Source organism: Rhinatrema bivittatum, chromosome 1 (assembly GCF_901001135.1).
Source record: "Rhinatrema bivittatum chromosome 1, aRhiBiv1.1, whole genome shotgun sequence".
NCBI classification, from domain to species: domain Eukaryota; kingdom Metazoa; phylum Chordata; class Amphibia; order Gymnophiona; family Rhinatrematidae; genus Rhinatrema; species Rhinatrema bivittatum.
The window spans coordinates 513124234-513700949 of record NC_042615.1 but is presented as its reverse complement, the minus strand read 5'-3'; the positions used below and the strand labels follow the sequence as shown (position 1 = coordinate 513700949).

General features: G+C 45.3%; 7 protein-coding genes and 1 long non-coding RNA gene across 14 annotated transcripts; 5 read left to right on the top strand and 3 right to left on the bottom strand.

Moving 5' to 3' along the window:
- The first annotated feature begins 18070 nt into the window (after positions 1-18070).
- CDK16 (cyclin dependent kinase 16) lies at positions 18071-99905 on the top strand. Of its 5 annotated transcripts, none has more exons than XM_029611964.1 (17): positions 18073-18310; positions 63344-63498; positions 65960-66121; positions 73145-73278; positions 75059-75184; positions 75367-75423; positions 78611-78725; positions 79120-79214; positions 79516-79578; positions 80229-80352; positions 85723-85843; positions 85978-86075; positions 86393-86498; positions 86685-86727; positions 88757-88847; positions 92137-92214; positions 98202-99905. In XM_029611964.1, exons 2-17 carry the CDS (start codon positions 63369-63371, stop codon positions 98231-98233), a joined length of 1575 nt encoding a protein of 524 aa, XP_029467824.1. In that variant the 5' UTR covers positions 18073-18310; positions 63344-63368; the 3' UTR covers positions 98234-99905. The 5 variants fall into 5 exon arrangements, with proteins under 5 accessions (XP_029467845.1, XP_029467824.1, XP_029467834.1 ...); XM_029611974.1 differs by lacking the exon at positions 18073-18310 and adding an exon at positions 19119-19238; XM_029611985.1 differs by lacking the exon at positions 65960-66121 and having other exon boundaries at positions 18071-18310.
- Positions 99906-132243: 32338 nt separating this feature from the next.
- LOC115096815 lies at positions 132244-154150 on the bottom strand. The gene is made up of 3 exons (XR_003858149.1): positions 154014-154150; positions 153036-153161; positions 132244-132463 (listed from the first exon to the last, which is right to left on the bottom strand). It is a non-coding gene; the product is annotated as an uncharacterized LOC115096815 (long non-coding RNA).
- A 42-nt stretch (positions 154151-154192) lies between these two features.
- Positions 154193-319489, top strand: USP11 (ubiquitin specific peptidase 11). Of its 2 annotated transcripts, none has more exons than XM_029611904.1 (21): positions 154193-154703; positions 157685-157794; positions 205834-205964; positions 225914-226031; positions 226339-226484; positions 240457-240518; positions 241311-241410; positions 241911-242084; positions 271577-271735; positions 272352-272576; positions 278646-278729; positions 279290-279384; positions 285041-285253; positions 285583-285671; positions 286771-287139; positions 292945-293015; positions 293609-293721; positions 302916-303065; positions 307834-307949; positions 316758-316846; positions 317429-319489. In XM_029611904.1, exons 1-21 carry the CDS (start codon positions 154591-154593, stop codon positions 317648-317650), a joined length of 2949 nt encoding a protein of 982 aa, XP_029467764.1. In that variant the 5' UTR covers positions 154193-154590; the 3' UTR covers positions 317651-319489. The 2 variants fall into 2 exon arrangements, with proteins under 2 accessions (XP_029467764.1, XP_029467771.1); XM_029611911.1 differs by lacking the exon at positions 154193-154703 and adding an exon at positions 155899-155936.
- Positions 319490-320120: 631 nt separating this feature from the next.
- On the bottom strand, positions 320121-333483 carry LOC115096796 (ER membrane protein complex subunit 3-like). Its single transcript, XM_029611925.1, has 8 exons — positions 333157-333483; positions 332851-332908; positions 322861-322954; positions 322586-322690; positions 322039-322120; positions 321852-321931; positions 321524-321606; positions 320121-321202 (listed from the first exon to the last, which is right to left on the bottom strand). Exons 1-8 carry the CDS (start codon positions 333309-333311, stop codon positions 321071-321073), a joined length of 789 nt encoding a protein of 262 aa, XP_029467785.1. The 5' UTR covers positions 333312-333483; the 3' UTR covers positions 320121-321070.
- A 39-nt stretch (positions 333484-333522) lies between these two features.
- On the top strand, positions 333523-375309 carry UXT (ubiquitously expressed prefoldin like chaperone). Of its 2 annotated transcripts, XM_029611946.1 has the most exons (7): positions 333523-333684; positions 335645-335830; positions 337301-337382; positions 339300-339367; positions 351834-351941; positions 355195-355258; positions 373112-375309. In XM_029611946.1, the coding sequence occupies exons 2-7, from the start codon at positions 335754-335756 to the stop codon at positions 373172-373174; spliced, it is 462 nt and encodes a 153-aa protein (XP_029467806.1). In that variant the 5' UTR covers positions 333523-333684; positions 335645-335753; the 3' UTR covers positions 373175-375309. The 2 variants fall into 2 exon arrangements, with proteins under 2 accessions (XP_029467806.1, XP_029467797.1); XM_029611937.1 differs by lacking the exons at positions 355195-355258; positions 373112-375309 and adding an exon at positions 352174-353576.
- Positions 375310-419548: 44239 nt separating this feature from the next.
- Positions 419549-431862, top strand: ELK1 (ETS transcription factor ELK1). The gene is made up of 6 exons (XM_029611876.1): positions 419549-420172; positions 423608-423816; positions 424524-424931; positions 425772-426245; positions 426750-426851; positions 428980-431862. The coding sequence occupies exons 1-6, from the start codon at positions 420145-420147 to the stop codon at positions 429076-429078; spliced, it is 1320 nt and encodes a 439-aa protein (XP_029467736.1). The 5' UTR covers positions 419549-420144; the 3' UTR covers positions 429079-431862.
- A 9592-nt stretch (positions 431863-441454) lies between these two features.
- Positions 441455-489121, bottom strand: LOC115096773 (leucine-rich repeat neuronal protein 1-like). The gene is made up of 2 exons (XM_029611862.1): positions 488905-489121; positions 441455-445043 (listed from the first exon to the last, which is right to left on the bottom strand). The coding sequence occupies exon 2, from the start codon at positions 444883-444885 to the stop codon at positions 442576-442578; it is 2310 nt and encodes a 769-aa protein (XP_029467722.1). The 5' UTR covers positions 444886-445043; positions 488905-489121; the 3' UTR covers positions 441455-442575.
- A 44511-nt stretch (positions 489122-533632) lies between these two features.
- On the top strand, positions 533633-576268 carry CFP (complement factor properdin). The gene is made up of 10 exons (XM_029611850.1): positions 533633-533789; positions 534884-535034; positions 537830-537990; positions 542682-542852; positions 553892-554089; positions 567260-567433; positions 568558-568749; positions 569768-569876; positions 570725-570864; positions 575613-576268. Exons 1-10 carry the CDS (start codon positions 533735-533737, stop codon positions 575615-575617), a joined length of 1356 nt encoding a protein of 451 aa, XP_029467710.1. The 5' UTR covers positions 533633-533734; the 3' UTR covers positions 575618-576268.
- Positions 576269-576716: the final 448 nt, after the last annotated feature.

The following is a 576716-nucleotide window of genomic DNA, read 5'->3' as shown; positions in this document are numbered from 1 at the left end:
ATAAAAAGTATTTCGGGTGATGCTATAGGCCGCATCAAAAAGCAGACTTACTACACTAGAGTTCCTTTCTCCTCTAATGCTCTCCTCAACTCCTCAATCTAGCCCTTATCCCTAGCTATAAGCAGGGTCCACCCATTCAGTTACCTCAAGAGGAGGAGCTGTAAAATGGTATTCCCTATAGCTATTTGTTATCTATAGGGACTAGGTGACATCCAGTGGCCAAGCCGTAGGGATGTCACACATTTATGGAATTGTAGTTACAATCAGGCCGATGCAATATAGTACGCTCGGCTGAGCACACTGCTTAACGCACTTGGACACACATTTTAGATGCGCCTCCAAAACCCCTTATGCAATAAGGGGATTAGAGCATCCAAAATGCATGTCATAACCAGCGCGTAGCTAATAGTGCTCATCACAAGTAAATCGATGTTGATGAGGCTATTAGCTATTACCCCTCGATGCAAAAAAAAAAAAAATGTGCACCCGACGTGCACATTTTTACTCTCAAAAATTATACAATTGAACTAGCGAGGTGAGATGAAAATAGACTGGAGAGGGCAATCAACCTCCTGAAGAGAAAAGGGGGGGAAAAAGGAAGGAGCCACAACCCCAGTCACTGCAGAGCAGTGGTTCTCAACCTTTTTTCTGTTCGGGACACATCTGACAGATGGTTCTCACATGCGTGACACACTGAACACATGATCGTCACGGGGCTAATTATAAACATATATTCTGTATCTACAGGATCCACCCTGACCCCCCAACAATGGCTACAGAACAGAACTAGGACATTCCCCGTTCAATTTACCATACAAAAAAGATATTTCTGGTGTCATCTCAGTAACAGCAACATAAACACTCTCGCCTACCAGGTGCAATAGCCCTCTTTATGAAAAAACAGTAATTTACCACCAATGCATGTTCTATTGAGAAAACGCAACAAATAATATTGATACAAATGCCTACATGCTAGTAAAATACTTCACCTCGGTCACGCACATAGAATCGGCCTTCACCAAGTACAGAAAGACCACAAATTACAAATATGGAAACAAACTGGAATGGAAACCCAAAAAAGCCATTCTGCATTCTGTGCAAAACAGAAATATAGCACCTAACAGACTTCCAGGATCTGCAATAATGTACACAAACTAATGTTCTTAAAGTTACACCTGCATTATGGAACTCAAACAGTAACAACCCTACCTATGAAAAGGCAGCACTGCAAAAATTAACCAGGCCCTAAACACCAATACACCTCCTATTAGGAAAATAGAACAAGCCAAGCTGCTATAGATCCCTACACAGAAACTACAAGCTCGCAGAACACCCTTAGCTGGGTCACACACGCAGAACACAGACAGACCCTCACCAAATACAGAATAAAATGACCATAAAGCTAATGTTTTTGTTTTTGCGTTGTTGCACTGCATGCAGAGTTTGGCTTCTTACTGTTCCAGTTCAGTTTTTCTCTCCACATTTCTATTTATACATTCCTCGAGAAATATAAAATAATTCTAAAACTAGAATATAATACATGTTTCAAAACAACTGATAATGGAATAACATCCAAACATTAAAAAATTTCAAAATTATTAAAAATTCTCCAAACACCAATAAAATATTTCTAACAGCAGACACATCACATAATACCCAATAATTAAAATGGCAGTCAATCAAGAAAGATAAACTTAAAAATCCACCTTTACTTACCCTCTCCAGTAACTCTCCTACTCCTTTCCCTTGTAGGCCAATAGCACATACCAGAAGCAGTAAGGGCTGCTGAAGCTCTCTCCTCACACTCTTCTTCCTTAGGGCCCATGACTAGTCTATCTCATACACACACACACACCAGTCACGTCCCTGACCAACCTCTTTCTCTCATACACATACACACCAGTCACCTCCCTGACCAATCTCTTTCTCTCACACACACACCAGTCACCTCCCTAACCAATCTTTCTCTCTCACACACACCAGTCACCTCCCTGACCAATCTCTTTCTCTCTCTCACACACACACACACTTACCAGTTACCTCCCTGACCAAACTCTTTCTCTCATACACCGTCACCTCCTTGACCAATCTCTCTTTCTCACAAAAACGTCACCTCCTTGACCAATCTTTCTCACACACACCAGTCACCTCCCTGAACAATTTTTCTTTCTCTCTCTCTCACACCAGTCACGTCTCTGACCAGTTTCTTTCTCTCACATACACCAGTGACTTTCCTGAGCAGTCTCTTGCTCTCACAAGTTTTCTCTCTTACTTACACACACACACATTCTCTCATACACTTACACATATGCTGGCTCACTCTTTCTGTCTCACTCACTCATCCCCCACCCCCACTCCCAGCACACATGGCAGCTGCAGCACAAGGTAGCCGGTATGCTGCTATTAAAAGCAGAGTCCTGACAGGCTGGAAACTGCAGCAAGAGTGACCTCCCCCATCCTGCAGCGGCAAGAAGACAGCATTCTGCTGTTTGCTTGTGCTGCTATCACGGCACAGAGCAGTCAGCCTTGAATGTAATTCTGTGCTTTTTCTTCTCCTCACCCCAGCCTTTTATTTTTATTTTTTTGCAGTTTATTATTATTTTTATATTTTCTTGCTGGGATTATGCTGGCGAGAGAAGGAGAGGTTGGAGCCAGGGCAAGGGGGGGGGGGGGCAGCAGCACCTACTCCTGCAGCCCCTGGCAAAGTGGCCAGCCAGCACCGATTTTCAGCTTTGGGTCAGGGCAGCTAATGGGTGAATTTCCCCAACTGCTGCGTGACAGGAAATCCTGTGCCGTGATGATCGCAGCACAGGCAAACTGCTGAGTGTAGCAGAGCCAGGGAGAACCTTTGGATACGATTTCTGAAGCAGCAGCATGCAAGCATGGCCTTTTCTTCTTCCCGTGTGCCCGGTAAACATTACTTCCTCTTCCGGGCCACAGGGGCGGGAAGAAGAAAAGGTCACATTCTTGTTGCCGGCTTTCACAAACACTGCTTCCATTCCCCTCAGTGCTTGAATGTGCTGATAGCCCAGACAGGTGAAATGGGGGAAAGAGCAGCGGGTGTGCAACACACCTGCCGGTGCCTCGCGACACACCGGTTGAGAACCTCTGCTATAGAGGACTGACTACACTATGAATATGGGTTTAACCTCACCCGGCGAGCCCACAATCTCCACCTTAGTTCACATCCTGATTAAACCACCTAATATCGCAACACCACATGAAATCTTAATCTGAAAACACCTCCTGATTTAACTAACTCCAAAGTCTCCACCTGAATGAAAGCATCACCAGAAGACACCACCCAAGGACACCACTACACAAAGACACCTCAAAATATTCTACCATTAGAAACCATTTGATATTACCCGCTCCATTTTCCCCCTCCGTCTATCCCCCACTGGTTGACTACCCCAAGGTTATTACCACTGTACTGAGAGACCCCCCCAAGAACACTACTTTGCTATTATCTCTGAGTCATCACTACCTATTATGGATTAAGAAATCAAAATAGATCCAATAACAGGTTGTTAACAACAACAAAAACAAAAACCTTAACAAGGTTGATACATTTCTACAATGCACAACAATCTCCAAAAACCAAAATATCAAAACCTGTTTACTGTTCACTCTACTGCTACTGAACGCTCAATCAATCTCAAAATAAATACCACTTATCAAGGATATTATAGATAACCAACAACCTACAATTTTCTGCATAACTGGAACCTGGCTAAATGACAAGGACAATGTACTCTTACACTAATTATCTCATTATAACTATGATCTATCTATTCCATATTCCACGACAAAAAAGGAAAGGTGGAGGCCTACTAATAATCTGCAAAAAAGAAGTCAAATTAACACTAAAGAAAATTGAACTTTGCCCACCAAATGAAGTAGCCATCTTAAAATCAAAGCTAATTAATATCGGATTAGTTTACTGCCCACCTGGCTTACTCCAAAAAGATTGCTCACCCATTATTGAACTCTTCACAAAAGAATTCTGTACTCCAGGAACAACAATAATCTTAGGAGACTTTAATCTACATGTAAACATTTCACCAAGATCCCCCGCTTGTAGCTTGTTCCTTGACACAATGGAGGCCTTAGGATGGACTCAACACATTTCTGCAGCCACACACTGCTGGCAACATTCTCAATTTAATATTCACAAATCCCAATTACAACAATATAAGTATTAAACATAAGACAATTCCTTGGTCTGACCATCATCTAATCAAAGTTGAGCTAATATATAACAAATTAATATCTAAAATATCTGAGATAAAAAAACACCATATGATTCAGAAAGAAAATAAAAATAGAAACACTAACTAATGCATTAGAGATCAAAATTAATGATTTAAAACTAAACAGCTGCTACAATACATTTAATTCATGGGAAAATATGATCAAAGAAATTGTAGATGAACATAGCCCTTTACAAACAATAATTATAAACAAAAACGATCTTGGGTTCCATATTACAAGCTATAGGCATCATAGTGGATAATACATTGAATCATCGGCTCAGTGTGCTGCAGCAATCAAAAAAGCAAACAGAATGTTAGAAATTATTAGGAAGGTAATGGTGAATAAAACGGAAAATGCCATAATGCCTCTGTATCGCTCCATGATTTATTTATTTTTATTTATTTAATTCTTTTATATACCTACCTTCATGACTATTGTCATATCAAATCGGTTTACATGGAACTTGGGGATAACACTCTTAACAACCATTTAACAATAGAGCAATCAGAGGAGGCAAAGTTACATTTAACAAGGAGATCAAACTTGGGAATTGAAGAAAAAGAAAGGAAAGAGAGAGATGATGAGACCGCACCTTGAGTGCTGTGTACAGTTCTGGTCACAGCATCTCAAAAAAGATATAATTGCGATGGAAAAGGTACAGAGAAGGGCGACCAAAATGATAAAGGGGATGGAACAGCTCCCCTATGAGGAAAGGTTAAAGAGGTTAGGGCTGTTCAGCTTGGAGAAGAGATGGCTGAGGGGGGATATGACAGATGTCTTTAAAATCATGAGGTCTTGAATGAGTAGAGATGAATTGATTATTTACACTTTTGGATAATAGGACTAGGGGGCAATCCATGAAGTTAGCAAGTAGCACATTTAAGACTAACCAGAGAAATTATTTTTCACTCAACGCTCAATTACGCTCTGGAATTTGTGCCAGAGGATCTGGTTAGTGCAGTTAGTGTAGCTGGGTTTAAAAAAGGTTTGGACAAGTTCTTGGAGGAGAAGTCCATTAACTGCTATTAATCAAGTTGACTTAGGGAATGGCCTCTGCTATTACTGGCATCAGTAGCATGGGATCTTCTTAGAGTTTGGGTACTTGCCAGGTTCTTGTAGCCTGGTTTGGCCTCTGTTGGAAATAGGATGCTGGGCTTGATGGACCCTTGGTCTAACCCAGCATGGGCAATTTCTTATGTTCTTATGTTCAAAGTAATTCAGAGAAAATTGAACCCTCGTATAATGAAAAACTTAAAGAATCCAAAAAACTACTAAGAAAACTAGAAAAAAGATGGTGAAAAAAACCCTACAGATGAATCACTTGGAAGATACAAATCTCACCTATCCCATTACAGAACACTAATGAACAAATAAAAAAAAAGAATATTATGCAAAACAAATACATGGAATCATCTTCAACTCAAAACTCTTGTTTGAGACAGTTAAGAGTCTAATTAAATACCCCTCTTCACATCATACAAAGAACATCAATTTTACAAAAACTTCATGTAATGATTATGCAACAGCACTAACAGAAAAAATCAAGATGCTGAATCAACAAATAACTTATTCCCACCCTCCAATAGCAAAAGAAGAGTTATCTTCACAAAATAAATGGTTATCATTTGACAGATTATCGAAACTGGAGATAAGCAAAATTATGACCAAACTTAAACCTGCTACACATCCACTCGATCCAATACCAGCCACCTTACTAAAACAAGCAAACCAGACAATAATCCCTACAATCACAATACTAATCAATCTCTCCCTTGAGGAAGGTTATATGCTCCAAGGTCTAAAACAAACAGTTATAAAACCAATTTTAAAAAATAAGTCTGGAAGACTTGATGATTGGAACAACTACCATCCGATCTCCAACTTAACCTTCATTGCAAAAATACTTGAAAAAGCAGTCCTTACCCAATTGGAAAATCATCTTGAAAATAACAAGATACTTTATTCTAACCAATTTGGATTCCAGAAAAACCAATCAACCGAAACTCTTCTTCAATCCTTATCTGATCCTATCTTACGGGGTTTTGACTCAAACAAATCATACTGCCTCGTTCTAATTTATCTAACAGCTGCCTTCAAAACTGTTGATCTTAACATGCTATGACAACAGTTGAAAAACATCGGGATTGTTGGAAATGTGCTAAAATGGTTCACCTCTTTCCTCGATGAAAGATTATTCCAAGTAAAACTTGATAATTACTTGACAGACAACTTCCAAAGCACAACTGGCATACCACAAGGATCAGCGATATCAGCAACATTATTTAATATCTACATGCTGTCCATTAGCAAATTACTAACAGACCTAGTGTTATGGTTTTGAGGTGTTGGAGTGGATTCTTGGGTACTGCGGTGATGGCCACTCCCACGGGGAGGAGCCTCGTGAGGAACCGCAGTACTAGGCTAGACTTTATACAAGCAGACATAGAGAATTTATATTTATTATACAGCTTGATGGTACTGTCCGGGGAGCAGACAGCAATGAGGTAACCCAGTAGAAGTAGTCCAGGGGTCCTCAGCAGAGGAGACCATTCCCACACTCGAGTAGATGGTAGGCAACGCAGGGTAACCTAGGAAGGTCCTGGATGAATACTCCAAGTGCTGAAGCTGAAGGTGAGACAGACTGACAGGGTTAGTACTCACTGAAGTAGATAGCCGTATTGATGAAGATCCTGGCAGGCAGAAGTAGTTCAGCAGTAGGCACCAGAGTAGGGAGAGCAGGCCCTCGAGGAGTGAGTACCCGATATCCCAGATAGGCACCTGAAAAAGAGCATAAGGGCCCCTGAGGAGAGGGTACCCAGATTAGCGATGAATTACCCCAAAGGGCAGAGAGAGAGAGCTTCCTGCAGCAGCAGTCCAATCCTTGCTAACTCAGTTTGTTAGCAAACGAAGGGCAGGCTAAATACCAGGATGTGAAGATGTCACTCGGAGGGGACACCCCCGAGGTTCTCGCCATGACATGGATAAAGACATGGGTGGCGTGTACGCGCACACCCTAGGAGGCCCTCAGGAAAATCATGGCAAACACCGTCGCTATTGCCGTTCCAGGGAAACCGGAAAGAGCAGCATGAAGACGCGGCAGCAGCCATCTTCCCAAGGCTTGAGGAGAGAGAAGGAAGAAAGGTGAGGCACAGAGGTCGAAGCCATCTGAAACCAACGGACGCGACACCTAGGAGCGATAAGCAATCGGCTCCTCCCCAACAGTCATGCGACGGCAGTGACAGTGCAGCAGAAATGATAGAGACTATGAGGCTGCCGACATAACAGAGAGAAGGCCTGCCTTCAGTGTGTGTATGTGTATGAATGGGAGCTTGTGTGTGTGCGTGTATGTGTATGTGTGTGTGAGAAAGAGAGAGAGAATGGGTGATTTCCTGGGAATCTGTCTGAATGTGTGTGAGAATGGCTGCCTGCCTGGAGATCTGTGTGTGTGTGTGGGGGGGGGGGGGGAAAGAATGAGTGCCTGCTTGGGGGTCTATCTGTGTGTATGTGTGTGAGAAAATGGGTGCTTGCCTTGGGGTCTATGTGTGTGTGAGAAAGAATGAGTGCCTGACTGGGGGGTCTGTGTGTGTGTGTGAGAGAGAATGGGTGCTTGCCTGGGGGTCTGTGTGTGTGTGTAAGAGAGAGAGATAGAAAAAATGATTGTCTGCCTGGGGGTGTGTGTATGAGAGAGAAAATGGGTGCTTGCCTGGGGGTCTGTGTGTGTGAGAGAACAAGTGCCTGCCTGGGGGTCTGTGTGTGTGTGTAAGAGAGAGAGAGAAAATGAGTGTCTGCCTGAGGGTGTGTGAGAGAGAATGGGTGCTTACCTGGGGGCTGTGTGTGTGAGAGAGAATGAGTGCCTGCCTGGGGGTCTGTGTGTGTGTGTGTAAGAGAGAGAGAGAATGAGTGCCTGCCTGGGGAGCTCTGTCTGTGTGTGTGTGAGAGAGAATGAGTTCCTGCCTGTGTGTCTGTGTGTGTTGGAGTGTGAGAGATTGGGTGCCTGCCTGGGGGTTGGTCTGTGTGTATGTATAAGAGAATGAGTGCCTGCCTGGGGGTCTATCTATGTGTGTGTAAGAGAGAATGGGTGCCTGCCTGGGGGTTTGTCTGTATGTGTGTGTGAGAGAATGAGTGCCTACCTGGAGGTCTGTGTGTGTGTGTGTGTGTGTGAGTGTGTGTGTAAGAGAGAGAGAGAGAACGAGTGCCTGCCTGGGGGGGGGGTCTGTCTGTGTGTGTGAGAGAGAATGAGTACCTGCCTGAGGGTCTGTCTGTCTGTGTGTGTGTGTGTGTGTGTGTGTGAGAGAGAGAGAGAGAATGAGTGCCTGCTTGAGGGTCTGTGTGTGTGAGAAAGAATGAGTGCCTGCTTGGGGGTCTGTCTGTATATGTGTGTGAGAGAATGAGTGCCTGCCTGGGGGTGTGTGTGTGTGTGTGTGTGTGTGTGTGTAAGAGAGAGAGAGAGAGAATGAGTGCCTGCCTGGGGAGGTCTGTCTGTGTGTATATGAGAGTGAATGAGTGCCTGAGGGTCTGTCTGTGTGTGTGAGAGAGAATGAGTTCCTGCCTGTGGGTATGTGTGTGTTGGAGTGTGAGAGAATGGGTGCCTGCCTGGGGGTTGGTCTGTGTGTATGTATAAGAGAATGAGTGCCTGCCTGGAGGTCTATCTATGCGTGTGTAAGAGAGAATGGGTGCCTGCATGGGGGTTTGTCTGTATGTGTGTGTGAGAGAATGAGTGCCTACCTGGAGGTGTGTGTGTGTGTGTGTGTGTGTGCGTGTGTGTGTGTGTGTGTAAGAGAGAGAGAGAGAATGAGTGCCTGCTTGAGGGTCTGTCTGTCTGTGTGTGTGTGAGAGAGAGAGAATGAGTGCCTGCCTGCTGCCTGTGGGTCTGTGTGTATGTGTGTGTGTGTGTGTTGTGTGTGAGAGAGAATGAGCGCCTGCCTGAGGGTCTGTCTGTGTGTGTGAGCAAGAGAATGAGTGCTGCCTGGGGGTGTGTGTGTGTGTGTGTGTGTGTGAGAAAGAGAAAGAGTGCCTGCCTGGTGGTCTGTCTGTGTGAGCAAGAGAATGAGTGCCTGTCTGGGAGTCTGTGTGTTTGTGTGAGAGAGAATGGGAGCCTGCCTGGCGGCCTGTGTGCGAATGAGGGATTCTGGGGGAGTAAGAGCTATTGTTTGCATTGGAAGGGGAAGAGTGTCTTAGAGCCTGTGTATGAGACTTTGTGGGTATGTTTGAGAGCATGTATGTATGTGTATGTGTGAGAGAAAATGAACATGTGAGTGTATCTGTGAGTGAGAGAGGATAAAGTTTGGGTGTCCCCCTAGCCCCCTAATCCTTGACAATCTCAGGGTGACTGGAAATCAAGAGTTCCCAGGTATGGACAGCAGGGGCTTTTTTATCCTCATTAGTTTAATTATTGGGTGTTATTTGATATGTGTGCTGTTTTGAAATATGTTATTGGTGCTTGGGAAATTTTAAAAAAATGTATATGACTTTAAAAGATGTTGTTTTGAAATATTTATTCTTTTATTAGTATAATTCTATTCTACTATTATAATTGATGCTCTATGTTTCTTGATTTTATTGTTTTATGAGGAATGATAGTTCTGTTTGTTCATTGTTACCCTGTAGACAGAGTCTGGCTTCTTGGGGCTTCCATTGCAGTTTTTGTCTGCATATTGCTGGTTCTAATTTGTGATCCTTTATTCTGTTTTTGGTAAGGGTCTGTCTCTGCTCTGTGCATGTGACAAAGGTGAGAGATTTTGCTAGCGTGTAGTGTCTGTGCAGGGATCTAGCGCACTCGGGATTGTTTCTTTTCCCCAGTAGGTGATGCATTGGTATTCTGGGACTCAGTGTAATATTTACAATGCTGCTTTTTTTACAGGTAGGGTTCATGTTTGAGTTCTTGGTGTCACTACTGTTACGTTATGATAGGTTTGCTGTATAGATTTTGAGAGTCTTTTTTTGTAGGGTTTTGTATTAGTTCACAATGTGTTTGGCAATGGAAGGAGTGTGTGCTGCTCTTACTGTGAGGTGCCTGCCTGGATGTGGTGTGGTATCTGCCTCTCTTTATATTTGTGCGTATCTGATTGCCCCTATCAGAATCAAAACTGAAATTTTGAGCTTCTGGCTGGCAGCGTGATTGCCTGCTATTTGGCAAATGGTTCAATAGCTGATTGGTTGGTGAGAGGCTTCGACACATATATGTATATGCACACATGATATAACCCTTCTTTGGTGGGTGGGGGACTCAACAAATTGTATGGATGGAACGGGAGTGGGGGGGGGGGGCTGAGGCTCAAAATATTTGTTCATTCCTTACCTACCTTAGAGGAGATGCCCCTCAGAAGAGAAGAGTTACAGATGCAACAGGGAGTACAACCAGGACTGGCCTGGGCGTAGATGATACCCCAGAGTCATCTGCATGAGTAGAAAATAAGTAGGTTTCCTACCAAGCCCTCCAATGTCTAATCTTCATCCAGATTTCACTCTCCACCTTTCTGATATGTTTTTCTATTCCATCACCTGTCCCAAATTCACTTGCCCTCCCTCACATTCTCCTTTTTCTCCCAACTTCCTTCTCCCTTACCATTCTCCCTTCTCCTTACCAACTCCCTTCTCCCTTACCATTCTAACTCCCTCACCTTCCCAGCTCCCTCCCTGCTCCCTCCCCCCCCTGCTCCCTCCCCCCACCCTTCCCCAGCACCCTGCTGCCTCTCCCCTACCCCTCCCCTCTCTTCCTACAAACAGCCTTTCCTTGAAAGAGCCATTGCCTTAACGTTCTCCTATACCCCTACCCCCTCCTCTCCTTTCCCCTCCTTGCTCCCCCTCTCCCCTTCTCCCTGCCCCTGCATTTAATATTAATATTGTAAATAAGTTCATATGTTAAGTTCTTAAGTGTACATGCATCCTTAACATCCTGATGCATACCTATTCCTAACATGGATAATCTTCATCCAGTTCGTTTTACAAAGTTGTATCCCTGCTCGTTGACTCTCTCTATCCTTGTTCCTAGTTCATTGTAATATCGTTGACTCTCTCTATCCTCGTTCATTGTAATTTCCTTTCTCAGTTAATTGTGAACTGACATGATGTGTCCTACGAATGCTGGTATATAAAAATTGTTAAATAAATAAATAAATAAATAAATAAACTTCCCTCCTTCCCCCTTTCTTCCATGTTCCTCCTCTCTCTATTTCTTATTCACTCTTTCTTTTCTATGATATGCCTTGCTCCACCTCCACCTCCCCCTGCCATGTTCCTCCTTGGTTCCCATTCTCATCTAAATCCCCTAAGTCATCCCTTTTCTGTCTCCTTCTCTGATCAGGGTTAGTGCTGTAGACCTGCTTGGTTCGGCATGGAAAAGAGGAGAAGCAGCTGCTGGTACTTTGTCCCTGTGCTCCGGAAATTTTTTTATTTTTTTTTTTATAGATCAGACCCCCACTATGACAGGGGGAGGTAGTGTGGGTCAAGTACAGACATGCCAAATGATCTGGTTCCAGGAAGGGAGGATTTTAGCTCAGTCCTGCATCTCAGACAACTCCATACTGATGCACTGTGGTACCTTCAGCACTTAAGAACATGCCATGCTGGGTCAGACCAAAGGTCCATCAAGCCCAGCACTGTTTCCAACAGTGGCCAAACCAGGCCACAAGAACCTGGCAAGTACCCAAACACTAAGAAGATCCCATGCTACTGATGCAATTAATAGCAGTGGCCATTCCCTAAGTAAACTTGATTAATAGCCGTTAATGGACTTCTCCTCCAAGAACTTATCCAAACCTATTTTGAACCCAGCTACACTAACTGCACTAACCACATCCTCTGGCAACAAATTCCAGAGCTTTATTGTGCGTTGAGTGAAAAAGAATTTTCTCCGACTAGTCTTAAATGTGCTACTTGCTAACTTCATGGAATGCCCCCTAGTCCTTCTATTATTCATAAGTGTAAATAACCGAGTCACATCTACTCGTTCAAGCCCTCTCATGATCTTAAAGACCTCTATCATATCCCCCCTCAGCCATCTCTTCTCCAAGTTGAACAGCCCTAACCTCTTCAGCCTTTCCTCATAGGGGAGCTGTTCCATCCCCTTTATCATTTTGATTGCCCTTCTCTGTACCGTCTCCATCGCAACTATATCTTTTTTTAGATGCGGCAACCAGAATTGTACACAGTATTCGAGGTGCGGTCTCACCATGGAGCGATATAGAGGCATTATGACATTTTCTGTTTTATTAACCATTCCCTTCCTAATAATTCCTAACATTCTGTTTGCTTTTTTTTTACTGCTGCAGCACACTGAGCCGACGATTTTAAAGTATTATCCACTATGATGCCTAGATCTTTTTCCTGGGTGGTAGCTCCTAATATGGAACCTAACATTGTGTAACTACAGCAAAGGTTATTTTTCCCTATATGCAACACCTTGCACTTGTCCACATTAAATTTCATCTGCCATTTGGATGCCCAGTCTTCCAGTCTTGCAAGTTCCTCCTATAATGTATCACAGTCCGCTTGTGATTTAACTACTCTGAACAATTTTGTGTCATCAGCAAATTTGATAACATCACGCATCGTATTCTTTTCCAGATCATTTATATATATATTGAAAAGCACCGGTCCAAGTACAGATCCCTGAGGCACTCCACTGTTTACCCTTTTCCACTGAGAAAATTGACCATTTAATCCTACTCTCTGTTTCCTGTCTTTTAACCAGTTTGTAATCAACGAAAGGACATCGCCTCCTATCCCATGACGTTTTAGTTTTTGTAGAAACCTCTCATAAGGGACTTTGTCAAACGCCTTCTGAAAATCCAAATACACTACATCTACCGGTTCACCTTTATCCACATGTTTATTAACCCCTTCAAAAAAATGAAGCAGATTTGTTAGGCAAGACTTCCCTTGGGTAAATCCATGTTGACTGTGTTCCATTAAACCATGTCTTTCTATATGCTCTACAATTTTGATCTTGAGAATAGTTTCCACTATTTTTCCTGGCACTGAAGTCAGGTCACTGGTCTATAGTTACCCGGATTGCCCCTGGAGCCTTTTTTAAATATTGGGGTTACATTGGCCACCCTCCAGTCTTCAGGTACAATGGATGATTTTAATGATAGGTTACAAATTTTAACTAATAGATCAGAAATTTCATTTTTTAGTTCTTTCAGTACCCTACGATGCATACCATCCGGTCCAGGTGATTTGCTACTTTTTAGTTTGTCAATCTGGCCACTACATCTTCCAGGTTCACAGTGATTTCGTTCAGTTCGTCTGACTCATCGCCCCTGAAAACAATCTCCGGAACTGGTATCTCCCCAACATCCTCATTAGTAAACACAGAAGCAAAGAATTAATTTAGTCTTTCTGCAATGGTCTTATCTTCCTAAGAGCCCCTTTAACCCCTCGGTCATCTAATGGTCCAACCGACTCCCTCACTGGTTTCTTGCTTCGGATATATTTAAAAAAGTTTTTATTATGAGTTTTGCCTCTATGGCCAACTTCATTTCAAATTCTCTCTTCACCTGTCTTATCAATGTTTTACACTTAACTTGACAATGTTTATGTTTTCTCCTATTTTCTTCAGATGCATCCTTCTTCCAATTTTTGAAGGATTTTTATTGGCTAAAATAGCCTCTTTCACCTCACCTTTTAACCATGACGGTAATCATTTTGCCTTCTTTCCACCTTTCTTAATGTGTGGAATACATATGGACTGCGCCTCTAGGATTGTATTTTTAAACAATGTCCAAGCCTGTTGAACACTTTTAACCTTTGCAGCTGCACCTTTCAGTTTTTTTCTAACTATTTTCCTCATTTTATCAAAGTTTCCCTTTTGAAAGTTTAGTTAGAGCTGCAGGTTTACTTATTGTCCCCCTTCCAGTTATTAGTTTAAATCTGATCATGTTATGATCACTGTTGCCAAGTGGCCCCACCACCGTTACCTCTCTCACCAAATCCTGCGTTCCACTAAGAATTAAATCTAAAATAGCTCCCTCTCTTGTTGGTTCCTGAACCAATTGCTCCATGAAGCAATCATTTATTACATCCAGGAACTTTTTGTCTCTAGCAAGTCCTGATGTTACATTTACCCAGTCAATATTGGGCTAATTGAAATCTCCCATTATTATTGCACTGCCAAATTGGTTTGCTTCCCTGATTTCTCTTAGCATTTCATCATCTGTCTGACCATTTTCTCCAGGTGGACGGTAGTATACTCCTATCACTATACTCTTACCCAACATACATGGGATTTCTACCCATATAGATTCTACTGAGCATTTAGTCTTTTGTATGATCTTTATCTTGTTGGACTCTATACCCTCCTGGACATAAAGTGCCACACTCCCACCAAGTTGATCCTCCCTATCATAGCGATATAATTTGTACCCTGATATAGCACTGTCCCATTGGTTATCCTCCTTCCACCAAGTCTCTGTGATGCCAATTATGTCAATCTCATCATTTGCTGCTATACACTCTAACTCTCCCATCTTAATTCTTAGACTTCTGGCATTGGCATACAGACATTTCAAAGTGTGTTTTTTGTTTGTTTTAACAACCTGCTTTTCAGTTGTTTGTGATAATTCGGAAATAATTAGCTTCGGTGATTTTTTACATATAGGCGTATGGACTATGTTTGCTTTTAATGGAACCTCTCTGTTGGGATGCCCTAACTCTCCTGTTTCATTAGTATCCTTCAAGGATACATTTCTCCGAATCATGCACTGCTGAGTGACTGTCGGCTTTCCCCCTTGTCTAGTTTAAAAGCTGCTCTATCTCCTTTTTGAAAGTTAGTGCCAGCAGTTTGGTTCCACTCTGGTTAAGGTGGAGCCCATCCTTTTGGAAAACTCTCCCCTTTCCCCAAAAGTTTCCCCAGTTCCTTACAAAGCTGAATCCCTCTTTCCTGCACCATCGTCTCATCCACGTATTGAAACTCTGGAGCTCTGCCTGCCTCTGGGAACCTGCACATGGAACAGGAAGCATTTCAGAGAATGCCACCCTGGAGGTTCTGGATTTCAGCTTCCTACCTAAAATCCTAAATTTGGCTTCCAGAACCTCTCTCCCACATTTTCCTATGTCGTTAGTGCCCACATGTACCACGACAGCCGGCTCCTCCCCAGCACTGTCTATAATCCTATCTAGGTGACGCGTGAGGTCTGCCTCCTTCGCACCAGGCAGGCAAGTTACCAGGCGGTCCTCACGTCCACCAGCCACCCTGCTATCTACATTTCTAATAATCGAATCACCAACTATGATGGCCGGCCTAACCCTTCCCTCCTGGGCAGTAGCCCTGGGAGACTTATCCTCAGTGCGAGAGGAAAATACATCACCTGGAGAGCAGGTCCTTGCTACAGGATCACTTCCTGCTACACCAGGGTGATGTTCTCCTACTGGGAGACCTTTCTGATCCAAGGCAGCACTGGGGCTGCCAGACTGGATTTGGGACTTGGCTACTATGTCCCTGAAGGTCTCATCAATGTACCTCTCTGTCTCCCTCAGCTCCTCCAAGTCTGCTACTCTAGCCTCCAGAGATCAGACTCATTCCCTGAGAGCCAGGAGCTCTTTGCACTGAGTGCACACATACAATCTCTCACCGGTGGGTAAAAAAATCATACATGTGACACTCAATGCAAAAGACTGGAAAGCCCCTCTCTTGCTGCTGGACTGCTGCCTTCATCTTAGTTTTATTCAGTTCCTAGTTAAGTTTAGGATACTAAGGGAGTTGGAATAAGAGTACTTTAAATTTACAGGTGCATTTACTAATTAATCAGCTAGTGTCCTATAAGGGGATAATTAAACTTCCAATAAGGGCTGGTACAATAGAATGATTTAGATAAGACCCTGATTGATTTTTAATGAGAAAGTGTCTCGTGCCTAAAAATTAAGGGTTGAGTGGGTGGGAAAGACAGACACTAGAATTAACTATCTCTGGCTTGCTTATTACCTCAGACACACACAAACTCTAAAGAATATAGCCCTTAATTTTGCCTTTCACCAAACTTTTATAAGCCCAAAAATTTCTGAAAGCTATACTTACCAATCCTCTTTAACCACCGTTAAATTAATCTTCACTCAGTTAAGGGAAGGGTTTGAGATTCATGCGCCATTAGGCATGCGCTTCCGGTCCTCCTCTACTGCAAAGGGTGCGGGGCCTCTGGAAGCTGGGGCTGTGGACGTCAATCCCTGGATCGCTTGCGGTGACTTCTGGACTCCTCTCCCGGGGGATGCTGGGAGCAGTATGCAGATGAGCCTGCTGGTCCTCCTCTACTGCAAAGGGTGTAGGGCCTCTGGAAGCTGGGGCTGTGGACGCAATCCCTGGATCGCTTGCGGGGACTTCTGGAATCCTCTCCTGGGGGTATGCTGGGAGCAGAATGCAGATGAGCCTTCCGGTCCTCCTCTACTGCAAAGGGTGCGGGGCATCTGGAAGCTGAGGCTGTGGACGCAATCCCTGGATCGCTTGCGGTGACTTCTGGACTCCTCTCCCGGGGGATGCTGGGAGCAGTATGCAGATGAGCCTTCCGGTCCTCCTCTACTGTGTAACTATAGCATGGGTTATTTTCCCCTATAGGCATCACCTTGCACTTATCCACATTAAATTTCATCTGCCATTTGGATGCCCAATTTTCCAGAGTCAGGAGGTCTTTCTGCAATTTATCACAATCTGCTTGTAATTTAACTACTCTGAACAATTTTGTATCATCTGCAAATTTGATTACCTCACTTGTTGAATTTCTTTCCAGACCATTTATAAATATATTGAAAAGTACGGGTCCCAATACAGATCCCTCAGGCACTCCACTGCCCCCTCCCTTCCACTGAGAAAATTGTCCATTTAATCCTACTCTTTGTTTCCTGTCTTTTAGATAGATAGATAAAAGAATTACAAACACCACAAAGATTGGAATGTAAGTTCAAAGTACAAGTCTGGCCAAAAGTCTCCTTTCTTGAGCTGGGTCAGGTGGCAGCTTTGTAGTATTTTCTGCCTTAGTCTTAGCATATTACTTTGGCATAACTACATAAATTGTCCTGACAATAAAGTTTCTTGAATTCAACTGAACGCTCTTGGACTGAAAGTGAAAAACAGGCAGGAGGCAGCACTGCAAGCCCCGGCTTCTATGAGAATCAGATAACTTTATTGGCAGGATAATTTTACATGTGTTGCCAAAGTAATACTTGGAATGATTAAAATAAAAAGGTGAAAAAAAATTACAAAATAATAACAATACAAGCAGGCAGCCTATGAGAGACCGTCCTAGACTGTATGTTAGCGAGAGAGGGAGGAGAGTGAGAAATAGGAGGGGGCCGAGTTCAGAGTGAGGAGGAGGATCAAGCCTTGGGTTTAGGGGGAGAGGGAAGATAATGAGGAGGCGTGGTGAACAATGCAACACTGGAAAAATAGAAACAGAAATGCATTTCCTCTTGTGCTGTGCAAAATTCAAACATATCAGAGACACTCTTTTCCCAAAGCTGACAGAAAACCAAAGACGTCCCAGTAAAGAATGAGCAGGAAAAACTCTGTATAATCCTGAGGGAAAGAGAAGAAACAGCAGCTATAGTTACCAAATATGTGGCATGCTGTCACCAGACCAGAAATGAAACCTGACCAGGGACAATACGGACCAATCCAGAGTTTTGTCATTGTTGTTGTAGATTCTGTAACCTGTAATTTTATTCCACGGTTATTATTCTGTAATATTTTCCTCTCTTCCTTGTTTTTATTTTAATCATGTATACTACTTTGGCAGCACAAGGAAAAGTGTAATTGCAATAAAGTTATCTGAATCCAAACTCTGAGCAAACAGGAGGAGAAGGAACAGGCCCTCCTAGGCTGAGACAGCAGCAGCAGCAGGAGGGGTGAACTCCCAGGCAGGAGGAGGGGGAGGAGCTGGCTTGACAGCAGCAGTAAGATTATCCACTCGGATTATGGCTGCTGAGATCTCAGGCAGCCAACGTAACCATGGCTGAGGATTACTGGGAGGAAGACCCTCACGGGTGGCAGTGACAACTCCTTCTCTTCTGGCCTGTGGACACCCTCTCCACCGTCCCCTCCAGAGCCCCCTGCCCTTCCTCCAGGGTAAGCCTGCCTTGCATTCTTTCTCACAGTAACCTCCTCTCCCGGGACCAGGGAGGCGGCAGTGTGTAGGAATCCAGCCCTGACTACAGTCCCTCTACGCATAAGGGAAACCCTCGCCTCTCCTTCCACATTTTCTCCCTTGGGCACCAGGACCTTTTGGGTCAGCGGACAGAATCTGTTCCTACAGCGAGGGGGTGCAGGAGAGAGCAGCGGAGCAGGGAGAACCAGGGCGAGAGAAGTGAGACTAGATTCCGGGGGGGGAGGGGAAGGGATTTCCAATGCCATGCAGGGCTTCTTTGCCCTCCACAGTCTCTCCAGGGATGGATCAGTTACTCTGCTACAGGGGAACAGAGGGAATGGTGAAAGACCAGGTATCTATAGGCGAGGACTCGATTGTGAGCCATGCATTTATTCTCCCTGAGAGTGAGAGAAGAAGGAATCGGGCTGCTTCAGACACCAGGAGACACAGGAAACATTCGCGCCCCCCGCCCAGCTGTACTGCAAAGACCCTCCCCCTGCCATAATTGTGTCTCCCTAATAGTTTTGGCATCTCCCTGTCAGGGTGGCAGTCTTTCTGAGAAAGGGACAGTCTCCTGGCAACAGTGAGAGTCTCCTTGTTATAGTGCTGGCGCTTTTCCTTTTATATCTAGGGTCAGGTTAACACAATGGACCTTAGGGCTGCAATCAAAGGCCTCAGATATATAGGGGGGGGGGGGCAACAGAACCTATATAACTTGTGCCTGCTAATCCAATCCCAGGTCCTCTCCCTGTTTCTCTTCCCTCCACCCCCTCGGGCCAGTAGAAGGAGAGCAGAGCTTCAGAGCAAATCATCTTCCTCTGCTACCTGGCTCCAATCGCAGTTTAAACTATGCAGTGCCTCACAGATCTTTCAAGACTTGCCAAACCATTAAAGCAGAGCCAGACACAGGTAGGAAGTGCTGATCTGTGCTCTCCTTCTGCTGGGGGAGGGTAGAAATGGTGATTGGCAGAGTGAGGGCATATAAAACTTAGAGGCAGAAGGGCCCCATTGAAGTTAATCTGGCCCTGGTTACAGCTGTTAAACTTTCATATGTATTAGCATGAATTCCATAGATGGCAGACAAAGGAATCCCCAAGATTCTTGACAGAATAACACTGGCTCCTAGGGACTGAAGACTTCCTATACTGCCTAAAATTGTGCAGGTAGACAGGGTAGGGTCACTTTAATATATAAACCTTCCTTTTTATAAGGTGGGGTTTTTTTTGTTTTTTTTATATAAGCGTGAATCTTCAACCCCCAGAGAACATAATCAGGTTGCTGCAAAAGTCCATGCCAGACTCCTCAAAGATGTACCCTCATTATTGCTCACTGGCCAGCAATCATCCTCCCTCGCTCCCAGGGCTGCGTGCACCTCTTATGGCACACCCAGGCCCGATCATCCTCCAAACCTTCCTATTTTTAACAGCACAATGTGTCCTGAAGGCAAAGGTGTGGTGACTACGTTTCTAATGACATTTATCTTTAGTTTGTTTCATTCCATATTTGTATGGTTTTTTATTTTTGGTTTGTAATAGGTTCATCTCTCTGGTGCATATTTTCTGTTTTTCCTGTCTTTTTTTTCCCAGCTGTCAAGGGGTTGCGGGGGGATCACAGCACCACCTTCTGGCTGTGACATCCTCGGCAGAACCCCGCAGTGCTTTTCCCCCTTCCTTCTGCGGAGCAGCACCTCGTCTTCCCTGGTGGCCCTCCATCCAGGTTCTAGCCAAGCCAAGCCTGAGATCCAAGGTGTCCAGGTTCTCCCAGGCCAGACTTGCTGGGGAAAGCAGCAAGAGGCCCTGGGGGGCATCAGCATCTCCCCTCCAGCCTGTGGTACAATAATAAAAGGTCCAGCTGGGCCACCGGCACTACCCTCCCTCCCCCCCACACACACACAGCCAGCCTAATAAGTAAAGGCCCAGCAAGGCCTCCAGCCTGCTGAAGCAGAGCCCTGGACTGTGAGAGTATTCTGCTAGTGTACAGGTATCTATAGCAGCCTGGTATCTTCTGTTGTTGTAATAGGAGATGTATTTGGTGTTTTAGGGCCTGGTATAATATTTGCAGTGTTGTCTTTTCTTAGATAGGGTCCTTATTGTTTGAATGCTGGCAGTTGGTGCTGTTTTGGTTTAGTAGCTTTACTATATTGTAACTGTAAATCAGGTTACTCGTGGCTTTCGGGTGGCCAAGCCCACACCCAGCACACTTTACAATAGGCTTAAAACCATATGGGTTCTAAGTCTCTTTTTTTTTCAGGGTTTTCTGTTCAGCATGATAGTAGTACATGTCAATATAATATACTTGTTGTAAATCATACTTTTATCTCAGAAGACTGTTCTTTGAATGTTCTTTTCCATGTAAAATCTGTTGTTATTGCATAATTTTAATTGTGTGTGCAATGGGCGTTGCACAAAGCTGTAAGCTATGCTTATTTATTTATTTATTTATTTAACATTTTTTTAAATACCGCAATTCATGTAGCAAAGTAACATATCATTTCGGTTTACAATAGAACATATCAATAGAAACAATAACAACATATCAATAGAAACAATAACAATAGAAAAGTTACATATCATTTCGGTTTACAATAGAGCTTAGGGCTCCTAATACCCTTGCACTAAACCATGGGATGGCAGTGGTGGGTAAAAAGGCGTGATATCAGGTGCAAAAAGACAAGATAGTAGGGGAAAGTTGGAGTAGAGTTGCATGTGGGAATTTGTATGCTCAGCTACCCAAAGCAGAGGAATCTCAACTGATCAGACTGAATGGACCAATTTGGGCTTTGTTTGCCATTATCTGTATCTTACTGTATCCATCCCCTGTCTTGTGCTGTGAACACCATCCAGGAGTGCCCATGGGTCCAGGTCCAAGTGCAGATGGAGAGAAAGATAGTCTTTCATGGGCCCTGTCAATCACTACCTTTAAGACCTCTACCTGGTGCGATGATGCCCCAGAAGAGAGCAAGGAAATTGCAGGATATAGCCAGTACTCACACCAGGGTCTCTCCATTCAGCCAGAACACTGGGAGTAATAGGCAAAAATCAAACTGGAGTCCAAGTTGGTATTCAAATCAAAGTCTTTACTGCAACTTAAATAAAAATAATCCAAGCCAGTATTCCAAAAATCAAAAACAGCATTAGGAAAATTACAACAGTGAAGATGATAGATAATTTGTCCATACTAGAAGTTGATTCCTTTCTTAGCTCTCTGGCACCATTATCCATAGGACAAGTCTCTCCTACTTGGAGGGTTCATTGGCTGGAATGGGGTCCACACATGTACCTTGCAAAGAAATAGAAAAATTATCCCCAGGCACAAAAAACTGGAGGGAAACAATTCCCAAATACAAAAACATCAGAAAAATCCCAACATGGGTCAAAACTATTAATTTGCAATCCAAACCTCGTCCAGTCTTGTGAGCTCTTGACTCAAAAGTCTCAGTCCTTCCCTTCACCCATGCTGTTAACTGATCGCCAGGGCATAAAGATCTTTGGCCCAGGCCTTTGGGACACCGGGGTTAGGCCCTTCCCTTTGGCACTGGCCATCAATCTTCTCAAATTTCTTTCCTCAGAAATCCTGCTCGCATGGCCTCTTAGATCCTGGGAGAATTTCCAGCTCTCCAAACACTCTTGAGTTCCAGGGATGATCTCTAGCCTCCTTCCATCTCCGTAGCTCCTAACCCAAAATGTGCAAAGACCCTTTCCACGACCTCACTGATGGGAAAAATATACATGGGAGCAAAGCCAGTGACTGGCAAAGCCCCATCACGTTACTAAGAGGCTGATCACTGGCTCAAGAGTTAAGCAGCAGTCATGGGGCACAATAGATTTAATGGGTTAATAGAAGGTTTGCGTGACCTGATAAATGACAAGTATTTGTGATTGTTCTTCAAATCAATTGCATTTTTTTTTTTTTTTATTATTTATAAACCACACACTCCAAGGCTCGCAGTGGTTTACAGTAAAATATACATAAGTCATGTTTTCCTAATGGCGGGGATGGCAGTTGTTAAGTAATTGTAGTTTTCCTGACTGTTCGAATGCAATGTTATTGGTATCTTTATATTTGGTTGTACCTCGCTTTCAGGCAGATTTTAAAAGGGTCATGCATGGCCCATCTTGCCACGTGCATAGGTTTTAAAATACTCTTCATGCGCAGAGAGAGAGAGAGACTCTTTATAGGGCTCAGCCACTGTAATGGGGGCATTTTGAAATCGGGATGAGTTTTCGGGAGGTGGATTGTGTTTGTTGGGTGGTGTAACAGAAACATGCAGAGTTATTCCTTGTAAAAATGACATCATTAAAGGATTTTAGACCTTATAAGCGATGAAAAGGAGTTGATTTGTACAACGTAGCTGGCAGAGACTGCAGTGTACAAATCAACTCCTCTTGTTAGAATTTTCATCGCTTATAAGGTCTAAAATTCTTTAATGATGTCAATTTTTCAAGGAATACCTCTGCATGTTTCTGTAGCACCACCCCACAAACCCCAATCCACCTCCCGAAAACTCACCCCGAATCAAAGTGCCCCCTTACAATGGTCCACATATTGAGTGTCAGGCTGAGCCCTATAAAGAGTCTCTCTCTCTCTCTCTCTCTCACTCTCACGCTCACTCTCTCTCTCTCTATCTCTCTCTCTCTCTCTGGAGCTGTAGTATATTTGTGCTGGCTGAGGAAAATTAGGGGTCACGCGCATCAGTGCTGGGAGCACCCAAGCCCTGCCCCCTTTTCCACCTACTTTTTCTGGACACGCGTACATGAATGTACGCACGTACTTCCCCGGCAATTCAAAATTTGCATAGCTTACGCACGTAGATGGCCATTTTTGCGCACGCAAGGCTTTTAAAATCTACGTCTCGGTGCACAGTTTTCTAGTAATAAGGCAAGTAATAAAAGTTTAAGGTAAATAAATAGTCGTGTGGAAGGACATGCGTCCAAGTGTTTGGGCATTTTCACAGTCAATCTCAGGGTCTATTGCTGGATCATGGGAGGAGGCTAGCCTTCTACTCTGATCATGTGGCATGATCAACAGCGGTACCACACACTTGCTTCTGCCAAATGCAAAAAGGGTGCACCATGGAAAGGGTTTTTGTAGCACACATATGTTATAATGATGAGAGCCCCTTCCTTCAGGAGTATGGTTATCAGTGATAGGTTTTTCTGCAAGAAACCGGATGTGGTGAAAGCAGTTGATGTAGCTGAGTTGAAAAAGGATCTAGACAAAGTTACTGAAGGAAAAGTCCATGAACCACTATTAGCCATGTAGACTAGGGAAAGCCACGGCTTACCCCTGGTTATAAGCAAGAAGGATTGGACCTCTTCTTTGGATCCTGTCTGGTTCTTGTGACCTGGATTGGCCATTATTGGAGACAGGATGCTGGGCTCAATGGACCTGTTCCAGCAAGGCGTTTCTTATGATCTTATAACCTATAAGTCAATAGATGCATTGAGGGGAAAGACAGGCCAGGCTCAGCCTATTCCTGTTAAGCTGGCACCCTGCTCTAGACAAGTTACAGCCTGCTTCCAGGGCATCACTGATCCATTCCTGTTTTCTCTCCTTCCCCACCACCCCCTGCCCCATCTTCTCCCTATAGTGGCTTTTACGGGCCTGCCATTTCAACATCTCTAAGTATAAGTTCATAAGTGCAGTGGAGTAAAACCTGGAATGGCTTAACCTGTCCTTAATGACCTCGGGCTGTTTGGTGACCCTGCCAACAAGTAAACCGTGTAATGAATCGTACATTTACTGCAGGCCCTTCCCTGTTTATGCCATGCATGAACTACATTTGTTGGGAAAGAAGTTAAACAGACTCTGAATGTGATCAGTTTCGGCTGTTTCCCTTTGATTACTACGATCAGGCTGCCTTTGTGATGCAGCAGATCCCTACAGAAACCATTGACATGGAGATGGGCTCTGTGGCCCATACTAAACTCCAGTGCGGGGCCCTGGATCCTGGCCTGGCCTGCCTCGAGCTCTCCCTGTATTTCTTCCTTCCACAAGTCCCAATGTAATAAGATAAGAATAACAAATAGTTGTGCTGAACTTCACCCATTTTCTTTACTCATATGCTGAAAAAAACGAGTTAACTCCTGACGCAATAAGCTAATGGCATGCTAATGCATCAGGAGTTTACAAAAGGCGTACTAACCCAAAAATGTGCACAGCCACAGAAAGACAATGCTTGGCATGCATAAAAAATATTATTTACGTGCATAAACCTTGCTTTATGCACCGAAAGCTCCAAGTACAGGACTCTCACACCATAAACTCCAGGTTCAGAACCCCTAGACTAACACTAGCCCCGGGAGTTACATTTACAGTGTTAAAAAAAAAAAAACCTGAGTTAAGTCTACGCACCTTTCTGCATTGGGCAGTAATAGCCAATACCTTGATTTGCAGGGAGGAATGCTAATTTATGCACACAGTTTTTCCCATGTTTGCCCGGACTTTTATTTGTGTGCTAAGCTCCTTGCTAAATTGGGATTGAAGCTCTACGCAAAAAAATGCGCTCACAACCATGCGTTAACATGTGCACACCACACCTTGTTACATCAGGACCACACTGACCAATTGGAAAGTTGCTAGTTCCCCTCAGGTCGCCAAATTGGGTGGAGAACAACGTGCTAATCCTGTTTATTCCTGTGAGAAATTCAGCTGTGGCATGCCACCTTCAGGAACTGCTTAAAGAGCCTCTCCAGAGCTAAACTGATTTTAAGAAAAGCAGGTTATGACCACCCTCTCGGCTTCCCTTTCCCCCATTCCCAGCACCGAGAGCTGCTAAACAGCATATTTTCTTCTCACAAACCCTTTTTACTCCTCACCCCTTTGTGTTTCTAACCGTAATCCAGTCCCCTCCCTTTGTCTGTAGGCAACCTGATCAGTCCAGCAACTGCCAGGAGGGGTTGGGTGCGCGATGATCCAAAGTTTTAACTTCTACCTCCCACCCTAGGCCCTGAGTCTTATAACTCCCTCTTTCTCAGAGCCATAATATCTGCTTCCAGGAATGGAACCTACCATTCGGAAATAAGAAAGGGACCTTAAACATTGTTTTTTTTCTTAAGCAAAGTCTCTGTTTGCTGTGGCACAAAGGATGTATAATGTAAAAGGTATGCAGGGTATTTGCAGACTGCAGCAGGGTTTCATTCTTATGGATCACTGAAAGTTTGTTTCTGATACAAGGGGGAGCTAAACGGGATTAGGCCTCTTTTTTTTTTTATTTTATTTAACAAGCAGATCTGATACAACATATAGCACAATGACTGCAAGTGTACAGATTACACCTCTTAAGACCTCCACACTAATCCTCTGTTACATGAGTGTGTGTTTGTGTGCGCCTGTGTATATATTTGGTTAAATATTTCTGTCTGTGTGTGTTTGTATGAATGTTATTATTTCTATGCCTCTGTACACATGTGTGCATATATGTAAATGTGTGTCAATATCTGCGTATGGAAATATGTGTCTCTAAGGATGTAAATGCGTGCATAGAGGAGTGAACTGTGGGCTGACTTTAGTGGGCCACCGGTCCCTGTCAGAAATATTAACATTTATTTGACTAAATAGCTAAACGTAACATAGTAATTGTTATGAACCCTCCTGTAGCTGGGCTACGGGAGGCTCCTTACCTCTTCCTGGAGGCCGCTCCAAGCCAGGGCCTCGCCTGCGAACTGTCCGGGATTTGCTCCAGGGCCTGGGAGGCCTCGATGTCCGTGGGGCCTGCCTGAGGCTGCTTGTGTTTGCATGGACTTCCTGGTTTGAGCTACGCCCTTCCCTAGGGGCCGGCCCGCAGCACTTTTCCGTAGTTATAGGGCCAGCTAGGTGTGGGCCTGCCAAACTCCTCCCAGGGAGTCGCCGGTCTGCAGCCCTATAAAAGGACTTCAGCTTCAGTCTGTCTTGGCCTTGCATCGTGGTGACTTCCCTCTGGAGGCTCCTGCCTGCCAGAGCCCTTGTAAGGTTGTCTGTTCTTCGAGGAGCTCCTTGTCTCGTCTGCTTTATACCATGTCTTGGTGTCTTGATGTTTTGCCTGAGGTCCCTGACCATGTCCTGATGTTCTGCCATGATCTTCCTTATCCTGATGTGTCTGCCTGCCAGGATGTTCTTCCCTGCGTCTTCGTCTGGTGCTCTCGAGCCTTCTGTTCCTGTAAGCCGGTGCTCTCGGATGGTGTATGCCCGAGAATGAGGTGTCTTGCAGGTAGGAAGTGTCCCTGTGCTCCTGAGCCTCCGTTCCTGCCAGCCTTGGGGGAAGCTTCGGATGACACCGGCTCAGTCATTGGAGTTCCTTCTTGCCTGGATCTTCCCTGCGCTGTTCCGCTCTCCTCGTGGTCCGTGACCAGCCTGCAAGGGCTGTGTAGGGCATGCAGTGGGACAGGGTGGTCCGCGACTCAGTCCCGCGGGCGCCCTGAGAGAAAGTGCCAATGTCCATGCCTTATGTGTGCTTGTTTGGATGTCAAGTTCCTCGTCCATGATGCCATTGCATCAACCCTGCTGTTGTCAAGTTCCTCGTCCGTGATGCCGTTGCATCAACCCAGCTGTTGTCAAGTGTCTTGGCTGTGATGCTGCCGCATCGACCATAGTCCTGTCTTCGTGTCAAGGCCTCCGTCTGCCCTCAACCTCAGGCCAGGCCTGCTGCTCCATGCTGTTCGCAGCAGGTCCGAAAGGGCTCGGAATGGTCGGAGGACCATTCAACTTCCAACATCCTTGGATGTTGGCCTTGGGAGCTTGCAGGCCTGGCAGAGGGTAAGACTGTGTACAGCCATGCGGAGCCACCGTCAACCCTCGGCTCCCCCTGAAGGTCTGGGCCCGGGCTGAGGCCCAAGGGCACACTAAACACCCCCGTACATAACAGTAATGATGTCAGAAAAGGACCAAATGGTCTGTCTACTCTGCCCAGCAAGCTTCTTATGGTAGTATCTGCTGCAGTGTGCAGGTTACCCCATGTTTCTCTTAAGGATAGCACCTGCCCCTCCATGCAGTTATTTGATGAGCCTTCTTGAAAACTCAGACAGTGCTGAAGTGTTTTGCTTATGGACTCGGCCTTAGAAGCAGTCCTGTGCTTATTCACTTAATGTCTGGTTATCAGTGCCCCAGACTATAAAAGTCATGGCCTATGTTGGTTGTCATCTGAATCCAATTCCTCTTCCACCCCCCTCCCCCACCACCACCATCAAAGTGAAGAGTGATGTTGTAGTTGCATCAAAAACTTATTGGTTAAGGGTAGTAATGCCTTGCCTTCTGTTAAGGGTAGTAATTGCTGTTCCTTGCAGGTTACCCCCCTGCTTATCAGTTCCCCAGACCATAATAGTCGGGGCCACCATTTCATTAAATAGTTAATATATAACATCCTTGTTGTAGGTTGTGACTGAGATTGTTAAAATTAGTCTAATAAGTTTAAATATTTTGGGAAACATTAAGGGAAATATGGGATCAGATTTGAAAAATAGCACAGTCTGTTTTTCATGCCGCTGAGGGAGTATAAATCTCGTGTTTTGTCCAGCATCATATTGCATTGGGCAGTTAGTGAACATCTCTTCCACAGAACTGAAAAAACACTTGCTCATGAATCTTCCTTGCTCACAGATTTCTCAGCTTGTAAAAGTAAATGCAAGCTTCCATTGTCACATTTGTCATGCAAAGCAATCAGTGCATTATCAAACACTTCAAAACAGAAGTGTTGATCATGCATAGACTGTAGAAATCTGCTGTGCAAAATAGCCTGCACCAATGTCAGTGCAATCTTCCTTGGCTGTCATCTGGAAAAATTCAAGTAGCTCACTGAAATTAATAATTTACCACATGGAGGGTCCTTCTAGTGGTGCAAATGTTTGCAGGCTATGTGCATCAGATAATTGTAATCATCCCTTTCTGTGTCCTTACCACAAACAGAAGGTTAAACTGGGGGGGAGAGGCAGCTGAGACCTGACAAACTTATGTAATGCCCCCATGCCTAATAACCTTGTGGGGGCATTCCTGCATCTCAGTCTGACCTAGCGGGAGTCCTCCTCAAATGGAATCTGTTGGTCCTTGTCTGCGTGGCACCTGGTGCCTCCTGGTTACCCCATGAAAACCTGAAAAACAGGTGGGACCTTAAACAAAGCTGCAGTATTTAAACATATGTACAGATTTTATTAGACTATATAATTATATACATATCTACAGGATATCAAACAGCACTTTTATCTTTTTGTGTGTATTAGTCTCAGACTACATAACTATATACATTTCTACAAGATATCAGTTGGTATAGTTAGCTATTTGGGGATGTTAGTCCCCACAAAATACCACCATATAGAAAAGAAAGGACCACTTGTGTTCCTCTTGATCCAATACAGTTACCCTCCCCTCTTTTTTCCTTCCCACAGTACCCCACGTCTCACCCATGTGAAGAAATGCAACTGGGCTGGTGAGAACTGCTTGGTCATAAGGGGAGAATCCATTGTGTCCAGACTGCTGTGGCTGCTGGTTCCACTTCCTTACACTCTGCTAATGGGTCCATGGCCTCCTGGAGGACCAAACTTCATCTCAGAATCCATTACTGGGGTCCACGTCCTCCTGGTGGACCTGACTCCACCTCCTGGGTTTGTGCTCACTTGGGGGACCCAAAGTCACCTCCTGATCAGTTGCTGAGGTCTGCATCCTCCTGGGAGATCCAATGCTGCCTCCCAATCTGCAGCTGGAGTCTGTTAACGTCCTGGGGGTACAATGCTACCTCCAATGAGCCTCTTCACAGCTGATGTCTTTTCTTCCTCAGTGAAAGGAGTTTCCTTTGCTTAGGTTTAGAACTCAACTAGGCTCATAGTTTACTCATTGTTCAGTGATTCCAGCTTAGCTAAGCCCATGACCACCTCTTCTCAACCACAAGGCCGAGACCCATGCAAAAATATAAAAGAAAAAAGTGCAAGCTCTTCCATTCTACCTGGCCTTTCTTTTCTCAGCTCTGAAAACCAGGTACTCAAGGGTTCTGACCCCCTTGTCATTCATGGTGAGGATCTGTTTGTTTGATAAGATTGTCTTTCAAGACATTTCCAACACAAATCCCTCTTTAGTCAAAATTCTACAGTTTAGGACCTTGCTAATATTCATTTCTGATGTTTCACTGTAAGCAGCAATATTTATTTTATTTATTTATGCATTTTATATATCGTCATTCCAAAATGAGATCACAACGGTTTACAAAATCAGTGATCAGATTCAGGGTCAGCATTCCCATAATGGGTCAACATTCATATTCAGGGTCAGTACAATGGCAGATACATATTCAAGATCATATTTTTACATTTATTTATTTAGAACTTTTATATACTGACATTCAAATGAATATCACATTGGTTTACATACAACTGGGGTAAAAAACTTAACAGAAAGAAAGTAAAATAATAGTTACATCTAACAGGGATATCATGAGGAGCGGGGGAGAGAGAGAAGAAGGTCAGGGAGACCTAGAGAGAGAAGGAGGAATATAGAAAGGAGGATACAGTAATTATATAACATATTAGTTAACAGTACTTATATTACAAGATATATAACAAATTATTTAGCAGTGGTTATATTACATTATATTACCTTACAATTATGTTACAAGGCTAAGTGGTCAGGGGTATGGTAAGATTAAGTAAATGCTTGTTTGAACAGCCAGGTTTTCAACTTTTTTTTGAAGGTTGTTGTACAGTGTTCTAGGCGTAGGTCAGGTGGCATCGAGTTCCATAAAGTTGGACCTGCTATGGACAGGGCTCGTTCTCGGGTAATCTAGTTCATCACAATATCAAATACATATTCTAGGTTGATACATTAATATCGCGTACAAGTTGACTAGGGCACCAGGATGATTTGAAACCTATAATTTTCAATACATTATCCTTCATGTTATATTCAGTAAGTTGTTTTGTTACACTTTACATCGTTGAATACTAATTGCTTAATCTACTATCATAATCTTATGTTCCGACAGTGACATTATTGGCATATTGGTATTTTACATTAGGTCATATGCATTTCGAAAGAGCCATGTTTTCAGTTCTCATTTAAAATTCTTTCTGTTATCTGATGTAGTGACTCTGGAAGAGAGTTCCACAACTTGGGACCCGCTATGGAGAACATTTGGTCTCTTATTTGTGTTAAGTATATGCTCAGTGTTGTAGGCACCTTTAGAAGTCTTTTGTTTTGCGATCTTAGGGCTCTCTGTGGAGTTGTCTGTTGAAGTGTCACTCCTATTAAGCATAGGTTAATGTTGATGATATTAAAAATTTGAGTTAATACTTTATAATGAATTCTGGATTGTATAGGAAGCCAGTGCAGTGCTAACAGTGAGGGGGTGATGTGGTCAAATTTCCTTGACCTTAGTAAGAATCTGGCTGAGGCATTTTGTAGTAACTATAGTGGTTTTAATAGTCCTGAGGATAGTCCTAGTAATAGGGACTTGCAGTAATCCAGGTTTGAAAATAGAGTTTGTAAAACAGTGTGGAAATCCTGGGTTGTTAATAATGGTTTCAGCCAGTGTAGTATTCTCAGTTTGGAGTATCCAGTTTTAATTAATTTGCTTATATGCTTTTCCATTGAAAAGTTCTCATCGATCTGTATTCCTAGGTCCCACACTTGATCTGATGGTGTAATGTTCAAATTTCCTAGGTCTAGGGTTAGTGGTTTTATTATCGTGGAGTTTCTTCTTAACCATATGATTTCAGGTTGTTTTTTGTTAGTTTCAGCTGAGATAGTTTTTGTTGAATTGCTTTCATGTACAGGGTCAAAGCAGTTTTTTCAAATGATTTGTTGAATGAGATGTAGATTATATGTCATCTGTATATAGGAAGAAGTTGATTCCTAATTCCGCTAGTAATTTGCATAGAGGCAGCATTTAAATGTTGAATAATGTAGTGTAGAGTGCTGACTCCTGGCAGACACCTGTATCGATTAGTAATGTGTCAGATATGTGACTGTCCAGTTTTACTTGGAACGATCTATCTGCTAGGAAGGAAGAGAACCATTTGATAACATTTCCATCTATTCCAATTTTTCTCAGCTGATGGCATAGCTGGGTATGGTCTCCGTGTTGAAGGCTGCTATTAGATCAAGTAGTACCAGGATATAGGATTTATCAATTGGATTTCTGTTGAGCGATCTTTTCTGAATTTGAATTGGTTTAGGTGTAGAATGTTATTTTCTTCTAGGAAGCTTTCTAATTGTGATAGTACTGCTTTTTCCAGGACTTTAGCAATGAAAGGCTGGTAGATAGTGGTCGATAATTGTCCCAATCATCAATTCTGCCAGTTTTATTTTTAAGGATTGGTTTTATCGTAGCTTGTTTTGCCCTATCAGGGTCAATCCTTCTGCTAACAAGTGGTTGTTCATTGTTGTGATTGTTGTTCATTGTTGTGATTACACTGTGTACTGTTTTCAGGGAACTTGCGGGGATTGGGTCCAGTGGATGGATAGCTGGTTTATTTTTTGTAATGGTTTGGTTAATTTCAAATTTTGATACAATGTCGAATGTGTTCCCATTTTGCTCGCCCAAGTTTTTCTTCAGGTTCTTTGGTTGGTATGCAGGAGGTAAATTGTGTTTTTTTCTAGCAAAGTAGTGGCATATTCGTTGCAGGAATTTGAAAATTTGTAGTTATCTGAGATGGAGGAAGATGGGTCTTTGATTAGGTTTTTAACTGTTTCGAAGAGTAATTTGGAATGAAATATTACACCATTAATTGTTTAGCATAGTAGCTTTTTTTGTTTTATTGATTTGTTCATGGTATTTTGTTAATAGGGATTTGTATTTTTCTAGGGATTCCGTAGATTGGCATTTCCGCCATTGCTTTCCAGATTTTCTCAGGGTTTGTTTAGTGTATCTTAGCTCTTCATTATACCAAGGTTTCTTTTGTTTGGAGGTATTGCGTTCATTTTGGAACTTTTTTTCTGGACTGGGCATAGGTTATCGGCTATTTCATTGATGATTTTATACCAGGAGTCGAAAGCTGAGGAGGCATTATTGTGTTTAAAATCAGTTATCTTATATGTAATGGTCTCTTTGAGTATTTCTGGTTCTATCTTTTTTCTGTATGTGAATGATTGATTAATATGTGGCATTGTTTGCTGTGTGTTGAGGAGAGATATTTCTGCTTTTATTAGTCGGTGATCAGACCAGGGTAGTATGTAGTGGGATGAATTGTGATTGGCGAATATTAGGTCAAGGATGTGTCCTGCTTTACGAGTGGGGTTGGTTATAAATTGTGACCAGCCCATTGCTTCCATGGAATCTAGAAAGATTTCACATGCTGTAGTTTTAGGTATACTGTCTACTTGTAGGTTAAAGTTCCCTACGATTAGGGTGAATTCAAATGATGGAAATGCTTTTGTGAAAATTTCGATTAGAGGTGAGCAGTCTTTTTGGAGTGTTCCAGGTTGGCAATAGACAGTACCTATGTATAGATGTGTAGATTTTAGTATTGCCACCTCGCGGGGTGGGGGGGGGGAGATAATCTCAACTTTGTATGGTTTAAGTTTTAGATCTTTTTTACTGATTATTAATCTACCCCCATCTTTACGATTGAGTCTGGGGAAGTGAAAGATATCATAGTTGGGGTGATAAATTTGATTTAAAGAGAACATGATCACTGTCTTTCAGCCAAGTTTCGGTTATGCAAAAGATGGTAGGTTTTAGTTCTTCTAATAGATCATTTATCAATGGGATTTTCTTTGATAATGATTGAACGTTAGTAGTAGGAGAGTAAACATTAGACATGAAGAGATTACAGGCGATATGTTATCTATTGTGCGGTAGAACAGCTTTGCGCTCTTTCTTTGCTTGTATTGCGATGTTTTAAGAGGATTTCCATATTTTCCTTGTTCTGTGATGGTTTCACTGCAGCATGTTGGCTCCATTGTAATAGCTGTTTGGTATGAGTGGTGATTAAATATTTAATTTAGGCATCACTTCAGGCGCGCACAAAGGGGCAAGCCACTTTGTTGTACTCCTTTGTGCGCATGCCTCTCAGTGCAGGCACCTCTAGCGTTCCCGCTGCATTCTTGTCAGGCGATGGGCGGGCAGTGGGTAGGTGCCATCTTGCAAGCGCCAACAATGTTTTCCTCCTCCTTCTGGCGGGGAGGGGGGAAAAGGAACGCTTCTCTTGTGCCTGTCCGACGTCCTCTCCTCACCTCCCACTGGTCTCGGTGGTGTTGCCAGCTCCTGCCGGTCTCAATCAGGCAGGCAGTGCGCCCTCATGCTGCCTCCAGCGTTCCCGCCATGATCTTGTCCAGCGGTGGGCGGTCTCTGGGGCGGGCAGTGGGCTCAATAGTCAGGGAGTTGTCACATGCAAATCTCCTAACCTGAAATTCTGACTGATGTCTTCAATAGTGATTTAATCACCTTCACGAAAAAGGTCTGATAACCTTTTCAGGGGCCGTTAGAATAAGACGCACTTTAAATAGACGCTCTATTGAGCACCCATTTTCCTAACGTGTGCAGCCGCACGTCTCTTGAGCACCCAATACTATATTTTAATGAACTGCTGCATTAAAAAGGATATCGCTAGGGAAGAATTATGCGTTCCTAGCGCTCAAATGCATCGAGCGACCAGGAGATGTGACTGTGCGCCCACAATTGCAACAGGTTCTCAATAGGGGCGTCCATTTTACCTTGCTTCAGGTCAATTTCTGGACACCCAATATACATGCATGATAGCAAGAGGCAAAATCAGCCTGGACCGTGTCTATTGTGCATGTATGTTGTGTGTCCAGAGTTTTTTTTTAATCAAGTCATTACATTATACCTTTATTCTTAAACATCACCTGAGCCCTAGACTCACAGATTGATTTAACGCCAGCCCTGGGGTTGGAATTAAATTTGTTGTGTTAAAAATTGCACATTGGGTGCCCAGCAATTTTATTCATCAGGGGGTAATAGCTAATAGTTCTCATCACAACATGTAGATGAAGCTATCGGCTATGCGTTTGGGCATGTGTTTTGGATGTGCTAATCTCCTTATTGCATCAGGTGCTAGCCTAGTGCGTCCAACTGCATGTAAACCTCCGCACTAGACTGTCAGTCTTTCTCTGACTTCCCAGTCTCATGTTACGTGACTTCTTCCTGCTGCAGTTAATTTCAATGGTAGCATGCTCTTCCTCACCCCCTCCCAGATAGGGGATTTCACTTATTTCAGCGCCAGGGCCGATGGTATAAGACGGTGAATCGTACTGGACCCCAGAGAGGCATATTCCACGCCAACAATAATAATTTTAGCTTCCTCAATGGAAGATAAATCCATATTTTCACAAGGTTACACATCACAAGCACATTCTCTTAAGTTCCCCTTGGCTTATTCTCTGCCCTTGATTCTCCTATTAAATGACTCGAAGGCAGGGGTGAGGAACCTTTGGCCTGCAACTCATTTTCTTCTTACTTGTGGCTAGGAAGAGGAGCCTGGTCACACGTGGACTCCTCCCGGTCCAGCTGGCTACTCAGCCTTGTTTGCCGTCGTGAGCCCAATCTTGTTTTGTGTCCCTTTCAATGGGGCTCCTATTATGCCACTGCTTCTCTTCCGCCTCTGCCTCCCCTCATTCTGCCGTCTTGTTTCTCCCTGCGCTTCCTCATTTGCTCACCTTAAAATGCCCCTCTCTGTCACGAGCAAGGCCCCCCTTCTCCACATGGGACACTCTCTCTGAGGTCCATATTCAATAGATTTGTCCAAGTAATTTTGTGTAAGTAGCGGGTTTCGGAGTTATCCGGACAGATCTTTGGCTTCAAAACTGATCTCTTGTTCCATTTAAATGTTGTCCAGGAAACTCATTAGCTGCATCAGGTTTAGACCAGGGGTGGGGCCTTAGCTGGTTAACACTGATATTCAGCGCAGTTCAGATAAAGTTATCCTGATAAAGCCATTGGATATGGTAAGTCCTGGAGAACTGTCCTAAAGCTATCCAGAGTGCATATCCAGTAATAATCTATTTATTTGAGTAAAGTTACTGGATAACTCTCCTGCTCCCTGGCTTACTCAGTATGGACCTCTCTGACATTAGTGGGAAGATTGTGGGGAGAGTTAGTTCCCAGGCGTTGTGTGTGTAAAGAGGCTTCGGCTCCAGCAGCAAGTACCTGCAGTTGTGGTGTCATTTAGGGTTTCCTGCTTTTGCTGGCAATTGTTGTTTTGGTCCCTGCCACGTTTTCTTTTTGTGCTACTGGGCAGCGCTTTGCATCTCAGTAAGGGGTTTGGTGCCCGGGTAGGAGAGGGGCAATCACGCTGTATGGCTGTAATGTGGATGTAGTTATGTTTGCTGTTTGGGGCTGAGCAGTGGTGGGGTCTTGGCAGGGGTTCGTTTGGGTGGGAGGCTATTGAGGTCTTCAGCAGTTAGCATCTCCCTTCATTTAAAGGAGCTAGGGAGTGTTGGGCAGTGACTTAGTACGAGGCACAGGTTTTTAGGGGACTCTGTAATTTAGCAGAGTTTAATATTCCAGTCTTGCTCCTCCCCTTCTGAAAGGAACCACAAGAAACAAAGATAGATAAGAATTTTGCGTCAATGATGAGTCCCTGGCGGGTGCACATTAGCTGTTTCTGGGAGCACGGAGGAGAGCCATTGGGTTGAAGGGTCCCCCTTCTCTCCCTAGAACCAGCTAATGAGACCTACCTGGAGTCTCACCATTTCACCGATAATGCGGGCCCTCATTCACAAAAGGTTCCTCACCCCTGCTTTAAGGGCTCCTTACCTCTGGGGACACTCCTTGTACCTGCTCTCCAATGCTCGGATCTGACTTCCTTAGGCCTCTTTGCTGTACTGGGTGGGTTCACTTTCTTTTTCTCTCCTTCTGATCCTGACTAGATGGGCCCACTCTCCCCTGAAACATTGCCTGGGTGGCACTGGATCACACTGGTTGAGCACCCCAGGATGCAACGGAAAGGATCCCAGTCTCCTTACTGGCAAGAAGCAGAATAAGCTCATGGTCTCAAAAAAACAAAACAAAAAAAACCCAGGACTCTCTCCCAGCAGTCCTAAGGATAAAGGCTACTATTCTGAGATCAGAAACATTTATTCCTTAAAAAATCTTAGCTCTTGTGAAAATGACTGCAAATCAGCTGATGGAAGGTTGCAATATCTTCCTTCCTTGAGAAGTGGTTTTGAAAATGACCTTCCAGTTCCAAACCCATGGGACTGAAAGCTCCATAGGGAATATGAATATTGTCCTTTAAATCTTTTTGGTGTTCACACATTTCTTTATTTAATTCACAAGAATTTGTGTATATAATTTCATTTTAGTGACTGTAACATTAATTCACCTGGCAGGATACTGCACCATTTTGAATGACTTATTTTCTCTAATGATACAACAAAAAAAGTTTATAATTACAGCACCTGGGATGCATAATGATATACAGGTTTCCAGAAATGTTCTGTCTACTATATTTTTCAGTTGAAACAGTTTCATATTTGTACATCAAACATACTGTATTCCACTAAGTATATATTTCTAGGGTGCAAATATCCTGCCAGGATATGTTTGGAAGCCAATGAAAGTAAAAATAAGAACATAAGAATTTCCATACCGGGTCGGACCGAGGGTCCAACAAGCCCAGTATCCTCTTTCCAACAGTGGCCAATCTAGGTCACAAGTACCTGGCACACAGCTTCCCAAACCTGTCCTGGGGACCCCACAGCCAGTCAGGTTTTCCGGATATCCACAATGATTACGCACAAGAGAAATGTGCATATATGGAGTGTCCACGATATGCACATTTCTCTCATGCATATTCATTGTGGATATCCTGAAAACCCGACTGGCTGTGGGGTCCCCAGGACAGCGTTGGAAAGCCCTGACCTTGCAGGATTTCCAAACACTACATAGATCCCATGCTGCTAATGCCCAGAGATGTGTAGTAGTTTTCCCCAAGTCTACCTGTCAATAACAGTTTATGGACTTCACCTCCAGGAACTTGTCCAAAACCTTTTTTTAAATTTAGCTGTTCTAACTGCTTTTATTTATTTATTTATTTAAAATATTTCTATACCGGCCTTCATGAATGGGATTCATATCAGGCCGGTTTACATGAAACAAGGGAAAAACCAAGTAACTATAAATAAGAAAGGTCGAAACAATCAAAGTTACAATAAAACAGGGGTATTAAAACTTGGGAGCTAGAGTAGCTAGGAATAAGTGAAGTAGGAGTAGGAGCGATAGAAATTAACTAGATAATTATCATTTAATATGGTATGAAATTGGTAGACATTCAGTTCCTTGATCTGAGTATGATGAGTTAATTTGTGTTAGGGGAAGGCTTGGAGGAAAAGCCACGTCTTAAGTTTCCTTCAGAAGGTGAGGAGGCAGGGTTCCAGTCTTAAATTTTACTACAACCTCCCACAATGAATTTTTTTTGTGGGAGGTTTTACTACAACCTCCCACAATGAATTCTAGAGCTTAATTATGCGTTGGATGAAAAATAAATTTCTCAGTGGAGTATCTCCTAATCTTTGAATTTTTTGAAAGAGTAAATAACTGATTTACATGTACCAATTCTATTCTACTCGTTATTTTATAAACATTTATCATATCCCCCTCAGCCATCTCTTTTCCAAGCTGAAGAGCCCTAACCTCTTTAACCTTTCCTCATAGGGGAGCCATTCTATCCCCTTTATCATTTTGGTCGCCCTTCTCTGTACCTTATCCAGTGTTGCTATATCCTTCTATATCTATCAGTTTCTTATTACAGGCACAAATATCTTCTGTATTTGCAATCAATTTCAAAATAATTTGAAATGAAAGCTCCCATTGAATATTTAATATATTCTTAATCTATCCACATGCCACAGTCCAAAATGTTCTTATATTGTTACAGGTATATAACATCTCTCTATTTTGTTTGCTTTGTGTGTGTGTCAATCTGTCGGTCAAGCTCCAAAATCCACGTTTGCAGTAACTTTTCAGAACATTTACTAATTGATTTTGTTTCCTTAGGGTTGAAACTTGGGATGTCACCAACAATTGTTCACTAACAACTTTTAACTGAAGATGCAATACAATTAAAATACATTTCTCACAGGAGAAATAAAGATGGCAATTTTCTAAGTGTTTCACGTGAGTGAGCACGATTACATGTGTAAACTTCTACTGTTACTTAAAACCGTGAATTTCAGGTCAAAATATAGCAAGATAGATTTTCTTGGCAACCCACTGTAAAAGGGTGTCCCACAGGGTTCCATTCTCTCATTCATGCTTTTCAACCTTTTCATGCTACCTCTCTGCAAAATTCTGTCTTCTTATGTAGACGAATTTAAAGTCTACGCTGACAATACTCAGCATGTGTTTTCTACAGATTCTGGTTTATCTTCAGTCACTAAGTCAGTAAAAAACATGTAATAGTTCCTGGCTAGGGCAAAATAGTCTTTTGCTGAATATGAAAAAGATGGAAGTGCTGTGGATTAGTAAAATTTCATTGCCACCTCAGTTGCAAAATCTCATCATCAAGGGACCCTCTATACTTTCTCTGAAACTATTGGGGACTTAGGAAACCTAATTGACTCCACCTTCTGTATGAAACCGCAACTGAATACTGTAATCAAAACTGATTTCTATAAATTAAGATTAATACGCCCTTTAAAGCTTATTTATTTATTTAAGACTTTTATCTACCGACATTCGTGGACACATCATGCCGGTTTACATCGAAACGTTGTTAACAGAGAAAAGTGAGTTACATAAAACAGGGGCAAGGGCAACAGGGGAGTTAAGGAAAAGTCATTTTAAAAAAAATATGGTAAACGCAGAGGGTAACACTAACGATAAAGGCATATCAAGAAATATGACTAATGTAAAACAGTAACAATATGATCACTTGGCATTGGGGGCCATCTAGCGTGGCTAAGCAGGATTACGAGGAAGTAGGTCTATGTAGAGAAGCATGAGCGGAGAGGTGGGACTCTTACATCGAGCGATGTTAACAGGGAAAGAGAGCTACATAAAACAGTGACAGGGGCAATGGGAGTTCAGGGGGTAGAGTCATTTCAAAATATGTGGTAAACACAGGGATTAACGCTAAGGTATATCAAGATATATGAAGAACGTAAGTCAGTACCAGTATGGACAGATGGCATAGAGGGCCATCTAGCACTGCTAAGAGAGATTGCGAGATAGTAAGTCCAAGAAGAGTAGCATGAGAGAGGTGGTGGGACTCTTAAAAGGGGGGCAGAGGGGGAGGAATTTAAGAGTTGGGAAGTGTGAAAAGTGAATTGGGGGGGGGGGAAAATATACTGCCTATTGCAGACTTTAAATCAGTAGTATAGGCTTTCATCATGACCACCTTAGATTACTGCAACTCGCTGTACAGAGGTCTTCCGAAACACATGATATAGGCACTACAGCTTTTACAGAATGCTGCTGCTCGTTTAGCAGCTTCCTGCCCATACAGAGCACATACAACTCCCGTGCTGAAACAACTCCACTGGCTTCCTGTCGAGCAGAGGGTTAGGTTTAAGCTGGTGACTTTAGTGTTTAGAGCTCTTCAAGATGATGGACCCCTATCTTATCCTGTAAGCTTACAAGATATGTTCCTGGGAGAGCTCTTAGTTCAGCCGACCAGTGTCTTCTCCAGATACCTACCATTAAAATAGCACATCTTCAGGCTACCGTTGTAGAGCTGTCTCTATTATTGGCCTCTGCCTCTGGAATGAGCTGTCACTTGAACTACGAAGCATTACTGAACCAAAGCGCTTCAGAAAAAAGCTTAAGGCCCACTATTTTCAGTTAGCCTTCCCTTAAGTCACTTTGTATTTCATTTACTTCTACCTACTTTTATTTATTGTCTTATAGTACTTCTATGATATTTTAATTATTATTTGCTTTATTGAATAATTGAATATTATGCTATGTTTTATTTTATTAATTGTTTGTGTGGTATGATGCACTGTTCTGTACACTGCTTAGCAATGATTTTTTTCAAAATAAGCGGTATATAAGCATTTTCAAATAAATAAACGTGTATTGTGAACATTGCCAGGTATCTATGCAGATAAAAGTACACAAGCAGTGTACTAGCTCACCTGCTTTTACCCACTGCCAAAGGTATGTTTGCTTTCTTTCCACCACTGAGAAAAATGTTGATCCTGGGGGTGGAAGAAGTTGACTCTAGGCATATAAAACTGCTTTCTTTTTATTACTTGATATACCAGAGATTTTTAAAATTATGTGATACTGTGCTGAGAACATGACTTAGGAATATCACTGTTTGCATAATGCACTTAATGGGGGTTACTAAGCGATAGAAAAAGTGTGGGGAAAAATACTTAGAGGCCTGTATGGAACCTGTGCGCTGGGCTATTTTCTGGAGCGAGGTTTCACATCCCTCAGTTAGACTTTTATTTTACTGCTCCTAGGGCAGTTTGGAGAGTGTTAAAAAATTTCCAAACTCACAGGTTCATTTATCATCTTGCATTAGGGCCTTATCTCTAGCGTTAAGGCCCTAATGCACGCACTAACGCCGTAACGCATGCGATAAACAGCACAACACGTGTTAGTATGCAAATGTCACATTTGCTATGCAAGTGAGAGGAGTTTGGGTGGTGTTAATGGTAATGAGCAGCTCCTTACAACAAATGCAATAGAGTAACGCACAGCAATGTGGGTTTTAACGCCAGAAATAACTACAATGAGCTCTATACCTGGCTTGATGCACTCTCTACCTAGCTGCAATCAAGCTAATTAGAGAGTACATTGTATAAATTAACTCCTCTTTCATGTTTCATCTCTTCAAATGAAACAAAATCTTCAATGATGTCAACTTTGCTGTTCATTCCTCTAAAACTGCCCCCAAAGCCTAACTCACCCCCCAAACCTTACACCAAGTTAATAGGGCCCCCACTTACAGTGGTATAAATAGAGTGACTGATTACTCCCTATAGAGACTCTCACTCACTCAACCACACCCCCTTTTTTATCTTGGGTGCTATTTCTGCTGTATTTATAGAATTTTGATGAATCTAGGGCTCAAAGATAAGGAAGATAATAAATGATGGTTTCCCCATACAGAGATGGGGACATTCCCTTTCATCCTGCAACCTAGTCCAAACAGGTGGGATGTGCTCCCCTGGCCAGCAGATGGAGGCAGAGACAAAATTCAAGAGCTGACTTCATTCCCTATAATAGGCCTGGTGCTGTCTCAGCTCCTCAGTATGTCTCTGCCTCAGCAGATGTGCGGACTGGTGCTGTGAAAGATAGATGGATTCTCAATAACTTATTCCTATGGAGTCTTTAGCAGCAGGAGCTGCATTCTGGGCTTCCAGGAAACAGGCAAGAATCCTGAAAAATCTTGGTAGAAGCAAAAAGCCTAGGAAAACAGTTAAAGAACCCTAAATCCAGGCAAAGGGTTCTGTATGTCCTGCTGGAAGCGGAAGCCTAGCAAATGGGTCCTGGTGGAAGTGGGCTCTCAGGTAACAGACAAAGGGACTGAATGACCTCATAAACACAGGATGGAAGGCGTAGGGCCTGATTTGTGCCTGGTATGAGCAGGAATTGAAGAAGAAGATGACATGAGAGGTAAGGCTGAGGAAATCAGCATGTCTGCTTGAATGAGAGAATGCTGGCATGTTTTACTTGGGCTATTGTACACATTTAGCTTTAGGAGCCATCTTCAGGTAAAGATAGCTATGCTCTGTAACTGAAGTAAATCAGCTGTGAGAAATTCCTGTGAGGGTGTTTTACCAACAGGCAGACAAGGCCAATTAGGAGTTGCAGAAGTATTAATGAGCAGACTGCGGTTGGCTGATTTCCTCTCTGGAACTGTAGTAACCTCCTAGGCTGGACTCAGATGCAGAGCTGCGCTTTATAATCCTGGAAGCTGGTTGTGAGATCCAAGTTCTAGTGCTCTTTCTTATTCCAGCTCCTGGCCAGGTTCTGGTTTTTAGAAGGTTCAATACCTTGTTAAAAAAAAAAATAAAAAAAATCATAGAGCTATAGAAGGTTCTAATGGAGAAAGAGGAACCTCTGGAAAGCTAGTGGTACCCAATCTTGAGGCAGGCAGAAAGGCCTCGCTCATCTGCTGCTTGTGCCAAAAAAAGAAAAATTGGTGGCGGTTTTCATATAGAGAAATGTACCTATTTATATGTAGTCATATATTAGTGAAGAGTATGTAGATTAAGGCAAGCAAACCATATATTTACCTCTCTTCTTTTCCTCTGCGGGAAGGAGACTACCTAGAGAAGTTGGTAAAACCAAATTAAGCTGAAGACGATGGCAGACCATTATGAAAGTGGTCCCAAAAAAGTGTAATCAGTTTGGATGTACCTTACTTAAAGCAATGGGATATAGCATACTTTTCTGGCCTGTTAGCCCACGTGCAACCAAATAGTGCTCATGTTCCCACAGGAAGGAAAACTTCCTCAGGAGGGGACGTTGGAGCAGATAAATGGGAGTTTCCTTCAGCTATGAAGTCTATAGCTAGTGGAGCAAAGAATGAAGCTCAAACAGTTTTCCTTTCTTTTCCCAGGCTGCTCTGTATGATTACTTATGTTTCAAGACCTCCTACGGTGAGGCTAGCACCCTTAGTGGAGGCCATGCTGACTGTTTCTTACAGGTAAAGGATCTGCAGAGAAAGGGAGGTCTGGACATAAGGATCCAGGAGGATTCACGTCTGGTGAGGCTAGAAGAAGGGAAGGTATTCAAAGGAGGGGTTTCCCTTTGGCAGGTGCCCCCCATCTGCGCTGGTCATTGGAAGTTCGAAGGACCTCTGAGTATGTGCAGGGTCTCTTGGGTGCTCCCTTGCAGGGAAATTAGTGCAATCTGCATTTTGTAGTAGTTTCTTTTTCCCCTCGGGATGAGAATGGTAGTATGGACTGGTCCTGGTAGAGGGGAGCTTAGCAGAAGACCCTCCCCGTTCAGCAGAATCTCTGAGGCTCCATGGCAAAATCCCTTGGCTTTGAACATCCAGGGTCACAACCTTGATCCCCGTTGCCCTGGACAGCAAGTAGATCCGGCACAGCATGTAAACAGAATTTGGCACAATCAAAGTGTAGTTAAAAAAAAAATCTTGTATAAGACTGTTCAAAGCATTGTTCTACCTAGAAATAAATAAAGCTCAGGGTTTGCAATTCAAAGGCATTCCTGCATATTTTCTCCAAGCTCTGTGACCAGATATTGGTCAAATATCTCTTCCTGGATTCCTCAAGGACAGCAATAAGGCTCCCCCTCCCCCCCCCCTTGGGTTAGCAGGAGCGCCGGATACTTGGTGGGGCAAGATGCAATAAGCCTCCCCAATACAGGGAGGGAAACTGGCCCCTCCTTTTAAGCAAACAGCTTAGTGGTGGACCGGAGGGTAGCCCTATGCCAACATATGCCATTTTTAGATAGCAATCAGTTTTATTTATTTTTCCCCCAGTCTTTTGTATGGGGAGGCCTTCATACTTGCCTCTAAGGGGGAACAGATCTTTACTGTCCCTCAGAGAGTTGGTGCATTTGGCATAAACCATAGAGATTGAGAGGAGAGTGGTGTCAGAACCAGCGGGAACTGGATAGGAACCCTGATGGAGAACCAAAGGGGCTGGATTCAGTTAGATGACAAAGGCCAGCGGGCTAAAATTCCAAATATTTGGTTGCAAATTAGGCATCGTAAGAATCAGGAACTAGTGCCTGACCTGTAGTTATTCTATACGAACTTAGAAATCCAAGAGTGCCCAGGCTAACAGCAATATCTTGCAATAGTAGGTTAGAATGAACATATCAAAGGCCTTGATTGGACAAGGTCTCACAGAAGGAGCTGTGACCCTATGAAAGGGCAGATGAGGTGACCCCCATGAGCGGTGTATTGGGTCAAAGGAGCAACTTGCTAACAAGAAAAGGGAAAGTAGGAACCAAGAGGCTCAGGTTTCCTGGGAGAACCGATAGCTGATATCCAGACTTGGGGGGGAGGTATCAGCTAGAAGCCAATACGGTGCCTGTACTTAGCCTGGGGATGGGGCACGCAGGGGTTCTCCCTCATTTTAGACAAATAATTCTCACCGAAAAGAGCATGATATTCTCTGGCCAGCCTTGGTGCAATAAGGACTATGCTACATAGAGAGGATAGGTAAGGATGTAAGATTAGGACCACAGGTAAGGCGGAAGCAGTCCATGTACCATGCCTTAGAGTCAGAGAGACCTCTGAATGGTCAGTACTATGATAAATAAAATACGCCGGGGGAAGAGTCCAGGCTCTCATTCAGTCCTTCCACTAAGGGATACCAGTAGGAAGGCCGGTCGGACAAGGCCCGCAAAAGGGCAAAGTCAACATGGATTCAGTTGAACATTACAACTACATTTCTTTCTGACAACGTTAATGGTGTGCAGAGTGACTGAGTGTGTGAACTTGTAAAAGCAATACGAGGAAAATACTTCCTGTAGAATGTGGGCTTGTTGCAAGGAACAGAGAAAGGAAGCCTACTTCATCTCAATTGCACGTTAAGATACAAGTCTTTTGAGGAGTCAAGATCACAAATTTTCCACTGAAGGAAGTCTTCTCATCTTGGTAAGGAGCTTATTGTGGAAGAGATCTACCATCACTTCCTTTCAAGCACTGTAGAAGAGCATCTCATGGATATGTTAGGAGTCCGTCTCCTGGCTTCCCTGTTGTTTTGATAATAATGGGACATGTCATTCAAGATTTGTTTTGAATGCGAAAGATCAAGGTTAGAAGTTGAAGCTTCATGATAAGCTTAAGGCTCCTCAACGATAGCTGCAATTCACTAACGTATGCAGGAACTCAAACGGATGGTTATAGTTGGCTGCAGAGGCCTGCAAGAAAGAAGTGACTTCAAAGGCAGCAAATGCATAATGGAATAAGGAAGCAATTTACGGCAGCATGCGTACCAAAGGCAAAGCCAAGATTCAAAGCCTAAAAGTACACTTGGCAAAGGCCAGGCAGCGTCCTCTGCATCAGGCAGACCAAGTGACCCTAGGCAAAATCTGTAGGGCAGCTACAAGGGTATCTCAGTATATATTGACGGAATATTAGATATTAATACTTTTTAAAGGAAAAAAAGTCATGGCATCTAATATGAGAATCCAGGAAGTAAGCCTAAGTAACACCCACCCGGAATAGGAACTGCTCAGGTACATCCAACCTGTTTGGACTAGTCTACAGGACGAAAAGGAAGGTGAAATGTATACTTACCCATTAATTTCCTTTCCTTTAGTCCTAGTAGATTAGTCCATAAAAAGAAAAAGGGAGTGAAAAAAAAGGGGGGGTGTGAGTGAATTTATACATATATATATCTATATATATAAACACATATAGAAATACATGCCTATGGATAGAATTTAGAAAAAAGAGGGCCTTTCTTCCAGTAGAGAAATGCGGCCCAGGGAAAGGGAATCAGAGGGTATCCTCAATCCCTGACCTTTGTGATCTGGCTAAGAAAATTATTCTTGTGGAGTAATATCCTTTCTTCTTCTCTCTTTGCAGTTCTAGGGGAACCTTACACTCAGAAGTATCAACGGCAAGTTCAACATTGCCATGTGGAATGCAGTAGTCCTGATGCAAACTTGGAATTGGTATTTGGGTTCTAGGCCTAGTATCCAAGAAGAAGACTCTGGTGATGGTACTAGGTTCTTGTTATAACAACAATTGTGGAAACTAGAAATAACAATGGCATAACATAGTGAGAAGCTGAGGCAGCACCAGCCTTTTTATAGGGAGTGAAGTCAGTTCTTCAATTTTGTCTCTGCCTCCATCTGCTGGCTGGGCAGGGGCGCATCCCACCTGTTTGGACTAGTCTGCTAGGAATAAAAGAAAGATAATTTACGGGTAAGTATAAATTTCACCTTCTCATATAATAGTGTAAGGGCCCGTAAAAAATAAACAGGCCAAAATGGCATTTTCCTGCTAATGTACAGCCCTTTCAGAATTTGCTAAGTTAGAGTTTATTCTTATCACCTGGAAGGTGATAGGCGTTTTTTCTTTTAATATCTGATCCAAAGTTCATATGTTCTGTCTTTGCCAATCAGGGCAATTCATGCAATAATTGTGAATTGTAAACATTTGATAGAATCCTTCCATTTAATTTTCAATGAATCATCCAATCTCCAAAATGCTCTGCAGGTTGATATTAATACTAAATTGTCCTTAACCATTTTTGTAGAAACCATCCCTGGAATATGACACCAGGAAAGAGACTAGGCTAGTTCTCTTTCCACCTCTCCAACCATCAAGAGTTTACTCCTTTCCCTGCAATTTTATAGCCACAAACCTTCTCACAAAATCTATACCTGGTGGTGGTGGGTACCTTGTCCATTACAGACCTAGGTGATCATGACCCACCATGTGATCGTGACATTCTTGGCAGGATACTGCAGAGGTTTGCCAGCCATTGCCTTCTACAATCTGTGTCACCCAGTTTTCCTTTCTGGCCTTCTATCCAAGTTCTAGTCAGGCCTGGCCCTCCTTAGCTTCAAAGATCCGATGAATCTCTAAGGGCAATGTTGCCGAGGATGCATGGTGACACAGAAGAAATTTTGGGATGTTAATAGAGAGTAGTTCATAACTTGGGATATGTTGCTATAGTAGAGGGAAGGCCTGGGATCAAGGATTGGATGTGGATAGCCTTCCAATAAAAAGGGAGGGGAGGGGGCGGTGCAATCAAGGTATCCTCTCAGCCTTGTCTCTGGGTTGTATATCTTGGAAGTTCTTTTAAATTAGGCCAGTGACACCCAATAGAGAGAGGAATAACCAGTAAGAAAAAAGAAGTGAGAATGCCCTTGTACAGGTCCTTGGTGAGGCCACACCTAGAGTCCTGCATTCAGTACTGGTGCCCATATCTCAGAAAAGATAAAGACAGGATAGAGGCGGTCCAAAGAAGAGCAACCAAAATGGTGAGTTGTCAGCACTGGAAGACTTGTGAGGAGAGGCTGATGGATCTGAATATGTAAATCCTGGAAAAAAAGAGGTGCAGGGGAGATATGATAGAGATCTTAAGATATCTGAAAGGTTTTAATGATGCACAATTATCAAAAATTTTCCATTGGAAAGAAATCAATAGAACTAGGGATCATGAAATGAAACTCCAGGGAGGACGACAGAACCAATGTCAGGAAATATTTCTTCACGGAGAGGGTGGTGGATGCCTGGAATGCCCTTCGGGAAGAGGTGGTGAAGACAAAAACAGTCAAGGAATTCAAAGGGGCATGGGATAAACACTAGGGGGTAGATTTTAAAAAGCTGCGCGCAAGCGTACACCCAATTTTATAACTTGTGCGCGCAAGTTATTAAATCAAGGGTCGGCGCACGCAAGGGGGTGCACAATTGTGCACCTTGCGCGCGCCAAGCCGCGCCTCCTTCCCCTGTTCCCTTCCCCCTAACCTTTCCTCCCCCTAGCCCTACTCTAACCCCCCCCCAAAATTTTTACTTTATCTTTTGCGCCTGCCGGCAAGCTGCCAACACACAATCCCTCGACACAGTGGCAATGGCCGCTGTGTTGCAGGCCTCTGGCCCCGCCCCTGGACCGCCTCTTTAGTAAAGCCCCAGGATTTGCACGCGTCCCGGGGCTTTACGCGCGTTGCCGGGCCTTTTTAAAATAGGCCCGGCGCGCGTAAGACCGGTTACGCCGTAATTCGTGGATCCCTATAAGCTAGAGGATGGAAATAAAGGAAAGAGTGCGTGGGAGCAACTGGGGTTAACTTGCTGGTGTGGCAGTTGCTACTCTTAACAAATAAGTCTTGATACATTAAAGCAACTCCTTCATTGCTCTCTGCTTCAACGGCAGTGGGAAAAGGGTAGTTGGATTTAGACAGCAACCAACAAGGGCCCCGATTTTATGGTTTGGGGAACAAATAAACATGGGGGTAACTAGCTGATGCGGCACTTACTACCCTTAATCACTAAGCCTGATGCAAATTCCAGCATTGCTCTCTGCTTTACAGCAATGGTTAAGGAAAACTGGATTCAAACAGCATTTGAGGGCCCTGGTCTGGGAAACTGATAAGCATGGGTGTAACCTGCACAGTGCAGCAGATACTGGCATAAGCATAAGCTTGCTGGGCAGACTGGGTGGATCTTTTGGTCCTTTTCTGCCATCGTTTCTGAGTTTCTGTGGGACTATTTCTGTATCTTTCTACCGCATTTTCTTGGTCTCAGATTGCATTTCTAGGAACTTGAGGATCTTCTCTCTTTCCACACATTAGATAGGATAATAACTTGGTACTGATATTTCTTTTAGCAATGCTGTTCTTGTGCTTTTCTCCTTTACCACAATATGGGGTCGATTTTCAAAGAAAAGCGTGTGCGTCCATGTGCGCGTGGTTCCCAGCGCACGCAGGTTATAAAATCGGATGGCCACACATACACGCGCGCCGGATTTTAAAATCCGCGTGTGCGGGAGGCGCGCACCGAGGGGCCGAATTTTCCATCGACACACTCGGCGCCGCAATCGGACCTCCCCATCCCGTCTAACCTTCCTTCCCTTTCCCCTCTCCACCCTGACCCCTAAATCTAGCCTAACCCTTTTTTTTGTTTTGTTTTGTACCTTACCTGCTCTGATGAGAAGTAAGTGCCGGCCAGCGCTCGCTTCCTCGGGACAGTGTACAATGGCGCTGTCCTGGCCCGGCACTTGTGCACGTAGCAGGGTTTACACGTGTGGCTGGGCCCATTTTAAAATGCACGCAGTGCATGCAAGGCCCAGCTGTGCGCGGGCCTTTGAAAATCCACCCTTATCCGATTGTCATGGTCTGGCAGGCTGGAGTCAGGGAGCACTCCCACAGAGGCAGTACAGGGCTGCAGGGCAGGACTGGAGCTCGAGCCCTAGGTTTCTGGGGGCTGCTAGAGCTTATCTCTGGCTGTCCATCATGGCGCTGGCTGGAGCTTGGACACAGCATACAGGTTGGGGCTTGATACAGACACAGACGAAATGCAGGGACTGGCTAGGCCTGGATACGGGATACACAGCAAGACAGGAATCAAGAACAGGACAAAGACAGGTCTGGACTAAACAGAACAGGCACCAATAAATAGGGAAGCCCAACAGGACACAAGCCTGGAGAACCTGGAGGTACCCTAGAACTGGATCCCTCCCCACTGATCGAACTTATAGCTAAACACATAAACACTGAAAAACCTGCTATAATCCTCGGAGACTTTAATTTACATGTAGACGCTACTCCACAATCTATCAACTGCCAAACCTTTCTTTCCTCACTCAACCACTTGGGCTTCGCTCAAATTATCAACAGTCCTACCCACAAGGCAGGCCACACTTTGGACCTCATCTTTATTAACGAACTCTTCAACATTTACACCAACCCCACTTGTTTACCAGTTCCATGGTCAGACCACAGAGTCATCCACACAACCCTTAGGATCAACAAACCTCCACCTCAAATCACTACCAAATCCACCATCCAATTCAGGAAACCTTGCTCTCTAGACATACTCAGTGAAAAGATGTCCGAAGCTTTAAATCAACTTGACCTCACAGACGCAACAACTGCTACCACCTCTTGGATCAATATTAACAATAAAATTGCAGATAAAATCTGCCCAACCACAACTAAAACCATACAACCTACATTAGACAATAGAAAACCTTGGTTTACAGCCGAACTTAAATCCCTCAAACAATCTCTTAGAAAAAAAGAGCAAAGCTGGAGAAAAAACTCATCCACTTCGACACAAACCATCTACAAATCCCACCTCAACTCCTACAGGAATACTATCCTTAGAACAAAGAAAGAATTCTATGCAAAAAAAATACACAACTTCATTTTCGACTCAAAGGCCCTTTTTTCTTACGTCTCCTCTCTAACCAAACCATCTCCTCTCACGATCCCAGACCACCAAGCGCTCAACAAAGCTAACGAGCTAGCCAACTACTTCAAGACAAAAATCACTAACCTTACCCATTCAATTACATCCAATAGCCCCACCTTAACACACCATCTAACAACAGTGCCGCAACAAAACACAAGCATGGACTCATTCGAGCTCACTTCTTCACTGGAGATCGAAAATACACTCAAAAAACTAAAACCATCCTCACACCCATCAGACCCATTACCAACAAATCTCCTCATTGCCATACCAAACACCATCTCAAAACTAATAGCAGAAATTATCAACACATCCCTGTCTCAAGGCTCAGTTCCTAACCAGTTAAAATTGGCAATCCTGAAACCGTTACTGAAGAAACCAAATGCTTCTCCATCAGACCCAGCTAACTTCCGACCGATTGCAAACTTACCACTCATCGCCAAACTGATGGAAAAAATTGTCAACAAGCAACTGTCAGAATATCTGGAAGATCATAACATTCTATCCCCAGCTCAATATGGCTTCCGAAAACGACTAACACCGAATCTCTCTTATTATCGCTCACTGATACCATCCTCGTGAACCTGGAGAAAAAACAATCTTACCTGCTGGTTCTACTTGATCTTTCTGCGGCGTTTGATACGGTAAAACATACTACACTTATAGACCAACTAACTAATATAGGGATCAAAGGCACAGCTCTCAAATGGTTTCACTCCTTCCTAAGCAACAGATTCTACAAAGTAAGGATAAACAACAAAGAATCGCATCCAATCCTTACAGAGCAAGGAGTCCCGCAAGGATCCTCACTTTCTCCCACCCTATTCAATATCTACCTCCTCCCTCTCTGCCACCTACTCTCAAACCTCAAGCTTACCCATTACCTCTATGCAGACGACATTCAAATCCTTCTCCCGATTACAGAATCCCTTCAAAAAACCATCACTTACTGGAACGAATGCCTACAGCCCATTAAGGAATTACTCTCAAGCCTCAACCTAGTATTGAATGCCAATAAAACCGAAATGCTCATTGTCTCTCAGGATCCACTCACAATCTCTTCTAGCTTCTCTCTACCAAACGCTAATAACATGTTCTCACCGGACGTCAGAGACCTTGGAGCATGGCTTGACAATCATCTTAACCTAAAAAAGTTCGTAAACAATACCACGAAGGACTGCTTTTACAAATTGCAAGTCCTCAAAAAACTTAAACCCCTCCTTTATTTCTCCGACTTCAGGCTAGTACTTCAATCCATAATATTATCAAAGCTCGACTATTGCAACTCCCTGCTACTAGGTCTACCCAACAACACGATCAAACCATTACAGATGGTACAGAATTCTGCTGCCAGAATTCTAACAAGCACTAACAAAAAAGATCACATCACCCCAATCCTTAGTAATCTACATTGGCTTCCCATTAAACAAAGGATACTCTATAAGGTACTCACAATCATCCACAAAGCGACAAACAAAATAGCTCCCATCACGTTAAGCTTTCAACTCCAACCGCACACATCTTCCAGACCTATCAGAAGCGCTTACAAAGGATCACTGCATGCCCAACAAGTAAAATCATCTCTGAGCAAAAGAGCGCTATCCTTAGCAGGCCCCCACCAGTGGAACATGCTCCCCCCAAATCTAAGACTTGAACCCAATCATCAAGAGTTCAAAAAAAGGCTAAAGACTCTTCTTTTCCAACAAGCCTTCCCAGACTCACAATCCTACCAAGACGGAAAGTCTTCCAAATAAGAAGTATCCCCTAATTATGGTCACCATACCAAGTCCTACCTTCAGGTCTCTGCAACTGGACAACAATCTTTGAGTTCTAAAAATTAATCTTATTTATATTTTCCTCTGCAACTGGACTACAATTTCTAAGTTCAAAATTCATTTTATCTTATTATTTATATTTGGCATGGTTAATATGTCACTATATCCAAGTTAAATATTTAAATTATACAGTTTACATTACATAATTTTATTAATTACAAGTAAAACTATTCTATATTATTTATTATCATTATGTTAAATTGTCATCCAGTTATAATGTTCCATATGTACCACTGTTCTATGTAAAGCCCCCTTATCTCTGTTGGGCAGTTTATCGTTATATGTAAACCGGAGTGATTTATAGTCTCTATAAGAACCTCGGTATATAAAAATTAAAAATAAATAAATAAAATAAATAAATAGGACTGAGGCATGTGGTGGCCAGTGAGGAGGTGACTGGCAGAACAGTGAGCGAAGCTCGCTGGAGGCCTCTGCTGGAGGGGAGGCATCATAGTAGGTTAAAACCGTGACACCGATTTTCCTTTATCAAGCTTTATATCAGTTGGAATAGAAATGTCCCAGGTGATCACGACTTCTTGATTCTCTACAGTTCTTTCAGGGTGTGATCCCAGTGCTTTTCTGGAACAATATTTTATAATGTTTACACAATTTCCAGTGGATGAGCCATGCCACCTTGTTGTGCCTTTCTGTGTATAGGCCTTCTGACATCAGAACATCACACCTAGTGACAAGATGGGCAACCCTTTCCAGTTCTGTTGTACACAGTCTGCATCTGTCTGGTTTTTACCATTTTTTTTCTATGCAGGCTGTGAACTATCCTGTCTATAGTCCACTGCCCTGTGCTGCAATTATCAATCTCTCATCTTCAGATTTAAGTTCACTTCTCTTAAGCTATTCCCTGTGTCAGATATTGATCTACTTATGATTACAGGAATAACTTTTTGTACTTCCAGATGTATTTGTGCTTTTGCCAATTGTTTGCCTTTGTTTGCTGGTCTGATTCTTAAGAATTTTTTCTTGCTTTCCAAATTTGTTACTCCTTTACCCACACGGCTGGTAGATTCTCACTCGTTCCTTCTACTAGTCTGTTCACTACTGGCTGTTCACTTTCATTCTTCAGCACATTTTGAGAATTTGGGTCATAGTAGCTCTATACGTGTAGTCTATTTCTATAAGATCCATATTGCCTTCAGCTCATGGGATGTACAATGTCAACAAACATTGGCTCTTGTAGATTTTCTGGTGTGCACAGAGGGGCGGATTTTCAGAGCCCTGCTCGCGTAAATCCGCCCAAAACCGGGCGGATTTACGCGAGCAGGGCCCTGCGCGCCGGGAAGCCTATTTTACATAGGCCTCCCGGCGCGCGCAGAGCCCCGGGACTCGCGTACGTCCCGGGGTTCTCGGAGGGGGGCGTGTCGGGGGGCGGGGCCGGAGCGCGCGGCGTTGCGGGGGCGTGTCGGCAGCGTTTTGGGGGCGGGTACGGGGCGTGGCTACGGCCCGGGGGCGTGGCCGCGCCCTCCGTACCCGCCCCCAGGTCGCGGCCCGGCGCGCAGCAGGCCCGCTGGCGCGCGGGGATTTACGTCTCCCTCCGGGAGGCGTAAATCCCCCGACAAAGGTAAGAGGGGGGTGTAGACAGGGCCGGGTGGGTGGGTTAGGTAGGGGAAGGGAGGGTAAGGTGAGGGGAGGGCAAAGGAAAGTTCCCTCCGAGGCCGCTCCGATTTCGGAGCGGCCTTGGAGGGAACGGGGGGAGGCAGCGCGGCTCGGCGCGCGCAGGCTATACAAAATCGATAGCCTTGCGCGCGCCGATCCAGGATTTTAGTGGATACGCGCGGCTCCGCGCATATCTACTAAAATCCAGCGTACTTTTGCTTGAGTCTGATGCGCAAGCAAAAGTAGGCTGATCGCGCTTCTTTTAAAATCTACCCCAGAGGAGTTTTTTGATTCTTTTTTTTTTTCTTATTATTTAATTAATTCTTACCTCTAATTTTTCAAGATCATTCTGGGGCCCAGCTTGATTCAAAACTGGAGGATAAGGGGTAGATTTTAAAAGAAGCGCGATCAGCCTACTTTTGCTTGCGCATCAGACTCAAGCAAAAGTACGCTGGATTTTAGTAGATATGCGCGGAGCCGCGCGTATCCACTAAAATCCTGGATCGGCGCGCGCAAGGCTATCGATTTTGTATAGCCTGCGCGCGCCGAGCCGCGCTGCCTCCCCCCCGTTCCCTCCAAGGCCGCTCCGAAATCGGAGCGGCCTCGGAGGGAACTTTCCTTTGCCCTCCCCTCACCTTACCCTCCCTTCCCCTACCTAACCCACCCACCCGGCCCTGTCTACACCCCCCCCTTACCTTTGTCGGGGGATTTACGCCTCCCGGAGGGAGACGTAAATCCCCGCGCGCCAGCGGGCCTGCTGCGCGCCGGGCCGCGACCTGGGGGCGGGTACGGAGGGCGCGGCCACGCCCCCGGGCCGTAGCCACGCCCCGTACCCGCCCCCAAAACGCTGCCGACACGCCCCCGCAACGCCGCGCGCTCCGGCCCCGCCCCCCGACACGCCCCCCTCCGAGAACCCCGGGACGTACGCGAGTCCCGGGGCTCTGCGCGCGCCGGGAGGCCTATGTAAAATAGGCTTCCCGGCGCGCAGGGCCCTGCTCGCGTAAATCCGCCCGGTTTTGGGCGGATTTACGCGAGCAGGGCTCTGAAAATCCGCCCCTAAGTGCAGGGGTTGCATGTTGATTGATGGCTTATTGTCTCTTATTCCATGTTGTTAAAGCATTTTTCATTATCAGTTTCAGGCTCCTGTAATATTCTTTGATGATATTTTCTCTCAGTAATTTGTGCTGGGTTTTTGCATCTTCTTCTGTTTCTAGATATTCATGTATACCTTCCTATTCAAGTTTTTTTTTTTTGTTTTTTTTTAATAAAATAAATAAGTTCCTTGATATTACAGTCTTATCATATATAATATATTTTTTTCGGTTGACCTATTTTTGCACCTCATTAGCAAGATCCTGAGTATACCAGTTGTCAGAACTCTGCGTGCTGGTCAGAGCAACCAATAAAAATGCGGATGATGTGGCAGTGCGGATAATGATGATATGCAAATGAAGTGGCAATGTTTGTAGCATCCACAGATATTAAGGTTCAAATTTTATGTGCGTTTTTGAAGTTTTCAAAGGTTTAAATCTCCCAGATGAATAGCAGCAAGTACAAAGTCTTTGGCTAAGCCCCTGCCCCCCTCTCAGTGAGTAATATGATCTCTCTACAAGCAGCCAAAATGCAGCCAACTATTGCCCTATTTCCAATCTCCCCTTAATGGGAAAACTAATTGAACAGGCTGTAGTGAATCAGTAACAGGAACTTTTCAGTCCGGATTTCACATGAGTAACAGCATGAAGACACTTTTGGTCTCCCTGGTGGATTCCCTGCAACAAGATCTGGATCATGGTGGGACTTTTCTATTGGTTTTCTTGGATATTTCATCTGCTTTTGATACCATAAGCCATTCTATTCTTCTTAGTCAACTAAAGGCCTTGGGATGTGGCAGCTCAGTCCTCAGTTGGGTTATCTTTATTCTCAGAATGCATTTAGCTGGTGAGAGTAGATAGGAATTTCTCCAGGTGGAGACCATAAATGCCTGGCATTCTTCAGATCATCGCTCTTGTCAATGTTATTTAACCCTGATTGACGCATAGAAGCAGGCATTTTATAAGGTATGTGTGTATACTGTTTTGAAAATACTTGTGTGTGTACTTAAAATCACCAGGTTGCCGATTGCTCTGCCAGTTCACCCAGTCTATTTTCTGTTCACCTAGATTCTCTAGCACTTCACCCCGACCCATCATCACCAGTTCACCTAGGTCTCCCACCCAAAAATTGCAGACCAGTCCGATTTCACTTGTACTACTCAATTAGCAGGTATACAATTGTGCACGTTCAATAATTTATATGCATCCAGTAACTTCCATGTATATTTCTTGACCCCGCCCCAGAATGCCTCTAGATCGTCCCTTTGTTGTGACAGTAAAATGTATGCACGAAACCGAAAATATGTGCTTTTGATGTTTATAAAATAGAATATATACGTGCCTTTATGCTATTTTTTCATGAAAAATTTGAAAAGTTACTCGTTTTTTGTTTTTTAAGTTAAAGGACAGTCTATTGTTTGTCAATGAGGCATTGATCAGAGTTTGCTGAAGTCAGAAAGGCAAGGAATAGTCAGCTGAATTTTATCAGCATAAATTCTATAGGTGACTCCTAGGGAGTTCAGGACCTCCCCAATAGGCTATAAATATACATTATTATGCATATATATTATATTTTTTACACCTAAAATAAATGTGCATATGTTTATAAAATAGGCAAAGAAAGTACATGCTTTCATTGCATCGCAAATCTTCACAAGCACGGAAACATATGTCCAGACTTTCAGAGCAGAACCACGCGATATTTTATAAACTGTGCAGCTCCTGATATGATAAATTGTGTGCTTCCACTTATACTCACAAATACAGTACCGCAAATAGGTTTGAAAATTAGGCCTCCTGACTCTGTGGGTGAGCCGCTTATCATTATCAGTAGACTTGTATACAGTTCAGGCAGGTGATATCTGCCTAACTATCCAGACCGAAGCACACAATTTGGGGTTAAGAACATAAGAAATTGCCATGCTGGGTCAGATCAAGGGTCCATCAAGCCCAGCATCCTGTTTCCAACAGAGGCCAAACCAGGCCACAAGAACCTGGCAATTACCCAAACACTAAGAAGATCCCATGCTACTGATGCAATTAATAGCAGTGGCTAATCCCTAAGAAAACTTGATTAATAACCGTTAATGGACTTCTCCTCCAAGAACTTATCCAAACCTTTTTTGAACCCAGCTACACTCTGGGCGGGATTTTAAAAGGGTTACGCGCATAAGGTATGCGCGTAACCCTTTTAAAACCCCCCTGAGTGCGCCGAGCCTATTTTGCATAGGCTCAGCGGCGCGCAAGTCCCAGGGCTTACAAAAAGGGTCGGCCGGGGGGCGTGGCCAGGGGGCATGGTTTAGGATCGGGGGCGTGTTCGGGGGCTTGTGGGCAGTCCGGGGGCATGGCCGAGTGCCCCGACACAGCGGCCTGTGTCGGGGCCTGCCGCGCCGGTGCGCGTAAGTTACTACTGCCCGGAGGCAGTAGTAACTTTTCAGATAAAGGTAGGGGGGGTCTAGATAGGGCCGGGAGGGTGGGTTAGGTAGGGGAAGGGAGGGGAAGGTGCAGGGTGGTGGAGGGAACGGGCAGCGCGCACAGGGCTCGGCGAGCACAAGTTACACAAATGTGCACCACCTTGCGCGCGCCGACCCCAGATTTTATAAGATACGCGCGTATCTTATAAAATCCAGCGTACTTTTGTTCGCGCCTGATGTGCGAACAAAATTACGCATGCGCGCTGTCTTTTAAAATGTACCCCTAACTGCACTAACCACATTCTCTGGCAACAAATTCCAGAGCATTATTGTGCGTTGAGTGAAAAAGAATTTTCTCCGATTAGTCTTAAATGTGCTACTTGCTAACTTCATGGAATGCCCCCTAGTTCTTCTATTATTCGAAAGTGTAAATAACCAATTCACATCTACTCGTTAAGACCTCTCATGATCTTAAAGATCTCTATCATATCCCCTCTCAGCCATCTCTTCTCAAGCTGACACCCCTAACTTCTTCAGCCTTTCCTCATAGGGGAGCTGTTCCATCCCCTTTATCATTTTGGTTGCCTTTCTCTGTACCTTCTCCATCGCAACTATATATTTTTTGAGATGCGGCGACCAGAATTGTACACAGTATTCAAAGTGCGGTCTCACCATGGAGGGATATAGAGGCATTATGACATTTTCCGTTTTATTAACCATTCCCTTCCTAATAATTCCTAACATTCTGTTTGCTTTTTTAACTGCTGCAGCACACTGAGCCGACGATTTTAAAGTATTATCCACTATGATGCCTAGATCTTTTTCCTGGGTGGTAGCTCCTAATATGGAACCTAACATCGTGTAACTACAGCAAGGGTTATTTTTCCCTATATGCAACTCCTTGCACTTGTCCACATTAAATTTCATCTGCCATTTGGATGCCCAATCTTCCAGACTTGCAAGATCCTCCTGTAATGTATCACAATCCACTTGTGATTTAACTACTCTAAATATCATCTGCAAATTTGATAACCTCACTCATCATATTCCTTTCCAAATCATTTATATATATATTGAAAAGCACCGGTCCAAGTAGGGATCCCTGAGGCACTCCACAGTTACCCTTTTCCACTGAGAAAATTGACCATTTAATCCTACTCTCTGTTTCCTGTCTTTTAACCAGTTTGTAATCCACGAAAGAACATCGCCTTCTATCCCAGTACTTTTTAGTTTTCATAGAAGCCTCTCATGAGGGACTTTGTCAAACGCCTTCTGAAAATCCAAATACACTACATCTACCGGTTCACCTTTATCCACATGTTTATTAACCCCTTCAAAAAAATGAAGCAGATTTGTTAGGCAAGACTTCCCTTGGATAAATCCATGTTGACTGTGTTCCATTAAACCATGTCTTTCTATATGCTCTAAAATTTTGATCTTGAGAATAGTTTCCACTATTTTTCCCAGTACTGAAGTCAGGTTCACTGGTCTGTAGTTTCCCGGATCGCCCCTGGAGCCTTTTTTAAATATTGGGGTTACATTGGCCACCCTCCTGCCTTCAGGTACAATGGATGATTTTAATGATAGGTTACAAATTTTAACTAATAGATCAGAAATTTCATTTTTGAGTTCCTTCAGAACCCTGGGGTGTTTACCATCCGGACCAGGTGATTTCCTACTCTTCAGTTTGTTAATCAGGCCTACCACATCTTCCAGGTTCACCGTGATTTGGTTCAGTCCATCTGAATCATTACCCGTGAAAACCTTCTCCAGAACCAGTATCTCCCCAACATCCTCTTCAGTAAACACCGAAGCAAAGAAATCTTTTAATCTTTCCGTGATGGCCTTATCTTCTCTAAGTGCCCCTTTAACCCCTCGATCATCTATTGGTCCAACTGACTCCCTCGCAGGCTTTCTGCTTCAGATATATTTTTTAAAGTTTTTAGTGTAAGTTTTTGCCTTTACGGCCAACTTCTTTTCAAATTCTCTCTTAGCCTGTCTTATCAGTGTCTTACATTTAACTTACCAATACTTATGCTTTATCCTATTTTCTTCTGTTGGATCCTTCTTCCAATTTTTGAATGAAGATCTTTTGGCTAAAATAGCCTCTTTCACCTCACCTTTTAACCATGCCAGTAATCGTTTTGCCTTCCTTCCACCTTTCTTAATGTGTGGAATACATCTGGACTGTGCTTCTAGGATGGTATTTTTTAACCATGTCCACACCTCTTGCACACTTTTTACCTTTGTAACTGCTCCTTTCAGTTTTTTTCTAACTATTTTTCTCGTTTTATCAAAGTTTCCCTTTTGAAAGTTTAGCACTAGAGCCGTGGATTTGCTTACTGTCCCCCTTCCAGTCATTAATTCAAATTTGATCATATTATGATCACTATTGCCAAGCGGCCCCACCACCATTACCTCTCTCACCAAATCCTGTGCTCCACTGAGAATTAGATCTAAAATTGCTCCCTCTCTCGTCGGTTCCTGAACCAATTGCTCCATAAAACTGTCATTTATTCCATCCAGGAACATTATCTCTCTAGCATATCCCGATGATACATTTACTCAGTCAATATTGGGGTAATTGAAATCTCCCATTATTACTGCACTACCTATTTGGTTAGCTTCCTTCTCACCATCTTGGCCAGGTGGACATTAGTATACTCCTATCACTATAGTCTTCCCCAACATACAAGGGATTTCTACCCATAAAGATTCGATTGTGCATTTAGTCTGATGCAGGATGTTTATCCTGTTGGACTCTATGCCATCCCAGACATAAAACGCCACACCGCCTCCCAGGTGCTCCTCTCTGTCATTGCGATATAATTTGTACCCCGGTATAGCACTGTCCCACTGGTTATCCTCCTTCCACCATGTCTCTGAGATGCCAATTAAGTCTATGTCATCATTTACTGCTATACATTCTAATTCTCCCATCTTACTTCTTAGACTTCTGGCATTAGCATACAAACATTTCAAAGTGTGTTTTTTGTTTGTATTTTCATTCTGCTTTTTAATTGATAGGATATGTTAGAATTTTTTAGCTCAGTTGAGTTTTTAGTTACAGGCACCTGGACTACTTTTCTTATTATTTGGATGCCCTAATTCTAATGCGTCATTAGTATCCTTTGAAGATACCTCCCTCTGAACCATGTGTTGCTGAGCGACTGTCGGCTTTCCCCTTTGTTCTAGTTTAAAAGCTGCTCTATCTCCTTTTTAAAGGTTAGTGCCAGCAGTCTGGTTCCACCCTGGTTAAGGAGGAGCCCATCCATTCGGAAAAGACTCCCCCCTTCCCCAAAAGGTTTTCCAGTTCCTTATAAAACTGAATCCCTCTTCCTTGCACCATCGTCTCATCCACGCATTGAGACTCCAGAGCTCTGCCTGCCTCTGGGGACCTGCACATGGAACAGGGAGCATTTCAGAGAATGGGAGTAGGAATGTGTCTAATTGGCGTCCTTTAAATGTATTAGTGTATTCACTATGGGGCGGATTTTAAATGCCCTGCGCACGTAAATCCGGGCGGATTTACGCGCGCAGGGCCCTCGCGCGCTGGCGCGCCTATTTTGCATAGGCCGTCGGCGCGCGCAGAGATCCGGGACGCGCGTAAGTCCCGGGGTTTTTTTAAAGGGGCGGGAAGGGGCGTGTCGGGGGCGTGGCCGAATGACGCGGCGTTTCGGGGGCGTGACGCTGCGTTTTGGGGGCGGCGACGCAGGCGTGGTTTCGGCCCGGGGGCGTTCCGGGGGCGTGGACGCGGCCTCCGGACCAGCCCCTGGGACCGGAACACGAACGGGGCAGCCGGCTGACGCGCACAGATTTACGTCTGCTTTTCGCAGGCGTAAATCGTGGAATAAAGGTAAGGGGGGGGTTTAGATAGGGCTGGGGGGGGGGTTAGGTAGGGGAATGGAGGGGAAGGTGGGGGGAGGGCGAAGGAAAGTTCCCACCGAGGCCGCTCCGAAATCGGAGCGGCCTCGGAGGGAACAGGCAGCGCGCGCTGGGCTCGGCGTGCGCAGGTTGCACAAATGTGCACCCCCTTGCGCGCGCCAACCCCGGATTTTATAAGATACGTGCGGCTACGCACGTATCTTATAAAATCCAGCGTACTTTTGTTTGCGCCTGGTGCGCAAACAAAAGTACGCGATCGCGCAATTTTTTAAAATCTACCCTTATATGTCTGGTAGTGGCCTAGAGGGGAATGATCAAACTCTCAATAAGGTGTGGGGTATATAATAAGGATTTTGTTCATGGGAAAAAAAGCACGTACAAGCGCGCTTAGAGACCCGTGATTTTTCTATCCAAGTGCATGCTAATGGCATGCAAAGGAGGCGATTGTCTATTCATGGGCAATAAAGAAGCTGCACTAGCAGGGAGATCTGGTTAGTGTGGTTTTTTAATGTGGGCTTTTAGCGCCTGGGTCAGGACAGGAGGTAAGTGAAAGTGCCAGTGTGGAGACAGTTTTTTTATGCTTTCGTGGATCAGCCAAATGGCTGACGTAACGGGTAGAGAGAAGGCAGCTTCTCAATGAGGCAGAATCAATGGTCTGCATTTCCAGAGGTAAGAGTCCGATCATGAAGGGTGTTATATATTGCTCTACCCACCTTCACATCAACATCTGGACCACTAGTTTATTCATTATTTTGAAAAAGAAAGGCTTTCACCCCTAGAATCAATCACAGGCTTTCACATGTCGATGGGTGTCCGCGTAGACTTCTGCGCAAATGTCTGCGCATTTTACTACAAAGGACCATTAGCGCACGTTACTGCACACATTATGGCGCTTATGTTTGGTGTGCATGGATTTTATGTGCGTATCTAATTAGCATTTGCGGCCATTATTAAATCCCACGCTTTCTCAGATTTTGCTGCATGCGCCAGAAAAATTCCACGCAGAAACATCAGCGTGGATTTCAGCACGGGTCTTATTACATCAGCTCCATAGAGAGGCAAATTAAATGGAAATAGACCAGGAAGATTTCAGGGTAAAATAGAACTGAACATCATCTGCGTACATGCTGTATGAGATGCCTAAGCTAGAAAGCAAATGGCATAAAGGAATAAAGTCGATATTAAATAAGGCCTGCTGATAAGGTGGAACCTTGAGGCACACCTGTCAAATCTGGGTGCCAGGAAGAGGTGGTAGAAGATATTTTAATTTGCTGTGTGGGGTTATGGAGATATGAGTTGTAAGGGTCGGTGTCCTAAGTCCATTGTTGGGGGAATAATAGAATATGGGAAATTTTCTGATCTAAGTATAAATTTTGAAAATTTGGAGGTTTTACCACTTTCCACTTTTTTGCAACATACTTGGGAAAATCGGTTTCCTTTGAAAAGGGCAGATAGGGTCCTAAAATATCTGGGAGTATGTTTAACTCTGGATTTGCACACCATGTATAAGTGAAATATTCAAAATAAGTTAGGATCTGTTGAGCAGATCCTATTATTGAATTGTACTGTGGATGTGCATAGTAATATCACTGTATTCATGTGCTTCTGACATATATTAATTGTGGAAGGTGGGATGTATCAGAGTTTGAACTTTGTGGTTGTAATGTCTTATGACTTTCTCTGTGTTTCTATAAATGAAAAGTTTAAAAAAAACAAAAACTGGAGGTAGGGGGTTTATCTTGACATCCTGTCCTTTCCTGTACAGACTCCAGGCTTTACTACCATAGCCATACAGAAGAATTGGTTGAATGATGCTATCACATAATTTTAATGATAGTTGTACTGGATTTTTTTTAAATTGCACTGAAGGACCTTGGGACTTTTTTCTTATTATATCTTTAACAGCCAATTTGAAGTCAGGAGACCTGTGCTGTGGGGACGGTCCTAATGTGTGGAAATGTCCCTTTGACTTCTTCGCTCCCTCCAAATTTAACTCGCCGCCCTGTTGCCCTCTCCAACATGTCTGCCTAGAAACACACCGTTGACTGGATCCTGCACCATAGCGCTTTCTCTCTCTCTCTCTCTCTCTCCCTCTCTCTCGTCAGAGACAGCTGTACATTTAGGAGTTTCGGATACACAGCAGCTGTTTGTGCTGCGCTGGAGCACACCATGTGCATCCTAAAAAAGAGACTCCTGCAGAATGAGTCATTGGACAGTCAGGCATCCAGAAATGTCTTCTCCCTATTATGTGCATGAGATGTCTGCTGATGTGTGTGTATGGGCTCAGAGGACTGGCACAGAGAATACAGTCTGTCACCTCTGTGCCACTGGTTTCAGAGGACTCGATGGCTATGGGGATTTTTTTTTTTTTTTTTGAAGGCTCCAGTATTTGTCCCACTGCATTCTGTATATATACCTTACATGCTCGTGTGCTTGCTTCTTTCTTTCCTCCTCCAGTTCCCCCACCCGTCTGTCTCCAAACATGGACCGCATGAAGAAGATTAAGCGGCAACTGTCCACGACGCTGAGGGGGGGAAGGATGACAGAGAAGAGTCGAACAGAACGAGTAGAGCAAATCCCTGGAGAGGAAAAGACCGGTAGCCATGACAATGGTCAGTCTGGAACCTGGGGAAGGGAGGGGGCGGCCGATACAACAAACATGGGAGGTTCATAGGTGAGAGAAGTGGTGCCGGATTCACAGGCAAGAGACAGTAGAAGGCTCAGAAAAAGAAGTAGGATGGGGTCAAAGGTGAATGAGAAGAAAATAGAAAGTTTGTCAGGGGTCAAGAGGACAAGCTCATGGGTCAGGGGATTGAGAGAGGAAAGTGCCTGGGAGCTCCAAAGGGGAAGGGCATAGAAAAGAACAAGATATTGGGGGGGAGGGGGGGAAGGGTCAGGTAGAAGCAGTGGAGAAGAGTGTCAGATGGGAGCGGGGGTAGCCATCTGGTTCCATGTCATAATAAGCAGGCTAACACAATCCTGGTTTTACCCTATTGCATGCAGGGATTTGTAGCTCTGATTTAATTAAGCAAATTAGAAAAGAGAACAGAGCAGAATTCAAAAAGGTACAGAGAAGGGTGACCAAAATGATAAAGGGGATGGAATGATTCCCCTATGAGGAAAGGCTAAAGAGGTTAGGGCTGTTCAGCTTGGAGAAGAGACGGCTGAGGGGAGGATATGATAGAGGTCTGTACAATAATGAGTGGAGTGGAACGAGTAAACATTAATCGGTTGTTTACTCTTTCAAAGAGTACAAAGTCTAGGAAACACACAATGAAGTTATTAAGTTGTACATTTAAAACTAATAAGAGAAAATATTTTTTACCCAATGCATAATTAAGCTCTAGATGTAGTGAAAGCTATTAGTGTAGCTGCATTTACAAAAGGTTTGGACAAGTTCCTGGAGAAAAAGTCAAAAGCTGTTATTAAGGTAGAGTTGCAGAAATCCACTGCTTATTCTTGGGATAAGCAGCATGGAATCTACTCTTTGGGATTCTGCCACGTACTTATGACCTGGATTGGCCACTGTTGGAAACAGGATACTGGGCTTGTTAGACCTTTGGTCTGACCTAATATGGCAAATCTTATGTTCTTAAATCAGTGGAACAATAAGAACTACAAGTCCCTGCATGCATTAGGGTAAGACCAGGACTGGATTAGCCTGTACCTTAGGATATAGAACCAGGTGGCAACCCTAAGTAGGGTGAAAGAAGAAAGTATGTCAGGGTCTGTGATCCAGGAAAGTAAAAGTAGGTTGGGTGGGGAGGATCAGGGAGAGAGGATGGGAGGCACACAGCTATTTGGACCATTGGAGCCAATTAGCTAAACAACATCCACGGTAAGGGTGAATTCAGGTCATAGTGGAGCATCAGGGATAGAAGAGCATGATGTGCTCCATCTAGAGGCAGGAGTTGAGACTGCAATTCAAAAGTTAACAAAACTTCTAAAGCTTTGCCTGGCATCTAAATAGGGAGTTGAATTAGGGGTGTGCACTCAACATTTTTTTGTTTTGTTTTGGGTTTGGGTTTTTTTTGTTTCATTTTCATTATTTTTTGTTTTGTTTTGGTTGTTGCTTGTTTCATTTCATTTTGTTTATTTAAATGAAACAAACAACAAAAGAAAAAAGATCAGGTCTAACCTGCCCCCTTCCCCCTCCCCCCCCAACCGCTTACTCCCATCAGTGGGTCTAAGGGGTAGGAGCAATCCACAGTCACTCCTGCCCCGCTGGCTCTTCATCTCAAAATGGCGCTATCCTGCCCTGAGGCTGCTGCCATTTTGTTGCATGGAGGGATCTCTGTACCTCCATAGAACACAATGGCGCTGGCCTTAAGGCAGGACAGCGCCATTGAGACAGAAACCAGGTGGGGCAGAAGTGGCTGGGGGTTCAGTCCTTCCCCTTAGACCCACAGTTTGGGTAAATGATTGAGGGAAGGATCAAGGAAGAAGCCATCAGATTTTGAAAGCAAACAAAATTTAGTTAGTTTTAATTTCATTTTGAAAACTAAATGAAACAAAAGCACACCCCTAATTGAAATCCCTTTGCAGATTCTCCCTGCAGTCTTCTCCTACCCCCTGCTCATGCTGCTCTGCAGAGCTTCTCTGAGCTCCCCCCCCCCCCTTCCTTACTGAATATTGTGGACCTCTGCTGTGCTTCTTCAGGACCCTGCACTGTAGTTCAGTGCTGTGACCCTTGGGCAGTGTCTGTCTTGGGTGGATGGGTGTGGTGGGCTCTGCTGAGGTAAGCCAGGTATCATGGCTGCTGGCTGCATGTTGCTTCCTATTACCTCTTTTTATATTGCAGTTATAGATCAAGGGGGTGGGAGGGGTGTTGTTCTAGTCTATTTTTTTTTCTTTTCTCTTTATTTTTAATTAGGTTCTTCCCTTTGTGCAGTTTTGATGTCATGTCTTTCTTCCTCTTGGTCGCTTTTTCTCCCTCTCTGTTGCTCCCTACCTCTGTGTCTCTTCTGCCTCTTTCACTTTCTGTCTCCGTCTTTCTCCCCACTGTTTCCTCCCTCCCCCTCTGCTCTCCTCCCTCCCCATTTCATTTCTGTGCCTTGTGACATCTACCCTCAGATCCCGCCACGAGGAAGGGGCAGCCCCTTCCTCCCTCCCGCAGCATGCATGCCTTCCTGCACCAGTACGCTGCCAGCGCCTTCCGGAAGCCACCAGCTCACCGGTCGAACCGCACAGTCTACAGGAGCCTCAGTTCCTTCTTGAACCAGACTGGAACACTAGGTACCTATCACCCTCGTCCACCTCCATGAGAGAGATAAAATGACTGTTCGCAGACCACACACCCACACACGATTAGAACTGAGGCACAGGGAGAGAAAGTGACTCACTCTGAAGTCATATACAGACAGAGGTTAGATTTTTAATGGCATTCCAGCTCTCGGGTGGGTTACTTTGGAATAATGATGCAGCTTGCAATGCAGAGAAACTATGAGATAGATATTCAACAAGCCACTGAGCAGCGAAGTTACCGGTTAATTTTAACTGTTTAACTTGTTCCAGATATTCAGCCGCAGCCTACTGGCTAAATTTGCAATGAAATATGTACTTAACATCTAAGCGCACAAAGCATGTGTGGTTAGATTTAAGCCACCCGCTTGTGCGGCCACACTTAAGCAGACAGATTTAGCGGGTTGGCACTGAAGTTCACACTACCCAGCTAGATCGGAAAACACCGCTCTGAGCATGCACCCACCTACCACCACCTTTTTATCCGACTAAACCTGGACGCACAGTAATTTCATGCAAACAGATTTTAACCAGACAGGGTAAAGGGGTGGGGAATTTTTAACCATCTAGTTTGGTGTTGTTATAAGCTTCTATTATGTATCGTGATTTTTTTTTCTGGCATCATGCAGGATCTCACAATACAGGAGTCAGTTGGTCTTAGCACATCACCTGGCATGACACAATGGACAGTTAGTGTTGAAGTTGTTAACAAAGTTAGTGCAGTATCATGGATGCCGCATCACCATGCATTGTGAGAAGCAAATGTAGAGCACATCAGTGTTCAGGTTTCTGAAGCCAGCTAGAGTGCAGAGGGTATCCTTAATGAGGAAACCAGTTCTCCTTTATTCTGCCTCAAGAAAGAACAAACTCCAGTTATAAGTTTGGGCTAATTCCTCTGTTGCACAAGAAGCAATCAATCGTTTACTGCCCCTGACAAGGCAAAGCAGTAAGGAAAGACAAATGGGCAATCAGGTAACATAAATAGGGAATTTGTACTTGCTCAGTCAGGGAAGCTGGCCCTGCAGTTCCAACCTCTCCCAGTAGGAGGTGCTGTGGGGTACAGTGCAGAAATGTTGGCGGGGGAGGGAGCTCCACAGCTCCTTCAGTCCCAGCCTCTCACAGAAGGAGAGTGGTGGATGCCAATACATACAGGTCACCCTGTGTATAGAAAAGAGTCCAGAAATGAGATGATTTGTACTTAACAGAAAAATCTGAATCTGAACATTCAGGGGTAGATATTCAAAAGCCATTTTCTGAGTGTGTAGATAGATGGACTCAGGACCAGTGGGCTCACGCCCCTCCGCCAGCAGACGGAGATGGAGCAAGCCGATGCCACAGCATTCGCAGCCCCACAATGACCCCAGCCTGCCAGTATTCTCCATCTCCAGCAGATGGTGGACGTGCACCTCCCTATGGGGATTGCTTCAAGCTTTATGGAATAAGAAATTTGAATTTCTAAATTCAGAAAAAGAAAGCCCTGCTCTCCTGCAGTGATACCTAAAGGTCCCTCCCCCAGTTGAGAATTCCTGAGGCAATTTCCATGGTCCCTCAGAGGTGTGCCTTGGTCTGGTAGCTGGGTTTCCCGGCATGTACTTAGCTGCTAGTTCAGCTGAAAGGCAGCGGGTGCAGGAGGCCGAGCGTGGTGGTGGTGGTGATGGCAGATGCCCCCTCCCCCCACAGCCGGAGACAGTCTCTGTACTCAACTGGTTCAGATAAGGTTTAAAAAAAAAGTTTTTCCTTGAATCAGAGACAGTTAGAGGGGTTTCAGGACTTTCTCCGGTCTCCGTTCTTGGCATGCCATACCGACATTCGTTCCCGCTCCCATTGGGTTTGGGGAGCTGGGCAGCCTGGCGGGTTGAGCAGCTCCCAGTGGGCTGGGGCCTGTACTTAGGCTTTTTTCTTGCACGCCGTATGGTAGGCCGCAGTGGCCATTTTCGTGCATTCTTGTGCATGTTCTGCTGCCTTCTATAGGCCATTGGTGTGCGCCCAGGTTGTGCGTGTACCTTGCCATGCTTTCTTCTAGGCACTTGTTTTATGGGCACATTTCATTTTTGAGCTCGAGCCACTCCAACACACATTTACTGCAGCGATGGTGCCAGTAAGCAAGAAGCCTAAGCGTCTTGCTATTTGTGTTGCCTGTCATATTAGGGCTTCTCAGCCTGACCTGGCTTCTAACCTGTGTCAGCGCTGCTCAGACGTTCAGGGAGAGTTGTCTTCCTCAGATTTTGCTAAGCCTGGCTTCTCCCATTCTGATGATGGATTGGTCACAGCCTTGACTGGAGGGTCGCCAGACCATGGTTCTCCCTTGACTGGCTCCTCCGCTGGTGAAGGCAGTTCTGTGGGACCAGCTCCAGTTCCTTCTGGGCTTGATCTGGACCTGGATCCTTTTTCTTGGGTGGAATTTTTTTTAAAGGCTTACAAGCTTTTCTTCAGGCGCAGCCCTCCACTTTCTCCATTCCTGTCCGGTCGGACCCTCAGCCGGTGGCTCCTCCCTCTTCCAGTCCTATGCTTAAGCGCCGGGGCTCACCTCTGCTCCCTGCAGGAGTTCCAGACAGGAATCCAGACGGCACTGATAATGAGGTTGATCCTGATTCCCTGGAAGATGAGGAAATTACTCCAGGACTGGAACCGTATCAAACGATATGGCGGCTTTTTCATAGAGATGAATTGCCGGCCCTGATTTTCCCAGACCTTGAAACAGCTGGGCATTTCTGGTTCGGATGCTATGTCAGGGCCGAGGAAGAATCCCATTTTGGTTTCCTTACGTAAAGTCTTTTGTTTTTTCCCTGTGATGGATGCCATTCAGGAATTGACCTGGAATGGGATACTTCAGAAGCAAATTTTAAAGGGAGTTGGACATTGGAAGGCCTGTACCCCCTGGATCCAGCTGTGAGAGAGTGCTTGTGTTTTCCCAACATGGATGCTCAGGTATGTGCCGTTTATAAGCGGACAACTATTCCTGTAGAAGGACTTGCGGCCTTGAAGGATGTGCATTATAGAAGGATTGAGGCTATTCTTAAAGACTCCTTTGAGGGTGTGGCGATAAATTTACAGATTGCCTGTTGTTGCTCCCTAGTGGTGAGATATTGCCTGCTTCTCTCTCAGGAGGTTGTTGAGTGTGGAGGGAATTCCAGAGTGGTTATGGAGTCTGCTGCCACCTTTTTAGCAGACTTTGGCTGTGATTTGGTCTGGAATTTGGCCAGAGGAGTGGCTTTGGTGATAGCGGCCACGTGTCAACTCTGGTTGTGAAATTGGTCAGCTGACGCAGCTTCTAAAGCCAATCTTACCAAGATGCCCTTTAAAGGCTCGCTTTTGTTTGGGAGTGAGTTGAAGAAACTGACCAGTAAGTGGAGCAAGTTTCCGGTGCCTCGGTTGCCAGAGGATAAGAAACATTTGCAATGCTCCTTTGGTATGAGTGTTCATTTCCGGGGTTCCAGGCATTTTCGTCTCTACAGGGGAGTGACCTTTCAGTGGACTCAGCCTCTCGGTAGGTCTCAGTCCTTTTGTCCCCGACAGCTCAAGAGAGGAGCGGACTCGGGTGGTGGACCTTCCTGAGCTTCCCAATTAAGGTTTGCCGATCCATCTTCCAAAACAGGAAATAGGGGGACATTTCGCTCTCTTTTATTGGAGGTGGGTCGAGATCATATCGGACCAGTGGGTCCTGGAGGTAATATTCGAAGGGTATGCACTGGAATTTTGCAGTATTCCTCGGGACGTGTTTTTGTTGTCCCCATGCCATTCCCCGCAGAAGAAGCAGGCAACGGAGTTCACGCTTCAAAGGCTTCTCAGACTGAGGGCTGTGGTTCCGGTGCCCATATCTCAAGAAAGTATGGGGCTTTATTCCATTTATTTTGTTGTGCCCAAGAAGAAGGGCTCCTTTCATCCCATCCTGGATCACAAGAAGGTCAACCGTCACTTGAAGGTGACTCATTTTCGAATGGAAACCTTATATTTTGTGATAATGGCGGTGCAGTCGGGGAAATTTCTGACCTCCTTGGATCTGTCAGAGGCTTACCTTCATATTCTCATCCAATTGGAACACAAACGCTTTCTATACTTTGCGGTGTTGGGGTGCCATTATCAGTTTTAGGCGCTGCCTTTTGATCTAGCCATCGCTCCCAGAACATTTTCCAAGATTATGGTGGTAGTAGTGGTGGCCTCGCGAAAAGAAGGAATTCTAGTGCACCCATATTTGGACGACTGGCTGATTCGAGCCAAGTCTCAGGAAGAGAGCCGTCTGGTGACACACTAGATGATCTCCTTATTGCAGGAGCTCGGTTGGGTGGTGAACCTTACCAAGAGCAGTCTTCAGCCATCTCAGTCATTGGAGTATCTGGAGGTCCGGTTCGACACGGGACAGGACAGAGTTTTCCTACCGGAAGTTCGGATCCAGAAATTGATGTCTCAAGTTCGTCAGTTGATGACCACCATACGCCCAACAGTGTGGTTCTACCTACAGGTACTTGGCTTGATGGCAGCGACCCTGGAAGTGGTGCCGTGGGCAAGGGTGCATATGTATCCTCTTCAGTGCTCTCTGTTATCTCGTTGGAACCCGCAGTCTCAAAATTATGCGGTTTGGCTCCACTTGCCAATGGAAATCTGCTCCCATCTCCAGTGGTGGTTGCAGGAGGATCATCTGAGAAGGGGAGTTCTCTTGTCCTCTCTGGCCTGGTTGGTACTCACGACATATGTGAGTCTTCATGGTTGGGGGGCTCACTGTCTGGAGTTAATGGCCCAGGGGCGCTGGAATGCTGAAGAGTACCGCTGGAATATCAGTTGCCTGGAGGTCCAAGCAGTTCAGCCACAGACTGTGTAATCAAGCGTTTCGCGTAATGTCAGACAACGCAACGATGGTGGTCTATATCAATCACCAGGGAGGAACTAAGAACCAGCAAGTGTCACAGGAAATAGACCAGCTAATGGAATGGGCGGAAGGTTATCTGCAGATGATCTCGGCCTCTCACTTTTCAGGAAAAGACAACGTAAGAGTGGACTTTCTCAGCAGGGAGAGTCTGGACTCAGGAGAGTGGGTGTTGTCAACCAAGGTGTTTCAGGTGATTGTGGATTGCTGGGGCCTTCCGTTCCTAGACCTGCTGAAGACGTTTTGAAATGCAAAGGTTCCTCGATTCTACAGTCACAGGAGAGATCTGTGGTCCCTGAGAATAGACGCTCTCATACAGGTCTGGCCAGAAGACAGGTTGCTTTATGCCTTTACTCAGTGTCCCTTGCTGGGCAGGATAATTCACAAAATTGAAGGCCACGGGGGGGCTAGTACTCCTGGTGGCGCTGGACTGGCCCAGGCATCCGTGGTATGCAGATTTGCAATGACTCCTGGTGGAGGCCCCCCTTCATCTTCCATTGCACATGGATCTGCTACATCAGGGACCAGTTCTTCAAGAGGATCCGACTCGATTCTTTCTTATGGTTTGGTTCTTGAGAGGGCCCGCCTGTTAAAGCATGATTATTCCTCTGCGAGGAGGGGGGGTGTTCTTCCTCATTCAGTTATGATCCCTCTCATTCTGGATTTTTTTGCAGGATGGATTAAATATAGGCTTGACCCTTAATTCTTTGAAGGTGCAGGTTGTGGCTCTTGCCTTTTTCAGAGGCCTGGTGAATGGTGTTTCTTTGACATCTCATCCTGATGTGGCCTGTTTTTTTGAAGGGAGTGAAGCATCTTAGACATTCCTTGAGGTTACCAGTTCCATTGTGGAATCTTAATTTGATGCTGGACTTTTTGATGGGCCCTACATTCTGACCACTGTGTAGCCTTTCCTTACGGTTGTTGACCTTGAAGACTGTGTTCCTGGTGGCTATATGTTCTGCACCTCAGATTTTTGAGTTGCAGGCTTTGTCTTGCTGGGAGCTGTTCCTTTGGGTGACTCTGGGGGCGTTACAGCTGTGTGTACTGTTCCATCCTTATTGTCCAAGGTAGTCTCGGACTTTCATTTGAATCAGTCCATATCCTTGCCATCTCTGGATAAGGTCAGGGATGCGGAAGAGTTTCACCTTTTGTGCTCCTTAGATGCTAAGCGTCTTATCATGCGGTATCTGGAAGTCTCTGAGTCTTTTTGAAAGTCGGATCACCTGTTTGTTCTCCATGGCGGGAGTAAGCAGGACGCTCCAGCTTCGTGGGCTACCGTAGCTCGTTGGATTAAGGAGATGGTCATGGGCCATGTATGTGTATGCTGGAAAGCCATTGCCTCCTCAGATTAGGGGCTCAGGCAGTGTCATGGGTGGAAGTTAGTCTGTTGTCTCCTGCCGAGCTGCGACGTGGTCCTCCTTACACACTTTTTCCAGGTTTTACTCTCTGGATGTGCAAGCCCGGAAAGATGCAGCCTTTGCACGTGCAGTGTTGACTTGACCACGGGCAGCCTCTGACCCTGTTGGGGAGTAGCTTTGGTACATCCCACTGGTCCTGAGTCCATCTGTCTACATTCTAGGAAATGGAGAAATGACTTCCCTGATAATTTCATTTTCCTTAGTGTAGACAGATGGACTCAGCTTCCCACCCTCAGCTGCCACGTTAGTGCGCCAATAGTTCTCCTTTGGGGCTCTGGGTCCCAAGGGATTACTGGTAAGTGTTTACCCAGTCCCTAGTTTGGGGTATCTAGATTCTTACAAGAATTCAATGTTTAGGGTTGGTTGAGTACAGTTCTAGTTTCCTGTTTTTAACCATGTTTTTTAATCAAGTTTTTTGCTAGTCTGTCCATGGTTGCTTTTGGGGAGAGTGTTGGCAGACTGGGGTCACTGCAGGGCTGTGTATCTAGAATTTAGCTGGATATGTCGGGGTTATTCCTGGGCTGGGCAGGATATTCCTATCCGGCTAACTTATAAGATAGCCAGGTATATTCAGCAGCATTGCTGCGCCACTGAATATCCCAGTTCATTTAGCCGGATAGGTGTATCCAGCTAACTTATCTAGCCGCTCAGCGGCTGAATAAGGACCCCTCACTGTTTTTCTTCCTGTCTCCTCTTTTGATATACCACAACTGTTGTCACTCTGCCTTTGAAAACCAGAGAGTGTTCATGAGGATCTGAAGATGGGGTCAGACGGAGAGAGTGACCATGCCTCGGGAGCATCTTCAGATGAGGTGCATTCCCCTGTCTGTGTCAGGATGCGCAATGGCAGTACGAGGAAAATCTCCACCGAGGTAAAACTGTAATTTATTTACTTATTTATTTATTTTTAATTTTTATATACCGACATTCTTACATCCGATGTAAATCATACCGGTTTACATTAAACAGAATAGCAGGAAATAAATTTCCATAGTCTAATACAAAGAACATTTCTAATTAAAATTATTAACAAACGAAAAAAAAAGGTAAAGAATTGGAATAAAGTTTAAATAAAATATAAAAGATATTATTATTATTATTTTTTTTTTTTTACAAGCACAAGGGTTGCATGAAGGGGTGGGCCCCTTTGTCCCCGCTCGCCGGCGCCTGATGGTGAGGCGCTCTTCAACCGTCGCCGGAGCTCCCAGTGACGTCAGGGGGGGGCGTGGTCATAGATCTCAGTCATTCAATTTCCCTCACCTCCTGCTGTTGGTTGTTGGTTCCGTATCTTTTTTTTTTTTTACTGTTTATTATTACTAATAATAAACAGTAAAATATTAAAATAATAAACAGTAAAATAATTTACTGTTATTTTAGTTATGAACCATTTTAAGTTCTATAGAAAATCAGTATAACAAAATAAAATTGCCATTGACATTCTTAGGGTCCTTCGTTTTCACTTTAAACCAATTTTTGCCCATAAATTCCCATAGTTTTCCAAAGATGAGAATTGGTTGAAACTGACATTGCCCCTAATTTTAGGTTGATTAGAAAGCTGCTCCAGAGCTGCAGATGCAGCATGTCGAGGCCGCCAGCCGCTGCCGAAAGCCAGTGTGGGCCAAAGTGCATCCTGTTTTTCAAGTCCCATCCTCCACCAGCGGAAAGCGCTTGCCCTCCAGTGCCGCCCATGCCGTGGTTCAAGTCCTTCCTTCCCACCCCCACCCCCCCAAGCAGACAACGTGCCTGCTGTCTGGTGCCATAAATGCGTTCCAAGCAGGTCCTATCCACCAGAAGCACTTTCTGGCAGGCTCCCTGGCCCTGCATAAAAACAGAAGCGCAGTGCCACAGAGCGAGGGAGCCTCGGCAAGTGTCCTGCCGAGGGGGAGAGAAGAAGCTGGGAGCCACCACTAATGAGGGTGAATGCTGATGCAGTGCATGTGTGAGCGTGTGCAGGGGGGGGAGGGGGAGGTGATTGGGGGGGAGAGCAAAGGAGATTCTTGGTGGGGTGGGAGGAGAGAGAGAGAGGAGCATGTTAGACAGGGGATGGGGGGGGGGCAGAGATGGGGATGCTGCTGAACGGGTGGGTGGGTGGGATGGGAGAATCTGATAATTTTTATTATACCGGCTCCTGTGCGCCAAAATAAACTCCGATGTTTACCCAGAAAAATAATGAGCCTTTTTTTTTTTTTTTCCAACTGATCTTCTCCTCTTTTGTTCTTATCGTAGTGAACCCTGATAAATAGCTGGGGAAAAATAAAGATCAACAGAAACTGAAAATGAAGGTCCCTTAACCATTCTTTACAGCTCTCTCTCACAGCTACCGCTCCTCCCAGAGCCAGCCACTTCTTCACCATTCCCTACAACTCCCCCCAACACCCATCTACTCCTCCAGCAATCCTAACAACTCCCTCCCACGCCCAGTGCTTCTCCATTCTCTACAGCTCCCCACACACACAGCCAGCGCTCTTCCACCATTCCCCCCCCCCCCCCCATCTTCCCGACAGACAGCGCACCTCCTCCCTCCCCTCCAGCTCCTCCACAGCAGCGCTCTCGGTGCCTTTCTGAAGTGATTCAGTGTGCTGGGCTATGTGGGTTAGCACTCTGCTTCCGTTCTCCCTTTTTCCCCACTGTGCCCTCTGTTTCCTCCTCCAGGACCTTAACAAGCGCCTCTCCCTGCCAGCAGATATCCGGCTCCCGGAGGGATACCTGGAGAAGCTGGGGCTCAGCAGCCCTCCCTTTGATAGGCCGCTGAGCCGCCGCCTCCGTCGTGTGTCCTTGGTGAGTCCTGACCCCCTGCCCCCACCTGGAGCCTGGGTCCGTGGCTTACGAGCGTGTGCGCGTGTTATTTACTTGGCGTATTGCTTGTGGCGCGCAGGCATATATCGTGTGTCTCTGTAAGGAGCTTTGAGACACCGTTCGTGAGAAAGGTCTCACTTTTTTCTTGTCCCTTTCTCCTGCAGTCGCAGATTGGCTTTGGAAAACTGGAGACCTACATGAAGCTGAATAAACTGGGAGAGGTACCTGTCGTCTTTTCTTTCTGTTGCCCTGTGTGTATGTCTTTCTCTCCCTCTCTCTCTCTGGCTTTCTAAGATTCAAGAAGCTTTGGGCCTGATTCACTAAGGCATGTCTCCCATTCTGTGTTTATGGGAAAACGCCTGGATGAATCAGGCCCTTTATTGGTTGAACAATTTGCCCATGTGTTACCAAGTAATACATATTGTGATAAAAAGGGTTTTGATTGTAAATATTACTGCCCTCATCATAAGGCTTGGGGATAACTGCACGGAGCGGCAGTTAATACCCCCAAGAGAAACATGGGGGTATCCTGCACGGAGCGGCAGTTACTACCATAAGAAGTTTGCCGGGCAGACTGGATGGACTATTTGGTCCTTTTCTGATGGCATTACTATAAGTTAATTACAAATTACTGAAATGAAAACCACAAGGAAATATTCCCAGCTTCTGATGGTGCTCAGTCTTGTCTCCAGTCAGATTACGTTTCTGGCTCAGTGACAGGATACCACAGATCGTGCTGCTGTTTCTCCTATTAACCCCAGGATTATACAGTTTTTTTTCCTGCTCATTCTTTTGTAGGAAGTATTTTATTTTCTCTATCAGCTTTATTTCTGTATTTTGCACAGTACAGGAGGCAATGCATTTCTGTTTCTGTTTCTCCAGTTTTGCAGTGTTTCTAATTCAGTTTTTGTCTGCATGTTTCTATTTCTAGTTTGTGGTCAATTATTCTGCTTTAGGTGAGGGTTTGTTAGTGTTCTGAGTGTGAAACAGAGGTGAGATATTCTGCTAGTGCAGGGCTTCCCAAACTGTGGGTCAGGACCCCAGATGAGGTCACAGAACCTTCAGCTGGGAGTGCAAGGGCCTCCAATGGCAGCACTCTTCCGACCATAGCAAAGAGATAGCAATGTACGTATCGAACAGCACCACACATCAAAGGTTTTGTAGAAGGGGTGTCAGCAAATTGGTAATGTGTCATTCTCAAAAGAGACTGCTCTTCTCAATCGTTCATCCATATGAATATGTTTATGCAATTTTTTTGCTGAATTTTTTTTACAAATAAAAACAAGGTGACAAATTTGTCCCAGTGTTATTTCTTGAAGTGAAATAGGTTCACTTATAATGATGCATACACAGACTCTTGGCGATGTCAAATTTCAAACAATACAGAGAGAAATCCCCTACATTAGCTAATGTTTCAGCGGACCCCTGATGCAAGTCTCTGTATGTACTAATGTAGTGAACCAAATAGAATTGGGACAAATTTACTGTCACCTTGGTTTTATTTGCAAAAAAATTCCACAAAGCATTGTATAAATGTATGGGCTATTCATATGGGTCAATGACTGAGAAGACCGGGCAGTCTTTTTTGAGACTAACACATTACCGGCTTGCTGACATCCCTTCTACATAATTTTTGATGTATGGTGCTGTTCAGTACTTACATTGCTATCACTTTGCCTTGGTCTTTGTCTGGTTTGAGATAGTATTTATAGCTCTTCATTTTTTTTTAAGAGCTTTTCAGGCATCAGCAGTGGGAGTCAGAGTGGGGCCTATGAGCCAGCATGTACTCACATTCTCCTCAGCGGCACTGCCCTTGCATGACTTTTTGTGGTAATAGGAAACCCTGAACGAGGAAAGATCAGGACTGCTGCAGGCGCCATGATGGCTTTCATTAATAACGCTGCTGGCAGATCACTGTTGGGCTTCAGACTAGCCATGAAGGAAGGGGAGGGCTGAGTGTGCTTGGGGTTGGTAGAGACTGCCAGTGCTCCTCTCTCCTCACCCACTACTGAACCTACCCAAGAGAAAAATGGGAATGAGGGGAAATGGTGAGAGGGAGGGGATGACAGAGGATTGATTGGGAGGTTATAAGAAGGACTTGGGGTGAGAGGATCAGCTAGGGAGATGCGAAAAGGCCAGAAGGGTGAGAGGCGTGGAGGTTGATAGAAAGGATCAGCTGGAGTGCAGGGAAGGTGAGAAGGAGTGATTATGAATTTTCAAGTGCTAAAATGGAGTCACATTGGCTCAAAGTTTGGGAACTTTGTAGCATCTGTGTAAGGATCTATAATAACCCAACTTGTTTTCCAATCTGCATTGGTGTTCTAGGGCCTGTAGTAATATTTGTCATGCTGCCTTTTCACAGATAAGGGTGTTGCTATTTTGGTTCTAGTAGTTAGTGGTGCTGTGGTATGGTAGATTTGCTAGATAAGTGCTGAGTGCATTGTGTTCAGGGTTTGGTGTTATTTCACAATATGCTTAGAAGCAGAGGAAGTTTGTATGACTGTTATTGGAATGATAGCAGAATTTGAATATTCTTTTTTTGTATGCTGAGTAGAAATTGGAACATAAGATGTGCCATATTGGGTCAGACCAAAGGTCCACTGAGCCCAGCATCCCGTCTCGGATCACTAGGAATTCCTAGCAGATCCCAACAAGTGCAAATGACCTGGTTTTGCTCTGCACTTATTATTAGGGGAGTTTCTGTGGATGCAGAGTGTCTGTTTGTAGAACTGGAGATGCTGGGTATCTATTGGGGTTCTCTCCTGTCCTGTATAGTTTTAAGTTAATGATTTCATTCCCATGCAGGAGAAAATGGTTGAAATGCAATTGAATGATTTTAATAGTAGATTTACAGGGAAGTTGAAATTGGCCGGTGGTGTCTTTATTGCATTGAAGGCCCTTAGAGATTTTTCTTATAGATTCCTTACAACCAGCTTAAAATTCCCATTTATCTTTCTCTTGGGACATCAGGAATTGAACCCACCACATTTGGCATCCTCAAAAAGGCATTTGTCTAGCACCTACCTCAAGCAGCCTGTCCCCTTGGCTAAGATTGCAGGAAGTTCTTCCATTCTATAGTCTGGGATCTCATTCTCTTCCCCCTCATTTGTGTACATCCTTGTCTTCTGGCAGGAAGGGGAGGCTCCAGGATAGGAAGATGGAGAAAGAGAGAGCTGGACAGGGTAGATGTAATGGATGTCAATGAGTTAAGAGAAAGCAAGAAATTCACAGTTTGCTGATACTTGATGCAAATAGCTGGGGCTTTCACTGGGACACATCAAGAATCTGCCGTTGGAGGTGGCGGGAACAGTCCATTAAGGGTCTTCACTTGAGAGGAAAGTATCTGTACAGAGAGAGGAATCTCTTAACACTCGCCGCACTGAGCCACCATATCTCTGTGTCACCCAGGGGACCTATGCGACAGTCTATAAGGGGAAGAGCAAACTCACTGAGAACTTGGTGGCCCTGAAGGAGATCCGCCTGGAGCATGAAGAAGGCGCACCCTGCACTGCAATACGGGAAGGTAAACCTGCAGACCTGTGTGTCACAGCACCAGTGAGGATGTTCAGAGGCACTGAGTCTGAAGGCCCCTTGTACATGCCTAGCACAGGGAGACATTGATAGGGGAGGGAGGGAGAGCACTGGAGGATGAAGCCCCTCTGGATATCCCCCCAGCACAAAGACAGTGGACAGGAGAGGGAATGATGGTACTGGAGACTGAAACCCCAGCATAGGGACAGTGACAGGGGAGAGAGGGACAGTGCTGGAGGCTGAAACCCATCTTTGAATCCCCAGCACAGGGGAAGAGTGGCAGGGAAAGGAATAACAGTGCCGGAGCCCCTCTGTATGTCCCCAGCACAGGGACAGTGATAGTGAGGCTGTCTCATAAAATCTGAGTAATGTTGCTTGTATTTCAGTTTCTCTGTTGAAGGATTTGAAACATGCCAACATTGTTACCCTGCATGACATTATTCATACGGAGAAATCCCTGACTCTGGTTTTTGAATATCTGGTGAGTGTATTTTACAGTGTTGGCATTGTCAGTAATTGCTTCTTTGAAGCTCCAGATGACTTGTAGTCAAGAAGTAATCACACCTCCGGTGGTTATCTTTATAAATCATAACAACAGATTGGATTTATGTAGTGCACTTTAGCCAAACTGAATCCAAAATCACTTTTTTAATTCTTATTTACAGAGGCAGCCTCCTGTGGGTGAGAGGGTGAGGGAGTAGTGTGGCCAGTGAATTACATGTGGGTGAACTGAGGGACGGGGAGATAAGTGCTTTATTTTGTATTCTCTTCCCCTGGTTTAGGACAAGGACTTGAAACAGTATCTGGAAGACTGCAGGAACGTTATCAGCCTGCATAATGTGAAGGTTTGTGCTCCACTGACACATGTTCAGCCCTGTATCCTTGTTGTTAGATCTCAGATTCAACTTTCATTTAAGCTTTTAAAGCGTGTATGTTCCAACAGGCTTCTGCACAGCCAGCCAGTCCATCGTCTAAGTTGACAGGGTGCTGTCTCTCGTCCAGTAGAATTCATATACAAAGCTAACTCTGCAGACCTTCCCTGGGATACTGCTTTCCAGCAACCCCCTATTCTTGCCCTGAGCTTTGTAAATATTTCCCAGCATGGTCAGAGCCGCTTCCTAGGCCAATGAGAGCAAGAGGCCAAAAGAAAGGCTTCCAGTTGCAGGGAAAAGGCCTACCGTATTTCTTCCTTCTGCTGGGTGTGTCTAATCCCATGTTTCAGCCGTCCCATGCTTCAGGGAGTATTTAGTTCTCATCCCACTGCAACCAGATTTGTCTAGTACTACAACTTGCTGTTGCTGCTGGGTGGGTCAGGTATTGTTATGTCTCACCATCCCATTCTGCTGGGCGTGTCTAGTACTACATGTCTCAATCAGCCTGCGCTGCCAATGGCAACCAAGTTGTTAGAGGCAAACTTGATATTTTTCAGATTGGAGTTAAGTGTGGAGCGAGACAGATAGAGGGACTTCATCACAATGTTTTGTCTCTCTCCCAGCTGTTCCTCTTCCAGTTACTGCGTGGGCTGGCATACTGCCACCGCCGGAAAGTTCTGCACCGCGATCTGAAACCCCAGAACCTGCTCATTAATGAAAAGGGGGAGCTGAAACTAGCAGACTTTGGTAGGTTTGAGGTTTCTTGGGTTGACTGTAGCTACTGGGGTTTTCCTTTCCTTGGGGGAGGTGGAGTTGCCGTACTATTCCTTCTTAAGCACCTTGGGCAGTTCGTGTTCATCACATATTGAGTTTTGGGAGGTGATATCCCACTGTGGGTGAAGCAAATCAGTTCATACAACCAAAAGCCTTCCATACAAAAACAAATATTTTGGAGAACCAATGGCCAAAGTGACAGAACCTAAACAAAGGGCATTGACTATATAGCAGTAATGCTAATTTCTTAGCATACAGACAGGTGGATCCAGAACCAGTGGGTTATGCACCTCTACCAGCAGTTCCCTGTATGTACCCAGATCAGTCCAGACTCCTAGGTTTTGCCTCCCTTCCAGCAGATGGAAACAGAGAAAGTTTTACTGACACTGGCATATAACCTGGTGTAACACACACAATTATACAAGAGAGTATACAAATTTTATTATCACAAAATTACTTAGCACATACCATAAAGTGTGTCTCGATGGCTTCGCAACACCCACTCTATACACATTCACACTATAACCCAATCATTCAATTTAAAATACCAATACATTGTCATTGATACAACCTTACTACATTGATTAACAAGCAGACATGTATAAAAATACAAATATTATATAACCTTATGGCTTACAAGCCATTTACAACTCTTGTTATCCAACCTATACCCAGTTTACATCACAGCAACAATTAGAGATATTCTCAAAGGTACTCTGAATTTTCCCCCAACTAAAGCCACACGCCTTTCCTCGACCAAAGTCCGAGCGTTTTCAATAGCAGGACCTTCTATCTGGAATAACATTCCCTCAGGCCTCAGATTAGAACCCTGCCTCTTAACGTTCAGAAAAAAACTCAAAACGTGGCTATTTCATCAAGCCTTTGCTGACCCTCCAGACAATCTCTAGTCACCATTATTCTCTCCTGGACGAATTTATCCCCTCCCAGATGAATGGTTTGCTATCCTCTCGAAAGATGGACTCAGGCACTTCCAGGTTAAAGCACCTTAAGCTTTAACCCACATCCTTTTGTATTATGTTGCAATACTTCCTGCCTTTATTTTTTCCAGCTATTCTTAGCTTCCAAGTTTCTACACCTTGTTAAATGTAACTTTACCTTATTCTCCTCTATTGTTAATCACTTTATTTATTGCTTCAGTTATCCTTGTTCTATGTAAACCGATCCGATATGGTTATCACTATGAAGGTCGGTATAAAAAAGTGTTAAATAAATAAATTTTTTCAATGAACATCCATACATGTTTTAAACAATGATCAATGCTGAGGTCTTCCCATGTTTTCAATAAACCACCATCTTTCTTAAGAATTTTGACTATTAGCGGTTTTCCTTCCCTTTAAGGATCCATCACCCTACAGGAGGCTCTTGTTTCTCCAAAAAGGCTTCTGGTCGTGAGGTGCACGAGCAGGGGGTTGGGAACTCTTTTTGGCTCAATTCTTTTCGCCATAGGGGGTGCACAACTGGTGGTGCCAGCTCCCTCCCCCCCCAGGAGGATGTCCGGAGCCTGCTGTCACAACTTCAGGAAAGTGGGCTGTTTTGTTGTAATTTAAAGTTTTGAGTTTAAAAAAAAAGAGTAACAACTTTATTTTTGTTTTTGATTCTTCTTCGTGCTGCTTGGTTCACGTGGTTGGGATCTTGATTTTCTTGGCATCCTCTCAGCGGCAGTGCAGGTGCATGATGGGAGCCAGGCCGCATGGCAGCCACTGTTGAGCATGCGTGGAGGTGTGCACACGGCTCTCTCAGTCCGGTCTTTGTTCCCGCTGCCTCTCTAGGTGAGAGGGCAGCTCAGGAATGCCATTGAGAGCATCTGGGAAGCATCGAGTCACCGGCAGGAGCCGGCTCCTTCCCAGTGCACACGGGAACCGAGGCCATTTTGGCTTCGTTGGTAGCAGCAACTGAGGCTACAGGAGAGAGGAAGCCCTTCACCACTTTCCCCAGCTGGTAGGAGACCCACGGAGGCCCAGAGAGGCTTGGGAACCTCTATATGGAGACGACGAGGAGGATCCTGAGGATCCAGTATGTTTTTCTCTGGACTTTGTGCTTTTACTCCACAAGGCATATCTTGCCTGGAAGGCAAGCCTTTCCGGGCACGAGGGAACGCAGGATCCACATCCTTCTAAGCGGCCCAAAAAGGCGCAGGCTAATGGGGCAACCAGCGTTCAGCAAGTTCTCATCAGTCTAAACATTTGGAAGACGCAAACAAGCCCTCGGGAGATTTGGAGGTTGGAGAGCTTCTGGCGGAGGAACCCCCTGTACTGGATTCTTCTCAGGACCGTCAAGACTCAGATGAGGGGTGGGGACAGGCCCCGGCTGTGGATGGGGATAATCCTAAGGTGGTTCGTCTTTTCCACAGAGAGGAACTTGATTCCATATGTCAGAAGGCTGGGTATCAAGGAACCGCGAGAAGATTCTAATCATGAGGAAAGGATCCAATCATGAAGGGCTTAAGAGGTCTGGCGAGGGCCTTCCTTTCCATAAAAGTCGGTAAAGAAGCTTGTATTACGAGAGTGGGAGACTCCGGACACTGGTCAGAAGGTTAGCAGAGCTATGGACAAGTTATATCCATTGCTGGAATTGTTACGGCTGCCAAAAGCTTACATTAGGGTGTGGAGAGTCTTTGAGGCTGTGCGTAGAGCAAGGGGTTGATCCTACTCGAGCATCGATCACGTACATTTTGTCCTTGCAACAGGGATTGGTGAAAGGTTTGGCCTTGAACTCCCTCAGAGTCCAGGTGGCGACATTGGGCTGACTTAGAAACAAGGTCCAAGCAACAGTCTTGGCTGCACATCCAGATGTGCTGCGTTTTCTCCGGGGGGGGGGGCGAAGAATTTACAGCCTCCGGTGCAGAAATTGTGCCCCCCCCCCCCCCGAGTCTTAACTTGGTTCTCAGGGGCTTGTGTGTGGCTTCGTTTGAACTGATCTGAAGAGCAACTATGAAGGATCTTAACTTAAAGGTTGTTTTCTTAGTGGCAATTTGTTCCGTCAGGAGAATTTTGGAGCTGCAGGCTCTATCATGCAGGATCCTTTTCTTCGGATTACGGAAGATGGAGTCTCTTTGCATATGGGTCCTTCCTTTCTTCCGAAGGTAGTATCGTCATTTCATTTGAATCAGGCAGTGGAACCACTAGCTTTTCTGAATCTGGCTGCAACTGTGCCTCACACGAAAGAGTTGAGGTTTTTGGATGTGAAACGGGCTTCACTGTGTTACCTGAAGGTCACTAATAGTTTTCAGCTATTGGATCATCTTTTTGTGTTATGGAGCAGTGCAGAGAAATGGACATAAGGCTTCAAAATCCACCATAGCGTGGTGGCTGAAGGAAGCGATAAGTTCGACATACTTATGTTAGGGTCGAACTGTTCCTGAGGAATTGAGAGCTCACTCTACTCGATTGCAAGTGGCATCCTGGGCCGAATGTCAGCAAGTGTCGCCACAAGAGATTTGTAGGGCGGCTACTTGGAAGTCATTGCACACTTTCGCCAGAGATTATTGTTTGGATGTCCAAGTTCCAGATGCCATGGGCTTTGGGGAAAGTGTGCTTCAAGCGGGATTCTCGCAATCCCTCCCTGTTTAGGGAAGCTTGGGTACATCCCAGGAGTCTGAACTGATCTGAGTACGTACAGGGAAAGGAAAATTGGTTCCTACCTGCTAATTTTCATTCTGTAGTACCACAGATTAGTCCAGAGTCCTGCCCAGTTGGGGTGAAAAGGATTGGAGAGTCCACTCAATCTGTTGTAAATAGACTGAAGTATGGTACAGGATCCATTTGGTTTTCTCCTCTTGTTTGTGTTGGAAAGGATCGTTCCTATTATGTGGCTCTTCATCGTGCTACTCGTTTGGGGGGCGTGTTATGTTGGATGTGGTTGTTTAGTTGCCGTGGTTCAGTGGTATCTTGGTTTGGGTACAGGTCAATACTGAGTGACTGCAGGTGGCACACCAGGTTATATGCCAGTGTCAGTGAAACTTTCTCTGTCTCCATCTGCTGGAAGGAAGGCTAAACCCAGGAATCTGGACTTATCTGTGGTACTACAGGAATGAAAATTAGTGGGTAAGAACCAATTTTCCTATGGAGATGGAGCAAAGCTAACGTTACAGTATATATATATATATATATATATATATATATATATACACCCCTGCACTGACAGCCCACCAGTATTCTCCGTCTCCAGCAGATGGTGAACGTGCATCTCCCTACTGGGGATTGTTTAAAAATTTTAAAGGAGAAAAGAAGAAGAAAAATTAATTCGCCCTGCTCTCCTGTGATGATACCTTATGGTCTTTCCCTCAGTCGAGAATTCCTGAGGTGATATCCTTGCATCCCTCCCTCAGATGAGTGCCTTGGTCCGTTAGCTGGTTTTCAGCCGGCGTGGACTTAGCTGTAAAAAAAAAAAACAGCTGAAAGCCAAGCGGGTGCAGGAAGCCGAGCGCAGCAGTGAAGGTCCTTGCCCTCTGCCCTGCAGCCAGAGATCAGCCTGATTCTCAGCTGGATGGGCTGAGCTCAGGTAATTAAAAAAAAAAAGAAAGAGAAGGAAGAGAGAAGGGGAGTAAGTAGGGATTCCTCTCCCCTCCAGTCTCCTTGCTTGGCGCACCAATCTGATGTTTGTTCCCACCTCCGGTGGAGCTTAGGGAACGAAGGCAGATTGAGCAGCCTTTTTGGCTAGGCCCCCACTCTCAGGCTTGAGTTCACTATATAGTAGGCCGTGGCAGCGTTTTCGTGCAGTTTTTCTTGCACGTTAGACTACCCTTTCAGTGTCATTGGTTTGTGCTTCTGCACCCGCTGTGCGTCCAGCAGTGCTTCCGGTTTGTGCACTTAGTTGGGCGCTTAGTTGGATGTGTATGGGCGCCTGCCTGGGCGCTTACTGATGCGTGCATGCATAATGTGTGAACTTTCTTACGTGCACTGCTTGAGCATCCTGGTGGGAGCTCCATTTTGTGCACTTATCGGAACACTGTGTTGAGCGTCTAATTTTTGGATGTATAAATTTTGGATGCCTATTCTCTGCTGCGCTAACACTGCCGGGTGCACAGTTATCAGACGCCTGTTAGAGCGTACTGTCAATCCAGCACCTGACAGACCTACTGAATCAATGAATGTGATGAGTGAGAATTATAACTGTGATAGTGCTGGCTGCACTGATCCCTGTGTAGCTGGCCATGTTGCTAGTGAGAATTCTGTGATGGTAAGGATAAAAGAAAAGCATGACTGTGATAGTTGATAGGATTGACGATCTGAATGTATCACATAATTTCCATGGTGAAAATAATAGAAGTGACTAGCAATGGAGAGTCTTTAAATGCAGCGTGCGGTTTTCTTATCTTCTCAGGACTTGCCCGGGCCAAATCAATTCCCACCAAGACCTACTCTAATGAAGTGGTGACTCTCTGGTACCGTCCTCCAGACATACTCCTGGGGTCCATCGAGTACTCAACTCAGATAGACATGTGGTGAGCCTAAACCTTCTCATGAAAAGAAAGCAAAGTAGAAACTGGTGTATGATTGCTGGCCGCGGGGAGAGGTTATAGTCTCAGCAGATGTCACTTTGTTATCTCAGGCACTAAGTCCATTGTTGTCCCTGCAGGGGTGTTGGCTGTATATTTTATGAGATGACAACAGGAAGACCCCTCTTTCCAGGCTCAACTGTGGAGGAGCAACTACATTTCATATTTCGAACACTTGGTGAGAAAACATAAAGTCAGCATGGGATGATTTTAGCTCAGTCTCTGCCTTCCATGCTTCTTCCCATTGGAGGCATGTAGGAAATGCATCAGGAGGTGTACTGGTTATGCATGGGGAGGGCTATAGGGAATGGCGGAAGAACACCAGCTCTCAGAGAGTTGTGAGGAAAAGGGGTGGAAGAGTGCTGCCTGTGGGGGAATTGTAGGACATGGTGGCGAGGAGCTGCTTGTGGGGAGAGCAGCAGGACCTGTGGTACTGCTCTAAAACAGCACTGAATGATTTTTCATTGACTTTTCCTCTTCTCTTTTCACAAACAGGTACACCAACAGAAGAGACGTGGCCTGGAATTTTGTCCAACAAAGATTTTAAAAGCTGCAAATATCCTAAATATTATCCAGATCCCATTCAGAAGCATGCTCCCAGGTCCGTATAACCTAGCACAGGGACAGTGACAGGTGAGGAGGGCGTGACAGTGCCGGAGACTGAGGCCACTTAGTATATCCTCCGTGCACGGAGAGTGATGAGAAGAATCCAATAGTGGACTCCTAATGAGATACATCTTTGCATCCCCTTGATTTCATCTAATCTTTATATTTTATTGATTTATAGGCTGGATCACGAGGGATCAGATCTCTTATCTCAGCTGCTGCAGGTGAGAAGGAACTTTGCTCCCAAGATTATTTTCGTATACTGGAGGGCAGTATTTGTCTGCATTGTGCAGCATTCTTCTCAGTGTCCTGGTGTGATATGATGCTGCTCGCACTCTGTCCTAGACCACTGTCAGATAGTCTAAAACAACCAAGCAAGCAGGCAAACTCGCAGAAAGTGTCTTCTGTTCCTTCCTTTAGACCAGCGGTCCCCCAACCCTGTCCTGGGGGCCCACCAGGCAGTCGGGTTTTCAGGATATCCACAGTGAATATGCATGAGAGAAAATGTGCACGCACTCCCTCCATAACATGCACATTTTCTCTCATGCATATTCATTGTGGATATCCTGAAAACCCGACTGGCTGGTGGGCCCCCAGGACAGGGTTGGGGACCACTGCTTTAGACAATAACATAGCATATACATGTGTGTATTTATATATATATATATATCACACACACACACACACACACACAGACACACATATATATATATACAACAGATATAAAGTTCTATGCAACAGTCTATAACCTGCCACTCTCAGAGCCAGACCTCAAGGCACAGGCCCACCAGGGGTGTTAGCTCTAGGCTTCCCATGGTGTCCCTCTTACCAACCCCAGGCCTAAATGTATGCTCACTTTCCTAGACCTGTGTCTAGAAAGGCAAAATGTTAGGGCAAATTCCCAGCCTCCCCACCACCCCGCAGGCCAGCAATCAAGCACTGGACCTCTGAAAAAGTCCTTCACGTTGTTTTCGCCACTGCCCCTTCTTTCCAGATCTCTTTGTTCCAGCGATGCCATCCCTACCATGCAGTAAGCATGGGGACAAAGCCATTGTGGGATTGCATCACTGGAGGTCAGGGGGAGACAGGGTGGCAGTGAAGGGCTCAGAGGTTTTCTAGGGTGGGGGGGGGGGGGGGCAGCACAGCGCAGGCAGGCACAGTACCTAGGGGTGGCATCTGCCAAAATCTGTCATTGACCAGCCTTTGGTCCTCTGGCTGGTCTACCTTCCTAGGAAACTGTTGCTCCTTATAGGCTTCACCTGACAGCTCCTTGGCCCTCTATTCATCCATTGCCCCTTTCCAGCTTTTCCAAGGGACTTTTCTTTCTATCTAAACTGTGACCTAATTGGCCACCCCTGTCTCTTTAACCACTTTGAACCGCATTACCCAACAATCTCTTGGCTATAGTGACATCAGAAAGGAAAAATCTTTCATTATCCTCCCTGCAGCAGCTTCTGCTTCCCTGGTGGGCTAACTGCACCTAATCCCTGGTCTGTTCCCAGCTGGGTAGAATCCTAAATCTACTATAGACTACAGCCCCCAAGAGCCTCTTCTTTAAAGCCCTATTCCTTATCTCTCTTCTGCTCCTGCCTTTAGAACGCTCTTTATGTCACCAGTTGCCTATCCATGCCATGCAGAAAGAGCTTTGATTCCACCACAACATACTGCCTCCATATTATGCAAATCTCTCTCAGGCATATTCATTAGGGACAGCCTGTAAACCTGACCTGTTGGTGGCCCTTGAGGACCACTGCTCTAGCCTCTCCAAAAACCTTTAAATCAAACTAAAGAAAAAGAAATTAAAATTGTGAAAGTTCTGCTTTCTGAATTTTAACAAATTATTTATGCATTTGAGAGGAAATTTAATGATGTGCCCTACCCTCTGGCCTTCCACACAAATGTTTCTATTCAGATTTTAGATTTGATTGCTCACTTTTCCAAACCTAAGCTCAAGGCGAATTCCACTCAGCGCAGAAGATATTTCCCTGCCCCAGAGGGCTTACAGTCTGGGGGAAAAGTGCTTAGTAAATGAAGCGCTAAGTTTGTACCCAGGGCAATGGAAGGTGAAGTGACTTGTCCAAGGTCACAAGGAGCATCAGTGGGATTTGAACAGTGACTGCCCTGATCCTTGGCCTGCTGTTCTAACCACTGGGCCACTTTTCCACTCTGTTGTCTGACTTACCACCTTTGACAGGGCTCAAAGTCCAAAGAGACACTCATGAGATTTTCTGGTTTTTTTTTTATCTGCTGCAGTTCGAAGGGAAAAAGAGGATCTCAGCGGAGGCAGCCATGCGGCATCCCTACTTCCACTCCCTGGGAGAACGGGTTCTTAAGCTCCCGGACAGTAAGCACCAGAAACGCACTAGTGGGATGTTCAATGTGTGTGCTGCAGGTGTAATTCTGTCTGTATTATACTGAGAAATATTAGGGGCCTCCTGTGGTCGGTGTGCATATTGCAGGAGTATATTCTTTGTGGAGCAATTTTGATAATTTTGAGTCGCTCTGAGTACAGGTGATCTAATCAAGTTTTCTTCCTCAATACCCAATCCCAGTTATCTCTTTGTTAATACCATTTCGTTGGATCCAAGTTTTGTCTTCCTTTGTTTAATGTAATGCATCCTTTTGCAATGGTTATTGTTATAATGTAAACCGGGGTGATTTGTAACTTGTTACAGGAACATCGGTATATAAAAGTGCCAAATAAATAAATAAATACCCTGAGATCAGCGTAGGCATAGCAAGCAGTCTGATGAACTGAGGGTTGCAAAATAGTGCGACTAGATAGTACTGAGAGTTGGAGCAAAACTAGAGTGCTCAGGAAGAGGTATTACCAGCCAAAACAAAAGGGGAGGTAGTATTGCCTCTTACCATGTCATTGGTGAAACCTCTCCTAGAATATTGTATCCATTTTGTATTTCCAAAAGGACAGACACAGAGCAGAGGCAGCCACGAGAAAGACACCAAAAGTCCTATGAAATCAGACTGAAAGACCTAAATATATATACACCCAGGAGGAAAGGAGGTATATAATAGAGATAGACACATAATGCACAAGAAGTAAACCTTTTTTTTCGGAGGACAGGACGCTCTAGAACAAGAAGTAATGGCCTGAAGCCTAAAAGGGTAGACAGAGGAGTAACAATAGGAAACATTTCTTTACAAAAAGGACAGGGAGTACATGGAACGGCCTCCCAGGGGAAGTAAGAACATAAGAACATGCCATACTGGGTCAGACCAAGGGTCCATCAAGCCCAGCATCCTGTTTCCAACAGTGGCCAATCCAGGCCACAAGAACCTGGCAATTACCCAAAAACTACGTCTATTCCATGTTACTGTTGCTAGTAATAGCAGTGGCTATTCCCTAAGTAAACTTGATTAATAGCAATTAATGGACTTCTCCTCCAAGACCTTATCCAATCCTTTTTTGAACCCAGCTACACTAACTGCACTAACCACATCCCCTGGCAACAAATTCCGATTAGTTTTAAATGTGCTACTTGCTAACTTCATGGAGTGCCCCCTAGTCCTTCTATTATCTGAAAGAGTAACAGAATTCAGGAAAGTCTGGGACAAACAGAGGATCCTTAGATACAAGGAGGTGAGGTAAGGGCTGGGGTAGTGCATCAACAATGGGCAGACGAGCTGGGCCTTGTAGTCCTCATCTGCATCTGTTTCTATGCTTTTCTTTTTTTTCAACGCAGAGGATTCCTCCTGCTCTTTTGTACTTCCAGCTGAGAAAGAACTGGGGCTAGGATCTGGCACCCATGAGCCTTCATTTGCAACAACTGAGGGATTTCTCCCCTCCCCTCCCCCGTTTTATATCCTCTCCCAATTTATATTTAGTTCAGCCATGGCAGCAATGGTCCTAGGGCTGAGAGCCATGCAGCAGGACTCCTTCCAGGTCCCAGCAATATTGGGCCCTGAATCAAGTCACGAGTTGTCACCCTTAAGCAATGACCATGGCTCCTTCCCCACTAAGATGCTGTGAACGCTGCCTCCACCAGCACTTGCCATCTGAGCCACCGGCTCTGCCCAGTTTGCTCCTGTGCAATCCTCCATACACTGTCAGCACCTGTGATAACCACAGGATGTCATGACTGCATTTCTATAAGCCACAAAGAATATATATACACCTGCAATAGGTGATTGGCCTATCGACATCATCTTGAATTCCTGGAAAAAAAGAGTCACCGTCCATGCTCTGAAAGATCCTCTGCATTAAACGTGAAGATCGTCGCAGCAACACCAGTGTACTTGCCAAAGCAAGCCTTCCCTCCATTGAGTCAGTGATCCCCAAACACCGACTCTGCTGGGATGGACATCAGGTGAAAATGCCTAACTGCTGACTCCCTACTCCAAACTCACTTACAGCCAGAGATCTTGCAGCTGCCAGAAGAAATGCCAGCAAGACACTTTCAAGGCACACTGCAATGAAAGAAGCAGGCCACTGACTTGAGACCAGTGATACGGCAACCTCAGCCTGGAGCAGCCTGCTTCAAGATGAAGCATTTTGTGTTTGAACGTGAATAGACAGCAGAAGAAGGAAAAGGAAAGAAATCCAGGTGTTGGGGCTATTCCCCATGGAACAACCTGTAATTTCTGTGGACAGACCTGTCATTGAAGTTCCTAAAGCCACCTCAACATCCATCCATAAACCGTGATGGAGATCAACTTCCAGTTAAAGGATTGCCTAACACAGCTAGTACATCTGCATTCTACACAGTAACCACAGGGTGTCACTATTGTATAAGAGAAATCCATAAAGATTATGGTCCCACTTACACATTTTATCCAAAAGGTGTCACCACTGTGCCAGTGTAATCCAGAGGGAATGTACACCTAAATGAATATAGTGAACCTAGAGTGTCAATATTGTACCACAGTAATCCAAAAGCAAAGACCCGTAGCACACAAGCTGATCAAAAGGTGTCATTATTGTTCCAGTGAAATCTAAAAAGAACAGAGCTGCAATGTATTCCTTCACCACAGGGTGACAGATTTGTACCACTGAAATCTAGAGAATTTACATTTGCAACATGTATACTAGAAACAGAGAAACATGACAGCTGAAAAAGACCATATGGCCCATCCAGTCTGCCCATCTACCCAATTAATTTAGCATTATAATTCTCATCACTTCCTAAGAGATCCCTTGTAATTATCCATGTTTTCTTGAATTCAAATATTGTTTTTGTCTCCACCATGTCCATTGGGAGGCTGTTCCACATATCCACCACCTCTCTGTAAAGAAATATTTCTTAAGATTACTCCTGAGTCTACCCCCTTTCAACCTAATCTCATGAGCCCTCGTTCTAGAGCTTCCTTTCCATTGGAAAAGGCTCACCTCCTGTGCATGGAAACCTTTGAGATACTTGAATGTCTCTATCATATCGCCTTTCCTCCAGGGTGTACATGTTTAGATCTTTAAGTCTATCCCCATATGCTTTAGAACGAAGACCACTGACCATTTTAGTAGCCACCCTCTGAACCGACTCCTTTTGAAAGTGCAGTCTCCAGAATTATACTGGACATAGGGTGTCACTACTGAAATAATTTAATCCAGAAAGGGCATATAGACCTATTCAAATAGCAAAACCCTAAACAGTGTGTAATATTTCCTTTTTATCTTTCAGCAACTTCAATTTTTGCACTAAAGGAGATTCAGTTGCAGAAGGAGATGGGGCAGAAACCTTCTGTGTTACAAGGCTCAGGTGTGTTGCTCTGATACCTCCCTCCATCCCTTCCCAGCTTCCCTTCTCCCATCCTGAGGCTACGCAGACCCCACACAGCTTCATGACTTTCTCGCATACAGTTATTTTCCTCACAGGGCCTTGGCATCATCCATCCCTCGACACCATGCCAGAGGCTGCCCATCTCTTCTTATTCCTAATTAATACTTTGTTATGCTTCTGTTAGATAAGTAAAGTAATACTATGCTAATAAAGAGAAAAGTTGTCCCACGCCTGCATCTCTAGTATACAAATTGAGCTCCATCCCTCTCCTTCCCTATACTCTCCAGCTCTGTGCCACTCTTCAGTTCCAACCCCTCTCTGTATGGAAATTGAGCTCTGTCCCTCTCTCTGGCTGTACTCTCCGGCTCTGCCCCCCTCGCTCTAAATTGTTCAATTCCCTCTCTACTACCACACAGTGTACCTGAGCTCAACTGCTCTCTCTACTACCACATATCTCAGTTACGCACTTCCTACACTTCACAGTGTTTCCCTATCCTTGGATGGGCTTTTACTACTAGTTTTATATAATAGATGGCACCAGATAAGGACCATTTGTCCCACCCAGTCTGCCCAGTTGCCCTCTGCCTTTACCAGCATTTCCCACTCCTCTCCTGTAGATACACCTAGCTAATCGAGTTTTCAGGATATCCATAATGAATATGCATGAGATTTGAATACTCTGGAGGTCCAGGGTGTACAAATCTATCTCATGCATATTCATTATGGAAATCCTGAAAAACTGACTGGCTTAGGTGTACCTGCAGGAGAGGGGTGGGAAACACCGAACTATAATGCTCCAGCTAAGGATATCTCCCAGCTACCAGATGTACAGACTTAATTGTCTGCAGAAGATCCTTTCTTCTCCTTTTTTTCTTTCTCATGTAGATTAATTACTTTTATTATTTAAAACATTTAATTTTATTTTCTTATTGCTATTGATAAAATAAGAAAAATTGTAATGCAGTATTGATTTATTCTTTTCTTCACTATTTTATTGATCTTATTTACAGTGCCAAGAAAAAGTTAATTTAACCACCTAGAATGGTCTGTGTTAAGAACATAAGAAGTGCCATGTTGGGTCAGACCAAGGTCCACTGAGCCCAGCATTTTGTCTGTGTCAGGGGCCGGTCCGGATCACAAGTACCCGGCAGATCCCCAATAGTTGATTTATTTCTTGCATTTCATTCCCAGGGATAAGTGCTGGCTTTCCAAATCTACCCAAGGATACGTGCTGTTTATGGACTTTTCCTTCAGGAACTTGTCCAGTCCTTTTTTGAGCACCATTATGTTACTTGCCTTGACCATGCTCTTCAGCAACAAATTCCATAGCTTGATTGTGCGCTGAGTGAAAAACTACTTCCTACCATAGTGTTTCCCAACCCTCTCCTGGAGGGATACCTAGCCAGTTGTTTTTTCAGGATTTCCACAATGAATATGCATGAGATAGATTTGCATACCGTATCTCATTATGGATATTCTGAAAACCTGAATGGTTAAGTGTGCCTCCAGGAGAGGGCTGGGAAACACTGTCCTACAATTTGTTTTTAAATCTGGGTTGCTAGTTTCATGGCATGTCCCCTAGTCCCAGTGTTGTTTGAAAGGGTAAATAACCGTTCCCTATTTACCTTTTCCACCCCACTCATGATTTTATATATTTCAATCAGATCCCTTCTCAGTTGTCTCTTTTCCAAGCTAAAGAGCCCTAATCTGTTTAGCTTTTCTCCATAAGGGAGCTTTTTCATCCCCTTTATCATGTTTGTTGCCCTTCTCTGTATCTTTTCTATGTTCACTATGTCTTTTTTGAGATGGGGCGAGCAGAACTGCACACAATACTCAAGATGTGATGGCACTATGAAGCTATACAAAGGCATAATGATATTCTTAGCTTTTGTTCTCTATTCCTTTCCAAATAATTCCTAGCATTCTGTTTGCCTTTTGACCGCCGCTGCACACTGAGCCAAAGAATTTGTCCACAAGGACTTCAAGGTCCTTTTCCTGGTGGTGATGTCTAACACAGAACCCAGCAGCATGTACTTGGAGTTGGGATTATTTTTCTCTATGTGCATTACCTTGCACTTGTTCATATAAAATCGTTTCTTACCTGCTAATTTTCATTCCTGGAATACAGATCAATCCAGACGCATGGGGTTTTCATTCCCTACCAATAGATGGAGGCAGAGAAGAAATTACCAACACTGTGCTACTTAAGATAGCATGCCACCTATAGTCCCACAGTATGAACTGTACCCAAGCCAAGATGAGAATTAACCATAAACAACTTCATCCCCCATTTCGAGAAGGGAAAAGGTTGAGCTCCCCAAACTGGAGCTCTTACGTCTATAGTGGAGATTGAAAACTCCCATCCCGAAACAGTTTCCTTACTATCTACATACAGAAAGCAGAGCAGTTTTTGCAGAGAGGGCAGGGCTCTGGACTGTTCTTGTTATATTCCAGGAACAAAAATATTAGATGAGAACCAATTTTTCTCTCTTGTTCACACCCTACATCAGTCCAGACGCATGGGATGTATCCAAGCTCCCCTAAACTGGGCGGGAATCTGAAGACCCGCTCGTAGCATACTCTCTCCAAAACCAGCCATTTTCGGCACCTGAATATCCAGTCAGTAATGCCTTTTGAAAGTGTGTAGCGCAGACTAGGTTGTTGCCAGATAAGGCTCCTGTGGGGACACCAACTGATACTCGGTCCAGGACACTGCCTGCACCCTAGTAGAATGGGCCTCAAGCCATCAGAACATAAGATTTGCCATACTGGGTCAGACCCAGGATCCATCAAGCCCAGTATCCCATCTCTAACAATCCAAGTCACGTGTTCCTGGCAAGTACCCAAACATTAAATAGATCCCACTGTCTATTCCCTATTGAGTAATAGCAGTTTATGGACTTCTACTCCAGGAACTTATTTAGACCTTTTTTAAACCAATTGCCTTAACCACATCCTCCAGCAACGAATTCCAGAGCTTAATTGTACATTGAGTGAAAAACAATTTTCTCTGATTTGTTATAAATGTGCTACTTGCTAACTTCATGAAGTGCTCCCTAGTCCTTGTATTATCCAAAAGAGTAAATAACCATTTCACATTTACTCATTCTAATCCTTTCATGATTTTGTAGCCCTCTATCATATCCCCCCTCAACCAGTTCTTCTACAAGCTGAACAGCCCTAACAAATAGCCCTTTATCATATCTCCCCTCAACCTGTTCTTCTACAAACTGAATAGCCCTAACCTCTTTAGTCTTTCCTCATAGGGACACCAGACACCCTTTGCAAATATAAGCCGGTACCATGGCCTCCTTTAGCCATTGTGCAATGGTAGCTTTAGAAGCTTTACTCCCTTTATTCGGTCCCCAAACAGAACAAAAAAGTGATTGGACCTCCAAAAACTATTGGTGATCTTCAAATAGTGCAACAGAACCTACAGACATTCAACAAATGAAATTCCCTTGTATGCAGAACCGAAGAATCCAAATTCCAAAACTAGGAAAAGTTCCCCCATCTGACTGAGGTGAAAGGCAGATACCACCTTCGGTAAAAGGGAAGGCACCATGCACAAAGACACCCCAACCTTCTTGTAACTGTTGATCAGTCTCTCACATCACCATTGAGGAATTTTGGCCCATTCTTCCATACAGAACTGTTTCAACTCTATGACGTTTGAGGATAAGTAAGACCGCTATTCTTCTTATTCATCGACCACATTCGATACCGTCTCACGATACAGTGTCCATAGATAAAATTTCATTCTCTCTGGTTAAACCTATAAGGAGCCTTGGTGTGTTGCTTGATTCTACCTTTTCATTCAAACCTCAGATTAGGTCTCTCATTAAAATTGGTTTCTTTAAACTCCGGTTGTTAGCAAGTTTATGACACTTGCTTTATGACAGTGATTTCTTGACAGTGGTACGGGCGATCATATTTCCGCATATTGACTATTGTAATAATCTTTATATTGGTTTACCTAAAGGTTTGATTTATTCAATTCAGCTTTTATTGAATTCAGCCGCTAGGTTAGTTTCTCATTCTAAGCATTTCGAGCGGATTTCTCCTACTTTATGTAGGCTTAATTGGCTGCCAGTTACCGAGTGTATTGTGTTTAAAATTGGCATGATAATCTATAAGCTTCTTGCTTCAGATTCTTCATATTGGCTTAATGCATTATTACGGATTTATAAACCTGTAAGATGTTTGAGATCTTCTCAATTGAATCTTTTAGAGATTCCTTCAGTTCGACATGCTAAGTTGTTTAGTACGAGGGAGACCTCTTTTTCCATAGCAGCTCCTACTCAGTGGAATCTCATTCCTGTGGAATTGAGATCTTTGGATGATGTTAAAAGATTTAAATTAGAATTTAAAGATTTTTTACTCCGCCGTGCCTATAACATGTAACAGCCTGAAGTATGTGTAATTCAGTTTTCAGTGAAAAGAATGTGAGAATATGGTTATTAGAAAAATGAGAATAATGTGAGTAGAGTAATTGCTATGAGCTCTCGTTAATGTCAACTGACGAATAATAAATAACTTGATCTAGGGACATAGATACCAGTATTTGGTAGTATTTTTCCCTCAGTTTCTGTGAAACTAAAAATTTTTGACTGAAGTTTGTGTTTATTATTGTTTTTATTATGTATGTATTTTTGTTCATCGCCTAGGCCTATTCTGTGTTAGGCGATCAATAAATTTTAATAAATGAAATGAAATAATAAAATAGACAGCGTGCTTCAGGTCTTGTCACAACATTTTAACATTTGACTTGACCAAACAAACACAAAATCTCTTATTCAGCCATTCTGCAGTAGATTTACTTTACTCTTTAGGATTATCTTGCTTCATGACCCACTTTTGGAATTTTCCAGATCCTGATGCAGCAAAGCAGCCCTACACCATTATTTTATATGTAATTATTTATATTCTGCTTTTTGGCACTCCAAAGCAGATTACACTAAGGTACTGGGCTTGATAATTGAGATGAGATTCTTATTTTGGGAAGCAGTGTAGATTTTGCCAAACAGAACACTTGTTGTTGTGACCGAAAAGTTCATTATTCTAGAAGTCATATGAGTCAACCAGATGCTCTTTGGTGAACCCAACGCAGCCAGTAATGTTCTTTTTTAGAGAGCAATGGTTTCTTTCTAGTTTTACTCCCATGAATACCATTCCCATTCAGTTTTTTCCTGATGGCAGATGCACAAACCCTCACATCAGCCACAGCATGAGAGGTTTGTAGATCTTTAGATGTTAGTCTATGGTTCTTTATGACTTGGTAGATGATTTTCCAGTTTGCTGTTGGGGTGATGTTGGCAGGAAAACTGCTCCTGGATAGAGTCACTGTAGTCATCAACTGACAGTGGATGGATGAAGCCCCAAATTTTTAGAACTGGTTTTAGAACCCTGTCCAGACAGATAAGCAGCAACTATTCTTGCATAGGTCCCCTGGAATTTCTTTTGATTATAGTATGGACCTTTATATAGGACAGGATGCTCAAACTCAGTCATGCAGATTTAGTCTGCAGGGTCGTTTACTTGGCACCCAATTATTTAAGAACCTGATTTGAATTAGCCATTTAATTATGCTAAGGAAACTAGAGGTTCACTTACTATGGCACACACACACTGCCTCTGAAATAGGCTTATTGTTTCTACTTTGTACATTATTGTGTCTCCAAAAAACATGACATTGTTTAATTTATCCCCCTTTTTACTGCATAAGACTGATTTCAATGAAACATGGGCATCATGGTAAAAACTTGTAATTCTCTATTATACTTGAGGTTTACAAACCTTTTCTCAGCACTGTATATTCTTTGCTATTGTTTTATCATTTTATTATTGTAGCATTATTGCAATATATCACACACTATTGGTTATTCATTCTATTATTACTTTAATATTAGTAGTTTTTCTAGAGAAAGCAGTCTAAGGTATCTGATTCTCTCTCTTTCTCCCCACAGTGACTGCACAGAATGGAAAGTTAGGTTTATAGCGGTTGGTGATCAGCTGGGGCCTCTGCTAGAGAGGAGCGAGGCCCAGAGACCTGTAAAGTGGGCCTGACCTCAGCATGAGGGCGAGAACACCACCGGGGCCTCAGCATGGCTTAACAGTGCTATTAATAAAATGCACAGTCGGTGAATAAAGGAGCATGATGGGGGATACAGCAGCCCCCGACGAACTCTCCAAAGACACGTCAGCATTGCACCATGTTGTAGAGAGGTATCCTACATGAGTTGGCAAAAAAGAGAACCTACCATCATCCTGCTCATCTGACATGCATGACCTCTCAGATAAAGTGCCCAGAAGGGGCATAGGATACATCTCTGACTTTGGGAAATCGTTATTGCCATGGATGAGACGCCTGTCTATTGGTGCAGGAACTTTCAGCATGATCGTTTTTCTGCCTTTGGATGTTATGAAACTCTGAAAAAGAAATCCCAGGTTGAACCCGGGAAAAAGGAGCAGGCAAAAAATTGAACAGACATGAAGGGGCAGCAAGCGCAGAGCAGAACCAACTCAGGTGCTCCAGGCCTGGGGTTTGCCACCCTATTGTGTGCTGGGATGTGTAGCTCTGAAGCCTAAGGAAAGCAAGGTCAGCAGGTCCATAGAGAGCATATGGAGGAAGTTTAAAGGTAGGACCAGTTCAGCCTCTTCCAGGCATACTGCAGCTCAGACTGGATCAGCAGTTCTTACCTCCACTCCTTAAGCACTGTGCACAGTCCTGGCTTTCAGACTGTCCACAATGAACATTGGTTTAGATACATTTGAACATGCTTGAGTCCCAAGTACCAAGTTAGTTTGTGTATTTTGGTTACTCTGGAGACCAGACGTCTTTGTGACTCTTGAGCAGAAGCAAGAACCCCCTGATCCAGACTTCTGAGAAGCATCATCCAGTGCCCTGAGACACATCTCTTGCTCCCACCACACAGGTCATGCAATTACCCTCTACCCAGCATCTTAAAGTTGTCTGCACAACTGCTACATGGCCCCTGTTGCACAGTGAATGACTCGCGCCAGTCTCCGCAGGGCGAGAAAGGCATACTAACAGTTGGGCTACTATCAGTTTTCCACTCTCCACATGTGTCATACTTACAGAAAGCAGTAGTAACTTGCACAGCTCCCCAGCAGCAGCCAGCATATGGCCTCTCGCCAGTCTTCTGAAACTGTCCAGCAAATTTCCAGCAAACTCTCCTGTATACAGCTCAGCAAAGCCTACAGATCTCATGCAAATTTCCAGCAAACATCCTGAAAATTGTGACTAGGCCTCCTTGAAACATTTTGGCAGAGCTCAAGCGACCCTGGGGACTGTATGTACGGAATGCAGTCTCCTTGCTTGCCTACGCTGGTTGCACCACTGGCACTTTCAAACAGTCCTAGCTGGAAAACCTATGGTCCCTTCTCCCCACCTGCCGCCAGCAGTGAATTCTCTCACTGAATTGTGGTGGATTGAATGCACTTTCAGAAGATGAACGGTTAACCTCCCCTCCCCCCCCCCCCTTTTCCCTTAGTGCTATCCTGAAACCAAATAATTAACATAAAACTATTTAATTAAATGCTGTAAACATTGGATTTATAATTTGGAATATCTATGCCTGAGATTTCTACAGTTTGTTGAATTCAGTGAAATAGAGTGCACAGAAATATTAAAGAATGAATGAAGATTAGGTCTAGTCTGTTCTGTTTTTTTGCTTCCCGTTGGTCTTTACACTGGCATATTCCATGTTATCAAGGGTTCTCAGAAAGAGGGATCTGGCACAGTCCCTCTTATCAGGCAATTCTCAGGAGCAGGGGTTTAGCACAGAAGTAGAGAAGATGTCAGCAGATAAGGACCCCATCATGATTGACCCAGTCTGCCTGCTTCTGGCTGCCCGATGTGCTGCCACAGGTGTCACCCAATTTCTGGGCTTCTCCCTCCCTCCCTTTCTATCTGCCCCATGCATTAATGAATTCTGCAACAGTTTTGATTCCTGCCACCTCTGCTAGAGGTCTATTCCAGGTATCACTAGCTTCATAGCAAAAAAGTATTTTCTTAAATCCCTTCTGAGTTTCCCTCCTTTCAGCTTCTCTGGTCCTGGAGATTTTTTTTAATCAATGAAAAATGTTTCCTTCTGGTACTTTATTGAAGCTTGCTAGATATTTGATTGTTTGTATCTTTTCTCCTAGGACAAGTAGGACGGTAGTCCTCACATGTGGGTGACATCATCAGATGGAGCCCAGCACAGAAGACTTCTGTCAAAGTTTCTAGAAACTTTGGCTGGCCCACTGAGCATGCCCAGCACGCCACTATCCCTGCGTCCATGCGGGGGTCTGTATTCAGTCCTTTCTTTTCTGTGGAGCTGTCGTCTTGCGGAGGTGGAGTTCATGCTTTTTTCAGAAAAACTTCAAAAAAAAGTGAGGTTTTTTTCTTCGTGTTTTTTTCACGTATTCTTCATCCTGCGCTGGGTCTCTCTCCAGTTCCCATCGGGTTCTTCTCAGTCGGTGAGTTTTTTTTTCTTCTCCCCTGTCTGCCGGTGGTCGTGCTCTTGCAGTCCGTGGTGCACCTCATGGCGGCCTTGGGCTTTCTTGATGCTGGCACCCTGCGATCCCTCGGTGACCTGCTGGGCACCAAAACGCAAGGCGTCCGACTTAGTCCTCATGGGAGAGTCCTCAGGAGATGAGGACCTGTCGCTGCCCTCTGCCCCACGAGGCCCTTTGGCACAACATCCAACGCTCCCCAGGCAAGGGCCCAGCCCTTTAGGGCCCTCGGTGCCCCCAGGCCTCCCGGTGCTTTTGCCCAGGGACGTATCAGGGGTTTCACGACCCCCCTCTCTGGGTGGTCTCAGAGAGCCTGAGGGCCCTTATAACCCCTGGTGACAGGATACCTCCGATGCTTCATCGGTGGACTCCAATGACCTTCCGTTGGATTCTTCCCCTTTGGAGGAACACTGGCATTCTACACTGAAGGACCTGACCTTCACTGAGTTCAATCGCGCAATGACCGAGGCTATTCCCTTCCAGCTCATGACAGAAGAGGATGCCCGCCATAAGATGCTTGAGATCCTCCAGTTGTCAATGCCCCGAAGGAGGTCGTGTCAGTGCTGGTGCACGAGATTTTCCGGGAACTGCTCCTCCAGCTCTGGGAACGCCCCCATCTTCGTTGCCCCAGTCAACCGGAAGGCCGATGGAGTGTACCTCATGCAACAGGCTGTGGGTTTCGAAAAGCGCCAGCTTCCCCATCAGTCAGTGGTGGTTGAGTTGGCGCTGAATAAGGCAAAGGGGTCAAAAACCCGTGCTTCAGCCCCTCCGGGTAAGGACAACAGAGCATGGGATGCCATGGGTAGGAGGGTGGATCAGGACTCTATGTTGGTAGCTCATATCACCTCCTACCTCCTATACATGACCCAATATGCCCACAACCTCTGGAAGCAAGTCCAACAGGTGGCAGCGGCCTGGCACAGCAGCCTCAGGAGGTCTTCATGGCGCTCGTCCATCAGGGCCTTGAATGTGGTCAGCTCAAGGTGAGTGCTACCTACAACATCTTTGAGACGGAGGAGCGTGTAGCAGCGGCTGTTATTTCTGCCTGCCATCTGGCCTGGCTTCAGGCCTCGGACCTTCGTCCTGAAGTACAGGACCAACTGGCTGACTCGCCTTGCACCGCTATAATCTTTTCGGCGACAAGGTCAAAGAGGTGGTTGCGCAGGTGAAGGACCACCATGAGACCCTTCAGTATTTGTCCACTGGTGCCTCAACCTTATTGGCCTCTTCTAAAAGGTCATCCTGCACAGGGCCAAGGAGACCTTTCTATAGACCAAGGAAGTATTTCCCACCAGGCCCCCCCCCCAGCTCCAGATCGCAGCAGGTGAGTGCCAGGGGCAACAGTGGGGCCCCAGCCCAGCCCCGCTATGGGGTTTTGATTGGCAGCGAGGGGGTGTAGGCCAGTTGCCTCTCCCAGTGCCTGGGGCCCCACCAGTCGGGGGCCAGCCGTGACATCGGATCAGCGGATCCTGTCCATCATCCTTCGCGGCTATGGGCTTGAATCTCGTGGAGACTCCACCAGCTTTTCCCCCATGTCCGCAGTGGGTTCCCATCTTGCATCTGAAACTGCTTCAAGAGGAGCTCTCGGCCCTTCTAATGGCCAGAGTGGTGGAACCTGTTCCTCAGGAGTAGCGAGTTTTTACTCTCGTTACTTCCTGATTCCAAAGAAAACATGAGGCCTCCGCCCATTCTGGATTTGTGGGCCTTGAGCAGATTCCTTAAAAAGGAAAAGTTCAAGGGATCCAAGATGGCGGCAGTAGCGCGGTAGGTTTGAGCATCCCTCCTACCGCCGTTCTTTACCTGCTAAAGAATGCCTCATTCTGCCTGTAAGAGGAGAGCCAGGGAGCGCCAGGCCTCGGACGCGACCTGGGTTACTCCAATTGTGGTCCCAATGGATGCCCACATTCGTCAGAGGATGGAATTGGGGGAAGAGTGTTCACTGAGCGTTGGGAGGGGGGAAGAGGAGCCTTCTGACGCTCCTGAACTGATGACATCACTCTCCCCCGGGGAGAGATCGCCACCAGTTAACCCCCCCCCCCCGCAAGGCTCCTGATGGAACGAGGAGACCTGGGGCTATCCGAAGTTGGTGGCACGAAGGAATCTCACGAGGCAAGTTGTCCACCAACAGTTCAACATTACAACCAGGGAGCTGGCGAAACGTCCACTGGAGTGGCAATTGAGGGGCCTGGAGAGAACCACGCTGAGGTTTCCCCATTACAATTTAAACCTCTGGTAAGGCCTCAGATTTTTTTCCTTGGAGCTAATATGGGAAGCTATAAATGAGATGAATAAGATCATGGGAAATCAAATTGAAGCTTTAATGAAAACTGTGAGTGATACCAAAATAAGTGTTGAAAAAATGGAATTGGAATACTTACAAATATAAAGAGAAATGACAGAATTTAAGGTGATCTGGGGAAAGTTAATGACTTGCAATGTGGTTTGATAAAGGAGAACCAGGTTTTTTTTTTTATCTAAGATGGAAAATCTGGAAAATGTTTCAAGAAGTAAGAACATCTGCTGTATAAATTTTCCTAAACTTTCCAATATAACACCAATGCAGCTCTGGAGGAGATATTTGATAGACGTATTAAATTTACCTGAGGCAACATTGCCAATAATTTCCAAATTGTATTACCTTCCTCCGTTGAAGAAAGCCTCCAGATTAAGACATGAGGCAAATATTCAAATGCAGGAATTACAACTGGCTCAAGAAGCAAGCCTTAACGTCTCAGAGATATTAGAAGAATCGGAGACCAACTTAGCGAAGCCTTCAACATTATTGGTGACATTTATGCTTGATTCTGATAAAGATTGGGTATTTAGGAAATATTTTTTAAAGAGGTCTAAGGAGTTTTTGGGCTGTTTCCAGACCTATCTCCACAATCCCAAAAGCGCAGAAAAGCGCAGAAAACCTCAAGCACTACAACTTGGGATGTTCTTCGTTCTGAAATTCCCATGTAAATGTTTAATAAAATTTAGTGGTAATACATATATATTTACTCAACCATCGCAGCTAACACAATTTATAGTCTCCAAGGGAAAACCAGTGTTGAGCTCTACTCCAGGAACCACATAATGCGCTCTTTTGTTGTGAAGAGATTTCTCTAATATTACTGTTACCATCCTAAAGCTAAAATTGCTTAGTTAATATATATTATTATTTATATATATTATACCTGAAATTGTGTAAACTTGGATCCATATTGTGGGCTTATTACACAGGTTTGGAAGTTTAAATTTCCTGTAATGAGTTTAATTAGTGTAAATTTTATTTTATGTTGTTGTTCTGATACCTGTATTTCAATTCAAGTGATGTTGCTTGATGATAATTTTGTAAAAGCAATAAATAGATAATAAAAAAAAAAAGGTTCAAGATGATAATTCTCCTGTTGCAAAGGGGGGACTGGATTTGCTCCCTCACCTAAAGGACACTTACACCCATATCACGATCCTCCCAAGTCACAGGAGGTATCTTTGCTTTGTGGTGGGGCTCCAGCATTTTCAGTACCACATGCTTCCGTTCGGCCTCGCCTCTGCACCTCAGGTTTTCATGAAGTACCTAACCATGGTAGGTGCTTACCTGCGCCAGCTAGGGGTCCAGGTGTTTCTATATCTGGTCAACTGGCTGGTCAAGAGCAACACACAGGCCGAGGCACTGCGGGTGCTACACAGCACCATTCAGGTCTTGGAGCACCTGGGGTTTTTAATCAACTACCCAAAGTTCAATCTCTGTCCATCATCACGGCTGCTTTCATCGGGGCTGTGCTGGATGCGACACAGGTGAAGGCCTTCCTGCTGAGCAACAGGGTGCATGCCCTGGTTTCTTTAGCGGGGGGGAATTCAACAGTGCCGGCTAGTATTGGCGCAAGGTTTGCTATAGCTTTTAGGACACATGGCCGCAAATGTACATGTCACTCACTTTGCCTGTCTGCATATGCATTGAGCTCAGTGGACCCTGCGCTCCCAGTTGCGACAGGCCACCCAGGGTTTTCAGGTCTGCATCCAGGTGTCCCCCTCACTCAGGAACTCCCTGACTTGGTGGACATCCCCACTCAACCTGGAGCAGGGTATCCCTTTCTGAGCTCCCTCGCCTCAGGTTGTGCTTACCACAGATGCTTCCCTCCTGGGGTGGGGAGCCTCCGTCGACGGCCTCTGCACCCAAGGCCTCTGAACCACACAGGAGGCTGTTTCAGATAAACCTCTTGGAATTGAGGGCAATCTGGTATGCTCTGTGGGTCTTCTGGGATTGCTTGGCCAACAAGGTCGTCCTCGTCCTCGCAGAGGGGTACCAGATCCTTCCTCCTTTGTCAGGAGGCAGTGCAAATGTGGAGCTCGGCGCTGGTGCAGGGGATATTTCTCCGGGCTGTGTACATGTGAGGCACAGAAAACACCCAGGCACCTTTGGGCCCCATGAGTGGTCCCTGAAACAGGAGGTGGCGGACCGGATCTTCCGTCTCTGGGGAACCCTGAACGTGGATCTGTTTACCTCCCCCAGCAACACGAAGGTTCCCCGGTACTGCTCTCTGTCCAGGTCAGACGGCGTGCCGCCTATGGACGCCTTTGCCATGCATTGGGGGACAGGCCTCCTGTATGCCTATCCACCTCTTCCATTAGTGACGAAGACTCTCCTGAAGCTTCACCAAGACCAAGGATCTATGATCCTGGTTGCCCCGCATTGGCCAAGGCAAGTCTGGTTCCCGCTTTTGTGGGAACTATCTAGGCAGAACCCGATCCGTCTGGGGACAGCCCCGGACCTCCTCTCACAGGATCAGGGCAGGCTGCACCATCCAAACCTCTGTGCCCTGTCTCTCATGGCATGGATGTTGAAAGGTTGATCCTGCAGCCCCTAGACCTTTCGGAAGAGGTAATGCGGGTCCTGGTGGCTTCAAGAAAGCCATCCACCAGGAAGTCTTATGCCTTCAAATGGAAGAGGTTCTGCATCTGCTTTGAGCAGAAGGGCCTCGACCCCTTCTCTTACCCTGTACAGTAACTCCTGGACTACCTGCTGCACTTCTTGGAGACAGGACTTTAGACCAACTCCGTTCAGGTGCACCTGAGTGCTATAGGAGCTTACCACCAGGAGCTTACCACCCACGATAGGCTGCACCCATCTCGGTGCAGCCTAACGTGGGACAGTTCATGCTTGGGCTGCTTCAGCTGCGGCCTCCCCTACGAACCCCAGCGGTTTCTTGGGACCTGAATGTGGTGCTGGCCCAGTTGATGAAGCCGCCGTTTGAGCCGTTGCACTCATGTGCTCTCAAGAATTTGACCTGGCAGGTCATCTTCTTGATAGCAGTCACATCGGCACGCAGGGTCACTGAGTTGCACACCTTGGTGACTTATCCACCCTACACAAAGCTTTTCCATGACAGGGTGGCTCTGCGCGTGTATCCTACCGAAGGTGGTCATGGATTTTCATCTTAAGCAATCTGTAGTCCTACCTACCTTCTTCCCTAGGCCTCATTCCAGCCTGGGGGGAGAGAGCACTGCATACGCTGGATTGTAGGAGGGCCTTGGCCTTCTACCCGTACCGTACAGCAGGCCACAGGCCGTCCACTCAGCTATTTGACTCGTTGGACCCCCAACAGGCTAGGTAGGGTTGTTACTAACCAAACTCTTTCCCCCTCGCTAGCGGACTGCATCTCCTTCTGCTATGACCAGGTGGGACTGCAGCTGGAGGGCCACGTCAAGCGCACTCTGTAAGGGTCATGGTGGCTTCTGTGGCCCACCTGCATGCAGCTCTGATGGGGGAAATCTGCAGGGCTGCGATATGGAGTTCTCTTCCCACTTTCACTGCGCACTATTGTCTGGACAGAGATGGCTGGCAAGATAGCAGATTCGGCCAATCTGTTCTCAGAAACCTCTTTCAGCTGTGAACCCAACTCTTCCAGTCAAAGCCCTCAGTTTGAGTTCAGGCTGTCCCCACTGTTACTAACAACACCGCTGCTGTTGTGTCCGTTGGCACCTGGTTTGGTGTCTGTTGGTCCCGCTGGTTCAGATCCAGCCTATTGCTAGGGATTCACCCACATGTGAGGACTACCATCCTGCTTGTCCTAGGAGAAAGCGAAGTTGCTTACCTGTAACAAGTGTTCTAGGGCAGCAGAATGTTAGTCCTCACGAAACCCGCCCGCCACCCCGCAGAGTTGGGTTTCGTATCGGTTTGTTATTTTATTTTTTCGAAATTCTGTATTACGAGTGTTGCGACAGTCACTGCTCGACGTCTCCACTCCGCCCACCTTACCTCTTTGGTGACTCCCTCTTTGGTTGATGGAGGTTTGGCTGCCGCGGCGTCATCTTGCCAACCTCCTCCGGCGTCCCCAGACCGGCTAGACGCTGCCTTCCGCCATGTTCTCCTGAGGCCTAAGGGCGAGTGTGCGCGGCGAGGCTCCGACCAGCTGTGGCGCGAACCTCAGGGGCGTCCCCCTGAGATGACGTCATCATCGCCAGATATTTAAGGTCTCTTGTTTTGCTAGCTATTCGAGTTAGCAAAGGGTTTCCTTCCTAGCTGCCTCCAGGTATCGCTGCGGATGGGATTCGCTCTCCGCTTACCTTGCTACTCTGCCTCCTTGGACTTTACCAGGGGTACCCGCTCCTCGGGGCCCTCGCTCTCTCTCTTGCTTTTCAGGTCACAGTCTAGAACCAGTCCCAGCCGGGCTCTTCCAGCTCACTACTGCCCTCTCTGGTGGTTCTCCAAAACAGTTTAATAAAAGAACTAGTGTGTGTCTGTCTCCCAACTCTGAGCCTGACCGGTGGTCCCTCTCGGGATCTTCCCCCGTGGGCATGGTCATCTGCCACTGGCCCAAGGATCCACCCACAATTATCACAAATAATAACAACGAGACTGAAGAAGACCCTGCATGGACACATGGATTAGGGCATGCTGTACATGCTCAGCGTACCAGTCAAAGCTCTAGAAACTTTGACAGAAATTTTCCATGCCAGGCTCCATCTGATGATGTCACCCACATGTGAGGACTAATATCCTGCTATCCTAGGAGAACACCTGTTACAGGTAAGCAACTTTGCTTCCCCTACTTTCTTCTAAACAGTATATTTCTAGTTCCTTCAGTTTCTCTATATATGGCTTATATTTGATGTTTCTGTTTTTAGGTTTTAACCTATATAACAAGATAGTAAATGATGGCAGAAAAAAAGATCAAAATGACCCATCCAGTGTGCTCAGCAAGGTGTCTAGTCCCGGCAGCTGTGATGAATGTGTTTGGCCCACACACACATACCCAGATGGCACATCAACGAAACTGTGCACATTATTATTTTGGATGTAAAAGGCTGCAGTCAATTTTATTAATACATTTTCAAATTGACAAAATTGCTATCCTAGCGTACTCAAGCCGGACACCTATTACTAATTGGGTTGCCCTTATTTCATCCGCCCGCCGTGTGGCTAGCAAGGCGGCAATGATATTTGACCTGGCCCTCTGCTGCATTAGCAAGCAAGGGAGCCCTCTGCTGGGCATTACCATGCCCTCGCCTTTGTTACTCTACTGGCTGTGTAGGCCCAAAATGAAATGAGGTCTTGCAGCCGTTATTTTGTCTTCCCTCAGCCCTGAAAGCCAGTGTAAAAAACCCATGTCCAACCAATAAAATGCACACCAGCTCGGGTACCCCACTCCTCCAATTAGCTGCAACAATCAAGAATAACAATAAACAGATAATTCGAAAAAGTAACTGAACATTGGGATCTCTCTGAACATGATACGTCAGTATTTTTTTTTTTTCAAATGAGACAATCGAAGTTTCCCCAACCCCCTTAAATTTCGGTGTTTATTATACCTTTCAAACTTAAACTTGGATACTAGGGTGGGCAGGAGGGGAATGATGCACTGGACAGAAAAGGAGGACAGTGAGGGCCCACTGCTCCTTAAAATACAAGTTGATGTCATCAGGAGCCACCGGGCCTCCCCTCCCCCAGGCTACACAGCCTGTGACCCTCTTAATGGTGCAGTGAAGGGGGTGCCAGGGAGGGTCAGCCGACTGGCTGGTGGGGGTGGAGGGAGCGAAGGGCACGCATGCTGCACCAGGCTAGCTTCAGGCTCCAGGCAGCTGGCACAAATCCGTGTTTTAGGGTTGTAATTACTACTCCATGCAAGTTGCTCTTGTACTTTGTTAACAGATAGATCGGCGCCGGTGAAAAGGAAATCTGTTTATTTGGAAAAACACTGCTTCCTCCTTCCCCAGGGCTCTCTCAATCTGCATCCCCCTTTGCCTTCCTTAGACCCACTGCTCTACCTTTGCACCTTTTCGGCAAAGGCAGAACAGTGGGTCTAAGTGTGGGGGGGGGGGGAGGGAGAGGAGGTTAATTGACAGAATAAGCAAAGGGAATGGGGGTCTGAGAGTGTGGTGGGGACAGGCTGCTGGGAAAGAACCATCCTTACAAAAAAAAAAGAAAACCCAGATTTTGTATATCTACACAAAATTTTAAAATGGCTAAAAAAAAAATTCCTAAATGAATAAAATAAGAACACGTAAAAAGCAGAAGCCTTGCTTACAGTGTAGGCCAAGCACTGTTTTGATAGCCCTCCTTTGAATTGCCTCTACCTTTGTAGAGATTATCTTAACAGTACTCAAGGTGGTGTCGACTCTCACCAGAGACCTGTACATAGATAAAATTCCTTCTTTCTACTGGTGATGCATCTCTTTATGTATCCTATTAGCTTTCTCAACTGCTTTGCCACATTGATCTGCTAGGTTGAGGTCATCGGAGAGGACAACCCCAGGTCTCTTTCCTATTTGGTGACTGCTAGTTCATCTCCAAAATGGTATTTGGTCCTTGGATCGTTGCACCTCAAATATAGGATTTTGCATCTTTTTAGATTGAAGCACAGTTGCCAAACCCTTGGCCAGTCTTCTAATTTTTAGTCATCTTGCATCTTAAGAACATAAGAACATGCCATACTGGGTCAGACCAAGGGTCCATCAAGCCCAGCATCCTGTTTCCAACAGTGGCCAATCCAGGCCATAAGAACCTGGCAAGTACCCAAAAACTAAGTCTATTCCATGTTACCGTTGCTAGTAATAGCGGTGGTTATTATCTAAGTCAACTTAATTAATAGCAGGTAATAGACTTCTCGTCCAAGAACTTATCCAACCCTTTTTTAAACACAGCTATACTAACTGCACTAACCACATCCTCTGGCAACAAATTCCAGAGTTTAATTGTGCACTGAGTGAAAAAGAACTTTCTCCATTTAGTTTTAAATGTGCCACATGCTAACTTCATGGAGTGCCCCCTAGTCTTATCTATCTATCTTATCGATCCCCTCCCTGTCTAGGTCCAAAGGAACAGACTAATCCACTCCTGGTTTTACCTTATTGCCTAAAAAGTAGGCCTATTCTAAACCGCTCACTATGCTGGCTCCTGGAGGAAGAGATAATTTATATTTTATGCCAACATTAACTCTCTCTTTAAAAGATGAGAAATTAAACTACATTGATCTAAACTGAAGATAAATGAAAATTTGATAATACATGACTAAATTAAAAAAAAAAAAACATTAAATTAAAATTATATGTTCAAAATTAACCCAAAATCCAAAGGGCTGGGGAAAAAGTAGAGTACACAATTTAGTGCCCACTGGTCAGCAAAGGCCTCCACCGAACCTTTTCAGAAGGCGTTTGACAAACACCCTCATGAGAGGCTTCTAAGAAAACTAAAAAGTCATGGGATAGGAGGCGATGTCCTTTCGTGGATTACAAACTGGTTAATAGGAAACAGAGAGTAGGATTAAATGGTCAATTTTCTCAGAGGAAAAGGGTAAACAGTGGAGTGCCTCAGGGATCTGTACTTGGACCAGTGCTTTTCAATATATATATATATATAAATGATCTGGAAAGGAATACGACGAGTGAGGTTATCAAACTTGCGGATGATACAAAATTATTCAGAGTAGTTAAATCACAAGCGGATTGTGATAAATTACAGGAGGACCTTGCAAGACTGGAAGATTGGGCATCCAAATGGAAGATGAAATTTAATGTGGACAAGTGCAAGGTGTTGCATATAGGGAAAAATAACCCTTGCTGTAGTTACACAATGTTAGGTTCCACATTAGGAACTACCACCCAGGAAAAAGATCTAGGCATCATAGTTGATAATACTTTAAAATCATCTGCTCAGTGTGGTGCAGCAGTCAAAAAAGCAAACAATGTTAGGAATTATTAGGAAGGGAATGGTTAATAAAACGGAAAATGTCATAATGCCTCTATATTCGCTCCATGGTGAGACCGCACCTTGAATACTGCGTACAATTCTGGTCGCCGCATCTCAAAAAAGATATATTTGCGATGTAGAAGGTACAGAGAAGGGCAACCAAAATAATAAAGGGGATGGAACAGCTCCCCTATGAGGAAAGGTTGAAGAAGTTAGAGCTGTTCAGCTTGGAGAAGAGACGGCTGAGGAGGGGATATGATAGAGGTCTTTAAGATCATGAGAGGTCTTGAACGAGTAGATGTGAATCGGTTATTTATACTTTCGAATAATAGAAGGACTAGGGGGCACTCCATGAAGTTAGCAAGTAGCACATTTAAGACTAATTGGAGAAAATTCTTTTTCACTCAACGCACAATAAAGCTCTGGAATTTGTTGTCAGAGGATGTGGTTAGTGCAGTTAGTGTAGCTGGGTTTAAAAAAGGGTTGGATAAGTTCTTGGAGGAGAAATCCATTAACAGCTGTTAATCAAGTTTATTTAGGGAATAGCCACTGCTATTAATTGCATCAGTAGCATGGGATCTTCTTAGTGTTTGGGTAATTGCCAGGTTCTTGTGGCCTGGTTTGGCCTCTGATGGAAACAGGATGCTGGGCTTGATGGACCCTTGGTCTGACCCAGCATGGCAATTTCTTATGTTCTTATTCTGTTTAAGTCCAAGAGCGCACCATTGACCAGAACAGGGGTGAGCAAACTTTTTTTTTAAACAGGGCCACGTTACTGGTACTTATCAGAACCAGGGGGACCCCTTTAGAACTCCCATAAAATATTTCAAAATAGACATATCAAATAATACCCAATAATTAAAACTAGTAAGGATTTTTTTTAAATTCCCCACTCGCCATACTTGGGAACTTTGGATTTCCAGATGCCCTAAGCAGGGCAGAGAGGAAAGGAGGTTGTTACACACTCACATGTGCTCTCTTTCCCTCACTCACATATAAATGTCTCACCCACACACAATGCTCTCTCCCCAATCCAACCCTACACACAATGCTCTCTCACCATTACTCACACACATGTTCTCTCTTATCCATACTCACACTCACAATTCTCTCACTTTTCTCCCCCTCCAACAGTAGTCTCATTTTTCAGCCCTCGGGCCAACCCAAATGTAGCCTTGATGAGAAAGCCATACCACACCAATCCTCCTAACCTAAGGCCCCAACAGCCACGCTGCAGATTCCAGCTGGGCTGCAGTACTCCTCTAAGACCCCGTCAGCCATGCAGCCAATTCTGGCAGTGCCTTGATGCTCCTTCTCTTCCACCCCCCAGCCACATTTTTTATTCCAGTGGGCTGTGGTGATCCTCCTCTAGAGCCCCTCCAGCCAAGCATCCAATTCTAGCAGGGCCGTGATGCTCCTCCTAATTCTGCCCCACCAGCCACGATGCAGATTCCAGCAGGGCCAAAATGATCTCTCTCTTCCTAACCCTCTTCCTGGCCTCATTACCGATTCTGGTGAAGCCACGCTAGTCTCCCTATACTGTTACGCTTCTGAGGTGGATGTCACTGCTGGCCACTGACACCCAGGTTGTTGACGACATTGCTGCAAAACATCAGCAGGCCAGAGATAATGGGGCAAATTGAATAGGAGGAGGGCCATAAAAAGCCTTTCATCAGACCGGGTTTGGCCTGCAGACCATAGTTTGCCCACTGCAGGCCAGAACATGTCCAAAGAATGGAGATGAGTCCCCCTGCCAAATGCTATTTCCCAGTCATAGAAATTAACATTTTAGCAAGAGCCAGCAGCTACTTGACCATGAAGACTTAGGTCTTGCAATTCAACTTCTGTGTACCCAAAATAAAAAAGTAGGGGGAAAAATGCAGCTAGAACTACTAAAGAAGATTTCTTAGGAATAGAAAAAAAGGGGTGTAGTCTGGAACAGAAAGGAAAAATGTAATAAACAGACTCTGTCCTCCTCAAAAGGGACAGGAGGATGAGGAGTCTGGGAAGCAAGCGAGGTTTTCACCCAAGCTGACAAAATTCCCCCTCTAAATTCACCAGTGGATATTGCTCTAGATGTGAGTAGAAGAACTCTCACCAGGGCTCCTTGCCTTCTGAACATGATAGGGTCTTCTGCTAGATAATATCCAGATGGAGAACGAGAGCAAAAAATACAGGTTGAGTATGTTGTGATTCTGCTCGTGGGAGGGCCACGCAAGCGGCTCACTCACCTCCCAACGCTGCCTGGCCGGTCTTGCCACTTGTCTCTGCGCAGCCTTGGAGCACTGCCGACATCCATCACCTCTGCTTCCTTTGCGGCCTTGGAATGCCACTGACCCCAACGCATCCTCTGCCTGGCTGCCACTCTCCTCCAGCCTTGCAGCAAAATGCTGCCACCATGGCTCCTGTTCCTGCCAGTGTTCCTAAGTGTAATTGCGTCTCTTCAGGATTTAAAGGGTCCATGGTGGGAAATGCCACAGCACCTCCCGATGATGTCAGCTCCTGCCAGCCTTATAAAAGGGCTCTTCAGTCTGTGTTCCTGGCTTTCTCAAGTGTCTTCAATCCTGTGTCTTCTGTTTCCTATCTTCATTGTTGGAGGTCCTCCATGTCTTCGTTCTTGTGATGTTCCTAGTCTCTTAACGTGTTCCTGGTTCCTGTGCCTTCTGACACCTGGTTAAGTCTTCGTCTCATTCCTGCATCCAAGTTCTTGACTTGTTCCTGGTTCCAAGTTTTCATCCTGTCCAGAGTCTTCATTCTTGGTTCAAGTCTTCAGAAGTCCTTTCTTGGTTTTAAAATCTGTGCCTGAGTCCTGTACCCAGTTTGCAGAGTTCTTGTTCCAACTGCCATCTTATTCCAAGTCTTTGAGTCCACTATTGGCATGGTCCGCGGCCAGCCCCAGGGTTGTGTAGGGTACACATGGACGCCGGTTTCTCTCAGGGCCTTCATTTTGTTCCAAGTCATGTCCAAGCCTTTGTCACGTCTTGTCTTTAGTCTTCAGCCTTCATCTGTCCTCACACACAAACCGCTTTCAAGCAACAGTTTGAAAGGGCTTTTGAGTGGCCAGAGGGCTATCCCAGAAACCAGCATTGTGTTGCTGAGTCCCAGTTCCTGGTGTGTGTTGGACGTCTGAGTGTTCCTATTCCCAGCCAAGAGAATTCCTTTTTCAGCCAGCCAGGGCCTGGATGTGTTTGCCCACCAGCAGCGTGGACCACGGCCAGCCCTGAGGTTGTGTCGGTCACTTTGCGGCACAGGGGCTCATGATTTTGTGCGCCCATCCACACTGTCAACAGTGTAGAACAAGCGGGTACAAAACCTGTTTTATAAATACAAGTTGAGGGGGAAAGAGGACAACCTCAAGTGGACTGTCAGGGTGTAGAGGCTAAGGGGGTTTGTGGAGCATATAAGCAGAGACTTGGAGCTCAAAGATAGTTGGGGACTTGTGATGTGCAGAACGTCCTTGATCCCCTAGGCATGAAGGACTTCTAAGCCCATGAATCTGGTGTCTCTAGCAAACCATCAGGGGACTGGAGTATGCTTACAACCCGGAAAGCGGTATAGAGCAGCAGCTCAGACAAAAACTCTGCTTACACTTGCCGGAGGTTTTCTTGATGCAGAGATCAGATTCCAGGCTGTTAAAATCTCTTGGCAGAAAATCAGCACATTCAAGAGGTGCCTGACAAAATCTCTCAGATAAGAATAAAAAAAGTTGCCAGTCATAATATAGCTTGCACATCTGATGAAAAGAAAAAAAAAAAAGCCAATGTGCTTCACTGTGGAGATAGGTCCGCATAGAGGAACCTCTCCAGGATCTGCAAATGGAAGAAGAGTACCTGGCTCTGAAGAAATACTACACTTTGTCCACCCTTTCCCAAAAGAAAAGACCCAGTGCTTCCTGGCTAAAAAGAAGTCCAGCAGCTTCCTTTGGATCCAGGCCAAAAACTCTTGGATCAGGCTCTAAGCAATCAACCAGTACCAGAGTGTATTTACCCTTCCCTTATAAGACAACAACTTTAGCAGACACAATTGCTATGAAAGAAGAGGTTCTATTGCTGGTGGAGTTCAATCTGCTGGATGTTGATTGGGACTTTCTGGCTGCAGTGCCTTCTAGAAGCAGGGAGACCCTGGATTCTCTGCAAGGAGAATTCTTCTGTCAAATGGTAATGGAACCCACATGAGAGGGGCTGATACTGTAGAAAGAAGAAAACAGGTGATAATATCTGGAAAAGCTAAGAGAAGCTGGGAAAGTAGTCAGGAACGAATGGAAGAAAAAATAGCTAATACTGTAAAATGAGGGGGGGGGGACAAGACTTTTTTTGTTTAGATATGTTAGTGATGGAAGTAAGTACAAAATTGGCACTTTGAGACTTAGAAGTGAAGGGGAAGAATATGTAGAAGATAAAGAGGAGAAAGCAAAATTGCAGCAGCAGGACCATATAGAATGAATACAGAGAAGTTTGGAAGCAAGGTAAACCTCAATCAATTTTCAGAAAAGCGCGTTCATGAGGAGCTAACTAAACATAAAATAGATAAGACGATGGAGCAGGGCTGCATGGGATACATCCAAGGGTACTAAGGGAACTTAGAGAAGTTTTTGCAACTCTGCTGGCTGACATTTTCAATGCTTCTTTAGAGTCAGGAACAATTCCAGAGGACCGGAGGTAAGCAGATGTGGTTCCTGTCATAAAAGTGGAAGTAAGGAGGAGGCCGAGAACTATAGGCCAATTAGTCTGGCCTCTATTGTGAGCAAATTAATGGAATTGCTGCTAAAACAGAGGATAGTGCAATTTTTGGAATCCAGTTGTTTGCAAGATCCGAGGCAGCATAGATTTACCAGAGGTAAATCTTGTCAGATGAATCTGACCGAGTTCTTTGATTAGGTAAACAGAGAGTTAGAACGCAAGAACATAAGTTGCCATATTGGGTCAAACAGAGGATCCATCAAGCACAGCTTCCTGTTTCCAACATGGTCAACCCAGGTTACAAATACCTAGCAAGTACCCAAACATTAAATAGATCCCATGCTACTAATGCCGGCAATAAGAAATGGCTATTCCCTAAGTCAACATGACTTTGATCTATCTCAGATCTAACTTGAGATTAATCAAGGGAGAGCACTATATAGCGTACTTGGATTTCAAAAAGGCCTTTGACATGGTTCCACATAGGCAACTTATAAATGAATTGAGTGCCCTTAGGATGGCCTTAGAGTAATTGACTGGGTTAGAAACTGGCTGAGTGGGATGCAACAAAGAGCAGTGGTAAGTGGAGTTTATTCTGAGGAAGGGTTGTCACTAGCTATGTGCCTCAGAAATTGGTCCTTGGACAGATTCTTTACATTTTCCTTCAGTAAAGACAGCAAAACTAATACAGGTGAGAGAGCTTTATCCTTAGCAGGCCCCACCCTCTGGAACGCAATGCTGGCCGGGGGACGTGGTCGAGGCCTCTGGACCAGCCCCCGGGTTGGGTGATGGCGCACCAGCAGGCGTAAATCTGCCAACAAAGGGGTAGATTTTATAATTTTGCGCGAGCGTGTACTTTTGTTCGTGTACCAGGCGCGAACAAAAGTACGCTGGATTTTATAAGATACGCGCGTAGCCCACGCGTATCTTATAAAATCCGGGGTCGGCGCACAAGGGGGTGCACATTTGTGCAACCTGCGCGCGTCGAGCCCGGCGCGCGCTGCCTGTTCCCTCAAAGGCCGCTCCGAAATCGGAGCGGCCTCGGAGGGAACTTTCTTTCCACCCCCCCCCCCCCCCCCCGCACCTTCCCCTCCCTTCCCCTACCTAACCCACCCCCCCCCAGCCCTATCTAAACCCCCCCTACCTTTTGTTGGCAGATTTACGCCTGCTGAAAGCAGACATAAATCTGCGCGCGCATGCAGGCTGCTGGCGCGCCATCACCCGACCCAGGGGCTGGTCCAGAGGCCTCGACCACACCCCTGGGCCGGCGCCACGCCCCCGGCCCCGCCCCGCCCCCTGACCCCCCCCCCGGACACGCCCCCTCCCCGCCCCTTTTACGAGGCCCCGGGACTTACGCGCGTCCCGAGGCTGTGCGCGCACCGGCAGCCTATGCAAAATAGGCGCGCGAGGGCCCTGCACGCGTAAATCTGGCCGGATTTACGCGTGCAATATTACACTCATGCAATACTATATATATCTCCCAGCCCTAATAGCGCTGAAGATGCTGCCTCCTCTTGCCCTCTTTGGCCCCTGCGGCAGCAGTGGGAAGCACAGTCTGACCATTACTTCCCTTTGTTCCTCAGCTGGCAGGGCTTGAGAACCCTTCCTTTCCCCCCTCTTTGGCATCTCTTGCTGTTCTCAATTTCATTTTTCATCTGCTCATGCACAGAACTTTGCTTGGCCAGAAAAATTCCAGTTGTAAATTTCCATGCACGTGCACATAAGTCCTTCCAGTATGTACTGTAAAGAATGCCTATAAAAGGGAAACAAAGGTCAGTAAGAGACAGCAAGAGGAAAATGGAGACTGAATTACAAAAGTAAGGAAAAAGCCTTGAGAAACAAATGAAAATTAAAGTTAAAATAATAAAATGTTTAAACAGTAAGAGACCTCAGAATAAAAATATATAAAAAGAAATACAAAATTAGTGATAAAACTAACTTATAAACACAAATACACTCTCGCTTCCTGTTGCAAGGAGCAGAGGACTACAGCTCGCTGCATGCAGTGGGGTAAAACCAGGACTGCATCAGCCCAATACTTATGAAGCAAAGTTCAACCCAACTGGTAACTCACTGAGCTTTAAGGCACTGCTCTAATCTTATAGTTTAGTAGTGCCTCCATTATTTTGCCTACCACTGATGTTCAACTAACAGGGCCCATATGTAAACCCCTACCTATGAGAGGGGTCCATGTAACACCATTTCTCAGCTGTGTGATTTAGAATGGGCATGTTTAACATGCAAAACAACTAAAGGTTCTCCCAGGGATAGGGACGAGAACCTGGAGCAGGAAAAATAAAATGTAATAACAATATTTTGTGTTTGTTTTAAGTAATATAAGCAAAATCAGTGCATGTGCAATACTCTTATTATGATTGCTTTTAAATGTCATTTTTTAAATTATGTATGTTCAATCTTGTAAACCACTTAGACCTACATATTATAGGTGGTATAGAAAAGCTTTTAAATAAAATAAATAAATCAATAACACATTTAGACTCAAACTCTATAGGAAACAAACTCATGGCATTATAGTAAAGAAGAATTTATTAGCATTAGAAAAGTTAGAAAAATTAGATTTTTGTAAGTTAGAAAGAAATATAAGCACCGCCTTTTTTTTCTTTGTTTAAGCAAATTAAAAATAAGTTCCTAATATCCCCATTAAAATTTGGGACAGATTGTTAACATATGATTTCTCAGTTCAACCTCACATGATTGCCAAATACCTTTGATGAATTTCTCTGCAATCCAGTTGCTCCAATTTGGTGATATTGCAATTTCAGGATACTTGTGGAATCAATGATGATTTCCAGCACTTCACATGGATCAGGCAATCACTTTGCCTCATGGAGAAAATGTGTTAAATTGTACTAAAATAAAATAATAATATTCCCTCTCTATGCCGAATAAAAGTTTTGAACAATCTTATGATTATTCCCTAAAACTGTTTGCCTAATACTAATAGGATGTAAAGAACTACCCTAATACTGTTCAGCTAAGCTAGAATTAAAACAAAACTAAGTTTCATGTTTATTTAACATTTTCATTCATAACAATTAACAAAGAGTTTGAAAAAAATAAAACAAAACCAAGAATTATCTAAAATCTTACTTTTCCTCTCTGTTAAACAAAAAACCATGCTTTTCTTTCAATTTACTGCAGAAGTAATTTCTTGCCAAACTAAGGGCCTTATTTACCAAGGCTATCGCAGGCTTGAGCTGTTAGCGCAAGCCTGTGATAGCCTGCAAAGGCAGCGCACACCTGCGCTACCTAAATCGGGGCAGAGTCAGCCCCAGAAGAGGAGGAGTCGGGGCATCACCAGGGCCGACTCCGCGAAGATGCCGCGGACAGCGAAAAGGTAAGGGCCTTTTCGTGTCCTACTTCGCGCCCAATAGCGCCACCTTCTATGGTGGCGCTATTGGGTGCGAAACCGGCAGCGATCGCACTGCGGCGGTGCGATCGCTGCCATCTAGCGCAGGACCGCCCCCCCCACTTCGACCCCCACCCCCCATTAGCGCAGTTTTCTAAAGTATCGCAGGCCTGCGATACTTTAGAAAATGAGGCCTATAGCCACTAACTGACCCAATGAAGAAAGAAAAACTCATTTGTTTCTCTCTTGCAGCCCAGGAAAGCTGAGATCATTCAATTACTTCTTAGTCTCTCTTTCCCTCTCTCTCTCCTGCAAAACAAGTGAGACCAAAGGGGGACAACTGTGGTTGGCTAAGAAGTCTCATTAGTACTCTGTCTCTTGCCTGTAACTGGCTACAGGGATGAATAGGTAATGTATTAATTAACTAAGTTTTTAGGCAATTTACCAGTTTCAATTTTCATAGGTATCACTGTTGGCCAACAAATAGCATCCAGCCAATAATATCACTCAATTCTTAGTTTGAAATTACAAGAAAAAGGTCTCTTCTTCTCCCTTGCTTATCTAAAACTCTTCAAAGAAAAGTACAAACCTCAATTGCCCAACATAGACAAGAGTTTATTGCCCTTCTTTTGTCTTCCAAAACAGCATTTCCTCTCTCCTACAATTACGAATTTTTCTTCAACTTAAAAAATAATAATAATTTTTAAAAAACCAAACACATAAGAAGCTGTTCCATCTTTCCATGTGTCCCTGAAATTAAACTTTAGCAGAGGAAGAAATAGTTTTAAAGTTATTTATTTATTTATTTAGATATTTTATATACTGACATTCCATGTATAGATCACAACAGTTTACAAAAGTGACGTTCATAACTATAAATCAAAAAACAATGATGGGATACAGATGTAATATTCATAGTCATGAATTAATATCTAGCAAATGAAATTTTCTAATACATATTAATTAATGATCTAGTACATAAGGCAATGAGTATGAAAATTTGAAATAATATAGTAAATTTCACATCCTAGTTAGTGCATTGCATTCTCTCATTAGATTTATTCTTCATGTTTCTATTATTATCTTTTGTCCTTGTCTTTGTAGCTATCTACATTCTGATGTTTTTAAAGTTATTTTATAAGCATTTTTGAATAGCCATGTTTTTAGCTCGCATTTAAATCTCTTTCTATCTGGTAACATACATAATGTCTCAGGTAGAGAATTTCAAATCTTTGGACCTGCTATGGAAAACACACAATCTCTTATTTGTGTCTTGTGTCAGATGTGTGTTCCATATTGTGGGAACAGTCAATAGTCCTTTATTTTGGGATCTTAGTGTTGCTTAGTAATACTCCTAAGTTCTGGATTTACATTCCACCCCACTAAGAATTAATATTGTCCCATACCATCATCTGTTGTGTAATGTTAGATTAACAAGTAACTGAAAACTTAAATTTTGGATTAGCTGCAGATGCAAGCCATATAAACTCATGTATAGTCATAAACTTAAACAGATTATAACAAAGAAATCACAGGAACTAGTTTTTCCAGACTCAAGAGTTATCAAGGAGAACGTTACAGAATGTCAAGCAGTCAATTTTAGTTTATTTTAATCCAGAATGTAAGTGGCCCTCAAATATTGGTCTATTGTGACCCTAAGGGATTTCTCCCTCTGGTAACAATTGTACTAGCTCTTGTATTGAGGTTGCCCTAAGAGAACCCATCTCCACCCTGGTTCAGAGTGCCTCTCACGCTTTGATCAAGATGTTTACAGGTGAGCTCCCAGGTTTTGTTTTTTTTTCATTCTTTCTTTAAAATAATTTTTATACCACCTAATCAGGGATTCAAACCTCTGTTTTTGACAATTTCCTGTTCAGGCATTAGGGTCCCCTTTCTTCATTTCAACTGGCTCTCGCCTGGCTTTCCCAGGGTGGACCTTATTCAAAGATTGGGATCTCCTCTTTCTTCTGTTGCAGCACTTCTGTCTCTCTTCCCTCCAACCCAGGACTGCTGTACCACTGCCAGTTGATTACAAATTTAAGCACCTTTCAACTACTATAGGTACAACCACACCTCTGACATGCATCAGCTTGCCACATTTCAACCCCTTGGCTTTTGTTTCAGATCCTTGGTGCTGCTTGATATCAGCTCAGATCACACATACATCTCCTTTCTTCTCTAAGCCACTAACCAAAATGGACACATTTTCAAAGAGTCACTCTAAATTCTGCTAGATATTTATGCCTGGAACTTCTTCCTTGACTTTTGGGTCAGCATGGATATCATCTCTCATGATGGAAAAGCTTATAGACTTCACTCTCTGCCCCAAAACATTCGATTTCAGATTCTATACAACCTGTGATGGGCAATTCCATTGCATTGGCTGCTGTTATCTTAACTCAGTGAGCATCTCCATAATTCCTGTAGAGGAGACTTACAGAGGTAATTATGACATTGGAGCCAGTCTCCAAATACCATTTAGTCTCCACACCTTTTATCTTCACCACAAGGATAGGGCTCTTGCCAAAGTTCTTACACTTTTTCTTCTCTCCTCTGGTGTTTCTCACTCCTGCCATATGCCTTCTAACTCCTGATGTGTATGATATAAATTCTGATGCAGTAGCCTTGAGTCCACCCTCCTAGGAAGATCCTGCTCCACCTCTATCAGGATTGACAGTTCCAGGCCTTTGATTTGCCACCTCTTCACTCTCCCCTTGGCTACGTCATGCACCTTTGTACCTTCTCAATTTGTCTCCACTCTTCTCTTACTTTTGCAGTCTCAACTGTAGTGACTTGACTCATGTCAATGAGAGCAGATCAGTTCTTCTTAAGGAAATCTTGGGAACTCTCTTTAGCTCTCTGGATATTCTGTGAACACAAACGAAATGTTAAAATATTGTAATACCATAAATCCAAGAAGCACTAGTAAAACTATGAAACCTAGTTCTAAATTCTGGCCACTTCACTAAGATATGGTTAATTATGCCAATTTATAGACATGGTAAGGTACACTACACCGAGGGCACTGTTAAACTACCAGTTCTCTTAACCAAGTAGTTACACCACAAATAAGAGAACTCAGAAACTTTCTCAAGTTATGTCAATATTCAATTTCCCATATTTATTCACGAAACATACATTTCTTAAAAGATCCTATCTAGACAATAATTCCTCTCTAGCACACTCATCCTTCCATACATCTATCATACACACCCATAAAAACAACATATTATAATGTGAATTCCATCCCCACAAATTTGATTACAATTCAAATAACAATGTAACATAGATTTTACAATATTATATAAATATAATTAATATAATTAATATTAATTATATTTATATAATATTGTAAAATCTATGTTACATTGTTATTTGAATTGTAATCAAATTTGTGGGGATGGAATTCACATTATAATATGTTGTTTTTATGGGTGTGTATGATAGATGTATGGAAGGATGAGTGTGCTAGAGAGGAATTATTGTCTAGATAGGATCTTTTAAGAAATGTATGTTTCGTGAATAAATATGGGAAATTGAATATTGACATAACTTGAGAAAGTTTCTGAGTTCTCTTATTTGTAATTTATAGACATGGGCATACCACGAACCCAAACAAAGGAGCAATATGTGTTAACAGTAATATTATTTATTTTCGTATTTATATCCTGCAAATTTTAACAAGCCAATCTAAGTTACATAAACAATACTAAAACGTACAACAAATAAAACAAACCATAGGGAAATCACAAAAAAAATGGCAACTACAGACTTTAGCAAATGCTTACTGAAACAAATATGTTTTTAACCACTTTCAATAAGTTTGTAATCAGGGATCTCTCGAAGCTCAAGTGGAAGTGCATTCCACAGGATTGGATCCATGACAGAAAAGGCACGTTTCTGCATGACTAGTAAGGGAGCTTCTTTGAGAGGGAGGACAGCCAAAATGTGTTTTTCTTCAGAATGCAAAGATCAACTAGGGCCATAATCTCACAAAATGTCACTCAATTATTGTGGCCCAGACCCTATACAGGATATGTATACTATCACTAACAATTTACAGGTTATCTTGACTGTTACTGGGAACCAGTGCAGTTGATGCAAAATAGGGAACATGTGATCCCTAAAGTCACAGAGAATTATTAATCGAGTAACTCCGTTTTGCAATAACTATAGTACTCATATCTTACAGGCTGGCAGCCCTTTATACAATGCTTGAACTATTGAATGGAAATCTTCAACTGGGAGGATGTACTTCCATTTTCTAATTAAACATAACTTTAAAACAGCAGTCTTCAAGAAAGTATTTAACTGATATTTCAAGGTAAATTCAGTATCAAATAAAACTCCAAGATCAAACTGTATCAGAATAACTCAGAAACATGATGGCAGAAAAAGACCATATGGCCTATTTAGTCTGCCCATCCACCTAACTTATTCAGTTTTACAATCCTCTGACGCTTCCCTCAGAGATCTTCTGTGTTTATCCCATGCTTTCTTGAATTTATATATTGTTCTTGTCTTCCATCTCTAAAACCTCCTCAAGGAAGCTGTTCTATGCATCCACTATCCTCTCTATAAAGAAGATTAATCCTGATCCTACCCTCTTTCACCCTCATCCTGAGACCGCTAGTCTAGAGCCTCCTTTCCATTGAAAGAGACACTCCTCCTGTGCATGGAAACCTTGGAGGTATTTAAATGTCTCTATCATATCTCCCCATCTCACCTTTCCGCTAGAGTATACATGTTTATATCGTCAAGTCTGTGTTAGAGACCTTGCTGAGAAGTTAGCAATCTGTTAGCGTTCACCCCGCCAGGAGGGCGGAGTGAGTGGTCTGTTAGCGGTCAGCTCCTCCCAAAGGGAGGAGATAGCAATCTGATAGGCTTGGCTCCTGTAGGAGGAGGAGTTCAGCAATCTGTTAGTGCTCTGCTCCACCAGAGTGGAGAAGTAGCAAACTGTATGCTTTGTTCCTGTAGAAAGATGAGCCAGTAACCTGTATGATCCCGACAGGGAGTTAGCTATCTGATATTGATCAGCTTCCGCAAGAGAGGAGTAATGGTCTGATGTGATTGGCTCCCACAGAGTGGTAGATGATGATACCGCTCTATTAGTGTAAGGAGTAACACTTAGTAGAATTAGTGAATCCCTGGGCCGATGGCAGATGACAGCGCCCTCAAGTAGAGATCCTGAGAGGGACCACTGGCTAGGCTGGAGTATTGAGACAAACACAGATAGTTTGTTATTAGACTGGAAGTAGAACCACCAGAGGTGGCAGTAGTGAACTGAACTGCTCGGCAGGGCTGAAGTCCCTCTGATACTGGAACTACGATCTCCGAGTTGCTGAGCTGTAAGGAGAGACTATAGGTAGTGAGTAGACAGGGTATGCTGGACATAACCAGTGGTAGATGATACGCTCACACTTGTAGATATTTGTAATGTCTTCTTATGCAACAGAGAGTCTTCAGTATTCAGGAACAGGAGCCGCAGGCGAGTACTGGTTCCTATAGGCAGTCTGAAATAGAACTCACAATCACTGTGCATGGGATGGCTTCTGGAATAGAATAGAGGCTAGGAGAGATTTAGGAACATAGGCCCTCATGGAGCGAGTACCGGTTCCTATCTGTTAATCTGTAATAGTAATCCATAAGATATAGGTATGCGATATCTTCTGAGGAAGAAGGGAGTTTGAGAAAGGTATTAGGAACATAGGCCCTCGTGGAGCGAGTACTGGTTCCTATATGCGATCTGCAATGGTAATTCATGATCTCCGTACCTGCGATAACGTCTTAGACTGAAGGGAGTCTTAGAGATTAGGAACATGGGTCCTCGTGGAGCGAGTACCGGTTCCTGTCTGAAATAGGACTCACTGTGTTCAGGTCTGTGATCGCCTCCAGGCAATAGGAGTCTTCTGAGTCTTCGGGAACGTAGGCCCTCGAGGAGCGAGTACCGGATCCCGTTCATTAATCTGAAATCAAGAAGAAAGAGAGCGGAGCCCCCGAGGAGCGGGTACTCCTGGTAAGTTGGAAAAGGCCAAGCAGTGGAGAAGGTTTCCCCTTGCTGACTCGGATCGTAGTTGCAATTAGCATGGATGCCGAAGCAAGTCCCGTTGGAGTTCCTTGTTAACTCCTTTGAGGTTAGCAAACAAAGACTTTTTAAATTGAAAACGGATGACGACACTACGGGGGGACGCCCCCGAGGTTCGCACCCTTGCCAGTACATCTCTGGAGCATGCTCGCGTGCCCTTACATCATCAGGAACATGGCGGATCCGTGGCATCAGGCCAGCCCGGGGATTCCAGGAAACAAGTGGCGAGAAGACGCCGCGGCAGCATCTGTCCGTCAGACCTGAAGGGAGTCGCCATAAGGTAGAGAGGGTGGAGCGAGGGCGAGAATAGGCACGAATGCAACAGTCTGTCTCCATATGCTTTAGAACAAAGACCGCTAAACATTTTAGTAGCCACCTTTTGGACCGACTCCAACCAGTTTATATCCTTTTGAAGGTGCAGTCTCCAGAATTGTACACAGTATGCAACATGAGGTCTCTCCAAAGACCTATACAGAGGCAATATCATCCTCTTTTTGTACTGACCATACTTCTCCCTTTGCACCCAAGCATCTTTCTGGCTTTTGCCCTCACCTTATTTGCCTGTTTGGCTACCTTAAGATCACCCCCGGATTTCACTCTTCTTTTGTGCTTAGAATTTTATCCTCTATATTGTACTTCTCCCATTGGTTTTTGCAGTCTAAATGCATAACTCTGCATATTTATTATCATTAAATCTTAGATGCCAATCCATAGACCATTCCTCGAGCTTTGCTAGATCCCTCCACATGTTTGCTATACTTTCCTGTCTATCTACCCTATTGCAGATTTTGGTATCATTGGCAAAAAGACATACCTTTTAGAAACTATATTATATCCAGATGCGTTGCTACTTGGGTGCCTTTATTTCCACCCCTGAAGCATAATATAGCTGCAACCTATTGTTATGGCCGCCGGCCATGGTTTTCCGCAACCGGGGTCGGTCTCTCATCCGAGGCGGCAGACTTCCTCTGACGCCCCCCCCCCCCATTGTCATGGCCGCCGGCTGTGGTGGTCCGCGACCAGGGCCAAGTGCCTACCTACAGTGTCGGGCTGCCTCCGGGGCTCCTGCTGGGGCAGACAACCTCCTCAGAGGCTCCCTGTGCGGCCGCTGCCGCTGCTGAGCTCAGCCGCATGGTTCCAGCTCTGCCTGGCTGAGTCCTCCCCCTCCAGGTTGATTAGAGCTGCGCGCGCAGCTGAAGATTAAATTTAAAGAGGCCACGACAGGAAGTTGTCGTGGCTCCTTCCTGGGACTTCTCCCTCGGCTCAGGTATTTAAGGCAAGGTCTGCTCCTCAGACCTTGCCTTGGTATTGAGGCTTCTAGTCTGGTTGGTTCCTGAGTTCTGAGTTCCTGGTTCCCGCTTCCTGGTCTTGTTCCTGTTCTTCCGTCCTGCTTCTGCTCTCCTCCTTCGTTGGACTGATTCTTCTGGATTGACTCTTGGACCAGTTTCCGAACATTCTCCTGGCTTGACCCTGGACTGGCTTCTGACCCTTCTCCTGGCTTGGACCGGCTTCCGACCCTTCGCCTGACTTGGACCATTGGACCTGCTTTTTGGCCGTTCTTTGGCCTCCACTCCTGGACTGTCATACGACCTGCAGGAGGCGCCGGCATCCAGACCTATCTTCAGTCTTCAGCAATTCTCCTAAGTCCAAGCGGCCCGGGTCCCTACGGGCTCCTCCTGGGGGGACCACGAGCTTCCAGTGGCGAAGTACTCGTTCATCTGCTGATACACCTGGCCTTGCCTTCCGACAGTGGGGACCTAAGAGGGTTGATTCTCTCCTAGGTAGCGCTAATTCTACCTCGGTTCAAGGGTCCACCTCCTGGTTCGTAACACCTATACCCTCAGGGAGTTGAGAGCTAAGCCTCTGCGCATGCCTGCCTGCAGGAAATTTAGCATTTGCAAAACGTCTGATTTCCCTGGGAAGCCATCGTGGCCCCAGAACAACCCTTCAAACACTCGCCAAACTCTGAAACAGGCTAAGGAAATAGAGGACTTATTTGATTTCAGCATGATCAAGATTGCTGCTGAAAAGTATGCTCTTTTATCCAGGTGCGCCCTTTCAAGGGCCAGGTCATAAGAAAGAATAGAGACGGATCTTCAGTTTGGACCAGCCTTTGCCAAAGCAGACACCACTCCTTGGATAAATGCAGTGGAGTTCTACTCAGTAACCTTGTGAGGTGTGCATATCAAGGCCTTCTTGGCCAGTCTGCAGCTACCAGGATCACCATGGATGGATGGACCTGTATTTTTTTTTTTGTTATCACTTTGCCTATCAGGGAAAACACATAAGGCCAAGTCTTGGCCATGAAATAGGCATGCATACAACCCACTGGAACCTGAGACCGCATAGTGGCTGAAGAATATCTCGGCCTTGTCATTCATCCGCATCGCTATCAGGTCTGCGGCTATGGGCCCCCAGCGATGCACTAACTTTTGGAAGGCTTCTAGACTCAGCTCCCATTCCCCCGGGTCCAGCCTGTTTCAGCTTAGGAAATCAGATTTGAGATTATCCTTCCTGGCTATGTAGCATACTTTATTTACAGCCTGCACTCTCCAAATTTCGGAGTGGGGAACATAGTAACATACATAAAAATTGAAGGAACAACCATCATGACAAAAACAAATAAAAACGTTAGGAGATTCTCCTCCGCCCATTCGAACAATTGGGCCATTTCTTGTGCTAGTGTGAGACTGCACGTGCCTCCCTGCTAGTTCACGAATGTCACTGCTGTGGCATTGTCTTACAAAACTCTGATTGCCTTCCCTTTTATCATGTGGCGGAGGTATTGGACAGCGACCCTGATGGCACTTGTCTCTAGTCTGTTTCTTCTCTTGACCAGAAGCCTTCGGTCAGCTGGCCCTGGCAGAGTGCTCCATATATCCAAAAGCTGGCATTCATAGTAACTATGATCCAGCTGGGAGATTCTAAGGTTACTCTTTTCATTAGGTTGAATGGCTGTAGAGACTGTTCTAGACTCCTTCTTACCTCCAAGGACACCTGGATCCACAAATGGTAATCCTGAAGAGACCAGCACTTCAGCAGGGATTGCTGTAATGGCCGCATGTGCACTGTGGCCATGGAACAGTGTCCAGTGACACTGCCATGAGCCCCAGCAGTTGAAGATAGTTCCAAACTCTGGGTGCCCTCAGAGCACAGAGGGCTAGCACCTGTGTGATTAACTTGGAGACCTTGTTGGAGGATAAAGTAACTCGTCCTCTCTTGTATTGAATTGTTCATCTAGAAATTCCAGGGTCTGGGATGGTTCTAGGTTGCTCTTTGCATAATTTATTAGCCAGCCTACCTGCTGTAAGAGGTGAACCACTACTCCAGAGACTCGAAGGCTTTCCTGGGCCAATTTGGCTCTTAAGAGCTAATCATCCAGATAAGGATGCAACATAAGCATATATATTCCCATTTGGGTTTCCCACCAGAACATACTGAGGTTCTGTATATTGGACAAACATTTTCAGTACCAGGTGTTAACTTTTGGGCTAGGGATGGCCCTCAAAGTCATGGTGGTAATGGCTGTGGTGCTGCTGCACAAACTAGGCATTCTGTTAGGTCTAATGAGGCCAAGTATTCTCCTTCTCTTACTGCCACCATGACTTATCATAGTGTCTCCATCCTGAAATGGGGCACATGCATTTTTCAATCTCTTTTAGATCCAATACTGGCCAGAAAAATTTGTCATTTGGCACTATAAAATATATTGAATAGGTAACTTGCCCTTTCTCCCTCGGAGGTACTGGAACTATTGCCTTGAGGTGTTTTAGTTTTAATAATGTCTCATTTACCACTTCTCTCTAGAGATGAGAAAGGCATGAGGAGATCATAAAGACATGTGGGACAGGCTTTGTACATTCTGGGGCAAAATCCCTTTGGTCTGTTGTAATTGGGGTCCACTCGGAATAGTATTGTTTCAGGTGGCTGCCCACTGGAACTATAGCCACAGAGAACCATTGTGTATCATTGGGTTGATCGGTTACCAGCTGCTGCCACAGGGAATTCTGTCTTGGCCCTTCTATCCCTTCAAAAGAGATGATTCCTGTTCTATGTACCTGAGTGAGAACTTCTGACTGGCTTGTATCTACGCCATTCCAGGAGGTGTTGGACCCTGGACCTTTGTGCCTCCAGACATGACCTATCTTCAGACAGTCTCTGGGGCTTTGACTCCCCAGATTTTTCACCAACTTCTTTAGCTCTTCTCTGAAGAGGAAGTTCCCTTTAAAGGGCAACTTGAAGAGGTGAGATTTAGAGGCCGAATCCACAGCCCAGTTGCGCATTTCTAGGAGTCTCCTCACTACTACTCTTGAAGCCAGTGGCTTAGAAAACGTTCTTAAATCAGGTTGTACATAGCATCATGTACATAGCTAAGAAGGCTATGGCTGAATCCAAGGATACTGTTTCAGAGCTTTCTAGGAGATGCAGAACCCAATGCAAGGCTGCTTAGGCTATATAACCTCCACAAATGGAGGTCTGCAGGATCATATAATAAAAAAAAAAAGACCTGCTTTAGTATGGATTCTATCTTCCTGTGCTGGGGATCTTTTAAGGCTTTCCTCCCTTCCTCAGAGAAGGCTGACTTATGCATAACTGCCGAGACCAAGGCACGGACCCGCAGGATTCACAGATTATTTCTCTCCTCTAGGGGTAAGGGGTAAGTCTTATGCATAGTTCTGCCCTCTTTGAGGGCTCTACCATTCCATTAGAACCATGCGCCTCAGAATGTTATGCAATGGGCACGCCTTTGGTGGTTTCCCAATACCCTGAAAGATGGGGTCCCATTCCATAAGATTCTTTGGGCTGGCGTCTGTTATTTTCAGGGAAGATACAACCCCCACCTTCTGGAATGGGACTATCGTTGATTCCTCTTTTTTAGGAAGACAGCTACCTTTCTTCCTGAGAGCCTCCGGGAGACCCATGGCTGGAGTCCTCTTCTGACCAGGAGCCTTCCCTATAAAACTGAGTCGACTTGCAGCCCGAGGAAGTGGGTTCAGGGCCTGCCCTAGCCCACTTAAGTATGGACCCCTTTGAGTGATAACTACAGTCTAGGAGGTTATCAGCTAGTGGGAGACTTCCAGGCTTGCTCATGATGCAATATGCATGATGCATCAGTACCACGCAGTCCAGGAAAAAAGAATCCCTGTTAGGGCCCTTTATGCCCTGGCTATCTCTCCTGAGGGGGTGGACCCCCTTTGAGGGCAATTTGGAACAGAGCTTCCTCCTGTCAGGATGTCTAAGGAGACTTTGCCCACCAGGGGAGCAAGGGATTATGATCTCTTACTACAGGTTGGCTAGGCTTGATTAAAGAATCTGCCCTCAACTGCTCTTCCCCAGCAGCAGAGGGAGGGGAACAAACCTCCTCTTGGAAGCCAAGGTCTTGATCATCCTCACATATGGGCCAAAAAGGCCCTACCACGCTTGGCACTTGCATTGTCCCAAAGGCTTTGCAGCTCCTGTCCTTGTGAATGGCTGCGGGAGAAGCTGCCCGCTACTGCAGCAACACTTGCAATTGTAATCTGCTCCCTGTGGCAGCATGATCTCTCTTAGAGCTTCTGCAAACTCTGCCACCGTGGTACTAAGGCCTCAGGCAGCGAAAATGAAAGTAAATGCTGACTTTCTGCAGCAGCAGCAAATATCGGTGCCAAACACCACCGCCCCTTTCCTCCCCTCCACTGGGGACACACCACAATAAGAATTCTCCCTCTCTCCCCATGCTCCTGCTTCTCTTTAGTACTCACCACTCTCCAGAGGTGCCGTTTTTTTTTTTCTTTAAACTCTGTCAGCTGCTGAGAGGGGAACAAAGAATAGCAGAGAGAGCAGAAAGGGAAGCGGGGAAAAGGTTTTGAAGACTCTTTTGTTCTTTATTTTTTCTTACAAAGGGGGGCCTCTCCCTGGGTTACTTAAGAAAAGGTGAATCATCTCTCTAGGGAATCCACAGACCCCCCTCCAGGTACTGAGATTACCTTCAGAGGAATTCAGCCTGGGAGATTTGCTCCCACTGGGAAAATCAGTCCCTAAGGGCTGTTGTCCCAGGAGCAGGGAAAACTCAAGGCAGGGGATGAACCTAGGCTCTGGGAGCTCATTACATAATAACATTGTAAATTATGGCAGATAAAGACCAAAAGGTCCATCCAGTCTGCCCAGCAAGTTGCTTTTGGTAGTAACAGCTGGTATGTGTAGCTTACTCCCTTGCCTCCTGTAATGGGTAGTAATTGCTTCTCCGTGCAAATTACCCTCCCCCCATGCAGAAATGTTATACCTAGAGTTAAAATAGGTTACCACGTTTTTTTCATTTCCATCCTCGAGCCCAGCGGTTCTCAACCGGTGTGACACCAAGCACACACAAGTGTGTCGTCACACTTCCCGATTCACCACTGACCCAGCTGCTCCCCCTGCCCCAGCAATATACGACCTCTTCCAATGCCCGGGCTTGAAATGCTGATAGCCTGGGAGGAACGCGGCAGAAGAGCTGGAAGAAGCACTTAGTCAGTGGTACTAGCAGCATGGTCTCGTCTTCCCGCCCCCATGGCCTGGAAGAGAAAGTGGTGTGCACTGGCCACGCCCGCAGGAAAAAGAGTCCATGCTAAGTTACAAGTGCATGCAGCATCAGCCCACAGGCGAAGAGTACCATGGCTCAGGGCAAAAAGAGGAGCAACGTCGGCCCCCACGGCCTATGCGATTCCTTTCTCAAGGCAGCAATGCCTGGAAGAGGAGGAGGCTGCTACTGCCCCCGTTTGTTTTTCGGTGGGGAGGGGCGTGAGGGAGCATGTGCGTTTGAGACACTGTGTGCCTGTGAGACAGTGTGAGTGTGTGTGTATGTGAGAGAGAGAGAGCATGTGTGTGACTGAGAACCTGTTTGTGTGAAAGAGAGCATGTGTGTGTGTGTGTGTGTGATTGAGATTCTTTGTGTGTGAGAGACACAGCATGTATACAAGTGTGTTACTAAGAGCCTTTATATGTGAGTGAGCATGTATATGTGTTGTGTTTGAGGCATTGTGGACCCTTGGTCGCAATGGAGATGACTCCATCCACGGGAGGAGCCCCATGGGGAACCACTGCAATAGGCTGACACAAATAGCAGACACAGAATGGATAGAGTCTTTATTGTACTGCTGTAGTTAAATGGTGAAAGCAGGAAGGTAAGGCACTGATCCACGAAGTGCCAGTACACTCAACAGGCTCAGAAGTATAGTCTCACCCAGATGTTCATGATAGGCGGGAGCCCGCAGTTCGGGTAACGCAGCGGCTGGTGGGTGGAGTTGGAGCGCCGCATCGTAGAGGTACTCACAGAATGAAAGGCGTCTTCCTGCTGGTAGAATGGTGAGACCGAAGGTCCATGGTGCAGGATATGAAGGAAGATAGGCCCTTGAGGAGCGAGTACCCAGTGGTCCAATATTCTGTAAGTAAAATAGAGAGAAAAGACTCCTGAGGAGAAGTTGTCTTAGTTAGTGAGGATCCCCGAAGGGAAGTTGGAAATGAAAGACCCCCAAGGAGCGGGTGTCTAGAGCTTCTACTAGAGCAAGGCCCTTAGCGTGAAAGCGGTGTCTAAGCGTGCAGCTTAGAGCAGTCAGAGTAGCGAAGCATAGTCTTTGCTAACTCAAAGTGGTAGCGGAGGCTAGATATACCCGGAGGTACTGACGTCATGTGGTGGGGCTGCCCCCGTGGTTCCCGTCATGTGTATTTGAGCGTAGGAGATGTGCGAGCTCGCGCCCTAGGAGGCCACGGGAGTGAGCATGGCGGATGGGGACACCCATGCTGGTCTGGAAATGCAAGGCCCTCAGCACAGGAGGCAGCCCTCTTGCCCAAAGAGAGAGAAAGGGGAGAAAAAGAGGTAAGGCAGAGCGGTCACAGCCGTCTGCGACCGACAGACGCAACAATATGTATGATTAAGAACCTGTACGTATAAGTGAGAAAGCCGGAGTCTGTCTGCGATTGAGAGCCTGTGTGGGTGAGAGAGCGTGCACGTGTGTGTGAGCGAGAGATTGAGAGCCTATGTGTAAGCGAGAGAAAGAGAGAGAGCGCACGTGTGCGTGTGATTGAGAAAAAGGAGAAAGTTGCAAGCAAACCCCTCCTCCCCTTCTCTACCTTCCTCCTGCTAATCCACAACAATCTCAGGACACCTGGAATGCCAACGTTCCCAGTTATGGAGAGCAGAACATTTTTTTAATCCTTATTTTTAATTATTGGGTCTTTGTGTCTGGAAATTTTTTATATGACTTTTAATTATTCATTTAATTCCATTCATCAGCTTTTTTGAAATAATCTGTACTTTTTATTAGTATGGTTTTACTGCTATTGATTTTATATTTCTTGATTTGTTTTATTACAACTGGTGATATTTCTGTTTTTCCATTGTTGTACTGCATAATGAGTGTCTGGCTTGTTGCAGTTCCAGTTCAGTTTTTGTCTGCTTGTTTCTATTTATGCTTTATGGTCTCTTTATTCTTTGTTAGGTGAGGGTCTGCATGTGTGACTGAGGGTAAGGTATTCTGCTGGAATGTAGTTTCTGTGTAGGGCTCTATAGCAGTCTGTTTTTTTCTGTTTTCCTAATAGGAGGAGTATTAGTGTTTTAAGGCCCGGTGTAATATTTTCATGTTGTCTTTTCTTATGTAAGGTGGTTAACTGTTTGAGTCTTGAAAGTTGGTGCTGTTCTGATATGGGAGGTTGTACTATTTATGTCATTTCTGTTCAGAGAGATTACTTATCTTTCCCTTGTGTCATTCTTAATAATAAAAGTAATACTGGACCTTTTAAAATTTTATTTCCACCGTGGATTGTAATGAGCAGTGTGCCCCACTTGTGAGCGTGATCAGTCAGGTATGTCATGATGGAAAAAAAGGTTGAAAACTACCACTCTAGCCTGTAGGGATCAGCATTGTCCTTTTGAATTCCATCATCATTCTCAGCTTCACCAACGCTTCCGGGAGGGCATTTCATTCCTCCATCAACTTCTCTGTGAAGAAAGATTTCCTGATGTTGGCTCTGGGTCACCTTCCCACCCCCTACCCCCACCATGGAGTTTCATTTCTTGACCCCTAGTTGTGCAGTTTCCTTTCCAGAAGAAAATGCTTGTTTGTGCATCATTAATACCGTTCAGGTATCTGAAGGTCTGTATCATATCTCCCCTGCACCTCCTCATCTTCAGAGTACACACATTTATGTCCTTTCAGTCTCATCTTATATGGCTATTGATGCAGATCCCACACTATTCTTTCCTGTGTTCCACTTTTTGAGAACCTTTGTACTTCTTGAATGCTGTTCTTTTTGCCTTTATTTTTTCAGCCACTTCTTTTGAGGACCAGATTGGGGGTTTTTTTTCCTCTTACTTTTGTTTACTTTTTTGACATAATGGTTTGCTGCCTTTGTTACAGACCGTTTTGATTTGACCCACTGTTGTTCCACCTCACCCATCTTCTCCCAGTCTTCTAGCAACTCAAGGTAATTCCCCATTTTACCAAAGTCCATTTTTTTTTGCAATCCAAAACTTGGATCGTCATATGACTTCCCGCCAGCTCAGCTGCCAGATTGAAGCATACTGTCTGATGATCACAGGTGCTCAGGTGAGCACCTACTCAGACATTAGGGACATTATCCCCATGTGTGAGCACTAGGTCGAGCATCACTCCCTTTCGTGTGGGTTCCATCACTATTTGTTTGAGCAATGCTCCTTGAAGGGCATCCGCTGTCTCTCTACTACTTGCAGATTCTGCAGAAGGGATACTCCAATCCACATATAATCCAAAATCTCCAACTAGCAGCACTTCTCCTTTCTTACCCAACTTTTGGATGTCTTCAACCAGATCTCTATCCAGTTCCTCTGTTTGAGCTGGAGGTCTGTACCCCACTCCAGTGTAAATGAAAGCACCATCTTCTTTTTTTTAAGACAGCCCATAGTACTTCTTCCATACCCCATGCATTTCAGTTGCCTCTATATTATTTTTTACATATAGAGCTACTCCTTTCACTTTTCTGTCCTTCCTTAACATATGACCATATCCCAGTCATGAGACTCATTGAATCATGTCTCGGGAACAGCAACAATGTTTAAGTTCACCCCCACCCTTAGGGCCTACATAACTGGGTTTTCACTGCTCAGGCTACAAGCATTTGTGGACATAGTTTCGCAGTTTTTCTCTTCAACTTGCGGCTCTTTCTAGTCACTTTTTCTGTTCTTGCGCATAGGTGTGGAATATTGAGCTGACTGATTTTATTTTCTCCTCCCACCTCCTGTACTGCTTGGGAGCAACATGTCAATTTCACTGGCCACCTCCTGCCACCCCCTGTCCTCTAGTATAATGCCTGATATAGTAGGACCTGAATTTTTTGCTTAGGAACCTCTTTCATGCCATTGACAAATGTGGGCCACTCTTACCATATAGCATTTTACCAGTCCTCATGTGCTACAATCACCAGTGACAGAGACTACTGGAAGCAGGCTAGGACCACACTTCCTTTATAACCCACTGCTGCTCCTTGTGACCTTGGGCAAGTCACTTTACCCTCCATTGCCTCAGGTACAAACTTAGATTGTAAGCTCTTTGGGGATAGGGAAATACCTACAGTAACTGAATGTAATCTGCTTTGAAGGGTCAAAAAGTGGAATATAAAAACAAAAATATTTATATAGAGAGAAAGAAAGGTCATAGAGGTATGTTCTGTCTCCGGCAGCTGTGGAAAGGGAAATACCAGAAAGGAATGGTGTCTCAGGAAGAAAAGGAATATCTGTTGAACAATTTTGCGTTTTCCTCATCAGCCTCTACATATTCTTCCCCTTCACCTCTTGAGTCTCAAAATGCCATTTTTGCACTTCCTCCTGTCATTAACATATCTAATAAAAAAAAGTCTTGTTCTCCCAGTTTTACAATATTTGCTGTTTTTTCTTCTATTTGATTCTTTGCATTCCTGACTACTTTCTCAGCTTCTCTTAGCTTTTCCAGATATTGTCACCTGTCTTCCTCTTTCTGCAATCTCTTGTTAGCGTTTATAAACTATCTTTACTCCCTTACCTTTTCAGCTACTTCTTTCGAAAACCATAGCAGCTTCTTTTTCCTCTTGCTTTTATAGTTCCGCTTACTTCAATCTCGTCTTTAAGCGCACTACTTAAGTCCTCCTGGACCTGTCTTTTCCTCTACCCCCCCCATCTTGTTCCTTCATCTCCCTGTTACATGTAACTTGAATTTTCCCTTTCCAAACCATGTTCTGGTTTTCCCCTTGTTAATTGTAAACCGATGTGATATGAAAATGAATGTCAGTATAAAAACTTTTTTTAAATAAATAAAACTTACTTTTCTAACAAAAGAATTAGTTGCCCTTATATCTCCTTTTAGTTTTGCCTACTGCTATTCTACTTCCCCTATATTTTCCCATTCAGCTAATAACTCCTTGAGATACTGGCTCATTTTAACAAAATTGGTTTTCCTGAAGTCTAGGATGCTTGCTTTTGAATGAACCTTTTTCATCTCCTGTACTCTAATACTGAACCATGCCATCCAGTGATCATTAGGTCCCAGATAATAGTCTACTACAAAATAAAAGAACCAGCTTGTATGGGCCGGGAACTGAACTCAGACCTCCCATGTGGAAAGCAAGAATTCTCTCTCTGAACCACCAATGCAGGAAGCACCCCATCCAATGATAAACAGGGAAGAATCCTGTTATGTGGGGGGAAGGAAAGGGACACAACCCAAACATTAGCAAACTGTTCTCAATATCCTGAATAAAACAAATACTAAAATTCCTAATGAATGGCAAAAGTCTGTACAGAGGTCAGACTGGGTTCCTTTCAAAACACGGAACCAGTGACCACATCTTTATCTTACAAAAACTGAGTGTGTAGGAAAAAAAACATCCTCTCAGGGAAACTATTTCCATGTTTTATTGACTTTACAAAAGGCTTTGATTCTACCTGACATCCTGGCTTCAACTTAAACTACTACAAATTGGAAGTGGGAGATAAAAACCTATAATAATTAAATCCATATAGTCATCTATCAACGGTAAGTTAAAAATTAACAACATGCAGAAGACAGCTTCAGATGGGAATGAGGAGTGAAACCGTGATGTAGCCTGAGCCCACCTTCTACAATATCTACATCAATGACTTCCCCCTCAATACCGGAGAGATCTTCAGCCCTAGAACTAAAATTCAATCACTCAGAAATCACATGCACATGATCTGATCATTTTATCCCCCACCTGAGAAAGTATAGCAAATGTTGCTTACCTGATGTAACAGGTGTTCTCACAGGACAGCAGGATGTTAGTCCTCACAAATGGGTGACATCGAGGATGGAGCCCACCACGGAAAACTTCTGTCAAAGTTTAAACAGAACTTTGACTGGCCCCTACTGGGCATGCCCAGCAAGGCACTGACCCTGCAGCCAGCAGGGGTCTCCCTTCAGTCTGATTTTCAAAGCTACAGGCAGTGCCTAAAAAGTAAAAACAAAACGAACCCAACACCGCGGGGTGGCGGGCGGGTTTCGTGAGGACTAACATCCTGCTGTCCTGTGAGAACACCTGTTACATCAGGTAAGCAACATTTGCTTTCTCACAGGACAAGCAGGATGGTTGTCCTCACAAATGGGTGAGTACCGAGCTGAGGATGTCCTGACTTGCACCAAATGCACCCAACGACGTGCAACAGGCAGTACAAGTGGGGTGGAATTTGGGAAAGGGCATCCGCACCCTACCGGGAAGGTGGAAGGGTGTTGGTACATCAGGTTGGAAAAAGGTTACGCAAGACAGATTGGCCGAAGATGGAGTCCTGTCTTCCAGCTTTGTCCAAACAATAGTGGGCTGCAAAGGTATGGAGAGAACTCCAGGTTGCAGCCCTGCAGATGTCAGGAAGCGGCACCGATCGAAGGTGTGCCACTGACGTCGCCATGGCCCTCACAGAGTGTGCTTTGACACGGTCTTGGAAAGGAATGCCAGCCTGCTCATAGCAGAAAGAAATGCAGTCCGCCAACCAGGAGGAAAGAGCCTGCTTACCCACAGGTTGTCCTAACTTGTTAGGATGGAAAGAGACGAATAATTGAGTGCTCTTCCTGTGAGAAACTGTACGGTCTAGGTAAAAGGCTAGAGCTCGTTTACAGTCTAGGGTATGCAGGGTCTGTTCTCCAGAGTTGGAATGGGGCCTGGGAAAAAAGATAGGTAGTATGATGGATTGATTGATATGAAACTCAGAAACTACCTTAGGTAAAAATTTAGGGTGAGTGCGGAGTACCGCCCGGTCCTGCAGGAGTTTAGTGTAAGGCGGATAGGTAACTAGGGCCTGTAATTCACTAACCCTGCGAGCTGAAGTGATAGCCAAAAGGAATAACACTTTCCATGTGAGATACTTTAACTCACAGGAGTGCAGAGGTTCGAAAGGAGGTTTCATTAGACGACCAAGAACCAGATTAAGGTCCCAGGATGGGGCCGGAGGCCGTAAGGGTGGCTTCAGATGGAGCAAGCCTTTAAGAAAACGTGTTACTAGGGGTTGTACTGAAATAGGGACACCCTGTACACCTTTATGGAAGGCGGCTACCGCACTGACATGCATCCTAATGGAAGAGGTTTTAAGACCTGATTCAGAGAGATGCCATAAATAGTCCAAGAATTTGGAAATTGGACAGGAAAGGGGATCAAGGGACTGAGAAGTGCACCATGATGTGTACCTTTTCCATTTGTATGAGTAAGACTTTCTTGTGGAAGGCTTTCGTGAAGCTATCAGGACTCGAGAAACGGAATCTGAAAGGTTGAAAGGCTGAAGGACTAACCTTTCAACATCCATGCCGTCAGGGACAAGGCTTGGAGGTTGGGATGGAGGAGGCATCCGTCGTTTTGAGTGAGCAGATGCGGGTCCTTTCCCAGAGGAATGTGCCTGCGGATGGAGAGATCCTGGAGTATTGGAAACCATACTTGGCGTGGCCAGTAAGGTGCTATCAGGATCATGGTTCCTCCGTCCTGGCGTAGCTTCACGAGAGTCTTTGACACAAGAGGAAGTGGGGGGAATGCGTAGAGCAGACCGGTTGTCCACTTGAGGGAGAATGCATCCCTCGGCCGAGAGTTCTGGCTCCGAATGAGAGAGCAGTAATCGTCCACTTTGTGGTTCTGAGGGGACGCAAAGAGGTCTATGCGGGGAGAACCCCACTTGTGAAACAGAGAGGTCGCTATCAGAGGATCGAGTGACCACTCGTGCGGTCGGAAGACACGGCTCAGCCGGTCTGCCAATACATTGTCTACTCCCGGCAGGTAAGTGGCCCTGAGGTACATAGAGTGGGAGAGGGCTTCCGCCCAGATCTGCGCAGCTTCCTGACACAGAAGGAAGGAGCCTGTGCCTCCCTGCTTGTTTATGTACCACATGGCCACTTGGTTGTCCGTCTGGATTAAGATTATCTGATGAAAGAGATGATCTTTGAAAGTGCGGAGCGCATAGCGGATTGCTCGAAGTTCCAGGAAATTGATCTGGTGTTCGGCTTCCTCGTTGGACCATAACCCTTGGGTTTGAAAATTGTCCACATGGGCCCCCCAACCGATGTGGGAAGCGTCGGTGGTTAGGATAACTTGCGGATCCGGTGGAAGAAAGGGTAAGCCCTGAAGGAGGTTGACCTGAGTCGTCCACCAAGTTAAGGATAGGCGCAGCGCTTGTGTGACTGTGATTATGGAGGACAGAGGCTGAAAAGCTTGAATCCATTGTTGTCGTAGAGTCCATTGTGTTACCCTCATGGCTAGTCTGGTCATGGGAGTGACTTGAACGGAGGATGCCATGTGTCCTAGGAGAACTAGGAATTGGCGAGCTGTGGCAGTGTCTTGAGACTGGAGCTGGTGAGCTAGGGACATGAGAGTTTGGACCCGTTGTAGCGGAAGGTAGGCCTTTGCCTGTAAGGTGTCCAAGTGTGCCCCAATGAAAGATAAGGTTTGAGATGGGACGAAGCAAGATTTCTCGTAATTGACAAGAAACCCTAAGGAAAGGAGTGTGTTGATTGTCAATTGTAGGGAGGACCGGGCAATCTGAGGGGTGGAGGCCCTGATCAGCCAGTCGTCCAGATAGGGGTATACGTGGACACCTTCCTTCCTGAGGAATGCTGCTACAACTACGAGGCATTTGGTGAAGACCCGTGGAGCAGATGCCAGACCGAAAGGCAGTACTCGGTATTGATAATGGTCGCGGCCTACGAGAAACCGCAGATATTTGCGATGGGATTGTGTTATCGCAATATGGGTATAAGCTTCCTTGAGGTCGAGGGAGCATAGCCAATCCCCTTTCTGCAGCAGAGGGAGTAACGTGCCCAGGGTTACCATCTTGAACTTTTCTTTTTGCAGATACTTGTTGAGGGCTCGAAGGTCTAAAATTGGACGTAGCCCTCCTGATTTCTTTGGAATTAGGAAGTATCTGGAATAGAATCCCTTGCCTCGTTGAGAGGGAGGAACGAGTTCTATAGCATTTGATTGCAGAAGAAGAGATACTTCCTGTTGTAATTGAGCCAAATGGCTGGATAGACTCCACGCTTGAAGCGGCGGGGAGTCTGCCGGAAGAGTTATGAAATTGAGGTGGTAACCCTGTGCGATAATCGCCAGCACCCACTGGTCTGAGGTAATCCGTATCCAATGCTGTAGAAAGTGGCACAGACGACCCCCTACAGGGATGTGGGGGAGTGGGATATGGCATGTGCTCCGAGTCGGGAAGTCAAAGGCCTGCCGCAGGCCCGGGGGGTGGGGCTACAGCAGGTCTTTGTTTCCGAGGTTGGCGTGGCTGAGGTCTGGTGGAGGATCGAGCCGGACGAGGCCTAGTCGACGGAGGGTAATAACGACGTGGCCGAAAGAATGACTTTTTGGAGTCCTTCTTAGGTGGTGGTTTGGAGGATACCTCAGATGGAACAGACGAAAGTTGTTTCAACGTCTCGTGGTGATCCTTCAATTCCGCCACAATTTGTTGAATCTGTTCTCCGAACAGATTATCCCCTAAGCAGGGTAAATCGGCTAGACGATCCTGAACCTCTGGGCGAAGGTTGGATGATTTTAACCAAGCCCAACGTCTGGCTGAGATGGCAGTAGCTGAGACTTTCGTGGAAGCATCGAAGATATCGTAGGCCGTTCGGATCTCGTGCTTCCCAGCTTCAAATCCTTTGTGAAGGAGGGCTTGAAGCTGTGGCTGGTATTGGTCCGGTAAGGTGTCAGCGTAGTCCTGCATTTGTTTAAGGATAGCTCTGTTGTACTGAGTCATATAAAGTTGGTATGAAGCTATACGAGATATCAACATAGCCCCATGATACACTTTCCTTCCCACACTATCAAGAAATTGGTTGTCCTTGATAGGGGGAGTGGAAGAGTGTGGCTTTAAACGCTTGGCTTTCTTTTGCGCAGACTCAACTACAACAGAGCGATGATCCAGTTGAGACTTCTGAAATCCTGGTGCTGACTGAACGAGGTAGGTTGAGTCAGCTTTTTTATTGACTGGTGACACAGATGAAGGTGATTCCCAGTTTTTCTTTAAAAGATCCAGAAATACTTGGTGAATGGGGATGGAAGCGATGATCTTGGGGGCATCCAGAAATTGGAGCAGCTCCATCATTTGGTGCCTGTCATCGGTCTCAGATTGCAGCTGAAAAGGCACAACTTCTGACATCTCCTTTACAAAATTTATAAAGGAGAGATCTTCAGGAGGAGATCGTTTTCTACTCTCTGTAGGAGATGGTGGGGATGGTAAATCTGTATCTGAAGATGAATCATCACCCCAGGTATCATAAGGATCATGTAAGGTTTGCTGTCCTGAAGGACCTGGTAGAGGATCCAAAGGCATCGATGGAACCGGTGCTGCAAGCGGAACAGTGAACGGCATCGAGGGCTTCGGGGCCACCGATGGAATCGGTGCCGATCTTGGAATCGATGGAGCCGAAGGATAAATCGGTGGAAAGGTATGTGAAGGCACCGATGGAACGACACCGGACGGAGGAATCCGGAACGGTGTTTCTCCTGTCGATGAATGTCCTTCCGGAGATGATGGTGTAGTCGGTGCTAATGAAATCACCGATGGAAGGGCGCGCATAAGTGCCTCCATACGATTTAGTATCGGTGCCAACGCTTCCACTATAGGCTCGGTGGTCGGTTCCATCCTCGGTGGCAGAGTCGGTGCTGAGGTCGGTGCCAGAGGCGGTGCCGGAATCGGTGCCGGAGGCGGTGCCGGTGGAGGCTGGAATCTTCGCATCGCATTCTCGATGGCCTCCTGGACCAGCCGGTCCAGTTCTGCCCGGAGACCAGGGGTAAGCATACCCGGCTCGACGGGAGAGGGAGGCTGAGGCAGGGCCGGAGGGACCACCGTAACCGGTGGGATCACGGCCCCCGCACCCCGGGAGGGTGAGGGTTTCCTCGGTGCCTGCGAACGAGACGTGGACGGTGCCAGGTCCGACCGAGGCTTTTTCTTCGGTGGCTCGGCCTGTTCAGAGGTCGATGGTTGCGGATCCTCGACGGGCCGAGACTTGTGCCGTCGATGGCGATGCTTATCCTTCCGATCTCCTCGGTCATCCGGGGAGGGGACAGGAGTCGACGGCCGAGAAGTCATCGATGGTGGACGGTCACCGGCGGGTTGGCGATGGTGGTGCAACTTCGACGGTGCCGGTTCCGATGACGTCGATGCTATCGATGGCGTTGGGGTGGGTGCATGGAAGAGGAGCCCCATCTTCTCCATCCTGGCCTTGCGACCCTTAGGTGTCATTAAGGCACATTTGGTGCAAGTCAGGACATCATGCTCACTACCCAAACATAAAACACAAACCCTATGGGGGTCAGTGATGGACATAGTCCGGGTACAATCCGGACATCGACGGAACCCCGTCGCCATGGCTTAAGGCCAAATTTAGGCGCGGGCTCAGTAAGTTCCCACAGGCCTCAAGGGCCAAAATCGACGGCCGCCGATTAAAAAAGGGAAAAAACTTACCGGTTTCCGCGAAAGTGACAAAAATTTGTCGAAGGGAGACCCCTGAGGGGCAAATTTTCTTCGGATAGAAAAATACCGAATTCCTGTCAGGAACGTGGTAAGAGAGCTCCTTTCACCGCGTGGCAACTGCTGCGCGGAAAAAAGAAGACTGAAGGGAGACCCCTGCTGGCTGCAGGGTCAGTGCCTTGCTGGGCATGCCCAGTAGGGGCCAGTCAAAGTTCTGTTTAAACTTTGACAGAAGTTTTCCGTGGTGGGCTCCATCCTCGATGTCACCCATTTGTGAGGACAACCATCCTGCTTGTCCTGTGAGAAACAAGAGAACCTAAACCTTTTAGAGACTACTGCAAATAATGACCAAAACAAGTAAACCTGGAAGAGACAAAAATTATGATTTTTCAAAAAGGCAAAAGAACTCTAACACAAATTCAAATTCTTCCTAAATAAATAGGGCTTCCTAAACCTGTCCTGGAGACCCCACATCCAGTCAGGTTTTCAGGATATCTACAATGAATATGCATAAGATAAATCTGATTATCATGGAAACTCAGAATGTGCAAATTTATCTTGTGCATATTCATTGTGGATATCCTGAAAACCTGACTGGATGTGGAGTCTCCAGGAGAGGTTTAGAAAGCCCTGCAATAGACCAGAGGGTAGGTAACTCTGGTTCTTGAGTACCACAAACAAGTGTGATACCCAGAACTCAAATAGCTATAACCTGGCCTATGAAAAGGCAATAATACAAAGATGGCAACATGCCTAGAATAAGGGTTCTCAACCCAGTCCTCATGACACACCCAGCCAGTCAGGTTTTCAGAATATCCACAATGAATATGCATTAGATATATCTACATGCAATAGAGGCAGTGCATGCAAATCTCTCTCATGTATATTCATTGTGAATATCCCAACAAACAGATTGGTTAAGTGTGTCCCAAAGACTGGGCTGAGAACACCAATACACCTACTACTGGGAGGTGGAAATTGGAAAACAGAACAAACTGGACTGCTACAGATTCTTACACAGAAAATACATGCTATCAAACTACCTCACCTCAATCATACATGCAAAACACAGATAGATCCTCACAAAATACAGAATAAACTGACATACAGGCCGATACAGAATGATGCGCTTGGCCGAGCGCACCGTTTAGCCCCCGTTTGGCTGCGCATTTTAGATGCACTATTATTACTCCTTATACTGTAAGAGGTGATAGCGCGTTGAAAACGTGCGGCCGCGCGCCCCCCCCCCCCGAAACTAATAGCGTTCATCACATGCAAATGCATGTTGATGAGCCTATTAGTTAGTCGCCTGGAATACTGCCAAGGGCAGGTGTTAAGTTGGAAGCAACACTGAAAACTGAAAAGTGTACAGAAAAGCAGAAAATTCTTCTTTTCTGTACACCCTTCGCCTTAATATCCCAGCGATATTAAGTTGGAGGAACCAAAAAAAGAAAATTGGTTCTTACCTGATAATTTTCGTTCCTGTAGTACCACAGATCAGTCCAGACTCCTGAGTTTTGCCTCCCCACCAGCAGATGGAGACAGAGAAAGTTGTGACAGACTCTGCCATATATACCCGGGTGCCACCCACAGTCTGTCAGTATTACTCAGTATCAAAGCAGTATGGCTCAACAAACTAACTATAAACAGAAACCATAAACAGAACCGGATCACTAACCCCAATTGTGACCCTAACCCCCGAAAGCTGGGTAACCAAGATCGATCTGCAGACCAGAATAAATCAACAGTAAACGAGCAGATTCTCCATTATGTCTATGCATTAACTGACGCAGTATCCACAGAGGGCGGGATTCTGGACTGATCCGTGGTACTACAGGAATGAAAATTATCAGGTAAGAACCAATTTTCTTTTCTCTGTACGTACCCAGATCAGTCCAGACTCCTGGGATGTACCAGAGCTTACCTACCGGGGATGGGATCCGGAGAGGCCCGCTCTCAGCACACCTGCACTGAAACCGTCCACATCCGGAGCCTGAACATCCAGTCGGTAATGTCTTGCAAAGGTATGCACTGTTGTCCATGTGGCCGCTCTGCAAATCTCCTGTGGAGAAATCTGCTGGCATTCTGCCCAGGAAGCTGCCTGTGCTCTTGTTGAATGTGCCCGAATCCCCACAGGCAAGGGCTTACCATGCAGTAAATACGCTTCAGCCACCGGGCAATTGTGATCTTGGATGCCATGTTACCTCTCTTTGGACCACTCCAAAGAACGATGATCAGAGACCCGAAAGCTATTAGTTACTTCAAGATAACACAGTAACGCCCGAACATCCAACTTCCGTAAATCCTTGGAAAACGGATACGACCTATCCAGATTAGAGAAGGACGGAAGTTCCACAGACTGATTCAAATGAAAAGCGGAAACCACTTTTGGCAGAAAAGAAGGAACCGTTCGCAGAGACACACCAGAATCCGAAATCCGCAAGAACGGCTCTCTGCACGACAAGGCTTGCAGCTCGGACACCCTCCGAGCGGAGGAAATCGCCACCAAAAACACCACTTTCAACGTGAGGTCTTTTAACGTTGCTCTTCGCAAAGGCTCAAAAGGCGCCGAACACAAGGCCCTAAGGATCAAGTTGAGATTCCAGGAAGGACATGGCGAACTCACCGGCGGCTGCAAATGCTTCACACCCCGTAAGAAACGAGAGACATCAGGATGCGCTGCTAATGCTGTCCCTTGAATGGAACCACACAAAGAACCAAGAGCTGCCACCTGTACCTTTAAGGAACTACAGGACATTCCTTTAGCTAAACCTGCTTGCAGGAAAGCCAAGATGTCAGGAATGGATGCACGAGTGGGCACAATCCCCCAGTCTACACGCCATGACTCAAATACCTTCCACATGCGAATATAGGAGAGAGAGGTGGAAGTCTTCCATGAGCGCAACAGAGTGGTTACCACCGCGTCCGAATAACCTTTGTCTTTTAGACGCCGCCTCTCAAAAGCCAAGCCGCTAGTCAGAAGTGATCGACCTGGTCGAAACAGACAGGTCCCTGATGAAGAAGGTATGGAAACCTCAGAGGACCTTCCAACGCCAGATTGACTAGATCCGCAAACCACGGCCGATGTGGCCACTCGGGAGCCACTAAGATCATGGCGGCTGGATGACTTTCTATCCGTCTGAGCACCTTGCCTATTAGAGGCCAAGGGGGAAACATATACAGCAGAACAGTTGTCAGCCAGGGCAGAACCAGAGCATCTACGCCCTCTGCCCCTGTTTCTCTGCGACGGGCAAAGAAACGTGGAGCCTTGGCATTTTTGAACGTCGCCATCAGATCCATGATTTGAAAGGCTTGGCCGCCAACTCCCACTCTCTGGGATAGAGAAGATGCCAACTTAGAAAATCCGCATGAATGTTGTCGACTCCGGCAATGTGGGACGCTGCTATGCTGAGGAGATTCTGCTCCGCCCACGCGATTAACCATCGAGCTTCCAGCGCCTCTGGCTGACTCCTCGTACCTCCCTGGCGATTGATGTATGCGACCATGGTTGCATTGTCTGTCAGCACCCTGACCACCTTCCCCCTGACAAGCGGGGAGAACGCCAACAACGCCAGTCGAACCGCTCTGGTTTCCAGACGATTGACAGCCTACAGAGATTCTTCCGAGGACCAGAAGCCCTGTACCGACTGCCGGAGACAAACTGTGCCTCAGCCGGAAAGACTGGCATCTGTAGTTATCACCGTCCAATCCGGTAAAACCAAGGGAAGTCCCTGACTCAAATTGTCTGAAATGAGCCACCAATCCAGACTGGAGCGAGCGGCCTTAGTCAGAGGCAATTGCAGGTGGAACTGTTCGGAAACCGGATTCCAGCAGAAAAGTAAGGCTGACTGTAAAGGGCGCATGTGAGCGAAGGCCCATGGATCAGTTCTAGAGCGGAAGTCATGGAACCCAGGACTTGCAAGTAGACCCAGACTATTGGAGAGCGCTTGTACAGTAAAATTCGCACCTGACCTTGCAACTTGGTAATGCGGTCGGGCGTTAAGAAAACTCTCCCCTGTCAGGTGTCTAACAACACACCCAAAAACGCCAATGACTGGGAAGCTGTTAGATGACTTTTTGAGAAGTTGACCACCCATTCTAGATTCTTCAGTACTTGCAGCACTTGCCAAATTGCAGCCTGGCAAAGCAGTTCCGACTTCGCCCGAATCAACCAATCGTCCAGGTATGGGTGGACCAACCATCCCTCTCTGTACAACTGAGCCGCTACCACCAACATTATCTTGGTGAACTTCCTGGATGCCGTAGCAAGACCGAAAGGTAGTGCCTGAAACTGGTAATGTCGACCCAGGATGGAAAATCTCAGGATCTTCTGATGATCCAGCCTGATCCCGATGTGCAGATATGCCCCCGTCAGATTCAGAGAAGCGAGAAATTCTCCCGGCCTCACCGAGGCAATAACTGACCTCAACGTCTCCATCCGGAAGCATGGTATCCGCAGACACCTGTTGAAGCGCTGTAAGTCGAGTATGGGTCTGAAGGATCCTTCTTTCTTTGGCACGATGAAGTAAATGGAGTAGCGACCTCTTCGTTGATCCGCTGGAGGAACCGGGACAATAGCTCCGAGGTCGATCAGGCGCTGCAGTGTCTGTTTTACTGCTTGACGCTTTGTGGCGTACCCGCACGGGGAGACCAGAATCCGAGGGCGAGGCTGGCATACAAAATCTAAAGCATATCCGTGTTTTATCACAGAGAGTACCGACTGATCTGTTGTGATTTTGGCCCATTCTTCGTAAAACAGGGACAATCTGCCTCCTACCATCGGAACAGAGGAATGGACCGGTCGCCCATCATTGAGGAGACTTACCGACTGGCGTGGACTGAGAGGTACTTGGTTTGCCGAATCGTCTGCCATGAAAGGACTGAGGCCACGCCTGTTGCCTGTTAGAATTCTGCCAAAAAGGGGCCGTGGATAAAAATTGCCTGTAATTATGGTAAAATTCTATAAATAAATAAATAAATAAATAAAAATATTTTTAAAAAAAAGGGGCCGTGGATGTCCTAGGTGCCCGAGAACGTCAACCTCCCCAAAACCGGGCACAAGAAGGAAAAGCCCCCCCTTGATCGAGGCCTGTCTTCCGGCAAATGATGAACCTTATTCTCTCCCAGAGACTGGATCATATCCTCAAGTTCTTTTCCAAAAAAAAGCTTGCCCTTAAAAGGCAAGGAGCCCAGTCGAGACTTCGAGGAAGCATCCACCGACCATTTTCGTAACCATAATAACCTACGGTCCGAAACCGGGGACACCATAACCCTGGCTGACGTTCGCAGGAGATCATGCAGAGCGTCTGCACTATAAGCCACCACCAACTCAAGGCGGCCCACCTGCAGAGCTTCCTCCTCCGATAGAGATTCATTTGCAAGTAGTTGCTGTACCCATCGAAGACCAGCTCTCAACCCAAAGTAGCCTACACATTGCGGCTCAGACACCAAGTGCAGAGACCTCAAAAATCTTCTTAAGCAGCAATTCCAACTTTCGATCCTGCAGATCCTTCAGGGCCGTTGCCCCATGACTGGAATCGTGGCATCCACCTTGGGAACTCGAAGAATCTCCAACGCCTCCTCAGGAAGTGGATAAAGCTTATCCATCGCCTTAGTGACCTTCAACCCCAAATCTAGGGTGTCCCATTCGCAAAAAAAGAAGATCCGTGACAAAAAAATGAAATGGAAAAGAGGTAGCCGGACCCCTCAGGCCCAATAACACCGAATCCATGGATCCCAATCAAGATTCTTCCTGAGCAGCGTCTATTCCCAATTCTTTCAAAATGGGAGGAATGAGAGGAAGCAGCTCCTCCTTTCTGAACAGATGAAAAACCTTCGGATCATCACCTTCGATGCTCTGAGAACCACGTGCAGCGCTCTGCTGCTGGTCCCCGTCCCCCTCTGGGGTTGGGCCTGCAAATCCTGATCATCTGGATCTGCAGTGTCTGAAGATGTGTCTGTGTCCACTTGCGGCATCCTAGCCCGCAAGGAACGTGTCTCCCTAGGAGCCCCCGGGGGCCCCCTGAGCCGCGACCCTCTTCTGGGCCGTAGGAGGAGGAGGATCTAAAGGCTCCAATTCCGGAATAGCGCGTTTCTTGCTGGCTTTCCAGGCCTTAAAGGCTTTAAGCATGACCAACACAAATTCAGAAGAAAAGGAGGAGTCAGAATCTACCGAATCGGTATCAGAAACATCTCCCTGTGTCATAGGCTCTGCCGGCGCTCTAGATCGTGACCTCGGAGCCGGCTGTTGTGGAGAAAGTCGCGGTGAGAGATTCCCCTCCCCCGCCACAATCTGAGTCGCCGCCGAGAAGGCACCCAAAATGGTGCCGTTTCCCGTGCTCAGCGGGAAGGAACAGGGAGGAGGGATTGATAGCTCCCCTACTGCCAGCACTACTGACAGACACCGGATAACGACCCCCCCGGCATCCACTGAGGATCCCTCGCCACCAGGAAGGCAGGCGGAACACAGTCCGTCTCGGGTCAGAAGTGCCCGACCGGAGCCACAAGCGTGGCAAGTCGCTCCACGCAGCATCAATACAAAAAAAACCCTAAAGATCCCCCAGGGGGGATAGTCCCCTCAGGACTTGCTGACCCCCTGGGAGGTTGAAGCGCTCTCACCGGCAATCTTCTGAAAAAAAGGAGATCCTGTCTAACCTTTCAATATTTTTTATTTTTATAACTTTTTACAAACAGAAAAAAGAAAAAAGCCTAACTACTAAGTAATCTAACCCAGACTGTGAGTTTGGCAACCCTACCATCTGCTGGAGACAGAGTAATACTGGCAGACTGTGAGTGGCACCAGGTATATATGGCAGAGTCTGTTGTAAAGTTTTTGAATATAAGTATTGAGGTTCCTACCACTAGCAGAATTTAAAACTATTACCAGGAAATCCTGCTTGAATGAAAACCCCTTACTTACATCCTCCCCCTTACCCTTTCTGCCTAGAGACAAAAAGTTTAGTTTAATTTCAGAGATGTGTGTTCATATCTACCACAGAACTTTATTTACCAATAATTCATGCAGCACAACATGCATTTAAAATAAACCAGTCAGTTTGTAGTAAAAAATATTTTCTTTATTTCAGATAAAGAAAGGTATCAATAAAATCTCTAAATGACTAAGAAACATTTTTATGTTCAAATCTTAACTTTACCAGAGTATATACTACAATCAATATGATAACCATTAATAAGGTAACCGAAATTATTAAAATCAGGTAAATATCAGTCATCTTTTGCTTAATTAATCAATGCATTTCTAATACATCTGCCAATCTAGAAACAATAGCAATTTAAAGGTTCTCATATACTTGAATAAATGATTATATCTTTACCAGATAGCTGAAGCAGCCCGCACTGGTCTCTCTATAGTCACGTGCAAGGAAAATCCAAAGTAGCACTCCTTTCCTTCTGCGTCTGCTTCAGCTTTATACCCTGAACAACTCTTTGAATTCTTTGATCCAGAGTAACTGTATCTTTTCTGTCAATACCTCTACCTTTTTAGCCTTTGAAGAGCTTCATTTCTAAAAACCTTGACTGGGGTTCAATCAATATTATCCATATCAGAATATTAAAAATAGTAGTTTTTCTTACCCTCTTTAAAGCTTTGCCCATTTTCCGGTCTTTTATTTATCAATACTTTTGTTCCTTCTACTTCAGAGAGAAGAGACCAAGCACGCCCCTCTGTCCTAGGATTCACGCCTGAGTGACCACATGTTTAATGATGCCCAAGGCCATAAAATGCAGACTTCTTTCTTGCTAGAGATAAGCATTAAGTTGAAAACAACCTTTCTCAAGGTCTGTAGAGGGAGAGAGGAAGGGGGCTGTGTGCAGCAGTTTTTCCAGCACAGGCCTTCGACTAAAGCCATGGCTTTTAGAAAAGTAAAGGCTTATGGGTATTAAATGCTAACATGTCTCTTTATGGCTAATTGATTATTGACTTCACTAAATATAAGTAATTATCAATAAAGCACAAAATATTAAATTATTTTCTGACACTGTCACAATTTTCTCTGTCTCCATCTGCTGGTGGGGAGGCAAAACCCAGGAGTCTGGATTGATCCGGGCACATACAGGGAATTTAAAAATTAAATAAATAAAATCAGCCCACCAGTTAGCGAGCTCGAAAACAGTCAATTTTGCTGGCATCCGTTTTCCAAACCCATGGCTATCAGCAGATTCAAAAACTGATGCCGGTAAAATTGAGCATCAGTTGTCGGACCCGCTGACAGCCATCCCTAATGCTAATAAGGAGGTACTAGGGAAGCGCTATTAGCCCTAGCGCCTCCTTATTAGCACCGGGCCTCATTTAAATACAGAATCGCGCGCTGAGAGGTACTTGGGCGCACGCAGGGACAGTGGGCGCTTAACTTGGAGCGCCAGCTCTCCCGCACCTTTTATTAAATCCGCCTGATAACGTCTAGGTCCCATGTACCTCTAATTCACAGAATTAAGAAAAATCAGTAACCCTCTGAACCATTTTGGACCTCTGAAATGACCTGCACTGTACTGTCATTTTACTGCCTTATTTAGTTTCATTTCATTTTAATCTTTTTTTTCTTCTTTTTTTATTTCTCCTATGAAACACCTGCAGTTGTTAGAACTGGGAAGCTAGCCAGCACCTTGAGATAAGAATCAGAGAATGACCTTTATTATTGATGAATTCTAACTTGGCAAAGTTCCCAGAGTTTGTGTCTTAATTAACGCCAAACTCTAGATAGATGATGTCTTTCGACCTTCTGTAATTAGTATAGACATATGTCTATTGAATTTAGTATTTCACATGTTTGGTTATTAGGAGTTTTAGATGCTCGACCCCTATAGTACTTTGACATTTCTTTATCTGTACCCAAGTGCTCTTCTGTCAATTAGATATGACTGAAGAAGCAAGATCAAGGCATACAAGTGTCTCGATAAAGCACATCTAAAGTAAATATCAAAGAATTTTTATAGCTAAATTTTCCTGGACATGTAACCTGACATATATGTAATTGTTTAGTAATCAGAACATGAGGCCAGATGTCTCTTGAGATATTTTAACTTGATTTATATTGAAATAAATTAGTATAAGCCATAAAAGGTCAGCAAGATAGAGTATATATACCGTGACATCCAGATGCTCAAGGCTGCTGTTCTATCTAGAGTATGGAGGAATATAAAATAGAGAAACCGAAGTCCTCAAAAGTATTTATTAGTAAAACAATATTTGCCTGACTCAAGGCCTGGGTTTCACCCAATGGAGGGCTGCTTCAGGGGCTATTCGTAAGAGATTTTATCATATGACATGAAGCACTGTTATCTCATACCTCATTCAGATTGACACCAACAAGAATCGAGAAACATTGGTAGCAGATCTGTAATTAGCATGTTGATGTACTTATTCCAATATGCTTATGAAGAAGTTTTTAAACTTGCAACAGTGTGCATACTGCTGGTACATTAAAAAATGACTTGCTCCAGATCACACAGTGTTTTGGGTTGATGGCTTGAAATCAATATTGTCCCGACTGTAGAAATGTTTTCCTTCACAATAGCGTCAAGTACACCTTGTGCACTGGCATTTCTACAGTCGGGACAATATTGATTTCAAGCCATCAACCCAAAACACTGTGTGATCTGGAGCCTATCCAGAGTAGGGCATGCCCGAGACCCTGGCTGATTTAACTTGTATTTGGTAAGTAACCATTTTGATTTTCATTTTTTCCTGTATCTATTACTTGACTTGATCAATTAAATACTTTCCTCATGTAAAATAAAATCATATTCTTTAAGAATATATCTCTGATTAAGTTATTTAGTGGCTCTGATCTCATAAAAAATTAACTGAGCTCAATAGAGGCTTCAACTCTCAGGAGCACTGATGTGTTAACTTTATATGACATGGAATTCTAAGATAAAGAGAGTAAACTTTAAGGGAACACCATAATAATGTTTTTCTTATTTAGAATTACCTATCAGAGCAGAACCATGACAAAGTGATCACAGATTAGAAATATGCAACGAAAACCTGAATTGGAAACCCTAAGAAGCCACATATTGTATTCACATACCTGGAACTCTCAGGATTTCACTCTGAGATTCAGGGAATTTGCATCAATTGTAGGGTCTCAGGGGAACACTAGAAATCTCAAGGCCTCTCTATATACAGCTCAGCCACTCCCCTTCCTCGGGTAAGCCTGCAGAGAAAAGCAAGCCTGGAGTAGACACTGCAAGCAGCATGTGGGGAGAAACGGGAAAGGGGATGCAATACAAATAAAACTCAGGATTCCAGGACTTGGGAATCACTAAGGTAAGGGTAAAGTAAGGATGCATAAATCATGGAGTTGAGACTTATAGGGGGAGTGAGCAACGAGACTGCTGGGGTGAGGGAGAGAAGAAGGGGGAAGTAAGCTAGGTCATCTCAGCAGAGGGACATGTGATGATGATGGATGGCAGAAAAAGAAAGTGTGGATTAGTTTGGTGGGGGTGGTGGAAGAGAGAAAGCCGATACATATTATTCCATTACCCTCCGCTAATCAACAGCAAACTCAGGATGACCCCTACTCAAAAGTTCCCAGATATGTATATGCAGTACAACACTGGAGAAATAGAAATAAATATCTTTGCACAGTGCTGGAGAAAATGTATCAGAAATGCATATTTTCCAAAGCTGACAGAGAAAAATCAAAGACTTCTCACAAAACAATAAGCAGGGAAAAACTCTGTATAATCCTGAGGGAGGGAGGGGGGAACAGAGAAACAGCAGCTATACCGCAAAGTATGCGATATCCTGTCACCAGGCCAGAAATAAAATCTGACCAAAGGCTAATTTAGCCCAATATCAAAACCAAAGACTTGCCCTTGATATTGTGCATCCCCCAACTGTAACTTTACTGTTATTATAATTATTTTCTTCTTTTCTCCTTGTTACTTTAATTACTCTGAATATTACTTCGGCAACACATGTAAAACTACCATGCCAATAAAGTTATCTATATCTCTCTCGAAGCAGAAACAAAGTACAGCCCCAGTTTTCAAGAGTCACTCACTTAAGCAATTCTCATTCCTTTGCTCATTTCGCCCCCAACCAAGATGGTGATAGCCAATTCGGCTTCGCTCACGTGTCTAGGGCACGCTCCGATTGTTGGCCCCCCCCCAACCATCACGTGATAAGAGGAACCCTAGAAATGCTCCTCCCGCTAGTTGTTCAGCTTGGAAAGATCTTGGCCAGGATACTATTGTGACTCCTCCCACATAATTTTTCCCTCGACCAAAATGGCTAACCAAGTTAGCCGGCTACTTCCTGTTATTTATCTTTTCTTCTAACACGCCCAAAATAACGCCTCTGAGCCCACAAAGGGGGAATTTTTTTTATCAATATCTCGTGTCCTTCTAATGTCGCTTTCCCCCTGAAGTTGCTGACGATTGCTCCTATCTCTCGGACTCGTGGGATGGGGGTTCTTGCAACAACCTTTTATTTGCTTTCCTTCTGTCTTCCGCCACACCAGCCATGGCTACAGGAGCAGGGCGAGCGTGGACTAAAGTGACGTGTAGGGCGGGGCAGGCAGGGAGAGAGGTCGCGCGCTTCCTGTTTCCGGTGCGGCGCGGTTCGGCGGTAGAGTAGCAATGGCGGAGATCCCGGGGTTGGAGTCTCAGCGGCGGCAGGTGGAGGGAGGCGAGGAGGCGACCGGGGAGGAGGAAGAGGGGCGGCAGCGGCGACTTCTGGCTGGAGAGAGCTGGTGAGCAGGGTCCTGGGGCTTAGAACTGGAAATGTAGTGTCTCTTGTCTTTCGTATGGGTCTGTGTCCACCAGCCAGGGACCTGTGTGTGTGTGTATCCTGCCCTTCCCGGGTTCGGCCTGTATACTCTCCCTTGCAGGGCTGTAGAACGTCTATCCCTGGTGTCGCTCCGTAGAGGCCCCTTTCACCCCCTCCCCCGTTCCCAGACTATATCTAGTGACACTACCTTCTCTCTTGCCAGTGAGTGTACCGACATCCCCCTTCCACCCCTTGTCTCTAATCTTCTACTCCCTAACTGGTCTGTCCAGCCTCTGTCCTGCAAAAGATGGTCTCTGGGCTTCTCAAGGTCTCCTCGTCTTCTTATTGATGGGCCTCTTGGGGTTTAGCGTCTCCAGATGGGTTACTTTGATGCATGATGCGTTAGAAATAAACATGCCAGGGAATTTTGTATGTTCTTTGCTTTCGCTTTGTCCTGCAGCACCTAGTACTTGTACCCTGAATGTTGTATTGTGAATTTCTAGTAAAGTTGTGCATATGCATAATCTGTGTGATTAATGCAGTCCGTGTTCCGGTACTTGCCGCAGGCTTTCTTAAGCCTTCTCTTCTATAGACATTCACTTCGGGTATCCTATGGTTTCTGGGGAAAGGGAAGAAGTTTCTTGGGCTATGCCCCCCCCCCACCCCCTCCTCATTTGGATTATAGCTGGGGTACAGTGCTGTGAGTCTGGAAGTGTTGGACTTTAGGATAGGCAATGAAAGCACTTTCCATTCAGAACCTGTATGAGCTGAGAGATATTTCAGAGCTTTTGAAAATGTAAAGGAAAGCATCTTCATCACTCACACTTCCTGGACCACTAACAATGCAAACCAAATCTATCAAAAATATTGTTCTTGTGGTCACTGAGCACTGAGTAAATTTTCAGAGGGGTTATGTATGGGAAAATTAGCATATATTCACGTAAGTAGTCTGTGTTCATGTATGTGCTATTTTATAAAAATCAAAAGTAATCACATTTTCAGTTTGTGCACACATTTACTGACGCAAGAAAGAGGTATTTTGGGGCAGGATCAAGAGTTACATGCTATTTTGTAAGAGATTTGTATACAAATTATTTGTGCAGTTGATATTAGACTTGACTGTCCTCTGCAGTTTCTAGATAAAAGATTTGGTGGTTCAAGATGAAGTGCTAGAGGATCTAGGTGACTTGAAGATGGACTGGGTGAAATGGCATAGGTAGTTTTTATGTGTGTGTATGTATTAAAATACCTAGTTTTATGCACATTATATATATATTTTTAATGTACCTGAAATATACCTGCATATGTTTATAAAAGGTAAGAAAAGTAAGCACTCTCATTGCAGTGCAAATACCGGTATACATGTGTACTTTTGGAGCATAAGTACTTTATAAACTGTGCAGCTCCCACTATGCAGTTTGTAAAATATTTGGATAAATCTTAGCTCGTCCACTTACTCAATGCAGTAATGCAAATAGCTTTGATATATCCCTGTGGAGCCCTGTGTACATGATCTGTGTATTAGCTGACTGCTGAGATATTCAGCAGCTAAGTAGTTACCCACAAACAGAACAGTGGAGGTGTCAGATACAAAGTGAAACTGAAACCAAAAAGAGGATTAAGAGGAGTTTTGGTTTCCTTTGATGTAACCTTTGGCCATGATGCAGCATGGACTGTGCAGAAGGGCTGAGTATTCTTGCCTCTCTGCTCCTTGTTTTGGTTTCTTTTTCCCTGCTTTCCCTCATTTTCAGAGGACAGGGCTGAGTCTATTTTGGCTTTGCATTGTGGCCTGGCTTTGCTCCAAGTTTCTAATTCTCTCTCTCTCCCCTTTACGTCCCATGGTTAGTAATATCACAGGAAGCGTAGAAAAATATCTAGAAAACCTAGGCAACCGCCAACAATTTTTAGAAACTATGGAATTTTTTTTTCTTTTTCCCTTTTTACTTTTTTGGATTATTTTGCCAGTGCTTTATTTTTCTTAGTTTGTTTTTCTTTCTTGCTTATTTCTGTTTTTACTTTTGTTTGCTCTCTCCTTGCTCCTTCTCTTCCAGGTGCTATCCCCACTTTGTCAGCTTTCTTTTTCTTTTGCTCATTTTTGGATGATGCTTTTTTTTTTTCTTTTGTCAACTTCCCTCTCTGTTTCTTCTTTTATGCCCCTAGCTTATTCCCTTCTCCCTCCAGCCCATTCCTCCTTTGTTCTACAGTCTGTTTCCACTGAAGCCTCCTTTTATCTCCAGTAACCATATCTTTTGGCAGGGCCTGCACTGGGTGACACTGACAATCTTCTGTCATAGCAAAGATGCCACAGTTCAGAGCTGCTTCCTATCATTAGGCTGGGATAGATGGCAAGAGTGAGTCCATAGGGAGGGAAATGGAGAAAAGAGTGCCAGGAGGGAGTGGAATAATTCAAAATTAAAGAAAAGAATAAGTGAATTGTAAAAAAAAAAATAAAAAAATTTTAAAATTAAATTAATTTTTTCTGACTTCTGAAAGTTTTGTCGACACCTACATTTCCCAAATAGTTTTTCATCTTTGGGTATGATGGTCTACAGAGGATGAATTTTTTCCTCCAGGCCACAGGAACTCTGCTCTTTCTTCCTTCTATAATTCTTTGTAGTAAACCTGGTGAGCTTAATTTTGTCTGGGTCATTGTCTGCCAGAAAGCAGAATTAGAGTCCCTCTGAGCCACAGGGGAAGAGAGCAAGTCGAGTGTGGGTGGCCAGAGATGTGCACCAGGTTACAGCTGCTAAAAATTCTGTAGGGTTTTTTCTTTCTACTTATCTCGGTTTTTTTTAAATCTTCTTAGACTTTAACTCCCTGCTGTCTCCTGTCTCTCCTCCCTTTTTTCTCCTTGTATAACACATTCTGCCATGAAACAGCAGGGACCAAGTGTTTGTGTGATATTCAGCAGTGAAATAAGGTCCAGGCTGATGTCTGTCTCATATTTCTCCATTCCTTCTGCAGGTATCTCTTGGAGTTCCGCTGGTATCAGCAGTGGAAAGCTTATGTGGACTCAGGAGACCAGAACTCTAGCCATTTCCCAGGACGTATCAATAATGCAGAACTCTTTGAAGGTAGGAAGCTGAGCTCTCTTATCCCTCTAAATCTCCATCCTCTCATACTCTGATGGCATCACCACCTTTCTTTGCATGTATTCAGCTGGTAATGTGATCAGTGGGACAGCTTGTTCCAGATATGGGTTGTCTAACTCCTGAGCATGCAATAGAAAGCACGGTCCTTACTCTTGAGCTGTGAGAATAAATCTCTCTTTGTTTGACTAACCAGTCTTGGTTGCTGTTTTTGCCACATGTGAGCAACATTAAATTAATTTCAGATGCAGCCCTCTTGGGCTGTTCTTATTTGGAGGCGAGTGTCAAAGCGCCTTGGTGCTGTCGTTCAGTGGTATGACAGTGACTGCCTCTGACATTGCTTGCCCTAGATTGGTGAGAGAGGGCCTGGTATGTTCCGATTTCCTAGCGTGTAGCAGATGGACTCAGGACCAATGGGTATAGTGTACTCCTGATAGCAGTTGGAGACGGATCAGATTTCAATCTGACGTCAGCCCTAGTACATATACCCCTGCAGGAAGTGCAGCTCTTCAGTATTTTCCGTCTCCATAGCAATTAGGGACTACCTGCCCGCTCTCACAGCATTAGAACAAATTCTATGGAGAAAACCCAAATTCAGAAGAAAGCTTACCTCTACAGACGAGCCCCGCTCTCCTGGGGTGATACCCTCGGGTCCCTCCCCAAGTTGAGAATTTCCGAGGTGATTTCCGTGGTCTCTCGGAGGTAAGCCTCGATCCGGCGGCCGATCCGCAGCGGGGACCTAGCCCCCGATCTCGGGCGCGGCTGAGAGGCAGCGGGTGCATAGATTGGTGAGAGAGGGCCTGGTATGTTCCGATTCCATAGCAGCAGCAAGTCTTAAAGTTCTTAGAGACATTTGTATAAAACTCCCTGGTTGTGTGTGTAATGGATGCTGACAAAAGGATTGTATATGATTCAAACGGGAGGGCCTGTGGTCAGTTTTATACAATTTAAACAATTCCATCTCGCTGAAGGCTGCAGTGTCTTTAATTGCCCAGCTAAAGATGTATCCAAAAATGACTATACACATGAGCTTCATCTTGTAGAAGGCTTTCCACCTTTGCCTGATATCAGGACTATCTTAGCAGTTTTCAGATGTCCTTTGTTTTATTGCATATAGTCACAGACTTGAGATATTTTTGCTTTGTGTTTTTGTTAAAATCCACATCAATGGGTAATATGATACATTGCCATAATTGGACTGTTGTCAATGGAAGACTATATATTGTTGTGATAGGTCGGGTAACAGCTTCTTCAACTTCTTTTGGCTAAAGTCTACAAACTCTGGCATGTCGAGAGTGTTTGTATCTCTCTCTCTCTCTCTCTCTCTCTCTCTATTAAACCATTTGATTTAGGGATCAGAGGCATTGATCCTGGTTTTCTGGATTTCCAACAAGCTTTGAAGTTCCTGGCATGGAGTAGATTCATAATTTCTATCGTGGTCTGTATGACATGAGTGTGAAGCACCATACTGGCAGATCCTGTCACTAAAAATACATTAGCTGTTTTTTGTTTTTTTTAATTATTTATTCTTTTTAGCATTAAAAAACATTATTCCATCTGACATGTATCTCACATTCATAATAAACTGAAATAAACTCCATTTAAAGAAAATATTCATACAATTCAGAGATTATATTGCTATATATATAAGGAAAACAGGAGTTCCAAGGGTTACAAGAACATTTTCTTTACAATGAAAAAGGAAACAAAAAGGGGGCTTATTTCAACCCTTTTACAAACCCTGAATTAGTTAGGTAGAACTATCCTCAACTCTACGATTATCTAGGAAATAACGTAGCTGTGATGGCTCAAAAAATATATATCTGTTATTTTCTAACTTCATCATACATTTGCATGGATATCTAATATTAATCTGTGCACCCAATTGTCTGGCTTCCTGACACATTCCCCAAAACATTTTTCTACGTAATTGGGTAGCCCTAGTAATGTCAAAATAAATCCAGGTTTTCTGTCCATAGTAAAGTTTATCCCTATTTCGAAAGAAAAGTCTCAATACTGACGCTCTGTCTGCAAGAAAGATAAATGATACCAGTAATGTTCCTCGAAATTCCACATGTTCTTCAATTGATGTTGCTAAAAATGCTGTAAGATCTGTAGCAGGTAAAACTGAATCATTTGTTTTCTTTGTTTTTGCTGAGAAATAAATCTTGGACACTGGTGGAATAGCTTCTGCAGGTATTTGAAAAATATCCTTAAGATATTTTTTAAATTGCTCTGAGGCATTAATTTAATACTCTGAGATTCAAATATCTCAGTATTTTCCACATTTTCTATTTATTTTTTTTTAGGTAATTACTTCTGATTGAATCAATTTAATTTGTGCTTCTTGTAAAGAAGTAGCTTGCACAGTCAAATCTTTAATTTTAGTATCGTGAGCCTCAACCAAGCATCGAGACCACATTTTCCAAATATTCATAGGTAGATGGCACCATATTAAGCCAACTATGCCAAGTATGGCAAGGTTGCCAGCATATAGCAGAGAGAGTCATACCCTGCAACCAAGACTGCTCTATCAAAACCCAGTGTTTAAGTTGGGTGGAATTATGCCATTCAGCCATTGAACGTAACTGACCTGCCACAAAGTACCATACAATATTCAGTACGCCTAGTCCCCCATCACATTTAGGTCTTTACATAATGCTATGACAGACTTGTGGAGGTCTTATTTTCTAAATAAAACTAAATATCTTATTTTGCCACAATTTCAACAGAATGGTGGAGACATGAATAGGTAGGGTCTGGAAAAAATAAAGCAGCCTCACAAGACATTCATTTTTACAACAAATATCCTCCCCAAGCAAGAGAGAGAGAAACGCTCCCATTTTTCTAAGTCACACCAGAGGCTCTTAAGTAAAGGAGGAAAATTCAAAGCATAAAGATCATTCAAATGTTTACTGAGATATACCCCCAAGGAATTTAATTTTGTTCGAAGACCATTTGAATAGGTGGTGGGTGTGTAAAAAAGGATTCTGCCTTGGAGGCACAAGAAATATTAAGAACCTCAGACTTTTCCCCACTGATCTTAAAACCAGACACTTTGCTAAATTCACCCAAAGCTTTTTCTATATTTGTCAAGGAAACATGAGGGTCATTAATGGTAAACATTGTATCAGCAAAGAGAGAGAGCTTAAATACCTGGGAGCCTAATGTGAATCCAGAGATAAAATTATCGTTTCTAATTTTAGTAAAATCATTTTAATAATTTTAAGAAAATAATTTTAAGAAAAATAGCAAACAATAAAGGCAATGGGGGCAGCCTTGTCTACTACCCCTTCCTACCATAAATATGTCCGAATACCCCCCTTTCACATTAAATACATGCCTTGAGCTGGTTGTAAAGCTTATGTATCAAAGAGCAAAAGAACTCACCAAAACCCATTTGCTCAAGAGTGTAGAACAAAAAGGACCAATGAACCATATCGATTGCTTTTTCAGCAACGATAGAAAAAGAGAGGGAATGTTTTCTTTATATGGGCCCACCACATGATAACCATCAGTTTGTGGACATTATTTCCCGCTGCTCGTCCAAGAATGAACCCTGTCTGATCTTGATGGATAAGTTGGCTAATAAATATATTAAGGCGATTGGCCAGTATCTTTGCCAATAATTTAAGATCGAGATTTATTAAGGAGATAGGGACGATATGGACCATAAATCATGGGTTCTCGTCTGGGCTTAACTATGATAGTAATGCCAGCCACATTAGAGTCTGGAAGCAAGGAGCCTCCCTTCCTCAAAAAATTAAATACCGTATTTTTCGTTCTATAAGATGCACCTGACCATAAGACGCACCTAGGATTCAGAGGGGGAATATTTAAAAAAAAAAAAAAATTTGTGCTAAACCGGCTCTGTTCCTGGGTGTCTGTGCGTCTTATGGAGCAAATAAGGAGTGCATAGCTTTTTTGTTTTTTTTCTCCCCATTTTGTTTTCGGGTCTGGGGAGGGCCATTTCGGTCCACTCCCCAGATCAGAAAACTTTTCTTTCTCTGGGAACCCCTCCTCTCCCCCAAAAAAACCCCCATCCCAACCCTTTAAATTAATTAACAACCCCCCACCCTCCTGCCCCCCCCCCCCCCCAAAGACCTGCCAAAAGTCCCTGGTGGTCCAGCGGGGGTCCAGGAGCGGTCCGGGAGCGATCTCCTGGGCTTGGGCCCTCGGCTGCCAGTAAACAAAATGGCGCCAACGGCCCTTTGCCCTCACTATGTCACTGAGGCCGACCAGTGGCAGCGGTTGGCCCCAGTGACATAGTAAGGGCAAAGGGCCGTCGGTGCCATTTTGATTACTGGCAGCCGAGGGCCCAAGCCCAGGAGATTGCTCCCGGACCGTTCCTGGACCCCCGCTGGACCACCAGGGACTTTTGGCAGGTCTTGGGGGAGTCAGGAGAGTGGGGGGGTTTTGTTAGATTTTTTTTAGTTTTTAGTTTTTTTTTTTTATATTCGCTCCATAAGACGCACATACATTTTCCCCCCACTTTTGGGGGGAAAAAAGTGCGTCTTATGGAGCGTAAAATACGGTACTTTTTGAAGTATTTTGAGATACAATGAAGGGTGCAAACTACTTATAGAACCTGGTCAATAATCCATTGGGTCCCGGTGCCTTACTTACCTTAAGGTTCTTAATAGCTAAGAGAATTTCTGGGCTAGAAATTTCTCTATCTAGTGCTTCCTTCATTTCCTCAGTTAATTTAGGCAAAGTGCTATCACGAAAATAGGTCTCAATCATATCAAAGGAAATGGAAGTGTCAGGACTATACAAGTCACCATAAAATTTTAGAAACCTATCCCGAATAGCAGAAGTATTGGTCAATATAACCCCATTCTTGTCCTTAAGTTGTAGAATGTGATTTTATAAAGAGACTTTCTTCAGTTAATTGGCCAATAATTTTCCTGCTTTCTCTCTCCCCTTCAAAATATTCTTGCTTAACAAGATTTAGGGCGTGAGCAAGTTTAGAGACTTCCAGCCTCTTCAACTCCTTTCTAGCCTCAAGTAATATAGAGAAGGTGAGCTTGGAGCCATCTAATAGATGTTTTAGGGAGAGTGACTGGATTTTTTATTTTTTTATCAGCATTTTAATATACCAAGTAAATCTTGTTGAGAAATAACAGTGCAGTTCTGAAATTTCCAAAAGTAAATACTTCATATTCAATATATTGATAAAGCACTGAAAAAAATAAAAGAAAAACAGGGATTCAGTATTATGAGCAAATACTAGGAAAAATGACTAATACAATAATGGTTGAGTGAGATTCTCAACATATCCTTAATGCCAAGCCGACTGGGGGTTAATTAGGAGTGCATATCCAGAAAAACTCTTAATTGAGACAGATCAAAGAAAATATTCTTATTGTGATATCTAATACAACATTTACATGGATACCTAAGGACAAAAAATGCCCCTTTTTGCAAAACTTCTGGATGCATAGCTAGGAAATTTTTTCTTCTAGACTGGGTGGTTTTATTAAGGTTGGGATAAATCCAAATCATTTGGCCGTAAAATAAGGCCTGTCTATTATGGAAAAAAAGCCTAAAGATATTGTTCCAGTCCATAAGAAAAGCAAACAAAATTAGAAGGGGTCTTCTTCTAGCAATCATAGTTCCTTGAGATACCTCTAAAATCTCGGAAATATCCAGTGTTAATGATTGTCCATCAGCTTCCTCACTAGTATCTGTGACTTGTGGCAAGTAATATGCCTTGGTGATCACTAGCATAGCCGTATCCAGAAGCTTTAAAACCTGAGAAATATGTATTTTAAAGAGTTCCAACTGAGATATCATCTTATTCACAGGAAAATTTAGAATTCTTAGATTATGGGATCTTAGAATGTTCTCTATTTTCCAACTTTCTATTATTTATTAATTCATCTTGCACCAAATTATGTTGAATCTTTTCGGATGCAATCAGGTGCTGCTCCAAAACTTCAACTTTGTTAGTTTGATAAGAAATCAAATTTGCATTCATTTATACTTGACAAACAAATGAACTCTATACTCCCCACCACCCACACTAGGAACCTCGGAATTATCATCGATAAAGAACTTTCTTTCAAGAACCACATATCAAATAAAACCAAAGAAGGATATCACAGACTTCTAACACCAAGACATCTAAAACCATTTCTCAACCCTTAGGATTTCAGAACTGTCTTACAACTACTTATTTTCTCCACCTTCGACTACTGCAACTCCTTACTAATTGGAATACCTTATTCAAACCTCAAACCGCTCCAGTTACTGCAGAACTCAGCAGCCAGAGTCCTAACAGGAACAAAAAGAAATGAACACAATGCCCATATTGATCTCACTTCATTTGCTCCCAATTAAAGCACACATCGAACACAAATCAATGAACATCATTCATAAAATTCTAAACAATGATCATCAAGGACTAAATACCTTAAACATAATCCCACAAAATCCTCAAAGAAACCTACGATCAAATAACTCAGGTTGCTTAAACATCCCCCCCCCATCAGAGATGCGCATCTTACAACAAAAAGAGAAAGAGCCTTCTCCATTGCCTCCCCTAAATTTTGGAACTCCCTACCAAAAGATCTGAGAACCCAACCCAACATAAAAATGTTCAAAAAAGACCTAAAAACATTGCTGTTTCACAAATTCTACACTGACCTTCATACTTCTGAGCATCCTAACTCAAATCAAACTTTTTATCCAAAAACATCATAACTTCTCTCCAACCAGAACTTTCAAACCCTCCTCCTCCCAGTCATTGATTCCTCTGGACTTGTAATGTTTAACATCTGTTTAATATACACATTGTTATACTTATTGCTCAATTGTTAAAAATTTAAATTTTTGTAAACCGTTATGATGGCTCTACCGAATGACGGTATATAAAACTCAACACATAAATAAATAAATACATTTGCATTCATTACCACTTGATTTTTAGTTTGGCAAATTCTTTGAGAGTCCAGGCTACTGCGATTACTGCTTCAGGGGGCAGGTTAAGGGTATTTCCATAGCAGCACAACTGGATGTGGTCTGCTTCCTGAGGGGCGTGAAACACTTCTGCCCCACACGGAAACCCCTAGTGCCATTATTGGATTAGAGTTTGGTCTTGAGGTCTCCTATCTACGACTCCCTTTGAACCCCTCAATAAAATGAAATTAAAGGACTTAATGCTGAAGACGGTTTTTCTGTTAGCAATTTGCTCAGCAAGGAGAATCTCAGAATTGCCAGCCCTCTTATGTAGAGAGCCGTCCCTGTCCTTTTCAAGGGGAAAAAGTTCCCTGTCCTTTTATTTATTTATTTATTTATTTATGTTTTTTATATACCAACATTCAAGACGATAGTCCCATCATGCTGGTTCACAAGAAACAGGAGTGCAGAGTATAATAAATAAACTTAACAACTTGAACATTAGTGCAGAAAAAGCAGTTACATGTAACAAGGAAATATAGAACTTTTCAAGGGGAAAAGTTCCTTCCTTTTTCCCAAAGGTGGTGATGGAGTATCATCTTAACCAGACAGTTTCTTTGCCAGAGTTCAGGAAGGCAGAACCTGTTAAAAGACGGGAGCTGCAATTTTTAGATGATTTTTAGAGAGCTCTTATAAAATATTTGAATGTTACTAATGACTTCAGGAAATCAGGATATTTATTCTATACACAGGGGAGCGAAAAGGAGACGCAGCCTCTTAAGGCTTCCATCGCAAGGTGGATTAAGGAAGTCATAACCTCAGCTTACATAATAAATGGTAAGATTGTTCCTAAGGCACTAAGGGCTCACTTGATAAGGGCACAGGTGGCAACCTGGGCAGAATATAGATCGGTGGGCATCACTGCATACATTCACAACATGTTACACCTGCAAGAGAGAAGGGAGACAAAATTTGCCACGGGAACCCCAGAAGCAGCTCTGGGGCTTTCCCACCTGGGATAAGTATAGCTCAGGTACATCTCACTGTGGAGTCTGGTCTGGCAGGATGACGAGGAAGGTACAATTAGGACTTGGGTACTAATTTTCTTTGCTTGAGTCCTGACGGACCAGTCCAGATCCCACCCCGAGGATAGGAGGGGCTGAAATGTAGAAGAATAGCAGAGCCTGTAAGGTCTAGACGAGAGCAGAAATACTGCTGCCCCTTAGGGGTAATTTTGGTTGTTTAGTGCAGCGGTTCTCAACCGGTGTGTTGTGCACCAGCTGCTCCCCTCCCCCCCCCCCCCCCCCCCCCCCCCCCTTTCACCTCAGCGAGACAAGCACTGCTGCTGTTCCTGCTCGGGCTATCAGCACATTCAAGCCCCGAGGGGGAACGGCAGCAGTGTTTGTGGAAGCCAGCAACAGGAACGTGACCTTTTCTTCTTCCCACCCCTGTGGCCAGGAAGAGGAAGTTATGTTTACCGGGCACGCGGGAAGAAGAAAAGGCCATGCATGCATGCTGCTGCTCCAGAAATCACATCCCAAGGCTCTCCCTGGCCCCGCTACACTCAGCAGTTTGCCTGTGCTGCGATCATCGCGGCACTGAGCAGTCAGCTGAGAATGTGGCCGCCGGAATTTCCTGTCCCTCAGTTGTTGAGGGAAAGCTGTCCATCAGCTGCCCGGACCCGGAGCTGAAGATCGATGCTGGCTGGCCACTTTGCCAGCGGTGACAGGAGTACGTGTTGCTGCATTCCCCCCCCACCAGGCCTGGCTCTTACCTCCCCTTCTCTCGCCAGTGCAACACCAGCAAGAAAACATAAAATAATGATCAAATTGAAAAAAAATAAAAGGCTGGGGTGGGGAGAAGAAAAAACATAGAATTACATTCAAGGCTGACTGCTCTGTGCCATGATAGCAGCACAAGCAATCAGCTGAGTGCTGCCTTCTTATCACTGCGGGGCAGGGAGGTCATTCCTGCTGCAGTTTCTAGCCTGTCAGGACTCTGCTTTTAATAGCATACCCGCTACCTTGTGCTGTAGCTGCCATGTGTGCTGTGGGTGGGGTGGGGGTGAGTGAGTGAGACAGAGAGTGAGCCAGCATGTGTGTAAGTGTATGAGAGAATGTGTGTGTAAGTAAGAGAGAAAACATGTGAGAGCAAGATACTGCTCAGGAAAGTCACTGGTGTTGTTGAGAGACATTGGTCAGGGAGGTGACTGGGGTGTATGAGAGACATTGGTCAGGGAGGTGACTGGTGTGTGTGTGTGTGTGAGAGAGAAAGAGACATTGGTCAGGGACGTGACTGGTGTGTGTGTGTGAGAGATAGACTAGTCATGGGCCCTAAGGAAGAAGAACATGAGGACAGAGCTTCAGCAGCCCTTGCTGCTTCTGGTATGTGCTATTGGCCTACAAGGGAAAGGAGTATGAGAGTTACTAGAGTGGGTAAGTAAAGGTGGCTTTTTAAGTTTATCTTTCTTGATTGACTGCCATTTTAATTATTAGGTATTATGTGATGTGTCTGCTGTTAGAAATATTTTATTGGTGTTTGGAGAATTTTTAATAATTTTGAAAATGTTATGGATGTTCCATTTATCAGTTGTTTTGAAACATTTATTATATTCTAGTTTTAGAATTATTTTATATTTCTCGAGGAATGTATAAATAGAAATGTGGAGACAAAAACTGAACTGGAAACAGCAAGAAGCCAAACTCTGTATGCAGTAAAACAACGCAAAAACAAAAACATTAGCTTTATGGTCACTTTATTCTGTATTTGGTGAGGGTCTGTGTTCTGCGTGTGTGACCCAGCTAAGGGTGTTCTGCGAGCTTATAGTTTCTGTGTAGGGATCTATAGCAGCTTGGCTTGTTCTATTTTCCTAATAGGAGGTGTATTGGTGTTTAGGGCCTGGTGTAATTTTTGCAGTGCTGTCTTTTCATAGGTAGGGTTGTTACTGTTTGAGTTACATAATGCAGGTGTAACTTTGTGCACCTTAGTTTGTTTACATTATTGCAGATCCTGGAAGTCTGTTAGGTACTATATTTTTGTTTTGCACAGAATGCAGAGTGGCTTTTTTGGGTTTCCATTCCAGTTTGTTTCCATATTTGTAATTTGTGGTCTTTCTGTACTTGGTGAAGGTTGATTCTATGTGCGTGACCGAGGTGAAGTATTTTACTAGCATGTAGGTATTTGTATCAATATTATTTGTTGTGTTTTCTCAATAGAACATGCATTGGTGGTAAATTACTTTTTTTTCCATAAAGAGGGCTATTGTACCTGGTAGGCGAGAGTGTTTATGTTGCTGTTACTGAGATGACACCAGAAATATCTTTTTTGTATGGTAAATTGAACGGGGAATGTCCTAGTTCTGTTCTGTAGCCATTGTTGGGGGGGGTCAGGGTGGATCCTGTAGATAGAGAGTATATGTTTACATTTAGCCACGTGACGATTGTGTTCAGTGTGTCACGCATGTGAGAGCCATCTGTCAGGTATGTCCCGACAGAAAAAGGTTGAGAACCACTGGTTTAGTGTATCCCCCTTTTTTTTTTTTTTTTAAATCTAGGTTTTGGAAAATTGAGCACCCAAGGGGGAAGGAAGAGCAGGAGGAATGCTTGACTGAAAAGGGTCTCCTGCTTTAGAGCGCTAGGTATATTACTTTATAGCTTGAAAATAAAAATATATATATAATGATGTGTAACAGAAAATTTGAAAAACCTGGGAAAATATGAGGACCAGCTTGGGTAAGAAACTACTGATTCCTTTCCTGGTGTACCTGCCTATAAAGGGAGGGATATCAGAGGAGACATCTAGAACTCTGCCTCTGTCTGCTGGTAGGAGGTCAAAACCCACTGTGGACACTGGTTTGTCAGGACTCCAGGAAAGAAAAATAGTATCATATGTTGCAGTTACATCCTTCTGACACGAATACATGCTAGAATTCATCTTCCACCAGTTTTCATTTATCTTTGTTCAAGGTTATGTGCCTTTCATCAGTTTCAGGCCTTTTACATTTCTTGCTCACCTTAAAATATTCTTGCAGCAGTGTAGAAACACAGAGTTGCTCATTTGGGGATTTCAGGAGTGCTCCAGGCTACATATCTTCAAAGTTATTAAAGGTCATCTGGGGATTGGACCATTCAGTTTTCAGGAGGCACATACTTGAAAAGTGACACTACTTAAGAATGGGACAAAAATATCTAGCTCTGACTTTTCTCCTTATGCTTTTCTGTCCCTAAATAATATGACTTTCATTGTGAAGTCAGCATGGATGTAACTAACACACATTGAGGCCAATGCAGTAAGGAGTGCAGGAGAATGGGTGCTCTGTGAGTGCCTGCTGTTCCAATGCGTGCCCAGCCACCTCTCCTGGGCATGCGATACTATATTTAAATGAGGGATCATGCTAAAAAAAGGGCATTAGGGACAATAGCGCATCCCTAGCGCTCCCTTAGCAGTGGAAACCCAGGAGAGGTGGCTGTCAGCGAGTTCAGAAAACTGATGCTCAATCTTACAAGTGTTGGTTTTCTGAACCCGCTGACAGCCATGGGTTAGGAAAACGGATGCCGGTAAAATTGAGTGGCTGACCAGCTGGCTCTTTTTTTTTTTTTAACTTTTTTGGTTCTGCTAGGATATTAAGTTGGAGAATGTACAGAAAAGCAGTATTTTCTGCTTTTCTGTACAGTTTTCTGAGCATAAAATGTGACTATTGGCCACATGTTGTTTTTTTTTTTTCTGTATCCCAGGCGAATGACTACTAGCCTCATCAGCTTGCATTTGAGTGCTATTAGTTTCCAGGTGGGTTGGCCGCGAGTTTTTGACGCGCTAAACCCCTTACAGTATAAGGGGTAGTGGATGTCCGTCAAACTCACATCCAACATGTATTAAACAGTACGCTCGCCTAAGCGCACTTTACTGTATTGGCCTGATACAAAAATAGTTAGAAAAAAACTGAAAGGAGCAGCTACAAAGGTAAAAAGTATGCAAGAGGCGTGGACGTTGTTAAAAAATACCATTCTAGAAGCACAGTCCACATGTATTCCACACATTAAGAAAAGTGGAAGGAAAGCAAAATGATTACCGGTATGGTTAAAAGGTGAGGTGAAAGAGGCTATTTTAGCCAAAAGATCTTCATACAAAAATTGGAAGAAGGATCCAACAGAAGAAATTAGGATAAAGCATAAGCGTTGACAAGTTAAATGTAAGACATTGATAAGACAGCTAAGAGAGAATTTGAAAAGAAGTTGACCGTAGAGGCAAAAACTCACAGTAAAAACTTTTAAAAATATATCAGAAGCAGAAAGCCTGCGAGGGAGTCAGTTGGACAGTTAGATGATTGAGGGGTTAAAGGTGCACTTAGAAAAGATAAGGCCATCATGGAAAGATTAAATGATTTCTTTGCTTCAGTGTTTACTGAAGAGGATGTTGGGGTGATACCCATTCCGGAGAAGGTTTTCATGGGTAATGATTCAGATGGACTGAACTAAATCATGGTGACCCTAGAAGATGTGGCAGGCCTGATTGACAAACTGAAGAGTAGTAAATCACCTGGTCCGGATGGTATACACCCCAGGGTTCTGAAAGAACTAAAAAATACAATTTCAGATATATTAGTTAAAATTTGTAACTTATCATTAAAATCATCCATTGTACCTGAAGACTGGAGGGTGGTCAATGTAACCCCAATATTTAAAAAGGGCTCCAGGGGGATCTGGGAAACTTACAGACCTGACCAGTGCAAGGTAAAATAGTGGAAACTGTTCTAAAGATCAAAATCACAGAACATATAGAAAGACAATATTTAATAGAACAAAGTCAGCATGGCTTTATCCAAGGCAAGTCTTGCCTCACAAATCTGCTTGACTTTTTTGAAGGGTTTAATAAACATGTAGATAAAGGTGAATCTGTAGATGTAGTGTATTTGAATTTTCAGAAGGTATTTGACAAATTTCCTCATGAGAGGCTTCTACGAAAAGTAAAAAGTCATGGGATAGGTGGTGGTGATCTTTAGTGGATTATAAACTAGTTAAAAGACAGGAAACAGAGTAGGATTAAATGGACAATTTTCTCAGTGGAAGGGTGTGGGCAGTGGAGTGCCTCAGGGATCTGTATTGGGACCTGTACTTTTCAATATATTTATAAATGATCTGGAAAGGAATATGACGAGTGAGGTAATCAGATTTGTAGATGATACAAAATTATTCAGAGTAGTTAAATCACAAGCAGATTGTGATAAATTGTAGGAGAATCTTCTGAGACTGGAAAATTGGGCATCCAAATGGCAGATGAAATTTAATGTGGATAAGTGCACGGTGATGCATATAGGGAAAAATAACCCATGCTGTGCTTACACGATGTTAGGTTCCATATTAGAAGCTACCACCCAGGAAAGAGATCTAGGAGTTATAGTGAATAACACATTGAGATCATCGGCTCAGTGTGCTGCGTCAGTCAAAAAAGCAAACAGAATGTTAGGAATTATTAGGAAGGGAATGGTGAATAAAATGGAAAATGTCATAATGCCTCTGTATCGCTCCATGGTGAGACCACATCTTGAATACTGTGTACAATTCTGGTCGCTGCATCTCAAAAAAGATATAATTGCGATGGAGAAGATACAGAGAAGGGCGACCAAAATGATAAAGGGAATGGAACAGCTCCCCTATGAGGAAAGACTAAAGAGGTTAGGGCTGTTCAGCTTGGAGAAGAGACGGCTGAGGGGGGATATGATAGAGGTGTTTAAGATCATGAGAGGTCTAGAACAGGTAAATGTGAATCAGTTATTTACACTTTTGGATAATAGAAGGACTAGGGGGCACTCCATGAAGTGAGCATGTAGCACACTTAAAACTAATCGGAGAAAGTTCTTTTTCACTCGACACACAATTAAACTGGAATTTGTTGCGAGAGGATGTGGTTAATGCAGTTAGTGTAGCTGGATTTAAAAAAGGTTAGAATAAGTTCTTGGAGAAGTCCATTACTTGCTATTAAGTTGATTTAGAAAATAGCCACTATTATTACTGGCTCCAGTAGCATGGGGTATACTTTGTTTTTGGGTACTTGCCAGATACTTGTAGCCTGGATTGGCCACTGTTGGAAACAGGATGCTGGGCTTGATGGATCCTTGGTCTGACCCAGTAAGGTAATTTCTTATGTTCTAAGGGGAACACACATTGGGGTCAATATTCAAACACATTTAGCTGAATTACTCGGAGGTTTTCTGGTTAAATGGCAAGTTTTTGAATTTTGATCCACTTATCCGGCTAGATTTTAGCCAGATAAGTTCTGGTTGAGTTTTGTGCTCTCTGGGGTGGCAGGAGGCTGGGAACCCCCCCCCCCCCAAAAAAAAAACCCAAAAAAAACTAGGGAAGGACTGGGGGTACTAACCTGCGGATCGTGCACCGTTTTCTTTTTTTACAATCCATAGGGGTTTGGGGGAGTGGGTGGGGATGCTTAGCCTGGCCGGGCTCTTTGTGAAATTTGGGGGTGGAGGGGTTGGGAATTGGATTGCAGGCCCACACCAACTTTTTTTCATTTTTCTCCAAACAGTGCCAGATAATCGGATATCTTATGAAGATATTGGTTAAGTGCAAGTTATCTGGCCATACAAGACTTGGATAACTTTAACATCTGCCCAGTTATATTCAGACATAGCTAGCTGTATAATTTTAGGAGAGTATATTCAGTGCAGTGTTTATCCCACTGAATATTCGGGACAAGTTATCCAGCTAACTTTAGCTGGAAAACGTGCCTGCTCACTGGCTTACTGAATATTAACCCCATTTTTTTTTATAAATCAGCAGCAAGAGTGGAGGGCCAGAGAAAGGTGGCCAAATTGTAGACTGATATAGGCATATTGTATGTTTTTTTTCTTTTTTAATCTATTTTCCTACAGTTCATTCACATTCTTCTTGCTGCTTTTTGGTTCTTGTGCTTAGCCCTGCCCTCTTTCATGTTCCACATTTTCTGTCCAACAATTCATTTTCCCACCATCAGAGAGTCGGATACCCCTTTATAAGTCTTCTTGGAAGCATCCTCCTAAATCTCAGCTGGGAAACTGGGTTCCTTGTCATGTCCATTGGATGACTAATTGCACATCAATTTAAGCCTTTATTAGCTCAACAGGTAGGCCAGAGGCAATGTGGGAGGGGAGTAGGGTTGCCAGCTTGCACTCTGTGTTCATTATTTCTCAAGCAAGAGCTTATACCTTTTACTCTTATTCTATGCAAGTTGCTCCATTCACTGAGCTAATTATCCTTCACGTTGCTGAAAGTGGTACAAATCCATGATCTATTCAGAATACTTTCTTGCACAATAGATATCTAAAGTGATTTACTTTAGATGTTATCTTGGTAGTTGTGTAGATATTATCTTAGTAGTTGTATAGTTTAATTTGAGGGCAAGGCTTTGTTAGTATAGGCTGTGACCTTCTTTTCAGCTTGTTTCTAGGACAGCAAAACTTCCATCTCTTTATAGCTGGCATGTTTGTGTCTAGAATAAATGTTTATCTGAGTCTTGGTAAGCCATATTAATATAACATAGTAATGACAACAGACAAATACCAAAAGGTCCATCTAGTCTGCCTAGCAAGCTTCCAATGGTAGTAATTGCTGCTCCATGCTGGTTACCCTCCATGCACCCTTTTCTTAATTTCTAACTAGCATTTAGAGATCCACAGTGTTTATCCCATGAGTTTTTGAATTTGTTTACTGTTTTTGTCTTCATCACCTCTTACGGACGGGCATTAAAGGCATCCACCTCCCTCTCTGTGAAGAAGTATTTCCTGACTGTTCTATCATACCCCCCCCCCCTGGAAGTTTCATTTCATGATCCCTAGTTCTACTATTTGTTTTGAGGAACATGCATTGTTCAGGTATCTTCAGATCTGTATCAAATCTCCCCTGCATCTCTTCGCTTCCAGGGTTTAGAAGTATTTCAATCTTGACTTTGAGCTCCTCAGTAGCAGGCTGATATTGCTCAGACTAAATAAACTGAGCTTTTTTTATTTACTGACTGAATGCAGAGTTCAGCTACCTCTGGAAAACCAACTCTAAGAAGAAGCTACACTCATCCCCCCTCCAAAAATGTCTCACTTTTGACAAAAGAACAGTAGGTCAGAGTTTATCACATGTCCTAAATCTTTACCAGAGTCTTCATACTGTAGATCAGATTTGGAGGGTTTGACTCCCTTAACCTGGAGAGATTCTTGTTTGGTTGCCTCGCTTGCTCCAATAAGATTTTTACAGAAGGCAGTGATGTCAAGGTAAACAAAATACATTTTCCACTGCAGGTCCAACAACACACATCTGTCAGTACTAAAGGAATTTCCTTATCTTCCTGCTATACCAGTAATTACTCATGGGAATTTCTTCCTTGACAGCTGCCAGACACAGAAGAGACATTTCTTTTCGCTCTTATGACGATTCATCAGCTATATAAGGGAGATGTGGGCTTGAGGTAATTGCCAATAATCTCTGACTCTAGCAGCTGTCGACAGTGTTGCTGGATTGCTACTATGTTCCCAGAGTCCTGGTGTGGCAGTAGCCTGGTGTAGTTCTTTGGCTACTTGGGTAGGAGCTCCTTGTGACTGTACTTTTGGACTAGCCTGCTCCCTTGCCTCCCTATCTCCAGTCGAGCTTCCCTTTTGGGTTGGCTCCCATTACCCTAAAGGAGTGAGTTTGAGTGCCACTAGTAGGTGCGGCTTTCCTCTCTCTCCTGAGTGGTGAAAGCCAGGAGATTGTGGTGCAGCAGGACCGAGGCTTCTCACTCGCTGCTGCCACCACCACTACCACCACTTTCTGCACCCAAGTGCTCGCTCTCTTTCTTTCCTCGGTGACACAAGAAATTCAGGGAGACGCCTTCCTCGCAGCACCAACAGTGGAGGCCTTACCTTATTGATAGGGGTAAGTAACTCTCAGGAATAAGCCTTGTTTTTGGGGGACCACAGGGTTAATTGCAGCAGGAGCCAAAAAAGAAAAATGTGGCAGAGCAAGCACAGGAATGCCATGTCATCAATGCAAGATCCCTGCAGCCTTAGCGAAGGAGCTGTGCAAAGATGTGCATTGGTAGGTTTGAAGCCTGCCAAAATACACCCACACAAGCGGAAAGGCTGAGGCTGCCCCACGTTAGTGGGAAGACTGCAAGTGGGAACTTCTGCAACTTTTCTTTTTTTTTTTTTTTAAGATATGAAGTGGCAATGTGTAATATGTAATATGTGTAATATGCGACACAAAGAGGCAACCCACTGTTCCTGGCTCTCTCTGCCCTCTCTGTGAAAAGGGAAGTGAACAAATAGTAGCAGAGCCAGTGACTTTCCCCAGGGGAGACAGGCGGATTTAGCAGCCTGCAGGGGTGGCTGAGACTGACTATGAGTATCTGCAGATCCCTTGAGACCTATAAAGAGAGAGCCCTTCCACAGGGATGCTTATGTGGGAAGACTAGATGTGAAATCCTGGGCAGCTGAGGACTTGGACCTCCAAGACCCTTGGGGGGAGGGGGGTGGCACTGGAGTCATTTTCTCCAGAGTTCATCCTCCTGATGTACTAGGCCTTCACCACCATGAAGCAGTCTCTCTCCTAGAACCCTCACAAGAACACAGTGACAAGTGGCCACCATTGAAGTGAGTTAGAGTATCTGGCAAGAATTCAGCTTTCTCTGGTCACACCCTAGCACAAGGATCCAGAGAGGAATCTTTGTTAGAACTGGACTCAGACCCTCTAGGCTGGCAGAGACCTTGAAAGAAGGTGAATATACATCGGAGGAGGATGTCTCCTCAGTGATACACCTTTTTCGTAAAAGGGAACTACCTACACTAATCAATGTTTCAGCTGCCCCTCAGATCTCCCTCACCTCTGGAGAGAAACAAATGGAAGGGGACGTGATCCTGCTAGGAGTCCAGCAGCCTCCAAGGGCTTCTCTTACACCCAGCCACCAGGAGCATGGTTTTGTCAGAGTGGAATTCCCCTCAGAGGGATTAAAAAGGGCTAGGTCCTAGCGAAGCTTTATCCCCTGCCAGTTGAGGGAAGTAATACTGTTGAGAGATCCCAGGGGAGATGTTCTAGTCTCCACTATTACCCGGAAAATGACTATTTGGTCAAGGTAGGACAGCCCTAAGAGACTAAGGATAGAAGGATTGAAGCCATGCTTAAATAGGCTTTCTCCACCAATTCCATGGCTTACAGGCAACTTTCTGCAGTGGTTATGTGGTATGCACAATAGTTTTCTGAGTTCAACAACTGGCAGAATCCAAAGGACATCCTTTATGATCTCATAAGGATGACCTTCTGAGCAGTAGCCTCAGGCATGGTGACAAGGAGGCTGTTGCAGCTTCACAATTGGGTGGCTGATGCAGGGCTCAAGGCAAGTCTGTCAAAGCTACCCTTTAAGGGGGATGCTGTATGGCAAGGAATTGGAAGTCTACAGACCCAAGGTGCTAGCACCTCAGGGATTACTGGAGATTTAGTTCAGGCAGGCCCCTATCCCAGCAAACTAAAAGATGCAAGGCCTAGCCCTTTTGGGGGGTCATGAGGACCAGGAGAGAGACAGCAGCAGCCACAAGTTTCACACTACCAACCCACCCTTAAAAAACCCCCACCCCCGTCTCCCAGGTGCCTTCTGTGATAGTACCGCTAAATGGTCATCTCAAGAAGTTCTATATGGAATGAACCCATATCATGTCAGGCCAGTGGGCTCTGGACACTGTTCTAAGGGGGCTATGTCTTGGACCTTTTGGTTCTAGTCCCATAGACATTTATGACCTCTCCATATATATTCTTCCCAGACCAAAAGAAATCAATAAAGGCCACGCTGGCAAGATTACAAGACCTCCAAGTAATTGTTCCAGTACCTGAAGGAATCTTACTCAATATATTTCATTTTCCTATCCTGGACCTCAACAGATAACATAAGAAATTTCCATACTGGATCAGACCAAGGGTCCATCAAGTCCATCTGTTTCCAACAGAGGCCAATCCAGGCTATAAGTACCTGGCAAGTACCCAAACACTAGCTATATCCCATGCTACTGATACTAGTAATAGCCGTAGCTATTTTCTAAGTCAACTTGAATAATAGGTAATGGACTTCTCCTCCAAGAACTTATCCAAACCTTTTTTAAACCCAGCTATACTAACTGTACTAACCACATCCTCTGGTAACAAATTCCAGAGTTTAACTGTGTGTTGAGTGAAAGAATTTTTTCCTATTAGTTTTAACAGCACTACGTGCTAACGTCACGGAGTGCCCCCTAGTCCCTCTATTATCCAAATGAGTACTGGGTACTTGTTAGGTACTTGAAGCCTGGATTGGCCACTGTTAGAAACAGGATGCTGGGCTTGATGGCCTCTTGGTCTAACCCAGTATGGCAATTTCTTATGTTCTTAAATAACTGATTCACATTTACCCATTCTAGACCTCTCATGATTTTAAACACCTCTATCATATCCCCCCTCAGCCGTCTCTTCTCCAAGTTGAACAGCCCTAACCTCTTTAGTTTTTCCTCATAGGGGAGCTGTTCCATCCCCTTTATTATATTGGATGCCCTTCTCCATCACAACTATATATTTTTTGAGATGTGATGACAAGAATTGTATACAGTATTCAAGGTGCAGTCTCACCATGGAGCGAAGCAGAGGTATATGATATTTTCCATTTTTTTCACCATTCCCTTCCTAATAATTCCTAACATTGTTTGCTTTTTTCACTGCCGCAGCACACTGAGCTGACGATTTCAATGTATTATCCACTTTGACATCTAGATCTCTTTCCTGGGTGATAAGTCCTAATATGGAACCTAACCGTGTAATTACAGCATGGGTTATTTTTCCTTATATGCATCACCTTGCACTTATCCACATTAAATTTCATCTGCCATTTGGATGCCCAATTTTCCAGTCTCAGAAGGACCTCTTGCAATTTATACAATCTGCTTGTGATTTAACCACTCTGAATAATTTTGTATCATTTGCAAATTTGATTATCTCGCTCATCGTATTCCTTTCCAGATCATTTATAAATATAATGAAAAGCACGGGTCTTAGTATAGTTTCCCGTCGATAGCAGGGCTGAATTAGCCATGCTGTCATGGGATCTGTCCATCAGGTCCCGGAGGCGGAGCTTGATAAAGCAGAGGTTAAGTTTTGTATTCTCTGCGCCTGCGTGTGTGTGTTCCCGCGCAGGCAGATCTACTTTCCTCAGTCTGTTTTTTCCGCGCGCGGAGCCAAGACTTTCCTCACATGTCTAAATCAGGATTCAAACGCTGCCGCTGCAACCGGGTGATGTCGGTAACAGACGGGCATGACCGGTGTTACCGGTGCCTGGGCAGCGCGCACGACGTGTCAAACTGCGAATTTTGTGCGAAGATGTCCCCCAGAGCGAAGCGACAGAGGGTCTACAGACTCCGAGAACTTCTCAGCACGCCGGAAGCGTCAGAGGCCCACTCTTCACCGGGACCGGTGAAGAAGATACAATATTCGGCACCTAAGGCTCTGTCCGATAGTCAGGTAACAGGGGAGCAGGGCTCTGCGATCCTTCCTTACCGAAAACTATCTTCTCATTCGACGTCTAGTAAAGACTCGAGACGTAGCCGATCGCCTCATAGGCAAACCGAAACGTCCCGCCATTTGACGCCGAGTCTCAGCCCCTCACCGCGCCCTCTGGAGGGATCGCGTCATGAACTGCAAAAACGGCGCCACAAGGCTCAGAAGGCCAAAGACGCGGCGCCAAACGATCCACCCGATAAGGCGCCGCACAAGCCGACGCCGACCACTGCGGCATCAAAACTCGCGCCCCCGCAGCAAATGGAGCGCACGGCGCCGAAAATAGTAACGGCGCCGAAAAAACCTATGGCGCGGGAGGCCCACAAGGAGCGGAAATCCCAAATGGCGCCGAAAGACAGTACTGCGCCGAAACACCATACGGAGCCGAAAGACAAGATGGCGCCGAAGGACCGTATGGCGCCGAAGGACCGTATGGTGCCAGGAAAACATACGACGCCACAACAATTCAGGCACCTTCCAAAGGCACCAAAAGGCCCTGCGGTACCAGAAAAACAGGTGCCGCCGGCAAGCCTCACAGAGCGTCAAGACTCCAGAAATCGCGCGACGCCGGACCATTCAAAAGGAGGGCGAGAGATACCGGGTCCTTCCAAGGATGTAAGGGGTCGTTCGTCAAAGGTACACACAAAGGAGCCCACAGGAATGTTTGTGACTATACCTACAAACCGAGACCCGAAACTATACGCATTGTCGGAGACAAAAAGGGAGACTCATAAACGCAAGAGGTCAGATAACTCCTCTTCACGTAGTTCTCATCATAGAAGATCCAGTTCCTCCTCGCACAGCTCCCGGAACCCGCGTAACCCATCAGACGACCTCGTCTCTCGTCGTAGTAAAGAAAGAAGGCGGGACCCATACCGGGACCACAAGACAAAACATCCACGACATAAACCAACCAGCCCTTCAACGTCCGGGTCGTCTCGTTTTTCCCATCACCGGGACGATGACTCCCCGATATATCTCACATCTCACGCTTCGCCGGGTTCGGTGTCTGAACCGGACCATTCACATCATACTCCTAGTCCTCAGGAAGATCAACAAGGACTGAACACGGCAAAACCAATGCCGCAGGCGGCAAAGGATGCCTTCTGGCAGTTATCACAGTCATTGTCAGGGTTTTACGAAGCCATTCAAGCATCCTTTATCATTGAGAAGGATAAAGGGAAATCCAAACAAGTTCATACATCTTCAGAACTGCTAGAAGACGAGAATGTACAGCTTTCTCCCCTACCGGAACGAGCTAGTCCGCTGTCACCAACCCGTTCTGTATCGCGTGACCAGGACGATTCTTTTTCCGATTCACCTACTTCATCTACTGGGTTCCCCTCAGACCCTCAAGAAGGTCAACAAGAACCATACTCACCTCCTGAAGATCTTTCCTATCCGAAGTTTTTGGAAAAGATAGGAAATATTCTTCAACTACAAATTCAAAAGGAACAGGACCCCAGAGCTGAAACGTTGGGGCTTCTAAAAATTTTCGACGTCCCAGGTGAACCGACCACGCTTCCACCTCATGACCTACTACACCGATTGCTATTGAAGTCGTGGGAGACCCCTCAGTCCATGCAATCAGTATCCAGGAAGACGGATATTAAATTTAGAATTAGAAAGGAAACTCCATATGCTCTTCCGCAACTGCCGCATGAGTCAGTGGTGGTCGAGTCCGCGATGCAACGCTTTAAGAAACCAAAACTCCACACATCTTATCCACCGAATAAAGACCATAGGTATCTGGATGAGGTGGGAAGGAAGATATACCAGAATTCGATGCTCACAACACGTATAATGCACCACCAATTTTTTATGGTGCAATATTTATACGATTGCATCCAGGCCACTAAAGGCCTCCTTTCCACCGCGGGGGGACAAACACCGCAAACCCTGCATGATATGGAGGAATGTTCTCGTCATCTACTCCGCTCAATCTATGAGGGCATGGAGACCTCCTCCAGAGCGTCCGCAACGGCCATCGCGGCTCGCAGAACGGCATGGCTTCGCTCTAGTTCTATTAGAGAAGACGTGCACAGCAAACTTGCCAACCTGCCCTGTACGGGCGATAACCTGTTTGGGGCTAAATTGCAAGAAACGGTGGGTAAGCTCAAAGATGAAGCACTAGCCGTACAGTCCCTACACTCTCATGCCACTTACCACCCGTCGAAGCGGTTTGCTCCTTACCACCGTAAATCCATCTACGGAAGGAGACCCTTCCTCCAGTATCAAGGATACCGCTCTCAGACCTACCAAACATATCAACCCTATCAGAGGCCGCAGCACCAACAACAACAGTCTACTCTGCCTCGGAGGGGTAGGCCTCGCGCGCAGCGTCAACAGACGCAGCAGCAATCGACTGCCCCGAAAACCACTCAGTCTTTTTGAGCTTGCAACCACCATCACTCCAACCATTCCCGCCAGGAAGAATCCAGTCCCGGGTGGCAGTTTGGAATCAGATAACATTGGATCAGTGGGTACTGGACATAGTCAATCAAGGTTACCGTCTGCAGTTTCAGTCCAAACCGCATCTCCCGCACGTCCCCTCCATCAGGGCCTTCCGGGATCATCCGCAACTCCAACAAGAGATATTACACCTATGCCAACAGAAGGCAATTGTCCGACTACCCTCGCACAACCACAATCAAGGGTTTTATTCCCCATATTTCCTAATTCCCAAGAAATCGGAAGGCCTGCGACCTATTCTAGATCTCCGGGAACTCAACAAATGTCTGAAAAAGGAGAAATTCAAGATGGTATCCTTGAAATCCATCCTACCCTTACTGCAACCCAACGATTGGATGTGTTCCATCGACCTGAAGGATGCGTATACTCACATTCCAATCCACCCCTCTTCTTGGCAATACCTTTGCTTCACTTACAGACAGCAACATTACCAGTACAGAGTACTTCCCTTCGGGTTATCAGCGGCACCCAGGGTGTTTACCAAGTGCATGGTAGTGGTGGTGGCTCATCTCCGACAGCAGGGGATAACGATTTTTCCTTATCTGGACGACTGGCTAGTGGTAGCGCCATCACAGGACCGCCTCCTCTGTCACCTAGATCGAATCCTTCGTTGCCTACATCAACTCGGTCTGGTAGTCAATTTCAAAAAGTCTCACCTAACGCCGACACAACACCTACAATTCATAGGGGCGTACCTGGACACCACCCAATCCAGGGCATTTCTACCACAGGACCGGCAAACACAGATGCAGAACCTCCTGTGCGACCTCTTACCGAGGCCAGCCTCGTCGGCCAGACAAATCCTAGTCCTTCTGGGCCACATGGCTGCGGCCAATTTTCTAGTCCCAAATACCAAATTGCACATGCGACGACTGCAGTGGGGACTCAAAAGGCAATGGAGTCAACACTCCCAACCACTCACACAATCGATTACCCTCACCGCAGAAATGAAAAAGGACATAAATTGGTGGCTCCTTCCATCCACATTAGTAAAAGGAGCATTATTCCGACAGCCAATGCACGACTCTGTTCTGACCACGGATGCCTCCCGGAAGGGCTGGGGGGCACATCTCGAGGTCCACGAGACACAAGGGCTCTGGTCCTTAACAGAGCAGACAATGCAAATAAATTTCCTAGAGCTTCGAGCGATTCGCAACGCTCTCCAAGCGTTTCAACCCTTTCTGAAAGGACGACGAGTCATGGTATACACAGACAATCAAGTGGCAATGTTCTATGTCAACAAACAGGGCGGCTCGGGCTCTTGGACCCTATGCAAAGAAGCATTGCTCACCTTCCAATTTGCACACCAGCATTCCATACATCTCCAAGCCACCTACTTGCCGGGGATAGCAAACACAAGGGCGGACAGATTGAGCAGAATCTTCCACCCACACGAATGGTCCCTCAACCGGGACGTAGTGCTCAGTATATTTGCCAGGTGGGGCACGCCATTGATAGACTTATTTGCGACAGAACTCAATGCGCAACTTCCACAGTTCTGTTCGATTCGTCCCAGCATGTTTCGGATGGTACAGGATGCCTTCCTCATTCCATGGACTCCAGGGCTTCTATACGCGTTTCCGCCCATTCCCTTGCTCACCAGAACAATTCAAAAATGCATAATGGACAAGGCTCAATTGATCCTCATTGCCCCAGCCTGGCCCAGACAACCCTGGTACAGTTACCTCCTGCACCTCTCCACCGAGGCACCGATATGACTGCCACAACGACCAGATCTACTAGGGCAGGATCAGGGAACGCTGTTACACCCACTGCATTCATCCCTATACTTAACGGCGTGGGGATTGACAGGTGGTTACTAACTGAGCAAAATGTCTCTTTTGCTGCTCAACGCATCCTACTGGAATCCAGGAAACCCTCTACTAGGCGCAATTACCAGTATAAATGGAAAAGGTATACCACGTGGTGCATAGCCCAGCAAGTATCTCCTATGGACTGCTCACCACAGTTATTGCTGGATTATCTTCATACCTTATTCGAAATGGGACTCCCCACGAATTCCATTAGAGTGCACCTCAGTGCCATTGCGGCCTATCACAAACCATATAAACAGGCCTCTATAGCCACTCACCCTTTACTCACCCGTTTCCTCAAGGGTCTCCTACATATCAGACCCCCCACAACCAAACCGCCGGTTCCCTGGAATATAAATATAGTACTGGAACAGCTCATGCTTCCTCCATTTGAACCATTGGAATCGGCACACATAAAATTCCTTACTTGGAAGGTGGTGTTCCTAGTAGCCGTCACCTCAGCTAGACGAGTCAGTGAGCTGCAAGCACTAGTGCATTATGAACCATATTTACAGTTCTTTCATCAGAAGGTGGTCCTTCGAACTCATCCTACATTTTTGCCAAAGGTCGTGTCTCAATTTCACATTAATCAGACTATAGAGCTTCCTATATTTTTTCCTAAACCGCATGCATCGTCGAGAGAAGCGTTGCTTCACACCCTAGACTGTAAAAGAGCTCTTGCTTACTATAAGAATAGGACGTCCTCTTCCACACGTCCTTCACAACTGTTCCTATCCTTCGACCCTAAGGCCCCAGGACTATCAGTTTCGAAATGTACAATATCCAGCTGGATAGTTCAATGTATTCAGTTCTGCTACGACAAAAGAAATGACGTCCTCTCAAGCAAACCAAAGGCTCACCAAGTTCGGGCCCTAGCAACCTCTTGGGCTAATCTCAGAAACATACAGCCCATAGACATTTGTAAGGCAGCTACTTGGACTTCCTTACATACGTTTACTAGACATTATTGTCTAGATCAGCAAACGTCATCAGATGCACAGTTAGGTGTCACAGTCCTACGAGCTGCAATGGATCATGACCAGTGATTGCCACTCGTCTAATAATTGGGAGCTTGTGACTCCCATGACAGCATGGCTAATTCAGCCCTGCTATCGACGGGAAAAAACAAGTTTGCTTACCGTAAACGTTGTTTCCGTAGATAGGATGAATTAGCCATGCTGACCCTCCCTCCTCCCTGGCAATCACAATACACCAATCGTTATACTGCTTAATCACAGACTGAGGAAAGTAGATCTGCCTGCGCGGGAACACACACACACGCAGGCGCAGAGGATACAAAACTTAACCTCTGCTTTATCAAGCTCCGCCTCCCGGACCTGATGGACAGATCCCATGACAGCATGGCTAATTCATCCTGCTATCTACGGAAACAACGTTTACGGTAAGCAAACTTGTTTATCCCTGAGGCACTCCAAAGCTCACACCCCTCCACTTAGAAAATTGTCCATTTAATCCTACTCTGTTTCCTGACTTTTAACCAGTTTGTAATCCACGAAAGGACATTGCCACCTATCCCATGACTTTTTACTTTTCTTAGAAGCCTCTCATGAGAAACTTTGCAAATGCCTTCTGAAAATCCAAATATACTACATCTACCGGTTCACCTTTATCTACATATTTATTAATCCTTCAAAAAAGTGAAGCAGATTTGTGAGGCAAGACTTGCCTTGGGTAAAGCCATGCTGACTTTGTTTCATTAAACTATGTCTTTCCATATGTTCTGTGATTTTGACCTTTAGAACTCTTTCCACTATTTTTCCTGGCAGTGAAGTCAAGCTAACTGGTCTGTAGTTTCCCAGATTGCCCCAGAGCCCTTTTTAAATATTGGAGTTACATCAGCCACCCTCCAGTCTTCAGGTACAATAGATGATTTTAATGATAGGTTACCAATTTTAACTAATCGATCTGAAATTTCATTTTTGAGTTCCTTCAGAACACTAGGGTGTATACCATCTGGTCCAGGTGATTTACTACTCTTCAGTTTGTCAATCAGGCCTACCACATCTTCTAGGTTCACCTTGATTTGGATCAGTCCATCTGAATCATTACCCATGGAAACCTTCTCCAGAACAGGTATGATTTTAATGACAGGGTCTCTCACTTTCGGTTGGAATGGTTGTGCACCATAATCTTGTCAGTAAGAAAATGAGAGTACTTGACTTCTCTTGATCTAGCCAACGCCTATTTCTGTAACCCAATTTGGGAATCCTATCAAAACCTACTATTCTTTTTGTGTCCTGGGCAAACATTATCAGTTTCAGACCCTGCCTTTTGAGTTGGCAGCCACTCCAAAAACCTTTATCAAAGTGATGATTGTAGTGGTGGCAGTGCTGCGCAAGCAGGTGATATTGGTTTCTTTCTAGACAACTGGCTAATCAGAGACAAATTCCAAGAGAGCAATCTTAAGGAAAAGCACTACTGCTCATGCAGTGCTTAGCTTAGGTGGTAAATCATACAAAAAGCACTCTTTGCCCTACCCAGTCCTTGGAATTTTTAGGGGCCCTGTTCGATACCTTGGAAGACAGTTATTCTCACCTTGAAAAGAATGGGGATGTGCAGAATTTTCAGGACCAGAGGGCACCCAGAGAATGGGACGAACTATCCTCTTGGTTCTCATAAGTATGATAGACCTGGTCCCTTGGGACAGAGCCCGCTGCAGTGGTCTCTGTCGTCCTGATGGTCCCCAGAGTCACAGAACGACAAGGTTCATCTTCCTCTACCTGCAGCGGTAAGAGAAAGTTTGAGATGGTGGTTGGATTCATAGAAACATGAAGGCAGAAAGACCATATGGCCTATCTAGTCTGCTCATCTGCCCAATAAATTTAGCTTTATAATTCTAATCACTCTTAGATATCCCCTGAATTTATCCCGGTTTTTTGACTTCAGATACTATTTTTGTCTCCACCAACTCTATTGGGAGGCTGTTTCATGCATCCATCACCCTCTCTGTAAAGAAATCTTTCCTAAGATTACTCCTGAATCTATCCCCTTTTGCTCTCATCCCTTGTTCTAGAGCTTCTTTTCCATTGAAAAATATTGGCCTCCTGTGCATGGAAACCTTTGAGATATTTGAATGTCTCTAACATAGCTCTTCTTTCTTGTCTTTCCACTAGGGAATACATGTTTAGATCTTTGTCTATTCCTATTTGCTTTAGAATAAAGACCACTGACCATTTTAATTATCACTTTCTGGATGTGTTTATATACTTTTCAAGGTGTTGTCTTCAGAATTGTACACAGTATTCCAAATGAAGTCTCACCAATGACGATATCATCTCGCTTTTTCTGCTGACCATTCCTCTCTCTCTGTAGTCAAGCATATATATGGCTTTTGCCATTGCTTTTATCCAATAGTTGGCTATCTTAAGATCATCAGATATAGTCATCCAGATCCCATTCTTCTTTTGTGCTTAGAAGAATTTAATCTCCAATATTGTACCTCTCCTGTGGGTTTTTGCATTCTAATTGAATTTCTTTGCATTTTTAGCATTAAATCTTAGTTGTCAGACCCTAGACCATTCTTCAAGCTCTGTTCGATCTCTTCTCATTCAGCCAGTTTGCTGAAGGGAATAGAGCTGGATCCTCCAGGTTGGATAACCATAACCATAGACATTAACAGACTCAACTGGAGAGCCTATTGCTAAGGACATATAGCCCAGGGTCAGTGGACGATGAAGAAAGCGGAGAACTCAATAAAAAGTTTGGAAACAATAGACATCAGGCAAGTTCTCCATCCGTTTCTGCCCTTGGTAAGAAGTCTTGCTGCCAAGGTCCTGTCGGGCAATGCCAAAGCAGTAACATATGTAAACAAGCATGGAGGCACTTAGCAGCTGGACCTTGGCATCTGAGGCAACTGATCTGTGCGAGTGGGCAGAAATCAGTTTGCATCTACTCTCAGCCTCCCGTATTGTTTGAGGAGTTGAATATCCAGGCTAACTTCCCCAGCAAGAACAGGCTAGACCCCGGGAAGTGGGAACTCAACCATCAGATATTCCAGATGAGAGAGAGCCAATGGGGAAAGTTGGCCATAGATCTGGTGGTAACTCACCAGAATGCCAAGGCCCACAGCTTCTTCAGCCTTCGGAGGGAGTCAGACTCCTGCGGGATAGACGACCTCGTAAGACCCTAGCCACAGTATGGCCTCATGTACATGTTTCCTCCCTGGCCCCTCCAGGGAGAACACTGAAAAGAATAAAAACCCATATATCCCTAACAATCTTATTAACCCTGAACTGGCCAGGGAGACTGGTATGCTTACCTGGTAAGGTTACTGGCAGGATACCATACACCTTCCCAGGGCTTGCAGTCTGTTGTAGCAGGGGCAGAGCTCAATGGAGGACCTGTCTCCATTTTGTCTTATGGCCTGACCCTTGAAAGGACATGCCTGCATAGGAAGGGATACTCCTCAGTTTCAACTATTCTGAAGGCCTGAAAACCTTCCACTTCATTGGCATATATCCATGCCTGGCATCTGTTTGAGTATTTTGTGGAATCAGGAGGATGCCTCTCCAGAAGGCTTATGTCACATTCATTCTCAACTTCAAGCAGGATTAGATAGAGGACTATCCCTGAGCTCTCTAAAAGTTAAGGTAGCAGCCATATCCTGCTATAGATGGCCAATCCGTGCTCTGCAAGATGTTCTTGGAGGGGCTAAGCATGTTAGGTTACTCTTTAGACCAATAATGGGATCTCAATCTGGTACTTGGGGCTTTAACAAAACCTCCCATTAAGCCCTTGAAGCAGGTGTCATTGAAAAATCTTTCTCTTAAAAATAGCAGCAGCTGTTTGCTCGGCGAGATGTATCTCAGAGGTACAAGCTTTTATCATGCAGGGATCCCTACTTGTCCTTTACCAAAGACTCCGTTACCTTCTGCCCTGTTCCTTCCTTTTTACCCAAGGTAATTCTACCTTTTCACCTTATCCTTTCCCTACCAGCCTTTCAGGAGGCCAAATCACAGAAGGTAAATTCCAGGTTGCACAGATTGGTCATTCGGCACATACTATTAAGGTACCTAAAGGTTACAAATGCCTTCTAGAAGTCAGATAAACTATTCTTCCTTCATGAAAGTCCACAGAAGGGTCATGTGGCCTCTAAATCCAACTACATTCAGATGATTAAGGAGACAGTCATGTCGTCTTACTTCCTTGCAGGTAAGCAAGCTCCAGCCTCCCTCAGGTGGCATCATGGGTGGCCCCAGAAGACATCTGCAGAGCAGCCACCTGTAGTTCTTTATATAACTTTACTAAGCATTGCAGGCTGGATATACAGGCAAAGGCAGATGCAGCCTTTAGATCAAATGTTTTAAGGGCAGCACGCTTTACTCCTTCAAGGCAGGAGGACATAGCTTAGATACTTCCCACAAGTAACAACTAGTCTAGCAGGAAGATATGGAAGGTGAAATTTTAAGCTTACCTGATAATTTCCTTTCCTTAAGTGCTGCTACACCAGTCCAGGACCCATCCAGACATGGGTGCTGCCAGTAGGCATAGGTAGAATGGAAGTAGTCACGTGCTTTGCTTTTCCTTCCTTCTTTTCTTTTCAGTTTTCTTCCACCTACTCAAACCCCTTTTTTGTTTTCTCCTTGGCATCAGAGGCAGAAGTCATGTTCTCTCTGCCCTTCTTAGAGAATAATAGTAGCTTCATCTGCACTCAGGCAGGCTCATCCACACCAGTGGGTTATGCACATCTACCATAGAGGAAGACAAAGTAAAACTAACTCGCTGACATCACTGACATATAGCCCTGCCCCGACATCAGCCTGCTAATATTCCCCATCTTGAGATGGACCCGTCGGCAACCTCTTGTCCTTTTCAGGAGTAATTTTGGTACATCCCACTGGTGTGGAATAGGACTGTTTGAGTGCAGAGGAATTATTTATCTGATAATTTCCTTTCTTCTAAGGAAGGCAGGCCAATCCACAACCCACCCTGGACTGCCTACTTGCTTTTAGTTCATCCTTTATATGTGGACAGTGAAGAGTATTATTTCTGTTAGCTAATTTGAAGGACTGGTAAGTGACATAACCAGCCATTAAGATGAGGAGTTAACTTTTTTGCACAGTTGTTTGGAAGAATGAGTGGTTGATTATTAATAGTCAAGTCCAATTATAATCAGTTTGTCTACAGTTTGGCTTTTTTAGAGATACCGGCGGGCTGATGTCGGGGCAGGGCTATATGTCATTGACATCAGCAAGTCAGGTTTACTCCGTCTCCATCTGCTGGTAGGAGTGCATAATGCACTGGTATGGATTGGCTTGCCTTCCTTAGAGGAAAGGAAATTTTCAGGTAAGTAGTAACTTCTCCATATGAGGAGGAAAAGAAAAGGGAAAGAAAAAAGTATATATATTTGTACATAATGAATGATAATAGCACACTAAGTGAATGTGGCAATCATGGAGACCAAGTCAAGGGATCTCTCTTTCTGGTACATCCATTTATTTATTTTTTACACTCTCATTTGAGTAGCGTAGTTGTCCCTTTTTTGCTTTAACAGAAGGTTACTGGCATCTTCCTCAAACTCCACCTCCCTTATAGCTGACGTGATGTCACAAGGGAGAGAAGAAAAATGTGTCCTTTGTCTCTTGCAGTTACGGAGGAGGGAATTCCCACAAGTAATGGCTGGTCAAGCAGGACTCAAGGAAAGGAAATAATCAGTTTAAATTTCACCATATTTATTAGCACCTTTTATATCCTTTCTGGCTACTCCTAAGGCAGCTAACAATATTATACAGTATTCCCAAAAGAGACTGATCGTATTTGTTTAGGTATTTATATTGTTCTCTTGATGCTCTGATCTCCTCCATGGCTTTCAATACCACCTTTATGCTCATGACTTCCTGTTCTACCACGCTACACCATAAAATATATCAGGAATCCAGTCTCAGATCTCAGCTTGCTTGTCAAATTTTGCTGCTTGGATGTCCACTTCCAAATTAAACTTATCATGGCAGAACTCCTCATTTTTCCCCCAAAACCCTCTCCCCCTCCTTTCTTTCGTTCAGTAGATAGTGTGGTAGCTAAACTGGAATCAGGGGCAGCTTTCTTAGTGGACACTTGTATGGGAGCGGTTAGGTATACAGGTTATAGGTGTGATTGATGCTTTGAATGCCCCAATATCAAAGCTTACGCTCAGGACATTTCCAGTATGATGGCGCTGCAATTCCTCTCTCTTAATGTTAAGGGGCTACACACCCCTCGTAAACGGCACCTTCTTCGCCAAGATATTCAAGCGCTGGGAGCCAAGATAATATGCTTGCAAGAAACTCATCTTAAAAAACGACATGAATACTTGCTTAACTGGCCTGTGTTCTCACATAAGTTCTTCTCCACTGCCAGGCCGACATCCAAATACACGGGAGTCTGCATATTATTCTGCCAAGGGGAGGATTATATTATTCACAAGTACTTAGGCGATATCAATGGTCGTTATGTGCTAGTTTGTTTTGAATTGCAAGGGACCACTTACACATTATTAAATATCTATGCCCCCAACCAGAATCAGAAAAAATTTTATTTAGAGTTAGATGGGCTCTTAGACAAAGAAGGGGAGGGCCTGATTATAGTCGTGGGGGACTTTAATATGACTCTTGATCCCCGTGTGGACAATTCAAAGAGTGCACTAGAGGGTTCCCGCCTACACCGAAAGAGTCTAAAATCCCTCATAGATAACTGGAATTTAATAGATACATGGAGGCAGCAGAACCCAACCGGGAGAAATTACACCTTTTTTTCAGCTCCCCACTGTACATATTCTCACATAGACTTTTTTCTGATTGATAAAGCGCTCACAGACAGAATTGGGGATGCAGACATTTAGAACATCACGTGGTCAGATCATGCTTCCATAACCTTAAACATACGTACTAAACCTGACAACACGGGTTTTAAATCTTGGAAACTAAATGACACCTTATTACACGATGATCTGTTTCGTCAACAGATAACTGACGCTATCCAGGAATATATCACTTTTAATAAGGGGGAGCCCACTCTAATCTGGGACTGTCTTAAAGCGGTATTGAGAGGTAAATTTATTTTAAGGGGAGCCTACGTGAAACGTTCTAAACTGGAGGAAAAACAAAAAATTCTAGGGAAAATAGTGACACTGGCACAAGAGCATAAACATATGTTATTTGGCGCCACTTATTCCTATCTACAACAGGCTAGAGAGGAATTGAAAGTATTTACCTCAGCGGAGTTGACTGACCAACTACAAATGTTGAATTTGGAACGGTATGCCTGGGGTAACTGATCCGGGAAATTACTGGCTAGACTTTTAAGACGCAGACAAATGCAGAACCAAATTCTGGGGATCAGAACCACAGGAGGAGACTTATTAACCTCCCCCCCAGACATATGCCATAGATTCCATGAATTTTCTGGCGCTCTATATACCGCTAATCCACATATAAACTCTGACCAAATTCAGAACTACCTTGGGAATATCACCCTTCCCGCTTTAACGCCGGAGGAAAGGTGTAGGCTTGATAGAGAGATTTCGCCGCTAGAAATTCAGTGGGCAATTAGAGACCTCAAGGCTAACAAGGCCCCAGGGTTGGATGGCTATACGCCACACTTTTATAAAACATTCTCTGATTCCCTAACACCACTCTTGCAAGTGCTATTTAACTTTGAGGGATGGTGAACATCTGAGACCAGGATCTAATGAAGTGGGGATCACTATCCTGGGGAAACCGAGACGCGACCCCTCTAATTGTGGGTCTTATAGACCCATCTCTCTTCTAAATATAGATCTTAAAATACTCGCTAAAATTATGGCAAACCGGATGAATAGCGTCATGGCGAAGTTGGTTCACACAGATCAAGCGGGGTTCATACCTGGTAGGATGGCAGCGGACAATATCCGCAAAATAGTAGATCTAATTTGGTGGGCCAGAAAAGAATCTATGTCGATGGTCTTGTTATCTGTGGATGCAGAGAAGGCCTTCGACATGGTGCATTGGCAGTTTCTGTTTCACACTTTGAGGGCAAAGAATTTTGGAGATAAATTCTTAACTTGGCTGCAACAACTTTACACTAACCCCACTGCTCGGGTAAAAGTCAATGGAATATATTCTGAAGCTTTTAATATTCAGAGGGGAACGAGAGAGGGATGCCCTTTATCGCCGCTGCTGTTTGCATTGTTTCTTGAACCGCTGGCTATCACTGTGAGGAATAGCTCGGTGATACAGGGCGTGACGGTGGAGGATGGGTCATATAAGATGTCTGTTTGCAGATTATATTCTGTTTACCCTGACTGACCCGACAACATCACTAACAGGGGCCTTGGCGGCATTAATCGCTTTCGGGGAGGTTTCGGGATTTAAACTTAATATAGATAAATCCGAGATTTTAAATATTACACTACCCAGCTCTGAGCTTGCAGAACTACAGAAGAAATTCCAGTTCCGCTGGGCTCCTACCAAAATAAAATATCTGGGAGTCTACATTAGCAAAGACCCGACGGAGCTCTTACAGCTGAATTACCCACCCCTCATACGCAAAATATTCTATGATTTAGATCGATGGTCCGAACTATATATTTCATGGTTTGGGAGAATTGCCTCCGTCAAAATTAATGTCCTTCCACGGATAGGATATTTATTCCAGGCGCTCCCAATTCCTATACCGGATGCTATGATAAACAGTTGGCAGAGGCGCATATTCTCGTACATATGGAAAAGAAGACCCCCGAGAATATCTAAAAAAAAAAAAAAAAAAAGTCATGTATAGACCTAAGATAAGGGGAGGGCTAGGGGTCCCTAATTTGAAGTGGTATTATGTCGCGTCCCAGATAAGGGCCATTTTTGATTGGCATAGAAAAGGGGATCAGAAACAATGGGCCGTAATCGAACAAACAATATCTAGCACAGCCCCGCTTAGCTCATTGATTTGGCAGCCTAAGAACACACGCTTACCTTTGCGACACATTTCTTCACCAACTCTTAATACATTAATGGTGTGGGAGAAGTGGAAAAATCAGTTGGCAGGGGACAGACGGTATTATTATAGCTCTAGCCTCCGAACAAATACTCTGTTCCCCATGGGCATAACCTCCAAAACGTTTCGCGGCTGGTCCATGAGGGGCATTCGATGCTTTGGACAGCTGTGGGGACTTGAGGGGCTTGTTTAATTTACCTCCTTACAGACAACATATGGCCTACTACCTGCAGATATATACCAATATTTGCAGATACACCACTTCTTCCAAACAGAGAAGGTAGGGAGAGACTTAGCACTGGGTAAGACACAATTTGAATCATGGTGCGATCAAGCCGACACACTGAAGAAAGCTATTTCACAGGTCTATAACTATCTTAACAAGGATCCTAAGAATAAACCAGCTTATATGCAAGCCTGGGAAAGGGACCTTGCACATTCCTTGTCAGAAGAGACATGGGATCAGGTTTTTTCTTACACAAAAAGAGGACCACCCTATTCCCAGCTGGTTGAAAACCGGTATAAGATTTTATTAAGATGGTACTGCTCTCCAGCAAAGATACACAAGTTTAGACCTGCTTATGACGCTAGGTGCTGGAAGGGTTGAGGGGAAGAAGGCACGTTCTATCACATGTGGTGGACTTGCCCCTACTTAGTACAATTCTGGGCAGGTGTTGCTCAACTTATAAGAGATATATTAGGGACGGAGATAGTTCCTACGCCTGAGCAAGTTTTGTTGAATCTACCCTATGATATCCCTGTCACACAGGGAAAACTGGTTACATATATTCTATCGGCCGCAAAGTGTTATATAGCACTGGAATGGAAGATGCTCGGTCCTCTGTCTATTGAAAAAGTTCACACCAGGTTGAACACACTTAGTCTATTACATGCAAGAGTGAGATCTCTTAGAGCTTGCGAGGCGGCTTCATCCCAAAAGGTATGGCAGCCGTTTAGAGACTGGCAGGCTCGGCAGCGCTCAGCAGGGCTCTCAGTCTAGTATTAGTATTACTATTAAATTGGGTTTAGGAATCCTTCCAACAAAGTTTATCTTTATAGTGTGATGGGGGGGGGGAGGGGGGTTAGGTCATTAAAGAAAATTGTGTCAAGTAACTGTTTAAATGATGGACGACCCATTGTCTTGGAAACACGTTTTATTGTTGCATGTCAGCTTGTTCATGGCAATGTTATACTTTTGTACACATTTAATAAAATTATCAATTTAAAAAAAAAAGTATCAACATATATTCTATCATTGTAAACCAGACTGTTTTATTGTAATTGTTTCTGGTGTTCTCACAATCCCTAGCTTGTGCTGATAAACACCCAGTTAAACCTTTTTCCCAGCTTCAGATACCAGAGAAACTAGGTTCTTGAATACCAAACATTTATTAGAATGATAAATGCTTCAAGGTAGGAATGACAAGGTATCAAGGATAACTGCACAGATTGTTGAACCTGTGATAAGTCTCCCTGGAAGCCCAATTAACCTGAAGGAGGAAAACAAACTATGACAAGGTGAGGGAAGAGAGATGGGAAGAAGAAAGGGAAAATAAAAGATGAAAGAGTTATGTCTTATGAGTTTATAGGTGGACTCAAGATGAGCTGTTAACTTGCAGGAGCCTTTCTCCAACTGAAAAGCCCTCCAGGAATTAAACAATCCCAGGCTGCTGAGGGACAAGAAAGAAGGAAAGAACATAGAGAGGGCAAGGCAAAAACAAGTCCAGTTAGGAAGTTTAAAACATTTAAATAGTAAATGCGAATACATATAAAATAAGCTCTATTTTATATGTATTCGCATTTATTGCTTCAAGCCAGATTTTGTTCTTTCGACAGTTTCTCTAATAGTAAATGTAGTTCTACCCTGTTCTCCCAGTTCATTGTAACCCCTGTTCATTATAATGCTTTTTGTAATGTTTTTGTTTCACTGTAAACAGATATGATTTGTAATTTCTCTACATGAATGTTGGTATATAAAAGTTCAAAATAAATAGCAATAACCAGTCAGAAAGAAGAGCTTTATACCCTGCAGAAATCTAAGCCAGGTAATATCAAAAGATGACATGGTAATGTAAGAAACATATGCATACACTGTGGAGACAGAACACTCCCTGCTTGGTATCACAGATACCACTGTTATGAAACATATATCAGAACAGGAGTGTGAGTAGTAGAATTAAAGTATTAAATAAATCCTTTTGGTTTTAGGTGCTGGTCATGTAATCAAAATTTTTGATCCATTACAATGTTGTTGTAATATTTTATAATGCAGAAAGCAATCTTCAAAAATATCACTGTGGCTAGTCCATAAAACTCATTATCAAAGGTCCATACTCAGTCTTTACACAACATGATCCCCCAACACGGCCATGTTTCGCCTATCTGCTTCTTCGGGAGGGACTTAGCTGTTAAAATCAAAAGGTAAAAATCAGGACAGACCCAGAAAAGCCTGTACAATAAAACATAATACAGCAACAATATCTGCCATTGGACAATATACTAACGACTTAAAACTGAATGATACAGTGTCGCATGCACCTTTATAATACATTAATATGAGAAAAACGTATCTAAAGGACTGAGAAAGCTAACTTCATAGTGATATGTGAACACAGCATTGGGGGATCAGGTAAAGAGGATTCCAAGTTTGATGCAAAAAATCACATGTTGCCCAGGATCCAATCAGTGCCAGAAAGGAATTACAAGAATATTGACCATTCTATGTCACGATTCAGACCAAAGGGGTGTAAAGAAGGTAATCTAAAAATTCATCTTTGTTCTTTGCATATTAAAAGACAAACCCTATCACCTCTTCTAAGTGGGGCTGGAACTGAGTCAATAGCAAAGAAATGTAGGTCTGAGATTGAATGGGATGTGTCAGACCAGTGTATAGTAAGGGGTGCATTAACATTGTGTCTGCATATATTACTACAGTTTTTATAAATGTGTTTTTTCAATACCTTGAAGTTTTCTCGACATAAAGTAAATTGCAAGGACACAGTGATATAAACAACCCATGTAGAGTTACATAAATATGACACGTGCAAGTTGTAAGAAAACGCTAAAGATGGATGTTCAAAAACAGTCAATATAAGTGAAAGGTCACAGGCTAGACAACTGCTACAGGGTTGATGACCTGTTGATCAATGGATTGATAGTCCTGCAGGGATTAATATCATAGCTGACTAGCATGTCCCTCATATTATGGCCTGATAGAATGCAAAGCTAGGTAGATCTTAAACAATTTAAAGGTGCCAGGGTGTGCCAGTGAAATCAGATTGAGTCACAAATGTGACTCACTTCAGTCAAGTAAGGAAGGATACAAGTTAAGCTCGAAAAGCCTTCTTTGGGGCAGCGGAGAAAAAGCAAATCCCTGTTGAGATAAAGAACCCACTTGTATGCTCACTTAATGAGCTGGCAGGGATAACTCCGTTCTAAAAATTATTTAAACATCTGTTCAGCCTGAATGATGAAATCATGGCGGGAAGAGCATGCACGGCAGAGTCGAAAAATTGACCAACTGGTATACTGTCTCTAAGGGAATGTGGATGGAGACTGATATAAGCAAGAAGGGTGTTTCTATCATTAATGGTAACTAGTACATCTAAAAGTATTTAAAAAGGACTAATAGTATGTGTAAACTTGAGATTTGGGTCCTGGGCATTTAGCCAATCAATGAACAGGAATAACTAGATTTCAGTACTTGTCAGATGAAGAAAATGTCAATGAACCTTTGCCAGGTGACGACCATAGGCCAGAAAGAGGACTAATAATACAAAGTTTGTTTCAAATTCTGTTACATAAAGGCAGGCAATATCTTGGGCCATAGTTGCCCCCATAGCCGTACCTTTAATTTGAAGGAAAAAGTCATCAAATTAAAAATTCTTTGTCAAAGCTAAACTAGTAAATATGATCAAAAAATCAGTGGGAACTCAAATAGGTTGAGGTCAGAGATCGAAGGCCCGACAAACCAAGAAGAGGGCTTCATGGTGTGGGCTATTTGAGTATAAAGCCTCAATATCCAGTGTGATCAGTGTAAAACGTTCAGAGGGTAAGTGTGGAGAGTTGATGAGAGAGAGAAAAATGGCTGGAATCTTGTATATATAGGATCTAGCTGACGAAACCAAAGGTTAAGAAAGTGGTCAATAAATTTGGATAGAGGCTCTAATAATGATCTGATGCGGGGGTTCCTACTCCAATAGTTTGTTTGAATCAAGGCACAAATTTATCTGAGGTGCATTCACTATAAAGAAAAGAGGGGATGTTTGATGGATCACCTTTCCCAGAGTAAGAAATAGATAAAAGGGAACTGGGAAGGGAATTTGGTCCTTAGGAGCATGAGGGGGTCCGTGATTCTGAGTTTAGGAGGTATGATAGTATGTATGAATGGGGGTGGGGTAGGGTTGGGAACTTGGGTATGGAACCAGGCGTTATGTTATGGGGATTAGATTCTGGGGCCCTGGAATGATTGGGGAACTCTGGGGGCTTAGGCTGGGGGGCCCCTGGAGACTTGAGTTTCTTTTGCCATGCTCGATCTGACCTCAACCTATTTGAGTTCCCACTGATTTTTTGATCATATTTACTAGTTTAGCTTTGACAAAGAATTTTTAATTTGACTTTTTCCTTTAAATTAACTTACCATAACTTACCTGGCACTTTAAATTGTTTAAGATCTACCAAACTTTGCATTCTATCAGGCCATAATATGAGGGACATGCTAGTCAGCTATGATATTATTGAGGAATATCGAGTAAGAAAAGGGAAGTGATTATCCCCTTGTACAGGTCCTTGGTGAGACCTCACCTGGAGTATTGTGTTCAGTTCTGGAGACTCTATCTCCGAAGAGACAGAGACAAGATGGAGGCGGTCCAGAGAAGGGCGACCAAAAAGGTGGAAGGTCTTCATCAAATGACTTATGAGGAGAGATTGAAGAATCTAAATATGTACACCCTGGAGGAAAGGAGGAGCAGAGGTGATATGATACAGACTTTCAGATACTTGAAAGGTTTTAATGATCCAAAGACAACGACAAACCTTTTCCGTAGGAAAAAAATCACCAGAACCAGGGGTCACGATTTGAAGCTCCAGGGAGGAAGATTCAGAACTAATGTCAGGAAGTATTTCTTCACGGAGAGGGTGGTGGATGCCTGGAATGCCCTTCCGGAGGAAGTCGTGAAGGACTTCAAAGGGGCGTGGGATAAACACTGTGGATCCATAAAGTCAAGAGGCCGTCAATGAAGAGTGGGTGGCTCGCCAGAATGACGGCTACTGCCTGGAGATAATACCCTTATTCAATAAACATACACATGGTTACTGTGACTCCAACATCGCTCTAAGCTTCAACAGCAAGAGGAAATGTGGAAAAAAGGATTTGCACTCACAAAGCAGGAGTAGCTGGCTTGTTATGGCGGTTACTACCCCAAACCAAATAAGCCTGATACTTCACTTTCAATGCATATCCAGCATAGCTCTCTGCTTCAACGGCAGGGGAGAAGAAAAACTGATACTTCACGCATATCCAGCATAGCTCTCTGCTTCAACGGCAGGGGAGAAGAAAAAATGATACTTCACGCATATCCAGCATAGCTCTCTGCTTCAACGGCAGGGGAGAAGAAAAACTGATACTTCACGCATATCCAGCATAGCTCTCTGCTTCAGCGGCAGGGGAGAAGAAAAACTGATACTTCACGCATATCCAGAATAGCTCCCTGCTTCAACGGCAGGGGAGAAGAAAAACTGATACTTCACGCATATCCAGCATAGCTCCCTGCTTCAACGGCAGGGGAGAAGAAAAACAACCAATAAGGGCTGAATAACATGGTCTGGGTAAAACAAATAAGCATGGGTGTAGCTTGCTTATTGCGGCGGTTACTACCCCTACTACCCCTAACTAATCAAGCTTGATATTTCACTCGGATGCAGCTCCATCACTGCTCTCTACATTAAAGTAGGGGTGGAAGGGAAATAGAACCAAGAGCTAAGAGAAACAGATAAGTATGAGAAAAAAATGTGTGAAGCTTGCTGGGCAGACTGGATGGGCCGTTTGGTCTTCTTCTGCCGTCATTTCTATGTTTCTATATGTTTCTATGTTTCTATGGGTTAAAATAACCTCATAGAATGTTGATGGGATCCACTGTCCAGTAAAACAGAAAAAAATATTGAATATGTTTAAAGGTTTACACTCCCAGATTGTATTCTTACAGGAGACACACATGTCCCATGTAAGAAATTAAAACATGAATGGGTGGGTCATTGCATATATTCCTCGGAGGGAACTTTCCTTTGGCCTCCCAGCCCTATCTACACCCCCCCCCCCCCCCCCCCACACACACTTTTATCACGAAAGTTACACCTTCCCTGGCCGGCCACCTCCGTGCGATTCCCCGGCCCGGGAACGATTTCGGAGGCCGCGGCCATGCCCCGGAACGCCCCGAATGATGCGCCACCGCAACACGCTCCCCCAGGAAAGCCCCGGGGCTTGCGCACGCCGCTGAGCCTATGCAAAATAGGCTCAGCTCGCGCAGGGGGGTTTTGAAAGGGTTACGCGCGTAACCCTTTTAAAATCTACCTCTTAGTGTAATCTAGAAGATGGGTTAAATTCAGCCCATGAAGCGCATTGGGATCTGCAGACATTTCCAGACCTAGATATCTAAAGACACCATCTGCCCACTTTAAGGGAAAAACTCCTCCCCATTGGGCTTTCAAAGACAAGGGAAAGGATAAAGCTTCTGATTTGTCTATATTCAAATGAAACCTGGAAAAAATTCCAAACTGGCAAAATAACTGCAACTATAAAGAAGACCGAGCAAGCAAAAAAAAACTGGGATATGGTCAGAAAAGGCTGCATACTTGAAATTACATGTGCCCATCTTCAATCCCTTTATACCTATATTCATATGAATTGTTCGCAACAAAGGTTCCAAAAAGAATAAGAACAAAAGAGGGAATAGAGAACAGCCTTGCCAGATTCCTGGTTCAATGGAAAAAGTATCTGAATGAACCCCATTGGCCTATACATATGCCTCCAGGTGAAAGTAAAGCAATCTAATAACTTTCTGAAAAAGGCGAGTAAAATCCATAAATTCCAGAAACCGTAAACAGATAATCCCACTCCACCCTATCAAACACCTTTTCAGCATCAAAACAGACTACCAAAAAATGTTCATTCCGCTGCTTACAATGCAACATAGCAGCCACCACCAGGCGCACTTTGGTCCAGGTATAGCGACCTCGTACAAATCCTACCTGTCCATATGCTATGTCGGGGCAACAAAACGGCTAGTCTATCTGCCCAAATTTGGGCATGTAGCTTCTGATCAAAATTTAAAAGGGAAATAGGTTTGTTTATGTATTTATTTAAGAATTTTATATACCGACAATAGTTTGATAAGAGGCAGGCAGAGATTCATCTTTACCTGGCTTAGGGAGAATGATAATCTAAGCCATATTAACCCCCGCTGGATATTCACCATTCTCCAATAAAGCCCGAAACAGATTGCAAAGAGGTAGCGAGAGATGATCAGACAAAATTTTTATAAAATTTGCTACTGAAACCATCAGAACCCAGTGCTTTCAGTGATTTAGCCTGTCTAATTACTATCTTAATCTCTTCTTCATTAACTGGCTTATTCAACCAATCAAGTTGGGCATCAGTAATTCATGGAAGCTGAATGTTGTTCAAAAAATCCTGGGCCTTAAACGGATTGCTGCCCTATGACTGATATATCTTGTAGAATTTACCCAAGGTATTGGTTACTTCTTTATTAGTGTAAGCTAGACACCCCCCCCAATATCTTTTTTTTTTCTTATGTAGCGATCAACTGCGAGCCCATATTCACTATAATTAAACGTGCCATGAATTTCTCAGTTTTAGTATACTGATACAATTTATATTTATAGAAAGCCACACTTTTCTTGGCACATTGATGAAGTAATGTATTCAACTGGGATCTAATAGCCAAGTTTTCCTCTCTATGCTCTTTAGTATTAAAGGTCACCAGTCTCTTTTCGGCACTATTCAACTGTCTTTCCACTCTCAATTTTGTCAATATCACATCTCTGTTTAGCAACAAAAGATATGATATCCCTCCTCAGGACTGCTTTAGCAGCCTGCCAAAGCAAAACCAGGTTGTCTAGATGGGGTTACATTATGCTCCACATATTCCTTACATTTCCTTGTGAGAAACTCATGGAAAGTAGTATCAGCCACCAAAAAATGTTGAAATCTTCATTGTCGGCTTTGAGTATTCCCAAATCCACAAGCCAGATCAAACCAGATCGACATATGGTCAGATAACATAATGTCTCCAATAGCTGCAGTAGCAATATTTGAAAAAAACATTTTTGGAGACCAACAGATCCTGGAAAATGAGGAATGAGCCCTGGACAAGTGCATAAAGTTTCTCTCTAATGGGTGAAGAAGTCTCCAGGCATCAATCACCTGCAATCCATTTTCCAAAAATAAGACTTCCTTGTTTAACCGAATCTTAGCCCCAGGGGTCGGGTTAGATTTATCTAGCTAAGGATCCTGAACCCAATTAAAATCCCCTCATATGTTCAATCTGTCTGTCATATAGAGATACAAGTGTTTAAAGATATCTTCAAAAAAGCAGTACTCAGTTATTCGGCACACAAAGATTATAGAAAACTAGTGGTGTGTTATGCAACTCAGCAATTAAGATCACACAGCGACCTTTGGGATCACTGATATCCTTCTTAATCAAAAGTGAGATGTTTTTAAATATCAGCCCGGCTACACCTGCCGATTTAGTGGTAGCCAAGGCAAATATGACCTCCCCCACTCAACCCTTTTTCAACTTCTGGTGCTCTAGATCATTTAGATGAGTCTCTTGAAAAAAGGCCACATCCGCTCTGTTTTCAAAATTTGGACCTTTTGATTGCTGAGTTTGTGCCACACACATTCCAAGACAATACCCTTACATTATTAGAAGACATTTACTCCAGCACAATGAAGCAACATATAGCAAACTGTCAACAGAACTTTGTGGGAAGAGTGCTCCCAGCACAAATTTGCTTCTAAATTTCCAAGCCAACCACATGTAAAACCCTAGAAAAATACCAGTCCAGTACTGTTATCTGCTCAACTAAAAAAATACTAGTCCCTACCCTTCCCCCTCCTCACCCCCAACCCAGCCTTCCATCCCCCATAACAAGTAACCTCATACTGCAACTACAATGATCACGTTCCTTGCTAAGGCGTGTCTCACCACACACACACCCCCACACAGATACAGCAAATGATAGGCTTTAGCTTCTTGATAGACAATTCCCCAATTTATATCACAAGGTAATAGTTGTACATGAATTAGAAATTAAGTATGAAAAGTATAAGAGCAAAGGATAAAAGAAAACAAGAAAAAAAATAAGGTCCAAGCTTAAGTGCCCAACAGTTACAAGGAAGAGAAAGATAGAACAGTAAAAAAAAAAAAAAGACAGGCAACTATATACAACAGTGTGCCCTGAATTTCAAATATCTGTTTAAGAAATGAGGACCCACATGCAAGCACATCCCCATCAGTGTTTGGCAACAGGCAGGGAAATTTCTGTGCAAGAAAACATTTTTAACCATCCTTCAAGAAAACAGTATCCGTAATTTGGATTAAATTAGGCCCAAGGGCCCAGTAGCTTGTGTGATTGCTCATTTCAGGTATTTGGAGCAAGGTGACAGTGCAGTGTTTGCGATTCCAGTGCCGCTACAAACTTCTTTTCTTCTGCAACTGAAGTAAATTACTTGACTCCATCCTTGTGTGCAATCCGCAGCTTTGCTGGATAAAGTAGTGCAGAGCGGATGCTCATTTGAAACAATTGATAAGCAAGAATCTGGAAAATGGGAGTGGATCTTGAATCTCCTGTTTGGATAAAGGTGACGTCTGATAGCATTCTTTGAGGCTGGGGTGTTTGTTGTCAAGGCACTTGAAATTCGAAAAAAACCATGTGATCCATCAATCAGTTGGAAACCAGAATGATTAAGAAGGTACTCCTTTAGTTTGTCCCATTCTTCAGCAGAAGTTGTTCAGGATCGTGTCAGCCAATGCTATGGAGGTGGGAGACCAGGTGTTAGCATATGGTGGAAGAGGTTGATCTGCTGTTAGACTGGGTGAAGAAGCATGCAAAAGAGCTCCCTGCCATTCATATAGTAGGAGTAGAGAATGCGCAAGTGGATTTTCTCGGTTGCAACAGACTAGACCCTAGAGAATAGAGTTTGTCCCAGGAGGTGTTCCCAGGTTGCGTCCAAATGGGGAAAACCAGTGGTGGACTTGATAGCGGTCAGTAGTGACTCATAAGTGCAAAGAATTTTCAACCGAGGAAAGGTAAGAGGATCATCTGTTTTGGATACCCTGGTTCAAGGATCTTCTTTAGGTCTTACCTCCATGGCCTCTAGTGGACAGAGTCTTGCAGAAGATTTGCAGATAACGGGGACTAGTGTTACTGGTAGCTCCTGACTGGCCAAGGTGCCTCTGGTATGCAGATCTAGTGAGGATGCTGGATGGGATCCACTATGGTGGTTGACTTGGGACAGGGGCCTACTGTTCAGGTGCCAGTAGTTCACAAGGATCCATCTCAGCTGGTCTTATAGCTTGGCCCTCGAGAGGGTTTATCCGTCAGAAGGGATATTCTCAGAAGGTTGAAAATATTATTTTGTGTTGCAAGACATTTTCCACACTATTGAAGCATGTGAGAGTCTGGAAGTTGTTTGAGGTTTGGTGCTCGGTCAGGAAGATCTCGGCAAAAGGAGATTTTAGTGTCAGCTATCTTAGAATTCCTGTAGGGGGCAGTGGATAACAGTGGCCCTTAGCTCCCCAAAGATACAGGTAGCAACTATTACCTGTTACAGAAGTCAGTTGATGGGCAGACTATTATCGTCTTATCCCAAGGTGTCTTGTTTCCTTCAGGGAGTGAAGCATATTCAGTCTTGGCTGAGAGAGTATCTGCTTGGAATCTGAATTTGGTGTAGTCATACCTGATTGGTCATCCGTTTGAGTGAGTCTGAGAGAGATGTTGCTTAAGCTGCTTATTCTTAAAGCAGTGTTCCACCATAGAGCTGCAGGTTTTGTGGGGTTGTGAGTTCCTTTTTAGGGGGGTTTCCTACAAAGAGAAGATTTGCATGCTTCCTTCCTTCTTCCCTTCCATTTTAACTGGATGATAGTCTCCCCTCCTTTCAAAGGGACTCAAGTGGGGAGGAGTATGCTCAACTTTTTCATTTAGATGTTAGTTTATCTGTGATATTTACAGATTGCTAACAGTTTCAGAACATTGGAGCACACTTTGTTCCTTTCAAGGATTCTAGAAAGGATGGAGCAGCTTTGAGGGCTTTGATAGCTCAGATAGCTCATTGTATTAAGAAAGTGATAGGAGAGGCTCACACATTCTAAAGGATTGTCGCTTTCCAAGGATGCAGGCAATGTTTTTTAAGCAGAATTTAGCCTGGGGTTGCTTTTGGAGATTCGCAGAGTGGAAGCCTGATCTTCCTTGCATATTTCAAAGCACTATCACTTTTATTTTATTTTTATTTACATCTTTTTATATACCGCTAATTCCCAAAAAAGGTCCAATGCAGTTTACAGCAGTACATACATAAAATATTCATAAACTGACAAACATTTAATAAAATGTAAACACTTTAAATTTTCATAAAATTCAAATTTTTCCTAAAAGATTTCAGATCCCTTTCTAACCTCAACTCAACCGGTAGTGCATTCCATAATGTGAGTGCAACATGTGGAAAAAGCCCTTTTACGAGTAGTTTGTAACTTAGATTTTCACACAGGAGGAATCACCAGCAAATTGTCCAAATCTGACCTTAATCTCCTTATAGAAGTATATTTTTTTCAATTTTAGCAGCTTTTAAAAACAATAACCAGTACTTTGAATTGTTTATGCCATTTTACAGGCAGCCACAGTACTAGACTAATATGGTCAAAACATGTAAGACCCTTTAAGATCTGTGCTGAAATGTGTTAAATTAACTGTAATGCTCTCATACTTTAAGTTTTGATGGCTGTTTCAGGTGCTGTCTCACCATGGAGTGATATAGAGACATTATGACATTTTCTGTTTTATTTAGTATTCCCTTTCTAATAATTCCCAACATTGTTTGCTTTTTTGACTGCCGCAGCACACTGAGCCAACGATTTCAATGTGTTATCCACTATGATGCCTAGATCTTTCTTGGGTGGTAGCTCCTAATATGGAACCTAACGTGTAATTATAGCATGAGTTATTTTTCCCTGTATGCATCACCTTGCACTTATCCACATTAAATTTCATCTGCCATTTTGATGCCCAATTTTCCAGTCTCACAAGGTTGTCTTGCAATTTATCACTATCTGCTTGTGATTTAACTACTCTGAACAATTTTGTATCATCTGCAAATCTGATTACCTCATTTGTCGTATTTCTTTCCAGATCATTTATAAATATATTGAAAAGTACGGCTCCCAATACAGATCCCTGAGGCACTCCACTGCCCACCCCCTTCCACTAAGAAAATTGTCCATTTAATCCTACTCTGTTTCCTGTCTTTTAGCCAGTTTGTAATCCATGAAAGGACATTGCCACCTATCCCATGACTTTTTACTTTTCCTAGAAGCCTCTCATAAGGAACTTTGTCAAACACCTTCTGAAAATCCAAATTCACTACATCTACTGGTTCACCTTTATCTACATGTTTATTAACTCCTTCAGAAAAGGGAAGCAGATTTGTGAGGCAAGACTTGCCTTGGGTAAAGCCATGCTGACTTTGTTCCATTAAACCATGTCTTTATATATGTTCTGTGATTTTGATATTTAGAATACGTTCCACTATTTTTCCTGGCACTGAAGTCAGGCTCACTGGTCTATAGTTTCCCGGATCGCCCCAGGAGCCCTTTTTAAATATTGGGGTTACATTAGCCACCCTCCAGCCTTCAGGTACAATGGATGATTTTGGAAGCCCTCTGGTTTTTGCATAGAGCATGAGGGGAAAGATGTAGTATATTAAAAATGTTTTCTTAGCTTGTTATATAGAATAATTGCAGGCTAGGTTCAGCATGGGATCCTATATAGAGTGATTTAGCAAACCTGCTTCTCGTCATCTGCTGGTTGAGAAGCATAAACTCATGGATCTGGGCTAGACTCAAGGAGAGGAAATTATCAGGTAAGAATTTCTCATTGTAAAAATAAAGGAAAAGAAGCAAAAAGATAAAATAAAACTAAAATATAGACACACAAATGCAGAGCTAAATAAATAAATAGAAATTCCATGGCTCAAAAAATGTTTGGCTTTTACCTAAGTTTTTAAAATATCTTTCCACCCCTAGGTCAGACTGATGCCTTGTCCTTGTGTGTTGCTGCAGATTTGGAGTCTCACCGACTGAAGGACCGGCTGGTGGAGGATGAGGATTATGTGCTGATTCCATCCAAAGTCTGGAACAAACTAGTCAGCTGGTATGGTGTGGAACCAGAGCAGCCACCTCTTGAGCGAAAGGTGAGGTCTTTTCTGCACGGGAAGGGCTGCCTTCCCCTTCTTTAGTGACAAAAGAGAACAGTATAAAGAACTGGTGGGGTGGTGGGAGGGGGGCGGAGATAAAGCTCAGGGGAGAAGCTGCTAGCAAAGGCAACATGGGCAGGCCTGGATTAACACACAGGCCTATTAGGCCTCTGCTTAGGGCTGCAAAGTTCCTTCACTCACTATCTTAAAGACCTCAAAGCTCACCACATATCTTAAATCCCTCCAGATCTCTGGAGCTCTGCTGCGGTTAGGTATCCTCCGACTGCAGGTTTGTGCAGGTATCAAGTCACTGCTCAAAGGCCTCAGTGATTCCATCTCTTCCAGGCTTCCATGTTGGGTTCTATAAACATAGCATGACATATCCTCTGACTGAAGTGAGTGCAGGCGGAGCTGAGCTCCAGAGATCTGGCAGGAGTTAGTAAGGGAAAAGTTTGCAGATTCTGGGTGGGGGTGGAGGGGTAGCATCAGTATCAACAGGAGAGAGGAAGAAAATGTTTGGAAGTCCGGAGGGGCCAGCATCAGCAGTAGCACCAACACAGGTATTTGATTAAATCTGTCACTAACATATTAAAAGCTTCTGCAAAATATAGGACAATACCAAAAATGAAATGTTAGGGTATAATAGAAAAGTGAGAATCAGATGCAGAGTGAAAAATATAGGAAACTTGTACATTTGTGTAGAGAAAGTGCTGCTGCTTTATGGAGCTGTGATTGCAAGAGGTGATATTCTGTGGCAAGTGGGAAGAGGAAGGGAGTCTAATGATCAGAGCATTGGATTCAGGAGAAGCCCTAGGATACAGGATGAAAACACCTCTTCTTCACTGACTCTCTGGTGGGACACTTTATCTTCCTGCACCCTAAAAATGTCATTTAATCTGAAATGGCTTTCATGGTCAGCTCATTCTTATATTTCTGAGTAGGCCCGAGAGAGAAAACGTTGAAGCGCAGTAGATGACAACACAAAAAGGAGAGTTAGCTCCTGTCCTTGCTTCAGCTATAGTCGCTTGACTGCTTGAAGGATATCACTCTCTTAGTGTTTGTCATCTTCTTCTTTGGTTCTCTACTATGAGCAGACAAATTTTCCATATTTAATCCAACACATGGCTAGCCAATGTGCAATATACCACCAATCTTATCATAATCTAAACAGCTACTGAAACTAATAAGGCTGTTACCAGACCATATTCTGCCTCCTTTGTCTTTGTGGCTTTGTTGGCCCAGTACCCAGGCATCACTACTTTCTGGTGCCAGCACTGATCTGATTAGTCTCTGCCACCCAATGACCTCTGGTGCCACTAGCTCATGTTGCCATTATCTGTGCCTTGTTTTCTCCTTTTAACTGCTCCTCTTCCCTCTGCTCTCAAGGGACTGAAGGGTGGTTTGCTGGCAATACTGCCACCACCTAACATGGTTCTTCGTCTATCCTCTATAATCCTGTCCCAAGGAAACCTGAATTTTGTTACAATACTGGTTTCCACCATTTCTGCTGCAGGCCGGGGTGCTGACAAGCATTTCTTTTTAGCTTGCTTGAGAATCACGAAACACTGGAACAGTGTTGGACTGATTAAGTATTGAAATGACAAAATGATCTCCTTCCTGAGATGTGTTCTTTTGATATAAAAAGATAAACTGTCAGTAGCAATTAACACTTCATTTGATTTCCAGTTATAAAAACAAAAAATATCTTTCTCCTAGAACAAGCAGGATGGTAGTCCTCTCATACATGGGTGACATCATCGGATGTAGCCCAGCACGGAAAACTTATGTCAAAGTTTTTGGAACTTTGACTGTGCATACTGAGCATGCCCTATTCCACACATCCACAAGGGATCCCTCTGCAGTCTTTTTTCCGTGGAGGCTACCTTGTTGAGTGAGCCTGTGGCTTTTCTTTAAGAAATTGCCGTTGGAAACCTTTTCACCATCCCATTCGGATTTTCTCACAATTTCTTCAAATGCAAGTCCCTCTCGGGTCCATCTAGTCTCCCCAGTCAAGGTTTTTTGGCAGTTTGATAAGTTTAATTTCGCTTCCATTTTCCCCCTTGGTGTCACAGTCTCTCATTTTTTCCCCTTCTTTTCATTCGTCATGGCCTCAGCTCGTTTCTGTCTGTGCCCCCAGTACCTTGGGGCATTGCACGATGTCTGAGGTTGCCACATGTGTACCCCAGTTGACACCTAAAGGAATTCACGCTTGGCTCGACAAGATGGAGAAACTCTTCGGGTTGAGGAAGTCCAAGGCATTGGAGGCATTTGCACCAATGGAACTTGGAGCCGCACTGATGGACACCAAGCTATCGGCGGGGTCATCAGTTCCATCGTCTCCATCGGCAGATAGGAGTGCCGGAGACTGGCCCCTGTCTGTCTCTTTCAGATTGAGGACATCTGCTCAATGCCTGGGAGACCATTGGTGCAGGCAGGGCACAGATGCTTCCTCTGACTGATACAGTGCTCATTGCTGGTTCCTCCGAGGAGGAAGCTCTATTGAGGCCAGCAGGGACATGAGGCCTGCAGCCCCCTGTCCAGCTTTCCTGGGGCTGGCATTGGTGCAAACGATGCCCATGCCTCTGGATGAAGGCCGAGCACCTGGGGCCTCATCCCCTATAGACTTCATTGAGGATGAGACCCCGTATGACCCCTGGGGGGACAACACTGTGGAATTCTTCAAGAACTCAGAGGGTCTCCCTTCACAACTGTCTCCTCCAGATGAGCGTAAGAGGTCTCCTCTGGAGGACTTAACCTTTGCAGGTTTTGAATGGGCGATGGCGGAGGACATCCCTTTTCAGTTAATGATGGTGGAGGATGTCAGACATATGATGCTGGAAATCCTTCAGTTCGTGGAGGCTCTTAAAGAGATCGTGGTGATCCTGGTGCACGAGATCTTTTGAGTTGCTGCTGAGGATATGGGAGTACTCCCTCATAGTACCTCTTGTCAACAGAAAGGCAGATGGAGTTTACCTTATCCAACAGGCTACCAGATTCGAGAAGTGTCAGCTGTCACAACAATTAGTAGTGGTTGAATCCTCTCTCAAGAAGGCCAAGTGCTCTTGGACCCATGCCTCTGTGCTCCCAACAAGGATCATAGAGCGATGGATGCTCTTTAGAGGGAATGTTCCAGGGGGCCATGCTCATTGCCTGCATTGCCTCTTACCCAGCTGTACATGAGCCAATACTCGCGCAACTTCTGTAAGCAGGTGCAAAAGGTGGCCGAGTGACTGCTTCAACAGCAGCAAGACCCCTTTTTATCGCTGGTGCATAAGGGCCTGGAGTGTGGAAAACACGAGGTTCATTTAACCTTCAATGTTTTTGAGAAGGCATCAAGAATTTCTGCAGCAGGAATCAGTGTCTGCAGAATGGCATGGCTGCAGGCCTCTGATCTCCGACCATAGGTACAGGAAAGAATCACTGACTTGCCATGCATAGGAGAGAAACTCTTCAGAAAATAAGGTGAGGGATGCGATGGCCCAGTTGCTAGATCACTAGTGGGCCCTCCAGCAGCTCTCTGCCAGCACTTCAGACCCACCCTTCTCAGCTAGAAGGTCTGCAAAGCAGGGTCAGAGGAAGTACTATCTTAGCTCCTGCTCACAGAGGGTGAGCTCCCTTGCCCATCCCAAGTAACAGAGAGCTCCCAAGCCGCAGCCGGCTCCCCAGTCGAATCTTGGGACGTGGTTTTGACTGGATTGTAGGGGAGCCTAAGCCAGCTGCCTGTACCCGAGATGCTGAAAGGCTATGGTTCTTTGCGGATCAGTGACCCAGTATAACCTCGGACCAGTGGGTTCAATCCATTGTCCCATCAAGAGTACCAATTAAACCTATTGGGTATCCCACCAAATTGCTCCCGTGACCATTTTGGGGGCCAGTAGCAGATCAGGAGGTACTGTTACGAGAGCTCTCCACCCTTTTAACTGCCAGAGCAGTCAAGTCTGTCCCACCAAGGCAAAGAGAGCAGGGATTCTACTCCCGGTATTTCCTGATTCCAAAGAAAACAAGGGGACTCCTTCCCATCCTAGACCTGAGGGCCTTGAACAAATTTCTCAAACATGAAAAGTTCAAGATGGTTTCCCTGGGCACCCTGATTCCCCTCCTGAAAAATGGGGTCTGGCTTATGCGCCTTCGATTTAAAAGACTCGTATACTCACATAGAGATCTTCCCAGGTCACAGGAAGAATCTCAGATTTGTGGTGGGAAAACAGCAGTTCGATACAGAGTGCTGCCATTCGGGCTAGTGTCTGCCCCACATGTCTTCACAAAATGTCTGGCCGTGGTGAGTGCAGGTTCATTGGCCTTGGCACTAGGAAAGGACTGGGTTGATATACAGGGATGCACCGGCTTTTTCCGCAATACCCCTGAAGCAACCCCGTGATGAGGAGCACCCACCCTCCATCAGTGCTCGAGTTCTGTGACGGTCTCCACTGATCCTGGAGCCAGTCGCTGATCCCCCCCCCCCCCATTCAGGTCCGAGGAAGATCTGGCCACCCCTTTTTCCTCCCAGTCGGTGTTGGCATCGGCACCATTCGAGGAGGAGCTGGAGTGTCCAGACCAGCTGGCAGTGAAGTGGGTATTCCAGGGCTTTGGTCCTGTGGCACTGACAGCACCGGACCTGGTACCACCCGTCCTTGTACCACTTCTGGAGAAGCTCAATGTGCTTATCGGTGCGTTACTGACCCAGCTGGCATCAGTTCCCAGGATGGCACTGGTGCCCTGCAGGGCACCAAGGGCTTCCCCAACTGATATGATGGTCTTCACCAGTTTCTCCAAGGAGGAAGCTCCGCCGAGGCCAGTGGAGATGCCAAGGTCTAGTCGTCCCCCCCGACCAGTTCCATCGGTGCCTGCACATCTGGATAAAGGCTGAGCATCTAGGGTCCCATCCCCTGTGGTATACAGTGAGAATGAGGGTCCCTATGACCTCTGGGGGGGATGATCAGACAGTTGTCAGGTTCGGATGGTCTCCCATCAGACCCTTCTCCGGAGGGGCGAAGGAAGTCGCCACCTGAGAACTTAACCTTCGCAGGCTTTGTGAGGGTGATGGCAGAGGCCATCCTATTTCATTTATTGATGGAGGACGACGCCTAACACAAAATGCTTGAGATCCTCCAGTTTGTGGAGCCTCCTAAAGAAATTGTAGCGGTCCCGGTACAATAGATCCTTATGGAGTTGCAGCTGAGGATTTGGGAACACTTCCACACAGTGGCTCCAGTTAATAAGAAGGTGGATGGGGTTTACATCATTCAGAAGGCTGCCAGATTCGATAAGCGTCAGCTGCCTCGCCAGTTGGTGGTGGTTGATTCCGCCCTTAAGAGAGCCAAGCGCGCTCAGACCCATTCCTCGGCGACCCCGGGGAAGGACCACAGAGCGATGAACACTCTTGGGAGGAAGGTGATACAAGGCACCATGCTTATTGCCTGCATCACTGCCTACTTAGCTCTACATGAGCCAATACTTGCGGGACATCTGGAAGCAGGTGCAAGAAGTGGCTGAGCAGCTGCCTCAACAGCAGTAAGACACCCTCATGTCACTGGTACACAAAGGAAACGAGGTCCATGCAACCTGCAATGTTTTTGAGACTGCATCGAGAGTCTGTGCAGCAGGAATCTGTACCCATAGAATGGCATGGCTGCAGGCCTCTGATCTCCGACCAGAGGTACAGGAAAGACTCATTGATGTGCTATGTACTGGCAATCTCTTCAGAGATAGGGTGAGGGATGCTTGGCCCAAATCCGGGACCATCATGAAACCCTCCAACAACTCTCTGCCAGTACTCTGCACCCAGAGTCGTCCTCCAGGAGGCCGTTGAGGCTGGGGCCAAGGAAGTCTTTCACCAAAGGAAGTACCTTCCTCCGCTTCCTCGATCCCATCCACACCATCAGAGCTCCCACAGCTGTCCCATGCAGCAGAGAAGCTTCCAAGCCCCAGCCAGCTTCTCAGTCGACTTCGAGGACAGGGTTTGACTGGGCCGAAAGGAGCATAAGCTAGTTGCCCATACCCAGGATGATGGACCCTCGGGGGGGGGGGGGCAGGCTGCAGTTCTTTGCGAACCAGGGGCCCAGTGAAACCTTGGACCAGTGGGTGTTATCCATAGTCTGCCCGGAATACCACTGAAATCGATTTAGTGTCCAGCCAAATTGCCCTCTTTGTCCGATTTGGGGGCCAGTAGGGCATCAGGAGGTAGAACGAACAGAGCTCTCTTCCCTCTTAACAGCCAAAGTGATCGAGCCTGTACCACCAGAGCAAAGAGGACAGGGATTCCTGATTCCAAAGAGAATAGGAGGATTCTGTCCTATTCTAGATCTGAGGGCCTTGAACAAATTTCTAAAAAAAAAGAAAAGTTCAAGATAGTTTCCTTGGACACCTTGATCCCCCTTTTGCAAAAAGGGGGATCAAGGTCTGGCTATGCTCCCTCAATCTAAAGGACACACACACCCATATCTAGATCTTCCCCAGTCACAGGAAGTATATCAGATTTGTGATGTGAAAATAGCACTTTCAGTACAGAGTGCTGACGTTCAGGCTCGTGTCCACCCCATGGGTCTTCACAAAAATACCTGGCTGTGGTGGTGGTGCACCTCTGCAGACTGGAAGTGTATGTTTTCATGTATTTAGAAGATTGATTGGTCAAGAGTACATCTCAGGTAGGGGCCACCAAGTCCATTTGCTAGTCCCATCTCAGTCTGTCACCTCAATTGGACTTCATCGGAGTCCTGCTAGACGGCTCAGGCCAAGGCCTTTCTGCTGCACCGGAAGGCCATTGCCTTGGCGACTATTGCGGCAGAAGTTCAACCTGCAGGTATCAGCCTGACATACATTGAGGCTATTGGACCACATGGCCGCGCCCGTCCATGTCACTCCTTTGGCACGTTTACACATGTGCAGAGCACAATGAACCCTGAGGTCACAGTGGTGTCAGGCCACTCAGAGCCTTTAGGATTGCATCCGAGTCACCCTGTCTCTCACGAACTCATTGTCCTGGTGGCATGTACTCTCCAATCTGGAATGGGGAATTTCTTTTTGGAGTCTCCCAACTCAAAAAGGGACCACATTAGCCCTACGCTGGTTACCTATTAAATCACGGATTACATTTAAAACACTCTGCACCTTGCAGAAATTGATACACGGTGAGCAAGTGGACTGGCTAAATGCAGCTATTAGGCTGCATGTGCCCCAAAAAAATGTACGACTCGCCAATAAAGGACTACGGTCAATACCCACTGGTCACTCCACGCAGTTGAATCAAGTCATAGAAAGAGCTGTGTTGCTAGCAGGGCCTAAACTATGGAACACACTACCAACGAATTTGAAACTACAAATTGATTTTAAGAAGTTTAAGCGGAATTTAAAAACCTGGCTTTTCGACAAGGCAAATACAGAGAGAAACTGATATCATTACTATTTTTACTACTTATTTCTTTTAGTCTCTTAACTCCTGTACTAATGCACATTTTTAGTTTTCTATTTATTCTCTTAGCATTTATTATAGTTACTATTTATTATACAGATCTACAACAATTTTGCTGACTACAAGATAACATGGTCTTTATGTATTTTAGTGTGCTGAAACCAAAAATCTCATCCGTTTCCTCCAGTCACGTCCGGTTTTTCCGCAAAACGCTGTCTACTCATAAACTCTGATAGCAATAACGTAACATTATTGTTTAGATATGCTGAATACGCAAAAAGATAATTAATGCGCAGAAAGACATTCTGAATATGCAATCGGTATAACCAATAGGAAGACTGCTTATTAAACAGTTTAACACTGCTAATGTTGGCATTTTATGGCTATGTAAGCAGTGTGAAAACCAACGGCAGCATTCAGTCGTTCAAGAGGCTTAGAAGTCACAGCAAATTTAACTCTGTTAAATCTGTTTTTGTTGAATGTTATCCAACACTTGAATAGTTCGTGGACGGTGCCGGAATGATCCTGATATATTCTGTTACATTTGTGGTTGTTTTAAAACACCCGAACAAAGGACAAATATATCTGACTTTCCAATACAGTAAGGACGCGTAAGAAAAAAGTGTGGCAGTGCCAGGCGCCCGCTTGTTTGCCGCTCGCACATATTGGTTCATAGGCCGCTCGATTCATTATTCAAATTAGACGCAAATCCAAGCGGCGTCCAAAGCGCGTCAATGAAGCGGTAGGCATTCGCAATCCATTTTACTGTATAGAGCGGAATGCAGCGCCTGTACAGTATCCAGGGTGCGCTGGTACCTGTCATTTCAAATGTCATTCCACCAGGTAAGTGGATGGTTCTTTTCTACAGATCCTGCTGCCTTGAGCACCCGGCCAGACGTCCAAGCCGCGACCTTGGACGTCCGGCCGGGCGCTCAAGGCAGCGGTGCTTCCGATCATGGATGCCCGGATACAGGCGGGAAGATCCATGAACGGACGCTGCGACCTTGGACGTCTGGCCGGGCGCTCAAGGCAGCAGTGCCTCCGATCATGGATGCCCGGATAAAGGCGGGAAGGTCCATGAATGGACGCTGCAACCTTGGACGTCCGGCTGGGCGCTCAAGGCAGGTGGGGCCTCCGATCATGGATCTGCAACACTGTGTATTCTCAAGTTTGTATTCTCAACTCAGCTATGCGTTCTTATTTCAGCGTCTACTACAGTCTTATTCTAGACGCAGGAGGAAGGCTCCGTAGAGACGTTTGTATAGGCGTCCATGTCTCCGCTGGACCCCAGAGCCTCAGGATGCCTAGCGGACGCCCATCTCTCTGGCATCCGTAGAAATGTCCATGTCAGAGACGTACAGTTTAACCCTAGCCTGGCGGCTTCCATCTCTCCGGCGTCCGTAGAGGCGTCCATGTCCGGAGCCTGAGACGCCCAGAGATGGATGGTACAGCTGAATTGAAACAGAACACATACCTCCTCCGGTCTTGCTGCTGGGTTCTCGGTTCTTGCTGCTGGGTTCTCCAGTCGGATGGGTTCTCCTTGCTGCTGGGCTCCCCTGTTTGCCTCTCCAATCTGCCGAGCATTTCGAGCATTTCTCAATCGAGCATTTCCTATTCTGCTTCTCAACCGAATGAAAAATATCGCCAGAGCCAGTATATACATGTTGTCCATGGCACCGTCCGGTACGAAGCTGACTGAACACCACACTAATGCCAGGGACAGGGTAGGCGGTAAATACTCAGGTTAAAGACGTGGTAAATAAGCTGGTTAAAAGGGCGATAATTTGGGCGCACGTTACTGTATCGGAGGGAATAGCTAATCCAATCATTAACATGTCATATGTGGCGGGCGGAAACGGATACACGTCCTTTTCGGCAAGCGGTAAGGACGCGTAAAAGCCGATACTGAATCGCGGGTACGCCTTACGCGTCCAAAATGTGCGTCCAAAGCTGGTTAAAAACCGGGTAACCATGGCCGAGGTTTACTGTATTGGCCTGTTTGTATGTAAAGCTTATCATGCATATTTCAGGGTTAAACTGGGTGACCAGGACAAACCTTGGGCACCACATAAAGTGTGCAGGACATGTGTTGAAAACCTGAGAGAGTGGACTAACGATCAGAGAAAAAGTCTCAGCTTCGGAGTTCAATAGTGTGGCGAGAGCTCCAAAACCATGTTGATGACTGCTACTTCTGCATGGTAATTATTACAAAGAGAGGGAAAAGGATCAACAGTCCAATCCACAAAACTTCAACTAATTAATGGCGCTTTGGCGCCATTTTTGAAATTATCGGCTGAGACAGTGTTTGTCCGGGTAAGCTTTCTTTAGCGACACAGAAGGGATTGAAGAATGTTGGCCGCTTTATGCAAAAAATTGTTGAGAAATATCCCCTGAAGAAAATTGTTTTCTACAATCGAAACATGATTCATGTCGGGAATGATTCAATTGATATTTCACAAAGCATGGGCTAAGTATTCCTCTCTCTAAATTTTGGAGTCTAAAAAATTTTTTAATTTTGGTGAGAAGTATAGCTTTTGTTTCACATTTATACCTTTTTAAGGGGAATTTGGAAATAAAATTGTGGCAAAAAATATTAAGAGATTAGAATAAAGTTTAGTACTGATATGAGCAAAATGACAATAAATGATTAAATATTATATCCTGCTTTGTAAGCTGATTAAGGCTTGCGGCCCATTGCGAGGCGAGAGGCTGCAGATTGAAATTCCAAAGCAAAGATCTTTATGATATTGTCATTTGCCATTAATTAGTTGAAGTTTTGTGGATTGGACTGTTGATCCTTTTCCCTCTCTTTGTTTGGTTTCTGACTGTATTAGAGAGGTGTTCTGCTTCTTTGTTTGTTGGTAATTATTACAGGCATGAACACAGACAAAATCTTCCATCCAGTACCCAAATCTCCCCTCAGCTATAAGACACAAACATGATGGCAGACTACTGCTGGTGTTTACAGCATGACAACCCTGATCATAACTATTCCAGAGCATCCAAAAAGAGAAAATTTCTCCCTAACAATTAAAATTTGCACAACTATTGCTCTCTTGGTTAGACGATAGACTGGTTTTTTGCATGAAACAAATATATTACGTGCTATCGCTTCTTCAGAACTTATTACCCTTGATATTCGACTTTATAATCTTTAATCAAACATTTCTCATTTGTGAAAAAATTTGACATATTGCATATTTTATTGACTTCATTTTTGGAATCCGCACCTTTCATTTGGGTAAAATCAGCAAAAATAATTGTCAGCAGAAAACATTTTTTCAGATGTTAGACCAGTATTGCTGTTTTATGTACTAAATGATTTTAATATTGTATGTTTTTCCCTCTGCATTCTTATAATTTGTAAACCATTGTGATGGCTCGTCTTAGCAACGGTATAGAAAACTTGATAAATAAATAACCAGGGATGCATCCTCCCTGGGGTGGGGAGTTCATATGGATGGATTTGGCACCCAGGGTTTGTTGTCCACTCAGGAACATTCTTGTCAAACCAACTTCCTGGAGCTTTGGGTAATCAGGTATGCACTGTCGGCTTTCAGAGATCGGCTGTCCAACATGATTGTCCTGATCCAGACTGGCAACCAAGTAGCCCGTATGGTATATCAACAAGCAGGGAGGCACGGGATCATACCCCCCCTGTGTCAGGAAGTGGTCCAATCTGGTCATGAGCTCTGTCTCACGGGATGTGCTCAGGGCCAATGTACCTGGCCGGGACGGAAAATGTGGAGGTGGGCAAGCTTCGTCGAGCCTTCAGACCCCACGAGTGGTCCCTGGATCAGGGGATAGCGAATCGGATATTCTGCCTCTGGGGGAGCCTGGAGGTAGATTTGTTCTCATCCCACTGCACCAGGAAAGTGTCTGGGTTCTGCATTCTATTCAGGTCATTCTGCAAACCAGCCTGACACCCTGGCCCTTCATTGGGGCAAGGGTCTTCTATACGCATATCCTCCGGTTCCCTTAGTGGCAAAGACTCTCTTGAAGCTTCATGAGGACAGTGAGACTATGATTCTCATAGAACCTCATTGGCTGAGACAGGTCTGGTTTCCACTCCTGTGGGAGTTGTCCATCCGGAAACCAATCATTCTGGGGACTTTGCCAGATCTCATCATGCAGGATCAAAGCAGGCTGCGGCATCCCAGTCTCCAGGCCCTGTCGCTCACAGCCTAGATGTTGAGAGGTTAATCCTGCAGCCGCTTGATCTTTCTGAGGATGCCTTGGGTCCTGGTGGCTTCTAGAAAGTCTTCCACTAGAAAGCCCCATGGATTGAAGTGGAAGTGTTTTTCCATGTGGCATGAGCAGAAGGCCCTAGATCCGATCTCCTGCCGCACACAAAAATGCTTGATTACATTCTACAGTTTTTGGAAGCTGTCTTAAAAACCAACTTCATTAGAGTTCATCTTAATGCAATTGGTGCATACCGCCAAGGTGTAGATGGTACGCCCATCTCTATACACCCTATAGTTGTATGATTCATGTTGGCCTGCTTCAATTGAAGCCTCCCCTAAGGCCTCCTGCCATGTCTTGGGACCTCAACATGTTAACTCAGCTGATGAAAGCTCCTTTTGAGCTGCTGCACACCTGTAGCCTGAAGTACCTGACCTGGAAGATCATATTTTTGGAGGCGTTCACTTCAGCATACAGGGTCAGCGAGCTCCAGGCCTTAGTGACTTATCCACATTATACTAAGTTTTATCATGACTGAGTGCTCTTGCATACACACCCTAATTTCCTGCCTAAGGTGGTGGCTGTTTTGCATCTTAACCAGTCATTCGTCCTGCCAACATTCTTTCCCAGGCCCCATTCGCACCAAGGCAAATGAGCACTGCACAGTTTGGACTACAAGTGTGCCTTAGCCTTCTCTCTGGAGCGGACAGAAGCCCTTAGACAGTCCACCCAACTCTTTGTTTCTTTTGATAAGAATAGGTTTGGTGTTGCCGTTGCCAAACAGACAATATCAAATTGGCTAGCAGATTGCAACTCTTTCTGTTATACCCAGATGGGATTGCATCTTGGGGGGTCAAATCAAGGCTCATTCTGTCGCAGCCATGGCAGCATCAGTGGCTTGTGTAAGGAGTACCATTCTGCTTGTTCTTGTGGGCAGTTCCCTTGGAGGAGATCTGCAAGCTGTGACGTGGAGTTCTCTCCACACATGTCTGAATAGTGATGGCAGATGTGACAGTAGGTTTGGCCAGTTTGTCCTCCAGAACCTGTTTGAGGTGTAGAACCCAACTCTCCAAACCTTAGGGCCTTTTGTTTAGGTTGAGGAAGTCTTCCCCCCTCCCCCCCCCTTGTTACCAATAGCACCGTTGTGCCCATTGGCACCTGGTTAGATCCTCTATTGCGTTGGGGAGCAGCCTGTAGCTAGGGATTCACCTTGTATAAGGAGTACCACTCTGCTTGTTCTTTGCAGAGTTGCTTACCTGTAATAGGTGTTCTCCTAGGATAGCAGGATGTTAGTCCTCACGAAACCTACCCGCCACCCCACAGATTTGGGTTTCTCCTATTTTTTATTTCTATGTTATGAAACTGAAGAGGGACCCCCACGTTGCTGCGTGGTTTTAGGGCATGTTGGGCATGCCTATCAAAGTTTCTAGAAATTGTCATAAGTTTTCTGCATCGGACTCCATTTGATGTCACCCATGTGTGAGGACTAACATCCAGCTGTTCTCGGAGAATACCTGTTACATGTAAGTAACTCTGCTTTCTCTGTGGAACAGTGTCAAAAATTGCACTGAAATCCAAATGCTCACCACCCATTTGTGTGGCCTCATTAGAGAACTCAAGTTTATCTGGCAGTATCTTCATGAAATCATATTATCCCAGGACAAGCAGGATGCTAGTCCTCACATATGGGTGACGTCATGAACAGAGCCCTAGTGCGGGAAAACTTTCTGTCAAAGTTTCTAGAAACTTTTGACTGGCCTCGAGAGGCCACTGAGCATGCCCAGGATGCTATGATATTCTCTGCCACAGGTGTCTCTCTTCAGTCTTCTTTTTTCCGTGCTGCCACTAGCATCGCGGGTCAGGAGCCGTTACGGTTTTTCAAGTGACTAAATAGTCATATAATTATTCTATTGATATTCTCTCTCACATAATCTCTCCGAGGTTTGTTACCACCGGCTGGTGAGTACCTCTTGAATTATATTAAGAGAATTTTTCTCTCACGAACTCCCATTTTACTCGACGGCTGTCGACTTAAAATGGCGACCGGTTTTAAAAAGTGTACCGTTTGTACTAAAACGATGTCAATTACCGACCCACATTTAGAATGAGTAGTGTGTCTGGGCAAAAACCACAATATCACTAACTGTGATAAATGTGGTGAAATGTCGGCTAAAACACGGTCTCGTCATGAAAAAATGGAACATCTATTCCATTTGCAACTGATACCTTCACCGTCTAAATCATCGAACTCTTCTCCGGCCGGAACGACTAAACGCCTCTTGGTCAAAAAATCTCGACCACAGGGATCCGGAGATCAACCGTCCCCTCCGTCGTCCGTTGCATCGACTAAGTCGGCAGAACATACAAAAGCCAAACATCGACATCGACCTCGACATCCCCAGAGGAGCCAATGACAAAGCGGCCACGTATTTAAGATACATCGGTCGCATCACCACCTGGGCCTTCACCATCGATGCCGCACGTTCCTTCTCAGGACTTAACATCACAGCCACCGCCACCGCTTACACCTGCATTATCAACAGCAGCTGTACAGCCGGAATTATCTGATTTAATCAGACAAGCGGTGCTACAGGCGTTCAAAGAACAAGTTTTTCCGGCGATACCGCCGATGCAACCAGCATCGATGCCGGTAGAGATACCGATGCCGGTAGGATCACCGATGCCGATGTCATCAATGACATCGACTTCTCGAGTACCGAGAATTATAACGGCATCGACGTCGATTTATGCTCAAATACCATCCACTTCCTCGATGACTGGACCATAGACGTCGTCGACACTGTCTAGGACGGCTCGTCCGATTCCCTCGATGCTGATGACTGAACCCTCAATGACATCGAAACCTCCTGATCAAGGGCAGGAAAATTTAGAGTTTTATCGACAACTTTTGGAAAGATACCAAAAAGTTATCGATACTCTACCACCGAAAAGTCTCAAGATATTTTTCACACTTTTCCCGTCGATGATTCTCAGCCAGGCCCTTCAGACCTTCACCATCCTAAGCCAACTGCAAGATCTCCTTATAGAGAGGACCCAGAGGATTCCTGGGATGATCAACCATCTGATTCTTCAGAGGATTTTCTTTCAGATCCATCTCCTCCTGATCCTAGGAAAAGATCTCCCCCTGAAGATCTTTCTTTTTCTTCCTTTATTCAGGATATGGCAGACTCCATGCCATTTAAACTTTCAGCTGAACAAGACAACAGACACTAGAGGTATTACAGTTCATGGACCCACCTAAGCAGGTCTTAGCTGTTCCAATACATGAGGTCCTCTTAGATGTTCAGAGTAGAATATGGGAACATCCATCTTCAGTGTCTGCAGTCAACAAAAGAATAGACTCTACCTATTTGGTACAGCCAGTTCCAGGTTACCAAAAACAGCAACTACCATACCAATCTGTTGTGGTAGAATCAGCACAGAAAAAATCAAAGAGAGTCTGTCCACACTCCTCCAATCCACCAGGCAAAGACCATCGTTTTCTTGATGCCTTAGGCAGGAAGATGTTTCAAAGTGCAATGCTCAATTCTAGAATTTCTGCGTATCAATTATATATCACGCAATATCAAAGAAATATGTGGAAGCAGATGGAAGAGCTTATCACCTCTCTTCCTTCCCAATTGCAAGAGCATGCACAGTCTATCATCAATAAAGGATTGGAGGCTGGAAAACACGAGGTGAAGGCGGTATATGATAACTTCGAGACATCTTCTAGGGCAGCAGCTACGTCAATTACTGCAAGAAGATGGGGATGGCTAAAGGCTTCAGACCTTAGGTCTGAAGTGCAAGACAAACTAGTTGATCTACCATGCCAAGGGGACAATTTGTTTGGGGACAAGGTCCAGGAAGCAGTCCAGCAGCTAAAGGACCATTCAGAAACCCTTCGACAGTTGTCTCAAACATCACAAGATACTGTCCCTCAACCTCCTTGTCTGTTCCCTCGAAGAGATACTAGGCGGCCCTATTATAGGCCAAGAAGATACTACCCCCAGGCTTCTAGGGGAAGATCTACAAGACCACTACAACGCTCTCAGGCCAGACAGCCTAGAACAACTAGGCCACAGCCTCCTCCACAAACAGGACCGGCAACAGGCTTTTGAAACTCAATCCAGAGAACAGGCCAAGTCACCAAATCCTCACTCACACCTACCAGTAGGAGGAAGAGTGAAAAATTTTCAGGAACATTGGCAAGCAATCACATCAGACCAGTGGGTACTCTCTGTAATATCTCGAGGGTATAAACTGAACTTCCTATCACTTCCTCCACAAAATCCTCAAAGATTCTTCACACAAACAGAATCTCAACTTCTCATTCTACAAACAGAATTATCCACCCTTCTGAAAGCAAGAGCTATACAACTCGTACCTCGCTCTCAGAGGGGCAGAGGATTCTATTCCCGATACTTCCTCATTCCAAAGAAGACCGGAGGCCTTCGTCCCATTCTAGACCTCAGAAATCTCAACATATTTCTACGAAAAGAAAAATTCAGAATGATTTCTCTGGGTACCATACTTCCACTTCTTCAAAAAGGCGACTGGCTTTGTTCTCTGGACCTTCAAGATGCTTATGCTCGCATACCAATTTTTCCACCTCACCGCAAATACCTGCGCTTCATGGTAGGCCATCAACATTACCAATACAAGGTTCTACCTTTTGGACTAACCTCTGCTCCAAGAGTATTCACAAAATGCCTAGCTGTCATAGCTGCACATTTGCACAAACAACATGTCCATGTTTTTCCATATCTAGACGACTGGCTCATAAGAAGCCCATCTCAACAAGGAGCTCTAACTTCCCTCAATCACACAATTACTCTGCTTCACTCCATGGGATTTCTCATCAATTATCAAAAGTCCCACCTCACTCCATCTCCACTACTTCAATTCATAGGAGCAGAGTTAAACACCACACTCTCAAGGGCTTTTCTCACCGAGGATCGAGCAGACACACTTTCCCTTTTGGCAAGTTCCATACACTCCAAGAAACGAGCAACAGCTCTCCAATTCTTGACTTTACTAGGACATATGGCCTCCACAGTACACGTAACTCCAATGGCGCGACTTGCTATGCGAATAACACAATGGACTCTACGATCCCAATGGATCCAAGCCATTCAACCATTGCATTCTCCAATTCAAGTTACCCACCAGCTACGTTCCTCTCTACTATGGTGGATAAACAAGGACAACTTGCGCAAGGGCCTACCCTTCCAACAACCAATACCACAAATAACTTTAACTACAGATGCATCCACCTTGGGTTGGGGAGTGCACATAGACAAACTCCAAACCCAAGGGACTTGGACAAGACTCGAAGCAACATTTCAAATCAATTTTCTGGAACTTCGAGCTATATGGTATGCCCTTTATGCATTCAAGGACTGCCTTTCTCACAAGACGATTCTAATCCAAACGGACAACACAGTAGCCATGTGGTACATCAACAAACAGGGAGGTACAGGCTCGTATCTCCTTTGTCAAGAAGCTGCACAGATTTGGGGCTGGGCCCTGAACCACTCAATGTTTCTCAGGGCCACATATCTAGCAGGCATTCACAACGTAGTAGCGGACAAACAGTCGTCAATTCCAACCACACGAGTGGTCACTGAATCCTGTAATAGCATCCAGGATTTTCCAACGTTGGGGTCAACCAGCAATAGACCTCTTTGCCTCACATCTGAATCACAAAGTGCAAAACTTCTGCTTCTTACACCAACAGAAGAGCCAACTTGCCAGAGACGCCTTTGCTCGTCCTTGGAACTCAGGCCTACTATACGCGTATCCCCCGATACCGCTCATAACCAAAACTCTCGTGAAGCTACAACAGGACAAGGGGTCCATGATATTCATAGCCCCCTATTGGCCTCGACAAGTCTGGTTTCCCACACTGCTAGACCTCTGTCAGGGATCCCATTCGTCTGGGACTAGCTCCCAATCTCATAACTCAGGATTAGGGTCGGTTGCGCCATCCCAACCTCCAGTCCCTAGCCCTAACAGCATGGATGTTGAAAGCTTGATCTTACAACCGCTCAATCTTTCATCCAATATATCGCAAGTACTTATAGCTTCACGTAAGCCTTCCACACGAAAGAACTATTCTTCTAAATGGAAGAGATTCACCCTGTGGTGCAGACAAAAGAGTATTTATTTATTTATTTAAAAAAGTATTTATATACCGTTTTTTAAAAAAGAAATTTTATCAAAAACGGTTCACAGATTTAAAACCAAAAATAAAATAATCAAAATAAAATGGAATTTTTAAACTTTACATAAAAATTGGTAATAACTAGACAGAATGCTAGTATATAAGGTTATTAAAAATATAAAAAGTTTGGAACCATGGGATTATTGTTTTGGGGGAAAAGGGGAAAAAGGGGGGGAAGGGGAACGGGAGGAGGAAGGGGAAGTGGGAGAAATAGAGCGTAAAAATTATATGAGATAAAGGGAAGAAGGGAGAAGGGTATGATAGTTGGAAACGTGTGAATGAGCAGGTATGTTGTAGTTATGTGTAGTATAAATGGGATTGTAATGGGTGTAACTATGTTTAAGAGGGTAATTTCGGTATTGATGATTAAGTTTAATTAGAAGACGAGTTGAATGCAAGTTGAAAAAGATATGTTTTGAGAGATTTTTTGAAATGTGCAGGGTTGGTAGTATTGATCCTTTCACCTGCCCCACTACTTCTCTTTTAGATTATCTATACTATCTTTCAGACTCTGGTCTCCAGACTTCATCTGTAAGAGTTCACCTGAGTGCAATCTCTGCTTACCATAACAGAATGGGAGATGCACCAATATCTACACAACCTCTTATCACTAGGTTCATGAGAGGTTTAACTCAACTCAAACCACCAATTCGGCCTCCAGTCCCTACATGGGATCTGAACTTGGTCTTAACAAGACTCATGCGTTCCCCTTTCAAACCCATAGACTTTTGTGATCTTAAATTTCTCACGTGGAAGACTATCTTCCTCATAGCCATTACATCAGCTAGGAGAGTAAGTGAGTTACAAGCATTGGTCACATATGAACCTTACACTAGGTTTCTACATGACAGAGTGGTTTTCCGAACACATCCAAAATTCCTTCCCAAGGTAGTTACGGAATTCCACTTGAATCAATCCATAATTTTACCCACGTTCTTTCCAAAGCCTCATTCTCATCAAGGTGAATGAGCCTTACACACCTTAGACTGCAAGCGTGCATTGTCTTTCTACGTAAACCGCACCGCAGTCTACCGAAAATCTAAGCAACTTTTTGTTTCTTATGATCCAAACAAGCCAGGTAAAGCTGTGGGTAAACACTTTGTCAAACTGGCTAGCAGATTGCATACAGTTTTGTTATGAACAAGCAGGCCTTCCTCTCCAAGGGCGAGTAACGGCACATGCAGTCAGAGCAATGTCAACCTCAGTAGCACACTATCGTTCAGTACCAATACTAGACATTTGTAAAGCAGCAACATGGAGTTCTCTTCACATATTTGCAGCTCATTACTGCTTAGATAAAGAGGGACGACAAGATTCAGCGTATGGACAATCTGTCTTAAAGAACTTGTTTCCAGTATAAACCCAACTCCTTCCACATCCAACCTGCTGTGATTTTCGGCTGACTCAGTTCATCAACAATACTTACCTGTTCCTTCTCTACAAACTGAATCAGCCTTTAGCTTGCTAATCACCCATATGTGAGGACTAGCATCCTGCTTGTCCTGGGATAAAGCAAAATTGCTTACCTTGTAATAGGTGTTATCCCAGGACAGCAGGATGTAGTCCTCACGGAACCCACCCACCACCCCTTGGAGTTGGGTCTCATACCTTTTCTTATTTTACATTTGCTAACGCTTTTGCTACATACGAGACTGAAGAGAGACACCTGTGGCAGAGAATATCATAGCATGCTGGGCATGCTCAGTGGCCTCTCGAGGCCAGTCAAAAGTTTCTAGAAACTTTGACAGAAAGTTTTCCCGCACTAGGGCTCCGTTCATGACGTGACCCATATGTGAGGACTACATCCTGCTGTCCTGGGATAACACCTATTACACGGTAAGCAATTTTGCTTTTTCAGGTATCCTGTACTTTTTTCAAGGTACTGCCTTGTCTGTATTTTATTTTTTTTGTTAGTGGTATTCTATAGCTTTTCCCACTATAGAAGTTAGAATGATGGGTCTGTAGTTGTCTGCCTTCTCCTTGTTCCAGTTGTTGTGAAGTTGTGGGATTCCATGTTCCATGAGGCTGCTCTGTTGTCCCTGGCATTTGACTTGATTTGAATCGTCCATTGCTCCTGTCTCTGCCCTCTGCTTCACTCCTTGCCTTCTCTCTGTTGTCTCCCTGCAGGTGGTGGATCTTCCCAGTACTCCGAAGGTAGAAGTGTACCCTGTGGAGCTCTACTTGTGCCAGCACAGTGACATGGACAATCTGCTTACCGCCCAGTTCAGCCGCACTGACACAATCGGTAATTCTGTTGCTGCTGTGGCACTGGGAAGTTGAGGGAGGATGGGGAGGAGAATAAATGTCATGGCTGTTCTGTGATTATTAGCTTGAATACTCCGTTTACTAATCACAGTTTCCTGGTTAAAAATAATTGTGCTCGGTTACTGCAGAGTGACAGTGGTTGACAAACCTCAGTTTGTGGTGTTCTCATGAAGCAACATTATCAGATTTTTAATTGATAGGTGGATATTATCATGTAGCTAGATGTTAAGCTGCCTCCTTCTCCTCTTCCCTCCCATGCCCCCCCCCCCATCTTCTACCTCTCATAGATAGCGTTTTGAAGGAGGCCCGGCGGCTCTTCGAGGTGCCCCCTGAAGAGGAAATGCGGTTATGGGTGAAAAATTCAGACGGTTCGTGTGAACGGCTGCGCAATGTGCACATGTCTGTGCTGGACTCCTGTCTCGGCACAGGGCAGGTAATGCTTTTCATGCCTAGTGCCCATTAGGGAGAACGCAGACCCATGGATGAGAGCCACTATATAAGGGTGATCTTTCCTTCATTCTTCAGCTCCCAGATCACATCTTTGGGTTCACCAGTTAAAAACCATTCTTTTGCTTCCTGTGGCAATAGATGAGGAAAGTGAAAATGTTCTGTGCTGGTATTATCTAGTGATAAATGTCCTTTTGCAACATTCCCTTCGCCTTGAGGGGGGGTGTCTTGGCTCTTTAACTCCAAGCTTACATTGGCCTTAATTCACTGTAGTCTGTAAGTGTGCCTGACCTAAGGAAAAAAGGCAAATTATGAAAACGCATTAAGAAAATGTATGAAAGTGAAGCGAGGATTTTTTTTTTTCCTAAGCAAGTTGATTTTCCAGATAGCTGCTGAAAGTTCTGTGCTAGCACTTTGGCCTTTTTTGTTTGTCTTAACGAGTAGAGTTTTGATCATTCCCTTAGAAATATGACGAGGCAGCTAAAAGTCCAAACTAGATGCTGGGAAAAGCAATTTGAAGGTTTACACACCCCTGCAGGGAATCTTCCTAGCCGTAAGAACATAAACGCCATGCTGGGGAAGTCTGAATTTCAAGCCCAGCATCCTTTTTCTAATAGTGGCTAATCTAGGTCACATTGATTTATTTATTTTATTTAAAGTATCTATTACTTCCATAGTTCAGGGCGGGGTACAAAGTATACCTACATAAAATATCTATCATTAAAGCACTTGTACTTAAAATATAAAGTGTTAAAATGGTTGACAAAAATAATACAACACAGGACTTTGCTTCAATAAGAACATAAGCACAAAGATAAGAAAGAAGAAAATGGGGGAATAAGACAATGGAGACTGATTTATTTATGCATTATTCACCACCTTAAAGGCTTTTGGTTTTTTTTTTTTTTTATATTGTTGAATAAACATTGGAAGGGAGTACTACAAGATTGGACCAGCTGTTGAAAATGCAGTTTTCCTAGTCTCATCAAGATGGGCAACTTTCAGTGAGGGGGTGGCATCTAGGGGACCTTGATTGGAGGGTCTAAGATCATGCTGGAGTATATACTTCGAGTTTTGAGGAAATCCAGGGAGAGGATAGGTTACACTGGTAAACAAAGTTTTTTGTTTCCTTCTGGCTTTTTGGTGTTCCAAATAGATTTTTTTGATGCTGATCACAGATATTACTTCGAAATTTGTACATCACGTAAGGTTTTTGAGAAACAGCCAATTTTGTGTTACAATAATTGTGAAATTTTAAAACATAATTTCGCATACATATATTTTCTTGCTGGACAGTAGTTTTTATGATTTTTAAAATTCATGTCATATTTTTGACTGCCATAAGCAACATAACATGTAACAGAGACTAACTTTTTAAAAAATACACCAAGAAGCTCTGCCTGATCATGCCAGAACTTGCTCGGGCAAGCCCCAGCTCGGCTGCAAGATTCCAACTTGTTTCCATGACGAGCATAAAAGAAGGTGTTTTTGTTGGCCCACAAATCTAAGCTGTGATGGACAGCCACTTTGATGGTCTTCTGCAAGGTACAGAATGTGTTGTGTGGACAGCCTTTTCAAGAATGTCGTTTGTAACTTTCTAGGCAACTATAAGGCAGCAGACTATGTCGAATAGGTTGAAAATCTGTTTCAGGCACACAAATTGATGAAGTGCAACGTCATTGAAGATACATTTTCTTCATTCCCACTTGGACTTCTTCCCAGACAACCTTGGCGCTGTGAGTGATGAACATGGTGAAAGGTTTCATCGAGACATTGTCAAAATGGAGAAACGGTATCAAGGCAAGTGGAACCCCTCCATGCTGGGTGACGATTGTTGGACTCTCATCCGCGAAGCACCGGACAGTGATTACAAATGAAAATCTGCGGCAAAACATTTTTAGTTTTGATTTCTGGTGCCAACATTGCCATTAAAGCTTATGCCGCTACAGACACGTAACAATGCTTAATGTATATCGCACTTTTCTGGCAAACGGTACGTGATACAGACATAATTAATGCATATTTGTGTTCAGCTTGTTAAAATCTACTTGTTTCACCAAAGGTTGTGGAGGAAACAAAATGTTCTCAGAAATTTGTTTACCAGTGTTATTTATAAACTGATATGACCGTCAGTTTGTACTGGATGTGCCATGAGAATAGGGAGCAAATGAAGAGACTGGAGTGGTGTGTTCTCAAATTGAAACACAAGAATTTTGAATGATTTGGAGTATTCTTAAGGCATATGCTGGGAGGCTGACACACAGAGAATTGCAGTAGACAAAGCCAGGGAATATCAAAGACTATAGAACTGTATCTAGCAAGCAGACCCAAAGAGTAGCTCTCTCTTGTTACTTCCAAGGGTAGCAACAGCTTTTCCTAGTTTACTTGGCTAATTTTTTATGGGCTTTCCTCCAGGAACTTGTTCAAACCTCTTTAAACCTCACTATGATAGTCACTTTGATCATGAACTCTTATCGACAGATTCTACCACTTGATAGTACACTGAATGGAAAAGTGTTTTCTACAATATATTTTGAATCTGCTGGTGGTTAGTTTCATGAGCGCGTCATCTTGTTTTAGTGTATTTGAAAGGATAGATAAGCATCCTTTCCTTATCCCTAGATCATTCCAGACAACTGGGTTTTTTTTCCCCACCAGTAGATGGAGACAGAGAAGAACAGCTTTACAGGACTGCAGGTACATAAGCCAGTGTGCCATCTGCAGTCATGCAGTATTTTCTCACCAGCAAATGATGGAGGTGCAAATCCTACAGTCAAACTTTGAGATCAAGTTACTCCTAGGAGTGTTAGGGTCCTGGATTGAGGCCATCCCTCTGGTGGAGTAGGGCCAAGGAGGCTGTATGTGGCCTTTGGTTGTCTTGGACCTGTGTCTCAAGGAGGAACTGATAGCTTTCCATTCCTGTCCCTACCTCTCGAGTGAATTTGGGGTCTGTCTAGCTGAAAAGATCAACAGAAAAGGGAAGTGATTATTCCCTTGTACAGGTCCTTGGTGAGGCCTCACCTGGAGTACTGTGTTCAGTTCTGGAGACCGTATCTTCAAAAAGACAAAGACAAGATGGAGGCGGTACAGAGAAGGGCGACCAGAAAGGTGGAGGATCTTCATCGGATGACGTACGAGGAGAGATTGAAGAATCTAAATATGTACACCCTGGAGGAAAGGAGGAGCAGAGGTGATATGATACAGACTTTCAGATACTTGAAAGGTGTTGATGATCCAAAGACAACGACAAACCTTTTCCGTAGGAAAAAAATCAGCAGAACCAGGGGTCACGATTTGAAGCTCCAGGGAGGAAGATTCAGAACCAATGTCAGGAAGTATTTCTTCACGGAGAGGGTGGTGGATGCCTGGAATGCCCTTCCGGAGGATGTGGTGAAGACCAGAACTGTGAAGGACTTCAAAGGGGCGTGGAATAAACACTCTGGATCCATAAAGTCAAGAGGCCGCCAATGAAGAGTGGGTGACTCGGCCAGAATGATGGCTACTGCCTGGAGACAATACCCTTATTAAATAAACATACACATGCTTACTGTGACTCCAACGTCGCTCTAAGCTTCAACAGCAAGAGGAAATGTGGAAAAAAGGATTCACACTCACAAAGAGGGGAGTAGCTGGCTTGTTACGGCGGTTACTACCCCAAATCAAATAAGCCTGATACTTCACTTTCAATGCATATACAGCATAGTTCTCTGCTTCAACGGCAGGGGAGAAGAAAAACTGATACTTCACACATCCAGCAGAGCTCTCTGCTTCAACGGCAGGGGAGAAGAAAAGAGGGTTCGCACTCACAAAGCGGGGAGTAGCTGGCTTGTTACGGCGGTTACTACCCCAAACCAAATGTGCCTGATACTTCACTTTCGATGCATATCCAGCATGGCTCTCTGCTTCAACAGCATGGGAGAAGACTGATACTTCACGCATATCCAGCATAGCTCCCTGCTTCAACGGCAGGGGAGAAGAAAAACAACCAATAAGGGCTGTATTTATTTATTTATTTATTTTTAATTTTTATATACCGAAGTTCTTGTAGGGACTACAAATCACTCCGGTTTACATACAACGAAGAACTGCTCAACAAAGGGCGGAGCTTTACATGGAACCGTATAACATCTGTATAACATAGTCTGTATAACATAGTATAACATAGGCTGTATAACATAGTCTGGGTAAAACAAATAAGCATGGGTGTAGCTTGCTTATTGGCAGGGGAGAAGAAAAACAACCGATAAGGGCTGTATAACATAGTCTGGGTAAAACAAATAAGCATGGGTGTAGCTTGCTTATTGCGGAGGCTACTACCCCTAACTAATCAAGCTAGATATTTCACTTGGATGCAGCTCCATCACTGCTCTCTACATTAAAGGTGGGGGTGGAAGGGAAATAGAACCAAGAGCTATGAGAAACAGATAAGTATGAGAGAAAAAATGTGTGAAGCTTGCTGGGCAGAGTGGATGGGCCGTTTGGTCTTCTTCTGCCGTCATTTCTATGTTTCTATGTTTATGTTTCTTTCAGCTGCATTGTATATGGAGAGCACAAGGCAGTAATTTCTGCTGTGGGCCTTTGTAGTTTGTATGTGGGTGGTGGGGGGAAGGCCTTCGGGTGAGGTGTCAGTTGCTGCAGAGAGTAACTGCACTATGCAGAAGCTGCAGCAGTCCCATGGATTTATGGAGGGAGTCCCATACAGACTAGCCAGTGGGGATCATCATGCTGAGTTCCTCCTTCAGGCCTTGGTCAGGTCAGCGTGAGAGGCAGGAAGAGTTGTTCACTGCTCTCCGTGTCAGCAGAGTATTCAGAATGAGCAGCTACGATCCTTGGATGCTGGTGCGGTTGTAACATGGATAGAAGCAGGCCAGATGGCCATTTTGCCCCTTTTCCCCCCGCAGTAAGGTAGGATTTGGGGGAAGAGGTATTAGACCCCCATTCCTATCCCTTGTGATAGGAGTAGGGGCACAACAGTCTAGAGTGGGGGGAGGCTTCCAGTATGAAGGATCTGGATGAGGTGACCCAGGCAGGTCCTTTGCTTTATTTGTTTTTTCTTGAGCTTATGCTTCTGCATAATGCATATTTAATGAAGAAAATGAGGAATCTAACAAGGAAGGCACTTCTTCAGGCACTAGTGCTTCTCCATCTCGTCCCAAGGGAAGAAGGTTGGGGACTGGTCTGGATTTGGACTGGTTTTAGCGGTCTCTGAGGAGGATTGATAGGAGCTTGGAGTTTGCCATGATGAGTCAGCCCGGGGGCCCACCGAACCCAGTATCCTGTTTCCATCATTGGCCAGTCCAGGTCACAAGTGCCTGGCAGGAACTCAAAAGGCCAATAAATTCCATGTTTATATCAGGGACAAGCAGTGGATTTCCCCAAGTTCACCTTTAATATTGGTTTATGGACTTTTCTTCCAGGGATCAAGCCTGTAGATTCCCTGGGCATTGGGGAGGAGGATGGGGGCCTCTGGAGAAGGGGGAGATATCTATCTGGAGGGAGATGTTCCAAGGGTGATATATCTTAAGGGGGGAAACGTTAACCACCATGTTATCTAAGGCGCTGGTGCAGCTGGGCATTAGGGTGCAGACTACCAACCACAGGAGACAGGAAAGGATAAGATTATCAGGCGTCTCAGATGTCCCCATTAGGGGCGCACTGTTAAGGCTTGGTGTAAGCTGAGTGGAATGCACTGGAGGCCGGCCTGAAGGATGGAGAAGAGCCCTGGATACATTTTCTCCTCTTCTAAAAGTGGCCTTGGTGTTGCTAAGGGTTTCTGCACTAACTGTTAGAGTGGCTGGGTGCCTTAATTTCATGGTGCATACATGTTGTCGTTGGGTACAGCAGATTCCAGTAGCAGATTCAGAAGAATCCCTCTTGAAGGAGGCAGGTTACCTGAAGCTTTGGATGATTTATTGTACACGGTAGCTGAGAATATGGTATCACCAGTGTCTGCAAGGAGACTCCTTTGGTTGTACAATTGGACAATGGATGTATTATCCAGGCTCAGCTTGGTACCCTTCTCTTTAGGGGTGAACTTCTATTTGGAGAAGATCTGGAGAAGTTAAGGCACTGGGCGGAGTCCAAAGCTCTTCAGCTACCGGAGGAAAGAACATAAGAAATTGCCATGCTGGGTCAGACCAAGGGTCCATCAAGCCCAGCATCCTGTTTCCAACAGAGGCCAAAACCAGGCCACAAGAACCTGGCAATTATCCAAACACTAAGGGTCCTTGTAAGGTTTTCCTAGTAAGCAGAAGTTATTGGTCAGGGAAACCTTTCTCTTGGCGGCACTGGTGTCCCTTGACATTTCCAGCCTTTCCCAAACCCGCATATATTGAGATCCTGTCCATGGCTCAATGCTCTGAAACTGTATCAACCCTCATGTTAAGATCTTCTCAACAAGGCCTCCTTGATGATCCATTTTTAAAAAGTGCTCGCCTGTGCTTACAAGGGACTCTGCATTCTCTATTGCAGGTCCAGTTCTTTGGAATTCTTTCCCTATGGAACTTAGACCCTGCGATTGTTTAAAAACATTTAGAAGCTTAAATACCCTCCTGTTTAAAAATGCTTATTTATGATCGGGGTTAGGTTTATCTTCCTCACCATAATAGCATTCTGCAGTAAGCCATCTTATGTTATTGTCTAGTCTATTTTATTTGATTTTTATGAATTTTTTTTTTTGTATGTTGCCTAGGCCTTTTCTGTGCTAGGCAACTAATTCATTTTTAATAAATGTATTTGAGAGGGTATAAGCTCCAGCTCAGGAGGTGGCTTAATGGTCCCCAGTGAGGCTTTCTGGTTCACTCTTCAGTGATGCATATAGGTGGTCGCTTAACCCGGTTTTACGAGGAATGGAGCTAGATACTGTCAGACCAATGGATTCTTTCCTTTGGGAGAGATGGCTACATATTAGATTCTGCATAAGCAGTGGTCGAGGCTTTCCTGCTTTCCCCTTCCCCTGGAAAGAGTGAGGCAGTAAAGCCCATGATATCTTGTCTTCTCTTGGCTGCAGTAGTTCCGGTTCCGGAGAGGAAAAAATATAGGTTATCTATTTGCTTCATGGTGCCAAGAAAGGAGGGCACATTTCAGCTCGTTCTGGATCTATAGAGAGGAACTGCATCTTTGAGGGTCCCTCCTGTTTGTAAGAAAGCTCTCTAGTTGGGGACTGCTGCATTCTGGCAAGGAGAATTTCTGGCATACTTTGCTTTTATGAATATTTATCTGCCATTCCTATCTGGAGAGATCATCAAAAGTTCCTCATGATTGCTGTGATGGGGGAACATTTTTTTGGTTGCGAGCACTTCCATTTGGACTCATAACAGCCCCTCTTATGTTCTCCAAAGTGATGGTAGCAGTGGAAATGTTGCACAGAGAAGTTATTCTGATGAACCCTTATTTGAATGGATAGTTTCTTCGAGCAAAGACAAGGGACATTTGATATCACTGTTCATAGGGTGGTGCTGAGGCTGCAGGCCCTAGGTTGGGTTATAAATTTTGCCAAGTGCAAACTGATGCCATCACAGTGTTGGGAATACCTGGGGGAGGGGGCTGCATTTCGAGATCAGTGTAGACAAGGTGTTCTTTTCTTCAGTGACCATGCTGTACCTGCAGGGACAAATTTGTTGCTGGCCGCACCTGAGGAGTCCCAGAGTCTGGGATTATCTTCAGTTCCTTGGCTTCATGGCTTCTTTGCTGGACTTTGTTCCTTGGGCATTTGTTCACATATGATCGTTGCAGAGAGTCAATCTATCATGGTGGAGTCTCCACTTGAATGATTTGTAGGTCAGACAGCCCCTGTCTGCGGAAGCCAGGTTGAGTCTGTCCTGGTAGCTGGACAGGTTGTCCAAGGCGTGGAGTTAGATATTCTAAATTGGATCATGGTGATCACAGTCGCCAGTCTGAAAGACTGGGGAGCCATTTGTCAAGTTCAGATGGTGTAGGGCCTGTGGTCGGCGGCAGAAGTTGGTGGTCTGTCAGTCGTTTGGAAACCAGAGCAATTAGGAACACTTTGATCTTTCTTCTGGACTATAACAGGGCAATGAGGTTTGTCAAACAGTGCGAAGGCACTGATACTCTATACATTAACAGAGTGGGGGAGGGGAACCAAGAAGCCCAGTGGTGTCTTTGGAGGTGGCGATGTTCTGTTGAGAGAGCACTATCTGCAGGTGGTGTTGGCATCTCAAATGGCTCAGCAGGCACACTCAGGACCTTGGAGAGTGGGAGTTGTGCACAAAGCTGTATCTTTAATCAAGGCAACTTGAGGGGGTTTCCTAGTTGGATTTGATGGTGACAGGATTGACTGCTAAGACCCTACTATGTTTGGGTCACAGACAGGAGTTATGTTCAGACGGACTCTGCATAAAAAACCTTGAGACAGAATGATCTTGGTGGCTCCAGAGTGGCCCAGGCATCTGTGGTTTATGGATCTCAAGTTAGTGGGACTCTTAAGCCTAAGTCATATTTCCAAGCTGCTTCGTCAAGGTCCGATTTCTTAGAGTAGGGGGATCACCCTTGTGTTACGGCCTGGCTTTGAGAAGGCAAGGTTGGGAATTAAGAAATCATTGCAACCTTGCTTTCTAGTTAGGAAACCCTCATCTTCCCTTGTGCGCATGTGGGTTTGAAAGGAGTTAGAGGCCTGGTGTCAACAGGCAGGTATCATTCCACTTCTGGCTTCAGTTCCTTGGATCTTTTCCTTTTACAGAGAGAATTACAGATTGGGCTGGCCCTGAACTCTTAAGGTGTAAGTTTCAGCGTTGGCCTGTATCAAATAGCTTAGTGTAACTCTCTGAGCCTTTGAGAAGCGCATCATTGGAAGACCCTACACCAAGGACTATCTTTTTGTTGGCTATTGGCTTGACAACGTGTATTTTGGGGTTGTAGTTTTTTTTTGTAATGCATGGACACCTTTCAGTTTTCGGAGGATGGTACAGTATCTTTTTTTTTTTTTTTAAACCAAAGGTGGTTTCTTCATTCGATTTAAGTCCATCAGTGGAATTGCTTGTATTTGGGAAGTGGAGATCATCTTCTGTCCATAACATGGAGCTTCATTTTTTAAGGTATGCAGGGTTCTCCAGAGGTATGAAAGAATCACGTATGGTTTTTGCAAGACAATATGTTTGTGTTCAGTAGTCTCAACAAGGGAGAGAAGATGACATAGGCATCTATTGTTAGGTGGATTGAGGAGATGATGGAGTCTGCCTACATTTACTTGGGCCTACACGTCCCGATAGGATGTTGGGCTCCTTCTACTAGGGCACAAGCTGCATCTTGGGCTGAATGTAAGTGAGTCTTGCCACTGCAAGGCAGTGATTATGCATTTTTTACCAGGCTGGATGTCCAGGCTCCTGATTCCTCACTGTTTGGGGCGACTGTGCTACGAGCTGGTCTTTTGGGTTCCCTCCCATTTTGGGGAGGCTTGGATACATTCCAATTGTCTGGGCTGATCTGGTGGTAAGTAAGGAAAACATGTGGTTCTTACTTGCTAATTTATTCTTTCTTTATTCCACAGATCAGTCCAGAATCCCACCCTGAGTTTTGAAAGACTGCTCTTTTTTTTTTTTTTTTTGTGTATGTAGCTCAGCTCATGGTTGGTGATCAAATTCCAACCCTTGGAGGGGATTCTCCAGCTGGAAGCACGATTTCTGAGAATTCTCAGCCTTCCCCTACTTGAATGATAGGGTGTTTCCTATCACCAAGCTAAAACAAAATGTATACTGAGCGACTGCAGGTGGCTTATGTACCAGCAGTACTGTAAAGCTTTTCTGTCTCCATCTGTTGGTTGGGAAGAAAAACTGTTATCTAGATTGATCTGTGGGGCTAAAGGAAAGAAAATTAGCAGGTAAGAAAACATTTTTCCTTATTTACCTGTTCCACTCAACTCATGATTATCTTCTGTTATATCCTTTCTCAGCCATCTCTTTTCCAAGCTGAAGAGCCCTAACTTGCATAGCTTCTCATCATAGGAGAGCTTTTCTGTCCCCTTTGTCATTTTTGTTGTCTTTCTGAACAACTTTTCTATTTCCACTATGTCTGTTTTGAGGTGAGATGACAAAAACTGCACACAATACTCAAGTTGCAGTCATACCATGGATTGATACAGGGGCAATGTGTGTTCTGTGTTATTCTTTGTTTTTCTGATCATTCCTAGCATTCTATTTCCTCTTTTTTTTTTTTTTTTTTTTTTAATGCCATACACTTAGCTGAGGATTTCAATGTATTGTCTACAAGGACTCCCAGGTCTTTTCCTGAGTAGTGACTCCCCAGTATGGTACCCAGCATTGTGTACCTGTAGTTGGGATTATTTTTCCCCATGTGCATCACTTTACATTTGTCCATATTACATTTCAACTGTCATTCAGATGCCCAGCCCCCTAATGTCATAAAGACCTGTAGTTCCTTACAATTCACTGCTGTATTAACAGCTGTGAATAATTGTCATCTGCAGATTTGATCACCTCACTTATTCTTCCCTTTTCCAGGTCAGTTATGAATATATTAAACAGCACAGGTCCCAGTACCGATCCCTGTGGTGGTACTCTAACCTTTCTCCATTTGGAAAACAGACCATCTAGTCCTTCCCTCTGTTTCCTGGCTTAACAAGTTACCAGTCCACAATAGAATGCTGCCTCCTATCTCATGACGTTAATTTGCTGAGCAGTCTGTCATGGGGGCTTTGTCAAATGCCTTCTGAAAATTCAAAATACACTGTCAACTGGCTGTCCTTTACATTTTTTTTTTTGCTCCTGGGGGAATTCTGCGCAAAAAGATTTAAAATTCTGTGTATAAAAAATATAAATTCTGTGCACAAAAACTTAAAATTCTGCAAACTTTATATTGGTCAAAATACTACAATTTACATGATGGTCCTTAAGTAATTACATTTAAATTAATACAGAAAAAAGTTATTACTTAAAGATGCAAAATTTTAAATATTTTGAGCAGAATTTCCCTAGAAATTCACTGAAAGTGTCCCTTCCACTCGCTCTCCCCTTCCCCCCTGGCCACTTTGCCCTTTCAGGCCCCAACTCTTCCACCTGCCAGTATCTCTCCCCTCCATCTCTAGGCTCAACCCCTTCCACTCTATCTCCACTCCCAGAGTTTGACCCCCATTCTCAGTACTGTTCCTCTCTTTCTCACATACATGCTCCCTTTCTCTAGTGCACATACACACCCTCTCATACAGGCTCCCTCACTCTCTCACGCAAACACATCCCCTCGTACAGGGTCCCTCTCTCTTGCATGCACACTTTCTCAAGCTCCCTTTCTCTCTCATGCATACAATATCTCTCTCATACATTCCTTCACACAAGCTCTGTCTCACACATACACAATCCCTTCACACAGGCCAGCACCCTCACATACACAGGATCCCTTTTTCATACACACCAGCTCCCAATCTCACACACACAAACACTTCTTCACAATCTCCTCATATAGGCTCTCTCTGGCACCCACACACAAACACTCCCCTGCTCTCTCACCCTCCTGCTTACCCTCCCTGCTCACCCCTGCTCATCTCTCACCCCTCACCCCTGCTCATCTCTCATCCTTCCCTCACCCCTCTCCCTTCTCACCCCTCCCGCTCTCTACATGCATTCATGCTCACCAGGGCCTTCATCTTTGCCGCAAGTGAAGTGCGTCCTGAGGCACGTGGGGGCTCCGTTTGCGGCACTCCAGGGCCTTTATGTTCGCTGTGACGGGACGCCAGGGGCCTTCAGCTTTGGCACAGTGCACTCCGTTTGTAGCATGCCGGGATCTCTGCCATTTTTTGCGCAGGGGCGGAATTCTGTGCTCCACAGTGGCGCAGAATTCCCCCAGGACTATTTTTTTTTACACTTTCAGTAAAACCTAAAAGATTAAGGCAAGACTTCCCTTTGCTAAAACCATGTAGACACTTCCATTCAACCATGTTTATCTATATGGCCAGTAATTTTGTTTTTAAGAATAGCTTCTACCATTTTGCCAGGCTCACAAGTCTGTAGTTTCCCAGACCATTCTTGGAGTGTTACATTGGAGTAGCCTAGTGGTTAGAGCAGCATGCCGAGAACCAGGAAAGCCAGGGTTCAAATCCCCATGACACTCCTTGTGACGTTGGGCAAGTCATTTTTGTCCTGCATTGCCTCAGGTACAAACTAAGGGCGAGATTCATCAAGACTTTTCTCCCATTTTGTAACTGAGAAAAACCTTTAGTGAATCAGCTACTCTAGAGAGTTATTTACTTAGTTGCGTTAGGCATTTACTGCGCGGTAAGGGGCAGATTTTCAAAGGCTACGTGCGTAACCTGAGAAAATCTGCCCCTGCGCGTGCTGAGCGCAAGCCCCAGGACACGCGTATGTCCCGGGGCTTTCAAAAGTGGGCGGCCCGTGGGCGTGTCCAGGGCAGGTCTGGGGGCGTGATGGCAGTCCGGAGGCGTGTCCCGAGCCCTCCTCCGTTCCGGCCATGCCGGAGGTTCGCGCGACGGCAGTCTGCCTCTGGCAGGCGTAAGAAATAAAATAAAGTGGGGGGGATTTAGGTAGGGCTGGGAAGTGGGTTAAATAGGGGAAGGTTGGAGGGGGGGGGGCCGGGGAAAAAGTTCCCTCCAAGGCCACTCCGATTTCGGAGCGGCCTTGGAGGGAATGGGGACAGCCATAAGGGCTCCCCTCGGGCACCTCCTTGCGCGCGCCAAGCCCGGATTTTATAACATGCACGCGGCAGCGCACGCATGTTATAAAATCGGGCGTAGATTTGTTCGCGCCGGGTTGTGTGAACAAATCTACGCCCGCGCATAAGTGTTTTAAAATCTGCCCCTAAATGCCTTAACGCAAAAATAACACTTGGTATTTTAACACTTGGTATTTCACCCCCGATATTGCAACTCAATACTAGCCAATTTCATATTAATAAAATGGCTCAGCTTGCCTGAAAATTCGCAAGCCATGTTATTTTCATGAAAGCTAGCCAATGTTTCCTGAGAGCAGTGGGACACTACCGTGCTTCTCGATTCTCCTGGGCCCTTAAATTAAAGAGGCTGAGCAGCCCAAAAATGAGCCCCATTCCCTGATGTGGTCCCAATTGCATAGAAAGGAAAAAAATAAAATAGCTCGAGGGGCAGGTCTCTTCTCCTCTCTTCCAAATCCTACTCCTTCCTTCCTTCTCCCCCACTCCCCTCATGTACCCTACAATCCCTGGTAACTGAATGGGGTCCAGAATGCCCCCTAGGCTCCAGGCCCTGCACCGTCTTTCAATATAGTCCCAGCTGACCATTATTATATTTTTGCCCTTATCAGTACTAAGCTTCCAGTGGTGGTATGTTCCCAACAATCTCTTCAGTAAAGACCAAGGCATAATTCATTCAGCTTTTCCACTATTTCCTTGTCCTCACTCAACAACCCATTTAACCCCTTGGTCATCTGATGGCCCAACTGACTTTCTCACAGTCTTTTTGCTTTGAATTTATTTGAAAAAGTTTTGCTTATCTGGCAAGCTTCTTCTCAAATTTTTTCTTGGCCTGTCTTATTACTGTTTTACATCTAACTTTCCAGTACTTATGCTCTTGCCTATTTTCTTCATTTAGGTCTGCATTCCATTTTTTGAATAATGCTGGGGGTTTTTTTTGTTTTTTTGCTTTAACTACTTCTTTCATCTGACCATTAAACTATGCTGGCAATTGTTTGGTCTTCCTTCAACCCTTTTTTTGATTCATGGACTATATTTTATCGGGACTTCCAAGATGGTATTTTTAAATAATGTCCATGCCTCATGCAAACTTTTAATCAGCGAGAACTCCCTGATGTCTGGCCATTGACTAATATTACTTCATAGTTGGGGGGTTAAGAGAGTATGTTCATGTGTGATGTGATTTGTGTGTGTTTGCACAACACTGCATGTGTTGAGTAGTGCTATAGAAGTGTTAAGTGGTAGTGTATATACTACTGTGAAGGTCATTGTATCCTTGGCCTCATGCCTCTTCATGTTCCTCACAGACTGTAATAATGGAGAGCAGAAACAAAGACGGCACTTGGCCCAGTGCCCAGCCTCATGCCATGTAAGTACTCCTAGCCATTCTCTCCCAGTCTCCATTGTTCAAGACCTGGCTTCACTCTTCATACAGCCTTGCATCTAAAGTCTGTTTATGGGGATACCTCAGTAACACTGTAGATCCCTGTAATCTGTGCATCCCTCTTATCAAGAGTGGTTTAAGACTGTTGCTTGTAGTCAATTACAGGTCAAACCTGTTTCCTAGGGAGGAGCCTATACCTGCAATGTCTGTGACCCATATTTGCTTCTTTGGCTGAAACAGCATATGGAAGCTGTATGTAGTCCTAGATTTTGTTTAGTGTTGGTCATTTTATTGCAATATTTTAAGAGAAGTTAGTATCCCGCAGTGCTGTGGTGGCAGATTTTCTGAAAACTGTTTGAAATCGCTGTCTTCTTAAGGTGAAGTCCTTATTATATATATCCCTCAGAAGCAGTAGGAACTGTAGAGGGCATCTCTAAACAATGCCAGATATCCTTTCATGGTTATGAGTCACAGCCCTGCTGTCTGTCCACTTATCAGTACCCCCTATTATCCATATCCCACTGAAGCAATGATAATTGGAGAGGTCTCTAATGTGCCTCTGCAGTCTTTAGGTATCTGGGTCTTAGGAATTGTTGCTCTGTGATCTTTCCTCTTAAAGCAGTGTACACATTATCCATCTTTCTGTAATTTTCTGCACCATTGTGTATTATATTTAGAATACTTAAGGATCTCGTCATGAGCAAGAACGTGGATACTGTTTAGCGGCATTGAATAGAGATGCATTAACATCTCTTCCTCCCGGCCTTTCTGTTTCAGGAGGAATTCTTTGGATGAGGATGGCACATACCGAGGACAGCCAGGAGTTTGTGGTCTCACCAACCTGGGCAATACCTGCTTTATGAATTCTGCCTTACAGGTAAATGTGTCCATATGTAGGAGTTCGGGAGCTGATAGTGACAGTCAGAGATAGATAGGCATACAGATAAATGCACATATGTACTTAGACACAAGTAAGGTTTCTTATAGTAGGGGAAATCTCTCACTTTCACAACCCTAATCCCCTTTCTCCCCTCTAGTGTCTCTGTGCAATGGGAGATTTTCATTTTCATTTCTCCCTCCTTCTCCTACTCCCGCAGTGCCTAAATATCGATAGTCTCCTAGTTTCACTTTCTCTCTCGCTCTCTCTCTCTCTTGCCCCACAGTATCTGAATAATAAGTCGTTCCTCACCATCTTCCTCTCTCCTCAGTGACTGGGTATCACAAGTCTGCTCTCTCATCTGTTTCCCTTGTGCTGTACGTGACTATTGTTTCCTGACCGCCTCCCTCCCTCCCCCCCCTACTCTTCTCACCTTCCAATTCCTAAGTAACGAGAATCTCTCATTTTAACTCCTCCGCCTTCTTATTCACACTCTACAGTGCCTGAGTAACGTGCCTCCGCTGACAGAGTACTTCTTGAATCACCATTATCTGGAGGAGCTAAACTTCAGTAACCCACTAGGCATGAAGGGGGAGATCGCAGAGGCCTATGCCGATATCATCAAGCAGATGTGGTCTGGTCACCATTACTCCATTGTGCCACGAATGTTCAAGGTACCATGCGTATAGGGTGAGGGGCGGAGGACAGACACACGTACTAGTTCATATCTATTGCATGTTCCAGCTTAATCTCCCTGTCTGTCAGGTTCAGGGTCTCTCCCAGATACTTGTGTTTCTTCTGATTTCTCAAGACTGAAGAAACTAAGGCCAGTCTGATGGCTTAGTAGCAGTGCTACATACTCTTGTGTTGCAGTATCTGGGTGTGATTCCCAGGCCACGACTGTGTTCGCAGGATCACTCAGGTCTGAGGATGCTGTTGAGGCAGCTTCGCAATCCCTGGGTTGGGAGGGAGTCTATCGCTCAGTGATGACACCTAGTGGCCAGAATTAAGGTCCCACTTTAATTAACTGAGCTGAGGGAATCATTGTTTGTGGTTTTCTTGGCCAAGAGGCATCATTGCAATGTCTACTCTGAGAGAGGAGGGAAAAGTCCCAGGTAGTTGTGAATGAGGGCATATGGTGCCACAGCCCAATAGATTCCAATTCTGATTGAGCTGGAAGCCCAAAGGAGCAGGAGAAAACTGTGAGGCCAAAACAAAAAAAATTCAAGAAGTTCCCTGTACGTACCCGGATCAGTTCAGACTCCTGGGTTTTGCCTCCCCTCCAGCAGATGGAGACGGAGACGTTTTAACAGACTGTCGCGGTCCGGAGTTTGTACGGGTGCTTGTCCCGAGGGGAAGGCTCTTTGGGGAAGCCGAGTCCGGCAAAATCGCAGCGCAGAAGCTCTAGAGCACACAGGGACCCTGGGAGGGCAGAATTGCTGCGGCAGCTTCAGGACCCTTCTCAGCGCAGGTACTGAAGCCTTACTGCAAACGTTTAGGGAACAGGAGAAGGCTGCCCTGGGGGAGGGGAGCTCCCCACCATCTCTTTCGCCGCGTCCTGCTGCCCCTGGGGGGGGGGGGGGGGAACGGGACTTGCAGGCAGCGCAGATATCTTCCTCAGAGGAGGAACGGGGGAAAGACTCGGATGAATCTTCTTCCTCATTCTCCGATTTTGTTTTGTTGCTGCATAAAGCCTTTAAAGCACGAAAAGCAGCAAAGAGCCAGGGTACTACGGTACCCTGTGAGGTCCCGCCGTCGCTGGGAGCTGGGACAGGAGCCTCATCACTCCACAAGCGTACCAAGTCACACAGTGGCATAGAAGCCCCCAAGGCCAAACGCCCTTTCCGGTCCCTTTCCTATTCTGTGGACAGTTCAGATACGGATGGGGTGGATGAAGGGGAGTCTCCTCCACAAGCCCCTGTTGAGGGACTGGATGTGGATCAGGATCACTAGCTCCAGCCAGCCAAGCCCGTAGACGCGCCTCTAGTGGAGGGAGATGATCCCAAAGTGGTCCACCTGTTCAGAAGGGATGAGCTAGGTCCACTTATCCTGGCCATTCTGGAGGGGCTGGGCATTGAGGTTCCTCTGGAGGACTCACGGTTTGGGGCTATGGATCTGGTGATGGTGGGGCTCAGGGGTCCAGCGCGATCTTTTCCGTTTCATATGTCAGTTACGGATCTTTTGTTTAAGGAGTGGGACACTCCGGACCTTGGTTTAAAGGTAAGTCTGGCTATGGACAAGTTATACCCGCTTCCGGAGGAAGCACTGGACCTCCTTAAGGTCCCTAAGGTGGACACCGCGGTCTCGGCAGTGACCAAGAAAACCACCATCCCTGTAACAGGAACCACTGCCCTGAAGGATTTGCAGGATCGCAAATTGGAGTTGCAACTTGAAAAGATTTTTGAGGTTTCAGCCCTAGGAGTCCAGGCCACTATGTGCAGCAGTTTCGCACTACGAGCCAGTCTCCACTGGGTGCAGGATTTGCAAGCAGCAGCATCTCTTTCGACGAGTGAGGCGATGCAAGCAGGGTGCCTGGAGGCAGTGGTAGCTTACAGTGCTGATGCGCTTTTTGATCTGTTGCGGACTTCTGGCAGAACCATGGTCTCTGCCATGTCAGCCTGCAGGCTCCTCTGGCTTAGACACTGGGCTGCGGCTGTTTCCTCTAAGGCTCAACTGGGTTCCTTACCCTTCAAGGTTAAGCTGCTTTTCGGGCAACAATTGGAGGACTTGATAAAATCTCTGGGGGAGAATAAAGTCCATAGGTTGCCGGAGAATAGACCCAGGACGAGAGGATCCTTTCCTCAACGGGCAAGATTTCGGGGAAATCGCTGGTTTCGCTCTTCACGTTCTGCCGGTTCGTCCTTTCGACAGGTTCCCAGCCGCCAGTCTTCTTGGAATCAGACCTTTTGAGGGTGCTGGCCTGCCAGAGATGGAGCCCCACAATCTCATGGGGGTCCCAAGTCAGCGCAATGAAGCGAAGCTGGTCCATTCTTCCATCCCAAGCATAGGGGGAGGTTATCCCTTTTTCTAGAAGTGGACCAACTTAATCTCAGATCAGTGGATCCTCAGTATAGTAGAACACGGTTACATGTTAGATTTTGCTCAGCCGATCCACAAGCGGTACATGGTTTCCCCATGCGGGTACCACAAAAAACGCTGGGCGGTAAAGGACACTCTGAGGCGGTTACAGGACCTAGGTGCCATAGTTCCAGTACCCGCAGGAGAGCTCAGGAATGGGCGGTACTCCATCTATTTCATGATGCCCAAGAAAGAGGGCACCTTCCGTCCCTTCCTAGACTTAAAGAGTCAATCGGACTCTAAAGGTGCCTCGTTTTCGGTTGGAAACTCTTTGCTCAGTAATAGCGTCTGTACACAAAGGGGAATTCGTCTCTGGATCTGACAGAAGCTTACTTGTACATTCCTATACGCCCAGATCATCAGAAATATCGACAGTTTGCGATCCTGGGGCATCATTTTCAATTTTGCGCTCTACCGTTTGGTCTGGCGATGGTGCCCAGAGTCTTCACCAAGGTGATGGTGGTTGTGGCAGCGGCCCTGCGAAAGGAGGGGATTTTGGTACACCCCTACCTGGACGATTGGCTGATTCAAGCAAAGTCAGAACGCCTTTGCAGGGCAGCGGTGCAGAGGGTGGTACAGATGTTGAGCTCGTTGGGTTGGGTGGTCAACCCCGACAAGAGTCCCCTGGTTCCCTCCCAGTCCTTGGAGTTTTTGGGTGCTCGGTTCGACACGATCTTGAAAGGTTTTTCTTACCGAGGAAAGATTGTCCAAGCTTCTCACTCAGGTGGAGTCCTTGCGATCCATGCCTTGTCCCAGGGTCTGGGATTATTTGCAGGTCCTTGGTTAGATGGCTTCCACTCTTGAACTGGTGCCTTGGACCTTTGCGCATATGCGTCCTCTTCAGTCAGCCTTGCTCTCCCGGTGGAATCCGCTCTCCAAACAGTTTCATCTTCTCCTACCACTGACTGATTCGGCATGGTCCATTCTTCTTTGGTGGCTGTGTCCAGACAATTTACGATGGGGCGTGGATTTGGAAATTCCCTCCTGGATAGTGGTAACCACCGATGCCAGCCTCTCCGGGTGGGGAGCGGTTTGTCAAGGAATGGCAGTGCAAGGTCAGTGGACGAGGTCAGAGTCTTCTTGGTCGATCAGTCGGTTGGAGACCAGAGTGGTTTGTTTGGTGCTACAGGCCCTCCTTCCCTTAGTAGAGGGGAGATCAGTGAGGATTCTCTCTGACAATGTGACAACGGTGGCTTATATCAATCATCAGGGTGGAACCAGGAGTCGTCCAGTGGCGGCAGAAGCTCAGCTCTTAATCAACTGGGCGGAGCAACACCTCTACAAGATTGCTGCCTCTCACATTGCTAGGGTGGATAATGTGCAATCCGATTTTCTTAGCCACCACCAGTTGGACCTGGGGGAGTGGGAACTCTCCAATGAGGTTTTTCTTCTTCTGTGCAAACGCTGGGTCATGCCCTCCATGGATCTTATGGCGACGTGCCGCAATGTCAAGGCTCCTCGATTTTTTCAGTTGGCGGCAGGAGCCAGGAGCAGAGGGGGTAGATGCTCTAGTCCTTTCCTGGCCAAAGGACATTCTGTTGTACGTCTTTCCGCCGTGGCTGTTGATCGGAAAGGTTCTGCGCTGCATTGAGGTTCATCCGAGCATGGTGATACTCATGGTTCCGGAATGGCCGCGGCATCCATGGTTTGCAGATCTTCTGAATTTTGCCATGTACAGTCTGCTGAGGTTTCGTCCGTCTCCGAATCTTCTGCATCAGGGCCCCGTTTGTTTCGGAGAGGTAAATCGCTTTTGTCTAGCGGCATGGCTTTTGAAAGGCAGAGATTAAGGAGTAAGGGTTACTCGGATACGGTTATTGCCACGCTGTTACATTCTCGTAAAATTTCTACCTCCATGGCATATGTTTGGGGAGTGCAGCCGTCCAGGGCTTCAATTCCGGATGTTCTGGATTTTTTTACAGGCACGGTTAGCCAAGGGGCTGGCATTCAATTCCCTACGAGTTCAGGTGGCGGACCTCGGCTGTTTTCGTGGAAAGGTGCAGGGTGTTGCGCTAGCCTCTCATCCGGATGTAGCCCGTTCCTGAGAGGGGCTAAGCATCTGTGTCCCCCGGTCCGGAACCCCCGTCCCTCATGGAAGCTGAATCTGGTTCTCCGTGCGCTTTGTAATTCTCCCTTTCAGCCATTGAAACAAGCGACACTGAAGGATCTGACGTTGAAGGTCATATTTCTTGTGGCTATTTCCTCAGCTGGGCGTGTTTCCGAGATTCAGTCCTTATCTTGCAGGGAGCCTTTCTTACGAATTTCTGATGCAGGGGTTTCCTTAAGAACAGTTCTCTCTTCTCCCGAAAGTGGTGTCCTTTCGTTTGAATCAGTCAGTGCAGCTCCCTTCCTTCGCGGGCCTGGATTCTTCTGCTCCAGAATCTAGGGATTTAAGGAGGTTGGACAAAAAGAGGGTGGTGTTGTGTTACTTGGAGGTTACGAACAGTTTTAGTCTATCGGACCATCTGTTCGTTCTGTGGAGTGGACCCAAGAGGGGGTCATAAAGCTTCAAAGGCCACTATCGCTCTGGCTAAAGGAAGCTATTGTGTCGGCATATCTTGTGCAGGGCCAACCAATTCCGCTTGGTCTTAAAGCTCATTCTACTCTATCGCAAACGGCCTTGTGGGTGGAATGCCAACAGGTGTCTCCGCAAGAGATTTGTAGAATGGCTACCTGGAAATCTATGCATACCTTTGCCAGTAACTATTGTCTAGATGTCCGGGCCCCAGAGCCTGGTTTCTTCGGGGCCAGTGTACTCCGAGCGGGACTCTTTCAGTCCCACCCTGGTTAGGGAAGCTTTGGTAGAACCCAGGAGTCTGGACTGATCTGGGTACATACAGGAAAAGGAAAATCGGTTCTTACCTGCTAATTTTCGTTCCTGTAGTACCACGGATCAGTCCAGTGTCCTGCCCATGGGAAAACAGAGTCCGCTCGGCCGGTAGCTCATCATTTTTCTGCAAGTTTACCGAATGCCCCACTTTTCAGGGTAAGAGTATGGGCATGATTTACAAGTTTTTCATTCCATCTGCTCCTTGGGGGGAGGTTGTTTATGTGGAGGTTATGGTTTAATCTTTCTGCTTGGGTACAGTGTAATACTGACAGACTCTAGGTGGCACCTGAGGGGTATAGGACGGAGTCTGTTAAAACTTCTCTGTCTCCATCTGCTGGAGGGGAGGCAAAACCCAGGAGTCTTGACTGATCTGTTGTACTACAGGAACGAAAATTAGCAGGTAAGAAACAATTTTCCTATATATTGGCATATTGTTTGTGTGTTGTAAAAGTTACACAGAGTATTTTGAATCGTTCATGAGTGTACATTTTCTACTTCCCTTCTTCGTCCTATCAGACCAGTCCAGACAAGTGGGTTACACTCTTGCACAAGTAGATGAAGGCAGAGAACAACTTGCTTCTAAGCCTATATATTCTGGGATAGCAGCATAACTTGCGAGTAATTCTCTGCCTCTAGCTGGTGGTGGCTGTTCTGGGACAGCAAAAAAAGTGGTGGGGGGAGACAGCCCTTGGGTGCTCAGTCTTTCTAGTAAGAGAAAGTGCTGCAGAAGACTGTTCTTCCTTTCTAAGAAAAGAGAATCCAGTTCCCATTTGGGCTTGGTAAAAAGGGCTATTAACCACAGTCCACAAAGTGCTGGACACAGAGGAGGAGTAAGAGACACTGAGTGAATGAAAGCAATTACAGCTCTGGTCCCTACTACCCACTTCAAGGAAAGAGGTAGGAAGTGCCAATTGGAAGCAGAGTTCCATAACGGGCTCTTTCTGCATTAAATATAACACACCTGAAGACTCTGTGGGAAAAACAAATATTTAAGGAGATGCGGAAAGTGAGCAACCGAGACAGATACTGGTGATATGCCAACATCTGGGGAAAATCCATTACCAGCACAGAGAGAAGTCTGAGGGGCTCGAGGTGAGAATGTCAGCAAGGAGGTAGACTGGGAGGAATCCAGGCCCAAGTCAGATAGGTGAAAGCCTTAGGAAGACTGGAAGGGACATAGGACTTCTCAACTGAATTATTTTCTTCTTATGCATAAAGCTTACAGAGAAATGAAAGGGGAGACTGGAACGGGAAATAAAGGATCTAGGTCTCCCCTGAGCACCTCTAGAGAGGGTAAGGGGTTAAATCTTTAGACCTAGCAGAAGGTGTAGTAGTAGTCTTGGGGTCAACCAGTCCTCTTGGGTATTAAAGCTACTAGAGCCTTTCCTCTGCATTCAGACATAAAACATGATTTTGGCAGAATGGGATAACCCAGGTATAGCTTTAAAGGCTAGGCACGTAATGACCAGTTTCCTAGCGTGAAGCCAGATGGACTTAGGACCAATGACTGAGTCAGATTTCAAAGCTGACATCACCTTAGATATACCCCTGCAGTGACCTCAGCCGTTCAGTATCTATCCGTCTCCTAGCAGATGTGGACGTGCTATCCCCACACCAGCATTGGTGTTTAGCGGGAATGCAGTACTTGTTTGAAGAAGAAAATTTACCTTTGAATTGGAGAAAGATCGAGCCACACTCTCCTGCGGTGATGCCTAATGGTCCATCCCCCAATTGAGAATTCCTGAGGCGATTTCTGAAATCCCATACAGGTGTGCCTTGGTCTGGAAGCCGTTTCCCGGCGTGGACTTTGCTGCTGAAGCATCTGAAAGGCAGCGGATGCAGGAAACTAAGCGAGGCAGTGATGGCCTAAGCCCTCTCCCCCCACAGACAGAAACAATCTCTGTACTCAGCTGGTAAGCACTGAGCCCAGGTAACTAAAAGTAGGATTTCTCAGATTCAGAGACGTGGAAGGGCTCCGGTAAGTCCTTCCTTGGGTCTCTTGCTTGGCGTGTCGTATTGATGACGTTTCCAGTCCCGTTGGGGCAAGGGAAAGGGGTTTCTGAGCGGGTTGAGCGGCCCTCCGATGGGCTAGGCCCTACTTCAGGCTTGGTGGGCACTCCACATGGCAGGCCACCGCGGTGCCATCTTGCACGTGGTTTGCTGCGGCACCATTTTTTCCCATAGACCATCGGTACGTGCAGTGCGGGCCGGCCCTACTGTGCACCTAACGTGCGCATAATTGTGCACACACTTGTGCGCATACCAGCGTGCATAACCGCACGCATAAGTATATGTATACATTTGCGCACGAACGGACGCTTATACTTGTACGCGTCGGGGTGGATTTGCATGCGTTCGAGTCCAAGCACTAGCTGGCTGAACGCATAAGCTACAGTGAACTATGGCTATGGTAACAAAGAAGCACAAGCAACACTTTGTGCTGCCTTCCATATTAGGGATGCATAATCTGACCTAGAATCTTTCCTGTGTCAGCACTGTGAGGAAGTCCAGGGAGGGCTGAACTCTCAGAACTTCTCCAAGCCCAGCCCTTCCCAGTCGGAGGACAGGTCAGCCATGACCCTTATGTGGTAGCATCCTGGGGCTGCGTCCTCGGGAGAGGGTAGTTCAGCGGTGCCTACCCCAGTTCCTCCTGGGCTCAGTATGGACCCGGAGACTTTTTCTTGGGTGGAATTCTTTCAGGGCCTTCAAGCCTTTGTTCAGGCGCAGTCATCTGCTGCCCCTGCCCAGTGTGAGCCCCAGCTGGGAAGACCTTGTCCTCCCAGTCCTATTAGCATGCCTCAGGAAATGCCTCGCCTCACCAAGGGTGTCCTTGATAAGGGACCCAGACATCACGGGCGACGAAGGGGATGCAGATACATTGGAGGATGGAGAAATCCCTCCAGGCTTGGAGCCATACTGGACCATGCTACAATTTTTCCACAGAGATGAATTGCCGACCCAGGTTTCCCAGACCCTGAAGACTCTAGGAGTTCCCGGCATGGACCCTATGTCGGAACCAAAGAAGAAACCCATCCTGGTGTTTCTACGGAAAGCCTCTTGCTATTTCACTTTGCTGGAAGCCATCCAGGTGGTGTTTGACCTAGAGTGGGACCCTCCCGAAACCAGCTTTAAAGGAGGTCGGGCATTGGAGGCCTTGTACCCTCTGGATCCAGTGGCCAGAGAACACCTGCGTTTCCCGAAAGTGGACGTCCTGGTCTGTGCCGTTTCGAAGCGAACTATCCCTGTAGAGGGAGGAGCGGCCTTCAAGGATGCGCACGATAGGCGGTTGGAGTCCATCCTTAAGCAAGCCTTTGACACGACAGCAATGACACTGCAGATCACTTCCTGTTGTGCCCTGATGGTTTGCTCGTATTTGCTTTTCTCTCTCTCTCTCTCTCTCTGGAGAGAGAGAGAGAGAGCTCAGGGGCGCATTCCAGAGAGGCGATAAAGCCCTCCACTGCCTTCCTAGCAGATGCAAGCTCTGACCTAGTGCGTACCTCAGCCAGAGGAATAGCCTCAGTGGTGGTGGCGGCCAGAGGACAACTATAGCTGCAAAATTGGTCAGCAGAAGCGACCTCTAAGGCAAACCTCACAAAGCTTCCCTTTAAGGGATCCCTCCTATTCGGAAGCGAATTGGAAAATTTGGCCAATAAGTTGGGCGAATCTCCAGTGCCGCGGCTACCAGAAGATAAGAAAAAGGTTGCATCGCCCCTCGTCCTTGAGGGGTCAGACCAAGGGCTCCCAGTGCTTTCAGCCTTACAGAAACTCGTCATTTCAAGCATCTCAGCCCTCAGGAAGGTCTTGGTTCTTTCAGAGCCGACAACCAAAAAGAGGATCTGGTTCATGCTCAGGTTCGACCCAAACGTCCTAATGAAGGGCCAGCTATCCCTCTTCTGTCAGCGGTCAGAGATCATGTCCTACAAATGGGTACTGGAGAAGGATACGTTCTGGAATTTCGCAGCATCCCTCGGGACCTCTTCATGATGTCACATTGCCACTCTTAGCACAAGAAACTGGCGGCAGAATCTACGTTGATAAGGCTCCTCAGTTTGGGAGCTATAGCTCCAGTACCTACACCCTAGGAAAATAGGGGGTGTTATCTCATCTCTTTCAAGACAGTAGTCATCTGTGGATAATTCATTTCTGCAAGGAAACTTTCCTCCCTCATAATGGCCAAACAACTGGGAGAGTTCTTAACCTCCCTGGACCTCTCTGAGGCCTACCTTCATATTCCAATCCGTCAAGACCACCAACAATTCCTAGGCTTTGCGATATTGGGCCACCATTATCAGTTTCAGCTGTTGCCCTTCGGCCTGGTAACCGCCCCCATAAAATTCTCCAAAATTATGGTGGTCGTGGTGGCGTCACTGAAGAAAGAAGGGATTCTGGTACACCCTTACTTAGAAGACTGGCTGATTTGTGCGAAGACATTGGAAGAGAGCCTCCAGTTGACCAGCAGGGTCAAGTCCCTGCTTCAGGAACTTGGTTGGGTTGTGAACATTGACAAGAGCAGTCTCAAGCCCTCCCAGACCTGGGAGTCTGGTTCGACACCAAGCAGGACAAAGTCTTCCTCACTCCCTCGAGGATAAGGAAGCTGATGTACCATGTGCGTCAGTTGACGAACACAATGCGCCCCAGGGTGTGGAGCTATGTCCAGATCCTTGGTCGCCCCGGATTGGCCCAGATGCCCGTGGTGTGCAGACATGCGGAAGCTTCAGGTAGAGAGCCCCCTTTGCCTCCCTCTTATGTTCTGATGGCATCAACCCTGAAGGTAGTACCATGGGCGAGGGCACACATGTGGCCATTCCAACGCTCCCTGCTGTCACGTTGGAACCCACTGTCTCAAGACTACTCTATTCACCTCCACTTACCGATTGAAGTATATTCTTGGCTCCAGTGGTGGCTACAAGAAGTTCATCTAAGCAAGGATGTAAGCCTGTCCCCACCGAACTGGCTAGTCCTCACGATGGACAGGATCCTCTGAGGGTGTGGATCTCACTGTCAGGAATTGACAGTCCAGGGGCGATGGATCACGGAAGAGGCGCGCTGGAACTTAAACTGCCTGGAAACCCGAGCTGTCAGATTAGCATTTTTGCAATTCAACCACAGACTCCAGGGCCAAGCAGTCCGCGTGATGTTGGACAATCCAAGAACAGTAGCCTACATCAACCGCCAGGGAATAGCCAAAAGCCACCAAGTGTCTCTGGACATAGACCCCCTTATGGAAAGGGTGGAGAAAAACCTACAAGGGATCTCAGCCTCCCACATCATGGGAAAAGACGACAAAAGAGCACTCTTTCTCAGCAGGGAGAGTCTGGATCCAGGGGAATGGGCGTTGTCAACCAGAGCCTTCCAGTTCCTAGTAGATTGCTGGGGCCTCCCATCCATCGACCTACTGGCCACATCTCACAATGCAAAGGTCCCCCGATTCTTCAGTCGCAAAAGAGATCAGCGCTCCCAAGGGATAGATGCCCTTGTCCAGACCTGACCAGAGGAGGACTTACTGTACACTTTACCGCCGTGGCCTCTGCTGGGCAAGGTCATTCGCAAGATTGAACGGCACAGAGCATTAGTCCTTCTGGTCGCCCCGGATTGGCCCAGATGCCCGTGGTGTGCAGACATGCGGAAGCTTCAGGTAGAGAGCCCCCTTTGCCTCCCTCTGCACAGGGACCATCTCCAACAAGGTCCAATCCTTCACGAGGACCCAACTTGGTTTTGTCTTACGGTCTGGCCCTTGAGAGGGCCAGACCGTAAGACAAATATCCATGCCCTACGAAGCATGGATATTTGGCGGCAGTAATTACCACCTTGCTCCGTGCGTGGAAGTTCTTGACATCCTTGGTGTACATGCGGATCTGGAGAATATTTGAGGCCTAGTGTGAGGAACACGGGGTGCTCCCTCGGACGACCAAGATCTCCATGATTCTGGAATCTTTACAGGATGGCCTGAACAAAGCGTTGTCCCTCAACTCCTTGAATGTCCTCCAGGCGGTGGCTCTCCTGTTTCAGGGGCGAGGTGAACAGAGCCTGCCTGTCGATGCATTCGGACTTGGCCTGTTTCCTAAAAGGGGTTAAACACCTCTAACCACTCTTAAAGTGCCCGGTTCCCACGTGGAACCTCAATCTAGTATTGTAATTTTTAGCAGGACCTTCCTTTTGGCCGCTTCCGGGTCTGTCTCTACGCCTGTTAATGCTGAAGACTGTATTCTTGATGACGATATGCTCGGCTTGTCGCATCTCTAAATTGCAGGAGCTGTCATGTCGGGAGCCATTCTTCCGGTTTACTCCAGGAACAATACAGCTTTGCACTGTACCTTCCTTCTTGCCAAAGGTAGACTCGGAGTTTCATCTGAACCAGTCCATTTCCTTACTGTCCCTAGGATAGACGCAAGGACACGGAAGACTACTGCCTTCTACGCCACTTAAACATCAGCAGGCTTTTAGACACAAGGACTAAGTCAAAGTATCATCTGTCAGAAAGGCTGCTCCAGGTTCCAACTGAGTTACATCATCCAGCAGTGAATCACTGCCTTCTAAGGAATCCTATTCTACTTGTTGAGACAAATTCAAACCTGCTGTTGTACTATGTAAGAACATACCATCTGAAGCGCCTCTGTCTTCCTATCCTATGCATCTTTAAGAATAGCTTCTCTCTCTACAGAGAGAGGAGCCATTCTTCATGTCAGCACAAACCAAATGCATCCACGTTTAGGACTTTTTAGCTTTTTTCAATCCTGAGTCAGGGATCAATCCCCCTTTAAAATTGGTTTTATAATGGTCCATCTCCAAGTAGATAAGGTTCTTGCCTAATCTATGCGGCGGAAAAGGTTATTAGGTTTCCTTAAACTAGCCATAATAGGATCTCAGCAGATCTAGGACCCTCCTCCCTTTTCATTAGCACATTTAATACCTACAAGGACTGAGAAATTAAAGTTCTTCCTGTGAAACAAATTATCTTCATCCTCTGGGAGAAATTTTTCTTCCTCTAACTCACACTTCCTGGCACTATCCCTGAGAGCTTTAAGATCCTGCAGGGACCTCTCACGGAGGATCTCCCTCATCCTTCCTCTTCACCAACTTCATCCTGATTCCCCTGTATTTAAAACCTGAGGGAGAGGCTCCATAGAAGAGGAATCAGCAATCTACTTCTGCCTCATGCAAAAAGCCTGATGCAAGCACTTTAAAAACTCCATGGAGATTGAGGCCTGGGAAGAGGGAGCTCTTCCTTAAGTTCAGTTGCATATGTAGCCTCAGAGGACATAGCTGCCGCCATCTGAACTGTGGGAAACAAAGGGGGAGGTCCAAGATTGGGCTCCCTTCCTTGTGATGGTTCCAAAATGGCAGTATCCTGCCTGCAGAAAGAGAGCCATCTACCCTGCTGATGCAGTCCCTATTCCACTTCCCCCAGTTAGACAATGTATTTGCTGCCTGTTCTCTTTCTTGCCACATATTTTGCAGAGTGAACTACTTCCTCCCACCTGCCTGTGCACCACACAGACAGTGCAGAGTGTTGAAAGTAAGTGGACATTCTCCTTCCCTGCTTCCTTAAGCCAGACTGTGAATGACTTGAGAGAGAAAAGAGACACCAGCTACTCACTCCAGGGCAGCCAATAAACTGCTCTGCTGACCAGGATTTCTTTTTTTTTGTTTTTGTTGACTTTGCTAGACCAACAGGCAAAAGGGAAGGAAAAACTAGGCTCAAAAAAACCCTAAGCCAAAACTTTTGTTTTTCTTTTCTTGAGGAGGAGAAGCCCACAGAAAAGAGAGCAAGCAACAGGAAACAAGGGGTGGGTAGAGCAGAACATAGACCATAAGAACATAACATAAGATATGCCATTCTGGGTCAGAGCAAGGGTCCACCAAGCCCAGAATCCTGTTTCCAGTGGTGGCCAATCCAAGTCACAAGTACCTGGCAAGTACACAAACATTAGATAAATTACAATCCACTATTGCTTATTAATTAATAGCAGTTTATGGATTTTTCCTCTAGGAACTTATCCAATCCTTTTTTAAACCCATTTACACTAACTGCTGTAACCACATCCTCTGACAATGAATTCCGGAGCTTAACTATGTGCTGAGTGAAAAAGAATTTTCAATTTGTTTTAAATGAGCTACTTGCTAACTTCATGGAGTGCCCCCCTGGACCTTCTATTATCTGAGAGAGTAAATAACCGATTTACATTAACTTGTTCAAGTCCTTTCAGGATTTTGTTTACCTCAATCATTTCCGCCCTCGGTCGCCTCTTCTCCAGACTGAACAGCCCTAAATTCTTTAGCTTTTCCTCATAGGGCAGCCGTTCCATGCCCCTTATCATTTTGGTCGCCCTTCTCAGCACTTTCTCCAGTTCAGCTATATCCTTTTTGAGATATGGTGACCAGAATTGCCACAGTTTGCAAGGTGCGGGCTCATCATGGAGCGAAACAGAGGCATTATGACATCCTCCGTTTTATTTTCCATTGCCTTCCTAATAATTCCTAACATAGTTTGCTTTTTTAATTGCCACAGTATACTGGGCCGACAATTATGTATTATCCACTATGACGCCTAGATCTCTTTCCTGAGTGATAACTCCTAAGATAGAACCTAACATTGTGTAATTACGGCAAGGGTTTTTCCCTATATGCATCACTTTGCACTTGTCCAGGTTAAATTTCATCTGCCATTTGGAAGCCCAATCTTCCAGTCTCACAAGCAGGGCCGGTGGAAGCACTAGGCGAACTAGGCGATTGCCTAGCATTATTAGGAGGCGCTGAGCTGCCGATGGCCGCCGGTGGACCTCATCCCACTGGTGGCTGAGCGGTGAACTACTGCTGTGCTGTGTGCCAGATACACATAGCAAGAAGATCAGCAGGGCCCTGGTGGAGCTCATGTCACCACGGCCCGAAGAAAAAGGTCGCGTCTAAACGTGCAGGTGCTCCACCTCCTTCCTGCTTGCGCAGCCCCGGAAGAAAAATGATGCCGGAGCCACGCTGGCAAGAAGGAGGAGGAGCATCAGCCACTGCAGGTGCTCCTCCTCCTTCCTGCCCGTGCGGCCCCGGAAGAAAAATGTTGCCGGAGCCACGTGGGCAGGAAGGAGGAGGAGCATCAGCTGCGTGCAGAAGAGGAGTAGCGCGGCCCAAGAAGACCAGGCCGCTGCAGATCCCATCCTGTGGCGACCCGTAAAGAGGAGGCCCAGAGGTGAGAGAGAGGCTGAGGGCCTGTAGAATGAGTATGTGTGCGTGTATGAGATGAGTTGAGAGACTGTGTGGGAGTGAAGACCTGAATGTTTGCAGAGATAGCATGTGAGAGCCTCTGTGTGTGTGAGATAGCATGTGACAGTGAGAGCCTGTGCTTGAGCAAGACAGCATGTGGGAGAGACAGAGAGCCTGTGTGTGTGAGACTCAGACAGCATGTGCCAGTGAGACTGTATGAATGATTGTATGAGAGAGAGCCTGTGTGAGTCAGACAGCATGGGCCAGTGAAAGACTGTGTGTATGAATGATTGTATGAGAGCATGAGAGAGAGCCTGTGTGTGTGTGTGTGTGTGTGTGTGTGTGTGTGTGAGAGAGAGAGAAAGAAAGCATGTGAGAATGAGAACCTGACTGTGTTTGAGGAAAGAAGACAGATGGAGAGAAAAGAAATAGAAAAAAAAGACAATAGAAAAGGAATTGGCAAAAAAATAAGAAAGGGAAGGTGGGAAAAAAAAGCCTGTGACCAACCGATTAGAAAACTAAGATCAGACAGCAAATGTAAAAAAAATAAAAATTACTTTTTAGTGATTGGCACATGTAATCTTTGGGAATGTGCAAGAGTAGCACTTTCTCTATGCGGATCTCACAATGTACGAGATCAGCATGGAGGAATTTGGAAGCCCACGGGGCCTGCACAGAGGAGGCAGCAGAATGGGCTTCAGTGCCAGTAGCAGCAATCAGCACCTCCCCAATAGTGGCAGTGGCAGCAGAGGAATGAGAGAGGCTCTGAGGTTGCTGGCAAAAGAAAGAGAGGGGGTCTCTGCCTTTTGTGTGTGCATGTGTATGAATGGGAGTCTGCCTGGGGGTGTATGTGTGTGAATGCATGGGTGCCTGCCTGAGGGTGTATCTGTGTATGAGAATGAATGGGTGTCTTCCTGGGGTTTGTATGTGTGAGAATAGGTGCCTGCCTGTGTGTGGTGTGTGTGTGCGTGTGAGAATAAATTGGTGCCTGCCTGGGGGTCTGTGTGTGTGAGAATGAATTGGTGCCTGCCTGGGGGATGGGGAGGGAGTGGTGTGAAAATGAATGGGAGCCTGCCTGGGGTGGGTTCAGTGTGAGAATGACTGGGAGCTTGCCTGCGTGTGTGTGTTTGTGTGAGAATGATTGGGAGCTTGCCTGGGTGTTTGTGTGTATGTGAGGGAGCCAGTGAGAGTGAGAGCATGAGTGTGTATGAGAAAATCCAGGGGAGTAAGAGTGTGTGTGGAGGGGGAGAGAGTGTCTTAGAGCCTGAGAGTGTGTCAGGGTCTGTGAGAGCGAGAGTTTATGGTGGGTATAAGAGCATGAATGTGTATGTATGTGACAGTGTATGTTTGAGAGAGAGGATAACCTCCTAATCCTAGACAATATCAGGGTGACTGGAAATCAAGAGCTCCCATGTATGGACAGGAGGGGCTTTTTAAAATCCTTATTAGTTTTAATTATTGTGTGTTATTTCATATATGTGCTGTTTTGAAATATTTTATTGGTGTTTGGGAAATTGTAAAAAATATATATGATTTTAATTAATAGAAATTCTATTTATCAGTAGTTTTAAAATATTATTTTATTACTATGGTTTTACTATTCTAACTGATGCTTTGTTTCTTGATTTTATTGTTTTATGAGGAATGGTGGTTCTGTTTTTCCATTGTTAATACACAGAGTCTGGCTTCTTGAGGTTTCCATTTCAGTTTTTGTCTAATTTGTGCTCCTTTATTTTGTATTCTGTATTTGATGAGGGTCTGTCTCGGCTCTGTGTGTGTGACCATGATGAGAGATTCTGCTAGCATGCACTACAGAGCCTACATCTGTATCAATCTGCTACAACTGCATTATTCTGCTCAATTGCTTTACTGTGCCTGCAGCTCATAATTGTCCTTCTCCACAATACTCTCCTGCTAGCCCTCTACCCAATAATGCCCCCACACGCTCACCCCTGCTCCCCCAACTATCTAATCGGACACCCCTCAAAACTTTCCCTCCCCCCTTTCTCCCACCACAACACTCTAAAAAGGCGTTTGACCTCCATCCCCATCTCTCTCACCCCGCAAGCCCTTACCATCTCCCTCATTTCCCTTCTACTCATTAATGCCCAATCCCTAAGACAAAAAACACATCTCCTCCATGATATTTTAACTGACTCCAAACCAGAAATTCTTGCTGTTACCGAAACCTGGTTCAAACCCTGTGACACCCCCCTTATTAACCAATTTCCTTCAGAAACCTATGACATTTTTTCCATCCCCCGCAAAAAGAAAAGAGGAGGGGGCCTACTCCTCATAGCTAAAAAAGAACTCAAGCTTACCTCACAAACCTGCAATATTCCCAATCAATACGAAGTAGGCCTTTTCAAATCGCAATCTCTACAAATCTGCCTTATCTATACCCCTCCTGGCCTTCTAGAAAAAGACCCCTCCCCCCTCATTGAATTCCTCACCATTTCCCTCTCTCCCGACATCCCCACGATACTCCTCGGCGACTTTAACCTCCATGTTGATTCAGTTCCACAATCCCCACCATGCGAAGCCTTCATCTCTTCCTTAGACGCTATGGGCCTCACCCAACTTATCCACTCCCCAACCCATAAAGCCGGTCACACCCTCGACCTTATCTTCACCAACTCACACATCAACGTCATCCACTCCCCCACATGCCTCCCCGTCCCCTGGTCCGACCACTCCATCATCAACACAACTCTCTCTCTACAAACCCCATCCACACCCTCTCCCTCTCAGCCTAAATCCTTCCAATTTCGTAAAACCTGTCCACTAGAAACCCTTGCCACGGCTTGCTCCAACATCCCAAATTACATTGACCTGGAGACAGCAGATAGTGCCATATCCTCCTGGACTGAAACTACCCAAGAAATCGCTAACAAACTATGCCCAGTCATCCAAAAAACAATCACACAACCCAAATCATCCAAAAAACCCTGGTACACCCAGACACTCAAAACCCAAAAAAACCAAGCTTAGAGCAGCTGAAAGACTTTGGCGCAAACATCCCACTCCTGCCTCAAAAACCATCTATTACCAACTCATGCATGCATACAGAAATGCCATTCAAACAACAAAAAAAGAATACTATGCCAAAAAAATTCACCACCTCCAATTCAACCCAAAGGCTCTATTTTCCCTAGTCTCCAATCTTACTAAACCCATCGTGTCTACACCCCAAGTCCCCTCCTCACAGACACGATGCAATGAAATTGCCTTCTTCTTTAAGAACAAAATATCAAATATCACTGCCAAGTTTAACCCTAACACCAAAAATTCCTCTAACACCAATAGTATAACCCCCCCCCCACCCCACACACTCTCACCTCTCTTTCCTCATTTGAACCCTCCTCTACCCTAGAAATAGAAAACATTTTAAAAAAGATGAGACCCTCTTCCCACCCCTCAGAAACTATCCCTACTAAATTACTACTCGCTATTCCTAAAACTATAGCCTCTTCACTCTCCAAAATCGTGAACTCTTCCCTGGAACACGGCCTTGTCCCTATCCCCCTGAAACAAGCCGTGGTCAAACCCATTCTAAAAAAACCCTCCCTCGATCCCTCCAACCTATCTAACCTCCGTCCCATTTCCAACCTCCCCTTCCTCTCCAAAATCATGGAGAAACTAGTTAACTCCCGTCTCTCTGACCACCTAGAACAAGCCAACATACTCCTTCCCACACAATATGGCTTCCGAAAACACCTCAGTACAGAATCCCTTCTCCTCTCCCTCACAGACACTATCATCAAAGGTATGGACGCCGGTAACTCCTACCTTATCGCCATGCTAGATATTTCCGCCGCTTTCGATACCGTAAATCATAACATCCTCATCAACACTCTCATCAGCATAGGAATCACAGGTACCGCTCTTTCATGGATAAAGTCCTTCCTCCAAAACCGAACTTACACAGTCCTCACCGACAACTTTACATCCCCCCCTGTTAATCTCGACTGTGGCGTCCCCCAAGGATCCTCCCTTTCTTCCACCCTATTTAACATCTACATGCTCCCCCTCACAAACCTCTTCTCCAACCTTGGTATTACACACTTCATCTATGCCGATGATGTGCAAATCCTCATTCCCTTCACAAATTCTGTACTCACTGCTCTCCAAAAATGGAACACCATCCTCACCTCCATAAACCAACTTCTCACTGACATGCACCTAGCCCTTAATCCGCAAAAAACGGAACTCCTCCTCATCTCCTCAAAACATGCTTCCATACCCTTTCCCGCCACCCTCCACCCCCCCCAATTTTCTCTCTGACACAAGAAACCTGGGGGTTATTCTCGATAACCAACTAACCTTCAAACCATACATCAAATCTATCCTTAGCAGCTGTTACTTCAAACTACAAACCCTCAAAAAACTTAAACCCCTTCTCTACTTCTCTGATTTCCGCACAGTACTTCAATCTATAATCTTCTCAAAAATTGATTACTGTAATGCACTCCTACTTGGTCTCCCTGCTACCCACATCAAACCTCTACAACTCCTTCAAAACGCTACTGCACGTATCCTAACCAATGCCAATAAGAAAGACCATATTACTCCCACCCTCATTAATCTCCATTGGCTTCCCATTCACTCACGAATTATTTACAAGACCCTTACCCTCATCCACAAAAGTATTGCCAACGAACATTACAATTGGCTAAACCCACCTTTCCTCCCTCGGATCTCCACAAGACCCACCCGCTCCTCTCTCTGTGGAACCCTTATCCCCCCTTCAATAAAATCTACAAGACTCATCTCCACCACCAATAGGGCCCTCTGTCTCGCAGGCCCTTCCCTCTGGAACTCCCTGCCTCCTGACCTACGTACTGAAACCTCCACACCCACTTTCAAAAAGAAAACTCAAAACCTGGCTCTTCCTCCAAGCATTCCCCCAATCATCCTCATCTCTTACTAACACCCTAACCCGACCACCACCTCTCACCAACACTCCCCCTCAAGACCTACACCCGACACCCACCCCCTCCAAGAAGCTTCAAATCTAAACAAAAAAAAAAAAAAAACCCAAACAAAACAAAAACCAAAAACTTTGTATATAACCTATGTACATATTAATTGTTCCTCGAACCCCTGTACATATCTTTTCCCCATGTTCTCCATTTTCACCCCTCCCCCTCCCCCCTCCACTTGTCTCGTATATCCCTACCCTTCCCTCACCTACTTATTTTTCTAGTTAATTGCCATGTTACTGCATTTATGTTACAAACTGTTCCTTGTAAAGGCCTCGCCTATATATTATGTGTTATAAGTTATCTGTAAACCGGCACGATGTGCAAACGGTTGTCGGTATATAAAACCAAATAAATAAATAAATAAAATGTAGTGTCTGTATAGGGATCTATAGCAATTGGGTTTGTTTTGTTTTCTCAGTAGGTGGTGTATTGGTATTCTAGGACCCAGTGTAATATTTACCCTTGCTTTTTCACAGGTAGGATTATTGTTGTTTGAATCCTTGGTGTTATTACTGTTATGTTACAATGGGATTGCAGTATAGATTTTGAGTGTCTTTCTTTGCGGGGTTTTGTGTTAGTTCACAATGTGCCTGGCAGTGGAAGCTGTTTGTGCTGCTGTTGTTGTGAGGTGACACCAGAATTTGAAAATATCTTTTACTATGATGAGCTGTAAGGGAAACATCCAAGCTCCATTGTTTGGGGGAATTTCAGTGGATGCACAGAGTTAGAGAACTGGAGGTGCAGGATTTATATTGACAGACTTCACTCTCATAGCCATACAGAATTAGTTGAATGAGGCTATCAAATAATTTTATAGTGTGAAACTGGCCAGCTTTTTAAAATTACGCAGAAGACCCTTTGCACTTTTTTATTAATACTTTTTTTTTATAACCAATTTTAAAGCAGGATCCATGCTATAGAGGTGGGTGTGATGAAGAAATGTCATTTTGGCTCCCCCCCCCCCCCCCCCCCCAAATTCTTCTGTCTAGCGATGCCACTGATTTTCTGTGTCCTTAAGCATTAGTACAAGAAGGATTAAGGGGGGGATGCTGGAGAGGCACACAAATGCATTGGCCCCCGGGTGCCGGAGATCCTGGATGCGAGTCATATGGGGCCGCAAGCGGTGGCAAAGAGGAGTGTAGGTTTGGCGGGCCGCAAGCAGTGCCCAACCTGCTTTAGACCCAGAAAACCACACAGCAGGCGTGATCAAGAATGAGGTAGGAGTCTGGGCCGAGACCAGGGAGTGGCGGTGCAACCGGGATGGGGGGGGGCGCAAGGGAGAAGGCTCACCTAGGGCGCCAAATCCCCTTGCACCGGCCCTGCTCACAAGGTCCTATTGTAATTCATCACAATCTGCTTGAGATTTAATTACTCTACATAATTGTGTCATCCGCAAATTTAATCACCTCACTCATCGTATCCCTTTCCAGATCATTTATAAATATATTAATAAGCACTGGTCCAATTATAGATCCCTGAGGCACTCCACTGTTTACCTTTTTCCACTGTGAAAACTGACCATTTAATCCTACTCTCTGTTTCCTGTCTTTTAACCAGCTTGCAATCCACAAAAGCACATCGCCTCCTATCCCATGACTTTTTAGCTTTCTTAGAAGCCTCTCTTGCAGGACTTTGTCAAACGCCTTCTGAAAATCCAAATACACCCCATCTACCGGTTCACCTTTGTCCACATGTTTGTTCACATCTTCAAAAAATGTAGGAGATTGTGAGACAACTTCCCTTTAAACCATATCTATCTAAATGTTTTGTGATTTTATTCTTAAGTTTCCATGATTTTTCCAGGCACGTGAAGTCAGGCTCACTGGTCTATAGTTTCCCAGATCACCCCTGAATCCCTTTTTAAATATTGGGGTTACATTGGCCATCTTCCAATCTTCTTGAACATCGGATGATTTTAATGATAGGTTACAAATTAATTGAAATAAGTCTGAAATTTCATTTTTTAGTTCTTTCAGAACCCTGGGGTGTATACCATCTGGTCCAGGTTATTTACTACTCTTCAGTTTGTCAGTCAGGCCTACCTGAATCATCACCCATGAAAACCTTCTCCAGAGCGAGTATCTCTCCAACATCCTCTAAAGTAAACACCGAAGCATAGAAATTGTTTAATCTTTCCGCGATGGCCTTATCTTCTCTAAGTTCCCCTTTAACCCCTTGATCATCCAACAGTCCAACTGACTCCCTCACAGGCTTTCTGTTTCGGATACATTTTAAAACGTTTTTATTGTGAGTTTTTGCCTCTGTGGCCAACTTCTTTTCAAATTCTCTCTTAGCCTGTCTTATCAGTGTCTTACATTTAACTTGCCAATGCTTATTCTTTATCCTATTTTCTTCTGATGGATCTTCTTCCAATTTTTGAATGAAGATATTTTGGCTAAAATAGCCTCTCTTGCTTCACCTTTTAACCATGCTGGTAATCGTTTTGCCTTCCTTCCAACTTTTTTAATGCTTGGAATTCATCTGGTCTGTGCTACTAGGATGGTTTGTTTTTTTTAACAATGTTCACACTTGTTGCACACTTTTTATCTTTCTAGCTGCACCTTTCAGTGTTTTCTAACTATTTTTTTCATTTTATCAAAGTTTCCCTTTTGAAAGTTTAGTGCTAGAGCAGTGGATTTACTTACTGTTCCCCTTCATTGATTAATTCAAATTTGATCATATGATCACTATTGCCAAGCGGCCCCACCACCGTAACCCCTCACCAAATCCTGCGCTCCACTGAGAATTAGAAGTAAAATTGCTCCCTCTCTCATCAGTTCCTGAACCAGTTGCTCCATAAAACTGTCTTTTATTCCATCCAGGATCTTTATCTCTCTATCATGCCCTGATGTTTCACTTACCCAGTCAATATTCGGGTAATTGAAATCTCCCATTAGTATCCTTTGAAAATACCTCCCTCCGAACCATGTGCTGCTGAGTGACTGTCAGCTTTCCCCTTTGTTTTAGTTTAAAAGCTGCTCTATCTCCTTTTTAAAGGCTAGCGCCAGCAGTCTGGTTCTACCTTTAAAGTGGAGCCCATCCCTTCAGAAAAGATTCCCCCTTCCTTGCACTGTCGTCTCATCTGTGCATTGAGACTCCGGAGCTCTGCCTGCCTCTGGAGACCTGCGCGTGGAACAGGGAGCATTTCAGAGAATGCTACCCTGGAGTTTCTGGATTTCAGCTGCTGTCTACCTAAGAGCCTAAATTTGGCTTCCAGAACCTCCCTCCCACATTTTCCTATGTCGTTGATGCCCACATGTACCACGACAACTGGCTCCTTCCCAGCACTGTCTAAAATCATATCTAGGTGACGCGTGAGGTCCGCCACCTTCGCACCAGGTAGGCATGTTACCAGGTGATCCTTAAGCTCACCAGCCACCGCTGTCTACATTCCTAATAATCGAATCAACTATGACGGCTGACCTAACCCTTCCCTCCTTGGCAGAAGCCCTGGGAGAGACATCCTTGGTGCGAAAGCACAATGCACCACCTGGAGGACAGGTCCTTGCTACAGGATCATTTGATGCTCTCCGATCATGAGACCTTCCTCTTCCAAGGCAGCACCAGGGATGCCAGACTGGAGTTGGGAATTGGCTACTATGTCCCTGAAGGTCTCATCTGTATACTTCTGTCTATCTCAGCTCCTCCAGGTCTGCCACTCTAGCCTCCAGAGATCGGACTTGTTCTCTGAGAGACAGGAGTTCTTTGCATCGGTTGCATATGTAAAATTTCTCACTGGCAGGTAAAAAATCATACATGTGACACTCGGTGCAAAAGACTGGGAAGCCCCCCTCTTGCTGCTGAACTGCCACCTTCATCTTAAATGTGTTCAGCCTAGTTAAGTTTTAGGTTGCTACGGGTGTAGGATTATTTACAATTAGGGTTCTTTAAATGTATTAGTGTATTCACTATATATCTGGTAGTGACCTACAAGTGAATGATCAAATTCTTGATAAGGTGTGGGGAATTTCTGAATTTAAGTTAAAAGGCTGATTTTATTTATTTATTTATTTTAAGTTTGAAAGTGACACCTGCCTATAAATTAAAGCATGAGCTGGGGTGGGTGGGAGAGGTGGGAATTACAGCTACACAAACTTGTATTTGTTGCCTGACTTTCTGACTCCCTATTTAAAACAAAACACACACTAAAAATAAAAGGGAAAAGCACAATAATATATCGTAGTACTCATGGAGGGGACAGGAAGGGCAGGTAGCACAAATGAGGCCAGCTGGAACTTAGTCTGCTGGTGCCTGCTTATAAGCGATGGTATATAAATATTTTTGAAATATTTTATTTGTGTTTTTGGACATTTGTAATATTTCTATGCATTTTTAATTATTGGATATCTTATTTGATGTTTTTAAGCTTTTTATCAGTATAACTTTTACTATTTTGATGTTATATTTTTTATTTTATTGTTTTATGTTTAATGAGGAATGGTGATTTTGTTTTTCTATTTTTCTTTTGTTGCATTATTTACAGATCTGGCTTGTTGTGATTTGAAGTTCAGTTTTTGTCTTTTGTACTATATGGTCTCTTTATTCTGTATATTGAGGGTCTATCTGTTCTGCATGTGTTTCTGTGTAGGGATATATAGTAGTCAGGAATCTTCTGTTTGCTTAGTAGAAGTTCCCTGTACGTACCCAGATCAGTCCAGATTCCTGGATTTTGTCTCCCCTCCAGCAGATGGAGACAGAGAAAGTTTTACTGACACTTAACATGAGATTCCACCTGCAGTCCCTCAGTATTTCTCTATCGCCAGCAGATGGTGGAAGTGCAAGACATTCTGATATTCAATACAACATTTACAAAGGACATTGAGTACAAATATATATATATATATATATATTTGGAGTTAGACTTTGTGATATGAGTCACTTAATTGAGGGCTTGTTCTAAAATTAGGCATATTTTTTGGTAAATTTCTTTGTATAATTGGTTTTCTTTTTAATTTGTTTATATACCATTTTTGTATTTCAGTTCATTTATTTTCTTGATTTTTGTTTTGTTTAAAATATACTGAATTAAAAAAAAAAAAAGGTAGATTGCAAACATATCCACACATTCTTTAGTATCGAAGTTCATGAAAGGCTTGTGGCTTATAAGATCTCCGGTTGCCAAATTGCTGCTGCATGGGATCTCAGTATTGTATTGGCATATCTAATGAAACCACCTTACAAAACCATTAGTTCCTCATCTCGAAAAGTGTTCCTAGACACCATTACATCAGCTAGAAAAGTCTGTGAGCATCAGGCTTTGGTTCATTACTCACCATGCTTGCAGTTTTTCCACAACAGATTGATACTGTGTATGCACCCCAAATCTATGCCAAAAATAGTTTGGCTTTTCATCTGAATCAAGCTATCATGTTGCCCACGTTCTTTCCAAGAACCTATGCACATGGAGAAGGCCCTCAATTCACTGGACTGCAAAAGGACCTGGATCTGAAGAGAACTCAACCACATCATCTAGCTTCTCGTGTCTTACGATCCGAACAGACTAGGAATACCAGTTGCCAAGCGCACATTGTCTAACTGGTTGGCAATGTTGCACTTTGCTATACTCTTGCTGGCCTCCGGATCACAGACTTTGTCAAGGCTCATCAAGTGAGAGCTAAGGCTATCTCAGTGAGTCATCTGCGACCTGTTCCTATCAGACATTTACAAAGCTGCTACTTGAATTGTAGTTTGCATCTTCACAACCCATTGCTATCTGGACAGTCTCTCAATAAGAGCAACATTAGCATTAGGCAAGCAGTTTTGTGCAGCCTCTTCACCCAATAGTCCACTCTCCATAGGCGGACTTGGTGGGGAGAAGGTGTCCAGGGTGTAATTTCAATAAGTGCTTTGCTGCAACCCTCAAAGTGGAACTCACCATGTGTTACAGCTAATTCAGCCTTTCATGTTAACAGAGAAAGCAAATTTTGCTTACCATAAAAAGTAAAAATGAGTGTGACTGAATAATATGCCTTTGGGCAATTATGGTAAACACAAAATAGGTCAATGAAAAAAATACTACCAAGGATTACGTATTCTTTTCTGACAAAACTTTGATTTTATTTGCTGTCAGCTCTGGGGAAATTTCTATTTCTTGATATTGTATTTTGTACAGTTTTTGTTTCTATTTCTCCAGTGTTATGCTGCAAGCAGATTTTGGCTTCTTGGGGGTTTCCATTTCAGATATTGTCTTCACTTTTTTTTTTTTTCTGGTTTGTCACTTATTCCAAAGTGCATAATTTCTGGACATCTGCTCACTTGGTATATGATTTCCTACTGCAGCTGCTACAGTGCAAACAGCATCAGGGTTTGTGGAAACAAGAAGCATTTCTGTCAAGCCCTTTTGCACCAACAGCCTTCCATAGCTTTATGGTTGAGAGTGCAAGAGCGAATAACCAAGAAGCTGCAGGTGGAAGCGGGAGCATTCAAGAGATGTATTTTCTACTTCCTTCTGTAGCATGATGCTCCCACACTATGACGACAAAGGTGTGAGAGAGCAAGGGAAAGGGCGAGAATGAGAGCACAGGAGTGGGAAAAGTAGGGGAGAGGGCAATGAAGTGAGAAAGCAAGTGTGAAGAGCAAAGGGATGGGGTGAGGGCAAGGGGAAGAGAACAAAGAGAAGTGAGTCCAGGTTAAGGAATAAAGGGGAAAAGAGGCAACAAAGTGGGAAGATCATAGGGAGAAAGATTTGGGCATACCTGGAAACTTTTAGGTTTGATCACCACAGGGCTAATCTAAGAAGTGCTATAGGCTGAGCGCACATTTTTTTTGCACATAACTATATTCACTATTTAATAAGGATTTTAGCACACAAACACGAGTTAAAATGTGTGCACAAATGAGTGCAATTCCCTATAAATCCAGTGTTAATGAAGGTATTAGTTTTTACTCCTCGGTGCAGAGAGATGTGTTAAAGCCCTGAAGGCTTAACTTATGTTTTCTTAATGCTGGAAATGTAATGGGTCAGAGGTAGAGTAAAGTTTCTGGTGACTGTTAGTTTCTGGTGCTGTGCCAACATGGTCCTGGTCCCGGACCAGTCTCCCGAATCCAGTGTGGACCGCTGCACCAAGGAACCCCAGGTCCAGGACTACACTGGCCCAGTACTACAGACTAACAGCCCCAGAAATGTGAGTTAATGTCGACTCCCATCTCTGACCCAGGTGTCCAAGCCTAAAAAAAAGAAAGTCAGCTAAGCATGAGGTTATCTAAGTCTGGAAGCCCCCAAGCCAGAAGGACTCTGTCCCCCAATTCATCTAAAAACTTTCCCTTACCCATCCACTAATCTTTCCTCCTTTCCCCTACCAGCTAAGGCAGTGATGGCAAACTCCAGTCCTCGAGTGCCACAAACAGGCCAGGTTTTCAGGATATCCACAATGAATATGCATGAGATAGATTTACATTCAATGGAGGCAGTGCATGCAAATCTTTCTCATGCATATTCATTGTGGATATCCTGAAAACTTCGCCTGTTTATGGCACTCGAGAACTGGAGTTTGCCATCACTGAGCTAAGGTCATTTTATACTTGTCTGGTGCACAGGTCCTGTTTTATGTATGCTACTCATGGGCTGAGTGCACATTTCTATTTGTGTGTACACATTAGGTTATTGTGCATTTTTAAAACTTCTGCTGCATTTGTATACCATTAGCTTACTGCATCATGATGGGATTAACTTATTTTTCAGCTTGTGAGTAAAGAAAATATATACTAAAATTGAAAACACATTTTCCTAGCGTGTAGCAGATGGACTCAAAACAAGTGGGATATAGTGTGCTTGTGCTAGCAGTTGGAGACGGATCTGACGTCAGCACGGGTACATATACCCCCACAGGAAGTGTAGCAATTCAGTAATTTCTGTCTCCAAAGCAGTTTGGAGCTCCCTCACGCTCGCTGAGCGTGTTTCCAAATTCTACACGACTACATTCATAGAAGTACCCAGTTATTTCAGCCGCAGGCGGGATCCTCTATCCCAGGGGATCGATGCCCTGGTACAGCCATGGCCTCAGGGGATCCTGCTATATGCCTTTCCTCCATGGCCCCTGCTGGGCGCCATTATACACAAGATTCAGCGGCACAGAGGCCTAGTTCTTCTAGTGGCCCCGGACTGGCCAAGAAGACCCTGGTACGCAGACATGAGAAGACTACTGGCAGGGACTCCATTTCCCCTGCCTCCACACAGGGACCTGCTGCGGCAAGGTCCCATCCTCCATGAGGATCCAGCTCAATTCTCTCTTACGGTCTGGCCATTGAGAGGGCTAGACTGAAGAAACGAGGATACTCGGGGCCGGTAATAGATACCCTCCTCCGAGCACGCAAGTTCTCCACATCACTGATATATATAAGGATCTGGAGAGTATTTGAAGCCTGGTGTGAAACTCACGGCACCAATCCACATGCCGCTAAGATCCCTATGATTTTGGATTTCCTGCAAGATGGACTTCAGAAGGGTCTGTCCCTCAGTTCCATCAAAGTTCAAGTGGCAGCGCTATCCTGCTACAGTCCCCAGAGTGACGGCAACAGCATCACCACACACCCAGACGTTTCACGTTTCCTGAAAGGAGTCAAACACATTCGCCCGCCACTGAAGTGGCCGGTGCCCCTGTGGAACCTCAACCTAGTGTTGGAATTTCTAGCGGGATCTGCCTTCAGACCCCGTCGAGGCCTGTCTCTCCGTTTGTTGACCTTGAAGATGGTGTTCTTGCTGGCTGTATGTTCAGCACGCCGCATCTCAGAGCTACAAGCACTGTCCTGCCGTGATCGATTCCTCAGAATCACTCCAGAGGCTATCCATCTTCGCACGGTTCCTTCCTTCTTACCCAAAGTAGTCTCCCAATTTCACCTCAACCAAACCATATCCTTGCCAACCACGGAAGGTTTGAAGAAGTCAGAAGAAGTTCAAATACTGCGTCATCTCGACCGGCAGAATACTGGCCAGATACTTGGAAATGTCAGAAGCAGTACGAAAGACGGACCATCTGTTCATCCTTCACAGTGGGAAGAAGCAAGGAGAAGCGGCCTCACGACCAACCATCGCCCGCTGGATCAAAGAAGTTATCAAGGCGGCCTACGTAGAGGCGGGAAAACCACCACCTCTACGGGTCAAGGCTCATTCTACCAGAGCGCAAGCAGCCTCATGGGCAGAAACTAGGATGCTGTCGCCTGCAGAGATATGTAAAGAGGCGACGTGGTCCTCCCTCCATACCTTCTCCAGGTTCTACCGTCTGGACGTTCAGGCCAGGGAGGACACAGCATTTGCGAGGGCAATCCTAAACGGACCTCGGGCAGCCTCCCGCCCAGTCCGGGAGTAGCTTTTGTACATCCCACTTGTTTTGAGTCCATCTGCTACACGCTAGGAAATGTTGAGATTACTTACCTGATAATCTCCTTTTCCTTAGTGTATGCAGATGGACTCAGCATCCCGCCCGGCTGCCGGTATACATGGGGATTCGCCGACTCACGGTAAGCCATGTTTGCTTATAATAGGCCATCCACCCTGCCGGGTGTCGATGCCTTCCGGTTAAGAACACTGGCGGTCTCCAGCTACCATCAATTGGTCAGGGTAATCCTGTTCATTTAAACGATCAGTCAGTCACACATATATCCATAAAAGCTTCTGCAAGGAAGATTACTGAATTGCTGCACTTCCTGCGGGGTATATGTACCCGTGCTGACGTCAGATCCGTCTCCAACTGCTAGCACGAGCACACTATACCCACTTGTTTTGAGTCCAACTGCATACACTAAGGAAAAGGAGATTATCAGGTAAGTAATCTCAACATTTTTACTCATGTTTTATTACATTGGGCCCCCCAGAAGATTATCAAGGAGAAGGGTTTGGGATTAGGAAGATAATAATTTTTATCTTTGGTACATCTTATAGTGCCAGGAAACAGGCTCAGAGCAAAGGACAAACCTAATGTTTTCATGGATAGATCAGTTCCTCACGCCACGGGACTCCAGCATGATGTCTAGGGGTTGTTGACATGAGAATAATCCAGATGCCCCACCACATTGTCTGCCAGCCACTATGAAAGGAAGGCAGCAGGGTTTGTCAAGTTCTGACACTGGCACTCTTCCTTTGCAGACCAAGGTGGGTCACTTTGCCTCCCAGTTCCTGGGGTACCAGCAGCATGACTCTCAGGAGCTGCTGTCCTTCCTGCTGGATGGCCTGCATGAGGACCTGAATCGTGTCAAGAAGAAAGAGTACATTGAACAGAGAGATGCAGAGGGGAGGCCTGATGAGGTGAGAGAGAGAGATAGACAAACATGATATATCAAGTAGAGGAATAACCTAATGAGATGAGAGAGCCCTATATTTACTATTTGATTCTGACTAGTGAAGTCAATAAGCATAGGACATTGGATATAGCAGCATATATATTTTTAAAATACCATGCGCAGTCTCTCTCACACATGTATGGTATATCCAGACTTACATGTGTGTGCATTCTGTGCAGGGCTAGATTTCCTTTCAGCTTCTTGACTTAATATCTTGATGTGGTTTTTCAAGCTCTTCACGTTTTCTCACATGTGTGAATCTATAGGAAAAGGATATTTGCTTATTACCTCCTGTTCTCTGGAGATGGTATGTTCATGAATGTGCTCAATCCAGTCTCCTCAGGGAGCTGCATCAGCTTAAGTCCTATAGACAGGTATTTGGCACTGGTGTTGGGCTGTCTGTGGCAAGGCACTCCCCCCACTGTTCCTGTCAATGTGAATCTGGAGAGCAGGAGCTGCTGGTAAATAACAGCCCTTTCCTGGGAAGCTGAGCATGTGAAGGAGGGGTTTACTCCGTAAGGGTACAGTAATGTGTGGGTTTGGCACTCCCAGCTGAGTGACACCATGTGCCTATGTTGCAGGAGGTAGCAGAGGAAGCATGGCGGAACCACAAGCGACGGAATGACTCCATCATTGTGGACATCTTCCATGGCCTCTTCAAGTCCACCCTGGTATGTCCTCGCTGCAGGAAGGTCTCTGTCACCTTTGACCCATTCTGCTACCTTAGCGTGCCCCTACCAGACAGCAACAAACGGGCCATGGAGATCTTTTTTGTGTCCATGGACCCCCGCATGAAGCCTGAACAGGTGAGTCGAGGCTTTTTGTTTAGCATCAAGCAATAACTTGATATTTTGTTCAGGATAATAATTTTGTACACATCAATATTTGCTTGTAACATCTTTAATTGGAAAATAAAAATGTAAAGCTCAAAAAAAGGTCTGAATGGGTTCAGTGGAGGAGTAGAGATTTCGTAAGTTAAGATTAGAGACTTTTTGAAGAGAATGTGGTGTGAAGGGGGTTTGCAAAGCAGAAGGGTTGAGAACAGAGTGAAGGTAATGAGAGATTTTATTAATAAATTAGTTACAGAAAATAGGAGTTAATTGTTGGTTTGGGAGCAGAGAGAGGGTATAGAAGGGAATTAGAGAAGTGGCATCAACAGTTATTAGCAAATGAGCAGATCAGAAAATGGTATTCCTGTTCATACCCCAGATCAGTCCAAACAAGGGTTTATACGTCCCTACCAACAGATGGAGGCAAAGAACAAATCTTTGAGGCACTTATACATAACCAAGAGTGTCATCTGCAGTTCCACACTATTTCTCTGTCTCCAGTAGATGGTAGAGTTGCAAACCTGCAGTCTGGAGTTTCAAAAAAAAAAAGAGAGAGAGAAAGGAGGAGATTTTGGCTCCCCAAGGTCTTAAGTTCCTTCGTGGACCATCCCTCAGGTAGAGCAGGGTGAGTGGGGGATTGGTGATCCCTGTTCTAGCTCAGCCCTTGTCTGCAGGGCAGTGGGGGGTGAGAAGTATGCCTGAACAGAAAACCAACATGGCGAAGGAAATCCCCAGAAGCCTCTGCGTGTCTTTGGCCTGCCTGGGCTGAATGGACTCTGAGTGACTTTCTGAGCATGACTTACAGAATGTCCCTGGATATCTACAAAGGCAGGCAAGCTGGCACCAGACAGGTGATGTCTATTCATAGAGTCACAAAGAAGAAACCACAGGGGAGCTTCAGGCACTATTCTCAGGAGTTTGTAATCCACACAGCTACAGACAGTGTTGATTACCTTGACCAGTGAAGAGTTTAACAGAACAAAGAAAGCCATGGGAAATGGGCCACACCTCCTGGGAAGAAACTAATCAGGGATAGTTAGGGATGATCTAATCATGCATTTGACATCACAACTTATGTAAATGATCCTTTGGGCAGTCATGCAAATCTCTAGAACCTTCTATCCTTTTCCTGTATTTGAATGTTATCTATAAAACAAGGGTCACTTCCTGTATCCAGAGAGATGCTGGTCAGATTGTAAGACTAAGGGCACCCAGTACCCAGCATCTCCCGAGAACACTTATATTGATTAATAAAAATACATTATACTTTTACTGAGTCTTAAGTGTTCTTGTGTCCCTGGCCATAAGCATAGAGTGTGCTTTACAGGGGTGAAAGCCAGGGGTCCTCGTTCCTTCTCCCCCTCTGGGTCCCTGTCACCTTCAACAAGCAACCTCCTTCGAGAAGCAGGGAAGCATTTTGAATGTATTCCCTTTCCTGTAATTTGTTGGTCTGGTGTTTGTGCTCCTTTAAGAAATAAATAAAAGTAACAGGACTGAGGCAGCAGTTGAGCGGCTGATTTCTTTCTCTGTTAGGAAGCAGGTAAGGGTGAATAGGATCAAATTTCTGGGGCTGGAGGCCTCTTCAGCACTGGACAGTGCTGTGGGGAATTCACTTCAGCGAGGGCTAATTTTAGGCCTGATTGCACCGGCATGCCGCTCTTGTGCAGCGCAGGAAGATTTGTTGCGGCTGCAGATCGCAGCTGGCGTGTCTCAACGTGACCGTGTTTTGGCCTGAATGCATCTCTGGAGGGGTTGGGACCTCCACAGGACCCCCAGGGGGGGCAGCCAGAGCACAAGGTTGGCTAGGCCAGTTCTGGAGATCTCGGGGTGGTCGGAGGAGCTGGCAGCCATTTTGGCTGCACATGCTGGGAGTCAGACTGCTGCTCCAGAGCCTCAGGACTACCCTCCCGCAGTGTTTATTGCTGAGCAGTGTCCTGCTGGCAGCAGGGAAAGGGAAGAGACTCGGGGATGCGGACCAAGACCCTTGTTCTTCAGATGTGGAGGCTTTTTCAACAGATTTTGTTGTTCTTAATAAGGCCTATTTGGCCAGGAAGGAAGCAGGGATCAAGAAGCCTTTACCCAGGAAGTCCCAGGCGGCCAAGAAGTTTAGGAATCGGAAGCATGTTGAATCGGGAGGGATCCTGCGGCTTATGGGGCTCAGAGAGTCCGCTGTGGAGGAAGACACAACAGATGAGATGGATGATCCCGATCAGATGCAGGAAAGTCTGCTGGATCCAGACAAGGACTCTGTTAGTACATTGGTAGATCCGATGCAAGATCCAGACAAGTTTCCGATTGCGGAGGGTGACTATCCTCGGGTGGGTCGCCTGTTCCATAGAGATGAGCTGGGTCTGCTAATTCCCCAGGTGCTGGATGAGTTGGAAATTAAGGTTACACAGATTCAGACAATGAGGGGGTAAACCCAGTCCTGGTGGAGCTACAGAGAGACCCCCTGAGGCCTTTCCATTGCCTAAGAAGGTGAAGACATTGGTGGATCGGGAGGGGAGTCTCCTAAAGTAGGCCTGAAGGTAGCCAGGGCTATGGCTAAGTTATATCCCTTGCCGGAACAGACCTTGGAAGATTTCCAAGGAGGATGCGGTGGAGTCTGCGGCTACCAAGATGACTACCAATCCCGGTGGCAGAGTCGGAATCTCTGAAGGATATCCAGGCTCGGAAATTGGAGATTCTACTTAAGAGGCTGTTTGAGGTTTCAACTTTGAGCCTTCATGCGGCGATGTGTGGAAGCTTGATGCAGAGAGCCTGCTTGTGCTGGGTGCAGAAAGCACCCAATAAACAGTCAGGGACACAGCTGAGGCAACTCAGACTGCCGCTTTGAAGCAGGCATGGCATATGGGCCCTGGGCCCTTGCATTTGGGTTGGTGACAGTAATGCGCACGTTCACAAAGGTGATGGTGGTAGTGATGGCATTCAGGAAGGAAGGTATCCTGGTGCACCCATACCTGGACGATTGACTAGTATGGGTGAAGTCGGACGTGGAGTGTTGTCGCTCAGTCCAGTGGGTCCTGCAACTCTTGGATTTGTTAGGCTGGGTGACAAATCTGGCAAAGTCATTTGAAGCCAGCCAGTCACTGGAATGTCTGGGGGCGCGCTTCGACACCCGGATAGGGAAGGTGATTCTGACTAGAGAGAGAATAGTCGAGTTGCATAGTCAGGTCCTTCAGCTGCTGCGGCTGTCTGTTTCCAGGGTCTGGGATTATTTACAGGTCCTGGGTTCCATGGCTTCTACACTGGAATTGGTTCCTGGGCCTTTGTTCACGTGTCCTCTGCAGAGGGCTCTGTTATCCTGTTGGAATCCCCTTTTGGAGGGATTTCAGCTTCCTTTACCACTTACAGAGGATGCCAGGTCCAGTCTCTTGTGGTGGCTGTCTCAGCGCAATCTGGAGAAAGAGATGGATCTGGAAGTGCCCGACTGGGTGGTGGTGACCACGAACACCAGCCTCTCAGGTTGGGGGAGATTTTGTTAAGGGAAATCGGCCCAGGGTCAGTGGTCACCAGAGGAAGCATCCTGATCCATCAATCGCCTAGAAACCAGAGCAGTTCGCAAGGCCTTGCTGGTGTTTCTCTCGCTCATTCAAGGGAAGTGGGTGTGAATGTTCTTGGACAATGTGATGACAGTGGCGTACATCAGTCATCAGGGTGGAACAAAGTCGTCTGGCACTGGAGGTACAAGAGCTATTTGTTTGGGCAGAGAGCCATTTGGTGGGAATAGCTTTATCACATGTGGCTGGAGTGGACAGCATGCAAGCGGATTATCTCAGCAGACAGTCTCTGGATCCGGGGGAATGGGAGTTGTTGGCGGAGGCCTTTGCCTTTGTTTAGGCCAGGTGGGGTAGGCCAGTGTTGGACCTCATGGAGACTCTGGGAAATGCAAAGATGGTTTGGATTTTCCAGTCGCAGAAGGGAGGGCATTGACGCTCTCGTTCAGCCGTGGTCGGCAAATTTGTTACTGTACATGTTTCCCCCATGGCCTCTCGTAGGTCAGGTACTATGGCGCGTCTAGCTTCATCTGGGCAGGGTGATCCCGATGGTGCCTGAGTGGCCGTGCCGGCTGTGGTTTACAGACTTAAATCATCTAGCGGTGGATAGCCCCATTCACTTGATCCATTGTTAGGGTTGTTACGACAGGGACCCATATTTTCAGACCGGGTGAATCGCTTCTGTTGGCAGCTTAGCTTTTGAGAGACTATGTCTCCACTTAAAGGGCTATTCAGAGCAGGTGATTATGACTTTGCTTCAGGCAAGGAGGCCTTTCATGTCATTGGCTTATGTCCAAATTTGGAGAGTATTCGAATCTTGGTTTTTACAGAACAAAGTGCAATCTTTAAAGATGGACATCCTGCAGGTTTTGGACTTTGCAAAGTGGCTTGGCTAAGGGTTTGGCCTATAATTCCCTTAGGGTTCAGGTGGCAGCCTTAGAGTGCCTTCAAGGTAGGATTCAGAGAAGATTTGTCCGGCGTGGAATCTTAATTTGGTTCTTCGGGGGCTATGTGCTCCTCCCTTTGAACCGATTAGGAGGGCTTCCTTAAAGGATTTAACCCTGAAGGCTGTTTTCCTGGTGGCTGTCTGCTCAGCTAGAAGGATATATGAGCTGCAAGTGTTGTGTAGGGACCCTTTCCTGCGCTTTTCAGAGAATGGGGTTTCTTTATGTATGGTTCCTTCCTTTTTGCCTAAGGTGGTTTCCTCCTTTCACCTTAACTAGGTTGTCGAGCTACTGGCCTGTCTGAATTTATCAGCGGATATTTCTATGGCGAGGGAGTTCCACTTATTGGATGTGCGATGAATTCTTTAATGATATCTTACGGTGACGAATGCCTTTCAGAGATCTGATAATCTGTTTTTATCCTGTTTAATGGAGCAAAGAAGGGTAATACGGCTTCCAAGGACACAATTGCACAATGGTTAAAAGACGATAGCTTCAGCTTACATCTGTCAGGGCTGGTTGGTGCGGAGGGGTTGAGAGTGCATTCCACTAGGGTGCAGGCAACTTCATGGGTGGAGTGTCAATTACTTTCTCCACAGGAGATTTTTCGGGCAGTGACATGATCGTCTCTTCATACTTTTACCAAATATTACCACTTGGATGTGCGGGCACTGGAGGGGAAAGTGTGTTGCGTGTGGGTCTTTCGCGTTCCCGCCTAGAATAGAGGGGCTTGGGTAAATCCCACTTGTCTGGACTGATCTGGGGTACGAACAGGAAAGTAAAATTGGTTCTTACCTGCTAATTTTCGTTCCTGAAGTACCACAGATCAGTCCAGAGACCCGTCCCCATCTTTCAAAAGACTTCCTTGCTTCTGTATGTTGCTGAGCTGGTATGTGATATACTTAGATTAATGAGAAGTGTACATAGTTTGGTATGTGCTTTCTTTTAAGACGAGGGGGCTCCACTTTGAGTCTCTGTTTGCCCAAGGTTTATTGGGGTTTAAGTTAGACATCCTTGGCTTGGATATAGGTCAATACTGAGGGACTGCAGGTGGCACTCTGTTATGTAGCAGTGCCTCAAAGTTTTGTTCTCTGCCTCTGTCTGCTGGTAGGTATGCATAAACCCACTTGTTTGGACTGATCTGTGGTTTAAGAGAATGAAAATTAGCAGGTAAGAACCAATTTTCCTGTAGGTAGAATTTGCTGAGTATAGAGCAAACACAAAGGATAAGTAAAAGATAAGTCAAATGGCATGGTGATCCTGGAGGGAGGATTTAGCTGCTATCATACATGACTAAAGTCAGCATGGCGAAGCTGGCACCACTAATGGAGAATGATTCAACTCTTTCAGGATGTGAAAAGAAAGAGATAACAGTAGGGTATACTTTCCTCTTTAACTCAGTGCTGTATTATATTGTCTGTATTCATACACACACCTCTGCCAATTTACATTATTCCTGCCCTGCAGCACCACCTGCTATTCCAGTACTGAAATCCACACACACAGCTCTGCTAATACATCTCACTGCTGCTCTTCAATACCCCCTGCTGTGTTACATTTGAAGAATGTGCCACCGGATCTTACTCTTTCTTTCTTTTCCTCAGCACCGATTAATTGTGCCAAAGGAAGGAAAGGTCCTGGACCTCTGCATTGCTCTCTCCAAACACACAGGAATATCCCCAGAACGTGTAAGTGCTTCATCTGGTTGGGAGAGGAGGGGGAGAAATATAAATCGTTTGTCATGGCCTTTGCAACTCTTCTGTATTTCTGAGGCCTGTGAGAGTGTAGGCCAGAGGTAGAAGTTGTTCAGTTGACTGAAGCAGTTGCCACCTTTCAGCTCTGTTCAGTGCCACCAGAGCTGGGACCCTTCCACTGGATAAACTCTTAAACACTTAGCCTTTTCTTGGGAAATCATGCACACTAAGACTCATAGTAAACAGTCACCCCCCTCAGGTTTTAACTTATGGCAGAATGAAATTGTAATCGCTGCTTTACCCTCCGCATAAGAGCGCAGTAATAAGTAACAGAGGGTGGGGCATCCACTTCTGCAAACATTGCAGTCTGGATCTGTAAGCTTTTTGTGATGTTTGCACCCATTCTCCTCTTGCTTACTCACTAGGTTACTGTACAGTATTATGCTTATCCTTCAGAATCCTGTCCCCATGCTTCTCTCCATTCCCATTCCTGGCACAGACATCCTCCCCTGGCTACAAACTCAGTCTATCTCTCGCTCTCCCCTCCTCCGCAGATGATGGTAGCAGATGTCTTCAGCCATCGTTTCTACAAGATCTACCAGATGGAGGAGTCTCTGAGCTGTATCCTGGACAGAGATGATATCTTTATGTGAGTGTCACATGAGCGGGGAGGGGTGGTAGCTGGGACAGTCTTTGGGAGGTTGATGTTCTAAGAAGAAACATAGAATATAACAGCAGGTAAAGACCATGCTGCCCTGTCTGCCACCACACCTGCTTAGCTTTATCAACCCCCTTCCTCTCCCTTACAGATTCTCTCTGTCCTATGCTTTCTTGAATTCAGACACTGTCCCCTGTCTCTGCCATTTCCAGAGGATAACCAGATTTGTGCCTACATTTGAACACTGATCCCATATTACAGAGAGAGATACGGACACCAGCCATGCCACACTCCCATTTTTACAGGATACAGGGGGAAGCCTTCCAAGATGCAGCTCCCTTCCTTCTCCCCTGGCCCTGGTTGCTGTTTTTCGCAAGCCAACCCAGAAACTGAACTGGGAACGTCCTGCATGCCAGTGTACAGTATTTGCCATCTGAGCCACTGACTATCTCTATCCATCTCCCCTCCAGAGGATTATTCAAGGAGGGGGCAATATCTGCATGCTGGTTAGAGGGGATAGAATCCATATTCTTAGTTTTTGCTGCACTGCTACTAAGAAGGAATGGGGGTATCTGAGATTATTGAACAGATTTTGAGAAATATTGTTCTCAGAAGCATGGGTCACACTGATGGTGTAGAGATTAGCAGAACTGGTATGTCTAAGTAGGCATTTTCAGTCCTGCCAACTGTTTGCAAGGAGTCCACCAGGAGGTCATAAAACAAAGTAGAAATTATCAGATCCCTGAACCAGTGTTCTTAACCTGTTCAAAAACAATTGGAATCATTTCCACACCCTTTGGATGTTGTCTAAAATCCAGCTCATCAATGTTCACTCTTTTTTCAGCTGATACTATCCATGAACTTATAGAAGAACAGTTTCTGCAGCCTCTAGACATTGACTTCAACCCTCCCACCCCTCGCCCACCCACCCCTAGCTCATCCCTTAATTTATAGGCAGGTGCCACTTTCACAAAAAAAAAATCAACAAAAACTTTATTGAGAATTTGATCACTAATACATTTAAAGGACGTTAGACACATTCCTACTCCCATAGCAACCTAAAACTTAACTAGGAACTGATCAAAATGGAGATGAAGGCAGCAGTCCAGCAGAAAGAGGGGGGCTTCCCAGTCTTTTGCATCAAGTGTCACATGTATGATTTTTTACCCACCGGTCAGAAGTTGTACATGTGCATGCGATCAAAGAGCTCCTGGCTCTCAGGACCTGGCGCTCCAGCACCCATGCCTTCGCTCCTCCGGGATATGAGCATAGGGAGCTTGACGCCATAGGGAGACAGATCTTCCAAGGCGCCATACTGGTCGCCTGCATTGTGGCTTACCAATTTTACATGACTCAATATAACCGCAGTCTCTGGAATAGAGTCCAGGATTTCACAGAGGGCCTTCCCCAGCAGCAGCAGGAAGCTCTTTCAGCCATTGCCTCGCTGGGTCTGGAAGCAGGAAAACGAGGTGCACTCCACCTACGATGTTTTTGAAACTGCAGCCCACTTAGCCACCATAGGCATCTGCGCCAGATGAATGGCTTGACTCGTGGCCTCGGACCTCCGGCCAGAGGTCCAGGATAGGCTCGCCAATCTCCCCTGAACAGGCGAGAACCTGTTCCAGGGACAAAGGTCCGGGATGCGATGGCACAGCTGAAGGACCATCATGACACCCCTTCAGCAGCTATCAGCTAATCCCTCAGAAGGGCCATCCTCAGCCAGGAAATCCTCCAGGCAAGTCTCTCATATGCCCTTCTCCCGGCAGAGGAAGTATTATCCTCCGGCCGCTCGGGCTCACACACCCCGGACCAGTTCTAGGGGTCGCCCCCGCCAACAGCAGGCCCTCAGACCCCAACCGGCACCCAGCAAATGCCAGCCATGGGCTTTTGACTGGCGGCGAGGGAGCACAAGTCAGCTGGCATTTCCCCTGGCACCCGATCCCCCAGTCGGTGGCAGGCTCCTCAGCTTTGCCCGGCACTGGGAAGGGATCACATCGGACCATTGGGTCCTTTCCATTGTACACCAGGGATACCATCTGCACTTCAGCCAGCTTCCGGAGACCTCTACCCCCTGTCCATCGTTGGGGTTCATCCACCCATTTGGTCGTTCAACAAGAACTCTCTGCCCTTATTACAGTGGGCGCAGTGGAACCGGTCTCTCACAGACAGCAGGGCCATGGGTTGTACTCGACGTATTTCGTCATCCCAAAAAGGAATTGCGGCTTGCGCCTCATCCTCGACCTCAGAGCGCTGAACAAGTTTCTCATAAGAGAAAAATTCAAGATGGTCTCCCTGGGCCTGCTGATCCCTCAATCTGAAGGAGGCATATGCACACATTGCGATTGTCCCCAACCACAGGAACTACCTCCACTTTGTGGTGGGGAATGCACCTTTTCAATACAGAGTGCTGCCCTTTGGGCTGAAATCAGCCCCTCGCGTCTTCACCAAATACTTGGCGGTGGTGGCTGCCTACCTCAGGCGTTGCTCGGTCCATGTGTTCCCATACCTGGACGACTGGCTGGTCAGGAGCGACTCCTGCTCCGGAGCCTTGTAAGCTCTGGCCCTGACGGTGCAGAACCTGCAGACTGTGGGGTTCGTTATCAACTTCTCCAAGTCGCACCTCTGTCTGTCCCTGCAGCTGGACTTCATAGGCACCAGGTTGGACACGCCACAAGCAAAAGCTTTCTTGCCCAAGGATCGGGCGTTTGTCCTCTCCTCGCTGGCCACCCTCATCCGCAACAGCGGGAGGGTGTCAGCCCTTCTCCTATTAAATCCTGCTTGGCCACATGGCAGCCTCTGTCCATGTGACGCCCTTAGCCCGCCTCCACATGCAGACCCCTCAGTGGGCCTTGCGGTCTCAGTGGCAGCAAGCATTCCAGGATCTAGAGGCTCTGATCATGGTCACGGACCCTCTCAAGCTATCCTTGGCCAGGTGAGAAGCCCTCCCCAATCTAGAATGCAGACTTCCCTTCCAACCCACACTGCCGCCCCAGGTGACTCTCACCGATGCTTCTCCTCAGGGGTGGGGAGCCCACACAAACGGCCTGCACACTCAAGGCCTTTGGACCGCTGCCAAAGCATGGTGCCAGATAAACTTTCTGGAGCTTTGGGTGATACAGTATGCCCTGTGGGCATTTCAGGATCAATTATCGTCCAAGGTAGTTATGATCAGGTCAGACATCCAGGTCGCGATGAGGTACATCAACAAACAGGGCGGCACAGGCTCGTTCCTCCTCTGCCAGCAAACAGTGCAAGTTTGGAACTGGGCCGTCTCCCAAGTTATGTATCTGCGGGCGACTTACCTGTCAGGTCACCTCAACATGCTGGCAGTCCGCATAGCTGGTCCTTCCAGCCACACGAGTGGTCCCTCGACCTTGTGGTGGCAGCCGAATTATTCCGCCTCTAGGGTATGCTGGATGTGGCCCTGTTAGTCTCCTCTCTCAATCACAAGGTGAGCAAGTTCTGCTCCCTAGTAGTGGGGAATGGCCATCCGGCCTGTGATACCTTCTCCCTTCACTGGGAGCAGGGCTTTTCTGTATGCGTACCCACCTCTCCCGCTCCTCTCGAAGACTGTCGAAGCCTCAGGAGGACGGGGGGACCATGATTCTCATGGCACCCTCCTGGCCTCGGCAGGTTTGGTTTCCACTCCTACAGGACCTGTCGGTATGTACGCCCATCCCGTTGGGGGACGGCGCCCAACATCATAACGCAGAAGAAGGACACCCTGCGCTACCCGAACCTCCGGGTCCTAGCCCTCACGGCTTGGATGTTGAGTGCATGATCCTCCAGCCATTACAGCTTTCAGACTGGTTTTCCCGGATCCTGATGGAATCCCAGAAACCTTCGACTAGGAAGTCCTACACCTCCAAGTGGAAACGCTTTTCCATCTGATGTGGAGGGCATGGGTTGGACCACCTTCTCATGTCCTCGCCCCCAGCTGCTGGACCACCTGCGGCACCTGTCTGAGTCTGGGCTACAGACCGGTTCCGTCAGAGTACACCTCAGCATTGTCAGTGCGTACCACCAAGGTGGCGCTGGCACACCCATTTTGGTCCAGCCCTTAACTGGCCACTTCATGTGGCATCTCCTCCAATTGAAACCCTCTCTTCGGCCTCTGGCAGGGTTCTGGGACCTCAACGTGGTCTTCGCAAGACTGATGCAGCCTCCCTTTGAGTCCCTGCAGTCCTGTGGTCTGAAGTTCTTCACCTGGAAAGTCATATTCCTAATGGCGATCACTTCCACTCACAGGGTCAGAGAGCTTCAGACCCTGGTTACGTACGCACCATACATGAAGTTCTTCCACGACCATGTGGTCCTGCGTATGCATCCTAAATTCTTGCCCAAGGTGGTGATTGATTTCCACATCAATCAGTAAATAGTTCTACCCACCTCCTTTCCAAAGCCACATTCCCACCCAGGGGAACGTGCTGTCCATACCCTGGATTGTAAGCAGGCGCTGGCCTTTTACCTAGACTGCATAGCAAACTACAGTCCACTCAGCTCTGTCTTTTGACCCCAACAGGCTGGGGACAGTGGTGGGTAAGCAAACCCTATCGAACTGACTGGCGGATTGCATTGCCTTCTGCTATGCACAGGTAGGCCTCCAGCTGGCCGGCAGAGTGAAGGCTCACTCTCTGCGGGCCATGGCGACGTCGATGGCCCATATATGTTCGGTCCCCGTCGCTGAAATTTGCTGGGCTGCAACATGGAATTCTCTCCACACGTTCGCAGCTCACTACTGCCTTGACAGGGATAGCCGTTAGGACAGTGCCTTTGGTCAGTCCGTCCTGCGCAACCTGTTCCACACTTGAACCCAACACTCTTCACTTGTGCTCCTTGTGGGACCAGACTGCCTCCTGGTTTTCCCACAGCGCCGCATTTGTGTTGTGCCCATTGGCACCTTGTTCAGTCGCTACTGTTCTCTCTGGTTGAAAGGAGCGGTCTGGAGCTCTGTACTCACCCACATGTGAGGACTACCATCCTGCTTGCCTAGGAGCAAGTGCAGTTTCTTACCTGTAACAGGTGTTCTCCAAGGACAGCAGGATGCTAGCCCTCAGGAATCCCGCCTGCCTCCCCACGATGTTGGGTCCACCTTTTTTGGTTTGTTTTATTTTTTCGCTTGTTTCTTTGCTATGTTACGAGACTGAAGGGGGACCTCGCATGGTCGCACGGATAGTAGCAGGCTGGGCATGTTCAGTCTGCTGGCCAAAGTTTCTAGAAACTTTGACAAAAGTTTTCCATGCAGGGCTCCATTGGATGATGTCACCCACATGTGAGGACTAACATCCTGCTATCCTAGGAACTCATGTTACAGGGAAGCAACTGCACTGTCCACAGCTTGTTATACGAATACTGACAAGCTGGTGACAGCATAGAGGTATATAGGGAGTGATATCAGTGAGCCTATTTCTGTCTCCAGCCGCTGGTTGTCATTCGTAGCTCATTGGTCTGGCCTAGTCTGACTGTATTAAAGGAAAGGAAATTATCAGGTAAGTAGTAATTTTACCATATTGCAGTGTTAAGTGGTATGAGACTTCGCAGCATCGCTCTCCCTTATGTGTGTGTCTCTTTTCAATTCTGCACCCCTTACGTGTTTTTCTCTGCCTGTATCTGTTTCACATTCTTTCTTCTCCCTGCTCCCTCACAGTTATGAGATCTCTGTGGGCACCCTGGAGGACGAGGATGGAGGAGGTGGTGAGGACATTGTGCTGCCCATCTACCTACGTGAGAGGACACAAAGCCGGGATTACAGTGACACCTACTACGGCGTCACACTGTTTGGTCACCCACTGCTTGTATCTGTACCTCGGGAGAAGATCTCTTGGGATTCCCTCTACCAGATGCTCCTGCACCGGCTCTCGTGAGTGTTGTGGGTGGGGATTATCATCACAGGGACTTATTTAGGATTTAAGGAGCCGCCTACCAGCATTGCATAAGGGTTAGATTTTAAATCAACAGTTTAGCAGTAAAATGTTTTGTTTGTAAAAGGAATGTTAGAACTGGCTGTGTGGACATATGACTTTATAGGGCAGAATAGGGATTTATTATATTTCCAGAAAATACCCTACCGTGTCTCAAAACTGATGAAAGTGATCTGCACAAGCAGATGCTTCCTTTCCTTCACTAGAAAACGGAGTGAATTTCTTTCTTTATTCCACAACACCCCAACATTGTTGTCTCTCCTATTAGGCGATATGTCTCACAGCCGGACTCTGATGAGGAAGAGGAGAGCGAAGAGGAAGACCTGAGTGATAAGAGAACCAATGGTTTCAGCGAAGGTAACTGCAATAGCAGGCAGATATTCTGGATTCCAGCCACGAGTCTTCAACTGGCTGTGTATGTGAGACCTTGAGCAAGTGACTATATCTCTTGTTTTTATCACTGAAACATGCCTGGCAGAGATTGTGGATGCCTCATCTATGATTGCATTGCTAGTAGTCTGTAGGACAGAGCTTTCCAAACTGTGTGTCGGGACACGTTAGTGTGTCGCCTGCAGTGTGCAGGTGTGTCGCGCAAGCCCGGTCAACTTTGATGCGAGTTTGGGCTTTTTTTTTTCTAGAGATTCACTTTTTTTTTTCAGTTTATGGGTTGCTTATTATTGGGTGATTTTTGCTGTCAATCGCGTTTTTTTGGGGGGCTTGGTGGGTGGAACGAGCCCAGCCATCCTTGCATTGGCTGCTGCTGCCGATGAGGCCTGGCCATGAGGAGTACTGACTGCAAGCAGCAGTGTCTGGTGATCATGGAAGGGAGTGAAGCACTTAACTGGCAACAATCAAAAAGACGAGGTACATGAGTGTGGGGGCCAGACATGTGCTGGGGGGAGAGAGATGAGTGAGTGGGGGGCAAACATGCTGGGGGGACAGACATGTGCTTGAGGGGGAGAGATATGAGTGTGTGGGGGCCAGACATGTGCTGGGGGGAGGAGAGAGATGAGTGTGTGGGGGACAGACAATTTGTTTTATTATTGTTTCTCATAAATTATAACAATAACATGAATCTTGGAATATATATTTTTCATATAAATTTAAGGTTTTCATGAGATAGGTTGTGTCGTGAAACATTTTATTTATGTATATATTTATGGAAACATACATAAATTGTCGAAATATGTTTCGTTCGTTTAACCTTTAACCTCTGGTTTACTAGTAGACTGAATTACCGTGTCGTGAAATTATGTTTGTCTAAAAAGTGTGTCACCAACATGAAAAGTTTGGAAAGCTCTGCTGTAGGACATGAAAGATCCTCAACTGTGATTGTACTGGGAGGTGGTGCAGGAAGTATGGGGCCTGCATCTGACTGTAATACTAGGGGATGCTGCAGGTGGTGTGTGTGACGGTCACTAAAGTTGCTTCTGGTTTCTTTTTACCTGCACCTCAGGTGAGGATGATGAGGAGAGCTCTCACAGAGCCAAATCCACCAGTCAGGAGCATGAAGCAGACTCTGAGGCAGATGACAACCAGTCAGAAGCATCAGAGCACGACGTGATGTCGGAGCCCTCCAATGGAGAGGGAGTTGGTGAGACCAAGAGGGTGTCCTGCAGTGGGGCCTCCGCTTGCTTACCCCGCACCAAGGGAGGACCCCAGTGTAGTAGCCCCCCAAGTCCCACCATAGACAGTCAACCCAAGCGGAAGTGTCGTGCTCGTCGGCAGAGGAGGAAGCCTCTCTTCACGCTGCAGACAGTGAACTCCAACGGCACCAGCGATAGGAGTGCCTACCAGGATGATGGAAACTCTGTCACCTTCAACTGTAAGCTTCCAGTGGCATATAGAACTACAAAATGGTGTTAGAGAACCTTTAAAATATGTGATAGTGCTGCTTCACACAGTACGATAGAAACAGCAAAGCCTTAGAAATATGCATTGTTCCATCACAAATTGCTTGGAACTTCAGGAGATGTTATAAATCCCTATTCCCTGTACATAACCCGGATCAGACAGTGGGTTGAGCCTCTTGTCCAGCAGAGGAAGACAGAGAAAAACTGAAAAGGGTATCCTATATCAGGACAGTGCTCATCCTGCGTCCCTTCAGTATTTCTCTGTGTCCCAGCAGAGGCAGGCAGTTGAACCTGCAGTTCCCTAGCTTTCTCTGTTTTCCACACTGTGTTGATTTATTTCTTTCTCCTGATTGTTTCCAGGATCAAGCAAGTATTGATTAATTTCTATATGTAAAAAAAAAAAAGAATTTGAAGGAAATCAAACTTCTTGTCTGTGAGACAGCTCTGTCTCACAGCACTTACAGGGGCCCAGGGGGAATTTTCCCCCTTGAGTACTCAGCCTGGGACCCCTCTTCCCGGTGACCACTTGCCTGGCTTAAAGGAGTGAAACTGTTGGTCCAGTCACTCCCCCTTTTCGCGCCTGCGTCAGGTCTTTTAGCAGAAAGGCTCCCATTCCTCTGCTCGTTTCTTTAAAAAAAAAAAAAAAAAGACCATCGGAGGCACAGCTTACCCGTGCTTTTCATTGCAGGCTCCAGCAAGGTAAGCAGCCGGGAAAGTGATTACTGGTGGTCTAGTCCCTCCCTTCACATGTGTGTGTCTAAGCACTGTAAAAAAAAAAAAAAAAAAAAAGTTTTTCTTTTTTGGTCAGCTGCAATCCAGGAACCCTGCCCACCTGAATCGCCGCATTTTTGGCCAATTTCATGTTTTGTGAGCCATTTTTTTTCCCCCACCATGCCACGGCCATCCTGGTGTATAGCATGTGAGGAATCAGCCGCGTGGTTTTCTAGGACTGGGATTTGCTCGAGGTGCCTTCCAGGGGGGGTAGGCAGCTCTTTTTTTCAGGGTCTGCAGCAACAGCCAAGCCTCGTGGGGCTCAAAAATGTCAGGCTCCACAGGAGCTCAGAGCTGATCCTTTCTCCCTCGGTGCAGGGACGGCAGCCTTCTTAAGCACATGTGCTGCAGGTCAGGCAAGGGCTGTGGGGGAGGGGGAGCTTCCTCCAACATTGTATCCAGTCCCTGCAACTCCTGATGAGAATGCAGATCAGGATCAGGTTTTTTTTACACGAGGACCCTGCTTTTCCAGGAGATCAGGATGTTGATTCTGATTCCTTTTCTTTAGATTTTGTCCTTATGCATAAAGCCTTTTTGGCTTCCAGGTCTCTGCAAGGTGTGGTGCCTTGCCAGTCAGATCTACGCAGGGACTGCCCACCAAGGTAGGCAAGCGTGCCAATGTTCCCGCATCTTTAAGGGTCGCGAAGTTAAAAGGCGCGGTGGTTTCAGGAGGGTCTGCGGCTCCGGACGTGTTGAGCAGTGTGGCTGCAGGTGCAGGTGCAGGAGCCTTTCCTCCCCCTCCCACGGTGGGGGGGGGGGGCATGGATGAGGAGCAAGGGAAACAGGCTTCTTTGGAGGGTGATGACCCTCAGGTGGTACGTCTGTTCCAGATGGAGGAGTTGGAACTCCTCATTCCTGCAGTCCTGGTGGAGCTCAGGGTTCGATCTCCACAGTCTGTAGCAGTCTCATGCAGTAGGCAAGCCTCAGGTGGGTTCAACAATTCCTCAGCACCCAGGACCTCCCGTTTGCAGAGGTTTATCAGGCAGAAAGGCTGGAAGGCTCGATTGCGTATGGGGCTGATGCTCTCTATGATCTCCTCAGGGTGCAAGCCAGAGCTATGGTCTCAGTGGTGTCAGCCAGGCGATTGGGCTGCAGACTCCTCTTCTAAATCGCAGTTCGGCACTCTACCCTTCAAGAGTAAGTTACGTTTTGGTGAAGACCTAGACCAGCTTATCAAATCCTTGGGAGACAACAAGGTTCATAAGCTACCGGAGGACCGCCCTAAGCAGTCCAGATCCTTTTTTTCCATCGTGCTCTCGTTTCCAGGGGCAGCACAGGTACAACAAGCCGCGTGGAGCTTTTCAACGAAACACCTCCACTAGATCTCCAGCATGGTCTCACTCTTTTCAGGGCAGACAGCCCTTCCAAGACTGTACCCATCAAGGCACCGCCGCAAAGTCCTCACAATGAGATACGGCCGACCCATTCCTCCGTTTCAGACTTAGGTGGTCAGCTGTCCCTATTCCTTGAGGAATGAGCCAAAATTACTTCGGATCAGTGGGTCTTCGAAGTAATCGAAAGAGGCTACGCGTTGCAGTTTGCTCGGAATCTACCGGACCTCTACTTTGATCTCTTCCTGTGGATCTCTGAAGCACTCAGCAGTGTGCCAGACTCTTGACAAGCTTCAAGCGCTCTGTGCCATAGTCCCGGTCCCCCTCCAGGAACAGGGATCCGGCCAGTATTCCATTTACTTAGTCGTCCCCAAAAAGGACGGCTCCTTTCGACCGATCCTGGACCTAGAGAGTCAACAAGGCCCTCAAGGTTCCCCATTTTCGGATGGAAACCCTGAGGGCGGTCATAGCGATGGTTCGTACAGGAGAGTTCTCTCGATCTGACGGAGGCCTACCTTCACATCCCGGTCCGCCAGGAACACCAGATATTTCTTCGTCTCAACATCCTGGGATGACATTTTTAGTTTCAAGCACTCCCATTCAGTCGCGCCATGCATATTTACCAAGATCATGGTGGTAGTGGCGGCCTTCCTCCAGTGGGAGGGAGTCCTAGTCCACCCTACCTGGACGACTGGCTCATTCGGGCAAAATCAGAGGACCTGTGCATGATAGCGCTCAACCGGGTCTTGTCGGTTCTCACCTCCCTTGGATGGATAGTCCATTTCTCAAAGAGCAACCTCAAGCCCTCTCAGGTCCTCAAATTCTTAGGAGCACACTTCGACACTCGTGTGGGCAAATTTCTGTTACCCAAGGCCCGTGCACTCAAGCTCATGGGTCAAGTCCAATATCTATTATCTCTCACGGTCTCCACGGCCTGGGATTATCTCCATGTTCTGGGCACTATGGCTTCAACTATAGATTTGGTTCCCTGGGCCTTTGCGCATATGCATCCTTTGCAGAAAGCTTTGCTATCCCGCTGGAAGCTGGTCTCTGAGGAGTTTCAGACACCCTTACCACTTCCGATGTTACCATCGACAGCATGCAGTGGTGGCTCTCTCTCGCCCACCTGTTGAAGGGGTGCCCTTGCAGACACCTCAGTAGATTGTTGTCACAACGGATGCCAGCCTCTCCGGCTGGGGAGCGGTGTGTCAGAATCAGTCTACCCAGGGACGATCGACCCCAATCCAGTCTCAGTGGCACATCAATCGTCTGGAGACCAGAGCGGTCCATCTGGCTCTCAAGACTTTTCTGCCCTTGATCCATCGCAAAGCTGTGCGAGTCCTCTCCGACAATTCCACCACGGTAGCTTACATCAATCACCAGGGGGGCACCAGGAGTTGTCCGGTTGCCCTGGAAGCTAGCAAGCTGCTAGCTTGGGCAGAGCGCCATCTGGAACGGCTAGCAGCCTCCCACATTCCGGGGAAGGAGAACACTCAAGCCGACTTCCTGAGTCATCAGCATCTAGACCCTGGAGAGTGGGAGTGGTCTGGAGAGGCGATAAATTTGATCGTGCACAAGTAGGGGGTCCTTCACTTAGACCTGATGACTACTCTGAGCAATGCAAAGGCCCCCAGATTCTTCAGCCGCAGAAGGGAGCACTGCTCAGAAGGAGTGGATGCCCTGGTCCTACCCTGGCCTCTTGACCTCCTTTTCGTGTTCCCACCTTGGCCTCTGGTGGGAAAGGTACTCAGAAGAATAGAACTCCACGGGGGGGCGGTCGTCCTCGTGGTGCCGGAGTGGCCTCTGAGACCGTGGTTCGCAGATCTGGTGAACTTCGCTACGGATGGTCTTCTCCGCTTCTGCCATCTGCCAAACCTGCTCCGACAGGGTCCAGTATTTTTTGATCAGGCGGATCGCTTTTGTCTAGCGGCCTGACTTTTGAGCAGCGGCAACTAAGGAAGAAGGGTTATAAGGAGGAGGTTATCTCCACTCTGTTGCGGGCCCGTAAGACTTCTACCTCTCTGGCTTATATTCGGGTATGAAGAGTGTTTGAGACTATGTGCGTTGAGTCCGGAGTTCCGGCGCGTAAGGCTTCGGTGTCCCAGATTCTCTCCTTCCTGCAGAACGGTCTCTCCAATGGTCTTTCAATTCCTTGCGGGTACAGGTTTCGGTGCTCTGTTCCCTCCTTGGGTGGGTCGATGGTTACGCGTTGGCGACCCATCCGGATGTCATTCGGTTCCTCAGGGGGACTAAGCACTTGAACCCGCCTGTCCGGGCTACTTGTCCGTCGTGGAACCTTAACTTGGTTCTCCGCGTTCTTTGCGAAGTGCCCTTTGAACCCCTTTGGCGAGACACACTTGAGGATCTGACCCTTAAGACTGTCTTTCTGGTCTCTATTTCCTCAACCAGGAGAGTGTCTTGTAGGAAGCCTTTCCTTCGCTTTTCTGATTCAGGTGCTTCCCTCCAAACAGTCCCATCCTCCCTGCCAAAGGTTATGTCCTCCTTTCATGTAAATCAGTCAGTGGAGCTCTCTGCTTTTTCTCCAGAGGACATTGCGAACGCGCAGATCTACGGCACCTTGATGTGAAGAAGATCCGATTGCAATATTTGCAGGTGACGAATGATTTTCGAGTTTCTGATTATCTCTTTGTCTTATGGAGCGGGCCAAGTAAGGGGAATAAAGCTTCTAAAACTACTATCACTCGCTGGCTAAAAGAGGCGATTGCGTCGGCGTATATTTGTCGGTTCCGGAGGGCTTAAAAGCTCACTCTTTACGTTCTCAGGCTACTTCTCGGGCGGAGAGTCTGTCGGTCTCGCCGCAAGAAATCTGCAGAGCAGCACTTGGAAATCCCTACATACGTTTGCGCTTCATTATCGCCTCGATGTTCAGGCGCCAGTCTTTGGCTCTTTCGGCAGACAGGTACTTCGAGCAGGACTCTCTCGGTCCCACCCTGTTTAGGGAAGCTTTAGTACATCCCACTGACTGGACTGATCCGGGTACGTACAGGGAAAGGAAAATTGGTTCTTACCTGCTAATTTTCATTCTTGTAGTACCACGGATCAGTCCAGACTCCCGCCCTGACTACATCTACATTGCTACGTCCGCTCGGAGTTTTTCTTTCACAGGTTCTTTTTGGGATTCTCTACTTCCTATTTGAGCTTTAAGACACTGGAAGTTCATCTGAATTGTAAGGCACCGAAGGTATCTGCTATATGTATATTGATAGCTGTATAAGAGCATTTTTTATACATGTTTGAATTTCTTGTTTCATTTTGATAGTTACAGCTGTTTACTTCATCTTATCCTGGTTCTCTATGCTATTTTGGCTGCTTTGATATCTATTATACTGAAGGGACGCAGGGTGAGCACTGTCCTGATTTAGGATACCTTTTCAGTTTTTCTCTGTCTCCCTCTGCTGGACAGGACCTCAACCCACTGTCTGGACTGATCCGTGGTACTACAGGAACGAAAATTAGCGGGTAAGAACCAATTTTCCTTTATTCAGTATTAGGGAGACTTGAAATAGCCTTAAAAATATTTTGTAAAGCTTTATGCAGTCCTCAGTATGTCTGTAACTTTTCTGCATTTCTCACTATGGTAAGACTCTCTTGTCATGTAAATGGTTGAGCTATTGCACTGTGACTGACTATGTACTGTTTGTGCACTTTCCCCAGCTCAGCCGTACATTGCTCTGGACTGGGACCCAGAGATGAAAAAACTGTACTATGATGAAGTGGAGGCAGAGGTGAGTGCTGCAGTGGATCTCCTGTGCTATCTGATGTTTTGTACAGTGGTGGATCTGCCACTCATTGGGTGTTAGTGGTGTGAATTTATTGTGGGAGACCATAAATGGTGATAGTGTAAAGGACCAAAGATGATGTGTTGGATTGCTAATATTTTAAGGGACCGAAAGAGTGTTGAATGTTGATAGTACTGATATTGAGAGATATCCACAGATGTAGCTGGTGATGATATTGTGAAAGACTCATAAGTTTGAAACATAGAAGTGATGGTAGAAAAGGACCAAGTGGTCCATCTAGTCTGCCCAGCAAGCTTAGGATAGCATCTGCCATGCAATAAAGGTCACCCCCATACTTCTCAGTTTCCCAGACCGTCAAAGTCAGAACACTTGTTGGTTGCTGTCTGATTCAATTCCCTGAAGATTATATTGAGAAACATGTGAGTGTTTGGTGGTGATAATGTGAGTCACCCCTAAGTGTTCAATGTTGATGAGAATGATATGAAGCAAGACCAATGAATGTTAGATGGCTAGTGATACTGTAAGAGATCTGTGGGTACCAATAGAGATATTTCAGTATATTGTCACTCATCTTGCAGAGATATGTAAAAAACGATAGCATGAGTTATATGTTGAAGAAGAACCCTGTGAAACTAGAGAAGTGTATCGACCTTTTTACCACTGTGGAAACTTTAGAGGAGGAGAACCCTTGGTGAGTACTCTGCATGTCCCCAGCCTTTTGTAAGTTGGCTGCATGGCCATATCTTGCAATTGATCTAGAAGTTGTACAGTTTGCTTCTTTAGTTGTCATTGTACGTTGGTTTGTGTACACTGATAGCCCATTATAAATATTGAATGATAGTAGGTAGGGTGGTAGACCTGGATAGTTATGCCAGGGTTGTTATCCCCTGGTTGGTTTTGTTTTTACTTTTATTTATTTTACAATTGTACAGTTGTAAAAAGGCTTATTCAGCTTTCCAAACTGTACACCTCATTATTCTGTATAGTTGAAATTCCTTATCCTGACATGCCAGTCCAGAAAAGTGGGTTATGACTCCCTGCCAGCATGTGGTGATAGAGAACATTTTCCATATCACATCACTCGCAGTACATGATCTGGTGCAGTAGTAAATCTTGTCCGTATTGCTGTTTCCAGCAGGTGCAGACATATCTGGATTGGTGCAGTGTTTGGAGGGCTTCTGGTTGACTATCCTTTGGGAGGTCCTGATAGAGCCCAGGGTTAAGGAGGTAGCCCTGTTGAGGTCATTTGTTTCATAGCACCCTCATATCATGCATCATAGATGCTAAATGGCACCAATGCGTGGGGTGTGATCACACACTTTTAATCGCTTTTTCACAGGTGCAGCCATCAGCCAGGCTATGGCATGGGCTATACCCACAGGCACTGCATTTTGGAGTGCATTCGTGCCTCCGTTGGAAGGACAGGGTACCATTACACAAGTGTAAGGCATCACACTTATAGAGCGGGGATTTGGCGCTGGGATACTACTGTTCTAGTTTCCCTCTAGTGCGTGTTTCAGGTTAGTCAGCATAACATGTTCTGCACTTTAATCACCAGTTTGGTGGCATGTTTTGTCTAAGACCGCATTCCTGGTCTTTCCGCCATTGGGGTGGATTCCAGGGCAAATAGTGTCAGGAGTCTTCCCCTCCACGTGGGAGGGGGGGTAGGCCATTTAAGTCCCTCCCATATTAGCTTATGTTCGAAAACCCCCTTCAGGGAGGAAGCTTCCAGGGTGCAGTCGGGATCTTGGATTGATGATCCCATTAGATGGGTAGCCCTTTCATTCCTTGGCACTCCTGGTTCCAAGCCATCTGACCTAGAAGGTCAGAATTTCTTCTTGTATCGGCAGGTGGGGTCTGCCACAGATCCTGCTGTTTTTTTCGGCTATTCTTCCAAGCATTTGCTTGGTATTCTAAGCCCGATGAGGCTATTGGCCAATTTTGGTGTTAGGATCAAATAAGAACATAAGAACATAAGAAATTGCCATGCTGGGTCAGACCAAGGGTCCATCAAGCCCAGCATCCTGTTTCCAACAGAGGCCAAACCAGGCCACAAGAACCTGGCAATTACCCAAACACCTAGAAGATCCCATGCTACTGATGCAATTAATAGCAGTGACTATTCCCTAAGTAAACTTGATTAATAGCAGTTAATGGACTTCTCTTCCAAGAACTTATCCAAACCTTTTTTGAACCCAGCTACACTAACTGCACTAACCACATCCTCTGGCAACAAATTCCAGAGATTTATTGTGCGTTGAGTGAAAAAGAATTTTCTCCGATTAGTCTTAAATGTGCTACTTGCTAACTTCATGGAATGCCCCCTAGTCCTTCTATTATTCGAAAGTGTAAATAACCGAGTCACATCTACTCGTTCAAGACCTCTCATGATCTTAAAGACCTCTATGATATCCCCCCTCAGCCTTCTCTTCTCCAAGCTGAACAGCCCTAACCTCTTCAGCCTTTCCTCATAGGGGAGCTGTTCCATCCCCTTTATCATTTTGGTTGCCCTTCTCTGTACCTTCTCCATTGCAACTATATCTTTTTTGAGATACGGCGACCAGAATTGTACACAGTATTCAAGGTGTGGTCTCACCATGGAGCGATATAGAGGCATTATGACATTTTCCGTTTTATTAACCATTCCCTTCCTAATAATTCCTAACATTTTATTTGCTTTTTTGACTGCTGCAGCACACTGAGCTGACGATTTCAATGTATTATCTACTATGACGCCTAGATCTCTTTCTTGGGTGGTAGCTCCTAATATGGAACCTAACATCGTGTAACTACAGCTAGGGTTATTTTTCCCTATATGCAACACCTTGCACTTGTCCACATTAAATTTCATCTGCCATTTGGATGCCCAATCTTCCAGTCTTGCAAGGTCCTCCTGTAATGTATCACAGTCTGCTTGTGATTTAACTACTCTGAATAATTTTGTATCATCTGCAAATTTGATAACGTCACTCATCGTATTCCTTTCCAGATCATTGATATATATATTGAAAAGCACCGGTCCAAGTACAGATCCCTGAGGCACTCCACTGTTTACCCTTTTCCACTGAGAAAATTGACCATTTAGTCCTACTCTCTGTTTCCTGTCTTTTAACCAGTTTGTAATCCACGAAAGGACATCGCCTCCTATCCCATGACTTTTTAGTTTTCGTAGAAGCCTCTCATGAGGGACTTTGTCAAACGCCTTCTGAAAATCCAAATAGACTACATCTACCGGTTCACCTTTATCCACATGTTTATTAACCCCTTCAAAAAAATGAAGCAGGTTTGTTAGGCAAGACTTCCCTTGGGTAAATCCATGTTGACTGTGTCCCATTAAATCATGTCTTTCTATATGCTCTACAATTTTGATCTTGAGGATAGTTTCCACTATTTTTCCCGGCACTGAAGTTAGGCTCACTGGTCTATATTTACCCGGATCACCCCTGGAGCCTTTTTTAAATATTGGGGTTACATTGGCCACCCTCCAGTCTTCAGGTACAATGGATGATTTTAATGATAGGTTACAAATTTTAACTAATAGGTCAGAAATTTCATTTTTGAGTTCCTTTAGTACCCTGGGATGCATACCATCCGGTCCAGGTGACTTGCTACTCTTTAGTTTGTCAATCTGGCCTACTACATCTTCCAGGTTGACAGTGATTTCGTTCAGTTCGTCTGACTCATCACCCCTGAAAACCTCTTCTGAATACCTAGTGCACTGCAGTTTTTCCTTTCTGGAGGGCTTTCTAAGTCCAGATTGCATTTTGGTTTCTTGGACCACCGAAGTAAACTATGTAGCCTTCATCTAAGAGTTCTTCTCAAGGTTGGGTTTTTGTGCCCCTTCCTGTACTCGGAGGGATTTAGGCACACTGGTCATTGTCAGGATCCACTATTGGGAAACCCTGCTTATATTTTCTGAGAGGCAAGTGTGCTTTTTAATTTGAGTTCACATTACTACCCTGCCTTAGGCTACAATGCTGTACATCGAGTATTGTTGCTCAGTCTGTCTTATGGGTCTCTTTTGTGTAGAACCCAAATCTTTTTCCCTTCTAGACCCCTTTTTGGGTCGGCTGCCTCACAAAAGGAAGAAAGGTGGTGCCTTCAGCCTGTAGCTAGGGATTCACCCATGTACGAGGACTACTGTCCTGCTTGTCCAGAGTTGCTTACCTGTAACAGGTATTCTCCAAGAATAGCAGGATGTCAGGCCTCACAAAACCTGCCCATCTTCCCTATAAGTTGGCTCTCCAAGTATTAGTTATACCATGGTTTGAGGGGCTCTGCCTAGGGGGGCAGGGAAATAACTACAGCTGCACATGCTCAGTAGAGCATGCCGAATGCTCTAGATTCTTTGAGATCAAAGGGTTCAATCGGGTGATGTCACCCAGGTGTGAGGACTGATATACTGCTGTCCTTAGAGAAAACCTATTACAGGTATGCAACTGCTTTGGTCCTGTAAGAAGTAAATTGTTAGAAAGGAAAAACTGAAAATATTAGGCCAAAATATGCCTGCAACTGGTCATTCACTGATTTCATCATTCTCAGTCCTATCGAGGAAACCAAGAAGAGGATCGGCAAAACTGCCACTGAAGCAGAAAGCAAACTCCAGCTTGTATTTCCAAACGAGGGCTTTCATTAATATATTGCAGAAAAAGGCACCATACATATTCATCACCAAATTACTGCTCTTTACACTTAAATGGTAATTCCTTTGTTTCTAAGGCATGCCAGAAATAATTCAATCAGGATTTAGTTGTTGGTCTGGTCAGGCTTCTTTAGTACTTAGCTACTGTTCTTCTAGATGCAGTCGTCAAATGTGAAATAAGCAAGATTCTCCTGCCCATAGCATATCCATCTGGCACAGGCACTCCTAATAGGCAAACAGTAGATCCATAGGAAAATGCACTGTTTTGTCACACATTAAGACTTCACTCCTGTTTTGGTTTGGGTTTTTTTTTAAATAACTGGACAAATCCACAAAACATGTAAAAGTGTTCTCCACACTTCCTCCAGCACCTATTTTACTGGATTTCATTTTAATACAGCTCGATTAGCACAAGGTACCATCTGTGTAATAATTTGTATCCCATTTCTTGTATTCATGCACTAATGCAAAGTCCTTTGGATTTCTCTAGATAATTTTAAGGTTTTCTCTGCCTACATCCTTCTCCCAGTGATTCAAATTTTAATTTGTTTGGGCCATACCTCTCTTCAGGCAAACCCATACTTACTATATAGTGAAACATGTATAAAAAAAATACAGTATTGTCTTGGGAAAACCCCCCCTCCCCCAGCTTGACCTACTTACAGAACCAGATACACACTATGTGCATCAATGAGAAATATATGGAAACTCTGGATTAGCAGAAACTGTGCAGAACCTTTTTGTTGACATGGGATAACTATTTGCAGTCCTTTCCACCAAGGACAAAAAGTCAGATACTGAATGATTATTGTATACCCAAGCGGGAGATGCTTTTGTTTTCTACCACTTCTGGTAAACGCAGGGGAGGAGTGATGTTCGGGGGGTTCTTAATTGTTACGGTGTACTATTCTATTTTATCTGTTACTGTATGGTTGACTCTGTGCAAAAAACACCAGTGTCAGCCACTTTGTTATTATGGTTGAAAAAGAAAACTCAAAAAGTTTGAAACAAAAATACAGTATATAGTAAATTATACATCATAATTCAATACATAAAATATATCAAAATACCTTAAATATAAAAACTAACCGTTTAGCACTGTAGCACACAATCACCTCACTTCACTTGTAACAGGTAACTCAGTGTGATCAAGCTCTTTGGCCTCACCTTTACCATACAGATTATTTCAAAATACTGAAAAGCTCTCTTTTCTCTATACCGTTAACTTGCAATATTTAGAGAGTAATTTTCAAAAGCCTTTTACCCATGTCATTGGCTACTTTCATGGATAAAGGGGCTATTTGAAAATATTGGCAAAAGTATGCATTCCGCAACATGCATTCTTTTACCTGCATATGGCAGAGCCATTCCCTGTACGTACCGGATCAGTCCAGACTCCTGGGTTCATACATCCCTGCCAGCAGGTGGAGACAGAGAAAGTAAAACTGCCTCTGCTTTAACTATGCTGATGCCCCCTGCAGTTTCTCAGTATTTCTCTGTCTCCCAGCAGGGCAGGACTGATGCTTGAACCCTGCAGTTTTGTTTTAGGATTTTTTGGTTGTTTTTTCTTTTAAATTTTGAACCTTCCTCCCAGGGAGTCGGGGTTGCTGGTAAGGAACCCCTACCCTATCTGGTTGAGGTGGGGGGCTGGGGGTCAGTGACCCTTTTGTACGCCCCCATCCCGTAACCGTGAGGCGCACATCCGGTGGTCCGGATCCCTCCCTGGCAAGTGTTGGCTCACAAATTCGTTTTCTCACTTTTTTCTCTTCGTTAAATTGCTGAATTGAGCTGGACAGCTCTCTTCAGCGCAGGAGAGGAATTTTACAGTGAGACTGCTGTTAGAGCAGTAAAGTTTAAAAAAAAAAAAAAGTTAAGGATCCGGTAAGCAGGAACAGCTGTGTCGAGTCTCTCCTCCAAGCCCCCCCCCCCCCCCCCCCCCCCCCGGCACGGTTTCGTCGGTTTTTCTTAGTTTATTTTTGTTTTTCTGCTGGTTTTGATTCAAATCATCGGCGCCGCAATGGTAAAGGGGGGTGGCTTGTCGCGCTTGCGGGTCCACCCCGGCGCGCCTAAGTCGCCGCGGCCTTTGCGCGGCCTGCGTTTCCAGGGGAGAGGGTCCCTCTGAACTCCCCAGGCCGGCTAAACGTCGGAGGTGCCTGTCTCAGCCTTTTCCAATTGCGTCGGGTCCGGCAGCGACCGCGAGGCATCCCACTGGGGAAACTGCGGGAACGGTGGCCATTTTGAGTCCCTCGGGGCTCGAATCTCCGGCAACTCAGACACTGGGGGATTCCCCCCCAGTATTTTTACCAGTGCTCCCAGGTCCTGTAGAGGGACATGGAGTCCCAGTAGGGCCCGGGGAAGGGGCCCTTTTGCCTGTGCCCGACAATGGGCGGACTTTTAATGCACAAAGCTTTTTTGGCGCAATATGAGGGGGGTGGGTCTGGCTTAGGAGATCAGCTACACCCCCCCCCCCCACCTTTACTCTTGGAGCCTGGTTTATCCCAGGGAGGATCCCTTCGGCCCCAGGTCAGGGCATGCAGGGGTCCTCGCAGGCAGGAGCTACGCCCGCTCGAGGGCTGCGTATTCCCACAGAGGCGCCACAGGACAACCCCGATGGTTCGGGCAGGGCAGACACTGACTTTGGGGATAACGACCTGGATTCCGGACCGCTGGCAGAGGGGGATGACCCCAAGATTCTCCGGCTATTCCGTAAAGATGAGTTGGCGCCACTTCTTCCTCAGGTTCTGGAGGAACTGGGTCTCCAGTCTCCAATTGCGGAAGCGCGTAAGGATGCTGCAGATCCGGTTTTACAAAGCACCAGGCGTCCTTCCTCGGGTTTTCCGTACCATGATTCCGTTCAGACGTTAGTCGAACAGGAATGGAATTTGCCGGGCGTGGAGCTGCTTACATGGATAAAAGGGCTATTTGAAAATATTGGTAAAAGTATGTGTTCTGCAACATGCATTCTTTTACCTGCATATGGCAGAGCCATTCCTAGGGTGGGGTTTGCAACAATGCATGCAGTTTTGTATTTTCAAAACTAAGTGTGTGTGTGTGTGTGCTGGTAAAATACCCACTGAAAAAGCAGATGCAAATGTTTGTAGATACTCTTTCTTGGGCAGTTTTCAAAAGGAAAGTTCATGTATACTTTCCCTTTGAGAACCGATACAAAATCTGCAAGTAAACCCTCGGCTTTGCATCAAAACACATAGTTTTGAAAATTGCCCCCTTAAGGACTGGACCTGGCACTGTTGCTGCACTTCTCGTCCTTATAGTCAACTATTTCAAAAGGCACCATTACGAAATTACCTGTCCCAGTCTCTCAACCCCTGTGCCTGATCTCATTTCCTTTACCACTGTGCCATTATTGAGGTGAGTCAGAACTGATTAGGATGTCCTCCTCCCAAACTCATCATATGCTGAACAGGATTTTTTTTTATTTTATTTATTCACTTTTTATATACTGACATTTGTGTTGACTTCATGTGTAACTCAACCTATGGACCTTTGCCACAGCCAGATTTTCCCCCTCTGCTCTCACCCACACTGGACTCTTCTGATTGAGTCCCAAATTTCTCAGCTTTGGCCTAGAACTAATCAACCATCCCTTTATAGCTGGCATGTGTGGTAATATAACTTAAAATCAGACAAGAGTAACCATTTTTCCTCTCCCATCTTTTTTTCTTAGCTAGAATTCTTTAAGCCACCCTGTGTTTCTTACTTGACCTTCTCAATGACTTTCTCAATAGCCCTAGTGAGGTTTTTAAATACCTTATCAAAGCTGACTTCTAAAACATCAAACAAAAAATTGATTACATAATACATTTATTTGTGTATTTATTTAAAATATTTCTATCCAGCACAATCAATAATATTAGGTGGATTACAATAAAAACAAAATATACTCTGTACATAAAACATTCATTTTTAATTGCAGCAATTCTTCCTAATCAAGAAATATGGCTGCCAGGATGTAATCTAATCTCATACTTTTCTACAAAAAAATGTACTCAAAGCAAAGTACAAGGAAAAGTTCACAGGTTTTGCTTTTTCTTTGGAGGAGGGTAAGACTTATCAAAAAGCTGCACTAAATTCTTTGGATAATTGGTCCCATTTGAGAGGCCAGAGTGGTGGTGTTGGGTCCCTTACCTCCTGCACTTTCATGAATTATCAGCACATCTGTCTTGTCGAAGTCCATCTCTCCCAGCATCCTATCAATCTATAATATGCAGAAGTGGCTTCACTGATATGAAGGTCATTAGGGGGATCTGGGTGGTGGTGGGGGAGGGGTCAATGTGCAAAGATAGAAACTATGCACAAATAATGTGATTTTTGTGTCCTGTCCTCCCCATTGCTCCCCTTATTTATTTATTTATTATTTTTATATACCGACATTCGATCTGAGATATCACACCGGTTTACATTCAGGTACTGTAGGTATTTCTCTATCCCCAGAGGGCTTACAATCTAAGTTTTGTACCTGAGGCAAAGGAGGGTAAAGTGACTTGCCCAAGGTCACAAGGAAGTGTGGTCCTAGCCTGCTTCCAGTAGTCTCTGTCACTGGTGATTGCAGCACATGAGGACTGGTAAAATGCTATATGAGAAGAGTGGCCTACATTTGTCCATGGCATAAAAGAGGTTCCTAAGCAAAAAATTCAGGTCCTACTATATCAGGCATTATACTAGAGGACAGGGGGTGGTGGGGGGGGGTGGCAGGAGGTGGCCAGTGAAATTGACATGTTGCTCCCACTAGGCTATTCCTCCTCCCTAATTAGACATCACCCTATTTCAGGGTGATGTCTAATTTGCTTAGTTACAGCAAGCCAAATAGAAGAGGGAATGGAGTACCTCTCCTCAGACTAAAAACAAGCGCTAAAAGGCCATTCACTTTAACCACTGCAGAGGGATTTCTGTAAATCTATCTAGTTCAAGAAAATAAGGCTAAATCCAGCTAGACTCAAGAGTAACATAAGGAAATATTTCTTCATAGAAAGGATGGTGGATCCATGGAATAGCCTTCCAGTTGAGATGGAGGTAAAAATAGTATTGGAATTCAAGAAAGCCTGGAAATAAGCACAGAGGATCTTCAGCAGTGGGAAAGCAAGTGTATTACAGGTGATGAAGTAGAGTCTGCAGTATTGCAGTTGGAAGGCAAAAATGGGCAGACTAAATGAGCCTTGAGGTGTTTAATTTGCCATGATGTTGCACATTTATGTTCTGAACACTCGTCACCTTTATCTGTTCAGGTACTGTCCCACCTGTAAGAAGCACCAGCGGGCAACCAAAAAGCTGGATTTGTGGTCATTGCCTGAAGTCCTCATCATCCACCTCAAACGCTTCTCATACACCAAGTTCTCTCGTGAGAAACTAGATACTCTTGTGGAGTTTCCAACTAGGTAAGATTGATGCGTAACAAAAACTAGCCCATTTCTCAGAGTTTCCTTTAGGGTTGTGACTGATCAGAAGTCTCTTGTGAGAGTTGTAGTTTCCTCTTCCAAATGAAAATCATTCTCTCCCTCCAAATGAATATTTCCTTAGAATTTGAAACTAAACCCCCCCCCCCCCCAAATCTGGCTCCCCAGCAATGTTCAGAAAACAGCAGAAGAAATAAGATTACTCAGAATTGTAGGATGAGTTGATCCAGACTGATTTGGGGAATTAATATAACAAGAATTGATAGGTAAACCAAAATTCCCATTCTGTAACATTCTCCCCATTAATATGTAGGTGAGGGATATACTGCAGCTCAGGGCTGAGGAACCTCCAGCCCACAGCAAAACCTCTTCCGCTTCCCCCCCCCCCGCCTCCCCCCACCCCCAAGCAGCTGAGAACTGAGTTTTTGTTCTGCTCATGCTCGTTCCTGCTTTGGAATTTTCTGCCTGGCTGCATCGTCAGCAGGTCCACACAACATCAGAGGACAACCATGCTATTCTCCCCTCAGGATGCAGTTTGGACCCTGCAATCGATTGGTCCTGTGTAATGCAGCTCTTCAACTAATTAAAGGTTTGCACCCCTACTATAGCTGTACCGTAATGGGAAGACAGCATTGTGGCCTGTACCACCAGTCTTCTGAAGGCTGTGTCTGTGGAAGCTCACTTGTTAGTCTGGTAGTGCTTTAAAATCATTTACAGTGAACCAAGTTTATACCTTGTAGATCTGGAGAAAGTGCAGAGAAGGGTGACCAAAATAAGGGGCATGGAACAGCTGCCCTATGAGGAAAGGCTAAAGAAGTTAGGGTTGTTCAGTTTGGAGAAGAGACGGCTGAGGGGGGATTTGATAGAAGTCTACAAAATCATGAAAGGAATGTAAATCAGTTATTTATTTTCTCACATAATAGAAGGTCCAGGGGGCACTCCATGAAGTTAGCAAGTAGCTCATTTAAAACAAATCAAAGAAAATTATTTTCCATTCAACGCATAGTTAAGCTCTGGAATTCATTACAATAGGATGTGGTTACAGCAGTTAGTGTAACTGGGTTTTAAAAAGGTTTGGATAAGTTCCTAGAGGAAAAATCCATAAACTGCTAGTATGGTAATTAATAAGCAATAGTAGTTTGTGATTTATCTAATGTTTGAGTACTTGCCAGGTAACGGGGGCCGAAACGGAAGCTAGGGGTCCAAAGGTGTCCGGCCTGGCCGCCGCCTAGGGGCATCCAACACCTCCCGAGAGACGAGCAACCTTCGCTGAAGGGGGCTCTCCAGCCTGCAACTCTGCCTCAGCTTCCAAAAATGCTTTATGCATTAAAAGAACAAATTTCGATGAAAAAGAATGCTGGCCCTTTAAGGGCCCCCCCCCTCCTGGACTCTGGAGGAGGTGGGCACCTGAATCTGAGGCCTAACAGGACTCAGGCTTGGTGGGAAAAGCGGAGGAGGAGCCTCCCCTCCCCCTGCATCCAACAGCACAGGAGATTGTGGTGCAGGCAAAATGGCCGCCATTCCCGCACTCGACGGTGACGGGGCTGCTCGAGCCCAGCATGGCCGCAATTTTCGGCCTGCACCATGAAAGTGCTCTACAATTGTCCTGGAGCTACTCCCCAACGGTCCTTCACCACCGGGGGAGGCAACACGGACAAAGATCGTCGCGGGAGAACCGGTGCAGGTTCTGTCACCCTCATCTGCTGGAGTCAGAGAAATACTGAAGGATCACAGGTGGCACTCCAAGTTACGAGGGGGTGCCTTTCACTTTTTTTCTCTGACTCCATCTGCTGGAAGGGAGACATAAATAACCCAGTGGTCTGGATTGATCCTGGTACGTACAGGGAATGGCCATTAAAGATTTGAAGGACAAAGATGGTCTCTCTTTTAAAGGTTGCTCAGCCCCCTTATGGGGGAACATGTGGCTTGGCTACTATTGTGCTGGTTGAAATAATTCCATTGAGTCCAGAGCTGATCTACTTGGAGTTATGGATGCAACATATGACTTTCCTGAAGTTATTCTCATTCACTGCAGTCAGCATTTACACCATGAAGGCTGTTCGGACTGAGTACCTAGGCAACAGATTCAGTGTTTAGGACTAGCTCAATGAGTTGCTTATAAAAGAATATTATTGTTGGGGAGAATCTTGGAAAGTTAGTCATTGATCTGTTGGGAGCCAAGCCAATATATTCTGGAGATAGGATCTGATTGACTTCCCAGGTTCTAGGAGATGTGATCACTTCTGCAAGGCCAGAATATTAAGGCCAGGTTGCAGTGTTCTTCACAGGGAATAGGCTTTTGAGTTAGAAAACTAGCTTTTAGTGTGATGCCAGGAAGATGAAGAATGACAATACTGGATTTTCTCCATGGTGGTCTTCCTTACATTTATCTGTCAGTTTAGATGTATAAGCCAAGGAGTTGCAGCTATTGGGACAGGCTTTCTCAGAGCAGCCTTGTCTCCTCACCCATGTTGAATGTGTGCTTGGGTATTTCCCATGCATCTGGACTGGTCTAGTAGGATAAGGAAGGAGAAATTTAGTCTTACCTGTTAATTTCCTTTCCTTAAATCCCTGATAGATAAGTCCAGGACCTTCCTGGGAAGTCAGAGACTGCATTTTCACGTATTCTTGTATAAGAGCTCCTTGGATGTCACTTTATGACTTTCTTTTCTATTCATTTTTGGAATTTGTAGAGGGGGGTTACAGTTGCAGGGTCTCCTCCTGTTTTCAGACTTTAATAGTTTTTTGTTTGGTTTTTTTTAACTTTTTCATAGTTTGGTCAGAAGAGGGTTCTCCACCCCATTGATTTGACATAGTTACTGGCAAGTTCCCAAGCTGCACCTTTATAGTTGATACTGAAAAAGTTTGGTTCTCCATCTGCTGGCAGAAAAACATAAACACAGATTTCTGGACTAGTCTAGAAGGAATCAAGGAAAGGAAATTAACAGATAAGACTAAATTTCACTTTGTCTGCCAGTTCTTTGACTATGTTCTATAGACTTTGACCAAAGAAGGAGCCTCCTTCAAATGGAAAATCCAGGCAGTATCTGTTTGAGTGAAAGTTCATCAACCATTATTTATTCCATATATTTATTTATTCCTTAGTATTATTTACCTTTCCCTTCTCCATTCATCTTTTCGCTGTCCACTACTTTTTCCTAATTTTACAGCATTTAACACCTCGTCCTCTAACGTTCCTCTCCTTGTGCCCCTCCTTCCTCTGATGAACCTTTGTTCTCGCGCTCCTCTTGCACAGAATTGTGTTTATTGTACTTTCAGTGAGCTCCACCCTTGATCCTCTCCTCTTGATCCTTATTTAACCAACTTTTCAGCTCAGACGTTTTTCTTACCTCCTTGTAATTGATCCACTAGTGTCGCTCTGGAATGACCAAGAATTGCTGTACCTCTTGTATTATAGTTCACTTTATCTAGCACTTTAGTTCTTTTGCTTGATATGTAACACATAGTTCGTCAAACTTAACTTATAGTTATTTTACTGTTCCTTGCCTCATATAGTTGTTACTGTTCCATGTAAGGGCTCTGCCTAAATGTTCCCAGTTATATGTAAACCGATATGATGTGCAAACTGCTATCGGTATAGAAGAAATTCTAAATAAATAATAAATAAATATTTCTTGTGACAATTACTCCCATAGCTATAGCTGTTGCTACGAGGTAGATTGCATTGTACATAAAGTCTTAGTATCCTTGCAAACATGTTCAGGAGGGAAATTTTAGCTCATTTATCCACCCTTCCTGAGGTTGTGTTAACCACTGAAAACCAGAGAGTATAATAGACCACCAGCCACAGGTTATGCTTTTACATTACTTTCTGTTTAGGAGTGTTGTCCTCAGGGTGGTTGCTGAACAAAACACTCAGGACAAGGGCTGCTTTTGGTGCCCCCTTCCTTGTTAGGCTCTTGTGCTTGCAGATTCACAGTCTGACTCAAAAAGGTAGTATGGCTTCCCAGTAGTCACCCTGGTTATCCTGCTTCCTGCAGTCTTTTCCCAGTCATCTGCTGATCTTTGGGACAAGGCTGCAGCTAGCCGCTCTGGCAATGTTTGTTGCTGTAAGGGCAATAAAGTTTTGATTTTACAAGAAAAAAAACAGCCCTTTTCCCTGCACCGAGTCTTCCGCAGCAGCAGAGCCAGCTTAATGGCAAACAAAGGTATAAATGCACAAGAAACATTTTTCAGAAGGGAATTCTGAAACACGAGGTCATAGTATAAGGCTGAAAAGGACGAGGTAGGGAGTAATTAAAGGAAATATTTCTTCACAAGGTGATGGATGCATGGTATAGCCTCCCGGGGCAACTGGTGAAAGCACAAATAGTATTGGCGTTTAAGATAGCATAAGATAGGCACCCAGGATTCTTAATTGCACAAAAGTGAAGCTAAAGCCCTTGATCAAGCAGTCTGGTATTACAGTAGGAAAGGAAAATAGGCAAACTAGATGAGACTTGTGGTCTTTATCTGCTGGCATTCTATTACCCTTCTAAAAACAGGAGGGTGAGATTATGATCTTGATTCAGCGGAGAAAAACAACTCTTATGTGTTCTAGTTGGTCTTGGTCCCAAAAGGAGCAATATATGTCCAGATTGGTGAGGAGAACATAATATAATTGCCCCTTTCTCAGAGGCAGCCTGAATAAAGTTCGGCAGCCCCTTAAGGTTTGTTGGTGTACACTGTAATAATCCTGTTATGTCCTAGCATTACTTTTTCTATTTGGTCTTTTCTCTCCCTCTCACAGGGACCTAGATTTCTCCAAGTATATCATCAAGCCCCGGAAAGAGATGGATCCCACACCATATAAATATGACCTCATTGCAGTGTCCAATCACTATGGAGGCCTCCGTGACGGGCACTGTATGTATTACACGACCCCGAGGTCTCTGATTTTTTTTGACTGAATGACCAAAGAATTAGATTAGTGGAGTGCATTGGATATGGTATACCATAAATCTTAATAAGGATTTGATACTGGTTCAGGTGTGTCATTAACAAGCTGGGACAACTGGGGCTGGGTCTTAAGGGTAAACTGGGTAAAAAAAAAAAAAATGGCTGAAAGTTTATAGTCTGTTGGTCAACAGAGGTCACACTGAGTAGAGGAAACAGAGGTCACACTGAGTAGAGGAAACAGAGGTCACACTGAGTAGAGGAAACAGAGGTCACACTGAGTAGAGGAAACAGAGGTCACACTGAGTAGAGGAAACAGAGGTCACACTGAGTAGAGGAAACAGAGGTCACACTGAGTAGAGGAAACAGAGGTCACACTGAGTAGAGGAGGGTGACTAGCCTGTTGCCACAGGAATCAATCCTAGGGCAAGTTCAGCTGAATATTTTCAGAAATTATATTGTAGAGAGTTTTATAGAAAAGTTTGGTGGGGTTTTTTGTAGATACTAAGATTTACAAGAGTGGACATGCCAGGAGAAGAAATGGGGAGTGATCTAAGAAAACTTGGGGTATAATCAAAAGTTTGGCCACTAAGATTACTGATTAAAGTACAATCATACATTTGGAGGTGAAGAAACCCAAAGAAACAGTATATGATTTGGGGGAGGGGGCAGGAAGGCTGCTGTGAAGCAGTGATGAACACAGAACAGGAAAATAATCTGAGGCAGATCATATTTGATGACCTCATAGTTGTAAAATGGTGCAGCAAGACAGTGATGAGAGCCAGAGAAATACTAGAGTGCACAGGGACAGTGCAGGTGATATCACCACTGTACAAATCATTATTGAAATTTCATCTGGAGCATTGTATCCAATTTTGAAGGCCATATTTCCAAAGTAATATAATCTATGCACACACTAAATATAGTCTTGAGGAGTGTCTCCATAATGGTGCAATCTGTACCAAAAGCCCTATGAGGTTAGATTTAAAGATCTAAATATGTATATTCTAGATGAGGAAAAGAGGGAGGAGACAGGATGTGGCAGTCGATATTCAAAAGCCATTTAGACAGATAACTGAAAAGTTATGTCTAAATGGCTTACCCTCTATATTCAGCCTTTATCTGGCTAAATTCTAGCCAGCTAATAAGTTAGGCAGCTAGGATTTAGCCAGATAAGTTGGGGATGTTCCAGGCCATACCTGGGAGGAGTTGAGTAAGCCAGCTAAGTTACCCGGCTAACTCTGATATTCAGTTAGCTGGTTAACTTAACCAGCTAAGTCTAATCAGGTCAAAGAGCTGTCCTAAGCTTAGTCGGCTAACTACTTAATATAGCTGGCAGTATTCAGTTGTGCAGCTGAACTACTGAATATGCCTCCAGAGTTAGCTGAATAAGTTTATCTGGCTAACTTTGCTATCTGGTATGTCTGAATATAGACCTCCAAATGTATAAACTATAGTATAACAAGCAAGCTTTTTTCAGTGCAAGAGACGTTCTAGAACAGGGCTAGGCAACTCTGGTCCTCAAGTGCCGTAAACAGGTCTGGTTTTCAGGATATCCACAATGAATAGGTATGAGACATGTTTGCATAAATGGAGGCAGTGCATGCAAATGTGTCTCATATTTATTGTAGATATTCTGAAAACCAGACCTGTTTACGGCACCAGGGTGGCCTACCACAGTTGTAGCACAAGGGGTCATGATATGAAGTTGGGGGGGGGGGGGGCAGGTAGACAAAAATAACATAAGAAAACCTTTCTTCAGAGAGAAGGTGGTGATGCACGGGACAGCCTCATAGCAAAAAGGTGGTGATAACAAAAATGATGAACTTCATGGGGAGAAGCACACAGGATGATCAGCAATGGGGAAAGCAAGGAGTAAACTGGATAATCAAGTAAGGGTTTTGCTGTATTACAGCAGATAGAAAGAAAGGAGGAGCAGAGACTGGGGGAGCTGGGGGTCTTTACTAGCTATAGGAAAATTGGTTCTTACCTGTAATACCACAGATCAGTCCAGACCAGCGGGTTGTGCATTCCTACCAGCAGATGGAGTCAGAGAACAAAATCTTTGGGCACTGCTACATAACCGAGAGTGCCACCTGCAGTCCCACAGTATTGGCCTGTACCCAAGCCCAAACAACTAACCTTACTAACGGGCGAAGGGGGTTGGAACCCAAATACACAACAGCCAACCCCTCACCCGTAACAGAGAAAACAAAAAACCACTAGACCACCTCGGAACCTGCTCCTTCAAGAGCATCTGCAATAGAACACATTTCTTTCTTCATGAAAATATCACTTCTCAAGGCAGTCTTTTGGAATCTGAAATGGGGATGGGCCTCTGGACTGATCTGTGGTATTACAGGAACGAAAATTAGCAGGTAAGAACCAGTTTCCCTTTCCTGAACATACCCAGATCAGTCCAGACCAGTGGGATGTACCCAAGCCACCCTACACTGGGCAGGAACCCGAAAGACCCATGCGCAGAATACTCTCACCGAAAGACGATTCATCTTGCGCCCTAATATCCAAACGATAATGCTTGGTGAAAGTGTGAAGGGGGGACCAAACCGCCGCTCTGCGGATTTCCTGAGGCAACAGAAGCTGACACTCAGCCCAGGAGGAGGCCTGGCCCTAGTGGAATGAGCTCTCAGACCCAAGGGGACCTGACGCCCTCGAGCAACGTAGGCCGTGCAGATAGTGTCCTTAATCCAGCGTGAAATCATCGCCTTAGAAGCCTTGTCACCTTTCTTAGGTCCACCGAACAAGACAAACAGATGGTCTGACCGCCAGAAGTCATTGGTAACCTCCAAATAGCGCAAATGAGTGCAACGCACATCCAAAAGATGAAGCTCCTTCTCCTGAAGGGAATCCCGGGACCAGTGCAGCAATCCTGGCAGATCCACTGCCTGATTGACATGAAAGGCAGAGACACCACCTTGGGAACGAAAGAAGGAACCATGCGCAGCGAAACTCTATCATCGTATATCCTAAGGAAAGGATCCCAACATGACAAAGCCTGCAACTCTGAAATCCGTCGCGCAGATCAAATGGCTACCAGGAAAACGGTCTTCAAGGTCAAATCCTTAATCAGAGCCCTGCGTAAAGGCTCAAAGGGGGCTCCGCAAAGCACACGAAGCACCAGGTTCAAGCTCCAATCCGGACATAACGGGCGGACAGCAGGGTGTAAATATTTGACTCCTGTGAGGAACCATGAAATATCTGGGTGAACCACCAACGACCGACCATGAAACCTGCCCCTTAAGGCACCTAAGGCCTCTACCTGGACCCGAAGGGAATTGAAAGCCAAACCCTTAACCAACCCCTGTTGAAGGAAATCCCAACTCCTGGAGAAACTCCGTTGACAATGGATCCAAGGAGCGCTGGAGGCACCATGCCTCAAACAGCTTCCAGACCCTAACATAGGCCATAGAAGTAGCCGGTCGATGTGCCTGAAGAAGAGTGGAAATGACCTGCTCTGAATATCCCCTCAATCGCAATCAACTCCTCTCAAAAGCCAAGCCGCGAGAGAGAAATGATCCTCCCGATCTGAAAATATGGGCCCCTGATGGAGCAGGTGCAGATGATGAGCCAGCTGCAGGGGACCTTCCAGCGTTATTCGAACCAGATCCTTGAACCAGGGATGACAGGGCCATACCGGAGCACCAGCACTATGCTGCCTGGATATATGTCTATGCGTCGGAGAAGCCGACCGATGAGAGGCCAGGGTGGGGAAGGCATAGAGAAGAATTCCTGTGAGCCAAGGACACACTAGGGCGTCTAATCCTACCGAGCCCACCTCTCAACGACAACCGAAAAAGCACTCTGTCTTCGCATTGGCCCCAGTTGCCATCAGCTCCAACTGAGGCATGCCCCACCTGGCGTAAATGAGGTTCCAAGCTTTGGGAGCTAGCTCCCATTCCCCCGGATCGAGCTGTTGCCTGCTGAGGAAGTCTGCCTGAACATTTTCCACCCCCGCAACATGCAACGTGGCGATTCCTTTGAGATGGCATTCCGCCCAAGCGAACAAAAACCTTGTTTGTTTATTTATTTATTTAAAGGTATTTATATACCGTTTTTTAAAATAAAATTTTATCAAAACGGTTTACAACATGTTAAAAATAAAATAAAAAATAAAATATAACTAAAATAAACTTAAATACATAAATTTGACTAAATAGCTAGATGATAACTAGCTAAAAACAAATTATTAATTAAAATTAGAATAAAATAAAGGTAGCGTGCCTTGAGCAAGGAGGGCAGGGAGGGTAAAAGGGGAACGAGAAGGGACGAATTGTAATATCCTTAAAGAACACTGATGGGAAGTTAGGGGAAGGGAGAAGTTAAAGTGACATGTAACTGATGAGAGAAATTTGGGAGATGAAGCTTCATTTATGATCAGGGGGTTGCTTAGTGGAAGTATTAAATGCTTGTTGAAAGAGAAATGTTTTTAGAGCTTTTTTGAAATGATGAGGATTTGATATTAAGCGAAGAGGGTTGGGTAGTGAGTTCCAGAGTGATGGTCCTGCTACTGAAAAAGCTCTTTTCCTGGTGATGTCTAATCTGGCCTGTCGTGGTGATGGAATGTCTAAGAGATTTTGAGTAAGTGATCTTAAGTGTCGGGTGGGTCTGTAAATACGGAGTAAGGTGCAAAGCCAGGTGGATGAGGAATTATTAATTAGACTGTGAATGATTGAGATTACTTTATATTTTATCCTGTACTTTATGGGTAGCCAATGAAGAGACTGTAGGATGGGTGTAATATGATTGCGAATGGAGGTACCGGATAATAAGCGAGCAGCACTATTTTGAACTAGTTGTAGCGGATGAATTGATGAATCAGATAGACCTAGATAGAGAGCATTACAATAGTCTAGACCAGAGAAAATGAGAGATTGAAGGACAGTCCTGAAATCACGATAGAAAAGAAGAGGACGAAGACGTTTCAGAAGCTGTAATTTATAGAATGATTTCTTTGTTAGGGAGGAAATTTGTTGTTTCATGGATAAATCTGTATTTATGGTTACTCCTAGATTTATGGCGTGACAATTAATTGGGATGGTTGAACCATTGAATGTGAAATGGGATGGCGGACCTATAGAGGAATCTGTAATGTTTCCAGTGCCACCACGAGACTCCTTGTCCCACCTTACCGGTTGATGTAAGCTACCATCATTGCATTGTCTGAGAACACTCTAACCATTCTGTTCTCGACTAGGGGCAGAAATGCTCGCAGGGCCAATCGGTCAGTCCTCATCTCGAGACAGTTGGACCAGGATCTTTCCGTTGGGGACCAAAGACCTTGAGCGGATTTGTTTAGGCAAACTACTCCCCAGCCTGACAGACTGTGGAGATAACCGCCCAATTCGGCGGATCCAAATCCACTCCCTGTTCCAGGTTGCTGTGTAAAAGCCACCACGACAGACTGACTCTGGAAGCAGAGGCAATGGTATATGGAACTGTTCTGACCGGGCTCCACCACAACAACAGCACTTTGCAATGGCTGAAATGAGCGAAAGCCCACAGGACTAAATCCAAGGTGGAGGCTATGGATCCCAGGATTTGTAAGTGATGCCAAACCATCTGATCCTTCCTCTGAAGGAGAGCCTTGACCTGATCTTGCAACTTCGTCACATGGTCCAATGCTAGAAAAACCTTGCCTTGGGAGGTATCGAAAAGCGCTCCCAAGTAAACCAGTGACTGAGTGGGCTCCAAGCGACTCTTCTGGATATTTATGACCCAGCCGAGCGACTGCAAGGTGAGCATCACCCTCTGGACCAGTCTCTCGCAGTCCTCCCGTGACTTTGCTCGAATCAACCAGTCGTATAGATACGGGTGAACTAGAGACTCCCTCCTTGTGCAGGAACGCCGCCACAACCACCATGACCTTGGTGAAGGTACATGGAGCCGTCGCCAGGCCGAAAGGAAGAGCTTGAAACTGGAAATGTTGACCCAGAACCTTGAATCGGAGATACCGCTGGTGATCCTGGCGGATCAGGATGTGGAGATACGCCTCAGTGAAGTCTAAGGAAGCAAGAAACTCCCCTTTGCGCACAGTGGCCACCACTGTCCTCATGGTCTCCATGCAAAAACGGGGGACTTGAAGACACGGGTTCACCTTCTGCAAATCCAGAATGGGACGAAAGGTGCCCTCTTGGGAACCACAAAGTACACCGAATACCGTCCCTTGCCCCGTTCCTCTAGGGGAACTGGAACAATGGCCCTGAGGTCGAGAAGCCGTTGTATGGTCCCCTGCACTGCCTTGTGTTTGGCGCGCGAAGCTACGTGAGACTCCACAAAAGCCTCCCGCACCGGGCGCAAAAACTCGAGTGTAACCGTCCCAGACCACTTCCAAGACCCAGCTGTCCGAGATAATCCTTGCCCACTCCACGTAAAAGCTCAACAATCTGCCTCCGACAACTTTTACGACGGAATGGGTGCTCCTGGCTTCATTGGGAGGGTTTTCCATGTCCAGCACCCTGGCCCGTGGACTCTCTGCCTGGGCGACGACCTCCACAAAAGGACTGCTGATGCCCCGGGGCCGGCCTGGACCCCGAAGGAGTTGAAGACCTACCAGTGTGAAATCTGTGAGAGTCCCGAAAACAAGCTCGAGGGGAAAAACCTTCCCTGAAGGTTTCCTATCCTCCGGAAGCCGGTTGCCCTTGGACTCCCCAAGTAATTTTACCAATTGATCCAGGTCCTCCCCGAAGAGAAGCTTGCCCTTAAAAGGGGAGGTTACAGAGTTGAGACTTGGAAGACAAATCTGCTGACCAATTCTGCAACCAGAGGAATCTGAGTCATGACAGCAGATACCATACTATGTGCCGAGGTCCGAACCAAGTCAAAGTGTCTGCGACATAGACAACACCTGCCTCCAATCGCGCGGCCTGCAAGGCCCCACCACCCTCAGCACTCAGAGCCGCAGACGCCTCCTGGACCCAACAAAGGCAGGCTGTCTGCATGAGGCTGGCACAAATAGCCGCCCGGAGACTCAGCGCAGAGACCTCAGACTCGTTTCAGCTGAATCTCCAGCTTGCGGTCCTGTATGTCCTTCAGCGCAGCAGCCCCAGCCACAGGAATGGTGGTCGTCTTAGTCACGGCAAACACCGCCACATCCACCTTCGGTACCTTCAGAAGATACAAAACATCTTGCGATAGGGGGTAAAGGTTCGCCATCGCTCTACCCACTTTCAAACCTGCAACTGGTGAGTCCCACTCCCGGCTCACCAGCTTGCAGACCTTCTTTGGCAACGGGAAGGAAGTCGTCTGTCCCCGAATCCCATCCAGGACCGGGTTAACTCCTTCGCTGTTGGACTCTTCCTGCGACACCTTGATCCCCAGGACTTCCAAGATCTGGGGGATGAGAGGCCAGAGCTCCTCACCCTTAAACAAGCGCACCACGCTGGGATCATCACCCTCTGAGAGTGGCAGATCATCCAGGTCTGGGTCGACCTGGTTCCCATCGCCCATATCATGGGTGAGTCCCAGATCCTGATCTACTCCGGAGACCGTGGTATGTCCAAGTGGAGACAGCAGTCTATCCTCCACTCGGGCCCCCTGCCCGAGTGGAGGATAGACTGCTGAAAGTAGCTGAAGTAGCTGAAGGTCCGGGGGCCCCGTGGATACCTGCTTGGGTGGAGGCTCCGACAGAACTCCCCCGAGTCGTCACTCCCCTCAGCTGGGGGGTCCAGTAGCACAGAGTCATCCCCAAAGAAGCAAACCTGCTCTACAGGGGATAGAATGGGAGGGGCGTCCTCCTCCCATTGACCTCTGCCGTGAGCCCTCCTCCTCTGCTGATGGAGGCATCGGCCCTGAGGAACGAAGCCCTTGCCTGCCAGGCTTCTTCCCAGACTACGTTCCCTCCTGCCCCGAAGTACAGGCCGCACAAAGGGAAAAAGAATCCAGGACCTGTGTTGCCATGCCACATGCACAGCATGTCGGCATTTTTACTCGAGGCACCATGAGCTGGCCTGTGCAGTCACGAGGTCATTGGCAAAGGGGGAAATTCTGGTGGAGGAGCCTCCATGCGGCAGCCGGAGCCAAAAATAAACTCTTTGCAGGCGCAAAAATGCCCTCATAACGGCTCGCCAGCAGAACCGAGAGCAGAAACATGCGGCCTACCTCGCGTGCGAAGGCCTCCCCCTCCCAGCTACCTGGAGCCCCAGGACGTTGACAAGATCAGAAGGGGGTCCAACTCCCTCCTCTCCAAATGGAGTGCCGGAAAAAAAAAAACGGCCCGGTCCGTCCCCAAATCAGACTCCTCTTACTTTGAGAAGATCTTGCATTATATAGTTTTGTTTTTTTTTCCAAACCTTTTTTTTTTTTTTTTTAAACTTTACTCAGCTATCCAAGGAGTCTGAGGAGGACCAGAGGACAGGGAGCCTCTTCAGTGGTCGAGAGAACCAGGAACCCCTGGATTTCAAATCTACTGGACCGTTGCAGGCGAAGCTCAGACAGGAGAGTCCAACCCCCTGGACGCCCAGCTTCTACTGAGGGTTGGCCCACCAAGGTGCCTAACACCTCGGGAAGCAAATTCACTACTCTCTTTTTTTTTTTTTTTTTTTTAACTGACTGCAGAAGTGCGCACACTGTTATGTAGCAGTGCCCAAAGTTTTTGTTCTCTGACTCCATCTATTGGTAGGAATGCACAATCCACTGGTCTGGACTGATCTGGGTATGTTCAGGAACTTATTCTATTTCTGTTAAATATCAATGTTTTGTGATTGAACATCATAAGCAAGGATATTGATATCATGTGTATCCTGTTTTCTGCCTCTCTAGATACAACGTTTGCAAGGAATAAAGACACTGGTCAGTGGTGGTACTTCGATGACAGCAGTGTGTCTGCTGTCTCTGAGAGACAGATTGAGGTGAGTTTTCTGATCTTTCTGGGGCCCTAAGTTTATATGTGCTACAGATGCTGGTTAATGGGACACCTCTACATGGGGTTTGGAAAATGCCATGCAGACAATGTGTAAAATATTCCAGTGTAACTTGTTGTAATGCTTCCTATGCCCAAGTGCAGATATTCGGAATTTTGCAAAGCTTAATCATATCTGAAATCCCAGGAGAAAGATGGTTTGTGGCATCACCCTTAAAGCAGCACACATTTGTGTGATTAAATCTGTGAAGAATGCCTCTTGCTTTCCTGCACAGGTTTCTCACAATTAGTAGAAATACTTGATTGACATTTTTTATGTTAGTCTATGGTCAGCAAGCTTTGTTCTCAGATTTTTTTATTATTCAACATACAATACTAGTGCCTGAAAAACAAAAAGGAGGGAGATGTGGGAAAGAAAGAGAAAAAATAATTGCAACCCCAAGACTTCTGCAAGCCTTTGCAGCATAGGAACAATGGAGTATTTCAGCCATTCTAGATTTGATAGCTGCTTTCCTGTTCTTCAAAATTCTGTACAAACCCTACTCATGCTCTTTCATCTCCCCTCTCACAGTCCAAAGCTGCCTATGTGCTCTTCTACCAACGGCAGGACAAAATCTGCCAGCCCACGCTGTCCCTTCAGCAACCCTGCTGCCACAGCACTGTAACTTCAGCAGATCAGGACACAGATGACGTCACATCCTGTAGCAGCATCTCAGATGACATGACTACCTGCAACTCCCATGACTGTAAAGTAAACACCTGCCAAAGCAGTGAGGCTATGGATGTCGACTGACCACCTCCCCCCTCCTTCTCCGCTGATTGGGGAGGGGGCTGGGGTGCGCCAGAGTAGTCTATATCTTTGTATTTCGAAGACTTGAATTGCTGGTCGTTTTCAACAAGCAGGGAGACGATTGGCTGTGATTCTCAGGCCTGTATTTAGAAATAATTCCTATTGGGTAGTGTAGCAGATCCCCCTCCTCACCAAAATGTCTTTATCAACATCTGAGGAAAGAGAGCTGATACCATTTTAGGGTTGAGAAGAGGGGATTTCAGCACAAGAACACAAATATGTAAATACAGATACGTCTATATAGATACATATGTGTATATAGCTATACATATATTGATATGTATAGCTATGCATGTATGTGTCTGTATATGTATATATAGCTATGTGTGCATATATGGATATATATAACCCTGTGAGCATGGATGTATATATCGATATATAGCACCAAAAATATATAGCCTCTTGCTATTTTGGAAGAACCACTTTTTAATTATTTGACTACTATCCTAAAAACGTTCTCCCAACATATTGCAGCAAAGGGCATCTATTTATTAGGGGTGCTCTGTGGGTTAGTTAATGCTCCCTCTTCTTTCTAATGGTTGATGGAGAGCTTTATGTGGCTTATGGCAGAATTCACCAGCAAAAGAGACAGGGGCAGTCTTCCACTCTGTGTCCACCAGCATTACTCCTCAGTCCTTCAAGGATTCATATGGAATCAGTAACCCCAAGTAGACCATCGCTGTGGGTTTAAAAAGGGAATTGAGCAAGGGAACCAACAGTTTGGCTTGCAGACTCATCTTGTGTATAAGGCAGAAATATTTCTCCAGAAACCACTACTGTGATGTGTGCAAAAACTTTAACTCTGTATATGAGCACTGAGCATCTTGTATGAAGCTTTTCACAGGCTTCAGAAGTTGTCTCCTCCCCACCTGTTTCACAGGCATAGGAAGAAGTTTGCACATCATCGTTCAGCCTAATAGTGTCTGTTCCACTTTCTTCTCTACCTCACCCAGCTCAAGCCTTTCCCCATTATTTTTAGAATTCCTAAATTTAAAGTTTAATTTAGACAGGCTTGGCATGAGGTGACAAAAATGTACAAAATCTACTTGAAAAGTAAAAAAATTTAAGAAGCAATACAGTTTTACAGTTCTGTATAACACAAATGCAGCTGTACACAGACAGGAGGAGTGCAGTTAGGTAGAAAGTGATAGTGCCAGGATTCCTAGCTGGTGGTGTTTTTCTTTATATCCTTCAAAAAACATTTTTTTTAAAGTACATCTAGTCTCAGATCCATACTTGGTCCTTTTTAGCTATAATCAGAAGTCCTAGCTTGCCAGTTCCAGGAGGCTGTCTACTCTTCTGTTTAGTTCCCTTAACTGTTCCTTCAGCTAGAGCAGAAATAATTGCTGAGAAAACAGAAAGCTAAGCTTGGGGGGTGCAACACCTAGAGATCCAGGAACTTCTGAGAGAAGAGCAAGCAGGGAATAAACATATCTTGTACTGGACCAACATACAAATTATCTGAAGACAGTGATGGGCATAGCTTTTTATCTCATGTATTTCATGTCCGCCAAGGCTGTGGCCTGGGGTGTTCTGACACCATCTTGCACTTGTAGGCCTAACTCCAAGAGGTTTACATTTATTTTTCCCCATCTTTGGATTTTTCTTTTGAGGCAGTATTTAAGTTTGAGCTGCCCCATCCCTAATCCTAGTATGAACAGTTGTAATGATTTTATTCACAACCTTCTTCCTCTTATCACTCCAAAAAAAAAAACCCAACTTAAAATACATACCTAATTAAAAAAAAAAATTAAAAAAAAAATGGAGAGCCAGGAGTTAAGACCAATAGAGAGAAAAGCTAGAGCTGAGACAGGCACACAATAAGGGGGTTTATACTGCTGCTTAAGGCTGGGGTGTGGTTTTATGTTAATTCAAAGCACATATTGTATTTTCCTACTAAAAACAAAACAAAAAAAAAAAGCACCACAAAAAGATGCTGGGTTTTTTTTCCTTTGCTGTTGTTGGAAGTTTGTAGAAAATATTTTTGGCATGCTCTAAAAATAAAAAAGACAAACTTGTATATAAAGAAAAATGCATTTTAAAACTTGACTGTGTGAGTATTAATTCAGTGGCTATATCACACTTGCATGACCTCAAATGAGTCACTTTAGTTTTAATCTCAGCTCTATCAATGAATTTGTATGTGTCCTTGGGTGAGTTGCTATCTCCCTGTGGCTTGGATCTGTCACATACTGTGTTTCAAGGGGGTCTATCTCTTTCTCTCAGTTCTAAACCAGTCCCTGAAAGTGATAGTAGAAGTGTGTTTCCTTACTGGATGGGAAAGAAGGGTTAACCCTGAGCTTTTTGATCAATTGCTTCTGCATAGTAACACTGAAAGCATAATTAAATTGAATAGTTGTAGGCAGGGTATCGCCCACAAGCATCACCAAAAAGGAACATTCTTACACAGGGCTTTATCACCAAAGTTTATTTAACAAAATCCCTAAACTTTTAAGCTGCCAGTGCAAGCAAAATCAACCTCCACCTAACTCTGCAATGTAGTGAACATTTTAGCAGCAGCTTTGCCACTAATGCATTAAAGAAAACACGCTGGTTTGGTTTTTGGCAAAATACTCCCTTGACAAAGATTCTGCTTAAGTGTGTGTAAAAATTGATATTTTCTCCTTATCCTCTACACACAGTTACATGTTAGAACTATGGTTTAGCATTCTGTATACCAGTTTTAGTGCTGATGTTTGGAAAACGTGTAATTCTTCTTGCGGGTTGTACCAGAAGCACGTCAAAATAATCCAGACAGCTACCACACAGCCCACAAGACACAACCAAATCCACTACTCATGCTTTAACCTAGGTAAACTACTTTGATGTGATGGGAGGGAGGCAGGGGCAAAGAAGAGAGTGGTGAAAATACATACCTAACAGTTCTAGTGGGCACAAGTAATCAAAATAACTATGAAATATTCTAGGTCATTATAAGTGACATCTGCTACAACTATTGATTACCTAGAAAAAGTCTTATCCTCTCTTTTTCAACTCTAAGAGCCGAGATCATGTTTTAAAGAGGTAAAGTTGTACTGACTGGTGTTCTGTAATACATTATCCTTTAATAATTCTGTAGTGAGGGGAGAAATAGAGACAAGGATCTCTACTCAACGATTGACCCCAGCAATTGCTAAACTGACGTTTGCAGGGATCCACTCAAGGCACTCCTTTGAGAATCACAGATTTGGAATAGCTAACAGTCTTACACTGAGGCCCCAAAACAAAGGAGTTGTCCATCCCCAGCTTGCTGCTCCTGTTACATGGAGGAAAACTCCTATAGGGCTAGGGCTGTGCAACAGAGCTCTGCTACCATCCCTTGGTCTGACAGGGTTGGGCAATCTGGCATAGGAAGTGGCAGGTTCAGAAAGCAGTGCATGCCAGTGGTTCCTGGCTGAAGAACCCCTCAAAATTCAAATCCCTGGCCATCAGTTCCTCTTCAACATCTTCCAGTGCCCACTGATGCTCCACAATTTCCAATGCTTCCCACTCAGCCTATGCAAAAAGGGGCGGGGGAGGGGGGGGAAGGATGGTAGAAAGACAGACAGGTGAGCATAAAGTACAGCCTCTTTCCTTTTACCAATTAATAGCCAATAAATAGTATATTGAATCTTGAGTTAGAACCTCTTGCCTTCATATCTATTCTTAAGAGCCAGGAGCCAGAGAGGAGCAAAAGAAAAAAAAACAAAAACTATTCTATGAACTTTGTCTTGACCTGTGCTAGCCACCCAGAGATATAGCACTAGCATCGCCTCCTTCCCTTTCACTTGCTCCCACCAGCATGCTAGCTTCTTGGCAAAAGGGGGCTTATCTCACCTTGAAAGCTTTGTTGGGGTCTGGAGGCATTATCACACCTGCACCTGTCATCTGATCCTGCATAATCCGGCTCTGATCTGCCGCTGCAGGGGGAGAGTAAGTACACCACATACTAATGGCAGCCCAGCACCAATTACTGCCCACCCTACGTAACAGTCGGTGTGAGGGTCAGCACTTATACAGCACGTACATAGCCACATCTGGAAGACAACATGCCCCTCCCCCAGTCCTGCTGAGGAATAGGAGCTAAAGTGGCTCATCTAAAGTCTCTCACTCACACAGATCCCGAGATGGAAGGTGGATGAGTAGATAGGGAGACCCGGCTCACCATTGTCCTGTCCAAGCAGCAGTGTGTACATGCTTCGCAGCCCAAACACATTCAGGAAATACCAGGAGGCAGAGCTCACCCTACAACCCAAAAGGGGAGAAGTAGGGTACAGCACATGTCAGAGGGAGAAACCAACAAGGCAAGACAGAGGCAGCTTCTCCCGCCAGCAAGGTTCCACAACTCTTACCAGGAGGCATCAAGGGAGAGCAGCTCAATCCCACGCTGTAACATGGGCTTGAAGCGGAGCGTCAGCGGGAATGGGACCTTAGCTGGGGGGAGAAAATGAAAAAAAAAAAACATGCGGTTACATGCCCATCCCACCAATCATAGGCCCTGCCCTGTTCTATTAATCACATCCCACCTTCCTGCTCCCAAACCCACAAAAAGTGAGGGTGAAGGTCACTCAGTTCAGTAAGCAAGCCCATCAAAAAGCACTCTAAATCCTTGTATATGCATGGATTTCCTCCCTAAGTAAACTTTGATGCTTCACTTGTGGTATATCAGGGCCTGCACTGCAGTAGAAACTTGGATATATGTAGGGGGTTGGACTGAATACTTTGGTGGCTCAGGAAAATATCTCCCTCTGGAAGAAGTGTTTTAAGTGCCACACAGGACTTGTGTCCCTCATAAGATGGACCTTGCCAAAATAGGTATCCTTGAGTTTTTCCCTCCCTGCCACTGACATTTAATAGAGAAAAGGCCAGCCTTCTTTCCCCTGCATTTGTGGCACCTACTTGTCACAAAGCCAGAGAAAGCCCAGTTGATCCAACCTCCGATGAGAATCATGGGAAGGACATTGGTCAAGTTCCCCTTCATCATATCCATGACCATGGAGGGATCTAAAACCATAAGGGAGAGGATGAGTCAGTGTGAGGAAAGCACAACAGAAGATAAAATCTTCAGCATATGCATACTAGAATAACCTCGTTGCTCATATAAAGTGAACCTATTACCCCCCAGTCTTGTCCATATATCCCAACCCTCCTAGTCTCTTCACTTCCTCACTCACCTGTCATTGGATTCTTGGGGGTTACCTTTCTCTTTGTCTTTTTAAAGAACCCAGTCTCTGTGTCATTGAAATAATGTTTCCTCATGGCGAAAGACTACAGCAGAAAGGGAGACAAAGGAGAGGATTGAGAGGGGGGAAAGGAAAAGAAAAACCATACAAACAAGATTTGCCAAGCGGGATCAAACCATACATCCTGACTCCCAACAGTGACCAATCTAGGTCATTCAGAGGTACCCAGCAGATCCCAAAGAGTAGATCTATACTTTGTTGCTTATGCCCAGGGATAAGTAGTGGTTTTCCACAACTCTAACTGGCTAATATTTATGGATTTTGTTCTCTAGGAACTTTTCCAAACCTCCTTTAAATCCAGCTAGGCAAGATAGCTTGACCACAAATTCTACGGGAGAAGTATGACAGAAGACATGTAACAATCCAAAGACGCCAGCACTCTGAAAAGAAGTTTAATGCTCCTTTTTTGGCCAAGGTCTAAATCTATTTAAGCCTTGTCCTTAGTAAGGTCAGATGGCAGGGTGTTATCCCCACCCCATTTTAATTAGACATGTTCTCAATCTTGGTGAAAAGGAACCAGCCTCAGACCATACACTTCACCTGAGCCAAAAAGAGAGCAGTATGAACCCCACTTCTTAAGCTGACCATTAAAACCTCTCATTAAGAAGAATTTTGGTTGCCAGCTTTATTTCACTCCTAGTAAGGTGCTCAAGCTGCAACACTTGACATCTACAAGACATACTGAGAAATTGTGAGTATTGGAAGTGAAACCTCTGTGCAAACTGCTCCTACACAGTAACACTAACTGTTGGCAGATGAGGACTTCACTGGTGAAAAGAAGGGGAAGGGTGATGTAGTAATATTCAATTTCCTAGCGTGTAGCCAGATGGACTCAGGACCAGTTGGTTATGTGCTCTTCTGCTAGCAGATGGGAGACTGAGTCAGATTTCAAAGCTGATGTCATCCTAGCTATACCCCTGCAGTGACCTCAGCTCCTCAGTATCTCTCAGTCTCCCTAGCAAATGAGGACACTATTCTCTCGCTAGCGGGATAAAAAAAAAATAATTTACCTTTAAAGAATTGGCCCCACTCTCCTGCGTTGATACCTAAGGGTCCCTCCCCCAGTCGAGAATTCCTGAGGTGATTCTGACCCTTCAGAGGTGCCTTGATCAAGTAGCTGGTTCCTGGTGTGGACTTAGCCGTTGAAGCAGCTGAAAGGCAGCGGGTGCAAGTCAAGCAAGGTGGTGAAGGCCAAAGCCCTCTCCCCCTGCAGCTGGAGACAGTTTCTGCACTTGGCCGGTAAGCACTGAGACCAGGTAAGTTTTTAAATTCTTAAAGCCAGAGAACAAGAGGGACTCCGGTGAGTCTTCTCTGGTCTACTTCTCGACGAGCCATACCTATCCCGGCGAGGTAACAAGGGAAGGCTCCAACCAGGTTGAGCAGCCCCCGATGGGCTAGGCCCCGTTTTCAGCTTAAGTGAGACAGCCACGTGGTGACACCTGGCAACGCCATTTTTCTCTCTGTGGTCTCTGACACCATCTTCCCCCCTTTGGCCATCGGTACACGCAGGGCAGGCCAGACGGTCAGTGCACCCAACTTGCGTGTTGGTAACATAGCCACATGCACAGATACACACACGAATAACACTGCACATAATTCCTGTGTGATTATACACAGAGGCAATGGCACTGGTGGCAAAGAAGCTCAGAAGGCACTCCCTTTGCACAGCCTGAACTGGAGTCCTGTCTGTGTCAGCACTGCGAGGAAGCCCAGGGAGGACCATCCAAGCCTGGTCCTTACAGTCAGAAGATGGGTCAGGAATTTCCTCATCTGACAGCACCCCAGCTCTAAGCAATTCCGAAATGGCGTCCTCTCCACGAGAGGGCAGCTCAGTGGCGCTTACTCAGACTCCTCTTGGAGCTAATATAGATCCAGGGGCTGTAAGCCTTCATTCAGGCACAGGTAGCCCCAACCATGACCTGGATGGAATCCCAGCCGGGAGCACCTGACCCTCCCGGCCCTGCTCAGGTACCTGGTGACCAGCCCCGCCTTACCAAGAATGTCCCTGACAGGGATTCAGACACCACAGATGATGATGGTGGCTCACTTCCACCAAGATGAATTGCCAGCTCTTGTCTCCCAGACTCTGGCAGAAACAAAAAAGAACCCCCATCTCGTTGTCCCTTCGTAAAGCCTCATGCTATTTCCCAGTGCTGGAAGCTATCCAGGAACTGACTGACCTGGAATGGGATGCCCCGGAGGCGAACGTTAAAGGAGGTCGGGCCTTGGAAGCCTTGTACGCACTGGAACCAGCGACCAAGGAACACCTGCGTTTTCGGAATGTGGATGCAGTGGTCTGCGCCGTCTCAAAGCGAACAACCATTCCCGTTGAGGGAGGGGCAGCATTGAAGAATACTCAAGATAGACTATTAGAATCCATCCTTAAGTAAGCCTTCGACACAACAGCTAAGACACTGCAGATTGCTTATGCTTGCTTCTCTCTCTCGAGAGAGGTAGATAATTCCGGAACATATGCCGGAGAAGTGATTGAACCTGCCACAGCCTTCCTGACGGACGCAAGCTCAGACTTGGTGCGTACCTCAGCCAGAGGAGTAGCCGCAGTAGTGGCAGCCAGAAGGCAGTTATGGTTGCAGAACTGGTCTGCAGACACGACTTCTAAGGCGAATCTCACAAGAATGCCCTTTAAAGGATCTCTCTTATTCGGAAGCAAATTAGAGAAGTTAGCCTGCAAGTGGGGTGAATCTCCAGTGCCTCAGCTATTGGAAGACAGGGGGGAAAGATCCCAGGGGAAAAAGACCTAGGAGCAGAGGTTCCCAATGTTTCTGACCCTATAGAACTTTGTCGTTCCAGGCACCATTACCATCAGGGAGGTCTCGGTCCTTTCGGAACAGACAACCCAAGAGAGGAACAGGTCCAGGGTCAGGATCAACCCAAGCTTCCCAATGAGGATGGGCCGACCCATCCACAGGAAGAAGAAATGGGGGGTTGACTCTCCTACCAAGGATGGGTTGAGATCACGTCAGATAAATGGGTACTAAACATAATACGAGAAGGCTACTCTCTGGAATTTCACAGCATCCCTCGGGACAAATTTATGATGTCATCCTGCCACTCCCACCTCAAGACAGTGGAATCCACACGGAAAAAAACTACTCAGTCTGAAGGATGTAACTCTGGTGCCTACACCCCAGCAAAAAACAGGGCGCTATTCTATCTATTTTATTGTGCCCAAGAAAAAGGGGTCATTCCGACCCATCCTGGACCTCAAGAATGTCAACCATCATCTGCGGATCCTACACTTCCGCATGGAAACTATCCACTCAATGGCAGTGCAACAGGGAGAGTTCCTAACCTCCCTGGATCTCTCCAAGGCCTACCTTCATATCCCAGTCCATCAAGACCACCAAAGTTTTCTACGTTTTGCAGTACTGGGCCACCAATACCAGTTCCGAGAGCTACCGTTTGGCCTGGCAACTGCCCCAGAACATTCTCAAATTATGATGGTCATGGCGGCAACACTGAGGAAAGAAGAGAATCTTGGTCCACCCTTACTTAGACGACTGGCTGATCTGGGCGAAGTCTTCAGAAGAGAGCCTTCAGGTGACCAACAGAGACAAGAACCTCCTGCAGGAACTCAGTTGGGTCGTGAACACGGTCAAGAGCAGTCTCCAGCCCTCTCAGTCCTTAGAGTACCCAGGGGCCCATATCGACACCAAACAGAACAAGGTCTTCCTCCCTTCCCCAAGAAGGAGAAAACTGATGGAACAAGTATACCGATTGCTGACCACTATGCGCCCCAAAGTATGGGACTATCTTCAGGTTCTCAGGGTCATGGCATCAACTCTGGAAGTAGTACCGTGGGCAAGGGCTCACATGCAGCCACTCCCAACACTCCTTACTATCACGCTGGAACTCACTGTCCTAAGACTACTCTATTCGCCTCCATCTACCAGCAGAGGTATGTTTTTAGCTTCAGTGGTGGCTACAAGAAAGACATCTAAGCAGAGGCGTAAGCCTATTCCCACCGAACTGCGCTCATCACAGTCACAAGCCTTCAGGGGTGGGGAGCCCACTGTCAGGAACTGATGGCCCAGGGACAATGGAACAAGGAAGAGGCGGAATAGAAGATAAACCACCTGGAAGCTCGAGCAATCAGACTAGCATGCCTGCAGTTCAGCCACAGGCTCCCAGGGCAAGCAATTTGAGTGATGTCGGACAACGCAACAATGGTTGCCTACATCAACCACCAGGGAGGAACCAGGAGCCAGCAAGTGTCTCTCGAGATAGACCCCCCTCATAGCATGGGTGGCGGTAAACCTACAAGGGATCTCGGCCTCCCACAGCGCAGGGAAAGACAATGTCTCAGCAGACTTCCTCAGCTGAGAAAGCCTCAACCTGGGGAATGGACGGTGTCAACCACAGCCTTCCAACTGATAGTAAATCACTGGGGCCTCCCAACCATGGACCTACTGGCCACCTCTCTCGGCATTGAGAGAGGTGGCCAGTAGGTCCATGGTTGGGAGGCCCCAGTGATTTACTATCAGTTGGAAGGCTGTGGTTGATACCAGGTTCTTCAGCCGCAGACGAGAACTGCACTCCCAAGGGATCAATGCCCTTGTCAAGACCTGGCCAGAGGAGGACTTACTGTACGCCTTCCCCCCATGGCCACTACTGGGCAAGATCATCCGCAAGGTAGAACCTACTAGTGGCCATGGATTGGCCAAGACGCCCATAAGAACATAAATTGCAATGCTAGGTCAGACCAAGGATCCATCAAGCCCAGCATCCTGTTTCCAGCAGAGGCCAAACACCAAGAAGATCCCATGCTACCAATGCAATTAATAGAAATGGCTATTCCCTAAGTAAACTTGATTAATAGCAGTTAATGGACTTATCCAAACCTTTTTTTGAACCCAGTTACACTAATTGCCTTAACCACATCCTCTGGCAACAAATTCCACAGCTTGTGTATTGAGTGAAAAAGAATTTTCTCCAATTAGTAAGTAGCACATTTAAAACTAACTTCATGGAATGCCCCCTAGTCCTATTATCCAAAAGTGTAAATAACCGATTCACATCTACTCATTAAAGACCTCTCATGATCTTAAAGACCATGGTATGCAGACATGCAAAGGCTCATTGCAGGGAGCCCTCTGTGCCTACGTCTATACAGGGACCTCCTCAGGTAAGTAATTTCTTCAATATTTGACAGGCTTCAAATAAAGCACTGAAAGGTGAAGTTTCCATACAAAAAGAAATTTGAAGGACAAGGATTCATGAAACAGCTTGGAGGATGGTTCAGAAAAAAATATGAGATACTTCTTCCCCTAAGAGACTGGTGGATGCCTAGAAAAACCTACTAGTAAACATGGCAGAAGTACTGAGGAAGAATTTAAGCACATTTGGGAGAAAGAAGGTAGTGGAGGAAAAGGGGTGAATGGATCATCAAGACTGTATGGTTTATCGCAAATAAGATATGAGAGTCACATGGAGACCCAAGTTTTGAATTTCAGAAATGTGGACTGTTGAAATGGGGATGTTCATGGAGGAAGAACTAAAAGACTGGGAAACAATGGGTGAGGTGGAACATCAATGGGCCAAATTAAAAAAAAGCTATTACAAAGGCAACACATCTGTTAGAAAAGTAAGAAGAGAAAGAAACAGATACAGATCTCAAAGGCAGTGTCTGAAAAAAGGCAAAAAAATGCATTTATAAAGGATCCCAAAAAGAGCACAGGAAAGAATATCTGGAGAAACTGAGGGAGATGAAGAAAGAAAGAAAACCAGGAAAAGAAAAGGACAAGACAGCTTTACCAGAGAAGTAAAGCACCAAAACATTTTTCAGATATCAAAGAAGGGAGACCTGTAGTGGTATAGTGAAATTGAAAGGTGATGAATGTGTGGAGTATGACTAAGAAATGGCATAAATTATTTCTGCTCGGTGTTCACTAAAGTCGACCCTGGAGAAGGGCAGTTGCAGTTTGACAAGACCATGGATGGGAATGGAGTAGATGCAACCCTATTTACAGAAGAGAATGTATGGAAAGAGCTAGCAAACCTGCAAGTAGACAAGGCCATGAAGCTAGATAAAGTACATCCCAGAATACTGAGGCAACTTGAAGATTTGCTGGCGGGTCCACTGAAAGAGTGTTGAATAGATCCCTGAAAACGGGAGTGGTGCCATGTGATTGGAGAAGAGTGGTAACAGATGAGGAAGGAACCTATAGGCCAGTTAGCCTCATCTTGTTAGTGGGGAAAATTAATGGAGACTCTTCTGAAGGAAAGGATAGTGAACTATTTACAGTTGGGTGGTTGATGGCCCCAGGGCAGTATGGATTCACCAGGGAAAAGGTCCTGCCTGATAAATCTGATTGACTTTTTGGTCTTGGCGACAAGAGAACTGGATCAAGGAAGAACTCTCAAAGTGATTACTTGGATTTCAGCAAAGCTTTAGCTACGCGCCTACATTGGAGGCTCATGCATAAAACGAAGCTTGGGTGTATGTATCAAGGTGACTACCAGGAAACAATGTGTAATGGTAAATGGAACCTACTCTGAGGAGAGAACTGTGCTAAGTGGAGTACCTGAAGGATTCGTTTTGGGATCAGTTCTGCTCAATATCTTCGTGAGCGATGTTGTGGCGGGGATAGAAGGAAAAGTTTGCCTTTTCTGTGGTTGATACTAAGATCTACAACCGCGTGGAAATGTCTGAAGGGAGTAGAGAGAATGAAAGTGCTTTAAGAAAATTTGAAGAGTGGTCGAAGGTTTGGCAACTGTGATTCAAGGCCAAGAAGTGCACATGGGGTACAGAACTGAGTTATGTGGTAGGAGGTACACGGAGCAGGAAAGGGGTGATTCTGTCTGGTGCTGTGAAAGTGGTAAAGCAATGTGACAAGGGGATAGCTAAAGTCAGAAAGATATGGGGCTGCAGCAAGAGGTAAAACTAGCAGGACAAGGGATGTGATAATGCCCTTGGTACAAATCCTTAGTGAGGCTTCACGTGGAATACTATGTTCAGTTCTGGAGATCATATCTCAAAAAGGATCGAGACAGAATGGAAACGGGCTAGAGGAGGGCAACCACAATGGTGTGGTTTCTCTATCAGAAGACCTATAAGGAAGAATCTAAATCTGTATACTTTGGAGGAAAGGAGGTACAGGGGCGATATCTGACAGATGTCAACAATGTACAAACTTCAAACCTCTTCTACTGGAAAAAGTAGAACTAGGGCTCAAGATCTGAAACTCCAGGGGCGATGACTAAGAACCAGTATCAGGAACTTTCTCTTCATAGAGAATATGGTGGATGTGGGGCATGCCCTCCTACAACATGTAGTGAAGACAAGCACATTTAATGAATGCAAAAGAGCATGAGACAAACCCTAAGCATCTTTAAAGAAAAGGATAGTATAACATTTTTTTCATGGGGGGGGAGGGACTTGCATAGAGCAGTAGTTACTACCATAAGCAAAGTGCTGGGCAGACAAAATGGACCATTTGGTCTTTTTTGTGCTGTCATTACTATGGTGCTCTGTAATGTCTCTCACTAGTTACAATATTCAGGAACGAGACCTCCCCTTCTTTATCACCCCTCTCATAACAAGCCCACAAGTGCCTATAGCATCCAACCAGTGGCCTAAAATGCACAGGGGCTCATGGGCTGGCATGACAATAAGGAAAGGCTAAAGCGGTTAGGACTCTTCTGGTTGGAGAAAAGATGTCTGAGGGGAGATATGATAAAGATCTATAAAATAATGAGTGCAACAAGCACACAACTGGTTCTTACTCTTTCAAAGAGCAAAAAGGCTAGGGAACATGCAATGAAGTTACTAGATGATATTAGTTTTAAATGTAAGAGAATGTTTTTTACTCAATGCATTATTAAGCTCTGGCATTCATTGCCAAAGGCTGTGGTGAAAGCTATTAATGGAGCTGCATTTAACTTTAAAAAAAAAAAAAAAGTTTGGACATATTCCTAGAGAAAAGTCCATAAAAATTATTAAGGTGGACTTGGGGAAATCCACTACTTATCCCTGGGATAAGCAGCAGGGAATCTAGCTACCTAATCTGGGTTTCTGCCACGTACTTATGAGCTGGATTGGCCACTGTTGAAAACAGGATACTGGGGCTTGATGGACCTTTGATCTGACCTAATATGGCAAATCTTATGTCCCCTCCCCTCCCCCCTCCATTTTGTCACCAGCCATACATATGCCCCAATTTTCTGCATCTGTCCTAAGTATGCTTGAATTCTAGCACCAGCCTGGCTGCCACCATGTTAGATTTGTGAATACCTGGATTCACAACTAACAATCAGACAAGTATTTCTGACATATTCTCAGGGTTTCAGAGAACTGGAAACACCTTGGCTCTGGGGTGTAATGTGCTGGTGAGTAGATTGCTGCTCTGCAATATGCTACCCAGCACCTTTTTTTTTAATGTATTTGTTTAAAAAGGATTTATTTCCTACACTTAACTACAGTTCAAGGTGAGTCATAAGCATAATCGCAAAATTCACTAAGATTCAAACACAAATATACACAAAACAACCTACATCACCAGTTCCTGCAATAATCATTCTGCAATGGAGAGCAGCCTTAGTACTACAGCAATGGTTTAGGTCCCAAGCTCATGGCCTTGCAACAAAAGCCTTTAATGTTAGTACCCAAGTCACAATGCAGAGCTATCCAGTAATGTTTCGGGAGATAAACCCTGCCACTGACAAGGCTCTCCCAGGTTTCTGAAAGGTAGTTCAATCATGGCAGGGTACATCACACAGTCCTCAGTGCATGAGACTGCAAAGCACAAGACAGCACAGATGCAGGGTGAGGCATTACTTGTGAATGAGCATAGCAACTTTGGAGGGGATGCACTACTGTGTGCAAGCCGCTGTGTACGGCTTAATATGCAATTCAACATGCATTCAAAAGCCCTGTTCCAACATGGGGATTAGCGTATCCAAATCACCATGTAGCTAATAGTGCTCATCACATGTAAATTCATGTAGATAAGGTTATTGCCTAATCCCTGGGATCCAATACATTTTCCACACGGTCAATGTGCTCTTGCAACGTGGCAAATTTTACGCCAGCCCAGAGCTGGTATAAAAGTATGCCACACGCAAGGGCGATTTGAAAAAAAGAAAAATTCTTTGTGATTCCTAATAGTATCATTGTGATACTAAGCAGGAGGAACCAAACCAAGTAGTATTTAGTTTAATGATTTAAAAAAAAAAAAAAGAAAAAAGTCTGGAAGCCCAATACACACAAAATATATGGTCCAGGCCATGTATATGCCAGTAGTAGGGAAAACAAACAGTCATAAATTAAGCATCCATTTCCCAAACCGCTTAACAGCCCCCTCTCCTGAGCGCCTGATGCCAAGGAGGCACTAGGGACGCATATTTGTCCCTAGCGCTTCCTTTTTAACACGACCCCTCATTTAAATATTGATGGCGCACATTAGGAAAATGGGCGCTCAACATTGAGCGCCTATTTTCTGCATACAATTATTGCATCAGCTCCTTTGTATTTAACTTTCCAATACACTGGCAGTAGGGGGAGGGGGATGTATGATATATCCTGAGACCAATGTTGGTCAGGACCTGAAAGGTACCAGTAATGCACACCAGGCAAACCTTTTTCAATAGCGAGTAAGTTCTGGAACTAGGGGATATGATATGCCAAGGGACCAAAGTCAAAACGGTTTTTTTTCCACAGAAGCATAATGGATGACTGGAAAGCCTCAGTGGAATTGGTGGAGAAAAACATCGTATCAGAAGGCATAGCATAAACACAAATGATCCCTAGCTGGGTAATGAAGTACTGAGTTAATATATACAAGTAGTTACAAACCTAAACACAAAGGATGGAGCAACTTACATAGAGTAACACAATCCCTGAAAATTCTTACTAAGTGGACTTAACCATTTATCTCTTTCTGCCATCATTTACTATGTTACCTGCCGTGGGATGTACTTGCCGCTCTCCCTCAACACCCGGCTCCGAAGTAAGACCTGGCTACAAAAGAGAGAGAGAAAGGCTTGCACATCAATCTGCTAACCATCAAATCCAAGCAGATGCAAAACATTACCTGCAAGGGTTAGGGAGTAAGGGCTACGTAGCAGATACCTTCTCCCATTGTAGTCTTGTCTTGCTGTACCTAATATTAAGCAGCTCGGATACCAGCTGTAGCTGGAATCAGAGGTCGAGGGCAACTTGTTGGCCATCTGTCATTGCCCTAGCCCCGGGAAGAGAGGTGTATATACCTATCTGACACCTGCTCCCGTTCCGGCCTCTTGTCGCTGTGCAGCAGTTGCGTCACGTAGTGCCGGAGCAGTCCCACGTGGAAAGTGATGAAAACGATGGGCAGCACCACCCAAAGCCGGATATTAGAGTCCAGCAGCAGCTCCGGTCCCGCCATCTCGTCGCCGCCGCACCCGACACTCGCCTTCCTGCGACGTCTCCGTCAGAGTTTTGCTCTCTCTCTCTCTCGCTTCTCTGTGCTATTGTAGCGTGACCGCGAAATGTTAATTAGATAACTGGAGAAACTGCTCCGAGAGAGCAAGTACCGGATACAGCATCGCCAATCCAGAACGGATGTGACGCAACAGATCGGCTAGAAGGAGAAGAAAGCCGCTGAATTTGACAGGTGACCGGAAGCTGTCTGCAGCTCCGGAAGAGGCGGGACGTATGATGTATTGTGGGAATTGTATTTCTGCTGGGAGGAGGAGGATTGTGAGAGTGGAGAGTGTTCTGAGTTCTGTTTCGCCTCTCTAAGCACTTATTTTTTTCAGGTATGTTCACTTGCTAGTAGTGTCTATATTTTATGAAGTTTGGTTATTCAATACGTTTATTAATGTATTCAGTTTGTGAGTTTATTTCTTTTTCACGTTAAGTACCCTTTTGTAGTGGAGGTTTTCTCAGTGAGGCACTAAAAGCATCACGATACCAACCCCCTCCAGTATGTATTGGGATGAAATCAGAACTGGTTCAACTGGATCCTGGTGACCCGGAGCTGTTTTCGTGTTTTATGCATATAAAAGTGCCTTTGCCACTAAGAATTATTTTTAAGGCTGGAGATGCATAATCCTGGCCGCAAACTGCTTCTGTTTTCAGGATAACCAACATAAAAGATTTGTTTGGTTTAAGCACCAAGTTACTTTCAGCTTAGTACTGAAAACCAAATTCATTTTGTAGTTTTCAAGGACGGAAGCTGTGCACTCCTGCTTTAAAGCAATACAACCCCTAGATTCCTCAAAATGCTATAAAAACGCATGGATAATGTCCACGCTAAGAAAAAGAGAGAGAGAGAGAGAGACTATCTATAAGGCTGTCATAGTAGTCAAGTATTTATATCTCTATAGGAGGACCATCTAATAGCTGGAGGTGAGGTGTTGGTGGTGGATTAGGGGCCAGTTTTTCATGCAGAGTGAGACGTAGGAACAGAACAGTGAAGATTTGACTTCATTTGGATTGAGGAAAGTCTCACAAAGATAACATTTCTACTATGTTCTCTCACCCTAGCTTGAGGACTCTATATAACAGGGTACTATCAAGCTAGGGCGAGATAACTTAGTCTCACAAAGATGAAATTTTGTACTTTCCTCACTCCAAATGATGTCAAATCTTAACCAAGGTGTACTGTGCTGTTCGTACGTCTCACTCTGAATGAAAAACTGGCCTCTAAACCCTAAACCACCACCTCACCTTGAGCTATTAGATGGCCTTCCTATAGGCATATAAATTGTTGCACACTGTGAGGGCCTCTCCAGAGGCTGACTGGCGCTCTCTCTCTCTCTCAGAAATGTCTGAAATGCAATTTGAAAAATTTATTGTGAATTGAGTTAAGGCAGTTTTAGTCATATCGCACAGCTTAACACCAGGAAAAAATGGTGTAGTATTTTTCAGGTAAAACTGTGTGATAGCATGCGTTATGCTATTGTACGGTGCGATATTGCCCCTGATTTTCATAAATCCTGCCCTTTCCCAAATTTTGCATTCGCACCATGCGCTAGCGTTATCACATTTTGATGAATGACCCTGCAAGTTAGTTTGGTTCGCGGTATTATTTTCCCTTGTTTAAAACATTATAGAAAACTTGCAAGACCTGGAAGCTAATTTTGAAAAGGAAATATCCCAGAGAGTTTTTCTTTGAAAATTTGGGACCAGAAAAGGCCATGGTAAATTTTGTACCACTGTCACTGAATTCCTGCACATACTTTACCATCCCTGCACCCGGCCCCCCCCCCCCCCCCCCCCACCCCTTTTTGAAGTGGAGAAAAGAATATTTGTGGCATTTCATGCTGTGCATACTTCTGGCTACTGGGGAGACAGCATTTTTGGCCTGAGGAATTGGCCTGGCTGTCAGCTGCACATGCAGATTTCTTGGAAAACTCCTTGATTCAATGTAAAACCCTTTGTTTTCAGTTATTTTATTTTTACTGGGAATTTCACCATTCATTACAGGAACAAAAACTACATTAACTCCAAAACAATCATTTTTTTCAGGTTTTTTTTTTGTTCTTGTTGTAATAAACACTGATAAATTACTGTGAAAAATAAAATAAAAACTGAAATTGAAGGTCCCTAACTCTGTCATCAGGGACCAGCTGAGTTAGTAATGGTTTTGACAGAAAAATAAAAATACAACTGCATAGATACAATAGGGACAACCCCAGTTTATGCAGTCTTCAGCTTCTTGTGAGAAGTTCTCCTCTTTATTACTGATTTATTTTTCTTTCATGCATTCCCCAGTGCTACCCAAAGAGACAATAGCAGAATCAGGGCAGAAGACCACAAGCCAGATATAGGAGACGTGAAACGTTTCCCTGCAGAAACACCAAAAGGAGAGGGGGAGGAAGCAATGGAGGCTGCTCTGCTGCAGAAGAAGGTGCTGGAATATGAGAAGTTCATCAGTGAAGTGCTGCAGAGAGACTTGAGGTAAGGAGAATGATCCTCCTAATATTGTATTTTGTAGATTATAGAGCCTGTCACCTCTAGGTCACTGGTTTCAGGGGAATGGATGGGCTCAGAAAATTAAAACAGAGATACAGATTTGAAGAGACTGGATGGGTTCAGGGGATTGCCACAGGGATACAGAACCTGTCACTTCTAGGTCTTTGGTTTGAAGAGACTGGATGGGTTCAGGGGATTGCCACAGGGATACAGAACCTGTCACTTCTAGGTCTTTGGTTTGAAGAGACTGGATGGGTTCAGGGGATTGCCACAGGGATACAGAACCTGTCACTTCTAGGTCCTTGGTTTGAAGAGACTGGATGGGTTCAGGGGATTGCCACAGGGATACAGAACCTGTCACTTCTAGGTCTTTGGTTTGAAGAGACTGGATGGGTTCAGGGGATTGCCACAGGGATACAGAACCTGTCACTTCTAGGTCTTTGGTTTGAAGAGACTGGATGGGTTCAGGGGATTGCCACAGGGATATAGAACCTGTCACTTCTAGGTCTTTGGTTTGAAGAGACTGGATGGGTTCAGGGGATTGCCACAGGGATACAGAACCTGTCACGCCTAGGTATTTGGTTTGAAGAGACTGGATGGGTTCAGGGGATTGCCACAGGGATACAGAACCTGTCACTCCTAGGTCTTTGGTTTGAAGAGACTGGATGGGTTCAGGGGATTGCCACAGGGATACAGAACCTGTCACTTCTAGGTCCTTGGTTTGAAGAGACTGGATGGGTTCAGGGGATTGCCACAGGGATACAGAACCTGTTACTTCTAGGTCTTTGGTTTGAAGAGACTGGATGGGTTCAGGGGATTGCCACAGGGATACAGAATCTGTCACTTATAGGTCTTTGGTTTGAAGAGACTGGATGGGTTCAGGGGATTGCCACAGGGATACAGAACCTGTCACTCCTAGGTTTTTGGTTTGAAGAGACTGGATGGGTTCAGGGGATTGCCACAGGGATACAGAACCTGTCACTTATAGGTCTTTGGTTTGAAGAGACAGGATGGGTTCAGGGGATTGCCACAGGGATACAGAACCTGTCACTTCTAGGTCCTTGGTTTGAAGAGACTGGATGGGTTCAGGGGATTGCCACAGGGATACAGAATCTGTCACTTATAGGTCTTTGGTTTGAAGAGACTGGATGGGTTCAGGGGATTGCCACAGGGATACAGAACCTGTCACTTATAGGTCTTTGGTTTGAAGAGACTGGATGGGTTCAGGGGATTGCCACAGGGATACAGAACCTGTCACTTATAGGTCTTTGGTTTGAAGAGACTGGATGGGTTCAGGGGATTGCCACAGGGATACAGAACCTGTCACCTTGAGATCACTATTTTCAGGGGACTGGATGACTCGGGGGATTGGCATAGGGATACAGAACCTTCCTCCCAGTTTTGCTGCTGCAGTTTCAATTTTACCTTCTTTGTCTTCTTGTTTTATTTCCCTAGTAAAGTTCTGGAACAGAGGGATGAAATTTATAAGACAATAGCTCAGTACCTGCAGTTAAAGAATACCATTGAACGCTTACAGGTAAGCATCATAAGAACATAAGAAATGCCATACTAGGTCATACCAAGGGTCCATCAAGCCCAGTATCCTGTTTCTGACAGTGGCCAATCCAAGTCACAAGTACCTGGCAAGTACCCAAACATTAGATAGATCACAAGCTACTATTGCTTATTAATTACCGTAATTACTGCCTATAGGAAGAAAATTCCATACAGCAAATCTTTGATGTTCTCATTCCTGGCCTCCCAAAACTCTCAAACTCCTATGTGAACCAAACAATGTTTCTGAAGTATGCAGCTGCATTCTTGGGGGGAAAAGGGCACTGTCAAAGGTTCACTTCCACAGGGGAGCATCATGCTGAATCTGGGTGCTGCAACTCTGGAAAGAAAAAAATGACCCTTCAAATGAGCAGTGGTGCTCTCTATATATTTTTTAACCACCATGCTGAGTGCTGAGGCTGTTTGGAATAGTTGGCCTTTATTGGTTCCCTGTACGTACCGGGATCAGTCCAGACTGTGGGTTATGCCTTCCTTCCAGCAGATGGAGACAGAGAAAAACTTGAAGGACACCCCCTCTTAACCTGGTATGCCATCTTCATCTCTTCAGTATTTCTCTGTCTTCAACAGATGGAGGTGGTGCAAACCCTTCAGTCTTGCCCTGATCTTGGGGTTGAGACAGTCTCTTACCAAAAAAATAAAAATAAATAGTAATTTCAGAATCAAGCAGGACAAACCATAACCTCACAGGGGTAGGCAGGTCCTGGTGAGACCATCCCCACTGGTAGCAGGTTTGAGAAGCTGGGGTTGATGACTCTACAAGGCGCCTTGGGGGGATTACCAGTGGTCTGGTCCCTCCCCCCTTCTTTCTTACCCCACCCCCTGGTCCAGATTAAAAAAAAAAACAAAAAAAAAACTAAAGGAGCAGCCTGTCGGCCTTCTCTGCAGTTTTTTGTTTTTTTTTTTTGCTGGCTGCTGCAGCGGCTGCGTACCTTTTTAAGGGCCTGGGTTGTTTTCGGCCAGTTTGTTTTTTTTTTTCATCTGCCACTCGAGTCCCTTCGCAGTCGCATCTTCTCCGGTGCCTCCCTGTTCTCCCCGATGCCGCATCAATCCAGATGCATTGCCTGCGGAAAGACAGCTTCGCGCCTCTGCTGTGCAGGCCTCTGCACCCGGTGCCTCTCCAGGGGCGATGGTAGCTCGATTAGGGGAGCGGGGTGATCCACTATCGTTTTCATTCTGCAGAAAATTCTCAAGTGGACAGCATTCACGTTGCATATGGAAGTACTCCCTCCATGTACATAAGTTCCAGAAGTTATGCAGTTTTTTCATTAGGTGGTTTATATAGCCATTGGTTCTTATGTTGAGGGTTTATGATATGTTTCATTCTGCTATGGTATGGATTATACTGAAGGATCGCAGGTGGCACCCCAGTGTAAGAGGGGGTGCCTTTCAGCTTTTTTTCTCTTGACTCCATCTGTTGGAAGGGAGATGCAACCCAGCGGTCTCGACTGATCCTTGGTACTACAGAAACGAAAATTAGCAGGTAAGACCCAATTTTCCTTTGTTCTCCATCTTCAGTGTGGAATGAGCAAGAAGAGAAGGGCTTAAATTGCAACTGGAAGATTTTGGTTAGATGATAGGATGGACTTTGTAATTGAGAGTAGTCTAGCACTGGAACAAGTTTTCCAGAAAAGGGGTGGAATCTCGATCACTGGAAATTTTTAAAAACCAAGTTAAGACGTATAGCTACCTAACATGGCGTAGATACAGTGAATCCTATTGGAAGCAGGAGAATGGAATAGATGATCTCTTGAGATTCCTTCCAGCCTCATATTTCTGTGATTCAGAATGATCTCTCTGTCTCCTTCCCTGCTCCCCCCATCCTCCAGCCCTCCAAACAAGAAACTTATCTGAGTATGCTTTTCTGTTACTTTCTTGGCAGGAGTTGGATGACAAAGCTCTGAAGACAGAAGTGGACCTGGGCTGTAACTTCTTTGTCTGTGCAGAAGTGTACGTATCCACTTCCCAGACCAGTGACCTACTTATCTCAATGTGTTCCATTGATTGCCCCTTGGAGCCAAAATCCATACACCAATCCCTTTTGAGCGTACAGCCCCACCACATAGTTGCACATGCTCTAGATTCTTTGAAGATTGCAATACTTTTTTATTTTATTTTATTTTTATCATTTTCATACATATATAAGTAATAAACTCTTCCTTTCAGTAAAAATCAAGGAGCAAAAGTAAACATCAATAAACCAATAAATATTTCAATACATTGCTTATTTCAACAATGACATATCCAAACAAAAAGCTCAATAGAAATTTCATATAACTCTAGAAGAACCCCTAATAACATACTTATTTCAAATACTTCTTACTCCCTTGTATAAAGCTAATAGTGCTGAGGAGGGATGAAACTATCGTGAGAACTATGAAGAATATATATAATCATGTAACAGGCTTAACGTACCATCTGCCTCATTTTTTACATTATCTTCACAGACTTAGATGTTTATTAGGGATTGGGAAGTTATATTCCTGGCATAAATAAATGACTTTAACTGTTCTGGGAGGAAAAATATAAAGGAATCATTTTGTGAACGGACTAAGCATTTCATGAGTATCTTAATGAAAAGGAATACCCAAGAGAGATTATCTGAGGCTTAAGATTGAGAAATTCTCGCCTTCTCTCCTGAGTAACTTGGGTGAAATCTGGGTAAATTCGAATCTCTTGAGAGAGAAAGCTGGTAGAAATATATTTAAAATAACTCTGCATTATTTTTGACTTACATCATGCTCATTATGAAGAGTTACCAACAAAGTGGCACGTTCATATTCTTCCTCAGCTGAGCTTTCTAGGAATTGAGTCAAATTCTCCAAATTAGAATATTAGCCGGGGTTGCCAAGAAAACCATTTTGCTAACAGTTGGTAACTTTGAATATTCAAACTTCAAAATTTCTTTCAAGTATTTTTTAAAAGTTTTATATCTGAATCTTCCCTCAGAACTTTGGGAAAATTTAATAGGCGTAGATTCAAACGCCTATTATAATTTTCAAGATGTTCCAGCCTCCTATTGGCATTACTAAAGTCCTTAATTAACCTTGCGTTACATTCAAAATTCTTTATATTTGTCGATTCAATTTTTTCAACTTGAGCTTTGAACTCTGCTGCTTGCTTCTCCACCTTCTCCTCCAAGGAAACAATTTTAGTCTTTAAACGCCTCATTTGTGTCCCTTGGTCCCTAAATGAGTGGCCTAGCCCAGCCACCAAGTCCCACAATGCATCAAGTGTTACAACTGCAGGCTTCACAGTTATCTGGAAGGACTCGCCCTCTGCTTCCAAGAGGGCAGAGTCCTCCTCCTCCACGGCTGTTCTGGGCACACACACCGCTCCTTCTCGCGGTTTAGGAGCTCAGCTCGACGTCGAGGAGAGAAGAAAAGCTCCCACATCCGCTTCGACGGACTTCACTGCTCGCTGAGAAGAGGGGTATAGACCGGACAAACCCTCACTCTGGCCCCCACCATCCGAAGCCACTCGAGCAACGTCATCACTCAGTGCCGCGGGGAAGAGGGAGGGACCAGCCGATCTCGGGGCCTGCGGCGATTGAAGATCTAGGGGGCTTAGATTCACTTCCCCTGGTAGAACTGCCGCTCCCTTGGCAGACTCCACAGCAGGGAATTCACCTCCCTGGACCGAGGCAGTGGCTGGTCCGAAGGAAGTTATTAATCGCTGTCCAGAGGGTAACTCAGCTTCGGTAGGGTAAGAGTGCACCTTACCCTTCCTTTCGCTGGCATCTTTTAGGAAACTTTTTTTTATCAATAAAGAGAGTGTTCCTCTGACCTGCCTTATGCCGCCATCTTGTCCCCCTTGAAATACATTTTTATTGGATCAAAATAATTATCCCCAAAATAATGAAGGGCATGAGCGTTCAAGGATCACATGGATCTCATCTCCTACTATGAGAGCAAAGTTGAAGGAAGTAAGTGTGTGTGTGTGTGTGTATGTGTATATATATATCTCCCCAAAGCAGTACAATAGAGAGGAAATGAACACTTCCTTTCTACCACAACTTGTTAAAGGAAGATTGTCATCCTCCCTTTGTTTTTTGTCATATCTGTAGAAGAGACCAATATAAGCTTTTGATAATTTTTATATCGATAGGTTAAAAAAATGTTACAGGCTACAGAGCATTCATTTTTGCTGTAATCAAAGGAATGCTGAGATTTTGTGTCCTTAATAACTAAGGTCCTACTTAAATTCTAATTTTACAGAATTTGCAGATCCCACAATGTTAGACCTCTACTGTAATTTAAATAGGGCCTTACAGAAAACACTTGTATTGACTTTTTGGAAAAATTCTAGAGCCTGTTCCATTGCTATTATTGAATCGGTGGTGCACAGTTGTTCATAGCTAAACTCAGCACAGCAGCTGTGCAGGCATCTGACAGAGTAGGGTCATAGTACCTGGGTGCTATTGTGAGCATAGTGGATGGAAGAGGAGGTGCCAGTGGTATCTTTGCCCAAAGAGCTGGATGAGTATCGGCTGCAGCGGAGAGTGAGACATGGTATCTAGGGCTGCAGTTATTAGCATGGAATGTGAGCTGTGGGGTGACTATGTAGATTGGTTCTAGGCTGGCCACCTGCATCTTGCTGGTAGTGCTGCCACTGTAGCCCCTGCCCGCTGGAGGACAATATAGCATCTGCTGCCTCAAAGCTGAGGCGGGCCACCGAAAAGACCCTCAAGCCAAACTGAGTCAGAGTAGTTGTGGAGCTGTGTGGTCAGCTAGGGTAGGTCATGCCACTGGGATAAGTGTAGAGTAGCTGGATTTTGGGTGCTGTGGAGGAAAATGTGTACTGCCCCCTTATCAGGAGTGTGGTTTTTGGTTTGGACCCTCTTTTCCCTCCCTCATAATACATTTGATGTCTGCGGCCAGTTACTTGCATGGAACATGTCTGGTCCTGCAGCAGTGCAGGCTGAGTTTAAAATGAATTGAGTTAAAATGTATTGATATTTAGTTAGTGTGCTTAGCATGACTGCCACACCTTTTTAGTGGTTAGAGCAGCAGGATGAGAACCAGGGAAACCGGGATTCAAATCCCACTGATTCCCCTTGTGACCTTGAGCAAGTCAATTTACCCTCTATTGCCTCAGGTGCAAACTTAGATTGTGAGCTCAACAGAACAGGGAACTACCTACTGTACTTAATGCAACTTTCCTTATGCTCAGGTTTGGAAAAGGTGAGTAATTAAATCAGTTTGGATAAGTAAAAACAGCCTGCTTTTACTGAGCATGTATATTTAATTAATATGGGAAGCAACTTTCACCACCATAAATTCAGGAACAATATTTAAAGCCAGCCAAGTAAGGTTTAATATAAATAGTTATGTGGTTGTAATAAATATGATTTTCAATATTTAGTTAATAACAGAAGCAATTAGCCTTCAGTGTACTAAGTATCCACTGTTTCTCTCCGAGAGCACGCGGGATGGCAGTCTTCACAGATGGTGCTTGGCATAGAAATCTGATTTCAAAGTTTCTAGAAACTTTGAGGATGCCTTACAGGGTAACTGTAGCTTGCTATATTGCCAGCAATCAATGTGGGGGCCTCTTCAGTCTCCTCTTTTTTTTGTGGTGCCCACAGGTTGCGGTTCTTTGTCTCTCCTGCTGTTAGGGAATTTTCTGCTTCCTGAGAATGCAAGAATCATCTTTTACAGGGCTCTGCAGTCTTGTTCTTTTTTCTGTGGTCACCTAGGTAAATGTTTTGGTCTTTTAATAAGCTTCTTTCTTTCTTTTTCGGCGGCCACATAGTGCACCAGCATCAGTGCATCAAGGCGCTATCAGTTGGACTTTAGTCAAGTGATTTGATTTCACTGCCCTTACAAGAGAAGGCCAGCGCCTTCAACAAATGTCCCCTATGCAAAAAGTTCATATCTATTGCAGATCCCCCATGATAGATGTGTCTTGCCTGGGGGCTGACTGTAATGGCTGGGAGTATCCCCTGTTTGCAACTGTGACCCCCTCGAGGGCATCAGTTTTGGCTTGAGCTCATGGAAAAGCAATTCAAGATGCATAAATCCGGCCAAAAGACATAGAAGAACCTGGCAGCTGCATCAAACACTGGCAGTGCATTGACCATCGGGAGGGCATCAGGCCCCCCTCAACATCAAGCACCAGAAAGGACCATAGGGACAGACCATTGTCTGTTTTCTCACAGTTGCAGAAAGTGAAGGGTTTGGCCTTTTCAGTTCCAGCATCACAAATCTCTGGCATGCATTTGATAAAGGCCAAGAAGCATCCTCATTGGTCTCTGTTGATTGTATGATACTGGGTGCAGGCACATTCTGGTGGCAGCCTTGAATCCCCCATAGCATATCTGTGGTGAGGAGAATTTATCCATGGTGCAATCCTTGGAATAACATCAGTCTCCAAGAGTCCAGGTGTCAGCTACTAATGTACCTCAAGTAGATGTGGCCTCCTCTTCTGCTTTCTGGGCTGTGTTGGCATTGGCAATCTTTGTGAAGGAGCTGGATAGGAAAATCTAGGAGGCTTTGGACTGGAAGATGCAGAGCATTGGTGCCCTAGTATCAATGGCATTGGTGCCCGTGGAACTGGACATCTAGCTGATACCGGAATCACTGCTAACACCTGGTGGAATAGCACAGATACTAGTTACCGCTGCTCCAATGTGATTTTTGGACCATAGGGTGAACAAACGTCAAGATGCAAGAGTTTCTTTGTCTAGGGCCCAACAAACAAGCACTTCCATCTCTGAAACCTTGTCTGATGGCCAAGAGAGATCCATGTCCCTGACCTACCACTTGGGCTCAGTCTTGGAATATTCATGTGGATATGGCTATGGATCTGAAGGCTTCTCTGATCAAAAAGGGTCAACAGATCTTCCCTCTGACCCTTCCTCTCCACAGGAAGGAGAAAGTCTCCTTCCAAGGACCTCACCTTTGCTGGATTTATCTAGAGAATGATGGATGCCATTCTGTTTACATTGCAAGAGGAAGAATCCATAACAAAGATGCTGGACATTCTCCAATTTGTGGAGCCACTTAAAGTATATCATTGCAGCCCCAGTCCATGAAATCCTTCAGGAGGTACAGATGAGGATGTGGAATAGTTTCCTCCCTGTAACTCTAGTGAACAAGAAGTCAGACACAATATTTTATGTCCAAAAAGATCCAAGATTTGAGAAGCAGCAGCTGACTTACCAATTGGTGGTTGAATCCACTCTTAAGAAAGCCAAGACTACCAGAACCCATTTCTCGATGCCTCCAGTGAAGTATTCTCATACCCTGAACTTACTTGGGAGAGAGGTTTTTCAGGAAGCTATGCTCTGTGCCCACATACGGTAGTATTCTATCAGCTCTTCATGGACCAGTATATACGGGACTTTCTGAACAAAGTGAATGAAGTGGCAGTGCAGCTTTCTCAAAAGCATCATGACGACTTTAAAGCACAGGGGACAAGAGCATGGTGTGTGGGAAAACACATGGTCCGGTCAATCATTGATGTTTTCAAGAGAGCGTTGAGTCTCTACAATGGGTAGTGACCCCTGCAGACTCACCTGGCTGTGGGCTTCAGACCTTTGGCCAGATGTCCAAGAAAGACCTATAATGTTAACCTCAAAAAATGAGACCTTGCAGATCCCCCCTGCATATACTAAAAAAAAAAACAAAAACCAATCGGAAAGTTATGTTAGTGTAATGTGTACTGGTGTCCGGTAGCACTCGTGAATGTAATAACCATATTTCAGTTATAATAGTGTTTACCATTTTTAATTTAAAAGTGCAAAGTGGGATGCCTCTCAAAGAAAATTAATAAAATAGAAACTTTTTTTTTTTATGTCTTTAGTCTTTGACTTGTATATTGCTCTTGAAAATTATGTCAATACGCTCCCTCGATGTTACTCTCCTTAATGATCAACCCAACTCACTTATGTTGATATTTATAAAAGTGTCTGTACTTATCTTAATTCAATGCAGTTTTAAACTGTCTCTGGTTGTATATGATGACATTAAACGTACGTTGGGGCTGTCTGCCCAACATCGGCCATGTTTCGACAAAAACTGTCTGTTTCTGGGACTTAGGAGAGTTGTATAAAATGTAAGCCAAAGATTTAACGATCCACATACCCCAGAATCACATTACCTTATGCTTATGTATTTACTCAAGTAGAGTCAAAATTCTCTCTCATCGCCATTGATGTTATCTGACGGCATCTATGTCATCTTTAGAGTTTAAAAACCTCTATGGAACCAGTCACCCTAATGTATTCAAAGTGAGGCTGTGACGTAATTAAAGGCCTTTTGTTTGAAAGCGGACCTGACGCTTACTTGGAGTTTCCTAACACGTCCGCTCTGAAGTTTTTCTACTTCCTATCACGTCCGTTGTTCTTCTCAAGATGTGGAAAATGCAATGTTTGTCAATTCATGCACCAAGGACAATCTCTGGATATTCCAGGATGCCGTCCATTTTATTTTCGTCAACATCTCACATGTGTTTCTGAAAATGTAATATATGCACTTTGGTGCCCATGTAACTTAGTGTACATTGGGAAAACAACACGCAAGTTTAAGATTCGTGTACAAGAACACCTTAGCCGCATTAAAACACATCGGGCGGATTTTAAATGCCCTGCGCGTGTAAATGTGGCTGGATTTACGCCCGCAGGGCCCTCGCGTGCCAGCGCACCTATTTTGCATAGGCCGCCAGCACGCGCAGAGCCCTGGGACGCGCGTAAGTCTCGGGGCTTTCTAAAAGGGGCGTGTTGGGGGCGCGTCTAAAATGACATGGCGTTTCGGGGGCGTGATGCAGCGTTGCGGGGGCGGGCCTGTGGGCGTGGCGCCAGCCTCCGGAGCAGCCCCCGGGTCGGGTGATCGCGCGCCAGCAGCCCGCTGGCGTGTGTAGATTTACGTCTGCTTTTAGCAGGCGTAAATCATGAAACAAAGGTAAGGGGGTGGTTTAGATAGGGCCGGGGGTGGGTAAGGGAGGGGAAGGTGGGGAGAGGGCGAAGGAAAGTTCCCTCCGAGGCCGCTCCGAAATCGGAGCGGCCTCGGAGGGAACAGGCAGCGCACGCTGGGCTCGGCGCACGCAGGTTGCACAAATGTGCACCCCCTTGCGCGCGCCGACCCCGGATTTTATAAGATAGGCGCGGCTACGCGCCTATCTTATAAAATCCAGCGTACTTTTGTTCGCGCAAATTTAGAAAATCTACCCCAAAGGGAAGAAGTGCCTCTCGTTGAACACTGGCAGACGGCTACACATCAAATACAAGATCTTACTGCAGCAGCACTTTTCCAACTTTCTTGCCCTCCATGCGGAGGCGACTGTAGTTTGAAATTAATTCAGATGGAACAGAGATTCATTTTTTTCTTGGAATACCGTGTTTCCAAATGGTTTGAATCACAAAATAGATTGGTCTGTATTTTATTAATTCGGTAAGCCAAATTAGGAGGACTATGGACATGAGATCAAAACTTTGTCATTTTTATTCTACATCAGACAAATATATCGATGTGGAGATTATAGACTATATATAGTCAGATGTAGATACATATTAACATTGTTTGTGCTAAAAAGAAAAAAAAATTTCAGATTATTCCTTCAGACACTTTCAAGAATTTACATACAGACGTTTCAGAAAACACGTGTGAACATTTTGAGTAGAAGAACGGACGTGATAGGAAATAGAAAAACTTCAGAGCTGATGTGTTAGGAAACTCCAAGTAAGCATCGGGTCCGCTTTCAAACAAAAGGCCTTTAATTACTTCGCAGCCTCACTTTGAATGCATTAGGGTGATTGGTTCTTTAGAGTTTAAAAACCTCTATGGATAATATAGATGCCGCCCGATAACAGCAATGGCGATGAGAGAGAATTTTGACTCTACTTGAGTAAGTACATAAGCATAAGGTAATGTGATTCTGCGATAGGTGGATCGTTAAATCTTTGGCTTGCATTTGATACAGCTCTCCTAAGTCCCAGAAACAGACAGTTTTTGTCAAAACACGGCTGATGTCGGGCTTATGTAGAATTTCATCATATATAATGAGAGACAGTTTTAAATTGCATTACATTAAAATAAGTACAGAGACTTTTTTATAAATATTAACATAAGTGAGTTGGGTTGATCATTAAGGAGCGTAACATCGAGGGAGAGTATTGACATAATTTTCAAGAGTTAACGTACAAGTCAAAGACTAAAGACAGTAATAAAATAGAAAAAAAATGTTTTTATTTTCTTTGAGACATCACACTTTGCACATATAATAGTGTGTACCATTTTAAATTTAAAACTGTTATAACCGAAATACGGTGTTTACATTCACGAGTGCTACCGGACACCAGTACACATTACACTAACATAATTCCCCGATAGGTCTTTCTTGAAAAGCAGCCAATAGACATGCCCTGCAATGAGGAGTTTCTCCGAGGTCCATATTCAGCACCACTTAGCCAGATAAGTCTGACCTTTATCTGGCTAAGTAGCACCATTTTAATATTCAGCCATGTTCAGCGGCTACCACTTAGCTGACTAAGTAGGGGATGTGGATGGGGGCGTTCCAGGCAGAATTATTTATTTATTCAGCTAATTTTTCTGGTTAAGTGCCAATATTCATCTTATCTGGCTAAATTAGCTGGATAAGTTAGACCTATTATTGAACAGTTCTAAAGTTAGCCGGATAAACTTATCCGGCTCTTAGATAGTCAGGTATATTCAGCAGTCCGGTCATGCCACTGAATATCCAGGCCAAGTTAGCTGGATATGTTCATCTGGCTAACTTGTTCAGCCATATAGAGGCTGAATTTGGATTGTTTTAGAGATAAGGTCAAGGAAGCAGTGGCTCAGATTAAAGACCACTGTGTGACACCTCAGACCCTCTCTACTGCCCATCTAGACTCACTCTCCTCAATCAGAAGGTTCTTGAGAAGAGGCAGAGGAGATGTTTTACTCCACCCCCATGATCCCATCAGCAGCAGGGTCCTTGTGCTCGCCTTCAGCAACAGAGGACCTAAAACCACAATCTGCACCCCAGCCAAACCCTGAGATGGGGTTTTGACTGGATCATAGAGAGCATAGCCAAGATCCCAGTACCCATTCCAGAAGACCGTCCTGTCAAAGGCAGGCTAAGTTTTTATGTAAAACGATGGCACAAAATAGATTTGGACATTTGGGTCCTTAGTATAACAAGAAAAGAGTACAGACCACAATTATTGGACACCCCTTCAAGTTGTCTATCGAAACCTGCTTAATTGGTATCTCACCATCAGGAACTGCTGCATATGGGAGCTCTCCTCCTCTTAGAGGCCAATCCAGTTGAGCCTGTACCACCATGGGGGAGAGAGGATGGGGATTTTACTATTATTTCCCGATCCCAAACAAATTGGGGAGGGTGGATGGTCTGACCCATCGTAGATCTAAAATGTTGAACAAGTTAAATAGGGAATAGTTCAAGATGTTTTACTTAGGCATCTTGATTTCTTTCTAGAAAAGGACACTGGCTATGCTTTCTAGATCTAAAGGATACTTACACCCACAAAGAGATTTCCATGTCACATAAAATATCTCAGATTTGTAGTAGGGGATCACCGCATCCAATATTGCATACTGCCCTTCAGCATCAGCACCATGCTTTTTCACAAAATGTCAGGGTAGTGGCACATCTCTGCATATTGTGGGTCGTATGTGTTGCCCTGCCTGAAAAATTGGCTGGTCAATAGTACGTCTCAAGGTGGTGCCACAGAATCCTTAAGCAAAACCATCCAAGTATTTGAGTTACTAGGTTTTGTCATTAATTACCCTGTCCCACTTGATCCCATCATCTCAACTGGAATTTATAGGAGCTTTGTTAGACATGACTCGGGCTAGAGTCTTCCTTCCACAGGTGCGGATTATCACATGGATATCTGCAGTGGAGAAGATATGAACAAGTCAGCAGGCATCAATACGGGACATGCTGAAAATGTTGGGCCTCATGACATCAAAAGTCTATTACTCTCTTGCCATGACTTCACATGAGAAAAGCCCAGTGGAACCTTGGATCTCAGCAGGATCAGGCCACTCAGGATCTTCGGGACACCATCTGAATTACCCAGCTTCTGAAAGACTCCCTTGGTGGCTGATTCATTACAATCTGGCTAGTGGTGTACCCTTTCAAATACCTCTAGTCCAAATTATCCTCATCACAGATGTATCCAACTTGGGGTGGGGAATCCATGTAGAGGGGTGCTGCACCTAGGTTCTTTGGTCAGCTCATGAAAAAGCTTTCATCAAAAACACTTCCTAGAGCTAAGAACAACTCTATATGCACTGAAGGCTTTCAGATTTCGGTTGGGCAACAGTTATCCTTGTCCAGACAGACAATCAAATGATGATGATCTAAATCAGCAAGCATGGAGGAACAGGATCATTCCTCCTATGTTAGGAGACTGTCCAGATATAGGACTAGGCCATCTCTCAGAGAATGGTCCTCAGAGCCATGTATTTGGCAGACAGGCTGAATCTGATCCTGGAACCTCAAAAATGGTTCAGCAAATCATATATTTCATGAGTGGGGCACACTCATGGTAAATCTTTGTATCCCCTCTGAACAGAAAGGTCTTGCTCTTCTGCTTCAGAAAGAGAACTCAAGGCAAACTAGCCTTGAATGCCTTTGCCCTAGATTGGTCTAGGATCCACTGTACAAGTATCCTCCAATTTATTTTTGTTGCAAAGACCTTGTTGAAACTCAGAAGAGACCATGAACTATTTTTCTCATTGCACCCTGTTGGCTGAGACAGATTTGGTTTCTTCCCCTGTGGCAAACGTACATCAAAAATCCAGTCAGGCTAAGGTTCTCACAGCCTGCATGTTGAAATGATAACTCTACAACCCAAGTTTTTCTGAGGATGTGTCTCCCATTCTTCTGACTTCTATGAAGGACTCCATGAGGAAATCGTATAGGTTGAAGTGGAGGAGGTTTGCCTTTTGGTGTTAAGGAAAGGTCCTAAATCCTTTTTTCCTGCTACACACAAAAACTACTTGATTACCTTCTACATCTTTCAGAGTCAGGTCTTAAGACTAATTCAGTTAGGATTCACCTTAGTGTACTTGGCACTTCTACTACCATATAGAAGGTAGACCAACCTCTGTACAGCCATTACTTGTCAGATTCATGCATGGCTTGCTTCACTTGAAGCTTCCCATCAAGCCTTCCGCTCTGTCATGGGACCTCAACATGATATTGAATCAGCTGATGAAAGCTCCCTTTGAGCCTATAGATTATTGTGAATTGAAATGCCTGACCTGGAAGGGCACATTCTTGGTGGCGATCACTTTGGCCTGCAAAATCAGTGAGCTCCAGGCTCTAGTGACATATCTACCTTTATACCAAGGTTTTCACAATAGGGTGGTTCTGCACACTCATCCTAAGTTCTTACCTAAGGCAGTGTCTTGACTTCCATCTTAAACAGTCTTTTATCCTTTCAATTTTTTCCCAGGCCTCGTCCATAAAGATGAATAAGCACCACATGGTTTGAATTGCAAGAGAGCTCTGGCCCTCTGTTTGGAGCAGACTAAAGCCCATAGAAAGTGCATACTGCTTTTTGTTTCTTTTAACACCAACAAACTCGGGATTGCCATTGCCAAACATACTCTATCAAATTGACTAATGGATTGCTTCTCCTTCTGTTATACCCAGTTGGGCCTGAATTTGGTGGGCTATGTCAAGACTCAGTGTCAAACCCATGGCTGTGTCAGTAGCCCACCTAAGATCAGCATCCTTGGAAGAGATATGAAAAGCTGCAACATGGAGTTCTCTCCATAGATTCACATCACACTATTGCTTGGACAGGGACTCCCAACCCAACAGTAGATTTGGCTAGTCAGTCCTGATGAGTCTCTTTGAGGTTTAGAACCCAACGCCATTCCTCCTAGAGCCCCTGTTGTTTTGCTTCCAAGCTGCCCCTATAAAATGACACAATATGGTCTGTTGCTACTAAAAACAGTTTTTGCCTGTTCAAGTTTTTCTCCTTTTTCATTCAGGGCAGTCTGTGCTAGGGGTTCCCTATGAATGAGGATTGTCATTCTGCTTGTCCTTGGAGAAAGTAGAGTTACTATCCTTAAATAGAGATGTCAATCCTTAAAAAAACCAGCCCGCCTTTCCTTAGAGTTAGTTTCTTTAAGCCTGAGCTAAATGATAGACTGACGGGGCCCTGCATGGATGTGTGGTAGTATAGCATGCTGCACAAGCCCAGTAGGGCATGCTTAAAGTTTCTAAAAGCTCTGAAATCAAATTTCTGTGTCAGGCTCCATCTGGTGAATTCGCCCATGTGTGAGGACTGACATCTGCTGTCCTTGGAGAACACCTGTTTACAGGTAAGCAACTCTGCTTTACTGCAATAAAATAGATTATAATTTTACACCACAGGGATGCAGGGGCCCTGATTATAATAGGGTTTTTTTACTGTCTTTCTTCTCGGCAGGCCAGACTCATCCAGAATTTTCATGGCTCTGGGATATGGGTTCTTTGCAGAGCTGACACTGGAGGAAGCCCTAAGGTTCATTGAGAAAAAGAACAAACTACTGACTGAGTGAGTGTGATCAATATGGAGTTAGTCCTTGTGTTGTTGCTAAACCATGCTACCACAGACAGGTCTCTCCTGTCCAAAATGTCAGTCTATATAAAATGTAATAATCATCCTGCCTCTCACAGCAGCTGGGGGGCTGAGATGATGATAGCAAGAGTGGACACAGTTTATGCTCCTCTAGTGCTTATTGCTCTTCAGTGGCACCATTTTTTTTTTCTTTTATCTTTCTTTCAAGTCACACTGTATGGGGGAAAAGAAAAGGGAAATCGAATTCCTATCCTGCTGAGATGGTTGCTCTGGCTTCCCGAGGACCTGTGGATTCCTTCGTGATAATGCTGGTGGCTGCATCTCCAATAGTGTTGAGAGAGCCTGCAGTTGTGGGGTGGGCCATGGAGATGCCTGACACAGGTTTCTCTTTCACCAGAAGAATGTCTGCCACCATGCATGCATCCATGGGCAATTGGAGGAAACTGTGACCAGGAGAGGTCCTACCTCTAGGCTTCCCTGGATTGTTGCCAGCTCTGAAGAAGCCTGAGGTGAGAGACCCTGGGAGAGGTCAGCTTATGCTGTTTATTAGGAGAGCCTAATAGCAGTGACTCAGACTGATACTTTGGGAAGAGATCGTCTGTGTCTGAGAGGAGCAACTGGATTCCTTTTATGTATAGATTTTCAGAAAATTTCACAAAGCCACAGCAACCTGACTACACCAAAGAGATATCCTTTCATGAAATTTGGTCAACGATTCTGAAATTAAAAACTGAGGTTATCATCCCATGTAGAAATGTTGAATTCTGTTAAAACTTTGGAGATATTTGTTTTCTGACCAAGGAATAGTTGGATCTTATCAGCATGAGCAGGATCAAGACCTGGAATGTTAAAATTCCTTCATTTTCATAATAACATAGTAGGTGATGGTAGAAAAAGACCAATCAGTCCAGCAGTTAAATAATTTTTAAGACTACTGTTATTCTCCAGAGTAGAACTGAAAATATTTGAAAAATCTATCAAGTTCCATAACTTGCATTATATTAATTTTCTTGTTCTTGGAGGAGTTTCACTGTTAGACTTGTTTTGCAAATTCCTAATAAAGCTTTAACACCTTTTTTCAAATGTCTATTATTTAGCCTTGTCTGGTTTTAAAGGGGCTAAAGGTCTAGACAGTTGAGGAACAGACAACCTGGATCTTGTGCCTAACTTAACTCAGGAGTTGGAAGAAGCTGGATATTATTGAAAAAGCGACACTGCTAGCTATGTTTGTTTTGGAACCAGACAGGAATTGGCTCTTTTTAAAGTTTTATTACTACAAAAAATCATGACCTTCTCTTTCTTGATCATAAGATTAGAATCTGCTCCTCACTCGCAGTACCCAGAGTAGGAGACAGATGTTCTTAGAATTGAGACAGGATGTTTTGAAGTTAGGGGGCTTGCTTTGTATGGAAATTTCCATGTAACTGATTAAAATTGAAGGTTGAATTTTTTTTAAATCAGAGCAATTGACTTCTTTTGTTAAAAGTAAGCTGGAGAAAGTGATTCAAGTACATCCTGTTTGTCTGAGATTTGAGACCATCGATTGCCTAGTATATACTTGTTTGCCTTATTATATTGCTGGTTTTTTTTTACTGTCCTCAATTCTGCTTTGTTTTCTTTTGTGAGCCCCCACCCCAAATCGTGAGACGCTGGGGTACATTTTAAAACACAGTACACCGGATTTTATAAGATACGCGCGTAGCCGCGCGCATGTTATAAAATCCGGGGTTGGCGCGCGCAAGACGGTGCACATTTGTGCAACTTGCGCGCGCTGCCCGTTCCCTCCGAGGCCGCTCCGAAATTGGAGCAGCCTGGGAGGGAACTTTCCTTCCGCCTCCTGCCACCTTCCCCTCCCTTCGCCTACCTAACCGCCCCCCCTGGCCCTATCTAAACCCCCCCCCCCCCACCTCTGTCGCACAAGTTACGCCTGCTCGAGGCAGGCGTGACTTTGCGCGCGCCGGGCCGGCTGCCGCGCACCATGTTCTGGTCCGGAGGCCGTGGCACCGCCCCCGGATGAAGCGCCGACCGCGTCACGCCCCCCCCCCCGACATGCCTGCCCCAAGAAAGCCCCGGGACTTACGCGCGTCCCGGGGCTTTGCACGCGCCAGAAACCTATGCAATATAGGCTTGGCGCGCGCAGGGGCCTTTTAAAAGGGTTATGCGCGTACCTTATGCGCGTAACCCTTTTAAAAGCCGGCCCTAAGTATCAGTCATTTGTGTTACAATTTTATTGTTTTCATTGTGATTAATGGTTTAATATCCTGCTTAGTCTTTGTCATTTCAGGGTCAGTATATGGAAATAGATATTCTGTTTTCTTTAATAAATTTAAACTTCAACTCCATCAGATTCACTGGGGCAAAAACCAGGACTGGTTCAGGTTGGCCCTGATGACTCAGGACCATATTGTGACTGTTTTCACACTGTCTTCTCTTCTCTTAAACCCCGCTCCCCAGTCCCATTAGGTAGAAATATAAAATTCACAGGAATTTTTTAAGTGATGGGAAAAATGGTGTTGGCCAGGGCATGGGGGGAAGGTTCCTTTTTTTAAAACAAAAAATGGAAATTTGGGGAAAAAATATAAATATACACAATGCTTGCTTTTTTTTTTTTTATATAAATATTTAAACTTTATTTTATTCTCTTCAAGATACAAAATAAATGAACGATATACTGCTCAGTACATATGAGCTTTCTTTTTTTAATTTAAAACTAAGGCATTTGTACTCTTAAATTTCATAATACCAAAGAGAGAGTACAGATATATCTAGTGCAAGATGTCAACTGATAAGCTAGTCAGAAATGTAGTGAGTTAGTTAGTCCAATATAAAGATATCACTCATGTGTACATATTCAACTCAGCAACCACAATACTGTGATATGGAATGTAATTATCTAATATTTTTTAAATTCTTACTTCATATGACAAACTTATTAACAAGCATTTTGCTAGAGTAATGGCCAGATAGTGATATTTTATTACTGTATTGAAAGTGTTTCATGCATAATTCTAAGAGTATTTAAAAAAACTTTTTTTCAATTTTTCCAAAATTTCCCATTTTTCTATGTCAAACTTTGGGGTGGGGAGGGAAACAAAAAAATATTTTCTTTTTTTCAGATTTCCAACTCTTTTCTGGACCTTGTCATCTCTATCCCCACCTTTTTCTTGTGGCTGTTGGGTATTAAATTTATTATTCACTGAGCTTCTCCTCTCATTCTCATGTATTTCAGGCTGAGTGAAAATCTCTCTAAAGATGCAGCCAAAATCAAGGCCAATATACGACTGGTGCTGGAGGTAAATGTGACCCGACTCGCCATTTTAGTAGAGCATCCTGTAATGATGGGGTTTTATAAGAGGACATGCCTGAACATGGGTGCTGGGGCAGCAGCCTTATATTATATCAGCCTGCACCATTTTGAATTATGGCAGCACAGGAACAACTGAAGATTGCTCCTACCCGATTATGAACCGTAGAATCATTTTGGTATAGAGTAAGGGTGTGGGGACTGGAGGCCAGCATGTTGGAGGTGGGCACAGGAGTCATTTGGTCCATAACGGGTGGGGAAAATGACATACTGAGGTGCCAGGAGAGGGGATCTGAAGGTGAATTGTACTTTTCATGAGGCTCTGGGGCTAATCGGCAAGAAAATGGGGGGGGGGGGGGGGGAAACAACTCTCTCTTGGGGCTTTCTGTCCCTATAACATCAGGGCCTGGGTGCACCAGTTAACATGTATTTTGCCAGCTGTGGCAGCCCATGATCCTGGTGCATGAGATTTACTAATTATAAAAAAGACCCCAAAACTTAAATGAGGGCAAAATTTAAATGTCGGAGTAAAAAATAATTATAAAGTAATGAATATATGTATATCATACACAAAGGCGGTAGTATCAAACACTTGATTATACTTCATCCCTTAGGGGTAGATTTTCAAAGGGGTATGCGCGTGCACCCCTGAAAACCTACCCCAAACCCCCCCCTGCGCGCGCCAAGCCTATTTTGCATAGGCTCAGCGGCGCGCGCAAGCCGGGCTTGCATGAAGGGGCGTGTCGGGGGGCGTGCCGGGAGTGACGCAGCGTTTCGGGGGCGTGTCGCGAGTGACACGGTGTTTTGGGGGTGGCGCCGCGGGCGTGGTTTCGGCCCGGGGGCATTCCAGGGGCGTGGCCGCGGCCTCCGGACCGCCCCCGGACCGGAACATGGAGCGCGGCAGCTGGCCCGGGGCGCGCAAAGTTACGCCTGCTTCCAGCAGGCGTAACTTTGCCAACAAAGGTAAGGGGGGTTTAGGTAAGGGAAGGGAAGGTGCGGGGGGGTGAAAGGAAAGTTCCCTCCGAGGCCGCTCTGATTTCGGAGCGGCCTCGGAGGGAACGGAGGCAGGCTGAGCGGCTCGGCGCGCGCAGTCTGCTGATTTTTGGGCAGCCTTGCACGTGCCGACCCCGGATTTTAATGGATACACGCGGCTACGCGCGTATCTATTGAAATTCCGCGTATCTATTGAAATTTCGCGCCTGGTGCGCGAACAAAAGTACGCGTGTGCGCAGATTTATAAAATCTGCCCCTTATTGTGATTGTTCACCAGATATAATCATAGTCCATGTGCTATGAAACAAATGTGTATAAACAAAATTCACTTTTCAAAATTTTCAGTGAAATGCAATAAATCAGTATTTTCCTTCTCAAAAATTATTTCCCACATATTTGATACTACCGCCTTTCTATATGATTGTTCTTCACCACTTTATGATTGTTTGTTTATTTTTTGCTCTTTTTTGCCTATATTAATGTTTTTTTACAATTCTTTGTGATAGGCGAATATTCCAAGTTTTTGTGTTTTTATGAGATTTACTAAATAGGAAACAACTCAGCTTAGTTTTACCATATAAGGTGCTTTTTCCATTGAATTAGCCATGATCTGTGGATGACATCATCTGGTGGCACTGAATAGGCTCGTCTCTCCATTCTAGTAGAGCTTTGAGTTCTGGTGAGCATGTGCAGGAGTTTCCATTTGTGCATTGCCCCTAAGCCACCTCAGTCTTTTTTTTTTTTTTTTGTCTGAGCTAGAACATGGCCAGTTTCTCAGTTTCTCCTTAACTTTTTTCTTCACAATTTTCAACCTTTTTTTCATCGTTGCATTACTGCCTCAGCAGAAAAACACAACAGCACTTTTAAGTGCTAATTAAAAGAAGCATTGTCACATTCCTATTAACTGTTGTATGCAAAACCTGTTGCTATTTATTGTTTTCTTACTGTATAACTTGTTACTTGTAAAGCATTGTGCTATGTTATTGTTTTCTGTAAACCGAGGTGATGTAGACCTTTACGTACCGCGGTATATAAAAATCTCCAAATAAATAAATAAATAAATAAGCAAGAAAGAACTTCATAGGAGCAATGTGGAATTTTCTAGAATGGGATGTCCATGAAGAAAAAATCAACAGTGTGTATTTAAAAGCTGTAGCTGTGGTCAGGTAATGGCCATCACAGACGGTCATAACTTCTGTCGTTGGCTAGGACCAACCCATAACCAGCCCAATTGCTCAGATTGACTGAATATCCCTGCGGTCTCAAAGGACTAGGGCAGCAAAGACAAAGGAACTGTGCTGGTCTCACAGGGACCACAGCAAGTCCTCCCAGAGGGTAGCTTCATCTGCCTCCCCAGGTAGTGTCCATAGTGATCATGCCTCTAAAACACTTCTTTCAAATTAACCAGCCACCTTGGAGCAAGAAAATCAACATATATTGGAGACGAAGTGAAAGCGTCCGATGGAACAGCTCCCTGCATCAAAGAAACATTGGGAGGCATCAAAACAAAAATCTGCACCACAGCTGAAAAAAATACTCAAAGCAAACTGAAGCACAGTGCCTCGAAGCATAATCCATCAAATTGCATCAATACATCAAACCACTCGGCATACAGCGCATTGGAGCACATGGAACATAGGAGTGCATGAAACCTGGCCGCACAGTGCATTGAAGCATTAGGTGCATGAAGTATTGAGGCATTTTCGAGATGCATCTGCATCATCATTGACACTCTCAGTCAAAAAATGGCTCCACATGCCCCATACATAATGCAACCATCAATATATTAGAGCATTTGTCGATGAAACAAGAGTTTCAATGGCCCTCTTCAGCTCATTCCTCTTCATCTTCCTATCACAGCTTGAAAAAGGCAGAAGCATCTTTCAGTAGTATTCCTATAGAATTTCAGGATGCCCTGGAACATCCTCAACTGGGGAGTCTCCCATATTAGGGACAGCATTATCTATGTACTTCTATACTTGAAGACAGTTTCATCTGGAAGTAACTCTTCACCTTCCACCACCCATCATGAGCACTGCCAGTCTCCCAGCTTCTAGCCCAGAGACTCTGTCTTGAAACTTCTGTTCCAGTCTGCTCCATCGTTCCCTTGCTTCCAATAGACTGCCTGCGGAGTAACACAAACCCATACTCACACTGGAGGAAGATGTTCCCCCTCTAACACCAACTGAGAAGATTCTGAATTATCTTCAGCAAATCACCAACATAGTACAGGGTTTCTTTGCAACTTTCTCAATGCGACAGCCCCACATCCACTCCTATCTCTATTTTCAACTTTACGGTCACAAAACTTGATGACACAATCGCCAATGGTTGTGCAGTCAGGAGCCTCTCATAAGAACGTAAGAAATTGCCATGCTGGGTCAGACCAAGGGTCCATCAAGCCCAGCATCCTGTTTCCAACAGAGGCCAAACCAGGCCACAAGAACCTGGCAAGTACCCAAACACTAAGAAGAACCCATGCCACTGATGCAATTAATAGCAGTGGCTATTCCCTAAGTAAATTTGATTAATAGCCGTTAATGGACTTCTCCTCCTCCAAGAACTTATCCAAACCTTTTTTGAACCCAGCTACACTAACTGCACTAACCACATCCTCTGGCAACAAATTCCAGAGCTTTACTGTGCGTTGAGTGAAAAAGAATTTTCTCTGATTAGTCTTAAATGTGCTACTTGCTAACTTCATGGAATGCCCCCTAGTCCTTCTATTATTCGAAAGTGTAAATAACAGATTCACATCTACTCGTTCAAGACCTCTCATGATCTTAAAGACCTCTATCATATCCCCCCTCAGCCGTCTCTTCTCCAAGCTGAACAACCCTAACTTCTTCAGCCTTTCCTCATAGGGGAGCTGTTCCATCCCCTTTATCATTATGGTTGCCCTTCTCTTTACCTTCTCCATCGCAACTATATCCTTTTTGAGATGCGGCAACCAGAATTGTATGCAGTATTCCAGGTGCGGTCTCACCATATAGAGGCATTATGACATTTTCGGTTTTATTAACCATTCCCTTCCTAATAATTCCTAACATTCTGTTTGCTTTTTTGACTGCTGCAGCACACTGAGCCGACGATTTTAAAGTATTATCCACTATGATGCCTAGATCTTTTTCCTGGATGGTAGCTCCTAATATGGAACCTAACTTCGTAAAACTACAGCAAGGGTTATTTTTCCCTATATGCAACACCTTGCACTTGTCCACATTAAATTTCATCTGCCATCTGAATGCCCAATCTTCCAGTCTTGCAAGGTCCTCCTGTAATGTATCACAATCCGCTTGTGATTTAATTACTCTGAATAATTTTGTGTTATCCACAAATTTGATAACCTCACTCATCATATTCCTTTCCAGATCATTTATATATATATTGAAAAGCACCGGCCCAAGTACAGATCCCTGAGGCACTCCACTGTTTACCTTTTTCCACTGAGAAAATTGACCATTTAATCCTACTCTCTGTTTCCTGTCTTTTAACCAGTTTGTAATCCATGAAAGGACATCGCCTCCTATCCCATGACTTTTTAGTTTTCTTAGAAGCCTCTCATGAGGGACTTTGTCAAACGCCTTCTGAAAATCCAAATACACTACATCTACCAGTTCACCTTTATCCACATATTTATTAACCCCTTCAAAAAAATGAAGCAGATTTGTTAGGCAACACTTCCCTTGGGTAAATCCATGTTGACTGTGTTCCATTAAACTATGTCTTTCTATATGCTCTACGAGTTTGATCTTGAGAATAGTTTCCACTATTTTTCCCGGCACTGAAGTCAGGTTCACTGGTCTATAGTTACCCGGATCGCCCCTGGAGCCTTTTTTAAATATTTGGGTTACATTGACCACCCTCCAGTCTTCAGGTACAATGGATGATTTAAATGACAGGTTACAAATTTTAACTAATGGATCAGAAATTTCATTTTTGAGTTCCTTCAGTACCCTAGGATGCATACCATCCGGTCCAGGTGTTTTGCTACTCTTTAGTTTGTCAGTGTGGCCTACTACATCTTCCAGGTTCACAGTGATTTCGTTCAGTTCATCTGACTCATCACCCCTGAAAACCATCTCCGGAACTGGTATCTCCCCAACATCCTCATTAGTAAACACGGAAGCAAAGAATTCATTTAGACTTTCTGCAATGGCCTTTCCTTCCCTAAGAGCCCCTTTAACCCCTCGGTCATCTAATGGTCCAACCGACTCTCTCACAGGTTTCTTGCTTCGAATATATTTAAAAAGGTTTTTATTATGAGTTTTTGCCTCTATGCTAACTTCAATTCAAATTCTCTCTTCGCCTGTCTTATCAATGTTTTACACTTAATTTGACAATGCTTATGTTTTATCCTATTTTCTTCAGATGGATCCTTCTTCCAATTTTTGAAGGATTTTTTTGACTAAAATAGCCTCTTTCACCTCTCCTTTTAACCATGACGGTAATCATTTTGCCTTCCTTCCACCTTTCTTAGTGTGTGGAATACATATGGACTGTGCCTCTAGGATTGTATTTTTAAACAATGTCCATGCCTGTTGAACACTTTTAACCTTTGCAGCTGCACCTTTCAGTTTTTTTCTATTTTCCTCATTTTATCAAAGTTTCCCTTTTGAAAGTTTAGTGTTAGAGCTGCAGATTTACTTATCGTCCCCCTTCTCCTACCTTCTTCCTGCAACTCTTTGCAGGCGGCTGATTCTTCTCATTTGACAGACAGATCTTGATATCAGTCTTCACCGCTTCAGCCTATCAGCCCTTTTTGCCTCAGTCACCTTCACCTTCTTCTTTAGAACAGCAGTCCCCAGGAAGTCCCTAGATAGTTTCATTGGTATCCTGTTTGATCTGCCACCAGTGCTCTCAGATCATAGTCTCCATAAGACCTCACTCGAAATTCATCAGAAAGATGGGGAAGGCTCTAAATATCGATTTGCAAAAGGATCCAGACCCATGCTCGGAGGTTATGGAGTGCCTGCGAATTTTGGAAATACCTTCTGAACCAATTGCTCTGCCAACCAACACTATTCTTGATAGTCTCCAGATTCTACTGGAAATTCCCTCTCCAAAACTTGCCAGATTACACTTCACAAGAAAACGTGCTTTCTCCATTGCAGGTCCTTTTTCTTTAGAACTCCATACCGAACTCACTCCTTCAAATTTCCAACAGACAGCAATTAAAAAAATCCTTGAAAACATTCTATTTCAGATGGCATATAAAATTCCAATAACTGAATAATACCTAAAAATATTCAAATGTTTCCAAATTTCAACATAGTTATTAGGCACTGGCATTCTTTCCTTTGCTTTTGTAAAATAAAAACCAAGAATAATCTTATTCTCTTTATTTGTTTTATATTAACTAAGTTTTTGTAATTTTTCTTCATTTGTTTTTCTTCTTTTTATTTTTTATATTTTATTTTACTTTTATTGTAAACAGCTTTGATCAATTTACTTGTAAAGGTGGTATATAAACATTTTAAAATAAATAAGATGTGGGAAACTATCTCTGATATCACAGCTACCAGGAAATTGGATTTAAAATTCAGAATGCAAAAGTCTCCTGGATATAGGGTAGTCTGGCGCCCTCATTGATCTCTAGTAGTAAAGACTGCATTAAAGAAGGCTAAGAAGACCAGATTATACTCTTAAGTCTCCACCTGGTAAGGACCATCGCCACTTGAATAATTTTGGGAAAAAAGTGTTTCAAAGCACCATGTTAGTGCCACAGACAGTGCACTATCAATTCTACATGATCTAATACATACATAATTGTATACAAGACCTCAAACCTTTTGTTCGCTCTAATTCTAGAGAGGTTTTTGCCACTTAGCCTCTTGTGGACTTAGAAGAGGCGGTTGGACAACAGTATACAAGTCCTTCAACACATTAACAAGAACATCAGCTTCCTTCATTGGAGCAAGACACATAGCTTGCATACCGGCAAGCACCATTTGTGAAGACATCCATGAAAAACTGGCAGATCTGCCTTGCCAGGGGCACAATCTCTCCAGAGAAAAGCTCTGCAAAATGGTGTCCCAGATTAAAGACCAAAACATAGTAGTTCAGTCCCTTTCAAACACAGTGGATCCTCAACCCTGCCACAGTAGACCCTTCTGTTCCTACAAAAGGTCATACCACTCTAGGCATACTTACTGCCCTATGTAGCACTACTGCTTCCTATCTCTCCCGGCTCAAAAACAGCAAATCCAGCAGATGCTGTTAGATCCCACCAAAGAGAGTGAAGCCAACCAAAGTTGACTCTGCCAATTCAAGCAAAGTCTGCTCCCAATTTTTTATATCACCTGTTCTGGAGGACTTCTAGCCAGTGGGAGGCAGGATTCAATCCTTTCATGTATTAAAATTTTATATTCTGCACATTACTTTGTTAGTTCATGGCAGAGTACAAATGTATCCAAAAAAAAACAGAGGGATAGCACTAATAGACGTCAGGGTCCTTAATAATACAGGGGTTCAAAATCCATCATTTAAAAGCAGTAAAGATTCACCTTTGATGTAAATCCATATTTTATTATAAATCCATTTTCAGTGTTGAGCAATATGTCAAAAGGCAGACTGTTTCCGGTCCCCTAACACAGATCGTATTTCACCACTTCAGCTGCATAGGGAGGGACAGGCTCACAACAACTGTAAAAAAAAGATAGTAAGAGCAGAATAAAAACAAGGACCCAAAAGTAAGCAATAAATGGCTACAAGGTGCAGATGGGATTACATACCGAAAAACACATTGTAGAAAGTAAAAAGAGAGCTAAATAGCTCGGCACTTCCAAAGACTGAAAAGGTAAATTAAAGTACTTCATTGAACACAGTGACACAGAAAAGAAAGTCATAAAAACTTGGCTTCAGCAATATATGTGCCACAGGGAATTTGGCAATGAGAATGAAAGATTCAAACAATTATGTCAAAAAAAGCCACCAGGAATCAATCTCTAGGTGATGTATATAAACTGTCAAGAAGAGGAGATTCCAAAAATGGCACCAAGAATCATATGATATGGAGCAACCAATAATCATAAGGGCTAGCAAAAGTAGAAAAAAATAGAAAAGATTTTGACTGGTGGAAACAAAAGATAAAGGATCAAAAGAACACCGACCACTCAATATCACAATATTCACCAGATGGGAATAATGAATTTAAAGTAAAAACCCACCAATGTTCTCTACAAATTAACCATTCTATGAAATTGCCATCATGAAGATGTTGATGGGGAACTTCAATAGCCATGAAACGGAGATTTTCAATAGAATGTCTGAATTCAAGCTGAGAGACCAGGGTTTCTTCTCGAGAGTTATGGATACAGCTAAGATGTTCAAAGATACAAGTTTTTAACATGCATGAGGTCTTTCCTACGTAGAGACGTGGGCAAGGGCATGTAAGAATGTAGTTTACTCCACTGATACAACAGATCAAAGAATGGTGTAATGCAAAGAACCACCCAGTAGTAGGATGTGTGAATTCACATAAACAATATGAGAAGGGATAGGTGCAACAAGAGCTACAGGGAGCATGGCTGGAGAGACAGGGCATGGCAGTTGTGGCCTCATACATTTCAAATGAGACCAGCTGACCTCTTAGATTACATCCCCGAGTGAAAGCAGAATGAGGAGGTTTGTGAAAAACTGGATGAGGTGAGAGCACGTTCCAAAATTGATGAATGATAAGAGCATACCAATTCATAGTACTCTGTTTGGCCTTTGCTGTCCTCAGAGTTTTCACCAAGTGCCTTGCAGTGGTATGGTCCACCTCAAACAAAGGGGCTATGGAACACCATGCCTCTCGAAATAAGGCTGCAGAGAAATCTGAAAATATTCAAAACCTGGCTATTTAAACAAACTTTTTACAAAGATAAAGATAAGGAAAAAAACAGTTGAATGATAAGGACGCACCAAACTAGAAGTTAGTACTTGTAACCTACAAATGCATTTTAATATTAAATCAAATCCGCCTAATATGTTCCTAACAAACAAGCTTAACATACAACACATAGTGTTTTTTTATATTAATTTGTTACCGCTCCACGATGGCACATGGCTAATTTGTAATCTATACCACTCACATTTTTTCCATTATCGTGCCTTTTTGTAAACCGTTGTGATGATTATCTAACTCAATGACGGTATAGAAGAGTTTTAAAATAAAATAATAAAATCTTAGTCTTTCCATATCTAGACCACTGGCTTTTAATGGCACCTACCCACACCAAAGTAATGCATTCCCTACATCAAATGGTCAAGATTCTCCAGTACCTTGTTTTTTTCATCAACTTCAAGAAATCCAATGTTCCCTTCAATTTATTGGAGCATTGATACACTCTGTCCCTCAGATCAAGCATGCCTCCTGCATTTTCATGTTAACAACCTCTATCGATTATAAACACCATGGCATGACAAGTGCTAGTTGCCCTTGGACTCATGGCAGTAGCAATACAAGTCGTTCCATTAACACGCTTTTACACATCCACTGCCTCCAGTGGGGCCAGCAAAATCGGTGGAATCAGCTACTTCAGCCATTGTATACAATGGTCAACATTGCAGTGGAAAAGAAAGAGGAGCTCAAGTGATGGATGCAACCCCATCTGCTCACTGATGGAGCTCACCTCCATCTTCTTCCCAATCAGATAACTCTGGCAACTGTCACCTCAACGGTAGACTGGAGCACTCGCACTCAGTTCTGTCAGATCCAGGGTACCTGGTCCCCACAGAAACATCTACTACAAATCAGTCTTCTCAAACTCGGAGCCATTAAGAATGTGTACATTACATTCTCACACCTGCTCAGAGGGAAAATAATTCTGATTCAAACAAACAATCAAGTACCATGTTTTATGTAAACAAATAGGGCAGAATGAACTCCTGAATATTGTGTCAAACACTCCAAATACAGCAATGGGAAATTGACCATCAGGCAGTGCTTCAAACCACATGTTTTCCCAGACTATCCAACATGCTGGCTGACCACTCAGCAGGGTGTTTTGTCTGTACAAGTGATCTCGCAATCAATCCATAGCAAACAGGCTTTTCAGATTATGGGGGTCAGCCAACAGTCTTTCTCTTTGCATCAGAATACAATCAAAAATTAAATTTTTCTTCATTCTTCCAAGTCCTCTCAGAATTGCTCAAGACGCTTTTCTTCTAGAATTAGAAGTCCAAGTTCATGTATACTTTTCTACCTCTATCACTTATTGCAAAGATGGTACAAAAGCTTATTCAAGACTATGCTCAAATGATTCTTATAGACCCAGCATGGCCCAGACAAGTCTGGTACATGTATCTAGTACAGCTATTGTTGCAGCCTCCTGTTCCTCTAGGGTCACACTCCTTCCTGCTCATGGAAAAAGGTAGTTGGCTTTTCCATTCAACTCTGCCAGCCCTCAGTCTGACATGGATGTTGAGCGCAAAGTGATTGCAGACTTATTACTACTGAAAGAAGTAGAAGACATTGTTCTCTCAGCGAGAGTTCTCCTTCTAGATGTAATTATGCCTTTAAATGCCAGAGATAGTCTCGGTGGTTCTCACAGAATGCGTTGAATCCATTCTCATGCGAGCCTCGACATGTCTTATCTTACCTCCATCACCTACTGGCCTAGCTACGTCTTCCGTTAGCGTACACTTTAAATCCACTTGCCGTCTATCATACTTTAGTGGGCATCAGGCCTGTCTCAACTCATCCTTTGGTATTGAAATTTCTGAAGGGTTTTTTTGAAAATGAAACCAGCAGTATGTTGGAATCTTAATATAGTTCTCACTCATCTGATGAGATCACCCTTCGAACCACTGAACAAGGCTTTTCTTAAACACCTAACCTGGAAAGTAATCTTTTTGGTCACTATCACCTCTGCTCACAGAATTAGAGAGCTAAAATTACTCGTACACTACCCTCCTTATCTGCAATTTTTTTTACAATAAAGTGGTTCTTCACACACATCCTAAATTCCTTCCAAAGATTGTCTGTGCATTTCATGTCGATCAGGCAATTGTACTTCCAAAATTGTTTCCCCATCCACATGCTTATGAGGGGAAAAAATCTCTTCACGCTCTGGCTTGCAAGAGGGCACTCGCCTACTTATAAAGCACAGGACTTGACCTCACCGCCAAACATTCCAACTGTTTGTTTCTCATGATCCAAATAGACTTGGCAATGCAGTGGTAAAATTAACTTTAACTGGATATCGGACTGCAATCAACACTGTTACTCTACTTCAGGATTGGATCTAAATAATCCTATTAAAGCTCAAGTATGAGCTATGAACTCCTCGATTGTCCACATTTGAGAAGTATCATTCATTCATTCGTTCGTTCATTCATTTGTTTATTTATTTATTTATTTAAGGCATTTTTAGCTCGTCCTTCCCACATTCAGGGCAGGTTACAGTATAACATTCACAATTTTTAAAACAGAACATTGGGATTTCACATACAATACTTATAAAACTGACACGTAATCAAAAATATGACATAAAATGAATCACTATTTATTTAGTGATATATTTAGAGATATGCAAAGCTGCCACGTGGTCATCTGTGCATACTTTCACTTCTCACTGCTGCCAAAACAGTCTTGCATTTTCTGACAGTGCAGTGAGAAAGGCAGTACTGCACCATTTACTTTCACACAGATCGATACAGTAAAGTGCGGCCGCGGTTACCCTGCTCCTAACTCGCCTTCTACTCACTTTCCGGCCGCTTTAGCCCTTCCCGCGATACACTATCCCCTTTAACTCATCCCTACCGCCTCTTAAAATCCCCGGGTAACCCCTTCCGCACGCGGCATGTATATTAAATGTAAACGAGCGAATTAGCTATTCCCTCCCATACAGTAACGCGCGCCCCGACTATCGCTTTTTTACACTGCCGTTTTGCCGCGCACTTACCCTGCTAACTTACCGCCTACCCTTACCCCTGCGTTAGAGGCAGGGGTAAGGGTAGGCGGCAAACTTTCCCCCAGCCCCCGCTCACCTGCCCTGGCGCGTCCGGTCTCCGGTGCAGCCCCAGTCCTGTCCCCTCCTCCCGAAGGAAAAAAAAAAAACCCGAAAAAAAAGTAGCAAGAGAGCGAGGGGAGAGATGGGCAATCCTACGCTCGGGCATGCCAGTCCCTTGTCCTCTCCTCCCGAAGCAGGGCGCGAAAAGCAGCCTTGCTCCGGGAGGAGGGGGCAGTTTAAAGCGACAAAGCGACTTACTTTTGCAGCCCCCCTCCGGACATCAGCGACGATGACCGGGCAATCCTAGGCTCGGGCCTGCTAGTCTCTTCTCCTCTCCTCCCAAAGCAGGGCATGAAAAGCAGCCTTGCTCCGGGAGGAGGGGGGGGCAGTTTAAAGCGACGAAGTGACTTACTTTTGCAGCCCCCCCCTCCGGACATCGGCGACGACCGCGGCTCCTGCCTCCAGCTGTCAGACAGACGCATCGCACGTGGGAAAGCGGCCCCTATGCGTGCAATTGGCTGCTCAAGACGTGACGTCACATGCCGTGACGCCAAACGTCGTGACGTCACGTCTTGAGCAGCCAATTGCACGCATAGGGGCCGCTTTCCCACGTGCGATGCGTCTGTCTGACAGCTGGAGGCTGGAGCCGCGGTCGTCGCCGATGTCCGGAGAGGGGGGCTGCAAAAGTAAGTCGCTTCGTTGCTTTAAACTGCCCCCTCCTCCCGGAGCAAGGCTGCTTTTCGCGCCCTACTTCGGGAGGAGAGGACAAGGGACTGGCAGGCCCAAGCGTAGGATTGCCCATCTCTCCCCTCGCTCTCTTGCTACTTTTTCGGTTTTTTTTTTTTTTTTTTGCTTCAGAAGGAGGGGATAGGACTGGATAGGACCGGAGACCGGACGCGGCCAGGGCAGGTGAGCGGGGGCTGGGGGAAAGTTTGCCGAGCATCGGAGAACATAACTGTCCACTTCCTGGTACCTGTCATTTCAAATGTCATTTGAAATGACATTTGAAATGACAGATACCAGCGTGGCCGTGAAGCGTTAGGCCCGCGCACCCAGGATACTGTATAGGCGCTCTATACAGTAAAATGGGTTACGCGGGCCTAACCTTCGCCTAACGCTTCGCAGACATGGCATGCATTTGCATGCAATTTGAAGAGAGTATCGAGCGGTAGGTGAAGAGAACTGTGCGTGCGGGGAACGAGGGTGCGCCTGGCACTGCCGCACTCTTTCTAACGCGGCATAACTGTATCGACCTGTTAGTAATCTATTTTCCAGGGTGGAGTCCTGATTGCTTATTAAGTAAATGCTCCACTGCCACCCTCAGTGGGACTCCCCACAGATCATGGTTAATTCAGCCTGCTTATCAATGGAAAAAGCAAGTTTATTTACCATAATCAGTGTTTTCCATAGATATTGTAGCAGGATCAATTAGCAATGAGAAGCCTGCCCTCCTCCCTGGAGAGTCGACCATACTGGAGAAATTACATACCTGATAATGTTGTTTTCCTTAGTGTTGACAGATGGTCTCAGGACCAGTGGATTTATGCTCCCCTGCCAGCAGATGGAGACAGAGCAAGCTGACATCACAATATATATAACCCTGCAGTGACCCCAGCCTGCTAGTATTCTCTTCAAAAGCAACTATGGACAGACTAGCAAAAAGCTTGATTAAAAACAGAACTATACTCAACCAGCCATAAACACTGAACTCACAGATTCTAGGTACCCCAAGCTAGGGACTGGGTGAATACTTACCAGTAATCCCTTGGGACCCAGAGCACCACAGGAGAACAATTGACACACTCATGCGGCAGCCGAGGGCAGGAAGCTGAGTCCATCTGTCTACACTAAGGAAAACTAAATTATCAGGTAAATAATTTCTCCATTTCCTAAAATGTAAACAGATGGATGTACCAAAGTTACTCCCCAACAGGGTTGGAGGCTGGCCACGGTCCAGTCAACACCACACTGCATCCGCCCTGGCCTCTGCACATCCAGACAATAAAACCTGGAAAAAGTGTGTAAGGAGGACCATGTCGCAGCTGAGTAGATATCAACAGAAGATAACAGATTGACTTCCACCCTAGTGGAATGAGCCCTAACCTGAGTAGGGAACAGCTTTCCAGCAACCACATAAGCGGCCATGTCCACCTCCTTAATCCAACGAGCTACAGTAGCCCGTGAAGCCAGAACGCCCTGCTTACTCCTGCCATTGAGAACAAACAGGCGATCCATCTTTCGAAAAGACTCTGAGACCTCTAAATACCGCCCGACAAGATGCTTAAAATCCAAGGAGCGCAAAAGGCGAAACTCCTCTGCATCCCTGACCTTATTCATGGATGGCAAGGAGATGGACTGATTCAAATGAAAGTCCGAGACTACCTTGGGAAGAAGGATGGAACAGTATGCAGCTGTAACGCCCCTGAAGTCACCCAAAGGAACGGCTCCCGGCAAGGCAAGGCCTGCAACTCAGAAATCCGATGCGCCAAACACACAGCCACCAGGAACACAGTCTTCAAAGTCAACAATTGTAACGAAAGGCTATGCAGTGGTCTGAACATAGGGCCCGCCAAAATGTCCAACACCAAATCAAGATTCCACAATGGAACCGGTAACTGCAAGGGAGGCCTAAGGTGCTTCACTCCCTTCAAAAAAACGAGACAACAAGGAAACATCATTCACGAGGTCTCTGAAACAGGCAAGAGCCACAACCTGCACCTTCAAAGAATTAAGGGCCAAGCCTTTATTTAATCCATCCTGCAAAAAATCCAGAATGAGAGTGATCTTAACTGAATGAGGAAGAACACACTGATCCTCACACCAGGCCTCAAAAACTCTCCAAACCCACACATAAGCCAAGGAAGTGGAGAACTTGTGAGTGCGGAGTAAAGTGGTAATCGCCACAGAGGAATAACCACTCTTTAACAGCTGAGCCTTCTCAAAAGCCAAACCGTAAGACAGAATCGAGTTGGATCCTCGTGAAGAACTGGTCCCTGCTGAAGCAGATCCATGTGTGGCGGAAGTCAAAGGGGGACCTCCACCAGGAGTCATCGTAAATCCACATACCACGGATGCCTGGGCCAGTCTGGTGCCACCAGGAGTACTAGCCCCCTGTGGCCTTCAATGTTGCAAATTATCCTGCCCAGCAAGGGCCACGGAGGAAAGGCATAAAGCAATTTGTCTTCTGGCCAGACTTGTATGAGAGCATCTATTCCCAGGGACCATGGATCTCTCCTGCGACTGTAGAAGCGAGGAATCTTCGCAATTCAAGAAGTCGTCACTTCTTTGAATGGAAGGCCCCAGTGATCAGCTGAAATGCCTCTGCTGCCAACACCCACTCTCCTGGGTCCAGACTCTTCCTGTTGAGAAAGTTCACTTTTACGTTGTCTTTTCTTACAATGTGAGAAGCCGAAATCTGCAGACGACCTTCCACCCATTCCATCAGCTGATCTATTTCCTGCAACACTTACTGGCTCTTGGTTCCTCCCTGGCAATTGATATAGGCCACCGTCGCATTGTCTGTTATCATGCAAATTGCTTGATTCCGCAGCCTGTGCCTGAACTACAAGCATGCCAGCTGTACCACCCAGGCCTCCAGGGGATTGATGTTCCTGCAGGACTCTTCAGCATTTCAGCACCCCTGGGCTGTTAACTCCAGCCAGTGAGCCCCCCAATGGTGAAGACTCGCATCTGTTGTGAGTACCAACCAGGCTGGAGAGGACAAGGGAACTCCTTTTCTCAGATGATCCTCTTGCAGCCACTACTGAAGTCGAACCACATAATCCTGAGACTGTGGGTTCCAATAAGATAGCAGAGAGCACTGAAGAAGACAAATGCGCCCTTGCCCCTGGCATCACTTCCAGGGTAACTGCCATCAAACAGAGTACCTGTAGGGAGGACCATACTAACACGTTTATGGTGTTCATCAACTGATGCTCTTGAGATATCAATTTCTGGATCTGAACTTCCAGTAGGAAAACTCTGTCCTGTCCTGTGTCAACCAGATCCCAGATACTCCAAAGACTGTGAAGGTTGAAGATTGCTCTTGGTCAGGTTCACCACCCAACCGAGTTCCTGCACTAAGGAAATCACCTTGTGTGTTACCAGGTGCCTCTCTTCCTGAGACTTGGCTCGAATCAGCCAGTCATCCAAATACAGGTATGCCAGGATTCCTTCTTTTCGGAAGGCCGCCCCTACCACCACCATAATCTTGGAAAATGTTCTGAGAGTGGTGGCTAGACCAAAAGGCAGCACCCAAAACTGATAATGGTGCCCCACCACTGCAAAGCGTAGAAAGTGTTTGTGTTCTATTCAGATGGGAATATGAAGGTAAGCTTCTGACAGATCCAAGGAGGTCAGAAATTCCCCCAACTGCACGTCGTCATTGCCGAGCATAAGGTTTCCATTCGAAAATGAGTCACCTTCAAGTGACGGTTGACCCTCTTGAGACCCAAGATGGGACAAAAGGAGCCCTCCTGCTTGGGCACAATAAAATAAATGGAATATCGCCCCATACTTTCTTGAGACATAGGCACCGGAACCATGGCCCTCAGTCGGAAGAGCCTTGGAAGCGTGAACTCCACTGCCTGCTTCTTCGGTGGGGAGTGGCAAAGGGAAACTATGAACACGTCTCGAGAAATTCTAGTGCATTCCCTTCGTGTATCTCTTCTAGAACCCACTGGTCTGATGTGATCTCGACCCACCTCCGATAAAAGAAAGAGCGAGACATCCCCCTATTTCCTGTTCCAGAAGGTGGGTTGGAAAACTTTCATTGGGAAACTCAGGAAATTCCACCACCCGAGCCTGCTCCTCTCTTGGGCGTCTGGGGACGAAAGGACTGAGCCCAACCAAAAGGCCAAGACTGATAAAAGGTCGTCCCTCTGAGGACGAAAACGCTTGGAACCCTGGAAACGACCCCTCATACCAAAGGGGTGCTGTAACTGTTTCTTATACTCCGGCAACCAAGGTTCTGGAGATTTGCCCCACTTACTGGCCAGTTTCTCCAACTTGCTCCCAAACAAGAGAGAGCCTTTAAAGGGCATCTTGGTAAGACTGGCTTTGGAAGCTGTCAGCTGACCAATTTTGCAACCAGAGGTAATGCCTGGCTGTTATCACCGAAGCCACTCCACTGCCCGAGGTCCAGACCAAATCACAGCCTGCGTCTGCTAAAAAGGTGGCAGCAGGCTCCATAACCGCTCTGGAATTCCCTCCAGACTCATCAACCTCCTGCGAGAGAAGCAGACAAGATCTCGCCACTGTGATGTCAGCTTGCTCTGTCTCCATCTGCTGGTAAGGGAGCATAAACCCACTGGGCCAGAGTCCATCTCTCTACACATGAGGAAGACATAGTTAGCTCTGAAATAGATTGAGGCGGCTCAGGGGTAACGCCCACATTGGAACTCTTGCACATGTGCAGTAGAGCTAAAAGCTATACTAGCTTGGAGAGCAGGTCTGTTCCATGCAACCAGATGACATTGCCCACAGATCATGGCTTATTCATCCTGCTATCTATGGAAAGCACAGTTTATAGTAAACAAACTTGCTTTTTCTACTAAGCCCTTTTCCCATTAAGACAAATTGGGAGAAAACCTTTAGTACATAGTCCTCAGGGTGTTACAACAAATAGAGCTTTATAAAGAGGGTGATTACAATGCAAAGGAATAGTTAGGAACCTTGTGAGGGATGCAGCAGTCTTTTATCAGGAAGGGTGAAATAAAGTAGCTGGATGAATATTTTTCAATAATATAAAGTTGAAGTGAATTCACAGTGTTTCTGTATAGTAATTTTATCTTCTCTTCCTCTCTCGCTGACCCTGTAACTTATCTTTTTACCCTCTGCTCATTTACTTTGGCTATTTTTCTTTTGCTTTAATATTTTCTCTCCCTCCCACCTCCTTCTCCCCCTGCCTCCAGGGTCTGCGGGAACTACAGAGCCTGAGTGATCTCCCAGAGGAAACGCACCAAAACATTTTCTGATCTGCCAAATGAGAGAAATTGTCCTTCTGGCATAGTGGCAATCTTTGGACAGGGTACCCCTGTGCAGCTGGAGCTAGAGATGAGCGTTCCTGCCCCTACCGCCACAATTGGGTCAAGGATGATATCGGTCTTCATTATGGGTACAGCGATGGAGTAGGATTGATCAAGGAGCTACTGCCCTTCTCCATAGACTTCCTGAGTGAAATGCTGATAAAGTGCTAAACCAATGCTTCAAATTTTCTGCTTCAGTCTGGGATAAAAAGCTGATGTGACTTTCCTGGCAATAGATAAAAACTATAACCTATACGTGTTATCTCTTTCTTTTCCTTCTCTTTTCTCCAGCTTTTTTGACTCATTTTTTTCTCTCCTCTTCCTCCATTTCTGTCTTTCTGTCTCCTGTTTCTCTAATTTTCATAGTATCCACCTTTTTCTTCTGCATGGCTCTTGCTTTTTTTTTTTTTTCTTTCATATTTCTCTCTCTTCCTGTATCTGCATGCCTAGTTACTGGGATGGAGATATTCAGCTTCTCATTGCCTTGGTAACGCTTTCCTGCCAGAGGTCAGGTTACCATGGCGACACCAGCTACCAGCCGCTCCTCCATTGAGAGAGCTTGGTTCCTACTTCCCAAAGAGGCAAGAAGAAATGAAAAGAAAAGCCCAAACCAGTCTCAATTCCCCCTGTCCCGTCCCCCCCCACCTTTTGAGGCTCACAAGGCAAGGACTATTCTCAGATTCCCTATGTGTTCCCAGCTCAGAGGCACAGGCCTGCAGTGCCTTAATGTGACCCAGAGAGCAGGCTGCAGCTCTCTCAGAGCTGCTGCTTGCATAGCTACAAGGTGTCGTCGCATGACGGCATCACTCAACTCTCTCCCATCCTCCCCAAGGCCTTTGACCTTTGACTTGTGCATCAACCCAAAACCCTTTGACTGTGGCTGCATATATGGGTTAGAGAAAGAATGAAGCCCATGGTATGGACTACAGTTAATAAGAGAGCCTTTGTGTATTTTGTAGCAGACAGTGTAGCCATTTTGTGTGCACAAGTGGGCCACTTCATACTGTGGAATTATGTTTTGACAGCTGTCCTTCTGAAGGTTGGCAGAGGGAAATGTTGAAATAGAAAGAGCTCATATGCTTCAAAATCAGACAATTAGCTGCTGCATTCTGTATTTTGCTGGAATCTCCAGCAGAATGCAAGGGCTGAAAACGTCAAAGTTCCTTTGCCATTTTCAGTATCTGCATTTTTCTGGATACTCCTGTGACATTTTCAGCCCCCTCGACTTTCTATGGTTTTCTGGACTCTCTTTTGTCATTTTTAGCATCTGAGGGTCTACCTGATGCATCTAAATCTCCAGCAAAATTCCCAAAACCCTTAAGCAGAGTTAGAATGGTGCAGCACCTGGTTAGAAAGAGCAAAGTGTCTTGTATACGAGATGGCAGTGATACCTCTCAGATTCTGAAAGCTTTATTAGCATGACAATGATATTTGTTGTAGTGTCTTTGTTTCTCTCCTGCTTTGATGTCCCACCTCCAATACAAGTGCTCATTATTGGGAGTGGACAGGTATCGTGCAGTCCTTCGAGGTCATCCTTGTGCTGTGACCTGGGGCTTTTCTCTGTCTCGCAGGCTTCCTGCGGTCTCTCTGTGAACGATTGGTGCTAGTGTGGGAAGAAAGGACAGCAAGAGAGAAAGGGAGACCTTGTATAGGGAGCTTCAAAGAGGAGCTTAGACTTGAAAGCTATATGTGAATGTTTCTCACTATTCATCTTTGCTTCTTACAAACACACACACACACTCCCCATCCCTCTCCCTCACTGTTCACTCCTGGCTCTGTCTCTGGATCCTTCTCTATAAATGAGTGACTTGAAAAAAAAAATGAATCCCTCTTTGTTTTCTTTGCCGTTCCTCAAGTTGTGCCATAAATCCCACTTACTGACTTGGACCTTTGCTACATTTCCAGGCCAGGAAAACATCTCCTTAAGGCCCACACAAAGTGCAAGCAGCCCTTTTCACACAAGACAGGAATAGTCAGACACCTGTGCATGCATAGTGCTGAAAATTAAATTCCCCAAACAGCTGACTCTTTCACTGTTCACAATACTGCATCTGAATACAAGTGTGAATAAAGTTTTAAAAATATTTGAAATTTAAAAATTTTTTTGAACTGTAAAGAAAAAGAGGGTATGAGTGTGCGTGTATGTGCGCGTGCAGAAAAAAAAGCCCCACATTTTATTTTTGTTTCCAAATGTTTATTTTTGGTTCAGCTGTGGGTGGTGAAGAAAAGCAACACCCATGAAACAAACACAGCACAGCTTGGGGACTGCAAATGGGACCATCACTTGTTCACTGCACCGTGAGCTATAGGTCACTCTGTAAGGATTATTCAGTGGGCAATAGGTTATTCACGGAGGACTACAGAGTGGGCTGTATGTAAGGGAGGTCAAAACTAAATGCCTCAGATAGTGAGCTGCAATGCATCCACACATGCTGATACCAGATTTATGGATTTTCTGGCAGAAAACAGCATTCCATTTCCTTTTAAGCAGGAGCAGTGTCTTGAAATATTGTGTATTTTTGTATGTTTGAGTAGCTTAATTAATTTATTGAGTCAAAAGATCACACTGTTTTTCAAAGCTCAGTTTTTGGTCTTCAGCAGTGTTCGTTTTATTAATTGTGTATTGGTGGAATCTCCTTGGGCCTATATGTGAACCCTAAATATTAAAATAGTGCCAGACATGCAGCATAAATCTTACACAGAGAGATTTAAACTCAAAATATTCTCCCTATAAAACAAGTGAAAAGGGAGATATGATAGAACATTCAAATATCAGGCGGACTTCCACTATTTATTTATTTAGATTTAGTTCATGCTTTTTCATTAGTAAATCAAGAAAAGTTACATTTAGGTACCGTGGGCCGGATTTTTAAAGGGTTACGCGCGCCGGGCCTATTTTAAAAAGGCCCGGCGACGCGCGTAGCCCCAGGACGCGTGTAAGTCCCAGGGCTTGCAAAAAGGGGAGGGGAGGGGGCGGGGCAGGCTCCCGGCACAGCGGCCATATTTGCTGCTGTGCCAGGGATCGCGCGCCCCAGGGCTGAAATAAGTTTTGTGATAAAAAAAAAAAATCATCAAAATAGGGGGGAAAGGGTGGGGTGGGGGGTAGGGAAGTTCCCTCCAAGGCCCGGGGGGAAGGCAGCGTGGCTCGGAGCGGGCTCGGTGTGCACAATGGTGCACCCGCCGACCCCTGCCCTGCTAAAGTAATGATTAGAGGTCTTGAGGCCTCATGCCTCTTCATTGGTAGCTCAGGTGCATTCCATTCAGGTATTGCCCTTCCACGGAGGGCTTACAATCCAAGAGCCTCATTTACTAAGCATTTTTCCCATAGACACAGAATGGGAAAAAAAGCTTATTTACTAAGGCTTTTCCCCCATTTTATGTCTTATGGGAAAAATGCTTAGTTAAATATTGCCCTAAGTTTGTACCTCGGTACAAGAATACAGCATTTTCTAGAAACAAAGTATGGCTTTTTTTCCAAGATCAAATGTAATGCCTGAGCCAAAAGCTGAGGATGATCCCTCCTTGGCTTTTTGATTGAAATTGAGAATCTGTACAATAAGAGTGAGGGGACCGGGTTAACACCCTGCCTTCCAAACCCAGTAGGCACACAAAACCATTTGGACACTGGTTAAAAGTGGGAAAATTAAGCCTGAAGAAAGTCAAGGACAAGGAGTCATCATAGGGAAGGAGGAGATGGGGGAAGTTTGAGAAAATATTTCTTTACTGGGAAGGGTGGTGGATGCCTGGAATGGCTTGGCAGCAAAGGTGATCTCGGCCTGCATTCCACGTTGCTGTGCCTGGACAACCTCGTTGCCACCACAGAGCTGCTCCCTGACATCTGCCTGAACTCCTGCCTTAGGCTCCACTCTACCGGACCATAATTCCACCCCCTCTTTTGAGATCATCAGGGGGTGATGTGCATGAATGCGGCCCAAGATGCCACAGGAGAAAGACCTGCGCCGGTTCCACCTTGCTGTTCCTCCTGTGCCTGGACTGAGCCTTGTCACCAGAGCACTTCCCGCTCTCCCCCCACCCCCATGTCTGCCTGAACCCACCACTCCTGCTTTGGACTCCACTCTACCAGGCCATGCCTCCGCCCCCTTCTGACAGGGGGTGTTGTGTATAAATTACAGCGAAGGCACTCCATGCTAAAGCGGCATACTACCTTGTCACATGCACAAAGGAGCTTGCCCTTCTTGTGCGCCAAGTGTCGCCGGTAATTATTCTGAACCCTGCTGGAAGCCTGGACTCAGCCCATAACATCAGAAGATGGCTACTGCATCCCAGAAACAGAACAGTATACATATTATCATGGGTCAAGGTAGATACATTATGTATAGTATTACAAATTGTAAGATCTATCATCGTTTAAGATCAGCTCTTGTTCATGTCGCTATCAAACTAGTTAATTTGCTCACACTGTCAACAGCATTTGCTCTTATTCTCATCAATGTGCAATCTATTTCTAAGAAGACAGCAGTTATTTATGAAATTATGTTAATCCAAAAGTCTGATTCTTTCCTTATTATAGAAACTTGGCTTACAGATCAGGATACAATCCTGTTAAAGCACTGCTGCCCTCCTGGGTACTCCTCCATCTGCAAACTGAGATCTGGATGCAGAGGGGGTGGGCTGTTAGCCATATAAAAGGAATCTATCAAATGTACCCAAATCACTGTTTCTGTACCCACTGGAGAGAAAGATACACAACTGTTGTAGAATGAAAGCTAATCTGTATAAGAAATCTATATTATTAGAGAAAAGGAAAATTTAAAATTACATTAAGTCCACAGAATGTCCAGCAAAAAAGGTTTTTAAAATAGTGAATTCCTTACTAAAGAAAGAGAAGTTATGTGATGGGGTAGGTGTGCTGGACAGTATGTCCTTTTCAAAAATGTTTATGAAAAAAAACAATTTATTAGGTAACCAACCAGAAATGAAGGTTGGAAAACAGATTCATTTAAATTAGTAAATGGAGTGGAGATGCAGTGTATTGGCTGAGATGCAGCCATCAGGGAATTTATTTGGACTCCTTTCACCTTATTTAATTAAGGGTTTATGTTAAGACAATATGGGTTGGATATCTGATATACGGCCGATTCAGTATGGTGCGTTCGGCTGAGTGCACCTTTAGCCCCGGTTTGGCCGCATGTTTTCTATGCGCTATTTTTACCCCTTATACAGTAAGGGGTAATAGCGCGTCAAAAACGCGCGGCCAACCCCCTGAAACTAATAGCGCCCGCAACATGCAAATGCATGTTGATGAGCCTATTAGTTATTCCTGCACGATACAGAAAGTAAAATGTGCAGCCAAGCCACACATTTTACTTTCAGAAATTAACGCCTGCCCAAAGGCAGAAGTTAATTTCGACTGGCAAAGGGAAAGTATACAGAAAAGCAGAAAAAACAGCTTTTCTGTACACCCTCCGACTTAATATCATAGCGATATTAAGTCGGAGGCCCCAAAAATAAAAAAAAATTAAAAATCTGCCTGCGGCCCGCGGGTTGGAAGACGGACGCTCAATTTTGCTGGCGTCCGTTTTCCGAACCCGTGGCTGTCAGCGGGTTCGAGAACTGACGCCGGTAAAATTGAGAGTCGGCTGTCAAACCCATTGACAGCCGCCACTTCTGTCAAAAAGGAGGCGCTAGGGATGCGCTAGTGTCCCTAGCGCCTCCTTTTACCGCAGGCCCTAATTTGCAAATCTTTACTGAATCGTGCGCCCAGGAGAGTGGCCTGGGCGCGCGTCAGGTGAGCGGGCGCTCGCCGGCTCTCCCCGCGCGTCTTACTGTATCGGCCCGATAGTAAACAGGTTTTTGCAGATAGGGAAGTTTCCGATTGGATTGAAGACCTCGATTGTAAAGCTTATTGTGAAGAAGCCACAATTTGATGTTACATTATGTGAAAATTATAGGCCTATCTTAAATTTGCCTCTTTTGGGCAAGTTAATTGAAAAAATTGTTTTGAATCAATTAACACCTTTTTTTTAAAGAAGTAGATGTTTTTTCTGACATACAGTCATGGTTTAGACCTGGATATAATACTGAAGGCACGTTGCTATCTTCGAATGACAACCTTCTTTTGTGGTTAGATTGAGACAGTATTCTCTTGGTCCTTTTAGATTTGTCGAATGCATTTGACTTGGTAGATCATGAATTGCTGATACAGATATGCAGATTATTGGGATTGAATGGGTTAGTATTAGATTGGTTTGCCTCCTTTATTGTGGGATGTTCACAGATGGTGCAGGTAAGGGCAAGAGTGCTACCAATCTGTATAATTGCTAACTGGAGTACCACAAGGATCATATCTTTTCCTGCTACGTTTTCACGTTTATTTACGACCTTTGGCTGACCTATTTACTCAGTTAGCGGTAGTAGCATATATTTACGAGGGCGATATCCAGTTTTGGATTCCTATTGATCAGACTGTGAAAGATGCAACTGTGTTCTTGCAGATATGTTTGAAGGAAATAATGCATTGGATGGTAGCTAGTAAACTGGTGTTGAATAAGGAAAAAAACTGAGGTATTGTGAGTAGGAAGGGTATTTGAAGAGTGTAGGGATGGTGAATTTCAAGTAGAATTAGATGGTTGTTCTCTTGCAGTTGCTAAGAAAGTAAAGTGTTTCGGGGTTGAGTTAGAACCCAGTTTATTAGCTTGAACATATGGACATCAGGTTTTAAGACATGCTTTTTTGCAGCTAAGAACATTGCGTCAAGTGAAGCCAATTTTGGATTTTTCCATTTTACGGATGATAGCTTCATCTATGTTTATTAGTTCATTGGATTATTGCAATATTTTGTTGCTTGAAGCACCTAAAGTGGTAATTCAGAAGTTGCAGGTGGTACAAAATAATGTGGCAAGGGTGCTTTTTGGAAAGAATCGTTTTGAGAGAGCTAAGCCTTTCTTAATTGAATTGCACTGGCTACCAGTAGTTTAACATGTAACATTTAAGCTATTGGCGACAGTGTTTAAATGTATGTGGGATAAGGGACCAGAGTATTTGTGAATGGTACGTACCAGGGAAAGAATTGCGATTCTTCCAGGGTCATCAATTAGAAACTGTGAGTATGGTTATAAGTCAATGAATTGCAAAAAAACATTTACTGTTATGGCGCCAGGACTCTGGAATAATTTAACAGTTTTTATAAGAGCAGAGCTGAGTTTTTATTTCCTGATTTGGATGGTTAGGTAAGAAATGTAGTTAAGGGATAAAGTTATAATTTAAAAATTTTTAATTGGCAGGTCTGGAAAATTGCAGTGGAAGAAAATGTGGCATATGATGGGTGGTTGTTATTTACTCTGTCTTACATGTAAAGTGTATGTGTACATTTGTTTTTAATTTTTGTTTGATATTTTATTATGTGTATATTATTGGAAACCATCTTGGTGGCTTTGGCTGATTTGTACAGTATTAAAACATTTAAATAAATACCTGCTTCCTTTGAAGCCCTATTCCTAGTGTCCCACAGAATAAATTTATGCCATGGATACTTTCCCCCTGGTTTACTGGCTTACACGATCTCACCTTTATTTTAAATGTTTGCCGATATGAATGTGGATTTAAGGAAAACTGTGGTCTTAGGTGACTTTAATGTACATGTCAACCAATCCCCACTCTCTCATTCTTGTGAGTCCTTTCTTGATGCAATGACAACTCTAGACTGGGAGTAGATTGTCACCCACACACTCTGGATTTTTTTCCTTTTCAAACCCTTCAGGGTTTTTTTTTTTTATGTAATCAGGGCAGTCTACAAATAACAAGAGTTCAATGGTTTGACCACTTTTTGATTAGTCTGACTTGGTATGCTAGCTACACCTTTAGCCACACCCACTGAGCAGACACCATGTGTTAGCAGAGAGCATATTGATAGCAATAAATTGTAAAACAAAATCACATCCCTATTTTTGCAGACCACAGATACTAAGTTCTCTAGTGAACTTTTGAAATGACTCTTAAATTGGGGGTAGATGAGCTAGCCCCTTTTAAGACAAATAGTTAAAAGGAGAATGAGGAATGCACTATGGTTTAATCATGACTTGCAGGTTCATAAACATACATTTTGCAATTTGAATCACGATGGAGGAAGAGTACTACATACAGAACACAACTTGATCATTGTAGAACTGCTATTTATGCAGCTAAAATGGCTTATAAGTACATGTTAATTTTACTCTATTTCAGCTGTTTTCGATACGGTGAACCATATTTTGCTTTCTCGTCTTGCCCTTTCTGGAATAGAAGTGGTCTTAACCTGGTTTAAGTCATACCTCTGGGATATATTTCAACAAATCACAATATGCTCTGAAATTTCAGCTTGTATGCAATGTCTACTTGGGGTATTGCTGGGTTCCGCCCTATCAGCAGCCCTGTTTAATATCTATATAGCATCCTTTTGCAGATTACTAGCTACACTGAGTGTATCCTACAAATTCTATGTGAATGATGTGCAATTTTTTTCCCCACTTAAATCATCTTGGCAGGCCACATTTTACTTTGTTACCACTTGCTTATCAGCCATTAGAAGTTGGTTACATTATCATCAATTATCTCTCAATATTGATAAAACAGAGATCCTGGTTTTAAGTAGATTTCCCACAACTGATACTCCTTCAATTTATTCTTTTGATCATCATGATATACCCATCATTCAAACTTGTGAAATTTGGGGGTTTGTTAGATTCATTGCTTTCTATGAGGTCCCACGTGAAGTCTGTTGTTAGATCTTTTGCTAAACCATGGATAGTCAGCTCAAACTAATGTTAGAGCGTGCCATCTTTTGCACGGTCTTCCAAACAATGATTATTACTACTGACTACTGTAACTCTTTATTGGACCTCCTAAAACAAACCATGCTCCTTGCAAACTATACAGAATACAGTAGCACACATTCTAAGTAACAGTGAACTTCGTGAGCATATGACTGATACTTCAGGCACTACATTGGCTACCAATACACTGGCGTATCCACTACAAAATAGCAGTTCTTGTTCATAATTTACTCACAAGTTACAAAATATCTTGGATTAATGCCACTCTTAGGGGTAGATTTTCAAAGGGTTACGCTTGTAACCCCCGAAAACCTACCCCTGCGCACTGAGTCTATTTTGCATAGCTCGGCGGCGCGCGCAAGCCCTGGGATGCCCATACGTCCTGGGGCTTTCAAAAATGGGCGGTCCGGGGGTGGGGCAGTGGTCCGGGGCGGTCCCGAGTCCTCCTGCACAGCGGCTGTGCCAGAGGTTCGCGCGCTGCAAGTTACACCTGCCAGAGTCAGGCGTAACTCGGCGAAATAAGGTAGGGGGATTTAGGTAGGACTGGGGGGTGGGTTAGATAGGGGAAGGGAGGGAAAGGTGGGGGGGGAGCTAAAAAAAAGTTCCCTCCAAGGCTGCACCAGTGTGCACCCCCGTGCGCGGGCCGACCCTGGATTTTATAACATGCGCACGGCAGCGCGCGCATGTTATAAAATCAGGTGTACATTTGTGCACGCCGGGTAGCGCGCACAAATGTACCCCGCGCGCATAGGATTTAAAGTCAGCCCCTTAGAATTTATGCAGCTGCATGGGCCCTTCGATCCGCCAATCACCATTAGTTGACGTCCCAACCTTGCGTGGGGCACATTTGATAAAGACAAGAGAAAGAGCCTTCTCCATCATAGCTCCTATAATATTGTAAAGACCTCCCTTGGGGTCTCCACTAGATGTCCCTAGTCCCAGCCCTTGGGTAGTCAGCTGCAAAGGGACAAACCATTCATTACACCATCTCCCCCAGAGTTTGAGTGGAATTGGATGTCCCTTAGGCACAAGAGGTGAATAGATTAGGTAAGAGCAGGGCAGATGTCGTTTGCTTTTGAAAGGGAAGGTTGTATTGTATGTGTGCTCTTTTTGTAAGACCTCCCAGTCTGTAATAGGGCTGGAAGGAAGAAGGATATTAAGAAAGTTTTACAGTTTCTCCAGGTTCTCTGCAGTTTTGAGCCACTCCATCCCTGGCAGGCTGAATCCCCTGCACAGGGTGATCAGGCGGGACTGTACACCTTTTCAACCACCATAAAAGAAGGTTTCAGCACCCAGTTGTGAGAAGAGATCCTAATTCCAGTTTTTGCAAGTTGTAGTTTCCCATCTTTGGGGAAAGGAGAGAATTTTTCTGCCTCCTCCTTTTCCCCTGAACGGGAAACTTTTAGTAACTGATTCCAGTATAGGCCGTTCCTCCTGAGAGGCCAGTTGCTGCCTTTAGAGGAGAAATCATCAAGGGAGAAATATCAGGAGTCCTCAATCCAGGATGCAAGAGACTGCTAGGCGAAGTTTCAGATTCAACATGGACCTCAAATACTGTGGGAGGGATCCAGTCACCGGTAGGATTCCCCAGCCACCTTGGGATAATCATCTTTCTTTACCACGGAGGATACCCATATTCCAAGCCCCTGCCTAGAAGGATATTTCCATAGAATTAGAGAGCATGTAAATCTGGAACACTGAAAGTAAGTGGACACTTTGTATTTTGTTTCTAATTATTCTTTCACAAGGAATTAAACTTTAATTTAAACACCCATCCAGTGAGTCCTGCCTGGTTTATAAGAGCCTGCCCCAAAGAGTTATAACACATACACATGGGAGAACCCTACTGCCTGGGCCAAGGTTGGCCTTCACCCCAACAGAAAGAACCCACACCTGGGGGACTCAGGAAAGGAGAACAAGAAGTGTGAGGCAGCCCTAGTTATAAATTATTTTATGGCCCTTCAGAATATGTGCCATCCTGTCAAGAAAGGGTTGCAATATGAAACGCTCTGCCAGCTCAGCTAAGTGAAACTAAGACTTTAAAGAAGGCACTAAAACACATCTTTTAAAGGAAGCATTTAACACCTGAAATGGCCAGAACAGGAAGCCACATGTTTCGCAATTCAAACTTTTGTTAGCTTTATTTTTTGTAAAGGCGCTGATTTTATTTCATGGTATATGTTACATTGCTTTGTGTCTTTCTGTCGCCTTATCTCTCTGTTTATCTGGATGTATGTTATATTGTAACCCACGGGCAAGAAATACTCAAATAAATAAAGAAAGAAAGAAAGAAAGAAAGAAAGAAAGAAAGAAAGAAAGAAAGTCAATGCAAGCATATTTGATCAGGTACAGAGTGAGATGGTGGCGAAAGAGAGAGATGATCGAGATGGGGATAGGGTCAACTCTTGATACATGAACCAGGAGGCGGCTAGGCAGACTGGATGGGCCGAGAGGTCCTTATCTGCTGCTAATTGCTATGGAACTGGAAGCCACTTCCCCCCCCCCCCCCGTCCTAATCCAGCCACGAGGGCATCGATTTGCCGACTCCTCGTCACCATGGCAACCTGGGCGTTTAGAGACGTTGCTCCATCGACAAAAGGCTAATTATCTGCGGGGGTGCTGACTTGTTATTTTGTTCTGAATTCTATTAAAAGGGAAACTAAAATAATGTAAAAGGAAGCAAAGTGTACACAAGTGTTTCCTTGCCACAGTAAAACAATTCCTTCCGCCCCCCCCCCCACCGGGGAATGGTGGGGGCTGTGCAAATAGAAGAAGGATCTGTTCAAATCTTAAGATGGGGGGGAGGGGGGGGGGGGGGAAGCAGCGCAAAGAAGTCGGGGGCATCCGGCGCCAGTGTTCCCGCCAGTGCCCCCTGCTGGCAGCAGCTGTGACTGCACGGCTGCGGGCTGACCAGTCAATCCCTCCTGCACCTGTTTGTTTATTTATTATTTAAAAATGTATTACCCGCTTATCGACGTGCCGAGGCAGTTTAGGCCAGCGCCACCTGCTGGAAGAAGACAGAACCGGATAAGGCGCTGTGTGTGTGTTACCCTCCGGTCCCGAGAGCGGGAGAAGGGGGTGATCTCCTCAGTTCTGCGAAGGGGGCCGGGGGGGGAGGGACGATTTTCTGAGCTAACCCGGCCCGTCCGAGTATTTCCCTCTCTCTCTCTCTCTCTGTGCTGCACGGTGCGAGTACTCGTAGCCGACTTTAGAGGAGGCTTTCTTGGTGGCGGGTTTAGGGCTGGGTGGAGGGGAGGAAGGAGGTGGCTGGGAATGACTGGAATGCGCAGATTGCATTTGAAAAATATTCGCGTATTTTTTTTTTCTTCCATTGGTAAAAGTACCCGGGCGCAAAAAAAAAGCGTGCGCAAATAAAGTTTCACAGCGGAATCACATGCGTTTAACTTTTGCCTTGAAAGATGGTGCAAAGTCCGTGGGGGTAAAGTGTGGCCCCGTGGACGGTGATCCAGTGTGGACCGTTTGAAGAATTGCACCACCAGCACACGCTCCCCTCCCCCCCCCCCCAAAAAAAATAAATAGGTGAAAGTGGAGGGATTGTCGTGAATACGATGAGGATCACCGAAACTGTGTGCTACTGCGTGTGGGAGAGCGAAGAAGGGCGGATTATTCTGGGGAGAATGAGGATAATCGACGCAGTGTACTCCTCAGGGTTGCAGTATAGCGGGAGGGAGGAGTGGGGAGGGATTATTGCGGCAAGGAGAAGCAGAGAGGCTGTTAATTCACATTAATTCACCTTGTCGCTGTCGTCATGACAACCCAACAATTGTTTAATGATTTGCTGAGCCCTCCTCTGCATCCCTTTCTGTGAGGCCTGCTTCCGTTGCCATGGTGACCAGAACAGACTAGCTATTTCAGGCTATAAAAGCAGACCGGGCCTCGCTAGTCCCTCTGCATGGGAATGTGCGGTGGGAATCTATACACTTCTTTCCTTACCATTTTTTTCAATTAAATAAAAAAAAAAAAAAAAAAAAAATATATATATATATATATATATATATATATTGACAGCAAAGGGTGAAGCATACAACTTCAGATCTTCAGTTTCTTCAGAATAAGGGTTCCTCGTGCTCAGGAACTGGATCTGGGACTTGCTAGCAGTCCTGACTGGGGTCAGGGTTTTTGTGTGCCCAGGGCTGGGATCAGTGCCTCCTTTTGCAAAGTACTGGATTCAAGGTCTGCCGGTCTTTCAGGCCCAGGATCACTGTCTGTCTGTACTCTTGACTCGGGTCAAGTCCTTTCTCTGGAATCAGTTTCTTTTCTTGTTATTTATTTATTTTTTATTTAGGCATTTTATATACTGTCGTTCCAAAAGGTCACAATGTTTCACAAAAGCAACATTCATATTCTAGGTCAACACAACAAGTACATGTTAACTAGGGGGTTATGACAATAGTTTGTAATCCATAAATTCCATTTCAATATCCTTATTAATCAGTAGATTGTCATAATACACTTTACATCACTCATTACCTATTGCTCATTCTAACATCTATGAATTTTTGAAAGTCATTACTGGCATCAGTAGCATGGGATCTTCTTAGTGTTTGGGTACTTGCCAGGTTCTTGTGGCCTGGTTTGGCCTCTGTTGGAAACAGGATGCTGGGCTTGATTGATCCTTGGTCTGACCCAGCATGGCAATTTCTTAAGTTAAATCATATGATAAAAATCCGAAATAAATAAATAAATAAATAAATATGAATTTCTGAAGAGCCATGTTTTCAGTTCACTTTTGAAACTTTTCTGTCTGTTATCAGACGTAATGTCTCTGGTAGAGAATTCCACAACTTGAGGCCCGCTATGGAAAACATTTGGTCTCTTATTTGTTTTAGATGTTCTTTGTTTTGCGATCTTAGGTCTAACTGCGTTGTGTATGGTTGACGTGTCACTCCTATTAAGCAGGGGTTTATATTGCTGATGATATTAAAAATTAGTGTTAATACTTCATAATTAATTCTGGATTGTACTAGTAGCCAGTGCAGTGCTATCAGCGAGGAGGTGATGTGGTCAAATTTCCTTGTCCTTAGTAGTAGTCTTGCTGAGGCATTTTGTAATAACTGTAGTGGTTTTATTAGTCTTGAAGGTAGTCCTATTAATAGGGAGTTGCAGTAATCTATGTTTGAAAAAATTAGTGTTTGTAAAACAGTGCAGAAGTCCTGTAAAGTTAGTAATGGTTTTAGCCGATATAATGTTCTCAGCTTGGACCATCCTGCTTTAATTAATTTGCTTATGTGCTTTTTCATTGTAAAGTTCTCATCAATCTGTATTCCTAGGTCCCACACTTGATCTGCGGGTGTAATATAAAAAATACTCAGGTCTAGGGGTAGCGGTTTGACTATCGAGGAGTTTCAGGTTTTTTTTGTATTTAGTGTTAGTTTCAACTGAGATAGTTCTTGTTGTATTGCCTTCATGTATGTTGACAGAGTCGATGCATTTTTTTCAAATGATTTGTCGAATGGGATGTAGAATTGTATGTCATCTGTATATAAGAAGAAGTTGATTCCTAATTCCACTAGTAATGTACACAGAGGCAGCATATAAATGTTGAATAGTGTTGCTAAGATTGGGAAGGTGTCAGATATGTGTTTGTCAAGTTTGACTTTGAATGTCCTATCTGCTAGGAAGAGAACCATTTGATGATATTTCCGTGTATTCCAATGTTTCTCAACTGATGGCAGAGCAGGGTATAGTCCACAGTGTCGAAGTCTGCTGTTAAATCAATTAGTACCAGGATTTATGATTCATCGTTGTCAAACCCCTGTAGTACAGAGTCCATTAAAGAAATGAGTAAAGTTTCTGTCGAACGATATTTTCTGAATCCAAATTGCTTTGGATACAGAATATTATTGTCTTCTAGGTGGTTTTCTAATTGGGATAACACTGCTTTTTCTAGGACTTTAGCACTAAAATGTATGTTGTATATTAGCCAATAATTGTCCCAATCGTCAATTCTGCCAGTTTTATTTTTTAGGATTGGTTTAATCACTGCTTACTTTGTCTTTCTGATAGCAAGCAGTTGATTATGGTTGCGTTGAAGAAGTGATTACCCTGTGTACTATTTTCAGGGAATTTGCGGGGATTGGATCCAGTGGGTGGATAGCAGGCTTAATTTTTGTAATGATTTGGTTAATTTTGAGTTTAGATACTATGTTGAATGTGTTCCATTTTGCTTGCCCATGTTTTTATTTAGGTTCTTTTGTTGGCGAGCAGATGGAGAATTGTGTTTTTAACCTATTGATTTTATCTAACAAAGAAGTGGTATATTCATTGCAGGCATTCCTTGAAAAGTAGTAGTTATTCAAGATGGAGGAAGATGGGTTCTTGATTAAGTTTTTAACCATTTTGAAGAGTAATTTGGAATTATATATTACACCATGAATCTGTTTTGCGTAGTAGTCTTTTTTTTTTTTTTTTGCTTTATTGATTTTTTCACAGTATTTTGTTAGTAGCGATTTGTATTTTTCTAGGGATTCTGTAGATTGGAATTTTTGCCATTGTTTTTCAGATTTTCTTAGTATCTGTTTAGTGTTTCTTACCATGGTTTCTTTTGTTTAGAGGAGTTACATTCCTTTTGGAACATTTTTGTCTGGACTGGGCTTAGGTTATCGGCTATTTCATTGACGATTTTATCCCAGAAGTCAAAAGCTGAGGAGACATTATCTTGATTAATATCAATTATCTTATTTTTAATTGTTTCTTCAAGTATTTTTGGTTCTATCCTTTTTCTGTAGGTGAAAGATTGATTATTATATGAATTTGCTTTCTTTGTGTTTGTTGTGGTTTCGTAAGAATGTGAACCCTGGGCCAAGATGAGAGATGTCTCCGCCCACAGGGAGGAGCCCTGTGAGCCTCACCATCAGTGGGCGTGGTCTCAGCGATGTAGGACACAGCTGTGAGAGAGACTTTATTAAGGAGAAAGATAAGCATAACCCGCGGAGTGGGGAATGCAAATAAACACAGTTCTTGAGCAATAGGATATACTCAGGGTGATACCACTGATGACAAGATCTGGTAGTGGCCTGCAGAGCGGGGTACACCAGGAGATTCCTGCAGGCTGGTGGAGATACCTCAGAAGTGCAGATCCGGTAGTGGCCCGCAGCGTGGGATACACCAAGGATGACTGTACTGTAGATGAAGATGTAGATAGGCTTTGAGGTGCAGGAACCCGGATGTGGATCTTGTAGCAGAAGCGGAAATACCCTGCAGTTCAGCAATAAGTGCTGAAGAACGGAAGTGGCCCGAGGCATGGGGTACACCGTGGAGGCTTCAGCAATGTTGGTATCGTAGGAAACTGAAGAAGGTACTCACACGAGGAAGTTCCAGGAAAGAGTCCCGAGAAGCACGTCAGGAGTAGTCCAAGGCAGGAAAGCTCTCCGAGGAGCGGATAGCTAGGAACGCGGAAGGGCCCCCGTGGAGCGGTTACCCAGAGTGTCCGAATGCCATGAGGAGATCCAAGAGTGGAGCGGATTCAGCAACGAGAGAACTCCTTACTAACTCGTATTAGCAATGGGCCGGTCAGCTTAAGTACAGCAGTGAGTTGACGTAATCCGGAGGGCACGCTCCCGAGATTCCCGCCATGACGTGTACAAAAGGAGGCCCTTGCGCACCTAGGTAATTCCGGAAGTAAGATGGCGGTCGGCAGCATCCACGCCGTCCCGGGGACGCCAGGGAGGTTGGCGTTGGTTGGCGGAGGCCGCCATTCTTCCCATGATTGACGGTGCAGGGGAAAAAAAGGTGAGCATGAGAGGTCGCAGCCATCTGCGATCGACAGATGCAACAGTTAAGCAGAGGTTAAGCAGAGGTTTAGCTTTTTTGTCTCTGCGGCTGCGCGTGTGTTCCCGCGCAGGAAAGTAACAGATTCTCCTCAGTCTGTTCTTTCCGTGTGCGGGATCGCACGCGGAGCTACTTTTTCCTCAGATGTCGAAATCGGGGTTTAAGAGATGTCGCTGTGGCAAGGTAATGTCGGTCATGGATGGCTATGACCGATGTTACCGTTGCCTAGGCACCAACCACAACGCGGGGGAATGCGAGTTTTGTGCTCGTATGTCCCCTCGGGCCCAGAGACAGCGGGCCTACCGAATGAAGGAGCTCCTCAGCCTCTCTGAGCCATCGGAGGCTCACTCTTCGCCGGGACCGGTGAAGAAATCCGCTCATCCTCAAAAAAGAGCAGATTCATGGGATCCTCTCCCCTCCAGGCCTGGAGGGAAGGAGGTACCGAGGCAAGTGGGGCCGTTGGATCAGGGAGCTGATCAAGCCGATCGGGACTGATCAGCCTCGACAGAACGGCCGGCGTCACATGTCCGTTCCACGCCATCTCGGGACGGAGCGGTGCAGGCCCAGAAAATGGCGCCAAAAAAGAAGTCAGCGCAGAGCGCAGCGCCAAAGACGAGTGTGGCGCCGACAGTGCCGGAGATTGCGGCACTGGGAACATTGGCGCACATTACGGCGCCGAGGACAACGACGCACATTACGGTGCCGGGGACATCGACACAGATTACGGCGCCGGGGACATTGGTGCAGATTACGGCGCCGGGGACATCGGCACAGATTATGGCACCGGGGATTTCAAAACCTACTGTGGTGCCAAGACATGGACCCCAAAGTCCATCATGGAACAAACAACCTTCTCAACCGGTATACAAACAAAGAAGTACACACGGGCACCGAAGTGGTCAGAAGCGGAGACATCAATCTCCACAATTATCTCACTCCACCTCTCCTGAATCTACGCCATGACGTTCTGAGACTTCATCAAAAAGGTCTTGACCTAAGCGCAAAAGATCTTCACCTTCAAGGGAAGGAACTCACATGCCATCAGGGCATACACATAAGCACAAACATCATTCCCATCATAGAGCAGTGCCAAAAAAGACATCAGAATCGGAAGCCAGTCCTTCCACCTCCAAGTCATCCAGGAGTCAAAAGCCTAGGGCACATTCACATCGGTCGCCCATATGCCTCACTTCTTCTCATGCTTCCATTTCCTCAAGCACTTCGTCTAAAGGAGCAGGAGATGCAAATCGACCACCGGCAAATTGTTACCACAACATACTGGTAAAGCAGTTATGCCCCCTAAAGCAAGGGAAGCTTTCTGGCAGTTATCACAATCTCTAGCAGGATTCTATGAAACTTTAGAATCATCTTACAAAATGACAAATCAGCCACCGAAGGCCTCCGATGACCCTCAGGCAGAACTTTCAAGAGAACCATCGCCAGAACCTTCACTATCGCTGGTTCCAGAACGATCTCCAACTCCAAGTACAAAGCATGGCACACAAGGAGATTCTACATCCCCACCTATATCTCCATCATCCTCGACAGGGTTCCCTTCGGATCCGCAAGAACAACCACAGGAACCATATTCCCCGCCCAAAGACCTCTCATACCCACGATTCTTAGAGAAAATGGGTACCATATTGCATTTAGATGTATAAAAGGGAATCAGATCCTCGATCAGAGACCTTAGGTCTTCTAAAAAATTTTAATGTTCCACGAGAACCCACCTCACTACCACCACAGGATTTGTTACACAGTGTTCTCCAAAAATCCTGGGAAACACCTCAATCTTTATCAGTGGTCTCAAGGAAGACCGACATAAAATTTCGGATGAGAAAAGATCCACCGTATGCGCTGCCACAACTACTGCATGTGTCCATAGTGGTAGAATCGGCGATGCAACGCTTCAAAAAATCAGAAACTTACTCTACATACCCACCGACCAAAGACAATAGATATTTGGATGAATTCAGATGGAAAGTGTACCAAAACGCAATGCTCAACACTAGAATTATGTATCACCAATTTTATATGATACAATATTTATATGAATGCATACAGGCGACGAAGGGTATGCTCTCCTCTACGGTGGATCAAACACCTCAAACACTACATGATATGGAAGAGTGCTCCAGACACCTACTAAGGTCAGTCTATGAAGGTCTGGAAACATCGTCTAGAGCATCATCTACAGCCATAGCAGCCCGTCGAACGGCATGGTTACGCTCCAGTTCTATAAGAGAGGATTTGCACGACAAACTAGCAAATCTGCCGGGTATAGGAGATAACCTATTTGCTAACAGGTTTCAAGAAACGGTAGGAAAGCTAAAAGATGAAGCCATAGCAGAACAATCTTTACAGTCGCAACCGGCTTATTCGGCTTCCAGATGTTACTACCCATTTAATCGTAGATCTTCTTATGGTCGCAGACCTTATAGATCTTATCATTCTTTCCGTCCACAAACATACTCGTCTTATCAACGGCCACAACAACAACAACAAGCCCCTCTTCCACGTAGGGGTAAACCTCGCAATCAAAGACAGCAGACTCAACCACCGGCAACTGCGCTTAAAACAACTCAGTCTTTTTAGACATACAGCCACCACCACAGAAATTGACACCACCAGGAAGAATCCAGGCATGTCTGCCAATGTGGGAGCAGATTACTTCAGACCAACGGGTTCTGGAGATAATACGTCAAGGTTATCAACTTCAATTTACAACAAAACCAACATTACCCTACCTCTCCACACTAAACATTCAAAAATCTCAGCCTCAACTAGCGGAGGAGATGTCAAGCCTACACAATCAACAGGCCATCAAACTAATATCCCGGAAACATCAAAACTCAGGATTTTACTCCCCATACTTCCTGATACCCAAGAAATCAGGGGGCCTCCGCCCCATCCAGGATCTTCGGGAACTCAACAAATTCCTAACCAAAGAAAAATTCAAAATGGTATCCTTAAAGTCAATTCTCCCTCTAATTCAACCCAACGACTGGATGTGCTCCATAGACCTGAAGGATGCATACACACACATTCCAATCCATCCATCCTCTTGGCATTACCTATGCTTTCGGTACAAACATAAGCACTACCAGTACAAAGTTCTCCCCTTTGATTTATCGGCTGCTCCCAGGGTGTTCACCAAATGCATGGTAGTGGTGGTGGCTCATCTCAGACAACAGGATATAACAATCTTTCCATATCTGGACAACTGGCTAATCATAGCCTCGACTCGGGATATATTGATCGATCATCTCCAAAGAATAATACAATGCTTACAAGCATTAGGACTAGTGATCAATTTTCAGAAATCACATCCGCAACCAACACAAAAGCTGCAGTTTATAGGAGCATGCCTGGATACCACTCAGAGCAGAGCATACCTCCCATCGGAACAAATATTACAACTACGTCAGCTTCTTTATCTCTTGAACAACACTCAAAGACCCTCAGCAAGACAGGTTCTTGTAGTCTTAGGTCACATGGTGGCAGCCAATTTTACAGTTCCCAATACCAGACTACACATGAGACATATGCAGTGGGGACTAAAACGACAGTGGAAACAACTCACACAACCGTTAACACAAAGAATAGTGCTAACAACCGAGATGAAAAAGGACTTAACATGGTGGCTGTTACACTCCACCCTCTCCAAGGGAGCACTATTCAGTCCTCCCCCTCACAACGCAGTCTTAACCACAGATGCATCTCGCAAGGGGTAGGGAGCGCATCTCGAGATATACGAAACGCAAGGGTTCTGGACAATAGCAGAGCAAACCCTGCAGATAAATTTGTTGGAACTCAGAGCGATCCGGAAAGCCTTACAAGTTTTCCAAGACTACCTAAGGGGCCACAGAGTCATGATCTACACAGACAATCAAGTAGCGATGTTTTACATCAACAAACAAGGAGGGTCTGGTTCATGGTCCCTGTGCAAAGAGACATTGATCATCTTCCAACATGCTCATCAGCATTGCATACATCTGCAACCCACTTACCTTCCGGGAGTAGCGAACACAAGAGCAGACAGGTTAAGCCGAATCTTTCATCCTCACGAATGAGCACTCAATACAGAAATAGCCCAAAACATCTTCATGCAATGGGGAACACCATCAATAGATCTCTTTGCAACAGAGATCAATGCTCAGGTTCCCAAATTCTGCTCGATAAGACCAAGCTGATTCAGGATAGCTCAAGATGCTTTTCTCATCCCTTGGTCAACAGGTCTCCTGTACACCTTTCTTCTCATACCACTGATAACAAGAACAATTCAGAAGTGCATAGCAGACAAAGCTCAACTAATACTCATTGCCCCGGCCTGGCCAAGGCAACCATGGTACAGCTTCCTTCTCCGACTATCTCTGGAAGATCCAATACGTCTACCGATCTGTCCAGATCTGCTGCTACAGGATCAAGGACGCTTCTACATCTGTTGCACGCATCTCTCCATTTGACAGCTTGGAGGTTGAACGGTTCCTTTTAACAGAACAAGGAGTTTCTACTTCTACACAATTCATTTTAGTAGAATCCAGGAAACTTTCAACAAGAAAGAACTACAGTTACAAATGGAAACGATACTCTACCTGGTGCATATCCAATAACGTATCACCAATGGACTGTCCACCAGAAAAAATCATGGATTACCTTCATACACTATACGAAACTGGACTAGCTACATCTTCCATCAGAGTTCATCTCAGTGCTATAGGCGCATATCATAGACCATTAAATGATACACCAATATCCAATCATCCTTTACTATCTCGTTTCATCAGAGGTCTAACTCATCTTCGACCTCCAGTTTCAAAACCTCCAGTTCCATGGAATATCAACGTAGTCCTGGAACAACTCATGCTTTTTCCCTTCGAACCTATGGAATCAACACATATAAAATACCTTACTTGGAAAGTAGTGTTTCTAATAGCAGTAACCTCTGCAAGAAGAGTCAGTGAATCACAAGCACTAGTCCATTATTCTCCATACTTGCAGTTTTTTCATCAAAAAGTGGTTCTCAGAATTCACCCTTCCTTCTTGCCAAAAGTAGTTTCACAGTTCCATCTCAATCAAAGCATAGAACTACCAATCTTTTTTCCTAAACCTCATTCCAATGATAGGGAAAAGTTACTCCATACGCTGGATTGTAAAAGAGTGTTAGCTTACTACAAAGACAGAACAAAATCTGACTCCCGAGCTTCTCAACTATTTGTATCATTCGATCCAAAAGCACCTGGACTTCCAGTAACCAAACGTACCATCTCTAGTTGGATAGTACAATGCATAAAATTTTGCTACAACAAGCAGAAATTACATCTATCTTCTATTCCCAAAGCTCACCAAGTCAGAGCAATGGCGACTTCATGGGCACGCCTTCGAAATGTACAACCCATAGACATTTGTAAGGCAGCTACATGGTCATCACCCCATACCTTCACATCACACTACTGCCTTGAACAACAAGCAACCATGGATGTGAAGATAGGGCAATTTATGGACACATTCGTTATAACTTTTTTGTGAAAATAAATGAATAAAATTGTATGCTTTCCTCTTATGATTGTGTGATGTAGGCTATATAGAGGAAATTGTTCCTATTACCCAGTGTATGTACCTTGTGAGGTTTTTGTCACCCATGTCCCTGAAGTCCATGTCCCTGAAGTCGACTTTAGACCACTGATAAATGTCTTTTTCCTTTTTATGGCTACTAAGCGGGCCAAAAGCTTACTGGATTTATTTCCACAGCGAAAAAAATAATGACTGGAAGACTGCAAGGCCCTTTGTGCCCGAAGATGTAAATGGGTGTTTAATTTGTTTAAGCGGGTCTGATATATGGTTTTGTTAGATATTGAGGGATCTGCCGCCAGTTTAAGCTTTGCCTGCTGCAGAAGGGCTTCTAGCGACAAAATAGTTCTGGCTAACTGTTTATTTTTCTTAATGGAGTAGGCTATTATGTCGCCTCTTAAAACTGCTTTACTTGTTTCCCGAAATAGTACGGGGTTTTCGCTCTGTTGGCCATTATTTAATGCAAATTCATCCCATTTTTGCCGTAGAAAAAGATGAAATTTAGGGTCATCGTTTAAATGGCTGGGGAATCTCCATTTTTTTTGTTGTAGTTCTATCAGAAGAAAACCATATATCTGCCCACACTGGTGCGTGGTCCGCTATGGCAATAGTTCCAATATCTGCTGCCTTCACTCTACTAAACACGCTTTCTTGTAACAAGATATAATCTATTCTCGACATGGTACCGTGGGCCCTGGAAACATGAGTGTACTCTCTCACCTCGGGGTGTAATACTCTCCAGAGATCAAGCAGCCGTAAACTTTTGTTAAGAATCCTTACTCCATTATTTGTGCGTATTTTATAACCTGGAGGGAGCTGAGATTTATCTACTTTAGCATCATGGACACAGTTTAAATCACCAGCTACCAAAAGTTCCCCTTCTGCATGGGCCACTAAAAGGTTAATTATGTGGGAGTAAAAGGTAGGATCATGGGTATTGGGAGCATAAATGTTACATAGTGTGATCTGACGTCCAGCCAGAGTTCCCAGGATAATGATATAACGGCCCTCCGGGTCTTTGATTTCTTTTGTGACTGTTAATGGTATATTCTTATTAATGAGGATAGCAACTCCTCTCTTCTTCCCCATTGCAGGAGAAAAATGGTATTCCGCTACCCACTCTCTGCATAATTTTGCGCTTTCAAGGGCAGATAAATGCGTTTCTTGCAAGCATACAATACCAGCCTTAAGACGTTTTAACTGTTGAAACATTTTCTTTCGCTTTATGGGTGATCCCAGTCCGTCAGTAATCCAAGATAGAAGCCGGTATTTACTCCCCATAGTAAAAAGAGTCCTTTCCCAAGTACCACAACCAATTAAGGGGAACATGAGGGTCAGGCTCCCAGCCTAGCCTTCCCTCCAGCTGATCCTCAAGCAACTGTTCACACATGGAACAATATTATTGCAAAAAACATAGATAATACAAGCACACTGAATAAGAAAAAAACAGAGATGCAGGTATCCCCCATTAACTACCAGCCCACCCTCCCCCTTCCCCAATTCCTTTATGCTACCCCATGGAATATCGTAGTCCAGTACAGAGATCATTCAGATGTGTTTGAGCCATACAACCCTCGCCCACCGCCTAACATTCGTTAATTACATAAAACTTATAAAGCAAGAACATATCAAAAGTCATTTTTTGATGGTATTGAAAAAGAGAGTAGCCTCCTCCAGTGTTTCATAAGTGGTCCAGCGTCCGTCATAATTTACCTGCAACTTAGCTGGAAATTGCAGAGCAAAACGTATGTGCTGCGCAATAAGTTGACTGCAAAATGGAACAAAAGTTCTTCTCAGTGCAGCAACTTTGGCTGAATAATCCGGTGCCAATCGAACTGGGGAGCCCTGTATCTGTAAATTTTGCTGTTTGCGAGCGGCCTGCATGATTACCTGTTTATGGTAGTTATTCAGGATTTTTATGATGACGATCCACGGTCTATTTTGCCCCTCCGCTCGAGCCCCCAATCTGTGCGCCCGTTCGATTTCTAGTGAATCTTTTAAGTCCGGGAGACCCAGCGCAGACGGCAGCCATGTTAAGAGTTCATGACGCAGTGAAGAATCGTCCATTGTTTCAGGGATGCCTAGAATTCTGATGTTGGAGCACCATGCTCTATTTTCGAGGTCATCGAGTTTATCGGCCTGTGCCTGAAGAGTTTTTTCCAGTGTGCTTAATTGGGCAGTAAATGCCGTGACTTCATCTTCAACGGCAGCTGAAGATGAAGTCTACCTGATCTAGTCTCGGCGCATAATCTGCTATAGCAGCTTGTAATGAAGTTATTTGCTCTGAAATACCAGATAGCTTACCCTCTAAAGCCTTAGTAACTGCTTGTACCTGATCTAGTCTTCCCTTCTACCTGATCTAGTCTTCCCTTCTACCTGATCTAGTTTCGGCGCATAATCTGCTATAGCAGCTTGTAATGAAGTTATTTGCTCTGAAATACCAGATAGCTTACCCTCTAAAGCCTTAGTAACTGCTTCTGTTATTTCTGCTGTAGTCGGATGCAGCAGGGGGATCTTAACAGGGCTGTCATTGCTTGAAACCTCTTTCACAGGCGGTGCCATCTTACTTTCTGTCACCCGGGGTTTTTCTTTGTCTCTTTTTGCAATGATTTTCACCGGCATCACCGTTGGAGACTTTTGCATAAAAGATCGACATAGGCTGTGCTGCCAGTGTGAAAGGAGGATAATTGCTCTATTTAGTGAATTTAATGGCAGTGAGGAGGGCCATGAGGCTCAGAGCTTTCTCGGACGCGTCCTGCTCCGCTCACCACATCACGGGATCTCTAGACTCACTATTTAAAGCGAGGCCCTGTCCTCAGGACCTCGCCTTTGCTATTGGGTTGTTTCCTGCCAAGGACTCGGGTCACTACTGCCCTGAAGTGCTTGCCCCGGACCTCGCCTTCAACTGACCGGCCCCGGAGTACCGTTCTGCCCGTTGGCTCCTTCCGGCAGGATCACCACCGAGCACGACATCGGGTCGACACTGTTGGTGCTCTAGTTTGCCTCCTGTTCCGGTGTCTCCTGTTCCAGCGTCTCCTGCCCCAGCGTCTCCTGTTCCAGTGCCTCCTGTTCCGTGTCTCCATGTGTTCCTGAAGCCTTCTCAGGTAGTACCTCTTCAGACTGACCTCTGGTACTGACCTCTGCCTGCCTGACCATTCTTCCATCTGCCGCCTGGAACTGACCATTGCCTACCTGACCATTCTTCTGCCTGCCGTCTGGAACTGACTGGTTTTAACCCTTGATTTGGCTGACTATTCCTGGACTGATACTCTGGCTTTGACTCTTGCGCTTCACTCAGACACTCTCTTCTGGCCTACTGTGACTACCAGACCAACCTGCTTGGAAACCAACCGCGGCTTCATAAGAACATAAGAACATGCCATACTGGGTCTGACCAAGGGTCCATCAAGCTCAGCATCCTGTTTCCAACAGTGGCCAATCCAGGCCATAAGAACCTGACTAGATCCGCAGGCGCTGCCTGTCTCGCCCGGAGAGCCTCCCCGAACTGCTACCTTCCTGTAGGGTTCCCATATGATAGTGGTGGTGGACATGAACGGTCATTTAACAGCGTTGGATTAAGTAAGTTATATGTGAAAGATGTTGTGGGGGCAATATTAAAATATGGTTGGTTTTGATGTGTTCTAATGCTGTTTTCTCTTGTTTATTGAAGTATCTGTGCAAGTTGGAGAAGTCAGTTCAGAGACGAGTTTGTTGTGTTAATTATCCCCTGAGGAAGCTTAAATGTGAAACAAGAGACCTTGTAGGGTGATTTATCTGCATATATGAAGAGCTGAGGGGGAACTCATCTGAAGGAGTGAAGTTTGGAGTGGTGAATGTGGGAAAGAAAAAAATATAAGGATAGAAAATAGAATTGACTCTCCTGAAGAAAATTTTGAAGAAAACTAGTGGGAACAATTAGGATGATTTTATGCGGGGGATGAGTGAATGTGATGGATGAATGGGGATGCTTTAATATATTGTATTTGGGTAACACTGGCATGTCCAACTGGTGAATATTTGGTGAAAATTGGATAGGATGTGATGTTAATGACATATATTAAAATGTATATTTTTATAATGATGTACTTTAAATAATAAAGTTAAATGAAATATAATGTGATGTGTCTTTGAGAGACTATAAGATGTTGAATTAAAAAAAAAATTGTGTTGTACAAGATAATAATGGTTATGTAAGGGTCCCTGTTGTGTAAAAAATTGTTGATAAAGGGGGACTTGACACCTTTGTGTATTTAATGAACATTAAAAAAAGATGTCATCTACTTGCAGCCTGCTGGAAGACCTTGTCATCCTAGAAAGTGTCTTCTATATAAAGCTCATAGAGGCTACTGTGTGACAACTGCGGATGAGTCACAGAGGTATGGAGGATAGAGATTCCCCACAGCCAAGAACAGACAGTGATCAGGCTGCTGTTGCTTGAGACCAGACTTCAAAAGATTGGCTCCCACCCCTGCACTGCTTTGGGTTGTTGATCTGTACATACTTCTTAGCTAAGGCTGATCTCACACAGGGAATCTGGCTGTAACATGTCGAGTCCGTGATTGATGCTTGTAGCTGTCAACTTGTGCCTTTAAGCAGCTGAACTACTTGTGATTTCTGTCACTTATAGAGCACTTGGCTCCATGTTCTAGGCCCTGCTGGAGTTCCATCATACCTATGCGACTAGGACAGTGTCAAAGGAGTAGCCGAGGAAGCAAGAAAGTGCAAGCTATGGCAAGCTATACGCACTGTGTTGGCAGTCCTACATGAACACTATAGTGAGAGGTAACTCTTTTGGACTGACAGTCGCTATGAGTACATTAGGCTAGCCTCATCTCTTTGGTGTTAAGTTTATTTTGTGTCTACTTTGTCTTTTACTGTCTATTGTAACTACTGCTCCATTATCACAATGTTGCCTAACTAGGCCTAGTGGTTTCTCTTACACACTGTCCCAGACAGAGGTCCTGTGAGTAAAGAAAAAGAAGAGACAATCTAGAATCACTCTGCTGGGCTCTTTTCCATGGAAGGGGAAGGAATAGATGATGGCTAACAGGCAAAGTAGCATTGTATGATGCTTTGGCAAAGCTGGCTGCCAGTCCATATGGCCTCTTCTGTTTCTGCAGAGGGGTATGGCGGATTCTCGGGTAGATCTGGAACAATGTCTACTGGGATAGCATAGTGTAGAGACAGATTATGAAATACAGGGCAGAGCAGCACTAACTCAGCAACTCTGGGTGGGGCGTACTCATTATAAAATGGTGTATTCTATGACACAACGGGTAGAATATAAGGCCTTGGTGTACCTCGTCTCCACTGGCATGTTGGGAATAGCAACAGGCATGAGAAGCCAGGTCCTGCAACCATATCCCGAATCTCCTACGGCAAAGAGAGAACGGCTGCATCACTCACACCACTGTGACTTTGTGATATCACTGCCAACCCACAGCATGCTATTACAAACTAGAAGCTAAACTATAGCTTGACATGAGCCTTAAAAGGCTATTTCCAAGCCTGAAGTCCATGCTGCCTTTTACTATGACACTATATGTACGCTATAGCACTTGCTTATGCTGTGTCAGATATTCCTGAATGGAAAACTGCATCTGGAGTTTCTACACAATGTGTCCATGTCACTCACAAACAAGCTATCGCAACCCATTTCTAGCACTCCTCTAACACTGAAGCTGTACATCACAGCTGCCACACATGTCATTGCAGAAAGATATCAACCTTGTTGTGTAATTGTGCATGTCACTGGCTGATCTTCAGTATGTCTTCCAGAGATACACATTTGTCTGACATGACACAGTGACTATGATTGTGCCAAAATGCATAGCCTTCAGATTCAACTGAACTCATGTACCCCTGTGATTGTCAAGACAAATTATGGCAGACATCCTGGTTGACAGAGTACCAACCTGAACTGAGAGTCCTTGTACTGTGGACACAAAAAGATTTTGGTTGACAAATGACATTTCAACAGCTCCAAGAGGGAGAATTTGAACAGCCACGTGCTTAAAGTTAACAAGTTGAAAGTCTGTAGTTCTCGGTCACACACAGAGCTTTGTGGCAAGTGTATTGTTTGAGCACGCAATATTAGCAGGTTTCTATAGCTTGGAGAGAGAAACCTGGGCCCTGCCACTATGGCTTGTAGGCCTAACTGTGCAAGCCACTTGTCATGTAACTGATGCTGTCACATCCCTGACAGCCTCCAATGTCAGTGGCATTTGCTGTAAATACATAGCCGGAGACGGACTATAGAAAGAAGTAACGCTCTTACCTACAAGCCAACCATCACTGTAGAGACCATCTTCAAATTTTTCAAACAGGCCAAATTGTCTAAGTATAAAGGAATCATGCGCAGCTTCCAGGTACCTCACAACCATGCGGATGCACAGTCGAGCAACACAGACCACTTGCACATTGAAGGAGTGGAAAAGCTTTCTATTGCGGTAGATCTCCTCGCTGCCATGGGCTGGGATGATGGTTACATGAGTGCAGTCAATAGCTCCCAGAACATTTGGAAAGTTGGTAATAGCATAAAAACTTCTCTTCAAGTCAGCTTTTCACAAGGGAATCATGTAACAATTAATGCAGCTACATACAGCTGTTATGACCTGGCCCAGACAGCGGGAAAAAGACGTTTGGAACATTTCCCGACAACCCAGACTATTGTTTGGAAAGAGCCAAATGCCAAAAGTGCAGGGCACACAATAGTTTGGTGAGATCTGGTATAGTGTGGGACCTTTCCGTGACAGGATTCAGATCCCCTCTGAGTTCTTGATATAATTCCATGATAGCTTGAAAGCTGAGGCAATACCTCATAACCATGTGTTCCCCTGGCATCCCCAGCAATGTGGTTTGAGGATGAAAGATGCACTTCTTGTACCACCTGCATGCCTTTCTGTGTGGCAAGCCCTGCTGTGGGCCAGGGCGCTCCACCGGCGGGGCTTGCAGCTCTGGCTCCAGTGTGGATATTTCCCTAGGAGTCTGAACCCCCCTTGCCTGTTGTTGTTGTTTTTGTTGAGCAGCCCGAAGCAGCCAATATCCCACTACTACTACACTTCCCCCTAATATTTTAGCTTTAGGCATACTGGGTGACCTTAGAAAATCCAGGCCTAAGTTAGCTGGAGAACTTTGCTTCACTCTGGAACACCCCCGGCCTGCTCCTGCCTTATCTGGCTAAGTGTTTAGCCAGCTAACAACTTGAGAGAATAAATCATTGGTATTCAGATTTGCAAGAAATGCCTGGGGTTTATCCGGCTAAGTCCCAACTTTGCCAGGCAAACCCCTTTGAACATGGACCCCATGGAGTTTAAGTTTGGTGCATTTGTGTATGAGCTACTTCCAAGCATCCCATCGCCACAAACTCCATTGGAAAGGGCCCTACTGAGATTTACAGAGTTTGACAAATCTTCAAGGCTACAGATAAATTACTACTGAATCTGAAGCCTTGGATATATGGGGACAGTGTAAGGTCTCTTGGAAAGGATAGTATCCTTTAAAATGGGCATCTGGCTTTCAATCTTGCAATAATTTAAAAGGGGGGTGCATTAGGAATGGAAATGAGTGGAGATACAAGATATCCATATGTAACTGTTTGTAGCTGTGTGAGTGACAAGCACATTCACACAGTTATTTATTCAGCATAAATATCTATGGATAAGGTTTAATTCTGGGGGGGGGGGGGGGGAGATGAGGGTGAGTTGGGAGTTTAAATTTGGAAACAAAAGGAAAATGTATTCATTAAGCTCCAAATTGTACATAATGTTATATTACAGTTGATGTTTGCTATGTACTCTTTCTTTTGCTTGTTAATACAAAACATTTAAATATAAAATGGGCACCTGACCATTTTAAACACTTGGGTGTCCAAATATGTAAAGATGTATCTCCAGAATTTATAATATAAAACCTTTATTGCAGATATTGGGGGAAAGATTAGAGATTTGGAAGAGTCTGATATTCTTGATAACTGAGACTATGCAATTATTTAAGATGACAGATTTTCAAAGACGCTGTATCTGATGCAAATGCTACCAGTATTTATTAACAAAAGAGACAACAAAAAATGTACTAAAGTATTTAACAGCTTTTCTGGAATGATAAAAGACCTAGGATGACACTCATTTCTTAACAAAAAAATATGAGGGAGGGAGACGGGCTCCCAGATTTGAGACTTTATAGTTTGACCTGTCATCTTAAAATACATAGGTGATAATTTATATAAAACAGATTATTTACACACTGAAACTGGTTTATCAGTGGTTTTGGCCCCAGAACCCCAGCCATATTATACATACGAAGGGTTGAGTTCTGCCTACTTTTTGTAAATCTAGTATAGCAGCGACAGCTATTAGATAAACCTAGAAAATGTTCTGTATCAGACTGAAATGCTTTTGGGACAGCTCACCATTTCTACCCATAGGTGGTAATTTAGACTTTACTCCGGGACTCCAAACTGAGACATTTGTGGATTGGGGGAAAAAAGGAATTACAGAAATATTCCATTTAAAATCCGATTTTGGGATGATTATAGACTCTTTACAGAATATAAAGCAGAAATGTTCTTTGTCACATAAGGAGTTCTATGCTTACCTACAAATTAGATAACTATACTGTATATAGAAGCTTAGAAGACACAGTGCAGATTTTTTTTAATATTAATGTGTAGATGAGATCTTTATATGTAAATCGGACAGACACAGATTGTGCTCCACTTGTATGCATGCATTTAAGAAAATACCAGATTTTCAGTATAATATTCTCTTTATTTGCCAAATGGCAGTGAGACACTGAGGTTAAAGTGACAGCCAAAATACTTGAAAACAATTTTAAACATTAAAACAGTGACAGAGAATATTACACTCAGGAAGTCCAATTTCATTTTTTGTTATGGATTTATATGCAACAAAGATGGGCTTTTAAATCTAAATTGACAGAATCTGATACATGTATTAAATATCAAGTGAAGAGTGGATCCTTTAATAACAGTTCCTGGTCTTGCCCTATTATACAACAACTAGCAACTGTACCCGTTCTATGCCCGGGTGGCGAGCCTTTTTATTGGCACATCTGCTCTTGTTTTGAGCAGAATTTCCCTAGAAATTCACTGTAAGAGTGTCCCTTCCACATACACACACCCTCATACAGACTTCCTCACTCTCTAGCATACACACACATCCCCTCATATAGGCTCCCTCTCTGAAACCCACACTCAAGCATCCCACGCACTCCCCCTCTTACCAACCAAGCTGTCTCTCGCACTCCCCCACACCCCCTCTCCTCTCTCACACACACATTGTCTCTCACCGGCATCCCCCTCCCCTCATATAGGCTCCCTCTCTCTGAAACCCACATTCAAGCATCCCCTCACCCACCCTCTTTTACCTCCCATGCTCTCTCTCACACCCCTCCCCACCCCCCTCTCACCAACCATGCTCTCTGTCACCCTCCCTCTCTCACACACACATTCTCTCTCACCGGCATCCCCCCCCCCCCCCCCATGCTCTCTCTCACACCCTCCTGCTGTCTCTCACCCTTCCCTCCCCGACACACATTCTCTCTCACCGGCATGCCCTGCGACATTCGCGGCGAAGATGAAGGCCTGGTGCGCCGTTCGCAGCAGTTGAAGGCCCAGCGCACCGTTTGTGGCACACGGGGGCCTTCCATTTTTGCCTTGAACAGAAAATAGCAGCGAAGACCCCGGCATGCTGCGAATGGAGCACGGCGAAGATGAAGGCCAGGGTGCGTCAATCGCGGCACACTGGGGCCTTTCCTTTTTGCCACGAATGGTGCGCCGGGCCTTCATCCTCGCCGTGAATGGAGCGTGTGCCGCGGGACGCACTCCATTCGCAGCATGCCAGGGTCTCCTCTGCTATATTCTGCCTGTCCCGTGATGTCCGCTGTCCTTCGTACCTCTGGCGTGTTTGAGTCTCCAAGGCAGCCACGGAGCTGCCTGCGCCATCTATCGGCAGGCTGGGGAACATGCACGAGCACTGACGGACACACTACCAAGCCCGATATAGTATGGATTTTGGCTGAAAGTATTTGGTTACATGAAAAATCTATTGAAATGTATGTTGGTGTTCTCTGCAGAATTGTTTCTTTTTAATGTCTTTTCCTCTTAAGACCCGTGAATTTAAAGCAAGAATTGTTACTGGGGAAATCCTGTTTATTGTAAAGAAAGGAACACAATCAGGTTGGCTATTAAACACAGGGCCTACCTTACCAAAATGGAGGATTTGTTCATATGATTTAATGGAAATAGAATTGAGAACAGCAAGGTCACCGAACAGCTTTTAAAAAATTCTTGGCTATGTGGAATCCATATTTCCTTTTTGACCTGCAGACCAGCCCAGACAAATGGAAATATACTTGTTCACCGCTAGGTGGAGACAGAGAACTTCTTCCTTCTTTTTCTGATGTTATGCCTGGGATAGTGGGGTGAATAGTCAGTAATTCTCTACCTCCAGCTGTGGTGGTGGCAACACTGGGATAGCAAAAAAAAGAAAAGAAAGGGAAAAAGCTAGTGGCAAAGTATCCACAGGTAAAAAATGTTCTTCCCTCTCAAAGTCCTGTTCCACCTAGGCTTGGCAGGACTTTATTGTTTGCCCACATAGTGCTGGGTAAAAAAAAAAGGAGGCAAGCAACTCAATGAGAGAGAAATACTGCAGGAGAAGCAACTCCACCACCCTTCTCCTCCCCATTTGCGGAGTAATGGCAGAGAGAGGCAGTAAATGCTTCATATGTGGGAACCTCACGCAGAGCTCAATTGTGGGCTCCTACATTCAGTACGATGCATCTGGGGCCTTTGGAGAGATGCAAGTATGAAAGGTAATGGCAGAGGTGGGAGGCAGGAATAACGGGATAGATGTGAAAGGCACATTGGGAATGAGGAGCCAATATGCAAGGTAGGCCCAATTCAGACAGGCAATGAAGTTGAGGATCCGGGCCTAGGAAACAGTGAAGGAGAAATTGATTTTTCCACGGTGTTCATCATCCGGGTGCACAAGGCATATAGAGAGATTAAAGATAAGGCAGCAATTGAAAACAGAGGCCCTTGATTGGCCCCATGTACCCCTAGGGAAAAGAAGACAAGAACTAAAAGCCCCCGCCTGGGGAAAGAAGTAAACTGTTCCCCAGATTTTTCACTAAGCCTCTTCCTCTCGGCCTATAGTCCTCAGAGTCACAGCACAGAAGACTTTAGAAATCTTCAAGGCTCAGGGGAGGATTCAAATGGAGAAATTGACTTGCAAGGCAATGATACGACAGTGAGGTTTTCTAGAAAGGAGTTGCTGGCTACACGTGTAGTAAAAATGGAACAGTCATTATACTTAACCAAGGAAGAGAAGGGTCATGGGGATCTGATTCTCATGGGGATTAAGAAACCAGACAAGGCCTTTCCACTTCATTCAACTATCAGGGCAATGATCATGGTGGAATGGGAGGCTCTGGACACAGCCCTGAGATTTAGGAATATGATGGGGAGATTATATCCACTGCAGCAAAAGAAGGTAGATCAATTATTTAAAGTTCCAAAACTGGATGCTTCAGTCACAACAATAATGAAAAAAATCACGATTTTCGTAGAAGGAAGCGCAGCCCTCAAGGATGCACAGGACCAGAGACAGGATTTCTCCTAAAGAGGTCCTTTGAGTTGGCTGGCTTATCTCTGTAGGCAGCGGTGTGTGGTGAATATTTAGCTAGAGCAATGGTGAAAGGGCATGTAAATAAAATCAGACACTAATGTAGATGTGGAAACTGTGATTGTGGTAGACACTTTCTATAATCTTATTAGGATCTCATCCAAGCAAGTAGCTGCAGTGGTTATGGCAAGGAGGTTCCTGTAACTAAAACAGTGGGCAACTGACTCATCCTCCAAGATTCTTTTAAGCAAGCTAGTCTTTAAAGGCCACTTATTATTTGGAGAAGATCTAGAAAAATTGGTAAAGAACCTAGTTAGTTTATTTTTAAATAGTCAGTAATGTATGGCAGCTAATAAGCAGAAGTTAGTGTGTTTATTTTTAAATAGTCAGTCAGTAAGGCAGCTAAGAAGCAGAAGTTAGTGTGTTTGTATTTTCCCACCCCCCTTCCACCTCTCTCCCACCCACCCCTAGCTCATCCTTTAATTTATAGGCAGGTGCCACTTTCACACTAAAAAACAAAAAATCAGCCTAACTTAATTTCACTAATTCCCCACACCTCATTGAGAGTTTGATCATTCCCCTGTAGGCCACTACCAGACATATAGTGAATACAATAATATATTTAAAGGACGCTAATTAGACACATTCCTACTCCCATAGCAACTTAAAACTTAACTAGGAAGTGAACAAATTTGAGATGAAGGCAGCAGTCCAGCAGCAAGAGGGGGGCCTCCCAGTCTTTTGCATCGAGTGTCACATGTATGATTTTTTTTACCTGCCGGTGAGAAGTTGTATGTGTACATCCAATGCAAAGAGCTCCTGTCTCTCAGAAGACGAGTCCGATCTCTGGAGGCTAGAATGGCAGACCTGGAGGAGCTGAGGCAGACAGAGAAGTATATAGATGAGACCCTCAGGGACATAATAGCCAAGTCCCAACTTCAGACTGGCAGCCTTGGTGCTGCTTGGAGGAAGAAGGTCTCATGATCGGAGAGCATCAACCTGGTGCAGCAGGAAAGGATCCTGTAGCAAGGACCTACTCTACAGGTGGTGCATTGTCCTTTCGCACCAAGGATGTGTCTCCCAGGGCTACTGCCCAGGAGGGAAGGGTTAGGTCGGCCGTCATAGTTGGTGATTCGATTATTAGGAATGTAGATAGCTGGGCGGCTGGTGGACGAGAGGATCATCTGGTAACATGCCTAACTGGTGCGAAGGTGATGGACCTCACGCGTCACCTAGATAGGATTTTAGACAGTGCTGGGGAGGAGCCAGCTGTTGTGGTACATAGGAAAATGTGGGAGGGAGGTTCTGGAAATCAAATTTAGGCTCTTAGGTAGAAAGCTGAAATCCAGAACCTCCAGGGTAGCATTCTTTGAAATGCTCCCTGTTCCACGTGCAGGTCCCCAGAGGCATGCAGAGCTCAAGGGTCTCAATGCGGGGATGAGACGATGGTGCAAGGAAGAGGGATTCAGTTTTTGTAAGGAGCTGGGGAACCTTTTGGGGAAGGTGAAGTCTTTTCCGAAGGGATGGGCTCCACCTTAACCAGGGTGGAACCAGACTGCTGGCACTAACCTTTAAAAAGGAGATAGAGCAGCTTTTAAACTAGAACAAACGGGAAAGCCGACAGTCGCTCAGCAGCGCATGGTTCGGAGAGAGGTATCTTCAAAGGATACTAATGATGCATTAGAATTAGGGCATCCCAACAGTGAGGTTCCAATAATAAGAAAAGTGGTCCAAGTGCCTTTAACTAAAAACTCGCCTAAGCTAAAAAATTCTAATTTATCCCTATCATTAAAAAAGCAGAATGAAAATACAAACAAAAAACACATTTTGAAATGTTTGTATGCTAATGATAGAATTCTAAGAAGTAAGATGGGAGAATTAGAATGTATAGCAATGAATGATGACATAGACTTAATTGGCATCTCAGAGACATGGTAGAAGGAAGATAACCAATGAGACAGTCCTATACCGGGGTACAAATTATATTGCAGTGACAGAGAGGAGAATCCAGGAGGCAGAGTGGTACTTTATGTCCAAGATGGCATGGAGTCCAACAGGATAAACATCCTGCATGAGACTAAATGCTTAATTGAATCTTTATGGGTAGAAATCCCTTGTGTGTTGGGGAAGATTATAGTGATAGGAGTATATTACCGTCCACCTGGCCAAGATGGTGAGACGGACAGTGAAATGGTAAGAGAAATTAGGGAAGCTAACCAAATTGGTAGTGCAGTAATAATGGGAGATTTCAATTACCCCAATAATGAATGGGTAAATGTTTCATTGGGACATGTTAGAGAGATAAAGTTCCTGGATGAAATAAATTAATTTTATGGAGCAATTGGTTCAGGAACCGACAAGAGAGGGAGCAATTTTAGATCTAATTCTCAGTGGAGCACAGGACTTGGTGAGAGAGGTAATGGTGGTAGGGCCCGCTTGGCAACAGTGATCATAATATTATCAAATTTGAATTAATGACTGGAAGGGAGACAGTAAGCAAATCCACGGCTCTAGTGCTGAACTTTCAAAAGGGAAACTTTGATAAAATGAGAAAAATAGTTAGAAAAAAACTGAAAGGAGCAGTTAGAAAGGTAAAAAGTGTGCAAGAGGTGTGGACATTGTTAAAAAATACCATCCTAGAAGCACAGTCCAGATGTATTCCACACATTACGGAAGGCAAAACGATTACCAGCATGGTTAAAAGGTGAGGTGAAAGAGGCGATTTTAGCCAAAAGATCTTCATTCAAAAATTGGAAGAAGGATCCAACAGAAGAAAATAGAATAAAGTATAAGTGTTGGCAAGTAAAATGGCTAAGAGAGAATTTGAAAAGAAGTTGGCCGTAGAGGCAAAAACTCACAGTAAAAACTTTTTAAAATATATCTGACGCAGAAAGCTTGTGAGGGAGTCAGTTTGATCGAGGGGTAAAAGGGACACTTAGAGAAGATAAGGCCATCGTGGAAAGATTAAACGATTCTCCCAGGACAAGCAGGATGGTAGTCCTCACATGTAGGTGACATCACTGGACAGAGCCCTATCACGGAAAACTTTTCTGTCAAAGTTTCTAGAGCTTTTAGCTGGCACACTGAGCATGCCCAGCATTCCATAATCCCTGTAGCCACAGGGGTCTCCCTTCAGTCTCTTTTTTTCCGCACTGCAGTTGCCTCGCGGTTTAGGAGCTCTGTGATATTTTCTCACTCCTTTTTTCCTCATGGAAAAGTTTTGAAGTTTACTTCTTAGAAATTACCTATCAGGGGTCTCCCATCGCGCCCCATATACCTCTGTCGCTCGGTGAGTATTCTCTTGCGTCTCCGGCCGGTTCCCGCCTGCCACTCAGTTCCCACAGGCCACCGACCATTTTCATGCCCTTTCCAACGACATGGCGACCGGGTTTCAAAAATGCCCAGACTGTCCGCAAACAATGTCCATCACGCCCCCCACACTCTGTGTGTGCTATGCCTGGGCTTGTCTCATGACATCCGTAGGTGTCCTGTATGTGCCCAAATGACTCCCAAGGGAAGAAGAGCACAACTAGATAAAATGGAGTTGTTACGACTTGTAAGAGTGTGAACCCTGGGCCGAGGGGAGAGGTGTCTCCGCCCACAGGGAGGAGCCCTGTGAGCCTCACCATCGGTAGGCGAGGTCTCAGTGGTGTCAGACACAGCTGTGGAATAGAGTCTTTATTAAGAGAGGAGAAAGGCACAGCCCGCGGAGCGGGAGGTGCAGTATAAGTAAAGTTCTAAGCAGAGGGGTATACCCAAGGGTGATACCTCAGATGTGAAGATCCAGTACTGGCCCGTAGAGCGGGGTACGCCAGGAAATCTCTCAGTAGTGTACAAATACCTCAGATGTGTAGATCCGGTAGTGGTCCGCAGAGCGGGGTACACCGGAGAGGTGTCTGAGTGGTAATGAGATGGTAGTCTGAGGTGCAGGAACCCTGATAAGGATCCTGTAGCGGTGGTGCAGTAGTGACCTGCAGCGCAGCTTATACCGGAGTGGTTCCTACTGGGATGATGCGGTAGTGGCCCTAGGCATGGGGTACACTGAAGAGGATCCCACAGTGAGGCTTGGTATAGTTGAAGTCTGTAGAAGAAAGGTACTCACAGGAGGTGGTTCCAGGAGAGGTCCCGGGGAGTGGGACAGATAGAAGTCCAAGGCAAGAAGGTCCTCCAAGGAGCGGATAGCCAGAGACGAGGAAGGGCCTCCGAGGAGCGGGTACCCAGAGCGTTTCATGCCAAGTGTAGAGTCTGGAACCGGAAGTCCAATGATAGAGCGGAATTCAGCAACAAACCGAAGGGCCAGCCAGCTTAAGTACAACTGATGGATGACGTCATCCAGAGGGGACACCCCCGAGGTTCCCGCCATGACGTGTACAAAGGTGGCCCATGCGCGCACGTGACTAGGTAATTCCTGAAACAAGATGGCGGTCGGCAGCACCCACGCCGACCGGGGAATGCCAGGCTGGTCGACGGTGGACACCGCCATTCTTCCAAGAGATGACAAGATAGCAAGGAGAGAGGTAAGCATAAGTGGGGCGTAACAGTACCCCCCTTCTTAGGGCTCCTCCCTGGGAGATTTGGTTTCCTAGGATGAGAAATGTGGAATTGTCTGATCAACTCCTAGTCGAGGATGTTGCTTGCAGGCTCCCAACTATTCTCCTCGGGACAAATCCTTCCCATGAGATGAGATACTCCCAGCGCCTTCCGCGTTTTCATACATCCAGTATATCCTCGACCTGATAAATGATGTCCTCTTCTGCTGTAAGAGGTTGAGGTTCAGGTGTTTTCTTTGAGAATTCCAAGAGGATGAGTGGCTTTAAAAGGGAGATGTGGATTCTAAGTGAAGAGGATTCTAAGTGAAGAGGGCAACTGAAGGCTGTAGGTGACTGTACCCAGGCGGCGAAGTACTGAAAAAGGTCCAGTGTATCTGGGCACAAATCGAGCGGAAGGCAGCTTTAAGCGGATGAAGCGGGTGCTGAGCCACACCTTGTCTCTGGGATGCAGCTGCGGAGTTGCTCGGTGGTGAGCGTCATAGAACTTCTTAGTCTTTTGCCCAGCCTTTTAGAGGAGTTGTTTGGTATGCTCCCCCAGGTGCTGCAGTTATTGCGCCGAAGCCTGTGCTGTGGGAGATGACACCGACAAAGGCACTGGAAGAGGAGGCAGAGGTTGACATCCGTAGACGATTTGGAAAGGTGAAGATCCGGTTGAAGCAGATTGGTGTGAATTTAATGCAAATTCGGCCCAGGGAAGCAACTCAGACCAGTCACTCTGTCTGGAGTTAACGTATGCCAGGAGAAACTGTTTTAGCGTAGGTTCGTCCTCTGTCTGTCCATTGGCCTGCGCATGGTAAGCTGATTGTGAGATCCAGGGAGATGTCAAATTTTTTGCATAGGGATCTCCAAAAATTTGCTGTATATTGGACCCCTCGGTCGGAGAGGATGTGTCTTGGCAGGCCATGAAGGCGAAAGATGTGACGGATGAAAAGTTTCACTAATTCTGGAGCTGAAGGTAACCCGGGTAGTGCCACAAAATGAGCCATCTTTGAAAAGCGGTCCACAGTGATCCAGATGGTATTGTTGCCATTGGATACGGGTAAGTCAACAATGAAATCCATGGTTATATGCGTTCACGGTTTGCTAGGTACGGGGAATGGCTGAAGAAGTCCCCAGGGACAATATGCCCATCTGAGGATCTTTTTCCTGAGTGCTTGGGGAACCACCGTCTTCCCGGTCGGAACCGTGTGGGTAGCAGAGAGGAGTACTCTTGTAGGGTCAATGATGCGACGCAGAGTATCAGGTACGTCTTCCGTGGAAAAAGAACGGGAGAGTGCGTCAGCACGGGTGTTCTTGTCCATGGGACGGTATCGCAAGAGGAAGTCAAAGCGATTAAAAAATAGAGACCAGCGGGCCTGCCTGTGATTCAGGCTTTGCGCATGTCGTAAGTATTTGAGGTTTTTGTAGTCGGTGTAAACCGTGATTTGATGTGCACCCTCGAGCCATGGACGCCATCCCTCGAATGCCAATTTAATCGCCAGTAACTCCTTGTCTCCAATCCCATAGTTTCGCTCGGCAGGGGAAACGCATCGAGAAAAAAAGGAGCAGGGATGTAAGGTGTGGTTGTCAGTATGTTGGCTGAGGACGGCACCAACCCAGATGTCAGAAGCATCCACCTCTACAATGAAGGGTCGTCGGGGATCTGGGTGGCATAAGCATGGCTCTTGAAGAAATGCCTCTTTAAGTTCCTGAAAGGCGGTCACGGCTTCTGGGGATCAGTGAGATGGATTGGCTCCCTTTCGAGTCATGGCAGTAAGAGGCGCGGTCAACATAGAATAATGGTGAATGAATGATCTATAGTAGTTAGTGAACCCTGAGAATCTTCGCATAGCCTTAAGACCAGTGGGTTGTGGCCAGTCTCGGACACTCTTGGTTTTTTGCGGATCCATCTGGAACCCTTGGCTGGATACCACATAGCCTAAAAAGGGGACAGACTCCTAGTGAAAGGAGCATTTTTCCAATTTTGGCATATAAGTGGTTGTCTCTTAATCTTTGCAAAACGTTAACGACGTCCAGTTGATGGCTCTGGAGATCTTGAGAGAAGACCAGTATGTTGTCTAGGTATACGCACAGTATGTTGTCTAGGTATACGCACAATTAAACTCTGGAATTTGTTGCCAGAGGATGTGGTTAGTGCAGTTAGTATAGCTGTGTTTAAAAAAGGATTGGATAAGTTCTTGGAGGAGAAGTCCATTACCTGCTATTAATTAAGTTGACTTAGAAAATAACCACTACTATTACTAGCAACGGTAACATGGAATAGACTTAGTTTTTGGGTACTTGCCAGGTTCTTATGGCCTGGATTGGCCACTGTTGGAAACAGGATGCTGGGCTTGATGGACCCTTGGTCTGACCCAGTATGGCATGTTCTTATGTTCTTATACTTCTGTACAGCTGTAAAGCATGTCCCTGAAGATTTCATTCATCATGTTTTGAAAAACGGCCAGGGCATTGCAAATGCCAAAGAGCATGACTAAATATTAAAAATGGCCGTCACGGGTATTAAATGCAGTCTTCCATTCATCACCCTGGCGTATCCGGACCAAGTTGTATGCCCCTCTGAGATCCTGTTTAGTGAATATTTTGGCCCCATGGAGCCTATCAAAGAGTTCAGAGATCAATGGCAATGGGTAGCGGTCCTTCATAGTGATCTCATTTAAGCCGTGGTAGTCTATGCATGGGTGAAGGGATCTGTCCTTCTTTCCCACAAAAAAGAACCCGGCTCTAGCAGGAGACTTAGAAGGCCGAATGAAGCCCTTCGCCAAGTTCTCTTGAATATAATCGGACATTGCCTTGGTCTCCGTCAGAGAAAGTGGGTACACCCTTCCTCTGGGAGATTTGGTGGTGGGTAATAAGTATATGGCGCAGTCAAAAGATCGGTGAGGTGGTAAAGTGTCCGCCGCTTTCTTAGAGAATACGTCTTGATAAGAGGAGTACTGCAGAGGTAGACCCAGAAGAGATGTGGTGGTGGTCAGGCAAGGCATAGGAGTCACAGCCTCTAGGCACTTTCCATGGCAGGAATTGCCCCATTGGGACAGTTGCAGGGTGCTCCAATCGAATTGGGGTGTATGCATTTGTAACCATGGCAGTCCGAGTACTACAAGGTGTATTGCCTTATCTAAGACCAAGAAGGAAATGGTCTCAATGTGCAGAGATCCAGTGCGGAGTCGGATAGGTTGAGTGGAATAGATGACTTCGCCAGGTAATGGCTCGCCATGAATTGATGACAATAGCAGAGGTGTTGGTGTCCGAACGGTGGGGATTCGTAGGTGCTCCACAAGTTGTCTGAGTATAAAGTTCCCACCGGTGCCGGAGTCCACCAGGGCTAAAGTGTGGAATTCAAGGGTATCCAAGTTAATGGAGACTGGAAGTGTCAATGGAGGAGATGGAGAGGTGAGACTTAGGAAGAGTCCCCCGGCAGATCCTAGGTCTGAGAGTTTCCCAGGCAGATAGGACAAGAGGGCACAGCATGCCCTGGCTGACTGCAGTACATACAGAGGCCTAATCTTTGCCGGTAACGTCTCTCTTTAGCAGATAGGTGACTACGGCCTATTTGCATGGGTTCTTCTTCCTCGATACTGGGGGTGGGAGTAGTCTGGGTGACCGGTGTTGGACGAGAGCGCGGGACCCCCGAGGACATCTCCTTGGGCCCCTTAGTTTCCTGGGATCACTCACACAGGCGACAGTCAATGCGACCAGTGAGGTCGATGAGAGAGTCCAGAATCTCGGGGAGCTCACGTGCAGCTAATTCATCTTTGATGCGTGAATTGAGACCTTCCAGGATTATAGCACGTAGGCAACCCAGATCCCAATGTAATTCCGAGGACAGAGTTTTAAACTCAATCACATACTCAGTCAAAGGTCTGGTACCTTGTTGTAGATGCAGGAGTGAAGATCCAGCGAAGGTCTTGCGAGCGGGGTCGTCAAATACAGAATGAAATAAAGCAAGGAAACCTGTCATATCATTGAGAATTGGATCCATTCACTCCAAAAGGGGTGATGCCCAGGCCAGGGCTTTCCCGTCCAAAAGAGACAAGATGTACGTAGTTTTGGACACTACGTCCAGAAAGTAGGTAGGTTGCAGCGAAAAGTGCATGCAGCATTAATTCAGAAAGCCCCTACATAACACGGGATCACCTGTAAAACAAGTAGGTGCTGATAAGGGTACAGAGAGCCATATAGGGAGCGCATGTGAAGTGGCAGTGGGCTTGACAGGCATCAAGGCAGAGTCCAGCCGAGCGCTTAACTGATTGATGGCGTAAGCCAAAGTCTCTAATACCTTTTTTGCTCTGAGATCCATTGGGCCAGGCCAGGGATGGCCTGGATGGCTGAGACCTGAGCCGGGTCCATGGAGTTAGCAATCTGTTATGACGTGTAAGAATGTGAACCCTGGGCCGAGGTGAGAGGTGTCTCCGCCCACAGGGAGGAGCCCTGTGAGCCTCACCGTCGGTAGGAGCGGTCTCAGTGGTGTCAGATACAGCTGTGGAATAGAGTATTAAAAGAGGAGAAAGGCACAGCCTGCGGAGCAGGAGGTGCAGTATAAGTAAAGTTCTGAGCAGGGGGTATACCCAAGGGTGATACCTCCGATGTGAAGATCAGATAGTGGCCCGCAGAGCGGGGTACGCCAGGAAGTCTCTCAGAGGTGTAGAAATACCTCAGACATGTAGATCCGATAGTGGCCCGCGGAGCGGGGTACGCTGGAGAGGTGTCTCAGAATGGTAATGAGATGGTAGTCCAAAGTGCAGGAACCCCAATGAGGATCCTGTAGCGGTGGTGCGGTAGTGATCTGTAGCGCAGGGTATACCGGAGTGGTGATGCGGTAGTGGCCCGAGGCACGGGGTACACCGAAGGGGATCCCACAATAAGGCTTGGTATAGTTGAAGTCCGTAGTAGAAAGGTATTCACAGGAGGAGGTTCCAGGAGAGGTCTCGGGGAGCGGGACAGATAGAAGCCCAAGGCAAGAAGGCCCTCCGAGGAGCGGAGACGGAGCCAGAGACAAGGAAGGGTCCCCAAGGAGCGGAGCCAGAGACGAGGAAGGGCCCCCGAGGAGCGGGTACCCAGAGCGTCTCACGCCAGGTGTAGAGTCTGGAACTGGAAGTCCAAGGATGGAGCGGAATTCAGCAACGAGGGAACTCCTTGCTAACTCGTCAAACTGAAGGGCCAGCCAGTACAGCCGATGGATGACGTCATCCAGAGCAGACGCCCCTGAGGTTCCCGCCATGATGTGTACAAATGTGGCCCGTGCACACGCGCGACTAGGTAATTCCTGAAACAAGATGGCGGTCGGCAGCGCCCACGCCAACCCAGGAACGCCAGGCTGGTCGGCGGAGGCCGCCATTCTTCCAAGAGATGACAAGGCAGCAAAGAAAGAGGTGAGCATAAGTGGTTGCAGCCGTCTGCGACCGATGGGCGTAACAATCCCTTCTTCGGTGAATACTGAAACAAAGTATTTGTTCCCCATTTCCATGTTTTTCTTATCATCCTTCATGCATCCTTTTTTCCCTTCAGTCTTACAATTCCTCTTTTCACTGAAATGCAGTAGAAAGAAACCCAGCATCTCTACTTCTGCAAGACACTCCATGTGCAGATCAGAACTAGGAAATTTCTCCTCTTGACTTACCAAAAAAAAAAAACCCAAAACCAACATATTCAATGACCCAGACTTCTGCTATCAGCCACTTTGTAAAGTAACACAAGTCACTTCACGCTCTATTGCCTCAGGTACAAACTTAGGGCCTAATTTATTAAGCCTTTTTTTTTTCCATTCTGTGTCTATGGGAAAAATGCTTCCTAAATCAGGCCCTTAGATTGTAAGCCCTTTGGGGACAAGAAGATAGTGACAATATCTGAATGTAACTTGCCTTGAACTAAATAAATAAAATAAAACAAAACCCTACAAAAAACATTCTGTGGTTATGTGGCAAACCTGCCATACCATAACATCACTAACTCCCAGGAGTCAAACAGCAACGACTCTACCTGTGAAAAGGCAGCACTGCAAATATTGTATAGGCCCTAGAACACCAATGCAGCTTCTTTTGGGAGGTGCAGTTTGAAAAATATAACAAGCTCAACTGCTATCTATTCCTACATTTATTTATTTATTTTTAACTTTTATATACCGGAATTCCTGTATGCAATACAAATCAATCCGGTTTACAAGTAACGAAAAGGTTGCCCTGGTCTTGGGGTTAGACCGGGGTTTTTTTTACATGGAACACAGAACAATAACTAATCAACCATTGAACATTATTTCAGGGAATATTGAAAGTAACAATAAAATTTAACAAATTTAACAAATGTAAACATAATAACATAATAACAAATAAACTTATTCGTGTATTGAATAGTATGTGTGTGTTCACCTTTTTACAAGGAACTTTAGTAGCGTAAATGGTCTGCAGTAAGCGGTAATATAAAGGTGAATATTGAATGTTAAATAGACATGCGAGTAAGCAAGGACGGGTATGCAATTAAGTGACAAGGTGTTAGAGACACCCTGCAAAGGTTGGATCTGAAAGTCAGGAGGAGGTGCCTAGTTACAATCTGGGAGTTGGAACGCTTGCCTGAAGAGCCAGGTTTTTAATCCTTTTTTGAACTCTGGTAGATTGGGTTCGAGTCGTAGGTCTGGAGGTAGCGCATTCCAATGGTTTGGTCCTGCCGTGGAAAGTGCTCTTTTTCTTAGTGTTGATTTGGCAGGAGCTGCGACTAATGTGCCTTTGTAGGCGCTTCTGATGGGTCTGGCAGATAAGTGTGGACGAAGTTGGGTTTGTAGAGATATAGGTGCGACGTTATGAATTGCTTTATGAATGAAACATATGAATTGCTTTATGAATGAAACATAGAACATATAGCAGAATACCTCACCTCGGTCACACACGCAGAACTCAACAAATTAGAAATACGGTATGCAGACAAAAACTGAACTGGAAACACCAAGAAGCCAAACTCGATATACAATGTAACACTAGAGAAATAGAAACAAAATACACGTTCTTCACTACTGTGCAAAATTCAATGCTATAAGATGCACATCTCCCAAAACTGACAGTAAAGCAAAGATTTCCCACAAAAGAACAAGCAGGAAAAACTCTGTAATAATCCTGAGGGAAACATGAAAAACAGCAGCAAAATTCTTGGTATCCTGCCACCAGGCCAGAAACGTAATCTGACCAGGGACAAAACTGATCTTCACCAGATCCCGGGAATTGTCTGTATTCTTCTCTTCTCTACACTGTAATTTTTTTTTTTTTTTTACGACTTATGTATTACGCTGGCAACACATGTACAATTTTCCTGCCAATAAAGTTTCTTGATATAGAGAATTAGTTGGGGGAAGGACAAAACCAAAGATAAAAAGACTTAATGGGAGATGCAGACAACATAGGGAGAACTTTATGAAAGGCAAAAATTAACAGAAAGTAATTTAGACAAGACACAGGGAGATCCCCACAAGATTCAAGCTCTGCGCACACACACACACACACACACACAGATCAAAATGAGAAACTGAGTGAAAGTTATAAAACAAGCAGGAGAGAGAGAGAGTGATGAACAGAACCCAGGAATTGTCTTTATTATTTCTCTTCTGTACTTTGTAATTCTTTCCTTTTAGCACTCTGTATTATTTTGGAAACATATGTACAGTTTGTCTTGCCAATAAAGTTTCTCGAATTTGAAAGAAAGCCTACAAACATGGAGAGAGAGAAAAGACAGGAGACGTGAAAAAAAGAGAGAAAGGGAGGCAGACTGAAAAGAAAGAACGCGAGGGAGAGAGAGAGGGAACGCGGAGCTGAGGGCAGAAACAGGGAAAAGAGCAAGGCAGGGGAAGCCCACCCACCGCTGCCATGTGACAGCCGCCGTCAGAGGCAGAGGCATCCATCTCCTGGGGAGGCTGTGAGCCAGGGAAAACTGGGAAGGGAGGGAGGGGGCTCGGCGCCTGCCGCAGAACCAGGAAGGGAAGGCAAACACATGCAGAGGAGGGAGGGAGGGCGAGCCAGCGCAGGAGCGGGCCAGTAAGTGAGGGCAAGAATCCCCCCCCACCCCAGCAGCATGGCAGAGCCCTCGGCTGCTGCCGCCTCCTCCCTCTCCTCGCCGATGAAGTGGGAGCCCGAGGAGCGGCAGCGGGGCCCGTGCTCCGGCTGCTAAGAGGAGGAGCCGCTCTGGCACTGGCACCAGGGGTGGGGGAAGGACTGGCGGCGCCCCCCGCTGGCTGCCAGGGCTTGTTGATAACCGTGGGGCGGAGGGCGAGGGCAGGCACTGCCGGCCCCGGACTTGCACCGAGGTCGCTCCTCTGACTCGCCATCCCCCCCCACACCACCACTGCTGCTTCTGCATCCTCCGGGAGCTGGCTCTGTTCCAAGGGACCCTCAAGGAAAGCAGGCGTGAGAAGGAAGGAAGACGGAGCGTGGCTGCTAAACAAGACAGCAGGAGAGATGAGAAACGTGCATCGACCTGGTGGACAGTGATGCACCTGGGGGAGCGACAGACAGACCTGGAGGACAGCCAGTCTGATTTGGAGGAGAGAGAAATACAGTGACCTGGAGGAAAGATCTTGAACTGGGGGGGGGGCCCTCTTCTTTTCCTCTCCCATGGACATGACCACAGGCCTTACTGCTGGTGAGTGCAGCTCGTCAAATACACACATCATTACTACACCAGGGCTTCTCAAACATGTTCTGGTGACCTCATGCCCTTTTGGGTTTTCAGGATATCCATGAAATAAATTTGCATATACAAGTGCTCCAGCATATACATATTTATAGTGGATTGCCTGAAAACCGGATTGGATAGATTTGGGAAGCCTTGTACAACATAGAAAGGCATACACACACACACATAGTATGCATGTGTGCACACACACATTCTCATATAATTGCACACACTTGTTTGCTGAATGGGGTTACGCTTTTAGGAACACATGGGTACCTGCTGCTAGAAAGCACTGGAGCACATGTGTATTGTATATGTTTATGGGAGCTTGGGAGGTGATGAAAGGAGATCATCTGCATGTGGCACTTTGGGGTGGAGGCAAGGCCTGAAGTAAAGGTCTTTGCTTCAGAAGCTGAGGAGTCTACTCCTATTGGAGACAGAAGTCCCTCTCCCTTTCCCCTCTGTCTGTTTTTCATATTCCCTTTATCTCTCTACACTTTTCCTTTGTTAGTCTCTTATTCATTCTGTCCCTAACTCCCTTCTTCTGTCTCTTTCTCTCCTTCCTTTATCCCTCTCACTTTCTCTTCCTCCCCGTATTTGTTTCACCCTTTCTGCTACTCTTATTTATCCCTCTTACTCTCTCCTCTCTCTCCATGGTCTTTGTATCTTACAAACAGCTCAACTTTCATTACTGTCACAACAGTTTCTGTATTTCTTGCCTTTATTTCTGATTTTTACCTTCCATCCATATGCAAAAATCTGGATTCAAGCCCCCTCTGAAAGCTTGGCAAAGGCTAGGGCATCCCAGTTGTTGGTGGGAGACTGCTGAGACCAAGGAAGAGCCAAAGACTTGATCATTTAGAGATACTAGAAAAACTTGAGATGTTCCATTATGGTCCAAAGCAAAATATAAAATCTTGCAGGGATATTTAAGAAGGCCATAAACAGATTTATGTGAGGGGCTGTTCAGGACTGGTAGAAACTTAGTAGTATAACTTCCAGTCAATGGAAGATATGCTCTACTTTAAAAATAATGAGAAATGTTTTTATAGTCTAAGTGGTCAGGCTAAGGAAATGGCTATCACTGGAATCAGCTGAGGCATCCTCTACAATGGCATGTACGTATAACCAAGGCATATTCTTCGAGACTTTCAAATTCTAAAAAGTATAAATAATACACACGAGTCAAACACGTTTCTGTGGATAGGAAGTTCTAGGTCATGATGTGAGGATGGAAGGAAGTAGATTCAGAAAAATAAATATTCACAAAAAATGTAGTGACAAAATGTATATGTTTCTGTTTAATTTATATATATCCTGTTTTCTGATAATTCAACCATTCAAAGTGGTGAACAACAGTAAAAAAAACAACAAACCCCCCCCCCCCACAAAACATTTTGAGAAATCAAAAACCAAAAATGAACAACATATAAAGCCAACTATAGAATAATATATTCATAGTCAACTTAAAAAATAGGTGAGAGAGAATCCCTAGTCTTCTGTAAAATAAATACTCCAATCAATCCCATGTCATTTGCTTACATCAGTCAGATATTTCCTAACCCAGTCCTATCCCAGTAAAAGGCTATACACATGATTACATGCAAAAGTTGGTCAATTAATACCCATTTGGCAATCTCCCCAAGGCAAAGTGTTCAATTTGATCATCACATCCTTGGGATCTTTACCCAGTGGGGCATTCAACTGGATGTCATCAGCATATAAATATGGCAGAAACCCAAAGGAGCGAACAGTCTTCCCCAGAGCACTCCATAAAATTGGAGAAAGAGAGGAACCCTGGAACACTGCACAACAGATGTTGCTAGCTGTGGATGGTGTGCCATTAGTCCATACCTGCTGTTGTTTATCACTTAGAAAGATAAAATCCAACTAGCAATCTTCCCGCACAAACCAAGAGACTCACATCTCTTTAGCAGCATCATATGATCTACAAATCAAAGGTAGTGGACCCTTCCCCTGCCCAATTAGTCTCCCACAACACATCATCCAACATGGAGACCAACAAGGTTTCCATGCTGTGACCCCCTCTGGAACTTGATTGGTAATCATCCAGTCCATGTAATTCTTCTAAAAAGAAGAAAAAAAGGCATTTTTTTCCATCATCAGCTTTTCTATAAGCTTTGCAAGAAAAGAGAAATTAGAAATTGGTTGATTGTTACTACAATGGATGAGGTCCAAAGTGGTTTTTTTTTAAGTTGAGGTAACAATTGATCACTTTAGCCAGGTTGGATATATCCTTTCACTCATGGAAGCATTAACAGTTTCTTTAGACCTCAGGAGAATATCATCTGGGAGTAGCTTCATACCCTTAGCTAGACAAGCATTCAGAGAGCAAAATGTGGGCCTAAGATGACCCAAAAAGGCCTTAAATTCTAATAGAGAAACAGGTTCAAAAGACAGCTTCTCTGCATTTCCCTCCAAAAGGTACCAACCACATATTTCTCATGAGCTTGCTTGTTTCTTAACTCAGCTCACAGGTCTGATCACAAAGGCCTGGCGCAGGCAAAGAAGATAGTGGTGGAGAAGAAAGAGGCTAATGCCTGGGATAGGCATAGGAGATCCTCAGCAGTGGACAATGAGGGATATAAACCCAGAGATAAAGCAAAGTTTGTAGTTCTGCAGCAGGAAGGGAGAATGGGCAGAGACTGGCTGGGCCTGAAGGTTGTTGTCTGCCGTTGTGATCTATATTTCTGCAAACATTAATAAGAACAGGGTCATATGAAAAGAAATATCAGAACTAGGAGGCCAGGACATTGGGAAAAAGACTGAGAACGATGGAAAAATGTTTAAATATAGATTGTTGTTTCTTTTCTTTCTCACTGCTTTCTTTCCCCTTTCCCCTTTTCAGTTTCTCCCTTCCCTCTTTCCTTCTTCATTAGAGGGCTGAGTTAAAAGGCATAGAAGGTCCTAGGCTTTAAGGCTAAATACTGAACCCACTTTTCAAGCAAGACCACCAATTGGCTCCCGAAGGGACAAGCAGTGCCATCTCTGGTTTTGCCCCATTGCATCCACAGTCATACAGTTCAAATTTCCTCTATAAGAAAGCAGAAGCAAGTGGGGTAAATGCAGGACCAGCTCAGCCTCTCCCTGATATTCCAACAATCCCAGCCCTAGCAATGCTATGGAGTTAGTAGCACCGTGAGAACTGCTTGTTATAAGCATGGTCACACTCATAGATTTGGAAGGCAAAAATCTTAAACCAGGACTCTTCTGAGAGCTTGAGAATAGTCATTCTTGTAGATAGGGAGCTTTCCTCTCACATGCTCATCTCGGGGATTGTTATTGGTAAGCAGGAGCAGCATTGTCTATCCTCATGTCCTAACCCTCTCTTCCTCTGCTTACCTTCTCCTGGGTCTGGCCCCCACACCCACGAATAAGCAGTGATGGATCCATCTGTCACACTCTGGCAGTTCCTGCTGCAGCTGCTGGAGGAGCAGAGCAATGAACACCTCATCTCCTGGACCTCCAACGACGGAGAGTTCAAGTTAGTGGACGCCGAAGAGGTGGCGCGGCTTTGGGGGCTGCGCAAGAACAAAACCAACATGAACTATGACAAGCTGAGCCGTGCCTTGCGCTACTATTACGATAAGGTGAGTGGGGCGGGGAGGGTGGAGATCTACGCTCTTCCCTGCAGTGCCATAAATGCCTCCTCCATTAAGCTTATTGCCACACCAAGACATGCACAGAAAACAGGCCTCGATCTCTGTCGCCAGGCTCATTCTCCACACCACCAAGCTCATCATCACCAGGTCTATCCCACAAGCTTCCATCACCTGGCCTGTCACCATCATTGAAAACAAAGCTGTTCATCTTATGAGTTAAAAATATGGGTTGTACCAGTGCTGACAACTTTAGGGAGTAGGCTTGCCCCATAATGGCTAGAGTAGAGGCATCAAGCACCACTATTTCACACAGGATGAGGGAAGCGAGTTGTACCATTACGTGCAGGTAAAGGGACTTATGGTGCATTATTATATATGAATTGATGCACTGTACCATTAGAGATCAGATAAGGGAGATAAGCTATAACATGATGCAAAAGAGAAGGTGAACTGTATTGATGGAGAATAGGAAAGGGATGTAGACCATACCATTATAACTGGGATGAAGGAGGCAGGTCGTATCATTTGGGAACAGGCAAGGGAGGTGGGCTGTAACATTGTAGAAAGGAAAAAAGAGGAGGGCTGTTCTATTACAGGTGGAATAAGGAAGGTGGGCTGTACCAATATTAAAAGTCAGGCTATTTAAGCAGACCGTGCTTTTCTATACTAACAAACCTGCTCCATCTGTCTTACAGAACATCATCAAAAAAGTTAGCGGCCAGAAGTTTGTTTACAAGTTTGTCTCCTACCCAGATCCTGTTGCCATGGAGACATTGAAAGAGGAGGGCAGGCGCCCTGAGGTCTCGACGGACCTCACTCAGGGCCCTAAGCCTGGAGAAGTTGCTACAGGACCCCCCAAGGCCCTCCGGAACAGCCCCAAGAGCAACCGCAATGAGTACATGCGTTCTGGTCTCTACTCCACCTTTACCATTCAATCGCTGCAAGCTCCGCCCCCGGCCAAGGCCAGAGGGCCCGAAACCACACTGCCTCAGGTTAGAGTTCAGAGTGCAGAGCCCCCAGCAGCAGAGGTCACAGGGCAAAGTGTGGAGGTCTTGCCCCTGGAAATCGGCCTACAGAGTCCAGAGGAAGAACTCCCTCTCCAGGTAAAAAAGTCTTTCCTTCCTTCTCTTTCTTACCTACTTTATCTTTCTTCCTTTTTCTTAAACAAAAATAAATCTCCCAACTATACCTGAACTTTATCATGGTTCAAAAATCTAGAGAAAGTGGCTCTTTTTCAGGTTGTCATTCCTCTTAACTGCACCAGTATAAGAATTATCCCAGGGTGGTGCTTCATAGGTGAAGAAGGGAGACACCAAAGAGGACCAGGTCATCAGGGACAGGCCAAGCCAGTCCTGGTTTTTCTCCTTAACCTTGTCCTGATAACCCAGAGCTACCTGGTTTCCCTAAACTAACTCCTAGTACATTTTAGGCAGAGATTGACACATAGCCCTCTAGCCCAGAACCGTCAAGTGACTCTCTTTGTGGATGGAGGTTGATAGTTCACTCCTGGTTTTGTTTGGTTTTACTCTTTTATTCACAAATGAATTTATTGCTTTTGAGCTGTAAGAAATACAAACTAAGAACAGTAACAAAACTAACAGGAGGCTGTCATTTTTACATAATGTTAGCTTCAGTCCTGGTTTTTGAGCTTACACCACAATGTATTGTGGGATTTCTAATCGTTGTTTTGTGTTAGTCCTCCCTGTCCCTAATCTCATATTATGACCCCTTGTTCTATGATTTCCCTGACTGCATTACATCCAAAGAGGCTGTGAAACTGGAGGGATTGTGTGAAGTAATGTTTGAGAAAACAGAAATTTGGTACAAACAGGAAAGGAAACCAAGGAAGGGATACAAACTGTTGAGAAAATGATCATAGATCGGATTTGCTATTTCCAATTGTCTATTCTATTTTCAAAAAAGTGTTCTTTTTTGTTTCCTAGATTATTGTGGCTCCACCTCCACCAAAGGTTAAAATTGAGTACACAGAGGAGGCATCACTAGCCAGCAGTGTGGATGGGGATGAGGAGCTACACACCCAGCAGGTCTTCCTGGCCTCATTGCCTGAGGTCAGAGTTCAGAATTCAGAGGAGGAAAAACAGGAAGTGCTGCACCAGGAAGTGATGTCAGCAGTAAAGGAGGAGGTCCTGGAGATGGTTGCCATGGAGACTCACATCCAGGAAGTGAGGCCGATGCTCCAGCAGGGGGCAGAGGAGGTGAAAGAAGAGGTCCCCACACCCACAGAGGTACCCCCTCAAAAGGGACGCAAGCCCAAGGATCTGGAGCTCCCATCTTCACCCAGTCTCCTGGGCCCAGGCATGAGTCAGGACAAGATTAATGCTACGGTCAACTCCCTGCTGGCACCAGGGAGCGGAGGCAGTGCCCTGACCCCCACCGTTATCACGTCTCACGCATTGGTGAGTGCAGGACATGGAGAGGCGTGTGGTCGTGTACATAGTTCATCCTATCATTCAGGCAGATTGTGAAGCAATCTCTCAGTTAGTCCTAGGGTTTCCATCTCATCCAAATCAACTGAAGATACTGATTTAGTCAGAAATTTCCCCCAATTTTTTGCTGGGAGATGTAATTCTGATTTGCCTAAGAAACATTAGACTACATCTCCATTCATGTAATGGATGGGTTAAGCTGCATAAGGTAGTGAACCTATCCAGTCCCTATCAATCTCTTTCTCAGAATCAATATGTATAAAGTATAATGAACCCTTTAGAAGATTAGGTCTATATAATATGTATCAACGTTTTCCGCATAGTCAGACAGTCAGACTCAGTCTATATAAAAATAACATCCCCTCTAGAAGATTTGGTCTCTCTAATGTTCAGCAACCCCTTTCTCTGTGCTTAGCTGACACCTTCTTTCTGTCCCCCAAATAAATTAACCAGGATATTTTGTCTCTCTTTCAGACTCCTGTGCTATTGACTCCAAACTCCTTGCCCCCTGCCATCCATTTCTGGAGCACCTTAAGCCCAATCGCCCCCCGCAGTCCGGCCAAGCTTTCTTTCCAGGTACGTCCCTTCCAACTGGCTATCGCTAATCTCTCCAGGGCAAGCATTTACAGCCTGAGCCGAAAGATAGTCTTCAGCAGAAGCTGCGACAGTATGTCAGTTTATGTCTGATAATCAACAGGTGTGTGTTTAAAGATTTAGTCCTATAGTTTGGAATCTGTGAGACCCTATAGCTTATGAATCTGGCAACTAAAGGAGAATCTTCTCTGGCTGGAATATTATAGTGATGTTATCAGTTTTCAGCTAGTTGACACCCTTTCCTTCTGGGCTAGAAGAAGACGGAATACTAATGTACCCCTTTGAAAGGTTCACTGAATATTCAGTCCTCACACTCGGGCCGATGCAGTATGGTGCCTCCTTATTAGCGTGGGCCCTGATTTGCATACAGAATCGCGTGCCCAGGAGAGTGGCCTGGGCGCGCGTCGGGAGAGCGGGTCCTCGCCTCGGAGTGCTGGCTCTCCCGTGCACTTTACTGCATCGGCCCGACTGATAGCTGTAAAGCAGGAATATAGCATGGCTGGTTGAAGAGCAGACTGGGGTGCAGGAAAAGATTTAAACATCTGGGGTAGATGTTTGAATGTGATCTAGCTCCCTAATTATGGAGACATTGTATATAAATCTTATCTCCTGCCTATTCATTGTGGATATCCCAAAAATCTGTCTTGAGAAACACTGCTATAGCTAAGCGGCTAACTTTAGGTGAATTTTTAACCACAAACTAGCTAGCTATAAAATGATGGCTCTCTGGTCTCTGAGCAGCTTGCTTAAAATCTACCCCATAGTGTGCATTCTTTATTCAAGAATGGTCATATTAAAAAATGTCTTTTTCCCATTTTGTATTTACTGAAAAAAAAATCTTCATTGAATTAAGCCTGAATAATGGACATATAAGAAACTGGATAAAAAGAAAAAAGACCTAGGAATAAGTGCAGCTGAGGAAGGACTTAGAGCCAAGATACAAGGAGGTTTATATTTGAAAGGATCTAGCTAGATACACATAGCTACAATAAAGAAATGGTTTATCATGTTCTCAAGATAGCATTGCCATCTAGTGGCAATAAATCAGTAAAACATTTTTTTTAAATTAGTATTAGTGCCTTACTTTTTATATAAAAGGTATAAGGGGTTCAGCACTGTAGAAGCTATTACATGTCTAAATAATGGGAAATATCAGGATTGGAGTGCATTGGCAGAACAGTGTGTGTGGGTCTCAAGGGGTGTTGGAGGGCAGGATTGAGGTGCATTGATAGAGCTGTGTGAGGGGATCTTGTTACTAGATAGCAGAGGATGCTTGGCAGGCGTGAGATGCATTAGTTTGGGATTTTAGTATAGGAATAGCCTGGGGTGCTGCAGGGCAGGTGTGAGGAAAAGGGTGGTCTCAGTACTAGAATAGTAGGGAATGCTGCTTAGCAGGAATGAGGTACATTGCAACTGTGTGTTGGAAGCTTCTCAGTGTGGCTTGATTTGCAGGGCAGAATCTCACTCAAAACAACTTTCTGTATTTCCACATGCTTTACTAGATATTATTCAATGTTACCCCTGTTTCTGCTGAACTGATTACGGTATATCATTATCATGTGCGGTTCATGCTAGTTACATCCACCTGCGCCTTAATAGTCAGGAAATATTCTTGTGTGCAGGCACCCAGATGCAAATTCAAGAGGAAAGACCACCCCAGAAAAATGTGCGAGTAGATCAAATCTGTTTTCACTTTTCAGTAGAAAATGGAATGCCAGTGAGGGTGGGTATGGAAGTTCACCCTCCGACCAAGGCCCTGAGCAACTCACTTCCTGGAGAGAGACTTTTGGGCCAGTCCTTCCTTTTGAACTCTTATGCCAGTGCATTGTGGGACTTGCGGTTCTTACTTCTGTAGGAGCTCAGCACTGCAGGTACTTTATAATGTATTAGGATCGGGGTGTGTCAGAAGCCACGACTGGTCCTAAAAGTTTCCTCCAGGAACTGGATCTCCTGGCAGGGCTGCAGAACCAACTGGCATGGACCAAACTGCTTCACAGAAGGAGCCTTAGATTGCATCCTGACCTAGAAATTCTTAGAAAACCTGCTCTGAAAATTAATGTGCCCTTTGTCTAAATTCTTATCATTGTTGTTTTTACTCCCCCTTCCACAGTTTCCTTCAAATGGCAATAACCAGGTGCACATTCCATCACTGAGTGTCGATGGACTCTCTACTCCTGTGGTACTCTCTCCAGGACCCCAGAAGCCATAAGCCATGCCATTATCTGCCTGTCTTTCTCCTCTCCATCTCTTTCAAGCCATGGTGAGATGTTTCCCACAAGGGGGAGCTCCGACAGCGTACTTCCCCCATCTCCCCCTCTGTTGGTGTGATCCCACTCGGAGACTGAGCAAGGGGGTGGAAATAAGGCATTGTTTGATTGTACCCCACACACACGCATATACACCAACAAAATAACAAGGATGATGTTTCCGAAAGATGGTTATCAACGGGGGAAAATGATGGCGGCTTCTCTTCTCTTGGGAGAAGTTTTATAGAAGACCAATACCATCGCAAATAAAATTGGTAACTTCTGTCTGAGCAAACGTTACTAGAAGATTATTATCATGGAGAAAAGAAACAACACGGTGGATTTTTTTTTTTCTTTGAGGAGAATGTTCTGGAAAACCATTACTGTGGGAAAAAAATATAGAGGCTTCTCTTCTCTTGAGGGGAAGCTTCAGGAAGACCATTACCTTGCAAAAGAAATATTGCTGTTTCTCTTCTCTAAGACGAAGTTGCCAGAAGACTATTACTGTGGAGACAAAAGCATTCGATGATAACATCATTTTGTTTTATGGATTTAAAAGGGAAAAAAAAAAACTGGTCAGCGCTTGGAGGGGCCATGTAGACAATGGGGCATCCAGTAGGCTGGCTTATGGGAAGCAAACCAGAAAAATTGTGATACGCAGTGGTCATGTTGACCTTTGTACAAATGCACCCTAGGGTACAGCACAAAAAGGGTTTAGAGAATACTGAATCCTTTACTATTTTGGCACAGACAATACTAAATGTATAGAATCAGTATACCTCATTTATACTGACTTCATTTGAATACATTTTTTTAATTAATTCCATTGTTTAATGGAAACTTAGCCTGTAATGGCTCTATACTATATGTTGATCATATAAAACCATTGACTTTATAGGATAATGGTACTTACATAGAGTCAGTAAGAGAGTACACTAACGTAATCCTAGTGAAATAGGCTATTTTAAATCAAAATGTTAATAACAGGTGCCCATGGAAATGAAGGGGATTGAGCGAGGGCACGGGGAAGTGAATGGAAGGCCTGTCTGTATGTGTATTTGGGTAATTTGGACCTTGTAGTCGGGTCAGTGGATGGAGCGGAGGGCCTTGGTGCGATGTATACTGCCTGTGAAGCCGCCTGTGTGCTCTGATCAACTTGAGACAGGCAGAGAGCTCTGGGCTTGGCTTTCTGCCATAGTAGCAAAGGGATTTTGGCTTCCATGTGGCCTAGCCATCAGACCTACCTAAAAGGTAGAGGAATAGCCTAGTGGCTAGAGCATTAGGCTAAGGACCAAGGAAGCCAGTGTTCAGATCCTGCTTCTCCCACAGATTCTCTTTGCAAGCTTGGGCAAGTCAATTAGCCCACTGTTGCCTCAGGTACAACTTACTCTTGGGCAGGAAAACAACTACAGTACCTGAATTGTAAGTTGCTTTATCTCCAAATTTGGAAAAGGCGAACAATAAAATCCAAATCCAAAGCGGGTTTAGATGCAGCCTAGAGAAATCTTAGCAACTTAACATCCAGCACTTGCCATCACACTTCCCCTCTCCCCCCCCCCCCACACTTTTAATTAAAAGTCATCATCTCTGTTGCTCATGCTCCTGAGCACTTCTAGACACGCTTGCTCTCTGTCTAAGTCTTTTGCTGATTCCTGTTGCTGAAGGATTCAATGACTGGAGCTCCTCCTTTACTCAGGACTACAGTACTCTGGCCTGCCACCATCTTCTGGGCTTCCCTGACTTTGGATTCTCCCTGTCTTTTGTAGGCCTTAGGAGGTGGTATGGCGGAAGCTCTGCCCAGGGACATCCTTTTCTGTCCTTCTGTCTTTCTCTTGTTTAGCTTTATTTGACCATGCTTGTCTTTTGACCCGGGATTATGTGGACACCTGTTTTCCCTGGCTCTCTGTTGCTCCCACATCCATACGCCTAGTTCCATTATGCAGAATATGTACCTTATCATACTTCCATTAAACACATTTCTTATTAATTGACTGCATATTAAAAAAACAGGTTCAAAGGGTGCACGATAAAAGTTGGATCACAAGTATAAAAAATCAGTAGTACTAGTTTTCAATCAGTAATTATTCACGGGGTGTTTACAAAAGGACGCTCTAGTTTTAATTGCTATTTCTTGACATAAGTTCCTTATGGCATTGTTTCTGGTGTCACTGCTGAAATGAGGCACGAGAGTTTGTCTGCATAACGCCGCTTCCCCCAAGTAGTCGCTTCATTAAGCCAGATCAGTAGAGAACAAATAGCAGGCACATCAAAGCAGCATGTTTTTTAGGTAAGGGATTTTATCGAGTTATTAGTGTTGTTCGAGTGCAGCATTTTGTATTTGAAGGGATCACCAAGCAAATCAGCAATAAACAGGTTAGTGAACATGGTTCAGAGAAACTATGCTGTTAACAAGAAGACAGCAAGAACAGCAGAGAACATTACATGTGTGCAGGAAGCTTCATTCATAGTCTTGCAAATCTGTGAAATGGCTGTCTCAGTAACTTGGCATAAAACCAGTGTTGACTTTGGAATGTCAGAAAATTATTGCCTTATAAAATTCAAACAAAAGTTAGCTTGGAGAAGAGATGGTTGAGAGGGGATATGATAGCAGTCTATAAAACCATAAGGGGAATAGAATGGGTAAATGTAAGTTGGTTATTTACTCTTTCAAAAAATGCAAAAACATGACATTCCATGAAGTTAGCAAGAAGCACATTTAAAACAAATTAGAAAAAAATTGTTTTCACTTAACGCACAACTAAGCTCTGGAATAAATTGCCAGAGAATGTGGTTAAGGCAGTTAGTGTAGATGGATTTAAAGAAGGTTTGGACAAGCTCCTGGAGGAGAAGTCCATAAACTTGTTATTATCCAAGTAGACTTACAGGTGAATTTTAAAAGGCCTACGTGCGCCAAAGCTGGGAGATACGTGCACAAGCCTGGCTGGCTCATGCCGCATGGATTTTAAAAAGCACGCGAGTATGCGCGTATCTCCTGGCACGTGCAAAAGACATTTTTTACAGAAAAGGGCCGCGGTGTGGGCGGGGCACGGGCGTTCCAGCTGAGTAACCTGAAGTGTGCCTGTAAGTATTTATGCGCACAAGCACGCGCTGGGGTCCCCTGCTCGGTAACTTCACTTCTGCTATAGATGGCATGTATGTTTTAAAATAAAGAAAAATCAGCGATCATGGGCTTTGAAGGGTCGGGGGCTAATAGGATAAAAGGGGGGGGGTTAGGAAATTGGAAGCCTTTATCTGGGCAAACCGGGAACGGACTGGGGAAACTGGTAATTGCGTCGACACGCAATATCTAATAAAATCCCCCCCAATTACATGGTGGAGCCGGCGTGTGTGTGCACAAACGCACATCCATACAAAATGCGTGCACATGTACGTGCGTACAGCTGATTTTACATCATATGCACTTATGAAAGGGCCGTGTCCATTTACGTGAGCCGCTATACATACGACCTGTACACCTGTGCAGCTGTTTAAAACTTGTCTTAAGGAATAGCCACTACTTGTCACTGCACGGTAGCAGCACGGGATCTGTTTACTGCTTGGGATCTTGCCAAGTAGTTGTGACATGGATTGGCCAATGTTGGAAACAGGATCCTGGGCTGATGAACCCCCCGGGGCTGATGGACCCTTGGTCTGACCCAGTATGGCAAATTCTTATATTCTTAGTGTCATGGACAAGTGACGCAACATTTGTGGTCCATTCCGGTAAATTCTGGTAGACAGTCCATCTGCAGTTACGGAAAACTTTGGTTTACATATGCGAACAGTTTTGGCTGCCAAGAGACCACGTTTTCGAAAATGTTGGTGTGACTTAAATTTCTCAATTCTTTTCTTATTTTGTGACACCAGAAGCAATGTTGTAAGTAACAGGCTTCATAAAATATAAGCAATTAAAACTAGTTCATCTTTTTATGAACACCCTGTGTATAGGCAGCATTATCCTATAAGGTCACTAGCTCTTATTATCAGTATAGATTATATGGTCATTGTACTCTTTAAGTCTGCATTTAACACTAGAATTAATTTTAAAAGGAATTAAAATAAATAACCAATGTAAAGAAATATACTGCTTCTAAATAGGTAGTATTCTGTGTGCCAAAATAGTCCTGAATTAATCATATTTCTGGTATACAGTATCATCCCATTTACTAGTATGTTTCCATACTGTATCTATAGTATGTTTTGAAAAGGCAATTTTTCTCATGTGTGGGATTGGGGTCAGCCAGCTTCCCATTGCCCCACCCTTAGTCTTGTCCCCAGAGCCTTCTGGGAGCTGGACCTCCCTTAATTAAAGTTGGCCTTCCCTTTTTATTAGGGGAAATGGGTCTCTTTATTTTTGTACCTTAAAAAATAACTTTATTGGAAGGGAATGATGTTAATAAAAATCATCTTCCCTCCTTTGCTTGGTGCCTAGCGGGTTAAAACCCTGGCCCTTAGAAAATCCCCCATCTCTCCTGCATCTCCAGAGTCTCTCTCTCCACTTATCCGGAAAGTTCCGGAACTTGCTTTATTTAAGGAGAGATTTTCTTTTGGAAAGGAGATTGGGGAAGGGACTGGACTGAGCAGGGGTCTCTTTTCTGGTCATACTAGCTTTGGAAACTTATCCTGAGAGAAAAAAATGCATGAGGAGGGAGGAAGGGAGGGAGAGGTGACAAGGGTTTCTGGAGGAAGACTTTAAGACATTTCTGGCCTTTATTTTTACTCATGTTACAGTGTTTTTTTGTGGTATTTGTATTCCCTGTCCTTTTAATGAAATAAGGAAGGGGGGAAGTCAGAAAACCAGGACTGGCTTAAATTCTGTCCTCCAGAAACAAGGTCCCAGGGTTGCTCTGTAAAGGCCCACAGTTGATTTCTGAATGCACACACACACATTCGTTCTCTCACATATATGGACATACTCACACGTCCATGCACATGCATACAGAAAAGTGAGGAGCGCAGAGGGGAACTTTTCCAGCAAAGCTCCAGCTTCACAGGAAGCCAAGAATTAGCTAAGGGCTTCCTTCCTACCCACCAGCTATCAAGAATCCATTCTACGGATTGGAAAATGGGTTTGACTTGAATGGGGTACTCAAATAATGAAACCCTTTGTTGTCCTTGTCCCCCACCTCTCAGTATGTCCAGTTTGTCTCTCTTCAGACAGTAGGAAGAGATAGTCCATGGATGGGGTGTGTAAATCCAGCTATTATGGAATTTCTAAGCACTTTTGACCCTTATTGCTTGCTACTGAGGGTCTCTCTATTTTTTGGCCTAATCATGGGCCAAGCCTCTCCTTCTTCTCAAATGCTCCAGGGTTGGTTGATGTTCCAGAGAATATTTTTTTTCACAAGGGGGTCTCTTCTGGGACTATAACAAATGTTCAGCACCATGGATCATCATAAAATGACTTGAGTTCAAAACTGACACAGATCATCATGAAATGATGGATAAAGTGATTTGACAAGTTTCAAAACCAAAATTGGCTTCCATAGACTGTCATAAAATGACTGCCAAAGTTCAAAACAAAATGGTTGCCATAGTTCACAAAGTGACTGACAAGACAACGGCTATTGTGGTGATGATCTGGGAGGGTTTTGTTTTACTTTTTTTGCTTTGGAGTCCCACAAGAGATCATTGAGCAACCTGGATCCAGTCTGGAATGCCACCCTAGGGAAGAAGCTGATAAGGCATCATTTGTATTTTCACTGATGGTGGGCAGTTTGATGGCACGTCCGCTGGTTCTCCAGTTGATTTGTTAATGTAAAAAAAAAAAAGAAAAAAAAAAGTGCCATGAATAAGATCTGGGTTACCACAGCGTGCACCGTCAGCCAAATCTCCTCATTTACTACTATGAAGCCACCATGAGGTCTTAGCTTATGTCTTGCTCAGGCACCACTGAGCTTCTCAAGGAACAGGTCTCAACTTTGAATTTATAGGTATAAAAAGAAGAGAAAATGCCAGAGGCTAGGATGAAAAACCACCTGAGGACAAGCAGATCTATAAACAGATGGGACTTTGAGCTCCTTGGAAAACCCTGCAGTGTTTGCTAGTAAGTCTGCTTGTAAGGGAAGATTTTTTTTTTTTTTTTAGGGTTGTGTATGATGACAGGAAATGCTAAAAACTGGCAGATCCTCATCTCTTTCTCCCTCATTCCTCTTTAGAAGAACTCTAGGAGTCAATTTCAGGGATCAAATACAAAGAGTTGTAGAACATTCCCTATGCTGATCGGTATTTCCACATTTTCCAGTATTACCTGTTACACGGTCCCTCTGTTTCACATCTGATGTCCCTGCTCCCAGATTGTCACCCTGTTGACCAATACATCTATCCCTGTGCTACCTACTCAGCCCTTCTCTTACTGTTGTCCCAGGTTGGCTTTGCTATGTCCTAGTTTTTGAAAGTTGGATTTTCTTAGCCATCAATATCTTTGCTTTAAATATGTAGACATATTCCACCTGGCCTTCTGAAAATTGCTTTTATTGGGATGGAGGAGATCTTGTTCCTGTGCCAAAAAAATGTTGATTATTTTATGCAGCTTACTTCACTGAGCATGCTTGGCCAGTCTATGATGTCATTTCCTGGTTGCCAAGGACTGAGGCCTAACCCTGATGAAGACAATCGTGACTAAACCTCTTTCTTTCTTTTCCAAAGCAACACTCAGGAATTTATTCTTTATCAAATGACGTCTGGATTGAGCGTGGGCCGCAGAGGATCTTGTATTTTTGTGCTGTGGGGAAGGGTTGTCTCTGTTATTGGCAGGGAGAGCTGTTTTTTTTTGAACATGTGATTTCTAAGTTACCTGTTAAGGCCTTCAGTAAGATTAATTATCCACTGCCGCCTCCTGAGCAGATTTTGGAGGCGTTCCAAACTCAAAAGAACTCTACAGGTTCCTGTATGAGCACTGCTTTAGAGCTGTTGCAAACATGTGTGACATGCATGACCTGCTCTATGGTGTATATTGGGCCAGCATTCTAGAAAGAAAAGGGATTAGGTGATGTGAAGATGGGAGGGGGAGGGAGTGATCAACCTCTCCCAATCTCTATAGCAACACCAAATTTCAGGGGTAAGCATAGGGTTCTAGGTCATCAGGTGCTGGCAGTACGACAACTCATACTTTTGTCTTTTTTTTTTTTAATGCATATTGAATTCTATCCAATAGCATTGTGAAATTTGTAATTTGCCAGCCTTGGCTTAACCCAGCTTTCTAAATGAGCCCAGGACTCTCTATTTAAACTCCTGTGAACCTAATGAATTCTGGTATTCGCAGGCTTACATATCTCCATTTAAAAAAACAGGATAAGTCCCAGAATGCACTGGGATGAGACCTGTCAAATCACAAGAGAGTCTCTAAAGCAGCAGACTGCCAGGAATACCCCATTAAACACCAGTGTTCTCATGTTAGTCTTTTGCTGCCACTTATCGCTGCTTCCTGGATTCTGACAGTACAAGGACAGGAACATTCAGTAAGAACTTATATTTTCCTGCTGCCTTTCTATTGCTTTTCAGCACTGCTCCCTAGAGTGCAGGTTCTGACTCTTGCATATTTTTGGTGCCTTGCAAATCGTTGACTTCTATGTGAGAGGAAGTTGAATAGTCTAATACAGGGGTGCTCAAACCGGTCCTATGGTCCCTAGTGAATATGAGAAATATTTGCATACACAGGAGGTGTAGTGCATGCAAATCTCATGCATATTCATTAGGGATATCCTGAAAACCTGATTGGTGGGGGGCATAGGACCAGTTTGAGCACCCCTGGTCTATTAGACTGAAAGCTTTGAGCAGTCAGATAGGACAGCCTATGCCTGAGTACTAGGTGCCAAATAGTAAGTCTGCCACTAGTGGAAACGTTTTACCAGTTATGGCTGTGTTTGGATACTGGTCTGTGACTCTCAGCTCAGATCTACCCACTTTACTGGTTGCCCATCATGTTTTTTTTACATAATTACTGCAGTGCTAATAGATAAAGCTGATGATGTGTTCTAGCTGTAGCTGCTCCAGACAACGTTCATCTGTTGTGGTTATATACATGTTTTTTATGCAGTTACCTCTGTATATTTAGCTCCCTTTATGGCTCTGATTTCTGTTATGATTTTATTGCATTGTAATAGTTTTTGGGGCGGGGAGGAGAGGCTCTGTGCGGTGTCAGCTCTCTTCAGGTCTCCTCCAGCTGTAAATGGGCACTATCACAAACGATGCAGGCAGGATATGAGCAATAAACGCAGGGCAGCAAGCCGTGATCCGATTATAAATGTCTTTTGTGACATCACAGATGACATGGACTAATGGGATCTGCAGGGAGTGGTGCATGAGGCAATCTGATCCTTTTTTGCCAACATGGCTGCTGCCTCATGGGTAAGAGATTACAGCATTTCAAATTGAATACTTTCATAATTTAAATCTTTTTAATTGATAGAGGCATGAGCTTGACAACTTTGACTGGAGTACTTTTGAAGCACCAATTTCATAAGATGTCAAGGCTCCAGATTTCTTTTAGAGGATTCTGAAGTACATCCCAGGTGTATTGTGCGTAAGTTCACCCAAAGACTCCATGTCCTCCAGGACATGGTAATTCAGTCTTGGTTTTGCCCCATTATGGCATTGCATGAGCTTGTACTTCTGCTGTTTCTAAGAACAGGAACTACATCTGCAAGAATGGATCAGTTTATTTTAACCCCAATTGTGAGATGAAAGGGCAGAATGCCTTCAGCACCCAGGAAGTGTGTCAGAACCTTTTGTCTGAGATTTTGAAAGGCACTTATTGCACTGCTAAAGCATTGTTGGACCAAAGAAAAAATACATTTTGTCCCCAGCGTTAAAATGTTAATTTTTAACCAGTTTATTTTCTTTATGGTACTGAATTGAGTTGAAATCCCGGTAAGACCAGTGCACACTGAGATGTCACTAGGCATTGCCAGAGCTTGCCTCCTTCCCTCCACTATTGACTGGTGTCTTGCAATGCGTCTGATTAAGTATTGAAGGTTGCCCATGCCTGGTCATGTGATGCAGTCTGGCCAATTTAATGCTGGGAATTTTTCTCAGCCATTTTATACAAAGAGTTGGGAATCCAATCAAATGCTGCCCTTCCTCAGTGTGGCTCAGAAGTAGTGAAGATCTTTCCAGAGGTGTGTGGGTGGAAAGCTATTATTTTTCCCACTGTTTCATGAAAGCTGCCCTTTATCTGTTGCACTTTACAGGAGAAAATCACAGACCATTGTGCTACCACTCTTGACTAACTCTTGCATTTTATATTTTACAATTCCACACACCTTTTTTTGTAATAAAAGGTGTGAGCCCTTAATTGTGAGAAGATCTGTGTGGCAACTCTCCTGTGAATTGCAGAGCACTGTCACATCACTCCTGTGAATCACAGGCCATGGTGGCATAGGTCCTGAAAATAGCAGGGCCATGGCACCCTTAACGCGTGTGAATTATGGTACTTTGTCATGCTGGGGGCTTCAAGCCCATTCCAGCAGTCACTCAGACCTTACCACATCATAACATTAGTCTCTTATTCTATAAGCATCCTGAGCCACAGCTTGGCCTAATCTCTGGAAACATTTTGGCCCACTGCATTTTTTTTTTCCTCCCAAAATATTTGGGCTGGTTTAGGTATTCAGAGATTTCTGCTTGTTCATAATACTTTGCCCACTGCTGAATCCTGCAGACCAGAGGCTGGAGTGATGAGATGTTTCATGACTGGCTTAGCTGCACTACGATTATTTTTCATGCATGGGTACAGTCTGAGGCAGGGTCAGCCCTGTGCTAATTTCCTTAAGGAACCTCGAGGAGTTTTATAGCCATATTGGAGAAGCAGACTGTATGGAAGTGTCACAGTTGGGGACTACACTCTCCCTGTGTTAAAATGCAGTTGTTCGCATTCCAAAAAAGGTGTTGTGGACGTCAACAGTATTTCCCAGATTTAGTTTGGCGATGGGGGCAGCTTGCTGTGGGAAGATGGGAGTCCCCTCCTCTTTGCCTGCCTGTGAGTTTTAGGAAAACTTTCAGCATCTGCCACCAGCATGCCGACCTGGGGTAGCCTCTTTCACCATGTCTGCCAGTCAACTTTCTTTCTACCCAGCGGCAACATAGTCTAAGCTTCTGAGGCTATTTTCAGCAGTTGGAGGTTTCGATGCACTCTCCGATTTTGGGGATTTTTTTTATTAATGATAAACAGATATCTATATCTCTATATAGATAAATATATTATATATATATATATATATATATTGACTGCTGTGAATTTATACATTGTAAATATATTTTTTAAAAAAGCAAACTTTTTTTGTCTCTTTTGTGAATTTGGTTACTGGTTTTAATGACCAAGCAAGCTTCAGAAAAGAGGGATATGCTTAATTGTTGTCTTCTCCATGATTTAAGTCATGATTCCTAAACTTCAAAGATTGCTGGCAGTAGGATGTCCTTGGAGTGTCAAGAGCTGCAGTCCCAGGGTGACTGTTGAGCAAATGGTAGGACAACCAGGCCTAAAATATCAAAGATAAATAGCCAGTGTACTATTTTTAAAGACTGGTTCTGAGAATGGGGTCGCTGTATATTGTGTTTATAAAAGCTTATAACCCGCTTCTTCCTAGCTGGTGTTCAAGGCAGGGAACAAAAGTAACAAAGGTAACTGCTAAAAAAAGCACACCCCAAAATAAAAATAAAATAATAACTTACAGAGTATGAGAAAGCTAAGCCAGCTTTCAGTTGGGGGAGTGACATATTTATTTAGGTAAAAGCCTTCAAGCCAGCTAAGTTTCCTCCTTAGGCACTGAACATCTCACCAGCTGTGCCGGAAAAGTGGTGAGTTCCAGAGCCCGCACTTCCAGCGCTGTCCAGGAGATGTCAGCAGCGGTCTCCATATCAACTGGATTGAGCTTGTATGTGGTGACTTGCTATTTGTAGGGCTGATCTTCAAACTCCCAACACATTCTTCAAGCAAAAATCATCCAATTGATGTGTGGGCAAAATATTGTGGTTGCAGTGTTTTTGCAGTTGAACATGTAGATAGAAGGGTCAATAAACAAGCTATAGGTGAGACCTTTTTATTGAGTTGGTTCAATAAAAAAAAAAAAGTCTCACCTACCTATTGTTTATCGACCCTTATTTCTACCAGTAGATTCTTAGAACCCTGCCTCGAGCAGGCAAGATAAGCTTCTGGATTCCCAAAATGGGAGAAAACAAACAAAACATACAAATACTTTTCTCATCCTTGAGAGAATATATTTCGGATGAAAGTACACGATATTCCCAGTTTGGAAGAGGCTGATCTCACTCTAGAAACCTGGGAGGCACTTTCCATCCCCAGTACTGTCTGCATGAATGTTTCTCCAAAATAGTAATCCTGTCAAATGTGCAGGACTGTGGGACATGAAAGATCAAAATAATAAGGTGGGAGGGAGTGCGTGGGCACAGATGGGGGTCTCGTCCCAAGCTGCTTCTTATGTTCATGAGCGCAGTATTATAGCCTTCTTTCTCCCTGGCATACTCCTCCCCACAGTAGGAACATTAGAAGGACTGATTATTTTAAATTGGGAATATAAATCTAAATAATCCCTGGCATTACCTAAAGTAGGAAGCTGTGATTTGGGTGAAAACTGGGTCTTCCTTTTTCTTATTTTTCTTTTACATTTTCAAAGTGGCAGTGCAATAGCAGGGAGCACATTTCTGATGTTTACCATTGCTTAGGCAATTTGTCATATTTCTAACAAAAACAGGTTGGGGGGGGGGGGGGGTTGTGTGTGGCCTCCCTTTATTTTTCCGGCAACACTGTGGCCCTGTCCCTTTCCAGGCATCTAAAATTCCTTGGAACTACGAGCCATGGATTGAGTGAGGGCAGAAGAAAGGGTCTGAATAAGTCCCTATCATCTCCACCTCTTCCCATGAGAAAACCAGCCGCGCTAAGGAAAAATGACTATTTTATGATACATATAGGTTGTTCCAAGCAAGAATATCATGAAGATTTCCCCCCCTGGGGATAGGTTTTCTGTTCTCATTTTCTTTCAGGCTGGAGGAGATAATTTAAGCAATAATCCCCGATGTGTTCTCTCTCATCAGCTGAGTTGGTGCAGCGTGGGCATTACAGCAGGGCAATCCTTTCTGCTTCAGCCAATCAGATTGTTGCATACTCTGTTTCGGTCCTATAATAACGTAGCAGTTGTCAGCAGACAAGAAGCTCTTGGCCCATCTAGTCTGCTTAGTTAGCCAGCCCCCCACAAACTCACACAGAACCTGCTCGATCATCATCAGATCCCAATGCAGGTGTCAATACTGCTCAGTGAACTGAAGAATGAACTGGTAGGAAATTTTTTTTTTTTTAAATAAACCTGGGATGCGAACATAAGAAACGGTATATACTTTTTATTCAAAAATAGTGTGAAAATAAAAAAATACAACAAATAAATAGAGCTCATTAGGACAGAAAATAAAGGAGACTAGGGAATAAGATTACAAAAATGGACATGGCTAAGGGAGAGTGACAGGGCCAAAATCAGGCCAGGTAATATTTGTACATACTACCACTTTCAGAGCTTCCATACTGTAGTACGAGCCAGTCCTTGTTTTAGCCTACCCCCATTGCATTTATGGGCATGTAGTTTCTATTTTTTCATAGAGAAATTGGAACTACAGTGGGGCAAAACCAGGACAAGATCAATGCAGCCTTCAAGACTTGGAGCTATCTGGTAGTCTCCCTTCCAAGAGAACAGAGGGACAGAGTTCAACAGCAGAGCAACCAAACTGGCTCTATTTTTGCATGGTATGCTGGTCCAGCCTGGTTTGTGATTTTGCATAGAATGGGAGGCAAAATCAGGGCTGGATCAGCTTGTCCCTGAAAAAATTAAAATACTGTCAGTGAGTCTGTTCAATGTTGACATCAAGCCTGCACGACAAGCTCCTGAATCCTCATTTATTTTTATTTTGAAGATGAACGGTTCTGCCATCTTCTGTCAATACTCTTATGCCAGCACCACCAAAAAATTATATTTATCCAGTCTGATGCTCATTAGCAGCATGTTAAAGCCTCCTCACATCAGTGTCTTCCAAGCAATATTCCCAAGTCCTGGTCAACCATATTTCCGAGAAAATAACTTGGATTTTCCAAGTCCAAAAATATCTGTTCTGTCCCTGTTCTAAAGGCATTCTGTGTTACTGCAGGCAACGACCATCTTCTGCGATCCGACAAAGTACCAAAAGTTCCCAACTAGGCTAGGCAGCTCTGCAATGGTGGTCCAGTAAAAAGATACAAAATTAAATGGCTGCCACTGCTATTCTACAGGAAGTGATGTCACTACAGTCTATAGACCATATAGATTACACACTACAAAACATTTCCTGCAGTTGTTTCAGTTGCAAGGCAGTTCTGTTGAAAAGGTAACCCAAACAGTTCTTTTCTCCTGTACAGCTACAATTACCATACCATGGTCACTGAACTGGAACCATGATCAGAAACCAAAATCACAGGATTGTCATACGATGGTCAGCCAAGTGCAACCACAGTCAGAGTGGGTAGTGCTCTTCAGAAGCGAGGGGGAAGAAGGATAGAGTAGTTCTGACTCAGGAAGATTCCTCAGGGCTGCCAGATGTAGGTTTTGGAGGGTGTCGATCTGAAGGTCGGAAGGCATTGGAAAGGTGGGGGGTGCTGGTGGTTGCTCCAGGGCACAGTCCTTCTCCTTCTCACTCTCATTTTCCCACAGATTGATCAATGGTGGGTAGAGCTCATTGAGGGGGATAGATGATGTGTGCTGAACATATTTCTTTAGTGAGTGGTGGCAGCTCTTCTGCTTCAGCTGATGCCCCACATAGAGGACTAGCAGGACCATGCTGAGGGCAGCGAAGAGAGAGCCCAGCACTGCCACCAGTGCCATGCCTCCTACTTGTGACACCATCTCAACAGCTAAGGAGGCCTCCTTTGTGGTGATGTTCAGGCAGGACCTCTGGGCCACATTTGCCACTGAGGACACAGTAAGACAGATCTCGTATTTAGTAGCTGGCTGCAGGTGGGTGAGATTGTATTCTTTGATGTCCAGAGGCACCTTGGCCGTGTAGCTGATATGAGGATTGTGGATGCGCATTGTGGCTGATGACCATTGTGGGGAAGCAGAGCCAGGAAAGACTTTCCATTCCACCACTACAAAGTGTGACTGCACCTTTTTCGCCAGCACTACCAGAGCCAGGCCCTTCTCTTCTGTACTTCCATTGATATGGACTGTGGTGCTCTTTGTGTCTGAACCATCTGAGTTCCATGCCACACATGTATACAGTCCTGAGTCTTCTGGCCTAGCCTCCACAATCATCAGGGTGCCTCCAGCCAGCAGCTTATGTTTGTTAGACTCCATATCTCTTGTGACCTTCTTCCCCAATGGTGTGATCCAATAGAACTCTGGCTCTGGCTCAGCCATGGCTCGACAGTCCAGTGAGATGATCATGCTGCTTGTTTTGTTAAAGTAGGATGGAAAAGTGTGGATAGATATCATAGGCAGGCAGTCACCAAACAAGCCATTCTCTAGGATCTCCTTAAATGAATGCCCATTTAGCTGGGGTGGAGAGGCACACAGGGTCGATTGGGGTTCACTCAGGCGCACACTCCGATTGCTCAGGATCCCCCAGTTGGCGGAGCAATCGCATCGGATGGGGTTGCCATAAAGACTGAGTTCCTTGAGATTGGGGAGGGACCGAAACACCTCCCTTGGCACAAGGTGGAGATCACTGTTGCTAAGGAGCAAGGTTTTCAAGGAAAGAGTGTCCTGGAAGGCCAAGCGGTCAATGAAGGAGAGTCTGGGATTGTTGCGCATCTCCAACTTGGCCAGCTCAGGCAACCCTTGAAAAGCACTGTGCTCCACACTCACCAGATCATCCATATTGTTGAGACTTAGCTCCTGTAGATGGGGCATGTCCTGGAAGTCACCAGCAAGGATCTTCTCAATGGGGTTCTTGTTCAGATCCAGGAACTTCATCAACGGCAGTTTCCTTAGGCCTTCCTTAGGAACCCGGGACAGCTTGTTATCAAAAAAGGACAGGCTCTCCAGGTAGTCCAGTCCCATAAAGGCATCTTCAGGGATCTCCTGCAGTTCCATCCCAGCCAGAACCAGGCTATGCAGTTTCCCCAGGGGCTGAAAGTTCATGCTCTGGAGGGCCACAATGGGGTTCTCTCCAATCATAAGGATCTCCAGGTTGGGCAGTGCCTGGAACCAGCGGTTATCTATAGACTGGAGCTTGTTGGCATTGAGGTGGAGCCTCAAAAGATTGGTTAAGCCAGAAAAAGCTTCAGGATCAATAGAGCTGATTTGATTATGGTTAATGTAGAGTTCTTCCAAGTTACTGAGGTCCTTCAAGCAGTAGTTGGGCAGGTTTCTAACCTGGTTCTCCTCCAGGTAGAGTGTGATCAGTTGGGAGAGGTTGACCAATCCCACATCTTCAATACTGGCAAAGTGGTTCTGAGACAGGTCCAGTTCAGTCAAATTGTCTAGGCTTTGAAGCTCAGAGGATACCCGAGATATCTTGTTGCTTTGAAGCAGAAGAACCTGAGTGTCTGCAGAGAGATTGGCGGGCACATTGGTCAGAAGAAGGTCATTGCAGTCTACTGTCTTGGCTTCATGGTACACGGACTGAGGTGTGAACCAAGGCCGAGTCTCACACACACACTGTGGTGGGCAGGACCTTGGTACTGCCCCTGAGAAGGGGATGAGAAAGACCATCAGTACAGGCAGCCCTATCAGTGGCAACACTCCAGTCCTGAGAAACAGGCAATTCTGTAAGGTTGCAAAGGGAGCTTCCATCACTGACTTGGAAACAGGGATGACGTCTAAATGAAGGAGCTGCTGTGCAATGAAATGGTGACCTGTGGAACTTGGGGTTGGCAAGAGGCTTGTGTTCTGGATTCAAGCTTTCAAATTCCAGGTAACCAAGAGCAGGATTCACTGGCAGATGAATGTTTCTGCAAGACAGAAGGTCAAAGGGAAGGATTGTTACTAAAAGACCCATCAGTAATAAGGCATCAAAGAGTCAGAACAGTCTCAACTAGGTAAAGATCTTCCACCTCCCTGTAACATCTATAACCTTCTGCTTTTTTTGAGGGGGCCCAGCCTTTCATCCTTCTGAAGGCAAATGAATGAGAATCATTTGAAACTAAGAAACAAATTATTATTCTGTATTTTACCTGTAAAGAGGCCTGAGCCCAAAACATTGGAAGCTACATATAAGAATATTATCTTCACTAATTAATATAACTAATTATATTAATATGATTTGGTGGCTAAAATCCATTTCTCAGTGAACAGGATTTCAATAGAAACTATTACCACTAACTGACCTCGTAATTGGTAGACAGGCAGCGCTAGTATTAGAACGGAGGCACAGAGAGATAAATTGACTCCCCTGAGTCATTAGAACCAAGGCAAATTAAAAGAAAGCAACTCCCCTGAGACCACAAACACAAAGTCAATGACAGAGCCAGGGATTAGAGCTAAGGCACTTTAAACATTAATCACTCCAGGAATGCTCTAAAATTCAGAATAAGAAAGCAGGAATTTTGCTAGTACTGCAGCTCATTTCCCTTCTCTCCTCTTCCCATCACGTCTCTAGCCTCCCCCGCCTCACGCCCTTCGTGTTACCACTTCCCTAGCAGCTGTCTGCTTGTTCCTGCAATCTTGCCCTGACTTGGATCTCACAAACAAAGCCCTCACTTTGTTTTTCTCTTTTAATACTGCGCTCTGTGTTCCATCTCCTGGAGGATAGCACTTGTCCCCGGGTTTTTCACAATCCCTACACACAGAAGGAGTTAATAAACATGTGGATAAAGGTGAACCGGTAGATATAGTATACTTGGATTTTCATAAGGCGTTTGACAAAGTTCCTCATGAGAGGCTTCTAGGAAAAGTAAAAAGTCATGGGATAGGTGGCGATGTCCTTTTGTGGATTACAAACTGGCTAAAAGACAGGAAACAGAGAGTAGGATTAAATGGGCAATTTTCTCAGTGGAAGGGAGTGGACAGTGGAGTGCCTCAGGGATCTGTATTGGGACCCTTACTTTTCAATATATTTATAAATGATCTGGAAAGAAATACGACGAGTGAGATCATCAAATTTGCAGATGACACAAAATTGTTCAGAGTAGTTAAATCACAAGCAGATTGTGATAAATTGCAGGAAGACCTTGTGAGACTGGAAAATTGGGCATTCAAATGGCAGATGAAATTTAATGTGGATAAGTGCAAGGTGATGCATATAGGGAAAAATAACCCATGCTATAATTACACAATGTTGGGTTCCATATTAGGTGCTACCACCCAAGAAAGAGATCTAGGCGTCATAGTGGATAACACATTGAAATCGTCGGTTCAGTGTGCTGCGGCAGACAAAAAAGCAAACGGAATGTTGGGAATTATTAGAAAGGGAATGGTGAATAAAATGGAAAATGTCATAATGCCTCTGTATCGCTCCATGGTGAGACCGCACCTTGAATACTGTGTACAATTCTGGTCGCCGCATCTCAAAAAAGATATAATTGCGATGGAGAAGGTACAGAGAAGGGCTACCAAAATGATAAGGGGAATGGAACAACTCCCCTATGAGGAAAGACTAAAGCGGTTAGGACTTTTCAGCTTGGAGAAGAGACGACTGAGGGGGAATATGATAGAGGTGTTTAAAATCATGAGAGGTCTAGAACGGGTAGATGTGAATCGGTTATTTACTCTTTCGGATAATAGAAGGACTAGGGAGCACTCCATGAAGTTAGCATGGGGCACATTTAAAACTAATCGGAGAAAGTTCTTTTTTACTCAACGCACAATTAAACTCTGGAATTTGTTGCCAGAGGATGTGGTTAGTGCAGTTAGTGTAGCTGTGTTTAAAAAAGGATTGGATAAGTTCTTGGAGGAGAAGTCCATTACCTGCTATTAAGTTCACTTAGAGAATAGCCACTGCCATTAGCAATGGTTACATGGAATAGACTTAGTTTTTGGATACTTGCCTGGCTTGGCCTCTATTGGAAACAGGATGCTGGGCTTGATGGACCCTTGGTCTGACCCAGTATGGCATGTTCTGATGTTCTTAACTCTGTCTGGCTCAGTTCTAACAACTGCAGTCTTTCTGGAATTGGTTTTCGAGGATGGGAATCTTGGAATGAGCGTCACTCCTGCCCTGCAGCACTCCCTGCCGTTCTGGTGGTGTGAGGAAGCAGGGATGCACAGAGGTCACAGGTGTGGCTGCTGCTGAGTGCGTGGAGCTGGAAGAAAGTTTGCTGGAAAATGGTGAAAGCACCTTGAAGTAAACACGTCAAAGACCTGAAATTGTGCCCAGAACTGGAGAGAACATGAAAGGAGAAAGCCAAAGACAAGAAATTGGGCCTGGAACTGGAGCAGGAGAGGAAGCAAAAGTCCTAGCTCCTGTCTGGAGCTATATGAGTCCTTAAAGGAAAGGGTTAAGAGCTAGCTCATTACCCAAGTGCGGGACTCAGAGGGCAATATGCAGAACTCTCCAGAATGTATGGTAAAATGCATAACAGAATACTATCAAAAACTATTCAGAGGACATAATATACCAACCCAGGAGATTCAGGTCTTCCTGGGAACCACCCCCGTACCCCGACTGTCAGCACGGGCCCCAGTCACAGAGCAAGAGGCCATTGATGCCATCTCCAGCATGAACTGTAAGAGGTCTCCAGGTAGCGATGGGCTGATTGCAGAATTCTACAAGACCATGAAAGCCTTGTTAGCTAAAGACCTGGCCAGCATGTACAACCTCTGCTTAAAAGGTGGAGCTCTGCCAGACTCGCTGTAGAAATCACTTCTGATCCTGCTATATAAGAAAGGGAACAGAGAGGACTTGTTAAACTGGAGACCCATAATTGTTACTGAACAACATTTTAGCCAAGGTTCTCTTGAACTATTTGTCTGCAGTGGCTCCATATCTAAATAAATAATCAAGCCTGTGGTATAAAAAAAAGCAGACTGCTAACAATCAGGCCTGTGTACGTGAACTTGTAGCGCTGGGAGAGAGAGCAGGGATTCCCTTTTACTTGCTGAGACTTGATCAGGAAAAGGCCTTTGACCAGGGCTACCTTTTTGAGACTTTGAAACACTATGGTGTCCCTGGAACTGTTGTAAAATGGTTGTCATGCCTGTATCACTCTGCTCATGGTGTCCCTATTGTCAATGGGAGGCTGGGAGAGGGCTTTAAGATCCAGTCAGGAGATAGGCATGGTTGCCCACTCAGTGCCTCACTCTATGTGTTTTCCATAGACCCTTTGCTAAGGGTGATACAGATTAATAAGGCCATCCAGGGGATTCCTATTCACCTGAGAGAGATGACGTTTGCAGGCGCTATTAAGATGACTCCATACACAGAAAAGCTTTGTCCCAGATGCCAGATCTCCTTCCCATCTGGGCCTCTTTGCACCCAGTGCCCTCTGATCCGGGGTGTACATTAATCATCCAGGCTTCCCATCTTGGAACTACGGTTTGTGGGCTGCCCGTTTAGGAAGACAGTGTGGGTAGAGGCCACAATTATATACATCCTCATATACTGGTTATCTAGACAAAATCTATGGAACTGGGCTCCAGCCTGGAAAACCTTGATAGGTTTGCACGCTGTGCCTGATCAACACAGTTATAAAGCACAAAATATGGTTGGCTTGGTATGCCTTAGCACTAGGGAAAATTTACATCTCATTAGTGAGGTAGTGTTTTCAGTCATGAACACGATCTGGGAAATCAGGACCGTGAAAAGAACACTATGAGGTCCACATCCAGCTGACTCTGAATATTGGAGTTAGCAAGTTACCTTCGTCAGCTTAACTTAACTCCTCTCAGTTATGCCCATGGAATGCCCCCACCTACCTGGCTAAATTTTAGCCCCCTAACTTATTAGCCAGCTAAAATTCAGCCAGATATGTGCCCAAATATTCATTTAGCCGGCTAAATTCTGAGTTAGCCGGCTAAATGCTTTTGAATATGGACCTTAGTGGTACTTCAATCTGGACAGCATTCTGGGGCAACCTGACAGCAGTACTTGGATGTTAAAGGAACAAGTGTTACGTAATGATGATTTCAGAATGGTTTGTATAAATAATGTATATTCTGTATATATGTAAATATGTTGTTGTTTAAATAAATTAGAATTATCCTACTTCAGTACTAAGACACACAAACACAGTTCTGCCAAAGCAGCAACACTCTCTGCTATTCCAGTACTGTCCCCGATATCAAGCTCTGCCAGTACCTCTGTCCTGCTCTGTAAAAGTTTCATTTGTAAGGTAAACAATGTACGATTTGATATATCTGTTTAAAATCCGGGGTCGGCGAGCACAAGGGGGTGCACAATTGTGCACCTTGCGCGCGCCGAGCCACGCTGGCTTACTCCGTTCCCTCCCCCTAACCTTTCCCCTTCCCCAGCCCTACTCTAAACCCCCCCCCCCCCCGATCTTTATTTTACCTTTTGCGCCTGTCGATTGCCGGCACACGATCTCTGACACAGTGGCAAATGGCCGCTGTGCCAGGAGCCGCTGACCCCGCCCACGCCCGCCCCTTTTTTCAAGCCCCGGGGCTTTACGCGCACCGCTGGGCCTTTTGAAAATAGGCCCGGCGCACATAACCCCCCTCGCCCGTAGGTCTTTGAAAATCTGTCCCTTTCTGTGCAATTTTCAAAACCCCAGGTAGCTACCATTAAAATTATTTGATAGCTTCATTCAACCAGTTCTTCTATATGGATATGAAAGTGAAGTCTGGAGTGTATACAGGAAGTCTATTTTATGCATGTTTTTATTGTAACTCGCTTCGGTCTATATTTGGAAATAGCAAGGAATAAATTAATAAACTATTTACTGTAAGGGACAGAATATCCATATACTGTAAATCCTGCACTTCCAGTTCTGTAACACACAACACATTCACAGAAATTATCCCAGTGATGGACCTAGGACACTCACTCTTACAACTCACCATGCAAACAAAATATATTCATATTCAGGCGTCACCTCAACACAAATACTTCTGCTTTCTGAAGTAACACAAAATCCTGCAAAAAAACCCCCAAACAACAAATCAGCATCTTATATAGCAAACCTATCATACTGTAACATTACTAACTCCAAGAACTCAAACAGCAACAACCCTACATTTGAAAAGGCAGTACTGTACATATTACACCAGGTGGTAGAACACCAATACTGCGGAAGCAAAACAAGCTGGATTGTTACAGATCCCTATACAGGAGCTACACACTAGCAGAATTCCTCACTTTGGTCATACCTAGTGTAACGTGGCACAGGGTGGACCCTTGGGCCCAATGGCAGGCTGCTAGCAAGTGGCGGAGCGAGAGTGGTTACAGTCTGAGCTGGGATTGTGACAGGCAGCTAGCAAAGACATATTCAGAGTCCCGGCATGGGTTGTAGCAGGTGGCAGGCAAGAGTATCTGGTCCAAGATCAAGGTAGGCAGCAGGCCAGGCATGGTCAAAGTCCAGGCCGAGGTCACCAACTGAAGATTAAAGCCAAGGAGACAAAGACCAGGGAGATAAAAACGAGGCAGGAGGACTGGAACACACTAAGGCAGGAACAAGATAGGAATAGAAAGCAACTAGCACTGCAGGCAGGAGCACAGCAGACCACCTGTTGCTGTGCTGAACTTCCCTATATACTACAGAAGAAATGATATCACCAGTCAGTGCCCCCAGGAAGTGCTGCCTGCTGGGCCTATAAAAGAGCTTCAGGAAGTGCAGGTGAGTCTAACCAGGCCCTAGGATGCAGCATGCTAGGTGAAGCTATGCCAGGAGTGTGGAGGTAAGGGGTGTTACATCCAAAACATGGGCAGATCTTCATCTAATATAGAATAGGGAACTACGCTTTAGAACCAGAAACATGCAGACTAAAACTGAAATGGAAACCCCAAGAAGACAGGCTCTGTGAGCAATGCAATACTGGAGAAAGAGAAACAGAAATGCCTTTCCTCCTGTACTTTGCAAGATACAAAAAAAAAAAGATGCACATTTCGAAATCGGTATAGTAAAAAGAAGTAAATAAATAATCTCTGAAAATGGAAAATAAATCTTCTACCTTTATCTGGGCATATTTTTCTAATTGGGTTAGTCCCAAGCTCTCTTTCCCACTTTCGTGGTCTCAATCCTTTACTAAGTTCTTTTCCAGGATTTCCTATCCATTTTTCATTTCTTCTCCTCCTCCTCCTCATTTTCCTTCTCTGCATCTTTCTCAGACATTGATTTTTCCCTTGCGTCTTTTTCTCTATTTTTTCTTCTCATAAGAACATGAGAAATGCCATGTTGGGTTAGACCAAGTCTAGCATCCTCTCTCTGACAGTGGCTAGTCCGGGTAAAAGTACTCAACAAATCCTAAATAGTTGATTTATTTCACTCTGAATGGCTTTCCCAAGCCTTCCTGGTTAATAACTGTTTATGGACTTTTCCTTCAGGAACTTGTACAATTCCCTTTTGCGCCCCCATTTTCTCAGTTGCCTTGACCATGCTCTCCAGCAACAAATTCCATAGCTTGTTTGTGTGCTAAGTGAAAAAATACTTCCTATGATTTGTTTTAAATCTGCCTGTTAACTAGTCTCATGGACTGTCCCCTAGTCCTAGTGTTGTTTTAAAGGGTAAATAACCATTCCCTATTTACCCATTCCATCCCATTCATGATTTTATAAATCTTAATCATATTCTCTCTTAGTTGTCTCTTCTTCAAGCTAAAAAGCCTTCTCCATAAGGGAGCTTTCCATAATAGAAATGAAACATAGAAATGACGGTGGAAAAGGACCATACGATCCATCCAGACTTCCCAGCAACCTCGTGGTAGCATAAAAAATATCAGGCTTATTGGTCAAGGGCATCTACAGCCGCATCAGCAAGTTACCCCCACTCCTACTTGTTATCCCAGACCCCCAAAATCCAGAGTCCTCGTTGGCTGCTGTCTTGAGTCTGATCCCCCCCCCCCCCACACACACACACACTTTTTTTTTCCTCCTACCGTTAAAGCAAAGAGCAATATTGGAGCTATACCAACAGCATGAAGGCCCACTGGTCAAGGGTAGCAACTGTCACACAGCAAGTTACCCCCATACACTTCCTTCTTCATTTCCATCCTTTAGTCTCTAGGGATCCACAGTGTTTATCCCATGCCCCTTTGAAATCTTTCACTGTTTTTGTCTTCACCACCTCTTCTGGAAGGGTATTCCAGGTATCGACCATCCTCTCTGTGAAGAAATATTTCCTGATGTTGGTTCTGAGTCTACCTCCATAGAGTTTCATTTCGTGACCCCTAGTTCTACTAATTTCTTTCCAACGGAGAAGGCTTCTTGATTGTGCATCATTAAGACCTTTCAGGTATCTGAAGGTTTGTATCATATCTCCCTTGCACCTCCTCTCCTCCAGGGTATACATATTTAGGTGCTTCAACCTTTCCTTATACATCGTTTGCTGGAGACCCCCCACCATTTTTGTCACCCTTCTCTGGACCGCCTCCATCCTGTCTCTGTCCCTGTCCCTTTTGAGATACAGTCTCCAGAACTGAACACAATACTCCAGGTAAGGCCTCACCAAGGTCTTGTACAAGGGGATTATCACCTCCTTTTTCTTACTGGTTATTCCTCTCTCTATGCAGTCCAGCATTCTTCTGGCTTTAGCTATCGCCTTGTCATATTGCTTCACCATCGTCACATCACTAGACACTAACACCCCAAGGTTCCTCTCTTGCTCCGTGCACAAGAGCCCTTCACCCCCCATCACATACTGCTCTTTTGGATTATCACACCCCAGATGCATGATTCTGCACTTCTTGGCATTGAATCCCAATTGCCATGTCTTTGACCACCGTTCAAGCTTCCTTAAATCACGTCTCATTATCTCTGCACCTTGCAGGGTGTCCACTCTGTTGCAGATCTTAGTATCATCCGCAAATAGACAAACTTTACCTTCCACAATGTCGCTCACAAAGATATTGAACAGAACTGGTCCTAACACCAATCATTGTGGCACTCCGCTTAACACCATTCTCTCTTCAGAGTAGGTTCCATTTACCATCACATGCTGCCTTCTATCCGTTAACCAGTTTGTAATCCACTCCAACATCTTTGCGCTTACTCCTAAGCTTCTCAATTTATTAATAAGCCTCCTGTGCAGGACCGTATCAAAAGCTTTGCTGAAATACAAGTAGATCACATCAAGCGCTCTTCCTTAATCCAATTCTTTAGTCACCCAATCAAAAAATCAATCAGATTTGTCCGACAGGACCTTTCCCTGGTGAATCCATGCTGCCTCGGGTCCAGCAATCCTCCCGACTGTAGATAGTTCACTATCCTTTCCTTCAGCAAAGTCTCCATTAATTTTTCCCTCTGCTGAGGTGAGGCTAACCAGCCTGTAGTTTCCAGCCTCCTCTCTTCTCCTGCTCTTGTGAAGCAGGACCACCACTGCTCTTCTCCAATCTTGCGGCACCACTCCTGTTTCCAGGAGTCTTGCAGCTGACCCACTAGCACATCTCTGAGCTCCCTCAGTATCCTGTGATGAAACTCCACAGGCCCCATGGCTTTGTCCACTTTCAGATTTCCCAGCTCTTCCCATACATTTTGTTCTGTTAATGGAGTTTCGTCTACCCCACCCACCTTCAATGTCTTGTTAATTAGCGACGGTCCCTCTCCAGGGTTTTCTTCCTGGAGGGATTGTCATCCCATATTAAGGATGAATTGGCAGCTCGCAAGCTTCCTGACTTGCTGGAGTCTCTTATCGATTTGGCAGGACAGACTGACCGTCGACTCCAGCAGCGAAACCGGGAGTTACAATGCTCTAGGAGATATGCGGAGGCCTCTCTTCCCCACTGGAGGCCTCTCCTTCCTCTGGAACCTTTGCGGAGGAACTGATGCAACTGGGATGCGCTCGGCTAACCTAGAAGAACGCCTCTAATGCTGCCAGGCCAGGTTCTGTCTCTACTATGGTGAGGCAGGTCATTTAATAGCCAGATGCCCGGTAAGGCCAGTAAACTCCTGAGCCCAGGTCTCAGTGGGAGGCTGACCCTAGGCTCTCCTCTCTGGTTTCCCCATTATCGCTTCCAGTGACACTCTCCTTGGGCAGTCAGGACATCACCACCCTAGCCCTAGTGGATTCTGGGGTAGGAGGGAACTTCCTCATGAAGGCCCTTGTGGAACATCTCCAAATTCCCACGCTTCTCTGCCATGTTCCATTGATTTTCTCTCCTCCATCCACTGGGATCCCCTTCCAGGGAGAATTACCCATATTACGGCTCCATTAAAGCTCCAAATAGGCTCCCTTCATGTGGAGCACCTGGCATTCCACATCATTGATAAGGCTATACATCCATTATCCTGGGATTACCCTGGCTCCAGCAGCACTACCCTCAGTTTGACTGGGCATTGCTTCAGCTGTCCCAGTAGGGTTCCGACTACCATGCTACCTGCCTAGAGAGGGTAGCGATCCAGCAATGTCCTTCCGCCTCCGTTGCTCTGGCAGGCCTTCCTCCGCAGTATGCTCAATTTGCCAATGTCTTTTCCAGAAAGAGAGCAGATGCCTTGCCCCCTCACAGAGAATTAGATTGCACCATTGATCTACTACCTGGTACCAAGCCTCCTCGAGGAAGGGTGTATCCCTTGTCCCTACCTGAGACGAAGACCATGTCTGAGTATATACAAGAGAACCTAGACAACACGTTCATCCGCATGTCCACTTCCGCAGCTGGCGCAGGCTTTTACTTCATGGCAAAGGAGGACAGGACCCTCCGTCCCTGTATAGACTATCGAGGCTTGAATGCAATTATCCCGAAGGACCATTATCCCTTGCCTTTAATCTCAGAGTTGTTTGATGGTCTGCAAGGAGCAAATATCTTCTCTAAATTGGACCTCCAGGGGGTGTACAATTTAATTTGGATCCAATATGGTGACGAATGGAAAACAGCCTTGAACACCAGAGACAGCCACTTCGAGTATTTGTTGATCCCGTTTGACCGGTGTAACACCCAAGCCGTGTTTCAAAACATGATGAATAAGATCTTCTGGGACCTCCTATTTCAGTGCATGGTCATATACCTGGACGACATCCTAGTTTTCTCCAAGGATCTTGTTTCCCATCACCGAGATGTCTTCCGAGTACTCCAATGTCTCTGAGACAATCAGTTTTATGCCAAGCTCGAGAAGTGCTTGTTTGAAAGAGAGAGTCTCCCTTTCCTGGGCTACATTGTCTCCAGCCGGGGTTCTAAAATGGCTGGAAACTCAAGTGTATCCAAGATTGGCTTAGGCTAGCGGGTTACGAGCTCTGCAGAGATTCTTAGGCTTCGCTAATTATCATCATTACTTCATAAACAACTGCTCCAAGACAGCTGCTCTGCTCACGGACCGTACCTGTAAGGGGCTAATGCCAAACTGGCCACCAGAGACCATGACAGCCTTTCAAGAATTAAAGGCTGCCTTCCTTTGGAATCCCTGCCTCTGCCACCCGGACCCAATGCTCCCCTTCATTGTCGAAGTAGATGCCTCTTCTGAGCCAGCACTCTTCCATTGGACCCCTGTCCCCCTGTTCCTTTTTCTCTAAGAAATTCTCCCCAGCTGAATGCAAGTATGGGATCGGCAACAGGAGCTACTGGAAATCAAATTAGCGCTGGAAGAATAGAGCCACTTGTTGGAGGGAGCACAACATTGCATCACCATTTACACCGATCATAAAAACTTGGAGCACCTCCACCAAGCCCAGCAACTGATTACCTGACAAGCTCGCTGGTCACTATTTTTTACTCACTTCTACTTCGAACTCAGATACAGGCCTGCAGCCAAGAATGTTCGGGCGGATGCTCTTTTCTGCTTGTTTCTGACTCAGGACACCTTGAAACCACTCTGACACATCATCGACCCGGCCTGGGTCCTCCTCGCATCCACCATGTCCGTTCCTCCAGGGAAGACGGTTGTTCCCTGCAAGCTCCATAAGAAAGTGTTAAGATGGTCCCACAATTCCCACGTTGCAGACCACCCTGGACGAGTCTGAACCCTCATATTACTCCAACAGTTCTACTGGTGGCCCCATATGCAGAAGGACATTCGGGCCTATGTGGACTCTTATCCCACCTGCATGCAGCAGAAACCATTGATGGGATAACCTTGGGGGCTGTTACAGCCATTTCTGGCCCCCAGAAAACCTTGGACTAATTTATCCACCGACTTCATTGTGGATCTCCCCCTCTCTAACAGCAATACGGTCATCCGGGCCATAGTTGACCATTTCTCTAAAATGGCCCATTTCTCGCCACTGCCTGGTCTCCCTGTGGCCCCAGAGCTAGCTAAACTCTTCGTTCACAGGCTCCCCAAACACACTGTCTCAGACTATGGTACCCAGTTTACTGCATGCTACTGGAGGACCCTGTGCAAGAAATTCAACATCACGTTGGACTTCACTACAGCCTACCACCCTCAAACGAATGGTCATTCTGAACGAACCAATCAGACATTGAAGAACTTTCTACGGGCTTGTATCAACGCCCGCCAAGATGATTGAGCATCTCTGCTTCCATGGGCGGAGTCCTCCCACAACTCTCATCCATGTGCACCACGGGTTTCTCACCCTTTCAAACATCTATGGTAAACAGCCGCTACCTCCTCTACCTCTACCTCTTCCCATAACAGTTCCATCTCCAGTGGCTCAACTGTCTGCACAAGAACTTCAAAAGTTCTGATATCATACTCAGCAGATGCTACAGAAAACAGGCCTAAAAGCCAAAAGGTTCACTGATTTTCACCGGAGGCCCGCCCACAGTTTAAACCAAAGGAAAGGGTATGGCTCAATACACACCGTATCAGACTTCGAGTTCCATCCATGCAGCTGTGCTGCGACAGCTTGGGCCAGTAACCTACCAACTTCAGTTACCCGCATCTTTGGGGATTTACAACTCCTTCCACGTCTCACTCCTAAAACCCCTGATACTCTCTTGGCCCTCTCGGAAGAAGCCACAGCCGAAGAGATCACTTCAGAAGATAACACCACATACCACGTAAGAGAGGTCTTGGACGTAAGGAAGCCAGGCAAGAGATGGGAATACCTCCTTTCCTGGGAAGGATATGAGCCGGAGGAGAACCAGACTCCAATATATTGGACAAGAACCTTCTCAGAGAATTACACGCCTCTCATCCCAAGAAGCCTAAACCCTCAGGAGGTGGGTTTAGAGGAAGGGGTGCTGTTGTGCTTGGGCACTTGCGGCCTCCCACAAGCTGCCTCACTCACCTCTGCGTTCCCCGACACCGGGGAAGTCCTCCTGCGGAGCAGATGCACTGAACACAGCCTTCCTCCTGTTGTGCAGCTGCTGCCACGATCTCCCTGGCTCCAATGCGCTGCTCCCCTAGGCACACATGTGCTCGATGTGTCAGAATGGTTCCAAGGTGTCCTGAGTCAGAAGCAAGCAGAAAAGAGCATCCGCCCGAACATTCTTGGCTGCAGGCCTGTATCTGAGTTCGAAGTAGATGTCATCGATGGCTGCCCGGCACCCATCGATGACATCACCATCCCAGGTCTATTTCAGGCCGGCTCCAACTTCAAGTCCTTACCTTGGCAATGGGTCAGCTCCTTAGGGAGTAATAGATTGCTTGCGTTCCTGTCCTCGATTCTTGGATCCTGCTTCTCGTGGTTCCTGAGTTCATGCCTCCTGTCTGTTGTTCCCTTCTCTGGTTGTCTTTGGAGTTCTTCCTCCGGGGGTCAGTTCCTCATTTGTCTTCAGTATCTTTGTGTTCCTGGGGTCCTTGTCCTCCTCCTCTTCATCTCCCTTTTGGATTGATCTTCTGGCTTTGACTCTGGACTGGACTCCAACCTTGCTTCTCGCTGCCTGCCTCGACCACTGCTTGGACTCCGACCTTGAGTTTCACTGTCTGCCTCTGACCATGGCCTGTATACCAACATTGCTCTGTTCTCACTGGTTTAATCACCACTCAACCCCGGGCTGTCCCTCTGCTGACCCTTCAGCCTGCTGGCCCGCAGCTTTCCTGTCTGCCTGGACAACTACCATTGCAGAGGCCCCCACCTAAGACCAGCTGGCCCCAGCACCCGAGGGCTCAACCTAAGGGGAACGTGGGCTGGTATTGGTGAAGCTCCAGTTGGGCCTCTACTTCCACCAGCTCCGCCTGCCGATGGTGTGGATCTGTGGGGTGGAACCCCACAAGTAGTGCCAACTCCCCCTCGGCCCAAAGCTCCACCACCACAACACCTTCCCACACTCCCTCACCCCTTTCGCATACCTGTGTCTTTATACTGCCTCTAAACTCTTTCCCAGCCCCTCTGGAATCGCTACAACTTCTCTCCCTCCTTCCAAACACTTCCCCACCTTCTTCCCCACCCCTCCTTCCTTCCAGGTGCTAGTCCCCCACCTTCTCATCCCCGTCCTTATGCTCTTCCCCACCTTCTCAACCTGTGCTTCCCAGCCTCTTCCCCTTTCTCAACCCCCAAAAGCTATTCCACCTCCCACTCTCAATGCTGGGGCCTGACAATGGCAAGTATGCTTGCCCTCTAGATCTTCCTCACTGTCCTGCCTCATGCAAGCTAGCTGTAGGGTCAGCGTTTGATTAAACATCATCTCTTGCTGCTACGGGGCCAGTCTCGTGGTATGAGCTGTATGAAGGTGCCACACCTTTTGTGAGAGCGGCCCTGCAATGGCAGCAGACGTTCACACAAACACTGCTCTTGCTGCCAGCTTGCACGAAGGGGGAGGGAGCTTGGGCAAGTCATTATACTGCACAACATCGGATCGGGCAAGAGTATGGGTTACCCCAGGAGCAATCCAGTGTCTAAAACTGGGGTATTAAATATCAAAGGGGTGGCAAGCTTCCTTTTTTTGGATCGCACTTGCCACTTTATAGTGATACCTTTGCCTGGGACAAGCTCTGTGTTCTCCCTGCTTGTTCTATCTATTTTCTTTGACACACAGCATCAGATCTGATCACCCTAAGATATCTCTCTTAACTGGGACATAGATTTGGAACAGGGAGGGCAATCCAGATGGAATAGAAAAGTAAAGAAAGGTCAAAAGTTTGGAAAATAAAATGTTATGCAAAATAAGCGTAGTCATGCTCTTGGATTTTTGTACCTCAAATGCATGACTACGCCTATTTTACATAACATTTTATTTTCCAAACTTTTGACCTTTCTTTACTTTTCTATTCCATCTGGATTGCCCTCCCTGTTCCAAATCTCTATATCATCTGCAACACGTCAAACTTTTTCTACCAAGCCTTCTGCAAAATCATTTATGAAAATATCGAACAGACCTGGTAGCTTTGTCTCTGGAAGGAAAAATGTTTGATTAAGGGTGGCTGGGTCCTATATTATAAGATCTCTTTTATGATTGTTTTTAGCATGATTTACTGTATAGATTTATTAATGTATCATGTTTTCATAAGGTGTTCAGCCTGATCTGGGACTATAAATTACTTTTCAATGACACAGTTTTTATTTATTGCCTATACCACCACAGTATTATTAATGTTTCTTTTGCCATCATTGTGTATTGTAATCTGCTTGGAACGGGCCTGCATTCTGAAAAGATGGAATACAACTTTTAAAATCAAATTAGACCTCAGCCAGGTCTAATTCTTTGCTCACCCAGACAAAAAACCTGATCAGATTTGTCCGACACGATGTCCCACTGGTAAAACTGTGCTACATCGGATCCTCCATCCTGCTGGATTCTAGGAATGTGCTGTTCATTTTGTTTTGCGTGCATTATTATTATTATTTTTTTTTTAGCATGCATTAAGATGAAATGACACAATACAAAAAAAAAACCCAAACAGAAAATGATGCAACACAAATGAGAATTTGTCAGCCGCATACCCCTACAGTGGATTCAATATATTTCATTATCCTTTCCTTTAGTAATGATTTCAGTAATTTACTCACCACTAAGTTAAGTGTAACTAGTCTGTAATTTCCAGCCTCTTCTCTGTTGGCAGTTTCATGAAGAACAATGCCATCTGCCTGTGTCTCCACTCCTGTGGAACCACTCCTGTCACTGGAGGGTGATTGAACAGAACCAGCAGCAGAGCTGCCAGGATCTCTCAGAATTCACTGAATATCCTGGCATGTATCTGATCTGGCCCCATTGCCTTGTCCACGTTCAGTTTTGCTAGTTCTGTGCAAACCCCTTCTGTAAATGTTTGTTCAGTATTTCTGCTATTTCATAACACCCTCTTTTTCTCCTCTGTCTTACAATCCCTCCCCTGCCCTTCCTCCTTTCACTGACATATTTTGTCGCCTTGCTTCACTGCCTTAGCTATATTTTGTTGCTATTCTAATTACCTTCCCTACTTCCTTCAGTTTTCCTAAATTCCATTACTGAATACTTGGTCCAGTTTGCCCCCTCCCTCGAGGGCTCTGAGGAGAGGCCCCTAATCGTTAGATGTATAGTTTTGGAGACTCATTGTTTACTGTTTTATGTAAAAAGCCTTTGTTTACTGTTTTATGTAAAAGCCTTGGTCGGGTATGTAAGCCCCGGGCGATCTGTCGTTCCATGTAAACCGGATTGATTTGTATCTCATACAGGAATTTCGGTATATAAAAATTAAAAATAAACAAATAAATAAATAAAAGAGCCCAGGATCTCTCTGCTTCTCTTTCTGCAGCAGGCATGCTCCAGCCAACATCTGACAAATTAAAAATCTCCCACCAGCAAAACCACCCCCCTTGATTGCAGCCTTATGCATGTCTTTAACCAGACCTCTGTCCCCTGGCAACAGAGCCCCTTTGCCCCTGGCATTAGCACTGACCCTGAGACCCCTCCCCCAAGTGCTGGTGCAGATTGAATATCCCCTTCAATGCATAGGAGGAAAATGCTGCCTTGCAGCTCCGAGCTGGCTGCATGTATTGCTTCCAACATATTCTGACTGCAAAGTGCTTTGGCGTCTCATTTGGGGGTCCTAGACTGTTGACCGGAGCTGCCTTCTTCCACTATCTCTTTCCCTCTTAATGCCAAGCAGGGACTTGCCTGTGTCCAGTTGTTGAGGTAAATGCTCAAAACTGTTTTCCAGAATTTAGTGGAATGAGCGAAAGAGCCCACATGGATTTTCTCCCAGGGATCACTGTCTCTCTTGACAAATCCCTCTTCCGAGCTGTAGGATGTTCTCATTCAAGCAGAAGCTAGATTAGACAGAGGAAGGAGCAATCCTACAGAAATCTGGTTTGGCAAACAGAGCACTGCTGAGTGATTGCTCAGCGAGATGAATCTATTAACAAGAAAAAAACAGAGGTGGCAGCAAGGAGTGAAGAGAGCTTAAGTCTGTGCTAATGCCGAAAGAACCGCTACACTGGGTCAGACCAAGGGTCCATCCAGCCCAGCATCCTGTTTCTATCAGTGGCCAATCCAGGCTACAAATACCTGGCAAGTATCCAAACATTAAATAGATCCCATGCTACTAATGCCCAGGGATAAGCAGTGGATTTTCCCAAATCTACCTGGTTAATAACAGTTTACGGACATTTCCTCCAGGAAATTGTCCAAATCTTTTTTAAACCCAGCTGCACTAAGGGGCGGATTTTAAGAGTCCTGCTCGCCGGGAAGCCTATTTTACATAGGCCTACCGGCACGCGCAGAGCCCCGGGACTCGCGTAAGTCCCGGGGTTCTCCGAGGGGGGCGTGTCGGGGGCGGTCCCGGTCGTCGCAGCGTTTTTGGGGCGTGTCGGCAGCGTTTTGGGGGCGGGTACGGGGGCGTGGCTATGGCCCGGGGTGGTCCGGGGGCGTGGCCGCGCCCTCCGTACCCGCCCCCAGGTCGCGGCCCGGCGCGCAGGAGGCCCGCTGGCGCGCGGGGATTTATGCCTCCCTCTGGGAGGCGTAAATCCCCCAACAAAGGTAAGGGGGGGTGTAGACAGGGCCGGGCGGGTGGGTTAGGTAGAGGAAGGGAGGGGAAGGTGAGGGGAGGGCGTTAGAGGATTCCCTCCGAGGCCGCTCCGATTTCGGAGCGGCCTTGGAGGGAACGGGGGTAGGCTGCGCGGCTCGGCGCGCGCCGGCTATACAAAATCCATAGCCTTGCGCGCGCCGATCCAGGTTTTTAGCAGATACGCGCGGCTCCGCGCGTATCTACTAAAATCCAGCGTACTTTTGTTTGCGCCTGGAGCGCAAACAAAAGTAGGCTATTCGCGCTCCTTTTAAAATCCGCCCCTTACTGTCTTAACCACAATCTCCAGCAGTAAATTCCAGAGCTTAATTGTGCATTGAGTGAAAAAATATTTTCTCTGATTTGTTTTAAATAAACTACCTTGTAACTTTGTGGAGTGTCCTTTAGTCTTTTTATTGTTTGAAAGAATAAATAACCAATTCGCATTTACTACCCACTCCACTCATAGGTGACCTGACTTTGCATGTCACTAATATTTTCCCAAATTTTCCATCATGGGCAGTTGGAGGGGATTTTTTGTTTCTGTGAATCCTTCCCTGGTTGGAACTCTACCTCTTTTGGGGAAATCAGCAATCAGAGGAAAGCAAGGATCAGAAGAATTGTGGATTCTTGACCAGAGAACTGAAGAGACCTAGGAATCTGAGAGTTGGATTACAGTCTGAGAAGTTTTTTTGGACCAGTTGAACTTGGTTAGATTTTTAAGCTTGGGAATCTTTTTCCATCTTCTGGCTAGTGCATGCTGGAACTCCTCTCCAGTTATCCAACCCTAGAAGGGGAGAATACCTTTAACATGGATGGTGGTGCAGGCAAAAGGAGACCAGCAAGAAGATCTAGAATGCACAAGTGTGGTCTTCCTCACTTTAATATTTTTGGTGCTGTTCCTAATTTTTTTTTTTTTAATTTTGGCCTGGATACTCATCTTTAAGTTCAAGAAAACTGTTTATTTTGAACACAACCAAGGATTGTTTATTTTTCTGTTTTGCCCTGGTTGAATGGAAAGAGACTGGGTAGACTTATCTTACTCTGGTGCTGGCATTTACTTCCTTGCTCCTTTTGGGGGTCTGTTGCACCTGGTGGGCATCATCCAATTGGAATGTGGATCTTTGAACTTAAGAAATATTGACCATACCAGGGGCCCAGGATGATAACTTCCACCCCCCCAGCACCCCGCACTGGAACCCCTGGATGATATTCACAGCACAAACAGGAAACCGGCTACACATTAATTTATAAACCTCTATCATATCTCCTCTATGTTATCTCTTCTCCAAGCTGAACAGCCCTAACCTTTTTAACCTTTCCTTATAGGGGAATCGCTCCATCTATTTTAGCATTTTGGTTGCCCTTTTCTGTACCTTTTTTAATTATATTATGTCTTTTTTTTTTTTTGAGATGCAGTGACCAGAAATGCACACAGTATTCTAGGTGCAGTCGCACCATGGATTGATGCATTCTCCATTTTATTCTCCATTCCTTTCCTAATAATTCCTAAGCTAGGAAGTCAGGAACTGGTCTGATGTTTGATGGTAAAGAGGGTTGGGATTGATCCTGAGAGATTTATTCCTGGTACCAGTGAGGCACATTTCCTTGGGGATTGGCACAATGAAGGGGGGCTTGTGCTAGAGAGTGTAGAGGGCAGAAGTGTATGTGAGGCACCTGTTTAGGTAAAGCAAGATTGATTTTGTCATTGCTCAGTGTTACCTTTGACGCGCGGGCCGCGGCGAGGCAGCGTGCTGATGGCGGCGTTCCGGCTCCGGGGAGTAGCAGGGCGGTCCCGGCAGCGTCGGTAGCGCGAGCTAGCGGGGATCGGGGCGTTTCTGCTCAGCGGGCAGAGCAGGGTCTCCGCGCAGCAAGGGGAGCCAATCACCGCGGGACTCAAGCGTTGGCTCCGCCCCCTTGACGTCAGACGCCAGCAGAGGCTCCGTTTGCGCGGGAAAATGGTCTATTTAAAGGAAGCAGCTTCCCCAAATCGCTGCTTCGGCCACGATTGTTCTGTGGAGCTTTCGCCTGGGGATTTTGCCTCTACTCCTGATTGTCTTCTGCCTGTCTTGACCCGGACTGAGAATTGGATTTCGTTACCTGCCGCCTGCCTCTGGATTATCTGCTGCTTTGGTTCCTGATTGTCTGCTGCCTGCCCCGACCCGGACTGATTATTGGATTTCGCTACCTGCCGCCTGCCTCTGGATTATCTGCTGCTTTGGTTCCTGATTGTCTGCTGCCTGCCCCGACCCGGACTGATTATTGGATTTCGCTACCTGCCGCCTGCCTCTGGATTATCTGCTGCTTTGGTTCCTGATTGTCTGCTGCCTGCCCCGACCCGGACTGATTATTGGATTTTGCTACCTGCCGCCTGCCTCTGGATTATCTGCTGCTTTGGTTCCTGATTGTCTGCTGCCTGCCCCGACCCGGACTGAGTATTGGACTTCGTTGTCTGCTGCCTGCCCTGACTCAGAGTGCCTTTGAGATTCCCGTCACAAGGTAAGCGGTCTAATCGGTGGTTCCACTACTATCAACCAGGGATCCTAACAGTTGGCCGAAGCCATGGAATCAGTTGATTTGACCGCTCTCCAAGCCATTCCTGGGATGGCTAATAAGATCCAACACCAGCAGGGGGTCTTGGACCAAGTCACGGGAGTTCTGGACCGATTGGTGGCACGAATGGACGCTCTGGCTCTTCTACCTACGGGACCAGCTCCCAGCCCAGTGGTCACTCCTGTCCCAGTCAGGGTGCCGCCTCCGCCTCGCTTTAATGGTAATGCTGCCTTATGTCGGGGATTCATCAACCAGTGTCGAATGCATTTTTCTCTACAACCCGCCGCCTTTCCTAATGATAAGACCAAGACTACCTTCCTATTGTCTTTACTCGAGGGTCCGGCATTGGCCTGGGCATCTCCCTTGTGGGAACGAGATGACCCTATCCTCAATTCTTTGGACCGGTTTCTCAAAGAATTTCGGTTGATATTTGACGAACCAGGACGTTCATCCTCCGCGGCAAATGAATTGCTTCAGATAAGACAAGGGCCACGTACGGTGGGGGAGTATGCCATCCAATTTCGCACCTTAGCAGCTGAACTGGCGTGGGGAGAGGAGAGTCTCACGGCCATCTTCCGACAAGGCCTTGCAGAACACATTAAGGATCAATTGGCTGGCAGAGATCCTCCGGAGACATTAGAGGGCTTGATCCGGTTAGCCATCCGGTTGGACTTACGTGTTCAAGAAAGAATGCGAGAGAGAGCTGTTACCCGCAGAAATTTCCGATTGGCTCCAACGTTTCAACAACCTATGGTTACTCCTACTACGGCTCAGGCTTCTGGAGACTCGGAGGAACCCATGCAAATTGATCGATTTCGCCTAACTCCTGAGGAACGGAATCGCAGACGAGCAAGGAATCTCTGTCTGTACTGCGCCGGAGCAGGGCATTTTCTCAATAAATGCCCCAACAAGTCGGGAAACTCTCGGACCTAGGCCAGGTAGGAGAGGCCTCCCTGGGTCCCACCATTCCCTCTCCCCAATTATTATTACCCACGACCATCTGTCTTAACAACGAATCAGTACACCTTCAAGCCTTCATAGACTCAGGAGCGGCAGGAAACTTCATCCAGGAACATTTGGTGCAGAAATACCGGATACCGATAGAGTCATTACCCACTCCTCTGTCGGTAACCTCAGTTTCGGGGCAATCGGTGGGAATGCATATCGTCTATAGAACCAAACCCGTGTTGCTCCGTACCGGTATTTGTCATCTGGAACACATTCAGCTATTTGTTCTTCCATCATCAGTAAATCAGATCATATTGGGACTACCGTGGCTACGGATTCATCAGCCTCGCTTCGATTGGGCTTCCCTACAACTCGCTGCATGGAGCCCCTTCTGTTTCCAACATTGCCTTAAGAATCTGCCAGCCATCTCCGTACGGTCCACGTCACTATCTTCGGGAATCCCACTTCCTTATCAAGACTTTCAGGACGTGTTTAGTAAGCGACACGCGGAATCCTTACCACCTCACCGCCAATATGACTGTGCCATTGATATCCTCCCCGGACAGACTCCACCCAAGGGACGAATTTACACCCTATCAGAACCTGAATCCACAGCATTACGTCAATATATTGCTGAGAATTTAGATCGGGGATTCATCCGACCTTCTACATCCCTGGCGGGAGCTGGATTTTTTTTTGTTAAGAAAAAGGATGGGTCTTTAAGGCCTTGTATTGACTATCGTGGTCTTAATTCCATCACCAGAAAGAACAAGTATCCTATTCCCCTCATCACGGAGTTATTTGACCGGATTAAGGGGGCGCAGATATTTACCAAATTGGACTTGCGGGGAGCCTACAATTTGATACGGATCCGAGAAGGGGATGAGTGGAAGACCGCATTTAATACCCATGACGGTCATTATGAATATCGGGTAATGCCCTTTGGGCTTTGCAACGCCCCGGCGGTTTTTCAGGACATGATAAATGACATCTTTCGTGATATTCTTTATTCCCACGTCATTGTCTATTTGGACGACATACTGATTTTTTCTCATTCTTTGTCTCAACATGTGCTCCATGTTCGGCAGGTTTTGCAACGCCTCCGGGAGCATAAATTGTTCGCCAAGCTGGAGAAGTGTATTTTTCATCAACAACAGTTACCTTTCCTCGGTTATATTGTTTCCAACAAGGGCTTATCCATGGACCCTGACAAACTCAATGCCATCCTCAATTGGCCTCAGCCTGTTGGATTACGTGCCTTGCAAAGATTTTTGGGTTTCTCGAACTATTATAGGCAGTTTATTCCTCATTTTTCTTCTTTGGTGGCGCCGCTCACCGCCCTCACTAAGAAGGGAGCTTCCACACAGCACTGGCCGGAGGAAGCGGTAGGGGCCTTTCATCGATTAAAGAAGGCATTCACCACTGACTTATGCCTCCGCCGCCCTGATCCTGCCAGGCCGTTTACCCTCGAAGTCGATGCCTCGGCTGTGGGTGTGGGGGCGGTTCTTCTTCAACACTCGACTGAGGAGCACTGGGTGACCTGTGCCTTCTTTTCTAAGAAGTTTACGTCGGCGGAACGCAACTATACCATTGGTGACCGGGAATTGTTGGCCATAAAATTGGCCTTTGAAGAGTGGCGACATCTGTTGGAGGGTGCTCGTCATGTCATTACGGTCTATACCGACCATAAAAATCTCGAATACTTGGCGACTGCTCAGCGACTGAATCCATGGCAGGCCCGATGGGCACTTTTCTTTAGCAGGTTCCAGTTTCTCGTCCGCTTCCGTCCAGCTCAAAAGAATGTTCGAGCTGACGCGCTCTCACGTAGCTTTGACGTACTGGATACTCCGGATCCTCCTCGCTTCCTCATTGATCCAGCCCAAATTCAACTGGCTGCCACCTTCACGGTGCCCATCGGGAAGACCGTTGTCCCAAAACGGTCGCGTCTGAGGGTTCTCCGGTGGTGCCACTCCGATCCGCTGGCGGGCCACCCGGGGGTTGCTCGTACCAAGGAACTTCTCTCTCGTCATTATTGGTGGCCAACCTGGGAGAGGGACGTCAAAGATTTTGTGGATTCTTGCCCGGTCTGTGCGGCTCACAAAACGCCTCGCCGGAGGCCCCTGGGGTTGTTGCATCCGCTTCCTCCTCCCACGTCTCCATGGACTCATATTGCCACCGACTTTATTACCGATCTTCCGTCCTCCGGGGGTCATACTGTCATCTGGGTGGTGGTGGATCGTTTTTCCCGGATGGCTCATTTCATTCCTCTTCCTGGCTTGCCTTCGGCCCCGGAACTGGCTCATCTTTTTCTGCACCACGTGTTTCGCCTCCATGGCCTTCCTCTTAGCATCGTCTCCGATCGGGGTGTACAGTTTACGGCCCGCTTTTGGACTAACCTTTGTAAACTTCTACGAGTGAAGCTTGATTTCTCTTCTGCCTACCACCCTCAGTCCAACGGTCTCACTGAACGCACTAATCAATCTGTCAAGGCATTTCTTCGGGCGTATGTCAATCAACGTCAGGATGATTGGGCTTCTCTACTGGTTTGGGCCGAGATCTCCCATAATAATCATGTTCGTCGGGCCACCGGAGGCTCCCCGTTCTTTTTGGTTTATGGCAGGCATCCGAACTTCCCTCTGCCGATCCGCACCGTCTCCACTTGTCCTGCGGTCAATGCCACGGTCGCCTCTATGACCCGCCTGTGGTCCACCACACATGCCTTATTGGCCAAGAATGCTGCTGCCATGAAGCGTCAGGCGGATAAGACGCGGATTCCGGCTCCTAATCTTCGTTGTGGGGATCTCGTTTGGTTGAGCACCCGTCATCTTCGTTTACGTCTCCCATCTGCCAAGTTTGCGCCTCGTTTTATTGGGCCGTTTCCGGTTCAGCGACGGATCAACCCTGTCACCTATGGACTTTGCCTTCCCTCCTCCCTGCGTATTCACAACGCCTTCCATGTTTCCTTGCTGAAACCTGCTGTCCTGTCTTGGCCCCAGCGCCGGCGGCGGACCACTGTACCCGTTCTTCCGGAGGACGGTCGTTACGAAGTGCGGGAGATTTTAGACTCCAGGCGCGTGCGGGGTCGGCTTCAATACCTGATTTCCTGGAAACACTTTGGCCCGGCGGACAATACCTGGGAACCTTCCTCTAATATTCAGGCTTCCCGTTTGCTGCGGGCCTTTCACCTTCGCTTTCCCTCCAAGCCTGGCCCGCAAGGTGGGAGGAGGGGGCCTTGCGGAGGGGGTACTGTTACCTTTGACGCGCGGGCCGCGGCGAGGCAGCGCGCTGATGGCGGCGTTCCGGCTCCGGGGAGTAGCAGGGCGGTCCCGGCAGCGTCGGTAGCGCGAGCTAGCGGGGATCGGGGCGTTTCTGCTCAGCGGGCAGAGCAGCGTCTCCGCGCAGCAAGGGGAGCCAATCACCGCGGGACTCAAGCGTTGGCTCCGCCCCCTTGACGTCAGACGCCAGCAGAGGCTCCGTTTGCGCGGGAAAATGGTCTATTTAAAGGAAGCAGCTTCCCCAAATCGCTGCTTCGGCCACGATTGTTCTGTGGAGCTTTCGCCTGGGGATTTTGCCTCTACTCCTGATTGTCTTCTGCCTGTCTTGACCCGGACTGAGAATTGGATTTCGTTACCTGCCGCCTGCCTCTGGATTATCTGCTGCTTTGGTTCCTGATTGTCTGCTGCCTGCCCCGACCCGGACTGATTATTGGATTTCGCTACCTGCCGCCTGCCTCTGGATTATCTGCTGCTTTGGTTCCTGATTGTCTGCTGCCTGCCCCGACCCGGACTGATTATTGGATTTCGCTACCTGCCGCCTGCCTCTGGATTATCTGCTGCTTTGGTTCCTGATTGTCTGCTGCCTGCCCCGACCCGGACTGATTATTGGATTTTGCTACCTGCCGCCTGCCTCTGGATTATCTGCTGCTTTGGTTCCTGATTGTCTGCTGCCTGCCCCGACCCGGACTGAGTATTGGACTTCGTTGTCTGCTGCCTGCCCTGACTCAGAGTGCCTTTGAGATTCCCGTCACAAGGTAAGCGGTCTAATCGGTGGTTCCACTACTATCAACCAGGGATCCTAACACTCAGACTTAGGCTTCCATGGTAAATTGAGAGTCTAGTATGAAGTCAAGACTGCAGATTTGGGCAATGAAAAAAATGTCTGTCCCTTCTAGGGTCACTTTTGAGTAATGTTATTGGGCTCCTTTTTTTTCCAGCCCACAGTTCCTCTTGTTTTTTGTTGGTACAGTTTTAGTTTTGGTGAAGCCAAGTTGATAATTCCTCTTGGCAGATATTAAGGTTGGAGATCGCTTCATCTGGATTTGGGCCGTGGAAGATCAGCAGTTGTATATTGTCTGTATGGGAGTGGAAAGTAATATGATAATCTCTGATGAGTTTGCCAAGGGGGACCAAGTAAATACTGAAAAGCTCTGGTGATAGGTCCTCCACAGCGAAGGGGGTGGAGATGTGATAGCGCCACTCCAAGTGAGATAGTTTGGGTGCAATTTTGCAGAAAGGATGAGAACAGGGTTGCAGTTGCAATTCTCCTTCTAATGCTAAATCCTTTATTCTAGTGACTAGGACTCCATGGATGATGGTACTGAATGCTGCGGAAAGATCAAGGAGTATTAGTAGTGCTAACTATCCATGATCTAGACAGAGCTACAGTTCACAAGCTTTTGCTAGTAGTACTGTTCCTGTGCTGTGATAGGGCCTGAAACTGGATTGAAATGGGTCTAGGCTGTTTTTGTGATCAGGAATTCTGTTAGCTGTAGTAGCGTCACTTTTTCAATGATCTTGCCTATGTAAGGAAGGTTTGATATTGGGCAGTATTTAGATTGCTTGGTTCTAAGTTGGGTTTCTTTAGGTCTATGTTGGGTTTCTTTAGTGTCAAGTGGTATGTATATTTCCAAATGAGAGAGTAGTCAGGGTGGTACAAGTACAAAGTTGAATTTGGTTGTTGATTATTTGAGATAAACCTAAGGCTTCTAAAGAAGTTAGGAAATCATATGTGGAGTCTTGGTGTGATTCACATATGTGGGTGTGTACATTTCCAGGGATTAGTGTTCTAGGATGCTCCAGAGTTATCTCAAAATATTACTGCTAGGAGGTCCTTTTCAGTTTTAGCTGAGCCTGATGGTGAGCAATACACCAGGAAAATTCCCCATTTTGGGTGGGTGATAGCTTACAGGTAGATGGATTTGATGTTTTCGAGCTCCTGAATTGGTGAGTGGGTCAAATTTAGTGTCTCTTTGAAGATCACTGCCACTTTTCCACTTTGTTTGTTCCTAAGAGGAGTATGTGAGAAGGTGAAGCCTGGAGGCAGATCTGGAGGAGCTATGGGGGGAAGGAGGTCATCAGCTTCCTGAGCCCAACTTTCCTTTAAGCATATGATGAACATAAGAACATAAGAACATGCCACACTGGGACAGACCAAGGGTCCATCAAGCCCAGCATCCTGTTTCCAACAGAGGCCAATCCAGGCTATAAGTATCTGGCAAGTACCCAAAAACTAAGTCTATTCCATGTTACTGATGCTAGTAAGAGCAGTGGTTATTTTCTAAGTCAACTTAATTAATAGCAGGTAATGGACTTCTCCTCCAAGAACTTATCCAAACCTTTTTTAAACACAGTTACACTAAGGGGCAGATTTTAAAACCTGCGCGCAGGCGCAGATTTGTTCGCGCAACCTGGCGCGAACAAATCTACGCCTGATTTTATAACACGTGCGCACAACCGCAAGCATGTTATAAAATCCAGGGTCGGCGCATGCAAGGGGGTGCACAATTGTGCAACTTGCGCGTGCCGAGCCGCGCAGCCTGCCTCCGTTCCTTCCGCCCCCCCCCCCGCACCTTCCCCTTCCTTACCCGCCCCCCAGCCCTACCTAGAACCCCCCCTTACCTTTGTTGAAGAAGTTACGCGCGCCAGCCAATGGCCGGCCCACAATCCCGGGCACAGTGGCAAATGGCCGCTGTGCCTGGAGGCTCAGGCCACGCCCTGCCCCTTTTTGTAAGCCCCAGGACATGTGCGAATCTTACGCGCATAACCCTTTGAAAATCTGCCCCTAACTGCACTAACCACTTGCCCTAACCACTTCCCCTGGCAACAAATTCCAGAGTTTAATTGTGCGTTGAGTGAAAAAGAAGTTTCTCCGATAGTTTTAAATGTGCCCCATGCTAACTTCATGGAGTGCCCCCTAGTCTTTCTATTATCCAAAAGAGTAAATAACCGATTCACATCTACCCGTTCTAGACCTCTCATGATTTTAAACATCTCTATCGTATCCCCCCTCAGCCGTCTTTTCTCCAAGCTGAACAGCCCTAACCTCTTTAGTCTTTCCTCATAGGGGAGCTGTTCCATTCCCCTTATTATTTTGGTCGCCCTTCTCTGTACCTTCTCCATTGCAACTATATCTTTTCTGAGATGTGGCAACCAGAATTGTACACAGTATTCAAGGTGTGGTCTCACCATGGAGCGATACAGAGGCATTATGACATTTTCCGTTTTATTCACCATTCCCTTCTTAATAATTCCTAACATTCTGTTTGCTTTTTTGACTGCCGCAGCACACTGAACCGACGATTTCAATGTATTATCCACTATGACGCCCAGATCTCTTTCCTGGGTGGTAGCTCCTAATATGGAACCTAACATTGTGTAACTATAGCATGGGTTATTTTTCCCTATACAACTGCTCCCAACTGCTCCCAAGCTATGAATGTATTCCGTTCCTAAGCTATGTTTCCGATATGGAAGCCACCAATTTTCCTTAGCACATGTGTAATAATTAGTTCCTTGTTAAATGCTCTAAATTATACTGTAAAATGTTAACTGTTCTAAGTTATACTGTAAAAATAAGCAGCCCATGCCTTGTGTTGCGTTCGTGCCTGCTTTCGCCCTCGCTCCACCCTCTCTACCTGTGTGGCGACTCCCTCCGTGCCTGATGGACAGCTTGATGCCACGGCATCTCCATGCCGCTTCTCCCCGGTGTCTCCGGGCCGGCTCGACGCTACGGATCCGCCATGTTCCTGATGATGTAGGACGCACGCGCTCCAAAGTATGTACCATCAAGAACGCAAACCTCAGGGGCGTCCCCCTGTATTGACGTCATCCGCTTCCAACATAAAAGGTCTTTACTTTTGCTAACAGACTGAGTTAGCAAGGACTCCGATTGGATTAGCTTCGGCTGTCCAAGACTACTTTGCACCCATAGGATTGCTTGCGGGATTTCCATTGGACCCGCTTCACTCTTGCAACATTGCCTCTCCGGACCTACCAGGGGTACCCGTTCCTCGGGGGCCTCATTCTCTTTCTCTATTTCAGATTACAGAAAGAAACCGGTACTTGCTCCTCGAGGGTCCATGTTCCTAAACTCTCTGAAGACTCGCCATTGCCTGGAAGCGATCGCAAGAGACTGACATTGTGAGTTATTATTTCAGACTACAGATAGGAACCGGTACTTGCTCCTCGAGGGCCTAACCCTTTCCAGCTACTGAGCCATCTCAAGACCTTATGTGAGTTATCACCTAATACTGGCTATGTATATCTGCATATCCTGTCTATTCATTATCTACAGTCTCTTTGCAGCTCAGCAACCTTGGAATCGCAGTTCCAGTATCTGAGGGACTTCAGCCCTGCCGGGCATACCAGCTCACTACTGCCACCTCTGGTGGTTATACTACCTATTTAATAAAAAGAACTATCTGTGTCTGTCTCCATACTCCAGCCTAGCCGGTGGTCCCTCTCGGGACTCCCTCCTGGGGTCGCTGTCATCTGCCATCAGCCCAAGGATTCACCTATCTACTTTCTGTCCAGCTGAGCACCATCTCTAATACTCCACTGGTACAGATTGCCCACTCTTCAGTCTACATCATAACATATTGCCATTCCTTAGCAGACCCATAGGAGGCAGTACACATCAGATTGCTAACCTGCTAGCAGATCCCACAACAGATTGCTAACTCCTCCTTTCCAAAGGAGCCGAAACTAACAATTTGCTGTTCAGTTTATATGTGAACCGATGTGATATCTCGATTGAATGTCGGTATACAAAAAACCCCCCAAATAAATATAAAAATAAATAAATAACATTTCATCTGCCATTTGGTTGTCAAATTTTCCAGTCTCACAAGGTCCTCATGCAATTTATCACAACCCACTTGTGATTTAACTACTCTGAATAATTTTGTATCATCTGCAAATTTGATTACCTCACTTGTCATATTCCTTTCCAGATCATTTATAAATATATTGAAAAGCATGGGTCCCAGTACAGATCTCTGAGGTACTCCACTGCCCACCCTCCTCCACTGAGAAATTGTCCATTTAATCTTACCATCTGTTCCGTCTTTTAACCAGTTTGTAATCCACAAAAGGACATCGCCACCTATCCCATGACTTTTTACTTTTCACTTTTCCTAGAAGCCTCTCATGAGGAAATTTGTCAAATTCCTTCTGAAAATCCAAATACACTACATCTACCGGTTCACCTTAATCTACATGTTTATTAACTCCTTCAAAAAAGTGAAGCACATTTGTGAGGCAAGATTTGCCTTGGGTAAAGCCATACTGACTTTGTTCCATTAAACTATGCCTTTCTATATGTTCTGTGATTTTGATCTTTAGAACACTTTCCACTGTTGTTCCTGGCACTGAAGTCAGGCTAACTAGTCTGTAGTTTCCTAGATCACCCCTGGAGCCTTTTTTAAATATTGGGGTTAAATTACCACTCTCCAGTCTTCAGGTACAATGGATGATTTTAATGATAGGTTACAAGTTTTTACTAATAGATCTGAAATTTCATTTTTTAGTTCCTTCAAAACTCTGGGCTGTATACCATCTGGCCCAGGTGATTTACTACTCTTCAGTTTGGCAATCAGGCCTACCACATCGTCTAGGTTTACTGTGATTTGGTTCAGTCCATTTGAATCATTACCCATGAAAATCTTCTCCGGAACGGGTATCTCCCCAACATCCTCTTCAGTAAACACCGAAGCATTTAATCTTTCCGCGATGGCCTTATCTTCTCTAAGTGCCCCTTTAACCCTCCATCATCTAACGGTCCAACTGACTCCCTCATAGGCTTTCTGCTTCGGATATATTTTTAAAAGTTTTTACTGTGAGTTTTTGCCTCTACAGCCAACTTCTTTTCAAATTCTCTCTTAGCCTGTCTTATCAATGTCTTACATTTAACTTGCCAACGTTTATGCTTTCCTATTTTCTTCTGTTGGATCTTTCTTCCAATTTTTGAATGAAGATCTTTTGGCTAAAATAGCTTCTTTCATCTCCCTTTTTAACCATGCCGGTAATTGTTTTGCCTTCTTTCCACCTTTCTTAATGTGTGGCATACATCTGGATTGTGCTTCTAGAATGGTATTTTTTTAACAATGACCACGCCTCTTGGACATTTTTTACTTTTGTAGCTGCTCCTTTCAGTTTTTTTCTAACAATTTTTCTCATTTTATCAAAGTTTCCCTTTTGAAAGTTTAGCATCGTCTAGGCTTACTGTGATTTGGTTCAGTCCATTTGAATCATTACCCATGAAAATCTTCTCCGAAACGGGTATCTCCCCAACATCCTCTTCAGTAAACACCAAAGCAAAGAAATCATTTAATCTTTCCGTGATGGCCTTATCTTCTCTAAGTGCCCCTTTAACTCCTCAATCATCTAATGGTCCAACTGACTCCCTCACAGGCTTTCTGCTTCGGATATATTCAAAACAGTTTTTATTGTGAGTTTTTGCCTCTGCGGACAACTTCTTTTCAAATTCTCTCTTAGCCTTTCTTATCAATGTCTTACATTTAACTTGCCAATGCTTATGCTTTATCCTATTTTCTTCTGTTGAATCCTTTTTCCAATTTTTGAATGAAGATCTTTTGGCTAAAATAGCCTCTTTCACCTCACCTTTTAACCATGCCGTTAATCGTTTTGCCTTCCTTCCACCTTTCTTAATGTGTGAAATACATCTGGACTGTGCTTCTAGGATGGTATTTTTTTTTAACAAAGTCCACACCTCTTGCATGCTTTTTACCTTTGTATCTGCTCCTTTAAGTTTTTTTTCTATTTTTCTCATTATATCAAAGTTTCCCTTTTGAAAGTTTAGCACTAGAGCCGTGGATTTGCTAGCTGTCCCCCTTCCAGTCATTAATTCAAATTTGATCATATTATGATCACTGTTGCCAAGCAGCCCCACCACTGTTACCTCTCTCACCAAATCCTGTGCTCCACTTAGAATTAGATCTATATTTGCTCTCTCTCTCTCATTGGTTCCTGAACCAATTGCTCCATTAAACTGTCATTTATTCCAACCAGGAACTTTATCTCTCTAGCATGTCCCAATGAAACATTTACCCATTCATTATTGGGATAATTGAAATCTCCCATTATTACTGCACTACCAATTTGGTTAGCTTCCCTAATTTCTCTTAGCATTTCACTGTCTGACTCACCATCTTGGCCAGGTGGACAGTAGTATACTCCTATCACTATACTCTTCCCCAACACACAAGGGATTGCTACCAATAAAGATTTGATTGTGCATTTAACCTCATGCAGAATCTTTATCCTGTTGGACACTATGCCCATCCCGGACATAAAGCTCCACCAGATGGCTCCTCTCTGTCATTGCGATATAAATTGTACCCCGGTATAGCACTGTCCCATTGGTTAATCTCATTCCACCATGTCTCTGAGATGTCAATTAAGTCTATGTCATCATTCACTGCTATACATTCTAATTCTCCCATTTTACTTCTTAGACTTCTGGCATTAGCATACAAACATTTCAAAGTGTGTTTTTTGTTTGTATTTTCATTCTGCTTTTTAATTAATAGGGATAAATTGGAATTTTGTAGCTCAGGCCCTTGGACTACTTTTCTTATTATTGAAACCTCACTGTTGGGATGCCCTAATTCTAATGCATCATTAGTATCCTTTGAAGATACCACCCTCGGAACCATGCGCTGCTGAGCGACTGTCAGCTGTCCACTGGTTTATTAGTTAGTAGGTTATGCATGCAGTAGGTCTAATTTGTTGTGGAAAGAGTGGATGCCTAGGAGGATCACCTTGAGGAGAGGTGCTTCATCTGGCTCTTGCTTCTGTTGCAGATTGGATTTCTCTTGTGGGGAAGGAAAGCAATCTGCGATATCTTCTTTGTCATTGTGGTTTTACAATGTGGCTTAGGGCGTATCTACCTTGACCTGTGATTGTTTATTTATATACCGTCATTACAAAATAAATGGCAAGGGGGTGCAGTGGGGAACATTTATTGTCCCTGCTGTTCCCTTTCCTGCCTCTCTATCTCACCTCAGCAGCTCCTGTATCTATTTAATGACTCTGCTTTCCCCCTTCCTGCCCCTCTCACCACTCCACAGTTATTTACAGGAAATTGGTAAATGAAAGACAAAACAATGGAATGACTGATTTCTTTGTGCAGAACAATAAGACAATTTACCATGCAAATATGAAACCTTTTATAATTCTTTTTTTTCTTATTGAAGAAGAAACTGTGAGAACAGAATCATCTGCATTTGCTACAAACTGTAGTTAGGCATGCCTGACCTTGGTGTGACAGTACTGTGACTATGGTTACTGATCCTAGTTGGGAGTGTTTCAATGTGTTATCCACTATGACGCCTAGATCTCTTTCTTGCGTGGTAGCACCTAATATGGAACCTAACATTGTGTAACTATAGCATGGGTTATTTTTCCCTATATGCATCACCTTGCACTTATCCACATTAAATTTCATCTGCCATTTGGATGCCCAATTTTCCAGTCTCAGAAGGTCTTCCTGCAATTTATCACAATCTGCTTGTGATTTAACTACTCTGAACAATTTTGTATCATCTGCAAATCTGATTACCTCACTTGTCATATTTCTTTCCAGATCATTTATAAATATATTAAAAAGTTAGTGTCCCAGTACAGATCCCTGAGGCACTTCACTGCCCACTCCCTTCCACTGAGAAAATTGTCCATTTAATCCTACTCTCTGTTTCCTGTCTTTTAGCCAGGTTGTAATCCACGAAAGGACATAGACATGGTGCACTAGTAGAATCCCTTGCTGCAGTCACACACACAAATAGACCCTCACGAAATACACAATCAGAGGGCCATGAGCAATGCCATTTCTATGGTTAGAAATGCATTTCACCCAGGGAAAAAAGGCTGTTTGAAAATTGGCCATCTTCAATAGGGATAAAATTAAATGCTTTATTCTACAACACATGTAATTTTACCCACACTGTCTGAGGCTTTCCTGAGAGCATGTTAGTTAAAGGGAGGGAAATAACACATAGAGATAATGTTTTCTAACCTATGCGTATTAGTTCCAAAAAATGAAAGTACCCACAGAAAAACCTGGCATAAATCTCTCCTGGGGCAATAATCAAGCAAAATAGCAAGTGCACCTTTGCTTTGAAACCCCAAGAAGCCAGGCTCTGCTGGCAGTGCAACACTGGAGAAACAGAAACAGAAGTACATTGCCTCCTGGGCTGTGCAAAAATACAGAACTAAGAGATGCAGGTTTTCCCGAAGCTGACTGAGAAAGTCCAAAACTTCTCACAAAAGAATGGGCAGGAAAACCTCTATATAATCCTGAGGAAAATGGCAGCAAAATCTGTGCTACCCTGCCAGCGGGCCAGAGATAACAGTGAGCATCTCCAGAACTTGGGAATTGTCCTCGTTAATGTCCTTTCAGTACTTTGTAATTGTATTTACTAGTTTCCTATACGGCATTTCTTCCTTCTTTTCTTTTGTACTGTAACCACATTACACATTACTTTGCACAAATTGCCCTGCCATTAGTTTTCCTAATCCCGAAAGGAAATTAAGAGATAAAATGAGATGGCCGATCAGTAGACGACAAGCGGGATCTCTCTCGGGCGTTTTTTCTTTAATACTTTTGCTTCTTGATTCTTTTAACCTGTTAAGGGCAGAAAGAGGAAGCCGAAGCCTGGGTTTCTCCCCACAGCCCACCCAACGTCCCCTCCTGATGGGTCCAGTGGATACCCATGTCATTGGCAGGAAGCTGTAGCCGGGAAGTCAGCCGCCGGAGAGAGAGAGGGGAATGCGAGCTCCCTCCTCACCCAGGCTCTCTTTCACCCTTGAGCCTGGCGAAGAGGATCCCACCCGGGAATCACAGCTGCAATTAGAGCCTCCCGAATGCCATCGGGATCGTCGCCGGATGATGTAGCCAGTGCGGCCATCTTGGTGGGGAAGGCCCTGCAGCAGATAGTGCTGCGATCATCCCTGGACACTCGGGTGGTGCTTGCTGGAGCTGAAAGACTGGGGAGGAGAGACAGAGGATCTGACACTGGTGGGTCAAGTGAGTTACAGTTACAACCACAGCCGTCCTTGTCCGTGAACACACCTTCTTCTATTTTGTTGGAGTCCATATGGGAGGCCCTAGTGGATCCTGGGAGCTCCATTTCCAGCAGCTATGCCCTCTAGTTAAAAACTGTATTGATTTGGATAAGCAAGTTCAAGTATTGGCTAACACTTCCATGGACCTGGGCCAGCAACTGGTGTCAATTCGTTCTGACATGATTGCTGTTAAATTAACCCAAGAGGCATTTATTAAAGGAAATTTGAAATCTCGCCTTAAAAACAGAAAACTTTGAAAATATAGTGAGGAATAAAAATATCTGGTTTATTCATTTTCCTAAATTGCCTTTAATATTTTCAAGAGAGATGTTTAGGAGATATTTAATTGAGAATTTACATGTTCCCGAGAGCGCTATTCCTCCTGTTTCTAAGATCTACTATCTTCCACCTTTTAAAAGGAGATCTGATGAAGCTAATGGGGATGTTCAAGTGCCTTCAGTTCCTTCTGAAGGGCCCAGTTTGGATGCATCTGCTTTGCTCGAGACCTCGGATACTGAACTGGCTGTCCCAGCTACGCTTACGGTTTCGTTTGTTCTTGAGCCTGACACAGCCTGGCTTTTGAGACTGTTCTTCCAACACAGGTCTGAAACCTTTTTTGCAATTTAAAATGAAGGTGTTTCCTGAATGTCTCTAGACAGACCTAGAAAAAACAAAAGCAATTTCTTCTTATGCATTCTACAGTTCAACAAGCAGGGGGCGTCTTTTTCCTTAAGCTTCCTTGCAAATGTTTGGTCAAGTACCAGGATAATTCTTATGTTTATGACCCCCCCACAATTGACCTAACTTTTGAACGACAAAATTGCAATTGTCGGACCCCACCTCCTCCCCGAAACGTCTTAGTCCTAAGTCTTTAGCAACTAGTTCTCTATTAAGCAGTAGTGTTGCTTAAATATTAATCTTTTTTTTTATTCCTCAAAAATTGACCTCATTATAAAACCTTGGGTTGTGCATTGGATCTCCCCATTGTTTGAGGACTTACAAGGGTCATTCATCAAAATGCGTTGGGCCGTTATTGCATGCGTTACGCGATCACGCCCCAACGCACGCGATAACTACCGCATGGCGTTAAGATTTAATGAGGGAATGGGGGAGGGGTTAATATAAAGTTTTACACATTATCGCTGGCAGCAGCGCCGGAATATCCTGCAGCTTTCCTACCGGCGCTATGGGGGCGATAGTGGACAGCACAGCTGCAACCTCGGGCGAAAATGCACCGCCACAATGCGGCCGCCAGCTCAGTATCAGTCCCCTGCCCCCCTTTTTTTTTTTTAACTGATCACTCCACTATAATTACAGTGGAATGATGAATCCCGGGGTCAGACTGGAAATTGAAATGATTGCATGTTGAAGACTTTTATTTTCTTTTGTAATACTTGTGTCTTTCAATCTCCTATTTCTTTCCTTCATGATGTACGTCTTGTATCTATTTCTGGAAATGTATAAATGAAAAAATAAAAATAAAAAAAAAAGATAAAATGAGGGTGAAACAGTCAAAAGGAAAACCTTAGAAAGGGAAATCACAGGAAGAGAGGCAATCGGGGAGGAGAGAGGGGAATGGGGCACAGAATGAAGGCAGAGACAGGGACAGGAGAGAGAGGGGCAGAATGAAAGGGAGGGGGAGTCCCTTCTGCTTGAGGCGCTGAACCATTTTTCAGAAACGGTTATAAAAGTGTTAACGGCTTCTCCCTTCCCTTCTTTGTGCCCTGGGATACAAAGAGGGCAGTTTCATCTAGTCAGCTAACCCAGGAGTTACCCAGCCAGACTGTTAAGGCTGAAAGCTCTCCCCCCCCCACTAAACACGGCGCAAATCTTTGCTTCTACTTCCCCTCCATCCCAGCAGCCCTCCCCCCAAAGAACTGACGCCCAATAGCCTTCAATTTCCTCTCCACCCCCACATCTGACAATGATGTGGGGGGTGGAGAGGAGTCTCTCCACCCCCCACCCGCCCTGACCCAACAATGGTTTCCCCCTCCCCCCTCCCCCAGTCCATCCCGCCCCACTCGGAGGCAGCAGGAGCTTTGCTTCCCCCCTTCCCTGCTACCCTGCTGCCTTCTGAAGGTTTGGCGGTGTTTGGAACTTGGCACACATCCTTCTGCCTCCGTGGAGCAGCCGGGGAAGAGAAGGGCAGGTGGGGGGAAACCACTGCTGGAAGAGTGGCAGGGAGGTTTGAGAAGACATGGGTTCGGGTCACGAGGAGGCTGACGGCAAATGAGAGTCAGGTCTGGATTGGAGGGGCTTGAAGAGAGAACGAGTCCATGCAAACCTTTCCAGCTATGTTATATCTGGCTAGGTCTGGGGTCGTTTTTAACTGCAACCTATTTGGATAAGCTGCAGCTAAAAAATTCTCCTAAAATCTTAGCCATGTATACCTGGCCAGCTTACATCACAACTGCCTGCAGTGCTGAAAATTAACCCCCAAAATGCATTCCCAACTTACGGGCCGATACCGAAAAACGCGCAGGAGAGCCGGCAAGCGCCCGCCCTCCCGACGCGCGCGCGCGCGCGCAGGCCACTCTTCTGGGCGCACGATACAGAAAGCCCAGGTATGTAAATTAGGGCCCGCGGTAAAAGGAGGCGGCGGCTGTCAGCGGGTTTGACAGCCGACGCTCAATTTTACCGCTGTCGGTTCTCGAACCCGCTGACAGCCACGGGTTCGGAAAACAGACGCCGGCTAAACTGAGCATCCGTCTTCCAACCCACGGGCAGATTTTTAATTTTTTTTAATTTGGGGCCTCCGACTTAATATCGCTATGATATTAAGTTGGAGGGTGTACAGAAAAGCATTTTTTTCTGCTTTTCTGTACACTTTCCCGGTGCCGGCAGAAATTAACGCCTGCCTTTGGGTAGGCGTTAATTTCTGAAAGTAAAATGTGCGGCTTGGCTGCACATTTTGCTTTCTGTATCGCGCGGGATTAACTAATAGGCCCATCAACATGCATTTGCATGTTGCGTGCGCTATTCATTTCGGGGGGTTGTCCGTGCGTTTTCAACGCACTATTACCCCTTACTGTTTAAGGGGTAAAAATAGTGCATCGAAAACGCGCGGCCAAACGCAGGCTAACAGTGTGCTCTGCTGAAGCGCACTTTACTGTATCGGCCCGTTACTTAGCTAAGAGTCAGAATTTTAAGATGATTTCTTCTTCTATATTTTATAATGAAAACAGTGTGCTTTTTTTTGGTGAGGGAGAAATTTGGGTTGGGTTTTTTGGTTTTTTTTTACTGTTTCAATACTTCTGTGGGCTTCATGCCTTTCTCACTTAGATATCTGCAGGAGCTGGCATTAAAATAAACTGATAATTATCAGCCCCTGAAAGAGAGACATCACATTTAAGGATGAAGGCTGCTCTCTCTCATCCTCTTTGTCACTCAACATTTGCTGACAAGGAATCAGATAATGGGCCTGATTCATAAAGTTCTTTTCCCAACAGACACAGAAGCGGCGGAAAATCTTAACAGATGAGACCCAAAGTGGTGAAAAGAAAAGAATTACAAGTACAGAAAAGACGATAATACAGGCAGTTACCAGGTTCTGGTGAAGATCAGTTTTGTCCCTGGTCAGATTACCTTTCTGGCCTGGTGGCAGGATACCACAGATTTTGCTGCTCTTTCTCATGTTTCCCCCAGGATTATACAGAGCTTTTCCTGCGTATTCTCTCTCAGTTTTAGGTAAGGATGAGAAAGCGCCTCCCTTGATCCTGTTTTCTCTGCTAATTTATTTTTTGATCTCAGGATACAGTCTGATCCTGTTTTTTTTTTTTACTTGGCTTTGGGAATGTGGTATTTCTTATAATCGCTGTATTCTGCACAGTACAGGAGGAAATGCATGTGTTTCCTTTTCTCCGGCGTTGTGCTGCTTGCAGAGTCTGGCTTCTCAGGTTTCCAGTTCAGTGCTTGGCTACACTTTATTGCTCCCCGTCTGTCTCTCTCGCTGTCACTCTGTCCCTTCTTCTATCATGCTCGCCCTCTGTCTTTTTTGCTGCCTGCCTGTCTTTGTTCTGGTCACCGTATCTCAGAAAAGGTACCAATAGGGGATGGAACGATTCCCCTATGAGAAAAGACTAAAGAGGCTGGGATTCTTCAGCTTGGAGAAGAGACGGTTGAGGGGATATATGATAGAGGTCTATAAAATAATGAGTGGAGTGGAACGCGTAAACACAAACCAGTTTATTCTTTCAAAAAGTACAAAAACCACAGCATATTCAATGAAATTACTAGGTGATACATTTAAGACAAATAAGAGAAAATATTTTTCTACTTAATGCATAATTAAACTCTGGAATTTGTTGCCAGAAGATGAGAAAGCTGTTATGGAGCTGGGTTTAAAAAAGGTTTGGAGAAGATCCTGGAGGAACAGTCCATAAACCATTATTAAGATGGACTTGGGGAAATCCATTGCTTATCCCTGGGATCTATCAACCTTTTGGGTTCCTGCCAGGTACTCGTGACCTGGATTGGCCACTGTTGGAAACAGAATCCTGGGCTTGATGAACCTTTGGTCTGACCCAGTATGGAAAATCTTATGTTATTTATTAGCAGGAAAGAAGTAGGGGCAGACAAAAAAAGTGCTTTGCTTTCAGATACAGCTGGAAAATGTTTTGGCTGATTTTGCTCTGGCAGCACCTAAGCATAGTGCTAACTGAATTTCAGTACAATAGACAGCTCCTGCTCTGCCTACCCGCCCCCAACAAAGCCAATCCCACTACTGCAGGGCCCTCCACATCTTGCTGGCTATCAGGCCGATACGGTAAAACCCGCGGGAGAGCTGGCACTCCGAGGCGAGCGCCCACTCTCCCAACGCACGCAGAGGCCACTCTCCAATGCACGCAATTTAATATGCAAATGAGGGCCCACGGTAAAAAAAGGCGCTAGGGACACTAGCACGTCCCTAGCACCTCTTTTTTGACAGGAGCGGCGGCTGTCAGCGGGTTTGACAGCCGACGATCAATTTTGCCGGCGTCGGTTCTCAAACCCGCTGACAGCCACGGGTTCGGAAAACGGACACCGGCATAATTGAGCGTCCGGTTTTCAACCCGCGGGCCGCAGGACGATTAAAATTTTTTTTTTATTTTTGGGGCCTCTGACTTTATATCGCTATGATATTAAGTCGGTGGGTGTACAGAAAAGCAGTTTTTTCTGCTTTTCTGTACACTTCTGTACACTTTCTGCTTTTTTGTACACTTCCCTGGCGCCGGCAGAAATTAACATCTGCCTTTGGGCAGGCGTTAATTTTTGAAAGTAAAATGTGCGGCTTTGCTGTACATTTTGCTTTCTGGATCGCACGGGAATAACTAATAGGGCCATCAACATGCATTTGCATGTTGCGAGCGCTATTAGTTTCGGGGGGGTTGGCTGCACATTTTCGACGCGCTATTACCCCTTACTGTATAAGGGGTAAAGCTAGCGCGTCGAAAACGCGCGGCCAAACGCAGGCTAACAGTACGCTCCACCGGAGTGCACTGTACTGTATCGGCCCATATGAGAGACAGAATTCTGTAAGCCCATCTTTCATGTTTATTCTGAGGAGGTTCTAGCTGGGGACTTCTTGGGTTCCCTACTATCCCTTTTGTGTCTCCCTACGGGAAGATCAGTTCCCGAGTGTATGGGTCAGCTATATCCCACCCTGACAGGTAGGGGGGCAGAACCTTGTTGCATTACAACTGGGGCATCAGCTGCTTCCCATAGGGCATTTACTAGGGAGAAGGAGCAGGATTTATATTTACTTTCATTTATTGCTCTGTTTTGTTTCCTGTGTTATAAGAATTTCATGTTATTATCTTTTATCTTTTTTAAGTTTATTAGGAGTATGTACGTGCCTTTTGGCTTTGTTATCTCCTTGGACCAATATTGTTTTTCATATTTAGCAGGCTACAAATTTATTTGTTCAAAAATAAAGTAATGCATGATAGAAAAGGCCATCTATAACCTGAGTAGATTTCCAGTCCTGTAGAACTTCTCTTCTACCTTTTGTCAGTCTTAATTCTGTCAGGTCTGCATTCACAAACTACCGCTTTATCAGGCCAATGCAATATCGTGCACTCAGGCTAGCGCACTGGTTAACCCGCAGTTGGATGCGTGTTTTGGTTGCACATCCATAACCCTTTATGCAATAAGGGGATTAGGGCATCCAAACCAGTGCATAGCTAATAGCGCTCAGCACATGTAAATTCATGCTGATGAGGCTATTACCCATTTATGTAAAAACAAATGTGCACCGATGTGCATATTTTTACGCTCAAAAATTAACTCCTGCCCCAGAGCAACAGTTAAGTCTTGTGGAGCCCATACTGCTTTTCTGTAGTTCCTCCGACTTAATATCGCCATGATATTAAGTCGGAGCAACCAAAAAAAAGGGGTAACATAAAAAAATTTAAAAAAAAAAAAAATGTCTTGCTAGTGGTCAGGTTAGGAAATGGACGCTCAATTAACAAGCGTCCGTTTTCCTAAGCCGCACTGACAGCCACTTTTCCTGGGCACCCGATGCCAAGGAGGCGCTAGGGACGCAAAATGTCCCCTAAGGCCTCCTTTTTACCACAGCGGCTCATTTGCTTACTGCATCGCCCACCCCCCCCGGGAAAAGTGGACGGGCGCGCAATAGGAGAGCAGGCGCTCGGTCACGAGCGCCCGTTTTTCGCATGCCGATAACGCATCAGCCTGTAACTGCTGAAAGATTGTGCCATCTCCTTCTCCACCCTCCCAGACTCCAGGTAAAAGTACCCACACTGTTCACTGCATGGGCGCTTTTACCCTTGGTATAAATAAAAAGGGGCTGGGGATAGAGAGAGAAAGTCTTTTCATTCTGAAAGCCTGGCACATACTTTAGAGGAGTACAATCTGCACTGGCTTGAATGCAGACGCAAATGTAGCTGGCTACTAAGCCAGCCCTCGAGGCCATTCTGAAAACTGCCCCATGTACTGTGAAGAAGATGTCCGTGTACGCCAGCCTTCAAACTTTAGGTCCACGGTACAGGGGTGGCTGCTCTGTGTCGTGTTCACCTCCTTACCATTTCTAAGCATTTGGCTTTATTTAATCCTGGCAGGACTAAACGAGCTCTGGTCCCGTTGCCCTTTGTGGCATGATCAGAAGAATGTGCGGGATGGGGAGGGGGTGAAGAAACAGCTATTTACCTGAAAACCCTGGCATGCATCCACTAGATAGAGGAGGCAGCTGGTTTGATCCCCTGAAGTTTGCCGAGGTCACTGCATGTGTGGGCGGGGGGCACAGAGCACACGGCCCTGCTGTCATTTAACCCTCTTGTAAATACTCTTTATCTGCAAGTGCTTTACTGGCTCGGCTTCCTTAGTGAGAGTGGGTTGAGCGCAATCATGCCTTCAGACTGGTGATGTATTTTGTATTTTTTTTTTTTACTGTAAATAGTTTTATTGATATAGTAGAATGATGTATTGTATTAGGCACTTATTGTATTATTTCTCTTGTAAATGGCCTTGGACTGAGCTTTGCTCAAGATAAGCAGTCTACAAATGCAACACAATGTGCAGTCCCACAGTTGAAGATTGAGCTGCACTGAGAGCCTGAGGGGGGGACGGGGGGGGACTGCCAGCTGAACTGAGTAGACCTGCCAGTAGAGGAGGATGCAATGCTAGCATAAGGGAGCAGCCTGTGCCAGAGCAGTGTGAGTGAAGGAAGTACTGCTGCCTGAGATGTCCCTGTTCTGTGGTGGCGAAGTGTGTGTGTGTGAGGGAAGCTTGTTCTGCTGCTGCCTGTGCCTATTATGTGGTGACACTGTGTGTTTGTGTGTGTGAGGGAAGCTTGTTCTGCTGCTGCCTGTGCCTATTATGTGGTGACACTGTGTGTGTGTGTGAGGAAAGCTTGTACTGCTGCTGCCTGTGCTGTGCTTGTTATGTGGTGACACTGTGTGTGAGGGAAGCTTGTACTGCTGCTGCCTGAGCTGTGCCTGTTATGTGGTGACACTGTGTGTGTGTGTGTAGCTTGTACTGCTGCTGCCTGCCTGTGCTGTGCTTATTATGTGGTGACACTGTGTGTGTGTGTGTAGCTTGGTCTGCTGCTGCCTGTGCTGTGCTTATTATGTGGTGACACTGTGTGTGTGTGTGTGTGAGTGAGGGAAGCTTGTACTGCTGCTGCCTGTGCTTGTTATGTGGTGACACTGTGTGTGTGTGTGTGTGTATGTGTGTGTGAGGGAAGCTTGTACTGATGCTGCCTGTGCCTATTATGTGGTGACACTGTGTGTGTGTGTGTGTGTGTGTGTGTGTGTGAGGGAAGCTTGTACTACTGCTGCCTGAGCTGTGCCTGTTATGTGGTGACACTGTGTGTGTGTGTGTGTGTAGCTTGTACTGCTGCTGCCTGTGCTTTGCTTATTATGTGTTGACACTGTGTGTGAGGGAAGCTTGTACTGCTGCTGCCTGTGCTTTGCTTGTTATGTGGTGACACTGTGTGTATAAGCTTGTACTGCTGCCTGAGCTGTGCCTGTTATGTGGTGACACTGCATGTGTGTGTGTGTGTGTGTGTGAGGGAAGCTTGTACTGCTGCTGCCTGTGCTGTGTCTGATCTGTGGTGGGGCACTGTATGCGTATGAGAGAAGTCTGCTCTGTAGATAAAGGAAGGTGCAGTTTGTTACCCACCAGAGCTGGCAACAGTTCAAAGACTAAGCAAACAGGTTAATTTCGGAGTCATATTTTATCCCCATAGTTACAAACAGGAAATTCCTTGGCATGAACTAAACAAATATCAATGGGAGAAGCAGAGGCTCACATTTTTATTTGTATTTGTGTTTAGCGATTGGACAGAACATATCGGTCTCCGGATTTACCACTAAGGTCTGTCTCCGTAACCAGAGCTGACCTGAAGGGGGAATGCAATGCAGGGCCCTGGAACACTGATGTGCACAGCTTCACCCCTAAGCAGACAGGAAATTATAGAGCCGGGGATGTGGCTATCACAGCAGTGCGGGGACACTCAAAGTCACCCTATTCTTGCCATCCCGCAAGGATGGCCCTGTCTGTAACGTCTACAGTTATCAGTTTTATTCTCTAGCTTTGTCTCCCTTTATCCAGATTTTTCTTGACTTTAGAAACAAGTATTAGGCAGATAAGCTGTCAAGAGTTTGCTAGAGTTAAATATTCTTGAAGCAATATTCAAACTGCCCATGTCAGTGCAAATTTCACAGGTACTTTTTACCTTCAGGGTTGGCATCATTAACGAAAGAGCTACTGGGGCAGTTTAGCTTTGATTATTGCCCCAGGAGGAAGTTCTCCTAGAGCTCTGTACCTGCCTTTTCTGCAGATACTTTTTCCCTGAAAAACAATGCATGGAGTTTTGAAAACGAAAGGCTATGCACATTGGTTCCCCTTCCTGACAACCCCCATCCCGCGGCAACACTTCCAAACAATAAGGGTAAAATTACAGACCTTGTAGACCAGCTTTGAGAATCAGCCTCACTCTATTCTAGAAATATCCTATATATGATTAGAAACAAGAAGGCCGCTCTCTCTCTCTCCTTTCCCCCACCCTTGCTGTGCCCCCCCTCTTCTAATGCTCGCTTTCCTCTGGAAGGAGAAATCACGGCCTCCTGGGGGAATATTTCTCTTCCTCTCTCCTGCACAATTTTACAATTTGCATTTCTATTTCTGATCCTTTCATCACCTGGCATTTGCATTACAGACCATCTCTGTCAGTCATTTTTAAGTCATCCTTCCCCAGTTCTCTTTCCTCCCCTGAAATCGCTTTGATGATGTCATAAACTGGTGACATCACTCTGATGCTGACATCACCCTGCTGATATCCTCTTCAGAACGTACTGCCTTCCGCTAATGGGGAGGGAAGAGATCCCTTCACTTTCTACCCTTGGACCCCACCCAGGGTGACAAGCAAGAGACCCTTTGCAGAATTCTGAGCCTGCTGGGGACTGAGAGAGTGAGAGAGAGAGACCCATCCCAGAAGGCACAGCCTTTCCTCTTAGCCTGGGAAAAGAGAGAAAGAATAAAAAAAAAAAAGGAACATGTTCTCTTTCTATCCTCAGATCCCTGCCAGAATTCAGAGGTTTACCTCTGAGCTTTCTGTCTTCAAACTCCTCTGAGAATAGCCAGCCTTACCTCTGAGTCCAGTGTGGAAGAAGGTAGGGGGGAGCAGATACAGGAGCTTCCTTCTGTTACTGTTCCTTGGTCAGACTCTTAATCCGCTCCTCTCAGCTCCAGCACAGCTCTGCTCCTCTCAGTCTGCCTCATCTCCTCCCTAAAGCTTTGGGGCTTTCTTTTAATAGCAGGATTCAGTCTGATAGGGGAGGGGGGACCAGCTACCTTCAGCATCAGAGAGAAAGGCTGGGGAAGGAGGGGGGGGAGAGGGTGACTGACGGCTCCCAGCAGACAATCACAGGGCTAACCAGAGGAGGAGAGAACCAATGGGGGCAGTGAGGGGTGGGTGTTACTGGCACAGGGATGATGTCATGGGGACAATGGGAGCAGAAACTGGAGGTGACTCAAATACTGCAATACTCCCTGTCCTGATGCGCTCACTCCCCCTAATAGTCAGCCCTGATCTGTTCCCTCACTGCCCCCACCCCTCAACAGAGAAACAGCACCAGATAGTCTCAATTCCCCTTGATATACAGGGAGCCCTGATACTCTTTTCCCTTGATATAGATTCAGATTCAGGAAACTTTATTGGCATGGCAATTTGTATGTGTTAGCTACAACACAAAAAGGATGCAAAAACCAATCCTAAACTAATCCAATGTATATACAAAAAAAAAAAAAAGGTTGTAGACAAAAGAAAAAGAATAAGTTTACAAAGATGCATTTAATTTATTCCAGAAACAGAAATAGTACAATGAACAATTCTCTTATTCAATTTAATGAAAGCATCGTGTTATTGCAATCTAAATAAATCTGATTAAAAGTTAAAAGAGCTGAAACATACCCTCGCACCATTCATACCACATACACATCTAAATAACAACAGAGAATAAAGAACATCAATTGAATATTCAGAAGAAAATGTGAAAAAAAAATGTTTTAACCATTTGGAGCATGAAAACCTCTTTAACCACACATATGAGAGGACAGCATAGTCTTAAAGCCTGAAAGCAGGGACAACTCTTCAAACTATTCAGCCACTTACGCGAAAACATGAAAGCTTTATGATCTTGTAGACCAAGGGCATAAGAAGCTCCTTCAGCCCCTTAAATCAATCCGTATCGGTGAAGCACAGTCCGATAAACTGAAGGAAACATAATATACTCCTAAAACCAGTGGTAAAGATTGTCCAGCAAGGATCCACAATCACAATCTAAACCCCGAGCGATACCGTGTGGGTAATGCATTACTTTGGCAATAGGTAATTTGTACATGTTGCCAAAGTGATATATAAAGTGGTTAAAATTAAAGGAGAAAACAATACATAATAGTGACAATAACAGTAAAATAAAATTAAGGCACAATAACTCCAATAGAAAGACAGGTTTGATAAAGTAACATCTTTAAAAACAAAAAGTTGCATTTTTCTGTTATAATTATAAAGTGCTTTTTTTTTAGTAGTGTAAAGAGATATTTTGAGAGTTATGAAAACATAAGGTGATGTTGTATGACCCTTGGGCTTAGGGGATGAAGTCATTATTCTCCTGCCTACAGCCATGAGATCATCATGAATTTATCCCACATCTCAGCTATAGCTGGGAAGGCTTTGATGAAGACATAGAATTTGTATATTAAAGAGAGTGTTATGAAAGATCAAGAGCCCTGTAATGGGGCTGATCAAGAGGCTGATGTAAAAAGCCCCACGTTAAGACTGTGTGCTGAAATTCAATGCAGTTTCTTAACGCAGGCGCTAGAAATAAAATAGAATTAACTCCTGATGCAGTAAGCAAATGGTATGCTATTGTATCAGGAGTTAAAAATGTGCACAAACACAAAACCGTGTGCTCAGACCCGAGTTAAAATGTGCACTCAGCACAGGCTGATCACACATTTGAACTGGGGTGCTTGGGGCTGGGAGTCTCTTGGACAAGATTTATGCACACAAAACATGATTTATTCTTGTTTTGCGCTCATAAAATATGATTTATGCATACAAAAATGCTTTCAGCACAGAAAACAATGTTTATGCACATCAATCATATTTATAAACAGAAAACAAGCTTTCTGTGCTCAGAGCGTGATTTTTGCACATAAATCCCAACAGGGTGGGGGGATAGGAGGTGGGTTTGGGGATAGTTTTCTAAAATATTATCGTTGAATATGGTTGTGAACTTGTGGACTGGAGGCTGAGAAGAGCAAACCAGCCTCCTTGTCCTTTTGTATTGTTCAATGTTAATAAAAAGAAACATAGAAACATAGAAATGACGGCAGAAGAAGACCAAACAGCCCATTCAGTCTGCCCAGCAAGCTTTGCACATTTTTTTTTCTCATACTTATCTGTTACTCTTGGCTCTTAGTAACCTTTTGGTTCTATTTCCCTTCCACCCCCACCATTAATGCAGAGAGCAGTGTTGGAACTGCATCTATGTGAAATATGTAGCTTAATTAGTTAGGGGTAGTAACCGCTGCAATAAGCAAGCTACACCCATGCTTATTTGTTTTCCCAGACTATGTAATTCAGTCCTTTTTGGTTGTTGTCTATATATAGATCCTCTTTTCTTCATTCCCCCCTGCCGTTGAAGCAGAGAGTTATGCTGGACATGCATTGAAAGTGAAGCATCAGACTTTCTCCCCTGCCGTTGAAGCAGAGAGCTATGCTGGATATGCGTAAAGTATCAGTCTTTCTCCCCTGCCATTGAAGCAGAGAGCTATGCTGGATGTGTGTGAAGTATCAGTCTTTCTCCTTTGCCGTTGAAGCAGAGAGCTATGCTGGATATGCATTGAAAGTGAAGTATCAGGCTTATTTGGTTTGGGGTAGTAACCGCCATAACAAGCAAGCTACTCCCTGCTTTTTTGTGAATGCAAATCCTTTTTTCCACATTCATTCACGTCCTCTAGACTTTATGGATCCACAGTGTTTATCCCACGCCCCTTTGAAGTCCTTCACAGTTCTGGTCTTCACCACTTCCTCCGGAAGGGCATTCCAAGCATCCACCACCCTCTCTGTGAAGAAATACTTCCTGACATTGGTTCTGAGTCTTCCTCCCTGGAGCTTCAAATCGTGACCCCTGGTTCTGCTGATTTTTTTCCGATGGAAAAGGTTTGTCGTTGTCTTTGGATCATTAAAACCTTTCAAGTATCTGAAAGTCTGTATCATATCACCTCTGCTCCTCCTTTCCTCCAGGGTGTACATATTTAGATTCTTCAATCTCTCCTCATAAGTCATTCGATGAAGACCTTCTACCTTTTTGGTCGCCATTCTCTGGACCGCCTCCATCTTGTCTCTGTCTTTTCGGAGATATGGTCTCCAGAACTGAACACAGTACTCCAGGTGAGGCCTCACCAAGGACCTGTACAAGGGATAATCACTTCCCTTTTCCTACTCGATATTCCTCTCTCTATGCAGCCCTGCATTCTTCTGGCTTTAGCTATCACCTTGTCACATTGTTTTGCCGACTTCAGATTGTTAGACATTATCACCCCAAGGTCTCTCTCCTGCTCCATGCACATCAGCCTTTCTCCCCCATCGAATACAGTTCATTTGGATTTCCACTCCCCATATGCATGACTCTGCACTTCTTGGCATTGAATCTCAGCTGCCATATCTTCGACCACTCTTCCAGCTTCCTTAAATCCAGTCTCATTCTCTCCACTCCTTCCGGCGTGTCCACTCTTTTGCAGATCTTAGTGTCGTCCGCAAAAAGACAAACCTTACCTTCTATCCCGTCCGCAATATCGCTCACAAAGATATTGAACAGGACTGGTCCCAATACCGATCTTTGCGGTACCCCGCTTAACACCGCTCTCTCTTCAGAGAGAGTTCCATTTACCAACACACATTGTTTTCTGTCCTTCAACCAGTTTGCAATCCAGGCCACCACCTCGACACTCACTCCTAAGCTTCTCATTTTATTCACCAGTCTCCTGTGCGGGACCGTATCAAAAGCTTTGCTGAAATCCAAGTAGATGACATCGAGTGCCCTTCCTTGATCCAATTCCTTGGTTACCCAGTCATAAAAGTCAATCAGATTTGTCTGACAGGATCTTCCCCTGGTGAATCCATGCTGCCTCTGGTCCAGCAATTCTCCTGACTGTAGATAGTTCACTATTCTCTCTTTCAACAGTGACTCCATTACTTTTCCCACCACAGAAGTGAGGCTAACCGGTCTGTAGATTCAAACTTAAATCCCAATTACAGGTGCTGATGCCAAAACTCCTGCTTCTGCTCAGAGAATGACACCAGCACTGAAAACTTTACTCCACCTCTGACCAGCATTAAAATTTCCAGCGCTAAGAAAACCTGAGTGAAGCCTGTGTCCCTGTCTGCATTGGGAGGCGGAATAACTGATGACTTTATTAGCATTGGATTTCCATGCGAGGAGGCTAAGCAAGACGCAGTTTTTGTGCACAAAATTCCTTGCTGTATCGGGAGTAATATTTGCGCACAAAAAATGTGCATACAACTGAGGGTAAAACTGTGCACTCTGCTGAGCACACTTTATTACATCAGGCCCCAAAAGATAGAGCTAGACATGGAAGAAAAGGAGATGGTCTGAGATAAACAGTCAAAGAGTCCCAAAGAAACTTGGCTCCTGTTGTCCACTGGTTTGTAATCCCCATCGCCACAGCCCTGAACCCACCCATCTTTCCTGTGAGTTCTGAATTGAGAAATTACTGCTTACTTGATAATTTCCTTTTCTTTAGTATAGACAGGTTGATCCAGAACAACTGGGTTATGCACCTCTACCAGCAGATGGAGACAGAGCAAAGCTGACATCACAGTATATGTACCCCTGCAGTGACATTAGTCCACCAGTATTCTTCGCAAAAGCCAACTGTGGGCAAAGTAACAAAACTTAATAACACCAGACGATAAAACCTGGAAAAGGTGTGTAAGGCTCGGCAAATGTCGATGGGAGACAACAATCTAACTTCCACCCATGACACTGCCTGAGTCCTAGTGGAATTAGTCCTAACCTGACTAGGCAACGGCTGTTCAGCATCCTCATACACGGCCATGACTACTTCCTTAATCCTGCAAGCTATTGTAGCCTGCGAAGCCAGCTCGCCCTGTTTACTTCCACTGTGGAGGACAAATAGGCGATCCGTTTAGAAACTTTCCGATACCTCACGATATGTCTCTTGACATCCAAGGGTTGCAACAAGTGATATTCCTCTGCATCTCTCTCCCTATCCAGAGATCGAAGGGAAATGGACTGATTCAAATGACAATCCAAGACCACTTTTGCCAAAAAGGAAGGAACAGTATGCAGCTATATCACCCCCGGAGTCATTCAAAGGAACAGCTCCTGGCAAGAAAAGGCCTGTAGCTCGGATACTCTACATGCAGAACAAATTTCCACAAGAAACACCGTTTTCAAGGTCAATAACCTCAAGGAAATTTTATGCATCAGTCAAAAGGTACAGCCCACCAAGAAATCCAAACCAGATTAAGATTTCACAAGGGCACCGGTAACCACAAAGGAGGACAAAGATGTTTCACTCCTTTAAAGAAACAGGCCACAACTGGATGAGCTGACAAGAACCCACCATTCGCTTGACCCCTGAAACAGGCAAGAGTCGCTACCTGTACCTTCAAGGAATTAAGGGCCAATCCTTTATTCAATCCATCCTGCCAAAATTCCAAAATGAGCAGGATCTTAACTGAGCAAGGAAGATCCTCTCGATTTTCACAGCAAGCCTCACTAGCTAAACCTGTAAATAGGTTAAGAACATGGAGAACTTTTTCGCTTGCAGCAAGCTGTCAATCATCGCAGTAGGATTTCCATGCTTCAGCAAGTGAGCCCTCTCAAAGGCCATACCGTAAGACAAAATTGAGTCGGATCTTCATGAAGAACAGGCCCCTGCAGCAGCAGATCCCTGTGCACCAGAAGCCTGAAGAGGGAGTCTACCAGGAGCCTTCACCATGGTCTCCTGGGCCAATATGGTGCCACCAGAAGCACCATCCCCCGGTGACTCTCTATCTTCCAGATCACTCTGCCCAACATGGGCCAAGGGGGGGAGGCATAAAGCAGCTCGCCCTCCGGCCACTCCTCCATGAGGGCATCGATTTCCAAGGACTTTGGATCTCTCCTGCGACGGTAGAAATAAGGAATCTTTGTGGTACGAGAAGTCACTAGAAGGTCCAGAAACAGAAGGCCCCAGTGATCCACTATCAGCTGAAACACCTCATTTGACAATTCCCATTCTCCTGGATCCAAACTCTGCTGAGAAAGTCTGCTCTTACATTGTCTTTTCCTGCAATGTGCGAGCTGAGAAGTCCTAAAGATACACTTCCGACCATTCCATAAGGTGGGCTATTTCCTGTGTTACTTGCTGGATCTTGGTTCCTCCCTGCCGATTGATGAAAGTCACTGTCGCTGCATTGTCCGACAGTATTCAGACCGCTCAACCCTGCATTTGGTCGTGAACCTCAAGCATGCCAACCGGACTGCATGGACCTCCAGCCAATTAATATACCAAAGAGACTCTTCTGGACTCCAGTGCCCTTGCACTGTCAGCTCCTGACAGTGAGCTCCCCAACCCTGGATACTCGCATCTGTCATGCGTAGCAGCCAGTCCGGTGATGTTAGGGAAACCCCCTTTCTCAAATGATCCACCTTTAAACACCATTGCAGGACCTTTATATGTGCCCTCGCCCATAGCACCACATCCAAGCATCTGTAGATAGGACCACACCGTCAGGCGTATTGTGTTCATCAACAGTCACACCTGCGCCATCAACTTCTGAATATGACCCTCGGGCAAGAAAACCCTGCCTAGCTTCATGTCGAACCGATCACTGAGATACTCTAGTGACTGAGATGACTGCTCTTGGCCAGGTTCATCACCCAACCGAGCTCCTGCAACAAGGAGATCACTTTGTGTGACACCAGGAAGCTCTCTTCCAGAGTCTTGGCCCAAATCAGCCAGTTGTCCAAGTACGGGTATTCCAGAATCCCATCCTTTCTCAACTCTGCTGTCACCATTACCATAACCTTGGAAAAAATTCTGGGTGCGGTGGCCAGACTAAAAGGCAGAACTGGAAACTGATAATGATGTTCCAAAACTGAGAATCACAGAAAACGGTGCTCCAGTCATATGGGAATATGCAGGTACGTTTCAGACAGATCCAAGGAAATCAGAAACTCCCCCAACTGCACGGCCATTATCACTAAGCGCAAGATTTCCATGTGAAAATGAGTCACCAGCAAATGAAGATTGAACCCTTTGAGATCCAGGATGGGACAAAAAAAGTCCTCCTTCTTGGGCACAATGAAATAAATGGAATATTGGCCCGTGTTTTCTTGAGACGTGGGCATTGGAACCACAGCCCTGAGACTGAGGAGCCTTGACAATGTACACTCCACTGCCTGCCTCTTCTGTGGGAAGTGGCAGAGAGACACCATGAACATGTCCCAAGGAATACTGCAAAATTCCAGCACATAATCATCTTGTATCACCTCCAAGACCCAATTGTCTGAAGTGTTTTTGACCCACCTCTGATAAAAGAGAGAGAGGCGACCCCCTATCTCCTGTATCCAGGGCTGAGTTGGCACACCTTCACTGGGAGGCCTGGGGAGGGAGGTTCCATTACTCGAGCCTGCGTCCCATCTGGGCTGCCTAGGATGAAAGGACTGAGACCTACCGAAAGGTCAAGTACTCTGAAAGGCTGCTCCTCTGTAGAGTAAAAAATGCTTGGATCTCCTAGCACAACATTTCATGCTAAAGGATTGCAGCGTCTGCTTCTTATCCTTCGATAACTGAGGAACTGGGGACTCGCCCCAATTATTGGCCATTTTCTCCAACTTGCTCCCAGACAAGAGTGAGTCTTTAAAAAGCAACTTCGCAAAGTTAGACTTGGAGGTCACATCGACCGACCAATTTCTCAGCCATAACCAACGCCTGTCTGCTATTATAGAAGCCACCCCTCTGGCTGAGGCGGGGACCAAATCGCAGCCTGCATCTGCCAAAAAGGTGGCTGCTGGCTCCATCACTGCCCCGAAATTCACACCAGAATCATCGACCCCTGAAGAGAGAAGTAAACAGGAGCAAGCCACCAGGGAACAACAAGAAGCTATCTGCAAAGTCTTTGCCACTGCTTCAAATGCTTGCTTAAAGATAGCCTCAATCCTCCTATCGTGCGTGTCCTTCAAGGCCACTCATCCCTCTACAGGGATAGTCGTCCGCTTGGTGACGGCATACACAAGCGCATCCACTTTTGGAAAACGTAACTGCTCTCTTGCCGCTGGATCAATGGGACACAGTCCTTCCAAGACTTGTCCCCCTTTGAAATTAGCTTCCGGGGCGCCCCACTCAAGATCAATCAATTCTTGAATGGCCTCCATAACAGGGAAAAAACAAGAGGCTTTCCACAAAGAATTCAAAATGGGATCTTTCTTTGGCTCAGACATAGATTCAGCCCCAGGGACTCCCAGCATCTTTAATGTCTGGAAAATCAGATTCAGTAACTCATCGCTATGAAAGAACTGCAAAATACTCCTATACTGTTCCAATCCTGGAGGAATTTCTCCATCCTCCAAAGAGTAAGGATCGGCTTCATCATCTGTGCCATCCAGGTCCCTATTGGGAAGACTGGCTGCCAATCGAGGTGTAATTCAACGCTTAACCACAGCACCAGACATGCGGGAGGTCATCACCTGTGACTCTGATCTGGTAAATTTGGTTGAAGCTGAGGATTGTGCCTGAAGAAATGACTGCAATCCTTGAAAATATTCCACCCAAGAAAAGGCAGAAGGATCCCTGCCCAAACCAGGAGGCACCTATCCTGTGCCCACCGAACTACCTTCCCTGTTGATGTACAAGTTAAGGGAGTTCCAAGGTCAGGTGCCCCTTCTGAAATATCTTTACCAGGACCCGCATCAGGCTGGGAAGAAACGGGTTAGTAAAATCAGACAAAGGCAATTCTCCCTGAGCCTCCAAGCAGCGCTGGCACAAGTTAGACAGTACGCCAGGCTGAGATGTCCGAATATGACAAGCAGCACAAAGGGTAAAGCGCTTAGGTTTCTTAGCTATAGGCGCCATCAGTCTGTCAGTACGCTTAACAGGCAACTGAAAGGTGTGCGTTCAGCTGTATTCGCACTGCAAAAAATAGGCATCCAAAATTTAAGCATACAGCCCTGTGCCTCAATGAGCGCCCAAAAACTGAGTTCCCTCAATGCCGCTTAGACTGTGCACATAGAGAAGCGCGGCCTCAATTAGATGCCGCTACCAACTGGACACCCAAGCAGGCATCCACTAAGCGTCCAACAACTGGGCGCACAACTGGATGCACAGCTGGCCGCACTCGCACAAACCTGAAGTGGGCAGCCTAATGCACAGGAAAATGTACGATAATGCTGCCGCGGCCTACCACATGGCACATAGTGAAAAGCCTAAAAGCGGGGCCTAGCCCAAAAAGGCTGATCAACCCACCAGGTTGCCCACGTCCCCTAAACTCCCTCGGAGGTGGGAACAAATCTCAGATCAGCACACTGAGCATGGAGACTGGGGGAAGGAGGAATCCCTACAAAAAATCCTCCTTCTCTGTTTTCTTTTTTTTTTTTTGCTTTACCTGAGCTCAGCCTGTCCTGGCTGAGTACAGTCGGTCTCCAGCTGTAGGGGGAGAGGGCATATACCGTCACCACCTCGGTTGGCTTCCTGCACCCGCTTGCCTTTCAGATGTCTTTTACAGCTAAGTCCATGCCGGCTGAAAACCATCTACCGGACCAAGACACTCATCTGAGGTTAAATCCAATATATATCACCTCAGGAATTCTCAACTGAGGGAGGGACCATATGGTATCACCACAGGAGAGTGGGGTGAATTAATTTTCTTTCTTCTTTTCTCCTTCTGAAAACTTTAAGCAATCCCCAGTAGGGAGATGCACGTTCACCATCTGCTGGAGACGGAGAGTACTGGTGGGCTGATGTCACTGCACGGGTATACGTATTGTGATATCAGCTTTGCTCCGTCTCCATCTGCTGGTAGAGATGCATAACCCAACTGTTCTGGACCCAGTTGTCTAAACGCTAAGAAAAGGCGGAATAAAAATTAAATTCCTAAATAAGTCCCTCCCCCACCTGGTAAGTTCACAGGGGAAGGAACTATTGTGCACATCCCGCCCTGCATCCTCCTGCAGCGCCCTGCACTGTTCACGTTATGGTGCTTCACGGAGGCTGCAGACTTCATGCTCACTTAGCCTCACCCGTCTGTTTTAACTAGGCCAAGATGGGGGCAATGGTGTGAAGGAATTCAAAAATAATACACACTGAAGCTAGATTTTTTTCTCAAATGACCATTCAAGCATTTGGCTAATTTGCTGTGGATTGGCTTGCACAGAAGTTCAGCTTTTTAATTAATAATAATTAAGAAGAAGGAGGGACAAAGTTTCTGCTGCTGTGGAGCTCCAGATAAAACACACACTCACACAGTGTTTGGAGATGTGGCACCAGACAGGATCCAAGAGACATCAGCCAGGCACAGCAGTTGCCATCCTCCTACTCCAATTAGCCAAGTTCCTCCTAAAACAAAAACAAAAAAACACAAACAGTAAGAGTGGGGAAGGCAAGATGGCAACGTGAAGCAGGGCGAGTGAGCAACTCCTCGTTTTCCATAGCTTGGTTTCCTTCAAAGATGCCATCAAAGCGAAAGGGGAAGATTCAGGTGTTTGCCCCCGATGCCCTCCTTCCCGGGCAGCAGCTAATTCCCTGCGTGCCAGCACATATCAGGACTGGAGGCTTCGTTGCGATTTCGGGCGAAGGAATGCCCGTCTCACTTGGAGAGGTCACGATCAGTCCCGGGGATCATGGGTTGCAAGTGGCTGAGAGAGCCACAGCAACTAAAGGCGCAGAGTAATGGCGTGACGTTGGCACCTCTCTTGGAGAGGGTCTGTAGTTAGTTTGGCGTCCGAGCAGCCTTTCCTAGTATCACTGCTTGAGGGATCCATGGGGAGCGAGTTTTGCTGCCTGTTTGTCTTCTTCACGGGTGGTTGACAGGAGAGAGTTGGTTCCATCGACAAGGATGGATGATAACAGATTGGAACATCGAGACCCCACCCCGGTAAGTTCTCTTTTCCAACTATTAAGCCAGCAGTTGTGACGCTGGATGCTTTGCTAGCTCACTGAAAGATTGCAACAAGAAAACTGACCTCCTCTCTAACAAATCTGAACTTATGAAGACAAACTGTGACTCTCGAATTACAGATATCCAAGCTAAGGTATCTAATATTCAATATAGTATTCAAGCAATTACAATGGCTCACAATTGAACAAAGAATCGAATTTAAGATCCTCTCAACTTTACAGAAAGCAATATACAAAGCAGACTACACCGCACTTGATGACATCATTCATATCCAGTATTCTCCACGCACAACAAGATCAACTAGTAAACTACAGCTAGTGATTCCATCACTCCCTTATGCTAAACTCTCTTCCACCAGAAACAGAGCCATTTCTATCATCAGCCCAAAACTATGGAACTCTTTACCTCAGTTCCTCGCCTCTCAAGAAAACCCAAAATCTTTTAAGAAAGAACTAAAAGCCTGGCTACTCTGCCAATCTCATACTGACAGCCTGCTCAACAATCTCAAAACTTAATCCCACAGCTTCCCATATTTTGTCATTTATTCCCCCCCTCTGTCTAATCATCCTGTTTCCTACAGATATCTAAGACTATTTTATCATTATACTTGATCTCAGTCTATTCAATGTACCTTTCCTTTGGTACACCTTATCTGGTTTATATTCAATGTGCCTATCCTTTGGGATAGCTTGCCTTGTCCATATGTTTAACATGACAGTTCGGAGGATCACGTGATGAGCTGAGCCGGTGAGACGTGTTTCTCCTGGCTCCAGGACCCACTCTGCCTATCGAGGCACATCCTACCGCGTGCAATTTTGCAAATTTGGTTTTGACTTCACTTCGGGACAGTGTGTATGTTGGGCACCCGGTCGCTGCATAGATCGGGGGTGGTGATGTCCGCCAAGAGTGGAAAAAAGGATAAAGAACGACCGAAAACATCTGACTCCAAAATGGCGGCCGTCAGTGATAGCGAGCTCACCCCCTCCCCCCCGGCATTGACGATCGCGGATATAAAGGAGGCGATCCGTGAAGCGCTGGATGAGCGGTGGTCCCAAATCACAGCGCAACTGGGGGAGGTAAGAGAACATCTGGCGGCCCTCCCACCCCGGCTAGAACAGGCAGAATCGCGGATCTCAGGGTTAGAAGATGGAGCAGCCACGTGTGTCTCCCTCATGGCCGCCCGGGATAAAGATCTCAAGGCCCTTCAATTAAAGGTGGATGAACTCGAAAATCGCGCCAGGCGGGATAACCTTCGGTTTATGGGGTTTAAGGAGGACATTGAGGAGAGATCTCTGTGCCAACTGCTATCGGACTGGCTACCGGATGTCCTGGCTCTGCTGCATTTGAAGGGCTCCTTGGTTATCGAACGAGCCCACAGGCTTGGGGCGCGAAACCCGAGCTCAGGGCGGCCCAGACTCGTGATTGCCAAAGTACTAAATTCTGCACACAAATCTGAAATTTGGCGGGCCACGCGAAACAAGCCGGATCTACAATATCAAGGTACCCAAATTCGGGTTTTTCAGGACTTTTCAGCGTTCGTCTCTACTGCTCGGCGGGGTTTTGCCCCTATCTGCACGACCTTGCACAGTAAGGGGATAAAATTTTCACTGATGTTCCCTGCACGTCTGAGAATTTGGTACGCGGACAAAGCACATTTTTTTGAGACCCCGGAGCTGGCCCAGGCATTTCTGGACTCTATGAATAAATGATCAGTCCTTACACTTGGCAGTCGTGGAGCCGCGTTCTTCTTAATTTGTTCCTGGAGTTCATGGGCCTTTCGCGCAGCCACGGACTACTGGGCTTTTTGTGGACTACTTCAGCTAAGGACCATATTGAGACTATGGGAGTGCATAGTTGGTCTATAGACTCGACTGGCTTCTCTTTCTCTTACGAGTATTTTTTTTCTCTCTCCCCTCGAGTTGGCAGATCTGGGTTTTTTTTTTACAGATCTTACTCTCTGGACAGTATGTAATGTGCCAATTGTTTTTTTCTCTGTCTTCTGATGTGCTTTTTACGCCCATGGCGGCTTGTCTGTACAGGGAGGGGTTTCTTCTATAGTTCCCTTTTTGGGCCTTTTTTACCATTGTTGGTAGTTGTGCCCCTCCTTGTGCTGAAGATGCGGCGCTCTGGCCTGGTTTTTTGATGGTGGAGACCGTTTCTAGTACCACTGTATTCTGTTTTTTTTCCACATTACTGTTTCTGTGTTAGACCGCTTTACCACCTCTGGCACTTGTGTGCTGGCATGGTGTAGTTGTGTTTGGTTATACATGCCTGTTCTTTGTAGTTGCAAGTTCTCTTTTGTGGTGCACTGTTGGTTTGTGGCCATATATTTATTTTTCGTAAGGGTGGGTTCCTGGACTCATCAATACTGGATCCTCTTGTCTTCCTCAGTAGGAGACATTAGTCGGGGACTGGGTAAGGGAGAGAGGGGGTTGGGGGGCTACGGGGGTTATGGGAGGGGGGGGGATTTCAGGGGGCGGGGTGGGGGGTGGGGGAGGGGCGGGAAGGGGGACTGGGTTTTTTGGGAGGGGGGGGAGGGGGGCAATCCGAATACCATTTCAGTTTGGACGGGCGGATGGGATGGGCTTTAGGCGCAACTCCAATGGCTTAGCTGGCCCGGGGGGAATCTGGTGGTTGGTGGCGGAGGCTCCGGCTGGGAGGGCCTGTGCCGCCCTTATTACTTTGGGCAATTGTGATAAACTTTACTCTGTTCTGTGGTATGAGTAATTCCACTAGATTTATCTCGTGGAATGTGTGCGGCCTCCACTCCCCTATTAAACGCACCAAAGTCCTCTCTCACTTGAAAAAACAGTCGTCGGCGGTGGCCTTTCTGCAAGAGACCCACCTTACAGACGCGGAGCACGAAAAACTTAGGCGCGCGTGGGTGGGGGAGGTGAGATATGCCTCAGCCACTTCCAAATCAGCGGGCGTGGCGATTCTTTTTCGTAAGCAGTTCCCCATTGTAATAACCAAGGAAATAAAGGATGCTCAGGGGCGCTACTTGATTTTGGTAACTGAGCTTTATAACCAGCCAGTAGTGCTCTGTAATCTGTATGCCCCCAACACTTATGATGCTGGATTCTATCGTAGTCTGTACGCCCATTTAATTCCCTATTTGTCTGATATTTTAATCATTGGGGGTGACTTTAACACCATACGGGATCCGCACTTGGATGCCTCGCAGGGGCGTCGGTGGGATGCGGGAGTAGGTAGGGGCCCTGCGTTGTTGGAATCTCGTCTCCATTTGATGGATGTTTGGCGGGACCTGCATCCCACAGAGCGTGATTTTACCCACCTCTCCAGGGCACATTCCTCTTTTTCACGCATAGATTACTTTCTTGTGAGTACTCATGCATTTCACAGGGTTGTCGAGGCGGGTATTGAGAGTATTGTGATATCAGACCATGCCCCTGTGTGGGTAGATATGGGGTTTCTATCTCCTTCCACCTCCCCCAAAATTTGGCGTTACCCCTACTTTCTCGCTCAGGACGAGAAATTTAAAGAGTTTCTTTTAGCAAAATGGTCAGACTATACGGCCAATAACCTGCCTCATGAATCCAACCCCGTATTATTTTGGAGTGCGGCCAAGGCAGTGCTGCGCGGTGAAATTATATCTTATGTGTCCCACCACCGGAAAACCCTTAATCGTCGCATTATGGTTCTTAATGCCCAGGTGCGCCTTGCTAGAACTCGGTTGATTCGGGTTCAATCCGAGGAGACCAGAGCGTCCTATTTGTCCAAACAACATGCTCTTAATTCCCTTCTACACCAGAGGGCAAAGAAGAGCCATCTGTACTATAAATTTAAACTCTATCAGTACAGTAATAAGACTGGGAGAATGATGTCTAACCTTATTAAGTCCTCGGGGGTCAGTAGATTTATCCCTGCACTGCGTAGATCCCCAGCTGTGGTGGTCAGAGATACACCCTCTATCTTAACGTGTTTTCGAGATTTTTATGCTTCCCTTTATACATCTGACGGGTGGAACCAGGAGGCTTGTCAGCAGTTTTGTGATTTCGTGTCCCTTCCTCAGCTGACCCGGGATCAATGTGATATGCTGAATGCCCCCATTTCAGAGGCGGAGATACGCTTGGCCATCCAAAGATCCAAAAATTTTAAAGCCCCGGGACCTGATGGGTACACAGCGGAGTTTTTTAAATTATTGGCAGATCAGGTGTCCAAACCGCTGTCTTTAATGTTCTCCGCTTTGGTGGCCCAAGGTTCTTTCCCCGACCATGCAAATTTGGCGCATATTACTTTGATACCGAAGGCGGGTAAGGACCCCTTATTGCCGGAATCATACCGTCCGATTTCTTTACTTAACTATGATCATAAGCTGCTGGCTAAAATCCTGGCGGATAGACTCGCTGTGTATCTTCCTACTCTGGTGGGGGAGCATCAAGCGGGGTTTGTCCGTCAACGTTACGCGCTTAATAATATTCGCAAAGTTTTAAGTGCTATGACGATGAGTCAATGGATGTCCCACCCGTACCTGGCTATCAGCTTCGACGCCGAAAAAGCGTTTGATAGGGTGGAGTGGGATTATCTGTTTTATGTATTGAGGCGTATGGGCTTTGGAGGTTTTTTTCTACAGGCTATTCAACTGCTTTACAGTGAGCCGAAAGCTTGTATACTGGCTAATGGGGCGCAATCGGCTCCCTTCCCGGTGGGCAGGGGTACCCGACAGGGCTGTCCTCTTTCCCCTCTCTTATTTATTTTACAATTAGAGCCACTGTTACTTGCCATTAACGGGTCTCGAGAGATTCGTGGCATTCGCATGGGTGATGACATTTTTAAGCAAGTCGCCTTTGCTGATGATCTCTTGGTCTTCATCACTGACCCTCACAAGTCGTTACCCCCTTTGCTGCGATTGATTCAGGATTTTGGGAGGTTCTCCGGATTTCGGCTTAACAGGTCCAAATCTCTGGTTTTGTCATACCCTAGCATTCTGAGGGATACCTGGGTAGGCCCCTTCCCTTTACAGTGGGCGGGAGATGACCTCCGATATTTGGGGGTTTACCTTCCAGGGAATCCGGACCGCATATACCAGGCCAATGTACCCCGCTTGCTTCATCAGACCCAAAACAATTTGACAACCTGGGGGTCACTGCCCCTCTCACTTACGGGGCGTGTTTCACTTTTCAAAATGACCATACTGCCGAAATGGCTGTACCTTTTGCAGAATGTACCCCTGCTATTGAAACGCAAAGATTTGGCCGTCATAGAGCGTTCATTGCGCAGATTCTTATGGCGGGGCGGGAAATCTAGACTTCCTCTAAGGTGGCTCCAGAATCCTTGGGGGAAGGGTGGTTTGGGTGTGCCCGATCTCGCTCGTTATAACTTAGCCTGCAATTTGCGGCTCATACGTAATTGGCTGATGGGGACCTCCCATTATGCGTCCTTATCGGTGGACCAAGCTCTCTTACATCCGCTGGCCCCGGCTTATGTGCTTCAGGCGAGTTCGGGCCGCCTTCCGGCCATAGTGTCCCAATCTGCTCTGGTTAGGCCTTTTAGGCTTACTTGGCTCCGTCTTACCAGGCTTTTACAAGTTCCCTCGACCTGTGCTTACTTTTTACCCCTGGGGGGGAATGTCGATTTCCCCGCGGGGTCTCAATCCGTCATGTTTAAGGCGTGGGTGTCCAAAGATATTACTCACTTGGGGCACTTGTGGACTCGTGAAGGGGAATTTATGCAGTTCTCGGACTTCCGAGACTTGTATCACCTGGGGGCTACTCATATTTTTCCCTACTTACAAGTCCGCCACTATGTGAATACTCTGCCGGCGGCTACTAAGGAGCATACACTGTTCCTTACACTAGATAGTCTTTTTCACTTTGAACAGACCAGGGTCCCTTCCCTATCTAGTTACTATAAGTTCTTGCAGCACCGGCTTAGGTTGGATGTTAATTCTTATCTAGTGGAGCGGTGGAATAGGGATGGGGACTTTTGTCTTACAAGCCTCATTTTACGCAACTGTTTTCGGCGTATTACCAGAATCTCGGCTAATATGTACTTTAGGGAAATGCAGTTTAAATTTTTAAGTCGGGCGTATATATCTCCCCAGATGGCGTATAACTCCTCTATAGCTGTTTCATCGTCCTGTGTTCGCTGTCCTGGGACGGTGGGTACGCTGTCCCATGTATTTTGGACGTGCCCTTTGATTCGCAAATTTTGGCGTAAGATCGCGGATTATATGGCAGATTTATTGGATGTGGCCCTGCCTTTTTCGCCCATGTGGTTTTTATTTGGCTGCATTTCCCCCATTAGAGTCCGAGATCCTGGTGCACGCCTGCTACTACAAAAAGCTGGTTTGGTGGGGAAGAAAACCATTTTGTTGCTTTGGCGATCCCCGGAGCCCCCATCCTTTTGGGGGTGGAGGAATCATCTGCATGCCATGATGTCCATGGAGAGTATGGCGGCACGAGGTTCTCCGCGAAGGCGTCATCTATTCTCAAGCATCTGGAATTCCTATCTTCAACGGCTTCCTTCCCGGGCGCGTAGTCTTGCGCTGAATGATTGAGTGGTGACTGCTATCTTTCCCTCGGACTTGCTTGTTGAACCAGACTATTTGCCTGCCCACTCCGTCTGTCCTCAATGTCATGGACTATAGCGGATTGCAGGGGGGGATGGGTTGGGGGGGGGAACAGGGGGGGGGGGGGAGATTCTGCACATGGGGGGGAGAAAAGGTGTATATGTGTGTTGGTTTGCCTAACCTCGGGAGGGCTCAGGAAACACCCTCTTTACTTTGTATTCATTTTGTAAAACCAATAAAAATTGTTTGAACAAAAAAAAAACAAAAAAAAACAAAACAAAACATGACAGTTCTCAGATTGTTAAATGTTGTTTTTCTTCAATGTCTTCAATAGTTTTATGTAACAGGTTGTTATAATTGTAAACCGGAGTGAAGGCTACTCTGCTCTACCTCGGTATATAAAAAAAAATGCTAAATAAATATGGAATCTGTTATTAAGGACACGCAATCTTTTATTGTGTCTGCAAGTAAAGATTCAAATATCTAGTCTCGTCAAGTTCTTGGAAAATCATATTAACTTTCCTAAAGGGATGGGAGAGATGCCATTTATTAATCTTAAAAAATATTTTTTGGAAGTTCTTCAGTTTGATCTTGAGAAGACTCCCTCAATAAACAAGTCTATTTTCTACCTGCAAAATGTGGACTCAGTGTGGAGCAGTCTCAGCCAGTTGCTTTCAATAGTGCTGATAATTTGTCTGATTTCTTAGAAAATTCAGATGAGATACTTGAGCAATCTACCTTGCTAGGCTCTTTTATTTCTGAGCAGGATGTCAGTGAAGTAATGAGGTCATAATTTTGGAATATTTCCTCACTATTTTTAGGACAAATGATTCGCATTTTTTCCTGATTTTGCTGGGAACTACGCAGGAGAGGAAAAAAAACTTTTATGGCTCTAAGATCTATTTCTATGGATTGCTCCTTTGGGCTCAGATATCCCAGAAAGTGCATTATTAGATATCATTATAATTGTTATGGGTTTTTTCTGCCTGAGCAACTTAAGTCCTTTTTTGATTCCAGAAGTGCTCCAACATCTTTCTCTGGTTCTCAGTAGGATTAAGGTATTGATCCATTGTATAGGTAGTGCTGCTTGTTCATGTTAAGATAGTTTCTTCTTTTTTGCTTTTTTTCCTTTGTTCTTTTCTGTGTGCAAGCTTTATTGCTTTTATATAATTCTAAACTAAAGAAAGTTAGAAAAACAAACCATCCCCACAGTTCCAGCATGGGGGAGGAAGAGCTGAGAATGTGTGTTATACCCAGGCCTCAAGCAGACTTCCAGGGAACAATGGTCAGGATTTTGGGCTTAGGCAGCAATAATCAAAATCAGATTTTGAAGGGCAGAGGAAAAAAGGTTTGTGAATAAACTGTGCACTGGTGACCGTGTGTGTGTGTCTCTCTCTCAGTACTGCTCTAGCAGGGAAATTCCAGTTTATCTAAATACAACAAACGGTATACAGGTTAACATCATATACTAAAGAAACATTTAAAAACATACAGAAACAAAAGTGTGAAATACCAAGTCATCGCTAACCACTATACATAATCGCTCCTTTTTATATTGGGGCACTGGAGCGCTGTTAGGCTACCCCAGAATTCAAGCCAGGTTTGTAGGGTGTAACTCTTTCTCTCAGGGCTTCTGAGCTCCCAGACTGTGCTTATGTAACCCCCTGATTTGGGTGAACTTCAGGGAGTCACAAGGCCCCCACTCACTACTGGGGCTAAGTCTTTGTCACTTTCACTGTTTTTCTTGCCGTAAATATTGGATTCTCCTTAGGAGTTGGGGAACAGGGACAATAAGCTTCCAAGACCCTGGGTGTTCTGTTTCTCCATATCTTCGAGGTGCAAATAAACAAGTGTAACCCTTGCTTGGAGGGTTCAGGTCCCAAGGGCACACAAACCTATGTTTACTCTTTGGACCATGCATCTGGCCAGCACTCCTCACATATATGGGGGTGGATTTTAAAAGAAGTGTGCGCGGCCTGCATTTATTTATTTATTTATTTATTTATTTATTTATTTTTATATACCGATGTTCTTGCATGAAATACAGATCACTCCGGTTTACATAAAACAGTGAAATGCCCAAAAAAGTGCAGGGGCTTTACATAAAACAGTAGAACAATAGAACAAAGTGCAAATTAAACAAAGTATAATATAGTATAAAATAGTATAAATAGTATAAATACAAGAAACGATTGAACGATTGAACTCAAAATCATAGTGCAGTTAAAAAAAATCATAATAGTGTACATACATGAGTGCACGCCACCTGGCGCGCGCACATGTTATAAAATCAGAGGTCAGTGCGCGCAAGGGGGTGCACAATTATGCACCTTGTGCGCACTGAGCCGCGCTGCCTTCCCCTGTTCCCCCTAATCTGACCTTCCCACCCCTTCCCCTAACCATTCTCCCCCCAGCCCTACTCTAACCCCCCCTGTCCTTTGTCTTACCTTTTGCGCCTGCCTCCAGCCAGGTTCAAGTTGCGCACACCGGCAGGCTGCTGGCACGCGATCCTCCGACACAGCGGCAATGGCCGCCCCTGGACCACCCAGCCCCGCCCCTGCTCCCGCCCCACCCCTTTTGTAAAGCTTACACGTGTCCCGGGGCTTTACGCGCGTCGCCGGGCCTTTTTAAAATAGGGCCGGCGCGCGTAACCTTTTTAAAATCCGGCTCATGACTCTTTGTCCCAAGAGTGGAATCTTTTTGTAGGGGGAAAGCTCGCGCTTATGGCCCAGACAGTGGTGTGTTTTTCCCTGTGTGGTGTGAACGGCTGCATCTCAAGAGGTGAGATTGTTGGGACAACCTAGGCAGGACTAAGCTCTGGGTGTTTAAAATAAAGTTTATTGATTTTGCAACAATTAATTTAAAGTCCAGTTTTTCCATAATGTTGAAGTTACAGCTGACTGATGGTACAGATGTGAGTTTCTCATTAGGTAGCTGTCCTTAATTTTAGGTATCTGGGTGAAGCTTCCCACGGTGGTGTTAAGTGCACAAAGCTCTCCCAGTGGCTAAACAGGAATCCTAGTGGAGGGGAACTCCTTAAACACAGAAAACGCAGTCCTACCTGAATCCATCTCATTCTTGGACACCCAGCTTGTCCTGACCCCATAAGCGGAGATCTGATTGGGGTCTCCCGGTCTTGATCATTCTCCTTAGTTTTGTTGTTGGGGACTTCTCTTGCAGGAAAAGTCTTTAGAAAGAGGGGACCAGGCTATTTCAACTCTGGATCCCAGTGGGGAGGGGTGAGTCAGAAAAAAATCTCCCCACAAAGCAATTGTCCAAAATATTTTCTTTAAGGAAAACTGGATACATCTTCAGCCATCTGGATACATCTTCAGCCATCTCAGAAGGTGCTGTCAACAGTCTCGCTCATCTAGGGAGTAGAGTAGAGCTCATGGGTCTTCAGTCCTCTGATCTGAGAGCCCCAAGGGGCCCTCTTGCAAGGAGTGCACGATGAAGGATCTCTTCAAACTTAAGGTGTAGGATGAGGCTGGGAGGCCTCACCAGAGAGTTGAAAAAAGACATCCTCACTGATAAGAGGCTTTCTAAAACTGACCACACTGAATATTAAAATGGCTGCATTAAATAGAATGAGGCGTCCAATCCAGGCCCTCCAGGTTGGGAGGGACAGAGGGGGATGACAGGTTCACAGATGTAAGGGTTCTAAGCAGGGACCTAGGGCATCTAGTGGCCGACCCAAGAGGGCGCCATACAAGCATGAACACTGCTAGTGTTCCAGCACAAACTTTACTGAGGTAATTTCTTAACATGAACTGGTTCCCTCTCTATACAAGACTCTTTGGTAAAATCCTTGTGCCAAATCAGAAGTAGTAAATCTGTGAATCTGTGATCCCTTGATCTATCCCTCCCAGTCTCTTCTTTTTCCTTGGATGGAATGTGAAGCCTCTCTGGGTAACTTTAATGGGTAATCTGTCACTTAAGGACTCCCTTGAAATACATGGGATCCAATGCTTCTTCTTAAATTCTCCAAACTTTCTCCTCTCCTCTTTTTGTGACTCTAGTAGGCACCTCCTTAGCTGTTTGCAGTTTGTGAGCACCAGAATGGTATCTCAGTCCCTCCTCTCTCCTCCCGGATTCTGAAACTAGTTGGGGACCAATCCTTCTCTGATCACTTTGCTGGACTGGCAAACAAAATCCCTTGGACTAAGGGATACCAGGGCGACCAAGGAAAAAAAACATCCTCTCTCTACAGCTCTCTCTGGGTAGAATGGGTGGGTAAAAACTCCCCCTCCAGCAAAAATAAACACTGAGTTCACAATTCAAAAAACAACAGAGGTAATTTATCAACCACTGGATGCAAACTGGAAATAATCTCTTCACTTTCTACGACTCCTCAGCAAAGGCTTTGGACTTTTGCTTCACAAACTTAAGAAAACTGAAAGAAACAGCTCCTAGTCTCAAATGCAAACTAAAAAATCCACACAGGTGCTAGGGGGGTCACTTGCTTATATGCAAGCAGGATAAACCATTTAACAGTCTCCAGTGGGGAAGCTCTGGCAAAGATGGTACATCCCTCTACTCCAGTGATTCGCAACCTTTTTTTGTGTCATGGCACACCCGGCATAGGGTTCACTTTATCATGGCACACCATCACCACCATCATCATCATCATCTTCTCTTCTCTCTTCCCCCACTTCTTGTTGTGCTGGAGGTGGGCCCTTGGCCTGGTGCAGGATTGGTACGGCCCTCTGGTCGGACCCAGAGAGCGCCTGCTACTAGGAGGCGGAGCACACAAGGAGACAGAGGCTAGCTGGAGCTTCACCAATAACAGTCCGGGGTTTCCGCAACTTGAGCCCTTGGGTACCCGGACTGCCTAGACTTAGGTGGGCCTCTGGTGGTCTACCGGAGAGGTAGCGGAGGGGTGTGCCCACCATGAGCAAGGGTGCGCAGCTGATGCAAAGAGGATGGGCTAGATCCGAACCGGAAGCTCCAGAGACCTCAGGGAGGCAACAGTTCAGGAAGGCTCTCCAGGCGAGACAGGCAGCGCCTGTGGGTCTAGCCAAGTGAACGCCACAGTTGGTTTCCAAGCAGGTTGGTCTAATGGGCACAGTAGGCCAGAAGAGAGTGTCCAAGTGAAGCGCAAGTGTCAGAGACAGAGAATCAGTCCAGGAGAGGTCGGACAAAGCAGGGGTCAATACCAGGATCAGTCCGGGTGTAGTCAAGGCAAGTGAGGGTCGGTTCCAGGTGGCAGACAAGAGAATGGTCAGGCAGGCAGTGGTCAGTTCCAGGTGGCAAGCGAGAGGATGGTCAGGCAGGCAGTGGTCAGTTCCAGGCAGCAGGCAAGAGAATGGTCAGGCAGGCAGTGGTCAGTTCCAGGTGGCAAGCAAGAGAATGGTCAGACAGGCAGAGGTCAGTACCAAAGGTCAGTCCAGAGAGGTACTACCTGGAAGGATACAGGAACACACGGAGCCACTGGGAACGGAAGACACAGGAACACGGAGATGCTGGAATAGGAGTCACTGGAACAGGAGAACACTTGGAACACGAAGGCAAACTAGCACACCAACGGTGTCGACCCAATTGCCAAGGTGAGGTCCTGGGGACAGGGCCTCACCTTAAATAGTACATCTATGTGACTTCATCGGGAGGTACCCTCGCGGGTTTTCCTGCCTTGGGCCCTTTAAAAGGCTGCATGTCAGCCGCGTGCGTGCCTAGGGGCGTGGCCGACGATGCTGACAATGCGGATCCCCAATGGGAGCTCCGCCGTGAGGCCTGTGAGGAGGATGGTGAATGGAGAGCCCAAGGTCGCCGTGAACTGGCTGCGGCCACAAGGGATGGGTACCCGAAGCTGGTCGAAGGAAGCGTGAGATGAGCAGGCCTGGCCACGGTGCCAACATGGCTGGGACGCGCAACAGTACCCCCCTTCCCCCTTCTAGGCCTCCCCCTTACCGGTCTAGGTTTCTCTGGGTGGTCTCGATGGAATCCTTGAAGCAGGTCTTTATCAAAGATGTTGTGAGAAGGTTCCCAAGAGTTTTCTTCTGGGCCGAAACCCTCCTATGATGGGAGGTACTCCCAATGACCACGACGGCGTCGTACGTCAAGGACCTCCTTGACCTGCATGGTGTTCTTGGGTTCTGCCGTGTACTGAGTAGGAGAGGGAGGCCTTCGGGAAGGCCAGGACAGGACTAAGGGCTTAAGTAGTGACATGTGGAACGTGTTGTGGATTCCCATGGAGACAGGGAGTTGTAGCTGGTAAGTGACTGCTCCAATGCGTCGAAGGATAGGGAAAGGACCAATGAATCTGGGGGCTAGCCGTTAGGATGGCAGTCGCAGTCGAATGTGCTTTGTACTGAGCCAGACTTTCTGGCCAGGCCGGAACAGTGGTGCGGCCCAACGATGGACGTCTGCAAAATGCTTGGCTCGCTCAGCTGCTTGGCTTAGTCTTTTCTTCACTTGGTCCCAGAGCCTGTGTATAGTTTGTGTTGTAGACTGGGCTGCAGGTGAAGGTACACTGAGTGGATCCGGTAGGGTTAGGCGTGGTTGGCGGCCAAAGACTACCGCAAAAGGCGAGACATCAGTGGCAGAGGTGATGTGAGTGTTATGGGATAGTTATGCCCTTTTCAGGAGGTCAGCCCAGTTATCTCGCTGGTCGTTGACATATGATCGCAGGAATGCGTTTTTAAGGAATGATTTGTCCTTTTGGCTTGGCCATTTGCTTGCGGATGATAGGCTGGGGTTAAGTTTAATGTAATATTGAACTTTTTACAAAGGGATCTCCAATATTTAGCAGCAAATTGAGGCCCCCAATCGGAGATGATTTCCTGTGGTAGTCCATGCAGATGAAATAAGTTGGTTAAGAAGAGTTTAGCTATTTCTGGAGCTGAGGGAAGACCAGGTAATGGGACAAAGTGGATCATTTTTGAGAATCGGTCAATGATGACCCAGATTACAGTATTTCCTTTTGAAGGAGGCAGGTCCACAATAAAATCAGTGGAGAGACTTGACCAGGGTTCGGTGGGCGCAGGAAGAGGTTGGAGGAGACCCCATGAGCGGCCAGTCTGGGGTTTTTGCTGCGCGCAAACTGGACAGGAGTCCACGTATTTGCGGGAGTCCTTTATCATACTGGGCCACCAATAGTGCCTTCAAAGCATCTCGAGAGTCCGGGCTCGGCCGGGATGACTGGCCAGCTTAGAGTCGTGAGCCCAACGTATCACGCGCTCACAGAGATGGCGGGGGACCACCATCTTCCTGGCTGGTACCGCGCTGGTTACTGCAAGTGATATGCAAGCTGGATCGTTGATATACCTAGGAGTCTCGGGTATATCCTCTGGCTCAACGGAGCGAGAGAGCACATCTGCCCAGAGGTTCTTAGCTGCCGGGCGATAGTGGAGCTTGAAGTTGAAGCGTTCAAAGAACAGGGCCCAGCGGGCTTATCTGGGGTTAAGTAACTGGGCCTCCTTTAAGTGTTCCCCATTCTTGTGATCAGTAAATATTGTGAATTTGTGTGTGCCCCTTCTAGCCAGGGACGCCATTCCTGGAGGGCTAGTTTCTTGGCTAAGAGTTCACCGTCCCCTATGGTATAATTCTGTTCAGTGGAGAATTTATGTGAGTAGGAGGAGCATGGTACTAAGGATCCTTTAGTGGAGTATTGACTGAAGACCGCTCCTGCTCCGATGGCGGATGCGTCGACTTTGACAATGAAGGTACGATTAGGATCCGGATGATGAGGACATGGACCGGTATAGAAGGCTTCCTTCAAGGTGTGGAATGCTGACTGGGCTTTGGGACTCCACACTCGGAGGTCACATCCCTTCTTAGTCATGGCGGTGAGTGGAGCGGCCAGAGAGGAGTAATTAGCGATAAAGTTTCGATAGCAGTTTGTAAACTCAAGGAATCTTTGTAGGGCGCGGAGGCCCAATGGTTGAGGCCAATCTCAAATACCCTGGAGTTTCTCAGGGTCCATGGTGAAGCCACGGTTGGAAATGATGTAGCCTAAAAATGGAAGACTGGTTGTTCAAAAATACACTTCTCTAATTTCACATAGAGGTGATGATCTCTGAGATGTTGGAGGACTGTTTGGACATGGGAATGATGGTACTTTAGGTCTTTGGAGAATATTACTATGTTGTCCAGATATATCACGACAAATGAGTATAAAACATCCTGAAAATCTCGTTCATCAAGCGCTGAAATACTGCAGGGGCGTTGCAAAGCCCAAAGGGCATTATTACGTATTCGTAGTGGCCGTCTCTTGTGTTGAAGGCGGTCTTCCATATGTCTTCTGGTTGGATTCGTACAAGGTTATACGCCCATCGGAGGTCCAATTTCATAAAGATTTGTGTGCCCTGCAGACGATCATAGTTCACTAATAAGTGGCAGTGGAAATTGGTACTTACAAGTCACTGCGTTTAACCCTCTGTAGTCTATGCAGGGTCTCAAGTTGCCATCCCTCTTCTTTATGAAGAAGAACCTGGCTCCTGCCGGGGAATTAGAGAGTCTAATGAATCCTTTATCTAAATTCTCCTTGATGTACGCTGACATGACTTGTGTTTCAGGAAAAGAAAGAGGATAGGTTCTGCCCTTGGGAGGCATGGTTCCGGGTAATAGTTCTATGGGGCAGTTGAATTCTCAGAGTGGAGGCAGGATGTCAGCGTTCATTTTGGAGAACACATCTTTGAATTCCGAGTACGGGGCAGGTAACCCAGGAAGGTTTGTGGAGTTTAGAACGGTCACAGATGGAGACACGTGCCGTAAACAGCGGTTTTGACATTGCGGGCCCCACTGAATTAGTTGCAGGGATTGCCAGTCGAAGGGTGCATGTAACTGGAGCCAGGGAAGTCCAAGGACTACGGGGTGCGTGGACCGTTTCAGGATAAGGAGGGAGATTTCCTCGTCATGGAGGGTTCCAACGGTGAGGCGAATGGTCGTGGTACCACCCCTCTGGCACCATCATCACCTTAATCTTCCCTCTCCTTTGGCATCACCACCTTTTCTCCCCTGGCATCATTACCATCTTCCCTCTCCCCTACTCCTTTCCCTCCATCCCTTGGCATCATCACCCTTTCATCCTCCACCCCCTGGCATCATCACTTTCTCTTCTCTTCCCTTTCTTTCTACCTTTCTGGTATCAGCACCACCTTCTCTTCCCTCTCCCCTGGTATCATCACCTTCTTATCTTCCTTTTTCTCTCCCACTTCACCCCCTGGTATCACTACCTTCTCCATCCATCCTCTGACATCATCACCATCATCCCTTCCCTCTCTCTCATCTTTCTGGCATCATCACTTTCTCTCCTCTGGTATCATTACCACCTTCCTTCACCCCTTCTCCTCTCCCTCCATCCCCTGGCATCAATACCACCTTCACCCTCCACCCCACTGGCATCACTTTCTCTTCTCTTTCAGCATCAGCAGCACCTTCTCTTCCTTTCCTCTGGCATCATCACCTTCTTCTCTTCCCTTTTCTCTCCCTTCATTCCCTGGTATTATCACCTTCTCCCTCCACCCCCTGGAATCATCACCACTTTCTCTTCCTTTCCCTTCCCTCTCCCTCCACCCCTCTGGCACCATCATCATCTTAACCTTTACTCTCCCCTGACATCATCACCTTCTTCCTTTCCCTCTACCCTCCCTGGTATATCATCACCTTCCCTGTTCCTTTATCCAGCCCCTCGAGCCCTTGTCATCATCACCTTCCCTCTTATCCCACCCTCTGACATTATCACATTCCCTTCTCTCTCCCCCAAATGCTCTTTGGCACATTCATATCCCCCTGTCCCTTCACTCCCCGGAGCTGGCAGAAGTCTGAGCAGTATTTACCGGGTGTTGTTTCTTCCTCCTCCTCTGTCAGCTTGCCTCTGCAAGAATAACAGCACGAGACCAGCATGTCTGGCAAGACTAGAGCGAGCTAACAGAGAGGGAAGCAGCAGGTGTAGATAGGCACTGCTCTCTGACCCCCTCTGCTGGCAGGAGGACATTCTGCAGGGTGGAAAGAAAGAAACAATGAAGATTGGCGGCACACCTGCAGGGCAGTCACGGCACACCACTTGGGAAACACACACTGCTCTGCTTGTACTGCCTTGACCTAACTACTAGGCCACACTCATCTGCAGGGATCCCAATGGGGCCCAACACTTATAATTAAGGATACCAACTCATTAATCAAAGTGGGGATTTTCCTTAGCAGCAAGGCTATTCATATTTTATGCTTAATAACTGCACCAATCTACCTTTAGGGTGTGTGGCCCTGGAGGAGTTTTGGATCCCAAGTTCAGTCATTTTTAACTGGGTAGTTGGGGTATGGGGGTGTATCAGTTGTTTGATGGTCTCCTCATACACTGCACTGTTGAACAGGCAGCGGGGCTAACAGAGGTCCCATGGTTTCTTCATGGGATGTACACATGGAATAAGGACAGTTTTATTACTAACATTAACTCTCAGTCTTATGCTGCTGAATCTCCTTAGTACTGACAGTCACAGAAATTCCAACACAGACAATGGGATCCTGAAAGCTTCCAGCTTGTGAAGGATTACCGCATAGTTCTCTCGAGGATACCGAGGCAGAGTGAGATCATCCTAGAACAACCTTCTAAGAATGAGATCAGACAGCTTCTTTTAAGAGAGCGAAGTCACTTCATTCAGCAGCATGTGCCAGGATGCTACATATCTTATCAGTGCCTGGTCATGAGATGGACAATGGCCTTCTAATATCCTGTACCCCTCTGTCTAGGCTGGAGTAAGGGGCATGGCCCACCAGGACAGAATGTGCTGCCATTGACAGACTCCCAGAACAGAAGGATTAGCTTTAGATTAAAATTAATTTGCATGAAGGTTAGGGACCTTTGTTTTTAGTTTTTTTTTTCCTGGGAATTTATCAGTGTTTTATAACAAGCACAAATAGGAGAAAATCAGTGAGGGGGGGGGGGGGAGAATCATTTATTATAATAAACAATGATAAGTTCCCAGGAAAAAATGTAAAAAGCCCTAAAAACAAAGGTCACTAATGGTAATACAGAGGAGCAAAGGGTTTTACTGTATTTAAACTTCCTTCCTGTAGGATATGATAATATATTCTTACGCTTTCTGTGAATCTTAAATACCTAGAACATTTCATAGAACAGGACATTCATCCTGACCACCAGATTCTGGGGCAGCAGTACACACAGCTTTTATGCAGTATATATATATTTATATTTATATATATATGCATGTAACCCCTGGGCTAGCTGAATCCAGATAGTGGTTCCAGAGGCCGTATCTCAAATCATAGTTGCAGATGGTACATGTCTCAACATGGTAAAAGGTGATACTTCAGGGTTCCCTGTGCAGGGGGAAAGACAACTTTCAAGGCCCTCCACATTGCAACACTTAAGTCTCAGTTTCACATTATGGTATACCGCAGCGATGATCACAGCACTGATAAGCGTTAAAGTCATTAGACAGTGAAAGCACACTGGAAACGTGAGTGGTTTCCAACACTACTTTTACTGATATGTTGTAAAATGAGGAAAAGAGTCCTTACAGCTGTTTAATTCACTTCAACCAAAGCGATTTGCAATGACTGTACACAGGCTACATTTTATTTCTTTTACTTCTATGTGAAATTGTACTACCTCAACAAAAAATGGAAGCCACTGAGAACATTAGCCCAGAATGTGGACTGCCTGAGTTTTCTCCACCATCGAGGGACCGTTTCAACATCTACATAACCCTTTAAATGAGACTCGTACCCCCTCCACTTCTGTATTTTGGACAGGTGGTGACAAGCACATCGGCTCCAAAGAATGGTACAAGGAACATGTGGATTATTCAAACTTGTGTACAGCATGAGTAAATATGGTCCCTTTCCCTTATCAAAGCCTATGTCATTCTCTAACAGAGAGAGTGGTACAGTCCTATACATTCCTCTTGGTGTTCTGTAGTTGGTTTCTGCTAGCAGAGGGTACGCAGAGACCCCTGTGGGAAAGGTAGTGCATCTTTCCCAGGAGAAGAGTGGAGGCATTCTGCCCCAGTGGATTGAAGGTGGAGAGAGGAGCTAGAGAAGTTTAATTTCTAGAATACAGAGGGAAGGGTCTTTTGTGGATTAAGAGCACCAGAACATGGGCTCTTTGGTTGCTTTTCAGCTTGGAACCAGCATTCCTGATCTGCCAGTGGTCATGCTCCTATGGGCGAGAGGTGAGAAGCTGAAAAGTGCTGTGTTTGTGGCCAGGTAATGATCCACCATTTGATCCAACAAATTGGGTTGGAAGTAAATGGAGATTGTGCTGTTCAGCAAAGTGACTTTTCTTTACTTGTCCTGAATTTGAATTGTCATGAGAGACTGAGATTGATAACTAAAATTGTTTTGTTATCACAGAAGTGCAGCAAGAAAGGCCAGAACCGTGTTAATAATTGCCAACTATCTTCTGTTGGCTTGATGTTCCAAGTAATTACCTTAGAATAAACAAAGGGGTATTCTTTGGGAACATTAAGTTTTATTTGAGAGAGACCACAACTTGAAATATATTGTTACCCCAGCAGAGGGCCCTTCAGATTAATCTCTCCATATGGCTAAAAACCCCTGTGCCTATCTCATGTTTAAGAATCGGCCAGGGCTACACCGTGGGTGGATTTCTAGAAGGACTTTTGTCAACTTTTAAAGGTTTTCTACTAGTTTTTGTTTTTTTCTGCTTTCCTGCCCTGTTCGATGCATGAAATTAAGATAGCCTACTTGGAAGTGGCATGAATCTTAGCTAAGCACACCAAAATTGGTGAAGAAGGCCACTGTGCATATGTCCTATGTAAAGTTGTCTGTGTCACAACATAGCCACCTTCGAGAAATAGAGAAGGGCAACCAAAATGATAAAGGGAATGGAACAGTTCCCCTATGAGGAAAGGCTGAAGAAGTTAGGACTTTTCAGCTTGGAGAAGAGATGACTGAGGGGGATATGATAGAGGTGTTAAAATCATGAGAGGTCTAGAACGGGTTAATGTGAATCGGTTATTTACTCTTTCGGATAATAGAAAGACTAGGGGGCACTCCATGACGTTAGCATGTGGCACTTTTAAAACTAATCGGAGAAAGTTCTTCTTCACTCGACGCACAATTACACTCTGGAATTTGTTGCCAGAGGATGTGGTTAGTGCAGTTAGTATAGCTGGGTTTAAAAAAGGATTGGACAAGTTCTTGGAGGAGAAGTCCATTACCTGCTATTAATTAAGTTGACTTAGAAAATAGCCACTGCTATTATTAGCAACAGTAACATGTAATAGACTTAGTTTTTTGGTACTTGCCAGGTTCTTATGGCCTGGATTGGCCTCTGTTGGAAACAGGATGCTGGGCTTGTTGGATCCTTGGTCTGTCCCAGTATGGCATGTTCTTATGTTCTTATGAAGTGTGACAAGCTGCATTTTGACATTTTGATAGTTTAGTTTGGTGTTTTATCTCCATCCTTCACGTATAGTCCACACTGTTGCGGTTTTCTTCTGTTTCTTTACATGCTCAGTTTTGACAGGATTTCAGAGTGACAGAATTCATTCTGACATGCATTAGTTACCTGCAAATTACCAAACTGAGGGGCCTGTTTACTATGGGTTTTCTCCCATTCAGGCCGATACAATACTGTGTACTGTGGCTAGCGCACGGCTTAAAATGCGATTGGACGAGCATTTTGGATGGGGGTCCATAACCCCCGATGCAATATAGGGATTAGCACGTCCAAAACGCGCGTCCATACCACCACGTGGCTGATAGCGCTCATCACATGTAAATTCCATGTAGATGAGGCTATTAGCTAATGTCCGCAATGCCAAGCATTTCCCACGCGGCCAATGCATAGAACGCTCAAGGGCTCATTGATAAAAAACCTGCTTTCTGTGATTCCTCCTATTGGTATCGTCGCGATAGTAAGTAGGAGGAACCACAAAAAGCAGATTTAGGTAAAAAAAAAATCTTGGGAAAAAAAAACATTCTGGGGGCCCAACATATACACGAAAGATAACTGGTCCAGGCCATGTATATTGTGCCGGTAGTGGGAGAAAACGGACGCTCGAATTGAGCGTCTGTTTTCCCAACCCTCACTGACAGCCACCTTTCCTGCGCGCCCGATGCCAAGCAGGCCCTGGGGACGCACAATTTTCCCTAGCGCCCCTCCTTTTTAACGCCACCCCTCATTTAAATATTTGCGTCGTGCGCCTTAGGAAAGCAGGTGCTCAACGTCGAGCGCCCGTTTGCCACGCACAAATACTGCACGGGCCCCATTGTGTGTATATGGGAAGAATGCTTAGCAAAGGACGCCCCCAGTGCTGAAAACGCCTTGATTAGATAAGTGCAGGCAGCGATCGAAGCCAGCGACAACAGAAGCTCAAGAAGGCCACCCCAGCAAATGAACTCAGCTGCACTTGCTGCAGCTGTCTGCGCCCATTCCCAGAGCTCAGCAAGCTCCTTAAGGCAGCATCAAGAAGAGTCGGTGCTGCTGTCAAGAGTTAAAGGAAGTGAAACCGGGCACGGCACTACAGAAAGAAGTGAAAGCAGAAAAGGCTTTAGTTAAATGCACTGTGGGCTTATCTGTCATGCAAGGCACATCAGACGAATGAGTCAGTACTCTGTGCCACGATGGTCGATTCCGCAAAGATATCCTAGCTGCAGGGATCAAGGGGGTCACCGGAAGCTTGCGGTGATGGTAAAGTACATTACTTAGCAGGATGTCACACGAGACGTGCAACACCAGCATCGGAAGGGCTGGGGAAATCTGAAATCGTTTGCCCCCCCCAGGGCACCAGGGAAAAAGGAAGAGGCTAAAGTATCCCACTACCGTGTGAATGGTTTGAGAGAAGACAAGACACAGTCAGAGTCTGCTATAACGGGGAGGCTACCTGATGAGGGATGCACGCAGCATCGCCAGTCAGAAATGCCCAGAATGCCACTGAAAAGGGGGGAGAGGGTATCACCATCGCTGAGGAAATACAGCAACCCCGCAACCACGTGACCGACCTTCTCGCACAAAGCTTTACCTGGGATGTTATGCTTCTACCGGGGAGATAGGATTTCTTGCGTGGTCCTCCGGATGAAAGGTGAGAACGCTCCAGAGAACGAAGTGCGGCCCGGGGACAGGAGAGGATGCTGCCGAGTAACCGTCTGCTCTCCAGCGACTGCCTGCCGCGTAAGGTTCCAGAAAGTCGTAACCATACCTCACAATAAAGGAGGAATAAGAACCAAAACAAATGGAGTCATGCTGTTCAGGAGGCAAAATGCAGACAGTGATGTCATCTTTGATAGCAAACATGAAATGCATCCCTTCTTTTCAGAGGTCACGAGTGGTGAGCCTTGTCTTGGTCTATTCACCGTCCAGTGTAGCGGGACAGACCATGTTATGCATGAAACCGAATCTACTGAAGAAACACAATCCTGCCAGCATCAGATAATGTCAGACACCACTGTTGGCTGATGATTCAGAGGACCCCTTTTTTTTTTTATTTGTTTGGTTTGGCCCATCAGTTGTCCCCTTTATTTGGGCTTTCAGCTCAATCAGAATCAGCTTCTGTTGGGCTACAGTGCAAGAAACCTTTGGGGTAGATTTTTAAAGTTATGCGCGGGCGTAGATTTGTTCGCACAACCCGGCGCGAACAAATCTACGCCCGATTTTATAACATACGCGCGCTGCCGCGCGCATGTTATAAAATCCAGGGTCGGCGCGCGCAGGGGGGGTGCACAATTGTGCAACCTGTGTGCGCCGAGCCGAGCAGCCTGCCTCCGTTCCCTCTGTGGCCACACTGAAATCGGAGCGGCCTCGGAGGGAACTTTTTTACCGGACCCCTCCACCTTCCCCTCCCCTCCCTTCCCCTACCTAACCCACCCCCAGCCCTAACTAAAGCCCCCCCACCTTTGTGCAGAAAGTTACACCTGCTCGAGAAAGGCATAACTTGCGAACGCCAGCAGGCTGCTGGCGTGCCATTCCCCGGCCTGGCACTGGTTCGGAGGCCTCGGTCACGCCCCCGGAATGCCCCCGGGCCAGCACCATACCCACGGCCCCGCTCCTGGAATGCCCCCCAAATGCCGCACCGCCCCGACACGCCGCCGACATGGCCCCCAAGCAAAGCCATGGGACTTACGCGCGTCCTGTGCAACATAGGCGCGCAGGGCTTTTAAAATCTGCCCCTTTATTTGCAACTATCTGCGGATTTGTTTCCCTGTTTTTATTAGAGATGTGAATCGGAACCAGAATCGGGTCAGATTTCAGTTCCGATTCACATCTCTATAGATGTGAATCGGAACCAGAATCGGGTCGGATTTCAGTTCCGATTCACATCTCTAGTTTTTATAGCCCCCTCCTCCTCCACCCAACTCATCCCAGCCATCGTCACAACAGTCCTTGCCCAGGGGCCACAAAAGCTGCATCTCTCTCTGGACCACAGGTTCCCAACCAGTGCACCGCATGGCAACCCCAAGTGTGCCGCAAAATTTTGGGCCTCTGCAGAGAGAAGACAGGAACAGGGTCACAGCCACCACCACTGCCATTAGCAAAGTTTCCCTCTCTCTCTTCCTCTCTGCCTCCTCTGCACAGTGGCCTCCCGCTGGCAGGAAGAGTCAGGCAAACAGCACTCCTTACCTGCTGCTCCTGCTGCTGCCGCCTTCTTTGCCAGCTTCCTGCTGAAGCTGTAACTGTGAAGAGCTGGCAGGTCTCGTGAGACTAATGAGCTCCCTGCACTTCCAACTTCAGCTGGAAGCTGGCAGAGGAGCAGGCAGCAGCAGGTAAAGAGCTCTGCTCACCCGATTTCTCTTGCTGCACAGAGATGATGCTAAAGGGGGGGGGGGGGGGGGAAGGAAGGTGATAATGCCAAGGGGTGGAGGTAGGGGAGGAGGTGGTGACGCCAATGGGAAGGAAGCAGGGAGGGAAGGGATGGTAATGATGCCCGAGTAGTAGGGACTGGGCCCCTCCTGCATCAATTCAGACACAAGAGACAGGCTCGGCCCAAACACAGCGTCAACTGCGAACAGCACACACAGATACAAACATATAGGAGCCCAGGCAGTGGTGAGCTGGTTGAGAAGTACTCATCGTCAAGCTCGTTTCAATGAGAGGTCAGATTTGATGTAAATGCATCTGAAGTGAGCTTCAGTGGCAGGGTGGCGAGGGGAGGAGCATGGCCCCTGAGCACTAGCTGGGGAGTGGGGTTAGGGGGGGGGGGGGGGTTCCCCCTCAGAGTACCAATCAAGTAGTGAAGAAGGGGGTTCTCTCATCAGTGCACTGCGGCATGGAGTCTCATATTATCCTGTGAGTAAAACTCCACTGTGTGCACACCAGAGATCCTCATGGCAAGGGCCAGGAAACAGCTGAGAGAGGGCGCAGCCTGCTCTCATCATCTTCAGTCGTGTCTGGGGTTGGCCCCTTTCCTCAGAGCGGCAGTGGTGGAGAAGCAGGGTAATAACGCCTGTCAGTGCCAAACAGCAGGATTAGGGTGAGGCTCAGTGGGCCGGACGAACAAGCTTTGATGGACTGGGAACAGCCCACCTACCGATATGTTTTACATCCCTGGGAATACAAATTCGGTTTATTTAAGTGTACGCTTAACCAGCTCTACGTCCTAAGCATGGTACAAGGATGCCTGGAGGCACCATTTCGAGCCCAGCACGGGCTGGGACCCCCTGCCAGCTGCGAATGCTCAGCCTCTGCCACGCGCCCCAAGCCAGTCCCTCTGCATGGCAGTGCCCAGCACTACCACTGAGCCCCCCCCCGGGGCTACGTACCCACAGGACCTCATGTCATGAGAAGCGAGCCCACAGTCATTAATACGAGCACGCGCAGAGTCTCCACCAACCAGAGGAAGAGGGGCACCTGGACAAGTGGCCTGTGGGAAGTCCAGCCCCTCTTGGAGGTCACTGAGGTACCTCGGACAGGAGGCCAGCAGCAGCGCTCCCTGTGCCCTGGAGACGGGAAGCGGGTGAGAGAGAGGAGACACTGCTGGCACGGCAGGTTGCAGTCGCTGTGCCTTTATCATGCTGCCGCCTTCACTGTTACTGCCGGTACAGTGCAGGGGAGGAGGGAGGAAGAGCAGGGCTGCCACCATAGAGAATATCCTCCTCAGATGCAAAATGGCTGATAACAGTCCTTGCTAGAAAAAAAAAAAGGAGAAGCTTTAGCCAACACACAGGCCATTAGGGGATACAGTTACCGAGTACTAGCCTGAGTGGTTTAGTAAAGGATAACAATAAACTAATCTAAAGGAAATAATTCCTTATCTGTGCCACGTAAACCTTCCCAAATTCCAGCTGAGGAGTTGGCTACACTTGCGGCTCAGATTTTTATAGAGGAGATAAAACAAGCTATTAAGTCTTTGGCTCCCGGGAAGGCCCTGGTTCCGACTGCTGAATTTGATACTTTTTTGGGGGGGGAACAAAGCATGAGAGGCGCTGGCTGGAAGATTTAATGAGGCACTAGGGGGTTATGCCCTCATCTCAGAGTCTTTCTGCTTACTCCTGTATAAAAAAAGGGGAACTTGAAGGTCACGACTAACCGGAGGCCAAGATCAACTCTAAATATGAATGATATGATCTCGGCTAAGGTCTGTGTGTCAAGTTGGGGCTGTTGTTGAAAAACGTATCCTTAGTGTACAAGCGTGTGTATTAAAGGGTCGAAGCATTACCAAGAACCCTGGTCCATATCCAGGAGATCTCTGAGCTCGGTTAGATGGGGGGAATATGAGGGCCTGGTGCTCAATCTCCACCAGGTGAAAGCCTTTTTTATTTATTTATTTATTTATTTATTTATTTATTTATTTAAAAGACTTCTAGCCCGCGCCCTTCTAAGGTGGGGGTGGGACACGCAGAAACATACATAGTGCAATAAAACACATTAAAAATGCACATGACAAATGCAACCCTTTTTTTTTGGAGGATTTTACTGTTTCCTGAGGGTACACATAAAAATGTATTTCTTGGGCTGTCTCCACAGGCTTATTCCCAACCCCCCCCCCCAGCTGCATATCCCAAGAGAGGGGTCCTTACTGTGGAGAGACGGCTGACCTCCTCGGCCCGGGTGGTGTGTAGATTTCCCTTCTCTAATTGTGTTGCGAGTCTCCCCCTCTCTCTCTCTCTCTCTGTGATGCTGTGCTGCAGGGACCAGACGGGACTCAGGAGTGGGTGTTTAACATGTAATTTACTGTGATTTCTCAGAAAAAAATAATTGTCCAATCAAGTAGATGATAACAATAAACTAATCTAAAGGAAATAACAATTCCTTTTATCTGGGTTTTTATACTGGTTTCTGTCTTTTATCTCTCTCTGAGTAGGTGTCTAAATACCATACTGCACAATACCCTGTATAAACAATATCTCCCCTGGCTCGAGGAAATGCCACGATTCCGCTCTTCTAACCGCCCTCCCAGAACTTCCCTCGCAGGCACCCTTCACACCCCGGCCCTCAAAACCTCCCACCTCGCCCTTACTAGAGAAAGAGCCTTTTGTATTGCTGGTCCCTCCCTTTGGAATACCCTACCCACTGAGCTCCGTCTAGAACCATCTTTACACAATTTTAAAAAAGGAATCAAAACATGGCTCTTCAAGCAGGCCTACGCCGACGCAGACCAAACCTAGCCAGACTCCCTACCCTATCCCGCCCTGCCTGTCCTTCACTTTCTCTGCCTCCCCTGTCCCTTTTTATAGCCCTCCCCCCACCACTCCAGAATCGGAGCCACGGTTTTTGTAAATTTGTATAGATCTATTTGTGTATATATTTTCAATCCAGATATAACTTTGTGCACATCTTGTGATGTGATTCTAGTCTAATATGGTTTTTCTCCTTTTCGCTTCTTGCCTGGTTCCTTTCGTTTCCCCCTAGTCTCTCTCTCCCCGCCCCCGCTCCCTTTTCTCCTCTGCGCCCCTCTCCCCGCTCATTGTAATTTCCACTCTTTTTCAGTTGATTGTAAACCGGCGTGATGTGCACTACGAATGTCGGTATATAAAAGTTCATAAATAAATAAATAAATAAATCTCAGGTTACTGGGATGAAGTTACCACTCTTGCGCTGAGTGCATAAACTGTCCCTGCAGGCCAGGGAAATCCTACGAGTGAGGGAATCCCCGAAATCCCAGAAGAATCCTCACATGAGTCCACAAAGCTCAGCTTTCTCTTCCAGGCCTGTGCCCTGTGTCCCGTGGGGGTGGAGATCCAGTGAAGGCTCCCCAAGATCTTTATCCCTTCTAGCCAATCTCCTGATGAATGTGACCTCTCGGGAGGAAAGGGCTGAGATTAGAAACTGGAACCCCCGGTTCTTACAGCTCTGGCTCCAAGGTGAGGAGGGGGGTGATACAAAACCTCCTCTCCAACCAAAAGTAGGGAAAGTCGCCAATCCAAAAATCTCACCTGGAGTGAACACTGTCAAGGCAGCTCCTTCCCTGACTTGGTCAGGAACTCGCAGGTCTTCAGTTCCCGGTCCTCTGGATCCAGGGGATAGCCATCACCAGGTTTCACCTCCAGTCACAATCCAGAAATAGCCAAATTCTTAACAAAGTCTCTCTTCCAAAAAGGAGGCAGATCCCTCCTCACAGGCTGGTAGTGCACTGATCCGGAATCTCGTCTATGACAGAAAACACCCAGTCAGGTGATAGGCCCTAACTCAGCAGAGCAACCCAAAATAGCTCCTCGCTCCTCAAAGGTTAATTCAAACCGACCACACACTCTAAGGGCCTGATTCCCCTCTTCTGCACAAGGATCAAACCACCTCAGAGGGAGGGGCTGTAGGACATGGTCTGTCCCTATTCAATCTTAACTACTGGGCAGGATTCTAGGGCCACGTAGTGGAGGCCTGGAGGTCTCTACACAAATGAAAACCTGAGAGGCAGGAGCAGATACAGAACAGATAAATCCTTTTAAGGGGGATTCATTTGATTAAGCAAGTACTTTTTCAAACAGGAAAGTCTTTAGAGCTTTCCTAAAGATTTGTGAGTCAGATATTTTGCAGAGTGAGTGAGGAAGAGAATTCTACAAATTAGGTCCATCAAAAGAGAAAGCCTGTTCTTGAGTCTCTGATAAGACTTGTTACGCACCCCGCCCGCAGCCGTCCCGCACACAGGACCGCTCACCTGCATAGTTCATCAGCGTGTCCCGGGACGACCTCCCTCGTGGTAGTTGCTAGCCCAGCTAGGCCCCGGCATCCCGCACCAGCGGTCGCTGGACCTTCCTCTGTGCGCCAGGCCTCATGCCGAGGTTCGGCGTCTCCTGCCATGCTAGCCACGCCCCTACACGCGCGCTCGCACTGCCTGGACACTTGTAGGGCCGAAGGCGGGTCTTGGTTCCGCGGTGAGCCCTGATTGATCTAACAATCTAAGGAAGTTCCTGTCTCCACTTCCTTGCCTTGGCAATCGGGTCGGCTTGTATGCTAGATTGTCTCTGCGCTTGTTCCTGCTTGTTCCTAGTCTCATTCCAGGATCCTTCTGTTCCAGTTCCCTTCCTGACTTGTTCCTGCATCCACGACCCTGAGTCCTGCCTGTTCCTGTGTTCGTCTGTCTGTCTACCCAGGTAGTACCCTCGGACTGATTTTCTAGTACTGACCTTGGCTTGCTCCTAACCTGCCTGCTGCCTGCCGCCTGTCTACGACCTCAGCTAGTTCCTGACTTGCCTGTCTGTCTGCCGCCTGCCTCAAGACCTCAGCTTGCTCCAGATCTGCTCACCTGTCTGCCGTCTGCCGTCTGCCTCAAGACCTCAGCCTGCTCCTGACCTGCTCGCCTGCCTGCCACCTGCCTCTAGATATCTGTTTGCCTCTGACTTCGTCTGACCTCCGGTATCTGACCCTTGCCTCGTTGACCACTCCTCGGACTGACCTATTGACATTGACCTTTCGCCTGCCTGACCTCATCTCCAGATTCTGGCTCTGTTCCTCGCTTTGTCATCACCAACTCTGTTCTGGTTCTTCTTGCTCTAGCTCGAACCCGACCATGCTCCTTCTGTGTCTATGGGCACGCTGGACTTCCATACTCCCAGGAGACCCTGCGAGGCCCACCTAAGTACAAGCGGCCCGGGTCCCCATGGGCTCCTCCCGGGGATGGACCTCGGGCTTCCAGTGGTGAAGCTCTACCTAGCCTCTGTCTCCTCTAGTGCTCTGTCCCCTGGGACCAGTTACCTCCTGTTCCCTTTCAGGAGCCATTCCATCCTTGCCCCAGGACAAGGGTCTACCCCCGAGTGCAACAAGACTGGCACCTCCAGTTTCCCTTGTTGTTAGGACCTCAATGTTTTTGGGGGCACACAGATCCTTAAAATATCCATGGGGTATCTACATTATTCAGTAGTTTGTGAATGAGCGAGGCAATGTTGAAATCAACGTGCCACTGTATTGGGAGCCATTGAAAGATCTGTAACATAGAGTTATATGTTCTTGTGCATTAGTCCCAGTCAACCAACAGGCCACAGAGTTCTGGACCATTTATAAGGTGAGTAAGACATTGGCTGGTAAACCGAGTTACAATAGTCCAAGGATGGAAAAATCAACAATTGTAGCATAGTACACAAATCTCTTGGAGATAGCAAAGGTTTCAGATGACCTAACATCCTAAGCTTATCATATGAAAAGGTCATGATCACTTTAATATGAGGGCAAAATAAAAGCTTGAGACCAGGATTACTCCTAGATTTCACAAATGATTTGTTATCATCAATTTATGGCCCCTATATTTAAAGATTTCAGGAGCCTCATGAGTTGGAAACCTGCTCAACAGTAGTTTACATTTCAGTCTTATCTAGTTTTTTATAATTATTTCTTTATTGAGTTTCAAATCATATTTACAAAAACATGATAAATTCCAAGACAAAGGAGGCAACAACTGACACATTACAGGTTATTAGAATAAAAATGAGCCACCATATAAAGAAACAATAATGAAATCATCTCGACTGCTCACAACCCATTATCCACCTGTAGAAGACTTATCCAAGAGAAACATATCTAAATGCATTGGGTTCCCAAAACAAACTTATTGCCCTGATAAGAAACAATTTTAAATAAAATAAGGCCTCTAAAGATAAGACAGGAAATTTCAATTGAAGAAACTGCTGTCTCCTGAGTTGAGTCTCTCTAGCAACATCAGGAAATACCTGAATTCTTTGCCCGCAAAATAGGAAATCCTCATATTTAAAATATTCACAAAAGAAAAGATCTCCATCGCTAGCTAGTCAGAGCAAAAGAAAATGTCTCTATCTCTAGTCAGAGCAAAACAAACAGTAAGAGTAGATCTACAGGGAATGTTATCATTAGAAGTTTGTAAGAAGAGAAGCAAGATCCGAGAAAGGGCCCAGAACATCTGCAATCCCTTCCTCTTTGCTTGGTAGTCACTTCTGATCAGGCATATAGTAACATCTAGACAGCAGAAACCTTTTCTCAGGTAGAAGCTGGAATATTTCTGAGACATATTTCTTGAAAAATTCGTCCCTGATTTTAAACGAAAGCAAGGAAAATTCAATAAATGTAGGTTGTTTGCCCTAAGCCTATTTTCAATAGCTTCACATTTGAAATGTATGCCTAGGTTCTCCTTAATTCCTGCAGCTGCAGATGACTGTATATTAGACGCAGCTGTAGAAGGAGCAGAGAAACTAGATTCTAAATAACATTTCAGTCTTTTCTAAATTCAAAACCAGTCTGATTAATGGTAGAAAGACACAACCGTCCAAAGTCGAATGCAGCAGCCCGTCATGATAGTATAGGAAAAAAAAGAATTGCATGTTATCCGTATACATTTTGCAAGCAATCAACAAAAGAGGGGCAAAGTAGGTGTTAAAGAGAGGCAGCAGAAAAATCAAAGGCCTGTGGGATCCCAGTGGAGATCCTAGTGCCAGGGGTGAAGCTCCCTTTATTGGTTCTAACTTGTCGGGTGTGATCCTTAAGGTAGAAGCTGAACCACAATATTTACAAGATAGCCACACTTTAGGACACCTCTGCCCTTTACTGAACCAGGGGCCGCACATTCATCCTTTGCAAATATCACATCAAGTATAATTATTACAAAATTTAACTGCAAAGATCACACATTGTGCAGTAGTGCAGGCAGAGTACCTGAAAAACATAAACAGGCCGATACAGAAAAACGCGCGGGAGAGCCGACGAGCGCCCACTCTCCTGACGCACGCACAGGCCACTCTTCTGGGCGCGCGATACAGAAAGCCCAGGTATGTAAATTAGGGCCTGCGGTAAAAAGAGACAGGATGAGAGGTCCAAGAATGGGGAAGGGAGAGAAAGAGGGCAAGAGGAACTTGGATGGGGAGAGGACAGAGAAAGGGTGAGAGGACGAGGGATGGAAAGAGGAAAAGATAAAAGGCCCAGGGATGGCAACCAAAGAGGTTGACAGGACCAGGGATGATGACAGATGAGGGTGAGAGGGTTAGAGATGGGGGAAGAACAGGGGGAGGACAGAAAGGGAGGATGAGTGATGGGGAGAAGAGAGGATCTAGGATGGGAGACTAGAAGGGTAAGGAATGCCTTCCATCACCCCTATGGTCAGGGTGGACTTGGGCCCAGGATGCACAACAACACTGGAAGGATCAGTCTCTGACAACTACCCAAGTCCAATAATGGCTTCACAATCTGGCCTCCCACCTCCACTATCACAAAGTACCTTGGGAAAGTAGTTGAAGCTGCTGAGTGGAAGGCCTTCCCCAGACTGGTAGTGTCCCCAGGGAACAAATCGTAAATGAGAAAGCTCTCTTCCGGGGGCAGATCCAAGATGGCCGCTCGGTAGTTGTGCTCGGTGTTGAGCTTCTGTGGGCAAAGTAATTCCTGTATTTTCTTGCTTCAACTTACCTTTGATGGGGAGGAAACGCAAGCTGAGGAGGGACCCCCCTCCCCCAACTACATCCGTCTCTGGCCCAATGGACGCCCACATTGTGTGCAGAGACCTGGAAGCAGGACTGCAGCTGCTGGAGAGTGGAGGAGGGGAAGTGGAGCTCCCCTCTCTCCCTGGCTCATTATCACCATTCAGTCCTGCCGAAGGAACGCCTCCGGATAATCCGGCCGTACTGAGGAGCAGCCCTGAGTCGAGGGAGACGCCGTCAGACTGAGGAGCCCTGCAGGGTACGACGAAGGTGCGAACGCGGCCTTGAGCCCAGGAGTTCCATCAGGGCAGACCGGTGATGCAGGCGATACATTGCAGGGAATATCTGCTGGGGCTGCAGGAGACCTACCCGAAGGAAGAATTACAACTTGTGGTAAGAACTGCAGTTTTCTCACTTGAAACTATCTGGGAGACTATTGTGGAGATGAAAGTTTCTATACTTTCACAAATGCTGCCCCATAAATGCTACAGTTAAAGAGCTGGAGGACAAAGTTGAGAGTTTTGGCAAATACTAATATTGATCTGGAACAACAAATTTCAACAGAGATCAAATAAAGGGAATTCAACAAATTCAGTCTGCAACTTTAAGAGAAAGGAACGACATATCCATGAAAATGGAAAGTTTGGAAAATATGATCAGAAGAAGAAATCTGAGATTTATTAACTTTCCACAAATTTTCTTTAACTTCTCCTAGAGAACTTTTTAAAAGATATCTCATGGAAATATTGCAAAAAGGGGAAAGTGCAATTCCACCAATCTCAAAGATTTTCTACCTTCCAAAATGAAGGAGGTCTGCAGAACCAAATGAAGGAATAACATCATTAACACCCGTTCCTGAACATCCCCTGAATATCTCGACGTGTTTGGAGACATCAGATACGGAACTGGCGGTGCCAGCAACATTGATAGTGACTCTAGCACTTGAGCCGGATAAAGAGTGGCTACTAAGATTGTGTCTTCGACACAGAAATGGTGCATTCCCAGGTTGCAATGTTAGGGTATTCCCAGATGTTGCAAGTGAGACCCAAACGAGGAGGTAGGCTTTCCTCCTTTTGAGGCTACAGGCCTTGCAGATTGGGGGTGGGGAGTCTTTTTCTTAAAATTCCCATGCAAGTGCATGGTAAAACATGCCAAGAATACTTACATGTTTTACGACCCTCCCCAACTGACACAATTCATAGTAGGGAGGACACCTGTAGCGAGCGCAGAAACCAGAGTAAATGTATTAAGTTCCTCTTGAAGAAATGTTGGTCTCTGTAATTCTATTGAGGGTTTCTTTGATTGTTTAAAATATTTCCTTAGGTTGAGTACATCCTCCCCCTCATTTAGAGGACTTTATTCAGAGTTAATCTGTAATATTTGATTTGGAAAATGTCCTGTATTATTATGATGATTATTCTCTGTATTACCTTTCAAGATTGTTATCTTGTTTATTTTGTAAAATGCATTCCATTGCCCAACTTGGCACGGCTCCCCCTTCTTTGGATGCCTTTGGGGCTCTGTAAGATCATGCTCTCCTCATGTGGTGAGTGGGGGTGCTCATCCTGCGGTCCCCCTTATGGTGAGTGGATCTGCCCTGTCCAAGTCCTATAGGCTTCCTCGGTGGGAGTTCATTAGCCGATGTAATCCGATGTTGCATTAGCTCCTCCCTGCGGTGTGCCGTATAACTCCACCCTCTGCCTTGGCCAGGTAGCGCTCTCTGCCTCCAAATACTGTTCAGCCAACTTAACTGCCTCGTCCAAGAGGGTGATGGCTTGGCGATGAATCCACTCTTCTGGTTGAAGGGGCAAGACCTCTAGGAAATGCTCCGATGCCTTGCAGCTGCTATCTGTGCAGAACGCCAAGTAGGGGGTAAACGGGCAGGTGTACACGTGAAAATGCATTATGTACGCATGATGTACTCCCTCTGCTTGAACGACCCCCACCCTCCCCCACTCTTTTTAACCTGGCCAAAATAAGCGTGTTGTGAAACCCCATGGATGCTTTCCGTCACTCTGGGGCCCAGGGCCATCTAGCCAGGTGAAAGCTTGCTTACCCTGGTAAATGCCTTTGAAACTTGCCCTCATAATGACTCTATAAACCAGGCCTGTTATAGTGAGGTGCTGCTGTGTATAATGACGCTATTACCTGGGGATGTCATGGCAAGGTGTTGCTGTGTGTAATGAATTATCGGCCCTGAGATGTGATAGCATATTCTGCAAGTTGTGCAATTATTTTTAGCCATTTCCCCTGCCCCTTGCTTAGCCTTCCTTCTTCTCAAAGAGTTTCCTGCCTGGTAGGGGAAGTAGTCGGCTGCTGCTGGGGAGTGATGGCTCGCTCTTAGAACATCCTGAGTGAGTTTAAGTTCTTCCCGTTAGGGCCCTCCTCTCTCCCCCCCTCCTCCCCTCCTTCCTTCACTCTGCACACTCCAGAGAAAGGAAGGCAGGAGCAGGGAGGGTTGTGGTGGTTTCTCTCCAGCCCTGTGTTCCCAGGAGCCCAGAGAAATGACAGTTCAGCTTTCTCTGCTGGCCAGCTGCTTCCTCGCCATGCACCTTCCAGGTAAGACTTCCCGAGTCTGGAATTCTGTCATGGAGCACCGCTCCGGCGGGAGGAGGGCCTCTCGTTCTACAGAAAAAGGACTTGACAGGTTCTGGGCTGTGACAGGAGAAAAAGGTGAAAGCCCTGAAAGCAGGGAGATTATAGTGGAACTAAGAAGTAAGGGCAGCAGCCCTGCATCAGAGTCTTGTATGGGAGAAATCCCTGTGGCAAGGGGGGTGGTTTACAATAGGAAGTGCTGTAAGTTAGGAGCTGAGGCACAGTGGTGTCATCATACATGTGCGGTTTATACCCATTGCACCCACCTCCTTATTCCTACCTAACCTACCCCCTCGCCTTATCTATGTATTTGCAGACTACTTTATATCTGTGCTTATCCATTACTTATGTACTTGTTAGTTTATGTAATCTGCCTTGGCCCTACCATTAAGAAAAGGCGGGATTTCAAAGGCTCATAAATATATAAAAAAAAAAGTGACGCTTACAAAAAGGAGAGGGATCCACAGGGTACAATACGCTTAGAAGCTGAGGGGCAGTAATAGCCTTATATCAGAGAGAGTATTATTACAGTGAAATCTCTGTAACAAGATAGGATTTAATGAGGGTGTTATGGGGTTAGGATGTCAGGCACAGTAGCCTTACATCAGAGAGAGTGTTATAAATGGGACAGCCCAGTAACAAGCAGAGTTGTAATGTCACATGATAGACTTAGGAGCTGGAGGTCAGCAGCCTTACAGGAGGTAGAACAGTATAACGGAGGAAGCCTTGTATATAATGGGGGATGTGATAGAGTTATACCCTCAGGGCCATAGCCTTATATCGGGGTGACAAGCAGGGTTACAATGACGTGGGATAGACCAGAGGCTGAGGGGCAGCAGCCTTATATCAAAGACAGTGTTGTAACAGAGGTGGCCCTGCAACGAGATGGGAGTGTAATGGGGGTGTTATGGAATTAGCAGCAGCCTTAGATCAGAGAGAGAGTTACAGGAAAGAAAGCTCTGTAAAGGGAGTTGGGTGGTATTATAATGGAGCATGGCACCCCCATGACACGTGTAGGAGGCGGGAGGCTTTCCTTCTAATCTATATCTGCATTTCAGTATCGGAAGGCGTGTCCTGCTACGGCACCTTTGACGACCGCGCCGGCAGCTGTTTAGACTTCATCTCGGATGATGTGATGGAGGAAGACTGCTGCCTGAACCTCAAATACGGCTTTAAAAGGAGCACAGACAGCCCCTGTGAAGCTTGCTAGTGAGTGAACCGCCCCTGGGTCTCTGTAGATGTCGTATGTTGGTGCTGAAGACAGGTCCTCTCGGTGAGATCAGCTCTTTGATCAGCGCTGCTGCGTGGCAGACTGCCTTGGCAAGCTCATCACCTTGGGCAGCAGTGGCTCCAGTTATGGGTTATGTAATGAACCAGCTGCAGCTAGGTCTCTGTTTGGGTCCACTTTTTTTGGTCACCCATTGAGCACGAATGCTCAGCTCCAACGCTCCACTCAGTGTTTGTGTGAGGAAATATAGTTCCATGGAAATTAATGATATAATGAGGGAAGCAACGCTGTAATGGTGCCGTAGGCCCGTAGCTATACAATTAGACAACTTTAAGACTATATAGGAGGCAATTTTCAAGGCTATTTATGTGAGTGAAAAAACTTTTTTCCGTTTGTAAGTCGGCTGTCTGAAAAATCACTCTTTCCCAGTGCCGCTCAAAGTCCCAGTCGTTGCTCCACCACGCGTGTGCTCTTAGCCGCACCGAGAGGAGGTTTTCCCGGAGGGAAAAGCGCCTGCCCGGATGGCAATTTTCAACTCCAGGCATGCACTGTTGTCAGCACAAAAAACAGGCGCAAACGTCCACAGGTACCCGCTTGCCTTCTGCAATTTTCAAAGCGTAAGTGCGCCCATACGCGTTCCCTTTGAAAACAAGCGCAAAGCTTGCGACTGCAAAGTAATGGGAGGGGGAGGGGCAGACAGTCTGCAGGGCTACTCAATAAGCGTTGATACTGTTGATGAAAATCCATCATTTCTCTCTGCTTTAACGGCGGGGGGGGGGGGGGGGGGGGGAGGGGAATTGGATTCATGCAGCATCTGAGGGCCCCGACTTTTACGGTCTGGGGAAACGGGTATGGGGGTAACTTGCTGATGCGGCGGTTACTACTCTTAACCAATAAGACTGATACTTTGATGCAACCCAAATATTGCGCTCTGCTTCAACAGCAAGACATAAGGGGGAATTCAACAGCAATCAACGAGGGCCCTGACTTTTATGGTCTGGGAAACATAAGCATGAGGTAACCTACACAGCACAGCACAAACTGCCATGAGCTTACTGGGTAGACTAGATGGACCATTTGGTCCTTTTCTGCAGTCATTTCTATGTTTCTGTGTTTCTATATGCAAGCACCAGGTAACTTGCATTGTATATGCTTCCATCCTGGAACTAGTTAATTCATTACCTATAATACCATGTCATCAGATTTGGAGGGGCTTTTTTTACCTGTGGACTTTGCACCAGGTTTCAAGAAGAGAGTTATGTTGCAGAACTTCACGTTGAAACGTGCTGTGGGTCCTTGGACCTTTGCACCTGTTTGTGTGGGTAGATTTTTTCATGAAAAATCTATGCCTGTAGACTTGAAAATGCATGCCTCTGAGAATGCCTTTCCCTAAACACAGCTAAACACAGGCATGCTGTTTTGCAAGGCGTGTGCATTTAGCCAAGGGCCAGCTAATGTGCATAAATCACAGATTTACCAGGTAGCAAGCTTTGAAATGTGTCCTCATAATTACATACCTATATATCTTGGTGTACAGTTAATTACTTATATAACCTCATAACTAACTAGTTAACTATTAGTCTGCATAACTAGTTACATAAAAACTATTTATTTAACTAAGTCATTATGGTTACCTAGATAACTGCGGTATATTTTGTTAACTCTATAACTGTTGACTCTTGCCCCCTCCCCCCCCCCCCTCCCGACGGGCTGACTGGGGCTGGAGATACTGCGTTCATAAACCTGGCTAGAAGGAGTTTTAGCCTTCATTCAATGGGGACACTTACTAGCCAAGCCAGGGATCATGTGTACCGGGCTCTGAAGGGAGCCAAGGTCTCTGCCAAAAACTGTCACTGCCATGTCTGGGTTAGATGGGGGATGGAGTTGTAAAATGATGACACCCATCCCCCCCCCCCCCCCCCAAGGTAATGGTTATTTAAGGCTCATGGTGCCGTGGGCCCCGGCTCTGATTGAGCTACAAGCCCAGAAGGAGGAAGATGAGGAGGTGGGAAGAAGAGACTGCTGGACCAGAAAACAATCCATAAACTACATTTATGTAGATCAACTGAACAGTAACTTCTGTATCTCTATAAAAGTGCTGGAGTAAGACAAGTGGTTTCGGTTTTATTTCACATTATTTATATTGGGGGGTTTTTCTTAAGGTGTTTTCTGGATCTTGTTTGTCGATTGGGTTGGTCAATAGGGGTTGGGATAAGGGCAGGAGAAAAGAGGAGGAATGGTACTTTAGAGAGAAAGAAGCCCAACCCATGAGATCTCAAATTCAAAGGACAGACCAACAGTACAGAATCAGTAGGAGGGAGGAAAGAATGGGCTATGCGAACACTGCGCATGTTTATGATGTCTAAGGGGTATGAATTGTTATATGTCTTGGTGAGATGCAACCTAAGAACAGATACTAGTGCCAAAAAAGGCAGAACCCGAGAATCCCAAAAGTGAAACTGAAGCCCAGCTTGATCCCCGTTTGCTAAAGGGAACATTCCTGGGAGAGAAATAATTCCCAGAATGAGCGTCAGCATAGCAACATGAAAAAAAGGAAAAGAAGATTCGCTTGCATGTGCGAGAGGAAAATTGAAAGACCTCTGTTGCAAGAAACTCGTTCAAAGGAGGGAAGGCATGAAAAAACTACAATGGAAATTGGAGGGGGGGGGGGGGAGGACAGACTTTCTACTTATAACTGCAAGACGAGGGCGGTAGCTTCCACCTCCCACCGGGCAGAGTTAAGGCAGGTTGTGACCGTGGGCCTTCTCTCTCGCAGCCCTGCAGAGTGGAGTGCGTGGAGCCCTTGGCAGGGCTGCTCGGTGACCTGCCTGGAGGGGGTGCAGCAGCGCAGGAGGCGGTGCTACGGGCAGGGAGGCTGCGAGGAGGACCCGACGGCGCTGGAAACCAGATCCTGCGTCCAGCAGGACTGCTGCCCCCGTGAGTCTAAAGGCGGGAACTGCATCCCCCCCGTTCACCTGTTTTTCAGTTGTTTTGGGCTTCTGCTGTAGAGAATGGGGGGTAGAGTGCTGGCTGCGGGGAGGGGAATGGCGGAGAACAGTGGGGAGGGTTAATTGATAACCACAATTAGGAATAGTTCAATGCGCCCCCAACCCTGCTGCCCCTCTTCCCCTGTGAACAGAATATCCATGCAGTCTGCCCCTGTCACTTCCTTCCTGCTCGGGTTTCTTGTGAAACAAGTGTAGAAGGAGGAGGATTCAGTCACAAGCGGCATCCACCCTTTCCCAGGTCAAAAGACACTGATTCGGGAAGAAAGAATGACACAGCCAAACCTTTCAGGAGAGGAGCAGGGATGAAGTGGGCTAAGAGGCCTATTGATAGCAGAAGACTTGCCTGAGATTTTTTTTTGCCATGAGGCTCATGTTAGTTCTGGAACAGTTTAAAAAAAAAAAAAAAGATGTTGAAAATATCTATTTTATTTGCCCCCCCCCCCCCATCCCACCAACCCCACAAACCCTCATAGTGCTACCCAAATTATTTTTTCAAGGCTGCGGCAGTAGAGCTGCATGGGGCACGATTTCACAATTGAAGCTCATCTCAACCTAGTGGAAGTGATGGTTTACGGAAAATAGAAGCAAATCTATGTTGTCTTATTTTAAATTCCATTTTATTTTTGGGCCTGGAAGTTTCTTCATGCTCCTTTGGACTTCCAGCTTACCAGTGGCTGCGATTGGGATCCAGCGCCATTAGTCTTCCATTGCAATACACTGGGAATTTTCCTTTATGCTACACCTAACAAAGCCCAGCCTTGGGGGCAACGGTCCTTGACACGGGTACCACAAACCGCAGTCTCCCCCCACCCCCCACGACCAGGCTAACGTGGACTCTGAGTCTCACCAATAGGTGTCACTGTTGGGCAATGACTAGGAGTCCCTCCCCCGTGGGCTATAAGTGCTGCTTCTGCAACTCCAGGGGGCAGGGTCCTGGTATGGTAATTGCCACTGAGCCCCCCCCCCCCCCGTCTTTTAAACGCTGCTTTTTATAAGTGATTGTCCCCCTAGTAAGGTCCCCTCCTTTGATGATTGCTCCTGACATATCATTTTATCCTGGAATTCACTTGGGAATATCTGACTCAAGTGAAATAATTCTCCCCTGCTCTACATCATTGATAGACGTTTGTCTGCAATTGTATATGCCCAGTCCTTTGTTTCCTGGAATCTTGTGACTTCAGCAAGGGTCACAAAATCTGGCCCTTGCCACAGATTTTGACATCCCCCACCCCCCATGGAATCCCAGGAGGGGATGTCAAATCAGGGGTCAGCCAAAATATGAGGGAACTAGATCGGGGGCAGACGGGCAGAGACTCCTCTCTTTACTCTCTGATCTTTCTTTTCTTCTTTCCCTTCCCCACATTCCCCAATCCCCCCTTCTCCCCTCACTGGCCAACAATAGGAGGAGAGTAGTACCACAGGCTGCCTGCTCCTCGTGTGCTGTCAAGAGTCAGACTCATGCTTTGCCCCCTGCAGAACTACAGTGTCCCACAAAGTTCAAATATCAAGTCCTAGCTCCAGGCGGCAGAAGGACACAACCTAAGGCTTTACTGTCTTCCTACTGAAGGATGGCGAGGGGTGGGGGAGGGGAGGAAAATTGGCAAGGGCAAGAGAGTAGACTAATCGGGCGGTGAGGTGAGAGATGGTATTTGTGGGAGGCAAGAGAGGCTGAGTGAGAGAGAGGATTTGCGGGAGCTGGGAGGGGCAAGTGAGAGAGGATACACTAGGGAGGTGAGAAAGGGGATTGACAGAAGAGATTGGGTGAGAGAGGGGATTTGTGGTGATAGGGAAGAGGCAAATGTTTGGGGGATGAGAGGGGGATATGTTGAGGGAAGAGGGTTATTGTGTGTGTGACAGCAAGAAAGAGAGGGAGGGGGTTGTGAGAGAGGGGATTAGCATCATGGGTAATATGTATGAGGACTGGCAATGGATGGGTGGGATAGGGAAAGACAAATTAGGAAGAAGGAAGGGAGAGAAAGTGGACTGGGGATAGAAGAAGAAAAGAGAGAGAGACAAGTGTAGATGATGAGGAGCCAGAGGAGAGAGGTGGGAATGCAAAGAGGGGAAGTGTCCAGAGCCAGGCAGGAGGGGGACAGGCCCTGAGGGAATGGGAGCGTCTCTTTCCTGGTCATGATGGGGTTTGTTAGGACAGTAGGTTGCAAGAGAAAGGAGTCACGTCAAGGAGGAGGGAGCCAGGATGGGGTGGGACCTTTCTCTCCCTTAATTCTAGATCAGGGTAGGCAATGCCAGTTCTCGAGTATGGCAAGCCAGTCAGGTTTTCAAGATATTCACACTAAATATTCATGAGATGTATTTGCAAGCACTGTCTCCATTGCATACAAAAGCACCTCATGCATTTTCATTGTGGACATCCTGATAATCAGACCGGCTTGCAGCACTTGAGGACCGGAGTTGCCTACCGCTGGTCTAGATCCTCCCTCTCTCATTCCACCTCTCCCAGATTTTCTCCTTAATCCTGTAGTCCCCCCCCCCCCCTCAGATCCTCTTCCCCCTTCTACTTCCTCCCTCTAACCTGAACTCAAATCCCTCCCTCTCACTCCTCATTCCGATCCAGACCTTCCCTTCCTCCCCTCCCCATCCCTGTTCCTCCCCCTTCCTCCTTGCCTATCCTTGATCATCTCTCTTTCTTCTCCAATCTTACCTCCCTCTAGCACTACAAATAATCATTTCTGCAGTGCCATTACACGCACGTAGCACTGTACAGATATATATTTATTTTATTATTTATTTATAACTTTTTCTATACCGAAGTTCAAATAACAGAGTTAATTATCAGTCCGGTTTACATTACAACCAAAACAGACAGAAACAAAAGTTGTCTTACATAGAACAAGGGAGGAAATAACTTGGGTGCAATTTAAGCAAGGGGAGATGTAAAGTGTCAACTGAAAGAACTGGAAAATTTTTAGGGATAATAGGCAAACAGGGAGAGAGAGGATTGGCAGGAGGGGGGGGGGGGGGTGGAGGGAAGAAGGGTTATTACAGTTTTAATGGGGATCAGATACAAAAATAGAAAGCTAAGGCGGTGAAGAAAATGAACTTAGGAACCTAAGCTTGGGATGAGAAGTTCTGTGGAGGTAGTAGTGAACGGCGAGTGGTTATGGGAAAGCTTGTCTAAACAGTAGAGTCTTAAGTCTCTTCTTGAAATATATATATATAGATAAAATAGACAGTCCTTGCTCTTTGGAGCTTACAATCTAGTCAAGACACACAACAAGATGGATAGGAACTTCCAGGAAATGTATTTGTTAATTGTTATAGTAGGTATGGTTAAAATTATCAGTGCAATGAGAGGAAAGAGCCAAGACTTACTCTTTAAAAGGAACCTCTCCTCCCACGTCCCCGGGCCTCCTCCTTTCTCCTCCCTCCAGCCTGAGCTTTCCTATTTCTTCTCCTTCCAACCCCAATCCTTTTGCCTTGCCTCCCATCATCAAGATCTCTCCTCTTCTATTCCCCCCACCTCCAAGATCTCCATCCTCCCTTTCCTACCTCTGATCCCATCTTCTTTCCCCACATCAATCTCCGAGATCTCTTTTCCCCCAGCCAACCTCCCAAAAAAAGAATAAAATAAATCATCCACACACACACAGACACATTTTCTGTAAACGTTGTAAATCTTTGCTGCAGGATCTAGTACCGACGTGCCGCAGGAAATGCGGTTGAAAGCTGCGGTCAAGCCTGCATGGGAGGAGGAAGGAGTCCAGCGTGCGGCCACTTCCCATCCTCCTTTTCCTGCAGCTGGATCAATGTAGGGGCAGAGGGGAGGGAGGGAGGGACTTAGAATTACCTTGCGGGCTGGGCCCCAGGCTTCTGTAGCAATTCTGCGGAGACGGGCCAAACCTATGGGAAGAGACAGATTTTTTTTGGCCATTCCCACGGCCACGGGAAATCGGGGGCCCTGGCCTATAATCATGTGGGATCTGGAAAAGCAATTGAAATTACAGCGGTACCATGCAAGTTAAATCACTTCCCATTTTCAAGCTGTCAGGTCACACTTTGACAAACAGTTCAATTGACATGGACGGAGGCATTTTGCTTGCCAGTGATGTCATCAACAATGTCTCTTATGGGAGCAATGTTATAAAAGATCTCCTAAATTACCGGTATTATAAGTCTACTTTGAAAATTATTTTACCAAATCTACCCATACACACTTCTACCTGCTATTATGTGTGTGAAAAGTTTTGGGGACAATCTACATGCATAGGTTTGAAAATACAGAAGTCTTCCCCGACTGTGCCCCTGGAAATGGCTCCCCTCAGGCCAGGTTAATTTCCATGTGAGTTGACAGTATGCCTGTATGTTTACCCTCATGTCAGGCGGGCAATTCTGTGGGCCTTTGAAAACTGCCCTCCCTATTTCAGTCCAATAAAAATAACTTTTTTCCCCTTCTTTTTCCTGTTGCTTCTGTTGGGTGTAAATAAGTTACTAGTTACAGAGGCCTACTCTGACCTGAGACACAATGACATTTTAGGAAACAAAATGGCTCCTGCCATGTCAGCTGGTTGCACAGATGAAAGTGTTACCAATTGGACCTTATGGTGGGCATGGCCTTTTTATGCTAATAGAAACCTGTTCATCTTTTTTTTACTCTTCTAGAGAATGGGGGCTGGTCCAGTTGGTCTCCATGGTCTGCCTGTTCTGTCACATGCGAACAGGGAACCATGCAAAGATGGAGAGAATGTAAGAGCCCACTGCCAAAGTGTGGCGGGACATGCCCTGGGAGCAACCTGGAGACTGCTGCATGTGATACCAAGCAGGTTTGCCCAAGTGAGTGTGCATATGCATGTGTTTCTTTGGGCCTTATTTTCCAAGGCTATCGCAGGCTTGCGCTACCTACATCGGGGCGGAGTCGGCCCCGGAAGAGGAGGAGTCAGGGCGTCACCGGGGCTGACTCTGCGACGACGATGCGGACAGCGAAAAGTTAAGGGCCTTTTCGCTGCCTATTTCGCACCCAATAGCACCACCTTTCACGGTGGTGCTATTGGGTGCGAAACCGGCAGCGATCGCACCGTAGTGGTGCGATCGCTGCCAGCTAGCGCAGGACCGCTCCCCCCCCCATGTCGACCCCTGCCCCTCATTAGCTCGATTTTCTAAAGTATCGCAGGCCTGCGATACTTTAGAAAATGAGGCCCTTGGTCTTCTTTTTCACATACCTCACAACTAGAAGTTAGACAGATTATTCAAAGATGAATACTGTTTTTTGTCCTTTGAGTAATTGTTCAGTGACCTTTTGTAAAGCATTGAAAGAGATACTGCGTCCAATGTTGACTGCAATCGTAAACAGGTCTTTTGAGGAAGGTTATCTTCCAGACATTTTCAAAAAGGCCATAGTAAAACTGATGTTAAAAAAACCACATCTGACCTAACTGATTTAAATAATTATAGATCTATTTCTTCTTTTGTTGCAAAGGTAATTGAGAATATTGCTTTGACACAATTAACAGCTCATCTGGAAGAAAATTAGATCTTAGACCCCCACCAATTTGGTTTTCTATGAGTACAGAGCTTTTGCTCTTACCTCTTACTGATACCCTCCGAAGAGGGCTTGATAGTGGTAGTGAATTTCTTCTTGTATCTCTTGATATTTCTGCCACTTTCGATACAGTTGATCATGAGATACTTTTGTTTTGTCTGCATGAATGTGGCATTACTGTTTTAGAATGGTTTGAAAGCTCCATTGTCTCCTTCCAGGTGTTACAGTTTTTTAATTCGTCTGCATAACACCTGGAAGGAGACAATGGAGCTTTTAAATATTTGTCTCTCTTCAATTCAATCTTGGTTACATCTTAATAAGCTAACACTAAATATGACAAAAACAGATTTAATTAAAAGTTTGCCTCAGACTTTCAAATAATTGTTCAGGCAATTATTTTTCCAACAATTGACTATTGTATTGGTCTGTATCTTGGACTGCCTGCATCTACTCTACGACCACTGCAACTACTGTTAAACTTTGCAGCTCGTCTTATTTCAGGCACCATTGAAACCAACATATATCACCTGTACTATTAAATCTGAAATTGTTACCAGTTAATCAGAGAATTGTCTTTAGAGTTGGCTTAAATGTAGCTAAATTATTGAATTCTGATACATGCCCTTGGCTTGTCAATTGCGCTTATCTCAGCGTGGAACCTTGATGTGCCCTCTGTTCGAGTTGCTCATTTAACATCTACTAGAGAATCAGTCTTCTGCATGGCAGCACCCTCCTTATGGAAGTCCTTGCCAATTGACTTAAGACTAAATCCTAGTAGTAAAGGCTTTCAGAGTGATCTTAAAACCTTTGTTTTGCAGCCGATCTCTTGATTGTTCTGACTGTATTGGTCGGTGATCTTCTCATGTGCGGGTTAGATGCTGATTTAATTTTGTATATAGTATTATGTTTCGCTACTTAATGTTTTTATATGTTTGTTTTATTTGTTAGATATACATATATTTACTTTTATGTAAGTTTTATTGTACATCGCTTCGGCCATTTATTGTGCCGCGATTAATACATTTTATTGAAATGAAAAAAAAAATCAGATGTGTCTGTATTTGTGTACAAGTGTGTGTCTTTGTATATAAATGTGTGAATGTATCTGCATTGAATGTGTAAATGTATAAGAGAATAAGGTAGAAAGCAAAAAATAGAGAAGAAAGAGTGATACAAATAGAAAGTTGGAAAAAAGAGTAAGAAATCGAGAGGCAAAGTAAGAGAACTGTTACATGCGCCGGCTGCGGCAGACCCACAGCCCAGGCCCTCACCTCTTTCAGACTAATCCAGTACCTGGACCCTTGTCCCTGGCCGCGGTAGGTTGCTGGCTCCGTCCTCGGGCCGCCCCTGGTGCCTCCGGCTCAGCTACAGTTCCTGGTGCTCCGCGCCAGACCTCTCCGCATGGCCTGTGGAGAGACGCCACCTTTCAGTGCTGCACCCCTCCCTAGGCACGCGCGCACATCCAGACCTTAAGTGGGGCCCACGGCGGGAACTGAGCCATGGCCCCGGATGATGACGTCAGCGGAGCTCCGGTATATAAGCCCGGACTCCACTCCTTCAGATTGCCTTTGCAGCAGGTCCCCTTGCTAGTCGAGTACTCGTTGCCTCCTTGTGTTCCTGGTTCCTGATCCTTGCTGATTCTGTTCCTGTATTCCTGCTCTTCAACCCTCCTTTGGATTGCCTACATGGTTTGACCTCTGCATTGCCTGACTACTCCGTTGCTTCTCTCCAGCCCTGGACCTCTGCATCGCCTGATTACTCCGTTGCCTCTCTCCAGCCCAAGACCTCTGCATCGCTTGACTACTCCGTTGCCTCTCTCCAGCCCCGGACCACTGTATTGTTTGACTACGCTCTTGACTCTTTCCTCGTCCAGACCTCAGTGTTGCTTGCCACCGCTTCCAGATTGCCACCAGCCCTGAACCCAGCTTGCCCTACGACGCTTCTTCAGTCTACGTCCTGGACTTGGCCAATTCAGGCTTTGGCCTGCTCTTGCTCGGGCGCCCCCTGTCAGACTTTGCTTCTATTGGCGCCTGGGTCTCCGGGACTCCGCCTCGTCCAGTACAGACTGTTACTTCTCCCTGTTGCTGCCTCTGGGCTGACCTCGATCCTCCCATCGACAACAATGGACGGAGGCCACCTAAGTCCAGCTGGCCCCGGCACCCAAAGGCTTAACCCGCGGAGAACGAGGGCTGGTATTGGTGAAGCGCCAGCCGGCCTCTGTCCATCAGCCCTCTCCGCCTGTCAACAGTGGGGACCTGATGTATCCTTCCTACGGGTAGTGCCAACCCCACCTCGGCCCAAGGGTCCACCTCCAGCGCAACAAGAACAAAAAGTGTGAAAATGAGAAAACAATACAAAAGAGATAGACATGCATTAGAACATAAGAAGCGCCATGCTGGATCATGCCTGGGTCCATTGAGCTCAGCATCCTTTCACTGACAATTGTCAGAGCAGGTTGCAAGTATCCAGCAAATCCCAAGAGTAGTTTTATTTCCTGTTACTCACTGCCCAGGAGAGAAATGGCTTTCCCTAGTCTGTCTGGCTAATAATGTTTTATGGACTTTTTCTCAAGGAAATTGTCCAATTCTTTTTTGAACTCCACTATGTTGGTTGCCTTGACCTCATCCTCTGGCAATACATTCCACAACTTGACAGTGCGCTGAGTGAAAAAGTACTTTCTACAATTTGTTTTAAATCTGCTGATTGTTAGTTTCATGGAGTGTCCTCTTGTTTTAGTATTATTTGAAAGTGTAAGTAACCGTCCTTTATTTACTTGTTCTGCCCCACGCATGATTTTATAAACTGGCTGAAGAGCTTGCACAGTATGGAAAGGTTATGCAGAGCGTGAAAGTGAGGAAAATGCGAGAAAAGAAAGATACAGAGGTTGCAGTATTCAAAAGGGTTTGTCCAGATAAAATTTAGCCAGATAAAAAGAGGTAGGGCAGGGGCATTCCAAGGGTGTGATTAATATTTGTTCAGTAATTATCAGATAAACTTACCTAGATAAGTCTGGCCAAGGAAGAGACTGTCCTAAGTACAACTAGTAACTTCATCTGGGTAAAGTTTCTGACCATACTCATTTACTTGGCTTAAGTTCCACTGAATATCCAGGTAAAGTTCCCACTTACTGACACACTGTTCATCAACCTCATAGTGAATAAAGAGATGGAGGGATGAAGAATAGTGAAGAAGAGGCAAGGAGGTGAATGAAAGTGTTATGGTTTTGAGGTGTTTGAGTGGATTCTTGGGTACTGTGGAAGATGACCACGCCCACGGTGAGGAGCCCCGTGAGGAGCTACAGTACTGGGCTACACTCAGGATGCTCAAACACTGAATTGATCTTTTATTGTACAGCAGATGTAGGCCACCAGAGATGGCAGTAGGGAGCAGGTCCTGATGTAGCAGTCCAGGGACCCTCGGCAGAGGGAACACATCTCACCAAGAAGGTATAGGGAGGTTCCGGTGTAGGTTTCCCAGCACGGCAAAGCTGTAGATGAGACAGACTGAGAATTAGATTACTCACTAGATGGTAGCTGTAATGTAGATGGTTCCACCAGGCAGAAGTAGATGGTTCCAGGCACCGAGGCAGGGAGAGCAGGCCCTCGAGGAGCGAGTACCTGATCCCAGTAGGGCACCTGAAAGAAAGCATAGGGCCCCCGAGGAGCGGGTACCCAGGTTAGAGATTACCCCGAAGGGCAGAGAGAGAGCTTCCAGCGGCAGCAAGGAAGCGGCAGAGAAACTTAGACCGGACGAATCCAATCCTTGCTAACTCAAATAGCTAGCAAACAAGCGTAGGCTAAATACCCGGATGATGTGACATCACTCGAGGGGGACGCCCCTGAGGTTTGTGCCATAGCTGGAATAAAGACGTGGGTAGCGCGCGTGCGTGCACCCTAGGAGGCCCTTGGGAGGAACATGGTGGGAGGCAACACCATAGCCGTTCCAGGGACGCCAGAGCGGCTTGCAGATGCGGCGGTGGCCATTTTCCCAAGGCTAGTGGGGAGAGCAGAGAAAAAGGTGAGGCACAAAGGTTGAAGCCATCTGAGACCGACGGACGCAACAGTACCTCCCTTCAAAGGGCCCCCTCCTACTTGGTCTTGGTTTCTAAGGATGCATTCTGTGGAATTGCTGAAGCATCTCTTTATCCATGATATTTGCCAAAGGTTCCCAAGAGTTTTCTGCAGGTCCATAACCCTCCCATGACAGGAGGTATTCCCATACTCTGCCTCTCTTTCAGACATCAAGGATAGCATCTACCTTGTATTTGATGTCTTCTTCTGCATCCATAGGTGTAGGTTCAGGTGTCTTGGTTGAGAACTCACTAAGAATTAATGGTTTCAATAGTGAAACATGGAATGCATTATGAATCTTCAATGCTGGTGGTAGTTTTAGACTGTAGGTAAGAGAACCTAGTCGTCGGAGAATGGGAAAGGGTCCGACGAAGCAAGGAGCAAAGCGAGCTGAAGGTAGCTTGAGTCTTAGATGTTTTGTAGACAGCCAGACTTTGTCACCAGGTTGGAATTCTGGAACCTTGGTGTGATGAGCATCATAGCCTTTCTTTGCTCTTTGTCCTGCTTTACGAAGCATCTCTTTAGTTTTAGTCCAAAGTTGTTGAATATCTTTGGCAGTAGATTGAGCTGCTGGGGACGACACTGAAAGTGGAAGTGGTAAAGGTGGTGATGGTAGTCATCCATAATCCATATCAAATGGTGTTGATCAGGTGGATGTTGCTGGATGAGAGTTGATGGCGAATTCAGCCCAGGGCAACAGTTCAGCCCAATCATTTTGACATGTGCCAACATAGGCGTGAATGAACTGCTTGAGGGTCCTTTTCATTCTCTCCGTTTGCCCGTTTGACTGCGGAATTTATGCAGAGGTGAAGTCAAGAGAGATATCAAACTTCTTGCATAATGCCTTCCAGAACTTGGCTGTGAATTGAGTTCCTCTGTCAGAGACGATGTGCTTTGGCATGCTGTGAAGGTGAAAAATGTGATTGATGAAAAGCTTTGCAAGCTTCATGGCTGAGGGCAAGCCAGGAAGAGCCACGAAGTGAGCCATCTTCGAGAAACGGTCCACTGTTACCCAGATAGTGTTGTTTCCTCCTGAAAGTGGTAAGTCTACCACAAAGTCTGTAGCATTGTGAGTCCAGGGCTCGTCTGGCACTGGCAGTGGTTGGAGTAGGCCCCAGGACGTCCGGGCGGAGGTTTCTGTCTGGCACAATTGGAACATGAAGCAACATAGGAGAACGTGTCTTCCTTCATGGTGGGCCACCAATAGTACTTCTGCAATTTATCCAGAGTTCTGCGTTGTCCAGGGTGTCCAGCCAGTTTGGAGTCGTGAGCCCAAGTTAATAGCTTTTTCCTTAGGTTTCTGGGTACAATGGTCTTACCCGCAGGTACAGGATGAGTAGCTGACAAGATACAAAGTCAAACCTGTTAAAGAACAGGGACCATCTCGCTTGCCTATGGTTTAGGTGTTGAGCGTGGCGGAGGTACTCCAGAGTTTTGTGATCCATGAAGACTGTGATCTGATGTTGTGCACCTTCAAGCCAGGGTCGCCACTCTTCGAATGCCATCTGTATGGCCAGTAATTCTTTATCCCCTATGCCGTAGTTCTCTGCTGGCAAGAAGCGACGGGAGAAAAATGAGCATGGGTGTAAGGTCTTGGAGTCACGGGACTGGCTTAGCACGGCCCCTACGCCTACGTCTGAGGCATCAACCTCTACGATGAAGGGCCAGTTCGGATCCGGGTGTCGGAGACAAGGCTTGCTTGAGAAGGCGTCTTTCAATTTCTGGAATGCTGTTACTGCCTCAGTAGACCAATTGGTGACGTGGGCACCTTTCTTGGTCATTGCTGTCAGCGGGACAGTTAGAGAGGAGTAGTTCTTGATGAATGTTCTGTAATAATTAGTAAATCCCAGAAAACGTCTAAGAGCCTTGAGACTTGTGGGTTGTGCCCATTTCTGAATGCTCTCCAGCTTCTGTGGGTCCATCTGGAAGCCTTGGTTGGAAACAGTGTACCCTAAGAAAGGCACCAATTCCTTGTGGAACTCGCATTTTGACAACATGGCGTATAAACGGTTCTTTCGGAGTCTTTGCAACACCTTTTCGACATCTTCCAGATGAGTGTTCATATCTTGGGAAAAGATCAAGATGTCATCCAAGTACACAACGACACATTTGTAGAGTAGATCACGCAGGATGTTGTTCATCATGTTTTGGAAGACAGCCGGGGCGTTGCACAGGCTGAAGGGCATCACTAGATACTCGAAGTGCCCATCCAGGGTATTGAAGGCTAGGGATGTGCAGCAGGGACGGATTCATCCCATTCGGTATTCTTATTCATCGGGACCCAAATCCATTGCGTCCGTTCTCGGGGACTCCGATCCGTTCATTAGTTACATATGGATTCGTTTCCCAAAAAAAACCCTCATCCCAACCCTTTAAATTTAATTAACTACAACCCCCCACCCTCCTGACCCCCCCAAGACTTGCCAAAAGAAAATGGACGCTAAATTTTATGAGCATCCGTTTTCCTAACCTGTACACAGCCACGAGTTAGGAAAATAGACGCTCTTAAAATTGAGCATCCGTTTTCCTAACCTGACCTGCTGGCACATTTAAAAAAAAAAAATGTTTAACCCTCTGGTTCTTCAGACTTAATATCGCCACAGGGGATAAAACAGTGTGTTCAGCTGAGCGCAATTTAATGTATCGGCCTGATACAATTACAAATTATGAATTTATAACAGATTTTAAAGGAAAAAGGACATTCAAAGTACAGTCTCCTGAGGTAAAAATATCACAATAGTATGTATATACTGGGGGTCATTTTCAAAGGAGTTACGCATGTAAATGTGACATACTATCGTAGCAATTTTCAAAAGCTATTTACTCGAGTAAAGTGCACTTACTTGAGTAAATCCTATGGACAATTCAATGGCATATATTGTAGCAATTTTGAAAAGCCCACTTACTTGAGTAAAGTGTATTTACATGCGTAAAACCCAGATTTATGCATGTAAATGCTTTTTAAAATCCGCCCCTATATTTGCAAGCACTGCTGTGGTGCATGCAAAAAACACTTGGAACCCATATGCTTCTAAGCCTATTGTAACATGTTGGGTATGGGCTTAGCCTTCAAATACATTATAGAAAACCTTCCATACCAAAAAGCATTAACTGCCAGCACTCAAACAGTAACATCCCTACACTGCAAATATTACACCAGGCCCTAAAACACCGATACACCTCCTATTAGAAAACTAGAAGAAGGCAGGCTGCTATAGATCTCTACCCAGAAACTACATGCTAGCAGAAAAGCACACCTCAGTCACAAATGAAGAACACAGACAGACCCTACTAATAAGAAGAATAAATATTTTTAAACAGCTGATGAATGAAATAACATCCAATTTTAAAAACTCATTGCTAAATTTAAAAATAAACACATACATCAAATAACACCCAATAATTAAAATGAATGAGGATAAAATATCCCCTTCCCCCCACATACCTGGGAACCTGATTTTCAGACAGCTTGAGACTGTCCTACATTAGTGTGTGTATTAGAGATGTGCATTTGTTTCAGAGTTATGCATATAACTCACAGACTTTATTGTACATATTGGGCCGGATTTTAAGACCTACGTGCGGGCTTAGATTTGTGCGCGCACAAATCTAAGCCCGCACGTAGGCGCGCGCACAAATCTACGCCCGATTTTATAACATGCGCGCCCAGCCGCGAGCATGTTATAAAATCCAGGGTCGGTGCGGGCAAGGTGCACAAGTGTTCACCCCCTTGCGTGCGCCGAGCCCTATGGGAGCCCCGATGGCTTTCCCTGTTCCCTCCGAGGCCGTCCCCCCACCTTCCCCTCCCTTCCCCTACCTAACCTGCCCCCCCAGCCCTACCTAACCCCCCCTAACCTTTATTATTTAAGTTGCGCCTGCCTTTGGGCAGGCGTAGTTTGTGCGCGCCGGCCGAGTGGGCCTTCAGAGTCTTCTGGCCATGCCCCTGCCCCGCCCTGGACCGCCCCCGCCATGCCCCTTTTTTCAAGCCCCGGGATATATGCGCGTCCCGGGGCTTGAGCGCGTCGCCGGGCCTATGCAAAATAGGCTCGGCGCACGCAGGAGCACATTTCAAAGGGTTACGCACGTATATTATGCACGTAACCCTTTTAAAATCCGCCCCATTATCTGCATAACAGATAATGGGGTAGATTTTCAGACGAGCGCGAACAGCCTACTTTTGTTTGCGCTCCAGGCGCAAACAAAAGTACGCTGGATTTTAGTAGATACGCGCGTAGTCGCGCGTATCGGCTAAAATCCTGGATCGGCGCGCGCAAGGCTAATCGATTTCGTATAGCCTGCGCGCGCCGAGCCGCGCAGCCTACCCCCCGTTCCCTCCTAGGCCCTCCGAAATCGGAGCGCCTAGAAGGGAACTTTCCTTTGCCCTCCCTCACCTTCCCCTCCCTTCCCCTACCTAACCCACCCGCCCGGCCCTGTCTAAACCCCCCCTTACCTTTGTTGGGGGATTTACGCCTCCCGGAGGGAGACGTAAATCCCCGCACGCCAGCGGGCCTCCTGCGCGCCGGGCCGCGACCTGGGGGCGGGTACAGAGGGTGCGGCCACGCCCCTGGGCCGTAGCCACGCCCCCGTACCCGCCCCCAAAACGCTGCCGACACGCCCCCGAAACGCCGCGACGACCGTGGCCCTCCCCCCTACACTCCCCCTACACGCCCCCCTCGGAGAACCCCTGGACTTACGCGAGTCCCGGGGCTCTGCGCGCGCCGGGAGGCCTATGTAAAATAGGCTTTCCGGCGCGCAGGGCCCTGCTCGCGTAAATCCGCCCGGTTTTGGGCGGATTTACGCGAGCAGGGCTCTGAAAATCCGCCCCAATATGCGTGTACTTTTAATAACGCAAGTTGTGCATACACTATCCGTTTTTTATGCATGTTCTATAAAGTCCATGAGTTACGAGCGAAACTCTGAAATGAATGAAATGAAGCATATCTCTAACATGTATGTGTGTGTGTGTGGGGGGGGGGGGAGAGGGGGGAATGCGTGCACAAACATTCTCCTCTCACACACACATGCTCTCATACTCTTTCACACACATACACACATGCTCATTCATACTCTCGCTTTCACACACATACACATGCATTCTCTCTCACTCTCACATATACGCTCTCTCACACTCATTTAATGGTCAATTTTTAAAACCTAGGTGCGCAAACACCGGGAGATACGCGCGTGGCTGGGCCACACGCACGCCGAGCACATTTTCAAAGCGGCCCATCCACGCGCGTATCTCCCGGTACACGCAGAAGAGGGAGGGCCGGGCAGGAAATCCCGGTGAAGTGCGTGCCGGCAGCCAGCCAGCGGGCGGAACTTACTGCTGCTCATGAGAGCAGGTAAGTTCTAAAATAAAAAAAAAAAGGTTAGTTGGGCAGGGTCTAGGGGTCGGGATGGAGAGGGGAAAAGGGAGGAAGGTTAGCTAGGGGGTTAGGGAAGTTACCTCGCAGTCCGCTCCTATATTGGAGCAGACTGGGAGAGAACTGGGGAAAGGCCTTCTCGTGTTGGCGCGCCTTTGTTAAAAAAATTCTCCCCTTTGCGCATGTGAGTCACCACCCGCCCGCACGTGCGCGCTGTTGGAAAATCGGCTGCGCATGTGCGCGCGCCAGGAACTGCACACACACACACGGACGCCCGCGCGCCCTATTTCAAACCGACCCTTTACTCTTCTTTCCCTCTGGAAGGCACAAGCTGCAGCAGTCTCCACCTCAGACTGATAGGATGACTCCTCTTTTCTTCAGGCCAGGTGGGCCCATGCTGTTCTGCCTCCTGCTCGTCTTTCTTTGGGTGCCGTAGCCCGATGCTGCTCTGCCTCCTGCTCCTCTTAATTTGGTGCAGGATTCAACTACTCAGGTTCCTGCTTACTCTTTCTGGCCCCGTAGCCCAATGTCCCTCTGCCCTCCTGCTCTTCTTGGGGCTGCGGGGCCTGATGCTTATTTTGCCTTTTGTTCCTCTTTCCTTGGGCCGCGCGAGCCCACGCTGCTTCACTTCCCAGGTCCTGCCTGCTCCTTCTGAACACGGTGATTCCACCTCCTCCTTTCTGCCCTGCAGGAAGAACAAGGAGGAGCATTCGTTGGTGTTTCTGCCACTGCTGCATTGGCCCCAAAACAGTGGCGCTGTAAGTGGCTGCGTGGTCCACCTCATGTTTTCACCGGCCCTGACATGGAAGGATAAAAGTTTGGAGAATGAATTTACCCGGACCGCTGGATTCCTTGAGTTGGCTGACCCTGTCTTTTTTTTTTTTTTTTTCCTTCTAGCTCATGGAAGCTGGGGGAACTGGGATGCTTGGCGTGATTGCTCTGCCACCTGCTTTCAGGAACACTCAGGTGCAGCACCAGTGAACCTACGGTACCGCCAGTGCAACAACCCTCCTCCCTCCAGCAACCCCCCGGGTGATCCTTGCCCTGGATCTGCTCAGGACCAGAAGGCATGCAGTGGGCTCCCCAATTGCCCAGGTAAACTCTAGAGACACATTCTTCATGTTACAGCTGAATAGAAACTTTTTATAGTCTCCTGTTGGATTATATTAAGATTAGCCGTTAAGCCCGTAACAACGGGCTACATTTAACATTTTTTTTGGTCCATTTCCTTTCCACTCCCTCCCCCTCATCGCCCCCCTCTAGTCTCCCTCCCCCCTCACCTCACTCTCTCCTCCCTCCCCCACCTCTCTCTCTCCTCCCTCCCTCCCCCTCCCCACCTCTCCTCTCTCCTCTCCTCCCTCTCACCTCCCTCTCCTCCCTCCCCCCCACACCTCCCTCTCCCCTCCCCTCCCCCCACACCTCCCTCTCTCCCCCTCCCCCTCTCCTCACTCACTCTCTCCTCCCCCCTTCTCCCCCACCTCACTCTATCCCCCCTCCCCCTCCCCCTCCCCTCATTCCCCCTCTCTCAATCCCCTCCCCTTGCAGCTCATCCACAACCGGCAGACAGGGGGGCGGTGTCCCTCCCTCGCACACGCGCGCGTCGCCGGAGCTACTGCTCCTCCCGCTCCTGCTTGTCGTTGCCGCTACTGCTCCTCCCGGTCCTGCTCGTTGCCGCCGCAGCTCCTGCTCGTTGCCGCCGCTCCTAAGGAGCCAGCGCCATTTTTTTTTTCCGGAAACGCTGCGCTCTGGCCGACGTGCGCGCATGCGCGGTAGAGCTGCTCTCTACTGCGCATTTGCGGCACGTCGGTCCGGGCTCCCTTATGTAGTAGATTAGAGGTTGCCATATAGGGCTGCCAACTGGCCCCAGATTTTCAGGACAAGTTGATCCAGTCCTGATTTTACCCCATTGCATGCTGGGATTTATTCTGATTTCCCTATTGCATTTTCTAAGAAAAGCAAGACTATGAGTATCCGTATGCAGGGGAGTAATACCAGGACTGGATCAACCTGTCCTGAAAATCTGGAGCCAGTTGGGAACCCTAGTTGTCAACCTTTTGTTAAGCCAGGCTCCTTCCCCTTCTGTCACCTCACCCCCACACGCTGCAGGCATGAACTTGCGGTTCTGATTTTCTTAAGAAATGCAGGGGTTATTGTAGGGTAAAATCAGCTCTGGGTCAGCCTGGCCTGATGATGTGGAAGCCAGTATTTGGCAATTCCAACGAAAACAACTTCAACAGAAATATTGAGTAATTAAGAATTCCAGTTCTGTCCTTGTTTAACCTTTTTACCCCATGAGCCTGAGAAATCAGCTCCAAACTACTTTCCAAATGCAAAATGACTTGTTCATGGCCATCACTTTCACAGCCAGTTTCTAATGCACAAAGGAAAAAAAAACAGAACTGCAATGTGAGGGAGAGACTCGATCGGAGGCCCCCCGACATCACCAGGGGCAGCTCCGACCGTTGAAAGGCGCCCTGCCACCAGGTGCCGCGCGCCAAAGGAGCTCTCCTCTTTGTGCACCCCTTAGTGCAACCTGTAGTGCAAATGCCAGTTAATATCTTTGCAATTGAATATCTCTCCTTTGTTTAATATACTTCCTTTTTGCTCAATTGTTAAAAATCCTGCATTTTGAGCTTTTGTAAACCGTTGTGATGGCTTTACCGAATGACGGTATATAAAACTCATTAAATAAATAAATAAATATAACATTCTTATCATAGAACATGGGTGCAAAGAAGAAAGTAATCCAAAAAACAGGGAGGGAGCACTACTGCATGCAATCAAACAAATCAATCAGGCAAATGTGCAGAAAAATTCAACGTCCACACATAGGGGCGGATTTTCAGACTCCGCGAATAGGCCTACTTTTGTTTGCGCTCCAGGCGCAAACAAAAGTACGCTGGATTTTAGTAGATACGCGCGGAGCCGTGCGTATCTGCTAAAAACCTGGATCGGCGCGCGCAAGGCTATCGATTTTGTATAGCCGGCGCGCGCCGAGCCGCGCAGCCTACCCCCGTTCCCTCCAAGGCCGCTCCGAAATCGGAGCGGCCTTGGAGGGAATCCTCTAACGCCATCCCCTCACCTTCCCCTCCCTTCCTCTACCTAACCCACCCGCCCGGCCCTGTCTACACCCCCCCCTTACCTTTCTCCGGGGATTTACGCCTCCCGGAGGGAGACGTAAATCCGCGCGCGCGAGCGGGCCTCCTGCGCGCCGGGCCGTGACCTGGGGGCGGGTACGGAGGGCGTGGCCACGCCCCCGGACCACCCCGGGCCGTAGCCACGCCCCGTACCCGCCCCCAAAACGCTGCCGACACGCCCCCGAAACGCGGCGACGACCGGGCCCGCCCCCGACACACCCCCCTCGGAGAACCCCGGGACTTACGCGAGTCCCGGGGCTCTGCGCGCACCGGTGAGCCTATGTAAAATAGCCTATGTAAAATAGCCTATGTAAAATAGCAGGGCCCTGCTCGCCTAAATCCGCCCGGTTTTGGGCGGATTTAGGCGAGCAGGGCTCTGAAAATCCGCCCCAGAATTTTAAGTGAGAAGTGTTGTAATTTTAAGATGGCAACTCCACAGTGTTATACAATGGAATAGTTCAGAGCGGGTCCCCCGACACGGACCCGTGTTTCGCTGCGAGTCTGCGTCGGGAGGGACAAAACAATATTTTATTTTTTCTAGAAAGTAAAACAAAAATAATGTTACAACAGCAGCAAATCAAGAAGGTGGACAACAAGAAAATGGGGCCGGCAGAACTTAACTAATATACGCTAATTGAACGTCATAACATAACTGGAGTTAATATTGACACGAGACTTGGTACCTATAAGAAACTAAGTACAGATAAAACTTTTTGCAAAAAAGGTTGTAGAACGGTAATTAGAGTAGCATGGCATATTCCACAAACAGGTCTGGCTAGACGGACCTAGGAAAATACAAATGAACAGAAAGTTAAAGGCAAAGGCAACGGCAAATGGAGAAAGACATGAAAAAAATCAAAATTTCAACAAATTTAGAGGTAAAACATGTTCAGACCCAATTAACACAGTAAGGTGGTAATTCTGGTTTACATTCAACGTCATTGAAAATGTAACGCCAAACAAATCATGACTAAAAGGCTTTGAGGCCGAAAGACACAGAAGCCTTAACAAAAAACCTAATGACTACATGTCGGATATTCAAAGGTAAGACAAACAATGGTGATCGGTGTAAAGGGATTCTTTATTGGTGTTAGCCCGACTCTGGCCGAGTTTCGCTCGCGACGGAGCTGCCTCAGGGGCTGTACCAACGGTTGCTTATGTTAGCTCACATGAATAATATTGGAACTTCACACCAAATTAGTTGGAATTATGGTAGGTTGATTCGATATAGAACAAATGTATTGTCCTGTTTTGAATATGGCGGTGTTCTTCTAAGGAATAGCACTTAGTGCGGTTTTTATCTTACTCATGTAGTTGAAGGAAAAGCTCCGTCACGAGCGAAACTTGGCCAGAGTCGGGCTAACACCAATAAAGAATCCCTTTACACCGATCACCATTGTTCGTCTTGCTTCTCAGCATAATTGATCGGTTTCCGATTTGCTTTCTGGATATTCAAAGGCGAAACACAAAAAAGGAAAAACTACAGCGGGACACCGTATGAGGCATTAGAACAAGGAAAAACCTATATGTACACATTTATAACTTAAACAAAGAAACAATATCAACACCAAGAATGAAAGTAAACAAAAGAATCAGTGAAACAAAAGTGAAAGCAAAACAACAAGGGTAAATAAACAAATGTAAATAAACAAAGAAAGTGAAAGCAAAAGTTGCCGACATCAGTTTAAACAAACCTAATATCATTTTAAACACGATAACCAACAAAATGGAAACTTAAAATATTTAAAGCTACCTGAAACCGGTTTCACAGACGGCATCACTGGGAATGCGACGCGGTCATGGAAACGGAAGCTATTTAACTTTAAACAAATTGGCGCAAAAAATTTGTTGAAATTTTGATTTTTTTCATGTTTTTCTCCATTTGCCGTTGCCTTTGCCTTTAACTTTCTGTTCATTTGTATTTTCCTAGGTCCGTCTAGCCAGACCTGTTTGTGGAATATGCCATGCTACTCTAATTACCGTTCTACAACCTTTTTTGCAAAAAGTTTTATCTGTACTTAGTTTCTTATAGGTACCAAGTCTCGTGTCAATATTAACTCCAGTTATGTTATGACGTTCAATTAGCGTATATTAGTTAAGTTCCGACGGCCCCATTTTCTTGTTGTCCACCTTCTTGATTTGCTGCTTTTGTAACATTATTTTTGTTTTACTTTCTAGAAAAAATAAAATATTGTTTTGTCCCTCCCGACGCAGCGTCGCGGCGAAACATGGGTCCGTGTCGGGGGACCCGCTCTGAACTATTCCATTGCATAACACTGTGGAGTTGCCATCTTAAAATTACAACACTTCTCACTTAAAATTATGTGTGGACGTTGAATTTTTCTGCACATTTGCCTGATTGATTTGTTTGCAAAGAAGAAAGTAAATATATAGTGGTTAAACCTGAAAGAGGCCAAAATAATGAAAGGAGCACTATAATGTAAAGGGAATGACATTTATAATGGGGAAATAATCACATTAATAAGTCCATCCCCAATTCTGTAATCATCTGTCCCGATTTTTAAACAGTGTATAACAAAGTTCAGTCTTTAATTATTAAAAGCCATTTACCCAGGTAAAAGGCCTTTGGGAAAATTCCCCACCCTGTTTGCATGTTACAGTAGGTGTGTTCTTCTACAGTGCATCTACTTTTATCACCATTTTCAAAAACCCTTTTCCATGGGAAGGAAAGGGAAAGGAACGTTGAAACAAGGTTTGCATATACAGTAATTTGGCAGGATCAATCTCGGTTCCTAACTTCCTATGCACAAGCACCGAGCCAATGCTGAGAGATATTGAGGTCGATATTCAAAAGCCATTTAGACGGATAATGTAATAGTTATCCATCTAAATGACTTACCTGGCTATATTTAGCCCTTATCCAGCTAAATTCTAGCCAGTTAACCAGTTACGCAGCTAGAATTTAGCCGGATAAGAAGGGAGCATTCTTTGGGTGGGCAGGAGGCATTTCTGGGTGGAGTAGAATTAGCCGCAAAAGTTATGGGGTTAACTCCAATATTCGGAGTTAGCCGCTTAACCTATGTGGCTAACTCTGGTTGGCCCATAGGGCTGCCCTAAAGTTCAGCGGCATAGAGTCAGACCAGCAACAAAGTACACTGTGCAATTTCTATGAATAGAAGTTCCCTCTGTGATAGGAGAAAGTATAACTGTGGGGATATACTGCTGTCTGCCTAGCCAGGATGAAGAATCAGATAGTGAAATGCTAACAGAGATCAATATAGCAGAACTAGAAAAGTTGCAAAGAGGAAAGGCTGAACAGTTTCGCTCTTCAGCCTGGAGAAGAAACTGCTGGGAGAAGATATGATAGAGGTCGATAAAATCATGAGTGGGGTGGAATGGGTAAATAGGAAACAGTTATTTACCCTTTACAATGGTACTAGGATTAGGGGACATTCCATTAAGTTAAAAGGTAGCACTTTAAGAACAAATCGGAGAAAGGATTTTTTCACTCAGCGCACAATTAAACTGGAATTTGTTGCCAGAGGATGTAGTGAAAGCAATATTGATGGGTTTATTTTAACTTTTATTTATTCAGTTTTTTTCAAGAAAACTCTTGAAATAAGAAATAACATGGATTAGAAATGAATAATATCAAATTAGGAGCTTCAAATAGGAATATAATTTCAGATTTATCATTAACATTCTAGACATTTCAGAATAAACCTGTACTCTAGATAACTATCTGGACAAGAACTACTGTTGGGTTTGGCCCTATGCTGCACAAATCCATCCCACTGAGATGAATCACTGAAAACAAATTTTGCTTTCCCAAGTTTTATCTCACACCTTACAAGGAAATTTCAATTATGAAGGTTGCTCCCTAAGCAACCACCTCCTGTTTTTTAGCTAGAAAATGTTTATGTCTTAATTGCATAGATCTGGATAATTCAGGAAATAAGGCTATTCTACATCCTAGCAAAACATTTTGTTTGGCATGGAAGAACCTAAGAACATAAGAAATTGCCATGCTGGGCCAGACCAAGCCCACCATCCTGTTTCCAACAGAGGCCAAAACCAGGCCACAAGAACCTGGCAATTACCCAATTTTTATCCATTTCTAAGGCAAAGATGACAAAAAGTGTTGCCTTAGAAATTTACTTCTGCCTGAGAGTCCTGTAAAAAAGCCATAAGAACATAAGAAATTGCCATGCTGGGTCAGACCAAGGGTCCATCAAGCCCAGCATCCTGTTTCCAACAGAGGCCAAACCAGGCCACAAGAACCTGGCAATTAAGAACATAAGAACATAAGAACATGCCATACTGGGTCAGACCAAGGGTCCATCAAGCCCAGCATCATCTCTTCTCCAAGCTGAACAGCCCTAACCTCTTCAGCCTTTCCTCATAGGGCAGCTGTTCCATTCCCTTTATCATTTTGGTTGCCCTTCTCTGTACCTTCTCCATCGCAAATATATCTTTTTTTAGATGTGGCGACCAGAATTGTACACAGGTTACACAGGGTCCATCAAGCCCAGCATCCTGTTTCCAACAGTGGCCGATCCAGGCCATAAGAACCTGGCAAGTACCCAAAAACTAGTCTAATACCCAAACACTAAGAAGATCCCATGCTACTGATGCAATTAATAGCAGTGGCTATTCCCTAAATAAACTTGATTAATAGCCGTTAATGGACTTCTCCTCCAAGAACTTATCCAAACCTTTTTTGAACCCAGCTACACTAACTGCACTAACCACATCATCTGGCAACAAATTCCAGAGCTTTATTGTGCATTGAGTGAAAAAGAATTTTCTCCGATTAGTCTTAAATGTGCTACTTGCTAACTTCATGGAATGCCCCCTAGTCTTTCTATTATTCGAAAGTGTACACAACCAATTAACATCTACTTGTTCAAGACCTCTCATGATCTTAAAGACCTCTATCATATCCCCCCTCAGTCGTCTCTTCTCCAAGCTGAACAGCCCTAACCTCTTCAGCCTTTCCTCATAGGGGAGCTGTTCCATTCCCTTTATCATTTTGGTTGCCCTTCTCTGTACCTTCTCCATTGCAACTATATCTTTTTTGAGATGTGGCGACCAGAATTGTACACAGTATTCAAGGTGTGGTCTCACCATGGAGCGATATAGAGGCATTATGACATTTTCCATTTTATTAACCATTCCCTTCCTAATAATTCCTAACATTCTGTTTGCTTTTTTGACTGCTGCAGCACACTGAGCCGACGATTTTAAAGTATTATCCACTATGATGCCTAGATCTTTTTCCTGGGTGGTAGCTCCTAATATGGAACCTAACATCGTGTAACTACAGCAAGGGTAAACTATCAGACAAGCTCTGCTCTAGAGCAAGATGGCAAATAAAATAGTTTAGTAACAGGTGGAACAGATTCTAATGGAACTTTCAATATTTCAAAATAAAATTGTTTAGGAGAAATCCAACACAAAAGTAGGAGGAAATCTGCTCTCCAATTGTTATCAACACACAAAAAGTAGTAAAGAGCAGAGGACTGAAAGAGTCCGATACTTCATAAATTGGTAAACAAAGTTCCTTGTTTAATTATTATTTGTCCATAACTTCAAAGCGGCTACTCCAAGAGCTCAAGTGAAATACAGAAGTTTTCCACCAGGGCCCCTGGGGGAAAACAAGGAACTTTGTTTACCAATTTATGAAGTATCGGACTGTTTTAATCCTCTGCTCTTTACTACTTTTTGTGTGAAAATAATATTATTTAACATGTCTAATGGAATAATTACCAGAGATAGGAAAATTTTCCAATGTCTCCAGTCTACAATACAATAAAGCCTTATCTTTAACTAGGTCTACAGTAAATCAGAAAAGTAGATTTTTAAAGTTATGTGCGGGCGTAGATTTGTTCACGCAACCCGGCGCGAACAAATCTATGCCCGATTTTATAACATGCGCGCGCTGCCACGTGCATGTTGGCTGGCCAGGCCCCGACACAGGCCGCTGTGTCAGGGCACTCAGCCATGCCCCCGGACCGCAGCTAAGCCCCCCTGACACGCCCCTGGACCGCCCCCGCCCCCAGACCACCCATTTTTCGAAGCCCCGGGACATATGCGTGTCACGGGACTTGTGCGTGCCACAGAGCCTATGCAAGATAGGCTCAGTGTGTGCAGGGGGAGGCAGGGGTAGGTTTTCGGGGTTGCGCGCGTATCTTATATGCGCAACCCTTTGAAAATCTACCCCATTGAGGAGCAGATTTTAAAACCTGCGCGTGGGCGCAGATTTGTTCGTGCAACCTGGCGTGAACAAATCTACGCCTGATTTTATAACATGCACGTGCAGCCGCGCGCATGTTATAAAATCCAGGGTCGGTGCGCGCAAGGGGTTGCACAATTGTGCAACTTGCGGGCGCCGAGCCGCACAGCCTGCCTCCGTTCCCTCCGAGGCCACTCCGAAATTGGAGTGGCCTCAGAAGGAACTTTCCTTCCGCCCCCCCCCCCCCCGCACCTTCCCCTCCCTTCCCCTACCTAACCCACCCCCCAGTCCTACCTAGAACCCCCCCTTACCTTTGTTGAAGAAGTTACGCACGCCGGCCAATGGCCAGCCCCCGATCCCGAGCACAGTGGCAAATGGCCGCTGTGCCTGGAGGCTCAGGCCCCGCCCTGCCCCGCCCCTGCCCCGCCCATGCCCCACCCCTTTTTGCAAGCCCCGGGGCTTGCGCGCGATGCTGAGCCTATGCAAGATAGGCTTAGCGCGCGCAAGGGCAGGCAGGGGCAGCTTTTTGGGGGTTACGTGCGTAACCCTTTGAAAATCTGCCCGAGTCTCCAACTCAGTTAATCTTTCCCCATAGTCTCTGACCATTTGTGCTTGAGAGCTCATCCAAGTATGCAATTCAACCAAGTCCAACAATTTTTTATCGATTCTGGCTGTTAACGTCTTTTCTGTATCTGTAATAGCTGTCCATAACGGCTCCAAAGTTATCACCAATAGTTTAACTGGGAGGGAGTTGTTAGATAATCCCTGAGTAACATGCAAAGTAGTCTCAGTATTATCGTCTGCTGGCTTAAATGCAAGAGTTTTAACAGGGTGCTTCCCATCAACTAGAACAGTGCTTAGGGCCACTTCGGACATCTGCTCCATAACCAAAGATCCTGTAAAAATCCCAACTCCTTTTCTTGGACAAGTATAAGAATCAGGGCTCAATGAAATAGAAGTTCCACTAAGTGCAGTGTCGCCCACACCAAGCACACTGAATCCTGAAATAGCGTTTTGAATAAAGGAGACAGACCATAGAACTATCAAGGGTAGGCTAAGCCATGTGAGGAGATGAGGCAGGATTTGATGGGAGAACCCAAACACACCCCTTCCTCTTCTTGGCTATCAGATAGTAATATAACCAGCCTCCCAAGAGAGGGTTCCCATAAAGAAAGAAAGGGGAAAAAATGTAGAGCCTACAGGAACAATACACTCAGGGGCGGATTTTCAGAGCCCTGCTCGCGTAAATCCGCCCAAAACCGGTCGGATTTACGCGAGCAGGGCCCTGCGCGCCGGTGAGCCTATTTTACATAGGCTCACCGGCGCGCGCAGAACCCCGGGACTCGCGTAAGTCCCGGGGTTTTTGGAGTGGGCGTGTCGGGAGGCGTGTCGGGGGCGGGGCCGGAGCGCGCGGCATTGCGGGGGCGTGTCGGCAGCGTTTTGGGGGCGGGTACGGGGCGTGGCTACGGCCCGGGGGCGTGGCCGCGCCCTCCGTACCCGCCCCCAGGTCGCGGCCCGGCGCGCAGGAGGCCCGCTGGCGCGCGGGGATTTACGCCTCCCAGAGGGAGGCGTAAATCCCCCGACAAAGGTAGGATGGGGGTTTAGACAGGGCTGGGCGGGTGGGTTAGGTAGGGGAAGGGAGGGGAAGGTGAGGGGAGGGCAAAGGAAAGTTCCCTTCTAGGCCGCTCCGATTTCGGAGCGGCCTTGGAGGGAACGGGGGTAGGCTGCGCGGCTCGGCGCGCGCAGGCTATACGAAATCGATAGCCTTGCGCGCGCCGATCCAGGATTTTAGCCGATACGCGCGACTACGCGCGTATCTACTAAAATCCAGCATACTTTTGTTTGCGCCTGGAGCGCAAACAAAAGTAGGCTGTTCGCGCTCGTCTGAAAATCTACCCCTCACAATTTAAGGATTATGACCCCTGGTGCGCCTCAGGGGGCTCACAAGGGGCTGGGTGTGCCCCTTTGGTGCATGCCTTCAGTTGTATGCCGACGAGTGTGTTCCATGGTCGCAGCAGTTTATGTGGCAATAATGGACTTGGCTTGATATCAATCAGGGGTGGATCTAGCGTCTATTACACAGCTAAAATGAGGTAAGTTGTAACTCGCCAGGCAGGAATGAGTCGATATCCCCTCTTCTCGAGCTCCAACAGCAGTCCCCAGTATCGTTGGGTTTAGTAAAGGATCTAGACAAGTAAAGGATCTAGACAAGTTACTGGAGGAAAAGTCCATAAACCACTGTTAGTCATGTAGACTCAGGAAAGCCACAGCTTATCCCTGGTTATGAGCAAAAAGGATTGGACCTATATTTTGGGATCCTACTGAGTACGTGTGACCTGGATTGGCCACTGTTGGAGATAGAATGCTGGTGTTGATGGACTTTTGATCTGACTTAGTATGGCATTGCTTATGTTCTCATATAAGTTCTGAGACACATTTTTACATGCTTTTGTGTAACGTCACAGTGGAGGGACTCTGTGTCAGTGTTACTAAAGAGAGGCAACAGAATTTGAATTCTTTTCTGTGGAGAGTAGTAAGGGACAATATCCCAGTTCAGCCTCGCCAAGCTTTTCAGAGATTACTTTCAACAAATGTAATATGAATTTTTGCTTCAATTAATTAATTATGTTAGTGACACTTGATTACACTCTCAACCTTTCAGCCAGAGCAAGATAGAATAGACATAAATCACCAAACACAGTGATCCATGCCACATACAATTACACATTTGACATTAAAGAAAATTCAGTCCATAATACTCTCCCACTTCACCCAATACATCTCCCTCCCTCCAAGCACTCAAACTCCAATTTAGATATTTCTTGGGGGGGGGGGGGGGGGGGGGTGTTGTCTGCAGTCTCTCCCTAAAAATCACAGATAACACATTCATCAGACAGACACTGTGTCATGACTTCTGAAACATATTTACATTATGTACATTTAAACAAAGTTTACTATTTCGCAGTATGATGTCCAGTTATGTGATGCCACAGGACTGTTCTGGGAAGGTTGGGGTGGGGATAAGATTGTTGAGTTTAATTATCAAAATCTGTCCTGAGAATATCTGCAGTGACTAAACCTGTGTGGGAGAAGGGTCAGGGCTGCCTCAGGGCCTGTGGGTGCGTGGTGGCTCCCAGGCGCCTCCTGCTGATTTTATTTCACGTTTCTGCGGCTATTGCTGCTGCCGCTGTTGTACAATGCTAAGGAACACGGTGGGGGGGGGGGGGGGGGGGGGGGGAGAGGGGAGGGAGCTGCTGCTGAGCAGGAGGTGAAGGGGATGCCAGAGAAGGGACTACTGCTGGGTTGGGGGAGAGGGCGCTGATGCTGGTGGGAAAGTGATTATAGGTAAGAGGGGGGCTTTGCTTCCGAGAAGGAGGTGAGAAAGGGGCTGCTGGGCAGGGGTGAGGGAGAGGGGGGGGGGGCTCTGCCTGGGCAGGGATGAGGAGGAGGGAAGCTACCAGGCAAGTAATAGGTGGTAGAGAGTGGGTGCTGCTGGACAAGGGGTAGGTGGGAAAGAGAGAAGGGATGCTGCTGGAGGGCTGAAAAAGAATGAAGTGGGGGAGAGAAAGGGAGAAGCAGGCGAAGGAGTAGGGGGAGGAGACAGAGAGGATCCAGGACAAGAAGTGGCGGGGGAGGGGGACAGAAATATAGAGATGCAAGGCAGGGGGGTGGGAGAGAAAGAGGGAGTGGAGGGGGAAGAGAAAGGGGGATTGCTGGGTAGGAGGGGAGAGAGGGGAGTATTTTGCTGGAGCCATCAAAGGAGAGAGTGCAGTGCTGGAGCAACCACTGGTAAGTAAAGAGTGGGAGGGCATAAGTCCGAATATCTGCCCCAGTTTGGAAAAAGCAGGAGCTACACTCCTGAGTGTGTTTTGTCCTAAAACCCACCATGTACTGGACATTGACGTCTTTTTCTTTTTTTGCAATAAGCAAGTCAGAGTTTTCCCTGACCTGTACAAAGCAACCCAGATTAAGGAGAACATTTTGTTGTGGTTGTTGTTCTGTTGGGAACAGATTTCTTTTTGATGGTTCCTACAAAATGTATTGTAAAATATCAGGAAGTACAATATATGTTTTTTTTAATCTTCTCAACTGGAAAGATTCCTGAAAGATCATCCACTTGGAGTCGTCGGGGCTGTTTCTGTCTGTTTCAGTTTAAATGTATCATTAGGCACTTTTGGGGATAGTAATTATATAATTCTACTTAGTATTTAGATTCCTGATTGATGTTTGGCAATGGTATCTGCCCATTTATGTTTTGTTCTGTTGGTTGTTCATTCTTGTCCTTCCTCATTCTGTTTGTAGACTGCAGACTGAGAGATGAGTTTTTTTAAATTCTTCCTACTGCCTGCTCACTAGATGTCCACTAGATGCTTAGCTGGATAAGTGGCTTATCCTACTAAGTGGTTGCTGCTGAACATAGTAGGATATTCAGTGACTGCCACTTAGCTGGATAAGTAGTGCTGAGTATCAGCCTCATATTTCATAACATTGTACAGATATTATTTCCTTGTCAAGCTCTATTTCTTGACATAATTACATTAAATGCATTAGGATGATAATAAAAAATAAATATATTAAAGGGTTTGACAAGTTTCTGAAGGACAGGTCCACTACCAACTCTTAGGCAAGTGCTGGAAGCTTGAGAAACACAATCTCTTACTGCCAGGAACTAGGCATGAATGACAGGGAATGGATCTCTGCATTAAGATTTGTTAGGTACTTCTTCCAAGTAACCCACACGGGCCACTGTCGGAGACCAGATGCTGGACTTGATGGACTATTGGTCTGACCCTGTATGACATTTATGTCCCATGTACAGTGCCTGTAAGCAGTGTGGTGATACATCAAGTGTAACCATGCCAACATTTTGCTCATTGTACCTCTTTATTTGGTTTCTGCTCTCATTGCCTGGATGCCTGGTGGTTGACACAGTGGATGGAGGGTGGGGAGCATGGAAGAAGGATTCTGAGTGTTCAGTAACCTGCGGGATCGGCATAGAGAAGAACAGGAGAGAGTGCAACAATCCAGCACCTCAACACAATGGAAGGGACTGTGAGGGGACTCAGTTCAAGAACACTGTATGTAACACTGGATTGCACTGTCCAAGTAAGTGATAGGGTGGGTAGTGGGATAAAGGAACAATGGATAGAAGAATCCATGTATAAACAATGATGGATAAAGGACACACTGATAAAGAATAGATTATAAGTTGATCATTAATGATGGATAGAAAAATGATAGGTTGATGTAAGGCTGGATGAATGAAGGGATGTGTGAATGGAGAAAGGACTGTAACTAATGTAGAGATGATGGATAGATGAAGGGATGTTTGGCAGATGACGGATAGTTGGATGTTGAATAGATTAATGATTAATATGGTATAAGCTCCATTATCCATCATCTTAGCATCTGGGATACTCTGCTAACCAGCATCTCACTCAGGCAGGATCTTCAGAGGAGGGGTTAGATTAGAGAGCAGAATAACGTTACTCTCTTTTGTTTACTTCAAGCTCACACCCTCCCCTCCTCTTCTTTTCAAAGAAGAGGAGGGGAGGTAAAATGACAGGAAGGAAGGGGCTGGAATAGGGAGCAGACTAGTTCTTATCTGCTCTGTTCTCTGTCCACACTGCTCTTACCCCCTCCCTTCTTATTCCCTTCATGCTGTTGCCTTAGAGGGGAGGGGAGGAGCTGGAGCAGGAAGCTCCCAGATAACCGTCATATTTGATTAAATGGCACTCCTATTCCCCATTGATGCTAGATGATAGAGCTTTCACTGTAGATGGATACATGTATGATATGTCAGTGATGGATGATGAAATGATGGATGGATAGATGAAGAGATATGTGTTTGACATACAGGGATATTGAAAAGGAAGACATGAATAATGAATGGTGTTTGATAGATGAGAATGAATTAATAAATGATAGATGGATGAATGGATGAAGAGAATGGAAGAAAATTGCATGAAGAGATGGATGGATGAATGATGGAATGAATAATGCACAAGTGGAAGAAGGTGGATAAATACTGAAAGAGTGATGCAGTGATAAGTCAACAATTAATGCATAATAGCATGTACATATAGAGGAAGATGGTTGGTTGGACTGAATTGATGGATAATTGGCTGAAAGGATGTCCCAGTGCAGTGACAGTGATGGGAACAGGTCTATGACTGACTCCACTTTGGGAATCTGTGCTTCTCACTGAAGTCTCATGGTTTCTCTTCCAGTTGATGGCTGCTGGTCCGAATGGTCCGAGTGGACAGAGTGTATGCGAGCTGGGCGAGATAAGATCAAGTGCACCAAAACAGCCGGACAGCAGAATCGCGTACGGAATTGTGAACGGCGGGACCATGGGGGCATGTACTGCAAAGGTCTCCCTACAGAGGTCCGCCAATGTTACCACTCCAAAGGCTGCATCTGTGAGTAATTCCCTCAGCTTCCATCACACACAAACACACACACACACACTCTGCCCCATCAAAGAAGAGGTACAGCACTGGAATCAGCAGTACAAGCTTCTCCCACACACTCTACCCTACCACAGAACAGGTATAGCACAGCAGCAGCAGTACAAGCTTCCCACACACACACACACACACACACACACACACACACACACATATATATATTAGGGTCGATTCAATACCATGCACTAGCCCCTAACACACAACTGAACATGCATTTTGGATGCGCGTCCATAACCCCCGATCCAATATGGGGATTAGCAAGTGCAAAACGCACATCCAAATCTCTGTGTAGCTAATACCGCTCATCACATGGAAATCCATGTAGATGGGGCTATTAACTAACCCCCGTGATCCAATACATTTTCTGTGGAGCCAATGTGCCCTTGCAAAGTGGCAAATTTTACGCCAGCCCCCGGTTGGCATAAACGTATGCCATGCTCAGGGGCGCATTGAAAAAAAAAAAGAAAAATCCTGCTTTCTGAGATTCCTCCTGATAGTATCGTATTGATACTATGAAGGAGGAACCAAATAAAGCAGGATTTATTTAAAAAAAAAAAAAAATTCGGACATCCAATACACACACAAGATACATGTTCCAGGCCGTGTATCTTGTGCACGTACATGCCAGAGGTAGGAGAAAAGACACTCTTAGATTGAACATCCGTTTTCCCAACTGGCTTGACCGTCTGCTTGATAGCCACCTCTCCTATGCACCCGATTCTGAGGAGGCGCTAGGGACGCACATTTTAGCGAGACCCTTCATTTTAATATAGGTTTGGCAGCCCAGGAGAGGTGGCTGGGCACGTGTTAGGAAAGCGCCCGTTTTCTGCGCACATTTATTGCATCGATCCCGTTATACACACACTGCCTCAGTACAGAACAGATATAGCACAGCAGCAGCACAGGGTCCGTGAATCCCTCCGTTTCAGATTCTGGGCCTGTCTGAGATTCTTCCTCTTCTGCTTCCCAGTACAAGGCACCTGGTCAGATTGGAGTGACTGGAGTCTGTGTCTCCCACCCTGTGGAAAGTCAGAGAAAACCAGGCAGAGGCTTTGTGAGCCTATTTACCCGAATTATTCGTGAGTATACCTATACTCTTTTTTAAAATGTATTTTTATTGCATTTTAGGTTCATACATTCAATTAAACATGTTTCTATCTCTTCCTGGAGGTTATTGTTTACATCTCTGTTCAGGTCACTATGGTCAGGGTGGATAGTCATTGGAGGAAGAGAGATGAAAGGATGTACAAAGATATATAAGGAGCAGAGGACAGACATACAGAATATTCGTGTAGTTGGACCTTCCTTTTTTTTTTTGCTTTTGTACTTTGTCACTGCCAGAAAGATTGACAAGTGTGGTAGAATTCTAAGTAAGACTGTCCTAACTTGGGTTATTTGCATCAGAAAAAAAGATATTTAAAAAGAGATCAATTACCATATACAAATATATGAACAGACCCTAGAGGAATTTTGCAGGCGATCTTTCTACAGCTACAAGTAAAACAAAGGGTATCCTTTAAGGTGGTAACAGATTTTACCAACTTTGAAGGAAGGACAAACTTTTTGAGGAGAAAGCTATTGGTGAGTATGTTGCTATTGCTGCACACCAGGGGAAAATGCTAATGCAGAGGTTCTGAGTCACCTGCCACCTCTGAGGTTAAGAAAACATTTTTTTTTTTATTGCTCGTGAATTAGCTGCTAGTGCACACTGGGCATCTTTTGCCTTCTGTTGCATGTAGCGAGAGCTGTTAGGCAATCAGAAGAAGGCTGGGACTGAGGGACCTCTGGTCTTCTTTCAACCTAGCCAACTTTGGAACGAACAAGTAGATGGCAATGAAAAGAAACCTTGGAAAACTTTAACTGAGTAAAAACAGCTTTTCTAAATCTGTGCTGTCATTTACCACCTTGCCTCTTTTGGTTCTCTTAGGATCAGCACCACCGGCATCCTAAAGAACGCCTCCATATTCTTCTGGGGCACCCCCAATACGCAGTGTGATGCTCTGGAAGGGCAGAGGCGGAAAGTGGAAGAGAAAGCTGACTGCCTGAACACTCTGCCCTGCGACAGTGGTAATGGATCCAACGCATTGTGAAGATAGAAAACTGTCAGGGAATGAGGCAGTTGTGTTTGATTCAGTCCTGACAGTGCTATGAAATCAGTAGAAGGAATCCTAAATTCAGAGGATTAGAGCAACAGAAGACCCTAAAGAGATCATCTAGAGTCATAGAAAGATAGGGTTGAGAAGACCCTAACGAGATTATGTAGAACTTAGAAGTAGCTGGGAGAGATTACTGAATTTTCCCCAGCCTCTCCCTCCAACCAACACCCCTCCCAGCTTTGAGTCTTGCTAATTTCCTTGGGCTTCCTGCTTTGAATCGAACATGGCCACTCCCACCTCAAGTGAAGACAGGGGCGGCATTCTGCCTTATTCTTTTCCATCGCCATTATTCAGTTAGGAGGTGGGGTTTTTAAGATCTGATAAAAAAAAAAAAAAATACAACAGGTGGGTGTTCAAGATGTTGGTCAGTAATATCTTGGAATGGTGGAGGAGGAAGTTGCACGCAGTCAGGCCACGGCAGTCAACTTAACTTTCACAGGCCATTCAAAGCAGATGCTTTACAAAACATGAGATGGGATGGGGTGGGAAGGAAAAGGGAGGTGTTTTAAACCCTACTGAGATGTGTTGAGCTTGTACTTTTACATGACAAGCTGATAAAATGCTCACTGTTCTAGACCAATTCAAGGGTCTGTCATCGCCAAAGGGTAGACAAATTGTTTTCCTTAAGATTAAGGCTGCTGGCTAATGAAACCTTCCCACGTTTCCTCTCCTCATCCAATTAAGAGAAGGACCTGCCTTCTAAATATTATATTCCTGTTGCCTTGCCTTAAACTGTACTGCTGTGCAGTCTTTAAAAACAAGGTGTGACATCTGAAGATAGGACCTGTTAATAATTTTGATGTATAACATTATAATGCATCCTGGCACATAAAGATGCCAATTAAGTTATGGAAAAACCTATATTTAACAAAATGCCAGTGGAGCTCAGCTCTGGTGCTTTGATGCTCTCTGATGCTATTTCTGGATGATTTTGAAATTAATAGGAGGACCTCTAATAATAAGGTTGTCTAATCCCTTTCAGCAGAAAACTATTCCAGGTGTACGGCGCAATATCACCCAAGCACAAACAAGCAGTAGCAGCCCTCACCTCAGCCTTTATGAATTATAAGCATTTTACTGCTAAGTCATAATTTTGGAACTTCATTATTCTGCTCCCCTGAAACTCCCAAGGGAACAGTTAGCCTAGTAACACATTAAATGATGGCAACTATACGAGACCACCAACATGACCCATCCAGCCTGCCCAGCAAGGTATTTAGGGTTGCAACTGCCACGCCATGTAGATTAACCCCCTCAGCTCCTAGGGTTGTAGCCGTGGCTCCGTGCAGGATACCCCCATGCAGAAAAGTTGCCACAGGTTATCCTGGCTCTTCATGTTCTTCCTCTTGCCACCAGGGATAGGGATCCTTTGTATTTATCCTATGCCCCTATGAATTCCTTTACCATTCTTGTCTTTACCACCTCCTCTGGGAGGACATTCCAGATATCCACCACCCTTTCTGGGAAAAATCTATTTTCGGATATTTTTCTCAGGTCCACTCTCCTGGAATGTCATATCATGACTCCTAGCTCTACAGCTTTCTTTCCACTGGAAAAGGTTTGGGGGGTTTTTGTACATTTTTTATACATTTCCAGTGTTTAAATGTCTGTATCATATTCCCCGTCTCTCCATTCCTCTAGGGTAAACACATCTAGGTTTCTTGTCTTATTACATATGTCATTTGGTGCAGATCCCACACTATTTTGGTTGCCTTTCTCTGGACATTTCTATTGTATCATTATCATAGGCCTCACAATGGAACTGACCACAAGGGTTTTGGCCCTAACTTTTGGCCAACAAGCAAAATGTCTAACCACCGTTGTCCAGGTCACGATGTCTCCTTCCCACTCGCTCACCACTTTGAGCTTCATATGACTTTCCGTCTTGGGTATTATATCAAACCATGCCATCCATATGCCAAACCGTACTATCTAGTGCTGAGGTGGGCACCTCCCTGGAACTTAGACACACTTACTGTCTCCGTTTGAGAGTACCAGCTCCAGCTCCAGCATTGTCCCTTCCCTTCTGATTTCCATCACCATTTGTTTGAGCAAAGCCCCTTGAAGGGTATCCACAATCTCTGTATTTCCTACCAACTTTGTAGAAGGGAATACTCCAAATCATATCTGTCAGGTTAATGTCTCCCATCAACAACACCTCCCCCTTCCTTCCCACCCTTTGGATGTTTTAGAGCACATCTCCATCCAGTTCCTCCAACTGAGTCATAGGTTTGTACATCACACTGGTGTAGATGAAAGTGCCATTTTGTTTTTTAAGATGGCCCACACTGCCTCTTTCCCCATGCCTCCTGCATTTCAGTTATTAAATAAACAGCTTACTATCCCTTTTCTGTCATCTCTATTGTTTCCTTAACAGATTATAGCAAGGTATGGCCATATCCCATTCATAGGATTCATTGAACCACGTCTCCATAATAGCAACAATATCCAAGTCTGCCTCCACCAGTAGGGCTTGCCAATCTGGAACGTTACTGCTACCCAGCCGGTTCTCCATGGCTTGCTGATTCTCCTGGTCTCTTTTTCTACTCTTTTGCTGAAGAATGGACTTTTGAGTTGATTTCTTTTGTTATTTTCTTCTTTGTCTTCATGTGCTTGTTGCAGGCAACATCCCAAATCCATCAGCTTTCACCTACCACCCTATCCTCTACTTTAAACACCTGTCAACATATGATTTGAAATCCTCACTGTTGCTATCACAGAAAGATGTAGACTGTTTTTAGTATATAACCTTTTACTATTCCTTAGTGGGGTTTTAACCCTACGAGCCCACAAACTCATTTGTTTCTCTTCTGGCTACCACATTCCATCCCAGGTACTAACTCTCACTCCTTGGGAGGGGAGCAGTTTATGGAGGTAAGATGAGCTCTCACTTGTGGCCCAGATGATGTTATGCTGCTCCCGGTGTGTATATAGACTGTAGAGGCATCCCATGAGGTGAGAGGCTAAAATAAATTAGACAGGCTAAGGATCTGGTGTGAAAATAAAGTTTACTGATTGGTACTCATTAACTGAAGTCCATTTGTTCATAAGGGTGAAATTACAACTGACTGTTGGTACATAAATGATTTTCCTCTGTAGGTAGGTGTCCTTTAGTCAAACCCCCTAGGTAGAGCTCCCGTGCTGATGTTTAATGCACAAACTTATGCAGCGGCTGCCCGGGAATCCTAGTGGAGGGGTCTCCAACTTCACAGTAAAACAGTCCTACCTTACTCCAGCTCCTACTTTGGATACCCAGCCCATTTTGTTCCCACAGATGTGGAGATCCGGTTGGGGTCTCCCGGTCCTGTTTTCCATTCTTGATTAATTGATATTTCAGGGGGACTTTTCATGGGGAAAATCAAGTGGGATCAGGCTAGTTCTCTTGCACTACAATCCCAATGGGCAGGAGGGATCCAAAACCCTCCCCAAAAATATACTTCTGAAGTTTAAACAGGATACATCTTCTGCCCTCACTGGTGCTTGCCATCCTAGGGCTTAGAACGGGCTCACAGGTCTGTGGCGAGAACCCTTTTGCCTCAAAAGGGTATCAGGCATAAAAATCTCTCTCTCTGTAAATTAGTAGGAGAAGGACCCTCTGGCAGGGAGTGTACGATGAGGTGTCACTTCTAAATTAAACTCCATTTGGTTGAAGCTGGGAGGCCTCACCAGAGTGTGAAATTTAAACATCCTTATTGTTCAAAGGCTTCCTCAAACTGATCCCAATGTGTTCTAAAATGGCCGGGCTAAATAGTGTTGAGGCATCGAACCACAGCCCTCCAGGTGGGAGGGACTGAGGGGACTCAAATGGCTCCTTGTAAAGTAAGTGCTAAACAGGGACAGTGACAGCTGGTGGCCAGACCCGGGCGGGGTCTGCCATACATACATGGCCCCCAACTCCCCATATAGCTATAAGAATCTTCTTTACTCCAGCTTTTTAGCCATGTATTGTAATCATCTGTATGGCACAGCCTTTTTTTCTCCCTTTCCACAAATAGGTAGTACTTCTGGAAAGACTGTGGTCTTCAGCATGTGCCTAAGCACCTTGTTTACCACACGGATTATGTGCCTTAGGAGGACTATGAAAGAAATGTATACTCTGGGGTGTATGGGAGAGGGGTAGGGTGCAAAGGATTTTAAAGTGGGAAAGGCCCTTCAGAGCCAGACCAACTTGTTTGAGTGCTACCCCAAAGCTCTTGTTGAAAGGCAGTACAGGAAAACAAAAAAACAGCAAGAGATTTTCTAAAGCAAACTTCAGTTACTAAGCGGCAGGTAGAAAACAGGAAAACAAACTGGTTGAGATTAGCAGCGCAAACTTTAAAGGCAGGCAAGTTAAAACAAGGAGGGATCTTTCAGGAAACCATTTATAGCCAGAAAAACACTTATCAGTCTTGAACACTTGAATTGTTTTGTAAAACAAAGCAGCACACCAAATGTGCTCAGAGAACTTGCTTTTTTGCACTCTCAGTTCAGTGGCCACTCCCCCTCCAGAGGTAAATTTTTAGGACACTGGCCAGATAAAAATGACAGAAAAATAAACCCCAAAGCTCAGTTTCCAAGAAGCAGATTCAGTAGGAGAAGCAGCAGCAGAATGCAAAAGCAGCATCTCTTTAAACATCCAGAAACAACAAACATTAATCCTTCATCTCCTTCTCTTTTCAGACTGAGATGCGTGGATGACTATGAAGTGAGTTGAGTCCCAATGAAGAAGCCTACACCCTGCCCCCACCTACCCAATAATCCACTGTGCTACTGCCATGCTGCAGAGAACTCTCCTCTACAATTCTTCCAGCTGCTGACTCTTTTGTTATTGATGTGTTTTTTGTTTTTTTTAAACCATTTTATACCCTCAAGATTCCATGGGTGGAGCCAGGAGGTTTTTTGAGGCTGCAGAGCCAGGGCCGGCAGGAGCATTAGGTGGTCGCCTAGGGTGCTGGGAGTGGGAGGGGCAGCAGAGTCGGAGGCCAGGGCGGCAGTTTTGAAACACGCGGCGGTGAGGAGATACGGGTGAGGTGTGGATGTGCGATGTGCGGTGGCTGGGGGCAGAGGAGGGAGAGAGAGAGAGAAAGAGAGATCAGGTGATACCAGGTGATGCAGTCATCACTGCCTAGGATGGCTGCAGACGTTTACACTGGCACTGTGCAGAGCCTTGGCCCATTGCAAATATGACTTAAACAGGAGGTGACTGAAAGCACTATGTCTTTCCATAGTATTATTGCTTCTCTGTACTTTGCTCTAACTTTGTTACTCTGTCTCTAATGCCCATCTCTGTATCTGTTAACATTGATCAATAAATGGATAATTTTCGAAACTTGAAATGTAACACTCTTCACTTTGCCTGTTTCTCATGCATTTTGATAATTTTTTTTTATAACAAATTAATATTGAAAGATCAATGTCATACAAACAGGGCCTGGCCCGTAGCAGTGCTGTAGTTTATAACACGGGAGACCTAGGTTCAGATCCCAAGCTTAGCACAATATTTTTTCACAGGAAGGGTGATGGATGCATAGAATGACCTCCCGGAGGAAGTGAAGACAAAGATGGTAGCAGAATTCAAGAAAGCATGAGATTAACACAGAGAATCCCATATTGGCAAGAAGAGAGAAAGAAAATACTGGGGTAATATGCCTGGAGCTGTGGTTCAACCCTAAACACATTCAAGTGCAATTCATTATGCTTCCAGGAAAGGCAGAGGATGACTTGCATGGAGCAGCATTTACAGCCCTAAACACCTTGCTGAGCAGACTGGACAGACCATTTAAG

Coding starts and splice junctions, on each gene's coding strand:
- UXT (XM_029611937.1), top strand. CDS start 335,754: ATGGAGGCTGCTCTGCTGCAGAAGAAGGTGCTGGAATATGAGAAGTTC. Junction 335,831..337,300: donor GTGCTGCAGAGAGACTTGAG/GTAAGGAGAATG, acceptor TTATTTCCCTAG/TAAAGTTCTGGAACAGAGGG. Junction 337,383..339,299: donor ATACCATTGAACGCTTACAG/GTAAGCATCATA, acceptor CTTTCTTGGCAG/GAGTTGGATGACAAAGCTCT.
- CFP (XM_029611850.1), top strand. CDS start 533,735: ATGACAGTTCAGCTTTCTCTGCTGGCCAGCTGCTTCCTCGCCATGCAC. Junction 567,434..568,557: donor CACTGGATTGCACTGTCCAA/GTAAGTGATAGG, acceptor TTTCTCTTCCAG/TTGATGGCTGCTGGTCCGAA. Junction 568,750..569,767: donor CCACTCCAAAGGCTGCATCT/GTGAGTAATTCC, acceptor TCTGCTTCCCAG/TACAAGGCACCTGGTCAGAT.
- CDK16 (XM_029611964.1), top strand. CDS start 63,369: ATGGACCGCATGAAGAAGATTAAGCGGCAACTGTCCACGACGCTGAGG. Junction 79,579..80,228: donor TCAGCCTGCATAATGTGAAG/GTTTGTGCTCCA, acceptor TCTCTCTCCCAG/CTGTTCCTCTTCCAGTTACT. Junction 86,728..88,756: donor TCTTATCTCAGCTGCTGCAG/GTGAGAAGGAAC, acceptor TATCTGCTGCAG/TTCGAAGGGAAAAAGAGGAT.
- LOC115096773 (XM_029611862.1), bottom strand. CDS start 444,885: ATGGAAGCTCCCTTTGCAACCTTACAGAATTGCCTGTTTCTCAGGACT.
- USP11 (XM_029611904.1), top strand. CDS start 154,591: ATGGCGGAGATCCCGGGGTTGGAGTCTCAGCGGCGGCAGGTGGAGGGA. Junction 240,519..241,310: donor AGTGCCCAGCCTCATGCCAT/GTAAGTACTCCT, acceptor TTTCTGTTTCAG/GAGGAATTCTTTGGATGAGG. Junction 316,847..317,428: donor TCTCTGAGAGACAGATTGAG/GTGAGTTTTCTG, acceptor CCCCTCTCACAG/TCCAAAGCTGCCTATGTGCT.
- ELK1 (XM_029611876.1), top strand. CDS start 420,145: ATGGACATGACCACAGGCCTTACTGCTG. Junction 423,817..424,523: donor TGCGCTACTATTACGATAAG/GTGAGTGGGGCG, acceptor TCTGTCTTACAG/AACATCATCAAAAAAGTTAG. Junction 424,932..425,771: donor AGGAAGAACTCCCTCTCCAG/GTAAAAAAGTCT, acceptor TTTGTTTCCTAG/ATTATTGTGGCTCCACCTCC.
- LOC115096796 (XM_029611925.1), bottom strand. CDS start 333,311: ATGGCGGGACCGGAGCTGCTGCTGGACTCTAATATCCGGCTTTGGGTG. Junction 322,955..332,850: donor GCAAGTACATCCCACGGCAG/GTAACATAGTAA, acceptor TTTCTGCTGTAG/TCTTTCGCCATGAGGAAACA. Junction 321,607..321,851: donor GCTGCTTGGACAGGACAATG/GTGAGCCGGGTC, acceptor CTCCCCCTGCAG/CGGCAGATCAGAGCCGGATT.